Genomic DNA, 573,500 nt, shown 5'->3' on the forward strand with positions numbered 1-573,500 from the left:
GAATTAAAAATAATTAATGGATTTATTATAATTGTACCTTTTCATTTTAAATCTTGTTTTCCTACTAAGGTTTTCCTATTAAGGTTCACACAGCTTCCACATATCATGTGGGTAAGTGAACATACCTAAACAACACCTAAGGACTCCATAAAAAATAGAGCTCGTTTTAATTCGCACATGTAAAACATATCTATCTATAATACTTATAGGTTAAAACTGCTTCAGATTGCTTTTTTATTTATTTATTAAAACTCCACACTGTAATTCAGTAGATTTAATTGTAATTGGCATAAATGTTACTTTTATTCATGTCTGAAATGTCATTATTCCATTTTCTTAAAAAAAATAAATGAACAAACAAAGGTGTGAAGATTTTTTCCATTATACTGTACTTTCCATTATACTAATACTGTTAAAAACAACTTACTTCCTGGAGAAACTGTGGTATGGTTGGAAAGAACTTGAAATCTTGGTTTGTTTTTGATACCATCCAGCAGTGCTGGGTGGGGGTTACTGGCATCGATTCCTCACAGTGAGAAGGTTCTGGGTTCGAATGCAGTTTGCATGTTTTCTGCGTGTTGTAGGTTCTCTCCAGGTACTCCAGCTTCCTCCCACCGTCCAGAGACATGCTAGTCAGGTTCATCAGCGATTTTAAATTGGGTGTAGGTGTGAGTGTGAATGGTTGTCTATCTTTTTGTGTTTCAGAGACCTGTCCAGGGTGTACCCCGCCTCTCGCCCTAGGAGCTAGGATAGGCTCCAGCCCCCTGAAATCCTCCAAAGGACTGTAAGAGGTTACAGAGCGAATTTATACCAAGCTCTGAATGTTATACATACACAGTATGAGGAGTTTGCTAAATTATGTTGCTTAATATATGTTTCAAAATGTTTCTAAATAACAGATTTGATGAGTAAACAGGCTCAAAAGCAGAAAGCACCACTCAAACAGAATAAACAGTGTTTATTAGGAAGTTGCTGACACAGAACAGTGTGGTAATACATGTAAGGCCCTATATAAAGAAGAGTTTATTCTTTTTGCTTTACAAATGTTGGCATTATTTTCAATAATGAGTGAGAGAAAAAAAATATTTTTAATACCATACATGTCCAAGAGTCAGGACGATGTGGGTTAAAGTGACGGTAGAAGAGCTTCTCCAAAAGCGGAGTGGAGGGGGCTTCCCAGTTATACAACAAGTGATTTTTTTTTTTTTTTTTTTTGTAAGTGTGACGAATCATTGTATAACTCTTCATATTTGCACATTGTCCCCGGATCCTTTACCAGGTCGAAAACAAGATCATCACAACGGTGACGTCGGTGTACGTCATTGAAATGATTTAAATCTGCGCGAACCACGTCCCCAGTCTGGCTTTAAAATCAAGCCATTTAATCACATCCAGGCTTCACAAGTCTGAAATCTAAATGTAATACAATTAAAAGGTAAAAAAAAAAAAAAAGCTTCAGTGTTAACATTTTAAATATTATCGTCTAAAAATATTTACAATCACACGGTTGATTTAAAATACATTGTTTCATATGTTTTCCTACCAGTCGATCGGTTAAAGTGAATCGCAGTGGGTAATAAATACAAAACACGACAAGCTCTAAGGGTGAAGCCAACTTGTAGCCTTCGTTCTAACACTGAAAGCACAAACAGTTCAACATCTCTGCCTTTCTTTCTCTTAAATACAGCTTCTGTCCGCATGTGCAGTCTACATTCCCTCCAGTACGTCAAGCGCCTCCGCTGCCGGCCGCCTCGGGCTCAGGAATGCCGCCGGTCCAGTCGGGGCTGCGAGCCGCACGAGGCCAGGAATCGCAGCAATGCCGGATGAGCCGTTCCGAGGCTCCCAGGGTACGCAGTGATCCCTGCCGAGAACGTCCCCACCCACCTCTCAGGTGGCACTGGCACAGCAACAAATAATCACGGCATGTGATCTCGCCGTGAACGGCTGACAGTCGCCGGCTGCGCGGCCTTCACTCGGGCAGCTTGACCCCGATTCCCTTTTTAAACACGGAGGCTGTTAACGGCGCCTGGCAGGGAACTGGCCCCCGGCCGCTGCCCAAGTTTCGCGCACAAATAGGTCACGGATGTGTCCAATGATTTATTGCAACGTTCTTTTTTTGGTTCAATGCTACGACTCTGATCCAGGGGCTTTTAAGATTCTTCTTCATAAAGTGCTTTTTTTTTTTTCAGTTCAATGTCCAAAGAAAAAAAAGTCCACCTTCCCATGTAGATTAGAAGATTAGAAGAACTACTTCACCAGTCGTCCCAGACTGGCAGTTGGTCTCAGGGGCTTCTTCTTGCCTTTGGGGTACTGGCGCAGAACAAAGTCGAAGTTTGCCGTCGTGGACATGGCGTAGAAGACGTTAGCTTTGTCTGGAATGAGCAACTCTGAAAACAGAGAAACAGGACGTGCTGTCAAAAGAGCGTTTCCCCTTTTTCTGTTTTCTTTTTCGATATTATTCGGTCCTCACCTCTTTTCTGGGAGATGACCTGCAACAGGGTGAAGTCCTGCCATTTCATGTGTTCCAGGTTATGCTTCTCCAGCCCCCTCTGGATCACCTGGGCCGTTTTGTCCTGGTTGGTCAACTACGAGGAGACAAAGAGTCAGAGGTGGCGTTATTGAAGCTGGACGTTTATGGAAAAGTCCACTCAATTCAGTTTCTTTATTCGCGATTCTCAGGAGGTTTGAAACCAGACGGTTATTTGCGACCGTCGGAAGAGGAAGCGTTCACCTCAGATCGCGAATAGTTCGGAAGTTAATCAGAGTCTGACGAGCAACTTAAAGCGGTGTGATCTCAAGTCTCCTGTGCACATATGCCGACGATGAACCACTCGTAGCGCGGTAAACTGTGTCGTGTTTCTAAGCTAGTGCACAAAGAGGAAAATAAAATATCAACTTTATTCCAAGAAAAAGAAGTTATGTGTCTTACATTTTAATTAAGGTGGCCTTAAGGTGGATTGTAACAGCACTCTTTAATGATTAGAAATTATTGCCAATGCTTCTTGTGTAAAAGAAACTTTCTTCAGCAACTAGGAACCTTTAGAGGTACCAGGAACTTGGTTCAATATGTAATCTTTACCACATTAACAGCTGGGCTGAATTGGAGTCATACACAAAAATATCTACCTAGTAATTACCTGAAGTTGTCTAATCTTTAGACCACATTGGAAATGTAGAAAACCCCAGTTCCCAGAACTTTGAGTGTAATCATAACCAAAAAGAAAAACATTCAAAGTAGAATGCAAAATACTTGTTGAACTAATTACTATTTAAATGTTGTAGTTGGCTTTAAATGTTCCTGGTGATACAATGATATTTGCAACTATGTTTATTGCAGGAAGCTAGGAACTACGTATGTATGAGGTGGTAAAATAAAAAACAAAAGGAATAAATGTGTTTTTTATGTAATTTTTTTTAACTCTAAGTCTGTGTAAATGTATCTTTTAACCACTGCTTGAGGATAAACTCACCAGGATGCTTTTGTACATGTTCCCATTGTTCTGGCCGAGGTCCACGCTCACCCTGACGATGCAGGAGTCGGCCACCTGGCGGTTATACTGCGGCAGGGAGGTCATGGACACGGAGCGTTTGTGGTGGGAGGACGACAGAACCTTTGGCCGCGCGCCGTCGCAGGTCGACGCGGCCGAGCCGAGGTCCGTCGAGCAGTCGGAGGACGAGCTGGAGGGCGTGGGGGACTCCGGACAGGAGGCGGCTGTCGAGCCAGGGGTGGACGAGGAAAAGGAGGATGTGGAGGAAGAGAAGGGCTCGGACACATTGTTGCAAGAGCTGTGAAAGGACTGACAAGAGGAGAAAGAGCCAATAAGTGTCTTAAGCATTTGAGAAGTGATTGGTCTGAAGGGAACAGCTATTTAATTACATTCCAGTACCATGTGCAGAGAGTTCCCAGTAGAATCAATGACCCTTAAAAGAGAATCTCTTGTGACGAGAGATTACGTAAGTTTTCAAGGTTTTCTGCGTACTTTACTTCTCGTCAGAAATGCTGTAGGGGTTTGTTCGACTGCTTAAAATGGGCCGATTGTTTGCGAAGAGTAAACAGTGAACGTTATTCTGAACACAGAGACCCGTCAGAAAGCTTTCCACAAAGACTCCACTGTCAGCACAACTGACGACAAAGGACGGACAGAGAAGAAAAAGATATGAGACGACTGCACATGAACGCATCCACCACGCAGCTGTTTACCTGCAGCCTGAAGGAACAGGTGGTGTTTGGAGAGGAGAGGTCCTCCATCTCAGATCCACTGGAACCAGAAGATGAAACGCTGATCTGGTCGGCGGGGACTTTCTTGGATCCATCGGTCATTGTCAGGATACTAGAGACAGAGGATTTTTTTCTTTTATATAGATGATGCAGCTTTATATAAAATAATAGAAGTTGAAGGTCTGAAATGATTAGATGCTAAAGGTTGTGTGCTGGGGTTAAATGCATGTTAAATGTGCGTCTGATTATGTAAACTGCACTAGAGCATGATACTCACGAGGACAGTTTTTTTGAGAGAGTGCGGTGGCTCCAGGGGGTTGGCGAACACAAGTCCACTGGAGGCTCTAGTTTTCTCGACAGCTCATAGCTGTAAAAGAACAACAAAAACCCCACAAATGATTAATTCAGAAGCACTGCGCACTTTGAAAGAAAAAAATAAAATTGCAATTTAAAGGGATACGCCACCCCTGTGGGAAATTTAGTCACTCATCGTAATCCTCAGAGCTGGATAAGTGAGAAAAAGTGTTTTTAAATCGTCCAGGTATTGTCCAAATCTGGAGCTTTAGCGTTAGCATAGCATAGGCGCTGTAATATAGTGTTGCCAATAAGCTAGTGATTCTCAAAAGTGATAAACAAACTCAAAAAGTTTCCTACTTACTTCTTGTGACCTATACATTTACATCGAGTACAAATGTCATTGCAATTAACACGAAGGGATTTCCTAGGGCAGATACAGATTTGGGCAAAGCACCAGGCGCAAAGACACCACGTAGCACCTGAAAAACCACCAACTACCGTCGACGCACTGGTGTCACTGCTTTTCAGGTTCTGCGTGGTGTACAGATCACAAGAAGTAAAATTCTCGAGTTTATTATTACTTTTGCAAACGACTGGCTACGGCAACACTACTCTACTACGCTTATGCTAAGGTAAAGCTAACAGCTGCCAGATCAGGACAATGCCTGACAATTCTCACTTATCCAACTCTGGGGAATAGAGCGAATGACTAAAAGTCACATAGTGGTGGCATATCCCTTTGAGATTGCCTCCAAAAACCGAGACAACCATTGAAATTTGGCTGAATCGCTCGATGTTGTTGGAGACTCATTAACAGTTAGATAATCTTGAGTTTAATTGGAGCATAACTTTAAACATTTGAGCAATAAAAGGATAAAAAGGTTTAGTTATTAGCCTGTGCTTGTTTTACAGCAGCAGCAGCAGGGCCATTTGATTGGCTGAAAGGTTAGACGATTGCAATAATGTCAAAGGAATAATTTATCTGATTTTTAGTTTATATGCACGCTTTTATAGGGCACTTTGACTGCATCAAAGATTTAAAACAGGGACATATCAGATGTTGCTACCAGAGTTTGCTCATAAGAATATGTAACCAATTACTGCATCATAAATGTCATATGGAGCCATTATGACAAAGTGTCAGCTGTGAAATAGTTGCTTCAACCAACAGCTAGATATGAGATACCGCGTTTATTTTGATGTATTACGGCGAATACTTAACTTCACTTCGCAGCGTAACTCTGTGAGAAGAATATTCTTCAAACAGCACACCTTTATTTGAAGCAATTTAACTTCTCTACTATAGAAGACACATTTCAGCAAAGCAGTTTTCCGATTATGTAACGTCCACACTTGAAGTTCACGTCGAGCTCACCTCTCCTGATCAGTGAGCAGCTTGTGTCCCTGCAGCCAGGCGGCGATTCTGGGGTGATGGGGGAGGCTGTACTGCGAGCAGGACGTCTGCAGCACACGGATCTGGGACAGAACATCAAATTCCTGCAGGGAGAGAAATGGAACAACTTGTAAATCCCAGCCACAAACACTACAAGATGTTCCTACTCCTGATATTTGTATAGCTGCATAACCATTCTGTAGAACAAGCTGACAGCTGCAATGTTCCTTGAAAGTGTATATGTTTAAGGCGTAATGACAGATCTGTAGCCTTAAGCATGAAAGGTACGAAGGAATGTGTCAGAAAACGGCTCACACTCTCGGTTTATGTCGACAATGGATTATAGTCTACACACCAAACCAACAAGTAACGCTGACAGAATGTTGTGCACTTTACATTTGACATTTTGACTGTGGAAAGACAAATAAATGCATGGGAGATGACATAAGAGGAAGCACTCACCCTCCGCCTCTTCTCAAAGTTTATGAGTCCACCCTGTCAAAAAAGCAGATTCTTAGTACCACACTTTATTGACCATATCAATGATTAAATGCAAAAAGGTGTCGTATCGCACTTCGGTTAAACGCAGACATCTTAAAGTGCTTAAAATGCTACACGCTTGTCAACTGTTATCGTACAAAATTTGCATTTGCAGATTTGGAGTTAATGTGGTTAATAAGATAAGGTAATGGGATCATTTATACCATAGTAGGGATAAATTAACCCATTAACCCATTACCTTATCTTATTAAACACATTAACTCCATATCTGAATATTCTCTACATACATTCTCTAGTAGCTACAAACCTAAAAACTAAATCACTATAATTGGGAAATAACAGAAAGCTAGCTTGAGAGACAGCCACAATTAGCCCTAGCTATCTAGTTTGATAGCTTGCTATGGCTGGCTATCTAGCTTTGGCTTAATAAGCTAGAACAAACAGATTTATTTGATTTCTCTGTGCCGTTTGACACAGGTAAATGAAAAATAAGTGTACCTATGAACTGACATCTTAATAATGTAGATAATTTTTTGTAAAAAAGAAAACAAAAACTCAACAAATTAGCAAAATCTTGGCAATAACAGCTAATTTTTTGCTAACAGTAAGTAGCATTAGCATCTTTCTGTGCTTTTTAAGCTAGTGGTCATGTAATTTAGGCCAAGCTAAAATTAACCTTTAAATTGCACAGTGATACGTAATACATTGCTATTTTTGTATTAAACTGGTTTCAATATAGATTTTATTGCTAAACATTTCGTCTCTGTTTATATTGACAAAAATACATAAAGTGTTTTATTATTTATTATTATAAAAAAATTAATGTTGAATGACATAATTAACTTTATTTAAAGATCAGCACGGTAAAACAGTGAGAACGTCAGGTTTTGGCTCATACTGATGTACCTCCACAGTGTCTGGCAGAGCAGTGTCCAGCATGGTCAGGACGCTCAGGTAGGTGCCCAGGTAAGGAACCACTCCATTGGACGTACTCTGCAAACACACAGCATGTCATGTAACAACCATAAAGATTCCTTTAACACTGTATCTAGGCGTTTTGTCTCTTTTGAACTAGACCTGGTTAGCAGCACAGTAGGTTCATGTTACAGCCCAGGATAACGTGCATATGACTCATAAAAACCCCGCTCTAGTCTATTATTACTGTCCTATAATCCTGGTTATCTGAGGCCATTTGAAACCTGTTCAGCGCTAAGCGTGGCTAAAGATAGGTTTGGGTCATACCATAGACACTCCACCCACACTAAGGGGAAATCGACTCTTGTGACTTTTAAACTTGTGCAATATAAAAAGAGTTAAAACTAAGCCATGCTTTGGATAGAAATAGCTCCAAACAATATCGCACAATGATCTTAGCTTTAACTGAGTAACAGACGGCACTGGCTTCATCTTATGTCTTATACGAAAACCTCTCACTCCTTTCTCATCCTAAGATATGACTTACCATCTGTCTGGACAGTGGACACCGCTTGGATATCTTTGGAGAAATGTTATCCACGGTCACTTGACCTCCATCCTGTCAAAGACAGTCAAACAGAACCGAGTTGAAGGTTGGAGGCAAGTACACTGGCCCATTACAGAACATTATAGAAAGGTTGTGTCACTCGTCAAGCTGCACTTAACATTTATGTCTTTCCAGACTCGCATTAAATGTATGTGATGGGGACTTTTGAGGGAACTGACTGAATTTTGCAGAAGGCGATAAAGCAAAGTTGAACTTATTATAATATCCTGCCAAATTTTTGAGTTAAAGGATATGATTTGTAAGGAAATGGCTACTTTCTGTTTATCACCAAGATAACATTTGAGGAAAATTTGAAGAAAATCGCTGTATTAGCTTTCTTGAGATGTCATGATCAAGAGTGTCCAAACTGTGTGTTTTATGAGGTCCTAGTGATCTTAACTTTTGAGCTTTGATCAATTTGACCAATCAGTTTTTCAGAGTCTGAGTGAGTATTTGTGCCAAATTTAAAGAAATTAAAGGTGTTCTGGAGGTATTTTGTTCTCAAGAAAGGGTCAGACGAAAACCAAAAAACAAAAAGCCACCTCACCTGATCTCAGCTGTCACCTGTGCAGAGGTGTACAAATATTTTTCAAATAGTTTGGTGCAACTTGTTTATGAAGCAGATTAGAACCTCAACTCTGTTCTTTACCTGGACATCCTGTTTAATGGTTATATTTTCATAAGGAGCAAAGGCCTATCTAAAAATAATACCAAATGGGCTTTTGAATGTTGTATTAATACACGTGATTGTGTTTACATAGATAAAAGTCTCCTTTGGGAAAGGCAACGCCTGAAAAGAACGACTCTGAACGAGTCTGTAAAGCACCAAACGCTAGCGTACATTGCTTGGTTGTTGTGTACCGACAAAGCCAGCGGCCTATTGACTTTTGAGTCCTTTCACTGTAACTAGACATAAAACACCTCTGACGTAGTTGCCTAAAGGAGAATACAGAAAAGAAAAAAGAAAAAAAAAAAGGAACATTATGTACTCAAAGCCTCTCGTTTCCATTAACACTCTGTTTGACATCTCTCTAAATATTAACTCAAAAATGAATCTTTTAATTAATAATTGAAAGAGAAAATCCATGTAGAGGAAGAAATTAACCTTTAAAGTACATGAATCATATCCTTATTAGTCTAAACTTTCCATATATGTTGTATTTTTAATACTGAATCTGTGACTGCAGCTTCTGAGCTAAAGCAGAAAGTAAGTATCGCATCTAAAATCTCAGACTGACTGTCGAGAGTGAAAGTATGTAACAGCTGCAGTGGGTCGACTTGTTTGCATTGGTAAACATTAACCCTTAGTCGCATAGTTCGGTTGAAAAAAGGTGCCATGTGCATTTTTTCTTTTGGACGTTCAAAGGAATAGTTCCTCTTAGTTATCAGTGTTGCAGTTTTTCAGAAAAATCGCATCAAGTCAAGTGCTATCGTCAGCCGTTTCAAAATGTGCAGATTTGTGCCAGATTGGTTCCAATGAAGTTGCCTTAATCATCTGCCTGAACTGATTGCGACATGAGTCAGTTGGGCAGGTTTTCATGTGACGCATAAACGATAATATGCCTTTGTTGAACAGGTTTTCTGCTCAGTGCAAGCCACAGCAATTTTTTTTTTTACACCTGGTGGGAAATCACTGTGGTCGTAAACATCCTAACCTTTATCCCTAAGCAGCTGGGTTAACATCAATTTAAAACGCTGATGTGATAAAAGCTGACATTTATCTCACGAATATAACATGACAAATGGTCGGAATCCAGGTTACTTGGAAGAACGCATTTGAAAAAGTGTGTGTGAAAGAACATGTGGTTGTGCCATTCTTAGCTTAGCATTAGAAAAGCATTATGATAATATCCTAAACTCTACCACAGCACTGTTAGTATTTCACATCTGATATAAAGTCACCAAAACTCACCTATAAAAAATTGCTTTTTCCCTCTGATCTATTGTATTGTAATTTGTTTGTTTTTCACGCATTTGTGTTGTGTTTTTAATGTTTGTTTTTAATGTAAGACATCCTTGAGTGCCAGAAAGGCGCCTAAAATAAAATGTTATTGTTATCATTATTATTATTATTATTGGCAGGTAAATCTGTGATTTTTAGTTGATGTTTGAGGTTTTTTTTAAAATGCAATATCTCTTATATGGCAGTACTTGTCCTAACAATAAGGGTATTAAGGGTATTTTAGAATTATTACTGCGTACAGCTACCCTTCTTAGCTAACCTTTAACACTTCAGTCCTTTTAACTTGTATAAAAAATTACATATTATTCATGGCATGTTAATTAGTGAGCTTTAAAGTCACCGTGAAGTCAGTTATGGTTTTTAAGTGGGTTTATGTAATATTTCTTGTCCCGAAAATGCCATTTTCAGGCTATACTAGTTCCCTCAAAAAACAATTTTAAAATGTTGATGATTCATCGCGCACTTAGGGGCATACAGTAAGTTCATGTCCAAAGAGTGCATGTTCGAACAACATATGAGGTGAACACTGCAACACTGAAATCATTCCAGTAAAGGTAGGCGGTATCTCTCACCTCAACCAGGAGCTCTTTGTTGGTTAGGACACAGTTCTCATCTGGGAAGGTCTCCCAGAGGTTATCAAACGCGGCCATGCTGTCCCTACAAGAAAGACAATATGTGGTAACTGCACAGCTCCTTAATCCAGTACCAGATATTTTAATAATTAACCATTACCACACAATAAGGGGTGTTAAAATTTTACATGCTACTGCTTACGTGCACTCCTTGCAAGATGTTTTTACAGCATAAAGACAGCAATATGAAGTTATTCTTCACTCATTCTTGATTTTATAACTAATCTGGTACTCGTGACCAGACGCACAATATGGGTCAACCAAAACCTAAGGTATCTGCTGACTAGTTTTGTGAGTGTCATTGGATTGCACTCGATGAGGGTGCATTGCAGTCGTTAAAAGGCGATTATGTAAAAAACACATAAACACAACCATAGAGACGGGGGCCACGAAAATGTGGCTGTTAAAACTGAAACCTACTTGTTGACGACTGCCCAGGTCTTCCTCAGCCTGTACACTGCGTTAGAGTGAAGGGCCGACAGGATCGCTTTGACGGAGGAGAAGTTCTTCAACAGACGACAATCCTGTAAACGTAGAACACTTGCATTAATTTGGGGATTCGTTTAGTTTTAGAATATACCAGTGTGTAAAAGCCTTAAAATGGTTAACAATGAAGCTCTTATGACTTCTAGCTAGGGCCTGAGGTAGGGCCTGAGCTAGGGCCTGAGGAAGGACATGAGGTAGGGCTTGAGGTAGGGCTTGAGCTAGGGCTTGAGGTAGAGCCTGAGCTAGAGCATGAGGCAGAGCATGAGGTAGAGCATGAGGTAGAGCATGAGGTAGGGCTTGAGCTAGGCCCTGATGTAGAGCCTGAGCTAGGGCCTGAGGTAGGGCATGAGGTAAAGCATGAGGTAAAGCCTGAGGTAGGGCCTGAGGTAGGGCCTGAAAGAAGCATCACGTCTCAGTCACCAACCTGTGCTACTTTGATCCACTTCTCTATGATGCGAGCCCTTTGCCCCGCCGAAGTGGGAGGCAGCCGAGAGGAAGCGGAACTGGCGTCTGTGGGCTCGCAGAGCAGGGACATGATGACCTGGTTGGTGACGGCGTTGAACTGTGCAATCGTGGCTCGGATGGTCGGAGACATGTTCTCCTTCTTGTCCCTTTGCGACCACACGCAACCCAGACACTGGTATGGCATCACTTTGACAAACAGAGCCTGAAATGTGCAGAAAACCAAACCATTTATCAAATCTATGCGCAATACGACACACACAAAAAAAAAGTTTAATGTGGGAGCCCAAATGTACGTACTGAGTCCATCAGAGTGAGCTGCTCGGCGATGTCCTCGGCTGAGAAATCCATGATGCCACATTGATCCGGACTGTTTTCACTTTCCGAATCTTCATCACCAGATCCTTCCTCCTCTTGCCCAATATCTGCCAGAGAAGGACTGCAATTCGAAGCCCCCTCTGATAAAAACATAAAATAAAACATAAAAACGTGAGCAGGGTTTTTTGAAAAACGACAGAATGGCGTGCATTTGCTAAGAGTTTATTGCTTTTAGTTCATGTTACGTGTCGGAGGGTCACCTTCTTTCTGGAAAGTCTTGAGCAAGGCCTCAGCTTGCGCAGCCAGCATGCAAAAGCTGGGTTGGCTGTGCACGCTGTCATGCACTGCAGAGCTGATCCTCAGGTGATCCATTAACAGCCTAAGTGCAGGATGCACGGGAGGGTCCCTGAAGTCCTCGCTGTACTCATCCAACCATGTCTGGACAAAGGCCAACAGAGATCTAGGGTGGAAGAGTCACTGCACTTTAAACCATTGAGATGACACTTTAAGTCACAGTGACACACCAGAAATTAGCTTTTAACTGTTTTATTTATACTGTAAACTCAAAACTGATCCACCTACCTCCCGTAGCATTCATTGTTGTCCAGATCGGGGGAAGCGCTGTCTCTGTAGAAAGAATCATTATGAAATCATATTAAATAAAATAGCAGGCGTTTTTTGTTTTTCTTTTTCTTTTTCTATTTTCTACGCCTAGTGGCTACCCAAACCCTGACCTCAAATCCAACCACAGTCTAAAACCTCGCTGAGCGTAATTGCTGTTGTTGAGAGATGGATAATGAGCACCTGCTGGGTACTTATTATTACATCAAAGCTGGCAGGAGATGGGCTGCTTTGTCAGGGAAAGAAAAAAAAAATACTCAACGAGACCCTTACGCAACGTGGTGGTTTTGCATGCACAACAAATAAAGTTGTTTTCCAAGAATCCAGCAAAAAAGAGATGACTCTTCATCATGTACATTGGTAGCTGGCGACAAAAAACTACAATGTCAGCGTAGAGACGGGGAGGAGGAAATGTGTGTACATAAATGTGCTGATTTGCTGAACTTGATTTAAGCGTCTTGTTTAGGAAACATTTTGAGACGCCTAAAGCTCAGATTAAACACTCTTTTACGCCGCTGCATGCAGTTAGCAAAGACTAGAACCGGTGAAACCAGCTGGCCTGACATTTTATTCATGCCATGTTGATAAGTGGGCTTTAAAGTCCCCATGAAATGTGCTTTGATGTTTAAGTGCTTTTACGTGACACGTCTCTAACACGTCCCAACAATGAACAAAGAAAATGTAATTTTTCTAGGTATCGTTTGTCGGTCTCTGCTCGTCATCGAAGAAAAAAATGCAGAAAAATGTTGATGACTCATCCTGCACTTGGAGGCGTGTACTCATTTTGCAATGACACCCATTTTCGTGTCATGTGTGGGCGGAGCATGCTCAGACCATTGGAGCTGACCAATTAGAGGAGGTTAGGCTTTTAAGGGAGGGGGGCTGCCTGTTTTTACAGGAAACATGTAAATATGTGTAATCACATAGAGCTCCGCTCATGGAGGCATTTGAAATTGCTGACAGGAAGATTTTGGAGTCGTTCCCTTCTGTCTTTGTGCTAAGCTAAGCTAACCAGATGCTAGCAGTAGCTTCAAATTTATATGAGAGAGCTATCAATCAAGAGAACAAATGTAATTCCCTGCATCTGTACCTCTGGAAGAGCAGCTCAATGAGATGTGAGGGACTGGTGAAGGTTCTGTATGTGGAGAGGAAGATCTTGGCGTAGTCCTGCTCCTGGAGGCCACCGTCGAGGAGGTGGGTCACCAGCCGGTCCAAGGTGGCGGCCTTCAGGCGGCGCACCTTGCAGGTTCGGTACTGGACAAAGGCCGAGCTTGGACTGTTCTCGCAGGGGTTGGGCGAGGTGGGAACGGGCTCGCGTCGGAGGGTGACCCTGTAAACTGCCCCATCCTCGACCTCCTCACCCCACTCCTGCACCGGATTCTACGAGCAAAAGATAAGATGTTTAAGGTCAGTCACTTCAAACGCTGTATATCCACAGACACAAATATCCCGTGCTACTATACATCAGGCAACGTTACAGGTCACAACATTAGGGTCAGAGGCTGAGCCTTCATGAGGTAAAAATAGCTGCTAGCCCCTATGGCCTTATGGCAAGGTGAACCTACACACACAAACAAGTGATGCAAGACAACACCCTAACGAGACACACACTGATCCCACTTGAACCACAGCTTCATACTATTTGCTCACGCTCATGACCACATTTCTAAGTCAATAATGGCTGCACGAACAGGGTCGCCTGTAATAATAACGGCGGTCAGATGTTTATCCACTTCTTTGCATGCTGGTGCTAGCAGATGCTTTGTTGTCACAAGTTCCCTGCAGCTCAGAAACCGGGAATTTCTATGAATTCCGTGGGAACCTGCGAATGTTTGCGGACAAATACGGGCTTATTAAAAGGTTAGTACGTCGAATATTACGTAAAGGAGCAATACCAAAACAAATGCGAAATGTCAAAGGGCTGCAGGTTTCCATCAACACTGCTCATCATCTGACTACCAATAAAAAATACATAAATAATAAAAAAAAAGAGCTAAGACACACACTGGATTGGCACTGAATGTTCAAACGTGAGATTTTGTTTGATCTCTCTAGGAGCTGTTAATAATTTCCATAGCAACAGCTCCTCCAGAGAGAAAGCTCGTGGCATTTGACGTGATCAAATTTGAATGCTGTCTTGCTTGTTTACATATGTTGGAGGAAGGACATAGTTTGCAGACTGAAGATGTGCTGCGACACGAGGACGCTTGTCAAACTTAAATTAAGAGATGCCTTCATTTTTGAGCCGGTTTTGTTTTTCCAATCTGTTTTGCAGTGGAATATTTTGTAAGAGGCCAACGCGTCCCAACTTTTCGTCCGTCAAGTGCAACAAAATATGGCCGAACCTGCAATTACCAGGATGCAACTCGATTGCCTCTCTCCAATTAAAGATAAATAACCCCAATGATACCGCCGTGACTTGGCTTAACTTAAACTGTTTTCACTGGCCCTTTAAATTCACTGAAAGCAACACATGGCAAACCTGACCGCAGAATTTGGGTTTTATGCAAATGGTCTAAAAATTTGCTTGGCTGCCCGCGAACAAAAGCACGTACATTCGACATCTCTTTCTAAGCTCAATTCAGCCTGTGTCATCAGTTTTTAGATGTTCATATTGACTACCTGTCTTCTAAAATCTGTAATCCAAAGTCTGGAGAATCCACGCGCCGTCATGTAGATGATTATCTGAATATCGCTAAAGACAAACGTCTGCTAATCAGTATCGCACAAGCGCCCATTGTCTCACACAGAAACCGGCATCGCGAACTGTCTTCTTGAACAGATAAACCCACGCATTGTGTTTCTTCTCGGCGTCCGACGTGTGACGGTGGCACTAGGCGCCGCCGAGAACCGGAGCTGAACCAGAACTTTAATTCCCAGAGTTCCTGCTCGATTTGGAGGTGAAGATGGGGCATCATCTGGCTCAGGTGACCTTCTGTCTGCAGGGAGTTTCTGCCTCTTATGTAACCACCAATGGATTCACAGATGCAGGCAAATTTATTAAAATGAAATGCACAGTGATCTTTTCTTTTTCCCAGACCAAGGAAACATCGTCATTCAAACGAGTTCCTTTAATGGTTGAAACACTGATTTCATCAACTGAGGGAACAATGCTTTTATATCTTGAATTGCTTTTTAAAAAAGTCAGTTCTGTTTCCAGGGCATAGTTGTAACAATGCCACACGTTACAGACTTAATTTTTCAGTAAAAAACAAAACAAAGTGCAGGCTTTGTGGAGCTGGATCAGTTCTGATCAAACTTACCATAGTTATCTCCCATTTTCCCATCTCGTCTGGTCGTTTAAGGGCTTCCCATCTTAACAGGAACTGGATGAACAGAAATTAACTTCCACGTTGCTTGGCTGTTAAACTTAAGGCTGCATCATTTATAGAATCAAGACGCCTTCAAATGTCTCTTCTGGATGGAGCTACATTCGCGCGTCTGTTTTACCCAATGGACTATTTCGCTCCCTCGCAGCTTTCGCTACATTTTAAATCCGCGTAGGAAAAAATAAATTAAAAAAGTGAAAGACAGTCTCTGACTTCACGGTTTGAGGAAAAAAAAACCCTTGACTATTCCGACTTGTTTTGGTTTTCTTTTTCTTCCTCTCAGTGCGACTGCACCGATACCGGCTGGAAGGCTTTCTCTCTGACAGACGGGCTGAAACTCTCGGCTTTATAGTGGGAGGCGACTTTCTGAGGCAAGTGTGAGAGAGGAGGTGTGTTAGATGGAGTTGTGAGGGAGGGAGGGGGAGCTCTGTGGAGTCCTACTCGTCTTAAAAGCAAACATTTTAATCCATATCAAGATTAAAATAAGAACATACACGATGCGACGGTACTTCGATTTTTTCTGCTACTGAAAAGCTAAACCCAACTGTTTGTCGGAGTAAAAGGCACATTTCCACCCACTGTAGGAACTTCTGGAGGTCCCACAGTAACAGGCAACATGTGCTTCCACGTAAATTGACGCAGAGGCTCCCGCGTTTACGCAGACACCTACGCAGACCGTGCAGCATTCCTCCACTATCCTTGGCCTTGGTCAGCACTGAAGTATTTTGCACTTAAACTGACGAAATAAATAAAAACAATCGGAAGATAGGAAATAGTGAGCTCATGCATATTTAAAAGAGGCTACAGGCAGGTGTAGTTGCTCATTTGATTAAACAGAACTGTCATAAAAACATGTTTTGCGTTTGTATTCACTAGCAGTCAAATGAATTCAACACTATCAGTGAAAACAAAATGTATTAGCATATCTCAGGGAACTGTGCTGCTTCATGCTTGCCTCATTTATGCTTCTGCGATAACTGACGTCCACCTCCCCAGAAATATATGGTATGCTTGGTATTAGTATTTCTGACTGCTTCTCTATCTCCACCATTTTCAAATTGATTGATTTGGATGTCTTCTCTTTTTAGCTCTTCGTCTTCATCCTCTTCCATCACTCCCTGAAATGTTTTAAGCTGATTTGCACTTGTTAGAAAGTGCACTCGTAGTGCAGTTGTAGGAAGTTTTACCACAATTTATCAATCTGCATTCATAGTACTCATAGCAGGCAAGTATTTTTACAGACTACATTAGCATTTTTTTCAGCACTGTCTCCACAGACACTGAATTTGTAACAATGCTTATGTATAAATGTTGGGCTGCTGTATTACTTCATCAAGTGATAAGCACTTAACAAAAGCTTAAATGGAAATCACTGTTGACTCTTTTCCACCAGTGATTCAATGAAACAATTTGTGAAGAAGTTTTATGGGAACACTCGAACACGGTCTTCAAATTTGCACAACGGAGCTCGAGTTGCCTAAGTTTGCAGCTATCAAGCTGGCGGCGCTTTCTTGAAATGCACGAACAAAAGTTCAGGTTATCAAACTTCAGCCTAGGAACACGTTATCGTGATCACATGGCTGTCCCCCATCATCATCGACGTATTACTGTGAGATCATGAGAAGTGCAGATGTGTATCTCTGACTGATGGACTCACAGATGTGTGGCAGCTCAGGTGAAGGTAATTTGTAAAAAAACAAAAAATACATATCATTTTTTTGTTTTTTTCTCTGCATTCCCTCTATTTCTAATCCAAACACACGGCTTTGACCCAGGTCCTCTTCAGCACGAGTGAATGACTCTTCATGTGTGTTTATGTTTCAGGCAGCGACCTTTCAGTCTGACCTACATGGCGCTAGCTCTTCCAAGAAAGTGAAAACATGCTCAACTTTTCTGTGAAAAATGGTTCTTCTTTCCCGTTCTTGGCATTTTGCTCTGCACAATCAGCAAATGCACAATCCCGCTCTTCCCTTCCAGACGCAACAGGCAACGAGAACAACACATGGTGATTTTACGTTTAGACGTGGATCTTCTCCTGGTCACGGCCAAAACTGAGCCACATACGCACGTGTGACAAACTGATGCCAAATGTTCCGTGTTACATATTTGCGTGTAACCTCGCAGGCTCATTATCACTAACATCTTTTGTGCTAGAAATAAAAAAAAAAAAGACAGTAACACAAGTGACGTTCACGTCTCCTCTTTGTGCGTGGCGTAGATTTAGTTTCACAGCCAGAATAGCTTTGTTTGAACCCTCTAGGGATTCTGGGTGTGGTTCTGTAACCAAAATGCTTTTCATCATTCACAGCACTGGCATCATAGACTACGTTAGGTGAGTCACTAAACACTAAACATACACCACGTCTTAACATGCCACCTCTTCATTGTAGAAATTCAACCGAACTCCATGTTGCAGCAGATTCTTTTTTTCTCAGTTTTTCTCTTTAAAATAATAATAATAATAAAAAAATACAGGTTTTTCTTGGTTGAACTGTTGTTGTTATGAACAGACTGGCCTCACATGTTGGAGGCTAGCCATGGTCAGATAATAGGACCTTGATATTTAATATTCACAGGTGCTAAGTCATGAAGAGCATTTTTATGGCGTCACGTGACAATGATAACCAAAGAAGTCCTTTCCAGCAAATCCCTCCAGAAGGAAAACACAAAGCTAAAATCCAAAGACAGACCATAAGTTTCAGACGTTTTGTCTTCCGATATAAGGAATTCAAAGATCTCAGAGGTCGGCTGACACACAAAGGTTACAGCAGTCGGCAGGAATGCAGACAGACGGTTCTTTATCAGCACCTCGCAAGAAACGAATACCTTTTTGACATGTTATCATTCAGAAGCTTTTGTCCTTGAAAGTTTTGTTTTGAACATTAATCTGTTGTTTAGTGTTGGCGAACTAATTGAGTAGTTGGTGTGGACCAAACCGTAGTTGAAAGTGAAAGTGAATAATGGTTCAGAAACTCCAAGTGAACTCTAAGTAACACTCTTTGTTACCATGTTCAAGTTGAACGGGTAAATATCATTGTAAGCAATACAGTGTACTTCTGGGAAAAGTTTTGACCCATAGCAATGACCCTCCTTGATGTCAGCAGCCGTCCAAACAGAAAACTGTTTAGGAACAACTCAAAAAACATGAAAAACAGCACCAGGTGTTGGCCTGGCCTTCAAATTCACTAGATCCCAAAGTGATCATGTATCCTTTAACCCAACAGGCCCATTCTCTGTTGAGTCACAACAGTTTCGGATGCACAAGGGAGACCTATATACACTATTAGGAAGATATCTTTGGTAAAAGTTCTTGGTGTTAGACATTAAATCCCTTGGACATTGGCTGGTCTTCCATTATTTGTTACTTCTAATCCACTAGAAGGATAATGGGGTGTGGTAGCTGACACTGGGCGACACTGTGCGAGAGGTGGGGTACGCTTTGGCTGTTTAGAGTCGACAGGGTCACAGTGTACTAACTGCATACCAGTCGCTCTCAAGGACTCCACCACTCCTGAGAATGACTCAACCTCTCAACCTCTCGGGCTGTTCAGGTGGTCTCCATGGAGACTGGAATGAGAGAAAAAACAAAAAATGCTGGTCATCAAGAAGCCACGTTGACCACTCAACTCAGCTCTGACGCAAAACGTCTAAGAAAACATCAGGCCTGAATTATTGTTCACTGTTTGACTGCAAACACATTAAGGTCGTTTTCACTGGGAACACTGGTGTGGTTTCACAATTGATGGAGCTTATTGTGTAAGAAAAGCCACTGCCTGTGAATGTACATCAACCTATGGGAGAGGTGTGGAATGCATATACGTACTCCCTTTGAAGCTACGCCTACGTAAACCACCGAGATGTTTGATCTTCAGCTTTCAGTCAAAAGCACTCCCTTAGAGAAGCGGAAGATGGTCTTCTGGACTTTTTTCTCAAGCTTTGGAATGACAACTTGCATCTAAATGCTTCCATCCCTCGTACAGGAAGGCAGTGTTTCCCGTAAGCTTCCTTCTTCCATTGGCTGCCTTTAGCTCATGTTGTTTTTTGATATTTTTAGTTACGGAACCATTTCCAAAGTCTTCCTTGTTCCTGGATTCACTTTAAAAATAGATGTAGCAGGTAATTGAATGAAGCCCCAAACAGTTACTTGGTTTGTACATCCTGACGGTGCAACTTGGGTAGGACACTTCTGAAGATGAGCCATCAGTCAGTCATAACATTATGACTCCCTTGTGTCTCCAAAACATCCCTGACTAATCAGCGAATGGACATGGGCCTTCTGAGGGTGTCCTGTGGTATCTGGAAACACAACATTAGTGCGAGTCTTTGGGTCCTCTGGGTTTATCCCAATTGATCAGTTTGTAATCCAGGGAATTTGGACGCCAGGTCAACACCTTGTGCTGATGGAAGCACAAGGAAGTGCCAAAAACTGTAATTCCTTGAAAGATCTCATGACGTTGGCTGCAATATTGAGCAAATCCCTTTAGACATGTCTGCCTAGGCTTCACCACCTCTAACTTTATCTTGCTGGCCATTTTTTAATTAGCCATGAACGAGCAGGATGAGACTCCTCCAAGATGGCAACGATTGGAGAACCAAAACTGAGCTTCAAAAGTACTTTTCAGGAAGGTCACAGAGGGTTCGTTCATTTTTTACATACGCTACCAGTGAAAAGTTTGGACAAACCTTCTCATTCAGTTCAATGAGAAAGTGTGTTCAGACTTTTGTCTGGTAGTGTAGAGCTAATGGGTAGTTCAACCACAAATTGAGACCTGGTAAGATGGATTCCTGTATGATTTTATGTTCCTTTTACACAAGATTCTGGCTGCCTTGCAAGGTACATATCCTTGGGATAGCATTTTTTGTTCATTTATGAAACGAACAAATAAATAAATGCAGATATTTTGCTCTGGAGTAGTTCATCAAGCAGTGCTTGCGATTCATTTAGTTGTATATTTGCGTAGATGTGCGACACAGTTCCTCTGGGCACGCTTTGTAATCAAGAGACCTCCTTGTGCTGGGACAACCGGGACTGCAAACTGCACAGTTCTCTCTGCACAGTTTGTTCATTTACGCATTTAATCAGGGTCACGGCGGAATTAATCAGCACAGAGGGAAACAACACTGGACTAATGTGTTGGCGCACTAAGAAGGATCCTATTCCAAGTCCTGGAATCAAAATGTTTCTAGTGATCTACTAGAGTCGTTCTACCAGTCTATTGTAGCGAGTGCTCTGTACTTTGCTGTGCTTTGTTTGGGGGGAGTAGTTCCAGCAAAAAAAAAAAAGAAAAAGAAAAAAAATACGTCAGTAGGATCAACAAATTGATCCGAAAGGCTGGACATGTGATTGGTAGGGAGTTGGAGGACAGGAGGACACTGGATAAACTGCTCTCCATTATAGACAATCCATCCCATCCACTACACCAAACACTACAGAGGGGCAGAGGAGCTCATTCTTCTCATGTAAAAATCATATTTCTGTCAAAAGGAATGGAGTAGAAAGTTAAATATTACCAACCATTCCACCTCTGACCCTAACAAATGTCATACAGAGAGCTGATAAGCTGAGAGTCGATTGTAATCTAAGCGTGACCGACTTTCCTGCAGTCATCAGGAGACTCTTACATAAAGCCAGCATTGCAGATACAGAGTAATATAAGAGTTTCCTTTTGCCCCAGGGACTGACCCATCTTCAGATATGAGAGGGACAAACTGATTAGATTACACACTCACACCCTCACATGGTCTAAAGTAGAACAGCAGTTTGACATGAGCGTTTTCTGGTGAAGGCGTGGAAAGACCGTGTCATATATCCAACTAACACAGCTTCTAATAATAGATTTTAATACACACTGGACTAGGTTTAAGAATAAGAAGCAGTGGGAAATATCTGCCCATCACCAAAGAAGTAAATTCTTGTTTTAACAGGAAGCCAGGCTTCAGAGCTTGAAGGAACAAGAATAGTCTCACATGCAGTTACTTTTTTTTTAGAAAACTATGTTTTATTTGAAAATAATTCAGCAACCCATCACAATCCGATACATCAATTAAAATATACATTTTGTTCATTTTAATATTTCCTTCCATGTGGTTGCCGATAAAAGTCGCACCACAGGATCACACGCCTTACGCCAAAGTAGAAAACGCCATCTGGCTGGCAGTGTAGAGGCTTTGGTAACGGTTAGACTAAATATTTATTAATATTTATTCAAATATAACATTAGATAAGACAGGGGAAAAGCAACAATAAAAATGCTGGGAGATGTATTAAATTTAAGTGCATCTTCATGTTACACTTAAAAATCACTAAACATGCTTTAATAATAAGGAAGGAGGTTATGGGGTGGATTGAGATTTTTAAAACTTAATACCAGAATTCATATAAAAACATAATATGTCGCTCCAAACAAAGGCACAAGGGAACGTTGAAGTCGTCTTAGACCGTAACACACGATGAACTGAAGTAAGAAAACCTTTGGTAGTAACAGAATACAGCTGTAGGGGCCTGGTGGCCGATGAGATTTGGTTTTTGTCCGGGTGAAACAAACTCACAGTGAGTTTCAGCCCACAGTTTCGCCTTCATACCGTTAAATTGCTCTAGTGAGCCGGCTCGCCTTTGTTCTTCTTTTTCAGGATCTTTTGGAGGCTCTCGGGCATCAGATAGGGCCTCTCCGCGCTGCCGTCGTTCCTCTCGAGATCCTCCACTGCAAAGAGAACACATTTGTAGACAGGTGTGAGAGTTTTCAACTTCACTCGAAGGTTCAAGGTTTCTACAGATGTTTTAAATAATTGATACAATTTGAATTCAAACGAAAAGGCCATTTAGCTTTAATCGATACCTTCGTGAACAATGTGCATCCATTTTAAGATCTGGTTCATTCACTTCACTCGTCTCAAACACAGTTTATTGAAACAACTACACAGTGTATTCCAGTAAAGCAGGGGTCTTCAATGTTTTTCAGGCCAAGGACTACTACTATATGTGTTCTATATTAAATTCAGCCTATTACCATTTATAAATTTACATTATTATCATTTTGCATTCAATGTTAAGCTATTCAAATAATACACAGGTTCAATTTCAGGTTCCGATTTTCACTTTTTCACGATTTTCATTTCACTTGTGGGGGAGAATTTCAAAAATATATATAGAAAATGTCTAATCAACCAAATATTTTGCGACCCCGCCCCTGCAGTACCTCCACGGACCCACTAGGGGCCGTGGACCTCCTGTTGATGACCTATGCTGTAAAGAGCTGAAAGTTTTCATGGCTTAGTGTGAACACAAATTAAAGAGCTTTACTGAGCTCACGTCCATAGTGAAACGTATAATCATTCTGACTGTAAACAACTTTTAATTGTGCAAAAAGACCAACGATAACCGTTCGTTAGGCACATGGTCGGCTTCAAGTTTCTGTTGTCAAGTGGTAGGAAATATTAGAAAAAGGCAACAGCCGAGATAAGAAATGTCAGTTAACTGCAGAGTGAGTCATTTTTCTAATGTTCACATTTTCCTCGTTTAGTCACATTTATCATGCACAGTTCAAAGCGCATTCCCAGATGCATGCTAGTGATTCAGTTGACTGTTTGCAAAGCCCCGCCCCCTCTCCCTTTTGGTTACAACCATTAGACTCTTTCAAACATCTGGATTTGTCACACCAGGGAAAGTGCAGATGTTTGAAAAGATGGTTGAGGTGCATTAAGTGCTCCAGTGGTGCTGACGTCAGTTTCCCTGGGAAAGAAAAAAAGACCGGAAAAGTGTACGCCTCTAGGACAACCTTTGGTGTATTCATGTCCAAAGTGTACGTTTACTGTGTGATTCAAAGTTCAATGGCTGGTTAAAAATCCAACTTGTGGGGATGCTCCAGTTGAGAACTTCCCACTTCAAATGTAATTAACCTTTTCCCTCAAGATGTCTTCTGGAGGGAAAACAAATGGAGTATGTGATGTTAAGAGATTAAGACGTTCTCTACAAATGTCTTAATCGCTTATTTCACAACAGATGCCACAGCAGACTCTAAAGAGCTTGTTTCTAAGATGGCAGTCATTTCCAACCACACTGCGCTTAGATGATTATGTCTGTGTTACTTCTCTGCTCCCTGAATCTTGTGTGTGTGTGTGTGTATATATATATATATACACACACACACACACAGATTATTTCACTGGGTATTACAATTTAAGTCACCAATGTGAACCAAAATATTATTATTCATGCAAAAGGAAAGTTGTAAATTATTAAATCCCAACGTCCTCAAACGTGTACTTGTAAATTTGTTAATTCCTCATGTCATATCAAACTAGAAAAGTTAATAAGTATAAATAAACAAGTGTATTGACCTTTCACTACCAGTATATGGCAGACAAAAGTCTAAATGAAGCAGAATAAGCTGCCACAAACCTAAAACATAATGTCCCCATATGAGGACGCCGGGTCTAAGGAGGTCAATGATGTCAGCTATCCCGGCAGATTATTGGCACGGAACGGTTTTCTGCTGGGAACTAATTGTGGTAACTTTGGTGAAGTTTCCAGTGAGGAATTAGTTCCCACCAAAAAAAACATTTATAGGTCGGGGAAGCTTCTTGTCTGGCTTCCTGGATGGGGCATTGCTACCTGGAGCGACAACTGAGTCGTATAACGGTTTGCTAGTCGTTCATCTCAGTTTTTGAATTAGACCATTTAACTGTTAATTCTGCAAATAAACACACAGCTTAATCCAAAATTTGAAAGCTAAGCTAAACCTGGACAATTCGGGAGGAGAGGTTTAGCAAACAGTGAACATCTTAGCTTCCAGTTCCCTTCATGTTGAAGGGTACAACTGAACATATGTACTTTGAAAAAGTCTTTTTAATTCAGTCCATAACTCCTACATCCACTTGCTTAAGTGTACTGATTCCCTGCTACTTAAGGCATGGTGTTCTGTAGTTGCGCTATAATCTGTGGACTTTGTAAAGACAAAGGTCCAGCTCTTGATTTAGAACCGCGATTCAAACTCCTCCTGCGTCCTCTTCCTCAGTCTGCGGTTCCTTTAGCCGGGCGTCTTCATCGTTCATTTGCTGAGTGGACGCGTCCTCGTCCTTGTTCTTCCACAGAATCTCACGGAGAGTTGACGACATGTAAAAAGGCCTGGCGGCAGAACCATCGTTGCGTTCCAGGTCTTCGCCTTTTTTTTTTTTTTTTTTAAATGGGCGCGTGGTTGCGTTCGTATGTGTTAAGGAGGGTTGAACAGAAAGGGAGTAAATAAATCGAGGTGTTAGAGAAGAAGGGGAAAGGGAGATGGTGAAAAAAAGGAAAAGGAGACAAAAAGAGAGAAAGAAAGTCAAATAGCAACAAGCCAAAGCACCAACAGGCATTTTAGAATTCATGGCACACCAGATTCATGCAATGTAGAATTAGTGAAAGCCCAAACACCAGAAGCAAAGTCAGGAAAGTTTTGGCCTTTCTCCAATGAGTTATTGCTCGTTTTGTTACACTTTAAGTAATAAGTAAGAGTTTAAAGTGACTGTAGGAGGTGTGACTTACAGAAACAGAGGAAGAGCGTGTCCACACACATGGCGTAGACGCTGAAGAATCCGTGGGCGATGAGGTACGTGCCGATCACTAAAGTCTGGTGAGGACGAGAGGATTCAGAAACCACAAGGAATGAAAATAAAATAACAGAACATCTGACTCAGTGCCTCCCATGTGTGACAGATGCAACAGAGCTGAAGGTTCACGTTCACATTTATTCTGGTGCATTTGTACAACTTTTGGGGCGACATATTTATAAGCCACATAAATTAAATATTAAACCAGATGGTAAGCTGGCTATTTTTGGTTCTTCTGAAAAGGGCATCGACCCTCCCTTCTCACTGGACGCAGCCTCTCAACTAGCATGGTAGTAGCCAACAAAAATGATTTTACTTGACTGGAAGTCTCCATCATCGAAATGGTTTTTGTTTCCAAGATGGAACAGATTCGTCTTTGCACTAAATTACTATGAGACCTAAATGATGCAGTGATGAATCAGGCTGCTATGTGATATTGGTCATTTTTTTCCTCTCTTGTTTTGGTTTATTTTGTCTTTTTTTAGCCATACCCTTGACAGTATCATAAGACGGAAAGCACTTGACTACTTGTGCATCCTCATATAGCCTCTGTCTATCTTCATATAATTTAATACACTTCATTTAACAATGTCAGATACATATATATGTAAAAATGTTTTAGTTTCTTTAGGCGATGAACGACTCACCAGGATGGGAACCCAGTAGTAGTGGAGGTGTGGAGCTGTATTCTCAAAGGCTTTGACTCTTCCAGAGAAGAAAAAGAAGGCAAAGATCCCTGTGGATGGAAAGAACCAACAAACACTCACAGTTAACCTTGATGTCATAGGTTCTTGGTACATATCAGATGGTCATTCAAGTCTGGGGAGGAGTTAAATTTATGACACGGCTCCCGTGTTCCACCATAAACTGTAATGATACTTTAAAACCCTCAATAGACATGTTCACATGGACAGAATTTCAAGATGGAGCCACTTCCAAACAGACTGTTTGTTTGTTTCTGTCAGCCCTAATCATCTCAGCAATTTCTTGAACTCCGGTGGACTTTTTGACATTGGCTCTGGTAAGGTTCTCGTCAGTTCTCATCTTAGTGGATCCCAGTGTCGTGTTTGACACTGTGGATCGACTGGAAACTTCACCAGAACAGCTTTCTATCAACTTAACATATGCAGAGTGAAGGGTTTTATGTCTTAATAGACCAGGAGAAGCTCATCCATGCTTTCATCTGCATTAGACTCGACTACTGTAACAGTCTTCTGACTGGACTTCCCCAAAAGAGCATGAAACAGCTGCATTACTCCAGGTCTCACGTCCTTACACTGAGATTTCAAGGTTCTGCTGCTGGTCTACAAATCACATCGTGTCCAGGATACATCCCTGACATGATAACTGATTATAAACCCAACAGAGCTATGAGATCTATGAATCTATGAAGCCCAGAGTTCAGACCAAACAGTGTGAAGCAGTATTTAGACAGATGGAAAAAAACTATCAACAGAAGAGAAATCAGCTCCAAAGGTGAACCTTTTGTGAACCTCAATGTCTTTTATTGTTCTTATCATAACCTACTGATTATAACTCTTTGCCACTAAGCTCAGTAAAAGTGGATTCATTTCATCCAGGTCAAGTGTTCACATGCTTTTTAGGGGCTAATATTTTCCTATTGAACAGATCATCAAAGGTTTACCTCCCCCCTTCTTCAATCTGAATGAAAACTCCTAATTGGTCCAGTCTGAGCAGCTTGAGGTGGAATATAAATGTAAAATATAAAGACTCACCGACGAGCCCAACGATGAGCAGTTTGCCCAAAAATAAGAGGAAATCTGTCACTTTATCCAAGACGGCAACCCTGAGGATTAAAAAAAAAAACAATTAACCCATTAAACAATCCATAAAAAAAATCATTAAAATATCACTATGACTCTTTGTGCAAACTTATATAATATGTAAACACACCTGATCATGTTCCTCATGAGGAGCATAAAGGCATCTTTGGCAGAGGTACAAAAGCTTTTGCCATATATCGCCACCTGGAGGTCAAATGTACTCATTACATACAGTTAATAATAAATAACCTGTTTTTAATGAATTTACTGACCCCAGGGGTTGAGCTCAGTGACAGAAATAATCTAAGTACATACCATGATGTAGGCATTTCTGTTCAGGAACTTGATGAACTTCTCCAGACACCAGAAGCAGCACTTCAAACAGCACAAGAGGAACTTGGCAGGCTTACTCTGTGCACCTGTGGGTGACAACAAGAGCGTCGTGTTAGTTGCTTGATCGAAGATTACAAACGCAAATGATGCAGCTCAACAAAAGCACCTTTCAGCTTGTGATCCACATACTCCAGCAAAACCCTGATGATCTGAATGATTGAGAGGATGAGGGAGCCGAACGCCAGGCTGCCTGTGTGATACCTGAAACGACATTAAAGCGAACCGTGAAAAACAAGATGTCTGTGCGTCTGCTAAGCTAAGAGACGTGGACACAAAGCAGCGTGATTACACACCTGAGAGATCTGCCCAGGGAGGCGAACACTGGGGCGGAAGGCATGTCGTTTGGCTTGACTAAGGCCCAGTAGTAAGAGGCAAAGGCTCCGGCTAAGGTCATCTGCCCCAGAGCCGTGACAAAGTTGGCGCACCAGAAGAAGAGGAACACGTTGTAGAACTGCAGGGCGATCAGGTATTTGTGGTAAACGGTCTCCCCGCCGTAGAAGGCGAAAAGGCACTCGGACTCGGGGCAGGTCTTTTTCATGAGGCTCTGCGTGTAGTTCTGAGCAGAGACACGGGTCACATGAGGAGATTAGAAAATATAGACTCGGCGGAGGATATGAGGAAAGACCCGAGGGCCGGACTCTGAATGAGGACTGGAAACTTACAGCTGGGTCGCACGTTTCTCTCGAGTGTGGGCACACAGTCTCGTTGAACACTTTGTAGATGGGCTCGTTGGAGGTAGACAAGAAACTGATCACTTCTGTCAAGGACTATACTTATTAATGAACATCTGATTCATTGACCATACATTTTTTTCCCATGATTTAGCAAATCAGATTGTCTTTAATTGGCGGCTCCAGGAAATTTGGGAAATTATGGAGCCCATTCCTTCAATTCGTTAAGGAGACAGATCTTCTCTTCAGTCCTGACTGACACGACTGAAGCAGCTTTGAGAAGTAAACATTTTATTGAGGGTTATATGCTGCTACTTTGACTTGGGATGACTGTTACTATCTTTATTGTAGCTTATTATTACTTGATTGATGTGCCTGTGTTTCTCTTATCTCCTGTTTGTTTATTTCTGCCCTACCCCTGCTTTTTAATTAATTTACTTGTGGCTGTTCTACTTTATATAGGTCGTTCGGGTATGCAGCAGTACTCTACTCTTGTTAGTTTTCTTCCCATATGTACGCTGCTGCAAACTGCAATTTCTCCCATTGTGGGACAAATAAAAGTTTTCTAATTCTAATGTTGATCAATGTTGAAGCGCTAAACAACTGAAGTTCCTTTAACGGCCACAAGGGGGCTCCAAGGTGACAAAGTGAGTCAATTCCAGTCTCTGTTACAATCTAGTACACACAAAAAAAAGCATCTCCTTTGAGTGTCTCAGCTCCACTCACTCACGCTGCACCTCATTGCTCATAATTTTTTGAATTAGCTGAATACCAGAGCAAGGACCTGCCAAGTTTGACACTGCAGCTGCAGTAAATGCAAGGTGTTCTTTTAAGCTTAAGGAATATTATTGTTTAGCATTTATATAGAGCTGCCGCTTGCTGCATGTTAAGATAGATCAGACGGCTCAGGCGCTTGCCATATAGGCAGTGGCTCAGGCAAACTCGCTTCCAAAAGTGGTGCAATGGCTGGAATGCAAATATTGCCAATGCGGTTGGGCGACGCCCAGGAAACAAACCAACAAAACTGTACTGAAACCTGTTGTCTCTCAGAGCAGCCACTCCTTAATTATGCAAAATGTTAAACTTCGATCTCTGGCTGTGTCTCCTTCTCCTGCTAAGCCTAAAGTTTTGGAGTTTTTTTTTTCCATACGCCATTTAAATGCAGCTTCAGCCTAAAAGCACATATCACTGAGTTTAAGCTGTCATCCATGGGTGATGAAGAGTGACAACCAGCAGGTGGTTAGAGGCCAAGCTAATGGCCTGACTATAAACTGTAACATGAAAGGATACACAGCAGTAACTGCCCAGTAGGCGATGACAATGGCCAGGAGCAAAAACGTGAACAGTGGGTAGAAAAGAGAAGACATCACATGTCCAATGGCTCTGTAAAGAAACATTGTTGTGATTACTTGATCCGTGGCGTTAGTCTGACACTTTAATCCATCACTATGAGTCACAACAAAGTTTCAATTGAACATCTAAATGCTATTGCTCCTCTAAAAGCTCTATCGTCTGACCTGCTGGCCTCTTTGATGAGAGCGATGGCAATGAGGATCCTCTTCCTGAGGAAGATGAGCAGCAGGATGATGATGACCTCCACGATGGCCAGGATAATCACTACGGAGGAGAAATGCGTATGAGCGTCCGAGTTCCACAGCCTTAACGTATCTGAGATGTGGATTCATTTCGTGGCGTGTACTCACTGAAGGCCAGCCACGTCTGCCTAATCTGCAGGTAGATGGTGAAGTCTGTCTGGAAGCCCAGCTCCTGAATGGTCACGTTTGCGCCCGGTTCTCCTTTCAGGTCAGCGTACTCCATGTAGCAGTGGAAGATACCTAACAAAATAAAACAAAGACGTTTTTAGAATGGAAAAGAAAAGTTTTTAAAAGGGTTACACTTGCAGCAAACATGAAGGGTAAACAATATCTTGTGCGGCTAGAGGAATGCAGTGGGCTTTTCTAGAGAACAGTTGTTGGGAAATGGTGCTCAAACAGAAACAGGGGGTTGTTCTGCCCAAACCATATGTGACTTTCAACTTCAAGTGAAGGAATTTAACTTTTTTGGGATGTTGTTCACAAGAAAAGGCTTTCGTCTAATCATCAGTGGGGGGAGGCTCTCAAGAAATTCGGAGGGGAGTGGAGAAATTTCTCTTTTGTGGTGAAGTGGATTCATCTCCCTTTGGACTCACACTGGCCTCAGCCAGATGGAAGGAGTATATCCTCAGGAGACCCTGCATCCACATGTGAGAACATCTTGCTGCTTCACTGAAACGTTTGTCCTCATAAAGAGATGCTTTTGTCTGCCATCTAGTGGTAGCAGAAGCATTATTTGTGCTTATCAACTTTTCTAGTTTGATATGACTCCCAGTAAACCCACATATCTTATTGGATCACTTTTATTTAACCTTACTCAATAATGAAATACTGTCACGGCCGTGTGGGAGGATCCATAACTCAAGCGACAAACCCCTGAAGTGAACTCGTCTTGCCATTTTAATGACAATCCCATCTGAACATCATCATTTGCCTACAGGGCTTTCTCAATTTGAAACCACGCAGCTCATGTTGCCAAAGGATCTATTTTAAACTATAATCTGCAACTGCAAACGGGACAGAAACTTGAAAATAATAGAGCAAAGCAAAACTGGGTAATCACAAACAACTCCCTTCCTCCAGTACTTTGCAAACGGATCAAGATCTGGAGATAACAGCAACAAAACAAAGTGAAACGGTGAATCCGAGTTCCCACATTCATGGAAAATCTGGTTCCTACAGCAGCCCAACCTTTTTTCCTTAGAGCCCCCCCCCCTCCTACTTGTATGTTTGGAGAAGGAAAGCTGTGTTATTCTCATTCCACCGGTCGGTGAACTCAACTGACTGCTCGTACTTAACAATATGACACATCAACAAGTTTTTCTTTTCTAAATGTTGATCTTTTTTCATTTATCGCTTCCTCCATGCATCCGGAACAAAGTTTTCAAAAAACTCCGACCCTTACCGTATCCTATCACCAGTATCACCATGGCGATTATGACCCAGACCATGATTCCTGCCAGGAAGCGCAGGAGGACGATGAAGAGCAGGCTGGTGAGCATGGCAATAACCAAGCCTCTGCAGTCAGTTAGAGAGAAAAAGAGACGGAGAGAAGTCAGACGGCTCGAGTTTTAACCTCTGTAAACAACATCATCATCAACGAATGGATGACTTACATGAGGATCCAGTACCAGGACTGTGTGTAGTCCTCAAAGATCTTCATCACCACCTGACGTGCCTCAATCACCACCGTGGCATTTCTGTGGAGAGATTGATGTGCGTTAATCCGTCCGTGAGGAATTCTCCATCATGTAGCAATGTAAAGCTGCAGGTTTGGACATGCACATTATTTTCAAGCTGCAGCAGAACATTGTTATTCTTGCCCATTTACAAAAAGAAAAAGAAAAAAGAAAAAGAAAAGCTTAAAAAGGGCCTTGGTTTTTACTATCACTTTGAGGAAACGTACTTCAAATCAACTTCTCATGAGAACGTAAAGATGTTTTAGAGATAAGCGAGAGGTTTTTCAAAGTGTAGGCGTTTCCATTAACACTTTTTTATTGCGATGTTTAGGTTTTGCACATTTCTAACGGCAACAGAAACGACTTCACAGATGTACTCACTTCACTCCGTCCAGGAGATCCTTCGCATCTCTCATTTTTCCTGTTTCATCTGAAAATGTGGTGCTGTTTCCCACAGTTATCACGCCTCCTTTCAAGCCCAAAGCTGGGAAGCACCTACGGGTGACTGGAAGAAAGAAGAGGACGTGGTCTAACATGTGCTACGTTTTCGTCAGACTTTTCAGGCACTTTTCTCAGGAAGCTAAAATATGTTACAATTAAATTCAACCACTTACATGGTTTGCTGGGCAACAGCATGGTAGGACAGAGGCCTTCTTTAACGATTTGTGGTATACTCTGAAACAGAGTAAATCCAAACATTTGATTATTAAGACTACGTTAATATGTTTTTGTTTATTTTGTGTCTCAGTAGCAGCTTACCATCGAGTTAGTCACGCCTTCCTTGCAGAATTTCTTGTAGTAGTCAAAGTCTTTTTGGTTGGCGTAGGCGTTGACTAAAGTCATGAACTTGTCAGGACAATTCTCCACACACATCTAGGGATGAACATTTACAGCAAAATGTTTACAATTTACAGTTAAATGAAGTGATTCTGAATTGAAATGCAGCACAGCAAAGAGAAGGTGCGTCCGGAGCCCACAACAATTATAAGCGTTCACAACTTGAAGCTCGCAGGAAAAGCCAAGAAATGACTGATGCTCGATACTAGCAATTTCCTTTCCGCGCCAACACCAAGTAAAATTCAGGCTGGTATCGATCCGATATTGATATACTTTGTGCAAATGCACCCTAATGTGTCTGATAAAGAGGAGGAGAGGACACAGTCATACTAAATATGTGAAAATGCTGTTTCAAACAATAAAAACAGGATAAGTAAAATAATGAGACCATTAAAATAAGTTGTTTAATAATTAAGAACGACTATAACATTTAAACTCCCATCTTAATTCTGACTCTGTCCTCTCCTCCTCCTCATAAATGGCTCATATTCTGTGTTGTGGTTTGACCTGAGTTTGTGTTTAACAAGGTTTGTTGTGTTGCCTCAACTCAATATTTTATTTACTTTCCACTGTGGAGCCACTGCATTACCTCCAATGACTGAAGTATCAAAAGATATTTTGAGTTTAGAATCAATTTTAGAGCATGAAGACCTGGTATCGGACGTATTGATATTTCAGTATCACTACCAGAGACGGCTCAGTGAATCGAGAGTGGAGTTCGTACCTGTGTGGTCGGACACTGGAACTCCAGCAGCACCATGGGGCTGGCGCACTTCATGATGTTGAAGTAGAACAGCTGTCGCTTGTTCCTGTTAAAAGACAATTGGAGAAAAAAAAAAACAGAAGTAGATCAAGAACGTGAACTAGAGAAGACTTCGGTCCATGAGAAACTGAGTTTGTTATTAAAAAAATAAAGTGTAGCCGTCAACAGCATGTGATCTGAGGTTATTTCCAGTTATTTCAGTCCACTAATCCAGTGGTTTCCAACCTTTTTTCTTTGGAGTATCTAAGAGGAGTGAGGCCACCTCACCCCGCACAGCCTGAACTTTTTTCCCAGTGGGTTCAGCATTATTTAGCATTAACATTAATTCGCTTCAGTTATACAAAAACAAACTGTGATGTTTTGCGACCCTGATCTTGGCCCAGGATGGAACACTGCACAATGACTAAAATCACAGAACAGAAACTTCTATGAATGTCCTTTTTTTGTTTGTTTGTTTTACACAGTAGTTCATTTATTTTTTTTTTATTTTCATGTATGATTTAAGGTATGATTTAACCAGAACACTGATCTTGTGTTGATGCTGGGAAACCTAGGATCCTGTCATTCACATGGATCATACTTTGACACATCCCCTGCCGCCTAAACATCGTCTCTGACCCAGCACACGTCGTCATGACAGCAGCTAATTGAGAAACCGCAAAGTGAGACCGAACAGCTCTGGTCCTCGGCTGCCCGAACCCACCGTCCACAAAGCTTAAAAGGATCTACTGGAATTCATCCCAGACACCACAGGACACCACCACTGAGCTATGGAGCGTTGCCTATTTCATAATGACTTTTTCACTAGTTTTAAATCACCGGTGGATGAAGAATGGAGTTGTTTTTGTTTGGTCAGATTTAAAAACTTGGGAAAATATCCATTTAAAAAAGGTCCATTTAGAACTTAATTTGCAAGTGATCGCAAATTACCTACGGACAATCATGAGATTAACCTCGATGTCACTAGATCCTACTCCACTGGCCTTTTAAGAAGTCCTAACTATAACGCAGGTCTATAGAATCTGTAGGACCGATCAGGAAACAGCTGCACATGCCACCCTGACGAAGGCAGGACAGCTGAAAACGTTCGTTGTGGTGCACCAGAAAAAACAGCTGCCTCGTTTCAAGCCCTTTGGATTCGCGCTGAAGCTCAAACTCTGGCGTGAAAATGTGCAGCAGAGACTTTCATACTCACTCGAGTGGCGTCCCAGCCTGCCCGCAGAACTGGCCTCGACTGTCCGTGGGATAGATGGCCTTCCTGGGGTCACCCTGGGACCAGGCTGGGGGCGCGGAAGACACACAAATATGTTTTTATTACAGAGCCCGTATGCGTTTTTACAGGGAAACCAAACTACGGCGTCGCTTCCTTACCGAGGATTCCCACTGCAATGTAGCCCAGTATGCAAATGATGAAAAGGATGCAGCACACTATGTCAGTGCAGCCCCTGGTAGAGTGGAGACAGAAAAGCTTTCAAGAGTTAAAATAAGGCCTTTGCAAACTGAAACAGTGTAAAAGCTCAGGGAAAAGTCACGTGTGTCTCACCTGTTGTGAATCGGACCCTTGAAGCTGGGATCGTACTTCCTCGGCTCGCCTGCATCAAAGAAAGCGTTGATCAGTGAGAGCTTGCAGTGTGACGAATGTTCACGTCGCATTATTCCACAAGGGAATCTGAGGTTAATGAGCAGCACGCCCCCGTCTTCCACCCACTATTTACTCGGATCAGTTTTCCCTCCAGGCGAGACGCGCCTGGCAACGTCAAACCATTCCTCCCTGGTGACTACGCGTGAAAAATGGGCTAAAACGTCCTATATCACTTACTGTCGTGCATTTTAACGGGTGAGTCAGTAATAACACGTCTTTGTGGCAAAAGGAGAATTGGAGTGGGAAGAAATCGTGTTGTTTTAGCTGGGATAGAGAGAATGGACAGAAATCCTGCAGATTCATGCCAATGAAAGCAAAGTAAAGTTGGAATATTACAAACGCATACAGTGCCATGCTGGTGCCATTTTGCATACAGCTCAAGTTTTTATCAAGATCTGAACTCACGGATGATCTGGGTGAAAACACACGACATGGAAATCCTATTTAAACTGACAACATGGCTTCTATGTGGCACTGGAACTCGACACCTAATATATACCAAACACATCACAGGTCTTCAATGGCGGGTCCGTCCGTGACCCGTGGGGTGGGGGAGGTTGCAAAAGCTTTGGTGGATTTGACACAACCATATATACATATATATATATTTAAATTTGACCCCGCAAATTTAAATGTATTTAAATACACATTAACATGATTGCAATCACGCACTATTCTGAGTTTAATACAGAACACATATAGTAGGCAAAGGGTCCCTCGTTAATCTCTCCATCAGTTTCGGGTCCTCGGCCTGAAAAGCGTTTAAGACAAATAAAAAACACGACATTCTCTGTGGCTTCTGCGTGTTCATCGTGCATGAAGTCATGGGTGATGCTGCTGTATGTATCTGCTAGAGAACCCACAACTTCCTGCGTTGGACTTAAATGTTGTGCAACTGCTCTGAGTTTGGAGAAGTTTAACTACTGTTTGATATAATTTAATAAACATAGGCAGGTTTGAACTCAACTATCAACCAAGAAAAGAAACCATTTAGTGGACACGCGGTAACCAGAGATAAGCATAAATTCGGTTTTATTGTGCTTTATCTTTCTTGATTATCTCCACACAAACACCGATAAAAGTGCGCCCTGCGTTCACACACCTGTGTAATCAACAAACCTGGCGTCAGCAGCAGCAGCAGCAGGTCCCACACAAACACACCTATTTTCAACCTTGAAGCGTTTGCATACCGATACCACCGCCTCTGTTTCACCCAGTTACACAATTCGTCTTTTTGTTTTTAAAAGCCCTGCCACTCACTATAAAACAAATAACGCAGTTACCATGCTTTCCGTAAAATTCTCCGTCCTCAGGCATGTTGAAAAAAAAAAACTCCTTCTCGGGCCAAACGTTGAAACGTCCACTAAAACCTCGATTCCTTTCTCCTCAGCCTCCGTGTCTCTCGCTCTTCTAAAAGACTGAAAGCAAAATCCAGGTACAGTGGAGGCACAAACCAGTCCAACCTGCCCCTGAATGGCCCTCGAAGCCGGTGGAAGCTCCACCTAACCTCCCACTTCCCTTCCTTCTCTTTTGTTTACCCTGCAACCACTGCCCAATCTGCGCTCCACCTGCGCATCTCCCGCTCCGTCTCCTCCCCCCTTCACAAAAAATGCCACTGTCTTGTCGGGTCTCCCACTCCGTCTCACAACAAAATACAGCCTCCCTGCTGCACACGAAAGTGCACCCTTCCAGCAGGAGGAGGAGGAGGAGGAGGAGGCGTGGACATGTGAAGCAGAAGTGGAGCAGACGTTATCAGAAACATGTGTGTGCAGGTAAAGAGTAGAAATGCTGCCCCCTGGTGGTTGCTTTTGTGTCGCTGCTGCTGCTGCTGCTGCTTCTGCTGCTGTGGGGTTATTTACTTCTGCAAACACCTGCAAACGCTACTCCGGGCGAAAATAAATCATTTGGTGAAGTGCAAATAGCAAAGGAACTGAAATTTATTTTCCATCTTGTTGCGACACTTCACTGGAAATGGGGGAAAACTATTTTTTTTCTTTCTTTTTTTTTCCTGGCGCCTCCGTGACTTGGATCCCTCTCCGTTCTGCGCAATCGGCAAGCGCGTTAAACGCTTCAACAAAGAGTCTGCAAACAGACTTGAAAGCTGCAAATGTTTTTGACAGATGCTCAAAGAAATAAAGAAAGAAATTTGGAATGTTTGAAAGTTTCCATCCAGTTTGAGTCTTATTTTCTGGGTCATTGCTGCAGCACAAGAGCTTCTCTGTGATTTCCTGTATAAAAAAAAAAAAAAATCCTTTCAAGAAGTTACATAACGGGGACTGTTATTTATGAGGAAGGAATTGAGTTATACGTCTGACCGCGGATACCACGCAAACTCTTAAACGTTTGTGCAACAAGAAAACTTAAACTTTTGTGCAACACGCTAACGGTCACGTAAACTTTTATCTTGTCTCATCTGTTTGTCCCGAAACTGATCTAATCTGTTGAAATCTCCACAATGGACCCAAATTTACTCACTATCCCTGTTCCCTAAAAGAGGCCTGTGCTACACTTGTAGAGATTTCCTTATTCTACAATGCTACTATAGAGCAACAACTCAGAATGCACATTCATTTCTACTCCTATTTTTACATGTATGTGTGCATTCTTATTCTAATTGTCTACTTATTCTTATATACTCTTATTACCTACATTGCTCTTTATTCTGAACACTTAATTTCCCTTGTGATTAACAATAATAATAATAATAATAATAATAATGGGTAATTCTTTACAAAATTATTACAAAATCCTCGCTCCAAAGATGAGTCCTCAGATTAATTCCTGACATTACTGGACCTCCCTACTTTACTTTCCCTTCCTCCTTAATTATTTACATACGGCAATATCCGGTAAACCTGCTCCAAACATCACAGAATCTATTACCAACTGCTAGCCACCCCCACCAATGCTTCAGGAACTGAGCAAAAATAACCTTTATATAAACCGAGGACAAAGCAGTAAGCTGCCCTCCCTGTGTATCTCCCACATGTCTTTCATTACGGACAGGGCGTGGAGCGCTTAAAGTCAAAGTGCACGTCTATTTCTGGAGTTATAAAGGAAGCACGACGCCGGATAAGTGCATCCAGAAAACACGGACATATTCGGCTTATATTATTCACGTTATTGGGATATTTTTTGGCTCATTTTCACAGTAAATCTTCAGGAATGAAGTTGTACGTTGTGTGGTTGAACACGTAAAGTAGTGGCAGGCAGCAGGTTTTATAGCAATGGTCGGCTGGTTGTTATATTTGCTGCTATACGGTATACATTTAACAACATCAGCTGTGCAAACAAGTGAGTCAGCCTGAGTTTTTAAAAAAGGAAAAGGAGTTTTGAGAGGACGTTTCACCTGAGAGACTGGTGGAAGGTTGAGCTTTAAATAGGAACCTCAGAAACTTGCCAATTTGCTTCTGTAAGAACCAGAAGCTGGTGCCACTAGTTGCCAATAACACAGTCTACCGATACTTTTGTCTTTTAACAACTTTCCCTATAAACAAGCCATGATGAGCGGCAAAACGTCTTCTCAAAACTCTCATAACTGGATGACTGAGAACCTTCACAGAGACGAGGCCGTCTGAGGCTCCCAAGATATAAAAATCCTTTAATAAGCAGGAATATCCAGCGACTCCCACAGTCTTCATCCCGGTAATCACCAGGGTAAATACCAGCTACACTTCCTATATTTCACACGTCTGTCATTACAGAAAGTCGACGTTCTGGAGTACTTGTGACGTTGATAAGGAAGTGAGGACGATGCTGGTTCTTAGGACTCTATTTTTGGGATACATTTTAGTTTCAACCCAACACAAAAGCACCTTTAGAGAGGTAAGCACCAGCTGCACAACTGTCAACCTAAAAAAAAAAGTAAACTCTTAACTTTAGCCTTGAACAAGACATTTACTATATACATTAATACACGGGATAGGATGTTACAATCCCTTGTGACATAGACCCGAGGCAAAACACATTTAGAAATCCAGTCCAACTAAATAAAAAAAGACGACCAGCAGGCTAGCAGTCAGCTACCAGCTAGCAACCAACAAGAAGACACCAGCTAACTAGCCTAGCCAACAGCAGTAGGTAGTATGCGGCATATCTTTTGGGTTTTCACCAATGTTTCAATCATTTAGGCTCACAACACCTCAAAAGGGCTTAACACAGAGTCCACCGTGCTGCCACCACACAACCCTGTGACTTTAAACCACTGAGAGATTAGCTTAGCCCCAAAGGTACGTACCCCAAAGGCACATAGTTCTTGTTAGCCTCCTGACACCTGAGCTCTAATTTGGTATGCATTTTCAGGATAAGTATTTTAGGGATTTAAGAAGTATAAAAAAATATGTGTCCTCATATGTGGGCACGGGGATTATTTCACTGTATGTTACAATATAAAGAAAATATAAAACTGTTTATTTTAATATTTTAATATAGTCTCAGGAGGCTGGAGCTCCATAGTGATTAGTTACTATTATGGAGTCCCTGGATGTGTTTAGTTCAAAGGCAGGTCACAAAGTCACTGCGAAACAAAATTTATTTCACAGAGAGAGACTCTGTGTAACGAATGATTATTGGAAGTAAGTTAACCAACATGTTCCCTAGAAAGGTCATGCTGTAGTTCCCCACAATGGTTTCTTGTCACGACAACTTCTAAATGTGTTTTCTCAGGGGAACGCCTGTTTCTATCTCTAAGTCTTATCTCTTGTTCTGCATCGCAGTATGGCTATTCCTGTGAGCCACACACATACGACACAGTGAAACCAACACTTCGCCAGCTCATCAGACAAAAGCCACCGACCAGGAGAAAACGACAGGAGAAGAGAGGAAGCAAATTGTTTTTTCGTCTTAATCATCTGTCTGTCACCTTCCAGTCACTCCCACATGGGTACAGAGATGTTCCAAGGCAGTGCTGGAGCAAATTCATAAAAGATGTCGAAGCCTTATCTTATCTACTAAAAGACGATTACTCTGCGTTTGTGTCTCTTCTTCCTCTCAACCTCATTTACCCTGACCTTAATAACCAGTAATCAGTCTCACACTGCCTTTAACATGCCTTGGCAGAATCCCAAGACTGTTAGCAAAAAATGTTATTTGGGTTTCACTTTAAATGGAAACGGATGGCTTGTTTGCATCTGTTTCTAAGGAGGGAATCTACCGGAACAAAGCTGAGGACAAATGAAAAAGGGCTAAAAGTGAATGTGGAAATGTAGCGTTCGCAGGAACTTTAAGAAACTGGAAGCAAACCGGGATCAAATTTCAAACCATCCTCCTAAACATGGCTTATAATTATACTGAACCAGAACCAGGGCATGGCTGCTTCAGGGCCCTGTCATTGAGGTTCCTCGGGCTGAAATTACTCCAACATGTAAAACTGCGGTAGATCCCTGCAGTTAGTTTGGAAATATTGTAAGGTTGTCAAACTTCTTCTCTCCGTTTCTTAGCTGGAATCGCTGAGAAATAACAGCTTCTCGAGGCCCGCACGCATTTCTGCGCACAAAGTGTCACGATGGTTGAGAAACCGCTTCTGCCAACCAACAAGCTCACACAGACGACGCTGCATTTCTGGGAGGGCTGGTTAAGTGGATCAATTAGTGAATCATGTGGCAAGTTGAGTGGAAAAGGGAGTGTGCGGAGAAGAGGAGGGAGGAGGAAGCGGCCGTGAAGTCTCTCCGCATCATTGTTTTCTCTTCCTCTTGTCGGCAGGCTGCAGAAACTAGACGCGGGTAGAATGAGATGCAACAACAAAAAAAAAAAAAAAAAAAAAAAAAAAAAGGCTATTGACTGGAAAGTACGCCTCCTAAAATATCTGCCTGTAAATCACTCATTAGTCACCGTTTCTCAATGAAACGCGCTCCCCCTGGTCTCGTGTTACATTGTAAAAAAAAAAAAAAAAAAAAAAAAAAAAAAAACACCAGCAGTGAAAACAAATGCGTTCACACGCGCCGATCGGCCATAACATTAAAACCAGACGGGGAGAAGTCAACGTCCAAATTCAGTAGATTCCGACCTCATCAAGTCACCTCCCCTCGAAAACACAGACAGGCCTCCCCCAGAAGGTCCGTGTCCGTCTCTGAAGAGCCAGAACAGCTTTGGTTCGGAGCCACAAGGGAGACATACACAGTATCATGTCATAATGTTATGGCTGATCGGTGTATGACGTATTGTCCTGCACTAAATCTTTAAAAAACGCTGGAACCATGTAAAATAACAACAATAACACAACTTCAATACAAATGACAGCCTCACATACCAAGTGAAAACAACAACAAATGGTGAATACTACAACCTTTACACAGACTTCACACTTAGACTGTCGCGGTTGTTTATCATTCACACGCGCCACCAGGAAACTCAACACATGCTATTTCGGGCACAACACGCGATTTGATTGCAAACTACTAGTCTGACTTGTCCGGAAAAAGAAACCGAACTAACGAACGAGGGGAAACTGGGGAAACTGGGGCAACTAACCTCCCAGCCGCCCCCACCAGTGTGCGAGTTATTTTCTAATAAGCTATAACGTTACATAGCTGTGCGCATACCAGTCAGAGGAATGTGGCACCAACTGGAGAACAGGCACGGGACAAACTGGGACATTGCCCCAAACCTTCCCTGACAATATACACGAGGCGCTTTAAACTAAAAGTCAAACTAGTCGCATTCACGCGTGTGAGTTAAACGCGCTTCGGGCTGTAAATATTTACCATATTTTGGTTTTTCCTCCGGCTCCATGATCCGCGGAGTGTTGTCGAGCAAACTGAATCAGTGGCGACGACTACAGCATTATTTCCAGCGCTGACGCTCGCTCCGTTGAAAGTCCGCTCCAAAAAAAAAAAAAAAAAAAAAATCTGTTCGTCGGCCGTCCTGCCAGCGTTTAAAGGGGGTTGAGTGCGATAACCAATAAAAAGGCAGGATTTGTTGATTGAGGGCGGCTCGACCAATCACAAACAAGAAAGGGCGGGGCGAACGTGGGTTAATTTCTAGACGCCGTTAGCTGCTACAGGCGCCCAATGAGCGGCTGTAACTGTCTTAATAAACAATAATACTTCATCTCCTCCTCAAATAAAACATAATTCACACGATGTGTCCGGCCACCCTTATTTAATCAAAGGAAAAACAAATATATCATGTTCCTCATCCGAGATGAAGCCAGGAAAAACAGTGACGTAGCATAAACTTTTATTCGCCAGATGAAATTCAAGACAACATTAATTATAAAAGCAATCTGTTCATTCATAATTCAACTTACAGGCTGCCCTGACTCTGCATTTTGGGAGTCACGACAGCTGGCAGGCCTCAAACCCGAGAAGAAATAATTTATATTTTTCAGGATTACCAGCGAAGTGTAATTCAAGTGAAGGGATAAAACACCTGCTGGAAAAAAAAAGTGTTCAGATCAGACTTTAAAGTTACCTACCATGAAAGCTGTTTTATATATATACACTGTCTATATTATATATTAATCTTTAAAGTTTAATTTTATTAATCTATATGGTTAATACAGTGGAATGAATACAGCTCTACAGCACAATATTTTTCTCTGACATCTAAATACATAACATTACAGTCTGTAACATTTAAAAATGGATGAGTTAAGAATAGAACACCGAGAAAATATACATAAAAAAAAAAAACAAACAAACAACAAAAACAAAAACATTGTATCTATACTCGTAAAGTTTCCATGAATTGAAAGTCCAGACATCCTGGAGAGTATTTTTAGGGGAACAATGGAATTACCTTCTGTGTCTATTGCCCGGGATTAAAGTGCTGACATACTAGAAAGTTTGGCAGACACACTTACTTTTCCTTTGGAGGTTCCGGTTTGGATGGTTGCGCTGAAAAGACGCCCCGCACAGAACTCAGTGGACGAATACAAGAACAGTTTAAAATTACAGCGACTTTTATAAACGTAACAGTGTAAAATAAACTTCTCAGTTTCTATTCTAGTTATATAAAGACGTTTAACCACCAAACACATGTAAAAACCTGGTAATAAACAGAGCTTTAAATGTTATCTGCATCTTTTTTTTTTTTTACTATTTTGTTCTTCATTTGTCACAATCATCAGAATCAGTGTACCCCATAACACTGTAATTTCCTGCACTTCTTTTACAGCTGTATTCAGGAAAATGTCATTGAAGGCATCGTTATGTAGAGACCGCATTGTGACACCTTGTCGGTGCTCTTTAGTAATTCACTGGTGAGCGATAAAAAAATAGGTGAAATGGATAATGACAAACTTTAAATGATAAATGTAATCTCTACATATATTACGACAAAACTTCAGTCCTAGTATCTGTATAAATTGCGCTTTATGTCATAAATAGTAAACGTCATCTAGCGTTTCCGACAGCCCCTGAACGTCTCATCACCACGACCCGGAAGGACTTCTGCTCGACTCGATATCCCACAATTCCTTTCTCTCCCCTCCCTCTTTCCCTACCGCAGCTATGTCTAAGAGAGGTACGAAAGCCACCTTGTCAAATCCACATTCATCTGCTGTTTTTCACGAGCCATCGAAACTTAAAATGTTACTTGCGTGTGGTAGAGAGGTAAAGACGATATATTCGCGTGGCTATTTTTGAATTTATGTGAACAATTTGCCATTTTTTGAACGATAGCATTTTTAGCTTGCTAGCTGGCGGAAGCCGTGGTTCGCTGACGGCGCCATGAAGGCATGAAGCTGGTAGAGATGTGAGGCCAGAAACGTTAATATTGTGCTAGCTGTTATGTTAAAACATTTTTATTTCTTATTTGGTTATTGCCGTGTATTTTAATGTGTCTGAAGCGGTGGGTCCGCTCAGTTTAGTCACTATGCTAGTCAAGTTTAGCTGCTGAGGCTAAGTAGCACCGGCTCTTAGGTAGCACAAGTTAAGTCGTGGATAGTTGTGTTTAAAATAAAGAATAATAGCGCAGGTGAAAGAAAATCCTTGACGAATTATCGCCTATAGCCTTATAGTTATTATTCATGTGATGTACGTGTTAACTAAGCTTCCTCTGAAGAGAAAATGGCATTTTCCTGCTACCTGGTGTTGCTACCTGGACAGCTTCACACATTTTCAGTCATTTTTCTATTTAAATAATTTAGGACTGATGATGGTGTCATTTCTGTTATGATGCATATAATGGCAATTGTGGAGTTGATGTAAACTCTCAAGGCCTCATCTGTTATGTCATGACAGTCTAGTGACATGTGTTGTCAGAGGTCAGTAGAAATCATGTGTCTTCAGGTTTACTTTGAGTGTTAACTTTAATTGAAGATGGCCATGTTTGTGTTGTGGAAAGTAAAGATGTGTTGAATGTTGGAATCTGTTCACACGTCAATGTACGTTTGTCACATGTGGGTCTAAATGTTGAAGTGTGCAAGTCTGCGCAATCTGTTTTTACTGTAGGTAAAGTATTTGTGTCTGACTTGTCATGTGAAGCTGGTTCTTATTAAATGTTTGTCTCCCTACAGGACGTGGTGGTTCATCTGGAGCCAAGTTCCGCATCTCACTGGGTCTCCCAGTGGGAGCGGTCATCAACTGCGCCGACAACACAGGTAAGCTTCAACCAGTCTTTGTGGTGGTGCAGATTTGTTAAGGCAATAGTTTTCACATCTAACCTGTTCTTATGGGCTGATGAGTCACTGACAGTGGACTCCTGGTGTGGATTGACGGTTTGTGTGTTTCGGAAGTAGCCTCATAACTGAGATGCATGAAAGATAACTCTGGTATTGTAGCATAGACTTTGCATTGGCCAAACTGAAGCCATGTTGGATACATGTGGTGCCATCTTTTGAATCTGGAGCCAGAGTCGATGACCCAACCACGGTTCCTCCAGACTCATTCGTGTTTCGTTTAATTATCTGCTCTACCTCCACCAGTTGTAAGGAAATGGTGGATTATCTAAAATACTCACTTTTAAAAAATATTTTTTACGACTCTCATGGTCCCATGAGGCTGCTTTACCAAGTGGTTTAGTGAAATAACTAACACAAAACGTATCTGAAAAATTTACTTCCGAACATAGTTTATTTTAACTACCTAAAAAGACTGAAACCATGTTTTAGTTTGGCCCAAGTCCAAACTAAAACATGGAGGTCATGACCTGTACTGCATCCAGACACCAGGGGGAGCTCTACTTGTTTAGGCTTCAGTTTTTTGGAGCAGTACCCCCATATTTATACAGTCAGTGTATTGTAATTATCAGCGTCTGATGAAATAATTTTGTTCGTCCTGATGATAAACTCACATGGTTTGATTATATTAAGAGTTGGTTCAGGATCACAATTACTTCAACTTAGGATTTAAAAGCACCTCAAAACTCAATATGTAAGAGACTAAAATTGGTTGGCATAATTGTAGTGATTGTATGTGTTCTGTTGCTGGCAACTTCCAAACAATCAACTCCATTCCTACATTTAAAATTTTAGAAATTGTGCAAAACTAACTAGGGGAAAGAAAATTGAAACATGAAAAATGGAGGTGTACTTTCTGTAATTTCTCACCACTTAAGAAAGACTTGAGTGCTTCAGCTTTGCCTGACAAGGCAGTAAACTTCTTAATTTTGATTTACGCTGGGACACTTACTCTGGGTTAGAACGTTTTATTTTTTTCTACCCCCTTCAAAAAGCACTTGCTTTGTCTGGTCAGTGGCTGGGTGAGTTGTCGTAGAAGGGAAAATTGAACTCATCACTGTGGGTGAGACGGCAGCGACCCACTGTGGCTGACTGATCTCAATCAGGGATGAGACAAGCTGATAAAGTTTCCATCTCACCTTCCCCTGTAGTAGTTTCCGTCTTTGCTGATGATCTCGTCGTCTTTTAGGTGCCAAGAACCTTTACATAATCTCTGTGAAGGGCATCAAGGGGCGTCTGAACCGTCTGCCTGCTGCAGGAGTGGGTGACATGGTGATGGCCACAGTCAAGAAAGGCAAGCCAGAGCTCAGGAAGAAGGGTAAGGAGGATGGAGAATGAGCAAACAGGAATCGTTCAATAAGTCATTGCTGCAAGAGGAGACGCCAAGACATTACAGAACTGTATTGACATTCTACATTAGCTTTTAACTTGGACGTCCTGCATCATTTTATTCAGTGCGAGCCAAACATACTGGTTAGCGGTGCATGCTGGAGGCTTGGCGCGAGCTCCACTGAACCCCTCTGCCCCTCTCCACAGTGCATCCTGCGGTGGTGATACGGCAGCGGAAGTCGTATCGGCGAAAAGATGGCGTGTTCCTCTACTTTGAAGACAACGCGGGTGTCATAGTAAACAACAAAGGAGAAATGAAAGGTGGGTTCGTTTTGATGCTGCACTGAGTCCGTCAGTAGCTGTTCTCATTACACTGTTGTCTGTACATCAGGGTCATTAAGTAAGTAGTAGGCCAATAGGAATATATTCCCCCTTCCAAAAAGCACTTGCTTTGTCTGGTCAGTGGCTGGGTGAGTTGTCGTAGAAGGGAAAATTGAACTCATCACTGTGGGTGAGACGGCAGCGACTAACTGTGGCTGACTGATCTCAATCAGGGATGAGACAACCTTAAAAATGAACTACATACAGCCCAGGTTAATCATCTTAATACAAGTCAGGACTTCCACGCAGTAGGATTTTTAATTTTAACTGTGTTGTAAATAAAAACATGCAGAGTAGGAACTAAATGTTTGTATTTGCTTGCATTTGCAGGATCAGCCATCACAGGCCCAGTGGCCAAGGAGTGCGCTGACCTGTGGCCCAGGATTGCCTCCAACGCTGGCAGCATAGCCTGAGCTGGACCCTGCACCTCGTTTGTTTTCAATAAAAACTGTCAATCGAGCCGCTTGTCGTCCTGGTTTTATTAAGACATTCTTGTTTAGAGGATATCGGGACACAAATATGAGCCTTCACGAGTCTACACAGTCTACATGTTCAAATGCATTCTACTAAATTTAACATCACTGGAGTGTTTGACATTGCTGCACTGCCTTAGAACAACCACAGGATGGCGCATTGTTGGATTATCTGAAGGCTTTTATTTCACTACCTGTTTCTTGGGAATAACACACTGTTCAGTTCTTCACCATTAACTAGACATTGAAGACGATGAGAAAAGCATTCAGACTATGGCTAAGTGTTAAACCACTAAATACTAGGGATGTCAGAAACGAAACCTTGAGAACAAATCATTTGGAATAAGTGAGAAAAAGGAAGTGATCTTTGGAACATTCGAAACATCTGGTGGCCAATTTTAAAACAACACTCAAACAGTAGATTGTGGTTTGTTTAGTTTTGTTTGGGTTTACAGTATCGTTTGTACGAAAGGATCTTTTTTTTTTTTCAATCAGTGTTTGTATATAATTTTAGCGGTATTATTACAAAATGCAAGCTGTTGCATGCAATACATTTAAATTCAAGCTCCTTAAAGAGGTCGAAGTGTTCCAAGACAGGTGACTTGGGACACTTTCTACTACCATCTATTTCAAATTGGTCTCAAATCAAAAGGACGCTCACTAAAAGACACGCAGAGACTCAAGTCTTCGCAAACAAATAGCACGTTGCAAAGGCTTTAAAATGTTTGAGGCGTATGGGGATGAATCAGCAGCCAATCAGGGAAAGACAAATTATTAAGTATATATATAAATTAGAGATTTTGCATATAATAGACATTTCATATTGTGTAATGGTAGTATTTCATTTACTATTCCATTTTAGTAACGGGATAACAATCATTGCATATTGACTTGCGTTTTACTGAAAGACCACTGTGATGTTTCAAAACCAACATTGTCTTTCTAAAACAGACCTTGGAACAGCGTTTTGAATCACAAGTTCTGCCTAAGTTTCGGTACGGACCAAAACACTGTTTCGATTTTGCCATCACTACTAAAGATCAGCCACTGGTGTATTAGATCCTGGTTAAGATGCCGTCATGAAAAGGGACGTGACCTGTTCAACAGTAGGCAATACAAGGTCTGGTAACTACCTTTTAGAGTTTTCTTTTTAAATGTAAGATAACATTCCAAAAGTATGGCACTAACAGGACTATGAGTCATGTACAGTATGTAACATGGCTGACAAGCTAATTGGCATGCACTACATATACATACTCCCATCTGTTCAGGGTGTGTGTGTAGATATTCCACTGCCCAGTAATTTTCAGCTCCGTCTAGTCTACGTGGTAATTCCTGGCCTCTCTCCGCACGCAGACGGAAACCAGCAGGGCCGCGGAGAGCAACCAGGCGACCAGCTGCATCGAACCCGTGTCGACCCTCTGTCGCTGATACCTTCATCTACCACACCCTGGCACTCTTACCGGCTCCCGTCATGCTCCCCGGTAGAACACAGCAAGATGGGTGTATGGATTTAAGCTTGGGAAGAGTCGTAGAATCGGCCAACGATTTCTTAACGACTTGCTGGAAAAAGCTCAGTTGTAATCTCACGAAGCTGGTTGAGAGAATGAAGCGTTGGTTGGGAAAGCTGTTGACTCCTTATTTTAGATAATGTTGTATAAATGTTTCATTAAAACCAATTACTGAGCGGAGGTTGAAGTATTTGTCCCTTAAGCAAATTGGAGGTAGTCCCCAGGGACTTCCTGGAGTTTGTTACAGTTTATTTGCAGATTGCATCAGTTAAATACTTTGAGTCAAATCTGACGCAAAGTCAAGACATGTCAGTTTGGATGAGAGTGCTGGGCTGAACCAAGCGTACAAACATCCAAGTGGACGACACCAAATATGCTGCCAGATCCAATTGTCCTACAATTTTACTTCCATTTCATCAAGGCCGAGCTGTTCTGATCATAACCTAAGTGGTTCAGTTTCTTTAAAGATTTGCGAAACGCCACATTGTAGGTGGATTTTTACCCGAGCCGTACCTTGTCTTTGTGCTCTACTGCTTTTCCATCTGAAAAGTTCTGGTTGCTGAAACGGTTCGGTCTAGGACCACGGAACCAGAGTACCACCTTGAAAACCAATCCACATTTCCACAGTTTCCTCTAAGATCATACTATTTACCTGTAACCTTTTAGACTCTTATTGGAAATAGGAACTACAAAGGAGCTACGTGAGCCAATTTTGGATTATTTTCTACTGTTTGTGCCTTTTCAGAGATTATTCCAACTCCTGACTCCTGCATCTTCCATTTCCCAAATAGAGAGAACCAACCCCTCAATTCCCAACAAGTTTACTAAGAATAGTTCTGCACCCAACCGGTTTCTGCATAAACGTAAGCAAGATGATTCTGGGAGTTGGTGTTAATGGGTTATATTGTACCTGTAAACTTGAGGACACACTTTCCCCACGATTCCCAGTTGGGTAAAGTTGGCACCAGCCTGCACTCAGTTGGGCATGGGTAGTTGGCACTTGACCCAACTTCAGTCAACCAAACATGTTTTGATTTCTTAAGTCAAATCTGGAAGCAAGCCAGCAGTGTGAAGTGATTAGCAACCCAACTGCAAGAGGGAGTGGGACACAGGAAGTGGCGCCAGAAGACGACAGGAAGCAGCGGGAATGTCCTAACAATGTGGAGACACAGCGAACCTGAACTACAGACATGGAGGAGTGATTAATCGGGTTGTGGCAGGAGTGCCTGTATACTGTTGCTTGCAGTGCATACCGCAACAAACACCCTTGAGAGAGTTTTGGCTTTTGATGGTTTGCCAAATGATGTAGTCTATGATCCCTCGTCAGTTGTGAAGTGCGCGATCCCCAGTCTTTGTTGTGTGTCCCCTGCTTTAGACATTGACCGGTTTTCAAGGTATCAAATCCAGTCTGGGAATAAACGGCCTTCCCCCTCTACCTCTGGTGTCCTCGTCCTTGGGCGGCTCGGTGCGGGTGCTCTGAGTTGGGCCAGCTTTGGGGCGCTGTTCACAGGTGGCCTGGGGGTGGGTGTGCCACGTCCCATCACGGTAGGTGCAGTAGCATACGGTGCGCTCATCAATGTCCACGCGCTCTCCCGCTGGGATCACCCTACTCCCGGCAAAGCAGTTGGGACCTAGAGGGACAGGGCAGACGGTAGAGTCTATATCATAATGGTGAATCTGTGTCGCCAGAATTGTATTTCCACTACACAGCTACCCATAGTTACGGGCAGGCTATAGCTTAGGCCTAGGTCAACAGAATTTACCACAACATCTTGTATTATAGGCTTTATCAAAGATATCGTTGGGTGCCGGACAGGGGAATACATTATATATATCATTTTAAGATTTACGGGATTATGTAAGAGGCCTACTGCTCAACCTCAGTGCTTTGTCAAGGACCTGGCCTTCATGTGGATGTAACTTAGACATGTAGCACCCATCTAGACCAGACCAGACACCCCTACCCCAAAGCAATGACTCCTTGATGGCAGCAGCTGCTGGGTTTTTGATACAAAAACGGCCTCCCAATTCACTAGATCCCAAACTCGTCAAGTGTGATTCACTGGGACAAGCCTCCACAGTGGCTCCTCCCCTCAATGCATAGGACCCACAAACCCCCCACGAACAACGATCTGTCACCAGACACCATACCTCAGAAGTTCCCATGTCCATTCTCTGATGAGTCACAACTGTTTTGGATGCACAAGGGAGACAACATTACACAATATTCGGAAGGTGGTCATAATGTTATGCCTGATCGGTGTATATCACGATGGCATGATATTACATAACTTCGTCCTCGTGCTCCATACACAATAGTAGTGGAGCTGTCATTGCGTGTTTTCACAATGCAGCGCTGGTTGCGTCACTCCACCCCCAGGTTACAGAGCCATCCCTGTTATGTCACGCATGCTTTTATTGCCACTGGCGTTTAAGTCCCTTTGAGAGATTGGTGGGATTGACCACTGAGACAGGAATAGCAGCGGAGACGATAATACCCCTGCTCTTACGCCTTGCTTTATTCAAAGATTATAATGGAGAGGTTGAAAAGGAAAAATGATACTGTGTGACCCCTCAGAGAGCAGGAACATGCGGACTGCCTCCCAGTTGTGCCGCCCATGCCAACTTATGGCAGTTGCAGTTAAGTTGCGCTGTCTATTTTTACTGCTCCTCTGCTGGACAGACAGCGGGACAGATGGTTTGGTTTGTTGCGTCATAGGTTGGCATCAGATGAACTGTACTTCCTGCGCTCCCGCTGACTGGTGTGGGTAATTGTTTTACAGACGGATGCCAAGTAAAGGAACCCCCATCTGTGAATGAGGGATGCCAATGATACCATCAACAAGCTGTTTACATTTTTTTTTAACTTACTGCATCCTGACCAGTATGTCATTCCATAATATTCCATATTCTATGCAATATACACTGATTAGGCATAACATTACGACCGCCTTCCTAATATTGTGCAGGTATTCCTTGAGCCTCATCAGAGAATGGTCACAGGCCTTTAAAGGCCTGGTCAACACCTTGTGCTGTTTTTCATGTTTTGTTTTTGTGGTTGTTACAAAACCATTTGTAACATTGTATCTGGTCCAGTCTTGGTGAGTGGTACATGTCTAAGTAACATCCACAGGTATTCAATGTTATTAACTTCTAGTTTCAGTGGTTTTAATGTTGTGGCTGATTGGTGTATGTTGATGATCGGTTCAGCAAATATTTAGCCCCCTTCAATCTTTGTGCAGTAATTTGCCTTGAGGATTCCAGCACGTTCTTTTTCTCTACAAGGTTTCTCTGACCACTTAGAAACCATCCTGTAACATGATGCTGCCACCACCATGCTCCACCATTTTACCAACCAGGCAATGAGCGGTGCCTTTAGTTATAGTTAAATGAATCATAGATGCGATTTAGTTTTAACAATTGTTAAACTGAAGGAAAGAAAGACAATCTTCAACTGCAGATTAATCCACACTTGGTTCTCTGGAGTGTGTCATGGTAGTGAAGGGACATGTCAACTCATTGAGCTCAGTAGCTTTCAGACATAAAAATGGATGGTTTTTGTCATTAATTAGACTAGTATATTTATGGCAGTCTCCCAAAATACATGCAAGGCTGATGTTCAAATATTTTCTGGGTAAGGCTGAAGAATTAGAGTCAGACGGGACAAAAAGAAGTTACTTTGCCCTATTTGGGTCTTACCGTTCTTACAGATGGGGCAGCAGTGGTTGGGCTCATAGGTGGGGTTGACGCAGTGAGGGGCTGGGCAGTCCGAAATGCTGCAGTAGACCTCTCTGTTGGCCTCACAGCGGCATCGCTCACATCTCGACAGCTGAAACAAGCAAACAGTTTGAATTTCATGATAAGAGCTCTCAGATAAGGGGGCTAAGGGGCTACAACCAAAACAGTGAGCTGAAAGAAACTAAATTACCTACATTTTACAGAGCAGAACCTTCGAAAAGCATGTACAATCCTTTGTGAATTCCAGTCCAACACCTAATGCTGTGGTCCTCTCTCAAAATAGTATCCCATTTTTTTTTAGTTAAGATTTATTTTTCCATGCCATGAAATAACAAAACAAAGTCCCACACAGTATTACAATCTGCTTAGCTACGCACAACATGCAGTGGAAAAAAGTGGAAGCACTTTGCGTAATCCAGCTAGTACAAATAGTACAATAGAGTACACTAGGCAAAAATTGTACAGTGATAATCTTTAATGCTTCACATATAATGAATGAAATCATGCTTTATTGTCGTTGTTGTGGAAACAACAACAATCTAACTCTATAAAAAAACATTGTAAAAAATAAAAAGTAGCTATAAAAGTAAGTAAGACAAGTTGAATAAGTACAACACACTCTCACCCAAGATACACACGTCGGGTTATAGCATGCAGTGACAATAATGCAGCCAAAATAATCAAGCAGTGGGTAATGTCAGCCCTCTCAATTGTTCTTGTACAAAGAAAAGCCCAAACCATTTTTTTTTTCTAATATTTGGGTGCTGTGCGTAAATCTCAAATGACGCACGGCCAATTACGCAGCTGCCTCAATAAATAGGCCTATAGTTGGATCCGGGTGAACCGCTGAATGATGCGAAGGGAGAGAGCGAAGTTTGGATCTTTCTCACCCTGAACTCCTCTAGGAGTCTGTACGTTTTGCCCCCGTAGACGCAGACTCTGGCCATAGCCTCACACACCGGACAGCAAGCCTTATACCTGATCCGCGTGCACCGCGGATGGATGCGGGGACACTTGGGTCGTACGCACACGGGGCCGTCAACGGTGCACGTGCACGGACACGCCGAGGGGCTCGGGTAGTAAACCTCTCCGATGCCGTACACGAAGCCGTGGTCGTCGATGCACCACTTCCCGCGGTAGTCCCCGAACTCGTAGTCCAGGTCGGTTTTGGAGGAGTACTCCGCCGCCACCGCGAGCTCCGCGCCGCGCCGCTGGATGTGCGGCGGCGGAAGCGGCAGCAGCAGCAGTGCGAGCGCGACGGGGAAGCACCTGAGCGCGCGGTGCACCATGGTGAACAGGTTACCACACCGGACCGTGTGCGCGTCTGCAGCCCAGCTGCCTCCGGTGAGCTTCCCCGCCCACTGTCAGGGGCGGCGGTGACGCCGATCCATGCGCGTCAGTCCGGAGTGTCACTGAGACGCCAGCCAGGCGCGATCATATGGAACATGCACGGATCAGCCACAACATTAAAACCATAGTCAGTAAGAGGTAACAATACATCATTCTGCTGGGAAACTTTTGGACGTGGCATTCATTGGTATGGATGTTATTCAGAAATGCACCACCCACATAGACCAGACCAGGCACAGACACGCAGAGCAGTCCAACTCAGAAAACATGAAAAACAGCACAAGGTGTTGACCTGGCCTCTGAATTCACTAGACCCCAAACTGACCTGTGGGATGATCCACAGATTTCACTTCCCCTCAACCCATAGGACCCAAAGGTCACAAGGTGTCACAACTGTTTTGGGGGCACAAGGGAGATGTACACAGTATTAGGAAGGTGGTCATAATGTTATGCCTGATTGGTGTAGATTTCCTAAGAAGTTCAGCGACTACACTAAACTAATATGAGCCTAATTGATTTTTATGCAGACAGGAGCTGCTGTTCAGAAAGAGGTGTTTATTAATTGCAAAACTCACAAATATAATGCAGGTCACACTATCACCATGTATTAATTCAACACCACTAAAGACAATGCACCCAAAGCCATTATTATTATTAATAATATTAACTGTCTCTACAGGTTGGGTTATTACATACTAGTACTACAACATACTGGAAACTACAACTACTTCATCTATTGTGAAATATGAAAACATCAAGTGCTCAGCACGTACAGGTTCCTGAAGGGTTATAAACTACTTATAACCAACCTGCAAAATTAAAAGTCGGAATTTTGAATCATGTTCACTCTTAAGGCCTCTCCGGAATCAACCGTCCGGTTTGTGCTTGATATTTGGGAATCCTCACCATGTTCAAGATCTCTTCACCCAGTTCCTCCATGTCCACAGAGGGGCCAGCTTTCTTCAGCCCCACCTTCACCACTTTCATTTCTGTTCTGCGATCTGTAGAGAGCAACAGGGAACGGTAAGAAGTCTCAAACTGCAAAATTGAACTGAAAACACAAAGTGGAATTGTTGGTTAAAAAAAAAAAACTCACTGTAACAGACAAAGGGTCTCGTGTTTATGCAACGAGAGTTTGCCCATTTACCAGTGTAGATAGCAACACAAGAAGCATCCAAGTCAGAACTAGGGGTCTCAGGCAACCAGTTATCAAATACATCCTCGCTCCCATCCGACCACCTCCAAGAGTTCCTGTAGAAGCCGATCCATGAGTTGCTGGCCATGTTCTTTATCTGATCATTCTCAGTCTGGTTCCTCACACTGGCCAAGTCAATGTAGTTGTTCCTGCAGTAGGCCCTAGCTGCATCCCAAGTCATCAGAGTATTCACACGGATGAAGCTGGGTGAAGTTTCTGATGTTCCCTCTGTACCTAAAAAATATTTAAACACTGAGTGATTCCAGACAAATATTTTGACCTAAAATCGCACCATTTGTGAGGCGCTAACGCACGCCTAATGCTTCTGCGTCAATTTGATGCCATGGCCGTGGCGTCAGCCCAGGCTCTAACGGCGTGACGCGCACCTCGCCAGAAGCGCAACTACCCAACGCAGACCAGCGGCTTCTCCGTCTACGCAATTGTCGTATTTCTTGTTTGAATTTGTTTGATTGAAATAGAAACAAAAATGAACTGGACTTTTGCAGAGCGAGCCTCACTGACGAGCGCATGAGTGTATATGACTCGGTGTAGACGACGTGCGTAAGTTACGCCGTCTATGTGCCGGAGAGGCAGGTGATTGATAGGTAATGGATAATTATTTGCATCGACTTTTTGGACTGACACATTTTTGTTTCGGCGTCAGTTCCATTTCTGGCGAGCCGCACATCAGGCTATGGCGTTGGGGTCTACGTAGGTTCTGGGCCGTCAAATTGACCCGTAAGCATTAACCGTGCGTTACGTTGACTTTTTCAGCACTGACAACTGTCGCTTCATCAGCTTCCGAGACTTATTTGTGTAAAACAAACAAACAAAAAAAACATACTATTTTTGTAGCAGATGAAGTTGTGGATGTTACCACACAAATCATCCTTCCATTTTCCGTTTTGGGCCATCATCACACAGGATTTATAGTTGGTGTGGTCTATGGGGTAGCCGTCTTCCCACATGGGGAACTTAGTATCTCCTTCACCATAATAGGTCTCATCTTCCAGAGACCACGTCCACGCGTCAGTGTCTCTGTTGAGCCCGATCCAGAAGGAGTTTAACCCTGTAAGTTTCATGAGTTTGTCCAAATGTTCCTTGCTTTGTACGACAGCCAGGTCAGTGTATTTATTTCTGCAGTACTCCCGAGCGTCCTTTATATTCTTTTCAGTCTGTACAATGATGTAGTCGTGAGGAAAACAGGCAGGCAGGAGACACAGTCCTGTAGCAATGACAAAGACGTTCATGTTAACTGGGTAACATTATCTATCTATTTATCTATCAAGAAAGGTTGGGGATACAAAACTGGTTCCAAAATTCAGATTCCAAGGGAGTCTTTCAGTATTTTCATACTGATTCTGCCTCATTTTCAGTCTGACTCATTTACCTCCTCTGGGTAAACTGCTAAATGTACTGTACTACAAACACCTACCATGTACGCAGAGCGGACCAGTCATTTTGGCGCTCTAGGCGACGGTTTGGCGCCCCCACCCCCATCAATAAGATATTGCACAAAGTATACTGATGAGACCAGTGCAGCCAGAGTTGAATAAAAATGGAGTGCACAAAAAAAAAAACAAATACATCATCTAGCATTGTTGTACAGCAAACATGTACATAAAGATAGTGAAATTAGAGTATTGCTCAAAAGACTATGTGCAATAATGTGCATAATGTCCTACAATACACATTGGGACCTACATACAAAATAAAAACTACCTATACTGCCTGCGCTTAGGGCCGACTCTGCATGTGTGTACTAAGACCTGGCACCAAGATACTACAGTTTTCCAGATTTATGAGTTTGTCTGTTTTCCATACACAGTCCGTATGTCCTGGATGTTTATCCCAAACCAGAACGAGCGCAAAGCTCAGACATTTGACAAAACAAATGAATTTCACTGACCTGACATGACCACCGCCATGACAACAGCCGCCCGTTTCATGATGGACTGCTGCGAAGCTCCCCTCAGACTTGAACTGACAAATGTTGTGACGTTATTATTTTTTGGTGGTGGTGGCAGACGTCATCAGGTCTTAAGCACAAGTGTAAAAATACCACGTTTCAACTAAAAGTACGGAAGAGTATTAGGTCCACACATGAGAAAAAATGTATATTTTTTTGTCATCAGTCGTTTTGTGAGTGTTCGAGGAAAAAGTTGAAATTTCGAAAAAGAAAAAGTCAAAATATAATTTCAAGAAAAAATTTTGAGAAAAAAGTATAAAGTAGAAAATAGATCTTTAAACCGGCACTACTGTATTGGGGCTTAATTAATAATTAACATTAAGAATATGAAATTGTATTGTGATTATTTTTACAGTTACATTGCTGATATAATATATTGGACTGTTGCATGTCAACAGTGGCCTGGACATTGTCCCACACTGTTGCCTTCCACAGGTATCGGCAGCACCATACACATACGTGCCTGCCGGTGTAAACTTCTACTCTGACTTACCCCGAAATTTCAACTTTATCTCGAAATTTTGACTATTTTCTTGAAAATTCTACTTTTGTTTCTCCAAGTTTTCTGCATGATCAAAAAAAAAAACTACCTCCTTTATTTTTTTTTCTCATGGGTGGCCCCAATACTCTTCCATAGTTTTAGTAAATATTATATTTGACATTATTTCACATGACACATTTGATTAATTTTAATGAATGTATCTACGGTGACTATAAAGCAACTAACTTCTATCAAGTAATATCAATATCTATTAAATTTAATAGCTATGCCCTAGCTGAACCATCTAGATCTACACCTTACATCCTATTGTGGAGCTTCTTTTTGTTAGGAAATGTGTTTATTTGTCCTTACCTGGAAACAAATGTCACTCCCCGGTGCCTCACAAACAGTCTCGACAAAAAAACTTTAAGAACTGATGTCCCCTTTCCTTCTGTGTCAAAACTTAACGATCTCAGTGCAGTGAGCATCGGCCCAATCAGAGCACAGAGTCATTTGGTTGGAGCCGAGTTTCCATCTGTTTTGGCAAGTAAAATAAGGACTAATTAAAGGGAAGAGGCTGAGGATCAGTCAGCCACATTTGTTTGCCACACCAGGAGATCATTTAAATGATCTATTCCTGATATGGATTTCAGTTTCCCCACAGCAGCTTAACCTAAAAAAAACATTGTGGATTGAAACACATTTGAGTAGATTATCACCTACATCACTTTGTCACGTACACTACTCGTGACTGTGCTGCAGTTTAGATGCATTTGCTTAGACATTGCTTGAGATAAATGCTGTGTTAGGCTACGGTGAATTCAATTTCCATGAACAGGTGACTTGATGTGAAGACAAAATGCTAAATTATTTGTCGGATCATAGCTGATGGACGCAGGGAGTCAAGGTGTTGACCTGGCCTCCAAATCGTATGTCCGTGCTATTAGCACTGGAGGAGGATGTCATCACACTCAAACTAATGTGGCGCCATCTGATATCCAAATCCCCTTAGCGTCTGCAGGATGCAGTGCTGACTGGTGGCATGATGTTGTTTTGAATCTTCTGAATAAATTTGAATCAGTGATACTTACTGGTGTGAGGAGTCTCCAGGTATGCTTCAAGACACACGTTTTAAAAAGGTGCCTTGCGTGGACCCCTAGTATGTAGGTAGGACCCCTTCCAGAGAACTCACTGCGCAGTTACATCAGTTTCATTACAGTTACATTGGCCTATACACCCGGCACTACGTTTAGTCGCACGCAATTTTTTTTTTTTTTAACTGAGCGCCTTTGCTCACTCCCGCCCTGACCAAAAACAAAACAAAACCTGCTTTGTCATCGGAGGGAACGTGCTCATCCCTGGCCTTGGCCCAGCACTGACGCCAGTGATCGAAGTGTTCGAAACCACCGATTTCCTTTCCGATCTGACACCGAGGAAAATTCAGACTGGTATCGGCGATACCGATCCGGTGTAGCTTCATAAAGAATACAAGACTTATTATTTGTGGCCTCATTTAGCCAAGCTATACAACAACAAAACAAACAAAAAATGTGAAAATAGTGTTTCAAACATTAAATTAAAAGGAATAAGTAGATTAATAAGACCATTAAAGTCATTTTTTTGTTTAACTATTAAGAACTACCACCAAATGAAAACTTGCATCTTAATTCTGACTCTCTTCTCTCCTCATACCCAAATCAACACACACGACACTTTTGAAGTGTCTATACTACTTATAACTTACCTAATCTGATCCTCCCAGATGAAACACACACATTATTTTACGTATTGAGTAAAAGTTACTGACAGGGTCCATGTAAAAACCAGCTGTGACAGAATTCTGTGAGAAAACTCCTGTTTTGTGGAAGATCTTTATGTCAGGCTGCTTCCTCCAGGTCACCGTGTATCGGTTGTTCAATGCCTGACAAAACCGCAAAATGTAATTATTCTTTAATGTCCTCACGTTGACTCTCATGTTGTTGTGAAATGTTGAATGTCCTCTCGTAAGGTCTCTCTGAATAAACACCATTCGTTTTATGTTTCATATTTGAGAATACTCACCTTTTCCCAGTTCCTCCGTGTCCACAGAGGTGCCAGCTTCCTTCAGCGCCACCTTCACCACTTTGGTTTCTGTTCTGGAATCTGTAGAGAACAATAGGAAACAGTAAGAATTTGCAAAATTGAACTGAAAACACTCAAAGTGAAACTGCTGGTAAAAAAACAAACCCAACTCACTGTAACAGACAAAGGGTCTAATATCAGATACATCAAACTGCGGTTAAATATGGTAATGGTGGGAATGCTAAGTTTTGGAGAATTAATTTTGATAATAATAATAATGATGTTTACTTCAACACTGGTGTAAAGTTTAAGAAGATTAACACACACACATACACACTCAGTCTTCAGACACCGAATGACACGCCCACCTCTACACAATGACTAATGTACTGACAAGTTAAAAGATTTGAATAACAAAATTGAGGACTTACAGCTTAATATTAAATGCAAAATAGCAATAATAATGTATGTAAATAGCACTAGGCCCAGTTTAATGTAGGACACATGCAACTTAATCTCTCCATTAGTTTGGGAGTTTGTAGTAAATGTGTTGGATTCGTCCTCACCTAAAATAGATGTCAGTCGTCCGTGTCCTTCAGGAACTGGTGCCTCTTTCCAAGTGTAAATGTTTTCCAGGTATATGTTGTTTCTATATGAGCATCAAGTCAAATTAAGTCAAACGCCTCTTACGTGACTGACGCTTCACCGATGACTGGATTGGCATTTACATGCGTTTGTATTAGTCCGTCAGACTCCCAGGTATAGAAAAGGTATAGATGGAAACATGAAAACTCACTCATTCAAATTCACACATGAAGCAGGGTGCATTCTTAGACACACTGTTCTGCTTTCTGCTCTCATCTGTAATCTGAATATTTTTGAATTCGCACACGTTGAGCTTGTGTGTGTGTGTCTTATGAATGAAAACATGCGTTTGTGCAGCAGTATTAACGGCCATAAACAGACTGAGAAATCATCTTTATTTGGATTAGATAAGTTCGGACAGTACAAAAGAAAGATGCAAAAACAAAAAGAGAAGAAAATAAAATTAAAAAAATGTGGCATATTACTAAAAACAGTCCAATTCAAGTAAGAAAACTGTCTTTTTTTTTTTTTAAATGCAGGAGGTTAAATGTGGATGAGGCCTTGAGTGCATTTCTCTGGTGAAGTTAAACACCTTTTATTGTAGAAAAGCTCAAAAGGATGATGATTTCTTTTTTTATAAAATTGTGATGATACAGGGGGGAGAAAAACTTTTTATACTGAAGTCATTTCCACATTCACCGAGTTTAAAAAGCAACTTAGAGACGAGCCCATCGTTTTACACGTTTATCCTGTTTCTGTTGACTTCCAGTCGTGCAGGACTCCCGTAATCGCTCTAATTCTCGCAGGCGTTGGGTTCGTAGTGACAGAAGCATGCAGAAATGTGGAAGTTAATTAAAATGCTGACCATCCTGACTTCATACATGGAGACTTATTTCCTCAGACAGGGTGTGAAATTCTTTTAGAGTTGCAATTCAAGACATCAGGTTTAATAACAAAAAAGACTGACTTCTATTATGTTCATCTAAAAAAAAAATAATAATAAAAAAAAAAAAAATGTCCCACTGGATCTCTTAAAAACACAGAAGTAACAGCAGTAGTTCTGTAAATCATACAAACTGTGGAGAGAGTAGAAAATTGAGGTTTTTACATAAAGAGGAGAAACCAGAGCTGTCTAGTTTGTTTCAGAGGTGTTAAGTCGTAGAGGACAACGCACACGTCGCCGTCGCCCGGTGACGAGGACTGAGAACGGTAGCTCAAACGTCGTTTTGGTTAGTCTGGGCCTAAAGCTGCGGATGCAAACCCTGTCGACGGGACAACTGAGGATAAAGACGCGAGTTTAAAAACAGACGAAAGGTGTGAACGGCGACGTCGCGGCCGTTCAAACGCCCTTGTAACATCTCTTTCTAGGTTTGCGTCGGCTTATTTTACGATATCCGTCATGCAGCGTGGAGAGAGAAAAAGAAAACGGGAGCGGCCTGTGCAGCGCTTGGAGCACTCTTTGGTGACTCGTTCGCTTTAGCAAACCAGGCTAAGGAAACGTACGGTTTTAAAGGGAAATCCTAGTTGCAGCTACATGAAGCTGGTTGATGAAAAGCCTACATCACTCTTGTATAAAAGGAACTATTTATTGATGTTACTAACAAACCTCAGCACTCCTCCGCATTCCTGCTGCAACGCTATATGTTTCCATCCTGAGATGAAGAGCTGCAGCTCTCGCAGGGAGGACGTCTACAGCTAACACCGTGTGTCTAACGCTACTCTTACATCTCATACTGTTGGCTGCTCTGACTGGAGGGTAGTAGTGGCGGCGGCGGCGGCGGCGGTGGAGGAGGAGGGGCTGCTTCTTCTGATGCGGGGGCAGGCGCCGCGGGCGCGTTGGGGGGCGGCGCCGCGCTGGAGGTGGATTCTTGCCCCGCGGGGGGCTCTGGGGGCGCTGCCGCCGCCGCCGCTGCTGCTGCCGTCGCTCCTCCTCCTCCTCCTCCTCCTCCACCAGGGGCGCTCTCTGAGGGGGGAGGCGGCATGCTGCTGTTGCTGTTTTCGTCACTGGGGGCGCTGCTGCTGGGGGTGCTGCTCTCCCTGGGGGGCTCGGAGGGAGGGGTGGCCTTGTCGGAGGCCGAGGAAGGGGGGTCGGATGGAGGAGGTGGAGCGGACTGGAGCTCTGAGGGCGTCTCTGCGGGAGCCGCCTCGTCTGAGGAGGAGGACACAAGTATCAACAACAAGTGTCAAATGTAACAAGTGTCACTAAAACCAAGCGCTTTGATTAACACGCTCGTGGTCGAGACGCCACCTTCACATACTATTTATTATAATCAGGAATATTATGTCAGATTAGAGGGCCCTGAATGCACCACCTAAACGACGATCTGCTCCCTTAACACTTTCAGCTGTTCTCCGTCCATGAAGGACTGGGTCTCTCATTGGCTACTGTTAAAGTACTGATGTAACAGGGCTTAAAGTTTAAAAAAAAAACAAAAAAAACATCAATTATTATTTTTGACTATTTTTAAGGTCCTCGTTTGCAGTGAGGACACATTCTCCTAGTTTCATATATTTAGTTTCCATCTTTCTGACAGTGACTTGGATGAAAACATGCGATGCCTTCAGGAAAACTCAATGGAAATTCTATATTCCAACTCAGGAATTTAAGACTTCTGATATCACAGCGTTCATGTTGCAGGTTAACTTGGAGGAGAAAACATAAGTTTGGTTTATTTTCACAATTTTGCTGAACATTAAAATATGCAACAGCTATTTTTTTTTATTTTTTATTTTATTTTGGAAGCAGTAATTTCTGAATTTGACAACTCGAAGCTCATTTTTTCCCCCCAACTTGGCTTGAATGCAGCATCAGCTGCAGCTGGATCTCAACCAAGATTTCCAAGACCGACCTTACTTCTGATTGGCTGGTGATGTTAGTTCAGAGAGGGAAAGCTGCTTCACTCTCATTGCATTGGTAGATGAACTCAACCGACAACATCCCGCATCAACACTTTTTATAATCATGATCAAACGCTACGTTTGCCAGAGAACTTTCAGCCCTGAGGTAACCATCAGTCCTAAATGTCAAACACGCTCGATATTAAATTAACTGCTGCAAGTGGGAGGTTTAACTGCGGATTTTTTACCAAATAAGCTGGGCCGAACTCAAACCCCTAACCTTGGTACATGTATGAAGACCACGGTGGGAATAAAGTTTACATTACTGTAACTACAGCGTGACATCATCTCGTTGAGTCCAGGTACCTGTCTCCATCGGTGTGGCCTTGTCCTCCTCCTTGGTCCCTGAGGTGGGGTTAGTTGTGCTGCTGTTATTTGCACCGCTCTGCTCTGCGGCTTTGTTTCCCGCAGCTTCCTGTTGCTGCTGCTGCTGTTGTGCAGCCTTCTCCGCCTGCTCGGCCGCCTCGCGCTCCCTCTCCTCCGCCCGGCGCCTCGCCGCCTCTTCGGCAGCAGCCATCTCTGCCACCAGCTTCTCCATGTCCACCTCCACCTTCTGACTGCACAGCTGGAAGACACCAGAACAAAGGCGTGAGACTGGCGGCAAAGACGCTCGGAGGAACGGGAAGCGGCTTCGACAAGTGTTTGCTCTTTACTGTTCCAATTAAAACTCTTTGCTTATGAATTTAAACCATGAATATGAGCAAGTACCCGCTTCAGCTCAGTGTTGAATGAGTCCGTAGTCTCCAGAAACCGCCTTTTCTTGTCTTGGTGGCGATCCTCGATCTGCAGGAGTTCTGCCTCCAGCTTCCTCTGAAATCCCCAAGAGAAACACAGTATTATTATCACCCATCTCCCACCTTCAACCGGCTACAGAGCAGTGGGGAATAAACCCCTTCCATCCTACCTGGTGCACCATGAGAGACTGGACCTGCCTCTTGAGGACCTGCATGCGGGCCGTCGTGACCACCGAGCGGACGTCGGGCACCACGATCTCGCTGAGGATGTCGCTGATGAGCCGGTGGTTCCTCTGGAAGCGAGCGGCCGCCGTGTGCTTCACCGAAAACCCATCGTCGTAGTCTGGGTAAAAAAAAAAAAAAAAAAAAAAAGACAACATTATCCCACCTGAAGAGGGAGGAGGGCAGAATAAAAACTAAGAATAGCAACATCTTAAAAAAGATTCGGGATTACCATCGGGGTCTTCAGCAGGCTGGATGCTCATGTATGGCTCCCCTTTATCCATGCGACTCTGCCTCTGCCTGCTCTCCTCCTCCATCGCCGCCTCCGCTCGGTTCTTGGCGTTGACGTAGGCCAGGTAGGCGGGCGAGTTGTGGTAGGCCTTCAACGAGTCGTTGTACTCGATCTGGGACGGCAAGAGAGAAAGAGAATGTGTTAGATTCTGGTCTTTGCATGAAGTGTGAGCCAGCAGGCAGCTAAAAGGGAAAACCATGGATCCATAAAACCCTCAACTTGTCCAAAAAACACTTAAATGAAGGTCTGGAAGGGCGAAGAGGAAACTGCGATATTGTTTACTAATCCTGAGGAGACCTGCAAGTCTGCTACATTATTTCATACCCTGGGTGTAAAATAAAAAGTAGTGCCAGTAGCACTTGGAGCGCTTTATTTTAAAAGGGGCTAACGGATTCACAAAACTGAAAAAGATTATTTTTAAGACACTTTAAATATAAACTATTCCACTACTTCTCTTAAACCGATTAGCTATTTTAAAACAGGGACATCAAGACGCCCCCGAGGACTCACCTTCTCCGCCTCGTACTCGTTTAGGTAGTCCTGCTTCTCCTCGTCGGTCAGGTCCCTCCACATCCCCCCGATAATCTTTCCGATCTCCCACAGCTTCAGGTCCGGGTTGGACGCCTTCACCTGGTCCCACACCTTTGTGTGCGCGCGCGTGCACGCGCAAGCAGGAAGCGCCGAACAACAACAACAACAACAACATATGGTCAGAGCAGGTCGACGGAAGCAAAGTGTAAAGAAATGACCGTAAAACACTGAAGGAAACACAGGAGGAAAAGTGCAGAGGACAGAAACAGTTCCAAGAATTATTCACTGGCATTAACGTCGAGCACACTACTGCGAATTGGGTTAATGAAATGGAATGAAATATCCAAGAATCTGGTTTTATGCCAGCACATATATTTATTTTTTTATTTTTAGAGTAGATTTGATTGCTTTTTTTTGGTTTTTTTTGTTCTGAAACTACAGAAAAGCAGGGAAGAGCTTATGAAGAGGAAAATAAAGTGGCAGGAGCAGATCATGCTTGCACAAAGAAATATAAGGAGATAATTTCTCTTTATTGTTGACAAACACAGGAGGCTACTGTGAGCCAACAGAGTAATAGAGTGGAGAGTCTCCACTAGGTGGTTGAGGTGGTGGTGAGGCGTCATGGCTTGGCTGTTTCCCACCCTCAAACCCCTGCCAACTTTTCAGGGGATGGGAGGACAAGCAGTAAAAGCAGACACCGTGGATGGGTGTCTTACCTTCCTGCTTACCTTCCGGCTGTACCGCATGTACGGCATCAGTGGCTTGTCTGGAGGTTTGGGAGGCTTCGGGACGGTGATGCCCGAGGAGTTCTGCGGAAAGAAGACAGAAAACAAAAAACAACAGAGACAGAAGGGGGAGGGGACAAAAAAGGGGGAGAAAAGTATGAATGGGAGATGGAAGGGAATGCAGATGAAGGGGGAGGTAAACAAACTTGAGAACATTTCCTAATGGGATCACAGCTGCGGCGCCTCTGTTCAGACCCGCGAGCTCAGAGAGAACGTCAATCGCACCGGTGTCCGGGTTAGATCTCCGCCGCGTAACACCCGTCACACGGCTACGGCCTCACTGTTGCTTTTTGACCAAATCCCGCTAAAGCTAATTCAACCAAATTCTCTCAGGGCAGTAAACAAATAAGAGGCCGATTTAAAAGGGTCGACTACGGCCGAGAGGCTAAAAACTACATAAATAAATACACCAGAAAAACAAATAGTTCCAGGTGGTTTGCCAAAGCAATTTGGACAAACTCTGGAAAACCACTGCCTGTAAAGGATGTAGAGGACACGAGTTTGTCTGAAAGAATAATGTGAGACATAAAAAAAAGAAAAAAAAATAGAAAAAACACGAGGAGTTATCCAGATGGGAAATTTATAATAATTATTTGCACTGAATATGAATGATTTTTTTTAACGGTGTTTAAGGACCATACTTTGTTGATTAATTACTATTATATACTATTAATTTGTCGATTAATAGCATCGAGTTGTACAAGAACAGGTGTTATCATGCACCAAGCCCAGCTGTGCTCGCTGGACAGCAGGAGAAGGTAGAATGGTGGCGTTATTGAAAAAAAAACAAATAAAATAAAACTGGTAAATGATGCGCAAACATAAAAGTGGATCATGCTTGCATCACCTAAAATTATCGCTGCCAAAATAAGTCCCAACCCCTCTTGTTTTTGTTGAATTAAAAACCTTAAAAAATACATTTCCCATCATTATAATCTCAGGAGAGTCTTTCTTACAGTCCACTTCCTCTTAAAGCTGTACTCTTACATTTACCCCAAACTTCCCCTCCTCCCCTTTACTCTCAACCCAATACACTGTTCTGTCGTCCATAATCCCTCCATCAATGCATTACCCTGCTGGAGCCTCCGGAGCTCCCTCCCAGTCGGAGGTTGTTGTAGGCCAGATGGCTGTAAGGATTGTAGCCCACAAACCCTGGGGTGGAAGGCATTTGCTGATGGAAGACAAATGAGACAAAACACGAATGAGAAATGGCTCACAAACAAGAGGAGGAAGGGGGATAAACACAAATAAGTGAAAAGGAGGAGGGGGGGAAACATAAAAATATATGTAGAATTCTTTTTCTTGTTTGTTTTCCATGACCTCATTGTGCAAGGTAAATAAAAAAAAATAAAAAATAAAAAAAAAGGCAACAGGCGGCGGGCTGGCATTCAGAACTAGTGCACAACATGTGAATGCTGCATGTGAATCAAGCTCAAATTAAGACTCATTTAGCACATTTATTTATCCTGTCTGCACTCGTATGTTCCAGCTTTACTCAATGTTGTGCCGCTGCTGAATGGAAGAACATGAAAAAGAATCAAAACGAGCATCTTGACTTTTTAACTCACACGTCCGCTGACATTACAAGCACTCGAAAAGGCTACTTATGTACTTGAATCAAATTTCAAACACCCCTGCACCCCAGTGCTCAGTAAGGTTTAATAAAAACACATGAGGCAAACACACCCGTTGTGTGCAAGACCCCAAACAAGTGGTGGAATGAGAGGAAAAAGCAGGAGTGAAAGTGATGATGGAGAACTGAACAAGGGTTGTGGCGACCTCGGTGTGTTCAGACAGAGAGATAGAGGTTGAGGGAAAGCGAGAAAGCGCCTGAAGAACTAAGAATGCGCCGAACGGTGAGTGCGAGAGCTGGACACTTACTGTTGTTGGGGCGGGGGGAGGTGGAGGGGCGTAGGATGGGCGTTCTGTGCGAGACAGAGAGAGAAAAGTTAGGGATATAATCTAATATACATTCAGTGTGAAGCACTGCGTTGATGAAGTGAACACTGAATTGCCACAGGATTGTGAGTGTGTGGTTTTAATGTTGTGGCTGATCGGGCCAGAGCAGCTCTATCTGCACCAGCGACACAAAAGGCAAAGCCCGAGCAGCAGAAGTACAGCAGAGGTATGTTTTATAGTTCACCCACCAGAGATAAACAACCACTGCACAGTAGAACTAGTGGTTGCAACTATTTACAAAGGCAACATAAGGAATGAATGAATTAATTCTTTATTATGAACGTGTAACACAAAAAAAAATCAACATTTGCCATGTTCGAAAAGGAGTAGGAAGAAGTCTTACACTTATTTAATCCTACCCCTTCTCCATTTAACATTTACAGCCCCACCCCCCATTTTTTCCTTATGTACATAAACATCTATATTTAGACATATTCAGACCCCCCTTCTTCCCTCTACCCGGTAAACAACACTGGTTGTAATAATAATTTTACTCCATATATAGAACTACAAAATGTTTTGAACTTTGTGCAGACACGAAGATGTTTTAACAAGGTTTCTGCAGGTTTGAATTAAGACCATTATGGGCTAAATTCAAGAGCTACACCAAGTATGAAAAATAAGGAAAATCAGAAACCCAATACTGCATATGAAGAGGTAAATGAATACATGGATTTAAGACTTGACTAAATGTAATTTAAGACCTACAATGCAAAATATGCTCATATTAAAGGCTTTTTAGGGCCTTAAATTGGGATTATCATAGACTTTTTAAGACCTGTTAAGGTTTAGTTCCTCCCTCACATTATATCCCATCTCTTTGGGAAAGAAAAACATTTTTTTTTAATGTTTCCTGGGAGTAGGTTCTTTATTGCTTTATAAATAATTTGTGCTGTTTGAAAGTGAAGCAGATCAGCAAATTGCAATATTTTTGATTTTATACATTTTTACACAAATCCGTGTGAGAAATATTACCCAATAAAAGAACAGGAGGAGGAATAAGAGGGCTTTGACAGGTATTTAAGCGACACACTCATTTACCTTAAGTAAAGGCTATGAAAGATATCCAATTACTAGTTACTTAAAAAATTTTATTTAGGTTTTTCTCCCTGATTTTGCACACAATGTACTTCCATTCATTTTAATTTCCACTGAATTTGTAGACACTGATTTGTACCTTTATTTTTTCTCTTTTATGTTATTTGTAGTTTAATTTTGCTTTAAATTTGTACATACATTTTGCTTTACATGGGGAAGGATTTTCACAAGTCTTTCTCGGCTTCCATCTCTCCTGCACAACAACTAACATTTTTTTTTTATGTTTTCTATCTTCAATGTGCAAATAAACAAAGAAAAAGAAATACGGAAGAGAAAAAAAAATCAATGAACGAAATCCAAGGAAGATCATTTAAAGCTTACGAACAGAAACAAACACCACTGATCAAGCGTTGCGGTGTTTTACTCACTCGACATCGTGACTGGAGACTGGGGCTACGGGTATCAGGCTATTTCCATGCTGTTTAAGCTGTGTGACAAAAAAAAAAACAAAACAAAAACATGTAAAGACCCCCACACACATTAGGACAACTTCACAAAATGAAACGACAACCAGCGAGCACCGACAACAATGGCCGACGGAGCGTAAAATGTTAGCATTAGCTCACCAGGCTAACTGACCTGCTAAGAGAAAACGTAAACGTTTAGATAACAAAAACGAGTCTATTTGAATGAATGCGGAAGATGCAACACTCGCGAATATATAAACAGGCGTGTGTGCAAAGCAAATATGCGGTTTTAATGAGCAGAGGACGTTTGAATAAACCCTGTTGTCGATGCTAGGCTAACGGACAATAAGTCCCGCTGCCTCTCGGCACGTTGAGGGAAGGAGCTGGCATTAGAAGCGAAATTAAAAAACGAACAAAACCGAAAATATGTAATTCGTAAGGTTAAAATGGTTTTAAAAAATGCGCAGAAGTGGCGTTTTTCGGTAATTGCGCTAGAAACAATGTAAACATACTCACTCAATCGTCCTTTGTTCCCTCTATAGGGCCGCTTGTTCCGCCTTTCACGCACACACAGGAAGTTAAAAAAAAACATTCATTCAATCCGGCGGAAATGATCCTTTCAAAATATTTTTCTTTCCTTTTTTTTCTTTTTAATTAGACACAGGGGCGTCACTAGATTTAGCTAGCACTAGAGAAGACTTAGCCCCAAACATGTGTAGCGAACATAGCGAGAATTTATTTATTATTTCAATCTTTAACGTTTTTACAACAAACACAGGTTCCAGCAGTAACAATTAATAACTAATCAACACAGAGGCTAATGCCATGACTCTTGCCCGCAACACAGTAATTCTTTTGAGTCACACAGATTACATATGCAACAAAAATGGCTGCAAATTCAAGCCTTGAAAATATTACTTTATTACTTGAATTAAATTAACAATTAGGATATGACCCAAATATTTTGGGGCTTTCTCCACTTTCTATTCATTATTCTCCTAAATGCAAGCTCAAGTCTTATATGGTGCACATTGACTAAAATGTATAATTTTTCATATTAATACAGAGATCCATAAAATTCAAAGACTGCCTGCATCGCAAATGTATCTTTTGTCAAACAGGGAGCTCCATTAATTGCATGGGGTATTCTGTTGTTAGCTTGGGGCTGGAGCTAACTAATGACATATACTCTATATATATACTATATTATCACTTAAATATGATCATATTCTGGCCACTTTATGTTGAATTTGTAGGCACTTTAAAAACAGTAAAAAATGGTAAAAAATAAGTAAATAACACCAAATTATTTAGGGGGTCTTAAGAATATTTTAGGGAGGCCCCCACAAGCTTGTATAGTCAGCATTAGGCATGATGGGTGTATTACATCATCTGCCTCTCTTCTGATGCCCCCGTCAATCTGTGACAGGTTCAGTCTGGACTCATCAGATGTGTATGTTTCGTGATATATCAAAATACAGGGGTTAAAAAATAAATAAATAAATGCCTCACGCACAGTGAAAATAATAAAGGAACATTTTCCAAAAAATAGATTGTAAAAATCACACTTAAGCATCTGTGGGTATTCCCGGTATTTGCTTTTAGAAGGAGGGCTGTGTTTGAATGGTCACAGAAAAAACAAAGCCGAGTTATTTGCCTTCTTCAGCTCAACCTTGTCCCAGGAATTTGCATATGTAAACATCTCTGTGTATAGATGGGTGATTTGTAAAACCAAAATTTGCAAAACGCCAAGTATATACCAAGTAAAGATTACCACTTACCCTTTCATGACCCTGAAACATTTTGTGGTTGTGTAGAGTTTATGTCAGGTATGTGCGACACACATTTTATCCATTAGCATCATAGCCACAACATTAAAAGCATTGACAGGAGAAGTAAATAACATTGACCATATTGTGACAACTCAGCGTTCTGAAGGGAAACGTTTGCACCTGGCAACAATCCGACTCAGGAGCATAAATCAAGCTTATGCGGGGAATACCTAGCTAGCTAGACCCCAGTTAGGGTTAGCGGTTTGGGCTAGTGGCAGTGCACTTAAGTGCTTTAAGAGGTGTACGTGCAGGAAGAGAGTAGCAGCGACATCACAACAAGAGACCATTGGATTTTAATGAGTTGTTGCAATGATAAGCTCAATGTCACAATGCTAATGGTGTGCTCGGGGCTCTGTGTGAACCCCGATGACGTTTACTGTATTTTCTTTTCCTATGAAGCAGCAACGATAGCAAGGGAAAGCTCTGTCTGTACAATAGAAACATTATCATGCTCTGATTTCTGATTTCTACATTCACGATGTGAAATATACACCTAGGCAATTATAGCCTGGACGTCCTACAGAACGATGGGCAGTGAGTGAGTTGTGCTTTTAGCTGTCGTTGCAAGGTGTGCTAGTATCAGTCACCAATATGCCTGGTTTGTATTCAGTGTTTATCCAGCAGTGGTTACAGTAATTGTATGTTGTCTTTGCCGAGTGCTGGTTACGCCTGACTACCCACTCTGTGTTTCTTCTTCAAATTACATTTACCAGGCAAATGCTGTTATTAAAATGATTGCACCACAGAGTTCCATGTTAAAATATGGAAATCCAGATTCAGTCAATATTGATATTCAATATAGTCGGTATAAATATTTACGTACTCAATGCAAATTACAAGAAGAAGCCTAGTTCAAGCCCACTCTTTGTAGCAGGATGTAAATGATATCGTCACTGTTTTTGCATTGAATGCAAACCTCGAAGGCAGGGAACCATGACTACTAACAGCTATTTGAATTGGGGGCCATATTTAATACACTTTATAATTGCCTTGCCCGTCAGTCGGATTTACTCTCACAGCAAAGGTAAGACATCGTCTTTGAATAAACACAGGACACGTGGACTTGATCTGACATTATAACAGTATCATTTAACAGAAAATGTGAAACAAGAAACGGTAAATACAGTGTTTTATTGCACAATAAAATGGCTTAGCATGATTTATTTATATTTTATTACAATTAACTGTTATATTATCTCAAAGGTTTGATTTTAGTGCATGATTTTCACCTTCATTTTTGCTGTTTACCTTAAAATTATGACGTATGTCTGTATTATTTCCACTTGGTTATGTTTTAAAAATGGAAGACAAGAGTAGTAGATTAATGGGTTGATGGATAAATCATACTCTTATCATTTTTCTAGGTGTCACTGCCATGGACGGGAAATGTTTTATCATCACAGTCTGGTCAGGTTAGTGTTTTTGAAGATTTTTTAGAAGGCTTTCTGATCTTTCTGATGCCCAAAGTGTTGAGTGGTCGATTAATCCTTTGGTTATTAGCATTAAATAATAACTTCAACATTGATGTTGAAGCCTTTTATCAAACATTATAAAATATTGTAACATTTTAGCCATAAAATTTATGAATTACACTCACAGATTAATTACATCCTGTCAATAACATAGATGGCTTCTAGCGTGACTTAACATTGACATTAGTTGGAACTGCACCTCTCTTATTGATATTATTATTCGCGAAAAGTTTCTTTTAGCTCTGTTTCAGGTCTCCACCAAATCTGTAATAAAAATACCTGACTACACACCAATAGACACAGCCTTTCCTCATAGCAAAAAGACAGAATCTCTGCCACATGCCTGTAAACCGGACAATGAATCAAGCTTGAGCCATGTCGTTTTGTTGTTGACTTGCCATTTAATGATGCTTCTGTTGGGAAACTTTTTGGACCTGGCATGTTGTGGCTGATACACATGGATAATATATCTTTTTTTTCCCCCCCACGGCCACAGGCCTGTGTTTCCTACCTTCAGGTTTGCCCCATATCTACACCTTTGTAGAACAGGCACGGACCTGGCATGAAGCACGGAGCTACTGCAGGACGAAGTACACCGACCTGGCCACGATTGAGTCTGCGGAACAGATGGCTCAGGTGCTGGAAGCTGGAAAGAAATACTTTTACGGTCATTTATGGATAGGACTGTATCTCGACAGCAATGCCTGGGAGTGGTCGCTGCAAAACGAGGACTATTATGGTGAAGGAGAGAAAAACTACAGGATGTGGAAGCTTGGAGAACCCAGTAACTCTGGCGGAATTGAGAACTGTGCGGTGTTATTCAGCCAAGGCACATGGAATGACGCACCGTGCAGTAATATGTACTCGTTTGTCTGCATTAATGGTAAGAAAAATACACCATCATAATAAATGGCTGAGTTTAGATTGGGTTCAGTTTAATTTAGTCGTTAAGTGATGTTTGTTCGTTAACCACTTAAGTTCGCGCATATCTTCAAGATTGTTCTTGCCTACTCTCTTCTGATGCTTTGATGATAAAACACTTTTCTATTATTCTATTTCTATCTATTACCAAATTACACTTCCAGTTTATATATCCAACAGACACTATTAGATGCTATACATCTATGTCTTTTCCTTTGTTGGTGCTGGTGGAGACAACAACTAAGGCTTAAATACTCCACTGTCTTCATCACATGTCTTCCCAATGCTTTGTACTAGGTTTATGACATATGCAATGATCAGACGAAACATTATGACTATCTTCCAAATATTGTGTGGGTGTGCCTCCAAAACAGTTGTGACTCGTCAGAAAATGGGCAAAAGAATGTTGTTAATGAGGGCCTTTGGCTCCGATGGGTTGAGGAGAGGTCTCTGTGGATTACCCCACTTGATCAGTTTGGGATCTAGTGAATTTGGAGGCCAGGTCAACACCTCGTACTGTTCGACATGTTTTTTGAGTTGTTCTTAAACCATTTTTTTGGTGTGTGCTTGTGTGTCAAGCTGCATCCTGTTGGGGATGGCTGCTGCCATCAAGGAGCGTCATTGCTAAGGGGTGGGGGTGCCGCTCTGGTCTAGATGGGTGGTACATGTCTAAGTAGCATCCACACAAGATGCTCAATGTTATTCACATCAACTGTCAGTGGTCATAATGTTGTGACTGATCAGTGTACTTCGCAGAGTGTGTAATCCCATTACTATTGCATGGTTAGTGGACTGCACTTTTTTAAATTTTGCTAATCCATATCATCAGGAACGGAGGGTTCTTACAACTTTGTTATGTCTGCTGAGTCCAAGTCCTGGAACGAGGCTCAGAGTTACTGCAGGGAACACTACATTGACCTGGCCAGTGTGAGGAACCAACAAGAGAATGATCAGATAGTCGAAATGGCTAACGGCAAAGCAACGTGGATAGGGCTCACCAGAGGCAAGTGGAAGTGGTCAGACCAGAGCCCCCTGTCATTCAGACAGTGGAATACAATAGATAACCAACCACGTGGCAACTTGTCTTTTCCCTGCGTGCTTCTACATGAAGACAAATGGGAAGGCGAATACTGCGCAAGAAAATTATACTTCGTCTGTTTTGGTGAGCTTTGAGATACATTGTACTGGATCATTTTAAATGATATTTAAATTAGAGCCAATGTTAAAAAAAACAACATGTCTTCTTCTTTCACTAGCCACATTCGTGGATAAGCAGTTGTTGCGCATCAGAGTAACTAAAAACAAGTCTTCTTGGAACTTGGAGGATGCAGCAGGTGCCATCTTGCAGCAGGTAATAGTAAAGTGTTAAAATGAATTGTATCTCCAGCACAAGCAGAGAGATTAACTGACATCAAATTATTATAACAGGTACAGGTGGGTGGCACAGCGGCTCAATGGTTAGCACTGTTGTTTTTTAATCTTTTACCCCAGCTCTACTGTTTCCTCACTGAGGACCACCCTCTCTGGGAGCTGTGACTGGCTCTGGCTGAGGCGACGCTGTCCCAGCTCAGCAGGACGAAGGGACCCGGTCACTGCCTATGGTTGTGGCATGGACTCCTCCGTCTGCCTGAGCTGGGGTGGTCCGGCCATGTTGTCCCTACAGCTGGAGACTATGAGCAGCTCCTAGTGTGGACGGTCCTCTGGGATGGCATTTCCTCAATGGGCTCAGCCATATTACTCATTTTATTAGTGCTCTTTGTATCACCGGGCTCCTCTATGTGTGTGTGTGCATGTGTTTGTTTGGAAAGGAGGGAGGATTCTGCTATATAAATAATTTTTGATTTGATTTGATTTTATGCGGACATTTATGGTTCGCTGTAGACAAGGCCCATCTGACCCCAGCATTTATGCTGCACTGCTGCTACATGATCAGATGACTGCCTCATTGCAACTTTGGGCTAAGGGTTAGGGTTAGGGTTAGGGTTAGAGGTTAGGGTTAGAGGTTAGGGTTAGGGTTAGAGGTTAGGGGCTATGGTACAAGTATTCCAAAGTGCGCCTCACATAGATCACTTATAACACCCCACTTTTCTTGTATTTTGTTATGTGATGTCCCTAAATAAAAAATGTTTGTGTCTTTTAGATGAATGAGACGCTGTACAAACGCGACCACGCTTTGGGTAAAAATACTAAGCTGGCTTGGAGGAAGCAGTCCGACGGTAAAATCTTCCACCCAGAATAAGACGTGGAGAGGGAAATGCCTGAAGCGATCTCTTTCAGCCATACAGGAACTCATCTGACCTATTAACTGCTAAGTAATGTTTGGTTATTTTTTTCATGTTAGCGTTAGAGTTTATGTTCGTAGTTTGCCTTTTCAATGAGTAACATGCCATTTGGAAACCTCTATGTATATGAAATTTGACTGAATACCGACTTTTTAAAGATTATTTAGAGTCATGCATTCTTAAAAAACACATGTCTGAAATCAAATAAGGATCATGCTAAATAATTCCATATCCCAAGACGCAGACAGTTTAAAATCTGAGTGCAGATAACTGTAACTGTAACCCTAACCCTAATTGTCAGAAGGCAAAGTAACAGACATATATATCTATAATATATATTTTTACCATTGCAAGGCACTTGAAGTCACTTATTTAGACATTTATTGTCTAGTTTAACTTAACTAGTTTATCTTGAATGATGTGTTTTTTAATCAGATTTGTTCGAATATGAATATGAATAAAGTCAGACATATGGTCTTTATCTCACAATGCCGGATGTGTCTCTCTTTTAAGTCTTGTAAGTCAGTACAAAATTTTCTGGAATTCCCTTTACTGACTCCCTCATGTTTACTACCACTTGCTTCTGGTTGTCCCAAGAACTAGGCAGAATAACATGGCTGATCATGTTTTTGCAACTGTCGCGCCCAAATTCTGGAGCAGTTTTTAGTTTTTTAAAGCCCGACCTGGGTTTTTATGTCATATCAGGTACTGTTGCAGCTCTGCATGTCACTTTGATAGACTTTTCTTATTTGTATGTGTTTTTTAAAAAAAACAAAAAAACAAAAAGAGGTTAAAGAGGACATGAAACAAACAGAACATACACCAAAATGGTAAAAATGTAGCCTACATATTTTAAATGTGATGGCAAAATAAAACATCGTAAAAATCCATTGTTTTAAAGAAAATCAGCTTTTAAAATGAATTTCTATTATCATGACCTTAATTCCAATAACTTAAAGCCAGTAGTATCTGGAAACTGAAAAGGAAAATGAGAGAGTGAAGAAGAAGTGTTTAGTTTTTAAAAGACAATGTTGAGGAGTTCATCAGGGGGTCGAATCACCATATATGCTCTGGATTTTTTTTTTAAAGAAACAGGAATACTTACCAGGGCTGCAGTTATCATCACAGACCACAGGGTGGCGGTTATGCACCGTTATAGTCAGAGCCATGTATTAGAGCGAGTCTGCCCAACTCAAATCATGGACGCCATGTTTGCTACATCTGAGCCTCTGAGTCTACAAATGTCTATTTTTCACCATTAGCAGGCCTATAAATGTTATTGCCAACATCTGTTAATATGTAAAAGGCCCTCTACTACTTACTTACTTACTACTTATTTACTTTAATTATCTTAAATGAGCCTGTAAAATGCTTTGTAGCCCAATCACCTCATCATTCATGGAGCTTTGTTTATCTTCTCCTCAGTCTCCTGTGTTCATACATTGCCATTAAAAGTTTGAAATTACTCCGAAAAATTATAAATACTCACAAATAGTGAAAATTAAACTGGGTTTACTGTTATTTAATCATCATTAGAACATTAGCACGCGAGCCATAATAACTTAGTAGTAACCGAGGCAAAGTTGTCTATATACATGGACATTAATTACATGCACATGTGAGTTTTACAGTATATATGACGGTAGATACTATTCTAAGCCCTTAGTCTAGATAACTAGCTAGCATAAGGCTAGCATAAGGCTTGGATAACTTCAAACTTCATTCATTTGTAAAGCGGTGTTGGGTGTTTTTGAGATCAAGGTTCACATTAATGATGGTATGACTTTATGTTCATCAAAAAACACAATCTCGATCCCACAGTTTTATTCAATTTTTGAGTTATCAACAAGCTTCCTTTTCTTTCCAAGATCTTGAAGAAGGTGGTATTTGAGCAGCTATAGCCACATAAGGATCAAAACCACAACTCAGAAAAATTTCAGTCTGGTTTTAATCTGTGCCATAGTACAGAAACAGCGCTTTTAAGAATTTTAAATGATCTTCTTTTGACAGTTGATTCTGGTAACTCTGCTCTCCTGGTCCTTCTGGATCTCACAGCTGGACCATAACATCCTACGGTCACGTCTGGTACTTGTGTGGGCATTAAGGGTACTGTTTTTAAGTGGTTAGAGTACTACCTCACAGACAGGAGTTTTTCTGTCCTGCTAGGCCAGTTCTCCTCAGCCACTTCCCCTCTGAGCTGTGGGGTTCCTCAGGGTTCCATCTTGGGCCCTCTCCTCTTTTCACTTTATATGTTGCCCTTAGTGTCCATATTTGGGAGGCATAATGTATCATTTAATTGTTTTACAGATGACATTCAAGTGTATCTGCCAATAAAAACAAATAAATGAGCCTCTGTTCAGGCTCTGTGAAATTGCCTCAGGGATGTTTATTCTTGGATGGAAGTTAACTTCCTGTCCGTGAACAAGAATGACTCAGAGATAATTTTATTTGGTAAACAAAATCTTTTACATGAAAATGGCCGCACCACTGGCACACTTAATTCATATTGCCATAGATTTGCTAAGAACCTTGGTGTCATTTTGGACATGGTAAATGGTAAAATCTAGCCAGTCTGGTCTTAGCCAGTCAGCACTGTGTCCTTTGCAGGTTGTCCAAAATGCAGCTGCCCATCTGCTTACTGGTAAGAAAAGGCGTGATCACTTTAGTCCTGCCCTTGTGTCTTTGCACTGGCTGCCTGTGAATTTTAGGATACAGTTTAAAGTTTTATTAATTGTTTTTAAATGTTTGAATGGTCTGGCATCATCCTGTTTATCTGAACTCTCTTAGGTCATCAAACCAGCCGCTCCTGGCAGTGCCTCATTCCAGGCTCTCTACTCGTGAGGACAGAGCTTTTTCAGTTGCAGCCCCCACAAAAGTATCTTTATAGTGTTTAATTTGAATGTTTTTGCACATTGTGTTTTTTTCACAGTCAATCAATCAATCAATCAATCAATCAATCAATCAATCAATCAATCAATCAATCAATCAATCAATCAATCAATCAATCAGGAAGAAGCCCCAGACCTTCACAAGGCTTCATCCATCCATCTCTAAGGCCCAGTTCCAATCCGAAGTCCTGAAACCTCACTGACTTAAGTGACGTCAGCTCTAAGGGACTGAGTGTGAGAATCTAAAAGGTTGCAGATCCTATGAATAGAGGGTATGCATATGACATCATCGCAAGTGAAATCTCTGTAAGTAAAAGTGACAGTTGAACATGGAGATTAGCGGCATTTGTTTGAATCATGAGATTTAATTGTGTCTAAATTGTAAAATGCATTAAAAAAAAAAAAAAAAAAAGGTGAACAGCTGTTCTGTGGTTGACTGAACCAACAGATTTGAAAAGTGGTCAGAGATATATTTTTACAGATATCTCCGACTGCCAAAGAAAAGAGAAGTAAATGGATCGCTGCATTACTAAGAAACTGGAATCCAGGCACAGAAACCTGGTGGTTCACATTTAGTGTGAGGTAATATCAATTCATTCTGTATTTTTTGATGAAGTCATACCTTAAGTTACGTTCTGTCAGATAAGTTTATGGATGTTGTTGTTTTGGCGTAGTTACGGCCACAAGTACCTATGTCAGTTCCAACAAAAAATAACAGTAAAACAATAAACTGAATGTTTGCGATCACCCTTTTAAAGTCCACTGCTACAGTATTGTATGGCCAACGTTACTTTATCTTTAGCTAAGATGCTAAAAAGCTCTTAGCTTTAGATTTATTTAGCTACATAGTCATAACTGAAATGACCTAAACACTAACTTAAACTAACTGAAACTGAGGTTAATCCACTTTTCCAAATCCACCAAGATATGCTTGGTGTACGGTGAAAATAATAAAGGAACATTTTCTGAAAAATAGGTTGTAGAATATCTAGTTTAAATGGAGGATTGTGTTTGAATGGTCAGAGAGGAAACAAAGCCAAGTTATTTGCCTTCCTCAGCTCCACCTTGTCCCAGGACTTTGGATATGTAAATGGTTCAGTCAAGGTGGGTGATTTGCAAATCATCTGTCTATTTATTGATCTATCTACACCAGTCAGCCACAACATTAAAACCACTGACAGGAGAAGTAGCTAAATAACATTGAACATAAAATGTTCTGGTGGGAAACGTTTGCACCTGGTATCCACTCAGACACTACAGTATTGTATGGCTAACGTTACTTCTCAGTAAAGCTCTTAGTGTTACCATCTTTGATTTAGCTCCATTTAACATAACTAAAATGAAAGCTAACTGAAACTGAGGCTATTACACTTTTCCAAATCCATACTAGTTCGTATGACTCATTGTCAAGTCCAACTGACCATATTTTGAGCTGATAATCCAAAAATTTCCCGGTCTCGCTGTATTTACTGCTACATTTCACCATGTTTTTGCCACTCACGGAGCCGTGGCCCCGGACAACAGTGACATCAGTGCATACTCTCTATACACAGTCAATGCTTCAAGCCCACTCCTTGTAGCAGGATGTAAATGGTATGTTAATTGTTTTTGCAATGAATGCAAAACTCAAAGTCAGCAAACCATGACTGCTAAGAGCCATTTGAATTTTGGGTCATATTGATGATAAACACTAACTATATGATCACCTTGCCTGTCAGTCGGCTTTACTCTCACAGCAAAGGTAAGACATCATCTTTGAATGAACACAGGACACATGGATTTTATCTCACAATATAACAGCGTAATATGAGGAGCAATGGGAAACAAGAAATGGTAAATACAATGTGTTATTACACAGTGAAAGGAACAGTGAAAGGAAGCTGTCACCACCATGGATGGGAAATGTTTTATCATCGCAGTCTTATCAGGTAAGTGTAATTTGTTTTGTGTAATGTTGTTTTGGTAATTTTTGTTTTCTAGATTTTTTAGCTTTCTGATGAATAGGCCCAAGGTATTGAGTGTTAGATTAATTCTTTGGTTACTTTAGCACTCGCAAACAAACACCACTAACAGGAGAAGTAAATAACATTAACCATCTTGTGACAGTTCAGTTCAGTTCTGGAAATTTTTTTGGAACTGACATTCATTCGTGTGGATGTTACTTAGACATGTACCACCTACCACCTACCTAGACCAGACCAGACACCCCCACCCTATAGCAATGACAGAGGCAGACGTACACAAACACTTGAAAAACATGAAAATCTTGAAACTTCTTGGGGACAGAAGTAAAGACTGCAACTTCCCACTAGTCTCTCAGAACTGAAGAAGCTGCTTGGATGAGTGGCGTAACGTCTCAAGAAAATTCTACAAGTCCAGTTGCCTTTATTCAATGCCTTTTGGATTCAAGACTGTATTGTAAATTGATGGCAGATTAAATCTAAGTTTAGAAACGGTTTCCCCAATTTGACATAGATGGCTTCCTTTACTCCTGTGTCAAACTATCTGTCCTCTCTGGCCAGGACTTTGACGTTGCTATCTTCAAAAGAGCGTCCTTTGTCCTTCAGGTGGAGGTGGATTGCTGAGTTGTTCCCTGATGAGCTGGCTCTCCTGTGTTGGGCCATGCGTTTGTGGATGGGTTGTTTGGTTTCTCCAATGTACACGTCTGTTCATTCCTCACTGCACTGAACAACATACACTACATTTCTCTGTTTTTATCGCAGTGTTTTGTTTTTGGGGTGGACAACTTTCTGTCTAAGTGTATTGCCGCGTTTGAAATAAACTGGAATGCGATGTTTTTTTCAAAATTATCCACATCTTGAGGGTTTGTTTAATGTGCTTTCCCTCCTCTTTTCCATCCTGTTTGTGGGTACAGTCTGTGCTTGGTACTGAAAGGTTCTGAGGAACCCTTAGTTGGTTTTCTAGGCGTTTGTGGGAATCAAATAATAAATGCTGGTCAGTGTGAGTGGGTTTCGTGTGTATACTCTTCTTCCACGTGCACCTACAGTCCGAGAAAGCCAAACCATCCCCACTGATGTCCTCCCAGGTGAGCGTGATGTCCACTGCATTAAGGTGGAATCCACCTCCTCTGTCTTGATCTTAACCCAGGTGTCCACATACCTGAACCAGTGGGTAGGGGTGGAACCTGCTAAGGAGTTGAGGGTTCTGGTCTCCACATCCTCCATGTAGAGATTGGCTACGATTGGTGATACTAGTGACCCCATCGCACAGCTGTGCTTTTGCCTGTAGAATCCTCTATTAAACTGCAAATAGGTGGTAGTCAGGCACAGGTCGAGTAACGCGCAGATGTGGTCTGGGTTGAGGTTGGTTCTCGAGGCCAAGGTGTTATACTTTTGCAGTTTTTCCCCTACTACATGTGCTGCTTCTCTGGTGGGAATACATGTGAACAATGAGGTTACATCATAGGATGTAGGTTTCTTCTGGACCTAGTGTGATGTTCTTGACTTTGTTGACAAAATTACTGGAGGTTGCTCCTTCCTTGGGTATTTTGGGGAGTCCATACGTACATGGTGTGGCTCCACAGGGGTACAAACGGTAGTAAAGGAGTCTGTTGATTGCCTTCTCCTTTTCTAACTGTTGTAGGTAGTTTATTATTTTGGTTTTGTAGGCGCTGGTTGGGTCGCATCTTAGTATCTCAAGTCAAGCTAATTTCCAATAGGTTTCACCCACAGAGTTTCCTATTTTTCTTCCTATTTAAACCTCAACATCCCAGCAGTCTCTCAGAAATGAAGAAGCCACTTGGATGAGTTTCGAAATGTCTTCAAGAAAATTCTAAACCTACGCCATTTGAAGAATTTCCATTGCTGCCCGTCATTAAACACTTTAAAAGTGAATGCAGATAAAAATGAAATAATTAAATAAGAAATAAACATGTTGAATATGTTATAATAATAATTCTGTGTTGTGGCTGATACACATGGATAATATATCTTTTTTTTCCCCCACGGCCACAGGCCTGTGTTTCCTACCTTCAGGTTTACCTCATATCTACACCTTTGTAGAACAGGCACTGACCTGGCATGAAGCACAAAGCTACTGCAGGACTAAGTACACCGACCTGGCCACGATTCGGTCTGCGGAACAGATGGCTCAGGTTCTGGAAGCTGGAAAAATACATTTTTACAATGATATATGGATAGGACTGTATCTCGACCGCAATGCCTGGGATTGGTCACTGCAAAACGAGGACTATTATGGTGGAGGAGAGAAAGACTACAGGATGTGGAAGCTTGGAGAACCAAATAACTGGGATGGAATGGAGAACTGTGTGGCGATCTGGGAGGGAGGCACATGGAACGACGCACCGTGCAGTTATAAGTACCCGTTTGTCTGCATTAATGGTAAGAAAAATACACCATCATAATAAATGGCTGAGTTTAGGTTAGGTTCAGTTTAATTTAGTCGTTAAGTGATGTATGTTCGTTAACCACTTAAGTTCCCGCATATCTTCAAGATTGTTCTTGCCTACTCTCTTCTGATGCTTTGATGATAAAACACTTCATTACCTATTACCAAATCCACAGAAAACCACTTACAGTTTCTATATCCAACAGTGTCAATTGTCAACAAGTGATATAAATGTATGTCTTTTGATTTGTTGGTGTTTGTGGAGACAACAACAAAGGGTTAAATACTCCACTGTCTTCATCACATGTCTTCCCAATGCTTTGTACTAGGTTTAGGAAATATCCAATGATCAGGCATAACTCATCAGAGAATGGACAAAAGAATGTTGTTAATGAGGGCCTTTGGCTACAATGGGGTGAGGAGGGGTCTCTGTGGATCCCCCCACTTGATCAGTTTGGGGTCTGGTGAATTTGGAGACCAGGTCAACTTCTCGTACTGTTGCCATGTTTTTTGAGTTGTTCTTAAACCATTTTTGTGTGTATGCCCGTGTCAAGCTACTGCCATCAAGAAGCGTCATTGCTAAGGGGTGGGGTTGCCTGGTCTGGTCTAGATGGGTGGTACATGTCTAAGTAGCATCCACACAAGATGCTCAATGTTATTCACATCAACTGTCAGTGGTCATAATGTTGTGACTGATCAGTGTAATTCGCTGATTGTGTAATCCCATTACTATTGCATGGTTAGTGGCCTGCATGCAAACCAGTGTTTTTATCCATGTTTATCGCTAACTTTTTAAATTTTGCTAATCCATATCTTTAGGAATGGAGGGTTCTTACAACTTTGTCATGTCTGCTGAGTCCAAGTCCTGGGACGAGGCTCAGAGCTACTGCAGGGAACACTACATTGACCTGGCCAGTGTGAGGAACCAACATGAGAATGATCAGGTGGCGAAAATGATCAATGGGAAAACGTGGATAGGGCTCAGCAGAGGCCAGTGGAAGTGGTCAGACGGGAGTCCCTTGTCATTCAGACAGTGGAATACAACAGCTAACGAACCACATGGCAGCTTGTCTTCTCCCTGCGTGCTTCTACGTGAAGACATATGGGAAGGCGAAGACTGTGCAAGAAAATTATACTTTGTCTGTTTTGGTGAGCTTTGAGATACTGTACATTGTACTGGATCATTTTAAATTATATTTAAATTAGAGTCAATATTTAAAAAACAACATGCCTTCTTCTTTTTTTTTTCACCAGAGAAAATCGTGCAGAAGCAGGTGTTGCGCATCAGAGTAACTAAAAACAAGTCTTCTTGGAACTTGGAGGATGCAGCAGGGGGCATCTTGCAGCAGGTAATAGTAAAGTCTTACTGTGAATTGTATCTCCAGCACAACAGTGACGGGCTTAAGGTTAGCGTTAGGGTTAGGTTTATGGTTAGGGGCTAGTGTAGTATTACAAACTGCTTCTCACACAGATCACTTGGAGCACTTTTTTTTTGTGATGTTCCTAAAGAAAAATGTTTGTGTCTCATAGATAAGTAAGATCCTGTACAACCACGGCAATGCATCGAGTGAAAATACTAAGCTGACTTGGAGGAAGCAGCCTGATGGTAAAATCTTCCACCCAGAATAACAGGTAGAGAGGGATATGCCTGAAGCGATCTCTTTCAGCCATACAACAATTCATCTGACCTATTAAGTAGGTCAAGGAAGTAATTAAGTAATGTTTTTTTTTTTTTTTCATGTTAGCGTTAGTGTTTACATTAGTAGTTTGTGTCTTTTTAATGAGTAAAATGCCATTTGGAAACCTCTATGTATATGAAACTTGACTGAATACTGATACCTCTTAAAGATTATTCAAAGTTATGCACCTGACACACATCATGCTAAACGTATGATATATATTTTACAATTGCAGGTCACTTGAAGCCAGTTACTTAGACATTTATTGTTTAGTTTAACTTGTTTAGTTTATCTTGAATAAGGTGGTTTTTAATTAGATTTGTTGGACTATGAATATGCATAAAGTCAGATATATGGTCTTTATGTCACGATGCCGGACGTGTCTCTCACTCTTGTAAGTCAGTATAAAAATTTCCTTCTGTTCTGGGATTCCGTTTACTGACTTCCTAACATTTTTTTTACTACTGACCAGTTGCTTCTGGTTGTCCCTAGAACTAGGCAGAATAACGTTGGTGCATGTGGCGCCCAAATTCTGGAACAGTTTTTAGTTGTTTTTAAAATCCCGACCTGGTCTTTTCATATACTTTTGCAGCTCTGTATATCACTTTGGTAGACTTTTCATGTTTTGTATATGTGTTTCTTCTTTTTTTGCTTCTTTAAAAAAACACAGTTGTATTTGAGATGCTAGATTTGGAACATTAAGGACCTGAGTAAGAGATTGAGTGCCTAAATCTCTTCTTTGTCCTGTGTTAAGCATTTATTCATATTTAGTGTGTGTATGTGTGTGTGTTCAGCTATCTTTCTGAGAGTTTGAGTTTTAAAAGGCTGTTTGAGGGTTAAGACTCAGTTTTATGGTATGTGATTAGGGTTAGGACTAGGGTTAGGTGTTAACCCTAACCCCTAACCCTAAGTCAATGGATGTCCTCACAAAGATAACCCTGTCTCTGTCCTGCATCACAGACGTCATAATACTACCTATCATGCTCCAAATGACAGATTTACATGAGCACAGAGTTGCATTACCGAAAGCAAACATATTTTTCATCTCGCAGCTCCAGTTGTCTGGTTGACATGCCGGTTTTGTCAGATTCTGCTGTTCTCAAGCCTTCCACTCTCATTTCAAACATGCAGGTGGTTCAAGTTCACTTCAGGTTAGTTAGTCTCTTTTTAAAAGTTCCCCTTGGGTTACAGCCCTATAATACAAATAATTGCCCTCCATATGTTCTGGTGTAGACATTTAAATGCTTTTCAAAACTGCTGTTCCCGTCATGAATGTCTACTATCATTAGCAGGGATTTTTTTTGGCAGTGCTTGTTGTTGCATGTTAAAAAATAGTTGGTGTGTATCATAGACTGTATATAAATATGGACGACGCAAGTTTGGAGCAAAGTTTAACCAGGATCTTTGAGGCAAAAGTCTGGACAACATCCAAATTAGTTTGGCCCATTTATTGTCAGGTAATTGAAATGTTGATAGCAGCGGCTTGGCTTGCATTTGCATCAATATCGGCGATACTAGCTATGTTTTTACTTGGTATCAGATCGTTACCAAATACTAGTGTAATAAAATAAAATAATTCACTATACCACATTTAGCATTATTGACTTATTGGTCTGATTCTGGTCACAGTTAATAGGCTGCGTAGCAATACCTTTTTTAAAACGTAGAGCTAAAATCTGCTGTATTTTTCATTGCATTCTAGGTAAAAAGTCTGACCTTTATCAAAAGAATGACCCAGACGGGGTGAAAACTAGCCGTTTCTATCAACATTTCAACTACCTGGCAGGAAATGACAAGAAATGTCCTGACTTTTGCTTCGTAGATTCCTCCGATAACTTTTGGATTTGTTCTAACTAATTTGTAATAACTTTTGTCAGTTTATAAAATTCCAAATGTTTTTCACGGTCTGCCTGATTGGTACAGCCAAAGACACGACAATAATTCACCATTTTCCACAATTGACTTCAGTCGGTGTGTTTTGTTTACCGTGCCGAGTGCCCCCAACATAGCGATTTCTGGACTGGTGATGCACCGTGAAAACCCTCTATAATAAAAACCTTCATTTAAAAAACGCATTTGTGTTTATTTGTGTTATCTTTGTCTTATATTTAAAGTAGTTTGGTGATCTGAAACATTTAAGTGTGACAAACATGCAAAAAGAAAGAACGAAAGAAAGAAATCAGGAAGGGGGCCAACACTACACCACTGTAAATGAACCAGGCGTGAAACAGGTTCTGTTGCTTGGTTCCTGTCAATGATTCAGAAATTCAAAAATGAAACAAAACACACGAGGAACAGAAGTGGGCGATGGGTGCTACTCAAAAGAAATTAAAACAAGCACAAGGAATAAATTTTAACCAAAGTTTCATTGTAGAGGCTAAGGCAAAAGTGAAAGCCACAATTATATACGGTCCATTCATCTTTTTAATCACAGCACAAACAGTGTGTGTGTTCGAAAACTGTTCCCCCCCCCAACAAGTTGCAACACCTGACTGCACATAGTTTGGCTCCCACTTATAAGTGATGAGTGATAATTGGCTCCTACGACCACATCTAAGTCACATGGTTACCCACGGAATGAAATAAACGAGAATAATGTGTCTTGACACCGACTTCCAAGAAAGAAAAGAAGAACAGGTTTTGCCCTCCATTCCCCATATAAGAAGAAAGCATTGCACACGCAGAACTTTCAGTTCTCCCCCGCAGGTGTCACACCCTACAAATAACAGGCAGGTAGGTCCTCATGTTGTCTTTGTGACTTGATTTATTCACTTAATTTTCATTTTGCAACGCTCCTTTTCTATTACTCTAAACAACACATTGTGTTGCATGCTACAACACATTGTGTTGCATGCCTTTTGTGTTGAAGATCTTGATTTGACATGGTACAAAGTTCATGGGAGCACAGCTTCTCTTCATATCTGTGCATCTGTAGTAAAAGATGGATATAGGCAGAGTTTAACAGTCAAATCCCAGCATCACAGCAGCATCGCACAGCTGGTACAGACGGCTATTGAAATGCATTGATACATGGAAGAGAAGACAATTACATCCACTTCTTTGGTGGAATTTTTTTTTTTGCTTATTTTGCTCAACTAATTACTGTTACTGTTACTGGCTTTATATTCCATTGTTGTTGTGTTGTTCACGTTGTTTTTATATTTTCGTTACGTTGTTCCTTTTTGTTATTTTGCATTTGCATCAATATCGGCGATACTAGCTATGTTTTTACTTGGTATCGGATCGATACCAAAATTCCCAGTGTCACCGACGCCTGATTTGTCCCAGTAGGGAAAGCTCAGACATACTTTTTAATGGTTCAGTTCCATTTTAGCCTGGACAGCGAGGCCACTATGTGGAACGTTTCCTATGTTTCCACTCTTTATGCTACGCTTAGTTTTTTAAATAATTTAATTGATGGTACCTTTATATAAATGTTCTGTTGTAATTCCTTTGGTGTAATTTTTGATTCATAAATGATAAAATCAGTTATTGTTAAACAAACCATTATTGTTTGTTTAACATCAAAGCAGGTGCACCCCAGAGATGGACCTCGGTGTAGGATTGGCTACAAACCTTCTGGAATCAGCGGTGTCAATCGGCATAAATGTCGCTGGTGTCTTACCAACAGATCGCAGCTGCATGGTGCACATTAAAAACCAGAGTTCCACCTACATTCTATGTAACCCCATGTAATTAACTTATGATACTCTGCATTTTCTTTTATACTGTTCAAGCAGCCCTCTTGAGTGTGCGCTTTCTTATTTGTAGTGTGCACACAGAGAGCGGACGTTGCTTCGTCCCTTTCCCGCCAACCATCAAACCGTCCGGAGAAGGGGACGCCTCGTTCGCCAAGCTTCCCAGCACGGCTCGAGGGTCTGTCGGCGTTGTCGCCTTAGATCTCCTCAACAAGTCTACCCAGCAGTCGGAAGAGAAAATGGCCATAATGTACAAGGTGCCGTTTGACCTCAAGAGGAAGTCGGTTGAATACGCGCTAGGAGTGTTCAAGTCAGACGCAAAGTGTGACCAAGGTCTTTTTCGTCAAATGTCCAAAACTACGAATGCAGCATTTGTCAGGGGCAAAGCTAAAGGCCCCAGTCTGACGTACAAAGGTGACAGCGTCACCATGAGTGCCACAATGTCAGACTGCCACACATCTTACATGAAGGTGCAAGTGACTGACAACTGAGGAAACCTTTCTAGCGAAGAATCTGCACTTTGGTAATTTTGAATGTATGTGAAAATAAAAGTGTGTTGGAAAACTTTACATGACTTTAACTTGTGTGCACCACTAAACCTAGTGTTTCTACATAGGATTTCTACGCAGAAATATGAAATCAAAGCAGAATTCAAATTGAGCCCCTGCTCCAAAACGAGACAGCCTACAACCTTAATTTCTAAAAACGAAAGAATGTCAAAAGCGTGACACTGAATTCTCTTTCGCATTGTTCGAATGGACGAGATGATCGGGAAGGAACCAGGAAGTTGAAGTTGGTGTCACATTCCTGCAGCTCACAATAGATAGACGTGACCTACAATTTCTATTCAGTTTCAATGACGCTGAAAGACAGGTAGGGTCAGTGTTCCCCAGATGGGAAATCAAGAAATGTCACACTGTCGCTTTAAAATGATCGTATTTTGACCCAAACTATTGCACGAACTAAAACAACTTGAAAAAAAATAAAAAATAATAATAACACGATAATAACATGATAATTATTGTATATACTGCATCTAGCAACACTGGGTATGGGTTAAAGAAATTAACATTTATGTTGCATTCATAGAATTAACATATCTATATCTATATAACTGCTCTATTTAGAAGCCGGTCAAAAAAAAAAAAAAAAAAAGCTAGGAGGAAGACAACTCCAGCAACAAATCGAGAAGGTTTATTCTTATACAAAGTCAAATGAGGTAAAATGTACAAACAAGGACAGAGTGAGAGGCCCCCTGTAAATGTCCGGCCCACATCCTCTAAAAGCTTGTTGGGAAACTGCAACCAAAAAAAAAGAGAATAACGAGAAAAACGGGACCGGAGCTGACATGTCAACACCGTATGAAACAATCTCAAAAGGTTAATGACATTAGACTGAATGAGTCTGAGTCTACGGAGATCAATATCATACCGTACTTTTAAATTTAAAAATAATAATGATAGAAAAAAACTGTTTGACATCCTGTAAAATCTCATCTCTGCATACATTATTATTGGTTTGAAGCTTTCTCCCTGTTTGACAAGGACCTCGTTCCTTATCCACACCTTGAGGTGCATCAGATGCTACTGGGTCACCTTCTGAGAGGCTTGTTTACGTTTGAGGCGGGTCTTCAGGGCCAGAAGGTCAATGTAGAGGATCTGATTGAGGACCGCCGAAGCACACAGCAGTCCACCGTGCAGCGCACCAGCCATGCCGTTGCAGAATACATCCTGACCTGCACACATTAACAGGAACGCTGAGGGTTTTCACACAGAGTGTCCACACACAGCTGTAACCTGATTTCAGCCACACGCTGATTTCCCTGAAATGTTTTTTTGCATATGCAAAGGCAAGTTCCTGGATAATTTGGGAACATGTCTAGAATAACAATGCCAAGAAGATGACATGCTGTATATATTATGTTCTTGCTTGGTTCGTGTCGTTCTCTATAGTAATTTCACCTGTCAAGTAGAGCCCTTTGATCGGCGTCTGTGGCCGCGTCTTAGCCACCGTTTCCGGGATGAAGCGTTCCAAGTTGTGTTCGGCACTGTACATCTCACCTCTCGAAGCACCCAAATAGTGGACATTAGTTAGAGGGGTGGCGGCATCTACCATTACCACCTGAACGTACACACACATACACAACATACAAATGCTGTATTTGTGGAAAGTAAAGTAAATTCATCTCACATAGCTGATATAGCCCATTTTATACCAAAACACAACACTGACTGTTCAGCCTATGAAGTTGAATAATATTCACCCTCCTTTTAGTTCTCTTTTGGTCTCCACCAGCTTCAGATGAACATACCTAGCGCTCTGGCTTTTTGTTGCCGACTTTCTCAGCTGTTTGGTGCTTAGCAGGTAGCATACAGTCTGATGCAGTTTTGTTTGTGTTGCCTAAAAGAGCTTACCATATGAGATTTAATGGAACTGGCAACCAAAACAATGAGCTAAAAGTGACCAAAAACACAGAAAAAAAGATAAACTAGTCCCTATTTCAAAGAGTCACCTAATGAATAATATTCGTTCTCCTTTTAGCGCTCTTTTGGTCTCCACCAGCTTCAGAGGAAGACACCTAGCTCTCTTGTTTGTTGCTAACTTTGCTAGTTGTTTGGTGTAATATAATTCACTCTCCTTTTTGCTCTCCTTTGGTCTCCACCAGCTTCAGAGCCCCACTTAGCCCTCTTGTTTGTTGCTAACTTTATTAGCTTTTGATGCAGGTAGCATTGACTTTGTGTTTAATGCTACCTGTAATTAGTCCAACAGTGAAAGAAAGAGCACACCTGTATGCAAACATCAGCACATACCTTGTCTCGCACTTGAGGGAAAATGGTCAGCGCCCATTCTAGCAGCTCTTGGGCCATGCTGTTTTTCAGATCCAGGTAGTCCTGTCCCCTCTTGCCAAGCTTCGATCCCTCCCATTCCTCAAACCATTCGTAGCGAGCCATGGTTAACAACGTCATACAGGACTTACCTGTAACACAAATGTTTCAGACTTGCAGCAAAGCACCAACCCATCCCAAACAACCCAATACTCATTTTGTAGCCAGTTGACTCTGCAAGACACTGGTTTTACAAACTGGATAAGACGTGTTGTTAGCCAAAGGTCATATCAGGCAAACTTGAGGTGTATGATAGAGCTTGTTTGCCGAAGTTTATACTCTGGCAAACCTTTAGGTAAAACTGAATATATGTCAAGCCGAGAAGGTACTATAAAGTAAAACTGAACAGGAAATCGCATTAGAGGAATGCCACATGCAACCTAAGGAAGAGGAGATTCAAATAGAAAGGGGTTCAAGAAAACTATGTCTTCAGTAAGGGTTAGGGTGATCATGACAGGTGGTAAAATCACAACGGTGGAAGGCACTAGATTTGTCTCTCAGCCAGCCAGCAGGTACATCCTACTTTTGAGAGCTTGTGAATGTGATTTACCTGGGTGTCTGATGTTAGCGGTTGGATCTTTAGCAGATGGGAAGGTGATAAACATCATAGGAATGTTCCCTAAGACCTGCTCTCTGCCCAGAGAGCAGTATTTCTCAATACTTCATAGACAAAGACAAAAAAGACAGAAAAATATATCAGTTAAATCCATATATTGCAAAATACAAAAAAACACAGTTATGATAGTATTGTATAGTATATTTATAGTATATTTCCTGAACTGTTAAGCACTGAATCAATGAAAGTAACTCTAGAAGAAAGACAAAAAATACAATTGAGTTAATTTGAATGAACCAGATGAAATCAAGAATGGAAACGAAGAGGAAGAGGAGTTTAAAGAGACAAGCAGAGAAAGGGATAAAAATGTAGATGCAGAACCTACAGCGAGTCCAAGTCATTGTCTTTATACATCCAGAAGTTGGTGGAAACGATGCCCAGTTCCTCTTTGGTTCCATCCAAACCAACAAAGACCAAGAAGGACCCCATACCAGGACGCACCATACCCAGCAGTGACCGGACCTCTACACACACACACACAAATAGAGGTCACAAATACCACTATGTTGTAGGACAAACAAGACAAAAATCCGACATGCAGTGGCAGTCAGACAAGTCCACTCACCCGGCTTGTCCTGGATATACCGAGGTAGAAACTTTTGGAAAGTGTTGAAGATTCCAGCATTTGAAATGACAACAGGGGCATGGATCTCAATCTCTTCTTGTCCTTTAAGCACCGTTACACCTAATACATATACACACAGTGTTCAGTTAAAAAACATATCCATTATCACATTTCAAAACACCAGTTTACTAGAGACCTAAGGAACTGAACAAGGTGAGGACACTGTCTCGGTCTTACTCACCATATGCCTCTCCCTTGTGGTTGAGGAGGATTTGTCGTACAGGAGCCCGGACCAGCACTGCTCCACCTGCCTGCTCAATGACTGGGATGATGTGAAAGGCAAACTCACTGGCGCCCCCGCGAGGGTAGTACGCACCACGCTTGTAGTGATGAAGAAGGAGAGCGTTGATGAGAAAGCTGGACTCCTTAGGAGGGACACCTGCAAAAAAGGGTGGCGATAATGGACTGTGAAGAGCGTGTATGGTGGTCATACATAATATCTGTGACAATGTGCATTTGTGTGTGTGTGTGTGTCCAGCACCATAGAAGAGGTAGGCGGACAGCGCCTGCAGGTCCTTATTCTGTGTGAGGCGGGACATCATTTCCGAATGGTTGGTCGTGGCTAGGTTGAAAACTGAAGACATGCGATATAATAGGCCTGTCCTAACCAAAAAGTTAACCAGCCCGTATGGTATAATCTTCAAGATGGCGATTAGTGGCGTCCTCTTTGAGGCTAGCTGCAAGAGGACACCAATTCACATTTATTAGTGGGGTTAGGGTCAACAGAAATGCATTTGAAGTATATTGTAGTACAGACGCCTTTGTACACAACTGTCAAAACAGCATCCAGTCATTTTCAATGTGAGCAAAGCAGTCGGTCTGGTGGAAGGTATACAACTTTAAATGAATCATAAAGTGAAACATACACTCAACTAGCTACTTTAGTAGGTACACCTTGCTATTAAAATGGTGGATCCCCTTTTGCCTTCAGAACTTCCTTAATTCTTTGTGGCATACTTTCAACAAGGTGCTGGAAACATTCCTCAAAGATTTTGGTCCATATTGACATGATAGCATCCCACAGTTGCTGCAGATTTGTTGGCTGCACATCTATGATGAGAATCTCCCGTTCCACCACATCCCAAAGGTGCTCTATTGGATTGAGATCTAGTGACTGTGAAGGCCATTGAAGTACAGTGAATTCATTGTCATGTTTAAGAAACCAGTTTGAGATGATATGAGCTTCGTGACATAGTGCATTATCCTGCTGGAAGTAGCCGTCAGAAGATGGCTTCACTGTGGTCATAAAGGGATGGACATGGTCAGCAACAATACTCAGGTAGGCTGTGGCATTTAAACTATGCTCAGTTTGTACTAAAGGCCCCAAAGTGTGCCAAGAAAATATCTCCCACATCATTACACCATCACCAGCAGCCTGAACCGTTGATACACGGCAGGATGGATCCATGCTTTCATGTTGTTGAAATTCTGACCCTGCCATCTGAATGTCACAGCTGAAATCAAGACTCGTCAGACCAGGCAACATTTTTCCAATCTTCTCTTGTCCAGTTTTGGTGAGCCTGTGTGAACTGTAGTCACAGTTGCCTGTTCTTAGCAGACAGGAGTGGCATCCGGCCTGGTTTTCTGCTGCTGTAGCCCATCTTCTTCAGGGTTGGACGTGTTGTGCGTTCAGAGATGGTATTCTATATTCCTTGGTTGTAACGTGTGGTTATTTGAGTTACTGCTGCTTTTCTATCATCTCCAACCAGTCTGCCCATTCTCCTCTGACCTCTCACATTAACAAGACATTTTCATCCAACTGCAACTCACTGGATATTTTCTATTTTTCAGACCATTCTGTGTCCCAGTAGATCAGCAGTTCCTGAAATACTAGACCAACTCTGGCACCAGTAACCATACCCAAATTCAAAGTCACTTAAATCCCCCTTTCTTCCCCATTCTGATGCTCGGTTTTAACTTAAGCGAGTTATCTTGATCACCTCTACATGCCTAAAAGCATTGAACTGCAGACATGTGATTGGCTAGTTACCTATTTGTGTTAAGCAATTAAAAGGTGCACCTATAAAGTGGCTGTTGGATGTATTTATGGTGTATAAATGAACCTCAAAGTTGGGATGTAATGTATGTTATTTTTTTTTCTGTTTTAACCAGAAACACAAAGTTGGTGTCATCTGCATAGCAATGAACAATGGTAATGAGCTGTGGCAGTAAAAATAGACACAAAAAAGTGGCAAATTTGAGTCAGGTGTCGCTCCACATGTTAATTGTGCAATTGCTCAAACATTCCATCAGGATTTTAATCCTCCCTCTTGATTTACCTTCATCAGTCTCATGAATTCATCAATGGCCTCTTCTTCTCCTGGGAACTGCTTCTTCAGGTTAGCTGCCATCTCAGTCTTCCCAGAATGTATATGATACTCCCTGAGTGTGACAAGATGCAATGACGTAAGATGATTGATGCAATCCAATGCCGCATTGACGAGTAAGGACATCTTGCACATGTAAGATGTTAATGACTCCACAAGAGTAGATGACAAAAAATGACAAAAAGAAAAGAATGAAACTCTGAAAGAAAGTCGTCCCACCTGCGTTGCTCAGGCTGACCCAGGATCAGCTTATCATAGAGCTGATCCAGCTTTGTGAACTGCAGCTGTCCCTCTGTGATCTGATCCAAAGCAATCTTCAGCATGCTGTTCTCATGGAGCTGCCCCAGGTAATGGATACCTGATGGTGGTAGCAGTGTGTCTCATTTCATTTATTCGTATAGCACCAAATCACAACAAACTGCACGCCATCTTGAGGTACTACACACAGTAACGTCCAGATCTTTCTCAATATTGCAGAGAGATCAAGCACTTTTCTTGAAATGTAAAGGAAACATCTCTCTTATGACTTTCTGTATGTTCATACAGCTGCAGCTTCAGGAAACAACATTTTCTGCGTATTGTGTTTTGCAACGTACCCACATCAAACTCAAATCCCTTATTCTGGAAAGTGTGCGTGCAACCTCCAGCCTGATCATGTTGTTCCACAACTAAAACCTTCTTCCCGGCTTTGGACAAAAGCGCCGCTGCCGTCAAACCTCCCACGCCGCTGCCGATCACCACCGCATCCAAATCGGCGGGAACACGATCCACTCGAAACCCTGCAGGGAAAAAACTTTTACGGCGCAGTCTGGTGGAACATTGTTTGTTGTCCTACAGGATCTATCATACGCCACGGTTTAAGTATCTATATATCCATAACGAATCATTACAAAAAGAGACAAACATGATGTGTTGCTTTTAGCAGGAAAAAAAGTTCTGGTCTTATCAGAGTGATGAAAATGAATAATCGGGGAACACTGGCGCAGACCTTTACGCTCATACATCTATTTCAAGTAATTCCACAGATCAAGTTATAAAAAAAAAAGAAAAGAGGTTATGTCAAAGGATAATCAAGATAATAGCGATTTGTCCTAAATATCAACATCAAATCAAATGGTAAAAGTCCCATGCAGCCTTAAAAAGTTACAACTAATAATTATTTCTTGTTGAACTTGGTACTATATGCATACATTCATATTTATACACTTATTTTTATGGTGGTGGTTTTATCCTCTTTTGTAGAACCTTAATCCAATTGTATATTTTATAGTCTAATTATTATTATTAATATTATTTTAGTATTTTTTACCTTTTTTCAGCCTGGCGTCCCTCTGTTTGCTGTCAGTGACCAGAGGCCCCGGTGGCCTCAGGCACATCTCGCTGAACACCGTGTAGCGTTGGCCGGTGACCAGTAAGAAGGCAACGACTAAGGCCAGCAGCACGCAGCCCAGCACTCCAAGCAGCCACCACCACATAGCAGGAGAGAGCGTTGGAGCCTACCAAACAGCACTGACGACAGGGTGGAGATTAGATGGAGCAGCGGCGAGTGGAAAAGAGAGAAGAAGAAGCAGGAGGTTGGGACAAAGCTGGGTGAAAGAAAGTGGAAAGCCATACAACAAGGTTTTCCCCTAATAAGAACCAGGAGAAGGTTGAAATGGTGGGTGGAGTTAATAAAAGAGTAAAAGGGATACACAACATGTGACATTTTTGGAAACTCTTCATCTGGAATTAAGCGAGCGGATAATGAATTCTCCATGACAAGAACATGAGACAAGTGGAGAAGAGAGAGCTGGTTGTTCTCCAGACCAGAGTCCTTCACAGTGGTGTACGATTCCCAAAAACAAAAAAGCTGCGTTGTTGCTCATTACTGCACTGCTGTAGGGCGGATGTGTTTTTACTCACTGTGCAGTTGAAACCCATCGTGGTTCCAATTCATGACTGCGGATGAAGATGCCGTCAGAGGTAAAATGCTGTGTGAAACTTGAAGGTCATACGTTGCGTCGCTGCAACTTGACTCGAGGACTCTGAGCACTAGGGTTTTAGGACAGGGGTATCAAACTTGATTTAGTTTGGGGGTGATAAGAAGCAAGCTGGACCAATAAGATGACAGCATAATAACCCATAAGTAATGACTACTCCAGATTTCTTTCTATTTGTTTTAGTGCAAAAAAGAATAAGTAAATTAGTAGAATATTTACATTTAATAAACTATCCTATCTTCATTGAAATATTGCAGTCTTCAGATTAGACACCCCGGCGGACCTCGTTTGACCCGCGGGCCGCATATTTGACACCTGTGGTTTAGGATGTGAATTTGATGTTTGACTTTTTGGATATAAAATGTTAAGTATTCCTTCCTAGTTTTTATATTTTATCAGGCTAACGCTTGCTAATTTTCATTAGCTATGCAGAGCATGGAGCTCATGGAAATACAGGTCATGAAATTAAGTATTGGGCAAATTCTTACATGATCGTTTATCTGCTTGAGAGCAGATCTTTTTTTAATAGCTGTTGAGATATTTGACTCAAAGCCAAACATGCTAGCCTCACATTGACAAAATTGAAAATATTGGTGGAATTGCAAAAAGAGTGCAGAGGGGCATAACAAAAGTCATTACAATTCTTCCTTTAGGGACCTTGACTGTATGAAGTGTCAGTGATTTCCACGATTTACAAAAGCTAGGGTGTCAGCTAAATTTAGGAATATTCACCATTTTACAACTATACAACTTGTAGATGCACCCTGCTGGGCATGCCTGCTGGATTCAAGGAGTGTCACTGGAATAGGCTGGGAGTGCCTGGTGGCTTGTGAATTGCCACAAGATGGTCAATGTTACTTACGTCTCCTGTCTGTGGTCATAATGTTGTGGCCGATAGGTGTAATTTCAATCTCTTCCTGATCATCCTTTGGATCCTATCAGTGAATCTGTTAACCCGCGGTCTCCACATGCAGGAAAAGAAACCCAGAAAACCACAAATGACTTCATTCAAATCAATAATTTTATTCCGTATGGACTTGAAACGTCATTACATGGCAAGCCGACAACAAAACGACATGGCTCAAGCTCAATTCACTGTCCAGTTTTACAGGCATGTGGCAGAGATGCTGTCCTTTTGCTATGCGGAAGAGACACATCTTAATATCTGCTTTGTAGTAATTGGCCCCGATCGTCAGAGTAGATGTCACCGACTTTAATACAAAAATTGCATATCTGAAACTAAATATTCCCTCACTGTGTATATTGATGTTGCAGTGAAGTCATTCGTTACATGGAATGTTTCAGTAGTAGCTACATATTTACCACATAGACTTTAAATCAAACCTGTAGGTAATAAACCTTTTTATTTTTCATGTTTCATTAATTTTAAACAGTTTTTTTTTTTAGAAACAGATTAAAAATCCAAATGACTTCGGAGTTGCTGCGTACGTAAACTAGTAAAGACGTGGCGACACGAAAGGTCTTATTGCATTCGCGAGATTTCGTAGAAAAAAGAAACACAGTGAGGTTTTTGGAGAGTAGCGTTTCCTCACCCTACAGGTTCCGTAGCTGCCAGACAAAAGTCTACTCAAATATCTATCTATCCACTTTTAAAAACTAGAGCACAAATATAAATGTCACTTTACAAAGACAGAGTGACTAAAAAATCTCTCTCCTGATACAGCTCAAAATAACCGGCGTCAGGTATCTGTGAGTTAATTTGACTAACGCCAGTTTTTGCTTATTCGTCGGTAAACGATTTGTTGTGCATTGAAAGTGTTCTTTAGCTGCCACACACACACACAAAAATAAAAAGTAAAAATAATCTGCTCAGGGAGCTTTCTGCAGTTGGCACCAGTGTAACAGGTACAGAGGCCTAAGAGTGAACAACACAACAACTCAAAAAATTATATACGATGATATTTAAAATGCCTGTCGTGTTGTTCGCTCATAGGCAACGATACACTGCACGTTTTTTTTTTTTTTTTAACATTATCACTTGAGTGTCGAATACCGCAAATGCTAGGCAACAATCTCATACAGTATCTATTATATCGTCGTGTATCTACATGCTATCTACAAAGTGTTTACAGCTGAGCGAATAAATACGTTAAATCATAAATACTACAAAAGTGCAAGTAGAGAATGACATGTGCGGGTGTGAAGAAGGGGTTTCAAACTATGCCGTGACTTCCATATAAGCCATACTGGGGGTTTCGTGCAAGGTACATTTTAACGCATGCTCCCTGTAACTTGGAGCATAACTGGAGGTATCCCCTAGGGTTAGGGTTAGGGTTAGCATTAGGGTTAGGGTTACAGGTGCTTTAGGCTTCTGCCTCATTTTGACACTTCTGTAGCTATGGCAACAGCGAATATTGTGCACAGACCCCAACGCCGTAGCTGACATGCACCTCCCCAGAAATATAGCTACGTGCCTTGGCGATTCAGACCACAGGAGCTGCATTTGGTCCGCTTGGTAATAGCAAGTTTTGCGCTTTAGTATTTCAGGCTTCTTCTCCATCTCCGCAGTTTCTTCAAATTGATTGTTTTGGGACAATAAAGATGGAACACATTGAGGAAAGGTAAACTGAGGAGGTTCGGAGACACAAACATTTGTATAACTTTTCTTCGGCAAAAGTTTCGGTCGCCATTGTCGAAGGAGAAGCAGGAAGTAGAAGCGAAAATGAACTCAACTGGCAAATGAGACACACAGCCCGACTAGTGTTTGGGTGGTGTTGTTACATAGTGAGCCACATTGAAGAGCGCACAAGGATAAACGGCTCGTACCGGCATAGGCTACGTACGTAGGGTACGGTGTCTATGCCCGCGGTACCATAACTGAGCCTTTAGGGTTAGGGTTGAATTGAGTTGATTCACTAAATCAATCCAGAAGATTCAAAAGAACACACCACCTGATCTGTCCACTCTATCCTGGATGCATTCAGAAGATCTGGATACTGCATAATGCCGCCTTGTTAATTTGAATAAAAGACAGGCTAGGTTTAAGTTAACCCATACACAAACTTCCTTTAAGCGTTTAAGACCTAAATGTCCACCTGCCCATTAAAAAAACAATGAAGCTTGCAGTATTTGAATTACTGCAACTCACCGGTGAACAGAATTCAAATTGTGGCTGAACACTGGGAAGTTGCGCTGTCGGCTGCAGGTTGGGAAGCGACGCAAGACCAGGAAACCCCAGGAAGAGAGAGTTGTTTGGAGGAATTTGTTGGCGAAAAACATTTTATACCCTTGAGATGTCACAAGCGTCTTCCAGACAAAAGCGCAACTTCCCAGTGTTCCGTTCGGTTTGAAAGGGTTAAGAAGTTTTCCAGATGTTTTGCGGGCTCCTGATTTTTTTGGCCCACAGAGGAAGGGCGATGACGTCCTGCTCCAGTGGTAGCACTGCCACCAGCTTTGACATCTCTCCAAACATTTGCAGGATTTTTTGAAAGTGAAATCACACGGTGAAGTCGAACTGATCAGGGTAATTGGTATTAAGGCGGTAAGAAATGCCTACTTGTGCTGAAGTAGTACAATGATATTCTACTAGCAGCACCCTGGACATCAGATGGACAAAATGTTGTGAACATTTGGCACAAGAGAGTAATCAATCTTCCACTTCCCACCCCTGAGTGTGGTTGTAGCTGTGGCATTTCACGAGTCTGTGAGTTTGCGCGAAACTAGAAGACTAGAAAGGTGATGTACACTTAAAAAAACTACTACGGATAACATCGCCCAAAAGAAACTAAATTAACAAGAGGAAATGCGCTTTTTTTGTGCTTTACACATGAATTCTTATCACATAGGCGTTGGAGCTAATGCTTAAACTACTACTTTAATAGCCGCTCAGTCAGGCTAATTTACTCGGATTAGAGGTGATTTGTCTTGTGAAATGTAAACAATGACAATTTCTGGGGGCGTAACATTCATTTTCCTGCAGATGTTAAAGCGTCTGCATTGTAAAATGTGATGATTTCCGTTATGGGGGCTTCACAGAGAACGAGTCCCCAACAACATGACATTCAGGATGTTTTAACTGACTCCCTCCTTGTCAATTCCTTCCTTCCCTGGCCTGAAAAACCTATAATCCTGTTTAAATAATGGATAAAAACCAAATTGGACGATCCATTATTTACGCAGCGATCTATTTTCCCTCCTTGTTCCTTGACTCCTTTTGATATTCAAAACCTCTCTCTAGAACACCCAGGTGACTGGGACCCACTGGGGGTTCTTAGAAACTGTCTCCAGCGCAGCTTTGACTGTGCGGTACGTCTCATCCAGGTTGTCGTTTATGATGCTGAGGTCGAAGTAGTGACCACAGGCCGCTTGGATTTTGGCACTCTCATCGCACGTCCTCTGCAGCTCTTCATCCTGAAGGGGGGGGGGGGGAAACACACGGATTGACTTTACTCACACAAGAACTCCTCTTCACATTTACATGACCGTGCAGTGAAGTGCCTAATACCGTCAGCGTCTTGGTGACGACCCCCGCCTCTACCGCTGAGTGGTTCATCGCCTTGAGCACTTCAAAGTCTGGAGACTGAAGGAAAACCACGTAGGGCAAGAACTCGGACGTCCGCAGCAGTTTGAGGGACTGGAACCAACACACACACACACACATGCAGTTTAGACCCGCAAGCGGATCCGATTTAAAATTAGCGTCTCACAGAGTTCCCACAGTGTTGAGTGTGTTGAGATGCCTTCGAGCGGGAGCGCATGACACTCAGCCGAATGAATGGAGCTCCTCAAAAGCCATCAGAGAATGGTGCATATAGAGCAGATACAAGAGTAGACGTGAAAAGTAATAAGACATTTGGAAGGATTTATGCAAAGGGGCTCAATGATTTAGTTTTACAGATGCTTTGGATGCTTTTGCTTATCATTCCTGCACCATAACAGGCAGAGAAGCTCTTTCAGTGACAGTGAGGAGACAACTGGATGTTCTGCTACTATATGTATTTTCTATACAGCATTATATATTAAATATCTTAGCTCCGTATATAGTGTACCTGATATCTATACATCTATATTACCATATATCTACTTTATATATTGTTCATATATATCTTTGTATATTTTGTATGCATGCTGTACATTAATTTGTTAGACTTAATGTATTTTATATAACATTTGTATATTGCTTGTAGACATTTTAGTGTGTTGGATTTAAATTATAGACTGTATATAAATATGGATGGCGTGTCCCCCACTTCCTTGCATTAGCCAAACTAATGCTATTTTCCTAGACGGCGCCATCTTGTGACTTCGGACCCAGAGTCTGATCAGTACAGTCTGAGAGTGGAGTACACTAAGCTTACTTAAATTTTTTTATTTACAATTCTCATGGTTGGAGCAGTTGCTATGGCAAGTGGTAGTCGCCATTGTGTCGCATCATGTTTCTACAGCGTCAAAACAACACGAACGATAATAAAACTTATACAAAACAAAATAAAAATAACTTGGACATATATCAACACTATATTTATTACGTGAAATGGCTGAAACCATCCTTGAAAAAAATTAGTTGATGCATATTTTAGTGTTTTACTTTGGCCTGAGTCCTGTCCACTAATATGGAGGAGGCGGAGCTTATGACCTATACTGCAGTCAGTCACCAGGGGGAGCTCTACTTGCTTTGGCTTCACTCTTTCTGGCTTTCTATAACGTCAAATAACTAACTAAAACGAAACTTGACATACAAAAATTTACACTTTCAGTTCATGCATCAACATTATATTAACCACTTAAAATTACTGAAATCATTGAAAAAATATTTGATATGTATTTTAGTGTTTTAATTCAGCCAATCCACTAACAGGGAGGAGGTGGAGCTTACGACCTATACTGCAGCCAGCCACCAGGGGGAGCTCTACTTGCTTTGGCTTCACTTTTGTATGGTTTAAATGCACCTTCTGAAATACATTTCAACTAAATCTTTTTTACTCTTTAATCCTCACTGCGTGAGTACATACCTGAGGGTTGGCATCCAATATGCAGACGCGTCCCGCCTCCACCACCTCATGTATGGAGTCGATCTTCAGGCCGTACAGGTTGCCCTCGTACTCTCCATGTTCAAGGAACCGCCCGTTCTTGATGTCCGTCTCCATTTTGCTGCGGCTGGTGAACGCGTACATGCGGCTCTCGCGCTCGCCCTTTTTGGGCTTTCTGGAGGTATCTGGACAGGTATTACAAAAAAAAAATAATGATTTGCAGCCCAAGATGCTGTAGATGTGGGTTTAAAGGATGTTTGGCAGAAAACAATGTGAAAATAATTAATACATGGGGTTTCATACATGGGATTATGGTTCCAAAGAGCTGTGGGTCCCTCAGCAGCAGCTTGTTTTTCAGCCTCCGCCTCCCCACGCCCTGGGCACCAATCAAAATCAGAGTTTTCCTCTTGAAAGGCGGGACCTTGGCCACCTCCTCATAGAGCAGTATCTCGTGTCTGTCGAACTCTGAGGCGGGAAGAGATGGCGATCAGACGCCCAAGGAAGCATGAGAAACACGGAGGAATTGGGAAAAATAGACAATTCACGACGATCGCGCTGGAATTGTTACCTGCATTTTTGGTGGTCACGTACATCACCTTCTTCTTCTTCTTCCCTCCAACGGCAGTGCAAAGATTTCCTGCGAGATTGATGGAGCACAGCTTGAGCGGAGGCCTGGCATCGTACGTGCTTCACAATCACCGACTCATTCTTCAGCTGTTTGGCTTCCAGCTGACTAGTAACGGCCAGTCATGTTCAAGCCGGTGTACACGACACACGGGCATTTTTACGCTTTTGCGTGTTTTCAGCATCGCTTATTTACCTTTAAGACTAAATCACAGTTTAATTGCTAAAATGTTTCTCGGTCGGGACAATTTGAACAGCAAAAAAAAAAAAAAAAAACTTACTGGACTCAACAAGGAACTGATGGAACCATCTACCTCTAGACAAGAATCCAAATTTGCTATGATATTGGACTTCTTTATAAAAAAATAACTACAAAAACTCTCACATCTCCAGGGTTTTTCCTTTTTTGAGTATTTTAAATCTACATATTCTTCAGACCCCATATTGCATAGTTAAATAGTTCTCAGAATGTACTAACCTCAGAACAGTTTGGGTGATTTTAAAATTAAACAATAAAAAAATGGGTTTATGTGTAGAACAGTAGGACTTGCAGACCTAGGATTTCACCACTAGATGGCAGTGAACGATAACTTCAACGCCAATTACCTGCAGGCGCCAGCTCAACATCTCTCTTGACAAAAGCTTTCCTTTTCTCCTCCAGCATCTGACTGGGGATCAGCCCAGCGCTCCCACCCTCCACATGACGGGCCTGCGCAACAAAAATTCACACACACACAAACACACAGCGGATGTATGGATTATTAACAAACCTCACGAATAACACAAAGAAAATTGCACACAATGCACGACTGCTGTTCTGTACGCCACCTGCCACCAGTTGACGTCGTCCTGGTTCACTATCTGCAGGATGTCTCCCGTCTCGAACCTTAACCCCGCCTCCTTGCAGGGAATCAAGTTGTCATTGGCCGGGTCGTAGTCGTAGTGACACTTGAAGAACACCTGGAGAAATGCACAGACATTATGGAACTTCAAAAACAAACGAGCAAAACTAAAGACGAGATTCGGCCCAGATTGGCTGATGATGTGAGGTGTCTACAGATCGGCTCCAAGATTCGTTGACACGATCTCGATTAAATATCAAACGTGTTGGATGTTTATAATATAAAATCTGTACTTTCACAGCGGTCAAATCGAGAACGGAGAGTGTGAGGAACACGACCATTTTTTTTATTCACACTTACGTGAACTTCTGCTTTGCTTTCTTTTCTGGCTGTAAATAAGTAAGTTACAGTTCTTCTTCCTATTTTTGACCTTTATTTAAATTCATTTCACAGGAAGACACAGCAAGACTCAAAATAGTGCGTTCAGTGCTCCCTGATCCGGCTTAATAGTCGAAATAATATCCTGTGGTGTTTTCTTGTGCTTTTATTTTGAAATTCCAAGGCAAGTTGGGATTTCTACAAGTTTCTCCCAAAACCCCTGGACTCTGAGCCCACTTTGAAGACGTTAGGAAAGACAAACTGTGTGTTAGTCCTGCGTGCGTCACCTGTCTGGGTGGAATGGCCTCGTGGTAGCTGGGCAGGATCTTCAGAACCACACTTCCACTGGCTGCCTGCAGCTCCTCCTGCAGCACCCTGGCGTCTCGACCCACCTCTCGTCCGTTCACCTGCCGACACAGAAAAGAGGTCCAAATACATGTTTCTATTAAACTCTTAAACGTCACGTGTATGCTACCTACACCGATCAGGCATAACATTATGACCACCTTCCTAATATTGTGTAGGTCTCCCCTTGTGCCTCCAAAGCATCTGTGACTCATCATAGAATAGACATGGGCCTTCTGAGGGTGTCCTGTGGTGTCTGGCAACAGGATATTGTTAGTGGGGGCCTTTGGGTCCTGTGGGTTGAGGGCAGGGGCCTCTGTGGATCATCCCACATATACTTGATCAGTTTGGGATTAAGTGTTTTTTTGTTTATTTTTCGTGCGTTTGTTGGACGGCTGCTGCCATCAAGGAGTGTCATTGCTATGGGGTGGAAGTGCCTGGTCTGGTCTACGTGGGTGGGACATGTCTGAGTAACATCCACACAAATGGTCCAAAAGTGTCCCAGCAGAACATTGAATTGTCACAGGACGGTCAATGTTATTTACTTCTCCTGTGTGGTCATAATGTTGTGGCTGATTGGTGTATATAAATCTAACATTGCATAATGCATATCTCTAAAATCAAGGAATAGCTGATAAACAACTGGATTTTAAAGGTTCTACTAAAGCAAGAATAAAAACAAAGCAACAACCAGGGGTTCAATAGAGAATTTAAACCTACTTAACGGATTTCCTCACCTCTTTGATGATATCTCCAACGTGCAGCAGTCCTTGCTGGTCAATCATCCCACCGTGGAGGATGCGGGCTATCACCAGCTCTCCGCCCTCCACCTTGAACGTCACACCCTGAAACAACAGTTACATGACTGTTAGTGAATGTTAGTGAAGCCAAAGCAAGTAGAGCTCCCCCTGGTGGCTGGAGGCTGTAGTATAGGTCATAAGCTCCAACCCTCCAAGTTATGGTATGGGACTTGGGCTGAACTAAAACCCTAAAATATACCTCAAATATTTTTCTTTTCAATAATGGTTTCTGTCATTTAAGGTACTTAATATAATATCGGTACATATTCAAGTGTCGTTTTTTTGGTTAAGTCTCATTTTAGTTAGTTAATTGAGAAACAGGATGCGACATAATGGCCAGTTGCCATGCCAACTGCTCCATAACGCAGTCCCATGGGACCGTGAGAGTTGTAAAAACAATTAGAAAATAAGTGCAGTGTATAATTCAGTTGCGTTTAGGTTTTAAATGACTTACCAGATGTTCCCCCGCCACTTTGCGTATGCCCACCATGCGGATGGCGTCAGGCGGCAGGTGCTGGTTGTTGGTTTGGCTGTCCTCTGGTTCATGATCCACAAAATCGCATGGGCTGGGGGGTGGGCTATCACACGCCTGGGACGCCACCGAGTCGTGAGTCTCCAGCAGAGACTGTGACGCAAAACATCACTCACAGTCAGCGCTGTTTTTTTGCAAGCAATAAAATGTGACGTACGAGTGTGCTCCGCACCTGGAAGTGAGGCTGTGTGAGGATCCGGGCAAGTTCGGCCGCAGTGTCGGAGCGCTCCGTGAAGGGGTCCAGGTCTCTGAGGATCTCCTGCAGGAGCTCCACGTTGTTCTCCCTCACCGGGGACAGTCGTGGCTCTTTCAGGCTCTCCTCTTGCTCCTGAGACACATTAACAAGAACGAGTTAGAGAATATTTTTTAACTTATATCAGTCCCACAGAATGAACCAATTTTTCAAGGGAGACCTGGCCAAGACAAAACACAGACAAAAGATAAATAAATAGAAAAACAGATTAAGAACATAATGTGGAGTCAGCCTCAAGTCCTTCCAGTTTGGATTTAAAAGAGTTAAATGGAATTAACTCAGTACGTTTCCAGTCATTCTGCAACATATTCCATGCAACAGGTGCAGAGTGGACAAAAGCATCTTTTTTCACAATTCAGTAAATTGTTAGTCTAAAAGCATAATTTCCTAGTTCATTTTTTGACTTACTGTTCAAAAATTATGCTATTAGGCTAATGATATGCAAATGGAACAGAATGCAACCACATTCCTTCACGGAAAAATACAACAGAATGTCAGGTTAGACCTCATCAGTACGGGTGCAGAGGTTTGTACCGGTTTTTATACTGTAGCCCGGAGTCATTTTCAGGTGATATAATGACTTTAAATGCAGAGAACTGCCGGACTTAACGGCATTACAGCCCTGCTGCCTTCACATGCTGCAGGGATTTAATGGACTGAAGGAGAAAGAGCTTTGGAGAGCAAATTCTGCACCGATGTTGTGTCACGTGCATAAATCCAAACCACATCTTTAGCTTTAGAGACATGGATTATGCTGCTACATCATCCTCCCTCAAAAAACTCTTTATCTGAGGTGCATCCATCAAATAAAACTGAAATCCAGCTTCTGCTTTTGGCTTTCCATGAAGTGGCCGACTGCGAGCTGCTCGTAACTTTGGCCAGATGCGATTGACTTTTACTGCAAGCAAACAGTACGTTTAAATGCATGTGAAAACAAATTATTGCCTTAATCTAACTTTAACTGGACCACTTAAGTGCATGTAAACACATTAGTCTGCCTAAAATCAGAATTCTCCTTATCCGATTAAAACACCCAGATAATGCGATTGGAATTTGATTTTTTTTCGGCCTGTATACGCCTTAATCTGACTTTAACTGGACAACACGTGTGCGGATGCTGCACAACCGCTGCGCTAGCTATGACACCGAACCAACCGTGACTCTGGCTCCTATCGCAAAACATCCTAAACAATCGTGACGGTAAATATACAAGAGGGTTACCGAGGCAACCAGAGTTAGGAGCGACCACTAGGAACCAACAAAGCAACGGACGACCAGCATGAATCTATGTGGCCGTGGCTTCAAGCACCTTCATCCTAACGCGGGACCACATTCATCCCATCCTCTGCGTCACATTTCATCTCACCAGCCTCCTCCCCCCTGCTGCCATAGTTTGTGAGTGTCTGTGTGTTTGTGTTTACCGCACCAGAGGGCTCTCCATGATGCCTTTGAGGTAGATGAGGTCCAGGTCATTGGCCGTGGTGGAGCTGGTGGTGGTGTCGCTCATTGCGTCTAACACCTGGGGCGCTGTAACAAGAGTTTAAGTCAAGGTCTCGAAGGTTTTAAACGGCTTCATTCTTATTGCACTATCTCTGGGCTGCTAATTATGAGAGGAATTTGAATACATATATATAAAAAAGCCAAGAATGTACTTACAGTGGGGGAAATAAGTATTTGATCCCCTGCTGAATTTGTAAGTTTGCCCACTTCCATAGAAATGATCAGACTCTGGTTTTTATGGTTGTTTACTGGTTATGGGTATAGACAGAATATCAATCGAAAATGCATAAAAAAACACACAATCTAAAAGTTATAAATTGTTATGTATTTTATTAAGGGAAATAAGTATTCGATCCCCAACAATTCACTTAGAATTCAGGCTCCTACAGATTGGCTGGTGCGCATGTGGCACACAGCTGTGCTCAGTCAACTAATTACCAATACTCCTGATCTTAACTCGTCATGTATATAAAGCACACTTGCTCTAAGAATCAGTTTCTTACATTCCAACTTCTACAGCACCATGGGCAAGACCAAAGAGCTGTCAAAAGATGTCAGGGACAAGATTGTAGACCTGCACAAGGCTGGTATAGGTTACAAAACCATCAGCAAAAGGCTTGGTGAGAAGGTGACAACTATTGGTGCCATTATTCGCAAGTGGAAGACCCATAAAAGGACCATCAACTGTCCTCGGTCTGGAGCTCCCCGCAAAATCTCGCCTCATGGAGTGAGGATGATGATGAGAAAGGTGAGGGAGCAGCCTAAAACAACACGGCAGGAGCTTGTTAATGATCTGGAAGCAGTTGGGACCTCCATCACCAAGAAAACAGTTGGCAACACACTGCGCCGTTATGGATTGAACTCTTGCAGTGCCCGCAAGGTCCCCCTGCTCAAGAAGGCACATGTACAGGCCCGCCTTAAGTTTGCCAGTGAACATCTAAATGACTCAGAGAAGGCTTGGGAGAAAGTGCTGTGGTCTGACGAAACCAAAGTTGAGCTATTTGGCATTAACTCGACCCGCCGTGTTTGGAGGATGACCCAAAGAACACCATACCCACGGTTAAGCATGGAGGTGGAAACATCATGTTTTGGGGCTGTTTTTCAGCAAAGGGTACAGGGCAACTTCACCGCATTATGGGGCCAATGAATGCAGCCATGTACTGTAACATCTTGGACAAAAACCTTCTTTCCTCAGCAAGAACACTGAAGATGCCTCGTGGGTGGGTTTTCCAACATGACAATGACCCAAAACATACTGCCAGGACAACAAAGGAGTGGCTCAAGAAGAAGCATATTAAGGTCATGGAGTGGCCTAGTCAGTCTCCAGACCTTAACCCGATCGAAAACCTGTGGAGGGAGCTGAAGCTCCGAGTTTCCAAGAGGCAGCCAAGAAACTTGAAGGATTTAGAGACTGTCTGTAAAGATGAATGGGCCAAAATCCCTCCTGCGCTGTGTGCAAACCTGGTGACCAACTACAAGAAACGTCTCATCGCTGTGCTTGCCAACAAAGGTTTCTCTACAAAGTACTGACTTGTGTTGTGCTTGGGGATCAAATACTTATTTCCCTTAATAAAATACATAACAATTTATAACTTTTAGATTGTGTGTTTTTTATGCATTTTCGACTGATATTCTGTCTATACCCATAACCAGTAAACAACCATAAAAACCAGAGTCTGATCATTTCTATGGAAGTGGGCAAACTTACAAATTCAGCAGGGGATCAAATACTTATTTCCCCCACTGTATGTAGACTACCACGGAAAAACTAAACATCCTTTCCCTCTGTGATCTTCAGAGAGTGACACCTGAAGCTATATTTACATGAATTATACAATACTAAAGTGGCAGAGCTGTGAATAAAAACAATAATCAGATGTTTGTTTTTTTTCAAATGTGGAACATTGTGTCTGGTCTCACCAGGCTCTGTCCTGGTGGAGGCCACAGGCATGGTAGAGCTTCAGTAAAATCTGAGAGAGACAGAAATAGAGTAAACAGCGGCCAACAAACAGAATGAGAGTGAAGACACTTTGGCGATAAATAGGTTGTCGTCCTTCAGTCCCACGTGAGCAGCTTTTTTTTTTTTCAGAGAAATGTTCACAGCAGGGCAGAGAAATATTTTCAGACCTACTCCACTAGGGGCTTAGGTTAGGTTACGTTGTGATGACTCTGACAGCTTTGCCGCTGAGTAAACGTTTGCACTTCTGTTCAAGGAACATGCTTCCTGTTCATAATCACTTCACTTCACGCCTGGCCTCCTAAGCCAGGGATTTCAGGTTTGAGTCCGAGTCTGAGGTGCTGTGGACCCAGAGGCCGATGCATCGAAAACATCATCTGCTAATCTTTCTTGCTGACTGGGGTTCACAGCTACAGACTCTTGGTGCTTCATCACTGGACTGATTCTCTCGTCCACAGGATTACTACTTAATACTTGGCTCCTGTCACAGATGAAACGTTTGGACCTGGCATTCATTGGGCATTCATGTGGATGTTACTTAGAGGGAGAATCAAGTTCTTAGAGTCACACCTTTCGTCTCTTGCACTCGTAAAGGGTCAACATGTGCACGAATGCACCTCTTGTATTTTTTCAATCACTGTAGTATGAGCTACAAATCTGTTTGAGGGCCTCAACAGAAATGATGAATGACTGTGCGTAGACACACTTGGAGCCTGTGTGCTTGTGTGCTTGCATTTTGGAATTATCCCACACGCCCCCCCCCCCGGACTCCCCTTCCCATAACATCATGGCAAAGCAAGCGCACACAGCGAAGCGGTGACGTCAGTGAAGGGGAGGCGGCGCCCCGGTGATTGTTCTAGAAATGCACATCCATTGGAAAATAATAATAAAAAAAAATAGGATGGTAGGATAGAAAAGCAAGGGGAGAAGAGAGGGTAAGACAGAGGGGGGCAAGGAGGGGCACGTGGGCGTGACTAATCTATACATTGCCATGACAACGCACACAATACAGCGGCAATTTGGGAAATGAGAAGAGAACAAAGAAGCACGCACCCATTTTAACTCTCTATCTTAACTCTTATCTATCTATCTATCTTAGCTTGCTGCTGGGGCCCACTGCTGCCATGGTAACCTGGTCTCCTTCGGCCTTGCTTCTTATGCTGGAGTAGGCATTATACAACACCTCGGGCAAGAGCGGGAGAGGGTGGAAGAGGAGGGGACGTAAAAAGAAAAGCTGTAAACGTGCTAAAATAAAGGAGTGAATGGGAAGAGGGCAGAGCAATCACCGCATGCAAATAATGTTATCATCCAAAACGCGGCCGCAAACATCTCGAGCACATCTGATGCAAACCGGTGACAAGAAATGTGACGGGACGCTGGGAGGCGCTTGTTCTGAGTCATCCCGTCCATTTGGAACAAGCCTGAAGACGGATGAGCTCCATCCATCTCCAATATGCCCCAGTACTCTCTTCAAGCATACTGTACGTCGGGAAAGTTTCCACAGATTTTAATTTGCATGGAAACTTCATTTATGCAGCTACTACTGACGGACGAGGTCAATATTTTTCAGAGAGGTGCTTGTACCTAGAAGGATTGGTTGTTAGAACGGCAGAAATTTAGACTTGAAACCGAAGATTTGTAAATATATTGAACTTCATGTTCGATCCCTTTACTTAACATTTGTATTTAAGTTCTGTGCTATACATTTCTGGTGCTGCTTCACCCGTGGATAAAAAAATAACTAATTTAGGGGTATTTCACTCGGTTGTAATCTGTGAACTTGCCACTAGATGGCACAAATTCCCAAACACTGGACCTTTAAGTTAAAGCAAAGTTTGTCTTTTTTAGAGTATAATGTCTTCTGTAGGTTTTTTGCCAGTGACACACCAAACCGACACAAAGAGCTACCGACAATGAAGTCCAAATTTTGGAAAATAGAGGCGCTAATATTAGCTAGAATGCTAGCAACCAAGGAAATGCTACAAATCAGTTTAAGGTTTAAGGGGCCACATAACAGGGCCGGACCAGTAACATAATATACAATAACCTATGAAGACTGACAACTTTTCCCTTTGTTTTAGTGCAAAGAAGAACACTGGGAAAACGTTTTTCTTCCTGAACGGACATTAATGGTCTCAAAATACCGTGAAAACCCCCTGCTTCCCCTTTCCTCCTCTTCTTGCGCCTCATAATCTGCATCACTCTCCCCTCTCTCCTCGCTCTTTTTCCACCCTCATGTGCGTCCTCGCCTCCCCACGCTGCCCCATCACCTCCCCTCCCCTTTCTTTGCATGCAGGCCCTCCTAATGAATCCTCCCCTCTGCTCCTTCTCCTGACAACCTCCCCTCCATTATTCCCTTATTTATACGCGCCCCCCCTCCCACCAACCAACCTGCCCCTCCTCCTCCTCCTCCAGTCCCCCACCGCCATCCATCTGCTCGGCTGCACCAGAGTGCACAGAAACAAGGAGAAGTGAATAACAGTGAGCATCTTGTGACGATTCAAGGTTCTGCTGGGGGGACTTTTGGACCTGGCATTGATTCATGTGGATGTTACTTAGACACGGGGGACCCACCTAGACCAGAGCAGGCACCCCCACCCCATAGCCACAACACTCCTAAACCTAAAATGCTTTAGGAACAACTTAAAAAAAATTGGCCTCCAAATCCACTAGATCCTGATCAATGGTGGGATGGTCCACTGAGATGACTCCTCCCCTCAACCCATAGGACCCAAAGACCCCCATTAACAACTGACACCATAGGACACCGTCAGAAGGCCACGTCCATTCTCCGATGAGTCACTACTGTTTTTTAGACGGGCACAATGTAAGGTCATAATATTATGCCTGATCGGTGTATAAACTGGATTCGTGGAACATTTCCTTTTATTTACTCTAATGTTAAACCTGTCTCACTCTCACTTTCATCCATCCTCCCATGCCCCCGTGGATGTAAAGGGCAAAGGTGCATAGTCGTGGTTTTCCTGACGTCACTTGAACCTGATTGGTCCTCTGCGTCCCTGCGTGTGTTTTGTTTCTTTACTAGAGCGTTTTGCTTCTTTATCGGTAATAAATATTTATTTAATCTATTTTTTATTTATTTATTTTATTATACTAATCTTGAATTAACTATTTTTTGTATCATTGGCAGGCAGGTGTTTTAACTCGTCTAATGGGCTCATATAGCAAAATAAAATAATAATAATAATAAAGCAACACACGTGCTAACAAAACAACACAAATTGGAAAGGCTAAATTAAGAGTGACTACAGCGCGCGGTTATTTAAATAAGACACGCTCCCACCTTTGTCAACCACGCTCGTGTGCAGCTTCTTCTTCTTTCCCCCTTTTTTTTCAATAAACGAGCTTAGGTGTTAAGAGAGAGCGAGAGAGAAACACAAGCACCGCGGGGTTCAACATTCACTGTACTGGGTGCAATAAAACCACCACGTCCGAGCTAAATGGAAGAAGCCGTTCGCCTACCTTTCAGCACAATGAGACAAGCTTCCCGCTGTCTGTGATGTCTGGTGCGTTTCTTGTTGTCGTCTGGCTTCGTGTTGCCCTCCACGGCGTCGACCGACGAGGGGAAAAAGACAAGAAACTTCCGGGGACATGTCAGAATAAAAACTTCGCAATATTCAAGATTCAAGATCATTTTGTTGATCCCTGCAGGGAAATTATTTTGTCCAAGAGTCCCGAAATAAGAAAAAACATATCTGAACGTAAATAAATATAAGAATAATAATCATAAGAATAAGATTGAGGCAGTAAAAATACAAAAAAATGTACAGTCCAACCTACAGTCCAATTTAGAAATTAGATAGAAAGTATTAGACATAGAAAGTATAAAAAAAGCAAGTCTGCTTTTATAAAAAAAAGATATACCTTGACCTTGATGACTGAGAACCTTCACAAACTCCTCAATATGTAATATGTAATTTAAATCGTTACTTTAAAATTTTTTTTTCTGTTTATTTCCTTGAGTGAGTCTTAATTGAGATTTCAATAACTGTGGCCGATTGTGTTGTTCTTTATTTGACTGTTCTGTTTTTACTAACTTTGCTTCTTTTAAATAGCAGAGTTTTATGTTTTTAACAAGCCCTTTGTAAAAAAACAAAAAGTTTAAAAAGAGCCATACAAATAAAAATTAAGGAAATATTATTTGTGTTGACAACAACAACAACAACAACAACAATAATAATAATAATAATAATAATAATAATAGGCTAGCAGCAGTATTATGTCAAACTATGTTACTTTGACATGAAACCACAAATTAAACAAAGTTTGCATTGTTATTTTGGTGGGATATTGATTACTTTAAATAACGTAACGTAAATTTAAATGCAATAAAAATTGATGTACTTCCGGTTAAATTGACCATATTCCTGTGAACTTAACTTAACATCGATGCGGCACCTTGTGTTACGGGAGTATTAAAGGGCTAGTGCATCGTGTGTTTTTTTATTATTATTATTTTCTCTGCCTCGTAAGAGCTTCCGGTTTCAAGAAAAAAAAAAGAAAGAAATAGTGAAATTGCTAGTAGTGTAACAGAAGCAGACAACAGCTCAGTAACTGAAATTACGCTCCAGCGTTATATGGCCATGTGTGCCCACATGTGGAGAAGTAGTGAAACAGCGGCACCCAGTGGAGAAACTGGTGAGCTACATCTGGACTTTTTTTTAAAAAAAAAAAAAGACAAACCCAACAAACCCGACAAAATGGTCTAATCTGGCCTGCGGGATGTGCAAAAAGTGCAAAAATGACATTGAAGACATTATCTGCAATTTTTCCAATAAAAGTAACCGCTATTCCTAGATTTCCTGGGTAATTAAACTGTGCGCTAGAGCAAGATATAACAAGCTTCAGATTCTCAAACCCTTTGTTAGCACCTGAGGCTGTGTCTAGGGATTTAAGCTATGAGGTGCTTAAAATGTCGATATTTTGGAATCAATTCCAAATCGACCTGGTAACCAACAATGAGAGGTGAAAATGAGCTTAATATCATCGTTTTTTCTGGTATTCAGCTGAGCAGCTGAAGGCTGTGAGAGGAGGAAGAATTGATAACAGCGTAATCAAACAATGTCAGTAATTAGTTTTTATTTTATTTTTAAATGTCAGGCCTCAATAAAAAAAAAATAAAAAATTAGCCAAGAGTAAAGGTAGCAGGTTTAATATATGAAGACAATGGTCCTTGTTGTTTTTCTAAGGTAGAGGTGGAATTTGAGATATTTGATTTTATGTTTGTCAGTATCAGCCCCAATGGTGTCAGATGTATGGAGAAAAACAAGAGGCCAAGGATGGAACCATGAGGAACACCTCAAATCAGAGTAGCCACAGAAAACCTACTTTCCCCGATCCACAGTATCAATGCAGGGTAAATTCAAATGATCAGCAGCATCGGTCGCTCTGATTAGTGCTAAATGTGGTGCTATTATCACAAGTATTTATGAATGAAATCCTTTGCCATATATGGTCTTTATTTGTTTTTTATAAAATAGTGGTACAAGGACAATATCTCTTTGCAAAATTGGGTATAAGAAACTGGAAGTACCCAGTGTTGATACATTTGTTTTCATACTTTGAAAAGAAGTCCCCTGATGTACTTTTTCTGTATTTTTACTGCTTTATCTCTTTATCTTGACTCCTACTACCATAACCCAGTTGTCCTGTCTGCAGAGATTGAATTTCATACATATGAAGATACGCAAGCAGCCAATTTACTAATGTTACCTACAGTACATATAACTATATATATAACATATGGTTAAATGGTTAAATGAAACGCCAAAATAAAGAAGCCACTGACGAATGTTAACCTCACAGAAAACATTTTTATTTGTGTATTCTGAACACGAACATTTCCTTGTCTAAACAGGTGATGGACAATAACGCTCACGCTCACACACAAACAAACAAACAGACAAACAGACAGTTCCACCTTCTGATTAGTAGCTCTGATCTCATAATATATATGTTTTTTAATTCAATAATAAATTATGTACAGTTTCGCTGCAGTGACAGAGATAGGGAGACATTGACGAGAGAGACAGAGGGGACTCGTGTTCCGGTCAGAGATGGACATCGACTGGGGTCAGACGTGAGAGCTAGCCCCCTCCAGGTGCATCCTGGGAAGCAGCCGGATGAGGGGGAGTGCGGCAAAGTCACCACATGAAGGAGTCATCGTATCTGTTGAAAGACACAGACATATTGAAGGATGACTCGCTGTATGCGAGCGCTTCAGTTTATCTGTATATCTGAGGGAACTTCACCTTGATCGCTGGTCTCTGTTGCCGTCACCGCCAAACAGCAACTCTGCAACCACATCCTCCTGAGCTGAGCGCTTTCCATACCTGCGAGACAGGGAAAGACATTTAAAGAAATACATATCGAACACAATAATGTGAGAGTAATTCCTCCTTTGGATTCAGATCCTCCATTGGGAACATCTGTATGCACTAGCTGTGCTTTAACACTCTTCACCAACATATTACAGACATCAGCAACAGCCTTGTACTGCAGTTGCTGTTGTTGTTAAGTAGGAGTTTGCTAGCTGATGTTTTACCTCCGTCTGGCAAGCTAACAGTCTAACTGCCAGATTTGGTGAGGCATTATAGATTCTGCAGGGAAGTCCAAAAGAAGAGACAAAGAATAGAATGATGTTGTCTCTTAGGCAGGATTGCCCATCTTTAATGACCTTCATATCTTTAAGTCTTTAAGCTGTGACCACAGAATCGCCCCTGCTAGCAGGCACCGATAGCTACCAATACAGGTCTAGCAACCAATAGCATTATAGCATTCTGGCAAGCATTCTAACAACCATTATAGCTACCAATAGCAGTCTAGCAACCATTCAGAGAACCAATAGCTTTCTACCAACAATTCTAGCAATGAATCCTACTCTAGCATTCTAGCAACCATTATAGCTACCAATAGCTTTATAGCAAGTACTGCTGCAACCAGTAGCAGTCTAGCAACCATTCTAGCAACCATTCTAGGAACAAACAGCATTCTAGCAACAATTCTAACAACAAATAGAATTTAAGCATTCTAGCTACCATTGTAGCAACCATTATAGCTACCAGGCTAGCTTTCTAGCAAGTTGCAACCAATAGCGGTCTAGCAACTATTCTAGCAACCATTCTAGCAACAATTCGAGAAACCATTAGCGCTCTACCAACAATTCTAGCGACCAATATAGCAACAATTCTAGGAACTAATAGCATTCTAGGAACAATTCTAGCAACAAATAGCATTTTCACATTCTAGCAACCACTTTAGCTGCCAATAGGACCCTAACAACTATTCTAGAAACCATTACAGCTACCAACAGCTTTCTAACAACTATTGTCGCAACCAATAGCAGTCTAGCAACCATTCTAACAATAATTCTAGCAACTAATAGCATTCTGGCACCATTCTAACAACCTATAGTGTTAGCAACGATTCTGTCCTACTGTATCGGACTCTATCAGGGGCAATATTGGACTTCCAGTAATACTGCCTCAGCTGAACCGTTCCCCTTCTTTCGCTCCTAACACTTTAATTTCACAGTCAGATCCAGACTCCGGTGCGTCTTAATGTGCGTACGAGGGTGTCATTTCAGCGCCTCGGTGGGTCTCGTTCTCTTGATAGGGAAACCAGGGTTCCAAGAGAGCCTGAAAACGGAAAATCGGACAGCTGTTCAACAGGAGTCTTTACTCAGTAATGCGTGTGTGCGTTGCAGCCCCCCGCAGATCGACCTGCAGTTCCTCGGTTTTCCCATCAACCACCTGTTCCACCTCCCTATATGACCCCAGCACCCAATCTTATGCTCCGTTACTTCCCCTCTGTGTGTGCGTTGCCCTGTAGGGAAGCAATCAAGCAGCACACAAGCTCCGTCTCAGGTGTCGCACAGCTGGCGACGTATCAAGATGTGAAATGTTTCCCCACTGATAATGGCCTGTCTGTAACCACACTATATCTTCCTGAGTCTCCTTTGTATTCTTTTCTTTTTTATTATCCCGCTGACTGTTGTGTCAATTGTGTTCGTTCATATATATCTTTGTCTTTTTGAAGTTTCTCTCTTTAGCATTGTTCACTTTAATATTGTTTGCCTAATAGCTTAATTGTCTAAGTCAATCAAAAAAACAAACAACAACAAAAAAAACATTTTTAGCAAGCACACTGATAAAAAATCTGCTATTAGGGCTAACTAGTAAACAAAGAAATTAGATGATTTGTGTGTCTAAAGTGTCTAAAACAACAGAAAGTGCATAACATTTAGTTGCTGAAGGTATTTCCGTTCTATTTAGAGATACTAAGAAGGAGAATGAGGGAATAATAAGTATATGTGGGTCAAAATGCAAGTTTTTAACGGTTTAAAGTTGCTAAAAGCCATAACTTCTCAGACAAACGCTCGGTGTATATGACCTTTAAAGGCGGCTGCACTGTCTCCAACACCAGCCATTTATCCAGGTACACTCCTATAAATTACATATTATATATCACATATACTCCGAGGATGCATCATTTGTGTCTGGCGTGCCTATAGTTGACAACCTTCTCATTCCCCGGTCAAACCTTTATGTAACCGCTATATTCTTTTATCACAGTCAATGCATCTTCATCCGCAGCTCGACAGGGAAACGTTAAAAACTTCCCGCGGCAGGCGGCGGCTCCTTTTTAGCCTGGCGTTTAAATATCAATGATCTATTTGACTTTCATGAATAAGAACCAGAGCCACAGCGCCTCAAATGAAACCATGCGCCATCTGACAATTCCACACTTTCATACCTGACAGCGGCAGGGCCCCCGGCCTGGGGAGGGAAGGGGAGGGGAGGGGAGGGCGGGGGAAGTGGAGAGGCTAACCGAATTTGGGAGTCTTTCTTGGGTCCATCTGTGCTGATTTTTATTGCTCTGGTTCCGTTGATTTGGAGGCCTGGAGGTTTTGGAGAGTGGACGGTAATCTAATCTAGGGATGCTGGGTGAAGGGTTGAGGAGGAGGAGGAGGAGGAGGAGGCCATCACACGTCGACAGAGGTCTTGGTTTAAGTACGAACGCGGAAGCTGTAATAACTTACTAAAATACCAATTTGTTTGGGGTCATAGGATTCTACTTAAGGAGTTCCACTAGTTTTTCTTTAGGGACTGTTTGGGAATTATCTGGGTGGGAGGGGTGGGCAGAAATGATTTGTGGATTACATTTCCTTATAAGTCTTCTCAGAAGAAGAAAACCAAACTAAATTTGTGGGTGAGTAAAATGTGAACATGTGTGAAATACTTCTTCAAATACCGGTCAAATACCGGTACTATATCACGGTGTCCAAACTAAGCTGATGTGTATTTGTTTATTTAAACATTTTTATCCAAAACTCTCACCTCCAACCCCACACAAATCATAGTTCCTGGTCTAAATGTAACCCGAGGCTACCGCGGGAAATATGAAACGAGAATAAAAAGCCCTTTGCCTTTTGCCCTTTTCGGCGCCCACCTACCTCTGCCTGGTGATCAGATTGATGTAGTGTCTCAGCGCCGTGTAGTACTTGGCCAGCTCCTCGGGTGCAGCGTCCTCTCCGGGGTTCTCGGGTTTCGGGGGGTAGGCGTCTGCCAGCGTTCCCAGGCAGACCAGGACGCAGAGCACCATGGCCACCAGCACCGTCCACGGCTTCAGCATCACGGCCATCTGCAGAGACAGTTTACGTTCGGTTATGGAGGACCCAGCTGCCGGGGGGCCGCTGACGTGGAAGGAGCAGTTTGGGATGGAAGACTCTAAAGCCATTTCCTTTCTAATGACAAAACATTTGGTGCGTGTCGAACCCTCTCCTGAGAGGCATATAGCGGGGGAAGTGGTGTCATCTGTTTTCCTGGGACAGTTGGTTATTGAGTAAATAGTGTGAGAGATGCAAGACAAGTCAATAAATATCATCATGTAGAGAAAACAAAAAACTGGGGAGAGAGCTTCAGGCTGTGGACTGACTTATCGTGAGGCTCCCCGTCCTTGTTCCTTTACCCGAGGATGATGGAGAATATGGTTCGACTCCAGTGGAGGAAACTGATTTCACACATCATTTGATGGAGGTAATAAAAGGGGCATAATTTATATTAGTAACCTGCACGTGCGAGATGCGCTCCTAGTAATAATTGGCACTCAGCTGGAGCCGCCTGATTGCCATTCTAGTGCGTAAATACTTCAGATTTATGGTTGAGGAAAAAAAATATATAACCTGCATTAAGTGCCACCACCTGTACAACCAGAACCAAATCTCAGCCATCACCAGGTAACACAGCTCAACAATAAACCGCAAACTAAGTGCGTGTAATTCAGGTTCACTTAATTGGATTAACTGCAAATTTATTTCCAAATTGTCATCACCGGAGTAGAATATTAACACCACCTCCATCCTCCACCTGGTCTCAGATCCCTTTTAAAGAGGTTTGTCCATTGGGAGCTCATTTGTATTTTATGATATTTATTCTGTGCGGCAAGGGGGAAGGAAATGAACTTACAAGCACCTCAGACAATGTGGTAGCAGCAGTTACTTTCATTATAAAAACATGAGTCTTTTTATTTCCTTCAATAAATATTGATTTTGTTTTGGAGAAATGGCCGTTTGCCTGAAGCTCTATAATCACAAGTCTTCTTCTTTGCCAAACCGTTGCCGTAGCTCATGGCTCAGCCCTCATTTGCTCACTGGTTATTGTGCAAATTCAGTTTCTGTTGACTGTCTTGTCATCGTCCAATTGCATTTTAAACAAAGCTGAGGATGCCTATTGAAAACAATAAAATCAGCTATTTTAAGCGTTTTTACTTTTTTAATACCTGCACTTGTATGGACTCAGCCTTATTTATCCAGCTTATGGTTCTAAAAAAATAAAATAAAACTATAAAACTCGTAATAATATATATTTTTCTCTCTTTTTTTGAGAGGGGACTTGTAAATATGCAAGTGCCCCAATAAACTGCTCACGCATCTATTTCTTCCTTCTATTTATTAATAAAAAGAAAAAGCCCAAATACGAGAAAAAATAATATACTCTACTTCATAGTTTTTATTCAAAGTCACGTGATCATTAAATGCTACAAGTTTGCGCACTTTTCTACCGCTCCTTTATATTTTTGGAATTCAAACTGAGGCTTTGTCTGAAAGGACATCAGTTGTGTAAAAAACAAAGAAAAAAGAAACGAAAGAAACAAGAAAAACTCTCCTTGGAGTTGTCCATGGTTCTGAACCACAAGATCTGACTTCAGGAACGAGGATGAAAACCCTAACTTTGGTTTCAAAGATTGCGTTTTCAATCACCTTTAAGGGGTTTAAGCCTTTCCTGAATGCGTTAGGGGTATAAAAAAGAAAAAGAAAAAGAAAAAAAAGACACCGTATTCTTGTGCAGATGATTAGCCGAACCGAGAAGCTTGATCGAACCGAGAGTAAGACAATATGTTTATGAATGTTCCTTTGCAGAGAAAAGTCGCAAAACGTCTAGTATCATTCTGTCTCCGTGGATTTCTGCTCAATATAGATAGATATACATTGAGAAAATGAACAAAAGGAAGGCATAATACTTACTTTGAGAAAACTTTGGAGTTTAGGGTGGAAGTGGGAGCCACAGGTGGTCTGTCACAGGAGCAGAGGTGTCTAGTTTCTGTCGTCTTCGGTCTGTTTTCACTCTGCAGGTCGCTGCACCTTGGTTCCAAAACTCCGACAGAGGTGATTTATATAGTTTAGCAGCAGCAGCAGAAGGAGGGGTTACACCACGCGTGTCTCTCTGCGTGTGTCTCTGTGTGCATGTGTGTGTGTGCGCGCGCGAAGGAAAAGGGTGCGTGAAGAGGCCAAATGCGTCAGATGGTGATGATGATGGAGACATTACTAACGCGTCGGTCACGCAGTCAGTCTTGTGCGTTTTTTTTTTTTTTTTTTGATAGAGTTAACAGATGACATTTTGGGCCGTGACACTCTGTAAAAGCTGAGAAAAAAAGAGAGAAAGAATGTTTGCAGTGAAATTTCTTCTGCTTCCACCAGAAGAAGAACACGTCGTCCAGGCTGAGGGGGTCATCCGGACCTCTCCTTCTTAAGAAATTACAAACGGTGTGGCCCTCCTGTGGGGGGAACAAAAAAAAATAAAAAATAAAAATCTATGAAAATATGATTTCACACAAATTAAAAGGGATTCCTTCTCTCGTAGAAATGGTGCCTTTTGGGGGCAACACTGCATCAGATGACGGCTGTGGAGTTATAGATAGTGTGATTTGATTTGATTTGATTTGAGCATTTTATCAAAAAGAAAAAGGAATAACATGTGAAGAAAAAATCTGGAATGACTACCCAGTGGTACTGATATTTTAATGGCTTCTGAATGCAGCCTGCTAGTGATTAGCTCATACATATGTATACATTTGAAGTAAAAACCTCATTATCTACTTTATAACTATTTCCTTGAAGTACTTAAAGTAAAATACAGTATGCGCTATGTGTCTTAATGGTATGCTTTGTCATTTTTCGGTGCAAATGACTTAAAATTGTCTTAAGAACTTAAAAACCAGCATATTTGAATTCTTTTGAAAAAACACAATTTTTAGCAAACACAGTGGTGTATTTATTGATATTGTAACCGTCAAACAAAAAATGACTTATTCTATTAAGCTAATGAAATTCTGGTGACTCATCCCACACTTGGAGGCGTGTATTAATGTGCGACCAATGAAATGTTTTCTAGAATTTTTATGTCCCTCCCTCACTATGTGCATGGCCTTTGCCAGCAGCTTTCCTGTAAATCTGCTGGTGAATGGTGGACGGAGCCTGTTCGGGCCATTTGAGCTGACCAGTCAGATCAGTTTGGGGGATTAGGCTTTCCCTTCCAGTAGTTTGCGTAAAAATGCAGAAACCAATATCTTTCTGGACACTGTTTCATGGAGATTTCAGGAAACATTTGGGACCGCTGGCCTGGAAGCAGCCCGACTTCCCCCACTCACAAAAATAAACCCAACAACAAATAACTGTGTAGTCATAAATGCCATCTGAGTGCAGTTGAATTGAATTTGTTGACTTATATTCCAACTGTATGTTACCGGGCTCATGTTATTGTAAGCCTGGCTACAACTGACCTAGTCTAATAGAGTACAGAACACTGATATTCAGTTTTATGCAGCATTAGAGATGCAGACACATTCCCCTTTTTTTGTCAAGATATGACCCTGGATTTGTGTGGAATGTAAAACCTTAAAAATTGTACTTAAAAAAGAAATCTTTATCTATTCAGTCCTCTCAGGGTCCAATGGCAGCTGCTGACAGAGGTTAAATCAAGGGGAGTCGAGCACAAATATCTTTGCTTTACAGCAATGTAAATATTACATAAAGTAAGACTTTTGAACAAGTGATGTTGTGTGTTGTGTGAAGCTTAGCTACTTCCCCTTTGTGTCACCAGAGGAACTAGCTAGTTTCCGCTAGCTGACTCGATGTTGGTACAGCTCTTCACTCAATAGTTCTTGTTACTTATTGTCAAGACTAATTTACTGGAAAACTACAAACAGAATTTATTCATCTCTAAGTACTAAACCAAATCTTAGGAGCGTATGCAACTTGAAGGACTTTCTCATTTCTCTATTGGCGCCATCTCATCTTGTCTCTCCATCTATCCGTTTGTTTTGGCCCAATTAGTTGATTTAGGGCCATCGCTATAATCGTGACATGATGATGTGCAAACTGTTGTAATTTCTCTGGTCAAATTATTATCAACAAAATAAATAAAGTGTATGTAAAGTATTGAAGTACTGAGGAATGATAGAAGAACTACGAGGTGAAACCACACGGCTTTACAAGTTGCCCTTTTTTGTTCACCATCGCCTCCATCTCCTCCACTCCTTCTCTCCCTTTGATATGAATGACATCATTGTTTTGCAGCTAATGTGAGTCACTGAGAGTGACTCTGATCCTCTCTGATCTTCCTCCCCTGGTTGCAGACCTGCAGCGGCATCGTGTCCTGCCAGATCTGGTGCAACCATGTCAACCTGGAAGAAATTTAAAAATCTAATCTGCTTGGCAGTGTGGCCACTCAGACAAAATCTGATTTACAGCACACCCGACACTACAGAAACACTATACAAAGCCACGACGGAGGTGATTTTGACAGGAGTAGAGCTGTCTTCATAGGGCTTTTTGGCCCTATGGGTTGAAGGTCTTGGTCAAAAAATGGACGAACACATGAACAACCGAAGCACTGATTAAGACACTCAGAAATTGACGTGATATTTGAATTCACGTGAGGATTTTTTGGGGGGTCGCCACTTCATACGCTGCTGGCTATTTGTGTGCTACAGTAACATCTTGAACCTGCAGATGCATGGAACTGACAAGACCTCAGAGGGCGCCCTGTGGTGTCTCGGGTCAAGTCTTCAATGCAGATCAGTTTCACTGGTCTCCTTTCTCTGCTGCTGTTGGTTCTGCGTTTGTAGCATAGACTGTATATTAAAATGTACAATGTGTCCTCACTTCCTAGCATTCGCATGATGCTATTTTCCCAGGGATATGGGCAGCGCCATCCTGTGACTTTTGAGTCTATGCAGGTATCGATATCGATGATCCCACCACATTTCCTCTAGACTCACTTGTGTTTTTGTTTAATTACCTCCTACAGTTACAAGGAAATGTTGGATTATACACTGTACTTATTATTAAATTTGTTTTTACAACTCTCATGGTCCCACAAGACTGCTTTATGGCGCAGTTTTTGGTACATGTCTAAGTAACAAGTAAGCAGGTCCTAAAGTTTCCCAAAATTGTCACAAGATGGTCAGTGGTTTTCAATTCTCCAGTTAGTGGTCATAATGTAGTGGCTGATTTGTGTACATTCAGTGTGCAGTGTAATTAAAAAAGCAAAAATCATGAGGAAGGGGTTTCACCTGCACTGACCTCCTGTCACTTGATCCCAGTACGTTTTAGTAATAATTTTAAATTGCTGACTCCAACAAATCACATTTTAAAACAGATCATTGTTCTCTGGCATTTGATTCTGTTTGAGCTTTTTTTTCAGCAATTCAGAAAATTTTTGTCATCTTTAAATGTGCTACATAAATACATTTTACTTGACTTGACAAAGCGTTCCAGTGAATCCAATAACATAATATTTTGAATTACTTCCTTTTAAAGACAATTAATAATATATCTTTTTCTCCAAATTCAATTTTGCATAGTATAAACTACCATAGATAGAAATAATTCACATTAATCCGTTTCCTTACAACAATGGGATGTTTCAATTGCAATTAAGTCAAATTCATCCAGCTAGATGCTGCCTTTAATATGACTCTAACATCTTTTGACTCAACCTCAGTACCATCCTTCCTAGTGCGAAGATAAACCATGTAACATGTTAAGCACCAGTTGGACATGATCTAATGAAAACAAGAAAGCAGATTCCCAATCCAATAGACATGCTGGAAACTGAACACATCCTCAACCAGGTCGATAAGACTCATTGATCGCCCCCTTCCCCCCGACTCTGCAGTTTGCAGTTAGTTCGGAGTCGTTATTGCCCCAATTAAGTGGATCGTAATCATCGCAGAGTGCGCCTGAAAGCTGTTTCACACTTTGGGGACCTGCTGGGCTAAATGAACGTACACACAAGGACATTAACAAAATGGCTTACACTAAAGGAGTAGGAGGTACAAAGTATGGGAATGGGAATAACAGGAATAAGAAATAGGAAGCCTGTTGCAGAATATTTTTTATAGGGAGGTCAAAGTCTTGAATATTTAATCTAGGGTGGTGCATCTCTGTTAAATGGATACACCATCCCTATGTGTAATTAAGTCACTCACCGTATTCCATAGAGTTGGATAAGTGAAAAAAACAACAACACATTTTTTAATTGGTCCAGGCATTGTCCTAATCCGGCTGTTAGCTTTAGCTTAGCATAGGTGCTGTAATGTAGTGTCGCCAATTAGCCAGTCGCTGCAAAAGTGATAAATAAACTTAATAAGTTACTTGTTCTGGCCTGTAAATTCACATCGAGCACAAATGTCAATGCAATTAACACGAAGGGATTAAATAGTGCAGATATGGACTAGGGACTATTTTCCGGCAAAGCACCGCTGCCAGACACAAAGACACAACGCAGCACCTGAAAACCCCCAACTTCAGTCAACACACCGGGGCGACTGGTTTTCAGGTGCTGCGTGGTGTGCTCTTGAGTTTATTTATCACTTTTACAAATGACCGGCTAATTTGCATCACCACATTACAACGCCTGTGCTAAGTTAAAGCTAACAGCTGCTGCCGATGGACAATGCCTGACCAATTAAAAACACTTTCACTTATCATCTAATTCAGATAGGGGCGTATCCTTTAAGGCAAGACTGTGAGTTGCTTGCTCCATGCAGTAAAACTATAAGGAACAGTCTCAATACTAGCAGAGACTCCTGGTGACTGAGGCTCAGTATGTCATAAGTCCACCTCATTATGAGGGACTTGAATAAAACACTAAATCACATCGTTTTTCTTTTCGGATGTTCAATATCAGGTTAAACATGATTAATGCATTTTTCAATTGCATTTGAAGGATAGATGAGACTCGCTTTTGATCTCTGTAGGCATTTTTTATTTAATTTTTGTGGCTGTCAAGCTACTCTATGGTGCGTTTCCAATTTCATTAATATCATACACTATAAATGAGTAGGTGTCATACATGTATACAGTAAAGGCATATAATTCAATTACTTATTTACTAGTGCAGTACATCCCATCTTATTTTGCCTCGTGTTAAATGACATATGTAACTGAGACACTGCTATTAGTCAGAAAGCATTCGGATTGGTTCATTGCAAAGGCGAATCAGCTAATGCTTTTGTGCTTGGATAATGTGATTCTTTACGGTTATGACGCATTTACGGCACGTTTGCAAATGCAAGTACTCTGAGGAAGAATTACTAACAATGTTCTGTTATCTGGTTGTAGGATGGGTGCAATGCACCAGAAACGGCATTTATTTTTGTGGCTTTTCCAGACAAAGCGCGCACTCATTCATCTGCCCATCTCCCGTGATGTCATTGTCTCTCTGATTTACATCAGTCAAAGCAAGTGCAAACATGTCTTCGCTCTCAGCTTTTGTCTAATCCCCGAGCAAACACAGGAGCCGCTTACTTTGTGCATGTGGTTGAGAATGTGGGTGTGTTTGGAGAAGCCAGGACACCATAGTTCCTTCCACAAATAACTATCTGTGATAATGCGCTGCTAAAAGGGCAATCACTGTCTGTCATGTTTGTGTGTGTGAGTGTGTGTGCCAGTCCTGCTTGCACTGATGACCTTTTCGGCAAGATTCAGCATCTATACGGATGACAAAAAGATAAAAGCAGATTTTCATTTCAGCCGCCGTAAAGACGAAGGAACTGAACGACACCCGACGGAATAAAATGGAATGATCCGGAAAATTGCCTCGATGTGGCTCATCCAGACGGACATGAAAGATATTGACGGAAACCAAAAAAAAGGGGGCCCATCGTACAGTGAGCGTGATATTGAGCTGGTGTGTATGCACGGATCAAAGTGAATTGACCTTTCAACTGAATTGATTAGACTAAGTCTCACTGTTTGTTAGACGATCCTATGATAAATCCTATTGTATCTAAAATGAGCATGTGGCTCTTTGGAGTGTAAGTTGCAGTATCAACTCATAACAATGAGTATCGTATTATCCACTTGTCGACGTGCTGCTCATTCCACATGCATTTAGGTCTTTCATATTCGAGCAAACACGCAGTATTTGAAATGAATGTTCATTTTATATGATTTATACGAACGTATAAAATATTGAAAATTGAAATACACGATTAGCATAAATTACATGGTACTGCTAAAAATAATATAATAAATATGTGTTGATTTTTGTTGCTGTTGTTGTTGCTTCGGTCAAATTACATTGACCTGGATCTTGTGAAATGGCACATACATTAGTATGCACGATCAGCCACCTTAAAAACTGAAGAAAGTGGATAACATACGTCTTGCAGTTATGTCAGCATAATGTTCTGCTGAACTTTTGGACTGGATCATCGTGAGAGCCACTTGACATGTACACACTAGACGCAGCCATCTCCAGCGATGAACAAGAAAGCATTAGAACAACTCAAAAACATGAGAACAACACAAGGTGTTGACGAATTCATAGATCCAAACTGATCAAATATCTAGAGTTGATCCACATAGACCCCTCTCAACCTACGGACCAAGTCCCACTACAATGCTTGCAACACCACAGGCACCAATCTTCATTCTAAAATGTAGGAAGGTGGTCATAATGTTATGCCTGATTTGGTGTATATTAATAATGTACCAGTGTGTGTTCTCATATGAGTTTTCCTGCAAATCCATATCATTTTAATGTTAACATGTTAATAGCCAAAAAAGAATGTGCCATTGCACCTGCGTCGTGTGTGTGTGTGTGTGTGTGTGTGTGTGTGTGTGTGTGTGTGTGTGTGTGTGTGTTGTCGCATGTTGGTTGCATTGATGTATCAACTGCAGCCCCTGTAAAGGTGAATTGCTGAAGCGGAGGAGATGGCAGACTTTAACCAGCGCTGATAAACACACGCGCCGTCCTGTCATGACATACTCAGATACCACATACACACTGTACACAAGTCCTTGGTGCCAAATTACCAAATCATTTAAGTTATAATAATATAATAAAAAGGAATTTACCAATGGAAAATGCAGGTGTTTGAAAAACGTGGTGCACATCTGTTGCAAACCACGTGTAGCCACACCACCACACACACACACATCACACAACACACACCCACAACACACACCCATGCTTTTAAGCATTCCTGTTGATTTAGAGTTGTGTTTTAAATCTGATCTATGACCTCGTAGCCATAAGCCAGCTACGATACCAATAGTGCATGAACATATGGACTGGGGTGGCTGAGTTTTATTATTCTCATTTGTGTATATTCTAGTGTTTGATATGGATTCTTTACTGCTCTAAAATGACTATATACTCTATAATGATATTGATGGTTCATAGTAACGATCCTAACAAGCAGAAATGATTCTATCAGTTGCTAATCTACTACTAACCAAAGATCATCATCTTTCGTTATAAAGACACAACCATATGGAAAAGTTTCGATGAAATGAACAACTTAAGGAGGCACATTCTCACTGAGTCCCTGCAACACTTCCCATATATCCTTCATACTGTTGTCGACTAGATCCTATGGTGACAGCTCAATCAGCTGAACATACAAATGTCGACACTGCAAGAAAGTGCTTGGATGTAATGATGCTATGATCTGATGGAAATACATGGACATGAAACGAATGAGATTAAGACTTATGACCTTTATAGTTTTGTCAAGAGCATTAGCCAGTTACATTTGTTGGCTAGCAGATGTGCAGAGAGACAGTCAGTGGATGGAAGTAAACGATAAAAGAAAATCTTTCAAAAGACAAGTATGAACAGGCAACAGACAAGGAAGGATTAAAGTGAACAGGGCTGGGCTTACTGCTTGCTCGATCAATAGCTCATTCACACAACTTTACATCCTGAAAACGTTGGCTATTGATAGAACATAAAAATGGTAGACAAACATTTGAAAGACAGCAGATCAGTTAAAGCAATTCAAATTTATAGGATGATGATAGTGACAACTAGAAACTAGCCACATAGGTGTACTGACCAACAGTGTACCGACAGGCATCATTGCTGCAGAGATACAGATGGTATTGAAAAGTGAGATGCTACTTCTTTGCAACACTATATATAAACTATGCCCACGTCTCACAGCTCAACAACCCAAATCACCACACGCTTCACATTGGCATTATCGAAAAGCTGGATGATTGCACAAATGTGAATCTTGAAAGCGTAAATAAGACGCGCTTGCAGTTTTGTAAAACTAACAGATTCACATATAATGAGAATCTCAAAGATCTTGACTAATCGACAATGTTGATAGGCTAAGGCTGATCGTACAGTGCATTGTGGGCGAGGCCTTTAGTCAATTGTTGTTATGTATCATCATAATTTGTCACTTTAGGGCAGCACACTATAGCGTTAGTGTGTCTGTAAGATCAGCTGAACGATGTTTGTTGTCGATCAAAAGAGAAAAGCACTCCTTCGACTCATTGCACCATTTATATTGTAACACACAAAATGTAAAAGACTTTAATTGCCCTAGCAAATGCATTGTTTTTTGTTGTGTTGTTTTGTTTGCTTCATCACCTTTGAGTTTGTCTGGTTCTTGGTTGGAATCATCTGTCCTACGTTTTGTCAGGATCTAGACTTTTTATAGATCCCTTCACTTCATCATCGTAGACTTTTTGTGGGGGCTTATGGCAAAACATCACATAGCTGTAACACGAGTTATCATATTTTAATGGACTACTTTTGGCAAGAATGTACGAGGAAAATGCATATTTTAGAGAATATACTAATACACTCACTCCCCAAGACCGTGAGTGTTATTTTAAAAACTTCTGACTGATGTGACTACATTCACTGACCCCTACACTCTCAGTCGCTGGATGGACCATTTGACCAAAGGAGGACACAGAGGGAACAGAGTCTGGTCTGTCTTTATCAAGTGAGGCCACTCCAACAAAGATATTACAACAAGTAAGTGGAACCACTGTGGAGGGTAATGTAGCAACTGCAACTTCAGCTTGGACACCCCTGAAACATGCAATTAATGTTGCGTTAGCTACAGGCTAGCATTAGTATTAATCTCATAAATACTTTATTGATCCCAGGGGGAAATTACTTTTCATTACAGCAGCTCCCACCCAAAGTGTACCAGTGTTAGGAACAAACAGGAATGTAGGCAATAAGAATAAGTAAGAGAATATAAAAAATATATGGAAATATATATGAGACTTGTTGCTCTACAGTGACATTGAATATAGGGTTCTGCACAGCGGGGAAAAATAAGTATATGAAAATAATGAAATGAAGCATGTGTTCAAATTTCAAGTTAGTGTTTTTGATTATTGTCTTTGGTTTTGACACCAAAAAAAATAAATAAAAAATACATCAAGATGACATTTCCACAGTTGACAGTGACTGCCTCAAGCTTCTCTCCGTTTTGCCTCCAGCTAACGCCATGACTTTACAGTGACGTAGGCCATGTAGGCGCCTGTATTGCATGTTGATGTGATTTTCAGTGATATCCATACTGAGTCTCTTTATGCACCGTATTGCAAACAACATCATCCAGACTTGAGAAGATCTTGTGCAGGTTGTGGAGTTGTAACTTATTTACTGAGATCACTGAATTTATTAGAGAATAAGTGTTGGTGTAGTTTGTTGGTATGACCAATCATTTAAGGTCTTCATCACAGCAATATGTTACATATCTGGCGAGGTGCACATCTGGTGTAAGGTAGGAAGCTAGGGACTGCCTGCTAAGTTTGGCCTAGACTTCAAACTCCAAACAATATTTAAAATGTCTTTGTCACTGGTGTACAAATCAAACTCCAATACCCATAGTACACGATGTGAAATACAGCTATTGTTTTTTGTTAGTTTTTTGTGAAAAAATTGACAGTACAAGGCTCCATTTGTCACCTTTGATGAATCAGTTGCCGTCATGTCATAACTAATGCCATTTGGTGGGCATCTTGATCCAAAATGACTCACAATAACTGACAAAAGTCCAGGCACTTTAGGATGGGAGGCCCAGTGTGAATAAAAGACCAGTCCCTTGTGGTGTTACAGTGTCTAACCATTTCCACGTAGGGATACAAATAAAGCAGCGTCTACCCAGACTGTGGAGGTATCATTTCTGTGAAAGGAGATCAGCATTAGCCTGTAATAAGTTGTTTCACAGCAAGTACGCTGTGAAGCCTTTGCTTCAGGTAAGGAGATCTTACTTTTATTTGAGTCATCCATCTGATTTTGTCAGGTAGTCGTAGAGCAGCGCACTCGCTGATGCAAGAGGTGGAATAATGGACTTATTGTGATACCTGGAGAGAGATAAAAAACATAAGCCTGCAGGTTGAAACGCTCTCCACAGCTTGCGTCAATGCTGCTGTGACACTCCGGCATATAGTAAGGTAGAACAGTTGTATTGTGGCATTAAAATGTAAACGCTCAGAGCTACACAGCCTGTGCTGCTAAGTCACTGCGTTTAGTACGCTGCTTTAACTGGAAACTGGAGCATTGCGTACATTGTATCGAGTTTAGAATAATTATTTTAAATCTTGCCCAAATGTCAATGAATCTCATTTTGCTTAATTCATTCCTCATGACTGTAGAGCTGGAAAAGATGCCGTTTGCAGATTGCGTGAATGAGCGTTAACACTAAAAAGCTGCTTCAGACGCCATCTGCAGCTGTTTGCTAAATCCTCCAGTCTAATTTAAAAGGGTTTCAAATACGCACATGATGGAGACATCGCTCGTATAATTCCTAAGTATTGTGGCCAAAACTTGATTTACTCTCAGTCACATAGCTCCCAAAACCTCCTTTCTCCATTCGTTTCTGCTGTGATACAATGTATTCATCTTACAGTGGGTGTCCACGTCAACCATTATGGATGATCTAACATTCACACCCACTTCCCACAATAATCGGCAGCTGTGTGGATCAGTCATGCATTGTCATCTTATCTCATCTTGGCCTTGTTTATAACACGTTTTGGGTACACACCACATTAGGATAAACACAAATCGGTGTCTCCCTCCCCTATTATGGCAGTGTGGCTGTTCAAATCCAAAGCATTGAGATAAGGGATGGTTCAGTGTCACTGGAGGCTTGAGTCTTGACTAACTTGAAACTCTAAGAGCCACAAATAGGCCTCCACATTGAGATGCCATATATAGAGCTCCGGGCGTCACGTGAGTTTTTTGTTGGCACCGCCATATTGGCAGGCTAAAAACAACGTCTCTTCGTCACTGTTAGGGTTAGGGTTAGCGTTTTATTGCACTAATACACATCTGTGTTGCCGGATCTTTGCGAATCCGATCAAATGATTTCCACTTTGCTTACTATTCTGGCATCGTGTGACACAACAGCCCCAAGTTAATTAGTTAGTTGCTCACAGTCGTCATTAGAAAAGAGCGCTTTTCTGCCAATATGGCGGTGTTGTGATTAACGACTCAGAGTGACGTCAGCTCCCGGGGCTCTACTGGGATGCTAACGTATTATTACGTCTTGGAGATATAATGGAACTGGGCCTTTAAGGACTTTGTATATAAGGAGGAGGATATTAAATTCTGTGCTGGATTTAACAGAAAGTCAACGAAGAGAAGCTAAAACTGGAGTAATATGAACTCTCTTTCTAATTCCTGTCAGTGCTCTCGCTGCAGCATTTTGAATCACTCTGAGGTTTTCTAGAGAGCTATTTGGGCAACCAAATAGTATTGAATTACAGTAATCCATCCTCAACGAAACTAAACTAATTTTTCAGCATCATTTTGAGACAGGATGCTCTGAATTTTGATAATATTATTCAGGTGAAAGAAAGCAGTCCCGGGCACATATTTTATGTGAATTCAAGGACGTACTGGTCAAATACAACCACGCAGTAGTTAGAACTGGAGGCTAGGTTAATAGTTTATTCAAGAACATGATGACTCTGCCATATTCAGCCCCCCTCCCGCCAGTGTTCTCTGCTGGTTGATTGAACTCACCTGCATCCCATCTACTCATCAAGGCTCCATTTAAGACCTGGTCTCTGAGTCCTGCTTCACCATTTAGTTCTATCTCATTCAGTCGTGGTTATGCTTATGCAATTCGTTAGATGTTTTTTTTTTCTTCTAGTATTTCCTGCTGCTTTCTTTGGCCCTTTGTTTTTCCGTTGTGCCTGGGTGAGCTTTAACAAACCTCTGCATTCATTCCAGCCTTCTCCAGACTAAAATACAAACAGCCACCTGCCATCAGCTCATCAGCTGCCTAGGGATTTCACCGTCTTGAAAAAACATTTTCCACATCTCCATTTGGGTCCATTATTTTTGAGGAAACAGATTATTACATGTCGTTTAAACATTTGTAGCATTCACCAAATTTCTTATTTTTAATCAGTGAGGTGTGATGCTAGCTTGTACATGTCATAGTCAGGGTCTAAACGAAATGTGTGTGTATGTATATATATATATATATATATGCACATACACATTTTTTTTTTTTGAAAAGAGCAGCTCATGATATTCTGGAAACTGAAAACCTTAAGTTCAGGTTCTTAGACATTTGTTTCCGCCGTTTTTGTCAAAGAGGTGTTTATGCATTTAGTAGGAAAGGACTGGAAGCACTCACATGCACAAATCAGATTATTGGAGATGAGACTTCTGTATGTTTCGAGTGAAGCCAGTGTAAACAACACCCTCCTCCGAGGAAGACTGTCTCCAGGAGAAACAAAGTTTGCCACCTCGATGAACTGACGGATCCGTCATCATTATGACCCGATAACTGTCGGCGAGGAAAATGTGCAGTCATTTCCAGCAAAGGTGTGCGTGGCGCTGCGTCCGGGACTTTATTGTTCTGTCGTGCACGCCTTCCTCCACACCTGCACACACACACACACTTCGAGAAGGCATGTGATTTGGTGATTACACTCAGAAATGCAGGAACTTGCGCACATGCAAGGACTAATACACCACTAATACACCAATAGCACAAATGCATGCACAGTCACAATCACATACACCTACACACAGCAACCCCCCCTGTGGAGCCTGTGAAGACATTTCATTCTGGGAGGGCAATTGCAAAGTCTTTGAAGGGAGATAGAAACAGTGAGAGCGAGAAAGAGCTGTCATAATAGCATCGAATCTAACAGGTTTTATAATTATGGATACAAGAAATGTGCAAATAAATGATTGTCAGCGAGTTTTGAACGTTACTTGCCTTTGTTATGTGCTGGGTCCAGAATGTTATGAAACTGTCACGCTCCAGAGTACAAACAGGAAATGACGATGTTAAGTGAAAATTTTAGCATCTCCTATTTTTAACACTTTGTTTCATAATTTCTAATCTGTTGCATATATAAGAGGCAAAATGTCTTTCTGGTGTTGTCTAAGAGAACCAAGTTGATATTTGTCGCTACAAGAAGATGCAGTTTAGCGAGAGGATGCAGCCCAGGGGTTAGTTCCTCATTTCAACCGCTCTAAGCCTCAACAAAGTGTCGCTTTTGAGGCTTAATTTATAGATGAGTGTCACTTCTAAACAATAGCATATGACGTAACCAAACAAAATCCGAATTATTTTCAGTCTTGACAATATTTGTGCTCTGAAGGTATATTCAATTCAATGCAACTGCACTGCAATATACGGTGTACTCCAGGCAAGACCATTTTAGTCAAATGAACACCTGCAGCGTTTATTTTTGACAGCATGGCTCTATTCTGGGACATCCCAGTTTTAGGCATCAGGGCATCGAGTGGCAGAGCACACCTCCCTGTCCTTCTTGTGCCTATAAGGAAAGTATAAAGCAAAAAATGCACCAGCAATTACCAGCAATTACTGTGATTAAGACTGAAACAGCATAAAAGGAGTAGCTTGAGTGGAGGCGGCGGCAAATCAACTTGCAGAACAAACAGAATCAGGACAGAGCAACTTAAACAAGGTGCCTTGAATGACAATGGATGCAAGATTGAATGGGAAGTGCTTGTGAATGGTCATCAAGTCTCTCCACGTATGATTTTTGTTGTTTTTTTTTTTGGGTTAAGTCTGAAGCCTGGTATCAACTAACCCAGAAGTCAGGACACCAAATGCTAGGGACACCCAAAGCTAGGGACATCCAATGCAAGGGACACCCAAAGCTAGGGACATCCAATGCAAGGGACACCCAAAGCTGGGTACACCAGATGCAAGGGACACAAAATCCAAGGGACACCAAATGTGAATGATTTGTGCTTGTGGCTGATCTCATGTCTCAACAAGAAACCACCTACAGCCCTGGCACCTTAGCCCAAACCATCTTATGTGCCATTTGATGTTGTAAAACGTGACACGTGAAAAGTTAAAAATGCATAGTCAATCATGCAAAATTTGCCAAAATCTTGATCTTAGCTGGGACACTCAAGGACTGTACTTTCCCTAAAACTACAGAACGATATTTGCTTGCACAAAACATTCAGTTCTTCAACGGTGCAAATTAAGTCTCACCATTTGGAAAATATCCATGTAGCGTCATTTGGGTTTCTTGCCACTAACATGCCATCCCAGTCCAAACCTCTCACTCTACCCAGCCTGCGTTATTTTGTTTAGAGGTTGTCACAATAGAAGTCAGTGGAACTAAATGCACGAAACACCGTGATTATTAAAGTATCAGATTCGTTTTCACAGATTTCATATGGACTATGTCTTATTTCTTTTTCGCTTTTTCAAATTTGCGTAAATCAATATTTTGAACAGGGGCTTTGTGCACATTCTTTCACTTCTCCTCATGCCTTTGTTTTCTTTCTCTTTCCTCTGTCACGACACCCTCGGGGCTTCATAGACTCATAAAATATTAAATTGCTGCTTTTGTTTCCCACAAAATAGGTTCTCCCCAGGAAACCAAAATGTCACTGGAACATCTTAAAGGCACCTATTCAGTCGTCTGAGGGGAATTAGAAGTAATATTGTCACATTTAGGTCTCTTTCTCCATCCTTGATGTAAGTAGGTTGGTGGCACCATCCTGTGGTCACAAAAATCCTTAACAAAAGTCTTATTTATTTATTAAATCATTTCAATTGAGCATTTCATTTTTCAACAGTTTACGCAAATTGCAAATAACAATCATAAAATAAATATTGTCTTCATTTGTTAATTGTAAACTTATCTTATTCTTAAGAGTCCTTAAGTGGAAGCATGTGCATAAAAACATTAAATGTGTTTTCTTTTAGCGGGTGTAGAGTGTGTGCATCAGTCCGTATGTTCTCCTTCTGCGCTGTCCTTCTTGATGGGAAATTCCAACGATGTCCTGAACCGAGCGGGCTCCTGGCACTCCTCGCTGATTTGCTGCTTGGCCACGGGGGCGTGGATGCGCAGCTGTCCATTATCCATCAAGGAGCAGGAGAGGCCGGACAGATCCAGGTGAGAGGGCAGGTCGATCTTCTGGGCGAACCCCATCTGAGACGACGCCGAGGCGCAGAAGGAGGCGCAGGAGGAGGAGGAGGAGCAGGACTGCTTCTCCTCGGCTCCGGCCTGCTTCATGGCCACCACCGCCAGGCTACGCCCCTCTAGTTTGACGGTGATGTCACCTGGGGCATAACCACGAGCGTCTAGGGTCACCAGGAAGTCCTTGTTGTTGTCGTCGGTCTGCTGGGTGTCCTTGTGCAGCTCTGTGCTACAAAGCTCTCTCTGTTTCTCTGTGCCGTCGTTCAACCTGAAAGGGAGTCAGAAATGTGGATCAGCACCAGCTCCATCACATCTACTCACACATCCACCAGCTCAAAGCGGATCAAACCAACTCTAGATTTGAAAAAATACACTTAAATATCCACTGCTGAGGGAATCTGTTGTACGTACCTTGCCAGCGTGGAGGAAATGAGGGGCAGCGGGCCAAGTGAGAGCAGCTCGGGCCCATCTTGGAGCTCCATCAGGAGTCTGTCGGCCAGCTTGGCTCTCCGGTTGAAGAAGTCCTGCTGCAGAGAGGAAAGGGCATTGTGGTGCAGTGGCCACAGCAGCCGATCCTGGCTGAAGAAAGGGTCATCACTGAAGAGGCCGGTCAAAGCTGCGCGCTGGGACATCATGCCGAATTTGGGAGACAATTCCAGACAGAAACTTGACTTTCGGTTCCTTGATTGCAGAGTTATTTCCTTACTCAGTGTCTGTAGGCTCAAGTGAACAGTCACTGTTGGATTTTCTCTTCTCTTACGTCTTGTGAGTCTTCTCTTAGTACGGGATTGTACACGGCAACCTTTTTATATACCCCAGCTGCTGTCCTGTGCCCCTCCCACCAAGCTATTTACACCCCATGAGCTCACTGCTGTTTGTTAGAGTTTGACAGGGAGGTCAGGAATACCCCGCAACTAATCAAAAAGCTAAAGACAGCTCATGGTCACGACCTGTTTGTGTCCGTGTTCACACTGGTGGAAAATATCCTATTTCACAATTCTCATTTATTACACATCTTGTGTTATGCAGATCCAAAAAAACAAATGTGTTTCTGGATTTACGAACAAAGATAATCCAAATTTCAACATTTTATGTCAAAATTTGACGACCGACGGAGGGAACAACAGCCGCAGGACATAACTATTTGAATGATTATCAATTTGTTTTCTATTTTTTGAAAAAAAAAAGGGAATTATCAAGTGTTCTTAAAGGGTATTTAAGAAACTTTTCATTGCAGAAATCATTAAAACAATAGGATGCAGATACATAATCAAACATACTATCGCCAAACGTACTTTATCACCAATAATGGCAAAACCCATTGTGACATTTTTCACCATGTGAGAAAAATAGATCGTTACGTCTCCCCCAGACATGCCTTTGACATTATTTATGTGCTATGTATATTTTTTAACAAGCAAGAGTTGACTTCAGCAGCTGTTCAGAAGTGTGTACATACGCCGGCGATAAAGAGAAAACACGTCTCGTGTCGGGTTACAAGGCTTCATCACCGCTCCTTGGCAGGTTGACCTCAGAGAGATAACATTTCCTCACAGTCTGCGTGTGTGTGTGCAGGAAGCAGCGTGTGAACGTTCCAAGAGGTCCGTGTCATATCTATTTGCGGTCTACTAGGCGATACACTGTAAAACTGCCGGTGCGTCGTTAGCTTAGTCCTGTAAACCAGCTGCAATGTGATTGGCCAAGCAGAGCTGTCTCATCGCAGTATTTACCACTTCTGCTTGTGGCAGGCTGCTAAGAAAAAAACACATTTCATCTTGTGGGATGTTGACTAACTGTTCAATTCACTAAACCATTGTCCTAACAGTGTTACCAGTGAATTTCAGATATTCTTCTGTGGCTGTAACAGAACTGAGTTGAAGTTGGACTGATTAAGACATGACGAGACAGAAGACAATCCATAAAGTCAGCCTTGAGTCATTAGCGGAACTACTTCAGAAATAAAGCAGTGTGTCAGTGGACCAGGGGGTGCCAGGGACGGAAATAGAGAGGGAAATTCAAGATGGCTGCCTTTTACTGCGTTCTACAATTTATTACGAGGACATTAATAGCTGCATTACCCGGTTCAGTCCGGTTATTATTTGTGCATAATGTGACCCGTGGTTATAACTGTTTTGTGCGTGTGCATGTACAAAAATATACTTGAATGCATTAATCCTGTAGGAGATTTATTTAAAAATACATATAGGTGTAGGTTTTACTGTCAATTCAGCATGATCAATAACCCTGCAATTATTGCTAACATGACATTCAAATGGTTGTTGTCAACATAAAGACTTATATATTCGTATTAGCATTATTACATTAGTAATTACCTTAATACAGTTATGCACATGCTGAAACGAAATGACAAAAAGCAATTACCCTGGAATGTTAAGTTTGCATTACAACATTTAGGAAAAATACAAGTATTGCTAACGTAATATTAGCATGGTTATTGCACACATAAGGATTGCTATGCTAGCCATAATACTGACATTAATAGTTTGCATTAAAGCATTTTCTTCCCGCGAGTCAAATAATAAAAAATATATATATATATATATAGACATTGAAGAGGTCTTAAATTAAAATTAACGAATTCAAATTGGTCTTACTATAACATATGCCGCATTAAACATAATATATATAATATAGCATAAAACCCCTAAATTAATTAGTTATGTGCGGTATAATATATATATTAGGAGGCAAATACATGTTGTTACACGAAGTACAGTTGAAGGTGATGGGAATACCCTTTATCTAGCTGATATTTGAACCTAAATATTGGATTTCAGGTTAGAGAGCAGGTTGACCTCTTAACACTGAGGATGAATGTTGGTGTTTGGTGAAAATATTATGAAAGTATGAAAGGGGTAAAGGTTTATCAAGATACACTTCATCCTCGGGAGTCACTTCATCCAAGGATTCCAGAAAATTACTTGGTTAAATACAACTGGTAAAGCTGAAGTTAAATAGTTTTGGCACTTTGTATAACAGGTAAAGTTCTATCAAAACATCAAGCTACAATACTGACAGATAGTGGCTTAAGCCTCTAACCTGTACCTCTAATTGAAACCTACAAGTTCTGATATATGTCCTCATCTTCTTCATCCTCAGATTGTCTTTCTGATTGCTCAGTGACATTCTCATAGTCATTTTCATCATCGCTGGTTTCTTCTTTGCTACAATCCTCTACACTCATAAATATGTTGTTGGTCTTGATGTCATTAACGCTCGGCCCCGCCTCCTCATAATCATGATCATCATCATTCTCTGGGTCCTCATAATCATTGGTGTCATCTTCATCCATTATCCCAGCACCCTCTTTCAGATCCTGCTTTGTGTCCAATACATTCTCATAGTCCTCCGCATCATTCTCCTCATGTGCATAGTCATTAACGGGTCTGGCAGCCGCTGAAATACAAGAAATGCAACATAATTTGAAAATACAGGAAAGACTTTGGTGGGCATAGGCATTTGAAATGTGAAAATTCTCTTGTGCACTGACCTGGAGTTTGGAAAAGGACTACAGGCACCGTGGCTCGTCGCCGTCTTCTTCTGCACAGACAGAGCACCAAGAAGACCAGCATGAACAGCAGAGGGACTCCAACGGCTACTGAGGAGACCAGTGGTAGCCAAGGAACTAGGAGAAACAACATTTGATCAGTTTGACCTGGTCTGTTTGTCATTTTCTGTCATTTCTGGAGTACCACAGGGATCTCTGCTTGGTCCCCTAACTTTCTCAACAAACACATGGCTGACACAAAATCTAGACCAAACAACTTTTACAGACAATGTTGGGTCGAGTTTCTGTATGCCATCAGAAAGACTAATCTGACTATCCGAGTGTGGAGCTCAACTCTTTGTATAGACATTGCCCACCTCTTTCCACAATCCGGACAATTACTCATGCAATGTGGCACCCAGTCTGGTCTTCAGTTTTCTTCTATTAGTGCTATAGTAAACTTGAATGTTTGCATCGTGGCCCTGGATACTAAAATCACACTAGTGAAATATGCTTAGTGACAGGGGAAGTGAGCAACCATTTAAAGGCATTTTGCATATAACACAGAATTTAAAGTTTGTTCTGAAATCTCCTTTTGCGACAGCACAAGACGACTTCATTTACATACATCTAAAATCTCCTCTTTACAATACTCTGAGGGAATATAATGTGAGAATATTTCCATATATAAAAAAGTGAACTAATAAAGCTGCAAAATCTAATCTGATTCATTGCACCATACTGGATATGATGCATTTAAGGTAGTATCCAGTATAATATCTACGTTGAGTGACTTATTCAAAAACCACGGTAAGAAATATTGCACTGCATAGCTTCTTGCAAACAGACTGCAAGAACTTGAACTAATCTGTGAAGGGATCAGTTACTTTTCCTACTCTGTCTTGACATGATCATTTCATGAAACCACACAGAGAGCAAGTTACCCAAGTTCCTGTTTCGGTTCATTTAAATTTTTATCCTTGCCCACTCTACTTCCTGTCTGTTACAGCTTTTCTCCGGACTAAAATTTATATTCAAGTCAGCTTGTGCACTGGGGAACTAAAACATAGATCTAGACTTTAAAATATTAGGGCATTTACAATTAAGGTTTGCACAGCACAGAAGTTAATATGGCCACTGTGACGTTAGAAAGGCTTGAGCTATTACATTGCCATTCCTAAAATGCAAGAACATTATAAGAAATGTATTTACATTTAACAGTGATGCAAATTGGTGCTGCCTCAGTAGAATTGAATTTCCTCGTGGAGACTGTGGCCTCGTACAAGCAGCTGTAGTTGCCCTGATGTTCGTACTCCGCTACAGGGAAGTAAAAGGAGGCCGAGTTGTTGATGGCAGGCTTGGTGTTGGTGCTGTTGGAGCCAAAGAGGAAGAAATGCCCATGTGAAAAGCTGGTGTTGATAGAGCATTTGAAGACGAAGCTGTAACCATTCGTGACCGCTGCACCTTCAGGACCCCAAACCAGCCCTGCATTGGGTGATGTTACGGAGAATTCGGGCCTTGGTAGTTCCACTGTGTATGACAGGGACAACAGAATTATACCAATATATATAATTTACACACAAACACACACACACACACACACATATATATATATATATATTGGTTAGTTAGTTTGTTTTATGACCTATTTAGCTTTTCTTACCGGTAACAGAGAGTCCACTGGAGTCACTTTGTGGGGATTTAAATGTACGACTTGAGGTGCTTTTCTCATACTGACACTGGTATGATCCCTCATTATCAAAGTCCACTTTGGGCAAGTTAAAGGTAGCAGATTTGGTACTTGAGGGTTGTGTTCTCCTGAATGAATCCCGAGGCTTCATCAGGATGAATGTTCCACCCAAAACCTGAGTTGAGATTGAACAAGCGATTGCAACATCCTGACCCCAGGTGACCTCACTGGAGGGAGTCATGGAGATAGTGGGCTTTGGGAAAGTCACTGAAACAACAACACAAAAGTAGAGTATTAGGTGTGTTGCTTATTTATTGGGCTATACTGATTTTGACTTGGGACAAATTAAAGGACTATCTTATCTTATCTTAGCAGAATTGTTTTTCTTACCAGTAACAGAAAGTCTGACAGAGTCGCTGGGGGAGGAGCTGAATGTTCGACTTGAAATGCTTTTCTCATATTGACACTGATACCGTCCGTCATGATCAAAGTCCACTTCAGAGATGCTGAAGGTTGCGGAGTTGGAACCCGGTGTTTCAGTCTTTCTGAAGGAGCCTGACGTCTTCTGGAGGATGAACGTTCCACCTGAAAGTTCGGCTGTGACCGAACAAGTGAAACTGACCCTTTGACCAAAGGTGACGTCACTGGATGGATTCATGGAGATGATGGGCTTTGGGAGGCTCACTGAAATAAAAAAAAATCCAAAATGATGATATTTAAGACTAAACATTCAGTTTAATTTGACTTGTTGTGTTTATACGAGAGCAATTATAATGAGAGTGACAATGATTGTGCGTTTGAAGGGATGGTTCTTGTTTATTTTGGAATTTATGTCCATGGTGGTATATTGTATAGAATATTTCAAATCCCTGATTTTGTTCTTTCTTGGTAAACAGATTTATGAAAATGAAAAATCTTATAAGCACTTCCTATTAGTGCTGCACTTGCTCTCATTAAATACTATTTATTGGTGCACTTCCACTCCTGACCTAAGAATACTGTTGTGACACATTGAAGGTAGGGTGGCGCTGTCGAGCTCCTGCCAGCTCAAATCCTATATGGTGAAGATGACCAGCAACATTAACATTTTGCCCCACAACCCTCCTCCAGGATTTAATTTTTGCCCTTAGTGGGAATTTGGTGTTTTACATCTGCCCCGTTTTCTTCCGTTCTACTGTTTTTTTGAGTGTAATTCATCTCCCGAAAGAGAGAAAACAATATAAATCAAGTTAAAGATGCATTTCCGGGATTTTGCTGATGTTACTTACATTTTTAATTCTGAAGTGAAAATCTGATATCGTAACTGGCCTACTTCCTATTTCTCCAGTTTATGGAACTCCCTAATTTCTCAGTGTGAGAGTAGCCACACAACAACTTAGCCAGTAGCACTGACGATGACAATGACCGTCTGCCTACATTCGCAGGAAAGGGCGAATGAGCACTTATCAGTAGCAATGACACACAATGTTCTGGTTTATTGTTAATATTAACATAACACAGTTCTTCTCACCTGAACAGACGACCCCAGCATCCTCGCTGTGTCCACAGTCATGTGTCCCAAGTCCTCTGTGCCTACAATTACTTAGAGAGCTCTCACTTCCTGAACAAGCAACATCGTCGAGCCAGATTTGTCCAGTTCCTTCACCAAAAAGAGCAGACCCAGGAGCACTCAGAGCCGTCCCACAGTTCAGCTGTCTGCAGGCCACGTTTGCATCATTTGTGTCCCAGCTGTCATCACAGACTGTTCCCCAGACACTGTTGTGGTAGATTTCAACTCTTCCAGAGCACAAAGTAGACCCAGCTAACCTGATCTCAACACCTGATGACAGATCACAGAAAAACCATTACTGAAGAAGACAAGACATTCCCGTTTTCTTTTTTTTAAAGACAAATTTCAAGTTGAAATACGTTTCTAAACATTCAAGTTAGGCTTGTTAGATTTATACAAATTTAAATTTCAATATTGCCATGCCATGGAGTTTCCAGCATTTCTCAGCAGCACTGACTGGGTGAAAGAGATATAAAAAAAATACAGAGGCGGGCATATTTGTTGTCATCTAAAAGTTTTCTCACCTGAACAGACGACACCAGCGTCCTCACCGTGTCCACAGTTGTGTGATCCATATCCATTGTGCCTACACTGAGTTAGAGAGCTCTCACTCCCTGAACAGGCCACTTCATCAAGCCAGATTTTTCCGGTTCCTTGACCAAAATGAGCAGAATGAGGAGCACTCAGAGCCGTCCCACAGCTCAGCTGTCTGCAGACCACGTTTGCATCATTTGTGTCCCAGCTATCATCACAGACTGTTCCCCAGACACCGTTGTAGTAGATTTCAACTCTTCCAGAGCACCGTGTTGATCCGGGTCCAGCTAATCTGATCTGACCTATCAAGAACAAAACATAATGATTTTAATAAAATACAAAATGCTTAAAAGACAATGTAAAATATTTTATATATGATGAACTAATTGACTGACCTGCAGCAGGAGAAGATGAGATAAACAGAAAACAGACTGTAGGCGAAGAAAACAGTTGCACGGTTCATTACATTCAGATGAAAAACGCTAACAGAAAACTGAAAGTAAAGCGATGGAGATTTACACCGAAAATTCAACGTCTCAAGTAAATGTATGTATATTGTAGGCGCTCTACGAAGAAAAAAAGCAAAGAGTATTAGAACTACTGCTTGGAAAAAGCGTCTTACCCAGTGTCAAAAAGTGACAGCTTCTCAGCCATCTGTTTCCCATCGCTGCTCTGATCACATACGAGAAGAGATGAAAGAAAACTGAACTAAGAAATGAGGGGGGTGTACAGATTCAGTTCGCACTGAAGCACTTCCTCTTTCAATTTTTAGTATCTGTGTGTTATTTTTTGTTTACTGAAGCAAACCAAAAAGCTACATGGTACAAAAAACGGGCAAAGTGAAGCTGTATTGCTGACGCCATGGAAATAAAACTGAATTGATTTTATTATCGCACGGCCGCAACGTTCACTGCTACTAGTAGCGTGAGGCGGCAACAGGGCTGGTACAGTGTGTCACGGGAGGTTCTCCAGCAGCCATTATGACCACCACCTCTTAAACACTTGTGGCTCATCAGAGAACGGACATGGGCCTTCTGAGGGTGTCCTGTGGTTGATAACTGAAGTGAGCGAACCTAGATGGACTTCCCTTTTTCTTTCCTTTTCCGCTGCAGCAAGAGGCAATCTCATGTATATATGTATATATAGAAAGAATGTAGAGCGAGTCTGAACAGTGTTCCCTTTTTCTGAGAAAAAGAGCAAACGGTTGTGAACACAGCATTGCAGTACAAGGTTCACTTGGAGGCTTAAATGTGTGCAAAGATAAAAAAATAAATAAATAAATAAATAAAAATTGCATAATATGTTGATCTTTTCTGAATCAGAATGCATCCTGAGCTTGAAAAACTACTGACCTAAAACAAATCTGCAGCCACAAGATGAGAGACATTTTTTTGGAGGGGCGGGCTTTACTGGATGCAACACATCACAAACAACATAGCCTCGAAAACAGCGGTTAGCAAATTTCAATGGACGCATATATTCACCGACCTCTGCACTCTCACTGGATGGACGATCCAACAAAAGGAGGACACGGAGGGGACGGAGCCTGGTCTCGCTTTATCAAGTGAAGCCTCTCCTACAAAGATATTACAAGAAGTAAGTGCAAATTCTGCTTGGACGACGCTGAAACTAACGTTGCGTTTGGCAGACTTTTGCGCGAGAAATGCACACGAAAGAGAAGTTGAAGGCATACAAATTATTAGATGCCTATAACACTATCTTGAATGATGGGTGCAAGACTTGCAGTAGAAGAACGATGATTGTGGAGGGTAACGTAGTAAATGCTTGGACAACCCTGAAACACGCAGCTAACGGTGCGTTACCTAGCGCTTAGCATTAGCATTAACATGTAACATGTAGAGTCCACTAAATAAGCATTAACTTAACATAACTTAAGTCACGATTTATTCTAACCCATAACGTTATCGAGGCTGAAACTGATGATTTGTTACATAATAATCTGACCTGATATGATCTGTGCCCTTTTATTGTCTCACTCCAATCCTTTCTTTTGCAACCCAAAGCCAAACCAAAGTAATCTACGACTGGTATGTGATGAAACTTCAACTTAAGTGTTTTTGATGTTTCAGTTTTGGCACCAAAAAAAAAAAACAAAAACAAATAAATAAATAAAAATACAGCAAGATGACATTTTCATGGTTGAAAGTTTGAAAGTGACAGTGTTGGCCTCAAGTTTCCCCATTTTGCCTCCAGCTAAAGACGTGACGTCACAGGCCATGAAGGGGTTCACATATCACTCTTTATATACATAAATGGAGTCCAGAAAAGGTTGTGACGTTCTCTAGTTTCTAGTTTATTTTATCTTTTCTCACAGTCTTATCCAAGTGACATCCATTTGGGGGCAGAGTTGACGCATATATTGCAACCACGCAAGGCAAACATGCGAGTGCAAGTACTACAGTAAAGTTCAGGAGGTTAAGAGGGCTGTGAATTCACAGAAACAAACTGACTGAAATAGCAGCTCAACCACCAAGTGACGCACTTACTTATCATGTTTTGCAGATTGCTCAGGAAAATTAAAGGTGAGGAAGTGAAGAACTTCTCAAATCATCAAGTAAAAACTCTGGATGTTGTGCAAAATACTGCTAATAGTTTTGTAACTCAGTCCCGCAGTCATACATTTCTGTTCAAAAAAGAACATCATAGCTGATCGGATCATAAAGCTACAATACTGTACTCCAGAGTTCTGTTTTCATGAATCCATCACTGTGTCTAACACAAAATATTACAAGAGAACATAAAAAACTCAACGTGTACTGAGAATTTTAGGCCTTTCTGTGTGATTAGAAAGAATTTGTTTCTTAATTAAAGTGTCACTGGAGGGAGATATAATTCCTTATTTGACAGCAAATCCATGCAAATACTGCACAGGGAAAGCAACACATTAGATCAGTGTTTCTCATCTGGGGCTCAGTGGACCCCTTGTGGTCCATGGTGTAATTGCAAGGAGTCTGTGAAAATAAAATCCTTTAAATCCTTCAAAATAAAATCCCTTAAAAAAGATCATATGACGTTTTTACAAAATAGGATTCTTTTACTCAAATGTGACAGAAAACTTTATCTGCCTAAACTACAGAAGGTATCGGAATTTTTTCTCAGATATTTCTCTAATTATATCTTTTTCATTAGTGTAATTGGTTTGTTTCTTGTAATGTTCTGTTTTTATTTGTGAAGCACTTTGTGTTGCATTTCCTTTTTTTTGGATGAAAAGTGCTACATAAATAAAATTTGATTTAAGTTACTGTATTTTATTGAGAGATCCTGCTCTCAGGCTGCATTGTTTAAAGTTACTGCATGACGCAGTTAATATAAACTTAGCACGATCAAACGTTCATAATTTGAGGCCCCTGCTGTTTCTGCGGCCTTGCGCCATTTGCTTCTTTATAATCCTCTTATTGTGAAACATCTGCAGGGAGGTGTTGTGGGAAACTCGTTAACGTGCATGTTAAATGCAAAGGCAGTCATGTCACAGGGTTAACGGACAGCTGTTAGAAATGTAACGACAGTGATAATACGAGTGTTTGAGTTTAAAATGAATAGAATCGATATTTAAAAAGTAGAGTGCTAAAGGTTTTGATAAATGTCCTGCTCTCCTCCGTAGATGTCCACAGTTTGTTCCTGAAGTGGCTTCGGTACATTCACATAGTCATTTTCATCATCACTGGCGTCTCCTTTGTCCCCCTCCTCCTCCTCCTCCTCCTCCTCCCTCTCGTCCATCGCGGTGGCCAACATTTCCCCGGTGTTGATGTAATCATCGTCAGTGTCTTCACAGCTGGTCTGTTTGCTGTGAGTGTCCCCCTGGTCAACGTTCACATAGTCCGCCTCATCATCATCATCGGCATCGTCTTCTTCGTACCTGTCCGTTACTGAAACACAAGAATCAGAACAAAGCGGCAAAGCATGAAAATCTCATCTTGAACTCTCTTCGAAAACATTTGCGCATTCAAAGTTTATGAAAATAATACACCGATCAGCCATAACATTATGACCACCGACGGGAGAAGTGAATACCATTGACCATGTTGTGACAATTCAGTGTTCTACTTGGAAGCTTTTGGACCTATTGACATTAATTCTTGTGACATGTAGCAGACACCTAGACCAGACCAGACACCCCCACCCCATAGAAATGACATTCCTTGATGGCAGCAGCCAGGAGCAACTAAAAAAACATGAAGAACGGCACAAGGTGTCGACCAGGCCTCCAAATTCACTTGATATCAAACTGACCAAGTGTCTGTGCATCCACTGGAACGAACCTGAACCAAGACCTAACGACACCCAGTGATGGGAGTCACGGCGTTAAAATAAACGGCGTTTCTGTTTCCGTTTCCGTTACTGAAAATTAAATAGGGCGCATTACTTGGTTCTCAGCCACAGGAGCCACGAAGCTGGTTTTTGCGAGGAGAGGAGGGAGCCACGAAACAACCGCTATAGGTTATGATGATTGGCTAAGGTGCAGTAGGGCTTTCACGATAAGCCAATCTCAGGCAGTGTTCAGTTTATACACCCACACCCAACTAGCGGAGGTAAGCAGCAGCATTGCTGAATGTGGAGTAAAAGTTGCGAGCTGTCACTGGTTGGACCGGGTCGCCCCAGGTTTTTCTCTCTGACGCTGATACTGTATATATATATATATATATCTGCCTCTTACATTATGACTCGACGGCCTGACAGACTGGATCATTGTAGAAGCTTCAGCTCAAAAACAAGTTGTGGTCTACTCCCACAAAGACCGATCTCTGAGGGGCAGAGATTGTTGTTACTTTTTGTTTTTCAATCAAACAAATCAAATGTGTTGCTACATGATCGTTAATGGAAGCGCATAGGTGAACGGCGATCGTGGCAGCGCTCTGCATCCGAGAAAAGGGGGGATTTGGCGGCAGATATCGGGCTCTGTGCAGGACACAGTGATTTACTCTAATATCAGCAGCCTTTAGAAAGAGCGGGGGTTTGACGGGTCCAATCTTCAGGTCATCAACAAACTGCAACTTTATCTGCAATGTACGCGATGACGTATGCCGGAGGAAAAAACAGGCACGCAGCTCTCACAGCGAGAGGTCCGACCCAGGACTTTTGCCGATGCGAAAGCCTTATATGTCTACCAGTTGGGGTCTGAGGGGCAACAAATATTAAAAGTTCTGTGTAAGTACGTGTCTATACAATTCTACTCCATGCAACTGGGTTGTTTAACCTGCCAAGAAAAACTTCAAATTATTAGACATATTTAAACTTAAAAAAAGGAAGAGTAACGCAATAATTACTTTCCCTGGTAACTAGATACTTTTATAGTGGAGTAATTCAGTTACTAACTTTTTGGGAGAAGTAACTAGTAACTATAACTAATTACTTTTTAAAAGTAATGTGCCCAACACTGGCGACACCACAGGACTCCCTAAGAAGGCCCATGTCCATTCTCTGATGATGTTCTGGAGGCACAAGGGAGACCTACACCCACACATCCATACCATTAACCTTCGATTCTTTTCGTGTCGAATCTTTAATCTTTACGTCCCGGGCCAGATGGTGGCAGTAATGCACCTAAAAGTTGTTTGCCAACCACCATAAAAGACCAGCATGCTGAATCATTTGTCGACAGCACAGCATTAAAAACCGAGAGTGCCACTTCTGCGATAGTCTCTGGTCGACAAGTGCAGCTATCGCTAAGTCTCAGCAGAGCAGAGCAGAGCAGAGCTCTTACACAAGCCCTTACCTCTTGCTAGATAAAAATCTCTTGTTTACACGAAACCACAAACACCTACTTTTTCTAAACCTAAAAATTCAGAGGAAGCATTGATAAGGGAATCGATAAAGAATCGAATCAATAAGCAGAATCGCTAATGGCCTCTGTATCAATAAAATGTTATCGGTGCCCATCCCTAGTCATAATGTTGTGTCTCATGGGTGTATACGTATATATTAGGTCGTAGTGTGTACGCACTCTGAGTTAGGACAACGGATCCAGGCTGCTCGGCTTTTCTCCTCCGGACCAAACAGATCACCAACCAGACCAGCAGGAGGATCATCAGCAGGGACCCAACAGACACCGAGGAGACCAGCAGCAACAAAAACGCTAAGAGAGAAAAGAAGTTTGTAGTAGTTCAGCATCAACATGTTGCAGTCAGGTGGTTCAGACACTAATAACACATGCTGTAGTAGTGTAGTAGATGTGCTCTGCAGTCTACTTACTAGGATCATTCACAGTGACGCTAATCGAAGGAGTTTCAGTTAAATTGTACACACAGCGGTAGCTTCCCTGGTGAGTATAGTTAGCTTCAGGGAAATTGAATGTGGCTGAGTTTATGAAGGTTGGCTCGGAGTAGGTGGTGTTTCCAGAGATGAGCGAGAAATTGCCTGAAGTATAGCTGGAGTTAATGTAGCAGGTGAAGACAAAGCTGTAACCCTTGGAGATCACTGCATCATCTCCAGAACTCCAGACCCGTCCTCCAGATGTCAGGGAGATTTTAGGCGTCTGCTGCGGCTCTGGATACAAAAGGGACAACGAAATGAGGACGACAGATTTGTCTCGATGTTTAAAAGCCAAATATCATACAGCAAGATACACTACTGGTCAAGAGTCTTAGAATATGCCAATACGTCTTTCTTTTTTATTTTTAATTGTATGTATATAATGTACGAAGTTTAATGTCTCATTTCACTCTGAAATGAAAGCATAGACCAAATAAACAACTTAAGTTAAAAAACAAAATAATGTCATCAATATCTGTGCATGTTTTTGATTGTGGGACTTTCTGTTCAGAAAAGGATGTTAAAAAACTAAAAATGAGCAGTTATTTTATTTTCATTTTAAAGTGAAAATTCAAGGCGTTTTTCTTTTTTTCTTTGTTTCTTTTTTGTTTCTGTTTCTAATAAAAGCGAAATTCATTTGAAGACAGAAACCAACCACATTTTACAACCGGTTGAAGTTGCCGTCTTCAAAGTAAGAGCAAGTATGAGGACGGTGCTGTGTGCCCAGATATATGACTTCTTGTGGTTTCTGTGGCCCAGGCTAAAACGTCTTTGGAACATTACTCTGATATAATTTTTGACACAGCAAAACAAGGCTTGTCATCTGCAGAAATATCTGCACACATATCAGAGTAATATTAGCTACTCTATTCCCTGATTATATGTAGTTATTTTTAGTTTAGTTTTTAGTTTTTTAGAAATATTGGTTTCCTGCAGCCATGTTGTCTTCCCTTATCCATTCCCCGATAAAGAAAACTACCTTGAATTTCAATTTTTTAACATCTTTGAACTGTAAAATGAAAATCAAATTACGGTTATATTTTTTGTTTTTTCCTTTTCTAAACGGAAAATTCAACGACCGAACCACACACCCAAGACACATATAAACGTTCGACTCATCAAGTAACTAAAAATCTTTGGCTGATTTAACACGTGAACACACTTGTGACGTTAGTTCTTTTCTGAAATGGAGATCAAATCTTTTTCAGAGAGTTTTTCCCAGTTTCGTTGCCTGTGTGTCACTTGTAGCTTTTGCTCTTCTGTCCACTCCATGTTTCCAAGCTTTCCAACTTGTTTTTGTCCTGAAGTAGTCCTGGTTTAGCTTGAACTAAAGTATTGGGTCATTCTCTTGCTGCAGGAGCACATCACAACACAAAGTCACAACTTGAGACATGACTACGCCTTTTGTCGTATTGAGTGCGACTGCACTCAACCCCTCATGTCAAGTTTCATATTGCAACTTCAAAAATACAGACCAATCTTCAAGAGTGAAAGTAAGCAAGTACATTTATATTAATACATGTGTGTGTGTTACATATTGTGAGAAGGCCGTGCGCAGTCTCACACTGCAATAAGGTTAGGAATACATTAATGTTAGATTGAGCAATGTTTCGTCATTGACGTGACGCTGATGAATATGCAAAAACAAAGGGATTTCTCAGCTAAACAGAAGACAACGGTGTTCACATCGTCCGTACAGTTCTGCATCGTAAATCCATGAAAACAGCCGCACAGACTACGCTCCTGACCTGAGCAGTTGCTTTGAACAAGCCAAGCTGGACCGGGATTGGTAGTTTTATTGACTTTCAACGCTGTCCCACAGTCCAACAGTCTGGAGACCACCTGAGCTGCGCTTAAGTTCCAGTTGCTGTGACCAACTGAACCCCAGGCTTCACTGTGATAGATTTGAACTATTCTAGAGGCAGGTTTAACTAATCTGACCTCAACCTATCAAGCACAAGACATAAAAATCTACTAGTATCTATTTGTATTACAATAAAAACAATAAAAGACTTTACGTATGGCACAAAAACATTGACTGACCTCCAGCTGAAGATGAGACTGAAGAAAAGGCTGCAGAAGAGAAAATAAAGCATTACCGTAAGATATAACATGCTGAGTAATGATAAATTGACTTCTGATGATTCAGATTATGGAAGAGCTGTACACAGTTTATGCTGAACAAGGATTTTTAGATTCCTTTGACTCTTTTCCGTCGCCATTCAAGCAAGAAAGTGTAAAATGCATCTCACCGACAGCCAGACAGAACAACCAGGTTCTCTGCGTCTGCGTGCTCCCCATGGCCCGCGAGGAACCAAAACGTCCCGTGTGGTACGAGTGATGGGCGGCTGACAACTGAACTCAACGCTGTCGCGTGCCTCGAAGGACTTCACACGCCGCCTCTCTTAAATACTTCCCCCTTTCTTTTTCTGGTGCAGCGGGCTAAAAGTTGCAGCAGCAAGTGATGGTGCACCGTTAGAAGCAACCTAGATCGTCAGAAACAGTTTGAATGTAAAACCTTAGAGTATGCAGTCTCATATTTTTTTTGCAGAATGCTTAATTTCAAATGTTCATTTTATATATGAACGTATTTGTTTGGTGTGTCCCCCTTAGTTCTCTTTTTCTGAGTTTTGCATATGTATGAAATGTGGTTAAAGTGAAGACTGTATGTGTCAGCAGTACAAGGTTCGCTTGAGGACCTACATGCGTGTGAAAAGGCAGGTCTAAAAAAAAAATGTCATGATGCATAGTATGTTGATATGTGCTGAAACCTGCAGCTGCAAGATCCAGACCAGAGAAATTCAAACTAAACTTTTCTATCACTCTCTCTCATATTTATGAATAGGATTGTTGTGGTTGGTGAGCAAAAAAAAAATTCAATTATACCTGGTGTTTGCTTTAATAATCTCATCAACATTTGAGATCTCTATGAAATAATTAGTAGTTGAATGTAGCATTTATACTCGCAAATTCATGGACAAATATAATACCTTCCTCTTCTCAATAAAAATAGTAAAACAACTACTGGCAACAAAACTGATGTCATCATTTCATAACGCACCTCTTCTGTTCAAACAAATTCAAACAGGTACGTGTCAAGAGTTTATTCGCTTCAAGCTGATCCACTGAGGCAACAACTACTTCACATTCATACTTACCACCTCATCATCCTCTTTTTTTTTTTTTTGCGTGTCCTGAGAGGTAGGTTCACTTCGTTTTGCCAGTGCAAGAGAGGGGCCCCATCAGGGAGACTCTCAGCATGTCGTCGTTGCAGTGTTTGAGGGTTTCCACGGTAGGGCTGGCCGTATCGATGTAAATATCGCGTAGTATCGACACCCTGATAGTATCGGATCGATAACAGCGCGATGTGTCGATACTTTTGTTACGGTTTCTCTTCTATACGTCCATTAAGTTACTGTTAAGTTACTGTTTTTATACTGTTACATAGTTTTCTATTGCAATTAGTTAATGGAAACAGGCTTATTTGACTAAAATATCCTATATTTCATCATAATCATAATCGACTAACTAAAGGCAAAGTTGTGAAGTTATTCAACGGTGGTATCGGCGATCCTAACGCGCTATTTAATTGGTATCGTGTCGATACCAAAATTCCCGCCCACCCTTAGTCACCAGTCCCCGGGAAGCCCTCTATAGCCACTCAAGGCAGCCGCTAGAAGGGGGTTCATCAGGGGGCTGATTTTAAACATTATGAAAGATTTTGGAGTTTGGTTGAAGAAGAAAACCATAAGACCCTAAACCCGGTGGAATATAGATTTCCATGAGCCCTGTGAATAGAAGTACAACATAGTACATTAGCCCACATTAATAAAAGTTTACACTGAGATTTTGTTTAAATACGATATGCAGTGGCAAGTCACATATTCCAGAAACATGATATGAAGTGAGCGTTTTTTTTTCTTCTTTTTTCAGGAGACGTGAAGTGGAAGCAGCCTTTTTCCATTTGCATATTTTAAATGAGCCTTCGTTCTAAATGAAAAATCTGAATGGATAAATACATAGATAGACATTTTCAGATGTCTGGGTCTGGCTAACTGGACCTTTTCACCAAGGTGGTCCAGGTTTCGTATCAGTGTCCAGTAGTGGCCTAAACTGATGGTCTATTCCTTTACTCTCATGATTCTTTATAACAGGCCACAGGCTATGATGTTGCATTATGTGATGTGCTATCAAACCACAGTTACAGAAGTCACTTTATCTCACTTTGCCTCCTTTCCTGACGGCTGCTGCGAAGTCATGAGCTCTGTACCGTGAACGTCTGACACAGCAAAGAGTCATTTCACACCCCGGTGTCAGACTCTGGCATGAACAGCCTAACCGACGTTTGTTGCAGAAGCATAAATCTACCTGGAGGTGGCAGCAAAGTGGCTGATACAGACACAGGACTCCCTTTTTGTCCCCTCCCAGTATATCCCATTCTTGTGGGAAGAAAATTTCAGTGCATGACTGAACTGGAAAACAAGGATAATAATAATAGATTTTTATTGCTTTTTATATTTCAATATGCAGTTTTAAGATGTATAAATGCCGCACATCCGACACTGGTTGCAGTGGAACATATAAACTAGATAACACTTGTTAATCTTTGAAAATATGCAAATATTCTGCAACAGAAATATTCATATGCAAATTTTATAAATATTTGCTTATACTATACTATATTTTACTTAAATTTTATTTTTACTTCTATTTTCATTTTTATTTAGTTTAAGTTTTCAGTTGAGGTCCCTTTTTTTAATGTGCAACTGAGCAACTGTGACCAAGCAATTTTCCTTGTGGATGAATAAAGTCTAACAATGCCAGCTGGTTTCTTTCTCCTGAAAATGTCAGTGGTAACACAAACAAATTGAAATATGCATTTAAACCTTTGTGAAATACATTTTTCCACTTGGTTCAGATTGAAGAATTGATTGATTGATTGTTTTTTTTTTTGTTTTTTTGAAAAAAGCAAAATGCTATCATATAAAATGGAAAGAGCCAAGGTCCAAGGTTATATTCTATATTCTCAAATAGCCTGTCTATAAAAGTCCCCCATTTATCGTAAAAGAAAAAAAGTTACACATTTAAGAATAAACATGACCTCACATTGTGGCATATTTACACAGCGATTCTTAAACTTTAGCGGTTAATTTTTTAAATACACATTTGATTTTTTTTATTTTAAAAGCTTCTTGAAGTTAATTGAGAAACACCTCGACACAGCCATAGGCTGTATATAAATATGGACGGTGCATTCCCACTTCCTTGCATAAGACAAACTGATGCTATTTGCATGCCTCTTTTCCGGGGATACGGCATCTTGCAACTTGCAACTGGAGCCAAAGTCTGATTGGTACAGTCCAAGAGTGGAGCCATGCAGACCTGTGATATCAATGACAACTAAAATTAAACTTGTGCAAAAAACGGTCACCTGAAAATGCATAAACATTATATTAACTACCTGAAATGTTTTAGTTTGGCCCCAATTCCCATCTGACCTATACTGCAGCAAGTCACCAGGGGGAGCTCTACTTGCTTTGACTTCACTTCTGAGGAGTAGTTCAGTCATTCATATATAAAGTCTATGCACAAAACACACAGGCAGTAAAAAAAAAAAAAAAAAAAAAAAAAAAAAAAGAGAGAGAAACCATTTGATTTTTTTTATTTTCCTTTTTCCTATGTAGCTACGAATATGCTCATTGAAGATATAAAAAAACATAATGATTTGATACAGTAACACCTTTTCTGGGAATAACTGAGCCATGATGAGTAAGTCCTTCAGACTTAATCAGACTGCAGGTCAATTGACTCATTTCTTTTTTTACCTTTAACCCTTAACAGAAAGTCTGATGGAGTCACTGCGGGAGGAGCTGAACGTTTCAACCGAAATTCTTCTCTCATATTGACAATGATAGAATCCATCATGATCAAAGTGCACTTTAGGAATGTTGAAGGTAGCAGACTTGGAACCGGATGTTTCAGTCTCTCTGAAGGAGCCAGGCGTTTTCTGGAGGATGAATGTTCCACCTAAAAGTTCAGCTGTGATCGAACAAGTGAAACTGACCTCTTGGCCATAGGTAACCTCAGTGGCTGGACTCATAGAGATGCTGGGCTTTGGGAGAGTTGCTGGAAAAAAAATTACACAATCATATTTGATGATATTCAGTTTGATTTTACTTGTGTTTAACTTTGTTTTTTGGTTTTTATAATAAAAGAATGAATGAATATGTATGTTGATGATACATCTTTTATTTCATCTTCATAATGTCCTTTCAGGGCAGAATAATAAAAATAAAAAATGCTCATGAGAACATGCCTTATATTGGTCTTAGTTTAAGTCTTGGTTTAAGGCTAGACTGGAGATGACTCTCGCTCAGTCTATAGATCCAGTAGTTATGTGTGTAGTGCTCACGGTTATAACAGGGAGGAAGTGGAATCCAAAAGACCAAGTACAGGAAGCACAGGCTGCCTTCAGGCATAGGAATATCACAGATCATGTACATCAAGGGCGTGAAGGCCTGGTGCTGTGTGCAGGGAAACCTTGGTGGAGCAAGGCATCAGGAACAGACAAGGGAAGGATGGTAGTGGAGGAGATACATAAGCAAAAGGAAGCAGCAAGATGTACTAAGGCAGTGTTGCAGGCTAAGCAAGGACAGTGTGTGAGCGTAGAGAAAGGGAAATTGAAGTAGAGAGAGCTGTAGAGCATGGCAACCAGGATTAGATTTATGATAGGGGTTACTTATTATGTGTTGCCATCTCTCCAGAATCTAAACCAGTTGTCAGGGGAGATTGCTGTCTGCCCACCATGTTCTTGTGTATGTACACTTAGCTATATTCTGAGACATTCCAGTCTCTCCCAAGGGTGATATACCTGGTGTCACAACCAGGTGCTGAAATGCTTAGCGGCTGCAATTGAGGAAGAACTGGTAAAAGTAAATTCCTCATCTGCTAGAAAGAACAATAGATATATTTTTTTTTTGTACGGAAGGGAGAAAAGGCCAGACTGGCGAGTATCAGGCATAGCGCAGGGCAGCTAAGTGTAGGCTGAACCCGGGAGCTGAGAGCCAACTTAAACAGGCAACTGATTGTTACAGCGCAGATAGTTAGCATAGGCAATTTTCATAATTTTTTCCTTTAGTTAGTTGATTATGATGACGATAAAATACAGCATGGATGCACCGTCTCTCCTCTACTGTTTGCTGTATTCATTGAACCACTCGCATCAGCAATACGTCAGAACCTAAATATCCATAGAATACCCTCACCGGTCTCAGTCAGTCAGTGGTTTAGCCATGTGGGGTCTTAGCGATTCACACAATAGCTATCCCTACAGAGGCTACATCCAAGTTGAGTTGGAGCTTTCAGAGAAGGGTGAAACCCAGACAGTGCCTGTCCTGGCTTTAGCATGTCCAGTTTCCCATTCTGCAGACATCCTTATCAGCACTAATGTTTCCAAATTCAGATCATCCAGTGCCACACGGGAAATAGTAAGATCAGATAGCATCCACATGATGAGGGTATCTGCAGCCCAGCAAACACCTTCACCTGTACCTGTCACCAAGCCAGTGACAGCCCAAGAAAAACACACAGTGGATGAGAAGTATCCTAATCACTGAATGAGCTCCCTCACCTACCCTTCCAGTGTGTTGGTATTTTCACCTGGACCACAACAAATTCCTTGTGCTGCTGCGGAATCAGTCACTGAAGGATACCTCCATTCCCATGGGCACAGTGATTGCACACCTGCATGTGCATGGTTACTGAGATCTCAAATTTGACGTCTGAGATACCTGCAAAGGTTCACAAATCATTGTTCAATTTTGGAGATTCGCCTATCCCAAATGGGTGGAAAGAACGACTGAGACGGAAACTGTCCCAGAGGTCCAATGTATTCTCGAATGATGAGTGGGATGTTGGGTTAGCAAAAGGTGCAGAACATAACATCCGATTAACTGACATTACTCCATTTAGAGAGAGGTCACAATGAGTATCGTCTGCTGACCTTGACGACCTTCAACGTCGCCTGCAAGGCCTGCTAGCAGCAGGGATAAGGAATCAAGAAGCCCATATGCATCACTCATTGTCCTTGCTCGAAAGACATCTGGGAAATTGTGAATATGCATCGACTATTGAAAACTGAACTGAAGGACATTCCCTGACCAGTACTCCACGCCAAGGATTGATGATGCATTAGACTGCCTGTCTATCAGCAAGTGGTTTTCTGTGTTGGATTTGTGGAGTAGATACTACCAAATCCCAACAGCTGAGGTGGATAAAGAGAAAACAGCATTTATATGCCCTCTGGGATTCTATCAGTTTGAGAGGATGCCGCAAGGGATCACGGGTGCCCCTGTAACCTTTCAGTGGTTGATGGAAAAGGCAGTCAGAACATGCACATGCTGGAGGTCATTTGTCTACTTGGATGACTTGATTGTATTTGGACAAATACTGGAAGAACATGAAAATAGATTACTCAAGGTGATCAACAGATTACAAGAAGACAGTCTGAAATTGTCCATAGACAAGTGTCAGTTTTGCCAAATGCAGGTTACCTATTGTGTCAAAGGACAGTATTGGCAAGGGTTATCACCCACAGAAATAAAAGCAGGTCAGCCAATGAATGTTTGTGAATTATGATTCACAGTTCTTCTCACCTGAACAGACGACCCCAGCGTCCTTATCATGTCCACAGTTGGGTGATTCAAATCCACTGTGACCACACTGAGTTAGAGAGGTTTCATTTCCTGAACAGGCCACACCGTTGAGCCAGATTTGACCGATTCCTTCACCAAAAATGACTGATTGAGTGGTGCTCAGAGCCGTCCCACAGTTCAGCTGTCTGCAGACCACGTTTGCATCATTTATGTCCCAGTCATGATCACAGACTGTTCCCCAGACACCGTTGTGGTAGATTTCAACTCTTCCAGAGCACGCAGTAGAACCAGCTAACCTGATTTCAGCACCTGATGAAAGATCACAGAATCAGTTGCTGGAGAATACATATATTTTCTGTTAGAGTTCCTCATGAAAACACGCTTGCATCCTTCAGAACCTATTCTGAAGACAGATGCAACCAAGAGGTTTTTGCACACAAGCTTTTGCTTGCTTTTTGCTTGCGTTTTTCTGCTCTGCTCTTCAATTTTGAAAGTATGTTTGACAGTTCCCAGGCACCATTGTGGTAGATTTCAACTCTTCTAGAGCACAAAGTAAACCCAGCTAACCTGATGTTGCCATCTAATGACAAATCAAAAACAAACCATTTCCAGAGAAGACAAGATTTTTGTGTGAATTTACTTGTCTTGCAACAAACTAAACACTGATAGAGATCTTTGCACTTGCTAAAGTAAAAATTAGATTCATAATTTCATTTTTTCTGCGCTTTATTCTGCTCTTCAGATTAATGTGGACAAGACCAAAGAGATCTATCTATCTTATCGGTGAAAGTACTTTTACTGAAAAGTTTTCCCACCTGTACAGCTGACTCCAGCATCCTTGCCGTGTTCACAGTTGTGTGTCCCAAAACCACTGTGCTGACAATTACTCAGAGAGCTCTCGTTTCCTGAACAGGCCACATCATCAAGCCAGATTTGTCCAGTTCCTTGACCAAAATGAGCAGACCCAGGAGCACTCAGAGCCGTCCCACAGTTCAGCTGTCTGCAGACCACGTTAGCATCATTTATGTCCCAGTCGTCATCACAGACTGTTCCCCAGGAGTCACCGTGGTAGATTTCAACTCTTCCAGAGCACAAAGTAGGCCCAGCTAACCTGATGTTATCATCTAAAGACAAATCACAAGCAAACCATTGCCAGAGACGTCAAGACTTTGGTATGAATTTACTTCATCTTGCAAAAAACTAAACACTGATAGAGATTTTTGCCTTTGTTAAATTAAAAATTAGATTTACAATTTCATAGCATTTTTTTCCTGCTCTTTAATTTTGAAAGCAATATGATTTTTATCATTTTGCGCTACTTTTGTGTCGATCAGCTATTAATAATACTGTATACAATTTTTACTGGTAAAGTACTTATTGAAAAATTTTCCCACTTGTACAGATGACTCCAGCGTCCTCAAAGTGTCCACATAACTGTACCAGACGTCCACTGTACTGACAATGACTCAGAGAGCTCTCGTTTCCTGAACAGGCCACATCATCCAGCAAAATTTGTCCGGTTCCTTCACCAAAATGAGCAGACCCAGGAGCACTCAGAGCCGTCCCACAGTTCAGCTGTCTGCAGACCACGTTTGAATCATCTATGTCCCAGCCGTCATCACAGACTGTTCCCCAGATGCCGTTGTGGTAGATTTCAATTCTTCCAGAGCACGGAGTAGGCCCAACTAACCTGATCTCAGCACCTGATGAAAGATCACAGACTCAGATGCTGGGGAAAACGGTAACACTTTCGATGAAGGTTGTATTTATAATGCCCTATGAATGCACTCATAATGTTTCATAAGGTGTCTATAAAGCATTATAATGGTCATTATTACCATCTATACATATTCACAAGTCGTCATAACCAACTTCATGATGCATTATGACAACTGGTTATGAATGATTATAATTTTAATCTGAATAGTGCATTATAAATATGGCAATATCTGCCTAGTCACTTGTTCATTTTATGATGCATCATAACTACTTTGCTTTGCTAAAAGTGCATAGTGATGCATAATGAGTTTTGACTTCGCCTATAGTGCTTTATATCTGTAGTTATAAGTATATGTAATAAAGTTATAATAATGTATACATCTCCCTACAGCACACAGTTATAAACAGCTATGCAATATCATAAGTGCTATTTGTCAGCGCTAAGTAAAGTGACAAGAATATGACACTATTATTAACAGATATAAGTTACTATGAGTAATTAAAAAGTGCAATGAACGAAGTCCTGAGTTTGGCATCTTTACCCCATATGGACAATGTTAATATCATAGGTGTTACTTGTCAGCTTTAGGTAAATTAGTGCAAATGAGGTGTTGTGGATATAAGACTATTATAAACAAATATGAGGCACAATGAAATGAGAGCCTGGACAGTAAAGGCAAAAGGAATGCATTTAGTTTGCTTTATTTTCATTTAAACCAACACACATAATCAGAATGATTATTAATGTTCTGAGCACATTACACAAACACATGAAACACATGAAACAGGCCACAAAAGTGGCAGGCGTGGTCCTAGAAATCTGCTTATGTGTTTTCAATCAAACCTTTCTGCATAAAAACAAACCCAGCTAGAGCACTAAAGATTTGCCTCTGTTCTTGTAGTTGCTGTCAAACCATCTCCTGACCTCTGACCCTGAATCACCTCACCAACCCAAAGGCACTTTTAAGAGCCACATCATCGTTTCACGTGTTTCATGTGTTTGTGTAATGTGCTCAGAAAATTGATAATCATTCTGATTATGTGTGTTGGTTTAAATGAAAATAAAGCAAACTAAATGCATTCCTTTTGTCTTTATTGTCCAGGCTCTCATTTCATTGTGCCTCATATTTATTTATAATAGTCTTATATCCACAACACCTCATTTGCACTAATTTACCTAAAGCTGACAAATAACACCTATGATATTAACATTGTCCATATGGGGTAAAGATGCCAGACTCGGTACTTAGTTCATTGCACCTTTTAATTACTCATAGTAACTTATATCTGTTAATAATAGTGTCATATTCTTGTCACTTTACTTAGCGCTGACAAATAGCACTTATGATATTGCATAGCTGTTTATAACTGTGTGCTGTAGGGAGATGTATACATTATTATAACTTTATTACATATACTTATAACTACAGATATAAAGCACTATAGGCGAAGTCAAAACTCATTATGCATCACTATGCACTTTTAGCAAAGCAAAGTAGTTATGATGCATCATAAAATGAACAAGTGACTAGGCAGATATTGCCATATTTATAATGCACTATTCAGATTAAAATTATAATCATTCATAACCAGTTGTCATAATGCATCATGAAGTTGGTTATGACGACTTGTGAATATGTATAGATGGTAATAATGACCATTATAATGCTTTATAGACACCTTATAAAACATTATGAGTGCATTCATAGGGCATTATAAATACAACCTTCACAGAAAGTGTTACCGGGAAAACACATATTTTCTGTTGGTTTCTCACGGTTTTAACATTTCGTCATGAAAATGCGCTTGCATCCCTGAGAAACTACTGAAAGACAGATACAAAACGACTCAGTTAACCTCCATGAATTCATTGAGACTCTGGGCTTTGGGAAAGTTATGGAAAAATAATTACACAGTGATGATATTTGATCATATTCAGTTTGAAATGATTTGTGGTTAACTTTCCTTTTTAATTATTAATAATAAAAGAGTGAATATGTATGCTGACGAAACACTTTCTTTTATCATCTCTGAAAAGCTGTTGCTCACTCATGATAGTGATGATTGTACATTTGCTATATGTGTTGCTTGCATGTTGCTTTTTTCTGTTACCGTCCTCTCAGGGAAGAATAATCAAAATAAAAAATGCTTATGAGAACATGTCTTATATTGATCCAGTGTGAAGACTGCTTAATATTACTACATTAGACTGTAACCAAAATATGACTAGACCACTAAGACGATGGCAAAAAAGAGTGACAAAGGAAGAATAAGTGTTATAGTTGACAGCTACCATGAAGTTATGGTTTAGTTATGAACAAAGACAATCCAATTTAAATGAACTATATAAACATTTAACTATCTGCGTAAATGTACCAAAGAAGCACTCGAAGTAAGTACATTCCTGAGCATTTGCACATTTCCAGGCAACTAGGGAAAGATAAATGATGGTAAAGTTCAAATTCAGAGCTCCAGGACATGACTGTTAAATAAAGACATACAAGACCAAAACCATTTGTTCATTACTATATTGATGCTTGTTGAACTTGTCACAGTTCTTCTTACCTGTACAGGTGACTCCAGCGTCCTTCCTGTGTCCACAGTTGTGTGTCCCAAGTCCTCTGTACTGACAATGACTTAGAGAGCTCTCATTTCCTGAACAGGCCACATTGTTGAGCCAGATTTGTCCGGTTCCTTCACCAAAATGAGCAGACCCAGGAGCACTCAGAGCCGTCCCACAGCTCAGCTGTCTGCAGACCACGTTTGCATCATTTATGTCCCAGTCGTCATCACAGACTGTCCACCAGACACCTTTGTGGAAGATTTCAACTCTTCCAGAGCACAAATTAGGCCCAGCTAACCTGATCTCAGCACCTGACAACAGATCACAGACACAGATATTTACACACATATTTTCTGTTAATTTTCTTACTGTTTCTACTATTTCATCATGAAAATGCGCATGCATACCAGAGAAACTATTGAAAGACAGATACAACCAAATAAGAGGTTGATAGAAGTCTCTGCACAAGTGCCTAACATATATTAAATTCGATTTACAGTTACAGGAGGAACAGCATTGCAGCCAGTGACGCCCACAGACTAAATAAACTGAACAGGAAGGCTGGTGCTATCATTGGCTGCAGATAGGAAATTTTTGAAGTGGTGGTGGACAGGAGGACACGAAATAAACTGTCATCAGTCATGGATAGCCTTGACCATCCCATCCATCCATCCATCCATCCATCCAATTGGTGAAAGTATTTATTGAAAAGTCTTCCCACCTGTACAGCTGACTCCAGCGTCCTTGCCGTGTCCACAGTTGTGTGTCCCAAATCCACTGTGCTGACAATGACTTAGAGAGCCCTCATTTCCTGAACAGTTCAGATTGTTGAACCAGATTTTTCCGGTTCCTTCACCAAAATGAGCAGACCCAGGAGCACTCAGAGCCGTCCCACAGCTCAGCTGTCTGCAGACCACGTTTGCATCATTTATGTCCCAGTCGTCATCACAGACTGTTCCCCAAAAGTCACCGTGATAGATTTCAACTCTTCCAGAGCACAAAATGGATCCAGCTAACCTGATGTTATCATCTAAAGACAAATCACAAGCCAACCATTGCCAGAGACGCCAAGACTTTGGTGTGAATTTACTTTTTCTTGCAACTAAACTCTGATAGAGATTTTAGCCTTTTCTACAATATAAATTAGATTTACAATTTAAATTTTCAGTGCTGTTTTCTGCTCTTTAATTATGAAAGCAGCATGGTTTTCACCACTTTGCGCTACTTGTACGCAGTTCAGCTTGTTGGTGAAAGTACTTGTTAAAAAGTTTTCCCACCTGTACAGATGACTCCAGTGTCCTCGTAGTGTCCACAGTTGTGTACTCCAAGTCCTCTGTGCTGACAATGACTTAGAGAGCTCTCACTTCCTGAACAGGCCACATCATCGAGCCAGATTTGTCCGGTTCCTTGACCAAAATGAGCAGACCCAGGAGCACTCAGAGCCCTCCCACAGTTCAACTGTCTGCAGACCACGTTTGCATCATTTATGTCCCAGTCGTCATCACAGACTGTTCCCCAGACACCGTTGTGGTAGATTTCAACTCGTCCAGAGCACGTAGTAGGCCCAGCTAACCTGATCTCAGTACCTGATGAAAGATCACAGACTCAGATGCTGGAGAAAACACACATTTTCTGTTGGTTTCTTACTATTTCTAACATTCCATCATGAAAACCTGTTTAGTAAGACAGTGTCTTAGGCTAAGCAAGAGCAGTGGGCGAACTGGGAGAGTGTAAAGAAAAGGAAGTTAAAGTGGAGTGAGCTGTGGAGCATGGAGGCTAGCAGGACTAGATTTATGATAGGGGCTATTTAAAATGTGCTGCCATCTTCCCGGAACCTAAACCATTGCCTTGGGGAGGATGCTGCCTGACTGCTGTGCTCTAGTGTATGTACAGTTGTCCACATTCTGACAGGTTGCAGGCACAGGGACAGAGTTGAGGAGGCTAATGAGTGCAAGAGAGGTACATGTGCAGAGATGGCAGCAGAAGCTGAACAACGAGGGTAGTGGACCCACATGCAGCCAGTGGAAGTGGGTTGCCCTGGATTCGTGGTAAAATCCACCATTGCTCCCCTGTGCAAGCTGGGCATTCACGGGAGATAATAGAGGGTCGGAGTAAATAACATGTCCCTGGCATGTTACTGTCCCAATTCTGCAAGTGCAGAGGGATCAGTGGCTCTAGATGTCAAGTTGAAAGCTTGAATTTGCAGGAACAAACCTCGGAAGTACCAAAACGGAGGATATGGGACTATGAAACTTCCAGAGGAACTGTCATATTACATGATTTTGCTCATATTCATAATCATATTGTTTTGTTATGTCACATGACATACCAATATACAATGTAATCGTCCTAGTATGAAAGTTTAAGCAGTGAAATAATATGCTGTCACTAGATTATGGTCCACTCTTGACATCAATATTATGATATTCTGTAGTACATGAAATGTGTTTGACATATATGTTTTGAGTTTTCATTATCAGAAATTACTATGGCCATATCATAATCGTGCCTCACTGTTATGTTTCTGTTGTGAAACAGTCAGAGGTTCAAGTTGAAGGTTGCCTAGTGGAAGGGGCCTTAAGAGGCCGTGGCATGTATGAATTATCACTACTGCCATTAATAATTCTAAAAGGAATCAAAGGGAGATGTGTTGGAGAAATTATATATCCCTATATATGCATACATGGGTAGACAGTTATACATGGAATGGTTGTAGAAAAACATTGAAAAATACAGACAGAGACTATTCTCACACACAGGCACATCCTGTTTGACCAAATCTGGATGCGGTCAGCTTGACCTAAACATATCCACTATGAGAAATTCCAGTCACATAACCAAAATTGGTCAAAAACAGGAAAACATGATTCCATTGTCAAGAACACGTTGCGAAACCAAATGAACATGATACACACATATACACACAGTTATCATTATCAAAGTTATCATTATCACACACATCCATGGCTCTGCACAAAACATGTAACACACACAACAGGATGTCTGAAGGTTCTTAGCCATCCAGGTCATGGTAATCCAAAAGGCATTGAATAAGGGCAACTGGACTTGTAAAATTTTTTTTCGAAGACATTTTGCCACTCATCCGAGTAGCTTCTTGAGTTTTGCCAGAGGAAACCAGAGTACCAAGACTATATAAACCCCAGATGTTTGTCATTGTGTTGTTCCACGATGTTGTCCAGTACGGATGTGTACTGTGAAATAAAGTCTGCAAGGCTAGAGCCAAAAGTCTGGCTTCTGTCTGGTTTCTTGACTTCTGTGTGATTTCAACACAGAACGAGCAAGTGAGTGGCTGTGGCTAATGAGGAAACATCTTAGCTGGGGAGCATGCTAAAGGTGAGGCTAGCTGAGTGATTTTAGTGGTTAGTGGTAGGGCTAAGCTAACCTCTCTCTGTTGAAAGTCACACGGTTGCATGGTGGCTGCATGGAGGAGAGTGAGTCCAGGACACTAAAACTCACTGTTCAGCCTTCTTGAAGTGCCATGGGCCTGACTCAATGAAACATCAGTGAAGGGAGGTGACCACTTGAAAACCCCAATGATGTGCCGCATACTACCTACTGCCGTTGGCTAGGCGAGTTAGCTGGTGTCTTCTTGTTCGTTGCTAGTGGCAGCTGACTTCTACCAATCCAAATGTTTTTCAGTTGGACTAGGCATCTAAATGCATTTTGGCACAAGGGATTTTAACATCTCATCTAATTTTTGTTGGTGAAAGTACTTATTGAAAAGTTTTCCCACCTGTACAGTTGACTCCAGCGTCCTTGCTGTGTCCACATTTGGGTGTCCCAAGTCCTCTGCGCTGACAATGACTTAGAGAGCTCTCACTTCCTGAACAGGCCACATTGTTGAGCCAGATTTGTCCGGTTCCTTCACCAAAATGAGCAGACACAGGAGCACTCAGAGCCGTCCCACAGCTCAACTGTCTGCAGACCACGTTTGCATCATTTATGTCCCAGTTGTCATCACAGACTGTCCCCCAGACACCGTTGTGGTAGATTTCAACTCTTCCAGAGCACGTAGTAGACCCAGCTAACCTGATCCCAGCACCTGGTGAAAGATCACAGATTCAGTTGCTGGAGAAGACGCACATTTTCAATTAGTCTTCTTACTTTTAAGATTTCATCATGAAACCCCGTTTGCGTCCCTCAGAAACCACCGAAAGACTGATGTAAACAAATAGGAGGTTGACAGAACTTTTGTACCATCTAAGAGCCAAATCTATTAAAATTGGATTTACAGTTACATTTTCCTTGCTTTTTTTCCTGCTCTGCTCTTCAATGTTGAAAGTATCCTGGACAGTTCTCCAGGCATCATTGTGGTAGATTTCAACTTTTCCACAGCAAAAAGTAGAGCCTCAGTCTGGGGAGGGTACTAACTGTAACCCTACCACTTCTTTGGAAGATCTCCTGCTGTGTTCCCGTTCCCAAGAAGTTGTCTCCATCAGGGCTCAGTGATTACCGTCCAGTGGCCCTTACATCTCAAAAAGGTGCTGGAGAGGTTGGTGCTTGCCCACCTAAGGCTGTAAGTGAGATCACCTTTACGCCCCCTACAGTTGCCTACAGGCTGTGTCTGCTCTCCTGCATGTATATGTTGAATCAGAGTTTTAAGTGGACAACAAGTGTGTGCATGCTCCACAACCAGTATGCTGACGTGTAACCCCAGAACAAAAAAATTCAAGAAAGCTGGTCAGAGAAGAAGGTAAATAGAGCAGGTAGAAAAACATGACGAATAGTGCACATCTTATCTGCAACAAAAGTAGCACGCACATCATGACTTACGTGTACAAAACCAAAGAGATCTATCTATCTTATTGGTGATAGTACTTACTGAAAAGTCTTCCCACCTGTACAGTTGACTCCAGCGTCCTTGCCGTGTCCACAGTTGTGTGTCCCAAGCCCTCTGTGCTGACAATTACTCAGAGACCTCTCATTTCCTGAACAGGCCACATCATCGAGCCAGATTTGTCCGGTTCCTTCACCAAATTGAGCAGACCCAGGAGCACTCAGAGCCGTCCCACAGCTCAGCTGTCTGCAGACCACGTTTGCATCATTTATGTCCCAGTCGTCATCACAGACTGTCCCCCAGACACCGTTGTGGTAGATTTCAACTCTTCCAGAGCACAAAGTAGGCCCAGCTAACCTGATGTTACCCTCTAATGACAAATCACAAGCAAACCATTGCCAGAGACGTCAAGACTTTGGTGTGAATTTACTTTATCTTGTAACAAACTAAACACTGATAGAGATCTTTGCCTTTGCTACAATAAAAAAGTTAGATTTACAATTTTAACTTCCTGCACTTTTTCTGCTTTTCAATTTTGAAAGCAGCATGGTTTTCATCAATTTGCACTACATCTATACATTTCAGCTATTAAGGATACTGTATATCATTTCTATTGGTGGAAGTACTTATTGAAAAGTTTTCCCACCTGTACAGATGACAAGACTAAACACTGATCGAGATCTTTGCCTTTGCTACAATAAAAAGTTAGATTTACAATTTTAATTTTCTGCTGTTTCCTGCTCTTCAGTTTTGAATGTAGCGTGGTTTTCATCAATCAGTGCTACATCTATGTAGTTCAGCTATTAAGACTACTGTATATAATTTTTATTGGTGAAAGTACTTATTGAAAAGTTTTCCCACCTGTACAGATGACTCCGGCATCCTCGTGGTGTTTACAAAATTGTACCCCTCGTACACTGTGCTTACAATGACTTAGAGATCTCTCGTTTCCTGAACAGGCCACATCATCGAGCCAGATTTGTCCGGTTCCTTCACCAAAATGAGCAAACCCAGGAGCACTCACAGCCCTCCCACAGTTCAGCTGTCTGCAGACCACGTTTGCATCATTTATGTCCCAGCCGTCATCACAGACTGTCCCCCAGACACCGTTGTGGTAGATTTCAACTCTTCCAGAGCAGAAAGTAGACCCGGCTAACCTGATCTCAGCACCTGATGAAAGATCACAGACTCAGTTGCTGGAGAAAACACATATTTTCTGTTAGCTTCCAAATCAAATCAAAGCAAAGCAAAGCAAAGCAAAGCAAAGCAAAGCAAAGCAAAGCAAAGCAAAGCAAAGCAAAGCAAAGCAAAGCAAAGCAAAGCAAATTTTCTTCATACAGCACCTTTCATGCATAGACATGCAACACAAAGTGCTTTACACAATAAAATAAAGACATACAACACCAAAACCACTTGTTCATTATTATATTGATGCTTGTCGGTACTCGTACCTTTTCTTGCCATCGTATCATCATAATTCACAGTTCTTCTTACCTGAGCAGTCGACCCCAGCATCTTTGCCGTGTCCACAGTTGTGTATCCCAAGTCCTCTGTGCTGACAGTGACTTAGAGAGCTCTCGTTTCCATAACAGGCCACATCGTCGAGCCAGATTTGACCGGTTCCTTGACCAAATTGAGCAGACCCAGCAGCACTCAGAGCCGTCCCACAGCTCAGCTGTCTGCAGACCACGTTTGCATCATTTATGTCCCAGCCGACATCACAGACTGTCCCCCAGACCCCTTTGTGGTAGATTTCAACTCTTCCAGAGCACAAAGCAGGCCCAGCTAACCTGATCTCAGCACCTAACAACAGATCACAGACTCAGATGCTGGAGAAGACACATTTTCAACATTTTCTGTTAGTTTTCTTACTGCTTCTACCATTTCATCATGAAAACACGCTTGTATCCCCAAGAAACTATTGAAAGACAGATACAAACAAATAAGAGGTTGATAGAACTCATATTAAATTGGATTTACAGTTACAGTTACAGGAGATTTCAACTCTTCCAGAGCACGTAGTAGACCCAGCTAACCTGATCTCAGTACCTGATGAAAGATCACAGACTCAGATGCTGGAGAAAACACATATTTTCTGTTGGTTTCTTACTGTTTCTAACATTCCATCATGAAAACCTGTTTAGTAAGACAGTGTCTTAGGCTAAGCAAGGGCAGTGGGCGAACTGGGAGAGTGTAAAGCAAAGGAAGGTAAAGTGGAGTGAGCTGTGGAGCATGGAGGCTAGCAGGACTAGATTCACTATAGGGGCTATTTAAAATGTGCTGCCATCTTCCCGGAACCTAAACCAGTGCCTTGGGGAGGATGCTGCCTGACTGCTATGCTCTAGTGTATGTACAGTTGTCCACATTCTGACAGGTTGCAGGCACAGGGACAGAGTTGAGGAGGCTAATGAGTGCAAGAGAGGTACATGTGCAGAGATGGCAGCAGAAGCTGAACAACAAGGGTAGAGGACCCACATGCAGCCAGTGGAAGTGGGTTGCCCTGGATTCGTGGTAAAATCCACCATTGCTCTCCTGTGCAAGCTGGGCATTCATGGGAGATAATAGAGGGTCGCAGTAAATAACATGTCCCTGGCATGTTACTGTCCCAATTCTGCAAGCGCAGAGGGACCAGTGGCTCTAGATGTCAAGTTGAAAGTTTGAATTTGCAGGAACAAACCTCGGAAGTACCAAAACGGAGGATATGGGACTATGAAACTTCCAGAGGAACTGTCATATTACATGAATTTGCTCATATTCATAATCATATTGTTTTGTTATGTCACATGACATACCAATATACGATGTAATCGTCATACTATGAAAGGTTAAGCAGTGAAATAATATGCTGTCACTAGATTATGGTCCACTCTTGACATCTATATTATGATATTCTGTAGTACATGAAATGTGTTTGACATATATGTTTTGAGTTTTCATAATCAGAAATTACTATGGCCATATCATAATCGTGCCTCACTGTTATGTTTCTTTTGTGAAACAGTCAAAGGTTCAAGTTGAAGGTTGCCTAGTGGAAGGGGCCGTAAGAGGCCGTGGCATGTATGGATTATAACTACTGCCATTAATAATTCTAAAAGGAATCAAAGGGAGATATGTTGGAGAAATTATATATCCCTATATATGCATACATGGGTAGACAGTTATACATGGAATGGTTGTAGAAAAACATTGAAAAATACAGACAGAGACTGTTCTCACACACAAACACATCCTGTTTGACCAAATCTGGATGCGGTCAGCTTGACCTAAACATATCCACTGTGAGAAATTCCAGTCACATAACCAAAGTTGGTCAAAAACAGGAAAACATGATTCCATTGCCAAGAACATGTTGCGAAACCAAATGAACATGATACACACATATACACACAGTTATCATTATCAAAGTTATCATTATCACACACATCCATGGCTCTGCACAAAACATGTAACACACATAACAGGATGTCTGTGAAGGTTCTTAGCCATCCAGGTCATGGTAATCCAAAAGGCATTGAATAAGGGCAACTGGACTTGTAAAATTTTCTTCAAAGACATTTTGCCACTCATCCGAGTAGCTTCTTGAGTTTTGCCAGAGGAAACCAGAGTACCAAGACTATATAAACCCCAGATGTTTGTCATTGTGTTGTTCCACGATGTTGTCCAGTACGGATGTGTACTGTGAAATAAAGTCTGCAAGGCTAGAGCCAAAAGTCTGGCTTCTGTCTGGTTTCTTGACTTCTGTGTGATTTCAACACAGAACGAGCAAGTGAGTGGCTGTGGCTAATGAGGAAACATCTTAGCTGGGGAGCATGCTAAAGGTGAGGCTAGCTGAGTGATTTTAGTGGTTAGTGGTAGGGCTAAGCTAACCTCTCTCTGTTGAAAGTCACAGTTGCATGGTGGCTGCATGGAGGAGAGTGAGTCCAGGACACTAAAACTCACTGTTCAGCCTTCTTGAAGTGCCATGGGCCTGACTCAATGAAACATCAGTGAAGGGAGGTGACCACTTGAAAACCCCAATGATGTACCGACTGCCGTTGGCTAGTTAGCTGGTGTCTTCTTGTTGGTTGCTAGTGGCAGCTGACTTCTACCAATCCAAATGTTTTTCAGTTGGACTAGGCTTCTTAATGCATTTTGGCACAAGGGATTTTAACATCTCATCTAATTTTTGTTGGTGAAAGTACTTATTGAAAAGATTTCCCACCTGTACAGTTGACTCCAGCATCCTTCCCGTGTCCACAGTTGTGTGTCCCAAGTCCACTGTGCTGACAATGACTTAGAGAGCCCTCATTTCCTGAACACGCCACATCATCGAGCCATATTTCTCCGGTTCCTTCACCAAAATGAGCAGACCCAGGAGCACTCAGAGCCGTCCCACAGTTCAGCTGTCTGCAGACCACGTTTGCATCATTTATGTCCCAGCCGTCATCACAGACTGTTCCCCAGACATCGTTGTGGTAGATTTCAACTCTTCCAGAGCACGTAGTAGACCCAGCTAACCTGATGTTACCCTCTAATGACAAATCACAAGCAAACCATTGCCAGAGACGTCAAGACTTTGGTGTGAATTTACTTTATCTTGTAACAAACTAAACACTGACAGAGATCTTTGCCTTTGCTAAAATAAAAAGTTAGATTTACAATTTTAACTTTCTGCACTTTTTTCTGCATGTCAGTTTTGAAAGCAGAGTGGTTTTCATCAATTTGAGCTGCAGTTCAGCTATTAAGGATATAACATTTTCGTTGGTGAAAGTACTTATTGAAAAGTTTTCCCACCTGTACAGATGACTCCAGCGTCCTCGTAGTGTCCACAGTTGTGTGTCCCAAGTCCACCGTGCTGACAATGACTCAGAGAGCTCTCGTTTCCTGAACAGGCCACATCATCGAGCCAGATTTGTCCGGTTCCTTGACCAAAATGAGCAGACCCAGGAGCACTCAGAGCCGTCCCACAGCTCAGCTGTCTGCAGACCACATTTGCATCATTTATGTCCCAGCCGTCATCACAGACTGTTCCCCAGACACCGTTGTGGTAGATTTCAACTCTTCCAGAGCACGTAGTAGACCCAGCTAACCTGATCTCAGTACCTGATGAAAGATCACAGACTCAGATGCTGGAGAAAACACATATTTTCTGTTGGTTTCTTACTGTTTCTAACATTCCATCATGAAAACTTGTTTACTAAGACAGTGTCTTAGGCTAAGCAAGGGCAGTGGGCGAACTGGGAGAGTGTAAAGAAAAGGAAGTTAAAGTGGAGTGAGCTGTGGAGCATGGAGGCTAGCGGGACTAGATTTATGATAGGGGCTATTTAAAATGTGCTGCCATCTTCCCGGAACCTAAACCAGTGCCTTGGGGAGGATGCTGGCTGACTGCTATGCTCTAGTGTATGTACAGTTGTCCACATTCTGACAGGTTGCAGGGACAGAGTTGAGGAGGCTAATGAGTGCAAGAGAGGTACATGTGCAGAGATGGCAGCAGAAGCTGAACAACGAGGGTAGTGGACCCACATGCAGCCAGTGGAAGTGGGTTGCCCTGGATTCGTGGTAAAATCCACCATTGCTCTCCTGTGCAAGCTGGGCATTCACGGGAGATAATAGAGGGTCGCAGTAAATAACATGTCCCTGGCATGTTACTGTCCCAGTTCTGCAAGCGCAGAGGGATCAGTGGCTCTAGATGTCAAGTTGAAAGTTTGAATTTGCAGGAACAAACCTCGGAAGTACCAAAACGGAGGATATGGGACTATGAAACTTCCAGAGGAACTGTCATATTACATGATTTTGCTCATATTCATAATCATATTGTTTTGTTATATCACATGACATACCAATATACAATGTAATCGTCATACTATGAAAGGTTAAGCAGTGAAATAATATGCTGTCACTAGATTATGGTCCACTCTCGACATCTATATTATGATATTCTGTAGTACATGAAATGTGTTTGATATATATGTTTTGAGTTTTCATTATCAGAAATTACTATGGCCATATCATAATCGTGCCTCACTGTTATGTTTCTGTTGTGAAACAGTCAGAGGTTCAAGTTGAAGGTTGCCTAGTGGAAGGGGCCGTAAGAGGCCGTGGCATGTATGAATTATCACTACTGCCATTAATAATTCTAAAAGGAATCAAAGGGAGATGTGTTGGAGAAATTATATATCCCTATATATGCATACATGGGTAGACAGTTATACATGGAATGGTTGTAGAAAAACACTGAAAAATACAGACAGAGACTGCTCTCACGCACAGGCACATCCTGTTTGACCAAATCTGGATGTGGTCAGCTTGACCTAAACATATCCACTATGAGAAATTCCAGTCACATAACCAAAGTTGGTCAAAAACAGGAAAACATGATTCCATTGCCAAGAACACGTTGCGAAACCAAATGAACATGATACACACATATACACACAGTTATCATTATCAAAGTTATCATTATCACACACATCCATGGCTCTGCACAAAACATGTAACACACACAACAGGATGTCTGAAGGTTCTTAGCCATCCAGGTCATGGTAATCCAAAAGGCATTGAATAAGGGCAACTGGACTTGTAAAATTTTCTTCAAAGACATTTTGCCACTCATCCGAGTAGCTTCTTGAGTTTTGCCAGAGGAAACCAGAGTACCAAGACTATACAGGTGCTGGCCAGTAAATTAGAATATCATCAAAAACTTGATTTATCTCAGTAATTCCATTCAAAAAGTGAAATTTGTACATTATATTCATGCAATGCACACAGACCGATGTATTTCCAATGTTTATTTCTTTTAATTTTGATATTTATAAGTGACAACTAATGAAAACTCCAAATTTGGCATCTCAAAAAATTAGAATATTGAAAAGGCCAATGAAAAAAATGTTTTTTTTAGAAATGTTGGCCAACTGAAAAGAATGAACATGAAAAGCATGCGCATGTATAGCACTCAATACTTAGTTGGGGCTCCTTTTGCCTCAATCACTGCATTAATGCGGCGTGGCATGGACTCGATCAGTCTGTGGCACTGCTCAGGTGTTATGAGAGCCCAGGTTGCTCTGATAGTCGTCTTCAGCTCCTCTGCATTGTTGGGTCTAGCGCATTGCATCTTCCGCTTCACAATACCCCATAGATTTTCTATGGGGTTAAGGTCAGGTGAGTTTGCTGGCCAATCAAGGACAGGGATACCATGGTCCTTGAACCAGGTACTGGTGGTTTTGGCACTGTGTGCAGGTGCCAAGTCCTGTTGAAAAGTGAAATCTGCATCTCCATAAAGTTGGTCAGCAGCAGGAAGCATGAAGTGCTCTAAAACTTCCTGGTAGACAGCTGCATTGACCTTGGACCTCAGGAAACAGAGTGGGCCAACACCGGCAGATGACATGGCACCCCACACCATCACTGACAGTGGAAACTTTACACTGGACCTCATGCAACGTGGATTCTGTGCTTCTCCGCTCTTCCTCCAGACTCTGGGTCCTTGATTTCCAAAGGAAATGCAAAATTTGCTTTCATCAGAAAACATAACTTTGGACCACTCAGCAGCAGTCCAGTCCTTTTTATCCTTGGCCCAGGCGAGACGCTTCTTACGCTGTTTCTTGTTCAAGAGTGGCTTGACACACGGAATGCGACAGCTGAATCCCATGTCTTTCATGCGTCTCTTCGTGGTGGTTCTTGAAGCGCTGACTCCAGCTGCAGTCCACTCTTTGTGGATCTCCCCCACATTTTTGAATGGGTTTGTCGTCACAATTCTCTGCAGGGTGCGGTTATCCCTAGAGCTTGTACACTTTTTTCTACCACATTTTTTCCGTCCCTTCGCCTGTCTGTTAATGTGCTTGGACACAGAGCTCTGCGAACAGCCAGCTTCTTTAGCAATCAACTTTTGTGTCTTGCCCTCCTTGTACAAGGTGTCAATGGTCGTCTTTTGGACAACTGTTAAGTCAGAAGTCTTCCCCATGATTGTGGAGCCTTCAGAACAAGACTGAGGAACCTTTTAAAGGCCTTTGCAGGTGTTTTGAGTTAATCAGCTGATTAGTGTGGCACCAGGTGTCTTCTATATTGAGCCTTTTCAGAATATTCTAATTTTCTGAGATACTGAATTTGGTGTTTTCATTAGCTGTCAGTTGTAATAATAAAAATGCCAAATGAATAAACACTTGAAATATATCACTATGTGTGGAAGGAAAGTATACAGTATACAAGTTTCACCTTTTGAATGGAATTACTGAAATAATTCAACTTTTTGATGATATTCTAATTTACTGGCCAGCACCTGTATAAACCCCAGATGTTTGTCATTGTGTTGTTCCACGATGTTGTCCAGTACGAATGTGTACTGTGAAATAAAGTCTGCAAGGCTAGAGCCAAAAGTCTGGCTTCTGTCTGGTTTCTTGACTTCGGTGTGATTTCAACACAGAACGAGCAAGTGAGTGGCTGTGGCTAATGAGGAAACATCTTAGCTGGGGAGCATGCCAAAGGTGAGGCTAGCTGAGAGATTTTAGTAGTTAGTGGAAGGGCTAAGCTAACCTCTCTCTGTTGAAAGTCACACGGTTGCATGGTGGCTGCATGGAGGAGAGTGAGTCCAGGACACTAAAACTCACTGTTCAGCCTTCTTGAAGTGCCATGGGCCTGACTCAATGAAACATCAGTGGAGGGAAGTGACCACTTGAAAACCCCAATGATGTGCCGCATACTACCTACTGCCGTTGGCTAGGCTAGATAGCTGGTGTCTTCTTGTTGGTTGCTAGTGGCAGCTGACTTCTACCAATCCAAATGTTTTTCAGTTGGACTAGGCTTCTTAATGCATTTTGGCACAAGGGATTTTAACATCTTATCTCATTTTTGTTGGTGAAAGTACTTATTGAAAAGTTTTCCCACCTGTACAGTTGACTCCAGCGTCCTTGCTGTGTCCACATTTGGGTGTCCCAAGTCCTCTGTGCTGACAATGACTTAGAGAGCTCTCACTTCCTGAACAGGCCACATTGTTGAGCCAGATTTGTCCGGTTCCTTGACCAAAATGAGCAGACACAGGAGCACTCAGAGCCGTCCCACAGCTCAACTGTCTGCAGACCACGTTTGCATCATTTATGTCCCAGTCATCATTACAGACCGTCCCCCAAACACCGTTGTGGTAGATTTCAACTCTTCCAGAGCACGTAGTAGACCCAGCTAACCTGATCTCAGCACCTGGTGAAAGATCACAGACTCAGTTGCCGGTGAAAACACATATTTTCAATTAGTTTTCTTACTTTTAAGATTTCATCATGAAACCCCATTTGTGTCCCTCAGAAACCACCGAAAGACTGATGTATACAAATAGGAGGTTAAAAGAACTTTTGCACCATCTAAGAGCCAAATCTATATTAAATTGGATTTACAGTTACATTTTCCTTGCTTTTTTTTCCTGCTCTGCTCTTCAATGTTGAAAGTATCCTGGACAGTTCTCCAGGCATCATTGTGGTAGATTTCAACTCTTCCACAGCAAAAAGTAGAGCCTCAGTCTGGAGAGGGTACTAACTCTAACCCTACCACTTCTTTGGAAGATCTCCTGCTGTGTTCCTGTTCCCAAGAAGTTGTCTCCATCAGGGCTCAGTGATTACTGTCCAGTGGCCCTTACATCTCATGAAGGTGCTGGAGAGGTTGGTGCTTGCCCACCTAAGGCTGTAAGTGAGATCACCTTTACGCCCCCTACAGTTTGCCTACAGGCTGTGTCTGGTCTCCTGCATGTATATGCTGAATCAGAGTTCTAAGTGGACAACAAGTGTGTGCATGCTCCACAACCAGTATGCTGATGTGTAACCCCAGAACAAAAACATTCAAGAAAGCCGGTCACAGAAGAAGGTAAATAGAGCAGGTAGAAAACCCTGAGGGACAGTGCACATCTCATCTGCACCAAAAGTAGCACGCACATTACGTACAAAGGTAATGTGGCCAAGACTAAAGAGATCTATCTATCTTATCGCTGAAAGTACTTATTGAAAAGTTTGCCCACCTGTACAGTTGACTCCAGCATCCTTGCCATGTCCACAGTTGTGTGTCCCAAGTCCACCGTGCTGACAATTACTCAGAGAGCTCTCATTTCCTGAACAGGCCACATCATCGAGCCAGATTTCTCCGGTTCCTTCACCAAAATGAGCAGACCCAGGAGCACTCAGAGCCGTCCCACAGCTCAGCTGTCTGCAGACCACGTTTGCATCATTTATGTCCCAGTCGTCATCACAGACTGTCCCCCAGACACCGTTGTGGTAGATTTCAACTCTTCCAGAGCACAAAGTAGGCCCAGCTAACCTGATGTTACCCTCTAATGACAAATCACAAGCAAACCATTGCCAGAGACGTCAAGACTTTGGTTTGAATTTACTTCGTCTTGCAACAAACTAAGCACTGATCGAGACCTTTGCCATTGCTTCAATAAATGATTTACAATTTTAATTTTACCACTTTTTTCTTCTCTTCAATTTTGAAAGCAGCATGGTTTTTATCAATTTGCACTACATCTATACATTTCAGCTTTTAAGGATACTGTATATCATTTCTATTGGTGAAAGTACTTTTTGAAAAGTTTTCCCACCTGTACAGATGACTCCAGCGTCCTGGAAGTGTCCACAAAATTGTACCCCATGTCCATTGTACTGACAATGACTCAGGGAGCTCTCATTTCCTGAACAGGCCACATCATCGAGCCAGATTTGTCCGGTTCCTTCACCAAAATGAGCAGACCCAGGAGCACTCAGAGCTGTCCCACAGCTCAGCTGTCTGCAGACCACGTTTGCATCATTTATGTCCCAGTCGTCACCACAGACTGTTCCCCAGGAGTCACTGTGGTAGATTTCTACTCTTCCAGAGCACGGAGTAGGCCCAACTAACCTGATCTCAGCACCTGATGAAAGATCACAGACTCGGTTGCTGGAGAAAACACATATTTCCTGTTAATTTTTTTACAGTTTCTAACATTTCGTCATGAAAATGCGCTTGCATCCCTGAGAAACTACTGAAAGACAGATACAAAACGACTCAGTTTACGTCCATGGATTCATTGAGACTCTGGGCTTTAGGAAAGTTATGGAAAAATAATTACACAGTGATGATATTTGATCATATTCAGTTTGATTTGATTTTTGTTTAACGTCCTTTTTCAGTTTTTATAATAAAAGAGTAAATATGTATGCTAACGAAACACTTTCTTTCATCATTCTCTAAAAAGCTGTTGCTCACTCATGATAGCGATGATTGTACATTTGCTATATGTGTTGCTTGCATGTTGCTTTTTTCTGTTACCGTCCTCTCAGGGAAGAATAATCAAAATAAAAAATGCTTATGAGAACACATCTTATATTGATCCAGTGTGAAGACTGCTTAATATTTCTTCATTAGACTGCAACTAAAATATGACTAGACCACTAAGACGATGGCAAAAAAGAGTGACAAAGGAAGAATAAGTGTTACAGTTGACAAGTACCATGAAGTTATGGTTTAGTTATGAACAAAGACAATCCAATTTAAATTAACTATATAAACATTTAAGTATCTGCATAAATGTACCAAAGAAGCACTCGAAGTAAGTACATTCCTGAGCATTTGCACATTTCCAGGCAGCTAGGGAAATATAAATAATGGTAAAGTTCAAATTCAGAGGTGCAGGACATGACTGTTAAATAAAGACATACAAGATCAAAACCATTTGTTCATTATTATATTGATGCTTGTTGATACTCGTACCTTTTCTTGCCATCGTATCATTATAATTCACAATTCTTCTTACCAGAGCAGACGACCCCAGCGTCTTTGCCGTGTCCACAGTTGTGTATCCCAAGTCCTCTGTGCTGACAGTGACTTAGAGAGCTCTCGTTTCCTGAACAGGCCACATCGTCGAGCCAGATTTGTCCGGTTCCTTCACCAAAATGAGCGGACCCAGGAGCACTCAGAGCCGTCCCACAGCTCAGCTGTCTGCAGACCACGTTTGCATCATTTATGTCCCAGCCGACATCACAGACTGTCCCCCAGACACCTTTGTGGAAGATTTCAACTCTTCCAGAGCACAAAGTAGGCCCAGCTAACCTGATCTCAGCACCTAACAACAGATCACAGACTCAGATGCTAGAGAAGACACATTTTCAACATTTTCTGTTAGTTTTCTTACTGCTTCTACCATTTCATCATGAAAACACGCTTGTATCCCCAAGAAACTATTGAAAGACAGATACAAACAAATAAGAGGTTGATAGAACTCATATTAAATTGGATTTACAGTTATAGTTACAGGAGGAATAGCATTGCAGCCAGTGACGCCCACAGACTAAATAAACTGAACAGGAAGGCTGGTGCTATCATTGGCTGCATATAGGAAACTTTTGAGGTGGTGGTGGAGAGGAAGACACTAAATAAACTGTCATCAGTCATGGATAGCCTTGACCACCCTCTCCACCAGATAATAGACACACAACAGAGCTCCTTCTCCGTGAGAGTCAGACAACTCTGTTGTCGCAAAGAACATTACAGCAAGTCATTCCTGCCTCGTGAAAGTACTTATTGAAAAGTCTTCCCACCTGTACAGCTGACTCCAGCGTCCTTCCCGTGTCCACAGTTGTGTGTCCCAAGTCCACCGTGCTGACAATGACTTAGAGAGCCCTCATTTCCTGAACACGCCACATCATCGAGCCATATTTCTCCGGTTCCTTGACCAAAATGAGCAGACCCAGGAGCACTCAGAGCCGTCCCACAGCTCAGCTGTCTGCAGACCACGTTTGCATCATTTATGTCCCAGTCGTCATCACAGACTGTTCCCCAGGAGTCACCGTGGTAGATTTCAACTCTTCCAGAGCACAAAGTAGACCCAGCTAACCTGATGTTACCCTCTAATGACAAATCACAAGCAAACCATTTCCAGAGATGTCAAGACTTTGGTGTGAATTTACTTTATCTTGTAACAAACTAAACACTGATAGAGATCTTTGCCTTTGCTACAATAAAAAAGTTAGATTTACAATTTTAACTTTCTGCACTTTTTTCTGCTTTTCAGTTTTGAAAGCAGAGTGGTTTTCATCAATTTGAGCTGCAGTTCAGCTATTAAGGATATAACATTTTCGTTGGTGAAAGTACTTATTGAAAAGTTTTCCCACCTGTACAGATGACTCCAGCGTCCTCGTAGTGTCCACAGTAGTGTACCCCAAGTCCTCTGTGCTGACAATGACTTAGAGAGCCCTCATTTCCTGAACAGGCCACATAATGGAGCCAGATTTGTCCGGTTCCTTGACCAAAATGAGCAGACCCAGGAGCACTCAGAGCCGTCCCACAGTTCAGCTGTCTGCAGACCACGTTTGCATCATTTATGTCCCAGCCGTCATCACAGACTGTTCCCCAGACACCGTTGTGGTAGATTTCAACTCTTCCAGAGCACGTAGTAGACCCAGCTAACCTGATCTCAGTACCTGATGAAAGATCACAGGCTCAGATGCTGGAGAAAACACATATTTTCTGTTGGTTTCTTACTGTTTCTAACATTCCATCATGAAAACCTGTTTACTAAGACAGTGTCTTAGGCTAAGCAAGGGCAGTGGGCGAACTGGGAGAGTGTAAAGAAAAGGAAGTTAAAGTGGAGTGAGCTGTGGAGCATGGAGGCTAGCGGGACTAGATTTATGATAGGGGCTATTTAAAATGTGCTGCCATCTTCCCGGAACCTAAACCAGTGCCTTGTGGAGGATGCTGGCTGACTGCTATGCTCTAGTGTATGTACAGTTGTCCACATTCTGACAGGTTGCAGGCACAGGGACAGAGTTGAGGAGGCTAATGAGTGCAAGAGAGGTACATGTGCAGAGATGGCAGCAGAAGCTGAACAACAAGGGTAGAGGACCCACATGCAGCCAGTGGAAGTGGGTTGCCCTGGATTCGTGGTAAAATCCACCATTGCTCTCCTGTGCAAGCTGGGCATTCACGGGAGATAATAGAGGGTCGCAGTAAATAACATGTCCCTGGAATGTTACTGTCCCAGTTCTGCAAGCGCAGAGGGATCAGTGGCTCTAGATGTCAAGTTGAAAGTTTGAATTTGCAGGAACAAACCTCGGAAGTACCAAAACGGAGGATATGGGACTATGAAACTTCCAGAGGAACTGTCATATTACATGATTTTGCTCATATTCATAATCATATTGTTTTGTTATATCACATGACATACCAATATACAATGTAATCGTCATACTATGAAAGGTTAAGCAGTGAAATAATATGCTGTCACTAGATTATGGTCCACTCTCGACATCTATATTATGATATTCTGTAGTACATGAAATGTGTTTGATATATATGTTTTGAGTTTTCATTATCAGAAATTACTATGGCCATATCATAATCGTGCCTCACTGTTATGTTTCTGTTGTGAAACAGTCAGAGGTTCAAGTTGAAGGTTGCCTAGTGGAAGGGGCCGTAAGAGGCCGTGGCATGTATGAATTATCACTACTGCCATTAATAATTCTAAAAGGAATCAAAGGGAGATGTGTTGGAGAAATTATATATCCCTATATATGCATACATGGGTAGACAGTTATACATGGAATGGTTGTAGAAAAACACTGAAAAATACAGACAGAGACTGCTCTCACGCACAGGCACATCCTGTTTGACCAAATCTGGATGTGGTCAGCTTGACCTAAACATATCCACTGTGAGAAATTCCAGTCACATAACCAAAGTTGGTCAAAAACAGGAAAACATGATTCCATTGCCAAGAACACGTTGCGAAACCAAATGAACATGATACACACATACACACAGTTATCATTATCAAAGTTATCATTATCACACACATCCATGGCTCTGCACAAAACATGTAACACACATAACAGGATGTCTGTGAAGGTTCTTAGCCATCCAGGTCATGGTAATCCAAAAGGCATTGAATAAGGGCAACTGGACTTGTAAAATTTTTTTTCGAAGACATTTTGCCACTCATCCGAGTAGCTTCTTGAGTTTTGCCAGAGGAAACCAGAGTACCAAGACTATATAAACCCCAGATGTTTGTCATTGTGTTGTTCCACGATGTTGTCCAGTACGGATGTGTACTGTGAAATAAAGTCTGCAAGGCTAGAGCCAAAAGTCTGGCTTCTGTCTGGTTTCTTGACTTCTGTGTGATTTCAACACAGAACGAGCAAGTGAGTGGCTGTGGCTAATGAGGAAACATCTTAGCTGGGGAGCATGCTAAAGGTGAGGCTAGCTGAGTGATTTTAGTGGTTAGTGGTAGGGCTAAGCTAACCTCTCTCTGTTGAAAGTCACAGTTGCATGGTGGCTGCATGGAGGAGAGTGAGTCCAGGACACTAAAACTCACTGTTCAGCCTTCTTGAAGTGCCATGGGCCTGACTCAATGAAACATCAGTGAAGGGAGGTGACCACTTGAAAACCCCAATGATGTACCGACTGCCGTTGGCTAGTTAGCTGGTGTCTTCTTGTTGGTTGCTAGTGGCAGCTGACTTCTACCAATCCAAATGTTTTTCAGTTGGACTAGGCTTCTTAATGCATTTTGGCACAAGGGATTTTAACATCTCATCTAATTTTTGTTGGTGAAAGTACTTATTGAAAAGTTTTCCCACCTGTACAGTTGACTCCAGCGTCCTTGCTGTGTCCACATTTGGGTGTCCCAAGTCCTCTGCGCTGACAATGACTTAGAGAGCTCTCACTTCCTGAACAGGCCACATTGTTGAGCCAGATTTGTCCGGTTCCTTCACCAAAATGAGCAGACACAGGAGCACTCAGAGCCGTCCCACAGCTCAACTGTCTGCAGACCACGTTTGCATCATTTATGTCCCAGTCGTCATCACAGACTGTCCCCCAGACACCGTTGTGGTAGATTTCAACTCTTCCAGAGCACGTAGTCGACCCAGCTAACCTGATCTCAGCACCTGGTGAAAGATCACAGACTCAGTTGCCGGTGAAGACACATATTTTCAATTAGTTTTCTTACTTTTAAGATTTCATCATGAAACCCCATTTGCGTCCCTCAGAAACCACCGAAAGACTGATGTAAACAAATAGTAGGTTGACAGAACTTTTGCACCATCTAAGAGCCAAATCTATATTAAATTGGATTTACAGTTACATTTTCCTTGCTTTTTTTTTCCTGCTCTGCTCTTCAATGTTGAAAGTATCCTGGGCAGTTCTCCAGGCATCAGTGTGGTAGATATCAACTCGTCCACAGCAAAAAGTAGAGCCTCAGTCTGGAGAGGGTACTAACTGTAACCCTACCACTTCTTCGGAAGATCTCCTGCTGTGTTCCCGTTCCCAAGAAGTTGTCTCCATCAGGGCTCAGTGATTACTGTCCAGTGGCCCTTACATCTCATGGAGGTGCTGGAGAGGTTGGTGCTTGCCCACCTAAGGCTGTAAGTGAGATCACCTTTACGTCCCCTACAGTTTGCCTACAGGCTGTGTCTGGTCTCCTGCATGTATATGCTGAATCAGAGTTTTAAGTGGACAACAAGTGTGTGCATGCTCCACAACCAGTATGCTGGCGTCTAACCCCAGAACAATAACATTCAAGAAAGCCAGTCACAGAAGAAGGTAAATAGAGCAGGTAGAAAACCCTGAGGGACAGTGCACATCTCATCTGCACCAAAAGTAGCACGCACATTACGTACAAAACTAATGTGGACAAGACTAAAGACATCTATCTATCTTATCGGTGAAAGTACTTACTGAAAAGTTTCCCCACCTGTACAGTTGACTCCAGCATCCTTGCCATGTCCACAGTTGTGCGTCCCAAGTCCACCGTGCTGACAATTACTCAGAGAGCTCTCATTTCCTAAACAGGCCACATCATCGAGCCAGATTTCTCCGGTTCCTTCACCAAAATGAGCAGCCCCAGGAGCACTCAGAGCCGTCCCACAGCTCAGCTGTCTGCAGACCACGTTTGCATCATTTATGTCCCAGTCGTCATCACAGACTGTCCCCCAGACACCGTTGTGGTAGATTTCAACTCTTCCAGAGCACAAAGTAGACCCAGCTAACCTGATGTTACCCTCTAATGACAAATCACAAGCAAACCATTGCCAGAGATGTCAAGACTTTGGTTTGAATTTACTTCGTCTTGCAACAAACTAAGCACTGATCGAGACCTTTGCCATTGCTTCAATAAATGATTTACAATTTTAATTTTACCACTTTTTTCTTCTCTTCAATTTTGAAAGCAGCATGGTTTTCATCAATTTGCACTACATCTATACATTTCAGCTTTTAAGGATACTGTATATCAATTCTATTGGTGAAAGTACTTATTGAAAAGTTTTACCACCTGTACAGATGACTCCAGCGTCCTGGAAGTGTCCACAAAATTGTACCCCATGTCCATTGTACTGACAATGACTCAGGGAGCTCTCATTTCCTGAACAGGCCACATCATCGAGCCAGATTTGTCCGGTTCCTTCACCAAAATGAGCAGACCCAGGAGCACTCAGAGCTGTCCCACAGCTCAGCTGTCTGCAGACCACGTTTGCATCATTTATGTCCCAGTCGTCACCACAGACTGTTCCCCAGGAGTCACTGTGGTAGATTTCTACTCTTCCAGAGCACGGAGTAGGCCCAACTAACCTGATCTCAGCACCTGATGAAAGATCACAGACTCGGTTGCTGGAGAAAACACATATTTCCTGTTAATTTTTTTACAGTTTCTAACATTTCGTCATGAAAATGCGCTTGCATCCCTGAGAAACTACTGAAAGACAGATACAAAACGACTCAGTTTACGTCCATGGATTCATTGAGACTCTGGGCTTTAGGAAAGTTATGGAAAAATAATTACACAGTGATGATATTTGATCATATTCAGTTTGATTTGATTTTTGTTTAACGTCCTTTTTCAGTTTTTATAATAAAAGAGTAAATATGTATGCTAACGAAACACTTTCTTTCATCATTCTCTAAAAAGCTGTTGCTCACTCATGATAGCGATGATTGTACATTTGCTATATGTGTTGCTTGCATGTTGCTTTTTTCTGTTACCGTCCTCTCAGGGAAGAATAATCAAAATAAAAAATGCTTATGAGAACACATCTTATATTGATCCAGTGTGAAGACTGCTTAATATTTCTTCATTAGACTGCAACTAAAATATGACTAGACCACTAAGACGATGGCAAAAAAGAGTGACAAAGGAAGAATAAGTGTTACAGTTGACAAGTACCATGAAGTTATGGTTTAGTTATGAACAAAGACAATCCAATTTAAATGAACTATATAAACATTTAACTATCTGCATAAATGTACCAAAGAAGCACTCGAAGTAAGTACATTCCTGAGCATTTGCACATTTCCAGGCAGCTAGGGAAATATAAATAATGGTAAAGTTCAAATTCAGAGGTGCAGGACATGACTGTTAAATAAAGACATACAAGATCAAAACCATTTGTTCGTTATTATATTGATGCTTGTTGATACTCGTACCTTTTCTTGCCATCGTATCATTATAATTCACAATTCTTCTTACCAGAGCAGACGACCCCAGCGTCTTTGCCGTGTCCACAGTTGTGTATCCCAAGTCCTCTGTGCTGACAGTGACTTAGAGAGCTCTCGTTTCCTGAACAGGCCACATCGTCGAGCCAGATTTGTCCGGTTCCTTCACCAAAATGAGCGGACCCAGGAGCACTCAGAGCCGTCCCACAGCTCAGCTGTCTGCAGACCACGTTTGCATCATTTATGTCCCAGCCGACATCACAGACTGTCCCCCAGACACCTTTGTGGAAGATTTCAACTCTTCCAGAGCACAAAGTAGGCCCAGCTAACCTGATCTCAGCACCTAACAACAGATCACAGACTCAGATGCTGGAGAAGACACATTTTCTGTTAGTTTTCTTACTGCTTCTACCATTTCATCATGAAAACACGCTTGTATCCCCAAGAAACTATTGAAAGACAGATACAAACAAATAAGAGGTTGATAGAACTCATATTAAATTGGATTTACAGTTACAGTTACAGGAGGAATAGCATTGCAGCCAGTGATGCCCACAGACTAAATAAACTGAACAGGAAGGCTGGTGCTATCATTGGCTGCAGATAGGAAACTTTTGAGGTGGTGGTGGAGAGGAAGACACTAAATAAACTGTCATCAGTCATGGATAGCCTTGACCACCCTCTCCACCAGATAATAGACACACAACAGAGCTCCTTCTCCGTGAGAGTCAGACAACTCTGTTGTCGCAAAGAACATTACAGCAAGTCATTCCTGCCTCGTGAAAGTACTTATTGAAAAGTCTTCCGACCTGTACAGCTGACTCCAGCGTCCTTCCCGTGTCCACAGTTGTGTGTCCCAAGTCCACCGTGCTGACAATGACTTAGAGAGCCCTCATTTCCTGAACACGCCACATCATCGAGCCATATTCCTCCGGTTCCTTCACCAAAATGAGCAGACCCAGGAGCACTCAGAGCCGTCCACAGCTCAGCTGTCTGCAGACCACGTTTGCATCATTTATGTCCCAGTCGTCATCACAGACTGTTCCCCAGGAGTCACCGTGGTAGATTTCAACTCTTCCAGAGCACAAAGTAGACCCAGCTAACCTGATGTTATCATCTAGTGAACAAATCACAAGCAAACCATTGCCAGAGAAGTCAAGACTTTGCTGTGAATGTACTTGGTCTTGCAACTAAACTCTGATAGAGATTTTAGCCTTTTCTACAATATAAATAGATTTACAATTTAAATTTTCTGTGCTTTTTTCTTCTCTTTAATTGTGAAAGCAGCATGGTTTTCACCACTTTGCACCACTTGTACGCAGTTCAGCTTGTTGGTGAAAGTACTTTTTGAAAAGTTTTCCCACCTGTACAGGTGACTCCAGCGTCCTCGCTGTGTTTACAGTTGTGTGTCCCAAGTCCTCTGTGCTGACAATGACTTAGAGAGCTCTCACTTCCTGAACAGGCCACATTATTGAGCCAGATTTCTCCGGTTCCTTCACCAAAATGAGCAGAAGCAGGAGCACTCAGAGCCCTCCCACAGTTCAGCTGTCTGCAGACCACGTTTGCATCATTTATGTCCCAGTTGTCATCACAGACTGTTCCCCAGACACCGTTGTGGTAGATTTCAACTCTTCCAGAGCACAGAGTAGACCCAACTAACCTGATCTCAGCACCTGATGAAAGATCACAGAGACAGTTGCTGGAGAAGACGCACATTTTTTGTTAGTATTTTTATTGTTTCTAACATTCCAACCTGTCTGCATCTCTCAGAAACTATTGAAAGACAGACGGAACTAAAGAAGTGTTCGCACAAGTGCCAGACTTATATTAAATTGGATTCAGGCTAGACTGGAGATGACTCTTGCTCAGTCAAAAGATCCAGTAGCTAGGTGTGTATTGTCAATCACAAGTTGTGAAATCAAATCAACATGATACAGACAGATGTTTGTCGTTGGGCTGTTCCACGGGTGTTGTCTAGTACAGATGTGTACTGTGAAATAAAGTCTAAGGAGGAAACATCTTAGCTGGGGAGCATGCTAAAGGTGAGGCTAGCTGAGTGGTTTTTGTAGTTAGTAGTAGGGCTAAGTTAAGTCTCTTGGTTGAAGGCTGCATGGTGACTGCATTGAGGAGGGTGACTCCAGAAACGCACTGTTCAGCCTTCTTGAAGTGCCATGGGCCTAGAGGTGACCATTCGAAAACCCCAATTATGTGGCGCATACTGCCTACTACCGTTGGCTAGGCTAGTTAGCTGGTGTCTTCTTGTTGTGTGCTAGTTGGTAGCTGATGGGTAGCCTACTGGCATTTTATTTTTTTTCTAATTGGATTGGGTTTCTAATTGTGTTTTGCCTTGTGTTTTGCAGAGGTGAGATATGCTGGTTGACATGTAGTCGCATATCCCATCACTGCATGAAAAGACCTGTATCCGGGCCTGGACAAGGCCACATACTTCTCAAATATTCTGGTGTAGGCAGGAGTATTCAGGCATATCCCCACTATAATGTCCGAGTAGCTACCAATTTCAGGGCTCCAGGCAGAGGTGGCAGAGGTGCCAAATATCACACCTTGGGCTCCATGGGGGTCAGTTGCTATGGACTGACCCCAACTGGACCTTTGTTAAAGGCTCAAGAAGGTATCCCAAAAAGAACAGCAAGAGGAAGAACACCGTCATCCCATACGAGGCTAGTGTATTGGAGAAACTGAGGATAATTTTCAGAAAACACCACATTCCAGTTTATTTCAAACACAGCAATACACTTGGACAAAAACTGGTCCAACCCAAAGACGGAAAACCCAGACAAAAAAAACAGAGTAATGCAGTACGTGCTATTCAGTGCAGTGAGGAATGTACAGACTTGTACATTGGGGAAACCAAACAACCCATCCATAGATAATGTCCCAGCACAGGGGAGCCAGTTCATCAGGGAATGACTCAGCAGTCCACCTCCACTTGAAGGACAAAGGACACTCCTTTGGAGATACAACATCAAAGTCCTAGCCCGAAAGGACAGGTGGTTTGAGAGAGGAGTAAATAAAGTCATCTGTCTCAAAGTGAAAAAACCTTCTCCAAACAGAGGAGGTGGTCTGAGATTTAATCTGCCATCCATTTACAATACAGTCTTGACTTCTGTCACCACGAACTTTCAACACAATTCACACCTTGAGACTGGAGACTCCCACTAACAATACCCTCGTTAGAGCACTATTCATAGGTGAAGTAGTTTGGGCACACAGTCACCTCGAAGAAGTTTCAACACCATTCACGCCTTGAGACTGGAGGCTCCCACTAACAATAGCCTCGTTAGAGCACTATTCATAGGTGAAGTAGCATGGGCACACAGTCACCGCTTAAGACAAGTACCCAGCCTTTATGTGGCACCAGTTTCTGGTCAGGCAAGTTTCTGATGGGTTTTTCCTCCAGAGTTTTCCTATTTAAACCTCAACTTCCCACTAGTCTCTCAGAACTGAAGAAGCTACTCGGATAAGTGGCAAAACATCTTCAAGAAATTTTACAAGTCCAGTTGCCTTTATTCAACGCCTTTTGGATTACAATGACCTGGATGACTGAGAACCTTGACAGACAAGTCCTGAAACAGATTTACATTTCAGAAAACAATTTTGCAAGCAGTGAAACACCTTTACAAATGACAAAACACTTTTACAAGTCCCAAAACAAATTTACAAACTCCACCATCAACCAGAAAGGGAATGTACCAAGTCTGGGATTTAACAGGAACCTTGCCGGCACACAGCAGATTTACAGTCTGTATCTTGTTTTCGCATACTCCTGTACGCAGCCCTTTTCATGAGGTGCATCACTACTTATCTACTGCGGTTAGCTAGGCTAGGTAGCTGGTTTCTCCTTGTTGGTTGCTAGTGGTAGCTGACTGCCTGCCTACAGATCGTTTTCTTGTTATTCAATTTATTTATTGATTTATTGAACAAGATTTAAAAAAAAATCTGTTGAACTGGGTTTCTAATTGTGTTTTGCCTTGTGTTTTGCAGAAGTGGGATGAATTGGTTTTTGCTGTGCTCGTCAATTTTGCAAGTATGCTGGACAGTTACTCAGGCATCATTGTGGCAGATTTCAACTCTTCCAGTGCACAGAAACAGCTAACCTGATGTTAGTACTTAATGACAAATCACAAGCAAAGCATTGCCAGAGATGTTTCGTGTGAATTTACTTTGTCTTGCAACAAACTAAAGAATGACAGAGATCTTTGTACTTGCTAAACTAAATCACAATTTCGAAAGCAGTGTAGTTTTCATAGTTTGCGCTACTTTTACGCAGCTCAGCTGTTTAAGAATATATCATTTATTTTGGAGAAAGTGCTTATTAAAAAGTATTCTGACCTTTACAGATGACTCCAGCGGCCTTGCCGTGTCCACAGTGTGTCCCAAGTCCTCTGTGCTGACAATGACTTAGAGAGCTCTCACTTCCTGAACAGGCCACATTGTTGAGCCAGATTTGTCCGGTTCCTTCACCAAAATGAGCGGACACAGGAGCACTCAGAGCCGTCCCACAGCTCAACTGTCTGCAGACCACGTTTGCATCATTTATGTCCCAGTCATCATCACAGACTGTTCCCCAGACACCGTTGTGGTAGATTTCAACTCTTCCAGAGCACGTAGTAGACCCAGCTAACCTGATCTCAGCACCTGGTGAAAGATCACAGACTCAGTTGCCGGTGAAAACACATATTTTCAATTAGTTTTCTTACTTTTAAGATTTCATCATGAAACCCCATTTGCGTCCCTCAGAAACCACCGAAAGACTGATGTAAACAAATAGTAGGTTGACAGAACTTTTGCACCATCTAAGAGCCAAATCTATATTAAATTGGATTTACAGTTACATTTTCCTTGCTTTTTTTTCCTGCTCTGCTCTTCAATGTTGAAAGTATCCTGGGCAGTTCTCCAGGCATCAGTGTGGTAGATATCAACTCTTCCACAGCAAAAAGTAGAGCCTCAGCCTGGAGAGGGTACTAACTCTAACCCTACCACTTCTTTGGAAGATCTCCTGCTGTGTTCCCGTTCCCAAGAAGTTGTCTCCATCAGGGCTCAGTGATTACTGTCCAGTGGCCCTTACATCTCATGGAGGTACTGGAGAGGTTGGTGCTTGCCCACCTAAGGCTGTAAGTGAGATCACCTTTACGTCCCCTACAGTTTGCCTACAGGCTGTGTCTGGTCTCCTGCATGTATATGCTGAATCAGAGTTTTAAGTGGACAACAAGTGTGTGCATGCTCCACAACCACTATGCTGGCGTCTAACCCCAGAACAATAACATTCAAGAAAGCCAGTCACAGAAGAAGGTAAATAGAGCAGGTAGAAAACCCTGAGGGACAGTGCACATCTCATCTGCACCAAAAGTAGCACGCAAATTACGTACAAAACTAATGTGGACAAGACTAAAGACATCTATCTATCTTATCGGTGAAAGTACTTACTGAAAAGTTTCCCCACCTGTACAGTTGACTCCAGCATCCTTGCCATGTCCACAGTTGTGCGTCCCAAGTCCACCGTGCTGACAATTACTCAGAGAGCTCTCATTTCCTAAACAGGCCACATCATCGAGCCAGATTTCTCCGGTTCCTTCACCAAAATGAGCAGCCCCAGGAGCACTCAGAGCCGTCCCACAGCTCAGCTGTCTGCAGACCACGTTTGCATCATTTATGTCCCAGTCGTCATCACAGACTGTCCCCCAGACACCGTTGTGGTAGATTTCAACTCTTCCAGAGCACAAAGTAGGCCCAGCTAACCTGATGTTACCCTCTAATGACAAATCACAAGCAAACCATTTCCAGAGATGTCAAGACTTTGGTGTGAATTTACTTTATCTTGTAACAAACTAAACACTGATAGAGATCTTTGCCTTTGCTACAATAAAAAAGTTAGATTTACAATTTTAACTTTCTGCACTTTTTTCTGCTTTTCAGTTTTGAAAGCAGAGTGGTTTTCATCAATTTGAGCTGCAGTTCAGCTATTAAGGATATAACATTTTCGTTGGTGAAAGTACTTATTGAAAAGTTTTCCCACCTGTACAGATGACTCCAGCGTCCTCGTAGTGTCCACAGTAGTGTACCCCAAGTCCTCTGTGCTGACAATGACTTAGAGAGCCCTCATTTCCTGAACAGGCCACATAATGGAGCCAGATTTGTCCGGTTCCTTGACCAAAATGAGCAGACCCAGGAGCACTCAGAGCCGTCCCACAGTTCAGCTGTCTGCAGACCACGTTTGCATCATTTATGTCCCAGCCGTCATCACAGACTGTTCCCCAGACACCGTTGTGGTAGATTTCAACTCTTCCAGAGCACGTAGTAGACCCAGCTAACCTGATCTCAGTACCTGATGAAAGATCACAGGCTCAGATGCTGGAGAAAACACATATTTTCTGTTGGTTTCTTACTGTTTCTAACATTCCATCATGAAAACCTGTTTACTAAGACAGTGTCTTAGGCTAAGCAAGGGCAGTGGGCGAACTGGGAGAGTGTAAAGAAAAGGAAGTTAAAGTGGAGTGAGCTGTGGAGCATGGAGGCTAGCGGGACTAGATTTATGATAGGGGCTATTTAAAATGTGCTGCCATCTTCCCGGAACCTAAACCAGTGCCTTGGGGAGGATGCTGGCTGACTGCTATGCTCTAGTGTATGTACAGTTGTCCACATTCTGACAGGTTTCAGGGACAGAGTTGAGGAGGCTAATGAGTGCAAGAGAGGTACATGTGCAGAGATGGCAGCAGAAGCTGAACAACAAGGGTAGAGGACCCACATGCAGCCAGTGGAAGTGGGTTGCCCTGGATTCGTGGTAAAATCCACCATTGCTCTCCTGTGCAAGCTGGGCATTCACGGGAGATAATAGAGGGTCGCAGTAAATAACATGTCCCTGGCAAAGTTACTGTCCCAATTCTGCAAGCGCAAAGGGATCAGTGGCTCTAGATGTCAAGTTGAAAGTTTGAATTTGCAGGAACAAACCTCGGAAGTACCAAAACGGAGGATATGGGACTATGAAACTTCCAGAGGAACTGTCATATTACATGATTTCGCTCATATTCATAATCATATTGTTTTGTTATATCACATGACATACCAATATACAATGTAATCGTCATACTATGAAAGGTTAAGCAGTGAAATAATATGCTGTCACTAGATTATGGTCCACTCTCGACATCTATATTATGATATTCTGTAGTACATGAAATGTGTTTGATATATATGTTTTGAGTTTTCATTATCAGAAATTACTATGGCCATATCATAATCGTGCCTCACTGTTATGTTTCTGTTGTGAAACAGTCAGAGGTTCAAGTTGAAGGTTGCCTAGTGGAAGGGGCCGTAAGAGGCCGTGGCATGTATGGATTATCACTACTGCCATTAATAATTCTAAAAGGAATCAAACGGAGATATGTTGGAGAAATTATATATCCCTATATATGCATACATTGGTAGACAGTTATACATGGAATGGTTGTAGAAATACACTGAAAAATACAGACAGAGACTGCTCTCACGCACAGGCACATCCTGTTTGACCAAATCTGGATGTGGTCAGCTTGACCTAAACATATCCACTGTGAGAAATTCCAGTCACATAACCAAAGTTGGTCAAAAACAGGAAAACATGATTCCATTGCCAAGAACACGTTGCGAAACCAAATGAACATGATACACACATACACACAGTTATCATTATCAAAGTTATCATTATCACACACATCCATGGCTCTGCACAAAACATGTAACACACATAACAGGATGTCTGTGAAGGTTCTTAGCCATCCAGGTCATGGTAATCCAAAAGGCATTGAATAAGGGCAACTGGACTTGTAGAATTTTTATCGAAGACATTTTGCCACTCATCCGAGTAGCTTCTTGAGTTTTGCCAGAGGAAACCAGAGTACCAAGACTATAAAAATCCCAGATGTTTGTCATTGTGTTGTTCCACGATGTTGTCCAGTACGGATGTGTACTGTGAAATAAAGTCTGCAAGGCTAGAGCCAAAAGTCTGGCTTCTGTCTGGTTTCTTGACTTCTGTGTGATTTCAACACAGAACGAGCAAGTGAGTGGCTGTGGCTAATGAGGAAACATCTTAGCTGGGGAGCATGCTAAAGGTGAGGCTAGCTGAGTGATTTTAGTGGTTAGTGGTAGGGCTAAGCTAACCTCTCTCTGTTGAAAGTCACAGTTGCATGGTGGCTGCATGGAGGAGAGTGAGTCCAGGACACTAAAACTCACTGTTCAGCCTTCTTGAAGTGCCATGGGCCTGACTCAATGAAACATCAGTGAAGGGAGGTGACCACTTGAAAACCCCAATGATGTACCGACTGCCGTTGGCTAGTTAGCTGGTGTCTTCTTGTTGGTTGCTAGTGGCAGCTGACTTCTACCAATCCAAATGTTTTTCAGTTGGACTAGGCTTCTTAATGCATTTTGGCACAAGGGATTTTAACATCTCATCTAATTTTTTGTTGGTGAAAGTACTTATTGAAAAGTTTTCCCACCTGTACAGTTGACTCCAGCGTCCTTGCTGTGTCCACATTTGGGTGTCCCAAGTCCTCTGCGCTGACAATGACTTAGAGAGCTCTCACTTCCTGAACAGGCCACATTGTTGAGCCAGATTTGTCCGGTTCCTTCACCAAAATGAGCAGACACAGGAGCACTCAGAGCCGTCCCACAGCTCAACTGTCTGCAGACCACGTTTGCATCATTTATGTCCCAGTCGTCATCACAGACTGTCCCCCAGACACCGTTGTGGTAGATTTCAACTCTTCCAGAGCACGTAGTAGACCCAGCTAACCTGATCTCAGCACCTGGTGAAAGATCACAGACTCAGTTGCCGGTGAAGACACATATTTTCAATTAGTTTTCTTACTTTTAAGATTTCATCATGAAACCCCATTTGCGTCCCTCAGAAACCACCGAAAGACTGATGTAAACAAATAGCAGGTTGACAGAACTTTTGCACCATCTAAGAGCCAAATCTATATTAAATTGGATTTACAGTTACATTTTCCTTGCTTTTTTTTCCTGCTCTGCTCTTCAATGTTGAAAGTATCCTGGGCAGTTCTCCAGGCATCATTGTGGTAGATTTCAACTCTTCCACAGCAAAAAGTAGAGCCTCAGCCTGGAGAGGGTACTAACTCTAACCCTACCACTTCTTTGGAAGATCTCCTGCTGTGTTCCCGTTCCCAAGAAGTTGTCTCCATCAGGGCTCAGTGATTACTGTCCAGTGGCCCTTACATCTCATGGAGGTACTGGAGAGGTTGGTGCTTGCCCACCTAAGGCTGTAAGTGAGATCACCTTTACGTCCCCTACAGTTTGCCTACAGGCTGTGTCTGGTCTCCTGCATGTATATGCTGAATCAGAGTTTTAAGTGGACAACAAGTGTGTGCATGCTCCACAACCAGTATGCTGGCGTCTAACCCCAGAACAATAACATTCAAGAAAGCCAGTCACAGAAGAAGGTAAATAGAGCAGGTAGAAAACCCTGAGGGACAGTGCACATCTCATCTGCACCAAAAGTAGCACGCACATTACGTACAAAACTAATGTGGACAAGACTAAAGACATCTATCTATCTTATCGGTGAAAGTACTTACTGAAAAGTTTCCCCACCTGTACAGTTGACTCCAGCATCCTTGCCATGTCCACAGTTGTGCGTCCCAAGTCCACCGTGCTGACAATTACTCAGAGAGCTCTCATTTCCTAAACAGGCCACATCATCGAGCCAGATTTCTCCGGTTCCTTCACCAAAATGAGCAGCCCCAGGAGCACTCAGAGCCGTCCCACAGCTCAGCTGTCTGCAGACCACGTTTGCATCATTTATGTCCCAGTCGTCATCACAGACTGTCCCCCAGACACCGTTGTGGTAGATTTCCACTCTCCCAGAGCACAAAGTAGACCCAGCTAACCTGATGTTACCCTCTAATGACAAATCACAAGCAAACCATTGCCAGAGACGTCAAGACTTTGGTTTGAATTTACTTCGTCTTGCAACAAACTAAGCACTGATCGAGACCTTTGCCATTGCTTCAATAAATGATTTACAATTTTAATTTTACCACTTTTTTCTTCTCTTCAATTTTGAAAGCAGCATGGTTTTCATCAATTTGCACTACATCTATACATTTCAGCTTTTAAGGATACTGTATATCATTTCTATTGGTGAAAGTACTTATTGAAAAGTTTTCCCACCTGTACAGATGACTCCAGCGTCCTGGAAGTGTCCACAAAATTGTACCCCATGTCCATTGTACTGACAATGACTCAGGGAGCTCTCATTTCCTGAACAGGCCACATCATCGAGCCAGATTTGTCCGGTTCCTTCACCAAAATGAGCAGCGCCAGGAACACTCAGAGCTGTCCCACAGCTCAGCTGTCTGCAGACCACGTTTGCATCATTTATGTCCCAGTCGTCACCACAGACTGTTCCCCAGGAGTCACTGTGGTAGATTTCTACTCTTCCAGAGCACGGAGTAGGCCCAACTAACCTGATCTCAGCACCTGATGAAAGATCACAGACTCGGTTGCTGGAGAAAACACATATTTCCTGTTAATTTTTTTACAGTTTCTAACATTTCGTCATGAAAATGCGCTTGCATCCCTGAGAAACTACTGAAAGACAGATACAAAACGACTCAGTTTACGTCCATGGATTCATTGAGACTCTGGGCTTTAGGAAAGTTATGGAAAAATAATTACACAGTGATGATATTTGATCATATTCAGTTTGATTTGATTTTTGTTTAACGTCCTTTTTCAGTTTTTATAATAAAAGAGTAAATATGTATGCTAACGAAACACTTTCTTTCATCATTCTCTAAAAAGCTGTTGCTCACTCATGATAGCGATGATTGTACATTTGCTATATGTGTTGCTTGCATGTTGCTTTTTTCTGTTACCGTCCTCTCAGGGAAGAATAATCAAAATAAAAAATGCTTATGAGAACACATCTTATATTGATCCAGTGTGAAGACTGCTTAATATTTCTTCATTAGACTGCAACTAAAATATGACTAGACCACTAAGACGATGGCAAAAAAGAGTGACAAAGGAAGAATAAGTGTTACAGTTGACAAGTACCATGAAGTTATGGTTTAGTTATGAACAAAGACAATCCAATTTAAATGAACTATATAAACATTTAACTATCTGCATAAATGTACCAAAGAAGCACTCGAAGTAAGTACATTCCTGAGCATTTGCACATTTCCAGGCAGCTAGGGAAATATAAATAATGGTAAAGTTCAAATTCAGAGGTGCAGGACATGACTGTTAAATAAAGACATACAAGATCAAAACCATTTGTTCATTATTATATTGATGCTTGTTGATACTCGTACCTTTTCTTGCCATCGTATCATTATAATTCACAATTCTTCTTACCAGAGCAGACGACCCCAGCGTCTTTGCCGTGTCCACAGTTGTGTATCCCAAGTCCTCTGTGCTGACAGTGACTTAGAGAGCTCTCGTTTCCTGAACAGGCCACATCGTCGAGCCAGATTTGTCCGGTTCCTTCACCAAAATGAGCGGACCCAGGAGCACTCAGAGCCGTCCCACAGCTCAGCTGTCTGCAGACCACGTTTGCATCATTTATGTCCCAGCCGACATCACAGACTGTCCCCCAGACACCTTTGTGGAAGATTTCAACTCTTCCAGAGCACAAAGTAGGCCCAGCTAACCTGATCTCAGCACCTAACAACAGATCACAGACTCAGATGCTGGAGAAGACACATTTTCAACATTTTCTGTTAGTTTTCTTACTGCTTCTACCATTTCATCATGAAAACACGCTTGTTTCCCCAAGAAACTATTGAAAGACAGATACAAACAAATAAGAGGTTGATAGAACTCATATTAAATTGGATTTACAGTTACAGTTACAGGAGGAATAGCATTGCAGCCAGTGATGCCCACAGACTAAATAAACTGAACAGGAAGGCTGGTGCTATCATTGGCTGCAGATAGGAAACTTTTGAGGTGGTGGTGGAGAGGAAGACACTAAATAAACTGTCATCAGTCATGGATAGCCTTGACCACCCTCTCCACCAGATAATAGACACACAACAGAGCTCCTTCTCCGTGAGAGTCAGACAACTCTGTTGTCGCAAAGAACATTACAGCAAGTCATTCCTGCCTCGTGAAAGTACTTATTGAAAAGTCTTCCCACCTGTACAGCTGACTCCAGCGTCCTTCCCGTGTCCACAGTTGTGTGTCCCAAGTCCACCGTGCTGACAATGACTTAGAGAGCCCTCATTTCCTGAACACGCCACATCATCGAGCCATATTCCTCCGGTTCCTTCACCAAAATGAGCAGACCCAGGAGCACTCAGAGCCGTCCCACAGCTCAGCTGTCTGCAGACCACGTTTGCATCATTTATGTCCCAGTCGTCATCACAGACTGTTCCCCAGGAGTCACCGTGGTAGATTTCAACTCTTCCAGAGCACAAAGTAGACCCAGCTAACCTGATGTTATCATCTAGTGAACAAATCACAAGCAAACCATTGCCAGAGAAGTCAAGACTTTGCTGTGAATGTACTTGGTCTTGCAACTAAACTCTGATAGAGATTTTAGCCTTTTCTACAATATAAATTAGATTTACAATTTAAATTTTCTGTGCTTTTTTCTTCTCTTTAATTGTGAAAGCAGCATGGTTTTCACCACTTTGCACCACTTGTACGCAGTTCAGCTTGTTGGTGAAAGTACTTTTTGAAAAGGTTTCCCACCTGTACAGGTGACTCCAGCGTCCTCGCTGTGTTTACAGTTGTGTGTCCCAAGTCCTCTGTGCTGACAATGACTTAGAGAGCTCTCACTTCCTGAACAGGCCACATTATTGAGCCAGATTTCTCCGGTTCCTTCACCAAAATGAGCAGAAGCAGGAGCACTCAGAGCCCTCCCACAGTTCAGCTGTCTGCAGACCACGTTTGCATCATTTATGTCCCAGTTGTCATCACAGACTGTTCCCCAGACACCGTTGTGGTAGATTTCAACTCTTCCAGAGCACAGAGTAGACCCAACTAACCTGATCTCAACACCTGATGAAAGATCACAGAGACAGTTGCTGGAGAAGATGCACATTTTTTGTTAGTATTCTTATTGTTTCTAACATTCCAACCTGTCTGCATCTCTCAGAAACTATTGAAAGACAGACGGAACTAAAGAAGTGTTCGCACAAGTGCCAGACTTATATTAAATTGGATTCAGGCTAGACTGGAGATGACTCTTGCTCAGTCAAAAGATCCAGTAGCTAGGTGTGTATTGTCAATCACAAGTTGTGAAATCAAATCAACATGATACAGACAGATGTTTGTCGTTGGGCTGTTCCACGGTGTGTTGTCTAGTACAGATGTGTACTGTGAAATAAAGTCTAAGGAGGAAACATCTTAGCTGGGGAGCATGCTAAAGGTGAGGCTAGCTGAGTGGTTTTTGTAGTTAGTAGTAGGGCTAAGTTAAGTCTCTTGGTTGAAGGCTGCATGGTGACTGCATTGAGGAGGGTGACTCCAGAAACGCACTGTTCAGCCTTCTTGAAGTGCCATGGGCCTAGAGGTGACCATTCGAAAACCCCAATTATGTGGCGCATACTGCCTACTACCGTTGGCTAGGCTAGTTAGCTGGTGTCTTCTTGTTGTGTGCTAGTTGGTAGCTGATGGGTAGCCTACTGGCATTTTATTTTTTTTCTAATTGGATTGGGTTTCTAATTGTGTTTTGCCTTGTGTTTTGCAGAGGTGAGATATGCTGGTTGACATGTAGTCGCTTATCCCATCACTGCATGAAAAGACCTGTATCCGGGCCTGGACAAGGCCACATACTTCTCAAATATTCGGGTGTAGGCAGGAGTATTCAGGCATATCCCCACTATAATGTCCGAGTAGCTACCAATTTCAGGGCTCCAGGCAGAGGTGGCAGAGGTGCCAAATATCACACCTTGGGCTCCATGGGGGTCAGTTGCTATGGACTGACCCCAACTGGACCTTTGTTAAAGGCTCAAGAAGGTATCCCAAAAAGAACAGCAAGAGGAAGAACACCGTCATCCCATACGAGGCTAGTGTATTGGAGAAACTGAGGATAATTTTCAGAAAACACCACATTCCAGTTTATTTCAAACACAGCAATACACTTGGACAAAAACTGGTCCACCCCAAAGACGGAAAACCCAGACAAAAAAAACAGAGTAATGCAGTATATGCTGTTCAGTGCAGTGAGGAATGTACAGACTTGTACATTGGGGAAACCAAACAACCCATCCATAGATAATGTCCCAGCACAGGAGAGCCAGTTCATCAGGGAATGACTCAGCAGTCCACCTCCACTTGAAGGACAAAGGACACTCCTTTGGAGATACAACATCAAAGTCCTAGCCCGAAAGGACAGGTGGTTTGAGAGAGGAGTAAATAAAGCCATCTGTCTCAAAGTGAAAAAACCTTCTCCAAACAGAGGAGGTGGTCTGAGATTTAATCTGCCAACTATTTACAATACAGTCTTGACTTCTGTCACCACGAACTTTCAACACAATTCACACCTTGAGACTGGAGACTGGAGACTCCCACTAACAATACCCTCGTTAGAGCACTATTCATAGGTGAAGTAGTTTGGGCACACAGTCACCTCGAAGAAGTTTCAACACCATTCACACCTTGAGACTGGAGGCTCCCACTAACAATAGCCTCGTTAGAGCACTATTCATAGGTGAAGTAGCATGGGCACACAGTCACCTCTTAAGACAAGTACCCAGCCTTTATGTGGCACCAGTTTCTGGTCAGGCAAGTTTCTGATGGGTTTTTCCTCCAGAGTTTTCCTATTTAAACCTCAACTTCCCACTAGTCTCTCAGAACTGAAGAAGCTACTCGGATAAGTGGCAAAACATCTTCAAGAAATTTTACAAGTCCAGTTGCCTTTATTCAACGCCTTTTGGATTACAATGACCTGGATGACTGAGAACCTTGACAGACAAGTCCTGAAACAGATTTACATTTCAGAAAACAATTTTGCAAGCAGTGAAACACCTTTACAAATGACAAAACACTTTTACAAGTCCCAAAACAAATTTACAAACTCCACCATCAACCAGAAAGGGAATGTACCAAGTCTGGGATTTAACAGGAACCTTGCCGGCACACGGCAGATTTACAGTCTGTATCTTGTTTTCGCATACTCCTGTACGCAGCCCTTTTCATGAGGTGCATCACTACTTATCTACTGCGGTTAGCTAGGCTAGGTAGCTGGTTTCTCCTTGTTGGTTGCTAGTGGTAGCTGACTGCCTGCCTACAGATCGTTTTCTTGTTATTCAATTTATTTATTGATTTATTGAACAAAATTTAAAAAAAATCCGTTGAACTGGGTTTCTAATTGTGTTTTGCCTTGTGTTTTGCAGAAGTGGGATGAATTGGTTTTTGCTGTGCTCGTCAATTTTGCAAGTATGCTGGACAGTTACTCAGGCATCATTGTGGCAGATTTCAACTCTTTCAGTGCACAGAAACAGCTAACCTGATGTTAGTACTTAATGACAAATCACAAGCAAAGCATTGCCAGAGATGTTTCGTGTGAATTTACTTTGTCTTGCAACAAACTAAAGAATGACAGAGATCTTTGTACTTGCTAAACTAAATCACAATTTCGAAAGCAGTGTAGTTTTCATAGTTTGCGCTACTTTTACGCAGCTCAGCTGTTTAAGAATATATCATTTTTTTTGGAGAAAGTGCTTATTAAAAAGTATTCTGACCTTTACAGATGACTCCAGCGGCCTTGCCGTGTCCACAGTGTGTCCCAAGTCCTCTGTGCTGACAATGACTTAGAGAGCTCTCACTTCCTGAACAGGCCACATTGTTGAGCCAGATTTGTCCGGTTCCTTCACCAAAATGAGCAGACACAGGAGCACTCAGAGCCGTCCCACAGTTCAACTGTCTGCAGACCACGTTTGCATCATTTATGTCCCAGTTGTCATCACAGACTGTTCCCCAGACACCGTTGTGGTAGATTTCAACTCTTCCAGAGCACGTAGTAGACCCAGCTAACCTGATCTCAGCACCTGGTGAAAGATCACAGACTCAGTTGCCGGTGAAGACACATATTTTCAATTAGTTTTCTTACTTTTAAGATTTCATCATGAAACCCCATTTGCGTCCCTCAGAAACCACCGAAAGACTGATGTAAACAATTAGGAGGTTGACAGAACTTTTGCACCATCTAAGAGCCAAATCTATATTAAATTGGATTTACAGTTACATTTTTCTTTCTTTTTTTTCTGCTCTGCTCTACAATGTTGAAAGTATTCTGGACAGTTCTCCAGGCATCATTGTGGTAGATTTCAACTCTTCCACAGCAAAAAGTAGAGCCTCAGTCTGGAGAGGGTACTAACTGTAACCCTACCACTTCTTTGGAAGATCTCCTGCTGTGTTCCCGTTCCCAAGAAGTTGTCTCCATCAGGGCTCAGTGATTACTGTCCAGTGGCCCTTACATCTCATGAAGGTGCTGGAGAGGTTGGTGCCTGCCCACCTAAGGTTGTAAGTGAGATCACCTTTACGTCCCCTACAGTTTGCCTACAGGCTGTGTCTGGTCTCCTGCATGTATATGCTGAATCAGAGTTTTAAGTGGACAACAAGTGTGTGCATGCTCCACAACCAGTATGCTGGCGTGTAACCCCAGAACAAAAACATTCAAGAAAGCCGTTCACAGAAGAAGGTAAATAGAGCAGGTAGAAAAACATGACGGATAGCGCACATCTTATCTGCAGCAAAAGTAGCACGCACATTACGTACAAAACTGATGTGGACAAGACTAAAGACATCTATCTATCTTATCGGTGAAAGTACTTACTGAAAAGTTTCCCCACCTGTACAGTTGACTCCAGCATCCTTGCCATGTCCACAGTTGTGTGTCCCAAGTCCACCGTGCTGACAATTGCTCAGAGAGGTCTCATTTCCTAAACAGGCCACATCATCGAGCCAGATTTCTCCGGTTCCTTCACCAAAATGAGCAGACCCAGGAGCACTCAGAGCCGTCCCACAGTTCAGCTGTCTGCAGACCACGTTAGCATCATTTATGTCCCAGTCGTCATCACAGACTGTTCCCCAAGAGTCACCGTGGTAGATTTCAACTCTTCCAGAGCACAAAGTAGGCCCAGCTAACCTGATGTTACCCTCTAATGACAAATCACAAGCAAATCATTGTCAGACAAGTCAAGACTTTGGTGTGAATTTACTCTGTCCTGCAACAAACTAAACACTAATATAGATCTTTGCCTTTGCTACAATAAAAATTAGATGTACAACTTAAATTTTCTGCCTTTTTTCTGCTCTTCAGTTATAAAAAGCAGCATTATTTTCATCAGTTTGATTTACATACTGTATATGCAGTTTAGCTATTAAGAATATAGCATTTTTGTTGATGAAAGTACTTATTGAAAAGTTTTCCCACCTGTACAGATGACTCCAGCATCCTCGTAGTGTCCACAGTTGTGTTCCCCAAGTCCTCTGTGCTGACAATGACTTAGAGAGCTCTCATTTCCTGAACAGGCCACATCATCGAGCCAGATTTCTCCGGTTCCTTGACCAAATTGAGCAGACCCAGGAGCACCCAGAGCCGTCCCACAGTTCAGCTGTCTGCAAACCACGTTTGCATCATTTATGTCCCAGTCGTCATCACAGACTGTTCCCCAGACACTGTTGTGGTAGATTTCAACTCTTCCAGAGCACGTAGAATACCCAGCTAACCTGATCTCAGTACCTGATGAAAGATCACAGACTCAGATGCTGGAGAAAACACGTATTTTCTGTTAGTTTTCTTATTGTTTCTAACATTTTATCATGAAAACCTGTTTACGTTCCGCAAAAACTATTGAAAGACAGATACAAGGTGACTCAGTTAACCTCAACGGCTGGACTCATGGAGATGCTCAGCTTTGGGAAAGTTACAGAAAACAATTACATAATGATGATATTTAGTTTTGACTTGATTTGTTTTTAACTTTCTTTTTAAGTTTTTATAATAAAGTAGTGAATATGTATGCTGACAAAACATCTGATGGAGATGGAGATTAATGAAGACTCATCTGGGACTTTGTAGTCTCCGCCTCCATGGTGCTATATCAGCACTGTGCTTATGCTTAACAGAAGAAGTTTTTATTTATGACAAAATATTAGACTGACCTGCAGCAAGTGAAGATGAGATCAAGAGAAAAAAGACTGTAGAAGAAGAAAACAGTTGCATGGTTCATTACATTCAGCTGAATAATGCTTGAAGAAAATTTGATGCGATGGATATTTGCACTGCATTTGCATTTGCTACTGTAGTGTCTGCATAAAAGTAAAGATAATTAGGAATAACATTATGGAAAATGTGTCTTACCCTGGGTCAACGAGTTGAATTTCCTAGAGTTTTGAGTCATCTTTTTTCCTGAAAAAAAAGAGAGAGAAGTACATGCTACTAAAATTAGATTGGTTCTACAACAGTAGTGTACAAAATGTTATTAGGTGTCTACGAGATGCAAAGTGGACGTAACAGGGCATGTGCATGTGAAATTGAACTGCACGGCCATATAAGGCTTACAAAATAACAAAAGTGGATATGGCCCCACACATTTTCCGAATCAAGCTGTTGCTTTAATAATGAAAGTGTAAAAACAATTGCAACTACTATACTGATTAGACAAGAGATCAGTCATGTGATGTTTTCATCGATCTGTGCATGCCACATGTCTGTAAAACGGCCGTTCCCATTAAAAGTAGTGGTAAATGTGAACATCAGATTGGAATAAATAACCTCACATGTGAACAACTGACCTAAAACTTTCAACTGGAATTATTTCAATCGGAATGAGAAAAAACGTCTCCATGTAAACCCAGCTAATGACAACATCAACAGTCTATAGATGTAGGCTGTTACGTTCTCATTGTCCGAGAGAGGTTCGCCCCTCAGGGCTTCTTGTCTCAGTTCCATTTGCCAATGGATTTGCCATCCATTTCCACTGTTTTCAGAACAAGAGGCTTTTAATTTTTCATTGTCTGAGCGCCAAAAGTCTGACTTTTAATTTTAACAAATTTTAATGTCTGTCAGTGCCAACATATTCCCCCTCTTTCTTCTTCAAATGTTCAAATCTAGTCAGATGGCATTGGAAGATGCCACGCAGACCTCATAGGCCCAAACGAATAGTGAGGGTCTGCTGGAAAACACCTGGCAGAAGAACCTGTCAAGATGGTGTTCAACTCCCACCTCCGACATAGCTTCAGCCACATCCCAGGGGCAGTGGCGGACATTGAGTCCGAATGGGCCATGTTCTGATCTGCCATTATTGAAGCGGCTGCTGTGATTGTGGCCACAAAGTCGCTGGCGCTCGTCGTGGCGGTAATCCCCAAACATGCTGGTGAACACCAGAGGTGAGGGGAGCTGTCAAGCTGAAGCTCCATGAGTATGGAGTGGATGGCCCCTTGTTAAGGGCCATTCAGTCCCTGTACCAAAGGAACAACAGTTTGGTCTGTGTAGTCAGTTTTAAGTCAGACTCGTTCCAGGTGAAGGTTGTACTCCACCAGGGCTGCCCTTTGTCACCGGTTCTGTTCATTACTGTTATAGACAGAATTTCTAGGCATAGCCGGGTGGTGGAGAGTGTCAAGTTCGGTGATAGGAGGATCTGATCTCTGCTATTTGCGGGTGATGTGGTTCTCTCAGCTTCATCGAACTGTCAAAGGAGGATATTTTCCTCTCCTTTAGCCCAGGATCTTTATACCTTTTGGAAAGGATAGTCAATCTATGCACAAATCACGTGACAGTTTCTCACATTTAGGTTATTTATTTGGTACACAGAAAATAGGTATTGATTCAGCGTTGAGACTTCAGTCTATCCACCTTAAGGGTAGAAAAAAACAAAGCTCCCATCCAAGCAGACGTAGTGACCTTGTTCTACCTAGACTCCGCCCATACAGAAGGGAGGAGTACTGCTTCTGATGCGTCAGTGAATTTCTGTGTGTAGCCAATTAGCTTTATCTGGTTTCCAGCGTATGAAATATTGGGGTGTAATATGTCCTTGTCTGTGAGCAAGCTGCAGCAAAGCGCAAAACAACTCCTTATATGGTGAGATAGCAGAAGTAACATTCCTCCTGTTTCTCTCAGTGTCATACACAGACCAAAGGCCTTTCGTAACCCCTTAAAACTCAACAGAACTATGACCTCCAGCTCTTACTGGGGCGGTTCGCAGCCGAGAGTGAAGCGGCTGGGATGAAGATCAGCATCACCAAGTCTGAGGACATGGTCTGCTGCTTATGACCACTATGAAGTAAACTTCCTGTTCTATTAACTTCAGTCTTTGGTCTTTTGACTCGAAAGACCACTCACAATTTTAACCTGCGTCACACTTGTCGCTCGCCTCTCTCTCACCTTCATCCAACATTTCTACTCACGTCTTAGACTTAGACTTAGACAGACTTTAATGATCCACGTGAGAAATTATTTTGTCACCGTAGCTTCGTTGCATATAAAAGTAAACACAAGATAAAATAAAATGAGATGTCCGCCTGCAGAGTCTGAAGCTGGGCACAGATGTACCATGGTCCTATGAACCAGGTCTCCAAAGCTCTTCTCATGACACGCTCCCTCTGGGTCCCACCAAGCGCACACAGTCCATCCATTCCAATGTCAAAGACCTCACATTCCTCGAGAATACAGACGGCACCGCCGACCCAAATCTCCTTCTCCAGTCCAGCATCTCCAGCACTTCTCCCGAAGTTCAGCGGGACTCTAGGGCAGCTCAGGGGACACAAACAGCGCTAGCTGATAGCAGGAGCACACCAACAGAACACAATGGTCGCTCCGCCAACTCCACAACCAACGACACAGTCAAAAACAAAAGGTTCAGAAAAAAACTAAAGAAAAACAGCACAAAAAGACCAAAAACCATTTGACTGCTTCAAGTCAGACAAAAAAACAACCATTAGCACACTCAGAATAACCTAAAACGGTTATTCAACACGGAGCTACTGGCGACATGCAGCCCTCTTTCAGTTGCATTTCAAAAAAACAAAACAAAAAACAAATCAGCTATTTAATCTCTTCTCATTCAATCTCTTAACAACTAAGAACATTACATATCAATTTAATGTTCTTATTATTTCACACACATTTTCAGCAGTTTCAGAAGTCTTCTCTACAGATTTCCTCACTCTACACACCATCTAATGACTGCGACTATTTTCATGCCAATCTGCAGCTATTTACAATATTTACAGCAAAGAGGTACACCAAACATTTGCATTGTTTTTTAACTAGTTCAGCTGCAAGAGTTACAGCCACACAGCCTTTGGCCGAGGCTAATGTCACACATAGAGTAGACACTCTCACTCAGCTCTTTAGCACAAGGCTGAAGTCCCACACAGGGACCCCCTAGCCGGAGCTCTCAGATCAATTAAACATATACTCCAATTCGGGGTGTTCGTACAATTTACACAATTTTAAGCAGCCCTTTCATGCAGCACAAAATGTACAGTAATAAGTCTGTGCTCCAGATTCGTGGTCAGACATGTTGTTCAGGTTGTCTCAGCACACAGAGAAACTTGCATTCACTTAGACAAAAATTGTCATACCTTTAGATTTTGGGCTCAGCACATTTCCACTTGTGCGCCGAGATCGACAAGTAGTCCCTTTGTTGTTTGTCTGCAAGACTGACCCTGATGACTCTATTTTTTTCAATTACTTTTAGAAATCTTGCAGAAGTCAAGGAACCAGATGGAAGCCACAGACACAGTAGGACTTCACTTCACAGAGCACAACTGTACTAGGCAACGCCGTGGAACAACCCAACGCCGCACATCTGGGGTGTAGTTTATATAGTCTTGGTGTGTGTGTTACATGTTTTGTACTGAGCCATAGATGTGTGCAATAAATGATGATGAAACTTGTGTATCAATGTGCATTGTAACCTCTTGTTCTTGGCGATAGAACCACGATTTCCTGTTTCTGACAAACGTTTGGTTTTGTGCCTGGAAACTGTCATAGTTGGGATGTCCAGGTCATGTTGTTGGACATAAATCAGACTGACTGAACAGGATATTTACTGTACAGCCCTGAAACTTGGGGGTGGTAATGTTCTTGTATAAGCATGTATTGCTCAATCTGGGCCAGAAGGATTTATCGTCGATGATGGACTGAAGAAATCTGAATTATGCCAGTGAACTCTGGGATGCCTCCCAGTGAGAAGGTCTGGGGTTCAAGTCCTTTCTGGGGGTTTGCATGCTCTCCCTGGACTCTACATCTACATCTACATTGCCATATTTCCAGGTTTTAAATTTCATTTCATTTTAAACCAATTAAATCACCTAGAAATATGGTAAATAAATGTTGGATTACGAACAATAATGCTTAAATTTACAGAAATGTGCTGTTATTAATTGATTTAAATGACATTTTATGGGAGCTGATTGTATAATAATTTATATTACCTTTATATTTATATTATATATTCAAAAATCTATTCACTTTAAATGACTGGTTCTGAAACAAAAAGACAAAACAAAAACTAAATTCAACTGAACTGGTAATGAAAGAAAAAAGTGAAAAAAAAAGAAGAAAAAAAAAGAAAAAAATAGTTGAGTTACCAATTTACAAGTCACCATACATCCACAACACTGATTAGAAACTTGGTGAAACGTCACTGAAAATGAATCCATACTCTATACCAGGGGTCGGCAACCCTCAACACTTAAAGAGCCATTTGGAAAGAAAACACTGGGAGCCACAAAACCCCGGAGCTGCGGGTTGCCGACCCCTGACCTATACAGTTGACGAGGTGTGGTGTCCATACTTGAACTACTTGTTGATCGTAGTGAAGTTGCAGTTTCTGAGCTGTAACCACCTGAAGAGAAGACAGAAAATATTAGCGGTTATTAAATAATAACAGCTAATAACAGTTTAAGAGGCAGGACCAGGATAAAGGTGCAAGAAGATACAGCCTTTTCCAACACCACAGCAGTCACACGAGTCCCACTATAGATGACACCGTTGCTTTGGGACAGACAAGCTTGCAAGATCTCAACATAACACACTACAAAGAAAATACACACCAGGCTGACTATACATGGGATACAACATATTGTTGTTGGGGGAACTATTGCTACTGCTGGATACAAAAGTCATTTTTTTTCTGTACATTGTGATAAAGTATCCTGTGTTCATCCCATAATCCCATCCCATCATTAGTTGTGTGTCATTTGCTACCGAATCAGAATCTAGAGAAGATAGACCCAACTGATGATACTGATTTATAAGCACACTGTCAATTCACTGCTGCTGATTGTACTATATTACACTAAGTTACAGGTAGATTCTATTATTTTTCAGCCCATCTAACCCAAAAGAGTAATTGTGTGCAACAGATGCATGTACTCACCAGAGAGGGGCCTGGTCAGACTGTGTTACTGGACTTGTACTGGTACTGGCTCTGCTCTACTGTTGGCTGCTCTGGCTGCTTGGAGGACTGTCCAAGACATGTTGTTGGCCTTATTAAAGGACAGATAGTAGTAATATTTAAACACAGACATCACATAGCTCAATGTGGGTATATTATTACCTAACATAATTCTATCCTCAGTAGCCATTGATATATTTTAAACTGTTCCTTTCTCAATATAATGCAGTACACACCACCACTAAAAATCATGAGAACAAGGTGTAGTGTATAGTCATCACCTTTTTCAAAAACATCAACAAAAATGTAGAGAAGATTCTTTGAAGTATAATTCATAGTAGAACTGCTGTATTGGACTGCATTGATTAGTACAGGTGGACCTAATAAGTAGATTTTGACTATGCACATTTTGTTAATGTGAAAGTTTATACTGTACAAACTGAAACACATACTTGTCTTTTTGAGCAGTGACAGGCGTCTCCTGGCTTCAACTGGTCTGAGGACAGAAAGGAGGTCACTCTCCTGCAGGTAGCTCAGGTCCTCAACTCCTAAACATTGCAGGCTCAGGGTCTCTCAGTTTAGGCACTGATTTGATGAAAGACAGAAGAGGACTCTCTGCATCCATGACTAGGAGGACTAGAAGGGATGAAAAATACTGTTACTGTCAGATTTTAATCTTTCAAACTCCAGATGACTCTGAGTTTACAATGCTATACTTAAGTGAAATTACTCTTGTCCCACAAAGCTTGTACACATGCAAATGGTAATAATCTAGTTTCTGCTCAGGCTTCCAACATTTTAATGCTTGTTTCACTTCATACAATGCAAATGCTGGCACATAGGACACATCATGAGGTGTAACAATAAAGTATACATGCTGGTCCTGCATCACAAGCATGAGCTCAATCTGTCTGAATTCAAGTGCCTCACCTTGGTTTAAACACAGAAAGACCCTTTTTGTACTGAGTGCCACTTCAGTACAGTTCAGCATGGAAAGGAGTGGAGTTCTTAACCACAAGTTTATGCCATGAAATCAACTCGCACCACTTATCTGCAGGTAAGAAAGAAAAAAAGTATGAATCATGAAATTTGCCATAATCAAAGTAAATGCTATTGGTTGTGAAAAAGTCAACCTAAACTGTGTTAGCAGATCTCCCCTCAATAAACTAGAAGATGATCGTTAGCTTATCCTTTACATATTTTTCAGTATTGTTGGCCAAAAAATTAGTGAAAATGTAGAAGAGGGTTAATAATCGATTATTGTTCATTGTTGCAGCTCTAAACAAATGTTGTTCCTCTTTCTCTCCGCCTGTGTCAGTCAGTTCACAATAGTAAACGTAATGACTCACCGTTAAGTGCTAAGCTAACGTTAGCGTAAATAAAATAAAAAGTGGTTGTCTGGCTGACTACTAACACTCATAGATATATATCTATGACTAACACTGGCAGACGCCACTTGAAGACGCCGTCGCCGCCGGCCATACTTTTGTCATGTAATTAGCTAACATTTCAATAGACGACATGCTAGCGGATTTGTTTTGCCGACTGAGTAAAGTCAGAGGCATGGTGGTAAATAAAGCTAATACTACTAAGCTTCAGTTTGATACTTGCCTTCGTCCTTCCTCCAGCCTCGACATTAGCTGCTGTTTGCTCCAAGTTTCTGTGACCAAACGGAAACAGCCGCGTGGTGGTTGTTGACCTTGTTAAGCGTAATGTCAAAGACAGATGTTCAGTGTCCCAACAGCCAATGACATATCTTCTTCTTCTTCTTCTTCTTCTTCTTCTTCTTCTTCTTCTTCTTCTTCTTCTTCTTCTTCTTCTTCTTCTTCCTCCTCCTTCTCCAACCGTTTCTGTCGACCAATCCAATCGGGACCCGCGCTTTTCAAAGCACGTACTCCAGTGACATGTCGCGTTCACGTTTTTGTCTTTTGTGTTTGTGCAGGCAGACGTTGCAGCAGTAAAATGTCCCCTTTTTACACGTGTTTTGTTCAGACATGCTGTGAAATAATTCAAGACGTTGTGATGTTTTTTTTATGTAAAAGAACAGAAATATCATGTTTTCACATGTATTTTCACAGTTACATTGATTTCATGTTATTTTAAATTTGACGTGTAAAATCACAGTCCTTTTCGTTGATTGTCCAGATTGTTTCTGTATTTTTAAAATTTACATTTTTTTTTTACAGTGTATATATAAATATGGACGTGCATTCCCACTTCCTTGCATAAGACAAACTGATGCTATTTGCATCCCTCTTTTCCAGGGATACGGCATCTTGCAACTGGAGCCAAAGTCTGATTGGTACAGTCCAAGAGTGGAGCCATGCAGACCTGCGATATCAGTGACAACTAAAATTAAACTTGTGCAAAAAAAGTTCACCTGAAAATGCATAAACATTATATTAACTACCTGAAATATTTTAGTTTGGCCCCAAGTCCCATCTGACATATACTGTCATCTTTGTATTTCGGTCACTGAAACACAAGAATCGGAATCATTTGTGGAAAATAAATAAATAAATAAAAAGGAAATGTCTTCTCTTGTAACATATTTGGTTAGTACAGACTTTTCATTTGGACGGGCTCCGGGCTGCTTTGCTGCTTGTCGTCTTCTCTTGGAGATCACATAGACCACTAGCACCAGAAAGAACAGCGACAGACACAGCAGGATGGATTCAGCTATTGACAATGTCAGTAAACAAGAAGACGAGGAGAGGAAAAGATTTTTGTCATTCGATTTTTTTATTTTCCTTTTTCCTATGTAGCTACGAATATGCTCATTGAAGATATAAAAAAACAACGATTTGATACAGTAACACCTTTTCTGGGAATAACTGAGCCATGATGAGTAAATCCTTCAGACTTAATCAGACTGCAGGTCAATTGATTCATTTCTTTTTTTACCTTTAACCTTTAACAGAAAGTCTGACGGAGTCACTGTGGGAGGAGCTGAACATTTCACCCGAAATTCTTTTTTCATATCGACAATGGTAGAATCCATCATGATCAAAGTGCACTTTAGGAATGTTGAAGGTAGCAGACTTGGAACCGGATGTTTCAGTCTCTCTGAAGGAGCCTGGCATTTTCTGGAGGATGAATTTTCCACCTAAAAGTTCAGCTGTGATCGAACAAGTAAAACTGACCTCTTGGCCATAGGTAACCTCACTGGCTGGACTCATAGAGATGCTGGGCCTTGGGAGAGTTGCTGGAAAAAAAATTACACAATCATATTTGATGATATTCAGTTTGATTTTACTTGTGTTTAACTTTGTTTTTTGGTTTTTATAATAAAAGAGTGAATGAATATGTATGTTGATGATACATCTTTTATTTCATCTTCATAATGTCCTTTCAGGGCAGAATAATAAAAATAAAAAATGCTCATGAGAACATGCCTTATATTGGTCTTAGTTTAAGTCTTGGTTTAAGGCTAGACTGGAGATGACTCTCGCTCAGTCTGTAGCTCCAGTAGTTTTGTGTGTAGCGCTCACGGTTAAAACAGGGAGGAAGTTGAATCCAAAAGACCCAGTACAGGAAGCACAGGCTGCCTTCAGGCATAGGAATATCACAGATCATGTACATCAAGGGCGTGAAGGCCTGGTGCTGTGTGCAGGGAAACATTGGTGGAGCAAGGCATCAGAAACAGACAAGGGAAGGATGGTAGTGAAGGAGATACATAAGCAAAAGGAAGCAGCAAGATGTACTAAGGCAGTGTTGCAGGCTAAGCAAGGACAGTGTGTGAGTGTAGAGAAAGGGAAATTGAAGTAGAGAGAGCTGTAGAGCATGGCAACCAGGATTAGATTAGGATTAGATTTATGATAGGGGTTACTTATTATGTGTTGCCATCTCTCCAGAATCTAAACCAGTTGTCAGGGGAGAATGCTGTCTGCCCACCATGTTCTTGTCTATGTATACTTAGCCATAAACTGAAACATTCCAGTCTCTCCTAAGGGTGATATACCTGGTGTCGAACCAGGTGCTGAAATGCTTAGCAGCTGCAATTGAGGAAGAACTGGTAAAAGTAAATTCCTCATCTGCTAGAAAGGACAATAGATATATTTTTTTTTTGTACGGAAGGGAGAAAAGGCCAGACTGGCGAGGATCAGGCATAGCGCAGGGCAGCTAAGTGTAGGCTGAACCCGGGAGCTGAGAGCCAACTTAAACAGGCAACTGATTGTTACAGCGCAGATAGTTAGCACAGGCAATTTTCATAATTTTTTCCTTTAGTTAGTTGATTATGATGACGATAAAATACAGCATGGATGCACCGTCTCTCCTCTACTGTTTGCTGTATTCATTGAACCGCTCGCATCAGCAATTTGTCAGAACCTAAATATCCATAGAATACCCTCACCGGTCTCAGTCAGTGGTTTAGCCATGTGGGGTCTTCGCGATTCACACAATACCTATCCCTACAGAGGCTACATCCAAGTTGAGTTGGAGCTTTCAGAGAAGGGTGAAACCCAGACAGTGCCTGTCCTGGCTTTAGCATGTCCAGATTCCCATTCTGCAGACATCCTTATCAGCACTAATGTTTCCAAATTCAGATCATCCAGTGCCACACGGGAAATAGTAAGATCAGATAGCATCCACATGATGAGGGTATCTGTAGCCCAGCAAACACCTTCACCTGTACCTGTCACCAAGCCAGTGACAGCCAGAAAAACAAACAGTGGATGAGAGTATCCTAATCACTGAATGAGCTCCCTCACCTACCTTTCCAGTGTGTTGGTATTTTCACCTGGACCACAACAAATCCCTTGTGCTGCTGCGGAATCAGTCACTGAAGGATACCTCCATTCCCATGGGCACAGTGATTACACACCTGCATGTGCATAGTTACTGAGATCTCAAATTTGATGTCTGAGATACCTGCAAGGGTTCACAAATCATTGTTCAATTTTGGAGATTCGCCTATCCCAAATGGATGGAAAGAACGACTGAGACGGAAACTCTCCCAGAGGTCAAATGTATTCTCGAATGATGAGTGGGATGTTGGGTTAGCAAAAGGTGCAGAACATAACATCCGATTAACTGACATTACTCCATTTAGAGAGAGGTCACAATGAGTATCGTCTGCTGACCTTGACGACCTTCAACGTCGCCTGCAAGGCCTGCTAGCAGCAGGGATAAGGAATCAAGAAGCCCATATGCATCACCCATTGTCCTTGCTCGAAAGACATCTGGGAAAATGTGAATATGCATTGTCTATTGAAAACTGAACTGAAGGACATTCCCTGACCAGTAATCCACGCCAAGGATTATGATGCATGAGATAATGATGCATCAGCAAGTGGTTTTCTGTGTTGGATTTGTGGAGTAGATACTACCTAATTCCAATGGCTGAGGTGGATAAAGAGAAAACAGCATTTAAATGCCCTCTGGGATTCTATCAGTTTGAGAGGATGCCGCAACCTTTCAGTGGTTAATGGAAAAGGAAGTCAGAACATGCACATGCTGGAGGTCATAGTCTTCTTGGATGACTTGATTGTATTTGGACAAATACTGGAAGAACATGAAAATAGATTACTCAAGGTGACAGATTACAAGAAGATGGTCTGAAATTGTCCATAGACAAGTGTCAGTTTTGCCAGATGCAGGTTACCTATTGTGTCAAAGGACGGTATTGGCAAGGGTTATCACCCACCAAAATAAAAGCAGGTCAGCCAATGAATGTTTGTCCATTATTACATAAAGCACACTATACTTATTTATATTTTCACCTACTTTTTCTTGCCAGTATATCATGATTCACAGTTCTTCTCACCTGAACAGACGACCCCAGCGTCCTTATCATGTCCACAGTTTTGTGATTCAAATCCACTGTGACCACACTGAGCTAGAGAGGTTTCATTTCCTGAACAGGCCACACCATTGAGCCAGATTTGACCGATTCCTTCACCAAAAATGACTGATTGAGTGGCGCTCAGAGCCGTCCCACAGTTCAGCTGTCTGCAGACCACGTTTGCATCATTTATGTCCCAGTCATGATCACAGACTGTTCCCCAGACACCGTTGTAGTAGATTTCAACTCTTCCAGAGCACGCAGTAGAACCAGCCAACCTGATTTCAGCACCTGATGAAAGATCACAGAATCAGTTGCTGGAGAATACATATATTTTCTGTTAGAGTTCCTCATGAAAACACGCTTGCATCCTTCAGAACCTATTCTGAAGACAGATGCAACCAAGAGGTTTTTGCACACAAGCTTTTTATTGCTTTTTGCTTGCGTTTTTATGCTCTGCTCTTCAATTTTGAAAGTATGCTTGACAGTTCCCAGGCACCATTGTGGTAGATTTCAACTCTTCTAGAGCACAAAGTAAACCCAGCTAACCTGATGTTGCCATCTAATGACAAATCAAAAACAAACCATTTCCAGAGAAGACAAGATTTTTGTGTGAATTTACTTGTCTTGCAACAAACTAAACACTGATAGAGATCTTTGCACTTGATAAAGTAAAAATTAGATTCATAATTTCATTTTTCTGTGCTTTATTCTGCTCTTCAATTTTGAAAGGAGCATGATTTTTTATCACTTTGCACAAAAAATTATGCAGTTGAAGTATGAAGAATATAGGATTTTTGTTGGTGAAAGTACTTGTTGAACGGTTTTCCCACCTGTACAAGTGACTCCAGCATCCTTGTCATGTCCACAGTTGTGTGTCTCAAGTCCTCTGTGCTGACAATTACTTAGAGAGCTCTCACTTCCTGAACAGGCCACATTGCTGAGCCAGATTTGTCCGGTTCCTTCACCAAAATGAGCAGAATCAGGAGCACTCAGAGCTGTCCCACAGCTCAGCTGTTTACAGACCACGTTTGCATCATTTGTGTCCCAGTCGTCATCACAGACTGTCCCCCAGACACCGTTGTGATAGATTTCAACTCTTCCAGAGCACAGAGTAGACCCAGCTAACCTGATAACAGCACCTGATGAAAGATCACAGACTCAGATGCTGGAGAAGACTCATAGTTTTCTTACTGTTTCTAACATTTCATCATAACTCCCATTTGCGTCCCTCAGAAACTATTGAAAGACAGATGTAACCAAATAAGAGGTTGATAGAACTGTTTCACCATATAAGAGCCAAACATATACTGAATTGGATTTAAAGTTACATTTTCTTTGCTTTTTTCCTACTCTGCTCTTCAATGTTGATACTTCCCCAGGCATCATTGTGGTAGATTTCAACTCTTCCACAGCACAAAGTAGACCCAGCTAACGTGATCTTACCACCTAATGACAAATCATAAGCAAACCATTGACAGATAAGGCGTTAGTGTGAATTTACTTTGTCTTGCAACAAACTAAACACTGATAGAGATTTTTGCCTTTGTTGAACTAAAAACTGGATTTACAATTTTACAGCACTTTTTCCTGCTCTTTATGTTCAAAGGAAATGTGGTTTTCAACACTTTGCGCTACTTTTATGCAGCTCAGCCGACCTGAGGACTGTGCTGAACTGCAAAAGGAGATCCTTCAGGTCTGGAGACAAGGAGGAGCTAAGGAGGGTACACCATCTACTGAGTCTTCAATCTGAGCCTCAGTCTGGAGATGGTCCACTTCTCTGGAAGACCTCCAGCTTCTCTGGAAGACCTCCAGCGCGCACATTACATATGGGATTAATGTGGACAAGACCAAAGAGATCTATCTGTCTTATCGGTGAAAGTACTTACTGAAAGGTTTTCCCACCTGTACAGTTGACTCCAGCGTCTTTGCCGTGTCCACAGTCGTGTGTCCCGAGTCCACTGTGCTGACAATGACTTAGAGAGCTCTCATTTCCTGAACAGGTCAGATTGTTGAGCCAGATTTGTCCGGTTCCTTCACCAAAATGAGCAGACCCAGGAGCACTCAGAGCCATCCCACAGTTCAGCTGTCTGCAGACCACGTTAGCATCATTTATGTCCCAGTCGTCATCACAGACTGTTCCCCAGGAGTCACCGTGGTAGATTTCAACTCTTCCAGAGCACAAAGTGGACCCAGCTAACCTGATGTTACCACCTAATGACAAATCACAAGAAAACCGTTGCCAGAGACATCAAGACTTTTGTGAGAATTTACTTTTCTTGCAGCAAACTAAACACTGATGGAGAACTTTGTATTTGCTACAATAAAAACTTAGATTTACAATTTTATTTTTCAGCGCTTTTTTCTGCTCTTCAATTTTGAAAGCAGTGTGGTTTTCATCAAATGGCGCTACATCTATGCAGTTCAACTATTAAGACTACTGTATACAACTTTTGTTGGTGAAAGAACTTATTGAAAAATGTCCCACTTGTACAGATGACTCCAGCGTCCTCGAAGTGTCCGCAAAACTGTGTCCCATGTGCACTGTGCTGACAATGACTTAGAGAGCTCTCGTTTCCTGAACAGGCCACATCATCGAGCCAGATTTCTCCGGTTCCTTCACCAAAATGAGCAGACCCAGGAGCACTCAGAGCCGTCCCACAGTTCAGCTGTCTGCAGACCACGTTTGCATCATTTATGTCCCAGTCGTCATCACAGACTGTCCCCCAGTCACCGTTGTGGTAGATTTCAACTCTTCCAGAGCACGGAGAAGGCCCAACTAACCTGATCTCAGCACCTGATGAAAGATCACAGACACAATTGCTGGAGAAGACACATGGATTTCTAACTTTTTCTAACATCTCGTCATGAAACCCTGTTTGCATCCCTCAGAAATTATTGAAAGACAGATGTAATCAAATAAGAGGTTGATAGAACTCTTGCAAAAGTGTCAAATTTATATTAAATTGGATTTACAATTACATTTGTCCTTCCTGTTTTTGCTCTGCTCTTCAAATTTGAAAGTATGCTGGATAGTTCCTCAGGCATCATTGTGGTAGATTTCAACTCTTCAGAGCACAAAGTAGACCCAGCTAACCTGATCTTACCACCTAATGACAAATCACAAGCAAACCAATGAAAGATAAGACAAGACTTTCATGTGAATTTACTTCGTCTTACAACAAACTAAACACTGATAGAGATATTTCTACCTTCTTTTGGTGAAAGTACGTCTTGAAAAGGTTTCCCACCTGTACAGGTGACTCCAGCGTCCTTGCCGTGTCCACAGTTGTGTGTCCCAAGTCCTCTGTGCTGACAATGACTTAGAGAGCTCTCATTTCCTGAACAGGCCACATTGTTCAGCCAGATTTCTCCGGTTCCTTCACCGAAATGTGCAGACCCAGGAGCACTCAGAGCCGTCCCACAGCTCAGCTGTCTGCAGACCACGTTTGCATCATCTATGTCCCAGTCGTCATCACAGACTGTTCCCAAGGAGTCACCATAGTAGATTTCAACTCTTCCAGAGCACAAAGTAGACCCAGCTAACATGATCCTAGCACCTAATAACAGATCACAGACTCAGATGCTGGAGAAGACACATATTTTCTGTTAGTTTTCTTACTGCTTCTACCATTTCATCATGAAAACACGCTTGCATCCCCAGAGAAACTATTGAAAGACAGATACAACCAAATAAGAGGTTGATAGAACTCTCTGCACCATATCAGAGCCAAACATCCTTGCTTTTTTCCTGCTTTGCTCTTCAATGTCGAAAGTATCCAAGACAGTTCCCCAGGCATCATTGTGGTAGATTTTAACTCTTCCTGCTCTTTAATTTTGAAAGCAATGTGGTTTTCATCACGTTGCGCTAGTTTTATGCAGTTCAGCTATGACGAAGATAGCATGTTAAGTACATTAAATTGTGAGAATACTGCTGTACCCCTAACAGACTGCTGGTTTTTCTCCAAAAACAAACCACGGATAACCAGCGAACTGAGGACTCTGTTGAACAACAAAAGGAGAGCCTTCAGGTCTGGAGACAAGGAGGAGCTAAGGAGGGTACACCATCTACTGAGTCTTCAATCTGAGCCTCAGTCTGGAGAGGGTACCACTTCTCTGGAAGACCTCCAGCTTCTCTGGAAGACCTCTAGTGCGCACATTATGTATGGGGTTAACGTGGACAAGGCTAAAGAGATCTATCCATCTTATTGGTGAAAGTACTTACTGAAAGGTTTCCCCACCTGTACAGGTGACTCCAGCATCCTTGCCGTGTTCACAGTTATGTGTCCCAAAACCTCTGTGCTGACAATTACTCAGAGAGCTCTCGTTTCCTGAACAGGCCACATCATCGAGCCAGATTTGTCCAGTTCCTTCCCCAAAATGAGCAGACCCAGGAGCACTCAGAGCCGTCCCACAGCTCAGCTGTCTGCAGACCACGTTTGCATCATCTATGTCCCAGTCGTCATCACAGACTGTTCCCCAGGAGCCACCGTGGTAGATTTCAACTCTTCCAGAGCACAAAGTAGACCCAGCTAACCTGATGTTATCATCTAAAGACAAATCACAAGAAAACCATTGCCAGAGACGTCAAGACTTTGGTATGAATTTACTTCATCTTGCAACAAACTAAACACTGATAGAGATTTTTGCCTTTGTTAAATTAAAAATTAGATTTACAATTTTATAGCATTTTTTCCTGCTCTTTAAATTTGAAAGCAATATGACTTTTATCATTTTGCGCTACTTTTATGTAGTTCAGCTATTAAGAATACTGTATACAATTTTTACTGGTAAAGTACTTATTGAAAATTTTTCCCACTTGTACAGATGACTCCAGCGTCCTCAAAGTGTTGGCAAAACTGTGGCAGACCTCCACTGTACTGACAATTACTCAGAGAGCTCTCATTTCCTGAACAGGCCACATCATCGAGCAAAATTTGTCCGGTTCCTTCACCAAAATGAGCAGACCCAGGAGCACTCAGAGCCGTCCCACAGTTCAGCTGTCTACAGACCACGTTTGCATCATCTATGTCCCATCCGTCATCACAGACTGTTCCCCAGACGCCGTTTTGGTAGATTTCCACTCTTCCAGAGCACGGAGTAGGCCCAACTAACCTGATCTCAGCACCTGATGAAAGATCACAGACTCAGATGCTGGAGAAAACACATATTTTCTGTTGGTTTCTTACGGTTTTAACATTCCGTCATGAAAATGCGCTTGCATCCCTGAGAAACTACTGAAACACAGATACGACCAGCCTCAGTTAACCTCCATGGATTAATTGAAAGTCTGGGCTTTGGGAAAGTTATGGAAAAATGATTACACAGTGATGATATTTGATTATATTTAGTTTGATTTGATTGTTGTTTAATGTTCTTTTTCATTTTTTGTAATAAAAGAGTGAATATGTATGCTGACGAAACACTTTCTTTCATCATTCTCTGAAAAGCTGTTGCTCACTCATGATAGTGATGATTGTACATTTGCTATATGTGTTGCTTGCATGTTGCTTTTTTCTGTTAACGACCTCTCAGGGAAGAATAATCAAAATAAAAAATGCTTATGAAAACACGTCTTATATTGATCCAGTGTGAAGACTGCTTAATATTACTGCATTAGGCTGTAACTTAAATATGACTAGACCAGTAAGACGATGGCAAAAAAGAGTGACAAAGGAAGAATAAGTGTTACAGTTGACAGCTACCATGAAGTTATGGTTTAGTTATGAACAAAGACAATCCAATTTAAAATAACTATATAAACATTTAACTATCTGCGTAAATGTACCAAAGAAGCACTCGAAGTAAGTACATTCTTGAGCATTTGCACATTTCCAGGCAGCTAGGGAAATATAAATAATGGTAAAGATCAAATTTAGAGCTCCAGGACATGACTGTTAAATAAAGACATACAAGACCAAAACCATTTGTTCATTATTATATTGATGCTTGCTGACACCTTTTCTTGCCATCGTATCATGATTCACAGTTCTTCTTACCTGAGCAGACGACCCCAGCATCCTTACTGTGTCCACAGTTTAGTGTCCCAAGTCCACCGTGCTGACAATGACTTAGAGAGCTCTCGTTTCCTGAACAGGCCACATCATCGAGCCAGATTTCTCCGGTTCCTTCACCAAAATGAGCAGACTCAGGAGCACTCAGAGCCGTCCCACAGCTCAGCTGTCTGCAGACCACGTTTGCATCATTTATGTCCCAGTCATCATCACAGACTGTTCCCCAGGAGTCACCGTAGTAGATTTCAACTCTTCCAGAGCACATAGTAGACCCAGCTAACCTGATCTTAGCACCTGACAACAGATCACAGACTCAGATGCTGGAGAAGACACATAGTTTTCTCACTGTTTCTAACATTTCATCATAGAACCTGTTTATGTCCCTCAGAAACTACTGAAAGACAGATGTAACCAAATAAGAAGTTGATAGAACTCTTGCACCACATCAGAGTCAAATATCCTTGCTCTTTTCCTGCTTTGCTTTTCAATGTCGAAAGTATCCCAGACAGTTCCCCAGGCATCATTGTGGTAGATTTCAACTCTTCCAGAGCACAAAGTAGACTCAGCTAACCTCATGTTACCACCTAATGACAAATCACAAGCAAACCATTGACAAATAAGACAAGACTTTTGTGTGAATTTAATTCATCTTGCAACATGTTGAGGACTGATAGAGATCGTTGCCTTTGTTAAATTAAAAATTAGATTCCCAAGTTTATATTTCAGTACCTTTTCCTGCTCTTTAATTTTGAAAGCAATGTACTTAACATGCTATGAAGAATATAGCATGTTAAGTACATTAAATTTTGTGAGAATACTGTTGTACCCCCCACAGACTGCTGGCTTTTTCTCCAACAACAAACCATGGATCACCAGCGACCTGAGGACTCTGTTGAACAACAAAAGGAGAGCCTTCAGGTCTGGAGACAAGGAGAAGCTAAGGAGGGTACACCATCTACTGAGTCTTCAATCTGAGCCTCAGTCTGGAGAGGGTACCACTTCTCTGGAAGACCTCCAGCTTCTCTGGAAGACCTCTAGTGCGCACGTTACGTATGGGGTTAATGTGGACAAGGCTAAAGAGATCTATCTATCTTTTTGGTGAAAGTACTTACTGAAAGGTTTCCCCACCTGTACAGGTGACTCCAGTGTCCTTGCCGTGTACACAGTTGTGTGTCCCAAAACCTCTGTGCTGACAATTACTCAGAGAGCTCTCGTTTCCTGAACAGGCCACATCATCGAGCCAGATTTCTCCGGTTCCTTCACCAAAATGAGCAGACCCAGGAGCACTCAGAGCCGTCCCACAGTTCAGCTGTCTGCAGACCACGTTTGCATCATCTATGTCCCAGTCGTCATCACAGACTGTTCCCCAGGAGCCACCGTGGTAGATTTCAACTCTTCCAGAGCACAAAGTAGACCCAGCTAACCTGATGTTATCATCTAAAGACAAATCACAAGCAAACCATTGCCAGAGACGTCAAGACTTTGGTGTGTATTTACTTCATCTTGCAACAAACTAAACACTGATAGAGATTTTTGCCTTTGTTAAATTAAAAATTAGATTTACAATTTCAAAGCATTTTGTCCTGCTCTTTAATTTTGAAAGCAATATGACTATGATCATTTTGCGCTACTTTTATGTAGTTCAGCTATTAAGAATACTGTATACAATTTTTACTGGTAAAGTACTTATTGAAAATTTTTCCCACCTGTACAGGTGACTCCAGCGTCCTCGTTGTGTCCACAGTTGTGTGCCCCAAGTCCTCTGTTCCGACAATGACTTAGAGAGCTCTCACTTCCTTTACAGGCCACATCAGTGAGCAAGACTTCTCCGGTTCCTTCACCAAAATGAGCAGAGCCAGGAGCACTCAGAGCCGTCCCACAGTTCAGCTGTCTGCAGACCACGTTTGCATCATTTATGTCCCAGTTGTCATCACAGACTGTCCCCCAGACACCGTTGTGGTAGATTTCAACTCTTCCAGAGCACGGAGTAGGTCCAACTAACCTGATCTCAGCACCTGATGAAAGATCACAGACTCAGTAGCTGGAGAAAACACATATTTTCTGTTAGCTTTCTTACGGTTTTTATATTTCTTCATGAAAACGCGCTTGCATCCCTGAGAAACTACTGCAACACAGATACGACCAGACTCAGTTAACCTCCGTGGATTCATCGAGAGTCTGGGCTTTGGGAAAGTTATGGAAAAATAATTACACAGAGATGATATTTGATCATATTCAGTTTGAAATGATTTGTGTTTAACTTTCCTTTTTCATTTTTTATAATAAAAGAGTGAATATGTATGCTGACAAAACACTTTTTTTTTTATCATCTCTGAAAAGCTGTTGCTCACTCATGATAGTGATGATTGTACATTTGCTATATGTGTTGCTTGCACGTTGCTTTTTTCTGTTAACGTCCTCTCAGGGAAGAATAATCAAAATAAAAAATGCTTATGAGAACACGTCTTATATTGATCCAGTGTGAAGACTGCTTAATATTACTGCATTAGGCTGTAACTTAAATATGACTAGACCAGTAAGACGATGGCAAAAAAGAGTGACAAAGGAAGAATAAGTGTTACAGTTGACAGCTACCATGAAGTTATGGTTTAGTTATGAACAAAGACAATCCAATTTAAAATAATCTGTACCAAAGAAGCACCTGAAATAAGTACATTCTTGAGCATTTGCACATTTCCAGGCAGCTAGGGAAATATAAATAATGGTAAAGATCAAATTTAGAGCTGCAGGACATGACTGTTATATAAAAACATACAAGACCAAAACTATTTGTTCATTATTATATTGATGCTTGTTGATACTCGTACCTTTTCTTGCCATTGTATCATTATAATTCACAGTTCTTCTTACCTGTACAGGTGACTCCAGCGTCCTTGCCGTGTCCACAGTTGTGTGTCCCAAGTCCTCTGTACTGACAATGACTCAGAGAGCTCTCATTTCCTGAACAGGCCACATTGTTGAGCCAGATTTGTCCGGTTCCTTCACCAAAATGAGCAGACCCAGGAGCACTCAGAGCCGTCCCACAGCTCAGCTGTCTGCAGACCACGTTTGCATCATTTATGTCCCAGTCGTCATCACAGACTGTCCCCCAGACACCTTTGTGGTAGATTTCAACTGTTCCAGAGCACATAGTAGGCCCAGCTAACCTGATCTCAGCACCTGACAACAGATCACAGACTCAGATATTTACACACGTATTTTCTGTTTGTTTTCTTACTGTTTCTACTATTTCATCAAGAAAATGCGCTTGCATCCCAGAGAAACTATTGAAAGACAGATACAACCAAATAAGAGGTTGATAGAACTCTCTGCACAAGTGCCTAACATATATTAAATTGGATTTACAGTTACAAGAGGAACAGCATTGCAGCCAGTGACGCCCACAGACTAAATAAACTGAACAGGAAGGCTGGTGCTTTCATTGGCTGCAGATAGGAAACTTTTGAAGTGGTGGTGGAGAGGAATACACTAAATAAACTGTCATCAGTCATGGATAGCATTGACCATCCTGTCCATCCATCCATCCATCCATCCATCTAATTGGTGAAAGTACTTCTTGAAAAGGTTTCCCACCTGTACAGGTGACTCCAGCGTCCTTGCCGTGTCCACAGTTGTGTGTCCCAAGTCCACCGTGCTGACAATAACTTAGAGAGCTCTCATTTCCTGAACAGGTCAGATTGTTGAGCCAGATTTGTCCGGTTCCTTCACCAAAATGAGCAGACCCAGGAGCACTCAGAGCCGTCCCACAGCTCAGCTGTCTGCAGACCACGTTTGCATCATTCATGTCCCAGTCGTCATCACAGACTGTTCCCCAGGAGCCCCCGTGGTAGATTTCAACTCTTCCAGAGCACAAAGTAGACCCAGCTAACCTGATGTTATCATCTAAAGACAAATCAAAAGCAAATCATTGCCAGAGACGTCAAGACTTTGGTGTGAATTTACTTTGTCTTGCAACAAACTAAACCCTGACAGAGATCTTTGCCATTGCTACAATAAAAAGTTAGGTTTACAATTTAAATTTTCAGCGTTTTTTTTTTTTCTTCAGTTTTGAAAGCAGCATGGTTTTCACCACTTTGTGCTACTTGTACGCAGTTCAGCTATGAAGGATATAGCATTTTTGTTGGTGAAAGTACTTATTGAAAAGTTTTCCCACCTGTACAGATGACTCCGGCGTCCTCGTTGTGTTTACAGTTGTGTACCCCGAGTCCACCGTGCTGACATTGACTTAGAGAGCTCTCACTTCCTGAACAGGCCACATTGCTGAGCCAGATTTGTCCGGTTCCTTCACCAAAATGAGCAGACCCAGGAGCACTCAGAGCCCTCCCACAGTTCAGCTGTCTGCAGACCACGTTTGCATCATTTATGTCCCAGTTGTCATCACAGACTGTCCCCCAGACACATTTGTGGTAGATTTCAACTCTTCCAGAGCACGGAGAAGACCCAACTAACCTGATCTCAGCACCTAATAACAGATCACAGAGTCAGTTGCTGGAGAAGACGCACATTTTCTGTTAGTACTCTTATTGTTTCTAACATTCCAACCTGTCTGCATATCTCAGAAACTATTGAAAGACAGACGGAACTAAAGAAGTGTTCGCACAAGTGCCAGACTTATATTAAATTGGATTTAGGCTAGACTGGAGATGACTCTTGCTCAGTCAAAAGATCCAGTAGCTAGGTGTGTATTGTCAGTCACAAGTTGCGAAACCAAATCAACATGATACAGATGTTTGTCGTTGGGCTGTTCCACGGTGTTGTCTAGTCAGATGTGTACTGTGAAATAAAGTCTAAGGAGGAAACAGTTGGGGAGCATGCTAAAGATGGGGCTAGCTGAGTGGTTTTTGTAGTTAGTAGTAGGGCTAAGTTAAATCTCTTGGTTGAAGGCTGCATGGTGGCTGCATTGAGGAGCGTGACTCCAGGAATGCACTGTTCAGCCTTCTTGAGGTGTCATGGGCCTAACTTAATGAAACATCGTTGAAGGGAGGTGACCATTCGAAAACCCCAATTATGTGGCGCATACTGCCTACTACCGTTGGCTAGGCTAGTTAGCTGGTGTCTTCTTGTTGGGTGCTAGTTGGTAGCTGATGGGTAGCCTACTGGCATTTTATTTTTTTCCTAATCGGATTGGGTTTCTAATTGTGTTTTGCCTTGTGTTTTGCAGAGTGGAGACATGCTGGTTGACATGTAGTCGCATATCCCATCACTGCATGAAAAGACCTGTATCCGGGCCTGGACACGGCCACACACTTCTCAAATATTCTGGTGTAGGCAGGAGTATTCAGGCATATCCCCACTATAATGTCCGAGTAGCTACCAATTTCAGGGCTCCAGGCAGAGCTGTCGGAGGTGCCAAATATCACACCTTGGGCTCCATGGGGGTCAGTTGCTATGGACTGACCCCAACTGGACCTTTGTTAAAGGCTCAAGAAGGTATCTCAAAAAGAACAGCAAGAGGAAGAACACCGTCATCCCCTACGGGGCTAGTGTATCGGAGAAACTGAGGAGAATTTTCAGAAAACACCACATTCCAGTTAATTTCAAACCCAGCAATACACTTAGACAGAAACTGGTCCACCCCAAAGATGGAAAACCCAGACAAAAAAACAGAGTAATGCAGTATATGCTGTTCAGTGCAGTGAGGAATGTACAGACTTGTACATTGGGGAAACCAAGCAACCCATCCATAGATAACGGCCCAGCACAGGAGAGCCAGTTCATCAGGGAATGACTCAGCAGTCTACCTCCACTTGAAGGACAAAGGACACTCCTTTGAAGATACAACATCAAAGTCCTAGCCAGAGAGGACAGGTGGTTTGAGAGAGGAGTAAGTAAAGTCATCTATCTCAAAGTGGAAAAACCTACTCCAAACAGAGGAGGTGGTCTGAGATTTAATCTGCCATCCATTTACAATACAGTCTTGACTTCTGTCCCCAAGAAGTTTCAACACCATTCACACCTTGAGACTGGAGGCTCCCACTAACAATAGCCTTGTTAGAGCACTATTCATAGGTGAAGTAGCGTGAGCACACAGTCACCTCTTTTTTTTTTTTGCATTTGTCTGCATTTATCTGCATAGTTGAACACCACAGGGTGTCAACTTTATATGAGGTTGATGCAGTTATATTCTAGCCTCTGAAAGCTTTATTACTTCAGTGCGTGAGTGTGACCATCACCAGCCCTCCCTGGGAACTGTCCTGTTGATCTTTATTAAGTGTAGTGACCTTGTGTGGCAGGGAGGGCAGTGCTACACCTCAGTAAATAGAGGGGGAGAACAAAGGACAGAAAAGATGTGGAAGGATAGACAGTGGAGGAGAGGCAATGACAACACACATGCATGTGGGCATTCCCTAAATATGAGTGAGTGATGACCCCCAGTGTGGGGCGCATGGGTGACAAGACCAGAGAACCACCGTAGCCACGGGGCATGCCACACCCCAGCGCAGATGGCGAGCGACGACTAACACCCCCAGACCGACCTAGCAAGCACAAGCCGGTGCAGGCCAGAGCGGCCCCCCATACCCCCCACACCCCACAGCCACCGCCACCAACACCCCCCCCCAAAGCCCCCACCCCCCGCCCGCAGGGCAGCCATGGACAGGACAGCTGAGAGAGGACTCCCCCAGGAGCCCAGCAAAGTCCCCGCAGACGGGCACCGGCCCAGCGCCCAACCAGGGACGGGCCATCCGAGCAGGGGGGCCAAGGTGCCGGCCCCATGCCCCTGGCGCACCCAGGCCAGGGAGACCACAGGAAGAGGGAACCCCCACCCGCCAGGGAGAGACCCCAGCTCCCCACCGAAGGGAGAGGGGAAGCACCGAGCCACCACCCGAACCAGTCGATACCGGAACAACCAGGTACACAAGGTAGCCCCCACAAACTCGTCGCCCAGCAGCACCGGGAGACAAAGCCCGGCCAAGAGGACACCAGAGAACCTAGATAGGTACCTGTACCAACTGCCGTGGGGCCACAGACCACCAGCCCAAGATGCCCCTGCCAGCGGAGGACCAGGCCCCCTAAACCGTGCCAAGGAATAATGAGAAGTGACAGTGTCCCTATTACTGTGCTTCCTCACACAGTCACCTCTTAACGACAAGTACCCAGCCTTTATGGAAATCAGTGGCACCAGTTTCTGGTCAGGCAAGTTTCTGATGGGTTTTACTGCCAGAGTTTTCCTATTTAAACCTCAACTTCCCACTAGTCTCTCAGAACTGAAGAAGTTTCTCGGATAAGTGGCAAAACATCTTCAAGAAATTCTACAAGTCCAGTTGCCTTTATTCAACGCCTTTTGGATTACAATGACCTGTATGACTGAGAACCTTCACAGACAAGTCCTGAAACAGATTTACATTTCAGAAAACAATTTTATGAGCAGTGAAACACCTTTACAAAGGACAAAACACTTTTACAAGTCCCAAAACAAATTTACAAACTCCACCATCAACCAGAAAGGGAATTACCAAGTCTGGGATTGAACAGGAACCTCGTCGGAACACAGCAGATTTACCGTCTGTATCTTGTTTTCGCATACTCCTGTACGCAGCCATTTTCATGAGGTGCATAACTTCTTATCTACTGCGGTTTGCCAGGCTAGGTAGCTGGTTTCTCCTTGTTGGTTGCTAGTGGTAACTGACTGCCTGCCTGAAGTCGTTTTATTGTTATTCAAATTATTTATTGATTTATTTAACAAAATAAAAAAAAATCTGTTGAACTGGGTTTCTAATTGTGTTTTGCCTTGTGTTTTGCAGAAGGGGAATGAATTGGTTTTTGCTGTGCTCTTCAGTTTTGCAAGTATGCTGGACAGTTACTCAGGCATCATTGTGGTAGATTTCAACTCTTCCAGTGCACAGAAACAGCTAACCTGATGTTACTACTTAATAACAAATCACAAGCAAACCATTGCCAGAGATATTTTGTGTGAATTTACTTTGTCTTGCAACAAACTAAAGAATGACAGATCTTTGTACTTGCTAAACTAAATTTCAATTTTGAAAGCAGTGTAGTTTTCATAGTTTGCGCTACTTTTACGCAGTTCAGCTGTTAAGAATATATCATTTTTGTTGGTGAAAGTGCTTATTAAAAAGTATTCTGACCTTTACAGATGACTCCAGCTGCCTTGCCATTTCCACAGTGTGTCCCAAGTCCTCTGTGCTGACAATGACTTAGAGAGCTCTCACTTCCTGAACAGGCCACATTGTTGAGCCAGATTTCTCCAGTTCCTTCACCAAAATGAGCAGACCCAGGAGCACTCAGAGCCGTCCCACAGCTCAGCTGTCTGCAGACCACGTTTGCATCATTTATGTCCCAGTCGTCATCACAGACTGTCCCCCAGACACCGTTGTGGTAGATTTCAACTCTTCCAGAGCACGTAGTAGACCCAGCTAACCTGATCTCAGCACCTGGTGAAAGATCATAGACTCAGATGCCGGTGAAGACACATATTTTCAATTAGTTTTCTTACTTTTAAGATTTCATCATGAAACCCCGTTTGCGTCCCTCAGAAACCACTGAAAGACTGATGTTAACAAATAGGAGGTTGGCAGAACTTTTGCATCATCTAAGAGCCAAACCTATATTAAATTGGATTTACAGTTACATTTTCCTTGCTTTTTTTCCCCAGCTCTGCTCTTCAATGTTGAAAGTATCCTGGACAGTTCTCCAGGCATCAATGTGGTAGATTTCAACTCTTCCACAGGAAAAGGAGTGCCTCAGTCTGGAGAGGGTACTAACCCTAACCCTACCACTTCTTTGGAAGATCTCCTGCTGTGTTCCCGTTCCCAAGAAGTTGTCTCCATCAGGGCTCAGTGATTACCGTCCAGTGGCCCTTACATCTCATGAAGGTGCTGGAGAAGTTGGTGCTGGCCCACCTAAGGCTGTAAGTGAGATCATCTTTACACCCCCTACAGTTTGCCTACAGGCTGTGTCTGGTCACCTGCATGTATATGCTGAATCAGAGTTTTAAGTGGACAACAAGTGTGTGCATGCTCCACAACCACTATGCTGGCGTGTTACCCCAGAACAAAAAAATTCAAGAAAGCCAGTCACAGAAGAAGGTAAATAGAGCAGGTAGAAAAACATTACAGATAGCGCACATCTTATCTGCAACAAAAGTAGCACGCACATTACGACTTACGTGGACAAAACCAAAGAGATCTATCTATCTTATTGGTGATAGTACTTACTGAAAAGTCTTCCCACCTGTACAGTTGACTCCAGCGTCCTTGCCGTGTCCACAGTTGTGTGTCCCAAGACCACTGTGCTGACAATTACTAAGAGAGCTCTCATTTCCTGAACAGGCCACATCATCGAGCCAGATTTCTCCGGTTCCTTCACCAAAATGAGCAGACCCAGGAGCACTCAGAGCCGTCCCACAGCTCAGCTGTCTGCAGACCACGTTTCCATCATTTATGTCCCAGCCGTCATCACAGACTGTTCCCCAGACACCGTTGTGGTAGATTTCAACTCTTCCAGAGCACAAAGTGGACCCAGCTAACCTGATGTTACCCTCTAATGACAAATCACAAACAAATCATTGCCAGAGACGTCAAGACTTTGGTGTGAATTTACTTTATCTTGTAACAAACTAAACACTGATAGAGATCTTTGCCTTTGTTACAATAAAAGGTTAGATTTATAATTTTAACTTTCTTTGCTTTTTTTTGCTTTTCAATTTTGAAAGCAGAGTGGTTTTTATCAATTTGAGCTACACATTGTATATGCAGTTCAGCTATTAAGGATATAACATTTTCGTTGGTGAAAGTACTTATTGAAAAGTTTTCCCACCTGTACAGATGACTCCAGCGTCCTCGAAGTGCCCACAGTTGTGTACCCCAAGTTCACTGTGCTGACAATGACTTAGAGAGCTCTCACTTCCTGAACAGGCCACATCGTTGAGCCAGATTTGTCCGGTTCCTTCACCAAAATGAGCAGACCCAGGAGCACTCAGAGCCGTCCCACAGTTCAGCTGTCTGCAGACCACGTTTGCATCATTTATGTCCCAGCCGTCATCACAGACTGTTCCCCAGACACCGTTGTGGTAGATTTCAACTCTTCCAGAGCACGTAGTAGACCCAGCTAACCTGATCTCAGTACCTGATGAAAGATCACAGACTCAGATGCTGGAGAAAACACATATTTTCTATTGGTTTCTTACTGTTTCTAACATTCCATCATGAAAACCTGTTTACTAAGACAGTGTCTTAGGCTAAGCAAGGGCAGTGGGCGAACTGGAAGAGTGTGAAGAAAAGGAAGTTGAAGTGGAATGAGCTGTGGAGCATGGAGGCTAGCAGGACTAGATTTATGACAGGGGCTATTTAAAATGTGCTGCCATCTTCCCAGAACCTAAACCAGTGCCTAGGGGAGGATGCTGCCTGACTGCTGTGCTCTAGTGTATGTACAGTTGTCCACATTCTGACAGTTTGCAGGCACAGGGACAGAGTTGAGGAGGCTAATGAGTGCAAGAGAGGTACATATGCAGAGATGGCAGCAGAAGCTGAACAACGAGGGTAGAGGACCCACATGCAGCCAGTGGAAGTCGTGGCCCTGGATTTGTGGTAAAATCCACTATTGCTCTCCTGTGCAAGCTGGGCATTCACGGGAGATAATAGAGGGTCGCAGTAAATAACATGTCCCTGGAATGTTACTGTCCCAATTCTGCAAGCGCAGAGGGATCAGTGGCTCTAGATGTGGAGTTGAAAGTTTGAATTTGCAGGAACAAACCTCGGAAGTACCAAAACGGAGGATATGGGACTATGAAACTTCCAGAGGAACTGTCATATTACATGATTTTGCTCATATTCATAATCATATTGTTTTGTTATGTCACATGACATACCAATATACAATGTAATCGTCATACTATGAAAGGTTAAGCAGTGAAATAATATGCTGTCACTAGATTATGGCCCACTCTCGACATCTATATTATGATATTCTGTAGTACATGAAATGTGTTTGACATATATGTTTTGAGTATTCATAATCAGAAATTACTATGGCCATATCATAATCATGCCTCACTGTTATGTTTCTGTTGTGAAACAGTCAAAGGTTCAAGTTGAAGGTTGCCTAGTGGAAGGGGCCATAAGAGGCCGTAGCATGTATGGATTATCACTACTGCCATTAATAATTCTAAAAGGAATCAAAGGGAGATATGTTGGAGAAATTATATATCCCTATATATGCATACATTGGTAGACAGTTATACTGGAATGGTTGTAGAAAAACACTGAAAAATACAGACAGAGACAGTTCTCATACACAGGCACATCCTGTTTGACCAAATCTGGATGCGGTCAGCTTGACCTAAACATATCCACTATGAGAAATTCCAGTCACATAACCAAAGTTGGTCAAAAACAGGAAAACATGATTCTATTGCCAAGAACACGTTGCGAAACCAAATGAACATGATACACACATACACACAGTTATCATTATCAAAGTTATCATTATCACACACATCCATGGCTCTGCACAAAACATGTAACACGCACAACAAGATGTCTGTGAAGGTTCTTAGTCATCCAGGTCATGGTAATCCAAAAGGCATTGAATAAGGGCAACTGGACTTGTAGAATTTGTTTTGAAGACATTTTGCCACTCATCTGAGTAGCTTCTTCAGTTTTGCCAGAGGAAACCAGAGCACCAAGACTATATAAACCCCAGATGTTTGTCGTTGGGTTGTTCCACGATGTTGTCCAGTACGAATGTGTACTGTGAAATAAAGTCTACAAGGCTAGAGCCAAAAGTCTGGCTTCTGTCTGGTTTCTTGACTTCTGTGTGATTTCAACACAGAACGAGCAAGTGAGTGGCTGTGGCTAAGGAGGAAACATCTTAGCTTGGGAGCATGCTAAAGGTGAAGCTAGCTGAGTGATTTTAGTGGTTAGTGGTAGGGCTAAGCTAACCTCTCTCCGTTGAAAGTCACACGGTTGCATGGTGACTGCATGGAGGAGAGTGAATCCAGGACACAAAAACTCACTGTTCAGCCTTCTTGAAGTGCCATGGGCCTGACTCAATGAAACATCGGTGAAGGGAGGTGACCACTTGAAAACCCCAATGTTGTGCCGCATACTGCCTACTGCCGTTGGCTAGGCTAGTTAGCTGGTGTCTTCTTGTTGGGTGCTAGTGGCAGCTGACTTCTACCAATCCAAATGTTTTTCAGTTGGACTAGGCTTCTAAATGCATTTTGGCACAAGGGATTTTAACATCTCATCTAATTTTTGTTGGTGAAAGTTCTTATTGAAAAGTTTTCCCACCTGTACAGTTGACTCCAGCGTCCTTGCTGTGTCCACATTTGGGTGTCCCAAGTCCTCTGTGTTGACAAGTACCTAGAGAGCTCTCACTTCCTGAACAGGCCACATTGCTGAGCCAGATTTCTCCGGTTCCTTCACCAAAATGAGCAGACCCAGGAGCACTCAGAGCCGTCCCACAGCTCAACTGTCTGCAGACCACGTTTGCATCATTTATGTCCCAGTCGTCATCACAGACTGTTCCCCAGACACCGTTGTGGTAGATTTCAACTCTTCCAGAGCATGGAGTAGACCCAGTTAATCTGATCTCACCACCTGATGAAAGATCACAGACTCAATTACTGGAGAAGGCACATTCTTGCCTTGCAGATTAATATTTATTTAATCACAAGCAAACCATTGACAGATAAGACAAGACTTTTGTGTGAATTGTGAATTTACTTTGTCTTGCAACAAATTAAGCACTGATAGAGATCTTTACCTTTGTTAAACTAAAAATTAGATTTACAATTTTATATTTCAGCACTTTTTTCTGCTTTCTAATTTTGAAAGTAGCGTGACTTTGCATTATGAGTATGGTTTTCAGCTATTAAGCATACAGCATTTTTTAATACATTAAATTCTGTGAGAAAACTGTCGTCCCCGACGGCTGGCTTTTTCCCCAACAACCACCAACAACGACCAGAGGACTCTGCTGAATGACAAAAGGAGAGCCTTCAGGTCTGGAGACAAGGAGGAGCTATGAATGGTACACCACCTACTGCGTCAGACGTCTCTTAAATCTGAGCCTCAGTCTGGAGAGGGTACCACTTCTCTGGAAGACTTGCTGTGTTCCCGTTCCCAAGAAGTTGTCTCCATCAGGGCTCAGTGATTACCGTCCAGTGGCCCTTACATCTCATGAAGGTGCTAGAGAGGTTGGTGCTGGCCCACCTAAGGCGGTAGGTGAGATCATCTTTACGCCCCCTACAGTTTGCCTACAGGCTGTGTCTGGGGGTGGATGACGCTGTCATCTATCTGCTGTAGTGAGCTCATCCACACCTGGATGGTGGTGAAGGCTCAGTGAGAATCACATTCTTTGATTTTCTCAAGCGCCTTCAACACCATTCAGCCTTTGTTGTTGGGTGAGAAGCTGCGCTCGATGGGTGCTGGTGCATCCACTGTCTCCTGGATCACTCAGTATGTTTACATGCACGTGAAAAAAAAAACAAGTCATTGGCTTAATCGGACTCTAATTGGGACTTAAGTGCAGGTAAACACATTACTCCGACTAAAATCGGAGTTGCCCTTATCCAATTAAGACACCCAGATAATGCAATTGGAAATTGATTTTCTCCAGCATGTATACGCTTAATCGGACTTTTAACTGGACAACAAGTGTGCGCATGCTCCATAACCGCTACATTGGCGTATGACCCTGGAACAAAAACATCCGAGACAGCCGGTCACAGAAGAAGGTAAATAGAGCAGGTAGAAAACCATGAGGGACAGTGCACATCTTATCTGCACCAAAAGTAGCACACACATCACGTACATAACTAATGTGGACAAGACCAAAGAGATCCATCTATCTTATTGGTGAAAGTACTTATTGAAAAGTTTCCCACCTGTACAGTTGACTCCAGCATCCTTCCCATGTCCACAGTTGTGCGTACCAAGTCCACTGTGCTGACAATTACTGAGAGAGCTCTCATTTCCTGAACAGGCCACATCATCGAGCCAGATTTCTCCGGTTCCTTCACCAAAATGAGCAGACCCAGGAGCACTCAGAGACGTCCCACAGTTCAGCTGTCTGCAGACCACGTTTGCGTCATTTATGTCCCAGTCGTCATCACAGACTGTTCCCCAGGAGTCACCGTGGTAGATTTCAACTCTTCCAGAGCATAAAGTAGGCCCAGCTAACCTAAGGTTACCCTCTAATGACAAATCACAAGCAAACCATTGCCAGAGACGTCAAGACTTTGGTATGAATTTACTTCGTCTTGCAACAAACTAAGCACTGATCGAGATCTTTGCCATTGCTTCAATAAATAATTTACAATTTTAATTTTCAGCACTTCTTTCTTCTCTTCAATTTTGAAAGCAGCGTGGTTCTCATCAATTTGCACTACATCTATACATTTCAGCTATTAAGGATACTGTATATCATTTCTATTGGTGAAAGTACTTATTGAAAAGTTTTCCCACCTGTACAGATGACTCCAGTGTCCTGGTAGTGTCTGCAAAATCGTACCTCATTGTACTGACAATGACTCAGAGAGCTCTCGTTTCCTGAACAGGCCACATCATCGAGCCAGATTTCTCCAGTTCCTTCACCAAAATGAGCAGACCCAGGAGCACTCAGAGCCGTCCCACAGTTCAGCTGTCTGCAGACCACGTTTGCATCATCTATGTCCCAGCCGTCATCACAGACTGTTCCCCAGACACCGTTGTGGTAGATTTCAACTCTTCCAGAGCACGGAGTAGGCCCAACTAACCTGATCTCAGCACCTGATGAAAGATCACAGACTCAGATGCTGGAGAAAACACATATTTTCTGTTGGTTTCTTACGGTTTTAACATTTCGTCATGAAAACGCGCTTGCATCCCTGAGAAACTACTGAAACACAGATACGACCAGACTCAGTTAACCTCCATGGATTCATTGAGACTCTGGGCTTTGGGAAAGTTATGGAAAAATAATTACACAGTGATGATATTTGATTATATTCAGTTTGATTTGATGTTTGTTTAACGTTCTTTTTCATTTTTTATAATAAAAGAGTGAATATGTATGCTGATGAAACACTTTCTTTTATCATTCTCTGAAAAGCTGTTGCTCACTCATGATAGTGATGATTGTACATTTGCTATATGTGTTGCTTGCATGTTGCTTTTTTCTGTTAACGTCCTCTCAGGGAAGAATAATCAAAATAAAAAATGCTTATGAGAACACGTCTTATATTGATCCAGTGTGAAGACTGCTTAATATTACTGCATTAGGCTGTAACTTAAAATATGACTAGACCACTAAGACAATGGCAAAAAAGAATGACAATGGAAGACTAAGTGTTACAGTTGACAGCTACCATGAAGTTATGGTTTAGTTATGAACAAAGACAATCCAATTTAAAATAACTATATAAACATTTAACTATCTGCGTAAATGTACCAAAGAAGCACTCGAAGTAAGTACATTCTTGAGCATTTGCACATTTCCAGGCAGCTAGGGAAATATAAATAATGGTAAAGATCAAATTTAGAGCTCCAGGACATGACTGTTATATAAAGACATACAAGACCAAAACCATTTGTTCATTATTATATTGATGCTTGTTGATACCTTTTCTTGCCATCGTATCATGATTCACAGTTCTTCTTACCTGAGCAGACGACCCCAGCATCTTTGCCGTGTTCACAGTTGTGTGTCCCAAGTCCTCTGTGCTGACAATGACTCAGAGAGCTCTCATTTCCTGAACAGGCCACATCATCGAGCCAGATTTCTCCAGTTCCTTCACCAAAATGAGCAGAGCCAGGAGCACTCAGAGCCGTCCCACAGCTCAGCTGTCTGCAGACCACGTTTGCATCATTTATGTCCCAGTCGTCATCACAGACTGTTCCCCAGGAGTCACCGTAGTAGATTTCAACTCTTCCAGAGCACATAGTAGACCCTGCTAACCTGATCTTAGCACCTGAAAACAGATCACAGACTCAGATGCTGGGCAAGACTCATATTTTCTGTTAGTTCTCTTACTGCTTCTACCATTTCATCATGAAAACACGCTTGCATCCCCAGAGAAACTATTGAAAGACAGATACAACCAAATAAGAGTTTGATAGAACTCTCTGCACATGTGCTTAACTTATATTGTGAGTTGGGGATGAATAAAACATCTATCTATCTTTATCTCTCCATCTATCTTTCTTTCTTGTTGGTGAAGGTACTTATTGAAAAGTTTCCCCACCTGTACAGGTGACTCCAGCATCCTTCCCGTGTCCACAGTTATGTGTCCCGAATCCACCGTGCTGACAACGACTTAGAGAGCCCTCATTTCCTGAACAGGCCACGTCATCGAGCCAGATTTCTCCGGTTCCTTCACCAAAATGAGCAGACCCAGGAGCACTCAGAGCCGTCCCACAGCTCAGCTGTCTGCAGACCACGTTTGCATCATCTATGTCCCAGTCGTCATCACAGACTGTTCCCCAGGAGCCCCCGTGGTAGATTTCAACTCTTCCAGAGCACAAAGTAGACCCAGCTAACCTGATGTTATCATCTAGTGACAAATCACAAGCAAATCATTGCCAGAAAAGTCAAGACTAAACACTGATCGAGATCTTTGCCTTTGCTACAATAAAAAGTTAGATTTACAATTTTAATTCTGTTTCCTGCTCTTCAGTTTTGAAAGTAGCGTGGTTTTCATCAATCAGTGCTACATCTATGTAGTTCAGCTATTAAGACTACTGTATATAATTTTTATTGGTATAAGTACTTATTGAAAAGTTTTCCCACCTCTACAGATGACTCCGGCATCCTCGCGGTGTTCACAAAACCGTACCCCACGTGCACTGTGCTGACAATTACTTAGAGAGCTCTCGTTTCCTGAACAGGCCACATTGCTGAGCCAGATTTCTCCGGTTCCTTCACCAAGCTGAGCAGACCCAGGAGCACTCAGAGCCTTCCCACAGTTCAGCTGGCTGCAGACCACGTTTGCATCATTTATGTCCCAGCCGTCATCACAGACTGTTCCCCAGACACCGTTGTGGTAGATTTCAACTCTTCCAGAGCACGTAGAAGACCCAACTAACCTGATCTCAGCACCTGATGAAAGATCACAGACTCAGTTGCTGGAGAAAACACATATTTTCTGTTAGCTTTCAAATCAAATCAAAACAAAGCAAAGAAAAACAAAGCAAATTTCCTTCATAGAGCACCTTTCATGCATAGACATGCAACACAACGTGCTTTACTCAAAAAAATAAAGACATACAAGATCAAAACCATTTGTTCATTATTATATTGATGCTTGTTGATACTCGTACCTTTTCTTGACATCTAGCATCATAATTCACAGTTCTTCTTACCTGAGCAGACAACCCCAGCATCTTTGCCATGTCCACAGTTGTGTGTCTCAAGTCCTCTGTGCTGACAATGACTTAGAGAGCTCTCGTTTCCTGAACAGGCCACATCGTTGAGCCAGATTTGTCCGGTTCCTTCACCAAAATGAGCAGACCCAGGAGCACTCAGAGCCGTCCCACAGCTCAGCTGTTTGCAGACCACCTTTGCATCATTTATGTCCCAGCCAACATCACAGACTGTCCCCCAGACACCTTTGTGGTAGATTTCAACTCTTCCAGAGCACAAAGTAGACCCAGCTAATCTGATCTCAGCACCTAACAACAGATCACAGACTCAGTTGCTGGAGAAGACACATTTTCAACATTTTCTGTTAGTTTTCTTACTGCTTCTACCATTTCATCATGAAAACATGCTTGTATCCCCAAGAAACTGTTGAAAGACAGATAAAAACAAATAAGAGGTTGATAGAACTCATATTAAATTGGATTTACAGTTACAGTTACAGGAGGAACAGCATTTCAGCCTGTGACGCCCACAGACTAAATAAACTGAACAGGAAGGCTGGCACTATCTTTGGCTGCAGATAGGAAACTTTTGAAGTGGTGGTGGAGAGGAATACACTAAATAAACTGTCATCAGTCATGGATAGCCTTGACCACCCTCTCCACCAGATAAAAGACGAACAACAGAGCTCCTTCTCCATGAGAGTCAGACAACTCTGTTGTCGCAAAGAACATTACAGCAAGTCATTTTGACTCAAGACATAAACCTGTTCAATTCCTCATGTGAATATGACAGATAACACTCTGAACATTATTTCTTTTTCCTTTTGTATTCCTTATTTTTATAATAATTGTAAATATTGTGTATATAGTATATTGTGTTTTCCTGTTATATAGTTTGTATAGTGTTGAATGCCTGCACATTGCGCTGCCATTGTGAAATTTCTCAGTATCTCAAGTATCCATCCATCCATCTATCTTTCTTTCTGGTGAAAGTACTTATTGAAAAGTCTTCCCACCTGTACAGCTGACTCCAGCGTCCTTGCCGTGTACACAGTTGTGTGTCCCAAGTCCACTGTGCTGACAATGACTTAGAGAGCCCTCATTTCCTGAACAGGCCACATCATCGAGCCAGATTTCTCCGGTTCCTTCACCAAAATGAGCAGACCCAGGAGCACTCAGAGCTGTCCCACAGCTCAGCTGTCTGCAGACCACGTTTGCATCATTTATGTCCCAGTCGTCATCACAGACTGTTCCCCAGGAGTCACCGTGGTAGATTTCAACTCTTCCAGAGCACAAAGTGGACCCAGCTAACCTGATGTTATCATCTAGTGACAAATCACAAGCAAACCATTGCCAGAGAAGTCAAGACCTTGGTGTGAATTTACTGTGACTTGCAACTAAACTCTGATAGAGATTTTAGCCTTTTCTACAATATAAATTAGATTTACAATTTAAATTTTCAGTGCTTTTTTCTTCCCTTTAATTTTGAAAGCAGCATGGTTTTTACCACTTTGCGCTACTTGTACGGAGTTCAGCTTGTTGGTAAAAGTACTTATTGAAAAGTTTTCCCACCTGTACAGGTGACTCCAGCATCCTCGCTGTGTCTACAGTTGTGTCCCTTAAGTCCTCTGTGCCGACAATGACTTAGAGAGCTCTCACTTCCTGAACAGGCCACATCGGTGAGCCAGATTTCTCCGGTCCCTTCACCAAAATGAGCAGACCCAGGAGCACTCAGAGCCCTCCCACAGTTCAGCTGTCTGCAGACCACGTTTGCATCATTTGTGTCCCAGTTGTCATCACAAACTGTTCCCCAGACACCGTTGTGGTAGATTTCAACTCTTCCAGAGCACGTAGTAGACCCAGCTAACCTGATCTCAGCACCTGATGATAGATCACAGACTCAGTTGCTGGAGAAAACACTGTTTCTGTTAGTTTTCTTACTGTTTCTAACATTCCAACCTGTCTGCATCTCTCAGATGATCAACTATTGAAAGACAGATGGAACTAAAGAATTTTTCACACAAGTGTCAAAGTAATATTAAATTGGATTTAGGCTAGACTGGAGATGACTCTTGCTCAGTCGAAAAATCCAAAAGTTAGGTGTGTATTGTCAATCCCAAGTTGCGAAACCAAATGAACAAGACAACACGTACACACACAAACTTATCATTATCGCACACATCCATGGCCAAAATATGGAACACACAAACCAAGACTATGTAAACTACACCCCAGATGTTGGGCTGTTCCGTGTTGTCTAGTACAGTTGTGTACTGTGAAATAAATTCTGAAGAGGAAACAGTTGGGGAGCATGCTAAATATGAGGCTAGCTGAGTGGTTTTTAGTAGTTAGTAGTAGGGCTAAGCTAAATCTCTTGATTGAATGTCACACAGCTGCATGGTGGCTGCGTGGAGGAGGGTGACTCCAGGATGCTGTTATGCACTGTTCAGCCTTCTTGAGGTGTCGTGGGCCTAACTTAACGAAACATTGGTGAAGGGAGGTGACCATTCGAAAACCCCAATGATGTGCCACATACTGCCTACTGTTGGCAAGGCTAGTTAGCTGGTGTCTTCTTGTTGGGTGCTAGCTGATGGCTACCCCGCTGGATGTTTTTTTTTTTTTTTTTTCTTTTTGTTGTTTGTTTCCAGTCGGACTGGGTTTCTAATTGTGTTTTGCCTTCTGTTTTGCAGAGGGGAGATATGCTGGTTGACATGTAGTCGCATATCCCATCACTGCATGAAAAGACCTGTATCCGGGCCTGGACACAGCCACACACTTCTCAAATATTCGGGTGTAAGCAGGAGTATTCAGGCATATCCCCACTGTAATGTCCAAATAGCTACCAAATATCACACCTTGGGCTCCATGGGGGTCAGTTGCTATGGACTGACCCCAGCTGGACCTTTGTTAAAGGCTCAAGAATGTATCCCAAAAACAACAGGGAAGAGGAGTACAGCGAGAGGAAGAACATCTTCATCCCCTACGGGGCTAGTATATCGGAAAAACTGAGGAGAATTTTCAGAAAACGCATTCCAATTTATTTCAAACCCAGCAATACACTTAGACAGAAACTGTTCCACCCCAAAGACAGAACACCTCGGCAAAAACTATTAGCCCACCATGTAAAGTAGGTAACATATGTCTCATTGACCTTACCGCTTCAATACTGTCATTCTTATGGTTACATCATTAATGAAAGACTTGGTTCGAGTTGATTAAAAGTGTTGAGCTGTGTTCAGTTCTATTAAAATATTAATGTTATATTACAGCATGGATCCAGACATAACATTAGTCTAGATGTTGAAACAACATTATACATTAGTCGTTGAAGTTAGATGGTAATGTAAACTTAGCTGTACACATACACATGTACTGTACATATAACACACATTTCACAAGTCTATATGTCTCTGTACTTTTCCTCCAGGTGATTGAAATGTTCTACATGAGATGAAGAACTCAACTATCAGGACTTCTCATCTCGGCAGAGTTTATTTTGAAAGTCACCACTTCATCACCAGTGATTTATTACAGCCCAGATCTGTTTTGATGTCATTTTTGCTATTACAATTGATATGATTAATGATTTATTTGTATGTATTAGTATTGTATTTTCTTGTTACGCTCATCACAAAAGACCCAAGGAGTATAAATGCATTAGGATTTATTGAAAAGGGAACCATAAGTTGTAACAGAACCAAGATTTTTTAATAAAGACATTAAACACTAAATGATTGTATTTAATATATACTATTATCTTTTAGGCAGGACACGTTGTCATGGTTCGGTCTCTTATTTTGTCTTTTTTTTTTAATGAGGCGGAGGAAAGAAGGCGAGTAGTGGCGTATTATAAAGAACTTGAGCTTGAGTACAAGCCCTGGCGCACAACCCCAGTTTTTTGAGGGAACTCATCTGGCCCTAAGGGCCCCAACTGGGAGGTAAGGCCCTCATGGCTGCCACATAGGCAGATCTGCTGGTAGGCAGCTTCACACGGGCCAGTCTACCTGCCACCCAGTCGCTCGTCCTCCGCATGCTGGTCGCCGGCCAGCTAGCCCCAGAACTACTCTCATCCCCGCCACGAGGGTGGCACCTGCCTTTGCACCTGCCTCAGCTCCTGTCACTGCCACGTGGGTGGCACCTGCTTCTGCACCGGTCCTTGCTCCAGCTCCTGTCGCGAGGGTGATCGCCGCTTCAGCCCTGTCTACGCTGCTAGGGTGATCCATATCCTCTGATATATATATCAGTTGAACTGGGTTTCTAACTGTGTTTTTCCTTGTGTTTTGCAGAAGGGAGATGAATTGGTTTTTGCTGTGCTCTTCAATTTTGCAAGTATGCTGGACAGTTACTCAGGCATCATTGTGGTAGATTTCAACTCTTCCAGTGCACAAAGAAGAAACAGCTAACCTGATGTTACTAATTAACAACAAATCACAAGCAAACAAGACAGGCAAGCAAGACAAGCAAGATATGTTTTGTGTGAGTTTACTTGCAACAAACTAAAGACTGAGAGATCTTTGTACTTGCTAAACTAAAACTCAATTTTGAAAGCAGTGTGGTTTTCATACTTTCTGCTACTTTTATGCAGTTCAGCTGTTAAGAAGATATAATTTTCGTTGGTGAAATGACTGATTGAAAAGTGTTCTGACCTTTACAGTTGACTCCAGCGGGCTTCCCGTGTCCACAGTGTGTCCCAAGTCCTCTGTGCTGACAATGACTTAGAGAGCTCTCACTTCCTGAACAGGCCACATTGTTGAGCCAGATTTGTCCGCTTCCTTCACCAAAAATGACTGATTGAGTGGCACTCAGAGCTGTCCCACAGCTCAGCTGTCTGCAGACCACGTTTGCATCATTTATGTCCCAGCCGTCATCACAGACTGTTCCCCAGACACCGTTGTGGTAGATTTCAACTCTTCCAGAGCACAAAACAGACCCAGCTAACCTGATCTCAGCACCTGATGAAAGATCATAGACTCAGTTGCTGTAGAAGACACATATTTTCTGTTAGTTTTCTTACTTTCGTCACGAAACACCGTTTGCGTCCCTCAAAAATCACTGAAAGACAGCTGTAACCAAATAAGAGGTTGACAGAACTTTTGCACCATATAACAGGCAAAGATATATTAAATTGGATTGACAGTTACATTTTTCCTTGCTTTTTTCCTGCTCTGTTTAGTATTGAAAGTATCCTGGACAGTTCTCCAGGCATCATTGTGGTAGATTTCAACGCTTCGACAGCACAAAGTAGAGCCTCAGAGAGGGTACCATTTCTTTGGAAGACCTCCTGACATGTTCCCATTCCCAAGAAGCTGTCTCCATCAGGGCTCAGTGATTACCGTTCAGTGGCCCTTACATCCCATGTTATGAAGGTGCTAGAGAGGTTGGTGCTTGCCCACCTAAGGCTGTAAGTGAGATCATCTTTACCCCCCCTACAATTTGCCTGTATCTGTATAAGGGGATGGATGACGCTGTCATCTATCTGCTGTAGTGAGCTCACTCACACCTGAATGGTGGTGGAGGCTCAGTGAGAATCACATTCTTTGATTTTCTCCAGCGCCTTAAACACCATCCAGCCTTTGTTGTTGGGTGAGAAGCTGCGCTTGATGGGTGCTGGTGCATCAACTGTCTCCTGGATCACTCAGTATGTTTACATGCAGGCGAAAAAAAAGAAACAATTGCCTTAATCGGACTCTAACTAGACAACTTAAGTGCATGTAAACACGTTACTCCAACTAAAGTCAGAGTTGTCCTTATCCAATTAAGACACCCAGATAATGCAGTTGAAAATCGATTTTCTCCGGCATGCATATGCTAATTGGATTTTTAACTGGACAACAAGTGTGCGCATGCTCGACAACCACTGTGCTGACGTGTGAACCTGGAACAAAATGAAGGTAAAATATGAAGGTAACTAGAGCAGATACAAAAACCATCTGACGAATAGCACACATCTTATCTGCACCAAAAGTAGCACGCACAATATGACTAACATAGACAAGACCAAAGAGATCTATCTATCTTATTGGTGAAAGTACTTCTTGAAAAGTTTCCCACCTGTACAGCTGACTCCAGCGTCCTTCCTGTGTCCACAGTTGTGTGTCCCAAGTCCACCGTGCTGACAATGACTTAGAGAGCTCTCATTTCCTGAACAGGCCACGTCATCGAGCCAGATTTCTCCGGTTCCTTCACCAAAATGAGCAGACCCAGGAGCACTCAGAGCCGTCCCACAGCTCAGCTGTCTGCAGACCACGTTTGCATCATTTATGTCCCAGTCGTCATCACAGACTGTTCCCCAGGAGTCACCGTGGTAGATTTCAACTCTTCCAGAGCACAAAGTGGACCCAGCTAACCTGATGTTACCCTCTAATGACAAATCACAAGCAAATCATTGCCAGAAAAGTCAAGACTCTGATGTGAATTTACTTTGTCCTGCAACAAACTAAACACTAATATAGATCTTTGCCTTTGCTACAATAAAAATTAGATGTACAATTTAAATTTTCTGCCTTTGTTCTGCTCTTCAGTTTTGAAAGCAGCATGATTTTCATCAATTTGAGCTAAATACTGTATATGCAGTTCAGCTATTAAGAATATAGCGTTTTTGTTGTGAAAGTACTTATTGAAAAGTTTTCCCACCTGTACAGATGACTCCAGCATCCTCGTAGTGTCCACAGTTGTGTCCCCCAAGTCCTCTGTGCTGACAATTACTTAGAGAGCTCTCACTTCCTGAACAGGCCACGTTGTTGAGCCAGATTTCTCCGGTTCCTTCACCAAAATGAGCAGACCCAGGAGCACTCAGAGCCGTCCCACAGTTCAGCTGTCTGCAGACCACCTTTGCATCATTGATGTCCCAGCCGTCATCACAGACTGTCCCCCAGACACCGTTGTGGTAGATTTCAACTCTTCCAGAGCACGTAGAAGACCCAGCTAACCTGATCTCAGTACCTGATGAAAGATCACAGACTCAGATGCTGGAGAAAACACATATTTTCTGTTAGTTTTCTTATTGTTTCTAACATTTCATCATGAAAACCTGTTTACGTTCCTCAAAAACTATTGAAAGACTGATACAACCTGACTCAGTTAACCTCAACAGCTGGATTCATGGAGATGCTCAGCTTTGGGAAAGTTACGGTAAAACAATTACATAATGATGATATTTAGTTTGACTTGATTTGTGTTTAACTTCCTTTTTAAGTTTTTATAATAAAGGAGTGAATATGTATGCTGACGAAACATCTGACGGAGATGGAGAATATTGAAGACTCATCTGGGACTTTGTAGTCTCCGCCTCCATGGTGCTATATCAGCACTGTGCTTATGCTTGACAGAAAAAGATTTTATTTATGACAAAATATTAGACTGACCTGCAGCAAGTGAAGATGAGATCAAGAGAAAAAAGACTGTAGAAGAAGAAAACAGTTGCATGGTTCATTACTTTCAGCTGAAAAATGCTTGAAGATAATTTGATGCAATGGATATTTGCACTGCATTTGTACTGTACTGTACACTGCTAAAAACAAAAACGTGAAAAAAAGGTAAATTTCTGGCAGCAGGGGCGCCATAAAAATACTGTAAAATAACGGAAAATCACTTTCTCCTAAAAATACAGTTATTTTCCATAATTAAAATACAGTTTGTATTTGTAATTTTATCAAGATCTTACCTAAACAATTAAATCACCTAGAAATATGGTAAATAAATTTTGTATTACAAACAATAATGCTTAAATTTACAGAAATGTGCTGTTATTAATCGGTTTTAATGACGTTATTTTATGGGAAGAGATTGTATAATAATTTATATTTGATGTAATACAACAGTATATGACACAAAATAATGTGATTAATCTTTCAAAACACGTCAAAAAACTGTTGCAAAACTAGATATTAGTGGCATTATTTTATTTAAAAAGACTGTAGGCTATATTAGATTAGATGTAATATACCAGTATACAACAATAATTTGATCTCTTCAAAACATGAGAAAAAATGAGACCAAGCTGAACAAGAACAGCTACAATTTCCCATTCTCCGTATTTTTATTCAACTGTAGTAGGTAACCATTATTACAGCAATATTCAAAAATCTATTCAATTAAAATGACTGGTTCTGAAAGAAAAACAAAACCAAAACAAAATTTAACTGAACTGGTAATGAAAGAAAAAAGTTTAAAAAAAAATAAAAAATAAAATTTACATACAAGTCACCATACATCCACAAAACTGATTAGAAACTTGGTGAAACGTCACTGGAAATGAATCCATACTCTATACCAGGGGTCGGCAACCCTCAACACTCAAAGAGCCGTTTGGAAAGAAAACACTGGGAGCCACAAAACCCCTTTGACATCTAAAATGAAGATAACACTGCATATATCGTTTTCACCTCTATGCTAGGCCCATAGTGTGTTGTATTTATGAAATGAAATAACTGCTACAGAGAAAATGAAATTGCATTATGCATACATAACAGGGATTTATCCATGGTTGGCTTACCTGGGGTCGAAAAATTCAGTAAATAGCGGGCTGGACCTGCCGCCGGGTGTCGCACGTCGGCAGTTGTGGCGTATATTTTGTGCAACAAAAAATTTACATTTTATTTTAATGTTAAAAGATCACCATCAATTCAAATTTAGAATTATATGCACTAATGCACTAAAATAAAAATACATTTGAATTAAATACTCAACAGCAACTAGTAAATGAGCTGCAATGAACTGTGGGAGTTCAGTGTTTTTAGGTTGATGTTACAACCATGAGTGTTGTGTGGCATTCAGTGTCATTCAGTTGTTGTGTAACTCTCGCTCATTCAATGAGTGACTAGTTGCCGCTATTCTGAGGGAGTTAGTTAGCGTGAAAAAGTGAACGGCTTTGATCAGCATCCTTGCTCTGCACCGCTCGCTGCAGAGAGCTGCAATAGAGGAACGAAAGAGCTGCATGCGTATCCGGAGCTGCGGGTTGCCGACCCCTGCTCTATACAGTTGACGAGGTGTGGTGTCCAAAACCCTAACTACTTGTTGATCGTAGTGAAGTTGCAGTTTCTGAGCTATAACCACCTGAAGAGAAGACAGAAAACATAAGCGGTTATTAAATAACAGCTAATAACAGTTAAAGAGGCAGGACCAGGATAAAGGTGCAAGAAGATACAGCCTTTTCCAACACCGCAGCAGTCACACGAGTCCCACTATAGATGACACCGTTGCTTTGGGACAGACAAGCTTGCAAGATCTCAACACAACACACTACAAAGAAAATACACACCAGACTGACTACACATGGGAACTAAATGAACAACATATTGTTGTTGGGGGAACTATTGCTACTGCTGGATATAAAAGCCATTTTTTTCTGTACATTGTGATAAAGTATCCTGTGTTCATCCCATAATCCCATCCCATCATTAGTTGTGTGTCATTTGCTACTGAATCAGAATCTAGAGAAGATAGACCCAACTGATGATAATGATTTATAAGCACACTGTCAATTCACTGCTGCTGATTGTACTATATTACACTAAGTTACAGGTAGATTATGTTATTTTTCAGCCCATCTAACCCAAAAGAGTAATTGTGTGCAACAGATGCATGTACACACCAGAGAGGGGCATCTCATCAGACTGTGTTACTGGACTTGTACTGGTACCGGCTCTGCTCAACTGTTGTTTGCTCTGGCTGCTTGGAGGACTGTCCAAGACATGTTATTGGCCTTATTAAAGGACAGATAGTAGTAATATTTAAACACAGACATCACATAGCTCAATGTGGGTATATTATTACCTTACATAATTCTATCCTCAGTAGCCATTGATATATTTTAAACTGTTCCTTTCTCAATTTAATGCAGTACACCACCACTAAGACCCACTATGAAATCCATGATGAACAAGGTGTAGTGTATAGTCATCACCTTTTTCAAAACATCAACAAAAATGTAGAGAAGATTCTTTGAAGTATAATTCATAGTATAACTGCTGTATTGGACTGCATTGATTAGTACAGGTGGACCTAATAAGTAAATTTTAACTATGCACATTTCTTTAATGTGAAAGTTTATTCTGTACAATCTGAAACACATACTTGTCTTTTTGAGCAGTGACAGACGTTTCCTGGCTTCAACTGGTCTGCGGACAGAAAGGAGGTCACTCTCCTGCAGGTAGCTGAGGTCCTCAACTCCTAAACATTGCAGATGCTCCAGCAAAGGTTCAGGGTCTCTTAGTTTAGGCACTGATTTGATGAAAGACTAGGAGGACTAGAAGGGATGAAAAATACTGTTACTGTCAGATTTTAATCTTTCAAACTCCAGATGACTCTGAGTTTACAATGCTATACTTAAGTGAAATTACTCTTGTCCCACAAAGCTTGTACACATGCAAATGGTAATAATCAAGTTTCTGCTCAGGCTTCCAACATTTTAATGCTTGTTTCACTTCATACAATGCAAATGCTGGCACATAGGACACATCATGAGGTGTAACAATAAAGTATACATGCTGGTCCTGCATCACAAGCATGAGCTCAATCTGTCTGAATTCAAGTGCCTCACCTTGGTTTAAACACAGAAAGACCCTTTTTGTACTGAGTGCCTTTTCACTGCATCTCGGTAGCTGCTCAACATTGGGTTATTTGACTAAGGTTTCTCCTACTGCGGAGTGCACTGCTTCACTGTACAGTTCAGCATGGAAAGGAGTGGAGTTCTTAACCACCAGTTTATGCCATGAAATCAACTCTCACCACTTATCTGTGGAGAGAAAGAAAAAAAAAAAGATGAATTTGCCAAAATCAAAATAAATGCTATTGGTTGTGAAAAAGTCGACCTAAACTGTGTTAGCAGATCTCCCCTCAATAAACCAGAAGATGATCGTTAGCTTATCTTATATTTTTCAGTATTGTTTTGAATTTCATGTTGACCACTGACTAGTGTTGCACCAAAATTAAAATTTGAAAAACCTTGAAAAAGGCAGAGTAGGTCGCTCCTCCTATAGTTGTGAGAGGCAAGAGGAAGATGAATATATTAGTTTTAAGAAAGAGTAACTGACTTTGACATTTTGACACGTTCCATAAAATCCAACTTCCTATCCTAGCCAGAAATCATGCCATTTCAAGACACGCAGTAAAAGTTATGGCCAAAAAATTAGTGAAAATGTAGAAGAGGGTTAATAATCGATTATTGTTCATTGTTGCAGCTCTAAACAAATGTTGTTCCTCTTTCTCTCCGCCTGTGTCAGTCAGTTCACAAAAGTAAACGTAATGACTCAGTGTTAAGTGCTAAGCTAACGTTAGCGTAAATAAAATAAAAAGTGGTTGGTCTGGCTGACTACTAACAGTGATAGATATATATCTATGACTAACACTGGCAGACGCCACGTGAAGACGCCGCCGTCGCCGCCGGCCATACTTTTGTTATCGTACTTAGCTAACATTTCAATTGATGACATGCTAGCGGATTCGGTGCCTTTTGCCGACTGAGTAAAGTCAGAGGCATGGTGGTAAATAAAGCTAATACCACTAAGCTTCAGTTTGATACTTGCCTTCTGCCTTCTGCCTTCGTCCTTCCTCCAGCCTCGACATTAGCTGCTGTTTGCTCCAAGTTTCTGTGACCAAACGGGAACAGCCGCGTGGTGGTTGTTGACCTTGTTAAGTGTAACGTCAAAGACGGATGTTCAGTGTCCCAACAGCCAATAGCATGTCTTCTCTTTCTTCTTCTTCTTCTTCTTCTTCTTCTTCTTCTTCTTCTTCTTCTTCTTCTTCTCCAACCGTTTCTGTCGACCAATCCAAACGGGACTCGCGCTTTTCAAAGCACGCACTCCAATGACATGTCGCGTTCACGTTTTTGTCTTTTGTGTTTGTGTAGGGGACGTTGCAGCAGTAAAATGTCTCCTGATTACACGTGTTTTGTTCAGACATGCTGTGAAATAATTCAAGACGTTTTGATTTACATTGGATTGTATATATATACACACACAATAGCCTACAGTGTTAAATAGTTATTTTACTATTAATTTCTCAGTAATTTGAAATGATTTTTTTTAGTTCTAAGTTTTGTTGAATTTTACAGTTTATTCTGTTAAATAACAGACAAATATTTGTAAAATTACGGCACATTTATGAACATATTTTAACAATAAATATCTGTATGTCTACAAATTTTTTTTGTAAAACAACTGAAATATCATGTGTTCACACGTATTTTCACAGTTACAGTGATTTCATGTTATTTTACATTTGATATGTAAAAATGCAGTATTTTTCGTTGATTATCCAGAATGTTTCTGTATTTTTAAAATACAGAAATAATCTGTAAAATAAACAGTAAAATGTTGTTATATTACATTTTTTTTTTTACAGTGTAGTGTCTGCATAAAAGTGAAGATAATTAGGAATAACATTATGGAAAATGTGTCTTACCCAAGGTCAACAAGCGACAGCTTCTCTGCCATCTGTCTCCCATCACGTCAGTGCTTTGATCACTTATGAGAAGAAATGAAAGAAAACTGATCTAAAAACTCTGGAATACAGAAACACTGCACACTTCCTCTTTGAATTTCCTAGAGTTTTGAGTTATCTTTTTTTCCTGAAAAAAAAAGAGAGAATACAGGCTACTAAAATTAGATTGGTTCTACAACACTAGTGTATAAAACATTATTAGGTGTCTACGAGATGCAAAGTAGACGTAACAGGGCATGTGCATGTGAAATGTGCATGGCAATGTTAAAAACTGGGTTTAAACAGCCTGAATGAGATTTACCAGTGGTGGTATTTGTTTTGCCCCTTGATGGACATCAAGCATGAAATCAGTCCAGCAAGTTTGAGTATTTGCCATGGGATGTAATGTTCTTGTTCACCCTTTATTAATATCGGACATTGACCCTCGGTGTATCGATCATAGTCGATGATTGACTTTATAGTTGTATAATCTGACCTGCGACTGTATGTTCTGAAAACTCGGGTGAAGAGAGGAGCAGAGCTGTCAACTGATCAGCTGAGTTGGATCAGATGGCATTGGAAGATGCCACGCAGACCTCATAGGCCCAAACGAATAGTGAGGGTCTGCTGGAAAACACCTGGCAGAAGAATCTGTCAAGATGGTGTTCAACTCCCACCTCCGACAGAGTTTCAGCCACATCCCAGGGGCAGTGGGGGACATTGAGTCCAAATGGGCCATGTTCTGATCCGCCATTATTGAAGCGGCTGTTGTGAGTTGTGGCTGCAAGGTCGCTGGTGCTCGTCGTGGCGGTAATCCCCAAACATGCTGGTGAACACCAGAGGTGAGGGGAGCTGTCAAGCTGAAGCTCCGTGAGTATGGAGTGGATGGCCCCTTGTTAAGGGCCATTCAGTCCCTGTACCAAAGGAACGACAGTTTGGTCCGTGTAGTCAGTTTTAAGTCAGACTCGTTCGACTCGAGTGTCGACTTCGGTTTCTCACATTTAGGTTATTTATTTGGTACACAGAAAATAGGTATTGATTCAGCGTTGAGACTTCATCCACCTTAAGGGTAGAAAAAAACGAAGCTCCCATCCAAGCAGACATAGTGACCTTGTTCTGCCTGGACTCCGCCCATACAGAAGGGAGGAGTACTGCTTCTGATGCGTCAGTGAATTTCTGTGTGTAGCCAATTAGCTTTATCTGGTTTCCAGCATATGAAACATTGGAGTGTAATATATCCTAGTCTGTGAGCAAGCTGCAGCAAAGCGCAAAACAACTCCCAATATGGTGAGCAGTCGAGTGCGAAGCGGCTGGGATGAAGATCAGCATAACCAAGTCTGAGGACATGGTCTGCTGTTCTATTAACTTCAGTCTTCGGTCCTTCGACTCGAAAGACCACTCGCAATTTTAACCTGCATCACACTTGTCACTTGCCTCTCTCTCACCTTCATCCACCATTTCTACTCACGTCTAGACAGACTTTAATGATCCACGTGGGAAATTACTTTGTCACCGTAGCTTTGTCGCATATAGAAGTAAACACAAGATAAAATAAAATGAGATGTCCGCCTGCAGAGTCTGAAACCGGGCACAGATGTACCATGGTCCTATGAACCAGGTCTCCAAAGCTCTTCTCGTGACACGTTTCTTCTTGGTCCCACCAAGCGCACACAGTCCATCCATGCCAATGCCAAAAACCTCACATTCCCCGAGAATACAGAAGGCACCGCCGACCCAAACCTCCTTCTCAAGTCCAGCATCTCCAGCACTTCTCCCGAAGTTCAGCGGGAGTGTCGGGCAGCTCAGGGGACACGAACAGCGCTAGCAGCTGGCAGCTGATAGCAGGAGCACACCAACAGAACACAATGGTCGCTCCGCCGAATTCCACAACCAACGACACAGCCAAAAACAAAAAGTCCAGAAAAAAACAAAATAAAAACAGCACAAAAAGACCAAAAACCATTTGACTGCTTGAAGTCAGACAAAAAAACAACCATAAGCACACTCAGAATAACCTAAAACGGTTATTCAACACGCAGCTACTGGCGACATGCAGCCACTCTTTCAGCCGCATTTTTCAAAAAAACAAAACAAAAAACAAAAGCAACTATTTAATCTCTTCTCATTCAATCTCTTAACAACTTAACAACAACTAAGAACATTGCATATCAATGTAATGTTCTTATTATTTCACACACATTTTCAGCAGTTTCAGAAGTCTTCACGACAGATTTCCTCACTCTACACACCATCTAATGACTGCGACTATTTTCATGCCAATCTGCAGCTATTTACAATATTTACAGCAAAGAGGTACACCAAACATTTGCATTGTTTTTTTAAACAGTTCAGCTGCAAGAGTTACAGCCACACAGCCTTTGGCTGAGGCTAATGTCACACACAGAGTACACACTCTCACTCAGCCCTTTAGCACAAGGCTGAAGTCCCACACAGGACCCCCTAGCCGGAGCTCTCAGATCAATTAAACATATACTCCAATTCGGGGTGTTCGTACAATTTACACAATTTTAAGCAGCCCTTTCATGCAGCACAAAATGTACAGTAATAAGTCTGTGCTCCAGATTCGTGGTCAGACGTGTTATTCAGGCTGGTCTCAGCACACAGAGAAACCTGTATTCACTTAGACAAAAATTGTCATACCTTTAGATTTTGGGCCCAGCACATTTCCACTTGTGCGCCAAGATCGACAAGCCGATGCTTATCTAGTCCTTTTGTTGTTTGTCTGCAAGACTGACCCTGATGACTCTATTTTTTTCAATTACTTTTAGAAATAATGCAGAAGTCAAGGAACCAGATGGAAGCCACAGACACAGTAGGACTTCACTTCACAGAGCACAACTGTACTAGACAACGCCGTGGAACAACCCAGCGCCGCACATCTGGGGTGTAGTTTATATAGTCTTGGTGTGTGTGTTACATGTTTTGTACCGAGCCATAGATGTGTGTGATAAATGATGATGAAACTTGTGTATCAATGTAAATATGTGCATTGCAACCTCTTGTTCTTGGCAATAGAACCACGATTTCCTGTTTCTGACAAACGTTTGGTTTTGTGCCTGGAAACTGTCATAGTTGGGATGTCCAGGTCATGTTGTTGGACATAAACCAGACTGACTGAACAGGATATTTACGGCATAGCCCTCTATCCATGCATGCTTATTCAGGCATGCATAATTTCTCCAACATATCCTCCCTCTAAATCCCAACGACAAACATCTGGGGTGCAGTTTATATAGTCTTGGTGTGTGTGTTACATGTTGTGTGCTAAGCCATAGATGTGTGCAATAAATGATAAGTTTGTGTGTGCATTGTAATCTTTTGTTCTTGGCAATAGAACCATAATTTACTGTTTCTGACAAACCTTTGGTTTTGTGCCTGGAAATTGTCATATGTCGAGGTTTATGTTTTTGGACACATACCAGACTGACCGAACAGGATGTGCCTGTGTGTGAATGAGTGACTGATAGACTTTATTCCAGACTCAAGACTCATACAACAGATACACACAAACCTTTTCAGTCCACAACCTATTTACTGTACAGCCCTGTATCCATGCATGCATGCATATACATATCCTCCAACATATCCTCCCTCTATATCCCAACGACAAGCAAATGGGGTGCAGTTTATATAGTCTTGGTGTGTGTGTTAAATCCTTTTGGAATAACTTAATGGCAGTAGTTCTGATTAAGAAAACATATGTCAAATACATTTCATGTGCTCAGGCTGCAGTTCTCGCCGCAGGTGGGCCCCATTCAAATCCCACACTGGGCGCCCTTTCCTGCACGTCTTTCGCCCCTCTCTGCCTCCTTGTTTCCTGTCTGTCTCTCACTGTGCTTTCAATTAAAGGCTGAAAATGGCCAAAAAATATATTTAAAAATACATTTCATGTACTGCAGAATTGTAATACAGATGTCAATAGTGGACCATTGTCCAAATCACATCATTTCACTGATTAACACCTAATAATGAATTTATATATTGGTATGTCATGGGCCATAACGGAACAATATGATTGTGAATATAAGTAAAACCATGTAATATGACAGTTCTTCTGGACTTTGATAATCCCATATGCTCCCTTTGGATTCTTCCAGGGTTTGTTCCTGCAAGGTTCACATCTTTACCTCCACATCCAGAGCCACTGATAACCTTGGAGCGCCATCTCCTCTGTGCTCGCAGAATTAGGGTTGTTGTCATCCTCCTTGTAGTATGGAATGGAGAGCAGGTCAGGAAGTCTGTCCTTCCATTGTTCGCCATAGAGAATCATATTTGACTTTTTTTTTTTTTTAGCCAGACAGTGTATAATTAGGCGCACTGGATGATGCAGTTTAGCAATAATGTGGTCAAGCAGATTGTGATTTTGTGTCAACATAGCACTATTGGAAACATCAGAAAAAACTAAGGAAGAGCAAAGTGACTTGTATTCCCTTATACAGCTGATAAAACAAATCAAAGTACCATTAATAAATTCATGTGCAATAGGATAGGTAGTGAGTTAGCTTTAATAAACTTTATTAACTCACCCAACAGGATAAAAATAATGCATTTATTTGCTAAAGGTAATGTGGAGAAGCAAGAATACTATTTATATTGAAGACAATACAACACTGCATTCCAGCATCTGAACCTCATCCCGGCAGTGAAACTTGGGGGTGGTAATGTTCTTGTATAAGCCTGTATTGCTCAATCTGGGCCAGAAGGATTTATCATCAATGATGGACTGAAGAAATCTGAATTATGCCAGTGAACTCTGGGATGCCTCCCAGTGAGAAGGTCTGGGGTTCAAGTCCTTTCTGGGGGTTTGTATGCTCTCCCTGGACTCTACATCTATCTGTGAGCTAAATTTGAAAAAGCAACCCCAAGCACAAGCAAAAATAATGTTCTGGAACAGAAGGTCAAAGTCAATGCTCCATGAAGTGGTCTGGAGGAGTTGGGAAACAAAATAAATAAATGGGTACAGTGCAAAATCAATCAAACATTTCCTTGTAACTGGTGGAGGTAGAGCAGAGTGCAGTATTAATTAGCAAGACGCCACGTGGTTCCACATGTACTGGCTCCGAATTTCCAAGACGCCACAGCACATATCCCTGGTAAAATAGCAAGGAAGTGGTGATGCCTTAGAAATGGTTGAGCGTTTCATAACATCTCATACAATTAAATATGGCGACATCTGCTGGCCAACCTTCAACATAGCATTTTCATAGAACAATAAAGGGCAAGGTGTCACGAAACAGAAAGGCACGGTTATGTATGTTTAACAATAGATGGAAATAGAATTATAATGGTTGTGGTCTAGTTCCTGGACTTCATTAAATAAATGTTGTTGACCTGACTGTGTCTGACCACTACTCTATGTACTTTAACATCACCAGTTTTAGCCCCCTGGTGCCCCTGGTGAGAATGGTGAGGAAATGCTACTTAACTTCTAAAGCAAAGCAAATTTCATTGAGATTTCACAGAGTGCTCCTGCTGAAATTTTACCAGCACCTTGTCATCTTATTGTGTACAATTTTCAAGTAGTACAGCTTCAAGTATAGAAACTCTGCAAAAAAGAGGAACGTGGTGCAAACGAAAAAACGTGCTGCAAAAAACAAAGATGGATGCATCATCAAATACGACTTCTCAGTTTTTGAAAACATGGATGTGAAGCCAGATTAACTGGAATTTTCCATGTTAGCAAGGGAGGAAGGGCAAAACACACAGTCCAGACCGGCAGGCTGAGCAAGAAAGTAAATTTAATGAGAACTTACAGAAACAAGAACAAAAGAAACTGCACTGATTGAGGGGTAATAATAATAAAAAAAAAACCAACCTCATTGACTTATTTGTTCCTTTAGAACAACCTGCATTTATTGAAAAAAAAAATGGCATCAAACTATAATCAGTTCCCCAAAAACAAATAAAATCTCATATTCTCTCTTCAATAGGGTTAGGGGTCTGCATCCCCTAGGGGGTTCACAGAGATACTGCTGAAGTGTCACAAATTCCTTGATTGTTTAGGCATTTATATATATATATATATATATATATATATATTAATAATATATTATATAATATATTATATTATATATATTATATATATATATTATATTATATATATTTATATTGATTGTATATATTTCTTTTTAATTGTCCCCCACAAATTTAAATTTCTTCAAATACACATTAACACAAATCGAACATATTTTAGTAAAGGGATAAGGGATGGGTTAATATTGAAAATTAAATAATAAATAACACTAAACCAAGTTTAACATAGAACATGTACAGTAGGTAGAGGGTCCCTACTTAATGTCTCCACCAGTTTGGGGGTCCTTGGACTGAAAAACATTGAAGGCTTTATTGGCTCTATTAAAAGATTTTTGGAGGAAAAAAAAGTGTGAAAACTTCAAAGCTAATGATATTTGTGAAGTGGCAGGAAGTGGCAAACTAATCTTGGACGTGTGGTTTGAAGCTGCTTTGATTTGATAAGAACACGCAGACATTTTCGGTTCGCTGTTCACATCTTCTCTGGGATTGGGTGGAACCATTTCTTTTTTCTCTTTTTTTACTCCCCTTCTACTTTCAAGAAGTGAGGGGATGTCAAAGTCATTGTGTGCAGGGTCAGAGCTGAAGTTTTCTACGTCTGGAATGTGGTATTGGTTCGCGGAGGGTTGCAAAATTAAGCCTTACAGACCGAGGAACCGTATTTGACAACTTCAGCACACATTTTAAATTGCGCCTCTCAGTGAGGTTTACAAACATGTGGTTTTTTTTCACCCAGCTAACCAGCAAAGATCAAAGCGACATTCTCAGGTCAATTTACATTCAAATGTGGTCTGCAGGGTCAACCTCTGCATGAACTCTGAGTGTAACTGCTTTATTAGGCACCACGAAGAAGAGGCCTGATGTATTTAATGTGATGCATTGACAATGCATTATTTAGACCATTAGAACATAAGTGCCTGAATCAGCACTTATGTTCTAATGGTCTAAATAATGGTCTGTTTACATTTGTTTACCGCTTAAGGGCAAGGGACCATGTATGGTAACTTCAATGACCTTGATTTTCTCCATGAAACTGAGTAAATGGGTAGAAGTTTAGAATTTTAATGAAGATTTTAATGAAGATTCATTCACTTTATGATTTGGGATTCTTCTGCTGCTTGGAATACTTGATATAATCAAGAGTGAAAAGAGATCTTTCAGTTTGGCTTCTAAATTGTTGCCTTCAAATGTAACACGTGACACAGTTTAGCGAGCGATCGACTGGGTGACTGCTAACATGTAATGGAAAGGCTGAGGCTGTTGGGGGATGTGAAGAGATTCCTTTGTTCAGACGAGTCCTTCACAATGATTTATATAATAAATAACTATTGATGTTCAATACCACCGATTTCCATAGTCGTGAGTCTTACTCTCTTCTCCCTCCACTGTTCCTGATAGCTCTGTGTGTTCCCTGCTGGTTTCCACCACCTGCTGTGGTGCCCCCTTCTGATCGATGAGACATCTTCACAAGTGTGTGTGAGGCAAGAACCTGAAGAAAATATTTAATTTTAAGTGAATTTGTTTCCTTGAAAAGATTAAAAAAAAAAAAAAAAAAAAAAAATTGTACGTTGAGGTATTGGGTTGTAATCCATCCTGGGCTCTGGAGTCCGCTGACAGAGATGACAGTGTGTGAATACACAACAAATAGCAATGCAGCATACCCTTTTAAATATAAACCACCATTTCAATATTCCAAGCAGTCCACTGCTAATTAACCATCAAAATACTGCTCTCTACGCAGAAATTGACACGGTTGCATTCTCGTCTCAACGTTTTTGTTGACATTCTGAGTTGGATCATTGCAGTGCAAAAAAAGTGGTCCAGGTGGTTTGGAACCCACGACGAGAAGCAGGCCTGGAGAACGTTGAGGGTTTTGTCTTTTACACGTGCTTCTCTATAGCCCTCCTCTGGAGGCTGCAGTTGTGATGCTGCGTGATGATGTTTAGTGTCAAACCACAGTTACAGACTGACTGTCTGGTTCAGATTCATGCAACATTCGTGCAACAAGCATGAAACTGTTGCAAGACAACCACATTGATTTGTGCGTACATCAAAAGTAATGAGCTCCTCATTCTTTTACTTGGAAAAAAAGAAGAAACTTGACACAGCTTAGAAACAAAGCTGCATATGTTTGTACTTGACACACGTGGCTTTATGTGATTTACTTACATAACGGCAATAGGTTTCCTGTGAGCAGTAGAAAACAGTGCATAACCTCTTATCAGTCAACTTTTGAATAATACGACAGGCATAACATTATGACCACCTACCTACCACCTAGGGCTCCCTTGTGCTTTCAAAACCGCCTCATGAGAGAATGGATTTTCTGAAGGTGTCTTGTAGTGTCTGACGGATTGTGTTGCCAGACACAACAGATTAGTGGGAGGCCCGGCCTTTAGGTCCTATGGGTTGAGGGGAGGCTCTTCTGTGGATCATCCCACAGATACTTGATCAGTTTGGGATCTAGTGAACGTCGTATTGTCACAAGATGGTCAATGGTATTTACTTCTCCTGTCAGTGGTCATAATGTTGTGGCTGACCGGCGTATGTACTTTGAGCATGTGCTAACACATCACAGTGAGTTTTACAGATCCGAATGTCTCATGAAATTGCATTTACCGCTTGTCTCTGTTTGCAGCAAAATCAAAAACTTTCTGCAGATTCTGCACATGCACTACGTAGGAAGAGAAACTTGAAGACATTTTGCACCTTGGCCACAGAAAAGCTTGTGAGAGCTTCACTCCCACTCGTTGCAGATCAAAAAAACGAATGAAACCCATCACCCAGTGCGTTTACATGAACAGCTTGTAAATCGACTTTCTGAATGAAGCCCTTGTCCCAGTTTACATGCAACGGAGAAAATCGAATAGCTAATGGAAACATGTCCTCCTCCTCCTCCACACTAGGTGGCGATATGTGTCTTGTCAGAAGGTTAATACGATTTTAATACGGCCCCCTTTCTAGTTGACCTATTATGTCAGATTATAATCAACTGGAGTTGTTAATTCAGGCCAGCATTTCAAACAACAACAAGATGGATAATAATTCAGCTTTTTAATCTTGTACGTAATGTGCGCGCTACTCATGGTGCAGATAAGATGCCGCTTTCCCTCAGGTGGTTCTTCTACCGGCTCTGTTTACTTTCTTCTTCTTCTGCGAGCGTCCTTCTTGGATGTTTTAGTTCCGGGATCATACGCCAGCGCAGCGGTTGGGGTACATTATCCAGTTAAGTCTGATTAAGGTGTAAACATGACGAACATGAGAAAATCGATTTATGTGCATGTAAACTACTACTGACTGAAGGTGAACTTAGATGAACATTCGCTGTAAAACCAATGATTTACAGTGACATGTAAATATAGTTTGAACTGCACGAGCTTTCTATGTTAAATGATTGTTTTACAAGAAATATACTGGAAGCTGAATTCCTTGAAGGGAGTTTTGTCATGAAGCGTAATCAAGCTTGACAACTTTGCAAGAACATGATCGAGGTGGAAGACAAATGTCATTTAACACAATTTATTAAGATACGAAGGAAACTCCCCATTTACAGCAAGAAAACACTGCCAGCAGCGTTGGCACTTATTGCAAGATCCAACACACAACGCTGACACTTACAGAGGACTTAGAGAGACAGGTGACCCGAAAGGAATGGTGGGTTACCGCAACTACATACACAACTGTGACAGTCTGGGACATCAGCCTGGGACATCAAGTTGTCGTTTTTACTTAAAATCAAATGAGGGAAATGATAGAGCTGGTAAGCTTTCTCGATATTCTGTTCGAAGCTAATTGTTTGACACATTTTCGTAGTCATCATTGCTGGTTTGGTTGTCATCTACATGTTTCTCTTGGGCGTTCATCGTGCAGTCCGAAACCTCGTAGACGTGTTCGTCTCCAGGGATCACCACCACATAATCGGGACCCTCGGGATCCTCAGGACGCTCAGGATCCTCAGGACCCACAGGACCCACAGGACCCTCAGGAGACTCAGGACACTGCTTCTCAACATTCTCGTAGGACACTTGATCGTCCTGTTCCTCCACATTAATATCCTGCTCTTTCTGGGACTGGTTGGTGTCAAGTGACACATTCACATAGTCGTCGTCCTCCTCCTCTTCTTTTTCCTTTTGCTTCAATCGATAAGCAACTGAAAAAAAACGGTCTGAAGAAAGAAAATATATATATCATAAATATGACACAATAAAACTGCATTTCATTGTGTGTATATATTCTCTTACTTGGTGAGCTCAGACTCTGAGATTGAATGGATGCTTTAGTCTGCTTGACTTGTTGTCGTTGTCTCCTGCGGACCAACCAGACCGCCAAGAAAACCAACAGGATGGAGAGTAGGGTCCCAAAGGCTCCCAAGAAGACCAGAAGGATCACTGAGGCTAGGAGGGGAAAACATTTATGTTTTCTGTTATATATTAAGTATTCATGTCTGTACCAGAGGAATCGCCGCATTTCATGTTTTTAGGCTTGTCGTACCTCAGCCACAACCGTTATCTATCCTTGCAGAAATAAAAAGTGAGAACTGCCTTTTCACATTTATACTAAATGAAAAATTATTATTATTATTAGAGAATCATTTACTTGACTTAAAACATCTCGTGAGGCCCACAGCAAGTGATAGGACGAGACCCACAAAGACATCTTTCAGTCATGCTGTTTGGGCAACTGAGCACTAGTGATGTTCAATACCACCGATTTCCTTTCCGATCCGATTCTGAGTAAATTCAGGCTGGTATCGGCGATACCGTCTGTGTCTAAATACACCCTAACGTTTCTGGTAAATCTAAAAAAAAAAGAAAGAAAAAAAGTAGTGTATTTCAAATCATAACTTCATAAGGAACATAAGACATCAGAGTAATTTAATAATTTATTTTAAACTCTGACGTATATTGAGGTAGTGGCCTCATTTACTAAATAGCCGAGCTAATACAACAGCAGAAAAACCAGACACAGTTGTACAAAATATGTGAAAATGCTGTTTCAAACACTCAAATACACAAAGAAATAAGTAAAATAATAAGACCATTAAAATAAATCATTGTTTAACTATGAAGAACTACTATGAAACGAAAACTGTGTTTTGTTTCAACCACAAGTCAACAGTTTAGTTACTTTCCACTGTGTTCCTACATTATCTAGGAAGACGTAAGTATTGAAAGTATCAGTTTTGACTTGATAGTCGATTTTAGAGCATAAAGACCTGATAAAGTTTCAATATTTCGGTATCGATCGGCATATCGCTGCTAAGCACATATCCTCTAATCATATTATATTATATTATATTATATTATATTATATTATATTATATTATATTATATTATATTATATTATATAAATATAAAAGTCCATTTTAACTCACATATAAATGCTGCCTGGGTCATTACCAGTCATTCTCATTATGATTCCAGCCTACACAGATCCCACACTGTGTGGCCTTTCCTGTGTGGCCTATATATATATATATGTATATATATATATATATATATATATATGTGTGTGTGTGTGTGTGTGTATATATATATATATATATATAAAGAAATGTCTACATCTACCACAGTTATCGACTAACAATATTAGTCTGATGTTTTCACAATTGCTAGTTTTGCAGAGTTTGTGGCAATATGTGTATGAGTCATCCAGGTCATGGTGTCCCCAACACTGCAAAAGAAAGGCAACTCAAGAGTTTTACAGAACTGGTGGTGAGTTGGGGTTTAAATAGAGACATCTGTGAGCGTTACCCATCAGAAGCTCACTTAACTGCCGTCTGTTAGAAAAACAGATACGCACCTGTCTTATGGTAGAGACTGTTTGATCTGGTTGATTTTTCTCATATGAACTTTTCTCTAACAGCCTGTTAATGGGTAAAAACAATGAAAAATATTTACCTGAACAGATAACACTGGCGTCCTTGGTGTGTCGACAGTTGTGTACTCCAAATTCTTGAGTGGCGCTCACTGCCGTCCCACAGCCCAGCTCTGTACAAACCTTAGTAGCTTCATTAAAGTCCCAGTTAACATCACAGACTGTTCTCCAGGAGTTATTGTGGTATCTTTCAACTCTTCCAGAGCACAGAATAAAGTCAACTAATCTGACTTGACTATCTGAGAAAAAAGAAAAGAACATAAGTTTCAGAAGCTCTGTAAATTATTTACTTTATAATCTTTATATTCTTTATATTATTCTTGAGTTTTTAATCTTTATATTTACATTTATATATATATATATATATATATATATATATATATATATATGACTGACCTGCAGCAGCACGAGATGAGATAGAAAGTAAGGCTGTTGAAGGAAAACAGTCGGTCATAAAACTGTAAGACGTGGAACTGTAAGATCTTATCTTATCTTATCTTATCTTATCTTATCTTATCTTATCTTATCTTATCTTATCTTATCTTTTCTTATCGAGGGAATATTATAATGGTAAAGGAAGAAGAATGTAAACGTAAAATGGCATCTCACCGATACTCAGATAGAACAAGTTCCGCTGTTGTGCGCTCCCCATGACTGAGAGTCACTGTGACTGAGAGTTCTGTGCAATATGAGCAAAACTGTTTTTATTCCTGTGGTGTACCTCACTTTCGCTTTCCGTTTCTTCTCAGGCTAAAACACTTGTAGGTAAATTGTACGAATGCTTTGAGCACTAGATTCAAAGTTCATTCAAGTTCACATCTCACACTAAAGAGATTTTATTTTATCATTTATATACTTTTTTTTTCAATGCCAAAGCTGCATCAATGTGTTTGTATATTATGCAACCTTTAGTTTTTTGTGTTTTTTGTTTTCATTTATTCCAATTGCATTGATGGCCAGTAAGCCAGGGATAATTTGTAAAAAAAAAACACTGGGTCCCAAGAAAGAAACAAGTCATGAACATGTCTCATGTCACTGAGAAAGTACCTGACAATTCTGATTTCTGCTTAATGTTGAAGACCAGGACGATTCTTTTGTCAGAGCTTTATTTTATTTTTTATTTTAATGTTTATTTAACAGGGACAATGCCACAAAGAAATGCGATGCATACAAGACATCTAGCTTGAGCTAATTTGCTGAATCTGTCCCTGGTCAGGCTTTAAAATAGGATACAATATACTGAATACAAAATGCAATAGTACAAATACAGTGGATAACACAGTGAATAAGTAGGAGTGGTAAACGAGGTAGATCATCACCCCTAAAAATGGGCTAGACACGCCCACAGTTGAAGACGTCTGTATTAAGGTGGCAGCATAATAGTGTAGCACAATTAAAATGCACATGACAATGTAGACTATTTTTTAGTATAATTTCCGGTGCACTGCATTGTGGAATATGCACTAGAGGTATGAAAAACAAATAGCATAATCTGCCTATTATACAGTAAATGGTGGTTTGCTCACAACTACAGGTGCACCCTATGTAGCTAAGTGTTAATATGGTATTCATTTTAAATACCAGACGTTATGACTCAAGGCCAACGGCTAAAAATATGCTGAATTAAGTTAAACCTGATATATATATATATATATATATATATATATATATATATATATATATATATAAAAAAAGGACTAAAATGAATGTAAATTTTGGTCAAAGGCATAAGTACATGAGTCAAATCCAGACATCAGAATGAAACCAGTAGAGCAGAAGTCAGCTTCCAGGTATAGAGGAACTTGGGTACCTATGACTTTCAATGTCTTAAAGCTCTCTATAAGTACCAAGCCTCTATGCATTATGTTAAAGCTGAAGTCTAAATGTAAAGAATAGACTAGTTTAACGCAGATTTAGCCATTTCTTATTTAGTGTAATACCGAGAATCAGCCACAAGAGGTCATCACAGCACAGGTTTTTAATACGAAGACGACTTTTCAGGGATACAGGGGCTTCATGACAAACATCTTCATTGTTATTTCGACAATTTTAGTTATTTTGGTGCAATATTTTATTTAGAATAAACAAGGTGAACAGTCATCTGTGTGTTTGCTATTCTTTGTTGACTTTTTTATTTTTATTAGTATTATTATTTTTTTTATTTTATTTATTTATTTAATTAATTAATTCCATGTTTGCTAATCTAGTCACACTGTAGCTGGAAAGAAAATATACTTGTGTGAGGAAGAAAATAGTTCCCCTGATATGGTACATACAAACTGGGTCACTGATGAGTTTCTAACCATCTGTTCCCAAACGCAGGCTGGCTTTAAAGCTTTCACGAAGAGATATGTACGGTCCCCTCACGCATATGCGCGCTGAACGATACTGACAGCTCAGTGAGCCTCATAGCGTGAGAAGGCTGAGGAAGTGGCTGGTGTGAGAACGCTGCCACCGCAGCCCTGTGGCAGCTCAGACAGAAGCCTGTGGTAGTCTCAGTTCGCCCTATCGTCCTCCAAACCATGCTTCAGTCCGATTTCAGCTTCCCACGACATCAGCTTCTCCATTTCGACATCAATGATGCAGACCTATGCACAAATTATACAAAAGCACATAAAAAAAAATTATATAAACTTTTTTTATGTAAACCTTTGTACCTGTGCACGATAGCAACATTTTTTAAATATATTTCACAATACAAAACAGTATTTTTTTAAAAAGCTATAAATTTACTAAGACCAGGAACAAGCTTCTCATACAGTGTGAACTTTGACACACATACACAGATCAACCACAGACCACTGACAGCTGAAGTGAATAACACTGCTCATCTCATTACCGTGGCATCAGGGTGTCAGTCACTCCAAGGATTCATTGGCAGGTTCCAAGAATTACTGATGCACAATGGGGAGCATGCGTGGTCGAATCCAACAGACAAACCACTGCCGCCAATTCTGAATGTGTAACCGTTTATTATTCTTCTACACTGTTGCCACCGAAAGCTTACATTATCCTCCTTTGGCAGAAATAGAAAAATAATTGTTTAAATCTGGTAGCTAAACTTGGACAATTGCTCTGATAAACTGGATGAAAATTCAGAACGAGCTAATTGAATGATCCCCTCGTCCACTGCTATATCTCTGAAGAACACAAAGTTCTGCAGTTCAGCTGCATTTGAGATGAAGTTATACAGTCATTAAGGTCACTAAGTTTCATGCATGAGCAGCAGAACTGAAAAACAGGAAGGAATGTGAGGTGGAAGGATGGCAGCAACATGTGAGTGTGGAGTGAGGCATGACAGTAGAAAAGTGGTTAATTAAATATGCATTGTGCATCCTGTGCAATACAGAAAAGTCATGACACAGTCATGTATAGGTGTTTGAGTGGGGGAAGATGTGGACATGGTTGCCTGTACAAATTCAGCCCAAGATTAGATGGTTTGATGCAAGAACCCCAGCATTTCATCACAGAGTCTGCCGGTAACTCTTCCAGATGTTGGTGTCAGAGATTACGAGAGATTACTCAAATTTGTCCTGTGCATGTTGACTTGGTCCACTGGTTACACAAATATGAGTAACTTGTACCTTGCACAACCATAGTACCAACCTCAGCTGTTGTCACTTTGAATTAGGCAAAGTGTCTTGCATTTTGGAGAAAAGGGGAGCTGAACATTTTATATATGGTAGAAAAAAAAAACATTTCAGTTGAGAAAAAACAGTGGCTACGGTACTTGAAAAGGTATTCTGTGACCGAAGATTATCATAAATTCAAATTCATAACATTACATTTGTTTTTGGGGGGGATTCTGTTGCTGACTTCTAAATTCGGCTGCACGTACCAAGATCATTATATTTTTCAGGTGGTGTTATTCAAAGATACCAAACGCCCTCTGCATGCAATGTTTAAGAATCTCTCTTTAAGGGGAAAATTTAAATCTCGTCAGGACCTATTGGACCTGGGAAGTGACGACATACTTGAAAAGTTACGAGAGTTTGGCTTTTAAGTGCTTGTTTGAGTGTTTTCAGAAAACAATTGCAGAATATACTCTACTTCGTCAGGGTTCGAGTTAGGTTTAGTGTTTAACAAATTTGTTTTATCAGTGCCAGTCCTCACAGAAACAGCCTGTGAAAAAAGCATGTGTTTTTAAGGTGATTAAGAGGCGGTGGAGACATAATACGGAAAGACACAGATTCCTTCATTTTGTTTTACAGCATTAGGACTGTGTTTCTAGACACACACACACACAGTGGCCAACAACTGAATGTAATTCAGAGCGACAGCTAGCCTTCACGCTCTGACGCACCTCAGCTTCCAAAATGGACGCAGAAGGACCGTTTTACGCACACACACATAGTACGTAAATGGTCTTTCTGTCCACAGCAGATGAAAACCCAGAACATTAAGTGCAAGAGGAGGGGGAGAAGGTGGAGGATGAATGGTTGGGGGGCTGGCAGGCAGGGGGAAAGAAAGCAGAGAAACGCACATACACACACACATACAAACACACACACACACAGGAAGACTGACAGAAACAAAATGATGCAACAGACTCACAAGGAATTTCTTAACTTGACAAGCGATGGACATTTAGGGATCTGGATGTGCAAATACAAACCAGAGTCCATGTTGTTTCACACAGTTACAGGGGAATACAGCTGATTATTGGATTTATTTGCAGGAGAGGGCTATAAAAAATGCCAAAATGGCATTTTTATTGTCCATCTCAATCACTTAAAGAGATTTACTCACCAAAGTGTGGAAAACATTGCACAAATCCTTTTGTACATCTGCAGGAAGCTACAAGAATAAATGAAGTGAAGACATATGTGGCTTGATTTACTGACAGTTGGGCCTTGAAGCCTACATGTTCAAAAAAGATGAAAAAAAGACGGCGATGAGACTCGGGAAAGAAGTCTCGTCTCAGTGTGAGGTTAGCTCGCTACATTAGCTGCTAGTGTAGCAAGCTAGGATTACATTGGCAGCTAATGTAGGGTAACAAATTTTCATCTGAGCTGCCAGTGACTGGGCTGCATTGTGATTACAGCCACCTGGAAGAAGAGAATAAATATTTATGGTAAGAAAATGGGCCACAGGCGCCTGAAGATGAAAAGTACTGCAAAGGCACATCATGTTTCAGTATCAACCTGTTTTTGGAGTAAAAATTAACATTTCCAAATATGAATGTCATTAGCAAAGGCGAACTCACTATGGTCAGACAATAAGGTCAAAGTCTTTTTGAAACAGAACAATTGAAAAGGAACAAACATGAACCAGTGGGTACGGGCGGGTGTGCCAATTGCCACCAAAGCCTACCTCTTTGGTTTTCTTTTGGTCTTTGACATTAAACTCGCCAGTTTCTTATTTTGTTGTCCAAGTCAAAACTAACCCCATTTCCGAAACCAAATCCATGTCTTTGCTGATGATACTGTGATTTATATACCTCATACACTAGCTCATGTACCTTCACAACACAGTAATATTTTAAATGCTCTACAGTGTTATATTATTGTCACTGTCAACTCACCATGGATAAAAAATAAAAAAAAAAAGTTAAGGGATGACACACAAGAGGAAAAGGGTGTTCAGTGAAGTAGAGGAGAAACCGAACATAGAGGGGAAAGTGATTTAGGGAGCAGCTGAGGGGTAATAGAGACAGTGAGGTGTGATTTAGGGCCGAGAGGAAAATGGAGGAGCGGGGGTACGTTCTTGGCAAAGATTGAGTGCCATTTAATGCAGGAAAGAGTGGAGAAATTATGGCATTGCTGCTACACTAGCTGACGATAGAGGTGACACATCGCTCATAAGGCTGCTATCCCAGCTGAATGGGAATTACCCCATTAACACACACTGAATGCTAACTGCTACAGCGCATATCGGGCTGGCAGCAAAGAGCTGAGCTGGCTAATGACTGTATGTCACTCTAATGGCATGTCTCTATCAAGTGGCCCTGCCTCTGCGGGACGCTTAGCTTTTCATTGCTCCACCCGGCCCCCGACTCTTCTTCATTATGATGGCGGATGACCTTCTAACTGGAGCTTAAGATGTAAAAGTCGTCCTTTCTAAAGGATTTTCATATCACACATTGTACACAGCATCACACATTTTTAAATCGTCCTCTGCTTAGAATTGGTCTGGCTTGTGGACTGATGGGATTTTTCTTAAACAGACTCATGTGAATGAATAAGATTTCTGCTGACTACTTTCACAGTGTTTGGAAATATTTTGAACATAGATGTCAGACTTGATCTTGAATTTTAGGAGGTTATTAAACGTAGGAAGTTGCAGTCTGCCATTCACATTTATTGAATCATTAGCAATGACAGAAAAGGGATAGCAAATGCTACATTAGGGAGGAAGCATAAGGGAGATTAGATTTGATGCTCAAAGTTTAGCCACTCATTCACTCAAATGGGCCATTTGAGGTGCGTTCAGGTTCTTCTGGTGAGGGAGCCTCCTGGATGCCTCTGCAGGTTTACCAGACACACCCAGCTTGTTGGAGGCCCTGGGCTAGACCCAGAATTCACTGACGAGATTTAATTTCTGTTCATGATCTGATAAGATGGAACCTTACCACGTTAAGAAAGACCTTCACCACAGAGAATGATGTTCTCAAATTGAAGATACAGTAGGAAACTGTGTGTGGGATTTGTGAAGATTTGTGAAGCCAGTCTGGTCTCATGGGCACCACTAACATCTGTCAAGATCTTATGCTTTACCTTGAAAACATGTCAGCCACATTTTCATTTGAAATGCGCTGAAACCAGAGGCTCTCAACTCACGCTCTATTCATGAGTCTCAAGTTGCCAGTTGGACTGCTAACAATGACCAGCACACAGAACAGGCAGTCTTGACCCAGATATTCATTATCTGTTATCCACATATCCACTTGCAGCTCTGGCAATGTCTAGAATGGGCATTGGTCCATTGCTCCAAGCATTTAAGTCTCCAACCCGCAATGAACTAAACAGAAATATTTGTCATTAGCTTTATAGGTGTAACCACACTACTTGATATTAGTAGATATTTTATCATCAGATGTGCTCTGTACTTAAAATCCAACAATCACTATTATTATTGGATGTGTTTCTTGGTTGAGTGTTGTGAAATCTCTATAACAGAATCGTTTCTATCTGCTGCGCATTTTACCCAGTTACGCCACCTTCATCTTTAATCACAGTAAAGATGTCTCCTTTGGGTATTATAGCTATATTCAGGAGGAAAACTTCCTAGTTGCTCCCCTGAGACTATCTATCTATTCTTTATAGAGAGTCTGAGCATGAGTCTGAAAGCAGTGGGCTATCTGTCATTCATGCTATTAGTTCATGGTTATCATCAGCGGTGGCCAAGGCCATTAGCCCAAAGACATTAACAGCAGCCATCAGGAAAGCCATTAACTCCTCTCCTTACTAAAAGGCTACTGTCCCTCACAAAGACTCATTAAGGAGAGGTAGACAGATATGGGCATTGAGGAAAAGGGAGAGAGAGAAAAATAGAAGTAGACGAGTAGACGAGTAGCATGTTAAGGGTAAAACTGCCTATTTATAGCTGCTATTCCATATGACTGTGACAAAAGATAAATGTTAAATCTAAAAAACGTGACATTGTCTTCACAAAAAAAAAAAAAAAAAAAAAAAAAGTCCCCCAAGAGTCCCACAGCTAAACCAAAGCAGACCTGGGTGCTACAGATTCCCCTACCTTGATGATTTCTACTTTTTTTAATACAAAATTAGGACTGGGTACTTTAAATCATTGGCCTACTCTGATCAACCCTAACCCTAACCCTAACCCTAACACATCCTTGGATTCCTTTGGAACAGGAAGCAAAACATGATACTTTAAACATTATTTTATACATTACTTTATCTGCTTTATTTATTTATTTAATTCATGCCTTGCGTTTTGAGATGAAGAGTTTGATTGTTTGACTGTTTTCCCCTTAACCTTGATGCACTTGAGTTTGCAGTGTTCTGCATGTTTTACTTTTTTCTCACTTATTTTATGGCACTTTTCTGTTTAGCGCTTATTTCTTTTAATATTCGGTTTTGCTCCATAATTTTAAATTACCTCTTCTTCCAGGTGGGAACCCTATGGAGAGTACCTATTAATATTTTCATTAACTCTTCACTTACCTTTATTTCCTAGAGCCTTTCTTGCCTGTTTCCAGGAGGCCTGCGATTGCTGACATGGTCTTTTTTAGTCCTCTAACCTGAGGACTGAGATAAAGCCTGTGCCCATGTCTCAGCGTGTCCAAATAGGACACACTACCCTGTCCCTAACCTAATCTGTCAGGGTCCTAACAAGATATGAGCTATTGTTCTTGGTTAATTAGTGGCCTGACTGTGCCACGCTTGTCATTCTTTTACACACTACTGTTTGTACCGACGGGAAGACAGTTGAAATGCCTCCAGCCCTCCCAGACTCTGGTATTCTCACCACACGGATAACAGAAGATAAAAAAAGTGTGCCATATCACATATATAAACACAGCCACACATGCATTCCTCGATCGGTGCAATTTCCTGAACATGCGTTAGGACTAATTCACCTATGTGCTTCCATTAACGATCGTGTAGCAATGCAATGGAGTAGACCAAAACTCTGCTCTGTTTTTGAGCTGCTCGCAGCCCTGGAGCTTCTACAAGGACACAGTCTGACAGACCGTCCAGTGAGCTGAGCTGATCCGATAAAATCCTGAGTCGATTCAACCCGGGTCCCTTTCACATTGCACGAAAAACCTGGGTCGATGCGCTATTTTTATAGTTAGATAATTGTATTTTTTGCTTTCATTTATGACGGTTGCCTTTTTCATTTAATTTCCTAAAATGAACAAATTCACTGTTGCCTCCAGAGGGAGTGTGAAAGAGATGTAATGGAGGGATGTACAAGCAAGAGGGGAGGGGGGCAGTAAAACAGAAGAAAATGAGGGAGGTGAGTTTACCCTTTGACCCAACGTTCCCGTCAATCCTGGCATACTTTGGGGCCCCCTGACAGAAGCTTAATGCCTCACATGGACGCACATGAATGTACATTAGCTTGTGCTCACATGCACACACACACAATCGCTGATGTGGTGATGTGTGGATGGTGGGTTTCATTAGAAGAAAGATCAGGGCACTAAGCCATCATCCATTTCTTCATCACAACTTCTTCTTCCTTTTTTCTCATTCTCCTCGTCGATGAGTCACAACGATGCGTTAATGCACTCGTGCACTTCTGCCCGCTCATGAGAGCAGGAGGAAAGCTAGCTCGATGTCAGTAGGTTTGTTTTGGAGTCAGGATCAGGTGGTTCACTATGTAGGTCAGAGGCAGAATAAAGAGGGAGAGGGAAGCCATGTGCTGAATTCCTCAATAATTAATCAAACCTCTTTTCTCTCTCTTTCTGCCTCCATCTCTTCTGAGTGACACAGACGTGAGATTAAATGGGTTGGGAGGCAGGCAGACATGGACAGAGGAAGAGACAGCAGCCATCCGTTCTCTGGGCTGTAGAGTTTATTTGTCCTAAGGGAGCCTTGAGCTTGGATAATAACCCCCAGCAGCTTTTAGCAAGCTGCTGTCATCACCAGTATGCCTTCAAATTTCTCGGGTTTTAATATTTTCGAAGAGGAAGCGCCCTGCTATCTGAATCTGCAGTTTCCTCACGTGATACACTGAAAGGTGTCCCCGCCGAATGATTGACGTCTACACCCATAGCGTACACTTAGATGACCTCACATTTACGCGGGCTGGTGACACAGGATATCCTGCTGTAGGCGTCAGCTAAGGGAAGAAGAGGAAGTGCAATCTGCAGAAGGGCTTGCGGGATTGAAGCCTCGGGTCGGTGCTTCCCTCGATGCAAGACACAAATATGAGGAAGGAAACACGACAGGCACAGAAATTATAACAGAAGTTAATGGCATTGTTACGAGATGGCATTCAGCCGACACCAGCGCGAGCAACTGTTGTAGACTTCGCTGTCATACGTATAATTTGCCCAAGATAATGTTCATATTTTGACTAATGGGACAGTTAAATGAGCTGAGAATGAGAAATCAAGCAGCACAAGAATTAGATAAAGAAAATTTCAAACCACTGCTTGACTGTGTCCAAATGTAAAAAAGTAGTCTGCCTGCCAACTACTGTGGAATCCTAAGATACAAAGTTGTAGGCTAGCTATTAGCATGTGTGCTTATTTCCTGCAAAAAGTGGTTTGTGTGTACTGGAATAAAACACAAGATAAAACACCAATATTAACTGCTTGCTCCGAAAATGTAATAATAACACACAAAATTTACTTATAGTTATGAGAAACCAGCTTTGATTGATAGAACCGGGAAGTCACATACTTTTATGACCCGTCCATCTACCCCACAACCTCCCTAAAAGGCCTCCATCTGATTCCAGCCCATCAGTCAGAATGTATTTTTTGGGGCATGTTCAAAGTAGCTCTACCTCGCTGTGGAAGGTTGAATCTGATGAAGACATACACAGATCAGCCACAACATTATGACCACTGACAGGAGAAGTCAATGACATTGACCATCTTGTGACAGTTCAGTGTTCTGCTGGGAAACTTTTGGACCAGGCATTTGTCTGGATGTTACTTCAACATGTACCACCCACCAAGACCAGACCTGAAACCCCCACCCCATAACAATGACACTCCTTAATGGCAGCAGCCATCCCCAGCAGCAACAACTAAAAAAAAACAAAAAAAAAAACATGGAGAACAGGAAAGGGTGTTTATCTGGCATCCAATTCACTAGATCCCAAAATGATCATCTGTGTATCTGTGGGATGATTCACAGAGGCCCCTCCCTTCAACCCATAGGACTCAAAGGTCCCCCGCTAACAATAGAAGGCCCGTGTCCATTCTCTCATGGACATGGGAATGGAATGGACTGACGACAGAACTCCCTGAGGCACAAGGGAGATCTACACAATATTAGGAAGTTGGTCATAATGTTATGCATGATCAGTGTAAGATGGTAACATGACTGCGTAAGAAGAAGAGTGCGTTGGACTGACTTTTTTCAATTCCGCGTTGTTGGAGGCAAAAAGTTTTGAGCGTTTCAATCGCAGAGGCGTCCAACAAGCTTCAACTTTTCTGAGGTTTCACAAAAAATTGTAACAGCCACACACCAGCGCTGGCTCGACTTTTCTGTCCCTCCCGGGAACATAATCAGAGCCCTGGTTACATAAGGCATTTTTTGTTCGCAATGGTCAATTATTCTGATTATTGGCGTCCGTATGGATTCAACCAGCCTCGCAACACTTCCACGCTTTGCTTTCGACAATCCTTATCTGCACCTTTAAAGGTTCCCGTCAGTATCTAATTTGAAATAAGAAAATGTTTTCCTTTTGAGGAGCCTGTCAGAGAAACAAGTGCCAGGTAGGAAAGGAAGCAAGAAGGAGACACAGGAAGTAAAGGGATTGAGCGAGGAAGATGTCGATGAAGGTGGTGGTGGAGGTGGTGGTGAGGGGGGAAGACTCAATGCCTGAAGCAGATGGGAAGTGAAACAATGGGAGAGCTGTGACACGATGGGATTCCCCTACAATTCCCCTGTTTGGCTGAGACAGAGAGGCCAGTGACAGCAGTGCATTTGCACACAGCCTGCCTGTCATGTGCAGGAATGAGAGCCAAGGGGCACACATGTTTGTATCTGTGTACAAGAGGCTTTATTGTTGCAGGGAATCCATGAACTGATAAGATGAAATGAAATCTCAAAACCCGCTGGATTAAAAAGGAGAATCTTTGCTTTGGAGGTGGCGTCGGGGGGGTGGTTGAATGGGCTGCGAGCCGTGCATCTGCTGGCGTGATGACTGACTACAGTTATGGGCACATTGTGTAACTAGTTTAGCGCAGCGCACTAAACTCTGGGCATGTTTCACACACATTACTACCCCACTGGTAACGGGGTCAAAGAGCTCAGCTTGTCGTCTTTGTCTGTTTCCTTTTCAACCCCTGCGGTCCCTCTTCCTTTTTATGTAACCTCTCTGTCTCTGTCTGTGTCACAATGTTCAGTACGACGCCTACTCATGAATCTGATTTTTTTTTTTTTTTTATTCAGGTGACTCTTTCTTTTTTTGTCTACCACCCTGGTTAGCGATAGGTTTTTGTGGTGTAAAACATAATTTTCCTTCTAGGTTTTACACGGAATTTTACGGAAGTTTCACAACATGCAAAATGAAGCGCAAAGGTGCAAAGTCTCAACTTAAGAGGCATCAAACTATAGATGCAGAGAAGGGGCTGCAGCACCCATAGTTAGGGCTGGGTGGTATACCAGTTGATACCGAATACCGAATTTTTTTATTTTATTTTGATATGAATTTTTAATATAACGGCATAGCGGTGTATTTGATTGCACAGTATTTGGTTGAGACACTGTTTCAGAGAGGACTTGTGCCAAAAAAAATGTTGTCATGGGCGCTGTCGCGCTGCTATTGACATTACAGATATAGCTGTTTAAATATGTTTAAATATGAAAAAGGGTGAAAATAAATTCATAAATTTCTTCATTTCATCTTAATAATATTGAATTTGTTTTTTTGTTTTTTTGTTTGGTTTTTATGTGAATGTCCCTGGATTTCTACATCAGCTGGCAAAGCTAACACAGTGCCATGCAAACCTGTTTTACTACTAGTGCGGGATTATTCTACAATAATTACAGTAAAATAGTTCATCCTTAGTCAATCTGCTGAATGAATTCCTCTCTCAACCAGTAGAAAATGTTGTGAACACGTGATTATGCGTGCAAAAAAAAAATATATATATATATATATTCCGTGCCCTACACGTAGTATGTCAGCAAATATACAAATACACAAAGCATAAGTGCAAACCAAGTACATATCACTGGCTTTGCAAAAAAGCAACATTTTTGCTTTTGTTCAAAGCGTTTAAATGTGGTATATCACTTTGAAAAGGGCAAGGATCAGCCACAATATTAAAACCACCTGCCTAATATTGTGTCGCAGCCTTTGGTCCCCAAGGGTCGAGGGGAGGGTTCTCTGTGGATCACCCCACAGATACTTGATGTAGTGAATTTGGAGGCCAGGTCAACACTGTGTGTTGTCCTTCATGTTTTTTTAGTTGTTCCTGAAGTGTTTTTGTGCCCATGTGCCTGTGTCAGACTGCATCCCGCTGAGGATGTCTGGAACCATAAAGGAGTGTCACTGACTCTGGGGTGGGGGTGTCTGGTCTGGTCTAGGTGGGTGGTACATGTCTAAGTAGCATCAACACAAATGAAAGCCAGGTCCATAAGTTTCCCAGCAGAACATTAAACTGCCACAAGATGGTGAATGTTATTCACGTCTCCTGTCAGTGGTTTCACTGTTATGGCTGATCTGTGCATATGTCACTTCTAGTAGCAGGGTTTCAGGCCGCATCCTTAGCCGACTGCCCACGTGACTCCTCAACAGGCAAAGCCGTACGCTCTATACTGAAAACTGTGGCGTCCCCCGCTGGGATCCCGCTGTCCATCCGTCTCACAAACGCACACTGAACACAGACACATTTAAAGACAAGGTCAGGAATTCTGCAGCGGTGTAGAAAATTCACTTTGTGTGTGTGCGCGCGTGCGTGTGTGCGCGTGGACCCTCATGTACTCGTCACGTTTAATTACTAAATTTAGCTTGATCTGTTATTCCACTCTTCTCACGCAAAGGACACACACAAACACACACTCACACACACACACTCACACAACAGAAGAGAAGCTTGTTCCTGGATTTACCCTCAGAGCCCTGACTTAAGAGCTGCACGTATAGTACAGCGTGTACAGGGCATAATCGTGTAGCGAGCATGCGCAAACAAGTGTAACGCTAGTTCCCTTACATCATCTATAGTTGTAATTCTCTGCAGGGAGAACCGTCCTGGAAATGTCCAGCTCTTTGCACCAACCCGGCTGCATATTAGAGCTTGTTGCAAGAACGATAGTCTACGTGCATTCTTTAATATTTTAAATGCATGTCTGCATGCATGCCTGTCATCCTTTATCATAACATATATTATATCAAGACAGCGGGATTGATTTCGAATATTATATGTAGATGATTAACTAATGAAAAAACAAAAAACAAATCCCATCTGAAAATATATTTTTTTCTTTGTTTTCCAATTTTTAAAAAAAGCATTTGTACTTTTCACCATTTATTTATGCTTTTTTTGATTCATTTGTCTTAACATATATATGTAGTGACCATGCATTTGGATTATCAACACCAATATATGCCGTAAGAATATGTGGTTTAAATAAAGAGATTTTTATACTGTACAGTTTGTTCTCTTTATCTAATGTGTCAAAACACAACTGAATACTTCCAACATCCTGGCTTTTTTTTTTTTTTTTTTTAATTAAACTTTAAAGCACAGCTGTAGCCCCGTGTCGCACGTCTTTTTTCTCACTCCTGGGATTTGCCTCTCGCTGACCCGTTTATAACACCAACAAAGGGATATCCACCAGCAGTTCAGAACACACACACACACACACACACACACACACACACACACCAGAGGAGCATCATCATGTGCTATATTAAGAAGGCACATGCCCATCCACATAAATCCACACCACCCCACTTGACTTGACATAACACGCAACGCGATACTGTACAGTAGGCTGTACATGTGCTCAGAGGCGACTGTGGCTCAGTAGGTAGAGTTGGTTGTGCAAAAACCAGAGGGTTCTTGAGCAAGACACTGAACCCCCAGTTGCTCCCAGTGCGTGACACTGGTGTGTGAGTGAATGGGTAGATGCATCAGTGACTCTAAAAGCGCTTTGAGCACCAGTAGGTAGAAAGGAGTTATATAAAAGCATTTACATGGGATGCAGCTTTTCACACGCTAATGAACTGATGCTCACATTACTGGCCGTGACATACAGACAAGCCTATTTCTCCAGCTCCAGCTCCCTTCAAAGAAATGCGCATTAGGCTAATAAGCGATTCTAAATGGACCGTAGGTGTGCACGTGAGTGTAAATGATTGTTTGTCTTTCTGTGTTAGCTCTGTGATGGGATGGCTCAGCTCTAACCATAAACCTCTACACATAATAGACAATGAAGCACAGGATGCGGGCAATGTGATGGTTGACAAGTTAGGGTACACACCACAAGGGCTAAGGGTGTGATTTCCTGAACATAACATAGGGCTAATTCACCTATGCGCTTCCATTAACAATTGTGTTGCAACACTTTTGCAATTTTGCAACAATTTGTTTGATTGAAAAATGGACAAAAATCCTCAGAACTTTGCTCTGTTTTTGAGCTGCTTGCACCCCTGGAGCTTCTACAATGACGCTGTCTGTCAGGCCGTCCAATGACAAAATCAGAACGTAACATTAATGTCATTGTGTAAATTGGCGGGTCGATGAGGCATTTCTGTTCATATTGAAGCCGAGCTGATAAACCCGGTTAACTATTTTGAGAGCTAGCCCTGTGTTTTGAACACTTATCATAGGACATAGCATTGTCCTTTCTATATTTTACAATTTATAACCGTGTTTTTCATATTTTACTATTTATTATTTATCTATTACAATGATTGCAAAGTAGAGAAAACAAATATATTCTTACACGGCAGCAAAATTTGAGACAGGATCAACTTCTTTACTGATGACGTCGCCTTTTTCACCAGAATCCTTAGGGCAGCAGATATGAAATTAAAAAGAAATACAGTTTTCTTTCTGTGGTTTTCTTTCTATTCCTTTCTCACACTTCTGTAAAGTGCACCAGGGTTCAACAACCACAAGGCCTGGAAAACATTTGAAGAAAACGCTGTAAATGTGCAAACACAGCCTGCTTCACATGTGATGCACACTAAACACGGTGCATGTGCCCTGCTTGCAAATGCTCTGCCTCCTCCCAACATTGCGTGATCGTTTCTGTGCTGTACGTTATGTGTGATGTCAACCATAAATGCCTCTTAGCGTGCACGGGTCTGTATGTTTTTCTCATAGCCCCAGGCACACAGAATAAAAGTTCAGTTTAATAATGTTCACTTGCTTCCTATTCGCCTGCCTTTTCCTTTTCATCTTTTTTCCCCTTCTTGTCCACTCACCCCTCTTTCCTCTGCTTCCCTGTCTCTCCCCAAACCTTCCTTTCTACGTGTCTCACACTCACCCATCCTGTTTCACTCAATCGTCATTCGCTTCCTCTTCATTTCCATCATCATTCCTGTGTTCCAGCCGGTACATGACTGTGTCTTCCCTCATCTCTGTCTCTGTGAGAAGTTTAACCTACTTGCAGCACAGCTGTCTGATGAATAATGGAGGAGACAGTTACTATAAGCAGGAGCCCTCCTTTGATCTCCTCTCCCCGTCTTCCCTGCCTTTCCTCATAACCTTCCTGATTTCTCCTACGTTTTCTCCTCACCTCCATTTTCATTTGGAAACCCTCTTCTTTTCCCCTTTGACTTGACAGTTTGGGAAAAACAAAGACAAATGTGTTCATTTGTTATTATATTGACCTAAATTTCTACGCTATAGAACATACATACACTGCATTCTGTGCCAATATCACACATACGCCGATCAGCCTCAACACTGAAACCACTGACAAGAGAAGTAAATAGCATTCACCATCTTGTGACAATCTGCTGAGAAACATTTGGACTTGATATTCGTGTAGATGTTACTCAGACACGTAGCACCCACCTAGACCAGACCAAGCAGCCCCATCCTAACCCCACAGCAATGACACTCGGTTCAGGAACAACTCAAAAACCATGAAAAACAGCATAAGGTGTTGAACTGGCAGCCAAATTCACAAGATCCTAATCTGATCAAGTATCTGTGGGATGATCCACAGAGGCCCCTCCCCTCGACCCATAGGACCCAAAGACCCCTCAGGACATGCTCACAATCAATGTGTTTACAGGCTTGATTGAGCTTAATCGAGCTATGCTCAAAATTCGACTTTCTGACTACAGTCGTTGTCCCAGTTTACATGCAACAGAGAAAACTGACTGGAACATGTCCTCCTCCTCTGCACTAGGTGGCGATATGTGTCTTTTCAGCCGGTTAATACCATGTTAATACAGTCCGTTTTCTGGTTCACCTATTACGTCATAAAATAAACTAGAGTTGTTCATGTGGCAGACCGCCATTTCAAACAACAACCAGACGGATAATAGTACAGCTTTTTTAATCTCGTACGAAATGTACTCAGTGCTTATGGTGCAGATAAGATATGCGCTATCCCTCCACATTTACCATCCTTTTCTGTGATCAGCTGTCTTCGATGTTTTTGTGCCCGGGGTCACGTGCCAGTGCAGCGGTTGTGGAGCATACGCACACACGTTATCCGGTTGAAGTCCGATTAAGGCGTATACATGGCGGAGAAAACCGAATTCCAGTCGCATTATCTGGGTGTCGTAATCGGATAAAGAGAACTCCGATTTTAGTCGGAGTGACATGTTTACATGCACTTGCGTTGTCCAGCTAGAGTGCGATTAAGGCAATAATTCGCTTTTTGTTTTTTATGTGCATGTAAACACACTGACTATTACAACTATTTTAGAGATAAGTAGTGTGACACACAACATTAGGAAGGTGGTCATAATGTACAGTCAAAGGAAAAAATGCATCGAGTCTGGATAGCTTAAATTTCTTTTGGTGTTTTGTGTCAACAGAAAGTCACTCAAACTAACCTTTCAAAAAGAAGCATGACTGTAGGTTTTCAGTGAAGTGTGAAACTGACCCTGATGTGACCTTTTACCTTCATCCTTCAGGATTCACACCCTTCCATTCACGCTCTTCACTCTTTCGCGAACGCCCTAGCCTCTTTGTATTGATGTTCTTTTTACGACGCTTGATTTAATCCCTCTGTGCTCTGCTCTGGTCTGTGGGGTTTTATTACTTCTCGAGTTGTATTTCATGCTGGGTGCCTGGTCAAAATGTTACCTCAATTTGAATGTGCGCTTAAACGAGAAGAGAAAGGGAAACTGCAAAGTGTCAATTCAGACTGATACCAACAAAAGCTGAGTGTGGAAGGAAACTCTTGTTTTATTTCAGTGATGCACAATATTGGCGTTATCATGAATAATGGACTCTCGGCCGTGCTTATTTTTGATAAATTACATTAAATTTTGTGTAGACAACAGTTATACACTGACTTTTCATTTTGTGCCATCATTAACCTCCTGTGAAACAAGCTTTTATTTGGTCTGCATTTTTAATTTGTTCAAATTAATTTGGGATTAGGAGGACCAAAAACGTATAAAAACTAAGCATCACCTTTTAAAAGGAAGTAGTAGTTTTTGGAAAAAAAAAACAAAAAACAAAAAACAAAAAACATGATGCCCTCATATGTAGACACTGGTATTATTTCATTATTCATATTACAAAGAAGTCACCAATGTGACAAAATATAAAAGTGTTCACTTTAATACCTGAACAAGGCTGTGCAATGACGGAATTGCAAACAATGAAGACCCAACGTCCTCAAATGAGTACTTGCTAATAAGCAAAAATTCCTAATTTGCTGTATTCTCGCATCATATCAAACTAACTAAATCAAACGTTAATAAGAATAAATAAATATGTTTTAACCTTTGCAACCACTAATGAAGACAATGGGTTTAAATGAAGGAGAATGAGCTGCAATAAAACCTAAAACTTAATGTCCCCATACGAGGACTTAGGGTCTCAGGAGGATGTGTAATTTGTCCAATACTAGGCATCATGCAAAATTATTCCAGGATCTTAAGACATTCCCAAAATGTTTTTGCTACAATTAATAAACAGCACACGCTAGCTAAACTTTGTTGCTATTTAATATACCTGCTAAACATCAGTATTATTACCGTTATTGTGTCAATGTTAGCATGATGACCATCTGTCCAGCTTCACAGAGCTGCCAGCCCGACTGTTTCGAAACAATAATGTGTCGAAATAGCTGAGTTAATTTCCTATTTTCCAGCGGTTTAATTTCTCACAAGGTTCCCATGATGTAGAAATGTACTCCAGTGTGTTATAACACTGTAATTACAATGTTTTCTTAGTAGTGAGTGTTGCGCTGAGTCAATGCTGATCTTGTTCTTGTCTGAGAAACAACAGATAAGGACACAATGTGGATGCAATGTGCATAGCAGTTGTGCTGCTGAGGTAGACTGTTTTTATTTTCAATTCATTTTATATCCACAACTGTTGTGGCCCAGGGTACACATCTGATGGTGTATACATCCAATCTTCATTTCTTATTCGTATACATTCCACCCAGGATCCACTCTATTGTTGTATTTTATAAAAACTAAACTCTCTATTAGTGCTGCTAACGCTAACTGTAATCCACAAACTCATGTCGGGTTGGTAGGTTGTCTGCAAGTAGGATGTTGGTGAGAAATCTTATCCCCTAGTAACATCAACGTCATCGTGTATTAGTAATTTGAAGCTATAAAAACAGGATGTGACGTCATGATGTTTGACAGTTGCCACTGACAACCGTTCTGTGACGCGTCGTAAAGTAGTCATTTTAAAATAAGTGCAGTGTATAATCTAACATTTCTTTGTAATCAAGGTAATCAAACGCGAGTGAGTCTAGCAGAAATGTGGGTGGGTCATCCATAATGTCCCAGGATACTAGTGTGTGCCAACGGGAGGAAGTGGAGAAACAAAATGACCAAATAAGATGACAAAACTTATTCAAGCTGTGCACATAATCTAAATTTCACGCTGCTGTCTCTTACCTCCCCTTTCCTCTTGCCATCCCTCATGCCCCATCAACCGCTCGCTCGTTCACACATCTCCTTCTTTGAGAAACGTCTCTGCTAACTGTGCTGGGAAAAAAAAAAAACACACATGCATAAACCACAACAGGGCAATCTCGGCTGCCTCTCTGTCTGCCTATACATGTTTATTCTAGCTGCTTGGAGCTTAGACGCCAGATTAAAGACTCTAGGTAGAAGACGGTTTGACGTGGAAGACTTGAATATGTGTCAGAAAGAAAGAAAGAAAGAAAGAAAGAAAGAAAGAAAGAAAGAAAGAAAGAAAGAAAGGGAGGGAGGGAGCAGGTAGTGTGCCAAGCCTGTCAGAGGACTGCTGAGCATAGCGTTTCTTGAACTGTTTGTTTGTACTGTCGATATGAACCCAGTATGTCATGGTCTATGTGTTGGCTACCATCTCGTATTTCTGGAGGCTACTTTGAGTTTGAGTTTTAGATCTTCAGAGGTACACAGTCAACATTTTGACTGATTTTCACTTCGGGAAAGGACTTGGGTCGAAGGCCAAGCAGGATTTTTACCTCTGCGGGAGACGGACACTGTAACCTACGTACTAGGGGTGGATATTGGCAATGATACGATACGATATGTATCACGATACTTGAGTCACAGTACCATACATTATTATGATATTGTGATATATTGCGATATTCTACATAGTTCACAATTTTTTTAAATGCAGCTTGAAATACAAGTTGTATACATGCACATCAGATGACAGTGATAGTTCACTGAACAAACTTGAATGTTTTTTTTTGCCACCTCGCGAAACTGAGGTACAGAAGTTGTTCACGATCGACCCAAAACATGATTTTTCCCCACCCCTACTACGTACGTAGCCCACGCTGGTGTGAGCCATTTATAATTGCACTCTTGTCAGTCTGACTCACTCTGTAAAGACGCCACCCAAAAGTCAGTTAGCGCTGTATCTTTTTTGCGAGTCTGTTTAATTTTTGTTTCTACTTCCTGTTTGACTTTTAATAAAGGCAACTAAAACCTTTGCCGAAATTTTGCAGAAGGTGATCTGTGCAAATGTTTGATGTGTTGCATCTTGATTCTGGTTTGAATTAGCTTTAGTTTAAGATTAGTATTATGACAATGAGACAGAAACACAAACTAGTTTGTGGAATATAAGCAAAAACCAGACACAAAGTTGTACAAAATCTTTTCTCTTGCTGTATTCTACCCTACAGCGGGCCTCCATATAAACGCTCTTAACATCTTCACTATTTGGAAAGATGAAAAAACATAAAGGTGACGTTGCTGAGATTAACCTGAGTCATTATGATTAGTGGTTCTCTGGTGAACAATTAACAGGGCACCCCTCCAAGTGAAGGTGAGTACTGGATCAGTTACAAAGCTGATATGTGAGTTTCAGGTGAGCGTCATACTCCCCTGCAGTCAGTTAGAACTAAAGAAGCCTCTTGGATGAAATGTGAAACGCCTTCAAGAAAACTAAAAACAATTCATTTTTCTAGGGAGGTGGAGGGGAAAGAATAAGATAACCCTGACCTAGATGACTGAGGATCTTCACACTACATTACAGAGTGTAATACTTTTCCAGCACACAATCTCGTTGCGCCCTATGCGATTTCTTCACATCATAAAATTGATCATTTTCTTTCAGGCACTAATGCTGCTTTCACATTTAACCCTTTAACCTTCATCTCCATCATCCTCCTCCTCCTGCTGCTCTTTGTTTCCACCCAATCCCCAACATTCACCTCACCCCCTGCCTCTGTGGCTGTTAAAGATTTAATGTCTTGCATCAATTAACGGGCAGCAATGAACTTGACGTGTTTCCCGTTTCTCTGCTCATATTTTAACCAGAAGTGAATCAATATGGAGAGACCTTACAGCAAGGACATATACTCTGGAAAAAGGGTTTAGGCTTTGTGTGTGGGCGTATGTATGCATGAATGGATGCTCATATGCCTCTGCATCTGCACATGCAAAAATTCATGCAAACAGATATTTTAAATAAAGTCTGCTGCAAACATTCTGCGCTATGGACATGATGCGATGATAAAATCATGTAAATATAGTTTGAAGACTATAATTTAAAATGCATTTAGTCAGTTACACATCCCAGCATCACTAAAGATGATAGTTAGACAAAGTCTGTGCATGGAAACAACTATTTATGTGACAGGCAGCTGTCATACGCGTTTCAGGCAGCAAATGCTTTCAGTTCATGCTTCACAGCGTCTCATTGGTGCTCTATGGGATTTATCTCATGCTTCCAGAAACGCCAGTGTACGACTTTGATTTTATTTTGTCTGATCTCTTTATTTGTCCTTTGAAATTCCCTTTGCACATGGGTAAATCTAAAATTCCGTCAGTACACAGAAGCACAATTTAGAGGCACCATTTTGGAAAAACAGTCCTTTACATTGAAGTAGCTGCAGCCAAGTGTTTTTTTTTGGAATTGTAAGTCATCTAAATATATACATATAGTCATATCTCATATTTCAATGGCATACTTTAAATACAGAATTTAAATGCCACATGACAAGCAATCACTTTATCTGCAAATTGTACAGATTGTAACCGTCATTGTTGTATTACATATTAAATTATGGCATTTTATGTATAAAAACAACAACAAAAACATGCAAAAAGCATCTTAGTTGGTCATCTGATAACTGCTCGGCTGTTTCAATAAAAAACATGTGTGCTGATGATGAACCAGATTAAATTTGCATCATACGAATTTAACAAAACTCTCAATAAATAAATTGATAAATAAACTGACTTTCAACTTTTAGAGATACCTCAAATATCTGACCTACTTAAGTACACAATATGACCACACCACTTAAAACAGTTATCCTAATTAAAATAATATACAGATTGTTATGTATTAGCCACATTTAGGCTAGCTAATGCTACGGTCAGGGGGGAGTTGAGATGTGATTTTGAATTTTAAAATACCATAACAGGGAAATATATACATGTATACCTCAAGTGCACAACATCGAGTTCACAACAATAATAAATAGATTTTAATAAACAGATTGGTACTTTTATGTATTAGCCACAATTTAGCTACATTTAGGTCAATGATGCAAGCAGGGGTGAATTTTGAATTTTAAAACACTGTAACAAGTAAATAAGTAGAGATACCTCAAATATATGACATACTTAAATAGGCAACATGCTCTCACCATGTATAACTATTATAATAGCAAAACTAAAATAATGTAAAAACTGTTACTGTTATGTATTAGACACAATTTAGCCACAGCTAGGCTAATGCTGCAGGCAGGGGTGAGTTTAGAAGTGATTTTTTTTTTTTTTTTTTCAATTTTAAAACACTGTAACAAGTCAATAAATAGAGACATATTAAATGTATGGCCTACTCAAGCATGCAACATGCTGTCAACACATGTAGCTATTACAATAGCATAATTAGAATAATGTAAAAACTGTTACTTTTAAGTATTAGCTGCAGGCAGGGGTGAGTTTTGGAGGCACGCGCGGGGCAGGTAGGTGGAGCTCGTGCGCAGCTGGTGTCCTTCATCAACCATAGAGAGAGAGAGAGAGAGAGAGAGAGAGGGAGAGGGAGGGAGGAGAGGCCGTCGGGTGCAGAGCAGAGGTTACCACAGGACACTCCTGCACCTCCGCTGGAACTACAACAACTAGCAACAAGCGGCGCACGCAAAACCTAAACTCTCTCGGATTCCTGCTCCGACCTCGCCGCCTCTCTGGATATTCCGCTACTTGGACGCGCAGCGGCAAGTTTAAAGCCCTTATCCAACGTTAATATATCAGGGTTGCGCTGTTTTTTTTTTGTTGTTTTTCTTCCATCCCCCCCCCCACACCCTACCCCCAACGCCTGCTGGACTCAGTGAACCGGAGCGACCGGAGCGCCAACCCGACCGGACCCCGTTTTACTTTTCGCCCCCGTAGCCACCGCTACGAGGCTACGACATGGATTTAAAGAGAAACGACCGTCCTGGTTGCGGCGTTAAGGAGCAGACTGGGTGGCTTCGCGGATTAACAAGTTGTATGATGTAAAATACACATATATATCTTGGCTACTGGTGTGAGAAAACCGCGACGATTTTTTTTTTTTGTTGTTGAAAAAAATAAAAACCCGCTTACGAGAGCGAAGCTGCGCAGAAACGGAGGCTGTATGTAGCAAAGACGTCGAGGAGGATGGTGTAGTCATGTAGCGCTACTGTTTCTTTTTCGTGGGTGCTACCCCTTTATATCTCTTTATACATATATACATATATTTAAAAATATATATTTGTTACATTTGTAGCACTTGTAGCATTTGGACTGTTTAAAAAAAAAAAAAAAAAAGGCGACACAACGACAATAAGGACAAGTTTGACGGTACACCGCTTTGTACCCCTCCGAGGGCTGAAAGGTCACCGGGACCGGTCATCTCCTTTCCTCTCCTCCCCCTGCTCCTCCTCCTCCTCCTCCTCCTCTCCCTCCTCCAGTCTGTTATGAAGATGTGAACTCTTCCCTCCCTCCCTTCCTCTCTCTTTCTCTCTTCGCTCTCCTTTGATCTTTTTTTTTTCTCTCTCTTCTCCTTCTTCTTCTTTCCCCTCCACCTCTGTTTGGTACAAAGAGATCAAACGCGACTATCTTTTTTTTTTTTCGCTCTCTCCCGGGGATGTACGAAAGCGTGGATGTTGTGGGTTTGAGCCCAAGCCCCAGCCCCAGCAGCCCCAGCCCGGGGTCTTTCCTGAGCATGGACTACTACCACAGACCCCCGGGGCTCGGGCCGGAGAAGGGACTCCTGTCCGGCGTGGTTGGACTGCAGCGTCCGTTCGGAGGGTCACTGGTGACGGGAAGGCACTGGAGCGGATCCAGCCACTGTAAGTCCCATTGGGAATATTTGTATATATCTATCTAGCTTCATATATATATATATATTTGGCACCACCATTACTCGCAGCAGATAATTAAAACTCTTAAATAATGTCAAGGGTTTTTGCACCACTGCTCATGCTTTGATAACTTTGTCAGCTTGTGTTGGGGGATGAATGCATCCGTTGAGCGGTGCCAAGTGGGACACATGCCAGCCCCTTCTTCCTGTATCAGGTGCCCCACAACTTCTTTTTAGTTTGCTCAATGGGAAGTGAACACTGCACAATAGCAGGCCATTCACCTTTTATTCAAGTCGTCCCTTCTGTATTGTTGGTTCCTCTTAGCAGTTCGTGAGCTTGTTGTGTGTTTTATTTTTCTAAGCAGGACAGTATTCTCATCCGTTGGCTTTATTCTGCAGCCGATACATGCAAGTGTGCCAGTTCAACATGTGCTTTCTGTTCCCCTTTTTTTCTCACGTTATGCCCCATGTCGTGTTCTGGTGTGACATGCTTCATTTTTTTTTTATTTTTTTTTAAATTCAATTTTTTCGCAACATGTGTCACGCAGTCTAATTGTGGATTTTCAGACCCCTTTGTATTTAACAGCGTTGCTTGGCTCGAGTTGACCCACCTCTCTGCAGTGTTAGGAGGAGATTTTTTTTTTTTGTTACACCGTGTACATTATGCAACTTGAGGATTTAGTTTATGTTTCAAGTAGAGCGAACTAAACGATCTCAGTGGTTCAGGAGCGTTCCCGTTTCCTCGCCGTTAATTTCACTTAAATAATAGCTCATGTTACAGATGACTATGTGACTTTTGTGTAGTGTCAATTCACTGCCACTAGCAAGCAGAGTGAGAGTACTACTAGTGCAAATTTTAATATAATTGGTTATGATAAATCTGTGCACGGTGGAAAGAGGTCATTTAAAAATGAAACATACATATATATATATATCTACTTTAGCAAAAAAATGCTACCAGAGTTTTTGTTCTAAAAACAAAATCGCAGCATTCGTCATGTTTATTGTTCCTTACACAACAACGGAAGAGAAACCAAAAAAAAAAATATATATATAATTAGTAATTTCAAGTAATATAATGATGTAATGAGTGACTAAACAGTTCATAGTAATTCTGTGATATATCCTGTTGCTTGACCGCTTTAAATCTCAGAGCTATGAGCGCATTATGGAATAATACAGATGATCCACAGAGTATGTCACAAGACATTGTTTATTTATCCCACGTATGGGAAACTGCCTTGTCACAGTAGCGCCGAATTAGACAAGAATATACACAAAAAAACAATATCGAATTTGAAAAAAAGATACAAAAAATAGCAGCACTTTGAAAAATATATAGAGGAAAATAGAAATATAAGGACATTCTGTGTGTATGGATACATGGTATAGTGCGTGGAATGGGAATAAAAATGGCTAATATAATATACCTGCTAAGATTATGAAATGCAGACAGGGAGGCAGCTTGTGCAAGATAAATAATCCCGTCGTGGCTGACGTTGGCCATTTTTACACCTGCTCAAAAAGATTTCTGGGAGGTCGGTCTGAAACTTAACTAACCACGCCGAAAGGCACGGCACACCGCAGTCGTGTTGTGTCACAGGACTTTAACGCACCCGGCATCACATGTTGGACGCATCCACCCTCTGAGTCGGACAGTAACAACACCCCCCCACCCCATACCCCTCCCTCCCCTCCACCCCCTCCCTCCCCTCCCTCCCAGGGCGAGGAGGAGGTGACGTCCGCGCACAACCGAGCCCAAAGTCGTAAAAAAAAGGGAAAGTGCAAAGTGGACTCCGGGGCGGCCGGTGAACGACATGGGAGGAGGGAGGCACATATAGAGGCAATAGGCGAGAGGGGGGTGGTGGGGGGGTCGTAAATTCAAGCTGTAAAGACAGGGAGGACTGCCCTCGGTTTGTGTGTCTTTTTGCGTGACTGGAATGGAGAGTGTCAAACAAGTTCAAAGGTCAAAGGCCGCGCACAGACGCAGGCAGGCACGCATATTCAGCAGCAGTATGTAAGCGGTGGCTGAGGGGCATAGTGGCGCATAGTGTGTGTGTGCGTGCGTGCGTGCGTGTGTGCGTGTGTGTGTGTTTGGGTGTGATCCAGAGCAATGACTCACTGACAATTGGGAAGTGACCTACATCTCTCTTTATTTCTCCTTCTATCTGCCTCTTTCTTTCCTGTGTCAGCTGCCCAGTCATCACTTCTCCTCACTGACCTCCCTCCTTTCCGCCCGTTGGACACCCACCCTCCTCGCACTCACAGTTTGTCTGGGAATGTGAGGGTATACCGACCAAGTTTGACCTGAGTGTGAGTGTGTGAAAGGGGGAGGAGGCGAGCGGGGGTTGCATGTCAGTGTTTTCTGTGGTGTGTGTGTGTGTGTGTGAGTGCGCGCGATCGCGCTGCCATCAGATAAAAGCTTAAAAAGAGTGGCAGTGGAAAGCTAGTTATTAATTCATTAAGCTGCAGACACAGTCCTCTGGCGCTGCACGTCTTTTTCTTCTTCTTCTCTCGTATCACATGTTCGCATCTTTGCCGAGTTATTTTTATCCAAAAGAAGAAAAAAAAATAAAAAATTTCGCTCCGCTCTGCTATAAACAACCGACGTACTTTCCCTTTGAAAATGTTGTTAAAACATAACTACAATAATAGACCGACAAGCTGTCGTAGCCGTCACCTTTTAGTGTGACATCTGCGTGTGAAAGATGCATTTTATGATACAATACAGGTTAATTCCAAAACTCATTAACTAGCAAACACGGTGTAGACAGTCATTTAACTTTAATGTCTTATGGTTTTAAAAAACTACTCATCTGCAAACAGTTGCTTGCTTCCAGCTTGGAAATGCACTGGGAAGCGACCCCGAAAAAAAAAAAAAAAAAAGTATGCCAACCATTAGCATCCGCTCTAGGCAGCGGTTTGGTCCGACGCCAGCGGCGACTCCCGGGGACTCGCCGCCAACCAGCAATCAAGACACGTCTCACTGTAATCGTCTAAATCCTTAACAATGGCCCAGTGCTGCGAAGTCGCGCTGGTTTGTAATTTGAAATTCCTGCTCTTTGGCGAAACGCGTCGCAGACCTCGGCTGTTGTGAAACGGAGCGGCTTTGCCGTGAAAGGCAGCAGGAACTGGACGGACACCACGGCGCGGCGGAGGTCACCCTAAACACTGTCTGCGCTCATTAAACATCACGGCCGCCATCTAAAGTCACCTCTGCTCTTTTTTCCCCCCTCAAGTAATACTTTACTGTCTGACATTAGTGGAGGTGTGCTTTGTTTAAAATGAGGTCATCCGCCCGCTACAGTAAACACTGAAACGACGCGGCCTTGCAAAACTGGAATTAGAAAAAAAAGGAAGTGGAGTTTGCACAAGTCGGTATTTGAGCAACTTTATTTTTGTAATAATTACTGACACTTTGACTCGTGTCCAGACCTGAATCTCTGATATAAACCGTCCGCTGGTACTTTAGCAGAGTAGAGGATGCGTAGAGATGCTAAATACTGTTTAGGATGCTCATTAATCATGTCGGCCACTCTCTAAACTCGCCTCACCTCTTTGTCCCCGGAGCTTCATGTGTTTTTTTACAAATGATGTTTCCCTCTGATGTTTTTATGACCGTAGTTAAAGTTTTCTTGATTTAAAATGAGGTTGCACACACCTTTACAGTACAGTACAGTAAATATCAATACTACATGGCTAGGCTGGCAGCAACACTAGATTATACTGAATAATTTGGACCTCATATTAATTTTTCATGCAGCCAAGTGTTTATTTGGTCTGTAGAACATCAGAAAAGAGCTAAACGCCCCCAGATATTCAAATTTAATGTTCAAAGCCCTTAAAAATAAACAGCTACATTTTCACTATTACTCTTAGTAATGATTAATAGATTGAATAATTCACTTTTCCACGAATTTACCAATTAATTGACTAATCCTTGTAGCCCAGTATCTAATTTCTCCAATTTCTGCACCACGTTGCATTGAAAAAAGGGTTTAAAGTTGAAGGTATAACCAGGTGACATGCATTAAACTTTGACAGCGCACGTTATTCATGCTGAAATTGTGGTGAATGACGCCAGAGTGAGCAAATCTAATGGCAATGTCTCCTTTTTGGAAACTCTGGATTATGACATACCTTGATTTCGCACAGCGTTGCTCAACTCGATTTCCCAAAGGCAGACATTCCCATCTTATCTCGTCTTCGAAAGATACGCGCCCTGTGTTTACTCCCAAACGAAAGTGTTATAAGGGTTGGTCAAAACAAATCAATGGGGTCTATAAAAATCCCCTTCTCAAGCGTCGCTGCGGCGTCGGCGGTGGAGGGACCAGCGTAGCGGCGAGAGGCCCCGTCTCCAACCTGTCACGCTCTCTATTCAGGAGCCGCTCTGCTGGCGACAAGCCAGGATCTCCTGGGGCGACTGTTTAACCGCGTTTTATAGCAGATTCGGTTAAAGGCTTACCCCTGCGCTGGGTAACATTTAACATTGTCACTATTGGATTTGAACTCATTCGACCTGGGGAACACAGATTAGTTTCCCTGCAGAGGAGGAGGAAAAAAATAGACTCGTCTTGGAAAACGCTCGGGTATTAAGGAGGGATTATTTATTCAGTGTTCAGTTTTATTGAGATGTAGCACAGCTACGAAAGCAGTTCAATGGCCGTGTCATTATGTAAGTGTAATAAAGGCACCTTTCTGTTTCACCTTGTTAAAGATTAAGGTGAGGACACAGATCATGAACCAAACTGCAGTCGGCCTGTGCGCTCCAAGTCATTAACATCGCGACAAAAGTACTAAAAATAATAAGATCCACTCCGTGAAACAGATTTTCGATGCCACCGTTGCTCTTTGATTTGTGGCTTTTTAAGCATGAAAAACATCCTAGGATTTAAACAAGCTCTTGAACAAAACAAAGCGTGTGTTCAGTTTACGAGCGACTAAGTGGCTGCGGGTTTTAAACCTTATTTAAATGAGTGTGTGGTCAGTTGTGGCCCCTTCCTTTGCATTCAGACCATTAATTCCTGTTTCTGTTTGATTTGAATGTGGTCAAATGATGGTAGATTACCACAACCACGTGTGACAGAGACACTTCCACCTCAACTTTCTGGAGAACTGCAGGAGTGGGAATGAATCATGTGTCTGTCTGAGAGTTTTGTTGAACAGAATTAGGCGTAGCTTTATTAATCTGACAACAATAATGCACATCTCTGGCTCTGTGCGTGCACGGAGAGTCGACTCCACCCAGCTCCATCCACGTATTCTGTCACGACTCAGAGTTTCAGAGCTAAAACTCTTCTCTACAACCGTTTTATTTCAGTGTTTTCAGCGACAACAGAAGAAGACAGAAGCGTCGTTTTGATCGGCGAGCTGATTTTGCTAATGTCAAAATGTATCGGGCACAGATCATGCATAACATTATGAACACTTGACTAATATCGTGCGGCTAAAAGAGAGTTGTGACTCAACACCTTGTGCCGTTCTTCGTGTTTTTTTGAGATGTTCCTAAACCGTTTTTTTTTTGTGCGTCTGTGTCTGAGTCAGATGCTTCCATCAAGGAGTGTCATCGCTATGGGATGGACGGGTGTCTGATCTGGTCTAGGTGCGTGCTGCGTGTCTAAGTAACATCCGCGCAAATGAATGCCAGGTCCAAAAGCTTCCCAACATTTCCAACAGTTCCCCTCACCTCCCGAGTTAGATGCTTCACCTCTTTACAATTAAAACACGCGAATCAGTTAAATCTCCGCAGCCGATCGCACAGTTGCTGCGTTTCCATTTCCTCTAGAAATACTCAAAACCTAAATACCACAATAAAAGGCTTTTAATGGAAACGCCTAAACGTCTGAAAACCTCTCAAAGCTTCAACAGTTTTACGCTTTCGTGCGGTGTTTTTTTTTTTTTTTTTAGATGCATCGATATAAAAGTTTATCACAAAAGTGCAGTGGAAACGCTTTTTTTTTTCACAATTACCCGTCACCAGAGATGATGCAGGGGGTCATGTGATTTAAGAGATTTATGGGATATGGTGAGGCGACACTTCACAAGAGTTACGCTTCAAATGGAAACGCGTACAAAGAGCAATTTTAGAAATATCGCTTTTGTTTTGCAAAAAATAAACTGTAATGGAAACGCAGCTGGTGTTGCAGTCGTGAGCTCTTCTGTTCTGACTGGAGCCTCTTTCTTCTTCTTCTAAGGTAAAATGTTCGATTCCTGAATGGCCAATATGGTTGGGGCATATTATCGAGATATTTGACATATTTTCCAACACCCTTGTTTCAGTTTCTGTGATTATTAGCGAGTTGTGCGTACATCCGTTTGAGGACAGTCCGCTGCATGAGAAAACCGTTTTTTTTTGTTCATTTTAATATCGTTTGTGATTCATATGGGAGGGTATCTTCCTCCTTTGGAGATGAGTCACCGGCGTTCTCACAGTCTCTAAGGTCTCGTCTGTGGCTTAATTTGTGAAAAGAAAGCTTTCCTCCAGAACAAAAAAACAAAAAAAAAAAGAAGAAAAACAGCTTAACAGCAAAAGCAGCACATTTTGTTTTGACACCGCTTGCTGCATCACATCCCGACATGCTAAAAGCAGAAGTGGGAAGCAATCGGAAGAGATTAACAAACGCAAAGATGACGGCGGGGTAAGAGAGATGTCTGGCGAAGGAGGAGAGGAGAGAGAAGGTGGAAGGCAGAAAGACTGAGGGAAGTTTAAAAGAGGTCAGACGGTGCTTAGGGGAACTGCTGGCTAGTGTGTCAGTGAGAAGAGAGTAAAGGCAAATAGAGGAGAGGGGAAGATGGAGGGATGGTATGATGGCTATGGAGGAGGAGGAGGAGGATCTCTTTATTTCTCCGTGTCTCTCTATGTAAACAGAGCAGAGCATTGGAGGGGAGTCGAACCTCCTCCATAGTGGAATGTCTGGTATGGCTACTAAAGCAGGGGGAAGGGAAACGTGTGTGTGTGTGTGTGTGTTTGTGTTGGGTTAGAGGTTAGAGAGGGATAGAGGGAGCAGGGGAGGAACGGTGGACGCTCCTGGGTTGTTAATCTGAACAGTCAAGATCTGGGATTATATCCGGAGCTGCCTCTCAACTAAAGTAAAGGTTTATTTTCTACAACGCTGGAGATAGTTGGAGGACGGAGCTCTGGGCAGGTGGTTTAACTTAATGAGACGTTTAATTACGGCGTTAGGTAAATTATAACCTGTTAAGTTTAGGCGACATGACTTTGGTACTTTTAAAGAAGGTGGGATGACTTACATTAGGGGCCCTTGTAGTTCAGCTAAGAGATGTTTCAGTCTTGAAACAATTTCCCTTAATTATGAAGGAGGTTTTTCCAAAACTAACTTCATTGGTTTCAGAGTTTTGTGGCATTTCCATGATATTTCACCATGTGGTTTTTCTTTTGTCTCTTCTTTTTTTTTTTATATATATACTTTTTGAATCCAAAACCCTGCCACCCCCCATTCTCTCACCTAGATATGATAATTATGCAGGAAGTGGTATATATTTAAAAAAAATAAAAAATAAATATATATATATATATATATATATATATCAATCTTTTTCTCTATTTCAGTCAACCTTTTTTTAAAAAAAAGCACTTTCAACTCAGTTGCTGTAAAAAAATAAAAAAGTGCTCTACGCAGATATTAGGAGATAAAAAGACTCAATAAAACACAATAAAAACAATAAGAGCTAACATCTCAAACTGAGTTAAAAGCTAAAGAGAAAAAAAATTGTTTTGAGAGAGGATTTAAAGACGTTATAAACACAGATTAACCGTATTCACACAGGACTAGTTTAACCTGGAGACCTCGAGTCATTTGTAATAATTGTGGCGTTCATGTGCGATCTTAATCGCGTGCGAATCGAACCATGTCCCCAATTTGTAAAAAGTAAAAATTACACACCCTAACCTAACACACAGGCCCTGTCCTGAAACTAATCCAGTGAGAACCTGCAGCTCTGTGATTTGGGGATGAGTTTTAATGCTATTAAGGGTTTAATTTCCAAATCGCATCGTGAAGCTGTTCCCATTCAAAGAGGGTTGAAGACTGCAGCCAATGGCTAACTAGCAGATTTGTCCTGCACCTGTGTGAATGGAAATACCTCCCCCTACCAGCAGGGGGCAGCAATCGGTTATAAAAGAGGAAAACTTGAGGAAAATCACATGTAGATATTAATCAACTGGCCTTCAATTTCCTTCTTCCTAACGAATATTCACAAATTGAAATGTTTAGCTAACATGAAGATGAAATAGAAGCACTTTCTGTCCATGCGTGTGACAAAAATCCAGAGTAATTCTAACAATTTGCACTGGCTCTCACCAGCATCATAAGCTACATGACCAGCTCTTAACGAAGCCCAATTAGAGAAAGCTAGCGTTGCAGCAGCTAAACTCACATTTTATTTAACCGTGTTTTGCAGCTGATGTAGTGTGTCGTTTTCACTAATGCACTTTTGAACCGTTGCACCAGTTCAAGGCCATTGCTCACGAGAAACTCTCATTAAATTAAGACGGACATCAAAATGATAAAATAGCAAATTAAGTCCAGCAGGATCCGCGTTCAGTCATCTACAGAGACAGAACTAATGGCACCGTGATGGATTAATGAAAACATCGGAGGCACATTCAAAAAACCAGAAAGGATAAAATATTAATTTATCCCTTTTAGTTTCCGATTTTCTCTGACAAGAGAACACGGGACTTTTGATTTACAGAGATTGAAGTCTGTTTTTAGAGTGGTTAGAAAGAGCCTGGGGTGTCCTCAGTAATGACAAAAAAAAAAAAAAAAAAGAATAGAAAAAAAGGCTCTTGACAGGAATAAAGTGTAGAATGAATTATTTGCACTCAGGGATATAAAGCCTGTAGAACCAGAGACAGCTGGTCTGAGTAGCAGCACCAGACACTGACTTTAAATTTAGGAGCAGAGTCACATGTGTAAATAACAATAATCTGACTGACAAAACACAAATGAAGCCCTGGATAATGCCACAAAGTGTTGTTTGTCCCGTGGTGTCTGGATGTTGTTAGTGGGGGGTCTTTGGGTCCTGTGGGCTGAGGGGAGGGGCCTCTGTGGATCATCCCACATGTTCTTTATCAGGTCAACACCTTGTCCTGTTCCTCTTGTGTTTTTTTTCTTGTCATTGCTATGGGGTGGGGGGTACATGTCTAAAGCCATGTGCACATTAAGACAGCATTTTTTGAAACCGGAAAAATTTTAAGAACCACCTCCAAAAATGTTAGCGCATGAATAAGCTAACACGGCTATGACATACGACTGGAAGCCAGCTTCGAAAATGTGCGGCTTCGGACTCTGAAAACGCCGACGACTCCGTCAAGTCGGAAAAGCCTCAACGATAAAATATTTTACCACTGACGGTGAAACCCAGCTTTGTGTAAACGGGGCCTCGGTAACAGCCACATTTATTGAATACCAGGTCCAAAAGAATGTTGAATGAATGTTACTCACTTCTCCCGTCGGTGGTCATAATGTTGCGGCTGATCGGCGCATATCTTCACACGCTCAGAGCAGCAGGCTGCTGCGTGTGTGGTTTGGTGGTTGACACCTCAAGACACCTCAGCCATGGATGTAGATTCGATGCGAACCTCTGACGCTCCCAAAGCGGCGTCTCTAACCAGGATTACTGCGTTGAAACTTGGTTTTCTGAATAAACTTAAATCTCTTGTATTTATTTATTTATTTATTTTTTTGACAGCTATAGAAACCGAAAGCACAAGTTCAGGCGAGGACCTGCTCGTCCCCAGCCCCCCCTCGCCTCCGCCGCCACCCCGCATCTACAAGCCCTGCTTCGTGTGCCAGGACAAGTCGTCAGGATACCACTATGGGGTCAGCGCCTGCGAAGGGTGCAAGGTATCTAAACTTACACAACACACGCTAAGTTGCGGCAGTCAGCCTGGGTAACTGGGCCACAGGCGACGGAACGGAAACCTGAATGAGTATTTGTGTGTCAGCGATGGGTACGTAACCTTATACCACCCTAAAGGAGCTGTAAGCCTCTTTGGTTCATGTAATCCTGCATGTGCACAGAATCTGTGCATTCAGTTAGTATCTTCTTTGAGGCTTTTTGGAAAAGCTCATGATTTATTAGACTGTGCACACGCATCTTTACACTTTGTATCAGTTTGTTGCGCTCAATCCAGTTTTGGAGTTTGTGGCTGTTTTCAGCGCTGTTCCGTGTTCCCCTGATTCCTATATTTCAGCCTCTGCCTCCGTTTCTCTTCTGTCAGGGCTTCTTTCGGAGGAGCATCCAGAAAAACATGACGTACACATGCCACCGGGACAAAGTCTGCGTCATAAACAAAATGACGAGAAACCGCTGTCAGTCCTGCCGGCTGCAGAAATGCCTCGACGTCGGCATGTCCAAAGAACGTGAGTACGGCGCATACGTGGAGCTTTGCTTCTAAAAGCATTTAGCTAAAACCATTTAGCTGCACAATATTCAAGCTTTCAACATTTGAAGTTGCTTTGTACTCGGTGCAAGCACAGTGACGTTTTAATGTTGATATTTGTCTCCATCTGGTGGTCATTCATAGGTTACACACCCCACTAATTAATTGTTCCTCCAAAGATTCTGGATTCTTGTTTTTCAAGTGCATCTTTTCTGAAAGGAAATTATATCAGAGTTAATCCGTTCAAGAAAACATTAGCGCCTTATACCGATCAGCCACAACATTAAAACCACTGACGGGAGACTTCAATCACATTGACCATCCAGTGACTATTCCGTGTTTTGCTGAGAAACGTTTGTCCATTATCTGATTCTCTGCTTTGGAGGTCGGCCTACACTTTATTAAGATTAGGAAGGTGGTCATAATGTTCTGCCTTATCTGTGTATTTAGCGTCCATGTAAACAGTTCAGTCGGAGTCTCTGATAGAAATAACTTCAGTTGAGTTGAAGAAAGTTAAGCCAGTGATTCACGAGTGACTCATTAGGTGCCTATTTCCTCCTTAATGAATCAGACACGCCACGTCTGTGTGTTATCGGCTTCGGTATTAGTCAGTTTCCTCTCTATATATTAAGCGAAGTTAAGATCCTTTTATTATCTCATTTACAAAAGGTACATACGCGAGTTTTAAAGTATCCTTCTTATGTTTTGTATCAATTACATCAGGATGATTTCATTTTGTTAAATATCTTATATCCTCCTGAGACCCGGCGTCCTCATACGGGGACATTACTTTTTAGGTTTGCAGCAGTTTATTCTGCTTCATTTAGACCTGTTGTCCTCATAAGGAGACACTTTAGTCTGACATGTACCTTTTAGCGAAGAGTCAGTTCACAAGTACACATTTGAGGACGTTGGGATTTCATCATTTCCAATTCTGCTTTTGCATCAAAATAACAGATTTATATTTTGGTTACACATTGGTGACTGAAATTGTAATATGACATATTTCCTTTTGAAAACCTACTTCCAGCTCAAAGATTATATAATTTTTTTTACCTTTTGGGTCCTAATAATCCCAAATACCGAAAGATCTTAATCTTATTTTGAGGATGCATTACAAACAAATGCTTGGGTCTAATGAGGATATCCTTCGATAGTTTTTCGCTAAATCCTCTCATCTTGACTCCAACCAACAGTGGTGCGCAATGACAGGACGAAGAAAAAGAAGGAAGAGAAGAGGCAAGGGGACACGGAGGTCTACGTCCTGTCTGCCGACACGGAGCAGATGATCGAGCGCGTTCGCCGGGCACATCAGGACACATTCCCCTCCCTGTGTCAGCTGGGAAAATACACCACGGTACTCACCACACACACACAAACGCACAAACACAGTTATTTGTTTTATTAAGATGTCCAGAGCTTACCTGACTAGCCCGTGTCCCCCCCCCCCCCGACCCCCAGAACAACAGCTCCGAGCACCGTGTCTCCCTGGATGTCAGTCTCTGGGACAAGTTCAGCGAACTGTCCACCAAATGCATTATTAAGACGGTGGAGTTTGCCAAGCAGCTCCCCGGCTTCACAACGCTCACCATTGCAGATCAGATCACCCTGCTCAAAGCAGCCTGCCTCGACATACTGGTGAGACTTTAATGCACAAATCCAAAATGCAAAACCTCTTATAAGGGCTCACGTACAGCTGTGAGTAAAAAAAACAAAACAAAAAAACATCCTTCTTTTCTTTAGATTCTGAGGATCTGCACCCGCTACACCCCGGACCAGGACACCATGACCTTCTCCGACGGCCTGACCCTGAACCGCACTCAGATGCACAACGCCGGGTTCGGACCCCTCACAGACCTCGTGTTCTCCTTCGCCAATCAGCTGCTCCCGCTGGAAATGGACGACGCGGAGACCGGGTTGCTCAGCGCCATCTGCCTGCTCTGCGGAGGTACCGTGCTCTTAGGGATAAGAGTAGAAGTTTTAAATCATGCATTCACGCAGAGGGGATCGTTCGTTTGTCTGAGCTTGTAAAGAATCCCGGTGGTTAAGATAATCCGTTTGTTCGTTTTGTGTGTTTATGTGCAGACCGTCAGGACCTGGAGGAGTCGGAGAAGGTGGATGTTCTCCAGGAGCCGCTCCTCGAAGCATTGAAGGTCTGACCGTCACACTCCGTGCAGCATATCAGCTTAAACTTTGCAAACACAAAATAAACAGGAAGAAAATTAAAAGACTATCTTATTTTAATTTTGGATGTAAGCATTGTAATTTGCCACAAAGAATTATTATGTGTCAGGAAGCAGGATGAGACTCGAGCCTTTATTCAAAACTTATCATGTGCCTGTAGATTTACGTGAGGAGGAGAAGGCCTGAAAAGCCCTGCATGTTCCCCAAGATGCTGATGAAGATCACCGACCTCAGGAGCATCAGTGTGAGAGGTGAGACGTGTTCAGCCTGGAGCGAGTTTATAACGAAGCGACTGCTTTTCTTATTCTGAGTTCACAGTGTAGAGGGCTGAACCTACGCTCTTTTTAACTTCATGTAGTATTACTTTACGTGTTGCATGTGCACAGTACAGCGTTTAGAGATTCAAGAAGTCAAGAATTGTTTGCAAGTTACATTATATGTCATATTTGTAATTAGTCATTTTTTTTTACATACTCCACAAGAAGCAAGAAGTTTTTGCTCGCTCCATGAGAAACTCAAGTCCTCATAGGACCCGCCCACTGCAGCATATATCACACGCGCTAAGCATTGTGGGATATGTGGGAGACGGACGACGAGAAGCACTTTACCTCAAATGTTGACTCTACCCAGAAGAGATTAGCGGTCACACTGCTAATGTTAGAGAATGTCAGAGTGGCCGCTAGCATTTCCGCTAGTGATGTGCGGATCGATACTGAAACATCGATACTTCTGATACCAGGTTTTTATCGTCTAAAATCGATTCTCAAATCAAAAATATCGATACTTTCGATACTTCAGTCTTTCGAGGTAATGTAGGAACATGGCGGAAAGTAACTAAACTATTGAGCTGTGGCAACACCTCAGGTTGAACCACAACACACGATACTTTTTTTTAGACGTATGTTGTGTGATTTGGTTTTTCCGTTGGTATATGAGGCCACTACCTCAATATACTTCAAAGTTTAAAATAAATAAATAAACTACTCTGATGTCTTGTATTCTTTATGAAACTATGATTTGAAATACACTACTTTTTTTTTTTTAGATTCACCAGATACATTAGGGTGTATTTACACAAAGTATTGGTATTGAATCGGTATCGCTGATACCAGCCTGAATTTTACTCGGTATCGGATCAGAAAGGAAATCAGTGGTATTAAACATCACTAATTTCTAAGAAATTGCCAGAAACTGGACACCGCGTGAGAAAAAGTTCCTGCTGGTTAATATGTCAAAAGCCCTCTATATAACCTGAGACTTTATTATGAGATAATCTATAATTCAGGGTCTAATCACTTTTCTGAGAACGTTTTCCCATTACCTTAACCGCTCTCCGCGCATGTTTTTCTCACAGGAGCGGAGCGAGTGATCACCCTGAAAATGGAGATACCCGGCTCCATGCCCCCCCTCATCCAGGAGATGCTGGAGAACTCCGAGGGGCTGGAGGGACAGGGAGGTGGGAAAGGAGGAGGAGGAGGAAAAGGAAAAGGAGGAGGAGGAGGTAGCGCCACAGGAGAAGTCGAAATGGAGCCGAGTCGGTCGCCCCAGTCAGTCCCCTCTTCCAGCCCTAGCCCCGCCCCCTGCTCCCCTTCTTCCCCTCCCCCCTCGTCTTGAAGCTCCGACGTCAGATCAACAGGAGGAAGCGTCTCTGCTGGACGACAATAACACGTCAGTATCTGGACGTCTGAACCCATGAACTCATATTTATGCTGAGAGGACTGATTAGAGGTTCAGACACCACGGTTCTATACATCAAATGCAAAAAAAACAACAACTGTTTCTTCTTTTTTTTTGTTATGTTTTTATGATGAAGTTATTCTTTATTATACACAGACTGATTTATGACAGATTAATGAGTCCAAATTGTGGACGGACTGATTCATTTTAAATCACCACACTTCCTCCGTTACAAAATGTTCATGTACAGTTTCCAGAATCATTACATGTAAAATATTGTATATAACCAACGCTGTGAAAGTAGCAGAAACTGAGACAGGCCGATGCAAGAGGTTATTTTCCTAAATGTACATGTGTATATACTATATTTACCCGATGCAGCTATTACGTCACGTTTACACAATCCACCCCCAGCACTCACAAAACACACACTCCCTCTACTTCCTGCTTTTTCGTTTTAAAGCTAGCTTTATGCTTCCGCGTCTACGGATCGACGTCATAGCATAAACCGAGCTTTAACCCTCACAGACACTTCAGGGAAAAAAAAAAAAAAAATCCTCGACTGAAGTTTCCTTCACTGAAAATCAAAAATGTAAACAGAGATTTTCTAGATCTTGAGACAAATGTATTTTTGTGCGTTGTGTTGCATCGTTATCCGTAGGAAGATGTGTATTTGGGTTGTTTCGGATGCAGCCCCTGCACCTCAAAGTAGCTTCAAACAAACTGTGAAACGTATGAAATCCTTCTTTTAACAATATTCCGTCAACCTTCTGGTGGACGACTCCAACCAAAGCAGAGTTATGGTCTAATGGATGCCGTGTTGAAATCCATCGAGCATCATTCGTGTTCACAGGCGCTGCCAAACGTCTAAATGTACATGTTGTATTTTGTTTTTATAGTCTGCACCACTTACTGTCATAGTCAGTCACTGCCTCACTGCGGCGCCCATACTGTCAGGTACAAATTGTTTCTATCTCTTTCAGTGTTGTCTCATTTGTTGTGTGGTGAGGCAAAGCTCACTGGAAAGTATAAAAATACAGGGATTTCAATAAAAGAAGTATGATTTCCTTCTTACATCCTGAAATATGTGGACTTGATTGTGTGCCTGAGTTGATATACAATGCTTAGATATGTAGATAGATAGATACATACATACATACATAAATAAGTAGATACATAGATAATAGATAAATAGACATGTAGATATGTATATAAATAGATACATAGATGCTTTGTATTCATAATGTGGGAATAAAATATATATATGTATATTTGACGGTGGAGCATATGACCTATACCGCAGTCAGTCACCAGAGGGAGCTCTACTTGCTTTGGCTTCACTTTTGAGGAGCAGCCCCATTGTCCATGAGCAGCACAGAGACGGCAGCCTCTCTGCCTGACTACGGTGTCATGAGAGTGTGGAGGACATTGTTCATCATCATGGTCCGGATTTTGTTCAAGGTCCTTGTCTCTGATGTCTGGGACTCCAGCTACCACCGCCTACCACAGAGCCTGCCTTCTGTATGACTTTATCCAGGCACGAGGTGTCCTTCTTCTTAGTACGGCCTCCCCAGCTAACCACAGCGTAGGAGACGACTCTAGCTACAAAAGTCTGGCACCTTGCTGCAGATCATTAACAACCACCACTTTCTGAGGAAATGAAACTGCTCTGACCTTTTTTATATACTGACTCTATGTTAGCCGACCAGTCTAGTTTATGATCCAGATGTAGACCCAGGGACTTACAGGTCTGAACCACCTCTACAGACTTACCGCTGATGGTTGTAGGCGGGGCCTCCAGAAATCCACTCTCCTAATCCTAACCCCAACCCCAACCCTAACCCTAACTAACCCGACATCCATTAAGTTTGTCCTAAAAAAGAAGCTGAAACGATGATTCTTCACTCATCTAAGTAGCTTCTTCAGGTTTAAAAGACTGGTGAGGAGGTTTTTAATATCTGTGGGTGTTGAGTCTCTCTGAGCTCTTTTTCATGGATGCATGGGAAGTCAGAGGCGAACACTTGTTCATTTGTTTCCCTTCTGTTGTTACTGACAGTAAACTAGGACAGTGTGGCAGAGTGAACTGTCAAAAGAGGTCAAAGGATACTAAGCATAGTCTGCAAAATGTGCTAAACCAAACCAAATGCAACACGTTGCACTCCCACTCCGACATGCTACGCGCATATTGTTCACATGAAGTTCCAGCTGCCCATTTCAGAGAAAGAAGAAGTTTTTTTTTTTTTTTTTTTTGCAAGTGTTGACCTAATGTCTTGTTGTTCACACTTGTGCCTCTACATACATTTTTGTATACCGTCATCTTCCAGATGTTGCTTATGCACATTTTGACGCAGTTATTGTTGTGGATACCAGCCTCCTGACCATTTGGTCACAATTGAGATTAAGAAAATTGATATTCGCTCGTCCACTTAATTTGTTTTTAAGTAAAACCGAGCTAGGAACTGAAGTTCTATGGTTTCATAGAAAGATGTAGTGTTATTGCTTGAATGTAACTGCCCAACAAAAGCTAAGTCCTCGTTCATGCTTCACCACACAACTACAGAACAGCCGACCGTGGCCAACCATTGTCTCAGAGTTGCTCATGCAATCGTTGAGCTTTTTTGTTTTCATTTATTTAAAGATGCATGATACGTATGTCACGGGGTGACAATGGGGGAACCAAAGTATGGAGGAAAGGTTCCCAGGGGAAGACTTACCTGGTGTGCCAAGATGGCTGCCTCCAGAGTGCCAGTGGAGGATTTACCTGGTGCACCAAGATGGGTGCCCCCAACTGCAATCAATGTACAAGCAGTCAAGCACTCATTGACTCACCCATCAAACCAATTGGGCCACAAGCTGTGTGTGGGTGTGTTTTATATACCATCAGTCATTGAACTCGAGCGTATTGAACTCCCAGATGAGACTGGGAGAAGAGCCGGTCGTGAAGGGGACTGAGAGCTGGAGGTGGGATGGAAACTGCAGGAAGCGTTTAGAGAAATAACTTAATAAAAAGATTTTATTGTGAAGAATGAAAAAAAAAAGTGTTACCTTTCCATTACATCAAGCCTGTATTCATTTGTGTACTTACCTGTGCCTGGGTTGTTTTGGGAAACCCTCTTAAAGAATTTAATGGTTAAGATATTCTTTAGGTGAGAGTTGCTGGTTAAATTTGAGATTCTTTGGATCTTTTATTGCCACACATTGCTTTGGGGTGGGGGTGCCTGGTCTGGTCTATGTGGGTGCTATACGTCTCAGTAACATCCACACAAATGAATGCCAGGTCTGAAAGTTTCCCATTAGAACATTGTATTGTCACAAGATGATAAGTGTTATTTACTTCTTCTGTTAGTGGTCTTAATGCTGTGGTTGACCAGTATACATGTAGTAAGTGCACAGAGGCAGGGTTGTGAAATGCTACACGAACAAATTCCATTTCATTCGCCTTTTAAGTCTTGTGTGCGAAGTACTTGTGAGAGAGTTGCTGCCACGGTGAGACCAGAAACAGAAAATCAATAAGTGGTGTTGCTGTGTTGCCTCCTTGTGTCAACCACCCTGAGCCTGAATGCTCTACAGAACCTGCTTCGTCCAGGATGTCCAAATTCCTACCTAAGCTGTTTTTTGGTGAGTAGTGCATGCGTTAATTTATGCAGATGAATTTGAAATCTAGTGTCCAAGCAAATACAGAATTTAAATTTCCTTGAATTTAGTGTATCACTTAGTTTATTGTGGATAGTGCAATAGATTCTATTATGTCCCTCTCACATCAAAGCTTAGGTGTACACTGATGTTTATTCTTATCTGCAGTAAAACACAGTACAGTCATGTTAATGAGTCAAAATTTTGTTTAAGCAGGTTTGTCCCATTGAGATCAGTGATTTTTTTTACAAGAAAGACTTAGCCACGAAAATGAGATCCCTCCCTAAATGGCTTTTAAATCTATATATTCATGTCTTTACAATCATCAGATTCTGATAATTGTCAGTTTGAGAGGCTTTTTGGTAGGTAATGTTGTTGTACTGTGTGTTCATCACAAAAGCAGAATCAGTTTTCGTGCCAAAAATGTGCAAAAACTTATGAGAAATACTTCATGGTACAATCTGCAGTTTATAATGTAATTTTGTTGCATGGATCAGGAGAGTGTTAAGATAATGACCAGATCCAACTATCACAGTACAATGAGAGAAAACTGGACTTTGGTCTTCAAGACTATAGCAATTCAGTAAACAGGTCAAATGATATTTGAGTATAAAGTATAAAAATTCATCTCCCAAACATTGTATTGGTCTCTGTGTAATTAATGTATTAAGGGAACCTGGAAAATGTGTTGAAAGAGATAGGATAGTATCTGCATCTCATATAATCTTTTCTCTCTCTCTCTCTCCTCTAGTTGTCTTTCTCTTCACCTCAACTTTATCCGCTGCAGGTCAGTGAATTCTCGTGTGTTACATTCAGTTGCTCTAATATTCACAAGCATCTTCAGGGAAAGAGGAAGTGAAAATGGGTATTCTACTCATACAAACTTGTGTGAATATCATAATTATAGTATGGGTTCTCAAGTTCCTAAATTTGATTGCATTGGTGTCTTCATCCTAACCTAGTCTGTTGTAGTTATTTATTATCCGAACAAACTGAATAAAGTACACTAAAGTGAAGGCGCCAAACAATGAATCTCATCTTCTATACAAGCTCTATATAAACACAGTCGCACATGCATTTCCCCGATTGGAGCAATTTCCCAAACATGACGTAAGATGACGTCATGTTTGACTACGTCACTTAAAAAAAAGCAAAAAAAACACAAAAAAAACCCACATTGAAATCAACTCAAACGTTTAGGCCACCAGTGCTGGATGGAACATTGATTACTGATTGGACTATATTCATAGATAGATAGACTGGCTACAACACCATTGGTCACTGAGGGTTAGGTAAAGACTGTGGTTACAATCATTATTTCTTTGGCATGGTGTCACTCTAGTGGAGAAAACACCAGAAGAGTATACAAACAAAATAACATGATATGTTTATATGTCCGATATGTCAGGTTGTGTTCTGAGTAATATATTAAAATATCATTTGTAAAATGTTAAAATATTGTATCTTCTGTGTCTCATAGCTGCCCAGATCAGATTGGCTGGATCTGGCTCGACTCCATGCTCTAGAAGAGTTGAAATCTACCACGATGGCTCCTGGGGAACAGTGTGTGATGACGGCTGGGACATACAGGATGCTAAAGTTGTTTGTAGACAGTTGGGCTGTGAGCCAGCACAGAGCGCCACGCAATCGGCCTCCTTTGGTCAAGGAACCGGAAATATCTGGCTCGATGATGTGGCCTGTTCAGGATCAGAGTCTTCCATAACTCAGTGTGGGCATGGAAGGTTTGGCTCATATAACTGCGAACATGATGAGGATGCTGGTGTCATCTGTGATGGTAAGACACTTTTTCTTTTCAGGATTTTGTTGACACATCTTAATAGAGAACCTACTCAGGCAAAATTACTTTGTGCCCAAAACAGTTGGGTTTATTATGGCTGATTGTAGAAGCTAGGCCATCAGACGCAGCACTGCATCTCTCTGATTCTTGATCAAATTGTACCAACATTGACTGGAGGTATATTTTGGCTTCTGGCTGTTGCGCCATTGAGCTCAGATCAGCATGTCATAGCAGAATGTGACAGCCACGTCTGCCACCAAAGGAGAGTTGGGCCCATAGAGACACATATAACAAAGTCCAACTTCACAGTGAAAATAGATATGATGGTACGAAAATAAATTGTAATGCAGAGTGGTGCTACTCGCCAGAGTCTAATGCAGTGGTCATTTACCTTGGAGGTCGGAAGTCAGAGCTAGGAATGATGTCACACAAACTGTAAACTGAACAGATAACTTCAATCAGCTAAAGTTTTACTAGAATGATTTGCAGTGATGAAATCTACAAAACCACATGAGGCAAAATTAAAAAAATAAAAATTCAACTTGGTCGTAGAAAAAATTCTATGACTTTCTGACTAAAAATTCAGACATCGGGGTTCATTCCAATTGAACACGTTGAACTCAGAAATTCCGACTTCTAAGTACAAATGGAGAGCACTATAACTCTGCCAAGATGGCGACGCAGGAAGATCCCACACTGAACTTCTACCACTTGGTGGGTGCGTCTGTCTTCTTACTGTATTAAGTCAAGGATTTTGAATTGTCACAGCAACCAGTTATTTCCCAGGTCTGATGTATTCAGTATTGTTCTCCAACGCATAAAACAAATTTAATTAAATAAACTTGACAGAGTTGGTGTGTCTTAAATTTTGACTGGATTATTCACCAAAAGTTCTGCAAGTTTACAAATCTGTAAGACATTTACCATGGCCTAGGGTCTTCCTGTCCCCGTCTACTGACTCTGTCCACCTCTCTGTAACTTGTAAAAAATGGTTTTGCTAAGTAAAATAATGGCATGAGAACTATTTAAAATGAAAAACTTAATGAAACCTTATTTTTCAGTCATTCTCCCAAAACCCACCATCTCCATGAATCCTGTTGGTAAAGTTACCTGGGGTCAGGACATAAGCATCACTTGTTCAATCTCAACTCAGCATCAAGGAGGAACATTCATCCTGCAGAAGACCACAGGCTCATACAGACAGACCAGGACATCTAGTACCAACTCTGCTACCATCAGTATCTCTAATGTCAACTTTAATAATGAGGGATCGTACCAGTGTCAATATCAGAAAAGAGTTTCAGATCGAGACTTCAGCTCCCCACTGAGTGACTCTGTCACACTCTTAGTTACATGTACGTAAGAAATACAATTGCCTTTCTTTTTAATTGTGTTAAATAGTTGTTGCATCATCTGAAATTTAAATGATGATTTATACCTCTACTCAAGGAATTCTACACTGAACTTGTGTTGTTTTATTCAGTGGTCCTCCCAAAACCCACCATCTCCATGAATCCTGTTGGTAAAGTTACCTGGGGTCAGGACATCAGCATCACTTGTTCAGTCTCAACTCAACATTTAGGAGGAACATTCATCCTGCAGAAAACCACAGGCTCATTCAGAAAAACTAAGACATCTAGTACCAACTCTGCTACCTTCAGTATCCCTAATGTCAACTTTAATGATGAGGGATTGTACCAGTGTCAATATCAGACCAGAGTTTCAGGTCGAGACTTCAGCTCCCCACAGAGTGACTCAGTCACACTCTCAGTTACTGGTAAGGAGAAATATGGAGTTTCTAATCTTGACTTCTCTTTAACTTCTATGGAACTGTTAAACAACTGGAAGATGCTTACACACTTAAACCAAAAGGCAAGTTTATCTATGAATTTATGTTGTGTTGTTCTTTCAGTCATTCTCCCAAAGCCTGAAATCACCACGAATCCTGGTCGTGAGGTTATGTGGGGTCAGGACCATATTACTTGTTCAGTCTTAACTCAGCATTTAGGAGGAACATGCACTCTGCTTATCTCGGGCTCATCAAGAAAAATCCAAACATCTAGTACATACTCTGCTCCCTTCAGTAGCCCCAATGTTAACTTTCATAATGAAGGATCGTACCATTGTCAGTATCAGACAAGAGTTTCAGGTCGAGATTTTATTTCTCCACAGAGTGACTCTGTCAACTAAACTGATCCATCTTAATCCAGTTTTTCTTTCTTCCCAGTGCCACTGCAACCGCCCAGCATCTACTTGACGTCTGCTAACCAAGAGCCTGTCCAGGGTCCTGAGAGTGCAGAGGTCACCAGGGGTCACAGCTTTACCTTAACCTGCTCCATTTCCTCCCACTATCCTGGAGGGGTTTTCTCTCTCATCCTCTCTGGCTCCAACATCACCAGGACCCAGCCAGCGATCAACAACTCAGCCTCCTTTAGTTTCCCTGAAGCTGAGTATGAGCACCAGGGTGACTACAGCTGTGTTTATGAAGTCACACTGTCCTCCAGGAAATTCACTTCAGACATGTCAGCGACGGTGAACATCAACATTAAAAGTAAGAAGACCAAATTTAAGACTAAGATTAAACAATATCTTTGAGACTATTTGGACGGCACTAATAACTTGTCATTTTTACACATTCAGTTCTACACATGCTTTTATAATACATAATGTATCTCTACCCAACCTCTTAAGCAATCCATATTAATTAATATCTGCATGACCCATAGTAGAGATCACAGAGTACATGCTAAACAAAACTAACTTACTGCTTTGATGAAATACTAAATCAAATGCAGTTTGACTTTTCTGTGTCAAGTAGGGTAGAGATGTTGAGGTGAGGACCCAGGTGCAGAACTAAAGATGAGGCGGGAAGTTCCAGCAAAAAGTATTTAATAATTAAGAAAAAGTGCTGCACTAGGCAGGAAAATACAAAAATGAAAGAATCATGGCATGGACACAAGGGAACATGGCGTGGAAACAAGGTAAGTGAGTAACATAAATGACGTGACAAGGAATAAAGGGATGGCAGGGAGATAAATGCACAAGAGGATGCATGGATGAAAAGACACAGGTGAAACTCATGAGGGCAATCACAGCAGGAGAAACCAAATAATCAGGGGACGGACGAGGAACACAGATAGGAAATCCAGTAACTTGACAAAATAAAACAGGAAACCCCAAAACATGAGCACAAAATAAAAGACAGACACAGAACCTTGACATTCTGAACTTTTGACAATCAGACAATTTTTCTCTTAGTGCAGGTGATTAAGCTGGTCTCCTCACTCACTGCACCGTTGCTGCTCCTGCTGCTCCTGATGGCGGCCTGTCTGTTCCACAAGAGAAGACGTCAAGCCCCGAAGCTAGAAAACCTTGACCACACCGAAAGTTAGTGCTAAGCAGGGCAGACGGGACATTACATCAAATGATAAACTTCTTTTCACACTGATAACATTCTTGCTCTCATTGCAGTGACTTGCTGGAACTTTGGCTCAGTCAATAACCTCGAGGAGGACTATGAAGAGATAAACACCCATGTGAGATATGAGCAAAAAAAACATGTGTGATGATGACTATGATGAAGAGTGAAGGTGACAACGATGACAAGGAAGCTGATGATGAAGGGGGAAATGATTACCATATTTCCTCTAATAGTGGGGTCTTTATTTGCTTAGCCTCCCAGAAGACCCGGCCATTATTGGAGGCAGGCTTTTATTTCTAACTCCGTTTGCTTCATACCAGTATGTACCGGTATATTTGCTCAAAGTTTTCATACCATTATCCTTATCCTGTGTATTAATGAATGCCTTCACTGCACCGCCTTGCATTTTGTTTCCTAGATTGCCATTAAATTTTACTCTTGAGTTGATCCACCTGCCTCTCTGGAGTGTGTGTGTTGCATTTGGGTCCTCCACAACCAGTTCTTTCAATTTGCCCACTTCAAGGCAACAAAATAGTCATTTACCCTCTCAAACAAATCATGCATGTTCTTATTTTCTTCTCCGTGGACAAGACGACCTACCATCCAGGTGTTCCTGGCAAGTTGGATTTTACAGAATTGTCTTTCTAGTTACATAATCAAACACCCTGACAAAAAAATGTACATATAATGAAAGTACATCAGTGCAAGCACTGCCAGAATCCATTCAGACTGTATCTCAGTCAAAGCAATTTGGAAAAAGAAAATAAAAACAATCATTTGTAGCCACATTGAAATCAACCCAAAGGTATCACTTTTTCTTTTCAGCATTATGTTGACTCATCTTGATAGGGACCCTACTCAGGCACTGTGTGTCCACCGTTCTTTTAATTGCAGGACGTCACCATGTCACCTTAACTTCATAAAACCCACTCACATGTAAACCAATATGGGATGGCCCACAATGTGCTTTTATGTTGGTTTGCTTTGTGTGAAGACTACTAAGAAAAAAATAAAATAACAAAATTATCCATCCTATCACAAGAGTCTAAAATCTCCACACAGCTATCCTTTCGAGGATTTTATTTTATTTTAGCAAAACCTCATAAAATCACTTTGTGCCCAAAATATTTTGGTTTAGTATGGTCAATGTAAAAGCCACTGCATCGCTCTGATTCTTGATCAAATTGTACCAACATTGACTGGAGGTACATTTTGACTTTTGGGTGTTGCGCCATTGAGCTCAGACCAGCATGTCATGGCAGAATGTGACAGCCACGTCTGGCTCCAAAGGAGATTTGGCCCCATAGAGACCCACATTACATAGTCCAACTTGACAGTGAAAATAAATATGATGGTACAAAAATAAATTCACTCAGTGGTGCTACTTGTTGGAGTCTAACTCTGCCAAGATGGTGACGACTGGAGGTCCCACACTGAGCTTCTACCTCTACCTCGGTGGGTGCGTCTGTCTTCTTACTGTATTAAGTCAAGGATTCTGAAATGTCACAGTAACCAGTTATTTCACAGGTCTGATGTCTTCAGTATTGTTCTTCAATGCATAAAACAAATTAAATTAAACAAACTTGACAGAGTTGGTGTGTCTGAACTTTTATCGGGATCATTTGTGTAAGGAAATACCAAAGGTTACTGTCAGCACCAGGCTAGAACTCAGGACACAGATGCAAGGGTTAGGGATCTTCAATAACAGTCTTTATTAATAATAACACAGGGGAAAAAAAACTCCTAGAAGGAGAAAGCAAAGCGGGCTCAGGAAAAATGGCCTCAAAAACTCTTCAAGAAGGAATGTGGCTACAAAAGGCACCGAAATAATATTCGCTCCGTGGAAGGAGGAAAACACAAAATACTGAGAAAATCTCAAAATAAGGAAAACGCTAAGGTACAAGTGAAAATCACTCACGAGGGGGAACAAGAACAAAATCCAAAAAGAAACAACTTTGGTTAAGGCAGCGAAACAACTGTGGCAAGAATGGGGTGAACGCACGAGGACAAAGACGTACAATCTGGCACAAAACAAGGAGGAACACATGGAGGAAATGGGGAACAGGTGGGTGTAATCCTATATTGAGCAGCTGTGGCCCTGTGTACTGTAAATAGTGGATGTAAAATAAATTGACCTGTTGTTTTTTAGAATGAAATGCTATTTTGAAAATGAAATTATGTTTGGCTCATAAATAGAGCCATGATGTGTTGAGTGGATTTGGATCATTTCTAAATCATCAAAACAGTAACATGACAGTGGGTGTAAAGAAGTGTTTTCACTGACTCCATTTACATGTGCAGAATAATAATCTGTGTGCTGTTAAATGACCCCTGGTGACCTAAAGTTATGTGAAGTGAATTGATAACTGTAATAATCTGATAAAAGACACCAGGTCCTCATGGTGTTAAATGGCCACTTGAATAATATGAAAATCAAAAAAATACAATTATACACTGATTATACGTGTGCATGTAAACACTAGTTAACAGTATCTTTCTCAGTCTTTGTCCTCAACTAACATAGGCTTTAATAGTTATGTGTGTAGTTGTCTATTAATTGAAAGCTTTTCGAGAAAACAGAGCTTGTTTCCCGAGATCATGAGATAAATAGAGGAAAACCTGAGGAAATGAGCTTGTTATTACGGGAAAACAAACAAACAAACAAAAATTTGTGAGTTCATGTCCGGTTAGGGCTTCTGTACATTTCAGAAAAAGAAGAAGTTAAAAAAAAAAAGCATCAAGTGCGCAGAGGAAGGGTAGAAAAGTTCTACATGAACAAATTCCTCTTCCTTCGCCTTTTAAGTCTTGTGTGAAGTACATGTGAGAGAGTTGCTGTCACAGCAAGTGCAGAAACGGAAAATCAGGAGGTGGTGCTGCTGTGTTGCCTCCTTGTGTCAACCACCCTGAACCTGGATGCTCTGCAAAACCTGCTTCGTCCAGGATGTCCAAATTCCTACCTAAGCTGTTTTTTGGTGAGTAGTGTGTTAATTTATGCAAATGAATTTGGAATCTAGTGTCCAGGCAAATACAAAATTTAAATTTCCTTAAATTGTCTTTATTGTTGCAAAGCTTTTCATTTCACATTTTATCACATAGTTTATAGTGGATAGTGCAATAGATTCTATTATGTCACTTGACATTAACTTACATCGAAGCTTAGGTGTACACTGATGTTTATTCTTATCTGCAGTAAAACACAGTACAGTCGTGTTAATGAGTCAAAATTTTGTTTAAGCAGGTTTGTCCTATTGACATCATCGTGATTTATTTTTTTATATTTTTCAAGAGTGACTTGGCCACGAAAATGAGATCCCTCCCTAAATGGCTTTTAAATCTATAGATTCAAGTCTTTACAATCGTCAGATTCTGGTAATTGTCAGTGTGAGAGGCTTTTTGGCAGGTAATGTTGTTGTACTGTGTGTTCATCACCAAAGCAGAATTAGTTTTTGTGCAAAAACTTATGAGAAATACTTCATGATACAATCTGCAGTTTATAATGTCATTTTGTTGCATCAATCAGGAGAGTGTTAAGATAATGACCAGATCCAACTATCACAGTACAATGAGAGAAAACTGGACTTTGGTCTTCAAGACTATAGCAATTCAGTAAACAGGTCAAATGATATTTGAGTATAAAGTATAAAAATTAATCTCCCAAACATTGTATTGGTCTCTGTGTAATTAATGTATTAAGGGAACCTGGAAAATGTGTTGAAGGACATAGTATCTGTATCTCATATAATCTTTTTTTATTTTCTCTCTAGTTGTCTTTCTCTTCACCTCAACTTTATCCGCTGCAGGTCAGTGAATTTTCGTGTGCTACATGTGGTTGCTCTAATATTTACAAGCATCTTCATGGAAAGAGGAAGTGAAAATGGGTAGTCTACTCATACAAACTTGTGTGAATATCATAATTATCTTATGGGTTCTCAAGTTACGCCCAAAAATACATTTTGGAAAGTCACCACGACTTTTCGCACTTACACGCCACATAACAATTAGTTATTCGTCAAGTTCAAGATGATGTTTGTGTCAGATGTAATCAAATTTGATAGATATATCACATTTATTAAAAAAAAACAATAAGGTTGCAGTTGTGGCATCTAGGGATGTCCTGATCGATGTGCTGCAGGTGGCCCCAGTTTCACTCCGGCACTGAGCGGCATTTACTGTGTGTCATTCCCCCCTCTCTGCCTCCCCATTTCCTGTCACAAAAATTATACTTGGACTGGGTACAACACCACTGGTCACTGAGGGTTAGATAAAGACTGTGGTAGAGTGTGGTTCCTATCTTTCTTTGGCATGGAGTCACTCCAGTGGAGAAAACGGTAGAAGTGTGTGAATATGTTTATATGTCGGACGTATCAGGTTGTGTTCTGAGTAAAACATTAAAATATTATATGTAAATAATAGAAATATTGTATCTCCTCTGTGTTTCAGCTGCCCAGATCAGATTGGCTGGATCTGGCTCGACTCGATGCTCTGGAAGAGTTGAAATCTACCACGATGGCTCCTGGGGAACAGTGTGTGATGACGACTGGGACATACAGGATGCTAATGTTGTTTGTAGACAGTTGGGCTGTGGGCCAGCACAGAGCGCCACGCAATCGGCCTCCTTTGGTCAAGGAACCGGAAATATCTGGCTCGATGATGTGGCCTGTTCAGGATCAGAGACTTCCATAACTCAGTGTGGGCATGGAGGGTTTGGCTCACATAACTGTGGACATGGTGAGGATGCTGGTGTCATCTGTGATGGTAAGACACTTTTTCTTTTCAGCATTTTGTTGACACATCTTAATAGAGACCCTACTCAGGCAAAATTACTTTGTGCCCAAAGCAGTTGTTTTTAGTATGGCTGATTGTAGAAGCTAGGCCATCAGACACAGCACTGCATCTCTCTGATTCTTGATCAAATTGTACCAACATTGACTGGAGGTATATTTTGACTTTTGGTTGTTACGCCATTGAGCTCAGATCAGCATGTCATGGCAGAATGTGACAGCCACGTCTGGCTCCAAAGGAGAGTTGGCCTCCATAGAGACCCATATTACAAAGTCCAACTTGACAGTAAAAATAAATATGATGGTATGAAAATAAATTGTAATGCAGAGTGGTGCTACTTGCCAGAGTCTAATGCTGTGTTCATTTACCTTGGAGGTCGGAAGTCAGAGCTAGGAATGACGTCACACAAACTGTAAACTGAACAGATAACTTCAATCAGCTAATGTTCATCAGTGATGAAGTCTACAAAAACACATGACGCAAAATTAAAAAAAAAAATATTCAACTCAGACGTAGAAAAAATCCTACGACTTTCTGACTAAAAATTCAGACATCGGGGTGCATTCCAATTGAAAACTCGGAAATCAGAAATTCCAACTTCCAAGTACAGACGGAGAGCACTTTAACTCTGCCAAGTTGGCGACGCAGGGAGGTCCCACACTGAACTTCTACCCCTTGGTGGGTGTGTCTGTCTTCTTACTGTATTAAGTCAAGGATTTTGAAGTTTCACATGAACCATTTATTTCCCAGGTTTAAACATATTAAATTAAATCCAATTTAAAATTTACCACGGCCTTTACCTAAGGCCTTCCAGTCCCCATCCACTGACTCTGTGCAACTATCTAACTTGTAAAAAAGTTTTTTGCTAATTAAAATGATGGCATGAGAACTATTTCAAAGGAAAAACTTAATGAAACCTTATTTTTCAGTCATTCTCACAAAGCCCACCATCTCCATGAATCCTGTTGGTAAAGTTACCTGGGGTCAGGACATAAGCATCACTTGTTCAGTATCAACTCAGCATCTAGGAGGAACATTCATCCTGCAGAAGACCACAGGATCATTCAGAACGACCAAGACATCTAGTGCCAACTCTGCTACCTTCAGTATCCCTAATGTCAACTTTAATAATGAGGGATCGTACAGGTGTCAATATCAGAAAAGAGTTTCAGATCGAGACTTCAACTCCCCACAGAGTGACTCTGTCACACTCTCAGTTACATGTACGTAAGAAATACAATTGCCTTTCTTTTTAATTGTGTTTAATAGTTGTTGCATCATCTGAAATTTAAATGATGATTTATACCTCTACTCAAGGGATTCTACACTGAACTTGTGTTGTTTTATTCAGTGGTCCTCCCAAAACCCATCATCTCCATGAATCCTGTTGGTAAAGTTACCTGGGGTCAGGACATAAGCATCACTTGTTCAGTCTCAACTCAGCATCTAGGAGGAACATTCATCCTGCAGAAAACCACAGGATCATTCAGAATGACCAAGACATCTAGTACCAACTCTGCTACCTTCAGTATCTCTAATGTCAACTTTAATAATGAGGGATCGTACCAGTGTCAATATCAGACCAGAGTTTCAGATCGAGACTTCAACTCCCCACAGAGTGACTCTGTCACACTCTCAGTTACATGTACGTAAGAAATACAATTGCCTTTCTTTTTAATTAAGTTAAATAGTTGTTGCATCATCTCAAATTTAAATGACAATTTATACCTCTACTCAAAGGATTCTACACTGAACTTGTGTTGTTTTATTCAGACATTCTCCCAAAGCCCACCATCTCCATGAATCCTGTTGGTAAAGTTACCTGGGGTCAGGACATCAGCATCACTTGTTCAATCTCAACTCAGCATCTAGGAGGAACATTCATCCTGCAGAAAACCACAGGCTCATACAGACAAACCAGGACATCTAGTGCCAGCTCTGCTACCTTCAGTATCCCTAATGTCAACTTTAATAATGAGGGATCATACCAGTGTCAATACCAGACCAGAGTTTCAGATCGAGATTTCAGCTCCCCACAGAGTGACTCTGTCACACTCTTAGTTACTGGTAAGGAGAAATATGCAGTTTCTAATCCTGACTTCTCTTTAACTTCTGTGGGACTGTGAAACAACTGGAAGAAGCTAACATGCAAAAATACACTGAAGCGAAAAGGCAAATTTATCTGACTTTTTGTTGTGTTGTTTCATTCAGTGGTCCTCCCAAAGCCCACTATCTCCATTAATCCTGTTGGTAAAGTTACCTGGGGTCAGGACATCAGCATCACTTGCTCAATCTCAACTCAGCATTTAGGAGGAACATTCATCCTGCAGAAGACCACAGGCTCATTCAGAAAAACTAAGACATCTAGTGCCAACTCTGCTACCTTCAGTATCCCTAATGTCAACTTTAATAATGAGGGATTGTACCAGTGTCAATATCAGACCAGAGTTTCAGGTCGAGACTTCAGCTCCCCACAGAGTGACTCTGTCACACTCTCAGTTATTGGTAAGGAGAAATATGGAGATTCTAATCTTGACTTCTCTTTAACTTCTATGGAACTGTGAAAGAGAAGATGCTAACACACTTAAACCAAAAGGCAAGTTTATCTATGACTTTATGTTGTGTTGTTCTTTCAGTCATTCTCCCAAAGCCTGAAATCACGGAAATCCTGGTCGTGAGGTTATGTGGGATCAGGACCATAATACTTGTTCAGTCTTAACTCAGCATTTAGGAGGAACATGCACTCTGCTTATCTCGGGCTCATCAAGAAAAATCCAAACATCTAGTACATACTCTGCTACCTTCAGTAGCCTCAATGTCAACTTTCATGATGAGGGATGGTACCAGTGTCAGTATCAGACAAGAGTTTCAGGTCGAGATTTTATTTCTCCACAGAGTGACTCTGTCAACTAAACTGATCCATCTTAATCCAGTTTCTCTTTCTTCCCAGTGCCACTGCAACCGCCCAGCATCTACCTGACGTCTGCTAACCAAGAGCCTGTCCAGGGTCCTGAGAGTGCAGAGGTCACCAGGGGTCACAGCTTTACCTTAACCTGCTCCATTTCCTCCCACTATCCTGGAGGGGTTTTCTCTCTTATCCTCTCTGGCTCCAACATCACCAGGACCCAGCCAGTGATCAACAACTCAGCCTCCTTTAGTTTCCCTGAAGCTGAGTATGAGCACCAGGGTGACTACAGCTGTGTTTATGAAGTCACACTGTCCTCCAGGAAATTCACTTCAGACATGTCAGCGACGGTGAACATCAACATTAAAAGTAAGAAGACCAAATTTAAGACTAAGATTAAACAATATCTTTGAGACTATTTGGACGGCACTAATAACTTGTCATTTGTACACATTCAATTCTACACATGCTTTTATAATACATAATGTATCTCTACCCAACCTCTTAAGCAATCCATATTAATTAATATCTGCATGACCCATAGTAGAGATCACAGAGTACATGCTAAACAAAACTAACTTACTGCTTTGATGAAATACTAAATCAAATGCAGTTTGACTTTTCTGTGTCAAGTAGGGTAGAGATGTTGAGGTGAGGACCCAGGTGCAGAACTAAAGATGAGGTGGGAAGTTCCAGCAAAAAGTATTTAATAATTAAGAAAAAGTGCTGCACTAGGCAGGAAAATACAAAAATGAAAGAATCATGGCATGGACACAAGGGAACATGGCTTGGAAACAAGGTACGTGGGTAACATAAATGACGTGACAAGGAACAAAGGGATGGCAGGGAGATAAATGCACAAGAGGATGCATGGATGAAAAGACACAGGTGAAACTCATGAGGGCAATCACAGCAGGAGAAACCAAATAATCAAGGGACGGACGAGGAACACAGATAGGAAATCCAGTAACTTGACAAAATAAAACAGGAAACCCCAAAACATGAGCACAAAATAAAAGACAGACACAGAACCTTGACATTCTGAACTTTTGACAATCAGTCAATTTTTCTCTTAGTGCAGGTGATTAAGCTGGTCTCCTCACTCACTGCACCGTTGCTGCTCCTGCTGCTCCTGATGGCGGCCTGTCTGTTCCACAAGAGAAGACGTCAAGCCCTGAAGCTAGAAAACCTTGACCACACCGAAAGTTAGTGCTAATCAGGGCAGACGGGACATTACATCAAATGATGAACTTCTTTTCACACTGATAACATTCTTGCTCTCATTGCAGTGACTTGCTGGAACTTTGGCTCCGTCAATAACCTCGAGGAGGACTATGAAGAGATATACACCCATGTGAGATATGAGCAAAAAAAACATGTGTGATGATGACTATGATGAAGAGTGAAGGTGACAACGATGACAAGGAAGCTGATGATGAAGGGGGAAATGATTACCATATTTCCTCTAATAGTGGGGTCTTTATTTGCTTAGCCTCCCAGAAGACCCGGCCATTATTGGAGGCAGGCTTTTATTTCTAACTCCCTTTGCTTCATACCAGTATGTACCAGTATATTTGCTCAAAGTTTTCATACCATTATCCTTATCCTGTGTATTAATGAATGCCTTCACTGCACCGCCTTGCATTTTGTTTCCTAGATTGCCATTAAATTTTACTCTTGAGTTGATCCACCTGCCTCTCTGGAGTGTGTGTGTTGCATTTGGGTCCTCCACAACCAGTTCTTTCAATTTGCCCACTTCAAGGCAACAAAATAGTCATTTACCCTCTCAATCAAATCATGCATGTTCTTATTTTCTTCTCCGTGGACAAGACGACCTACCATCCAGGTGTTCCTGGCAAGTTGGATTTTACAGAATTGTCTTTCTAGTTACATAATCAAACACCCTGACAAAAAAATGTACATATAATGAAAGTACATCAGTGCAAGCACTGCCAGAATCCATTCAGACTGTATCTCAGTCAAAGCAATTTGGAAAAAGAAAATAAAAACAATCATTTGTAGCCACATTGAAATCAACCCAAAGGTATCACCTCTTCTTTTCAGCATTATGTTGACTCATCTTGATAGGGACCCTACTCAGGCACTGTGTGTCCACCGTTCTTTTAATTGCAGGACGTCACCATGTCACCTTAACTTCATAAAACCCACTCACATGTAAACCAATGTGGGATGGCCCACAATGTGCTTTTATGTTGGTTTGCTTTGTGTGAAGACTACTAAGAAAAAAATAAAATAACAAAATTAGCCATCCTATCACAAGAGTCTAAAATCTCCACACAGCTATCCTTTCGAGGACTTTATTTTATTTTAGCAAAACCTCATAAAATCACTTTGTGCCCAAAATATTTTGGTTTAGTATGGTCAATGTACAAGCCACTGCATCTCTCTGATTCTTGATCAAATTGTACCAACATTGACTGGAGGTACATTTTGACTTTTGGCTGTTGCGCCATTGAGCTCAGATCAGCATGTCATGGCAGAATGTGACAGTCACGTCTGGCTCCAAAGGAGAGTTGGTCCCATAGAGACCCACATTACATAGTCCAACTTGAAAGTGAAAATAAATATGATGGTACAAAAATAAATTCACGCAGTGGTGCTACTTGTTGGAGTCTAACTCTGCAAAGATGGTGACGACTGGAGGTCCCACACTGAGCTTCTACCTCTACCTCGGTGGGTGCGTCTGTCTTCTTACTGTATTAATTCAAGGATTCTGAAATGTCACAGTAACCAGTTATTTCACAGGTCTGATGTCTTCAGTATTGTTCTTCAATGCATAAAACAAATTTCACAAACTTGACAGAGTTTGTGTGTCTGAACTTTGGTCAGGATCATTTGTGTAAGGAAATACCAAAGGTTACTGTCAGCACCAGGCTAGAACTCAGGACGCAGATGCAAGGGTTAGGGATCTTCAATAACAGTCTTTATTAATAATAACACAGGAAAAAAAAAAAACTCCTAGAAGGAGAAAGCAAAGCGGGCTCCGGAAAAATGGCCTCAGAAACTCTTCAAGAAGGAATGTGGCTACAAAAGGTACCGAAATAGTATTCTGTCCGTGGAAGGAGGAAAACACAAAATACTGAGAAAATCTCAAAATAAGGAAAACGCTAAGGTACAAGTGAAAATCACTCACGAGGGGGAACCAGAACAAAATCCAAAAAGAAACAACTTTGGTTAAGGCAGCGAAACGACTGTGGCAAGGATGGGGTGAACGCACGAGGACAAAGACGTACAATCTGGCACAAAACAAGGAGGAACACATGGGGGAAATGGGGAACAGGTGGGTGTAATCCTATATTGAGCAGCTGTGGCCCTGTGTACTGTAAATAGTGGATGTAATTAAATTGACCTGTTGTTTTTTAGAATGAAATGCTATTTTGAAAATGAAATTATGTTTGGCTCATAAATAGAGCCATGATGTGTTGAGTGGATTTGGATCATTTCTAAATCATCAAAACAGTAACATGACAGTGGGTGTAAAGAAGTGTTTTCACTGACTCCATTTACATGTGCAGAATAATAATCTGTGTGCTGTTAAATGACCCCCTGGTGACCTAAAGTTATGTGAAGTGAATTGATAACTGTAATAATCTGATAAAAGACACCAGGTCCTCATGGTGTTAAATGGCCACTTGAATAATATGAAAATCAAAAAAATACAATTATACACTGATTATACGTGTGCATGTAAACACTAGTTAACAGTATCTTTCTCAGTCTTTGTCCTCAACTAACATAGGCTTTAATAGTTATGTGTGTGTCACACCGTGGTGAGGGTGTCTTGTCTTGGGGTTATTTTGTCCTGTCATTTCCTGTTTTATTTTGAAAAGTAACTCTCCTCTTGTTTCAGGTCACTTGCCCTTCCTCATGTGTCACCAGTCTGATTGTCTTCCCTGATTCCTGATTGTGTCCACCTGTCCCCTATTTCCCTCCATGTGTTTAAGTAGTCTGTGTTCCCCTTGTCTCGTGCCAGAGTGTTATCGTCTTCAACCTGTTCTCGTGCCTTGCTTCATGTCTTCAACCAAAGAAGTTTCAAGTAAGCCTGTGAATCCTCTCGAAGAGAGAGTTTTTGTTTGTTTAGTCTTTTCTTAGTTAGATCCTCAGTCCTGAGGTTTTCCTCCATTTGGAGTGTTTTGTGTTATTTTTTGATTTGTTACTTTGTTTTGAGTTTTCCTCCTTCTGGAGAGTTTTTTGTTTTCACTGGTCGGATTAGCATCTAGGTTTTTTGTGGCCATTTGTTTGTCCCTCTGTGAGGGAGCTCTAATGAATCTAAATAAAGCCATTTTGTCATCTCTGCATTCTGAGTCCTGAGTCCTGCTTTGAGTCTCGGCCTGACAGTGTGTAGTTGTCTATTAATTGAAGCTTTTCGAGAAAACCGCTTGTTTCCCGAGATCATGAGATAAATAGAGGGAAACCTGAGGAAATGAGCTTGTTATTACAGGAAAACGAACACAAATTTGTGAGTTCATGTCCGGTTAGGGCTTCTGTACATTTCAGAAAAAGAAGAAGTTAAAAAAAAAAGCATCAAGTGCACAGAGGAAGGGTAGAAAAGTTCTAGATGAACAAATTCCTCTTCCTTCGCCTTTTAAGTCTTGTGTGAAGTACATTTGAGAGAGGTGCTGTCACAGCAAGAGCAGAAACGGAAAATCAGGAGGTGGTGCTGCTGTGTTGCCTCCTTGTGTCAACCACCCTGAACCTGGATGCTCTGCAAAACCTGCTTTGTCCAGGATGTCCAAATTCCTACCTAAGCTGTTTTTTGGTGAGTAGTGTGTTAATTTATGCAAATGAATTTGGAATCTAGTGTCCAGGCAAATACAAAATTTAAATTTCCTTAAATTGTCTTTATTGTTGCAAAGCTTTTCATTTCACATTTTATCACATAGTTTATAGTGGATAGTGCAATAGATTCTATTATGTCCCTCTCACATCAAAGCTTAGGTGTACACTGATGTTTATTCTTATCTGCAGTAAAACACAGTACAGTCGTGTTAATGAGTCAAAATTTTGTTTAAGCAGGTTTGTCCTATTGACATCATCGTGATTTATTTTTTTATATTTTTCAAGAGTGACTTGGCCACGAAAATGAGATCCCTCCCTAAATGGCTTTTAAATCTATAGATTCAAGTCTTTACAATCGTCAGATTCTGGTAATTGTCAGTGTGAGAGGCTTTTTGGTAGGTAATGTTGTTGTACTGTGTGTTCATCACCAAAGCAGAATTATTTTTCGTGCCAAAAATGTGCAAAAACTTATGAGAAATACTTCATGATACAATCTGCAGTTTATAATGTAATTTTGTTGCATGGATCAGGAGAGTGTTAAGATAATGACCAGATCCAACTATCACAGTACAATGAGAGAATACTGGACTTTGGTCTTCAAGACTATAGCAATTCAGTAAACAGGTCAAATGATATTTGAGTATAAAGTATAAAAATTAATCTCCTAAACATTGTAATGGTCTCTGTGTAATTAATGTATTAAGGGAACCTGGAAAATTAAGTTGCAAGAGATAGTATCTGTATCTCATATAATCTTTTTTTATTTTCTCTCTAGTTGGCTTTCTCTTCACCTCAACTTTATCCGCTGCAGGTCAGTGAATTCTCGTGTGCTACATGTGGTTGCTCTAATATTTACAAGCATCTTCATGGAAAGAGGAAGTGAAAATGGGTAGTCTACTCATACAAACTTGTGTGAATATCATAATTATCTTATGGGTTCTCAAGTTACGCCCAAAAATACATTTTGGAAGGTCACCACGACTTTTCGCACTTACACGCCACATAATAATTAGTTTTTCGTCAAGTTCAAGATGACGTTTGTGTCAGATGTAATCAAATTTGATAGATATATCATATTTATTAAAAGAAAACAATAAGGTTGCAGTTGTGGCATCTAGGGATGTCCTGATCGATGTGCTGCAGGTGGCCCCAGTTTCACTCCCGCACTGAGCGGCATTTACTGTGTGTTATTCCCCCCTCTCTGCCTCCCTATTTCCTGTCACAAAAAATATACTTGGACTGGCTACAACACCATTGGTCACTGAGGGTTAGGTAAAGACTGTGGTAGAGTGTGGTTCCTAGCTTTCTTTGGCATGGAGTCACTCCAGTGGAGAAAACGGTAGAAGTGTGTGAATATGTTTATATGTCGGACGTATCAGGTTGTGTTCTGAGTAAAACATTAAAATATTATATGTAAATAATAGAAATATTGTATCTCCTCTGTGTTTCAGCTGCCCAGATCAGATTGGCTGGATCTGGCTCGACTCGATGCTCTGGAAGAGTTGAAATCTACCACGATGGCTCCTGGGGAACAGTGTGTGATGACGACTGGGACATACAGGATGCTAATGTTGTTTGTAGACAGTTGGGCTGTGGGCCAGCACAGAGCGCCACGCAATCGGCCTCCTTTGGTCAAGGAACCGGAAATATCTGGCTCGATGATGTGGCCTGTTCAGGAACAGAGACTTCCATAACTCAGTGTGGGCATAGAGGATTTGGCTCACATAACTGCGGACATAGTGAGGATGCTGGTGTCATCTGTGCTGGTAAGACACTTTTTCTTTTCAGCATTTTGTTGACTCATCTTGATAGTGACCCTACTAAGGCACTGTGTGCCTAACATTCTTTTAATTGCAGGATGTTGCCCTGAGTAGGCGCTCTTAATTTGACAAGCCTAAAGAGAAGGTTGCAGAGTTTATTAGGTTGGACGACAAGAACATTTCTGTCATAGAGAAACAAATTTTCAACATCTTTTCAAATGTGGGGTCTTCTTCAGCCAAGGTATGAGCTACCTTCTCCTTGCTACATTAGCTTTGACAGTGATCACATTCCAGATCAGGGAAAATACAAGGAAACAAGAAAAACCTTAGTCAGTCTCTAGGAAATTCTAGGAAATTCTGTCACTTTTCGAATCCCTAGAGGCATCTTCTGCTCTTACAGAGGACCATGTTGGCTATAATGGCTATGGCAACCCATTCCATAGGTAAATGAAAACCGTGCTAAATAGATGTTTGTCATGTTTCTGCGTTCTGGTTGTTTCCTGTGATCTTACTCATTTCCTGCTTTATTTTGTAGTCAGTTTTTTGTTGGATTTAAGTTTTACCTCCTGTCTCTGTTCCCATCTCTGTGATTCTCTCTTGTCTCGGGCCATTTGTCTTTGTCTGCATGTAACACTACCTTTTCCTTTGTTCTGTGTCAAGTTGTCTGTGGTGCTTTGCCCCTGTTGTCGACTTTTCATCTGTGCTCTTATCTCTGTGCTCTGAATTCACCCCTATGTGTGTGTTTCTGCTCAGTTTGTTGTATTCTTGGATTTTGGATTGTACCAGTTTTTGGGTGATGGTTTTAAATACCCTGCCTTTCCTGCAACACCTTGCAGGAAAGGCATTTTGTTTCCTAGGCATTTTGTTTCCTAGGTTGCCATTAAATTTTACTCTTGAGTTGATCCGCCTGCCTCTCTGCACTGTGTGTGTTGCATATGGATCCTCCACAACCAATTCTTTCATTGTGCCCACTATAAGGCAACAAAATGATCCGCTACGCTCTCAATGAAATCATGCATGTTCTTGTTTTTGTCTCCATGGACAAGATGACCTATTATCCAGGTGTTCCTGGCAAATTAGATTTTGCAGAATTGTCGTTACATAATTAGACACCCTAACGATAATGTTAATTAAAATATGTTATGTATGATGAAAAACATCATTATACATGTTGTCTGTTGTATTGCCAGGATCTATTCAGACTGCATTTCACCATTGGTCACTAAGAGTTACGTAAAAACTGTGGTAGAGTGTGGTTTCTATCTATCTTTCTTTGGCATGGTGTCACTCCAGTGGAGAAAACACCAAAAGAGTAGACAAACAAAATATTATAAGACGTTTATATGTCGGATATGTCATTTTGTGTTCTGAGTAATATGTTAAAATATCATTTGTAAAATATAAAAATATTGTATCTTCTGTGTTTCAGCTGCTCAGATCAGATTGGCTGGATCTAGCTCGACTCGATGCTCTGGAAGAGTTGAAATCTACCACGGTGGCTCCTGGGGAACAGTGTGTGATGACAGCTGGGACATACAGGATGCTAATGTTGTTTGTAGACAGTTGGGCTGTGGGCCAGCACAGAGCGCCACGCAATCGGCCTCCTTTGGTCAAGGAACCGGAAATATCTGGCTCGATGATGTGGCCTGTTCAGGATCAGAGACTTCCATAACTCAGTGTGGGCATGGAGGGTTTGGCTCACATAACTGCGGACATAGTGAGGATGCTGGTGTCATCTGTGATGGTAAGACACTTTTTCTTTTCAGCATTTTGTTGACACATCTTAATAGAGACCCTACTCAGACAAAATTACTTTGTGCCCAAAGCAGTTGGGTTTAGTATGGCTGATTGGAGAAGCTAGGCCATCAGACACAGCACTGCATCTCTCTGATTCTTGATCAAATTGTACCAACATTGACTGGAGGTATATTTTGACTTTTGGCTGTTACGCCATTGAGCTCAGATCAGCATGTCATGGCAGAATGTGACAGCCACGTCTGACTCCAAAGGAGAGTTGGCCCCCATAGAGACACATATTACAAAGTCCAACTTCACAGTGAAAATAAATATGATGGTACGAAAATAAATTGTAATGCAGAGTGGTGCTCCTTGCCAGAGTCTAATGCTGTGTTCATTTACCTTGGAGGTCGGAAGTCAGAGCTAGGAATGACGTCACACAAACTGTAAACTGAACAGATAACTTCAATCAGCTAATGTTCATCAGTGATGAAGTCTACAAAAACACATGACGCAAAATTAAAAAAAAAAATATTCAACTCAGACGTAGAAAAAATCCTACGACTTTCTGACTAAAAATTCAGACATCGGGGTGCATTCCAATTGAAAACTCGGAAATCAGAAATTCCAACTTCCAAGTACAGACGGAGAGCACTATAACTCTGCCAAGATGGCGACGCAGGGAGGTCCCACACTAAACTTCTACCACTTGGTGGGTGTGTCTGTCTTCTTATTGTATTAAGTCAAGGATTTTGAAGTTTCACATGAACCATTTATTTCCCAGGTTTAAACATATTAAATTAAATCCAAATTAAAATTTACCACGGCCTTTACCTAAGGCCTTCCAGTCCCCATCCACTGACTCTGTGCAACTATCTAACTTGTAAAAAAGTTTTTTGCTAAGTAAAATGATGGCATGAGAACTATTTCAAATGAAAAACTTAATGAAACCTTATTTTTCAGTCATTCTCCCAAAGCCCACCATCTCCATGAATCCTGTTGGTAAAGTTACCTGGGGTCAGGACATAAGCATCACTTGTTCAGTATCAACTCAGCATCTAGGAGGAACATTCATCCTGCAGAAGACCACAGGATCATTCAGAACGACCAAGACATCTAGTGCCAACTCTGCTACCTTCAGTATCCCTAATGTCAACTTTAATAATGAGGGATCGTACAGGTGTCAATATCAGAAAAGAGTTTCAGATGGAGACTTCAACTCCCCACAGAGTGACTCTGTCACACTCTCAGTTACATGTACGTAAGAAATACAATTGCCTTTCTTTTTAATTGTGTTTAATAGTTGTTGCATCATCTGAAATTTAAATGATGATTTATACCTCTACTCAAGGGATTCTACACTGAACTTGTGTTGTTTTATTCAGTGGTCCTCCCAAAACCCATCATCTCCATGAATCCTGTTGGTAACGTTACCTGGGGTCAGGACATAAGCATCACTTGTTCAGTATCAACTCAGCATCTAGGAGGAACATTCATCCTGCAGAAGACCACAGGATCATTCAGAACGACCAAGACATCTAGTGCCAACTCTGCTACCTTCAGTATCCCTAATGTCAACTTTAATAATGAGGGATCATACCAGTGTCAATATCAGACCAGAGTTTCAGATCGAGATTTCAACTCCCCACAGAGTGACTCTGTCACACTCTCGGTTACTGGTAAGGAGAAATATGCAGTTTCTAATTTTGACTTCTCTTTAACTTCTGTGGGATTGTGAAACAACTGGAAGAAGCTAACATGCAAAAATACACTGTAGCAAAAAGGCAAATTCATCTATGACTTTTCGTTGTGTTATTTTATTCAGTGGTCCTCCCAAAGCCCATCATCTCCATGAATCCTGTTGGTAACGTTACCTGGGGTCAGGACATCAGCATCACTTGTTCAATCTCAACTCAGCATTTAGGAGGAACATTCATCCTGCAGAAGACCACAGGCTCATTCAGAAAAACTAAGACATCTAGTGCCAACTCTGCTACCTTCAGTATCCCTAATGTCAACTTTAATAATGAGGGATTGTACCAGTGTCAATATCAGACCAGAGTTTCAGGTCGAGACTTCAGCTCCCCACAGAGTGACTCTGTCACACTCTCGGTTATTGGTAAGGAGAAATATGGAGATTCTAATCTTGACTTCTCTTTAACTTCTATGGAACTGTGAAAGAGAAGATGCTAACACACTTAAACCGAAAGGCAAGTTTATCTATGACTTTATGTTGTGTTGTTCTTTCAGTCATTCTCCCAAAGCCTGAAATCACGGAAATCCTGGTCGTGAGGTTATGTGGGATCAGGACCATAATACTTGTTCAGTCTTAACTCAGCATTTAGGAGGAACATGCACTCTGCTTATCTCGGGCTCATTAAGAAAAATCCAAACATCTAGTACATACTCTGCTACCTTCAGTAGCCCCAATGTCAACTTTCATGATGAGGGATCGTACCAGTGTCAGTAACAGACAAGAGTTTCAGGTCGAGATTTTATTTCTCCACAGAGTGACTCTGTCAACTCAACTGATCCATCTTAATCCAGTTTTTCTTTTTTTTACCAGTGCCACTGCAGCCGCCCAGCATCTACCTGACGTCTGCTAACCAAGAGCCGGTCCAGGGTCTTGAGAGTGCAGAGGTCACCAGGGCTCACAGCTTTGTCTTAACCTGCTCCATTTCCTCCCACTATCCTGGAGGGGTTTTCTCTCTCATCCTCTCTGGCTCCAACATCACCAGGACCCAGCCAGCGATCAACAACTCAGCCTCCTTTAGTTTCCCTGAAGCTGAGTATGAGCACCAGGGTGACTACAGCTGTGTTTACGAAGTCACACTGTCCTCCAGGAAATTCACTTCAGACATGTCAGCGACGGTGAACATCACCATTAAAAGTAAGAAGACTTAATTTAAGACTAAGATTAAACTATATCTTTGAGACTATTTGGATGGCAGTAATAACTTGTCATCTGTACACATTCAATTCTACACATGCTTTTATAATACATAATGTATCTCTACCCAACATCTTAATCAATCCACATTGAGTAATATCTGCATCTGACCCATAGTAGAGATCACAGAGTACATGCTAGACAAAACTACCTTACTGTTTTGATGAAATACTAAATCAAATGCAGTTTGGCTTTTCTGTTTCAAGTAGGGTAGAGATGTTGAGGTGAAGGCTAAAGATGATGCAGTAGGTTCCAGCAAAAAGTATTTAATAATTAAGAAAAAGTGCTGCGCAAGGCAGGAAATACAAAAATGAAAAGAATCAGGGAGGAGACAAGGGAACATGGCGTGGAAACAAGATACGTGGGCAACATAAACGACGTGACAAGGAATAAAGGGAAGGCAGGGCTGTAAATGCACAAGGGCTCATGGATGACAAGACACAGGTGAAACTCATGAGGGCAATCACAGCAGGAGAAACCAAATAATCAAGGGACGGACAAGGAACACAGACAAGAAATCCAGAAAGTTGACAAAATAAAACAGGAAACCCCAGAACATGAGCACAAAATAAAAGACAGATATAGAACCTTGACATCCTGAACTTTTGACAATCAGACAATTTGTTTCTTAGTGCAAGTGATGAAGCTGGTCTCCTCACTCACTGTACCTCCGTTGCTGCTCCTGCTGCTCCTGATGGCCTGTCTGTTCAACAAGAGAAGACGTCAAGCCCCGAAGCTCGAAAACCTTGACCAAACCGAAAGTAAGTGCCAATCAGGATGATGGTCCATTACATGAAATGATAAACTTCTTTTCACATTGGTACATGACTTTCTGATGCTTTCATTGCAGTGAGTCACCACAACAATGGCACCGCCAATATCGTTGAGGACGACTATGAAGAGATGGACACTGTTATGAGATATGAGCAAGGAAACGTGTGTGATGATGATTATGATCATGGTAAGAGTGAAGATAGCGACGATGAAGGGGGGAATTATTATGTTCGCACGTGTCCTGTGGACATTTATTCTGCTGTAGATGATGAAATGGAGGAAGAGGCAGCTGAAGATAGCATCTATATGAATTTTGAGCAACCGCCCTGTGATGACAATTTGGATATTTATGGAGAGCAGGAAGACATTTATCAAAATTTTTAGCTTTCTACTCGCCAATGACGTTACTGGTTTCCACCTATAAGAGACAACCAAAGTATTCACTGCATGTTCATGAGCTTGTCAAGGGGTAGATGATGGCAGTTAACCAAATGCAAAGTGTTGAATGTAATGTTGTTGGCATGTGGTCAGTTCTTAGTTGGAACTTGCTCCAGTCACATTGAGTTTCCTTTCTCTGCAGATGATAGTGAACAGTTTTTCATTCTTTACAGTACTGTTTTTTTTCATCATTTCATTATTATAGATCTTTAGTATCTTGTTTTATGAACACATTGGAAGACATCAGAGTGTGTGCATTTAAAACCATATTGGAGAAACTATCTGTAATTAGCCAGATGTTATTTACTGTATACTCACCCCATCCAGTATTGTTGGACTCTGGATTTCTGTTTTTGCTTGTGATGATATTTAACTTCAGCTTGATGCTATGGCAGTTTTTGCACCTCTTCAGGTATATCTTTATACTTTATTTGCGCTTTTATCTGTTTATATTGTACGAATTATTTCTTGTATGTGGATATAGGACATCCATGGACTATGTACTTTAATAAAGGTTCAGTTAAAGTAGTTGACTCGTTTGAATTCAGTGTTGTAATGATAGTACAGCCAAACCGTGTTTGCGATTGTTGCCGTTATGTCTTGACTTGGGAAAGTAACGTCAAGCTATGCATGCTAACCTGCAGGCTAGCAACCAGGAACTTAGGCTATAGACAGAATATGATAACACAATGCAGCCAGGCATTATGCATAGGTGAGGATTACACCGCCTAATATTCTATAAATTTACTGTACAGGCTGTCCACCAGCAGAAATCTCATGTCGATGTAATTAATCTTTTATTTTCTCTGTTTTCCCTGTTCTTCTTGTGTCCATATCTCAACGTTATACTATCCATCAAGATGTTTCTCTTTAGTCTACTTTGTATATGCAGGATGTATTTTTATATTTTATTTATTCTTAATGTTTGCATATTTGTTCACATGTTTTGTTTAGCTGCTGCACCGTAGGCCTTTGCGGAAGGTAATTTTAAACCTGTATTGTGTTGCACATGTCAGAATTGACAGTAAAGTTGACTTGATGTCACATCTTACCACTATTTCAATCAGCCAATCAGCTGTCTGCTGTCATTTTAGCTGGAAATCGTTGTCGTTCACCTCCAGTCTTCACCTCCAGAGCTGGGGTTAAACTCATCTGTCCACTCTTCATCCCATCCAGATCTGCAACCTTTTTCGTCTTCCAATCAACCCCCACCAGTGTCTAGAGTGTAGACACAGTGTGTTTCCTACACTGAGCACAGCTGTGGCCCTGTGTACTGTAAATGGTTGCATGTAATTAAGTAGACTTATTGTTTCGAATGAAATGTTTGGCTTCCACTCTCAAGGTAGGTTGAGGATGATTAAAATAAACTATAAAAAACATTCACAAAGGTATGTCCTTCTCATACTCACTCATAAATATACGTGCGCATGTAAACACTAGTTAACAGTATCTTTCTCAGTCTTTGTCATCAATTAACATAGGCTTTAATAGTTATGTGTGTAGTTGTCTATTAATTAAAAGCTTTTTGAGAAAACAGAGCTTGTTTCCCGAGATCATGAGATAAATAGAGGAAAACTTGGGGAAATGAGCTTGTTATCACGGGAAAACAAACAAACAAACAAAAAATAAAATATGTGAGTCCATGTCTGGTTAGGGCTTCTGTACATTGCAGAGAAAGAAGAAGTTAAAAAAAAAAGCATCAAGTGCACAGAGGAAGGGTAGAAAACTTCGACACAAACAAATTCCTCTTCATTCGCCTTTTAAGTCTTGTGTGAAGTACATGTGAGAGAGGTGCTGTCACAGTGAGACCAGAAACAGAAAATCAGGAAGTGTTGTTGCTGTGTCGCCTCCTTGTGTCAACCACCCTGAACCTGGATGCTCTGCAAAACCTGCTACGTCCAGGATGTCCAAATTCCTACCTAAGCTGTTTTTTGGTGAGTAGTGCATGCGTGAATTTATGCAAATGAATTTGAATTCTAGTGTCCAAGCAAATACAGAATTTAAATTTCCTTGAATTTAGTGTATCACTTAGTTTATTTTGGATAGTGCAATATATTCTATCATGTCCCTTGCCATTAACTTACATCAAAGTTTAGGTGTACACTGATGTTTATTCTGCAGTAAAACACAGTACAGTCAATGTTAGTGAGTCAAAACTTTGTTTAAGCAGGTTTGGCCCATTGACATCAGTGATTTTTTTTTACAAGAGAGACTTAGCCACGAAAATGAGATCCCTCCCTAAATGGCTTTTAGAATCTATGGATAAATCTATAGATTTATGTCTTTACAATCGTCAGATTCTGGTAATTGTCAGTGTGAGAGGCTTTTTGGTAGGTAATGTTGTTGTACTGTGTGTTCATCACCAAAGCAGAATTAGTTTTCGTGCCAAAAATGTGCAAAAACTCATGAGAAATACTTCATGATACAATCTGCAGTTTATGATGTAATTTTGTTGCATGAATCAGGAGAGTGTTAAGATAATGACCAGATCCAACTATCACAGTACAATGAGAGAAAACTGGACTTTGGTCTTCAAGGCTATAGCAATTCAGTAAACAGGTCAAATGATATTTGAGTGTATAAGTATAAAAATTCATCTCCCAAACATTGTATTGGTCTCTGTGTAATTAATGTATTAAGGGAACCTGGAAAATGTGTTGAAGGAGATAGTATCTGTATCTCATATAATCTTTTTTCTCTCTCTCTCTCTCTCTCTCTCTCTCTCTCTCTCTCTCTCCTCTAGTTGTCGTTCTCTTCACCTCAACTTTATCAGCTGCAGGTCAGTAAATTCTTGTGTGCTACATGCGGTTGCTAGTATTCACGAGAATCTTCACGGAAAATGTGTCTACTAATACAAACTTGTGTGAAAATCATAATTATAGTATGTGTTCTCAAGTTACAAAATTTATATATATATATAAATATATAAAGGTTGCAGTAGTGGGGCCTAAGCATAAGACTATGTCATGTTTGACTACATCACTTATAAAAAATAAAAAAAAACAGCAAAAAAACACGTTGAAATCAACTCAAACGTTTAGGCCACCAGTGCTGGATGGAACATGGATTGATGACTGATTGGACTATATTCATAGATAGATGGAGGGGCTACAACACCATTGGTCACTGAGGGTTAGGTAAAGACTGTGGTAGAGTGTGGTTCCTTTCTTTCTTTCTTTGGCACAGTGTCACTCCAGTGGAGAAAACGGAAAAAGAGTAGACAAACAAAATACGATAATATGTTTATATGTCAGATATGTCAGGTTGTGCTCTGAGTAAAATACTAAAATATTATATGTAAAATATAGAAATATTGTATCTCCTCTGTGTTTCAGCCGCCCAGATCAGATTGGCTGGATCTGGCTCGACTCGATGCTCTGGAAGAGTTGAAATCTACCACGATGGCTCCTGGGGAACAGTGTGTGATGACAACTGGGACATACAGGATGCTAATGTTGTTTGTAGACAGTTGGGCTGTGGGCCAGCACAGAGCGCCACGCAATCGGCCTCCTTTGGCCAAGGAACTGGAAATATCTGGCTCGATGATGTGGCCTGTTCAGGATCAGAGACTTCCATTAATCAGTGTGGGCATAGAGGGTTTGGATCACACAACTGCAGACATGGTGAGGATGTTGGTGTCATCTGTGATGGTAAGACACTTTTTCTTTTCAGCATTTTGTTGACACATCTTGATAGGGACCCTATTCAGGCACTGTGTGTCTAACATTCTTTTAATTGCAGGATGTTGCCCTGAGTAGGCGCTCTTAAAGAGAAGAAGAGAAGTTTATTGGGTTGGGCGACAAGAACATTTCTGTCGTAGAGAACAAATTTTCAACATCTTTTCAAATGTGGGGGCTTCTTGAGCCAAGGTATGAGCTACCTTCTCCTTGCTACATTAGCTTTGACAGTGCAGACAATCCAGATCTAGAAGAATTCAAGGAAAATTGGAAATCCTTTATCAGTCTTCAGGGAGGGAAATTATTTGAATTTTCGATTGGATCAGTGCTCATCTCGACCTGTTCTGAATATTGAAAGATTGGTATCAGGTTAGGGGGCAAAAAACCCTTGACATCCCTAGAGGTGAGTCCTGTTCTTACAGAGGACCATGTTGGCTATAATGGCTATGGTAACCCATTCAATGGGTAAGCAAAGACCGTGCTAACTAGACATTCGTCACAGTTCTGCGTTCTGGTTGTTTTCTGGGATCTTGCTCGTTTGTTGCTTTAGTTTGTAGTCAGCTTTCTTGTTGGATTTAAGTTTTATCTCCTGTCTCTGTTCCCATCTCTGTGATTGTCTCTTGTCTCGGGCCATTTGTCTTTGTCTGCACATAACCCTACCTTTTCCTTTGTTCTATGTCAAGTTGTCTGTGGTGCTTCGCCCCTGTTGTTGGCTTTTATTCTGTGCTCTTATCACTATGCTGTGAATTCACCACTATGTGTGTTATCGGTTTGTCGTTTTCTTGTATTTTGGATTATACCTGTTTTTGGGTGATGGTTTTGTCATATCCTGCCTTTCCTGCAACACCTTGCATTTTCTTTCCTAGGTTGCCATAAAAGTTTACTCTTGAGTTGATCTGCCTGCCTCTCTGGACTTTGTGTGTTGCATTTGGGTCCTCCACAACCAATTCTTTCAATTGGCCCACTGTAAGGCAACAAAATGGCCATTTACCCTCTCAATGAAATCATGCATGTTCTTATTTTCGTCTCCATGGACAAGATGACCTACCATCTAGGTGTCCCTGGCAAGTTGGATTTTGCAGAATTGTCTTTCAAATTACATAATTAGACACCCTAACAAAAATATTAATTAAAACATGTTACGTATAATGAAAATACATCAGTGCAAGCCCTGCCAGAATCCATTCAGACTGCATCTCAGCCAATGCAATTAGGAATAAAAATAAAAAATGAAATCGATAATTTGTAATTGAAATCAACCAAAGGTGCAGGCCACCAGTGCTGGATGGAACACAGATTGATTACTGATTGGACTATATTCATAGATAGATGGAGTGGCTACAACATCACTGGTCACTAAGGGTTAGGTAAAGACTGTGGTAGAGTGTGGTTCCTATAGTTCTTTCTTTGGCACGGTGTCACTCCAGTGGAGAAAGCACGGAGAGAGTACACAAACAAAATGATATAATACATTTATATGTTGGATATGTCAGGTTGTCTTCTGTGTAAAGTATTAAAACATATAAAAAAAATAAACAAAATATAGAAATATTTTATCTCCTCTGTCTCTCTGAGTATGAGCACCAGGGTGACTACAGCTGTGTTTATGAAGTCACACTGTCCTCCACGAAATTCACTTCAGACATGTCAGCGACGGTGAACATCACCATTAAAAATAAGAAGACTAAATTTAAGACTCATAATACATAATGTATCTCCATCCAACATTAACAAACAAATCAATCCATATTAATTAATAGCTGCATGACCCATAGTAGAGATCACAGAGTACATGCTAGACGAAACATACTTCCTGGTTTGATGAAATACTAAATCAAATGCAGCTTGACTTTTCTGAACTTTTGACAATCAGACAATCTTTCTCTTAGTGCACTTAATGAAGCTGGTCTCCTCACTCACTGCACCTCCGTTGCTGCTCCTGCTGCTCCTGATGGCCGCCTGTCTGTTCCACAAGAGAAGACGTCAAGCCCTGAAGCTAGAAAACCCCAACCAAACCGAAAGTTAGTGCTTATCAGGACAGACGGGACATTACATCAAATGATGAACTTCTTTTCACACTGATAACATTCTTGCTCTCATTGCAGTGACTCGCTGGAACTTTGGCTCCTACAATAACCTCGAGGAGGACTATGAAGAGATAAACACCCATGTGAGATATGAGCAAAAAAAACATGTGTGATGATGACTATGATGAAGAGTGAAGGTGACAGCGATGACAAGGAAGCTGATGATGAAGGGGGAAATGATTACCATATTTCCTCTAATAGTGGGGTCTTTATTTGCTTAGCCTCCCAGAAGACCCGGCCATTATTGGGGGCAGGCTTTTATTAAAGGGAGACCTTTATTTCTAACTCCCTTTGCTTCATACCAGTATGTACCGATATATTTGCTCAAAGATTTCATACCATTTACTCTGCTATTTTATTTTATTTTTTTCCACTTTAACTGGTACACCATGCATGCATGTGTTTCTCCTCGGATCATGGCACAAGGGAGTGTAACATCTTATCCTGTGTATTAATGAATGCCTTTCCTGCACCGCCTTGCGTTTTGTGTCCTAGGTTGCCATTAAATTTTACTCTTGAGTTGATCTCCCTGCCTCTCTGGACTGTGTGTGTTGCATTTGGGTCCTCCACAACCAGTTAATTCAATTTGCCCACTTCAAGGCAACAAAATGATCAGTTACCCTCTCAACCAAATCATACATGTTCTTATTTTCTTCTCTGTGGGCAAGATGACCTACCATCCAGGTGTTCCTGGCAAGTTGGATTTTGCAGAATTGTCTTTCTAGTTACATAATCAAACACCCTGACAAAAAAAATGTACATATAATGAAAGAACATCAGTGCAAGCCCTGCCAGAATCCATTCAGACTGTATCTCAGTCAATGCAATTTGGAAAAAGAAAATAAAAACGATAATTTGTAGCCACATTAAAATCAACCCAAAGGTGTCATCTATGCTGGTAAGACACTTTTTTTTTTTACAATATTTTGTTGACTCATCTTGATAGGGACCCTACTCATGCACTGTGTGTCCACCATTCTTTTAATTGCAGGACGTCACCATGTCACCTTAACTTCATAAAACCCACTCACATGTAAACCAATATGGGATGGCCCACAATGTGCTTTTATGTTGGTTTGCTTTGTGTGAAGACTACTAAGAAAAAAATAAAAAAACAAAATTATCCATCCTATCACAAGAGTCTAAAATCTCCACACAGCTATCCTTTCGAGGATTTTATTTTATTGTAGCAAAACCTCATAAAATCACTTTGTGCCCAAAACATTTGGGTTTAATGCCACTGCATCTCTCTGATTCTTGATCAAATTGTACCAACATTGACTGGAGGTACATTTGACTTTTGACTGTTGCGCCATTGAGCTCAGATCAGCATGTCATGGCAGAATGTGACAGTCACGTCTGGCTCCAAAGGAGAGTTGGCCCCATAGAGACACATATTACAAAGTCCAACTTTACAGTGAAAATAAATACGATGGCACAAAAATAAAGTGTTACACAGAGTGGTGCTACTTGTCGGAGTCTAAATCTGCCAAGATGGTGACGACTGGAGGTCCCACACTGAGCTTCTACCTCTACCTCGGTGGGTGCGTCTGTCTTCTTACTGTATTAAGTCAAGGATTTTGAAGTGTCACAGCAACCAGTTATTTCACAGGCCTGATGTCTTCAGTATGGTTCTTCAATGCATAAAACAAATTAAATTAAACAAACTTGACAGAGTTGGTGTGTCTGAACTTTTATCAGGATCATTTGTGTAAGGAAATACCAAAGGTTACTGTCAGGACCAGGCTAGAGCTCAGGACGCAGATGCAAGGGTTAGGGTTCTTCAATAACAGTCTTTATTAATAATAACACAGGGAAAAAAACTCCTAGAAGGAGAAAGCAAAGCGGGCTCATGAAAAATGGCCTCAGAAACTCTTCAAGAAGGAATGTGGCTACAAAAGGTATTGAAATAATATTCGCTCCGTGGAAGGAGGAAAACACAAAATGCAGAGAAAATCTCAAAATAAGGAAAACGCTAAGGTACAAGTGAAAATCACTCACGAGGGAGAACCAGAACAAAATCCAAAAAGAAACAACTTTGGTTAAGGCAGCGAAACAACTGTGGCAAGAATGGGGTGAACGCACGAGGACAAAGACGTACAATCTGGCACAAAACAAGGAGGAACACATGGGGGAAATGGGGAACAGGTGGATGTAATCCTATATTGAGCAGCTGTGGCCCTGTGTACTGTAAATAGTGGATGTAATTAAATTGACCTGTTGTTTTTTAGAATGAAATGCTATTTTGAAAATGAAATTATGTTTGGCTCATAAATAGAGCCATGATTGTTTGAGTGGATTTGGATCATTTCTAAATCATCAAAACAGTAACATGACAGTGGGTGTAAAGAAGTGTTTTCACTGACTCCATTTACATGTGCAGAATAATAATCTGTGTGCTGTTAAATGACCCCCTGGTGACCTAAAGTTATGTGAAGTGAATTGATAACTGTAATAATCTGATAAAAGACACCAGGTCCTCATGGTGTTAAATAGCCACTTGAATAATATAAAAATCAAGAAATACAATTATACACTGATTATACGTGTGTATGTAAACACTAGTTAACAGTATCTTTCTCAGTCTTTGTCCTGAACTAACATAGGCTTCAATAGTTATGTGTGTAGTTGTCTATTAATTGAAAGCTTTTCAAGAAAACAGAGCTCTTTTCCCGAGATCATGAGATAAATAGAGGAAAACCTGAGGAAATGAGCTTGTTATTACGGGAAAACAAACAAAAATTTGTGAGTTCATGTCCGGTCAGGGCTTCTGTACATTTCAGAAAAAGAAGAAGTTAAAAAAAAAAAAGTATCAAATGCGCAGAGGAAGGGTAGAAAAATTCTAGATAAACAAATTCCTCTTCATTAGCTTTTTAAGTCTTGTGTGAAGTACATTTGAGAGAGTTGCTGTCACATCAAGAGCAGAAACGGAAAATCAGGAGGTGGTGCTGCTGTGTTGCCTCCTTGTGTCAACCACCCTGAACCTGGATGCTCTGCAAAACCTGCTTCGTCCAGGATGTCCAAATTCCTACCTAAGCTGTTTTTTGGTGAGTAGTGCGTTTAAATTTCCTTAAATTGTCTTTAATGTTGCAAAGTTTTTCATTTCAAATTTTATCACTTAGTTTATTGTGGATAGTGCATCAAAGCTTAGGTGTACACTGGTTTATTCTTATCAGTAAAACACAGTACAGTCAATGTTAGTGAGTCAAAATTTTGTTTAAGCAGGTTTGTCCCATTGACATCAGTGATTTATTTATTTATTTATTTATTTTTTTACAAGAGAGACCACGAAAATGAGATTTCTCCCCAAATGGCTTTTAAATCTATAGATTCATGTCTTTACAATCATCAGATTCTGGTAATTGTCAGTGTGAGAGGCTTTTTGGTAGGTAATGTTGTTGTACTGTGTGTTCATCACAAAAGCAGAATTAGTTTTCGTGCCAAAAATGTGCAAAAACTTATGAGAACTACTTCATGATACAATCTGCAGTTTATAATGTAATTTTGTTGCATGAATCAGGAGAGTGTTAAGATAATGACCAGATCCAACTATCACAGTACAATGAGAGAAAACTGGACTTTGGTCTTCAAGACTATAGCAATTCAGTAAACAGGTCAAATGATATTTGATTATAAAGTATAAAAAATCTCCTGAATCTCCCAAACATTGTATTGGTCTCTGTGTAATTAATGTATTATGGGAACCTGGAAAATGTGTTGAAAGAGATAGTATCTGTATCTCATATAATCTTTTTTGTTTTCTCTCTAGTTGGCTTTCTCTTCACCTCAACTTTATCCGCTGCAGGTCAGTGAATTCCTGTGTCCTACATGTGGTTGCTTTAATATTCACAAGCATCTTCATGGAAAGAGGAAGTGAAAATGGGTAGTCTACTCATACAAACTTGTGTGAATATCATAATTATCTTATGGGTTCTCAAGTTACGCCCAAAAATACATTTTGGAAAGTCACCAGGACTTTTCGCACTTGCACACCACATAATAATTAGTTATTCGTCAAGTTCAAGATGATGTTTGTGTCAGATGTAATCAAATTTGATAGATATATCACATTTATTAAAAAAAAAATAACAAAAAAAAAAACAATAAGGTTGCAGTTGTGGCATCTAGGGATGTCCTGATCGATGTGCTGCAGGTGGCCCCAGTTTGACTCCCACACTGAGCGGCTTTTACTGTGTGTCATTCCCCCCTCTCTGCCTCCCCATTTCCTGTCACAAAAATTATACTTGGACTGGGTACAACACCATTGGTCACTGAGGGTTAGGTAAAGACTGTGTTAGAGTGTGGTTCCTATCTTTCTTTGGCATGGAGTCACTCCAGTGGAGAAAACAGCAGAAGTGTGTGAATATGTTTATATGTCAGACGTATCAGGTTGTGTTCTGAGTAAAACATTAAAATATTATATGTAAATAATAGAAATATTGTATCTCCTCTGTGTTTCAGCTGCCCAGATCAGATTGGCTGGATCTGGCTCGGCTCGATGCTCTGGAAGAGTTGAAATCTACCACGATGGCTCCTGGGGAACAGTGTGTGATGACGGCTGGGACATACAGGATGCTAATGTTGTTTGTAGACAGTTGGGCTGTGGGCCAGCACAGAGCGCCCCGCAATCGGCCTCCTTTGGTCAAGGAACCGGGAATATCTGGCTCGATGATGTGTCCTGTTCAGGAACAGAGACTTCCATAACTCAGTGTGGGCATGGAGGGTTTGGCTCACATAACTGCGGACATAGTGAGGATGCTGGTGTTACCTGTGCTGGTAAGACATTTTTTCTTTTCAGCATTTTGTTGACTCATCTTGATAGGGAACATTCTTTGGGTACATACCTGGGAGTCAAGGTATGAGCTACCCTCTCCTTCGTACATTAGCTTTGACAGTGAACACGATCCAGATCAAGGAGAATACAAGGAAAACAAGAAAAACCTTTATCAGATTCTAGGGAAGGAAATTATGTCAATTTTTGATTGGATCATTGCTCGCCTTGCCCAGTTCTGAATATTGAAAGATCGGTATCAGGTTAGGGGGCAAAAAAACTTGATGGGGACATCCCTAGAGGCAATTTCTGCTCTTACAGAGGACCATGTTGGCTATAATGGCTATGGCAACCCATTCAATAGGTAAATGAAAACCGTGCTAAATAGATGTTTGTCATGTTTCTGCGTTCTGGTTGTTTCCTGTGACCTTGCTCGTTTCCTGCTTTATGTTGTAGTCAGTTTTTTGTTGGATTTAAGTTTTACCTCCTGTCTCTGTTCCCATCTCTGTGATTCTCTCTTGTCTCGGACCATTTGTCTTTGTCTGCATGTTCCCCTACCTTTTCCTTTGTTCTATGTCAAGTTGTCTGTGGTGCTTCGCCCCTGTTGTTGGCTTTTCTTCTGTGCTCTTATCTCTGTGCTGTAAATTCACCCCATGTGTGTGTTCCTGCTCAGTTTGTCATATTGTGGGATTTTGGATGTACCTGTTTTTGGGTCATGGTTTTTAATACCCTGCCTTTCCTGCAACACCTTGCATTTTGTTTCCTAGTTTGCCATAAAATTTTACTCTTTAGTTGATCCGCCTGCCTCTCTGGACTGTGTGTGTTGCATATGGATCCTCCACAACCAGGTCTTTCAATTGGCCCACTGTAAGGCAACAAAATGATCCGTTACGCTCTCAATGAAATCATGCATGTTCCTATTTTCTTCTCCATTCACAAGATGACCTACCATCTAGGTGTTCCTGGCAAATTAGATTTTGCAGAATTGTCGTTACATAATTAGACACCCTAACGATAATGTTAATTAAAATATGTTATGTATGATGAAAATACATCATTATACATGTTGTCTGCTTTGTTGCCAGGATCCATTCAGACTGCATCTCAGCCAATGCAATTCGGGTAAAGAAAAAAAAAAAAAAGATCATTTAAAGCCTCATTGAAATCAGCCCAGTGGTGCAGGCCACCAGTGCTGGATGGAACACGGATCGATTACTGATCGGACTATATTCATAGATAGATGGACACCATTGGTCACTAAGAGTTAGGTAAAAACTGTGGTAGAGTGTGGTTTCTATCTATCTTTGGTATGGTGTCACTCCAGTGGAGAAAAAAACAAGAGTAGACAAACAAAATACTACAATATGTTTATATGACGGATATGCCAGGTTGAGTTCTGAGTAATATATTAAAATATCATTTGTAAATAATAGAAATATTGTATCTTCTGTGTCTCTCAGCTCTCCAATTCAGATTGGCTGGATCTGGCTCGGCTCGATGCTCTGGAAGAGTTGAAATCTACCACGATGGCTCCTGGGGAACAGTGTGTGATGACGGCTGGGACATACAGGATGCTAATGTTGTTTGTAGACAGTTGGGCTGTGGGCCAGCACAGAGCGCCCCGCAATCGGCCTCCTTTGGTCAAGGAACCGGGAATATCTGGCTCGATGATGTGTCCTGTTCAGGAACAGAGACTTCCATAACTCAGTGTGGGCATGGAGGGTTTGGCTCACATAACTGTGGACATAGTGAGGATGCTGGTGTTACCTGTGCTGGTAAGACACATTTTCTTTTCAACATTTTGTTGACTCATCTTGATAGGGAACATTCTTTTAATTGCAGGATGTTGCCCTGAGTAGGCGGTCTTGATTTGATAAGCGAAGGTTGCAGAGTTTATTGGGTTGGATGACAAGAACATTTCTGTCATAGAGAACAAATTTTCAACATCTTTTCAAATGTGGGGTCTTCTTGAGCCAAGGTATGAGCTACCTTCTCCTTGCTACATTAGGTTTGACAGTGAACACAATCCAGATCGAGGAGAATACAAGGAAAACAAGAAAAACCTTTATCAGTCTCTAGGGAAGGAAATTATGTCAATTTTTGATTGGATCGTTGCTTGTCTTGCTCAGTTCTGAATATTGAAAGATCGATATCAGGTTAGGGGGCAAAAAAACTTGATGGGGACATCCCTAGAGGCAACTTCTGCTCTTACAGAGGACCATGTTGGCTATAATGGCTATGGTAACCCATTCAATAGGTAAATAAAAAACTGTTCTAAATAGACATTTGTCATGTTTCTGCGTTCTGGTTGTTTCCTGTGACCTTGCTCGTTTCCTGCTTTATTTTGCAGTCAGTTTTCTTGTTGGATTTAAGTTTTACCTCCTGTCTCTGTTCCCATCTCTGTGATTCTCTCTTGTCTCGGGCCATTTGTCTTTGTCTCCATATAACCCTATCTTTTCCTTTGTTCTATGTCAAGTTGTCTGTGGTGCTTTGCCCCTGTTGTTGCCTTTTCTTCTTTGCTGTTATCTCTGTGCTGTAAATTCATCCCTATGTGTGTGTTCCTGCTCAGTTTGTCGTATTCTTGGATTTCGGATTATACCTGTTTTTGGGTCATGGTTTTTAATACCCTGCTTTTCCTGCAACGCCTTGCATTTTGTTTCCTAGGTTGCCATTAAATTTTACTCTTGAGTTGTTCTGCCTGCCTCTCTGGACTGTGTGTGTTGCATATGGATCCTGCACAACCACTTCTTTCGTTTTGCCCACTTCAAGGCAACAAAATGATCCATTACCCTCTCAATCAAATCATGCATGTTCTTATTTTCTTCTCCATGGACAAGATGACCTACCATCCAGGTGTTCCTGGCAAATTAGATTTTGCAGAATTGTCATTACATAATTGACACTCTAACGATAATGTTAATTAAAATATGTTATGTATGATGAAAATACATCATTATACATGTTGTCTGCTTTGTTGCCAGGATCCATTCAGACTGCATCTCAGCCAATGCAATTCGGGGAAAGAAAAAAATAAAAGATCATTTGAAGCCTCATTGAAATCAGCCCAGTGGTGCAGGCCACCAGTGCTGGATGGTACACAGATCGATTACTGATCGGACTATATTCATAGATAGATAGATAGATAGGACACCATTGGTCACTAAGAGTTAGGTAAAAACTGTGGTAGAGTGTGGTTTCCATCTTTCTTTCTTTGGCATGGTGTCACTCCAGTGAAGAAAAAAACAAAAGAGTAGACAAAGAAAATACTATAATACGTTTATATGTCGGATATGTCAAGTTGTGTTCTGAGTAATATATTAAAATATAATTAGTAAAATATAGAAATATTGTATCTTCTGTGTCTCTCAGCTCTCGAATTCAGATTGGCTGGATCTGGCTCGACTCGATGCTCTGGAAGAGTTGAAATCTACCATGATGGCTCCTGGGGAACAGTGTGTGATGACGGCTGGGACATACAGGATGCTAATGTTGTTTGTAGACAGTTGGGCTGTGGGCCAGCACAGAGCGCCACGCAATCGGCCTCCTTTGGCCAAGGAACTGGAAATATCTGGCTCGATGATGTGGCCTGTTCAGGATCAGAGACTTTCATAACTCAGTGTGGGCATAGAGGCTTTGGCTCACATAACTGCGGACATAGTGAGGATGCCGGTGTCATCTGTGATGGTAAGACGCTTTTTCTTTTCAGCAATTTGTTGACACATCTTAATAGAGAGCCTACTCAGGCAAAATTACTTAGTGCCCAAAACAATTGGGTTTAGTATGGCTGATTGTAGAAGCTAGGCCATCAGACACAGCACTGCATCTCTCTGATTCTTGATCAAATTATACCAGTATTGACTGGAGGTATATTTTGACTTATGGCTGTTGTGCCATTGAGCTCAGATCAGCACGTCATGGCAGAATGTGACAGCCACGTCTGGCTCCAAAGGAGAGTCAATCCCCACAGAGACCCTTATTACAAAGTCCAACTTCACAGTGAAAATACATATGATGGTTTCAAAAATAAACTGTAATGCAGAGTGGTGCTACTTGCCAGAGTCTAATGCTGTGTTCATTTAACTTGGAGGTCGGAAGTCAGAGCTAGGAATGACGTCACACAAACTGTAAATTGAACAGAAAACTTCAATCAGCTAATGTTTTACTAGAATGATTTGCAGTGATGAAATCTACAAAACCACATGAGACAAAATAAAAAAAAAAAAAAAAAATTCAACTCCGACGTACAAATCCAAATTGAAATTTACCACGGCATTTATGTAAGGCCTTCCTGTCTCCATCCACTGACTCAACAACTTAATGAAACCTTATTTTTCAGTCATTCTCCCAAAGCCCACCATCTCCATGAATCCTGTTGGTAAAGTTACCTGGGGTCAGGACATAAGCATCACTTGTTCAGTCTCAACTCAGCATCTAGGAGGAACATTCATCCTGCAGAAGACCACAGGCTCATTCAGAACGACCAAAACATCTAGTGCCAACTCTGCTACCTTCAGTATCCCTAATGTCAACTTTAATAATGAGGGATCATACCAGTGTCAATATCAGAAAAGAGTTTCAGATCGAGACTTCAGCTCCCCACAGAGTGATTCTGTCACACTCTCAGTTACTGGTAAGGAGAAATATGTACTTTCTAATCTTGACTTCTCTTTAACTTCTGTGGGATTGTGAAACAACTGGAAGAAGCTAACATGCAACAATACACTGAAGCGAAAAGGCAAATTTATCTATGACTTTTTGTTGTGTTATTTTATTCAGTGGTCCTCCCAAAGCCCACCATCTCCATGAATCCTGTTGGTAAATTTACCTGGGGTCAGGACCTCAGCATCACATGTTCAATCTCAACTCAGCATTTAGGAGGAACATTCATCCTGCAGAAAACCACAGGCTCATTCAGAACGACCAAAACATCTAGTGCCAACTCTGCTACCTTCAGTATCCCTAATGTCAACTTTAATAATGAGGGATCGTACCAGTGTCAATATCAGAAAAGAGTTTCAGATCGAGACTTCAGCTCCCCACAGAGTGATTCTGTCACACTCTCAGTTACTGGTAAGGAGAAATATGTACTTTCTAATCTTGACTTCTCTTTAACTTCTGTGGGATTGTGAAACAACTGGAAGAAGCTAACATGCAACAATACACTGAAGCGAAAAGGCAAATTTATCTATGACTTTTTGTTGTGTTGTTTTATTCAGTGGTCCTCCCAAAGCCCACCATCTCCATGAATCCTGTTGGTAAATTTACCTGGGGTCAGGACCTCAGCATCACTTGTTCAATCTCAACTCAGCATCTAGGAGGAACATTCACTCTGCAGAAGACCACAGGCTCATACAGAAAATCTAAGACATCTAGTGCCAACTCTGCTACCTTCAGCATCCCTAATGTCAACTTTAATAATGAGGGATCGTACCAGTGTCAATATCAGACCAGAGTTTCAGATCGAGATTTCAGCTCCCCACAGAGTGACTCTGTCACACTCTCCGTTATTGGTAAGGAGAAATATGGAGTTTCAAATCTTGACCTCTCTTCAACTTCTATGGGAATGTGAAACAATTGGAAGAAGCTAACATACATAAATACACTTTAGCCAAATGGCAAATTTATTCACGACTTTATGTTGTGTTGTTCTATTCAGTGGTCCTCCCAAAACCCATCCTCTCCATTAATCCTGTTGGTAAAGTTACCTGGGGTCAGGACATCAGCATCACTTGTCAAATCTCAACTCAGCATTTAGGAGGAACATTCATCCTGCAAAAAACCACAGGCTCATACAGACAGACCAGGACATCTAGTACCAACTCTGCTACCATCAGTATCTCTAATGTCAACTTTGACAATGAGGGATTGTACCAGTGTCAATATCTGACAAGAGTTTCAGGTCGAGATTTCAGCTCCCCACAGAGTGAGTCCGTCACACTCTCAGTTATTGGTAAGGAGAAATATACAGTTTCTAATCTTGACTTCTCTTTAACCTCCATGGGATTGTGAAACAATTGGAAGAAGCTAACATACATTAATACACTTTAGCCAAAAGGCAAATTAATCCATGACTTTATGTTGTGTTGTTTTATTCAGTGGTCCTCCCAAAACCCATCATCTCCATGAGTCCTGTTGGTAAAGTTACCTGGGGTCAGGACCTCAGCATCACTTGTTCAGTCTCAACTAGGCATTTAGGAGGAACATTTATCCTGCAGAAAACCACAGGCTCATTCAGAAGGACCCAAACATCTAGTGCCAACTCTGCTACCTTCAGTATCTCTAATGTCAACTTTAATAATGAGGGTTCGTACCAGTGTCAATATCAGACCAGAGTTTCAGGTCGAGACTTCAGCTCCCCACAGAGTGACTCTGTCACACTCTCAGTTATTGGTAAGGAGAAATATGGAGTTTCTAATCTTGACTTATCTTCCACTTCTATGGGATTGTGAAACAATTGAAAGAAGCTAACATGCATGAATACACTTTATCCAAATTCAAATTTATCTATGACTTTATGTTGTGTTGTTTTATTTAGTGGTCCTCCCAAAACCCATCATCTCCATGAATCCTGTTGGTAAAGTTACCTGGGGTCAGGACCTCAGCATCACTTGTTCAGTATCAACTCAGCATTTAGGAGGAACATTCATCCTGCAGAAAACCACAGGCTCATTCAGAATGGCCCAAACATCTAATGCCAATTCTGCTACCTTCAGTATCCCTACTGTCAACTTTAATAACGAGGGATTGTACCAGTGTCAATATCAGACCAGAGTTTCAGGTCGAGACTTCAGCTCCCCACAGAGCGACTTTGTCACACTCTCAGTTATTGGTAAGGAGAAATATGGAGTTTTTAATCTTGACTTCTCTTTAACTTCTATGGAACTGTTGAACAACTGAAAGACGCTTACACACTTAAACCAAAAGGCAAGTTTATCTATGACTTTATTTTGTGTTGTTCTATCAGTCATTCTCCCAAAGCCTGAAATCTCCATGAATCCTGGTCGTGAGGTTATGTGGTGTCAGGACCATAATACTTGTTCAGTCTTAATTCAACATTTAGGAGGAACATGCACTCTGCTTATCTTGGGCTCCTTAAGAAAAATCCAAACATCTAGTACATACTCTGCTCCCTTCAGTAGCCCCAATGTTAACTTTCATAATGAAGGATCGTACCAGTGTCAATATCAGACCAGAGTTTCAGGTCGAGATTTCAGCTCCCCACAGAGTGACTCTATCACACTCTCAGTTACATGTACGTAAGAAATACAATTGCCTTTCTTTTTAATTGAGTTAAAAAGTTGTTGCATCATCTGAAATTTAAATGACGATTTATACCTCTACTCAAAGGATTCTACACTGAACTTGTGTTGTTTGATTCAGTGGTCCTCCCAAAACCCACCATCTCCATGAATCCTGTTGGTAAAGTTACCTGGGGTCAGGACATAAGCATCACTTGTTCAGTCTCAACTCAGCATCTAGGAGGAACATTCATCCTGCAGAAGACCACAGGCTCATTCAGAACGACCAAAACATCTAGTGCCAACTCTGCTACCTTCAGTATCCCTAATGTCAACTTTAATAATGAGGGATTGTACCAGTGTCAATATCAGACCAGAGTTTCAGGTCGAGACTTCAGCTCCCCACAGAGTGACTCTGTCACACTCTCAGTTATTGGTAAGGAGAAATATGGAGTTTCAAATCTTGACCTCTCTTCAACTTCTATGGGAATGTGAAACAATTGGAAGAAGCTAACATACATAAATACACTTTAGCCAAAAGGCAAATTTATTCACGACTTTTTGTTGTGTTGTTCTACTCAGTGGTCCTCCCAAAACCCATCCTCTTCATTAATCCTGTTGGTAAAGTTACCTGGGGTCAGGACATCAGCATCACTTGTCAAATCTCAACTCAGCATTTAGGAGGAACATTCATCCTGCAAAAAACCACAGGCTCATACAGACAGACCAGGACATCTAGTGCCAACTCTGCTACCTTCAGTATCTCTAATGTCAACTTTGACAATGAGGGATTGTACCAGTGTCAATATCTGACAAGAGTTTCAGGTCGAGATTTCAGCTCCCCACAGAGTGAGTCCGTCACACTCTCAGTTATTGGTAAGGAGAAATATACAGTTTCTAATCTTGACTTCTCTTTAACCTCTATGGGATTGTGAAACATTTGGAAGAAGCTAACATGCATTAATACACTTTAGCCAAAAGGCAAATTAATCCATGACTTTATGTTGTGTTGTTTTATTCAGTGGTCCTCCCAAAACCCATCATCTCCATGAGTCCTGTTGGTAAAGTTACCTGGGGTCAGGCCATCAGCATCACTTGTTCAATCTCAACTCAGCATCTAGGAGGAACATTCATCCTGCAGAAAACCACAGGCTCATTCAGAATGGCCCAAACATCTAATGCCAACTCTGCTACCTTGAGTATCCCTACTGTCAACTTTAATAACGAGGGATTGTACCAGTGTCAATATCAGACCAGAGTTTCAGGTCGAGACTTCAGCTCCCCACAGAGCGACTTTGTCACACTCTCAGTTATTGGTAAGGAGAAATATGGAGTTTTTAATCTTGACTTCTCTTTAACTTCTATGGAACTGTTGAACAACTGAAAGACGCTTACACACTTAAACCAAAAGGCAAGTTTATCTATGACTTTATTTTGTGTTGTTCTATCAGTCATTCTCCCAAAGCCTGAAATCACCATGAATCCTGGTCGTGAGGTTATGTGGTGTCAGGACCATAATACTTGTTCAGTCTTAATTCAACACTTAGGAGGAACATGCACTCTGCTTATCTTGGGCTCCTTAAGAAAAATCCAAACATCTAGTACATACTCTGCTCCCTTCAGTAGCCCCAATGTTACAGTAACTCTCATGATGAAGGATCGTACCAGTGTCAATATCAGACCAGAGTTTCAGATCGAGATTTCAGCTCCCCACAGAGTGACTCTATCACACTCTCAGTTACATGTACGTAAGAAATACAATTGCCTTTCTTTTTAATTGAGTTAAATAGTTGTTTCATCATCTGAAATTTAAATGACGATTTATACCTTAGTATAGTAGTAGATAGTACCTTCTCAGTTACTGTTTTTTTTTCCAACTTAACTGATTCATCTTAATCCAGTTTTTCTTTCCTCCCAGTGCCACTGCAGCCACCCAGCATCTACCTGATGTCTGCTAACCAAGAGCCGGTCCAGGGTCTTGAGAGTGCAGAGGTCACCAGGGGTCACAGCTTTACCTTAACCTGCTCCATTTCCTCCCACTATCCTGGAGGGTTTTTCTCTCTTATCCTCTCTGGCTCCAACATCACCAGGACCCAGCCAGTGATCAACAACTCAGCCTCCTTTAGTTTCCCTGAAGCTGAGTATGAGCACCAGGGTGACTACAGCTGTGTTTACGAAGTCACACTGTCCTCCAGGAAATTCACTTCCAACATGACGGCGATGGTGAACATCACCATTAAAAGTAAGAAGACTAAATTTAAGACTAAGATTACACGATATCTTTGCGACTATTTGGACGGCAGTAATATCTTGTCATCTGTACACATTCAATTCTACACATGCTTTTATGATACATAATTTATCTGTACCCAACATCTTGATCAATCCCTGTTAATTAATATCTGCATGACCCAAAACTAACTTCCTGCTTTGATCAAATACTAAATCAAATACAATTTGACTGTTCTGAACTTTTGACAATCAGACCATTTTTCTCTTAGTGCAGTTAATGATGCTGATCTCCTCACTCACTGCACCTCCGTTGCTGCTCCTGCTGCTCCTGATGGCCTGTCTGTTCCACAAGAGAAGACGTCAAGCCCTGACGCTAGAAAACCCCGACCAAACCGAAAGTTAGTGCTAATCAGGATGATTGTACATTACAAGAAATGATAAACTTCTTTTCACATAGGTACTTGACTTTCTGATGCTTTCCTTGCAGTGACTTGCCACAACAATGGCACCGTCAATAACGTTGAGGAGGACTATGAAAAGGTGGACACTGATATGAGATATGAGCAAGGAAACGTGTGTGATGATGATTATGATCATGGGAAGAGTGAAGATAGCGACGACAAAGAACCTGATGACAAAGAACCCGATTACAAAGAGCCCGATGACAAAGAACCCAATGACAAAGGGGGCAATTACTATGTTGGCACATGTCCTGAGGACATTTATTCTGCTATAGATGATGAAATGGAGGAAGAGGCAGCTGTTGACGATAGCATCTATATGAATTTTGAGCAACCGCCCTGTGATGACAATCTGGATATTTATGGAGAGCAGGAAGACATTTATCAAAACATTTAGATTTCCACTTGCCAACAACATTACTAGTTTCCATCTATATAGGATACAACCAACATATTCACTGCATGTTCATGAGTTTGTCAAGGGGCAGATGATGGCAGTTAACCAAATGCAAAGTGTTGAATGTAATGTTGTTGGCATGTGGTCAGTTCTTACATAGAACTTGCTCCAGTCACATTGAGTTTTGTTTCTCTGCAGATGATAGCGAACAGTTTTTCGTTCTTTACAGTACTGTTTTTTGTTTTGTTTGCTTGTTTTTTTGTAGTGTAAATACCGTAACTTAGGTCTGTGTTATTATAGGTTTTAAGTATCTTTTTTTTTAATGAAAATACTGGAAAATGTCAGAGTGTGTGTATTTAAAACCACATTGGAGTAATTAGCCAGATGTTATTTACTATATACTCATCCCATCCAGTATTGGACTCAGATTTACCTTAATGCTTTATGTTTTTGCTAGAGATGATATTTAGCTTTAGCTTGATGCTACAGCAATTTTTGCACCGTAGATCTTTAGCAGTTATTTGCAGTTTGTCTATCTGTTTATATTGTACTATTTACATTTCTTGTATGTGGACATTCATGAACTATCTATTCCAATAAAGGTTCAGTGAAAGTAGTCGACTCATTTAAATCCAGTGTTGTAATGATAGTACAGCCAAACCACTGAGAGCAGTATAAATATGAGTCACAGGGATATCTGCAAACAGGAGGATGTCATCTGCGTATGAGTCCAACAACGCATCAACCAATCATGCATGTTTGCTTCACATGCTGTTACTTATACAGTCAATGACCTTTCAAAGCTGTTGCACTTTTAATGCCCCATTCCTGCAAGAGTTTACTTCAGCGGTTTCTCAACAGTGTGGGAAAGTGGAAGTGACAAGCAAAAATGGATGTGGACAGAACCATAGGAGAAGGAACTTTGATAATTTGGAGTAACAAGATTATTGTGTGACATTTGTGGTCCGTTTACATGAGAGATCCTGTCATCTACCTTAACTGGTTTTCAGTGTGTTAAACATACTCTATTTTGTTTGAGTCTCTATGTGAGTGTCAAAAATGCAAATGGTTCACAGAGTATACATATCTTTTCAGGGTGACAGGGTAGGGATAGGGTTAGAGTTAGAGGTAGGGATAGGGTTAGGGTTAGGGTTAGGGCTACAGGTAATTCCGGTGTAGTGATTTATGTTTTCAAGGTCATTTTACATTAATTAAGCATTTTAATGTTATGTCTTAACACTTACTTTCACATAAGATTTGTAATGGTATCTATCTAAGTTGTGCAAAACCGAACAGATCTTAAATCTTTAAAAGTTGTGGCAATAAGTCTGAACCCACATCAAACATCTTTTATACTGTCACAGAAACCTGAAAATGACCAAGTGTGATGGGTTAGACAGAGTTTGACGAGTTAGAAACATTTCAAAACATATGTGAGCTCATATTTAAGATTCCGCAAGCCTAAGATTGTTTGACATTCTTAAATTGGGCAATTGCTCCACAATTAAGTCCACTCTGATGAGAAGTGGTTGTCTATTCCTCGGAGACATGCCATGGGTCTGCAACTTTATGGAGAAGGACTTATATTGCAGCAGGATACCTAGCCCAAGAATACCATGATAGAAATATCTTCATGACTGTGAATTTTTCAGACTTATGAGCCATACTGGTGGAATGCTGGGATAAATACAGTAACAAATACCAATGAGTAATTATGTCTCAGTGGTCCACCCCTGGAGCCTGGATCCCACTGTTTTTAATGTATTTAATCTATTTAAAGGCATTTAAATCTTTGTAAACTCACTGATATTCATTTGGACAGCCATTTTTACGATTTAGTGTTATTTTAGACCCCTTTTTCCTTTTATAGTTTTAGCCGCCAAAAAAGTGATTACATTATTTTTCAACTTTTAACTATTACATTTGGTCAGAATGCAACTGTGATAGAATTATTTCCTGTAATTTCACATAAAGTGCAATGAACACAGGCGTTCAAAAGCAGTATTATAACTAAACTAAAACAAAAGGGAAAAATCTGGCATTGTCCTTATTTATAGGTCATTGTGCTATAATGTTACTTGTTCGTGTCATCTGTAAGTTCAGTAATTCAGACTACTGTCTATTGGTTATGGTAAATGGGCTTGTTTTTATATAGTGCTTTTCTACCATTTGGTACATAAAGCACCTTATAGTCACAGACACATCTACCCATTCACTCACACAAGCGCACACATATTCACACACCAGTGCCACGCAATGGGAGCAAATGGAGGTCTTGCTCAAGGACACTTTAGCATGTGGCACATTCCAGGGATTGAACCGTTAACCATTCTACCTACTGAGCCATAGTCACCCCAATTGTCCCCCACAAACACCAAATCATCATCACAGTCATGTTCTGGCCCCTTCTAATCAGACTTTAATGCAAAACCATCAACCAATATTGCATATACATCCATAATTATTATAAAGACTAATTAAGGAATACGTATTTTTACACATGCATATCCTGAATTAGATGTGTAACTCAAAAAAAAAATTTTTTACACCTATTTTGAACTTTATTCAAATACAAATACAGATACAAATACCAAAACTGGATGGTTTGCACACCCCGAAGTTGTAGTTGATTCTACAAACAGGGTGGGTAACACATTGTGGTAACAAACCACACTTACTGTGCCTCCGCACACATATTAGCCTCATCGGACGTAAGTGAGAGTTGTCATTTCTAAGAAAGTGGAAGTCATCAACAAAATTATATGTACTGCTAAAAAATGTAGTTTTCACACCCTAAAAAAACAGCAACTAAAGACACTAACTAAAGACTCTTAACCACACTCACAAGGCTGTCCCATGAAGCTAATGCCCTAGGTGCAAAACAAGTTTCCAGCATGCCATGTTTTAGCTGACACAACTATGTAAATGTGCGCTTTTTCAAAGCCATTGAAGTCTGTGGTCAAACAAGTCGAATAAGCGCCCATGTTGTCGATTAGAAGCCAGTCCCCCACTTGTAACTCGGGCATCCAGCAGCCATCGGAGACTTTGTCGAAGCTGTTGCAGGTTGGACCCCAGATAACAGAGCGGTACTTTGGCTCGCTGTCAACCACAGCCTGAGTAGGACACAAACACTCCAATAGAAAATCCAATATTTAGCTCCTATTTTTCTCTGCTCAAAAGGTAAAGCATACATTCATAATCCAACTAATAATATCATTATTCAACAATTCCACATTTTCATTAGTTCTTTGTCAGTTCATCATTAAAGGTTTATATAAGCTCCACAGCATCGTCGATTAGTTGCGTTCATATGTGCCTGTGAATATTGATATTTACCTTGTGAAGATATGGTTCAACGCTGCTGTGAGCAGGATCGTTGACGAGGCAATTCAAGGAGCCATACACTCCATCATTAATGTAGTACATCATCACTCTGTCAGGGTGGTTTTCCTCATCATCTGGAAAACACACAAGTAATGACAGAAGTCACACTCTAAAGACTGCACTTGAAGTAATGCAATGTTTTGCATGAATCTCACTGAGTTTCTGCTTTAGTCATGACAGTGTACTTTTCTGGATTACATCAACTTAAAATTACACGCTTTTTGATTAATCTACTATTCTTATTCAAGACAAAGTATGTGAAGTAAGTTTCATTAGGTTTTGTTTTCTTGATTTTTTTCAGAAACACAATTGGAGAAAAAACCGTCCAAGCACTAACTGCAGTGTTCGTCCATGTCGTCAACTCTTTTGGCGATGACATTGACTGCCAGTGTGAAGGCTGATTCCATGTAGTACCGGCCTGGTTCTGCTATAATCGTCACCCCGCTGTCAGGTGGAAAAAATTTATCCAGTGATTCATTAATGACATCTGAAAACTAGGACAGAAAACATACAATTATACCCCAGATATTTCACATCTACTAGCATTAATCAGTATTATTATTTCACTTTAATACAAACTGCAGTCTGTAGCAGCCACCATAAAATCAAGAAACTCATAGAACTGCTACGGAAGAAAAGGACCAACTATCCGTATACTATTTTAACCGCATCATAATGTGCCTTATTTTACCTCCTCAAATTTCACATGAAAGTCCTCTCTTGCAAAGAACCCTCCACCAATATCCAAGAGGCTCATCTGGAAGCCTGCTGAATTCTGAAAAACACAGAAGTACCGATTTCTAGAAAAGACACCTTACATAAATGATTTAAAGAAGAAACAGTAACAGTTACAAAAACAATTCACTGATTATAACACATGTCATAGTATCTCGTTAAAATGTAGCACCGCGATATCTGACAATCAGTCAACCGAGCCATTAAATACCTCATTCATTTAGTTGACACTGTAACCGGGGTATCACTACCGACTCTGTGACAATGACTCACCGCTACATCGAAGACATTTCGGGCATCTGCTATAGCTCGCTTGAAGGCCAAACTTCCAGTGCACCCGCTGCCTACATGGAAGCTGACTCCAATCACCTCCAACTCCAGCTTTCTAGCATGTTCCAGCAGCCCACCAACGGAAACCAGTCTGGCTCCAAACTTTGAGCTGAGTCTTACCAGTGACTCGGAGTCATCCACTGCAATGCGTAGCACCAGTCTGAGAAGTTATTCAAAATAGTATTAATCAGGACTCTAAAGAGGAGCTGCAATACATAGAAAATGGAAGCAAAAACATACTTGGCTTGGGCGTGATGACGAGAGATTTTTACAAGTTCATCTTTGCTGTCAAACGTCATTAAATCAACTCCATGAGTGCAGGCGTAGCGGATGTGGGACAGTGGTTTAGCTGGATGTGCATAAATGATCCTGTTAGGTGTCACTCCATGGGACAGAACCAGCTCAATCTCAGCCTTGGTTGGACAAAATGTGTTTTGAATGAGTCACTGAGAGTGAAAACATCCAGCCAATCTTATTTTGTCTCCATCTGTACCTTGCTGGCACAGTCAAAACCTGTGTCTAGAGCACTCAGCATCCTGATAACTGCTGGTGTGTTGTTGCACTTTACTGCATAGAAAGGCTTGACCCGAGGTAAGTTGGAAATCCAGCGGAGGTGCCTCTCTACAATACTGTCAAGGTTTGCCACGTAGAACAGCTCTTCATTGCTCTGAATGGATACAATACAAGGGACATTTTATTTAGAAAAAAAAATCAAAAAACTAAAATCGATACTTAAGTGATGTCTCTGATACTCACTGCTGAGCCAAGCTCTTCTATTTTACTGTCTATGAAATCTCTGACGGTCTTTCCATCGTCTAGAATTTCAATGTCATCAGAGGACAAAACATGCATGACTGATCCATTTGGAGTTAGTTGGGCTGCACGGGATAGTAAGTACACACAGGTTCAGGTTAACACAACAGGTGATAATTCTTGTTGTGTGATTGTAATGTAAAAATGAAACACACTATAAATCATCTTTACCTTTTTGTATCAGCCATTTGTTTAAAATTTAACCATGAACACATCAACAAATATCCGAAATTATTAATCATTTGTTTTGTCTTACCGTGGTTTGTTGTGTTGTTGTCATCCATTCTGGCCAACCCTGTGTCTTAACAGCGTGTTAAGGATAAAAAATCCAGTTTATAGTAAGCACTCACAGAAGTGCAACAAGGCAGACAGCAGCAGGTGTAGCTCGCAGACATGCAAATACAATGAAATGAACCTGTTCTTCTCAATCACTTCTTAATCACATATAATTACAACATAACATAACAATATAATTTTTAAACATTTAATTCTTGACCCGGACCATACTATGAAGGTACTGAATATGAACAGTATATAAGTGTTAAACAATGTCTTACCTACGAACACAAAGACGTGTCACCTCTTCTTCTGACAAGCCTCTGTGAGCATTTAGAAACTGACTAAACAAATTCAATATCCTTGGACACACCTAACCAACCTGGCAGCTAAGGCAGGCTGAGACAAGAATGTGACTAGAGACAAGCTTGTGACAAGACCAGAAAGATAGATAATGGCACATACATTCAGCATCTGCCAGCATCTGAGCAACTCAACCAACCACTAAACAAGTGGAATCAGTGGAAACGTTTTAAAAGGTGTGGGACCCACTGAGGAAATCTAAGGCCACGGGTTACCAATGGACCAATACCTTAAAATGCTTTGTTTCCTTTTTTTTTTTTTTTTTTTCAAAAAAACTCTTCATGTGGATGTGACTAATACATAATGAAACATCGGAGCACATTACAGTTTTCTACTTTGAAAGACATTGCCTCTGTGGGATAGCCATTTCCATCTGTGTACTTTTTGGTTTTTCAGGTTTGGTTTTAGACTCTAAAATAAATGAAAAATGCTGAACAAGTAAATTTACCTTTCGTACTTTAATATATGACTACTAAACTAAACTAAACAAGAAAACAGGTATTGTTTGATTTGCATAAAATCAGTTTTATGCAAATCAAAGAAGTTTTTATTTCCTGTAGTTTTTAAACTCAGAGGACTCAGTAATATCTTAACATAGTTACAGATAGAGACCATGGAATGACCATGAATGATGTAATGTCCTGCTGAGCCACAGAGTATAGGGGGATACAAAAGAAAATACAATTATAACAGGACTATTTCACTGTTACTGTAACAACCCTTTATTAATGTTGTAGCTCTTTTCACAGTACATTTTATGCTTTGTGTAAGGGGTTGCGTTGTACTGTATGTCATTGCACGTAAGGCAACTGTAGCGAGACATCCCTACATGTTTACAGAACCCTTATCCAGTCAAAATCACTTGGTGAACTTACTGGCAGCCTAATTCAAATGTTATTTTTCATGCCTGTCTAACAGGATGAGGTGTAGCCTAATACATTCGGCCTTTCTGTGTTTGCAGGGAGACTGATCCACACACCTGTCAAGCTGTTGGTCCTCTCTTTTTCTTTAAAGATGGGTAAGTTTGTATTTTATTTACCATAAAAAAAAAATAAAATAAATACTGTTTATTTTTTAATCTTGTCCCTTTAATACATTTTATTTGTAAAGAAGCTAATGGCCTTTATATGACTGGGATTTCTGACAGTAAATTGGACCAGTTTTTGGTTTAACGAAGAGCTTCTGTTTAACCTAGGAATACTGAACTGGCTGAAGCAAGACGTCCAGGTGAAGAAGATGGTAGTGGCCGTTGTGTTCATTGCGTTGTTCCTGGATCATATGCTGCTGTCAGTGGTTGGTAGGTAATTTTGGCTATGTCATATAAAAAACTACACTACGGTACAGCTGCTTTTAACTAATTTGTTTGTCCTACCTGACTTTAAGGTTAAACGTTAATGCAAATATTTTGTGATGATGGGGCGTGTGACATTGGTGCTGAATGCTGAATGTTCTCATGACATCAGGCTGTGCTAACTTACGTAGTGTGAAAAGACTTGGCCATCCCTACTTGGAGAGCCCATAACTCCCCTGCACCTGAAATAGAATAGAATAGAATAGAACATGAATTAGAGTTTGGTGATGCCAAGAAAATGGGTTGTACATTCTCTGATATTTCAGATCTTGAACAACTGACTTTCAGTTTGTTAGTGATTGGTCTAAACACTGAGAAAATTAATGAAATTGCAGGAATCTGATGACTGTTTTATTGTGACATCCGTCATGTCAGTGCCTTTCTCCAATTTCATGTCATTGTTTGGTTTTCCGCCACTGTGTTTGCGCTCAATCAACCAGTTACTTCACTGTGTACTGTGCAAATACTTGCTGTTCATGATACAGTTTCCAGACTGTCTGCGCACATCTTGTGCTTGCCTGTTCATGACTTAATGTCTTCCTGATCTATTGATCTCTTCCCACTTGCCCTCCCCTGAATGATGTTGTACTTGTTTTTCTGGCCTGGATCCTAGGGTATGAAGACATACAAAGCAACCGCTCTTAAAAAAAACAAGCAGCTGCAGTAAATTGACTAAAAGAATGGCATTGTGGTTGCAAGCAGCCTTAGAGATAGGTTGAGAAGCTCGAACATTTGGGGAGAGTTTGGAGTAGAACCACTGCCACCACTTTACAGTGAAGACCCCAGGGCAGACCTAGAACTAGCTAAAGGGATTATCTATCTCATCTGGCCTAGGATCGCCTCAGGATTCCCTGGGAGGAACTGGAATGTGTTCCTGGGGATCTGGAGGGGCATCCAGAGTTCCTTATTTAGCCTGGTGCCACCATGACCCAAACTCACCTATGAAGATGAAAATAAATGAACACTTGAAAAACTGAGATTGAGCTATGAACAACAAAATCTGATGGTAAAAGAGTAAATTATATATGTATTTTTTAAAAAGTATTCTAACTGTAAGTAAGAGGGACAAACTCCAAAAAGTTCTCCTGAAGAGCAGTTTTGCAGCTCAGTGTCAGTGGTGCTGATGGTTGCCATCTTGGCTATGCCTGATTCTGCCTAATTCCTGGATTTGTCAGCTAGCAACATGTGAGGGAACCATCCTGTTGCTCAAAGGAGTTACATCCTTAATTATGTATAACTGTAAGTCTTGATATAATTTAAACAAGTAAGTTCACTTTCACAAAGTTGTCTTGAAGTTGCCTAAATTTCTGGCCGTGAAGTTGGGGGTTTCAACATGTAGGTCTATGGAAAATGACCAACTTTTCAGGGCAGCCTCAAGGGGCCATGAATGGACATACGGTTTTGTGAACTTAGGCATTGACTTCATCAGCTAATATTTAATTTATATTTTCGACAGTGCCAATCCTTCCAAGTTTCCTGTATGGAAGTGACCAGCCTTCCACTACGTTGGAGAACAGCACTGGCCTAGCAGTCCAATCTCCACACACCCAGCTGGTCAACAACACATCAGCGGTTTTGGGCTCCACATCTGCAACTCCATACCACAACTCAACCCTGCGTGGCGTTCCCTTCATCCAGATCCCCCCCACCACAAACTGCACTCAAGCAGATTCTCGTGTGGATGCGGTGAGCATCAAATTAGGACTGCTGTTTGCCTCCAAGTCCACCATACAGCTTATCTTTAACCCCTTCGTCGGGTCGCTTTCTGACAGGTAAGAGACTTTGATCTGTGAGAAACAGGTGGACATATTGTCAAAAACTCATGCACATGTGTGCTGTCTATTGTGCAGGATTGGATACCACATCCTTATGTCTGTTGGTTTCTGTGTAATCATTTTGGCGACCACTGGTGAGTATTGGGTTCAGTTATTCCACAGTTATTTCCTTATGTACTATCAGTATTATCTAAAATATCTATTTCCTTGTTTCTTTGAAGTCTTTGCCTTCTCATCAAGCTACATCTTACTATTGCTGGCCAGGTCACTACAAGGCATAGGTGGATCCTGTTTGTCTGTAGCAGGTGAGATAAACTTTACAATAAAATCTAAGGGCACCCCTAAGCAATATCACTACAATTAATTATATTGTTTATGGAATGTGGAATAGTGGATATAGGTACCTAATAGGTCAGGTAGACACAGAAATCATGCAGCACCCTGGCCCAAGACCCCAATTTGAACCATCCAAGAGAACACAATAATGGGGTCGAGTATGAAAATACAACTATACATTCAAACAAATGTATTCCTTGTGTGTGGTCAAGCCACGTGTCGTTAAGGCAAATTCATGATTTCCATGTTGGCAAAACCACAACTGTCCAAATTGTGACATTTTACCCAAATCTGCCCTGACGACAAAAGGGTTGATGATAATTTGTCTGACTTTGGCAACAAAATGTGTTTTCATTGTTCCTAGCGTACCTGTTGTGCAATATTGGTAGTTTGTCCACTTTAATGTCCCACATAAGATCAAATACCTTGCATTTCAACTCAAGCTTGATCTGCTGAACATCTATTTTTATTTTATTATTTTGGTGTGGATTTTTATGTTCACAACTAAGACCTTTGACCAAATATTAATAAAAAAAATACAAAAAAATAAAAAAAAATTAATTCCACTCATTGTCTTCTGTTTTGCAGGAATGAGCATGCTTGCTGATATGTACAAAGATGAAACAGAAAGAGGCTGTGTAATGGGTATATCCTTCACTGGTTTGGCCTTAGGACTGATAGGTGTGTATGGACTCTAGCCATTTATGTTACCACTAAATTCTCCTGCAAACTGATTTTTAAAGGACTATATGGTGGGGGTGTTGGCATCCTGCATCATCACCAACACCTCAACCATATATAATCATATACTCTCCATATAGGCTCTGACATTCAAGGTTTGCCTTGGTAAGTAGGATGAAGACATAAACCCAACCAGCATTGTGTTGATGGTCTAGGCCACAGCTGGTGATGCAATGGTGTAGGGGAAGTTTTCTTGTTGCTTTTTGTGTACGACTGTGTAAGATACTGGGCTACTTCCCGTTTGAAAATACACCTTGCCACAAAGCAAAATTTGTGTTAGATGGTCAGTCAGAGACCTTCAAAACAACCTTTGGGATGTGGTAGAACTGTCAATGATCATCCCCACATAGAACAGATTATCACTGTTATCACTGTCTAGAAGTTTCTAGCAACGCTGTTGGCCAGTCTAAGTTGAATTGTTCCAACACAAGTTTGGTTGTCAGCTCAATATTTATATTGGCATCCACTGACAATGATTTATAATCTTGTACAGCAGTTTTGTCAACATAGTATAATAACAGTGGGTGTTTAGAGAACAATGGAGGCCTCTATTGAGGTGTCCTCATAAATGTCACTTTTAACTTTTCTGTTTCATGTCCTGGAGTGGGTGCTCCATTTGGCAGCGTGATGTATCAGTTCGCTGGGAAGACGGCTCCATTCCTGGTCGTGGCTGTCATCGCTGTGCTGGGTGGAGGTGTTATTCTAAGATGTCGTGTGTGCATAATATAAAATGCTAAAAATTATCCACGTGAAATTGTTGTGTCTTGTGCGCATCAGCCTGTCTCGTTTCACTCTCCTTACACAGGTTTGCATTTCATAATTTTTCAACCACAACGGCTCCAAATTAAGGTAAACTGTAGTGTTGCCGTGATTGTTTTACGTGGAAGAAATGCATTGGTGTGAACTGAATAATAACGACAGAATTCCATTCAATTTGCTCAAACTTACAAAAACTGAATGCATATTGATTTCCAATGGGGGCCCTCTCTAAATCAAATCTATTTGTACACAGAGGGAAAAGGGAACTCCATTGCTGACTCTCCTGATGGATCCATACATTCTCATTGCTGCAGGTATTTGAAATAGTAGAAACATTTCTTAAAACCTTGGTGTTTAAGTGAAATGTATCAGCTGTACCCCAAACCACATTTGCACCCAGATGAGAGACTCTCTAAGATGTGAGAGGGTCGATTTGAACCCAAACCTTGATCTTTTCTTGTTTTCTTCACCAAGTGGTACCCTAACCAAAAGAAGAAGTCAGCTTTAACTTTCAAAACTTCTTCATTTGACTACCTGTTGGAACTTAACCTTCTTCGTAATCAATGGCCTCCTCCATCTGTCTTCTCTTTGGACAATGAGTTCCAGCAGTTGTTTTGCTGTGTGAGGCCTTGGTTCAAGTTTATGCCACACCTGGTGGGAGAATACTTCTGCAATAATTTGCAGTAGTGTGGTAGTTTCAGTTTCCCATCTTGTTTGACAACACATAGGTCATTCACCTAAGCACAGTGTTTTTGGTTGGAGTTCAGTCAATATTATTATGTTGCTGAATCAAAAAGAAAGATCTGGGAAACTATATGGCAAATCAAGTGACGTCTTTCTCGTCAATGTTTGGACTGGGCTTACATGAATGTTAAGTAATTTTTAACACTGTATTGTTGATTTTGCTTTCCAGGAGCAATCTGTTTGACAACTCTGATTATTGGCATAATAGAAACTACACTTCCTATCTGGATGATGAAGACCATGTGTGCCAGCAAATGGCAGCAAGGTATTCAAGACAAACTTATGTTTCGTGCAAAATTGCACAATTTACCCTAAGACTGCAAGAAATTTTACAATGAATACATGTTCACATACACAACTTTGCAGTCACTTAAAAGTTTGCCAGATCAATTGTCACAGCTGAAGGTCTTTTACTCATCACAATGCTCACCCCCAGAGCATCTGGAAACATGCAATGCACTTTAATGTAGAACTAAGTTCATTGATCCTTTAAGAAATATCTGTATCAAATTGAATGAGTCAAATTGAAGTTTTCCCATTGGTGTCTCATTCCGTCAGGTGTTGTCTTCTTGCCGGACAGTGTATGCTACCTTATTGCATCCATCATCTTTGGACGTCTGTCACAAAAATACAGCGTGAGGTACTTATATTGAGCCATACCCAAGAATACTTTGGCATTGTTTTTAATGGTATTGGTATTGCCAACAACACCAATACTGGAATTTCAGTTAATTTGTCTTAACATTGTCTCCAGCTCCAAGTTCCCAATTCAGAGAGGAATGAAATCCAGCAGAAGTACACAAGGAGCTAATTAGCAAATGAAACGTGTAATACAGAAAACGTAAAATACACAATGGCAGGATGTAAAAATAAATCATCTTTCACAATAAAATAAGAAAGAAACTTCAAGAAAAACCTAGGGCAATTACACAAATATACCAAGGTGTTAATGTCTTCTCTTTTTGCAGTTGGCTATGTGCTTTCTTTGGAATGATCCTTGCAGGAGGAACCACTATTTCCGTGAGTTTAATGCATTTAAGTAAATACTAACAATACTGATAGCCAGCTTACCAGGATCCTAACCGTTATGATAATGTATAATTCACAAAATGCTTAAAACAGCTAGGATTTTATGTGCAATATTGCAGTTTGGGCTAAGTTGGACCAAAATGGACTAAGATGTTGCTAGTTTTGGTAGCCATCTCGGTGCCGTTAGTCAATGTATATAGAATAGCTACAGTATATTAGTGTCCATATTCATTAATACATAGGATGAGGTGTTATGATCCTTTGTGCCATGATCTGAGGCAAAATTCCTTTAGAAGCCCAGTCCAACTGGAAAACCAAACAGCAGACCAGCGTTCAGCCACTAACAAACCTAGTCGGCAGCAGTAGGTAATAGAGGTGATGGGACATGCGATTACACTTCAACCAACATTTCTCCCCTCTGCTAGGATCAGCTAGGTTTATCAGCTAATTAACCTAGCTACGGAAGTAAAACACCAGCTAATCAGCCAAGCCAACAGCCAACATATTTATGAACCTAAATGCAGATGACTGTACCAAGTTTAATCATCACATTTTGAACTTGTCTGTACTGTCTTACAGTTCGGCTATTCTACAAACATCTACCCCATCCTTGCACAAAATGCATTAATCGGCATTTCAGTCGGTAAGTCGTGCCTAATATTTGATGTTAATCCAATAAAGTCGGTTAAAGTAATCGGTGATTATCTCATTCTACCAGGCATGGTGGACTCCTCTGTAATGCCTTTCATGGGTTACTTGGTAGACCAGCGATATGAGCCGGTGTATGGCAATGTTTACGCAATTGCTGACATAGCAGTCTGTATTGGATTCTCTGTAGGTAAATATTTGTTGTGAATGGGAACTCCAACTTCTAATTGTATCTCTTGGATTATATGATCTTAAACAGGAATTCTTCACCTCATTAACACGACTAACATTAACTATAGACTATAGACATTAACTATAGTTAGTACATCCATGGTTTGAACCCGCTTTAAACTGGTACCACTCTATTGACAGCTATTGAGCCTTTAATGTTGATGTTTAATTTAAAAAAATGTCTCTTCTCTCCACAGGTCCAGCTATTGCAGGTCTCATCATGGCATCGATTGGCTTCCCATTGCTCATGGCCATAATTGGAATGGTCAATATATTTTTTGCTCCACTTTGTATCCTCCTTTTCAGACCACCTCAGCGGGAGAAATCATTGGTGAGTGGCAATAACACAACACAGCAACAAAAAGATGTGTTACGTAGTGTCCTAGTTATTTTAGGTCAGTGGTTCCCAAAGTGTGGGGCACGTGTCCCTTTGGAGGGACGAGTAGCTATTGCAGATGTACTGCTAGCATACCATAGGGAGGTTTATGAGAGAGTTCCCAGATGAACATTCAGCAGAGGATGAGTCTTCGTCAACTTAAAATACAGCTTCCAAAGCAAAAAAGTCGATAATATGACGAGGCATATAACGCCCTCTCTGTTTCACCGGTGGGAAACAAGGAGACACCACAGTGTGTTGTGTGTCTCAAAATATTATGACAATTTGAAACTGAACAAATTAAGACGCCACTTAGACACATCAACAATAGAGGGGCCTTGCTGAAAAATTTTGGTAGTCACTGTTTTAAATGAAGGCCTTGTCGTACAGGTTTCGCCAGTTGCTGTTAACTGTATGTTCAAGCTTAGATTTAGCAAACAGAATAGAGATTTTCAGATCACTAACAGGTTATGGATTACAAACAGCCAGTGGATGTTATTACAGCATATACTGACTACAAGATGAATTCTTTTGACTTGTGTTACAGTTAATATCGAAGGGAAATTAAGGAAGCTCGGCCTGAGAACTTCTACAATGCAATGCCCAAAATTATGCCACCTTGAACTTCACGTGAGAAAGGACCAACTGTGAATGCTCCAGTTGCAAGCTTCCAAAATATCACTTGTCTGACATGAAAGGGATGGGATATTTTTTTCCCCCTATAAACAATTCTCTGTGTTGCTGTTTTTTAATGGTTTCTAAATTGGTGCCAGTAAAATTTAAATCAAAATAAAGAATATTGCACCATTCTGCCAGCATCAAAAAATAAATAAAATGACACCAATTACTATAATTAATACAATAGAATAAAGTAACACAGAAAGAAACGGAGCCTCTCTATTTCTAATAAAACCTTAAAAATAACAGATTTGAAAACATGTAGCAATAAATCACCTTATGTAATTTGTTTTTTCTCGATAAACAGAGACACTGTTGTCAGTACAGCTTCTGGCCGTTTTTGGTTTCTGTGTTGACACTAGGCACACAGGCATTATTTGCATATTCAGTTTGCATGCAACAGCGTCAACATGTGACCGTCACATCACATTACAGTGAGTATGCAATGTTATGACCCAGGGTCATTGTGTAATATTTGTTTTTGGATGTATGACTTGTCTGTGCTGTTTTTTTTTTTTTCCTTTTCCATGTGCTGTTCCTCCCTGCCTGAGGGTGGTGCCACCTCTGTTGGTCTCCAGGTGCTGGCTGGCAATTGGTGAATGGGCGGGAGGAAACCCTATAAAATGGCCGTCATTTTGGAGTTCTTCCTCTCCTCTTGACCCTCCTCCCAACTGAACCAGGCATTTGTGTGTGATTTGGCAATTTGTATTTGTTAGCAGACCAGGTAGTGGTAAGGGTGAGTAGCTCTTTTTGTTGGGACCTTTTTCTCCTGTTTATTTTTATAGGGAGTCAGTTAGAAACCTGTATTTTGATTTCCTTTATTTTTGATTAGGTAAGTCAGCTTGGGGGCACAGTGTTTTTTTGTTTGTTGTTTTGGGCCATGCTCACCCTGAAGCCTATCACTACCATTGTTGATTAAATAAATAATTATTTGTTGGTCTGCAGCTCTGTTGTATGGTCTTCCTTGGGAGTGGGAGAGAGAGGGGGGCATCCTTTCCATGTTACATTCGGTTCCCCTAGGTCGGACGTAACAGCAATGCTCCTTATTTGTCAGGGTGACCAGTAGAAAAGATTTTAGTCAAATTTTAGACTTTTAGTCTCATTTTGATCCAGATTTGGAAATCCCATTTTTTGCCATTCAGATACAGGTAATCCGTCTTAGTTTTATGACGTTTTCCTTAAAGCAATGTTGTATTGGATCACCCTGATCCAGATACATAGTTTTTTACATAGTTTCCAAATCTGGACATGTCACAATGTGGCCTAAAGAACAGGTAGTACTAGGCGTTCCGTCAGAATGAGGAACTGACTGGACGTGTAGTAAGGGATCCAACTGCTAGAAATGATTTTGACAGGTTCATCTTTGATGAATGTCTCTTTAAAATTAATATACAGTGATGAATGACAGAAAAACTGATTATATTATTATAGTGTGTTATTGGAATCTGTTTGGGGGATTATTTCATTGGGACGAGATTTTGTTTTAATTATTATTTTATTTTTACTGCACTGAAAAGCTCAATTGGCAGCCTTTATCTACTTTATGACTGTAATGGATAAGTCAAGTGCAAAATAAAAATAAAAGTACACTAAATGATACAAATGTTGTATTATTAAACCAAGTTTTACTAGAATTTTTTCCTGAAATCAACCTTGAAATCCTACCCACTGTTGGGATCAAGAAAATCCTGTTTTTTTTTTTTTTGTTTGTTTGTTTTTTTTGGGGGGGATAAAAATTATCCAAATCCTACTGAAAAGTTTTGAACACACAAAACTGAAGGTTTGATCCAGATTAAAACTAGGACCAGATTCAAAGATCTAATTCGACTTCAGATTCCTTCTTCCCCCTTTGAACAACCCATTTTCAAAATTTGATCTGATACAATTAAGGTTTTATACTAGCCCTTTGGCTATAATTGGGTACATTTCCATTTTATTTTGAAAATATTCATTCATGCACATTGTCACTCTACAGCAAATAAAGGTGATTGAATGAATGAATTAATATATGCAACAACTTCATTAGACTGACGCGTTTTAGGCCTTCATCAGAGTCATGGGTTAGCGTTAGAAGGCCTCACCCTTCAGGTGAAAAAACTTTCATTTGTTCTTTGAAATGTTTTGTAATAGTTTACATTGTGTCTGCACTGGTTGTTAAATTTTAAAGTCTTAGGGCCTGAAGGGGTGCGTGTGCAGAAATGTATGTAAATGTTATTGCAATGAGGGTTGAGTCTGTCAAATGGGCAAAATAGCACATGCAGTCCATTTAGCATCATCAGAAGCACAAATAATTGAGACATATCTCCTATCCAGCAATGCCATTTGGAGCCACATGTTTTATTTACTGGGGTATGAGTGCTTTTTTTTCTTTGTTCTTGTCTAATGTCTTACCATCTTTTCTTAATTTCATCTGCTATTCTTCTTTTTTTTCCCCACAGCACTGACCCCGTCAGTGATAGCCTCCCATATTAGTTTCTCCTGGTTATGTTTACTATGACTCCAAAATACGCTAATCTGCACCAACACCTCCAACTCGATGGCTTCAAATTTCATTTTGCACTTTCATTCAGTCTGCTCTCCCATATTCTCTCTGGCGGAGGTACAAAATTCTCATTTAAATCGGGCACTTTTGCACCTAGTGCCAATTGTGCGTAAAATCTAAGTAGATCACCTGCAACACTATAATCTATAACCTTCCGCATGCAATTTAGCTTATTTGGGATCTTAGTATATCAGGCTCTAAGTTCTCATATGAGTCATTTTTGTTTGTTGATTCTTGTGACTGGAATCGGTCACCGCAGTCTGTTAGTCCCAAACAGGCGTGACTCTTACTAAATGTTTGCAAATGACTGAAAGCTAATATCAACATTAACTTTACTATTTAAACAAAAAGTTAAGGCTTAAACACTACATCAAGTCAGTCACAAGTAGGCATCACTGGCTACGCAAACATTAGGAGGCTATCAGTTCGCCATGCTCTTTGTCTTGATATTTTAATGTTTACTTTTCTGCTGTGTGAGCTGCCTGTTTAAATGCATGGATGATTTACTGATGCATGGCACACAGTTATGACAGACGTTTAGTCCATAAAGTTGTCTTCCTAAACATAAGGCTGGTGTAATTTCATACCGATTTCTTTTCTTGCCAAGGAGAGTCATTGAAAGAGGAAAAACTATTTTGGGAACTTATTTAAAACAATCAATAGAGGTTTGATTGGAAATGAATGACAGCTGCATTACAACCTTTTCTACCAAAGACATTTTTTTTGTGGTTTTAGGTCACGATAATGCATCAGTTCTATTTCAGAAGAAACCTTTTAACGTTTAGCTGGCTTCACATACACCAATCAGGTATAAAATTCTGATCAATGACTGGAGATGTGAGTAACATTGACCATGTGACCTTGTGACAAGCTTTTGGACCTGGCATTCATGTGGATGTTACTGAGACATGTAGCACCCACCTAGACCAAACCAGGCACCCCCACCCCATAGCAATGACATCAGTCATCCCTTGCAGGATTGTAGCCTGACACAGACACACACACAAAAAATGGTTTAGGAACATCACAAAACCCACGAAGAACAGCACAAAGTGTTGACCTTATCTGGCTAAGTATCTGTGGGATGATACAGAGAGGCTTCTCCCCTCAACCCAGGAGGGGAGGATGTTCTAAACGGTGTGATACCTAGAGTAAAAAACATTATAATTTCTTTTTTCTTTTTCACAGCAGCTGCTATTTGCTTAAGTTTTATGAGTGTAGTGTTTTATTTCCATGTTACGGGGATAATAGAACAGTTTTTTTTTCTTAGCACGTAAAGTACGTCATGTAAAGGTAGGTTGGGCGAGGAGTCGTCTGAGTGAATACAAAATCAGCACATTATGAGACTCCTTTTAACTTCTGCCCCGCCTCCACCGTCAATTAATGTCACCGCGCGGTATTGCCACCTGCTTAATTGCTTAGGTTGCGGCTTGTAGGGTAGGTCTGGGTGCTGCGGTACTCGGGTAATTTATTTATCGTGGTGTCGCTTTAAAGCATCATCGTGAGCATTTGGATGAGTGTGGCGTCTGCTCTCTTCCTCCACTGCGAAGGCTGTGTTAAGCTGTCATCGTGCGGGTAGGCTTGTTGTTTTATTAACTTCTGCCAACTGTATGTGCCTTACTTTAACAGTTATCCTACTCTCTGTCCTGCTGTAGCTGTCGAGGCCCCCGCTCGTGCCCCTTCTCTTCCTCGTGCGCTGTGGAGCTGCAGTCCGCAGCACGGCGACGTGCGCCACCAGCTGGGCCACCTGCAGCTTTCATATTAATTCCACTGTGTTCATTGAGCTTCAGATTATTCATCCCATCACGACTCTGGCTGGTTAATTAATTACGTTCTTTTGGTTATTTGGTTTATTCGGTTGGGTTAAATATCTTCTTGTGTTCATTTGTTTTTGTTTTTTTGGATTGTAGAATATTTGGTTAAATATTTTGTCTCTTTATTTAGTTTGATTTCTAGTTGTTGGGTTTGCTTTTAGTGAACGGGCTCTTACTACCCCTGGCCCCCACCTAAGCTCAGTTTTGATTTCATTATAATCTTGTTACTTTGTGGGTGTTTTTTTATGTGTGGCTACATTTGTGTTTTTGTATGCTTGAATTATTTTAGTCATTCAGTCAGTTATTAATTTTCTGTTGGTGTGTATGCGTGGGTGTGACTGCTGTGCACATTTGTGTGTTTTAGTATGCACCTGGTGGTTTGGTTTGTAGTGGTTTTCTTTGGTTTGTTGAGTTGTGCCCCCCACCCTTTTTTTCTACTGTCTGTCAGCTAGGACCAGTCTTAGCCCTGTTCCTGCCATTTGTTTTTTCTTTGTTTCTTTCCTTTCATCTTGACACTCAGGCTGTGGTTTTCTTGGTGTCTTTGTGTTCTTTTAAACTTGGTAACCTTTCAATCAATAAATTTTGGTTACATGTGGAAGTCGTCCGTCTCCCGTCCTCTGTATATTGGTGTAACGAACCTGTGTGACCTACCGTTGCTTAAGGTACTGGTTAGTGTGCATTTCCCCAGGTGGTTGTTGGGCAATTTTACCTCACTTTTATCCATTTGGCCAAACACAGTCAGAGCTCCTTGAAATAGAGCTCCACTAAAACCCGTTTCAAACTTCATGATATTTTCAGTGACTGAACTGGATGGAGGACTGCACAAGACACGGTAGGCAAAAAGACTTTCACAGGTTAATTATTGGTGTGTACGGTAAATGAACATCACATACATTCTTAAATTGATAATATTGTATGGTGTAAGCATTTCTGTCTTTTATTGTCTATGCAGAAAACTCATCGGTCGTACACGTATTATCCTCTGAGACGGATGAAATAGAAATTTTAGACGATGGAAAGACCGTCAGAGATTTCATAGACGCTAAAATAAAACTGCTTGGCTCAGTGGTGAGTGTCGGGATATCGCAATGAGGAAACTTTTTCTTTTTTCCTCAATGTCCCTTCTATTTTATTCATTCAGGACAATGAAGAGCCGTTCCACGTGGCAAATCTTGACTGTATTTTAGAGAGGCACCTCCGCTGGATTTCCAACTTACCTCGGGTCAAGCCTTTCTATGCAGTAAAGTGCAACAACACACCAGCAGTTATCAGGATGCTGAGTGCTCTAGACACTGGTTTTGACTGTGCCAGCAAGGTACAGATGGAGACAAAATAAGATTGGCTGGATTGTTTCACTCTTAGTGCCTCATTCAGAACACATTTTGTCCAACCCAGGCTGAGATTGAGCTGGTTCTGTCCCATGGAGTGACACCTGACAGGATCATTTATGCACATCCAGCTAAACCACTGTCCCACATCCGCTACGCCTGCACTCAGGGAGTAGATATAATGACGTTTGACAGCAAAGATGAACTTGTAAAAATCTCTCGTCATCATGCTGAAGCCAAGTATGTTTTTGCTTCCATTTTCTTTGTATTGCAGCTCCTCTTTAGAGTCCTGATTAATACTATTTTGAATAACTCCTCAGACTGGTGGTACGCATTGCAGTGGATGACTCCGAGTCACTGGTAAGACTCAGCTCAAAGTTTGGAGCCAGACTGGTCTCAGTTGGTGGGCTGCTGGAACGTGCTAGAAAGCTGGGGTTGGAGGTGATTGGAGTCAGCTTCCATGTAGGCAGTGGGTGCACTGGAAGTTTGGCCTTCAAGCGAGCTATAGCAGATGCCCGACATGTCTTTGACATAGCGGTGAGTCATTGTGACGACAATAGAACACAATTGAGATCTCATCAGTAAAAAAAAATAATAATTTTTTTAACGACTTGTCCATCTTTCGTAGAGTGACCATGGATACCAGATGAGACTCTTGGATATCGGTGGAGGATTTTCTGGGAATAGTGTCTTCCAAGAGACATTTGAAGATGTAAGTAACATTTATTTATTTATTTTTTTTTTTACTCTGGAAAAGGAAGTTTTTTTCCGCACTGCTGACACTTCAACATATACAGAATGTGCTGCTGCTTTCCCATGCTGATTGCTACCATATGATTTATTACACTTAGCCTACTGTGCTATACATTGTAATTCTCCACACTGTGTGCTGCTGATAAGAGAGCTTCGTCTTGATTTGAGGAGGAATGGTGGTAAATATTGCAATCTGGTTAGAGGGGACTAAGTGTTTGGTGAAGGAACCCTGAACGTTTCTTGTAAATTATTTGCTGGGACTGAAATTTCCAGGAAATTATCCTAGAACCTAGAGAAGACACCACGATATAACCACTGACACTGAGATTATGTGAACTTTTCTTGAGATGTCGTGGACCAACTTATCAAAGTAAATGGTTCAAATTGGTCTCTGTTCGTTATGGCAACGTTTTTCTGACTCAAACAAGTATCACATTGCTCTCTGACTACAGGGATTATGAATCAAACAAAGGGGGTGTAATATTTTGTATGTCTTTAATCTACTGTTTTTCTTCTCCCCTCTTAGTTTTCAGAAGTTATCAATGAATCATTGGATAAATTCTTCCCACCGGACAGCGGAGTGGAGATTATTGCAGAACCAGGTCGGTTCTACGTGGAATCGGCCTTCACGCTGGCCGTGAATGTCATCGCTAAAAGAGTGGTCGCCAACGATAAAGATGAACACCACAGTAAGAGTGCAGCTGTTTCTGTGTAGAAATTGGTGATGTTCAATACCACCAATTACCTTGATAAAACCTAAATTGTTTTACTATTAAGAACTACTATAAATTGAGAACTTGAATCTTAACTCTGACCCTGTCCTCTCCTCTTCTGTCCTCCTCATCATAAACGCCTCTTATTCTGTGTTGTGGTTTAACCTGAGGTGTTTCATAAGGTTTGTTGTGTTGCCACAACTCAATAGTTTAGTTACTCTCCACTGTGTTCGTACATTACCTCGAATGACTGAAGTATCAAAAGTATTGATATTTAGATTTGAGAATCGATTTTAGAGCACATCTGGTATCGGAAGTTTCGATATTTCAGTATCAACCCTGTAACTGCGTATGATTATAAATACACAAGGGTTGATAAGAATTCTTGATCTTCTAAAAACAACAAAGTTGTAGTTACTCACTCTATTTAGCTCTATATATGTGATTAGCCCGAGATGGATGAAAAACACTTTTCCATATTATAATCTGAACAGCTTCCTTTGCTTTGCATGTGTGTTTTCCAGATGGTGAGAAAAACATCCCAGACACAGTGATGATGTACTATATTAACGACGGACTGTATGGCTCCTTGAGTTTCCTCATCAACGATCCTGCTCACACAAAGGTGGAACCATACCTTCACAGGGTAAATATCAGCTTTTTTTTCTCACTGTACATTGGATATTCCATTTTTCTTTATTCACCTCTTTTGCTAACTATTGAAATTTCTCAGCAGGGGCATTGTGTTGAATCCATAGTTAGAGGGAAAGATATTAGAATAGATATAGTGTAGGTAAATGAATCTTGAGTGGAATTGTTCAGTTTGCCTCCAAATTTATTAGATCCCAAACTGTTCAAGTGTCTCAGAGGCCCTTCCTCTCAGCCCACTGGACTTGGGATCTTGCAAAAAGTTTTTAATATCTTTTTTGTTCTCCGTGTCTCATACTAGTATCGCAAACAATAGCACTAATGCAACTAACTAAAAATGTTTTTCCTTTTGAGAAGCGTTAGTGTCGAGGTCATGATAATGTTAATCAGGAGTTTGATGTTTAATGAACATATCATAACCAAGGCGATGTGGATTTTTGTTGCTCTTCTCAGGCTGTAGAGAACAACGAGCCCAGATACCGGTCTGTCATCTGGGGCCCAACCTGTGACAGCTTTGACAAAGTGGCCGAAAGCTACTGGATTCAGGAGTTGCGCGTGGGAGACTGGCTTCTCATCGACAACATGGGCGCTTATTCTGTTTGTGCGTCCACTGATTTCAATGGCTTTGAGAGGGCACACATTTACCCTGTTGTGACCACTAAAACATGGTAGGCCATAAACCTCCCTGACACTGGCTGCATTGACCATTAATAATTCGAAATTTTTTAGATTTCAGAAAGAGTAATGGTTTGGCTCAAAATGGTTGATGAGTTCCACCCAACCAGGACATTTTTTCATTTGGTGAATATTTCTGGCTCTGTTACAATTTGCGGCTTGAATTTCTGCAGGAACTCGTGGCATTTTTACTCTTGTGATTTTTCACCCTCTGGACACTTTTGCGGCAAAAATGGGAACAAAAAACAGCCATCAATATTTTTAAAAAAAATACTAGTGCAATCAAATCAATTTTATTGCTAATCTTTGACATATCCAAGACTCCAGTCACCCCCAAAGTCCGATCCACTTACTGTTTGTTTTATGAAAAATTTAGTTTTGATGTTTTTGTAAAACATTTAATGGGTTAAAATCCTGCAAATTATTGAAATGTTGGTAGTTTTCAGCAGGTCTGATGTTTTTTAAGTGATTTAATGTGGGAAAAAAGGAGAAACAAATATTGATGTGAGGATCTTATGGCTGTTTTTTTTTTTTTTTTGTCATGAAGGTGTCCAGAGTGTGCAAAATTTTAAATGTGACGCTAGATAAAAAATGATGATGTAATCATATCAATTTTATTGTTAATCTTCAACATATCCAAGACTCCAATCACCACCAAAGCCCCGTCATCCTACTGTCTATTTTATGGAAAGTAATTCAGTTTAGTTTTTTTGTTGTTGTTGTTTTTTTTTTTGTAAAAAACAATAAATAAAAAATACTAATAATAATAATGAAATACTTCGAATCATTAGACTGGCATTTAAAGGGTTGAAATCCTGGAAGTTATTGACATTTCGTCAGTTTTGAGCAAGGCAGAAGGTGTAGAAAAAAAATATTGAGGATTTTATGGCAGTTTCTTTATGTGTGTACATTTTTTCCCCAAAGGTGTCAAAGGATAGTAAATTTCAACTAACCACTATTGTTTTTCTACTGTTGTTTAGCTGGTTTATTAAGTGCTGACTGGGACTCCTGACTATGTTTCTTTTAAGTTTAACTGCAAATATGTATTTGTTTTACATAATGGCTCCATCTTGTGGTTCAAATCAATTCTAAGAAAATAAGCCAGAAAACTTGAAAGAACAATAATAATAGTAATACCTTGTAACACTGACATATTTATAGCATGCTTTAACTTTCTTGAGAACATTTCAGAAATGTATGTAGACGGGATTAAAAACAGTTGATGAAATCATTTATTTTTCACTTTCATTTTTAATGTTATGATGCTCTTGATGTGACGTTTTGCTGAAGATTTGACACATTTGCTGCTGTAATGAGTATTTAGAAGTGGTGGTGAAGATGGAAATAATAATAACAGCATGTCACATACTTGAAACTGAAATATTGCTCAGTTTTACGTTGAAACCATGTCAGAAAGCTGGTAATTCAACTGAACGATCATTTTTGAAGGATGTAGTTAATGGTGCTGTTAAATTGTATTGAATTACCACACACACACACACACGCACACACACGCACACACACATACACACACACACACACACACACACACACACACACACACACACACACACACACACACAGTGTTTATGTTAGTCAACCTGGCCCAATGACGAAAATGGGGCGGTTTGAAATAATGGAAACACATAAAAACAAAAAAAAAGATGGTCTCCAAAGCGAAAACACAGTTGGGTCAAGTGTTTTTATTATTATTTCTTCATCAGTACAATACAGTAACGTAGGTTGTGATGTATTTTTATGAATCAACAGTTATTTTAAATATAATAAATATAACGATCTGCATGAAGAAAGTAGATGTTTTAGGATGTACTGTAATGTACTGTAATGTACCTAATAAACTGACCAGAAAACGTGTAGCATGACTTTCTGCTACTCGCAGATTTCCAAGCTTGCACTCCCTCCTCTGACCGCTAGATGTCGCCCAGTCCTCTAATTACCGCCTCATCGCGACATCTGCAGGGTCAACAGAACCCCTCCTGTTGTCGGCGCACTGGCCACGCCCCCTCTCCTCCCGCACCCCCCTTTTCTCTCATGAATTATGCATCACCTCCCGTCGAGCGGAGGAGAGACTCGTGCCACCGGAGCTCTCGAGACGTCAGCTCGTGCACACACCGGAGGGAAGGACGGAGAAATAATGGCCACGATATCGCCCGTTTATTGATAAGGAGATAGTAAATAATGAATGGGGAACTGGGCAGAGCGGGGTTCCGGCTCAGGCACAAAGACTCCGCTGGTTTGTACCGGGGATTTACGGAGGAGGACACACCGAGGGCTGGATATTAACCCGACCGTGACCGACCTTTTTTTTTTTTTTTTTTGCTACCGGTCTGACGTTATTCTCATCGGTGGCGAATTGAAGAAAAAACGACACTTAAGGTAGGTTTACTGTGTGTTTTGGTAATAAATATGTGTTTATTTGCAATTTCTAGACAGAGCTAGGTGTCGTAGTAAGGTGTGTGTGGTGTATTTTTTTTTATTATTATTTGTGTCTCCTGCCAGCACAGCCATGATATCAAGGAAATCAATAACACAGGCCTTTTTCATAATAATTATATTTCATGCTTCCCCAGACTTGTTTTGGCATCTCAAAATAACTAATACATGTAACTCTCACAGCACAGCAGAAATATTGTGTTAAGCTATCACTTTAAACATCATCCCTGAACACCACTGAAATGTATCTCCATGTTCTTTAAATAAAACAACGTGCAGTTGACAAATTTTTTTGAACATTTCACATTATTATGTTTTAAATAATAATAATAATAATAATGAAATGTGAGGTAAACTGAACACGGTTCCAGATTAGAGCGGAAAAAAATAACCGCCACCTGGAACTATGTGCATGTACAGTATGTGTGTGAGGAGTATTTTTACTTTTCCCGCCCCTCCATAGCCTCGTCTCCCACCTTTTTGTCACATTTCAAATTTCCTTGCTCGGACTGGGCCGGACATGTGTTTGAGCCAGCTGGTGGTTTACAGTTGTTTTGGCAGGAAGCAGAAATCCTTTGTGTAGAAATGACTGGATTATCTCTCGCACTATGTGCACTACATACTAATCTATGCCATTCTGCTGGCAAACACTCCATCTATCTATCTATCTAGTCATTAGTAGTCGGCCTCTCTTTCACTTTTTGTGTAACAAATTAAACATTTGTCTCATCGGCTCTAATAAACAGGTAGGCTGTTAAATTCTTATGTAAATAACGACCAAAAATAGCCAGTTGGTCTAATGTCAGTTCATGTAATTATGTCAGTTTTAGAGTCATACTGTCTTTCTTTTTCAATATTATCTATCTATCTATCTATCTATCTATCTATCTATCTATCTATCTATCTATCTATCTATCTGTCATATTTTGTCTTCTTCCAGCCTGTCTCTTTCTGTCTTCTTTTCCTAGACAGTGGCCGTGCAGATGGGTGTAATCCATCCTAATCTGCCTAACCCTGCACTCCGTAGTCTGGGTTTAACTCCGCACTGATTAACTCCCCCCACCCCGCCCCACCCCACCCCTCCAATCCCACCTCCGCCGTGTCAGTCATTAGTTTAATTAGATCACTCATACACCATCGCTGGTGCTAATTAATCGAGCTCAAAATGCTAAAAATAATAACGATAATAATCATAAACATATACTGTAGTGTTGGTGTGCAGCGCCTGTGTGTCAGCACATTTTCTTATTCCAACTTCCTGTAAGAAAAAACAAGAAAAAAAAAACATTCTTGGAAATGGGCAGAGCATGATTTAATGCCATGGTATCATTTTCCATAGGGTAGAAATGATAGCAGACACCTGAGTGGTGTCCTTGTTAATCCGTTGAGCTTTCTATATTTCAGTTGGTAATGCACCTACCGTGAAGCTGTGTGAGCCAATATATTTTTAATCTGTGCTTCAGCAGCATGCTGGCCTAAGCGTTCCAGTTGCTATGAGCGGTGCACTCTGTTACGATGCTTCCAGTGTCAATCCATCCTGTGCTCTGGATGAAATAGAAACCCTTTTTTTTGCGTGTGTAACGGTTATCGTTATTCAAATGCACATTTTTACAATCCATTCAGATTCTTATTTTAATATTACTGTGTGTTGAGGAAGACAACACATCAGAAACCGTTGGACATGGCATTCGTGTGGATGTTACCCCCACCCCTTAGCAATGACACTCTTTGGTAGTAGTATGCAGCCTGACACAGACACACACACACACAAAAACAGTTTAGGAACAACTAAAAAAACACAAAGAACGACACAATGTGTTGACCTTGCCTCCAAGGCCACGTTCACACGTACGTAAACAGTCTTATTTTCCTCCCCTTTTCCTTGGCGTCATTTCTCCGTAAAGATGGGTCCATTGCAAAACCGCATCTAGTTGTTGAAATAATATAGCACATGTCCCATGGCCTATGTGTGACATTGTTTCTGCTACAGACCTTGGTCAAAAATGAAGAAGAAGAGGTGGAGCATCAACCCTGCACGCCATATTATTCCTTATTGATCCCTCAGGGGGAAATTCCTTCTCTGCATTTGAGAGCAAATTGGGGCTTAGGTGCTTGCTTAAGGCACAGCCATGGACAGGGTGGGAAGTGAAACTATGACCCTTCCTCCAGGGCTCCAAGCTGCGCCTCCAGCCACTACTCCACAAACATACAGTCTGGATTACAGTCCGGAATCTTTTTTAGCTCATCGCAGTGGTGAAGTAACAGTATATATTATCTTAGCCACCCAACAAGAGTCAATATCTGATGCAGCACCGTCACAAGCCTGTAGTCCAACACTGGTGACGTGGGGGGGGGGCGATGATATTGTGTTTGTATTCAGGCTTCCACACAAATAAAAAGGAAGAAACAGGACCTGGATTCAAAACGGTGCGGTTCCAGTCACCGAAAAATCCCAACCTGTCATGATGGTCGGCCTAAACTTGCAAACCTTAACGTGGTTTCACCCAAATATCATATTTGCGTAAACGTGGCCTAAATTAACTGATCAAGTGTCTGTAGGATGATCCACAGAGGACCCTCCCCTCAACCCATAGGACCCAAAGCCCCCCCCAGCTAACAACATCCTGTTGCCAGACACCACAGGACACCCACAGAAGAGCCATTCTTTGATGAGTCACAACTGTTTTGGAGGCATAAAGGAGACCCACACACGAGCCATGTTAATTTATCACTTATAAAAGCATTATCTGACAGGGCTTGGTCTTGATCTAGTTTCAGGCCTCCATCAATATGCCGTGATGTTAATTTTGTAGATTACAGTCACATTTAGACCTCAGTTGACGGAGGAACAGCGGTGCTGGTGGCTTCCTTGTGATTGACAAATCGATTTAGGATTGGTGTGTTTAGAGTCTTCCGGTTCTCAGTCAGATCCGCCCCCTCGTTTCAATCAATAGAATAACTGTTGTTCCTTGCAGCCTTAAAATACTCCCTTGATAGAGTAGCACTACCTCTCCCCTGGTGGTTGTCTGGAAGTTAATTACACACAAGACGAACAAGCACAAGAAAAATGACTCCAATATAAATTAAAATTCCCTCTACAAGATCCGATCCGCGACAGGATGATGAACCCATTATGGTTGATAATGTACCTTATCGGAGCAAATTGCAAAAATGAAAAAAAAATGCAGGTAATTAAATTATACAGAAAAAAGTTTGAAGCACTTTTCCCAATTTGTAATACTGCTTTAGGTGTTTCTTTTTTTAAAAGCTATTGGACCGTTTCACAATCAGCTTGTGCACAGTACACATGTGTTGTTCGTTTAATCCCTCCGAAGGTTATTCTAAATCTTACAAACTTAAGGTTTTGAACAGTTGATTAACATTTCCTTGAGCAGAAGTTCTCATAACACTAGAGGAGGAGATTAAGCTCAATAACCAAATCTAGATTATCCAGTCTAGTCTGATGTAGAATGGATGGAAGCACACTGCATTCAAAAAAGAAAAGAAAGTTGCTGAGAAGCAGCTTGTTCTGTCAGGCTTTTATATTAGAACATCGTGTGTCATTACAGTAACCCATTCTCCCTTGGATTGAAATGAAGGCTTTTATCTCCTTAATGCGAATGCATTATGCTGTGGATACAAACTCAACTCTTCCTGTCAGCATTCAAATAAAAAGCCTTCTAACATTTTGGCGAAGTGAAGCTTGATTGTGTTCTGAGTGCTTCACGATTTTATGAAGGTGAATTAAGAATACATTACTGGCCTCGTCTTCTGTGCTTGTCACGGGATGTTGCTGTTGGCTCTTGTCAGGATTAGCTTCTTTAGCATTAGCAACAGAGCTACTAGCTTCCTGGCCACTGACACGAGGTTCGGATTGAGTCCGTTTGCAAAAAAATTTACAGTGAATTCTGTGTTTGTTGGGGGATGTTGCTGTTGGCTCTGGTCAGGTTTGCTTCGTTAGCATTAGCAACAGAGCTACTAGCTTCCTAGCCACTCTCACAAGACTCTCGTTGGGACCATTTGCAAAACATTTTAAACATTTTAAGAAGTTTGAGGTCATGGTCTGAGGCCCATTTTGATTTTCAGTAGATTAATACTTAATCGACGTTGTTGGGAAGCTTTTAACACCACAGCTTGTTTGCTCGAGTGACGTTATCTTCCACTCCATCACTGTTTCACAACAGTGAAACATGGAAAACGAAATAGTACCAGAAATTTATTTAATGTCTCATTTATTCTTTTCCCTTTCGTCTAGAAAATGTTGGCGTTCATCCACCGTTGTAGTAGTGAAGTGTAGTCGTGAAACCCCCGGTTTAACGCTAGCTTCGTTTGCTCTAGCTTGGCTAGTTGCTAAGCTTCAGATGGACTCAAACATGGTTCCCATAACACAAGCCCACTAGCCAATCTCCCACACCCAAAAGCCCACAAATAGGCAAAGACTTTGGTGTATTGTGGAACTAACGCTTATTGGTGCGTGTCAACCACACCCCCAAGTCATTAACGTCATTATCCTGGCTGTCAATTGACTAACAGTTTTTATTGAAGGAAATACGGTAGGTTGATATCACCAAAACACTTAGTGCCGTCATAGGAGAGATTTCTGGGTATTAAAGTCTTCTTGTTCTCAACAGTTCCCCATGGAGTCCTCTTGGGACCCATCTAGTTTACTTGGGAAGCTTAAAATTACCTCAAAGTGTGGATAAGGGTGCAAAAGTTTACAGCATGAAGAAAGGGTAAAAGGTGAGCATATCAGTAAGGCCTTTGTTTATCTGCAGGAAGTTGTTTTGAGGCCACACACACACGCACGCGAGTTCACACTCCCTTCCTGCATGTGGGCAAGCGGAGGGAGTCCTGAACGTTTGCAGGAAGTCAGGATTGACTTCTCTCTGGGGAAGAGAGATAAGAGTCTGGTACAGTGTGTAGAGGCAGTGTGAGTTCAGATGAAGGCAAGGCCATCTGCACTCAGGTATTGCTAATAACAAACACACCTCCAGACACACACAGCTGAGCCTAGTCAAACAAACCTGTATGTGTGCTCTGGGTTTTAGAGGTTTTTGAAGGTGTGTTTCTGTTTAAGTATTGTGAATATTGCTTTTGATTTTCTTCTGCTCATAGGAAGCAGGCACACTGTGGGTGGTTGGCAAAAAGGGGAAATCCATCTGACGTTGAGGAAAAGGGGGGTGATCAGTTAGTGAAACTGGAAGGGACACAACATCACCCAGCTTGCTTAGGATCAGGATCGCCATGAGGAATTAATGAAGCTGCTGCGGAAACACTGCAGTTTATCTGGGAACAGGTAGGGTCATTTGAATTGAATTTGCATGTAGTTTGCACACTGCAGTATTTGCATTCTTAAATAATGAATATACTGTTGGAAGTTGCAGAAGGTTGTAGTTGTTGAAGCCTTCAACAACATATCAAGAAACCACAGCTGGCGGCTTTGTGAGTCACCACAATGTAGGGATGCTAAATGCTAACATCAGCAAAAATGAGGATCACCAAAATCATTCCCGTTGCTGAGGAATTTTCCTTTGATTCATTACATCTGGTGAAATTCATCCATTTTTATTTCACTTATTCACCTAGCTCCTTCCAAATATTGGTCTTCACCAATTTTCCTTTTTGGAAATATCAAAAAATTTACTATATATAGAAGGCAGTATTGTTATTTCCTGTTTGACCTCAATGTGGCCGTTTTGTCACGCTGCTGCGATGCATGGACCCAGACACAAAGATACAGAGGTGGTGTCTGTTTGGCTTATCTCACGCTCACGGCAAAATGATGGTGCAGCACCTGGGTGTCAAATTTATCACAGAGCAGCGTTTTCAGGCCTATTGGAGGTCTTTGATGACAACAGCTCAGCACATGAAAATGTATCTGAGACTACTGATGATGAAAAATCTGCAAAACTGGAGCATACAGATTGCATATCAGCTTATATGGTTTCAAGCATAATGCTACGAATGAGCATCCCGAAAGGAAGTTAGGACTCGTATAGACTGGGTAAAAAAATTTGCTGTCTAAGTGCCCATGAATGGACACAGATAGGGGGTTGCTTTAAAGAACCGTACAATCCAATATTAAACCATTTGTGTTGATGTAAGCAAATCTTTAGAAGACCTGATTTTGCTATATTGTCTAAAAGAAGTCCACAGTGTTAATCTAGATTAGTTTGCCATGTAAAGCACATCATAAAAAATCAGTTCCCACCAGGATTTGAACTTGTATGATTAGATATAGAGTCCAGAGTGCTAGCTGGAAATCCTTGCTACTTTAAAATGCAGAAGCAATATTGCAGGACAAATGTACAACATGGAATGCCGGAAGGTCTCCCGATTGAACACTTTCCTGGAAACTGCTGGCCTTCAGCTGCTACGGCCACATGTAGAGAAAAAAGAAATATGTGTCACAGCTTCCAAAAACTGACAGATGCTCTAAACGTAGTTCTGTCCAGAATCAGAAACCATCGCGCAACGGCCAAAATGTGCTTTGTCTTGACCGACTACAGTACAGTACAAGATTTCTTGTAGTGTTGCACAACTGAATACTGGATTATACAGTAGGTAGTAAAAGTAAATGCTGTGCAACCTAGGCTCCTTTTCTGTAGGGTTAGGGTTGTCCTAGGGTTAGGGTTGTCTTAGGGTTAGGGTTGTCCTAGGGTTAGGGTTTGCAAAAACTGTGCCAGATTAGGTAATGTGCCATTATTAAAGCAGTGTTGCTTAGTATTTGGCCAACTGTTCATCGCTTCTGTAACATGTCAGAATTAAAAATGCACACTTTGTTAGTTCATAAATGTGTTAGCAGGATCTTAGCTAATTGCACTAAACATTGGAAGACATTTCAACACATCTGCTGCACTTTAGTTGCAGTTGTTTTTGGACCAGCTGTTATATACCCCCTAAAGGGTTAGGGTTACTTAAACAATCTACGGTTTTATAACGGTGTCTACAGATAGCTGTGCAATGTTTCCAAACTTATGTTCTGTGTGTCTTTCATGCCGTGTTTAGGTTTGGATAGAAAAACCCTGTGTTTTTGTGTTTAAAGCAGAAAAAGTTAGAGGAGGTCAGATGAAGCTGTAACTGACAACAGATGGCGTGTGTGTGTGTGTGTGTTTGGTGTCTGTGTGTGTGTGTGTGTGTGTGTGTGAAAGAGAGAGAGAGAGCGAGACTTACAAACACCACACTTATCTCACTCTCTCTATGTCTCTCTTTCACACAGACAAACGCTCACATGAATGAGCTTCTCACCACGTCAGCACTGAGTCATATTTACTGGCTGCAGACTGATCCGAGTGACTCAGATCAGATTCTTCACTCCCCACATCTCCTTAGTTTTTCGTGTTTCACTGGGTTGTTTGTGGTCATGTAGAGTCCAGACTGGAAGAGTTTGGCCATTAGCAGCATTCTTCTTCTTCAGTCCTTCAGTCTCAGCGTCTCAGCACTTCCAAGCTTTCTCAGCAGTTTGAGTTGGTTTGCGCCAGTATAGAAGAAACCATCCACGAGATACCGTCCTTTTAACCCAGCTTACAGCTGTGAAATCAGGACACTACTAAATGTTTGATTTGCTAATCTTTCAGGTGGAATGTGTTAAAGCACAGATTCGAAACAACAAGATATAATGAAGTTAATTCCTAATCGGTGTAGTTTTACTTTTTACAAGTGTGTGATATGAAAGGCATCCCCTGGAGAAGTTCAGTCACTAAACTATACAGTTTCCCTCAACTCCACAGAACTTAACAACCACTTTAAAGTCATTGCTTCGGTTGTTTTTTTTGTTCGGATTTTTTTTTTTTTTTTACGATCCTGAAGTTTTATTGTTTTGGTTCACAGAGCTCTCGTCATCGTCATTTTACAAACAGAGCCGCCAGATGTTTTCAGTAAGAAAAAAAACCTTGATAAAAACCACTCCGCATCAGTTGCCCAATACCAAATGCGCAAAGTTAGCAGCTATTCTTTGAGGGAGGAAAAAAAAGAGCAATCTAGTGGATAATGAATAATGGGCTTAACGTTCATCAAGTAAAAAACTAATTTCAAATGACTTTTACAGGAGGAGTTAATAAGTTGCTGCACGCTAGCATGTTACCTATAAAAACATGTTTATAGCGTTTAAACCATAGACTGTATAACGACGGACGACGGAACAACTCATTAAAGGTGACGCCAAAGCAAGTGGAGCTCCCCCTGCTGTCTGGCTGCAGTATGGGTCATGTTCGTGGATGTGACTTGAAACTAAAATATTAAAATACACGTCAAATAAATAAATCTCAAAATAAATAAAAAGAAATAAATAAATAAAACTCAAGTATCGTGATGCGTATCGTATCGTGAAATCCTTGCCAATAGAGACGAAACAACATCAGGACAAAAAACTTTGGTGTGTACTCCTGAATCTGCGTGGCACTGCCCAGATTCTGCCTTTAAAATCATAAAGTAGAAAATAGCATAGGTTTAGCCAAAGTAGGGAAGTGGGGCATGCATTGTCCATATTTATATACAGTCTACTTATATAGGTCTACACGCCATACTGCTGCCCCTAAGTTGCATTTTTATGAAGTTCTTAAAAAAAAAAAAAAAAAAAAGCCATCTATCTTGTTTAATGTTATTGTTTCGGTTCATTAGTGTAGGTCATTATATCATCTGTCTCTTTGTGTCTCCCTCAACCAGAAACAAAAGGACTCTTGCTCTATTTTCCCAGCCATTGTCTAATTTGTCTTCTGTGCATTTACATAAAAAGCCAACATCTTCCTCTTCCCAGACACGTTAGCTGTCATATTAATATATGTTCCGCAGCTCAGTCACGCGTGTCCACGGGGGCGTGTGTTTATGCGCGTGTGTGCGTTTATGCGTGTGTGTTTATGTGTGCGGGACGCGGCCTTCGATTCAATCCCATCATTCTTCCTTGCTTACCGTCAGGGATTAGCACACTGACACACATTACGCACGTCACATCTAAGGAATCAGAAAACATTTATTCCCGGAGCACAGCGCGCAAACTACTGCGGGTTTTAGTTCCAGGACGTTCTGCGCGGCGGATAAATATTTGTTCTGCTAAACGGGCTCCTCCGCAAATACAAAGCGGTGACTGACGGCGGCTTATCTGGACCGCGCTCGGCGTGGGTTCACCCTTGCAGTGTCACCTCCGTGTTGCTCAATCTACACCTGGAAGTAGAGCTTTCCAGAGGGCCCCGACCCACGCTGCTGTGGAAACACACGAAAACACACTGGAGATCGTTTCCCCCCCAAGAGGAAGGCGGCGAACAATGGACGGAGAGAGAGAAAATATGAACGTGCGGCGCTTCTCTCCGCCACGTTCTGCACATTGTAATGATGGTCTACCGCGGGGCTGCCTCATCCATCATGTACCTGCATATTTAATGTGTGTGTGTGTCCGTGCAGGCTAGTGCAAGCAAAGCAGAAACAATACAGTATGAGGATAACGGTGTTAAAAAAAAAAAGGACATTGAATAGACTCTACAAGTGAAGAAAAGGTGGTCACAACATCTATACATACATGTGTTTTATTTAACATCTAATTACAAATATAGCGTTTAGATAAAAAGTCTTATGAGAATGAATAAAATACCAATAGTCGCGACAGGGGCTGGTGTATGTGTTAAGACACTAATGGCATTGTTGCGTTGTGAGTAGTCGGATCAGGTTTAATTCTGCGTTCGTGTTACTTGGACACGAGAGCATCGTCTAGGGAGGCAATAAAAAAAAAAAGTGCAGTAACCGGCCACGCTGCTGTGATCACTCAGAGTCGACAGAGAGCGCCAGAGGTCAGCGTTTTTTTTTTTTCTTAAGTGTAATATGAACGTCTGGAGTGTGTCATCTGAACATCTGGAGTTTACAGTTTTAATTTTTCTTTCCCTTCGTGTGCTGTGTGGTATTGTTACTTTTTCGTTTTCTTTCTTTTACTAATGGCTGCAGGCACTAAAATACATTTCACTGTACACTGATTTACACTGATTTATTCTATGGGTTGATTTTTGGGCTGATTATTTCTGTTTTTCAGAGTAGCTTTGTTTTTATGATTCTTTTGGAGGGTATTTTTTTCAGATTTAATTATTTTTTCTGTTCTTTTTTCTTTTTTTTTCCAGAATAATTTTCTCTCATGTTTTTTGGATGCATTTTTTTACTGAGTTTAGAGGCGATTTGAAACAATAAATGCATTCACTCCTTTACTGGGAGCTCAATTGAATGGAAGCATTCATGGCTTGTTTAGTTTAACTTTTGCTTTCATCTTAGTTTGAGACACTGGGAAATAGTCGTGTCTTTAAGTCATATACATGGAATTACACTTAGTTTGTTGACTTTACGCAGGCAACTGATGGCTTTGCGGTTGTTCAGAAGGAAACACCATTCATAGCTTCTAAACGTAGCAATGTGATTGATATAAGATGATGCATTTGAAATGCATTCAGGCAAGAGATGAGCAGGAGACTGAGGTTCTCGTCAGAACTCAAAGTATCTCGATAATTTAGGAAGAAATTATCCCAAAAACCTTGCCCAAAAATAATCTAAGAAACAGGAAAAAACTCAAAAAAATACTCAGAAAACTGGGGAAAAATAATCAGACAAACCAAGGGGGAAAAACTGTCAGAAAAATAAAACACATGAAATAAATAAATTACTCAGAAAAACAGAAAAATGTCTCAGCAAAACAAACAAAAAATAAAAATAAATTATACAGAAAATAATCAGAAAAACGAAAGAAATATCTAAATTATTCAGAAAAACAAACCAAAAAAAGAATAAGTTACTCAGAAAAACAGAAAAAAAATTGATTCAGCAAAACAGACAAAAAAATAATTAAATTAGTCTGAAAAACTGAAAAAAAAAATACTCAGAAAAACAGAAAAAAATACTTAGAAAAACAAAAGAAATATCTAAATAAACCAAAAAAGAAATGAATTACTCAGAAAAACAAACCAAAATAATAAATAATGTATAATTGTGAATATGACAAATAAAAATCATATCTCTTTGAATTTGCGTAGACGTCCCAGTGTGTTTAACTCATTATCTTGATCTTCAAAGGGAAACTTTGTTGGCTAGAATTTACAGAGAGTGTGTGTATGTGTGTGTGATGCAACTGCGTGTGAATGAGAAACGAGGAAGTGATGTCTGTACTATTTTTATCTGCCATCTGTTCCCTGCTCCTGCTCTGATCTTTTCATTCTCCCACACACAAACATGTTTTCTCTCAAATTCAAATCACCTGTAGTAAGTGTCAGACCAACACTTCCTCCTGTGAGGGATAAATTAAAGGATTATCCTGTTTCATCTTGACTCGACCTGGCGTGGGACAGAAAACAGAACAGATTTTAAATTGGTAGTGAATCTTATTCGCCTCTTTTCTCCAATAAAATCAACTTCCACCGTCACAGCGACCCGCCCGTGAGACCCTGTCGTTCTCTGAGCGACGCGCCACCACCGGAGCACGGCGCAACGGCATCAGGTGAACCTGTCTCATTAATGGATCGCTTAGCAACAGCAGTCGGTTGCCTGGCAACAGCAGTAGCAGCCAGCAATGTGGGTGTGATCAAAAGTCACACTGTAGTAAAAAATAAAAAAAATAAAAAAATAAGAGGAAGAAGGGAGGAAGGGAAATGTGTGAGAGAGGGAGAGAGTAGTAATTATCATGCCAGTTGGATTAATTAACTATTTTGCAGAGTCAGCTTTTCAACTGTAGGGGGCTCCATAGAGATCGAATGTGTGTGATTCTTGCATCCAGGTGGACTAAAATTGGAGCTTATGCTTCTGGGTTGGATCTTTGCTGGGGCCCCTCCAGAAACGTTGCGGTGACACGAACACAAACAGCTGGGATTGGTCTGAAATGCATTTCCCGGTCCACGTCTCTCATTGGGCACAGAGAACTCACCCTCGTCTGGTTGTTCAAGATCTGTCATCCTCAGCTCCAACGTGAGCCCAGAGGATCCACTCGCAGAGTTTTTGTGGTTTAATTAAAGAATGAGGTTGTAGGTTAAGGAAATTCACTGCGGAAGTGTACACTGATCAGGCATAACATTATGACCACCTTCCTAATATTGTATGGGTCTCCCTTGTGCCTCCAAAACAGTCGTGACTCATCAGAGAATGTCCTGTGGTGTCTGGAAACAGGATAAACAAAAATCTTTATTGAGCTATCTCTTCCAAACACATTGTGGGAAGTAAATTAAACTCGTGTTGTCTAACCACGAACAGATCTTGCAGTCTGAGCTGCATGGAGATGACCATATCGTCGAAGTCATCTAGAAGCGTTGGATACTTCCCGAGCAATACCTACACCAGGAAGAAATGCTGAAGAAACACTCCCGTGGAATTTTTGTGAAGTGTGAAAGGGGCTTAAGTAACATCCACACAAATGAATGCCAGGTCGGAAAGTTTCCCAGCAGAAAACTGAACCGTCGCAAGATGGTTATTTGCTTCTCCTGTCAGGGGTCATAATGTTACGCCTGATCAGCTTGAACCAAGCTCAAAGGTCTGTTAACTCGACCGATGTCGACTGTCAATTAGCGAGCTCGTTGGATAGCCTCGTCCAGCCGAGGAGGTTAAAGTGCTAATAATTTAAGGAGATAACAAGTCCAGACAGTGTGCTACACTTCTACGGTGCAAATGTGTCTCTTTACGGAGGCACTTAAAACTGACTAGTAATAAATGAATGCTGTCGTGTTTGCTCAACAGCTGCTTATGTTAAACACTGTTTTTCTTTGATTTAGTTCAGAAATGCAGCCAACGCAATAAATACTTTCAGCGCTGACATGAAAATCAGTCCAGGAGACACAATGGACACATGTAACTGATGCAAATTCCTGGCGCTGCATCATTTAAAGGACCAGTGATTAGTGACGGTGACCCAACGACAATCTGTCTGTGATACCGGAGCTACAAAGTCTGTCTCTAAAAATGCTCTGGGGTTCTTGTTGTTCGTCTTACAGGACGCCGAGTTCAGTCAGAGACATTTTCTCTGAAGTAAATGTCCAATTATTGCAAATGGTTAGAGCAAAAGGGAATTTCAACTTCTCACCCTCTCTCCCTAGGTGCTGTTGACAGGAAGCGTGTGGACGAGTGTGTGACCTGTTGCCGGGAGCAACCATGTTCCGAAACAGCCTGAAGATGCTGCTGGGCGGCAAAAGTCGCAAAAACAACAACAGTGGTCAGTGTTTCCAGTCTGATTGTTTGACCCTCTGGAGTCCAGAGTATAATTGGCTGTTTTTGACTACTTTTGGTTTTACCTTTATATTTCATCTTAAAAATTGTTCACCTTGTTGCCTTGTTTGGTATTAACACACTGGACCTAAACCATAAAATCCGAGTAGGAAAAAGTTCAATTTCTACCACAAACATGTTTAACCAACCATTTTACTAACTAATTTTACTACTTACTTAGAATTCAAATTTAAAGTGTGTGGCTGCAGTCACCCCATAGACTGAATATAGCAACACTCCTTAGCAACCATTGACAAATCATTTCCTGACTGGATGATAGGATGCATTTTTCCACGGTTTATTTTTTAAAGCTGGCTAGTGGTCTCTGCTTGCGAGCATTTTCCTTTTCACCGTTTATCCGTGAACCAGACGCAAATATTCAGGAAAAAGTGTGACGTAAATTATTTCTAATAAGTTTAGTTTTACTTGGCCTGTCAACGCAATTTAAAAACTGGTCTATACTTTGAGGTTAACACTTTCAACAAAAGTTGAAACGGAGACGTGTTGTTGCTACGTTAAATTGGTCATGAGATTTGGATGCACTGGCGTGTTTGTCGCCTCCAGAGGGGTTAAATGCAGTCATGTGTAAGTCGTTTATGTTTACAAGCACGTGAAAAAAAGTAATTATTGCCTTAATCCGACTTTAACTGGACAACTTAAAACCCATGTAAACACGTTACTTCGACTAATATCAGAGTTGTCCTTATCCGACAAAGACTCCCAGATAATGGGTTTGGAAATTAATTTTCACCGGCATGTATTCATCTTCGGACAAATCGGGAAAAAGACACATTGCCACCTAGTGTGGAGGAGGAGGAGAATGTGTTCCCGTCAGTTATTCAATTTTCTCGGTTGCATGTAAAGTGGGACAAGGAGCGCATTCAGAAAGTCGAATTTAGCTTGATAAAGATGCACATGTAATTGAATGTCTGTCTCTTTTCCAACAGGTGGCAGTAGCATAGAGTCAGATGGGTCAGAAGTCAGGATGATGGAGGGATTCACTCGTTCACTTCCCTCCTCTCCCCTTCTTAACCTTCGCCTGGCCAAGAGAACAGGTACATCTATCTATCTATCTATCTATCTATCTATCTATCTATCTATCTATCTATCTATCTATCTATCTATCTAGCTATCTATAATAACTTTAGAAATAAAAAAAATGCAAGTGCAGGTAGCATTTTAAGCGTTGCTAGCACACTCATACCTTTATACACCAATCAGGCATAACATTATGACCACCCTCCTAATATTGTGTAGGTCTCTCTTGTGCCTCCAGAACATCTGTGACTCATGAGAAAATCTCCTGAGTAGTAGTGATGTGCGGATCGATACTGAAATATCGATACTTCCGATCCCAGGCCTTTATGCTCTAAAATCGATTCTCAAATTAAAATGGCGATACTTTCGATACTTCACTCAGCCGAGGCAATGTAGGAAAGTAACTAAACTATTGAGTTGTGGCAACACAACAGACCTCAAAACTCCTCAGGTTGAACCACAACATGGTGTGTATTTACACAAAGTATCGGCATCGAATCGGTATCGCAGATATCAGTCTGAATTTGACTCGGTATCGGATCGGAAAGGAAATCTGCGGTATTGAACATCACTACTTATGAGGGTGTGCCGTGGTGTCTGGCAACAGAGTGTTGTTGGGTTGAGGGGAGGGGCCTCTGTAGATCACCCCGGAGATACTTCCCGGAGATCAGTTTGGGATCTTCATGTTTTTTTGAGTCATGAGTTTTGGAGTTTTTTTGAGCCTGGTCGGGTCTAGGTGGGTGGTACATGTGTAAGTAGCATCCACACGATACAAATGAATACCGGGTTCAAAAGTTTCCCCCGAAGAACACCGAATTGTCACGAGATGGTCGACGTTATTTACTTCTCCTGTCAGCGGTTTTAATGTTGTGGCTGATCGGTGTATGCTCACCATGTGTTGAGTGCTGGGTCATGACGTCATCCATGACCAATAATGTTTGAATCAAACTCTGCTGTTTGACTGTGAAATCACAGGCTAATTTAAACATTTGTAACAAGAGACTGATGTCTCGCATGAGCTGCACACGGCGTTAGCGGGAGGTTGTGGGTGAGGTGGGGGGGGGAGCTCTGAGGGGTTTTGTTGGTTGAGTTTTTGTGTAAACTGTCACACTCTGATGTAAACAGCCAGATTCAGCCAGTTTGAAAACAAGGTTCTTGATCCGCTTCCAAATGGAAGTATAATTATTGCTGCTCTCGATTGGAAGTTTGTGTTTATGACACGGGCAGTTGTGTACACAAAATGTTTGGCCTTAGCGTGGTAACATTAGCCGTAGCTTGAGAGAAGAACTGTCGGCATCAGCAGTTCGGGGAGGGCGATGCCAGCGCTTAATAATGAAACGATGAGTCGGCATTTTCCTTCAGACGTATTATGAAAATCACAAAGGAAACGCCACGAGACTAAATTACATTCCGTTAACTCTGTTTTCCAACATTTTGTCAACACGCAACGCCGCCGTCAACTCTTGAACTCGGGAAGGCGGTCGGCCCATTTGTGCGTACGCGTCGCGCACACGTGCGAATCGTTGCGGTCGCCACGGCAACGTGCGTGCATGTTCATAATTAAAGGAGGGAGGGCCAAAAAAACAAAAAACAAAAAAAAAAAAGAAGCTTTCTCCCTTTGCCTCAAACAAACACACAGCTGTGACCTGTTACTACTCTGCGCCTGGTAGTGTTTGACCCTGTACCCCCCTCCTTCCATCCCACCCCCTCGTGTCAACCTTTCCTCCCCTCTCACGTCCTCTATTTTCTCCTCTCCTCTGCTCCTCTTCCCTCTCCTCTCGGCTGATTAGGCACACTTCTCCTAAACATTTCCACATGGAGCCTTTCTCGCTGTTTCTGTCTTTCTGTGTTTCTCTTTCTGTCAACAGGAATCTTATTGTGGGCCGCGGCGACTTAAAATCAGTACACCATGTCCACAGTCACAAACCGGCCTCCCTCCCTCCTTACCAAAATAACTCCTTGTATTCTTCTTCATCCTCCTTCGCTCATGTCGTCCTCCTTCTGCCTCTTCGTTGTCGACCTTGACTTTTTTTTTATATTTTGAAAATGGTTTGTGTCGCAGAAATTTGCATGCGCTAAACAAGGGCACATACACAGATTAGGTTATTGTTTTTACTTAGCTTGCATTATGTATTTAAGCTAACCAGCGCAACCAGTGGAGGACAAACTTAAAAGCTAAGGACACGGACGCTGTCCACGAAGGCCCAACACCAGACATCGGCTTGGGCAATACTAGGAATTTTGGTATCGATCCGATAACAAGTAAATACAGGGCTAGTATCGCTGATACCGATACTTGAAATGTCACGATCATTCTTTAACACACAGGACGAGATGTTACAATCCCTTGTGCTATGATCTAAGGGAAAACTCTAGAAGCCAGGTCCAACTGGAGAACCAACCAGCAGACCAGTGGTCAGCTACTAACAATGTCAGAAACGAGATACAATTAGCCTAGCCAAGGAAATAAAAAACACCAGCTAATTAGCCTAGACACCAGCAGTAGGTAATGGAGGTGATGGGAATGCAACTACACTCAGACCAGGACATCTCATCCTTGTGCCTATGTCAGAAACGAGATACAATTAGCCTAGCCACGAGCCACCCACTCGAAAGCACCAACTAATTAGCCTAACCGCCAATATTGAATAACTTTGAAATTTTGCCTTTAGTTAGTTGATTATGATTATAATAAAATACAGGACAAATGTTTTAGTCAAATAAACCTGTTTCTATTAACTAATTACAATATGAAATAATTTAACAGTATAAAAATTAAAGAATTCCCCTTTTACCATACACAGTTGTTTTAGAAAAACAGTCATTAGTGCAAAATAAGAACAAAAGAAAAAGGAATACTGTAACAAATATATAAATATATAATAATAAATGTAAAAATTGCTCAGAGAGGGAAATGTTGGTTCATTCATTTTCCACCAAAAATGTGTCTCTGCATCCCGTGTAATTGTCTTCTCTTCCGAGTACCGACGCATTTCACTAACAGCAGTCGTTGGGTTTCTTATTTGACAGGAAACTTAAAGTTAGCCATCTAAACTTGGCTTTCGACTACAGTGGTAACAAGCCATTTGGATTTCAGTGTGAAAAATACCTCGACACATGATTGGACATCCATTTTTTTTTGACGTGTCTGTGTACGTTGCTGTTGCTCTACTCTTCCATCCATCGCCACATGAAGCTGAAACGATACAAATGCAAATGACCTGGCAGATCTTTGCTTGGCTCCCGATGGAGCAACTCCAGACCAATTTCTCTCCACCAAAAAACTGCAGGCCAAGGAATTTGAGGCTGACTTCCAGGCTAACTGAAACCTGCAATAATTAAGTTTTTTGTTTGCTTGTTTTTGTCAGCTTTGACGGATCCTACATCTATTTTAGCTCTCTTTTTGGTCTCTACTGACTCCAGAGGAAAACATCCAGCTTTTTTTTTGTTGCTAAATGCTCCTCTGTGTTAACCAGCTCTTCCATATTGGCTTAGGTGCAGTCGCTTTTTAGTAGTTCTTGTTGTGCTTTGGTTTCAGATCAGTCTGAGTTGTGTGGCTGAAAAACACAAGATTTGTGCAGATTATCCTTTAAATGTTGATTTTAGTATCGGTTTCCCGCACAAAACAGATACCTTTAATTTATAAATGCAGAGGGCTGTAAATAAGAGTTGCTGCAGCTTTTTCTTTAATTCGTAGAATTTTATACAATTTTTCTTTATTTTCTATCTTCTTTTCATTTTGTACATTTCTTTTTTATGTTTTTTTATTTTATTTTATTTAACTATTTTTTTACTTATATTTTTATTTATTTTATTTTATATTTTTTAGGTATTGTGCAGACTTTAGCCTCGACAAAAACTGTTTTGGTAAAGCAATCAGTATAAAAAAAAACTCTTTGAGTTGCCGCAAAAATATATATTTTTTCGACTAAATATAATTTAATCGATGTTTGATTAAGCCGATCTCTTTTTAAGTACTTTTCTCTCCACATTTTTTTTTTCTTTTTTTTTCATTTTTACATTTTAAGTGGATCTTTCATCTTCTCTGTTATTTGTGGTCAGATGCGCTTCTTTTCTTGGAAAAAGAATTCCAGGGCTCCTTTGCTCAGCTGAACCTCACTGGCTCTCTCTTCCTCTGTTATTTCCAATCAGAAGGAACTAAACCGTGTTTCTGAACGTTCTCTGCGCTGGTCGACATGTAACAGATCACTCTCTTGCCTCAGCTCCTCCTGCAGCCCTTTCCTTTCTCGTCCTGTGTGTGTGTGTGTGTGTGTGTGTGTGTGTGTGTGTGTGTGTGTGTGTGTTTTTCTTTTTTTCTTCTGTTTTTTTTTTCGCGTTGGAGGAGGGGAGGTTTTGATTTGCGGTGCAGTCAGTCGAGGGAGGTCGTCTTACAGACCAGATATGGAGGCTCCGCTGGTGAAAGAAAGAAACTTTACCCGTTGTGTGTGTCTCATCTGGAAGATTTTGCTTGCTTTGTTTTCCCACTGAACGCTCAAGTTGGTGCTACCTGTGAATGAAAAACTTTGCATTTCTCCGTCTAAAAAGGGACAAAAACCAGTGGGCGCCTTCCAGGTCGGCTGTGAGTTGCGGTCAAGCTCCGCTGATGCCTCTCTTGTTTCACCTTCTCACCTGAAAACTAAAAACTAAAGAATGTTCTCTGAACATGTGAGGCTGGTGTCCGTGTGCATGTTTTGCTACACTCCAGTCATTGTGCCTCAGAAGATGGAGCGCCTCTAATGCTTTTTTTTTTTTTTTCTTTTCCTGGAGAGTCCATTCGTCTCCTTATCTTTTCTTTCCTACCCTCATCGTCTTTCTCCCCCTTTCTCCTTTGTGCACTCTGGAGAAGGAGGAGCCCAGGAGCAAAAGAGAAGCAGACAGAATACGGATGTAAGCGCATTTTCGCCGAGAAAACTTAATGGAGAGGACGGAAAGCGCAACTTCATTCGGCCGTGTTTACTTTGGAACCTATATGGAAGCACTCTGAACCAATCAGACCCCCTTCCCTCCCTCCCCCACCCACCCCAGCCATGGACTGCATGGCGGCTATTTTGAAAGCGTGCGCTCGCTCCAGAGGCAAGTTGTGCCGCCCGAGCCGGTCCTCCGTCCGTCACCCGTGGAGGCTGGCGGACGGCTGCGTTTGCGGCAGAGGTGTCGCGGCGGCCGGGGTCGCCGGCCACGCCTCGTCCCTCCTGCGATGCTTGCTGCTGTACGTGTGCTGCTGCCGGTCCAACGAGGACAGCTCCGAGCTGTGTCGGGAATGGGTGGACCGTCCCGTCGAGGGAGTGGAGAGAGGAGGAAGAAGCGACGATGAAGGTGAGCCAAGTGCGACCGTCCAGTGCGTCCAGGCGAAATGAATTGATATCAAGTCTCTGGATTCTCTATCCACTTAGCCTCTCATGAAGTATTAGACACAATCGCTGTGGCCACTTTGGTCCTGGATCCTGACCTACAGTGCACTTCCCATAATGCATCTCAGAGGAACCTAACCCTGCTTCTTGAATACACACTCCTTCCAGACATCAGTGCAAACATCGCGATCACACCTCTGCGCCGGATCTCCGCAAAGCCTACGTCGTAGCATATGCAACTGCCCTACGCTGTTATAAACATTTATACTTGTGTGCTGGCATCATTTTGTTCGCTAAAACACTAGTTTGCGGCTTGAAAACTGTGTCGAGTATCTCTGTTTACGTCAAACAATGGCAACTGCATCCAAGCAGCTGATGCCAGAGCTAATAAGGATGGTTTCCAGTGGTCGTCCGGTCACTGGAAGACGTGGTCGAGGAAATGCTTGTAGGCCCAGTCTCAGCTTTTGCTTTGTGCCAAGAATATGTCAGCCGTGAATATCTGTGGGAGGTTTAAATGAGATTTTAATAACTTTGATTCATTTGACTCATTAGGCTGGTTTGTGTGCACTTAGTTTGAATCATTCAAAAGCTTGTTGGAAATGACGTGAAAAGTTAAAGGTCGGATGAGCCCGCTTCGTCTGTCATGTCTGAGTTGTCCTCTTTTATTTGATTGTTGAGCAGCTAGTTTAGACTTTTACCTTCATATTATGAATAGCAAAAACACACAAAAAGGGCAATAGCGCCTTGGAACACTGGCTTGGTAATGAGAGGGGAAACTATAACTTTAACTACAGGAGACTGTATGGGTTTCATACATGCTTGTCAGCTAATGCTAGTTAGCCAGCTGTCTGCAGATGTCTGGCTAATGTCTTCACGTGAAGTCAAGCAGGATAAGATGAACTAGCAAAAGCTGTTTCTTCTTCAAGCTAATACTCAAAGTGAGGGACCTGCTAGCTCACTGGTTCCCAACCGCTTTTCCTTGGAGCTCCCCCTACTTGTACCCCGGACCTTCAAGAGTATCCTGAGCCTGAAGTTTTTTTACGGGGGTGGGGGGAAGACTGTTTTTAAGTCCTTGGTTTGTAGTTAGGACACATTCTCTTAGCTTAATCAGAAATTTACTCTCCGTCTTTCCGACAACAGTGACTTTAATGCAAAATGGTTAACGTGAATGAGGAGAAAAAATAAGTGTGGTTTATTGTTACCATTTGGTGAACATTAAAATATTTGCAGCAGCCTTTTATTTTGATTCTGGAAGCAGTAATTTCCAAAGTTTGACAGCTTGAGCTAATTTTTTCCCCAAGTTGTCTTGAATGCAGCATCAGCTGCAGACTCACCCCCACCCTATTTCTGATTGGCTAGTGGGAAAGGTGTGTTACTCTTATTCCATTGGTAGGTGAACCCAGTTTTGATTGCGATTAATTGAACACCACACACTGGAGATCCTACTTTAAGCCTTACATATTGTACTGTTTTGGCGCACCCCCTGTGACCTCTGGTGCCCCTTTTGGAGGGTGCGAACCCCAGGTTGGGAACCACTGTGCTAGTTCACTGGTATCTGAGTGAAGCTGGCAAATTTGGTTTGGATTTAATATTAGGGAAGACAGAGTGTGAACTGTACGAATAGGTGCTATGTGAGTTTGAGTTAAGGTTGGAGTCATCGCATGTTTAAAAACTGTGGCCTTTTTAGAGGGTCGAGTGAGTAATTACAACAGATTCTATAATATTATTTGTGGTTAGATTGAGATGACAAATGCATCAGTGTGAACTTCTGTCAGCTAAAGCAACAAACAAGACCTACGTCCAAAGCTGGTCCCGAAAGCTGAAGAGAGACAAGCTCATATCCTGTTTGCATTCTCACCTCCACACAGCAATTACCAATCACTGTGTAAAGTGAGTGTGAATGTCACACTGTCAGGTCTGGAAAGTTACAGAAGAGTCGGACGCCGTCCAACACGACTTCCAGCACTTTGGTTGAAGAGGACAGAGTCCTCGCTGATCCAGGTCTAATGATTTTCTGTGTAAAGGGCTTAGCTGAACCTCACAGAAAGAAAGAAAGAAAGAAAGAAAGAAAGAAAGAAAGAAAGAAAGAAAGAAAGATACATGGAAGGAATCCCAATGGAGAAGAGATGAAGACAAGATAGGGATGGAAGGGAGACACAAATACAGAAGCAGGAAATGAGGAAAAGAGACAGAGGGAAATTAGACAAAATTGAGAGGAAAGGAATGGAACAAATGAAGAAAAACAAATTAGGAGAGAGGGTAGAAAGAAGATGGACCAAAGAGTGAAGGAGAGAATACAAAAAAAAGACAAAGTAAAAGCACAAAGACAGACACCAGAGGCAAGAAAAGGAGAGAAAGTAATGAAGAAATGCAGGGAAGAATGCAACTAATTGTGACATTAACGAAAATAAGAAATATAAGAAATGCAGGAGATGCGAGAGGAAGGAAAGAAGAAAGGAAGGAGAAGGAGGTATCAGAGGCTAGGGTAGTTAACGAGACAGAAATGGAAAAGTCTGCGCCCTGTGTATCTCATCTTTCCATTTTATTTTTCTTCGTCTAAAAACGACTCACTCACCCTGTTATTGACTGACCACACCACACACACACACACACACACACATATGTGCACGCACACACACACACGCACATGCTTTGTGTTTGATTGGTTTTATATTCAAAGCGTGTGCGTGTGCGAGTGTCTGCGATGCTGCTTTTCTAGTATTTTGTCCAACAGTCAGCAATTTATAGCTGTAATTACAGACTGTCACAGAGACAGAGTATGAGCTTTCATGCTGTGGCTCACATTCTTCTGTCTGTGTGTCGTTGTGTGTGTCTGTGTGTGTGTGTGTGTGTGTAGTATATGTAGGCCTCTTGGCATATTTAGGTCATGGTAGTGCATGCATTAACGTGGAGATCAATCACTTTCTTTTTTCACACGTGTGCACACAGCCTCCCCAGCTAGCTTTGTGTGAGTTAATTCTTTTGTGTTTACGGCCTCTTGTCTAATTGGACAGATTGGTAATTGTTTAGCCCAACTGGTGTAAATAGGTTAGACCCAGGCGGAAACCTCCAGGTTTGAGCGATGAAGCCCGTGCAGAAGTGCAACAAGCTGCAGTTCACCGAGTGGCCACTTGAGGCTCCATAGGGGAGCAAATCCCCAAAGACCCCCATGTTAAAAACTTTACAGTATTATTAAACATCCTAGTACAAAAAAAAAACGATTTTGGTCTGAATCAAAACTACCATACTACTGTGAAATATCAATGCTTAAGTACAACATTGAGTACTACTGCAACAAATTTGAAAAGACATCTGCTAATGCTAGCAGAGGAATGGTACAAATTCACCAAACATCCTGTGGTGACAGGGAGAAGGAGGCTGCACATCAACAGTTTGCTGGTGAATTTCATTGTCTAAAGGTATTAGACCTTTAGCTGCAGTGCACGACGAAGAGTTCAGAAAGTACCACTTTCTTGTTGTTGTTTTTACCCGACTGCACTCTTCCAACACACTAAACACTAGTGGCAGACGTAACGATTACACCAGAAATGCCAGTTCTGGTTACCTGATACCTCCACATTCAATAATGTCCTGGAACTCTTTACCTCCTCACTTATCTCTTCACATCCAATAAACCATAAACGGCTATTGAATGCTATTGTTGGTGCTGTGGTGTTGCCTGTTTTTATACAGGCTATACATATCTGCATCTTACAGTGTGTGGCTCATGAGCTGTCTGTTCTCAGCTTATGTGTTCAAGTCCACTAAATACATTTCACTGTTGCCAAGCATTACTTTCTACTGTTTTTAATAGTGACGACATTCCTTCCACAACAAGTGACTTTAAAACATCTGAAGTTGTGCAACCCCCTTCCTTATAATCCCCTGTGTTTGTTAAAACCAATGACAAAAACATTTCTGCTTTTTGTCGCGTTCTCCCTCCAGGTGAGGAGGAGTTGGGGCCGCCCCCCTCAGTGGACGAGGCGGCCGACGCTCTGATGACCAGGCTGGGCTTCCTGCTGGGCGATAAGGTCATCGGTGGAGAGCCAGGCTCCCCTTACCACGTCCAGGATGACGGACAGGTAATTGACTCTGAGGCTCCAGAGGCTCTCCTGTTAAATCTGGCTTCCTCACACAGTGCGAAGACATACACGTTATAGCCGTGACAAATCAGACGTTTGCCAGTGTCAGGATATCGTCTGTGGTCTAAGTTTCTTTCCAGACTGTTGGTTGTAGTTGGCGCCCTGTCGAACCAGTGCAAGAAATGGAAGAGAGAAACGGATAAATAAATAGACTAGGTCAAGAGGTCACATTCGGAAGGCTCTAGCCCCCATGACCTTCTATAGGTTAAGCCATTAACAATATGAACGCCAATATTGGTGGTATTGGTATTATCTCATCCCATCTCATCTTCTACTGCCAGTTATCCTCATAGGGTTGTGTGGGGGTTGCTGGAGCCTACCCCAGCTGTCATCGGGTGAGAGGTGGGGTACTAATTAAATTAGTTGCTAAATCTGTCAACTGTTCATGAGGGAAGCCAGCTCCTTAAAAATCATGTTGTTCTTTAGCTGAGTATCTGATTAAACAAGCTACCTTTGACAACCATAGACTGTATAAAGATGGGCAACAGAACAGCTCATTAAAAGTGATGTCAGAGCAAGTAGAGCTCCCTCTGGTGGTCGGCTGCAGTATAGATCATAAGTGCCACCTCCTCTATGTTAGCGAGTGGGACATGGCCAAACTAAAACACTAAAATACTAAATAATAATAATAATAATAAGAATTTCTTTTCATGGATGGTTTCAGTCATTTTGGAGAGTTAATATAATGTCGATGCATGTTCAAGTGTCGGTTATTCTTGATAAGTTTGGTTTTAGTTAGTTATTTGACGCTATGGAAACGGGACGTGACACAACGGCGACAACCAGTTGCCATGTCGACCACCAAAAAAAATAAGGAGAGTGTTAATCCAAACATTTCCTTGTAATGTGAGTGAGTCTGGAGGACTGTACTGATCAGACTCTGGCTCCAAACTGGCAAGATGGCGCCGCCCTCTGCAAGGAAGTGAAGATACATTGTGCATATTTATATACAGTCTAGTTTGACAACGATAAGAAAACAGTAATCTCTCTTTGTATAGATTATTTATTGTGTATTTGATGGGATATATTGCAAAATGAAATGAAAATCAGGTGAAATGCACCATTAGTTAATGTATGACGCATAACAACTACACCACAGATTACGCCTCTGTCTCTTGTCTCTTCCCAACAGAGGATCTCTCCCTCCTCCAGTCTCGCCAGTAGCAACACCTCCCCCTGCTCCACGCTGCAGCAACCAGCTGGAGGGGAGGGCAACAATAACAACATGCACGCTTCCTCCAACCACGCCTCCGTCACCTCCCCCACCTCGACCCTGGAGAGCAGAGACAGCGGAATCATAGGTGAGACTCTGTCGATGCGGTGACCTCAAAAAAGACAACCCCCACCCTCCCTCTCATCACCCCTCCTCTTAAATCATTAAATCGTTAACATCTCGTGTCCTCCCCCCTCCTCCTCCTCCTCCTCCCTCTTTCTTTCAGCCACGTTAACGAGCTATTCTGCCGACTCAGCCGTAGAGAGAGACGACGCCTCCTCCAAGTACCCCGGCGACTGTTACCGTGGCAGCAGCCTCAACTTGTGGCAGCAGGGGGGCCGGCCGGTGGTGGCCTCCACCTCGTCTTCTTCTATGGTGGCAACGGGGAACGCCAACGAAGGCTTCATGTACAGGATGGAGGACAACATGACCGCTTCCACCTACAGCCTCAACAAACTCCACCCCAGCCGATGCTCTGGCCCCGCCCACTCGTCAGGCTCCACCCACTCCATTCCGCTCTACCTCATGCCTCGCCCCAACTCTGTAGCTGGTAAGACGGCAATTTCAGTGTTTTAAATATAATCACAAGACATTATTTTTTTACATGTCATACTTTTACTTCACATACACAGTTTTTTTTTGATTCACTTCTCATCCAACCATGAAATTCATCTTATGATACAGTCAAGAAAAATTATACCATGTGCTACCACACAGCTAGAACCACAGCTGAGTCCTTTTGACACACAGCAACAGTTTTCTTGACTGACAATCGACAGAGTTTATTTGCTTTTTTTGGCGAAGGAGTGGAACATGTGACAGCCTCTGTGCGAGTGTGAGATTTATATTCAGGATCCTTTAAGGAGTTTGTCTCTTCCATTTAATGTCTCTAGTGTGTGTGTGTGTGTGTGTGTGTGTGTGTGTGTGTGTGTGTGTGTGTGTCAAGCAGCACGCTCCCACACATGCTTTCCTGTTAGGAAGGAAATGCATCACCCTTTCCCAGCTTAACCGGTACGCTCCCCAGTGATAGTCAGCAAATCACAAAGATGATGTGTCCACTCTGGACATATTCACATTAGCACATTCACGGTGGTTTCGTATGATGCATGCCTTGACTTTCATGACCTGTAAGCGCCCTGCTGCAGATTCTCCCGATCTGTGTTCCGCCAATCTGTCTCATACCAACGTTCATACATTTACATTATGCATTTTATGCATTTTAACACAGTCAGCTCCTTTTCTGAGACAAAACTTATTCCCTTGATGGAACAAATTCCCACAAACCTGCATCAATCAATATATTATACCACTGTAAATAAGTGTAATGTAAAGGGAGGAATTTGTTGTGAGTAACAATCTTTTTACCACCACCATATGAGTTGTGTTCTTTTTTCCTTCTTACCATCTTGCTTCCAGATGCGACCAGATGTGATGTTACTTTAGTGAACAGATTGGAACATTTAGTTGCTATGACGACTGAGGGAGGCGACAGTCAGGGGAGGAAGTGCCTCACCTGTCATCACGATTAAATAAATTATATTACTGAGTAAACAAATTATACTATTTGTCCATTGGTCTGTGATATAAATTTAATTTCAGTGTAGGTTTTTTAGTCAGAATCGCAGAATTTACATATTTCCTGTGTAAACACAAGGAGAGAGGCGAGCTGAGCTTTAACTGCGCCATCTTACAATCTGGGTTAGTCCTTTGTCCTTGGTACGTGCCTGTGGCTAACCCACTGTATGTCACCAATATAATGGTTGTACAGGCTTTTATCATATGTCCTAATTTTGCATAGCCTAGTTAATGTATTTCATGTATGAGTGTAACACATCTGGTCCTGCTGAGCTAAAAAAAAGCACAAGTTGAGGCAGCCTCGTGGAAGAGGGCGCTAGTGAGCCACGGGTTCATGCAGTCAACTGTGGGGTCTGAGCATTGAAGCCTATGCAAAGTGTAAGAACTTGCAGTTCATCGAGTGGCCACTTGAGGCTCCAAAAGGAGGCAAATGGTAAATGATGGAAGGTATTTTCTTGATGAGGGTGAGAATTCAAAATGGATAAAATCCCCAGAATATGAATATTTAATAACTCAGTATTACTATTGGCTAAATAATATATATATGTGTGTGTTTGATTAAGGTGGTTAGATTTGTTTTTAAATGTAAATGTTTCCATTGGTGTGTGCTTTTCACACTGGGTAGTCTACTGTTGAATGAGCATGAACTGTGGAATTAACAACCACAGATTTGACGTTGTACCTTTGGCCAAATACCTTAAATATATGTAGGTAAAGAATGCTCATTTGAGAAACTTAACCAGCCAGTAAATCTGTGCCTTGCCAGTCTAGCAAGTTAGCTAACACAGCTAGCTAAGTATTTTTTAAGGCAAAATAAGCAGTTAAACAGAAGCTGTTGAAACACATCAATGTTTGCTCTAGAAATGGCCACATCTATAATTTTCTGTATTTTTCTATTCTGTGTTTAGCCTAAATTTAAATAAACAGAAATTCCTGTAGACTTGGAGGAAGTTAAGAAGACAGAACCACAGCACGTTTAGCCTAGCATGGCATTCAGACTAGAGGCAGAGTCAAATAGTCAGATTAAAATTAGCCCATCCAAGTAACACATTTAAAGCTCACTTATTAATACTCGTTTCCAATTTGTTTAATCCGCACAAAAGCAGAAATGTAAAAAATAAAGCGGAACTGTTACGTCTGCGGTTTATTATGTGTCGACACAAAACCACCAGAGTCAGCGCTACGGCAACATGTTCACATCTCATCCTCCCTTTCCTCTTTTGTTTCTCTGTGTTTCACAAGCACTTTGGGAAAGGAAGGAAGTGACATGTGTGTCATTTTTCTTACACACACACAAAAGCACACACACAGGATACAAGGCATCGCCAGCGCTCATGTTCTTTGCTGTTAAACGGGATCGTTGCTGGATTGATTGGATCAAACTTCTTTTTTTTTTGGTAGGTTTATGTTTGCTTTTCTGTGGAGTCGAGGCAACTTAAAAGGTTTTTGACAACTGTTTGCCCTTTTTGGCTTTCAGCTCAGCTTTAAAGCACCCATGTGAGACGACTACTCGGACAGTATCCTACAAAGCGTGCCTGTTGCCTCTTGAATTCAAAAATCTATATGAATTATGTGGGTCTTCACTCAAGCTGGAACAGATCTATCAGGGTTTTCTGGATTTTACCCGTGGTTTTGTCCAGATGTTAGCATGTGTTACTTGTTTATACAGTGCTTCGCTCTTTGTGGATTTATTCGTTATGGCTCACATTCTTGAGCGCTCAAGTCAGACACAAAACACAATTGAATTCACAAGTTGTATTGTTATGTACCGTTCAAGAACATTTTTTAAGACATCGTGACTTGAGGCGTGAGGTTGCAGGGAAGTCTTAAAAACAGACCATCCTGAAATGCAAAGAAAACATATCATACAGTATAAGAAGTTGTGAGCTTTCACACAGCTTTTGTTATTTTTGTACAGAGCCTGGCTTGCAATTTATCGCTGTTTCCAGGATTTATGCTAAGCTAAGCTAACTGAACAGATATAAGAGTGGTAAAGAGCTTTTCTTCAAACGTGTGTCAAGAAGAAGGTGAACATCTGTGTTTCTAAAATGACAAAAGTTTTAATATACAGAGTGTGAGTCAAGGCACTAGCCAATAATAATAACTTAGCCTAGCTTAGCATAAAACTGTATATTGTCCATGCTTTTTGTCCATCTGTCTAAATAATACAATACCCACAAGCCTTCGCCGATTTTGCTTGAAAGAGGCTGTTAAATATTAACATTCACTTGTAATTCGAAGCATTTTCTAAAACAATTAGTCAATCAAACATCCAGGACAGACTGTAACAAGTCCTTCAAATCTATGTTCTAAAGTCTATTCAAGAAATTAACTTAATTTTTATATTCCCTTCCTCTCTAGCCACTAGTTCGGCCCACCTTGAAGATCTAGCCTATCTCGATGAGCAGCAGAGACACATCCCTGCGAGGACGTCCCTCAGAATGCCGAGACAAAACTCTGGGAGTCGTAGTCAACAGGACCACAGAGGTAAACACTCCCACACGTTACACCTCATACCAACCGAAATAGTTATTTTGACAAGTGGTATATTGCAATGTTCTCCTTCCCTCTCCTCCTGCAGTTCGGTTCACTCCCTCTCTCAACCTGAAGCCCCTGCACTTTGAAGTCCCGGGCCTTTCATCTGATTGGCTGTTCACCGGGAGGGAATGGCTCTTCCAAGAAGTGGACAACTGTCTCCGCAGCGACGACCCAGCGACCGGTCGGGGAGTGGTGATTGTTGGCAACATGGGCTTCGGCAAAACGGCCATCATCGCCCGCCTGGTGGCACTCAGTTGTCATGGACATCGCATGTGGCCGAGCACTGCCGGCAACGAGGCCCTACCCAAATGTGAGTAGGGAGAACTTACTGAAGCTGCTCCCCCAAGAAATAATTTGGAGGATGTAGGCATCGCTACTGCTACCCTTTTAGATGTGAAGCCACCCAAGACAGCCATTTGAGCTCATCATGACATTACATAGGTGCATTTTTCCATTATTTTTTTCCCTTGAGCGTTCTGTCCACTACCTTTAAGCCCAATAAACAAAGACAAATATCTACAGTTACATCTAAAGGTTCAGCTGTGCTAAATTCAGTCTACCCTTTCTTTTGGCTTCTTGTTCTGATAATCTTTAAACCATGTCTGGAACTTGACTAGAGTCCGCCCATGCCAAATCGAACTAATTGGACAGAGTGGAAAAGTCACAAGTCTGTGTTCATATGGTTCCATGAAGTCCAAGGAACTCTCTGTGGACATGCCATAAAATTGTGGCGAGGCTTAATTAAGGCTGGAACCATCAAGATTTATTCTCGGGCTGGGTAACGAAGAAGGGCCTTGATCAGGGAAATGATCAAGAACCCAGCGTTCGTCCTAATAGAGCTTAAGAAGTCCTCTGCAGGCATGGAAGAATCTGCCCGAAGGACGATAATTGCAGCAGCACTTCATCAATTGTGTTTTTGAGAGAACTGTTAAATGGAAGTCACTCTTGAGTAAATTGCACAACAGAAAATTTAAAGTGCTTTTAAAGGACTCACATGCCAAAGGATACTGTGGTCTGAAGAAACAAAACTTGAGCTCTATGGGCAAAAGTCCAAACACCAAGAGAAATACTGGAAGTATTCCTCTCCTACAGTGAAGCATGGTGGTGACAGCATCATACTATGGCTTTTTCTTCTCAGTAGCAGGGTCAGGGAGACTTGTCAGAGCTGTGGGGCAGATAAATGCAGGGCAATTTCAACATCACAGTGACCTGAAGCATAAAATTACAGCTGGAGCATCCCTCAGGAGAACTGGTTATCTGTCCCTCAGAAGTCCAAAGCCAAAACCCAAACTTAGATCCCTGTCTCCCCTGGTCTGTGGAGAAACCTTAACCCGTCCCCCAAAATCTGAGACAGGTCAAGATTATTTATAAGGGGGAAATTTGAAAAACTGCCAGCTTTGCCAAGCCTGTAGAGACAAACCACCGAAGACTCAAAGTAGCTGTAATTCCTGCCAAACGATCTTGTACAAAGTGCAAAATAAAGGATTTCACCATGTCATTTAGACTTGGTGAGTGCAGAGTGATGAATAGAAAGGGCTAGGGTACTTTTTGGTACTATTATGTGGTGACTGTCCATTCTCAGACTCATTCAGACAATTGACAAGTTCTCACATGTGAAAGATATTAGATTCTAGACACACAAACAAAAAGACCTTATAGGGCCTTGATGGTGGCATTCACAATTTTTGGCAATAGGCCATTTCACATGCTTTTTCTGAAGACCTCCCAGTGAGTTCAAGCTCATTTACTGGAAGAAACAGAATCATTATACAGAACCCTCCAAAAAAAAACTCCTCCACCTTAATCTCAGACAGAAACATCTTGATGAATGTTCATAGTTAAATTGAGTATTTTTACTGTCGTTCCAGATGTAGAGCCTGTTTCTTTCTCCCACGATTCCCTGGGGAGAGGAGGAGGAGGAAGAGAGGAAGGAGGAGGAAGCTGTCCAGGAACTCCTGAGATGAGGAGGAGACAAGAGGAGGCCCTGAGGAGGCTCGCTGGACAGGTAGCATCCATAAATCACTTAATGTACATCTGTGTTCCATACATGAGTTTGTAATTGTGCATATGTAGCATAAGATGTTATCAACTTTGTATAAATATTTCAACGAATTCCATATTTTGCCACGTAGGGGTGGGTACAGAATTTCAATACACTTCTAATAACGACTGAAATGGTCCGATCCTATTGAATATCAAAAAATAAATTATCTTTCGGTGCCAAATTCCAATGTCCAAGACAGTAAATCTTAGCCATTGCGAGCCAATAATAGTAATTTTTCGTACGTGTGTCAAGATCTTAAATCGCTGGTGTAACGTGGAGTTGGAGGGAAGCTTAGCCACGGATGCTAGTAGCATAGCATCAACATTAATAAAGTTGCAAGGCAGGAGACGAAGGGATTTCCACATGTTGCATTTATTGAACACAAATACAAAGAGCTTATAATGGTCTGAATGGTCTTGCTCTTGTATAGCGCTTTTCTACCTACTCAAAGGTACTCAAAGCACATGTGTAATACTTTGGCTCTGGTATTTTTGTAGTTGTTCAAATTTGTTTTAAAACATCTGAAATCAAAAGAGTATTGTTCTGGAAATCCAGTATCGAAACCAAGGTGTGGAAATAAAAGGTATGCACATCAAGCCACAGCAAGCAAAATCTCGCTGTGGTTACAGCCTCTGAGTGTCAAAAAGGGACAGTTGAGCATGGAGAGCTGGATGCTTCAGTATTGTATGGCTAACATTTCTTCTCAGTAAAGCTCTTAGCGTTAGCATCTTTTATTTGGCTTCGTTTACCATAATTGAAATGACCTAAAACTAGCCAAAACTGAGGCTCATCCACTTTTCCAAATCAATACTAGTTTGCATGGATCATTGTCACCATGCTTTTTGCTATTCAGGGGGCGTGGCCCCAAGCGGCAGTGACGTCAATGCATACCCTCTATTTGCATGGCATCATAAAAAAATTTGAACAATAACCAGCCCTATTCCCACGGTTAACTTCCAGCTTCCCCCACGATCCACATCAGACCTCTCCTTTGTATTCATCACGTAGAGTAGTATCAGCATATCTCCGATCTCACATGGTCCAATAACATCAAACAAATAGCTGGGAGAGAGTTTTAAAACTGCACTTTCGAGTGAAGTTGACAGCAGCGTTTCTAGGCGACCTAGTTATTTCGTCTCGGCGCTTTGAACGCGTCAGCTAGCGTGATCATAGACCGGCAAACTGCTATTCAGAAATTACAACTAATGGTTACCACAGCCAAAATCGGAGCATCGACTTTGTCCCTTAAAAGGCGAAAGACGTTTATCACTGACTAAATGTCTTTCCTACAGCAAACACATGTTAAACAGGGACATATGACTTTAATTACCATAGACCATTGATTGGCCAAGAATTTAAAAGCTAGAGGAACTGCAACAATTATTACACAAGTATGTCCTTTTCCAGTCAGAGGAGGTGATTGCTAACCCAGGTGGTCATTTTGTAGCTTCTCGTTGACGATGGCATCTATATTACTGTTATAATGGTGTCCTGACCATGCAGCTGTTCCTCGTACTCTGTAGCTGCCTAATTATCCTCAGCCCAACCGAAAACGCTTAGGAGACACTTAACTCCCTCCTTCTGGCGGTGGAACGGTTTACCTCTACACGCGGAAATAAATCTTCTGCTCAAAGCTAATTACAAGGTTGTTCAACCTAGTGGGAAACTCTTAAAGCTTACTTCTGTGGGCAGATAATTGGTTAGTGCTCACGGAAAAGAAGTGAGAAATTCTGAGCCGAACAGTATCCCTCGCTCAGTTGCAGGAAAACAACATAAACGCTCTCTATCCAGATGTCCGTCTGTCTTTAATGAGAGACTCAGGTTGCGAACTACACAGCCTCCTTTCCACCGAGGGAGCCATACGTATACACATTTGAGTATGACAACCAGCCACAGTAGTTCTGAATGCGACTAAGCCAGTTTGACTCAGCAAATCTGCCTCTAATTTAATTACAGTAATCCATTATTCAGCCTTGAATTGATGACAGGCCGCAAAGAAGGCAACAGTTCGTTTGAAGAATATGTCGCTAAGCGAACGGCATACATATGATGTCTCACAAAGGTTTTATAAGATGTAACCAGCTGATTAAATAAAAGTTTTACTCTCGTCTACAGATTAACCGATATGGATTTTTTGGGGCCGATACCGATGCTGATGTTTTTAGCCTTGGCTGATACGTGCTGCTGCCATTTTTCTGATACTTCTCTTTCTCCCTCCATTTATTATTAAGAATATTGAACATTCTCATGCATACAAAATAAACAAGTAAAAAGAGGCTGAGCATGCACTATGTTAGTTGGGGAGGGGCATTCTCACCCCCACCTGTAGTAAAAGGTGGATATGGGCAGAGTTTGAGCTGGAACTGATGCCGTTATCGAAATGCGTTGGTACTCGGAAGAGAAGAAAACTACACGGGGTGCAGACCCGTTTCTTGCAACTACAACAAGACAAAAACATCTTCCTCCTGTCTGTCTTTTGCAGGTAGTCTCATATCACTTCTGTCAGGCCGATAACTGCCACACCTGCCTCGTCCCGGAGTTCGTGCACAACTTGGTGGCGATGCTGAGTGAAGCCCCTCAGTTGGCGGCCTATCGGGAGCTACTGCACCGGTCGCCACAACTACAGAGCATGCTCAGCCTCCGCTCCTGCATCCAGGATCCAAGCTCCGCCCTTCAGAAAGGAATCCTAGAACCACTGGACGCTCTCTACAGAGGTACGTGCGAACGCTGCTGCACTCGGTGTCCTTGTGTGAAGTAAAGTCAGAGCCGTGCATGACCTGCGATGAACCACATTGTTTTTATTTTTCTTCCAGAGAGGAAGTTGCATGTGGAGGGGGCGGGGCTTATTGTTCTGATCGATGGCCTTAACGAGGCAGAGTTCCACCGGCCGGACTACGGAGACACGCTGACTTCCTTCCTGACCCGAAATGTCCAGAAATTTCCTTTCTGGTTGAAGGTCATCACCACTGTCAGGACCAGTCAGCAGGTATGCACTCGACAATCTCCACGGACAAGCAAAGTACTACAAAGATGACGCACATGACTGGATAAGATGTCACATATTTTAATGTGAGCTGCAAGTTGAAGTCAGATAACTTGCAATAAAGAGCAAAGAGCACATCATCAACTAACGAGGCCACATTCCCGACTTTGTGAACTTTGCTGGTATATGATGCTATCAGAGTTTAATCGCATATCATCACCTCTGCTCTGAATTTGGAAAAGTTCAAACTCGGGCAGCTCCAGGCAACATTTCCAGAGTAAGCGTGCCTTTCTGCATACTTTCGGCTTTCTGGTGTATTTGATTACACAGCGCTTGGAATGCTGCACCGCGAGACTCTGTTTCAGACCAGACCATTTTCAATGTAGAGCTCCTAAATACACATGCTGCGAATGTGTCAATGTGAGGCGTTGTGTAGAGAGAAGCCAAAAAAAAAAAGGTGCCTTGTCAGTTGTTTGGGGTTTTTTAGGATGACCAGACATCCCTAATTTCTGCGGACTGTACCCACTTTGGATGACCTATCCGCTGGCTATAGCTGTCCCCAAAAGTGTCCCCAGATTTAGCTTTTTTTAAATGAGAAAAAAAATGTTGTGCGCATACTACAATTATTACGGTAGCCGGTTGCACTGCTATTGACATTACAGACATAGCAGTTTAAGTGTGAATAAATACGAATAAATGAATTACAACCACCTTGAAAACATTGATTTTTTTTTTAATCTCTGCTGCAAATGTCCCTGGATTTCCACATCAGTAGGCAGTGCTAACGCCTGCTTTCCTACTAGTGTGGGATTACTCTACAATATTTACTCACTACACCAGTAAAATAGTCCATCCTTAGTCATTCTACTGCATTAATTCCTCCCTCAACCAGAAGAAAATGTTGTGAACATGTGATTATGCCTGAAAAAGATACCGTAATACAAACGTTCGGTCATACCGCTTAGCCCTATCATGAAGCTAACTGCTAACTGTTTTATTGTCCTTGCTACTTATCTCCTTCGCCTGTGATTATCTATAATTGTCAGTTTAAAGTCAGGATTCAAAGTCTGAACTAACCCAATCAGCTTCTCCGTCTCTTTATTCAATCAGGACATCACTCGGTCTCTACCCTTTCATCGGATCTCCCTGGACAGAATGGAGGAGAACAGCGCCATAGACCAGGACCTGCAGGTAATGCTCCCACAGAAAAAAAAAAAAAAATCTGTCCTTTTTTTGCCACTACATGTTCACTCCATCCCTGCGTTTGTGTTGTTTTCAGGGTTACCTGATGCAGCGAATCCACAGCAGCACAGAGATCCAGAGCAACGTGTCGCTGAGCAATGGCCGCCTGGACAACACGGCTCTGGCCAAACTGATCGGCCACCTGAAGAGCCTGAGCAGAGGCTCGTACCTCTACCTGAAACTGACCCTGGACTTGATCGAGGGAGGTTACCTCGTCCTGAAGAGCTCCAGCTTTAAGGTGAAGAGGGGGAGGCGGCGGATGGCGGTCACATGTGGAACGGGGTGGTGCAAAAACAAAAATGCTTTAACTTGTTTATTTGCGTAGGTGGTTCCTGTGAGCCTGGCAGAGGTTTACTTGCTGCAGCTGAACATGCGGTTCCCGACCCAGTCGTCCTTCCAGAGAGTTCTGCCTCTTCTCAACGTTACCGTGGCATCGCTGCATCCACTGACCGACCAGCAGGTGCACATTAGCATAACTTATATTTGTATAATGCACTTAGCTAAAGTTCAGCCCCATGGAGTTGCAGGCCTGGCTACAGGCTTTTAGATTAGTACATTTTTATTGCAAATTACAAAAGTATTAAAGGTTTTATAACAAAGAAAAATAAAAAAACTAATATAAAGAAGAGAAAAAGCAGCACCTAGTACCACTATAATTAGCAATAAGACACATAAAGGGTGACCTCATAACTAAAGAAAGTGTGCCTTAATAAGGCTATCAAAAGCTTGTATTCTGTCTGCATTTTTGTATCTAAATTTCTCCAGACATTGATTTCCCTCAACCACATCTCAAATGTAGGTGCAGCATCTGAATTCCATTTTCATAAGTTGAGTCTTTTTGTCAAAATAGCACCCAGATGTATGGGAAATTTTGTGCTAATGGGGTAGAGCGGTGTTGCCAGCAGTCCCCAGAATGGCCACCAGGGGACAGGGTTCCCATTATTAATGAAAGGCCTTTAAATAAAAATATAGAGGACCAAAATGAGCAGAGAATGTCAGTGTGCCTATCTGGGTCTTACACTTAATATGTAATTTACCCGTTTTTTATTTTTTATTTTTTTAACTCCAGCTGTTTGAGGTTGTGAATGCCGGCGCTCTGACTGGAGGAACGCTGCAGTGGGCGGAGTTCGCTCAGCGTCTAGAGCAGCTCTCCTCTTTCCTGCTGTGTCGGAGCGACGGCAGCAGGATGCTGAACCACGCCTCCTTCAGGGAGTGGCTGGTGTGGCGGGAGGAGGGGCAGGATGACCGGTTCCTCTGCGACCCCAGGTACGACGGCAGGCAGCGATGAGGGGGAAGAGTGATCAAAGCGGACGAAGAGAGGGGAAAGTTTTACCGATCCGTGTGTCTGTTTGTGTCCTAGGAGCGGCCACACTCTCCTGGCCTTCTGGCTCTGCAGACAAGAGGGGAAGCTGAACCGACAGCACACACTGGAGCTGGGACATCACATCCTAAAGGCGCACATCTACAAGGTTAGCATTAGTCTAAAAGTGGCCCACTATGGACAGGTTTCTTAGCAATTCACAAGCGACCACTAGGGGGTGACAGAGAACTGGATTTTACTGGAAGGGAAAGCAACTCTGATGAGTTTCACTGGTGGAAACTGATGGAGGTGTAAACATGGGAAGGGAATTACTTTATTAAATTTATTACATTGGCCGTTTATTTTAGCATTTATCCACCAATCAACCATAACATTAAACCCATTGACAGGAGACGCAAATAACTTTGACAATCTGGTAACAGTTCAAGGTTCTGCACCCACCTAGACCAGACCAGACACCCCCAACCTTATAGCAATGACACTCATTGGTGGCAGCAGTCATCTCCAGCAGGATTTAATGACAAAAATGGTCAAGTATCGCGATAGGTCCCTCCCTTCAATCCAACAAGATTGTGTTGCCAGACACCACAGGACTCTCTCAGAAGGCCCATGTCCATTCTCTGATAAGTCAAAATAGTTTTGGAGGCACAAGTGACACCTACACAATATTAGGAATGTGGCCATAATGTTATATCTACTTGAGTGTTTGCCTAGTATCTTTGTGTCTAACTATTTGTATCTGCGGCATCTGTTTTCACTCCAGGGTCTGAGCAAGAAGCTAGGGGTCTCGTCCTCAGTTCTGCAGGGGCTGTGGCTGTCGTACAGCACGGGGAGCCTGAGCCCGGTTCTCTCGTCGTTGCGCAACCTCTACACCCCCAATATCAAGGTAACACACACACACACTCACATAAATGCACAGATTTGCTAAAATGACTGCGCTGTAACTCGGCTCTCCGTCTGCGCAGGTGAGCAGATTGCTGATTATGGGCGGGGCCGATGTGGACTCCCGTAGCGATGTCCTCAACAGCGCCCCCTTGCTGTGCGTGCACGCTCACCTGGGCCACGCCGACGCCGTGGCGCTGCTGCTCGACCACGGAGCACAGGTAAAAAATATTTCATATTTCCATGGATTGACTTTTAACTGGAAGACGCCGTGAACCAAAGCTGAGGCCGCTGTGTTGCGTTTCCAGGTGGATGCTCAGTCACAGGACGGTTTGACAGCGCTCGGATTTGCTGCTGCAGCCGGTCACCTAGACATCGTCACCATGCTGAGTCTGCACAGAGCAAAGGTAGCGATCTTACTGTGTAATCTGGCGTACCGATGGTAAATAATGACATTGTACAAATCAAAACCAGGATGGTCTAATTTTTCAAATCGTTCCTAATAAAAGTTCAGTAAATGTGTGCATGCGAATAAAAAAATATATCTTTTGTCAAATAAAAGCGTGTGTTCAAGCCTCTAAGTTTCCACCGTGCTTTCAGGTGGGTCACGTGGACAGCTCAGGTCGGTGCGTGCTGGTTCACGCCGCCCAGCGCGGCCAACTCGAGGTGCTGCGCTTCCTGCTGAAGCGCGCAGAATGGAGCTGCACCGCCTGCTGCGGCCAGAGGGGGGCGAGCCGGAGTCAGGCAGTGCAGCAGGCTCTGATTGCAGCCGCCTGCATGGGCCACAGGGAGGTGAGCACAAAAAACGTGAAAATAGATTTCCGATGTGTGTTCGATCTGTTCGTGTGGTTGTAATAAATGCACGTGTTTGTGTAGGTGGTGTCGTACCTGCTGGATCTTCCAGAGGAAGACGAGGAGGAGGAGGAGAGACCAGAGATTAACACGTATGACAGTCTGTGGGGAGAGACAGGTAATACACAAATACTAAGGGGACGGTTTCGGATTTTGGCAATTAGACATGTCGATTTGTTTTATCGTCCTCCGAATACAAAATAATCTGCTCAGTCTTGCAGCTAGGAATGTGTAAGAGGAAATGCATTCAAACCAAGCAGATCAGTCACGGTTTTTGTTGCGTCCCTCGGGAGGTGCACATCAGACGGCTTACGGTGTCGGGTGTGCAGCGCAGCTTCTTCATATAAATGTTAAGTTAAATTTAGCAGCGTGTTTCAAGAGACTTGCTGGAGATATGATGCTGTGAGTAAAACACAAAATCAAGACACACACAAAAAATAAATACAGCGGAACTAATTCTACTTTTTAATCCAGAAAATCCAGTTTAGCCTCAGATGGTGGCACAATTTGTCAGATTGTTTTAAAGGGCAGCTTTGTGAACCGGAAGCTTCCTGAGTTTAATAATGTAATGCTTATTTAAGTGCCTCGCGTTCATCTCTTGGGCTTCATTCGTAGTACTGCCACTCTTTTGCTGCACATTACTGACATCTAGTGGACAAATATTCACTTCACCTTGTTCATAACACAATATGGGCTGAAGGTATTTGGAAAGTTTGAGCCTGTTACTTAGAAATAAAACATCAGATACTCTTTTAACAGGGTTTTTTATGGTTTTAATTTCAGACTTTGCCAAAGTAGAAATAACTACGGCCTTTCCCAAGGTTTTAGGGCTTTAAAAGTAATTTAACACCTACAGTTATGTGTTAACCACAGTCCTACTGTTCAGTCCTTTCCACTGAGTGACAGCCTGAATGTCTGTATGTTTTGGAGAAAAGGATATATATATAAAAAAAAAGGGGTGGTTATTTGATTTTCATTTTCAAATTGAAATTTAAATTCAGGGCATTTTTCTTTATCAGGATCGAGAAGGGACAAACAAAACGGTCTATTTTGATTTTCTTCTTCTAAAAACAAAAAGATAAAATTGTTAGAAGACAGAAACAAAAGAAGGGCCTGTTTTTTCATATCGTTTTCAAAGTAAGAGCATGTAATTCTGTGTAATGGAATTTAACGGACGTGGATCAGTACGTTGTTTTTCGAAAGCAACTTCAAGTTGCAAAATTTTTGTTTCTGTCTTTCTGTCTTATTTTTTTTTTTATTTTTTTCAACAACCAATGACCAAAACATAAACTGACCTTAGACCTCCAGTTTACATTTTTCTGGTGATGCCGTCTTTCGAGTGTATTTCACTGTGTTAGTCATATTTTGTGAAAATGTTCTTTATTTAATCATTTACTTTTGAACCCTTATATCTGTGTTGGTAGTTAGGTACCATGACAAACAGTGATATATTAGCTTAATAAAAGCCTATTGCTGATTGTCTGTCTGTCTTTGTGTGTCAGCTCTGACAGCGGCAGCAGGACGTGGCAGGGTGTCTGTCTGCAGGCTGCTGCTGGATCAGGGGGCAGGTGTCGATCGCGGCAACAGGCAGGGTGTCGCTCCGCTCTTCAGCGCTGTGAGACGGGGTCACTGGCAGGTACAAGACAAAACACACACACACACAGAGTAAACGTAGATTTTTTTTTTGTGTCTCCTGACAACGTCTGTCTGGGTCAGGTGGTGGAGTTGTTGCTGAACCATGGGGTGGAAGTGAACATGGTCGACCAGCAGGGTCGAACTGCTCTGATGACGGCAGCATCCGAGGGACATAAGAGCACGGCGCAGCTGCTCCTGGATCACGGTAACTACCACGCAGTCCGTCTGGCCAATTCCTGGGAACACTCTGATTAAATTTTTTCACATATGGGACAAACGTTTTAAATGACTAAAAATGTGTATCATGGTATTTTTCAAAATTCTGACTGTATCACGATATTTTTTATTACATGTATCACGTGTTCACAACATTTTCTTCTGGTTGAGAGAAGAATTAATGCAGTAGATTAACTATTTTACTGTGATGATGAGTAAATATTGCAGAATAATCCCACATTTAAAACTTAGTAAAACAGGTTTTCATGGCCCCGTGTTAGCACAACCCGCTGATCCGGGGACATTTACAGCTCGGACATAAAAAAATAAATAAATACATTTAATTAATTTTAACATATTTATTCATATTTAAACTATTATGTCTGTAATGTCAATAGCAGCGCGACCGGTTACCATAATAATCTCAATCTAAAAGTAATCTGTGCGCAACAATTTTTTCTCATTCATAAAAAGCGGTACCTCTTTTTGGCTCAAGTCATCTCGTTATGCCACTTAATTTTTCAGACCTTTCCATCTTCACCACGCCGACTCACACCATGCATGTTTAGAAGCGCTACATTGAAAATGGTCTGGTCTGAAACAGTGTCTCACGGTTCTTTGTTCCGAACACTGTGTAATCAAATACACCAGTATGCCACTATATTAAAAATTGATATCATAACGGGAAAAAAATCAGTATGAACCGGTATACCACCCAGCCCTATATCCAGTTATGGTTAAATACCAACTCCTTATTTGCATCATAGATCACTAAATCTCATGCTGTAATTGTTTTAATTCTGTGACCTCTAACCCTAATGTGTACTGAGGTGAACCTCTCTCTTCTTCCAGGAGCATCTCTCGACCAGTGTGACAGGGAAGGCTTAACAGCTCTGAGCTGGGCCTGTCTGAAAGGCCAGCTCCAGTTAGTCAGAGAGCTGGTGGAGAGAGGGGCAACCACAACTCACACTGACCGCAGTGGACGGACACCTCTGGATCTGGCTGCCTTCTGTGGCGACCCCGAAGTGGTGCGTAAAACAGATGCAGTTGCACTGTTTATCTGATGTTTTTAAGTGTTATTTATTGACAAGTTACATACAATACAATGCAACTTAGCTCTTATTGTGTCCATCCGTGTGTTAGGTGCAATACCTGGTGGACCATGGTGCGTCGGTGGAGAACGTGGACTGTAGCGGGATGCGTCCTCTCGACAGGGCAGTTGGCTGCAGAAACACCTCGGCGGTCATCGCTCTCCTCAAAAAGGGAGCTAAAATAGGTAGAAACCTCTTTCGGAGTGAAGAAGACATGTGTGAAAGGTCTCCTGCCAGAATGCAGCTGGAGAATGTCCCTCTCAAAATGAGGAAAAAATCCAACCAGTGCTTGTCCTGGTCAAAATTCTTTCTCTTTTAGAATCTAATCCATGATCTGATGGGAGACATTTGTAGATACAGTCTCTGAAGGTTCTCCGTCATCCAGGTCATTATATATATTCAAAAGACAAGCTGAAACAAGGGCTTCTTCAGTTCTCAAACTCTGAAACTTGAATCTAGTAATGATCAAAAAAGTTCCTGTAGTTGAAGGAAGCTGTTTTAATCCTGTTTTTTTGTATGTAGTCGGTTCATAGAACCATAGTTACATTAGTAACTACCATTTATCCATCTCATTCATTACAGTTGCTTTTCTCTTCAACTCTAGTCAACAATTATTACTGGTTGAGGTGGAACGTGTTGCTACCAAATCTTAAATTACAAAATACAGCTCAGGAGCAAATGTCATTTGTTTTGCAGAAATGTGGTCACTGCCTGGATAAAAAGCCTCAAGATCTCCAACAAATTAAAATTTAACGTCTCAAGACCATGAATGTCTGCACAAAAATTTGTTAGATTTTTAAAGACTCGCTCTCTGGGCTCTGAGAATATGACTGTTTATTTAGATTCTGATTGTCTCCAGTGTAAAAGTACTACTCCTGGTGTATCCAAGGCAAAAAGTACATCCTAATATTTAATATTCTTCCTCTGGCTGTGTCTTTTTAAACAGACTTGGAGATATGAACAGTCCAACAGTAGTAACCGTCTGCATTAACTTGTGTCCGTTTGTGTGTAGGACCAGCAACCTGGGCCATGGCGACCTCTAAACCAGATATCTTGATGGTTCTGCTCAGTAAAGTGATCCAGGAGGGAGACAGATTGTACAAGGTAAAGCGTGCAGGCACAGGCAAAATTTACACACTACAAATTTTATGCACTATTATTTGTTGCTGTAAGGCTTTTTCTTTTTCTTTGTGTGTGTGTCTTTCTAGCAAAGTAATGTGAGGGAAGCTGCTCACTCCTATCAGTCAGCACTCCAGAAGTTTCCAGGGGACGAGTTGAAGACATTCAGACAGCTGAGAGTGTGTGTGCTCCTCAACCTGTCTCGCTGCCATCGTAAGATGAACGTGAGTCTCTTGAGCAGACACGTAGGAACCCATGACATACCTTTGTTTCATGCCAAGGATCACAGTTTTCTGTCCTCAGTCTTAACTGACCATCATATTTTTTTTCTTTTGTAGGACTTCAGCCTTGCGGAGGAGTTTGCTACCAAGGCTCTGGAGCTAAAATCCAAATCCTACGAAGCCTTTTATGCCAGAGCACGAGCTAAACGCGGGCTCAGGTAGCCATGGTTTCATTACATCTTGTAGTTGAATTGAACAAATTGACAAACTGATGTTCCATGTCTGTAAGTCGGGGTCAGTTTCCAGCTGACGCCACAGTAAAAAGGGTCAGAAAGGAGCCTGCGCACTTTCAGGAAGCACTTTCCATTTCACATTTGTGTCAACGAGTAGATAGTAGATCATTTCAGATGTACGTTATCAAACTACCAGTAAGCCTGACTTCTGCACCGACTACTTATATGCCATAGCTTTCACTATCTGAGTTCTTAATAGTCACAATTCATATGATTCTTTGAAGAAATTCCACTTTTAAATCCTCTGAAATGCCGTCTCTCCCTTGTGCTGTTGCTTTCTCTATATGTCCAGACATTTCCATGCAGCCCTGGACGACCTGAACGAGGCCAGCCGCCTGTGCCCATCCAACCGGGAGATCCAGCGGCTGCTTTCTCGGGTCAAAGAAGAGTGTCGGCAGGCTGCTCAACAACAGGATTCTCCTCCCTCATCTCATCATGTCTATCAGCAGAATGTGGCCATGTCCATCAGCGATGCACGGTGCAGAGAATCAGATTGTCTGCAGGTGCCCGACAGGGAGGGGCTCACTGAAGAAGAAGAGGAGGACGATGAGAGGGAAGACGAGGGGAGGAACAGGCAAGGAGACTCCTCGTCGTCCTCCTCTTTTCATCCTCTGCCTGCCGTTCAAAGCCTTGACACCCGCTGCCGCTCTGGGGTGCCATCACCCTCTTCCCTCTCCCCCACTCACATGTACCATCACCTCTCCAGTCCCACCCACTCAACGTCCCTCTCCTCGCCCAGTCACTCTTCGCCTCCTCACCCTGCCTCCTCCTATCACCATTTCAGCCCTCCTCCCTCCCCAGTGCAGCATCATCAGCGATCTGGCCCGGTGTCTGAAAGCATGCCGGCATTGTCAGGAAGCCTCCATTACCATCCGCAATCTGTCTCATCCCTCCACCACTCAGACCAGAACCAGGGAGTGCAGCAGCTCCACCATATGGCAAGCCAGAGGTCCTTCCAAAAGCAGAACCCTGTCCAAGGCCAGTGGCTACAACCAGCCAAAGTGCAGGTTGTTAGATCCAGTCAGCCCTGTTCCTCAGCCCAGTCCAGCATGGTTTTGGGAAGTTCGGCCTACACTCATTTTGCTCATCTGCCCCAAGAGTTGGCAGAGCTGGGGGAAAGCTTCGGCCCGAGCTCCCTTGACATCAGGCCAAGCCAACGTGTCCAGCCTGGTCTGAGCTCTGGAGCTTCATATGCATTAGATGATGCTGATGTTGACCTGGTCTGCCTGGCAAGACAGACATCATCTTATGGGATAGGAGCAGGAGCAGACAGGGTAGGGGTAAGTCGGTTTGGCCAGTCCCATCAGTTCAGCCGCAACCAATCTAAAGCCGCATACTACCCCATAGAGGTTACAGAGGCAACAATGGGAGCTCCTGATAGGCTTCAGTCGGCACAGGATTATCAGTACCACCACCAGGGTGGGTTTCGACGCCCTCTTAGTGCCCACCCAGCCCCCTCAAGTGTTAATCCCCCTAGGCCTCTCATCCACTCCCAGAGTGTCAGCGTCCGTTTCTCTACCAGCAGCGGCAGCCTCGCTAGCGGTCAACCAGTCAATCATGGGCCGGGCTTCAGGACCTCAGCCTCCGCCCAGCACATGGATCTACCTTCAGATATGGCCTCTGTAGGGGGCGTTACCGGTTACCATGACGATCTCTTTCTGACATCGTCTCCCCAGTCAGACATGTCCATGGCAGGAGTTGGGACTTATCCAGGTGAGGCTGGGCGCTCATCACGGAACACTCCGTTCATGGGCATAATCGACAAGACAGCGAGAGTCTACCCGCCGTATCAGCAACAAGTTCCGTCCAGTTCGGCATCCTGCCTCAGCCCCTCGCGCTCCTGGGCCGTGTCTTCAGTGGACACAGTTGTCACCTCGCCCAGCAAAAACCCCACCAATCAGGGAGGCTTCGCGCCACCCCAGCCATCGTCCATCGCCTACTACAACCGCAGTAACAACAACGCCCACAATGGTCACCTCCTTCATGACAACCAGCTGGACTTCTACGACGTGGCGCCAAGCAAAGGCTCGGTGAAGGTTGCAAGTCAGAATCCCTCCTACCTGGACGTGAAGGTGGCCCGAACACTGCCAGTGATCCATAGCTGCTCTGACAGACCAACTGAGAGACGGACAGGTCCCACCTCTCCTGTCAAACCAAAAAGACCCTTTGTGGAGTCAAATGTGTAAAGAAAGCCCAAGAATATTAACAGAAAGTCAGAGCACTTGCGTACTCCAAAATATGCCTGAAACTAACTAGTACCACCAAGGTTGAGTTCCTACAATGTCTAGTTCTTTTGTGGTTCAGAACAAAAACAAGAGAACATTTAGTTCAAATTAGGGTAAGAGCACTTGTTTGTACTTGGTTGTACTTATTCCGATGTACACAGGAAAAAAGAAAGAGAGTGTGAGAGAAGACCTAGTCAGTCGCAAATGGAGGTGCTTGCTGTATCCTCGTTGTGTATAACAAGCACTTAAGTTAAAGAATAATGACTCTTATTATGCAGAAGATGTTTAACATATAAGTTCAGCATGGAACCAATTGCTAAATCGCTAAAGGCTGGGTCTGTTGGACCAGCCAGAGACAAAGAAAAGACGTAATGACAAGGGGAAGGAGGGAAAAACTAAGGGAAAATCGGTTGACTGCTTTTGCCGTTGCAAAGCACAAAGTCGAAGTGGAGGATCGGAGGAAATCCAAAACAAATACACAAAAAAATGCTCATCGTTGGCTTTAGTTAAAATGGTGACAGTCCATGAGACAGTACTACAAATTTGCCTGCTGCCCATGCCTTTAATGACTTTTTTTGTTATAGGTATTATTATTATTTCAAGTTTGAAGCGCTTAAATTATACAGTGACTGGAAATGAATGGATGGATCCAAGCTCGAAAAACGCTGGTCAGTGACCCAAACCCAAGCCATAGTGAAGGAAACTAGGACAATGCTATCATGGACTTGCTGTACATAAAACAAAAAAAAAGGTCATATTTATCTTTTTTAAGTTATGTCTGTATTAAACTGTATAAATATTGATGTTTTTTTTCTTTAAATTGTATTTTTCATTTTCATTTCGGGAGGGTTTCACTCAGAAAACAGAAACTGAGCCTATAGAGCTTAGTTTTCTGTTAACGTTTTTTTAATTTTCTTTTTCAGCTTCGTAGATTTCTGTTTTCTATGAACGCCTTTTGTATTATATAATCCTAATGGTCCCAAGTTATGCAAACCACAAGGTTCCCAACTGATAAACCAGGGCTAGCCATACTTATTGCAATGGAAACATATGACTCATTGCCTCTTTGAGTTAGCCATTGCCTTCTCCTTTGTAATGCAGCAAAAATTGACTGTTCACAGATGCCCTTTCCTCATCCTTAGCTACTGTAGGCATGGAGTCGTTGGATATATCCAAGTGCTGAAATATTGTGCATTAAATTATATCAAGACAACAATCTGGCTTCAAAAACATTGGATTATGGTGTATTTTGTCTTGCTTTTACAACGTTAAGAGCGTCAGGACTAGCTTGATTTAAGTGTTTACCCATTTTAACTTAAGCTTAATTTGCTAGAATGCCTGGCTAACTACCTACAGAAGGAAACAAACTTCTAAGAACATAAAGCATATCATTAACTAAGTCCATCAGTTTACAAGTTACATTTCAAAAATCTGTTCAAACTAAATTTAGAGCAACTTTAGCAGCAAGCTTTTTTTTCTGCTCTTTGTTGCCTTTTTTGTATTTTGCGTTCTGCAACCCTCGTCAAAACTATTAACAAAGAAGGCATAAATCATCACACAAGATTGTTTAAATTATTATTATTTCCAAAAGGGAAAGGGAATGCATGCTTTAAAAACATGAGAGCATAGAGCATAAGCTAATAAGCTAAACATTTGCTGAAAATATATGATAAAATAATTCCCAATCATATTTTAAATAGCTAACTACGCTACAGTTCAAGAGCAGTTCTACTTCTTTGACTGTGATTCAAATTGCGTACGATACTTCCGCTTTTAAACTTGCTATTTTGAGTGTAAACGTGCATTTACAGCCCTCCCATATCACTATGGTATTTTAAAAAAAATTCAGTCAGTTCATGGAGCTCAAACTAGCTTGACTAGCTACTCAACTTGCTAAAGATGATAAATTGTGCTAGCATTAGCTGTCATATCCAGCAACAAAAGTTTTTTTTTCTACATTTGTGTAAAATTATGGACCAGTTATTTAACGGATTAGCCACCACTTTTGGTAAGAGGTAAATCATTGCAAAGGGGAGGGATTAGCTAGTAGTTCATTCTGAGGCAAATTTTTCACCCAACCGATGATATTCAGAAGGAAATACTTTCATTTTTGTAAGATGTATTTTATGCACATGACTGCCTGTCTTTGTATGTTTCCTCTTTGTGTGTTTTTCCATGAATCAGCATCTTGTTTTCAGAGTTTCTGGTGCTGATATGATCTCTGACCTTTCTGTTACGGTACAGTCTCTCCACCGACTGCCCTTGTTTCTTGCTGCTCAGGATATGCAGAAATACCCACATTCACAGTGCGACTGTGTGAACTGGAAAATAATTCCTGCCAGTACATTATACGTTAGCAAGGCGGCTGGATGTTGAAGACTAGTTAAAAATGACTGATGTGATGAAGGGATCGAGTTGTCATTTTGTATCAGTGTTTCTTTAAATGTTTCATGAGCTTGAGCTGAGTGTCAGATGCGATTTTAGCCGTCAACCTACATGGGGCACAGACTTTTAAACATTTGTTCAGAATTTGTTTTGAAGCAGCTCAGATGTGGAATCACTGACTACATTTCTGAGGAATAAAGCTGAATGAAACACAGATCTAGCTAGATGTCTCTCTTTTACTCTCTCCTTTCCCTTTTTTAGCTAGTGAAAGTCTACATTACTTGGTGTTGGATATTCCTAGCCTAGCCTAGCCTGCTCCGTCATATTGCTTGGGCAGGTAATAAACCACAATGTCATCTTCAGATTTGTTTACAGATAAATTGACCGACAGTTTCTTTCAGGTAATTGGGGGAAACTGTTTGAAACAGACCCTTGTCATGTAAGTCAGTTTCAGATGAGCAACCCCCATAAGATGTTGCCCACCAGCTTTTTAGAACTAAAGAAACCACTTGGGTGAGCTACTTTAGCTAACATGAATTGTTGCCAAATCAACAGGTTGTGAGGGAAAAAAGACGGTGAGCTTTGCAACGTAAAGACATCCACAGAAAGCAACTCTGACGGACGATTACAGGAGCCCTACCATGGTGAAGAAAAAGTGCCATATCGTCTCCAGGAGGTAAGCATGTCATTATCCAAGTCTATGGTGAAGACAAAACTTAAGAACAGAAAATACATGCACCATAAGTTGGAAACTATTCATTAGCCTCTACAGCAGTTTTTCAGGCCAAGGACCCCCCAAACTGATGGGACCCCCTACCTATATACAGCATTTTTATCATTTTGCATTCAGTTATTCAAATAATACACAGGTTCAAATGTTTATTTTTTGCAGTAGGGTAGCGGTAATATCTTCTGACTATCCTAAAATATGTTGGATTTGTGTTAATATGTATATATGTATGTACAATTATGCAACACCCCTGCAGTATCAACATAGTACCTTGCCTTATTCAAGATTTAGCAAAAATTAAAAATGGAATGACAGTTGCAATCATTTCACACACTTTCTTTATTTCAGGCTGTCCCAAAATAGATTAGGACTTCCTTCTAAATGATGACATTGTCAAGATGTACATAAAGATAAATAACATCAACTAATATAAATTTGACGAAGCTTTCAATTTGACACAATACATTGATGAGTTTTGAAATCAAAGACAGAAGCAGCAAAAAAAAAAAAAAAAATTAAAATACACAAATTTAACATCTTTAGGTAAAAGTGCATCAGACTAAAATAATAGAAATTGCACAAACACCCAACAGTTTTTTTTTGTTTTGTTTTTGTTTTTTTAACCATTGTTGACATTTAAATACGAACATCTTGCAGGGTATAGTTGGTATAACAAACATGATGAACACTATGTAAATAGGTAACAACAAGGGGCCTAGGAGGGAGCCTTGGGGAACACCACAGGCCAGATGAGGCAACACCGATGATTGCAGCATATGTGCCGTTTGACAAGTACAATCTAAATCTATCATCTCTGGAATTATCCCTGAGGCCAATCAGCTGGGAAACCTATTTTTTCTGACATTTTCTATTTCTGTCATATATGTGTATATATATATATATATATATATATTTATATATATATATTAAATGATACCACAAAGCTAATCCTTGCAGGCTTCTGTACATTTTTCTGCAACCGTCATTTGCTTCAGGCACAGAACATACTTTTCAGACTTTTGGGAAGTGGACGTAAAATAGGATGGCAGAGACAGGAACTTAAATGTTTCGTAACGGAGCATTTGTTTTAAATTCATAGAGAGCTACTCTAGTCCGCTCAACTACCCTAATATTTCACAATAATTAAGAAAGTTTTGGTGCTTTAAAGAGACTAGAACGGATCCAAATCCATTTTTTAACCCATAGATTATAGCAGTTTTCAGGAAACCACTTTCTTTTTGTCAATATTGAGATTTAAGTTAAAAAAAAAAAGACCGGAAGGAATTGCTGCTCAATTCCAAATATATGTACCAAAAAAAGTAAATGACAATGGCACTGAGAGAGGTGATTTAGTTTATTTAGTGCGTAGATTTTACTTTCTTTACTTGGTCATGATGTATATGCTCCTGAGAAAAGTCTAACCCTACATTTTCTGTGTAGAAGTGAACGAGAGTGTTGTGATGTAAACTTGGGATTGGCACAGCAGTCAATAGCATAAAAGTTACTGCACTCAACCTCAAGTTGAATCAATAGGTGCGCAGGCCACAGTTGTTCCAAAGGAGAAAAATATATCATTAGAGCTTCCACTGAACCATGGCGTAACCAAAAAACTCATTTGAAATTTCAATGCATGACTTTGTAAGTAGGTACTGACAGAAAGTGATGGCACAGCTAGTGTGGACTTTGCATCCACATGAGGAGGTGAGGCACCAGGTGTCGCCAGTGAGATCAGGGTGTGGCCGGAGACCCGCCCTCGGTCAGGGTCTTGAAGTGGACGGAGAGGGACTCTTCCTCCGGGTTTGGCGGGCGCCTGTACTCCTCCCTGGTGATCAAGTAACCCAGCAGGACTCCAAAGCACACCAGCAGGATCCCCAGGACGTTGGCCAGCACTCCCTCTGAGGTAAACTGGGGGTAGGTGGACCTGGGCCGAAAAAAGAGAGGAGGACATTCAGGAGACAGAGGTAAAGACAAAGACCGATACAAACTTGGATGGGATTCATACTATGGGGTGTACAGATCAGTCCACCTGTCAGATTTAACATATATCAAAATACGGAAGCCCTAAGTGACCATGCGTTCACATATTATTTTTTTTTTTTCCATTTTCCCGTGATACTGAGTTAATTTCCTCTGTTTTCTCGAGATCTTGAGTTATTTATCTTGTTATCTCGGGAAAACAAAGATTTCTTTCTTGAGATGTCGATATATTTCATTTGAGCAATTTTGTTTTGTGCTTTCATGCTTTTCAGTATCTGCAAATCTCGGGAAAACAGAGGAAATTAACTCGTTATCACGAGAAAACGAAAAAAACTAATACGTGAACGCATGGTTGCTTAGGGCTTCTGTACAAAAGAAAACCAGACGGACGTACATGATGCTGAAGAGGAGTTTCTCTGTGATCCCCAGCAGGCTGGTCCCTATGGCCATAACCAGTAGAACCAAGCCGCAGAACACATGGACGGGGAGGTAAGCAGCTCGTAGCCATGCCGATGCAACAGGAAACAGGAAGAACATCAATCCCATCACCCACTGGAGTAAACAAAGAGGCAGCATTGGGTTTGAATCCGCATTCCACTTGGTAACGTACAGTATACCGTGTCAAAGTACAGTGTGTACCTGTATGCAGAAGAGAACCAAGGTAGTCATGCCGCACCAGCTGTGTAGAGAGTACATGTCTGGAATCTTAGCAGCTCTGTGGAAGTCAAATACAGCTACAAAACCTGCAGGAACAAAATCAGACACGTACAGCTATAAGACATCGCATTGTCTCAGATCTAAGAATAACTGTGTGGTATTTATTTCACAAGGACAACTCGCTCGCTGTCCCTCACCTATGATGCTGAGGATGAGGGCGAGCAGGTGAATGATGCCGTGGAGCAGCTTCACATTCCTCTTCGCCTCATTACGAAATACTCTATAGACCAGGATGGCTGCAGAGAGAGACAGACCTTCATCAGGCATCAAAATTACCCCGTAACTTTGACTTAAAGAATAACAACACTCTAGATTAGTTGAAGTCAAACATACTGCCCCAGAGTGTACAGTCTGGCCCATGGGGCGAATTTCAAGGGGCGAAAATTACATAGACGAAATTAGCTGGAAGTTTTCAATAAAATTGAATTAATAGCTATTCCTATTTTGTCCACTAGGTGTCCCACTGTTTAAGTAATTTTTTGGCCATAACATAATCCTAAGACCCCAAACTAACCAGCAGAGGGCAGCAATGTGCTAAATTTGGACTTTAAAACACAATTTAAAAAACATTAAATGGCAAAAAAATAAAATAAAAAGTTAAAATTCGAAACTGGGAAACATCCCAAAAAAAACATCATCACATTAAAGTCCTCAGTAATTGGAGGTGTATTTAACGTTAAAAAAAAACACTAAGCACTAAGGGGCGTATACTGTCATTTTGTGTCCCTCCCCTTATTTCACTGGTATAGAAGTTCCCTCACATAAACTGCATTTTTTTTATCTCTGTATATATTATATGTATTCACAAACAGGTGTCAGGTTTTGCTGGAGAGGCTCATACACAAACCCATACAACCGCTTATTGTGTTCAGCTTAAATCCTTTCTTTTGGCCACCTGTGCCACCAGCTTTATTCGATTTCCACTAAGCAGCTTCATATTATGTTTTTCTTCAAGGTGCAACATTTGTTGTTCAGAGCGAGTGGCCCAAAATCTGAAAAGGCCTTTTGAAAGGTTCTGTTCTCCACATAAGGTCTAAGCAACCTCAGGTGTTGAAACATATTGGAGAGTGGCCAAAGGGGTTTATTAAGACAGAAAAAAGATGTGCTGTCAAAATGTAACCGCATTAGCGTGGACATGTGTTTGTGTGAGGAACCCCCAAGGGTGTTTCCAACTCGCATTAACCTCCCCCCTTCCCAGCCCCCATCTAATGTCCAGCTGACCTTTTATTTTATTGCTCTAATGCAATCTAGCACTGGACCAGTTGAACTAATGTGGTTACGCTCATTAGCAAAAGCACCAAAGGCTGCAGACGTGAAACCAAAAAAAGGAGGGAAAACTCACGCTGTCTTTATTTCATGCATCATAGACATCGCTGGGTTCTGCTGCAGCGTGAGCAGTCGGCATGAAAATATCACAGCTAGGCCAAAAGATGAACAAGTACACAGACTCTTCTTTGAGGACATTCAGTGCCAGATCCACTGTGGCAGAGTTATCAAGAAGGGTGATAATTTACCTCAGTGATGGTTCAGAAATGTAACTTTTATTTTTACTTCACCAGAAGAGAAGATCAGAGTACACAAATGAGGAAAGATGGCTGAAACAGTGCTAGAAATTAGGCTAACTACTGTAGCTGGTAAAGTAACAGCTAACAAACTAGTTTTACTTTACAGGGACAGAAAAGTCTTCTAAGATGTTTGCAAACTGCTCACTAATCACTAGTTAAGAAGCTCATTAGCTTGTTAGCTAACAGGAAAATAACACTCTGTGGAGTTGTGACTACTTGGATGTCTAAATGGGGAACTACTATAATTGGCAATTTAATCGCTAACACGCTAGCTAGCTGGGAACATGCTAGTGCCAGTCAGTCAAAATATAATCATATTGGAGAGTTTTACTGTACAGCGACAGAAAGCCAGTAGTTTACTAACTGCTACGTTTACTAATTTCTAATTTTTAGTTAACAAGCTTAATAGTTTGGTTGCTAACAAGACAATAAAGTCACACATTTAATCCAAAACATATACTTTAAACTAAGGAGAAGGAAATTAATTTACATAATTTTAGCAAATATTTGGTGTTTAAAACATGATGTATCAACTACCCTCATCCAGAGAATGAACTACTAGGGAGGGAGGCTAACCGCTAACACGCTAGTTAGCTGGGAACAATATTTTAACTACTTACTAACTGTCAGTTAGCAAGTCCATTAGTTTTGTTGCTAATGGGAAAAAAGGTCACACACTAGATTCAAAACATGCACTTGAAACTGACTGTAGTTGGTCAGCTATTGGCTAACACGCTAGGAACATACTAGTGCCAGTAAATATTTGTGCAAGTAAGTGCAAGCTTTCCTTGACAAGGGGTGCTTTAAATATGAGTGGCTACCATTACTGTGTTTGCGAAGAAGGGACAGTCGAGTCATGCCAGAATCCAGCAGGTCAAAACCTGCATGAGTTTCTAAATAGTAAGCTATGTTGTGAACAAAACTAGAGGTTTTGAAGAGGTTTTTGTTTATGTATTAATTTATGTGCCATGTATGCTGACGGAAGCTTTTCTTGTTGACCACTTTAATTCCCTGTTGGGCCACCGGGTCAAAAACTGCATGTGTCACAAAAACACAAGCTTCAAAAAATGTTTCCTTTTCTCCTCTTCAGTCAGACTAGCTGGGATGAATGAGGGAAATTGTTCTGTGTCTGGCCAGTGTTGGCTTAATGCAGTGGGTCAGTAATGCCGTGGCTTGAGGCTGAGATGCACATGTATAACCGCATTCATAGGAACAGACTTAAGAAAACACAGCATCATGATGACTTGCTTCCTGTTTCACTCAATTTACAAAGGATTAACCAAAATGACTTCTTATAACCATGACAACCGACGTGATGGAAGATATTAGTGGTTTCAGAGAGATAGCGTCACTTCCGTAAAGCCTCTGGGGATGGTACTGGTGTCGCAGGTTTTTTTGTCAGATAGAGATAGAAGAATCATTTGACACGGACAGATTCAGTGGATGCACTTTGTTCATAAATAAACTTGAGATGCAGACTCACCGTCGCCATGCAGGAAGACCAGGCCCAGCACCATGCACAGAGGGTGCAGGTTGAACTCCTGGGAGGAGCCATTCCAGGCGAAACCCCCTCGGTAGTGACCCATCCACACGCCGGTTACCACCACCGACGCCAGACCCAGCACCTGCGACGCTCCCACCAGCCCCACAAACGCGGAGCGACCGTGACGGGGCCCGGATTCATCCATGATCTGAGAGACAGAAACAGAGCGATCACAACCGATGCCTCAGGCTGCACAATTTCCAGAGCGAATTCAATTAGGGAGCCGAGGTAGACAAAGACAAACACAGTCCGTCACGTGGCAAATCTGTACCTCACAAATGGATTTAGTTGGACATATTTCAGCATTTATGGGGGAACAAAAACACATTTTACCAGCTTAAATATAAGAATGTGTCCTTACTCCACCTTTAAGATAAGGGGCCACGTGACATCCCGAAGGGCTGACAGAGAGATGGACACTTTTGTAACAGCTAAGGCCAAGATCGAGGTTACATAGCATGAAACAACACAGCATGACCACAATATGTGTACTGATAGCAACATGACTTGGCATGTTACCCAAAAAGGCATTCGCAATGGTACGACTATGATATGCAGACGATTAGAGTTAGAGTCCTGCATTATCCAGCTTCTTCAGAGCTTCAGCTGACACTCGGGAACAGGTTTTCCACTCAAAGATGGCGAGCAAGCCATCCCAAAACATGATGCTGCTGCCACCCTGCTTTGCAGTGGGGATGATGTATTAATTCTGGCATGTAGTGCTTAATATTTCCCATTGAAACTTGCAAGTATGAAGTAGCATAAAATAAAAGACTTAAGTGAAGATTAACAATGCCTGAAAGGTACTTGAGTAAAATCTCCCACAGCCACAAATGTGATGATTTGTCTAAGAAGATAAATCCACCACGGGACTCTATGGCAATTAGTTAGTAAAGCTGACAGTCCACTTCAGGCACATTTCGAATATGGTTAGAGTTACCAGAGTAAGAGCTAGGGACAGGATCAAGATTACATAGCGTGAAATAACACACCCTGACTAAAGTGTAATAGCGTGCAACATGACTTAGCACGTTACTCAAAAAGAGTGTTTAAAATCTTTCCGCAGTAAGTTTACTTTGAAGCTCGGGGCCATCGTCCTGCTGCTTTGTGGAGTTTCTTCTGAAGAAGAATACATTTCATGATGCTGCTGCCACCATGCTTCACAGTGGAATACGTAGTACTTAATATTTCCCAGTGAAAGGCAAGTCAATAAAAGACTTGAGTGAAATTTAAATATTTCTAAATGGTGCTCGAGGAAAATCTTCTACATCCACTAAGGTGATGACAGCTGTAAAAAATTGTAAATAAACATTGACTTTACAGTTGGCAGGTGCAAATAAGACTCACTGTGTGACTGTGGGAAAATGATAACTCAGCACAGAGCCCTGAGAATATCATGATATAATATTTCACAAAGCCCCCATCTGGTCCTTCTTTTTTTAAAAAAACAAAACATGTTTTTCATCAACAAAGAGTCATAAGATACACTGGTGACGCTAAGAAGTCATAACAGGAAGTGTCGCACAGGAGCCGACGGCCCTTGAGAGTAGCTTTAAGAGGACGCGAGCAGAAATGAGTCGAAATCAGACGCCCCTTTGACGCAACTAAAAGTCCATTCTTATCACAACCTCTGCAAAGACACTTGCCACTAAACACTTGTCACTGATGCTCGTCACCGCGCGGACGCCTCATAAAAAAAAAAAAAAAAAAAAAGTGTCACAGAAATTATGAGGCGATTGCAACTCAGCGATACGCCGCCGGCTACGCCGTGGCGGTGCTGCGCTGGCACCTGTTACCTGAGAGCAACGCGACTCGAAGGCAGCCACTTATTCTCTTTTTAGGGACAGTGGGCTATTAAGAAAGGGGAAAAGATGCACGCCCAATAGGAAGGAAATAGTGAAATAGTGGAGGGAAATACTCACTGCGCTGCAGGCTCCGCTTTGGTTTGCTGAGGAAGTCCTGGAGTCTGGACTACACAGATCCGCCCTCAGATCGCGCAGATGTGTGTGTGTGTGTGTTTGTTTGCCTGCGTGGGTGTGGGTGTGTTTTTGGTCTGCCCTCCTAAGCAAGCTCAAAACCATGTGACTAGGGGACTGCGATAAGGAGAAGGAAACAAAACCAGCATAATCATTCTCGCTATTGTCACCATTTCCCTGCCTGTGTGCAAACACCAGATCTATTAATTATGCAAAATGCGTCGTTTAATTTAACTCCTGGGGCGACATCAAGAGAGAACGGGCCGAGGTGGGGGGAGAGACTGCGTAGATTGATGACTAACAGCAAGGTGTGTTGCCTTGGCAACGCTGGAGTGGGGGGATGGATTTGGAGAGGACGAGGAGGAGCAGGAGGTGAAGGGGTGACGGGGACGGATGGGATTGTCTGTTTCTAGAATCATAGCGGCTCATTAGTGGAGAGAGGAGGCAAATCGGATTAATCAGCGGCTAAATTAAAGCCCCCCCCTCCTTTTTTTTTTTTTTTTTTTTTTTAACCGCTTTTGCTGTCGGGAGAGTTAAGGGAGCGATTTATTTACAGCTTGTCGAGGTTGAACTGAACTGCGCACCCACGAGGCATACTAAAATATAAATGAGGCAATCGTGTTTGAAATTGTTAAATACAAGGAGACTTACACAGCAAGTGAAAAAGAAAACAAAAAAAATAATCGTGCCATTCATAACTAATTGTTTTCTGTACGGTGCGTAATTTTACGCACAAACTCCCATCCAATCCAATCCAACTTTATTTATAAAGCACTTTTAAAAACTCAAATGCTGCACAGAAGAATAAGTAAAAGACAATAAATACAAAGCTGCACTTTCAAATGTCCTCACACCTCAAATGTCCTCATACAACAGCACCAAACGGCTTTTTCTGCGGCACACCAAGGAAGTGACTCATATGTTTCGGGCTCGTTTCAAGTTTTAACTTCAAACCTCCAGGGGTTACCAAAAGAGACGCTGTGATTCATTAAAGTGTATTTAACTGTATAAAGGCAAACCACCTTATAAAACACTGCAATAGCTCATGATGCAGGGGTGAGTCTCAGCTTTAATTTAAGTGACTTTACGTGAGCATGAGAACAGAGACGCACGCCTTTAACTCACGTGCTGTTTCAAAAATAACATGTTTATCCATGAAGTACTTTATTTTCTATGCAGCACTTGTCCCTGTGTTGTCTCTTCCCCAGTCTGGTCTTTAGCAGTTCATCTGAATACATCTGGGATCAGGTCAGTTGGCACCTCTTCACGAAGCCTCATAGTCCAGGAAACATTAAAGATGACATTTTAAGCTAGTATGCATTTAGTTTCAGTTCAGACGGAGTTGTCCTGAAACTTAGAGGCCAAAGCACAGATAATATGCAACAGTCCAGTTGCAGACATCACTATCCCGCTAATACATGCTAACTGTATCGCGCATGGTCAGAAATTCTTAAATGCTACTGCAGCCCTACACTTATCCACCACTGTGGGATGAAATAAGGGATTCTCTTATCTTTTTGTGTTTAATGCATGTTTACTATGTTGATACTCTGCTATGTGACGTGCTTAAGTGTCACTATAAAGGCAGTGGACTAAAAATGACTTTTAAAATGGAAAAAAAAAATGGAGATAAATGGAGCACAAGTGCTTCAGGAGCTGTTGTCAGCCTATTACCCATGCACTCTGAGGTCCTGTCCTCTTGAGGGCGCTGCAGTCCTGGATAATTGACTTAGCGGTCTGACATTTCTTTCTTTTTCCTTTTTTTCTTTCTTTCTTTCTTTCTTTTTTTTTTAGTGGTCTGACATTTAATGAAGCTGCAGGATCACTGGTGTTCACCCAGGGGTCTGGAGATGCACTGGGGTAGGGTGCGGGGGACGATGGAAAAAAACTACAGAAAAGCTTCCACGCACAATTAGGTGATGTTGCTACACACAGCACACTTGCTATAAGAGTGTTATTTAATTCATGGATTTGCGCTGGCGCCTTGTGAGACCTTTAAAAAAGAGCCTTCTGTGCTTCTGCTGAATGTGCGTCAAGACTCCCATTCTTACTTTTTTAGAAGGTGGATGGAGAACAGTTGTCAAGGCTATCTTCATTAATGTCAGAAACTGGTGTCTGCAGCCCATTTGTGTGCGTTCGTGTGCGCTCTTCTTCTGTCTGACATTTCTGATTTCTCCTGTGACTCACAGGAGGCTGACTCACCACTGCTCCTTTAGCAGTGTGTGTGTGTGTGTGTGTGTGTGTGTGTGTGTGCGTTTGTGCCGCATATTAACATGTTGTTTGTTAATATTTTCTCATCACTTCTTCTCTCTCCCCATCCTTCTCTCACCCTTCGTCTTTTACTGTAGCCGTTAAAGGCGCCGGTGAGACCATTTCCTCCCTCCAACCTTTCTTGATGGTGTGATAATAAAAGTATCTCTCTATCTCTGGCCCTCCTTCAGTATGACTGGACACATTTCTACTTGTGTGGGTTTGAACCTGTCGCGCTTCTATTAGTCTGAGATTTTACATCCACCCACTGGTGCAGTGTGAGGTCACATTTTTGTCATTATGTATGGTGAATTCGATTAGTCGCTTTCTAGCCGAGACGACAGTTCGTTTAATACCTTTCAGATATAAATGTGCTAGCTTGAAGTGAACGCAGCTGTGTAACTAAATGCAAAAATGAACAATCGGTGGTTTGCTTCCATTAACTTTGATGTACAGTTCACCCTTAATAATATATGAGAAGACATTTATAACTCAGCATACTATGTATACATTCCATTTAGCTCTGTTTTTGGTCTCCACTAACTCCAGAGGGAAGTAGTTGTCTGTATAGCTGTCAAATTATCTTTTTTTTTTCTTTTTCTTGCAAGGTGGGCTGAGGGAAACAACCTAAACACAAGCCTATCAGCTAAACACAAGACCATTCACAAGATTAATACCTTTCAGATTTAAGTGTCCTAAATCTGCTAGCCTAGCTAAGCTTGAAGCTAACCCACTGAAAATGTAAAAAAGTACCAGCTATGTAACTAAGTGATCAATTGGTGGTTTGCTTTCATTAACTTTGATGTAAAGTTCACCTCTGTGCCTGTGACTAAACTGTTTCCCTCTGGAGCTGGTGAAGAAAAAAAGCAGAGCTAAAGGGGAGGTATGTATGGTATGCTGAAATGTTTTCTAATCTGTTTTTATTCGGGAATTTTACATCAAAGTTAATGGAAGCAAACCACCAATTGTTAATTTTTTACATTTTCAGTGGGTTAGCTTCAAGCTTAGCTAGGCTAGCACATTTTGGGCACATATCTGAAAGGTATTAATCTTGTAAATGGCCTTTTGTTTAGCTGATAGGCGTGTGTTTAGGTTGTTTCCCTTAGCTTACCTTGCAAAAAGGAGAAAAAGAAAAAGAAACATTAGCTTAGTTTAGCAGCTATAGAGACAACTATTTCCCTCTGGAGCTGGTGGAGACCAAAACCGAGCTAAAAGGAAAGTATATGTGGTATGCTGATGTTATGATGATATGATGTTCAAAACTTTTTTTAAGTCGGGTAAGGGAAACAACCTACAAACAAACCTATCAGCTAAACACAAGATTAATACCTACAAGATAAGTGTTCGAAATGAGCTATCTTAGCTTAGCTTAGCTTAGCACAACTACAGGAAACATCTGTCCAAAGTTGTAGAGCAAGAGAAAAATGTATAATTTACAAGCTATGTAACTAAATATTATCATTATCACTATAAACATAAGACGGTTAGAATTCAGTTTCTTACTCGCAGCATATCCAAAACACTTTCCCTTTAGCTTTGTTTTGGTAGGGACATAGTTTCTTATATAGCTAGTAGATTATTTATTTTCGTTTTATTTGGCCAGATGGGGTAAAGGAAACAAACAAAAGCCTATCAGATTTTATGTTAAACCCAAGATAATTTACAAGATTAATACTTTTTAGATGGAAGTGTTCAAAATGAGCTAGACTGTGGACGCTAGCCTATCCAAAGTTGTAGAGCAAGAACAAAAATGTAAAATATTCATATCAAGGTGGAGCTGAGGAAACAAACTACAAGCACAAACCTCAGCTTTTACTGTAAGCACGGGTTTCCTATTCACAACATAAACAACACACTGTTTAAGAAAACATGGGATTTTCAGCAGCTACGTGTTATATATCTATATATTTGTTTGGCAAGAAACCAAACCATAAACACAAGACTATAGTGAACTTTGACCTTTTATTATTAGCTCGGGTTAGCTTTCGGTTTCCTGTTTATATCTTCCATAAAACATTTTCTTTGGTCTCCGACAAGTCCAGAGGAAATAATTGGCATTTTTAGCTGCTAATTGTTATATAAGTGTGTATTTATTTGGCAAGGAAACAAACTATAAACACAAGACTATAGGGAACTCTCACCTTTTATCATCAGATTGCATCAACTCTCAGTTTCCTATTTAAATAACACATAAAACACTTTCCTTTTAGCTCAGTTTTTAGCTCTGGGGCTGGTAAATGCTGCTAACCACTAACTCTGATATTAGTTATTGGGCAGGCAGCCAGGTCGGGATTACGTCAATAGAAGGGCTTTGAATAAAACTGTTCCGTGGGCCCCTATTTTGCTTGTGTAGTGCAGACATAATGAAAATAACCTGAAATCCACTCTATTGTCATAGGCTAATTGCCATGTGGTAACTTGCCCCTTGTTAGTCTGGAGCCCTTGGGGAGTTTCTCGCCAATCCAGTCTTGCCTGCTACAAGACCAGACAACCATGAGCTGTGAAACCCAAACAATAAGCTGAATAACACTAAAATTCTCAGTAGAGTTTAGGAGAGCTGCATCATTATTTATTAGTGTTTTAGCATCCAGTATTTACTCTAACCTATACACGCCATCATACAATCCGCTGTTTATGCAAAAATATTGATTATGTAAGCGTCTTTAAGGTTAATGAGAACTTGTGTAGCACGGTGCGTGGTTGATTCTGCAGAGTTTCATTTAAATGATGATAAATAATATGGCTAGGATTATTTAGAGACAAGCAATGCAAGGAAAGAGAAGGGGAGCGTGTCCAATGGGATGACCTTTGACCTTTACCTATGTCAGCGTCTATCCGTCTGTTCCCAAGACTTCGACCAATCCGTGGAGCCCTTTCAAAAATACCCACGCGGCACCTGTGGAGCAGTCAGACTGAGGATAGCGTCTCCATGGCAACAACATCATTACCAGAATAGCTCTTTATTTCTCTCTCTTTCTCTCTATTTCTGTCTCGCACTTTCTCCGTCCCTTTTCATTTGCACCCTCTTGCTTTCTCTGCTCGTTGCGCTCCTCTCTTCATGCGGAATGCCTCTCCCTGCGCTCCCCTCTTTTTTTTTTTCCTTTTCACCTGCCTTCTCCTGCCGTCCACCTTTCCACCTGCGGTCTTCACCTTATTGCTCTACCGTGTCCGTGTCCTTCTTTCTCCGTGTTTTTGTCCAACCTCCTTTTGTTGCCTCTTATTTGGTCCCTAGTACTCCTTTTTTTTCCTGTTCCCTCCACCTCCTCCACATGCATCCCTTTTGCAGTCACATTGTGCTAAAGCCAGTTATATTTATAGCCTCGACTATGATTCTTTCTCCGTTCTCCTCTCCTCTCTGCCTTATTTGATATCAACTGAAGTGAGGTTTTGATATGTAACTTACTGTATGTTGGTGGTGTTCGATACCACAGATTTCCTTTCGCATCCGAGTGAAATTCAGGCTGGTATCGGCAATACCAATCCAAATACCGATACTTTGTGTAAATACACCCTAATTTGTCTGGTAAACCGGAGTGGTAGTGTATTTCAAATCATAGTGTCATAAAGAATACAAGACTTCAGTAATTTATTTATTTAAAACTTTGAAGTATATTGAGGCAGTGGCCTCATTTACTATATAGTCAAGCTAATACAACAACAGAAAAACCAAACAGACACACAATCATACAAAATATGTGAAAATGCTTTAAATTATGCCTTAAATTATTGTTTAACTATTATGAACTGATATAAAATGAAAACTTCTGTCCTCCTCATCATAAATGCCTCATATACTGTGTTGTGGTTTAACCTGAAAAAGATCTGGTATCGGAAGTATTGATATTTCAGTATCGTTCCACACATCACTACTGTATGTTTACTGACACAACCCACATAAGGTAGATACTAGTTTCTAGTCCACACTGTTGGATACGGCTCACTGATATGATGCTAAAGCTAATAAGGCTAATGCTAAAAGCCCTCAATCTCTGGCTAACTTTAACTCAAAAACATTAGCATCCTCAACCTTTCCAGCTCCATAAAGACCTATATAGGGGTATCAACTGGGACTGAGATGTTTTGTGGCCAGATAACCGATGACATCCGAATTTATGGAGAGATTAATATGATGTATGCTTTAATGTTTATAGGAAGCATGTTTCCCAAATGGGAATTTGTGTTTGGCAAATGCAATGCACCGTGAGATCACGTTGAAGACTTCCAGAACAGAGTGTCTGTTGCAACTGCAAGCTCTGCTAAATATGCAGTGGTAGTTCCAAGTCGTCAACCCCCACCCCCGTTTTGGCGGCGAGCTAAGTAGCTAACGTTTGCATCTTGATGAAAGCCACGCTCACACAGTCCTTTAAGTGTTAAAAGGAAAAAAACAAAAACAAAGAATGTTCTCACCAATAATCACATGTTGGCATACATATCTGCCGCTTTCAACAAGTCGCCGTCATTAGGCTACATTGTGAATTCCTACGGAAAATAGAATAATGTTGCAGGTGATATTGCTGATTTCTCAGTTTTCAACCCACACTGTCAACATCCCTCTCTCTTCCTTTCTTTCCTCTTCCACCTTTCACTTCAGGAACCAGAGAACAGGGATCGGAAACTTCCTGAGATGTGATGCCACCCTGAATCTCAGTCTCTGGGTTGAACTATCATCATCAATTGACACATTACTCCCCCTTTTCATCCCATTCCTTCAACCCCTTTTTATCCATTTTCATCCCATCTCTCAACCCCATCTCATCCCTTTACATCTCGTACCCTTGACCCTTTTCATCCCATACCCTTTGAACCTTCTCATCCCTCCATCCATTTGTCTCAAGACCTGTCTACCAAACAACTTATTTGCATCAATTAAATTGTGGCCATTATTATTGAAAATGTATTTAATTGGGGGTGAGAACTTCAAATATTATGAACCATGGCTTCACTGTGTGGTATTGTGAAGATTTGAACCCAGTCTATATACGTACAGTATGTCTTCTTAAGTTGGAGTGCATTGAGTAATACAGAGTTAAAACTAAAGGAAACACATTAATACGCTGAAGATAAATTTCCAAACCACAAGTGCACAGCTGCATTCTTGCAACAGCATATGACCTAAACATCAACCTGTTGTCAAACACGGGTAAATCATCCCGCCGCAGCATCTGCAGTGCTCCTACTTCCCACGGTACTGGCTCAATAGTAAAACGTGGTTTTCTCTGCGATACAAAGAATGGCATAGTTTTTCCTTTTTTAGCAGCAAGGGCAAAAGTAAAGAACTGACAACAGTGCAAACACAAATAAGGCATCGATTCGGGTGGATAGCTACAGCAGGCAGACGTGCAGCGTCACGATGGAGCCTTTAATCTATAATCTATGATTATAGACGAGTTCATTCGTCACATTATTTAAATTTTTAAATATTTTAGGCAAATGTTTTATCTGAAATGTTGTCTTTCACAGCTTTCTTCGAAGATCGTCTTTGTCTGAATGTGCAATCTTGTTTTACTCTAACAGAAATTACGCTAATAATGAAGCCAATGCGACCTTCGTTTGCATGTTTCTCTCTGGGCCCTGGCCCCAGGTCCCAGATCTGCACTGTATATTGTATATTTTCAGGCTATGGTCATCTGTTCAAAAGCGCTATAGCTCAAAATATATAGCCACAGCTTAGATATTTGTATATATAAAGTGTTCACACATTTTCAAATTTGTGTATCTTACAAATTGAATGACTAACAATGGTTAAACGGGTACAAAATGACAAATTAAGCATTTTATTGTCTACTACTACTACTACTATTTAAAAGATCAACCATGTGGTTACAATGCCAGTCAAAGGCATTTTCTGTGAAATTCGAACTAACTGCAAGACCATTTTTCCAATTTAAGACTGAGCAATATAACCATAGCATTTTATGGGCGGACATTCCCATAATACAAATCAAACCCAGAAACCAAAGACACGTTGAATTAACGTTGAAATATGGTCGGGCTGAAGAATGAATCAACATTGATGTCGGAAACTGCCCTGATAGCTTTGACTTTTGGGACTTTTGTGGCACCTCTGGCTGAGTGGTGATATGGCAAAACACATGAGGGCCACATCATAACCACAGTGGTTTGGCCATACTTTCAAAATCAGAGGGAATTTCTCTATGGGGACAGTACTACAATTGAAGCACTCTGTCCAAATAACAGATTTTACTCTTGGGCCACGTCTTTGCTGTTCGTCTGGGCCACTTCCAAGCCAAAAGAAAATTGCTATTGGGGTGAAAACAACGCTGAAAGTGGTCATTATGGTCAACATTGAAATGATGTTGAATTTTCAATAGATCCTGACAATGAATCAACGTTAATTCAACTATGGTAGGATCAACACTGAAGCAATGCTGAATAAAAAAAAAAAGACCATCATTATTATTAAAAAATATACTACAGTACTGCCTGTATGGACAAATGCATAGTGACGTCAGCCATTAGATTCTGAACCTCAAAAATGAAGCCCAAAGTGGGCGGAGCCCATGGTCGCCATGTTGGATGAGCTTTACTCCAAATATGGACATGGTTATGGACACTCTAGCTACCTGTGACCTCAGGTTACCGCCAATCACTCAAAGCGGGAACCCCTTTAATTATGCAGAATTTTAAACCTTAATAAAAAAATAAACGTATGAAATAGAAACAAATTCACCCCCTGCACAGTAGCCATGAATAGTGAAATAAACTGTTGAGACGAAAATCGTGTTTTATACCAGGCTGTAAACGTGTCTAATAATGCTGCAAAGTTGAGCTTTTTAAAATGGGGGTCTATGGGGATATGCTCCTTTTTGGAGCCAGCCTCAAGTGGCCGCTTGATGATTTGCAATTTTTTGCACTTTGGCTTCATTGCTCAGACCGGGAGGTTGTTGCTGTCGGCGCTTGGAGCAAACCCGGAGACCTTGAAGGCCCCTGAGGGTCTGGATTAGATTAAATTCACAAAATAGAAAAATAATGCGCCGATATCCCGGGGTGAAACGCATCTCTAACTACCTTTAAGTCCCCCCCGCCCCCCGAATATTGATTTATATTTATGTTTTTTGTTTGTTTGTTTGTTTGTTTTTTTTTAAATCGAAGTCTGCAAACCCCCACGTTTTTTTTTCGTTGACTTACTAGTTGATGAACTCGGTAGCCAACTTGTTTCGGCAGCGTATGTATTGCACAACAGTCTTTGAAATCGTTCACGTCTGAGATGAGTTACCTTTGGGTCGAGAAGTAATAATGCGGATGCGTCCGCGCGTGCGTGCGTGCGTGCGTTCGTGCGCCGAGGAACCAGGAAACGTGGGGGGGTAAAATGTGGCTAAACTAAACGGGCAAACGCGATAAATTAAACCGTGCCTCTCTATCTCTGATTTCTTCCGTCTGCTCTGCCTCCACTCGCTGGTTTCTATTGAGGCTATTTTTAGCCCCAGCAGACGAGTCACGTGGCAGGAGGGAGGACGACGTCAATAATGTTGTTGTTGGTGTTGGAGAGAGAGAGGGAGAGGGAGAGACTGTAAATATGGAGGAGGTGAAACGGTAGGAGGCGAGACGCGACCCCGCTTTGTAAATTACGCGTTTTTCGTCGTGCGAAATAAAAGCGCAGAGGAGCCTCTACAGGGGAGGACGCATATACACACCGCGCGCACGCACACACAAACACCGAGCCCTCGGCGGAAAGCAAAGCCGGGAGGAAGCGACCTCTGCGCCAATACGCGTTCCAGGAGGACCCGCCGACATCCACCACGGTACAGTTTATGATTGGGAGAGACGGTGGGAGAGTGTGCGTAAATGTGTGCGTAACCGTTCGCGGAGGACATCCGCGCAGGGCAGTTAATTTATTTTTATTTATTTATTCTTCTTCTGCTGCACAGTTAATAGGTGACATTTTGTTCCCCGCTACACCGCCGCCTTCGCTCCCACTACACACTCGGCTAACTTGGAAACTGTTAGTGTTTACTTAGGCTATAGCTACGGGGCAGCTACGGCCAGCTAACCGAACAGGTAACAGTTATTTTAACAGCTATTATCATCTCTCTTTCTCTCTCCCCCCTCCCTCCCTCCCTCCCTTCCTCCCTCCGCACAGCAGCCAGCCTGGGACACAACTAATAAGACAGCCGAAAAAAAAAAAAAAAAAAAAAGTTAACCAGCTACCACCCACAGACCGAGCCCAGAGCTAGCACAAGGCAGCAATTATCTTTATTGATGGTTAGTTGACGACTACGAGTGGCTTCCAGTAAAGAAGCTGCTACCAGCTCCGTGCTAAGGCTGAGTGGCTACTAACCGCTCCGTATTGTCCCATAACGTGTCCATCTAGGAAGGCTGTAAAACAGGACAGTAGTCTGGAAAAAACAAAACAAAAAAAAAAAAACAAGCCCGACCTGCAACCTGTCACCCAAACTGTAAAGAGGATATGCAGTGTGTGCATTAGTCGTTGATTAGCAGCCAACATTTACTTCCCAGTAAATAAACTGCAACTAAACCTAGATAGCAGCGCCAGAACCGGTCCTCTGTGAGAATGAAATGTGGGTATTAACTTGTGTTTGTTGTCTCATTACATGTCCACTGGCTAATCTCGAATCTGAAATGTATAAAGACAGTAGTCTGACAAAAAAACAAGCCCAACCTGCAACACAAACTCTAAAGAGGGTACGCATGTGATGTCGCTCGGCTGACGTGCAGCAAACTGCGTTTACAGTACGAGTTTCATTGATGGTGAGTTGATGACTGGAAGCCGACATTTACTTGTCAGTGACTGCCAGAAAAGAAGGCACAAAAATGTAGATACCGGTACCAGAGCTGGTCCCCTTTGAGAATGAAATGTGCCTGTCGACCCGTGTTTCTTGTCCCTAAAACATGTCCATGTGCGCTGTCTAATCTCGAGCCATTCAAGCGTTTCACTGCGAGCGAAGACAGCAGTCTGTCAAAAACCGAGCCCGACCTGCAGCCCGACTATGTCACCCTTTGTCACAGCTGTCGAGAATCTCAAAAGAGAGCGTGCGTGTGACGTTGCCGTATGCGAAAATGCATTTTTTTTGGCTTGTGCGTGAGTGGTGAACATGCAGTGAACTGCTTTTACGGGACGAGCCGCTGAAGCCAGACGAGAGCACGCGGATACCTCGCTGATGGTTAGCTGATGACTGGAAGTCAACGCTTTCTTCCCTATGGCTCTTTGAGACTGAAATATGGCTGTTAACCTGTGTTTATTGTCTCGTAACACATCCATATATGTGCATGAATTTATGAAAAGCACCTGAATTTTGACCCTGTCAAGATTGGACAAAAATTACTGCAATAGTCTGGCAAAAAGCGAAGCCTAACACGACGACTGCATGTCACCAAAACTCCGAAGGGAAAATGCATTTTATTACTTGCGCGTGTTTGGCATATCTTATTGATGGTTAGTTGATAATTAGTAGCCAATATTTACTTCCAAATGAGTGGCAGAAAAGAAGCTACAAAAATGCTAGATACCTGGAGAATGAAACATGGCTATTAACATGTGTTTATCGCCCTGTTGCATGTCCATATTTGTATATACATGTATGAAAGGCACAAGCGTGCGCCGGCTAAGAATCTGTTAAGCGTTTTACTGCAAATGAAGCAAAAACCACGTCTAACCTGCAGCCCGACTGCTGCGTGACACCCATTGTTACAACCGAAAACTCCAAAGAGAGCATGCGTGTAATGTCCCTGTGTCTAAATACTTGTGCCTGAATGTCTAACACGCAGCAAACAGCATTTACCGTAAAAATGGGACTACTTCCCGGTGGCTACCAGTAAAGAAGCTACTCTCCGTGCTAAGTACCAGTATCAGAATTGATCCTCTTTGAGACTTAAACCTGTGTTTGTTGTCCTGTGACACGACCGGCCCGTATATGTATTTATGAACGACGTTCGATGCACCGACTAATCTTAAATCTGTCAAGAGTTTTACCGCAAATCCGCCCAACCTGTAACCAGACTGTGTTACTCTTTGTTACGACTCTAAAGAGGGCAGGCATGTGATGTTGCTGTATGTGGAAATGTACTTATTTTTTATTTATTTCTGCTTGTACGTGAATGGCGAGCTCGCAGCAAACTGCATTAGGAGCCTGGAGATAAACAAGGGCATGTTTAATTGAAGACTAGTAGCCAACATTTCCCACTTTTTTCCAATGGCTGCTGATAAAGAGGCTCTTACCTGCGCTAAGTGTGCTCAAGCTATCAAGTATTTTACCGAATCTTGTTTCACATGAAGACGGTAGCCTTGTACAGTAATAGGCAGAGGAGAAACAATATCTTATTAATGATTAGCTGAGGGCCAGAACCTACATACCAGTAGCTCTGAACTCTTAACCGGTCACCTTGAAGGTTCCTTGTTACAAACTGACAAATATCTCGAAGCTGTTAATTATTTCAGAGAATCCTGTTGCAAATAAATAAATTCCAGCTTTAAAGAGTCTAGAGCGTGCTATCAGAGCGTGTCTCTGCAGCACGTTGCCCGTCATGTGACACCTGAGAATCAGATGAGAAGTATCTTTGTGGAAAACCCAAAACACAGAGCTGAACAGATTTCTCAAAGAAGCTTCACTGCGTATCCAATTTGCAACGCGATGGTGGTTTCCCATTAATTGTTCTGGATTTTTTTCAGTGTGTGTCAGTCCAGTGACTGTCTGTCTGTCTGTCTGTCTTATTTGCGGTCGGCGCAGGAAAAACAGCCTCCAGTCAGAAGCTAAGGAGTTAAGAGCAGTGAGTCAGGTTGCACACAGACGCATTAAAAGCTTATCATCCGTCCATGATGTGATGGGAATCGGTGAATTTCCTCAGCGAATGCTGTAACTTTACCGACCGTCTCCGGGGACGCGGGACACCGGGAGTGTACGTGCGTGTCCAGTGTTGTTGAGAAAGCTTTTGCAGACGATGGTCAGCGCTGCAGCCGTGGCAGTGTAAACTCTCAGAGTGCTGCTGTGGACTGGTTGTGTTTATGCTGGAAGTTTGGCATTTGCATGGACAGCTGTTTAATTTTGGGAGCCAGCAGATGAAACATAGGTGGGATTTCGACAGTGCAACATGGCCTGGTCTGAATATCAGACATAACATTATGACTACCTCCCTACTTGTGTAGGTCTCCCTTCTGCCTCTAAAACAGTTGTGGCTCATCAGAGAATGGACCTTCTGAGGGCGTCCTGTTGTGTCTGGTTGCAGGATGTTGTGTGTGGGGGTCTTTGGGTAGAGGAGGGGGGGGATCATCCCACAGATACTTGATCAATTTGGGATCTAATGAATTTTGAGACCAGGTCAGCACCTTGTGCTGTTCTTCATGTTTTATTTGAGTTGCACTATTTTTGTGTGTGCGTCTGTCTCGGTCTGCGTCCTGCTTCCTGGGGATGACTGCTGCCATCTATGGGGAGGGTGGTACACGTCCAAGTAATATCCACATGAGTGTCAGGTCCAAAAATTTTCCCAGCACAACACTGAATTGTCACAAGATGGTCGATGTTTTTTTACTTCTCCTGTCAATGTTGTGGCTGATCGGTGCATTTACAGAATTGGTAATAAAGACATATGCCAGGAACAATCACAAAATAGTTCATTACAGGTGATGTGAATCATCTTCCGTGAAGCTAAACTTGTGTTTGTGGACTGATGAGGTGTGTTTAACATTTCTTAAAACAACTTCTGACCCAGGAGTACTTGGACCAAACTTGGCCTACATGTGCCTTAAACCACGCAAACTTGTGTGACTAGATCTCGCCTGGTTGTGATATCGTCGTAATTAGCTTTGACCGTTAGAGTTTTGATTTATGTCCCTACGTCAAACTCTCAACTTTTTACCTTCACAAGAGTGGTTAGAAATTTGCACAAATTCCCAGTTTCTCAAAGTTCATATAAAATGTGTTTGTACCGATCCTGACTAAAGAAGTGCAGGTTATTCTGTTCATATCGTCACTCAGCTGGAGTCAACTCTCGTCCTGTTCAGTCAAGTAATGTAATTATCTGATCGCACATGACTGAAACCTTTTTGCGTGACAGCAGGATGTTTTGGGTTCGAGTTCACTATTTGGACGATGTGAAATAATTGAATGACGTGCAGGCGAGGATTTATAATCAGCTTCTATTTCTATCAACTCTGTGCTGTGAGTTTTGATGCTAGAACATCGAATTGTTGCGACAGGATCTGCAAACGTTCAGTCATAGTGCGTGTTGATGTGGAAGGTGAGGTTCGGATCACAGATTGCTTTTTTTTAAAAAAAAAATACTGCAATGAATCACAGTAAATCTGTCTGTCAAGAGTTGACATTATATGTGGCACTAGACGTTAGTCAGATACTATAGATAGATGTGGAGAGAGATGGATGGATGTGATCTCTAATAGCTCTTTCCTTCCTTCTATCTGGTGCATTACATTTGATCTGTGTTGCATCATACTTTAAGCCATTAGGTCTGCTAGAAAATCAAGATAACTTTTTCGCCCTGGCAGTCAGTCGTCTCCAGCAGACGAGGACTCTCGGGGCCCGAATATTCTAGCGGACCTAAGCTTTTTTCATACGAGTGAGTGAGCTTTCCCAGCGAATGGGACGCCATCTTTGAACCCCGTATCCTTTTTAATATGTGCGCATATCCCTTCCTCCCCACGGGGCCATCATTTCAGCTGGTGTTAGTGTGGCTGGAAGGACTGGTGAGGGATTTGCAGCTTTATTATGCAGTGTGGGGTTTTTTATTAAAGCAAGCTGGTCAGACCTTAGAAGTCAAGGGTCAGTCCATTAGTTGCGTAACGGCCTTAAGACTCATACCGCTGACTTTTACCTCATGTGTCCGGATTCGATCTGAAGCCTGCTTTGTTTGGTTCTATCTTTAGCTAAACCTGATATTCCCTTATCTCGGAAATAGTAGTAGTAGTAGTTTGCTGGCTGTTCCTAGAGCTTTCCTACCAACAAAGAAGGGACAGAATAGCCGTTGGAGTTGACCAGTTGAAGTGAATCTTCCCAATGGACTGTTGGCGAAGCTTTGGCATCTACCAAGACCCTAACGCCGTAGCTAGAAATGTAGCTACGCGTCAAGACGACACAGACCACAAGAGCTGTGATTGGTCCACTTGGTTGTCGCATATTTCCACTTTTTCATTTCCGACTGCTTCTCCTTCTCCTCAAATTGGTTGTTTTGGATCAATAAAGATGGAAGACACTGAGGAAATTCTGTAATAGGCGAAATTCCGGCGTAAGTTTCGGTCGCCGTTGTCGAATGTAAATCAGGAAGTAAAGACAAAAAAGACAGAGCACCGACTAGTGTTTTGGTGGCGATCTTACAGAGGTATAAACTCTTAGAGGTGTAAAGTGTTACGCAGGCCCCAAAATCAGCACCTGGATAATTAAAGGCCTTCCTCTCTATGCGGCAGTCTTTGCCCGTGAGAAGCGACTCAACCTCTTGCCGATCTGGAGGGCAGAGCGACCTGCGAAGTGTTCTGTTCGTATACATGCTCCTGTTGCAGAATCCAATCTTAAATCTGAGATCAGGAACATCCGCGACGACAAGGATGACAACTAGACGCCTCTACGTTCACTCAGAGCTTTGTGTTTCGTTATTTGTGCGCGCCGGAGTCCATTCAACGATTAATAATACTCGAGCAGGAATGTGCGCGCACATAACCACGAAGAACACTGCAGTCGCTGTGGGTGCACCGTGTCGTAGAAAGCTGACGTCAGTGGCGTATAGAGCAGTCTGGAACCCTGAGCTTTTGTCTCGGATGTGCTTCTTTCTCCATATATTTCATTCTGTGTATATAGTATAGACGGAAAATAAAGAAAAGCATAATTCAATTGGCTAGTTACTGAAGCTGCACATAAAACGAATCTTCCGTATTCAAGCTTAAGGTCACCTCTGAAAGGACATTTACTGTGTGTGTGTGTGTGTGTGTGTGTGTGTGTGTGTGTGTGTGTGTGTGTGTGTGTGTGTGGTGCAGTATGTGTATTTGTTTTCTTTCTCCTTGAATCTGCCGTTGCTGCAGAGGGGGATGCTATACACAGTCATGGTCGAACGGTTCGGTGTGTTTGTGTAGTCCACCCGTGTTGTGGGAAGTCTGAAACAAAAACCACACAACTCATTACATTTTAAGGGGAAGATGTGATTAAAGGTTCGGGTTGGATTGAAGTTATGAGCAGTTAGTGTCCCAGAAGGTCCGTCTTAGCTGTGGATCGTCGGCAACTTGACCAGTTTTTGGGAAAGTGAGGACATTTTAGCCGACGCTCACTTTGTCACATCGTTTGAGGTATGAAATGTTAGGTTTAGGTTTAGCCACACACTTGTCTGTGTGTGTTTGAGAGAGTCAGCAAGACGTACTACAAGAGACCAGCTATGACTTAAACCCTACATCATCCCTCTCACATGCGCTCACACTCGCTTGTTTGTTTAGGGAAGAGGTGTTCAGGTGAACCGTTACCACGGCAGCCAGCTCCCCAGTTGCCAGGCAGCACTTCCTGCTCTTCCACAGAGTGGGAGGGGCCAGGTATTTTAGGAAATGATGGTGTGAAGAGGAGGAGGAAGAGGAGGAGGAGGAGGAGGAGGAGGAGAAGGTGGGAGCAGGGAGAGAAAGTGCGAGGAAGAGAAAGAGAGACATTTATATTTCTTGCTCCTTAGCAAACACTGAGACAGAACTAGCCTCGGTAGCTACGGTAGCTCCCTCTGTCCTATTTCCAAGCACGCTCTATTTTCTCTTCCCTCCTTTCTTTCTTTTTTTCTTCTTTTCTTTCTAACCCCGTTAGAAAGAGTTTGTGTTGATGTCATTAGGTTAATGGAGAAGTTGGCCAGCAGGTTAGTCTGTCACAGTAAGTTAGCGCCATAATCTAAGTAGACACACTCACAGAGACACACAAGCATGCACACACCCGCAGTGTTTCATCCCATTATCTGGGCCCTGACACTATTACCACGGCACCCAGCCCAGTTGTTGTAGTGACACGGGCGGCCTGTGGTTTTGTCACATGTTACTCCTCTACAACCCTGATTTAGCACTTTTAGCTAGTTTGCAATTTTTTATTTTTTGCAAAAAAACAGACAAAATGTCCTCGTTATTTATTTATTTATTTTTTTTTTAAAATAAAAAAACACTCCCGTCTTTACATACACTTTTTTTTTTTTTACTACCTCTAGTGTGCATCTACACCTGTGTTGCATCCCGTAGCTGTATACAGTCCTGGATGAAACCTCTGCGGCGTCTCTCTCACAGATTTTCTGTAAAGCTGGTTGGGACTCTGGCCTTTGACATTTTTCGCCTGCATCCGCTTAACTCGTGGTTAATTCACTAATGGGCAAAGAAGTGTTAGCGATGCCAAGGCGGGTAAGCGATATCAAGGCTGGGGGCTAGTGACACGTGACAGTGTCTCAAAGAGGCCACGCCTTTAATTATGCATAACTTTACGCCTTGATTAGATTTAAACAATGAATTGGGAAATTGTCATATGAGACCTAAACCTTTGTCGTACTAGGCTGTAAACCGAGCGGCAGCGCAAAAGTGCAAAAAATTGCAGTTCATCAAGTGGCCACTTGAGGCTATTTCTAATTTTTTATTTTTATTTTTTTTTTTAAGGTTTAAAATTCTGCATAAATTAGGGCGTTACCGCATTTGAGTGACCGGCGACAGCCTGAGCTGTCAGGTAGCCTAGAGTTGGGTGGGCGGGTCTCAACGTCCAGCACGACCCCCTCATGTCCATATTTGGAGTATCCCAGTGTGGCTGGAGCAAAGCTCATCCAACATGGCGACCGCGGGCTCCGCCCACTTTGGGCTTCATTTTCAAGGTTCAGAATCCAATGGGTGACGTCACGATGGGTTTGTCCAGGGCTGTACCACCTCAAGAGGCCACACAAGAAACTGCAGTTTTTGGCAATTTCCATTTTTCAGCCCTTGAAAGTGCAGCACAAAAATAGTTTGAGGATGTTACGTCTATACTATTCAAGGCTCTAGCTGTTTTTAAAGCACATAATAGAAAGCATTTTGAGCGTTCAACTTCACAAAATAACAGTGCAATTTGGCAATTTGCTGATCCTAGACCTTTAGTCACAGCAGACAGTAAAGACGTAGTACTACTAATATTAGAAAAGGCTCTGTTCCATTATGACGCCTCCTCAGTGAGACCATGTGCAGAGAACCAAGCCCTGAACCTGGCTCAGCTAAAAAGAACGAGTAATGGATTGGGATTGGGTCGGTGTCATGTCCAATCCAGGTATTTTTAAAACGATCAAATCGATACCAGGCTTCAGCTAAGCCAGACCTTTTGTAGGTATTTGTTCTACATCTGCCCTAAACCAAAACCATGTCCATGTAGCGTCAAAGAGCGGATTGATTGAAGTAGGAGAAGAAGCACCAGAAGCACGTGACATAACATGTCCACCGTGTGGAGGAACTTTACTCTGGAAATTTGTAAATTTTGCAGTGTGGCTGTTTGGCAAGATCGTCATTCAGTGCTAGCAACTTGATTCAACACCAAAAAACCCAAAAAATACCTAAAACCAACAATTAATATGCTCCACTCAACATATCATATACTAAAAAAGGTCTTAATCAAGTTAACTAACCTGCAGTTGATTAATATTTTGGTCTTTGTTGCTGCGGACGTGAGCTGTGAACGTTTACTGGACCTCGTCACCTTTTAAGAGACCTCGTCACCGTGTAGTTGCCTGTGCGCCCGTGTACGTAGTATTTACTTTAGGTCATGTCTGTGTCGAGATGATGATTGCAAGGTCAATATTTAGTCAGCTTTAGCCCGTTAGCCGTGCCCCGGCGACTTCTGCAGCCGCCGCCTGCTGTGCTGTAGAGCCGGGTGAATAAATTCCCCCCAAAAGCGAAATGTATGAAAAAGTTACTGTGGCTGCGTGGGTCAGAAAAGGTCGGGGAAAAGAGATGAAAGCGAAGGGTCTGTGGTTTTACAGAAAGAGCTTCACCGCCGCATCGTTACACAATACACGGCTCTTCATCATCTTCTAAACTGATTAGACGAAGACCGTTGCATCTAGACTGTTTTTTTTTCCATTGCGTGCGCGTACAGAGGGAGGTTTACTGCACATAACTTAATCTACATGCAGGTAATTTGACTTAATGCTAAGCGCAGCGTGCCGGTGGCCCACCTGCGGTCCTGTGTACACGTCTGTTGTCGGGACCATTGTGCTTTGCATGAGGTGCAGCTGATTGCACATGTAAAAAAGCTTCGTTCTGAGCCATTTCATAGTCATTAAACTGCGGTTATAGTCCATCGAACGGAGGCTCAAGGTGACATGACGAGGAGGATGATGATGAAGAATCCGGCCACAGCGTGGTGCACGCCCCCCCTCCAGCAGTTAAGAGCATTAAACGACTCTGATCAGCGTTTGGGCAGAGTGCCAGCAGACCTCAGACGGACCTGCTGCTACTGCTATGTGTATTATGTGTGTGTGTGTCAGTGTGGAAACATGGGGTGGGGTGGAGCGAATAGGAGCTAAACATGTTCCTTTAAATCACATTATAGTTAAGTAGCCAGAGCCTCAACTGTGACACCCCCCCCCCCCCCCCCCCCACTCACACACACACACACACACACACACACACGAAGGCCCTTTGACATTCATTCAAGACAATAATTCAGGATGTCAGTGTGTGATGTTTTTTCCGTGCACATCCCGTTTCCCAGCCACCGTGTTCGTGCCGGAGACCGGTAGGTGGCGCCAGAGGACTAGAGTAAGGCCCCGGGAAGCGGCAGGGAGGGTGCAGCTTGTTGAGTGAGAACATAGATAATTTATGTTGGGGCGAAGTACAGCAGAAAGCAAATGTAATTTCTGAATAATTTCTAAGCAGCTTCTAAATAATAATGTTAATATGTGAATAAGCAGAAAATGAGACAAACATAAGTTATGATCAAAAGACAAAACCAGACTTTACTGGACATGCTGCCTTAATTTATCTATTTGAAGATATAAATACAAAGATACAAGGGGCCAGCTGTTATTAATATGGCCGTGTTTCATGTTTCCAGCAGAACTTTGCTTATTATATGACAATCAATACAGGACATTGTGATCGTGTGAAACGTGGCATCAGAAATTAGTGAAAGTGTCACAGAGAAGATGATTATTTGCGACAAAAAAAAGGTGCTTCTTTCTGTTCATGGCTCACGAACATATCGATCTACTCTAAAGTGTAATTAATTTCATCTCTTGCAGAATACCCCGCGTTGAGAAGAAGTCCGGTTCACCTCCACGCCTGTCCCCCGTCCGTGCTCCAACACATGGCCGACGCCGAGGACCCACTTTAACGCACACGTAAACGCGGCGGAAGGGTTGGGGAGGGGAAGTCCAGTCTCACCCTTGAACCCATGAATTCGTCACACCCCTCAAGTAAGTCGCTGCGAAGATTTCTTGTCTTTCTCATACCGCGACTGTGGTTTGTAGTGGTGGGACTAAGGGCTGTATGAAAAATGGACGCCATGACAGCTCCCGGAAAGTGAATGTGGAGCTCCCTCTGGTGGCTGGCTGCAGCATGGGTCATACGTTTTTTGAGAAGTTAGTTGTTTGACGCTATAGAGTTGGACCAGTTGGAGAAATTGGAGATGCGTCCATCCATTTTTTTAAAAATTTTTTTACAGTTTATGAGTGGAATAAATTAAATGGCGTCTGACTGGTTGGCTGGTGGGTGGACATTCACCACCAGCCTTCATCCTAGAAACATGAAACTGCAGTGCTGTGGCTGGTGAATGTACCTCTTTGCAATGCCAGCATGGGACACCGCTGTTTACATGATCTGTGAGTGAGTGAATGAGTGAGTGAGTGAGTGTTTTGGTGTGTTGTTGCACTTATCAGCTGTTTTTAGCCTGTTGGTCCAGCACCAGAGCATCCTTGTATTTACTACTGCCTGGTTGGTTTGGCAGGTGTTTGCTTCAGATGTATCTTGTGTTTAATTACAGATAAGTTTCACGTAACTCCGAAACTGGAGACAGATCATAGTGACTATTGTTAGTACTTTGGCGTTTGGCTCCAGCAGGAGTGTGTCATGTTTTGGATCTCACTCGCATGTGGACAAATCTTGACCAGTCTTGTAGAAACCAGCCTCGTGGGATCGCAGCAAGATTTCTAACGGGAAGATTCAGTAGCAATAAATTAGTTTTATGAATCGTTATTGGATGATTCAAACGATGATGGTTTCACTTGACTGCAGTATAGGTCATAAGCTCCGCCCCCTCCATGTTAGTGAGTGGGACTTGGGTCGAACTAGAACACTAAAATACACGCCCAAAATTTTGATGCATTTTCATGTGTCAATTTGTTGGATAAGTTTAGTTTTAGTTCGTTATTTGCCGCTATACAAGAGGGAAACCTTACGTCACTTATGGGTGTTGTTCTTTGAACAATTTAAAAGACAAAACAGGAAAACACTTAATCACTTTTAATAATGATGCTAACATTAGCTAATGTCAGTCATCAGAGTTGTTAGTTACAATGTTAAAAAAAAAAATCTAAATTCATGTTAAAAAGTCAAAGTGACGTATGTTGATGCTGAACTGAAATGACATCAGGTGCTGGAGAGTCGATGAGTAAATTTCTCGGTATGACACTTCTGGCCACTGAGTGGGCTCGTTCACCCATTTCTCTGTCAGTAGACAGAGATTTTTTTTATTTTTCTATTTAACGTTGCAAATCGTTGCTTTGTACAACGACAACAACGGTAATTGTAGCCATTTCGCCAATTTTCCGTCCTAGAAATGCTAGCAACGTGAAATAAACGCTAACTACGTGGGTATTTGTATTTACTGCCAGTGGTTTGTTTTCACCCAAATGGGGGTGTGGCCTAATTTGCTACTGTCTTCTATAGAAACACAATGTGACATAATGGCAACTACCAGTTGCCATGCCAACCGCTCCGTAAAGCAGTCCCGTGAGACCGTGACAGTTGTAAAAACAATTCTTAAAAACAAGCACCGTGTTTAATGCAGCATTTCCTTGTAACTGGCGGAGGTAGAGCGGAGGGTAGTATTGATCAAACAAAACCAGAGTAAGTCTGGAGGAAGTGTGGTCAGGTCATTGATATCGTGGCTCCACTCTCGGACCGTACTGATCAGACTCTGGCTCCAAAGTCGCAAGATGCAGTTTGGCCCATGCACAGAAGTGGGGACACGTTGTCCATATTTATATACAGTCTATGGACGGAGATGCAGGGACACCAACCGACAATCGATAAAGGCTCACTGACGCTACTCTTGTTTTTGTTTTTTGAGAATTGTGAAAATGTTTCTCCGCTGAGGTGCTCGGGCGTAGCTGCTGCTGTGCTGCCTCTGGTCACCTGGTGAATGCAAACCCACAGCGTTCAACGTTACAAACACGAAATTCAACATCAACCGCTTTCTGTTTTTAATCTGGCAGCGTCTCGACACCTGTACGCACGTCTCCTCAGGTATTATTTGGCAGCTTCGCATCGGGTCCTCGGTGACTGGTTGACTGACTGTAATTCGGTTGTCATGGATACAGATATACTACACACATACACACAAACACACACATACACAGACAGCAGTGTGACTCCAGGGGTTGATGCGCCTCAAATAGAAACGCAGAGATGAGTCATCCGCTGAGCTGCTGCAGTACGCACACACACACACACACACACACACACACACACACACACACACACACACACACACACACACACACACCTACCTTTATCCCATGTGTTTAATATGTTGGACCATTCAGATGTCCAACATGCTGCCTGGTCAGTCGCATCGCCTCCGCTCCGCTGCACATTGCAAATTTCAAAACGATGATTTAAGAGGACAAGTCTTTAATAAACAAAGACAGATTTATAATAACAGATATGGAACCACACAGGACGCCTCAGGTCCTCTATTTACATTTTATTTTCCTCTTATTTCGATGTGTTTAGTCTTTAGTTGTGAGTCATGCCGAGGTGCCTCTAAACCTGCCAGAGGACACACGGAGCCGTTTACTCAGGAGGTGAGGATGATGAGCGCGATGAAGGTGACGAGGAGGAGGAGGTGGAGGAAGAGGTGGAGGTGGAGGTGGGATGGAAGCGAAGATTAAATGATTCAAAGAAACAATGTTTCTGGAAAGGGAGAAAGAGTTCGGTCCAGATATTAAGAAAAATGAAGCCGATAAATGCGCAAATGAGTCCTGAGCTCATCTGCTGGATCTGTACGTCTGCAATAAAACAACAGCAACAAAGAAGAAAAGGCTTCAGTGTTGATCACGTGACGTCCTTTAGCTCCGGGTTTACCAGCAGACAGAGACGTCCCTTCATGCAACTTTACGGCGCAGCTTCACTTAGGAGCGAACTGTAGGAACTGAATCACTATAAATAGCAGCCAGCACTTTCAATTAATAATATCCACAGTGACAGAGGAGCGAGCAGCGCAGCTTTTAGTTGGGGGATAAAAAAAAATATATATATATAAATTTAAAAAAAGACAACCTCGCCGGGACTTTTTCCAGTTGATGCGACACAACGACAATACAGCTTTTTGTGGAAGTAAGAGCACGTTGTGGTTTTACCGGAGGAATGGGCCTTCTGAGCGGGTGTCCTGTTGTTAGTGGGGGGCCTATGGGTCCTATGGGCTGCTGGTCTGGTCTGGTCTGGTCTGGTCTAGTTGGGTGGTAATGTGTCAAAGTAACATCCACACTGATGAATACCAACATTTCCCAGCAAGGTGGTCATAATGTTGTGGCTGATCGGTGATAAATGTTCTGTTTAGTCAGATGTTAACATGTGCATTCAAACATTCGAATGGAAAACTTTAGGGCTGCTGTTTTCGCTGTTTTCGCTGTTTTCGCCGTCTCCTTTGACTAATGAGTGCACGTTCTCTTGCCAGTTCATTAGGTACACTAGAGAAAACTTATTAATTATTCTAATTATAACAATCCTGAGCTAAATCTTAGCAAAGCTAAAAAAAAAAAAAAAAAAAAAAACAAAACAGAGCACTTTGAGCATTTCTTGTAAAAACAATTAACTTTATCCATTATAACATATTTTAATGACTCGTTTTAACCTCATGATGGCACTAGAGGGAAAGTCAGAGGACCAACGTTTTTCAGGCTTAGGATCCCAAACTGATGGAGAGATCAAATAGAAACCCACCTACCTACTATATGTGATCTATTTAAACTTGGCTTAGTGCATTCAATATTAAGCCATCCCTTATACCTTTACTAAAATATGTTGTATGTGTATGTAAAGAAATTTTAATTTGTGGGGGAAAATTATAATATATATATATATTAAAAAAAAGTCTAATCAACCAAATATTTTGTGCAGTACATGTTTACACTTTTACCACTGCTGCTATGAAAAAAACAGTATGAATTTTATAGTTTTTGTAGATTTTCAATATTTTTTTAACGTGTGCATGTATGTATATATATATATATATATATATATATATATATATATATATGTACAGTGCATGTATATATTTACACAGAGAGAACAGGAAGCAATTTACTGTCATACAGTATAATAAATATATAATCATTAATGATTTAAGGAAGAGGGTGGGATTGAATATTTTTGTTTTTACTTTCTCCCACTCCTTTTTGAGCAAATTACAAATGGTTAGAATATTAATTTGCATTTTGGTTATTTGCTACAACTATTTGTGCTTATTTAAATTTTGATATATTGGCATTTTCTGTTAGTTCTTGATTTATTTTCCTTATTTACATATTCGAAATAAACTCCTCATTCATTCATTCATTCATAAATCTTTGTAAATAGCACCTTCTTTGCACTGTTTTTTATATACTTGTGTTTTTTTGCACTGAAAGGGAGAAGCTCTCATTATAAACTGTAGAATGATAATATGATAATAAAGGGCATTCTATTCTATTCTATTCTATTCTATTGTGGAGTGTACAGGTTGTTGTCACAGCGACCGTGGCGAGAATAAAAAAAAAAAAAAAAGTGGACACCAGCTCCACCAATGAGGGAAACTGAAGACGGGAGGAAGATGAAGAAGCCACAGTCTCCGCCCACACGCTCTTTGATTGACAGACAATCTCTGGGAAGTGCAGTGCAGAAAAAACATGAAAGCGCCGAACGCCACCACCCTCCCATCTCCATCCCCTCCACCCCTCCACCCCTCCACCCCTCCACCCCACCACCCCACCTCAGAGCTGTAGGCTTACAGCTATTTTTATCTCTCGCTCCTCCTCCACCCTGGCAGGCTATTTTCATCTCTAGTCCCTCCATCAAGCCCCCATCTCCTGCGTTAGCATTTGCTTCTCCTCTCTCCTCTTCCTCCTCTTCTTCTTCTTCTTGTGCACGCGACGTGCAAACGCACTCGCGGCGGCGTGCGGGCGTGAAGGTGAGCGGCGGAGGGACGGAGGGACGGAGGGACGGGGGGGACGCTGAAGGAGTGTCCTTGTTCTCCCTCGTCCTCCCCGTGCACGTTGTGACGCTCGCCCTAATGAAATGAGCCGTTGTTGACTTTTTCTCTTCGCCCGTCCAACTTCCTTTCCACCCAGTGATCTACTTTCAGCCTCTCTCTCTCTCTCTCTCTCTCTCCCCTCTCTCTTTGCTCACCCTCCTCCTCCTCCTCCTCCTCCTCTCTCTCCCTCCCTTCCTCTTTTGACATTCATTCAGCAGCTCAGACACACACACCCGCGTTCACACTCGCCGCTGACTCTCAGACGGAGAATCTCAGGCGTCTGAGCACCAGCAGCAGCTTCTTTACGGCAGCCTGCCTTCTTTTTCCTCTGTGTGTTTTCAAACCGAGGGATAAGAGTCGGACGTGTGATCCCTTGCTTTTCTTTCTTTCTTTCTTTTTTTTTTATTCTCTCCTCCAGCCTTCATCTCCTCCTTTTTCTTCTCCTTCCATTTCCCTTTTCATTCTCTCAGCGCTTCGTTTCTAATTTTGGAAACATGGAACCTCGGGGAGCGCTCTCCCAAAGCTATTTACGTCCTCGCCTCTCCTCCTCCTCCTCCTCCTCCTCCTCCTCCTCCTCCTCCTCCTCGTCCAGAAGGAGAACAGCATGAGGATCCTTTGATGCTCTCGAGCGGGGGAATTCGGCTTCTCCTCCTGTGAAGAAGACGATCCCGTCCGTCGCTCCTCGGCTTTTCGGAGCCACGCAGCCCGTGCACAGTGACCAGATTTCAACTTTTTTTTTTTCTCCCCCCCACCTTTTTCTATCTGCAACTGCAAAAAACACACCAGCCGGCTGCCTGCTAACTGAGGAAGTGTTTACAGCCCGGGATCAGGACTCCAGGTGATGTAGCAGAGAGGGGGGAGAGAGGCTAACTGACCCCCCCCCCCCCCTCCCCGCCTCCCCTCAAGTCGCGTTTCAGGTCATTTCCTGGGAACGCTGCATTTCCCCGTTTCCTTTGATTCCGTGCGGTCGGTTTATTCCTAAAGCCCGAAAAAAACGGGGAGGAGGAGGAGGAGGAGGCTTCCTGGATTTCGTCCGTCACAACACAAAACTGCAACGTCCAGGGAGCTCGGGAGAAAACAGAAAATGAAACTGTGAGCGGGATTACGCAATAAAAGCACAGCGGAGTTCTTTTACCACGTTTTTTTGTGTTCAATTTCAAAGCCATCTAACAGCAGAAGCACAGAAAACATTTCACCTCCCTTCCTCCTGCAACTCACTCCCTGACTAAGCCATGGCGCTGCCTGGGAAGACGGAGAACTGACTGGCGTTTTCGCAGCAGAACGAAGCTCCCCGGCTCTCGTCTTGGCATGCTGTTGCATCCCACGGTGTCAGGATTGTGCGCCATGTTGCAGACCATCTACGAGACCGAGTCCTGTTTCTCATCCGCCGGCGCGGACGGCCGCCGCCAGCCTCTGGAGCTCCTGAGTGGCAACAGGAGCTCCAGCACTGCCATGCCCACCTCCGGTGAGTCATCCCGGGCGAAGGAGAGGCGGGGAGGAGGGGAGCGCGCTGCGCACCGGAGGTGCTTCGGTGGAATTGATTGAGATTTTGTTGCCTTTCGCGAGGGGGGGGGCTTTTTTTTTTTTTTAAGCTGCGCGTGTCGCAGGACGGGGCGAGACGGAAGCGCTCGCGTGGCAGGTGTAGGCAGGATGGGACGGGGAGATGTGGACGGGATGGGTTCGGCTGTTTTCGATTCTCAGCGCGGTCAGCAGCTCCAGCAGAAGTGAGTTGTGACAGAAAAAATCCACTTTCGAACTGTTAACGCCACCAAATCCTTCACTCCGTAGCACCGCAGTGACATCATATACATACGTTCTGACTCATATTTACCGGCAGTGTCATTATCTCCCTCACATCAACTTAGAGAGCAATCCAGTGGTAGTGCTGTCTACTGTCATGCACTGCAAACTAATGGTACAATTTTGCAAAAAAAAGTAGTAGCACACGACTAACTACCCCCAAATATCCAAACAGAGAGTATACGTTTTCATGTGTTCATATTTGCTTTAGTCTACATGTGAATTATATGCAATATTATGAAAATAAATGCACATTAAGGAGCCTAATATTGTGCAACTTGTGAAATAGTTGAAGCTTTAAGTTTAGTTTTGTCTTAGCCGTCACGGCATTGAGAGATCTGGGAGGTGTTCCAGGCAACGAGATCGAAATCCCTAACCCTAACCCTAGCAAAATAAAAAGAGAAGACTTCCCTTTGGCCAGTTTTCTAAAAAAAAAAACCATAAAACAAGTTATGATGCAGGATGCTGCCGAAAGACTACGAGGTCCTGGAGAAAGGAAAAGGTGTTGAGAACGTTCTGCACCGGGCAGGTGCAACAAGCGCCTTTATTGCGGTTTCAGTTTAGGAGATTACATTGATGCTCACAATATGCCCGGTAGCTGTAATATCAGCTATAGAAAACTCTTGAAGTCTGGTTGTTCCACCTATTTATTGACAGTATTCACACACTAAGGAGCAGATTAAATGCACGGACATATTAGAGGAATCTTCAGCGTTTAAGTAAGACATGGGCAAAAACACTTCTCTATAAATTCTGCTCTTTGGTGATTTCCCGCAGAGGTAAAGGTACTTTTTAAAGTTTGTTAGTAGTTTTAAAGTAGACATATAACATACACATACTCAGGAGAACAGTTTTCTGCACACCACGGGTCTCCTGTCTCACTTAACACTTTGAAATATTATTCATTTTCTGTAATGCTCAAACATGCATCTAGTGGCTTTTTGCAGGGAGCTTCACTGTAATGATGTGAGTCGTTGAGGTCTGTGTGTAGGTTGTTTGTGTGAGTGTAGCCTGGTTTGTTAATGTGAGGTGAGCTGGTTTGAGTGTCGCTTGATGCCAATTCTTCGTGCCAGCAGCCTGTTAGCTGATATAAAGAGGACCTGGGTTTACTCCCCCCCTTTTTTTTGTGGCTGCAATTTCAGGATTTCAGCAATTTGAGAAGGTTTAAGTGTCTTGAATATGTTTCTTGTTGTATTCATTACTCACGCTCTCTGACGACCTCAGTTCTTATTTTTAGGTCCGTTTAGGTCTCCACCACCTTTATCCGGCTTTAAAATCGCGGTATTTGAATTACCGTTACTCACAATGGTTTGCGCTGATGACAAAATTCAAAGTGTGACTGAACACTGGGAAGTTGGGCTTTTGTTTGGAAGACCTTCGTGACATCTCAAGGGTTTAACTAACTTCGTTTATACCTGCAAATCCCTCCAAACAACTCTTCTCTCCCTGAGGATCCCCGGTCTTGCGTCGCTCCCCAACCTGCAGCCGAAAGCAGCGCAGCGTCCTCATTACCGCAATGGCAGCTTTTTTTTTTCCAGAAAGCGTGGTGAATTACGGTAATTCAAATACCGCAAGCTTTTTTTTGAATGCGCAGGCAGATGTTTAGGTCTTGAAGGGTTAAGCTATCGCAGGACATAGACACCGTTACACTTTTTTTGCCAGTCAGGTTCATTATTGTTTCTACTTCCTGCTTCACTTTGAAAAATGGCGACTGAAACTTTTGCCAAAATTTTGCCGAGTCATATTCGTATCTCAGAGCCTCTTCAGTTAACCTTTCCTCGATGGGTTCCATCTTTAATGATCCAAAACAATCAGTTTGAAAATGGCGGAGATGGAGAAGCAGCCGGAAAATACTAAAGCGGAAACCAGTCTGCGTTGCCGCGACGTGTAGTTACATTTCTGAGAAGGTGCACATCAGGCTTCAAAATGACACAGACCCCTAAACCACATGTTAACGAGAATGTGGAGACCACATAAACCCTTTAAGACCTCTAAGATAAAAAAAAAATATTGCAGTATTTGAATTACCGTAACTCACCATTGGTCAATATTCAAATTGTGGCTGAACACTGCTTTCTGCCATTACGGTAATTATGGCGCACCACTGCTGTCGGCTGCAGGTTGGACGGCGGGCGACGCAAGACCGGGGACAAACAGGAAAAGAGAGTTGTTTGGAGGAATTTGTTGGTAAAAATTAATTTAGAATTTTGCCAAAAGCGCAAACCGCTATTACGGTAATTCAAAAGCCTTGTGCTTTAACGGATCGCTGGCAACCCGTTTGGTTTTAAAGGGGTTAAATCTGCAGGCTAAACAAAAACAAAAACAACAACAACAACCTGAAGGGGCCAAGGGACTCGTTTTAAATGTGAAAATATAGATCTGCGCAGTTTTACGGCCCCGTATGCGTGCTGGGTAATTGGTTGAACTCGATGTTGTTAAATTCATTAAGCCGGCCGTAACACAACATCCACAGCGGATGACCTAGAGTCTGCCCGCCCATAATACTTAGACCCCCCTCATGAAGTCTCTATAGAAACGGCACACATGCGATTCCTCTTTTCTTTCTTCCTTTTCTCTCTCTCTTAGCTTCTAATTTGTCTGAAGTACACACAGCCATTATACTATTTTTACCCCCCCCCCCCATGCTCTCTCACTCTCTCTCTGTCTCCCTGTCTCCTGGCTTTTTTTAGAGTGTTTTGCAGGGCTGACGTCATGGTGCCTATTTTCTTTTAGCAATGCAGAACGAACAAGACAGGGAGATAGAGAGAGAGAGAGAGAGAGAAGGAAAAGGAAAGACGAACATTGGTTTCCAGAAATACCTCCTAGCAGCAGCAGCAGCAGTAGCAGTAAACAGAAGCACCAGAGGAAAAAAAAAAAAAAAAAAACCACAGACAAAGAGTGAAATGTCATCCAGATTAGTCCGCAAACTACATATCCATGTTTTTTTCCTTTTTTTCTAATTATTAGCAGTGACATATCCCGGTCAACATTGCGTGTAGCATCTTTAATCTTCTACATATTGGGAGCTTTATAGCAGCCACATGCAAGGGGGGGAAATTCCAAGCTGGTGGATTGTCGTACGGAACTGGTGCATTCCAGTGGCGTGATCCGAAAAAAGAGTCCTTACTCCGCCAGTGGGAAACTCTCTAGGAGAGATGAGTTGTTGTGGATTATTTCTGTTTTCGTCTGTGTTTATTTTTTTTATTTTTTTTTTTAGAAGCTCTGGAGCAGCGGTGTCAAACTCATTTTTGCTCAGGGGCCACATATGCCGGTAACGCAATGAATAACGACAAATGCTTCCCTTTGTTTTTTGTGCAGTACATAATGAAAGTGTTAACATTTACAAAACATTTTATGAGTAACATGGAATTTCTTAAGAAAAGATTGCTGCCATCTGCCTGATTAGCTGTTAAGCAAGAAGTTTGTCCTTGCACCTAGGGCTGTGAGAACTGTTTCCCCGTGTGGTGTCTGGTTACTATTCTGTGATTGGTCAGAGATTGAGAGTGGATACTGTTAATGTGAAAAAGCAAAAATGCTAGGGACCAGTCTGTGAGCTCCCAGATGCTAATATTTGTTGTAGAGCTGCACAATATATAGTTAAAAAAATCGCAATCTCGATTCACACATACACGTGATCTCATTTCGAAACACAACGATTCTCAAGCATGCTCCCATTTATTTCCGGAGTTTTTCAAGCGCCCCTGAAGGCAGCACTGCCGCTGACTCCTCCCTCGACCTATGGTAAAGCGTCTCCACAACACGTGATTCCGTCAGTGGAGGAAGCCCCGCCTACAGTTGAGCGTGTGGAAACAGTGAGGGAGAGAAGGAGAGGGAAGTCAGCGGTAGAGAGAGTTAAATGGATGGCTAACAAGCTAACAAGCTAACAAGCCTATTGTTCAAACGTAAGGAAATCTCAGTGTTTGATACTCCACTTGAATGACCATTTGAATGTTTTGTTTTGTGATCTCAATTCTAAGCAAAAAAAATCGTGAATCACATTTTTTTCCAGAATTGTGCAATAAACGCGAGTGTGATGTATGCTGCAGTGGGAGGGGCCTATGAGGACTTGAGTTTCTCGTGAAGTACAAATTACTGGGCCAGAACGAGCGTTTTTTTCTTTGCTTCTCATGGAGCTACCCCTAGTGGAAACATTAGGAATTACAGTTTGCAGCCAATGTCTTGTTTGTAGCTTTTGCCACTTTGTAGATTTACCTCATCGTCTAGTCTGAATGTGTTGAATAATATTTCACTTATGCTGTTTTTTTTTTTGACATGTATTTTTATCATTTAAGACAAATAACAAGTTCAGTCTCCCTTTGGAAAATGGCAAATGCAGCTAACAATTTTTATTTTTTTTATTTTTTTTTTTTTTGACTGAAAATTACAATTATTCTACTCAGTCATCAGTCATGAATCAAACCAGCAAAGTGTCACTTTTGAGGATCAGGAATCAGTGATGTTTTCCTTCAGCTACTTGTTTGAAAATGATTATAAAGATGGTTACAAACCAATCTGAGCCTCGGCCACTGAAACACTCAAATGGGACTGTACGACTACAGGCACCAGATTTTAGCATCCGATGCTTGAGTCAAGAATCCTTCAACGAGATATTTAAGGATTCAGATTCTAATTTTATTTAGCATAGTTAAAAATAATCTGCAGTATTATTTTGCAGTTGATAAATAGTCTAACTGTGTCTCACATTCTCATAATTTAATAATTTTCTTGGCATAATTTGTTATTAGCAACGTTCCGGTCGAATTTTTGTGATTCGATACTTTTCTATTTTTTATTTTTTTTTCAAACTCATGTCTTTCGGTGGCAAATAAGTTGTTGGTACTAAATTCGTGAAACATCTATTATGCATAATTCACAAATTGCTGTCTTGGCTCCTCTTCTTCTTCTCTGGTTTTCGTCATCTTTGATGCTAGTCAAAGAAGAAGAAGAAGTCTTCTTTGTACTTTTTTTCCTGGGCATTTTTTTAAGATAGTTAACGAAGAGGAAAAAGACATATTAGAATTAGAAGAAAATTACAAAAAAATTATAAAAGATAAATAATAGAATAAAAAAAGTATTGGCACATATTGCGTTCTGCTCAAAGTTTCTTCCTGTTAAAAGGGAGTTTTCGCCTTCAGGCTGCTCTGGAGGTTTGAGACCGGATTTTGTGAAGCATCTTGAGACAATTTGTATTGTTGTTGACGCTATAAATATATATAAAACTGAATATAGACAGACAGTATTGGATTGCACTAATGATTGTCAGATATTTGCACAGATGGACTACGTCTAACTGGAATATAAAGTTGAACACAGTATTGTTTTTCGCTACTTTCTGACATGATATTGGTCAAGTGGTTGCTCCAAGTTTTAATCAGTGATGAGCAGATATGAAAAAGCTCGGCCTGGGTGTCAGTGGTGCAGCCGGTCACATCGGAGCCGGCCTGTGTTCGTCTCCGTCCGGATTCACCCGCGGCCCCGGACGCAAACTGGATGCACAGTTTGTCTTTCAGCCTCGCTGCTGCTGAATTACCGTGCGTAACGGCAGCGAGCGGCAGTCCGTTAGAAACCGATATGATTGACTGAAATGTTGCCCCGACCCCACCTCTGTGTCCAACCGTACGTTAGTGTGTGTGTTTACCAGACTATAAATGTCTTCAGTTTGACGTCAGACGCTGGCTGCTGTGGAATGCTGCTCTCTTGCCAAAAGGACGGTTGTACACACACACACACACACACACAGACACAGACACACACAGACACACACACACATGCACACACGCGCACACAGACAGTATGTGTGTTGTAGTGGAAGGGGAGACACGTGCGTCACAGTGAAATGCCAGAATATTTGTTTAGGTAATTTAGACGTGAGTGGGTGCACAGTAACACACACGTACTTGTATTTCCATCTTTGTGAGGACCCTCCATTAATATAATGCATTCCCTAGCCCCAAACCCAAACCATCCTTCACTACGTGCCAAAGCCTAAACTCTAACCCCAGTAGGTTTTTACCCCCTTAAAAAAGCAACAAAAAAAAAAAAGGCCTCGAAAACGTTTGCATTCCACGAAAAGTTTAGCCCCGCAACTTAATAAAAACAAGACCACACACTCTGACACACACACACAACCTTGTTTATCCTCTGCCCTCAGTTTTTGGGACTTTTTCTAAAGTAAATGGTCGCAAAATCCTGCAAACTTTGGCATTAACTGTGGACTTAACGGAGCGAGGCAAGGCAGTTTACTCTGTTTCTCTCTATCTGTGTCAGCGTCTGACTCCAAACGAGTCACAATCCTCCAGGATGTAGCTAACAGGCTTGGTCTTATTGTGGATGTTGCTGTTTAATTAGCTTAGGACCCACGTGGGGGTGCAGAAACAGAAAGGGTGTGCCAAAGAGTAGGAGATGACCATTGCAAAGCACCTTACAGGGGTCAGAGGTCAGACGACAGGGTAGATAAGTCCTAATTGAATGTCCTCCTTGGGCAGCAGACAGGAAATATCGTGACGTGTTGCAGCGTGTGACGTTTTCTGGGAAAAAAGTCTGATCACACGGCTGACGTCACCCCGGGGCCAGGGGAGCACGGCCGCCGCAGGACCGTGGCAGATCTCCATCTCCCTGGTGTCTCTCAGCGTGTTAACCTGTCAGCTCTTAAACTACGCCGCTTAGAGAGCACCTAAGCTGATTGGAAACTTCCGATCTGAGCGCTGAACATGTACATTACCGCATACACGAAGAGCGTGCGATGACGCAGTCAGCCGGACTATATTAGTGCAAGGGAGGGCTTTTTATCCATGCATGAATTATGCTTTTACTCAAAAATAATAATGATTAAATAAAACAAATTCACTGTCTTTGGGGGCACAAGGGACGTCATAATGTTATGCCTGATCGGTGCACATGTCACAAGGTGAAATGTCAGCCACCGCCACTCCGCCACCTGCAGCAGGAAATCTATATTAACCTGTCGCGCTGATCAGCCCTGAGAGCAGAAGAAGCCGGTGGGTTGTCACCGATTGAGGAGAAGGGAGGGGAAACATGTGTCACGAAAGAGTTCACAAGTTGTTCCTTGTTTTTATTTCTGCCATACTGCTATGAATAGCAGCTGCCTTCTATAATAAACCGCCTCTATTAATATGTGTTAGCATATGTTAACATAGCCTGGAATGTCCTTGCGCCTAGCCGTGCTGAATATAGGCTAGACTAAAGCCAAGCCTGACCAGCGCTAGGCTAATGCTAGGCTCGTGGCTATTTTTAAGCGGTAGGACACCGTGTCCCTCACTTTCTTACAACGTTATCACAGCTCAACCGAACCGAATGTAATCTGACTGTGTGTGCGTGTGTGCTCAATGAATGACGTAATAATAATCCGCTGTGTCCCTGACAACATTTTTCAGACTAATAATCAGTCATTCATTTTTCTTTGTCTCTCTCTACTGCAGTAGTGGAGGTGAAGAGCAGCCTCCCATCAGGCATGCAGAGCCCAGTGGCAACAGCAAGCGAGCAGAGGGGAGGAGGTGGAGAAGGTGGTGAGTAAGGAGTCCTCTAAGAGTCCTTGATGGAGTTTGGGTGGGTGGGGGAGGGTGTGGGGGGTCCATGTCTATAAAAGAGGGGTGCAGTGCTTCCTAAAGTTAGTTTTTGGCTTGTTCATGAGAAACTCAAGTGCTGAACTCAGGGGAAGTCCTAATAGGCCCCTCCCACTGCTGCATACATCAAACATGCTAAGCATTGTGGGAAATGCAGGAAATACAACAAGAAGCACTTTTCTTATTATTTTCGGATGTCGTCCAATCGTTTTGACGACCGAGTCCACCGGATCACGCTGTTCATTCAGGATGTACCTATATGCATGGTGATCTCTACCCAGGAGAGATTAGCGGTCATACTATGAATATTAGCATACCAAACTATTAATGCTACATGCACTTACTTCTGGCTCTTCTGGTTAGATGCTAAACTGCTGTAGATGTGTAATAACAATAAAGTTGCATCAAAAATTGCATCTTGGAGCTCACAGAGTGGCCACTTTCCGCATGTCTGCTTTCCCGCACTAACCACGCCCACTTACAAATTCTGACCAGTCACAGAATAGTAACTCATTTCAAATCAAAACTTTATTTATATAACACATTTCATACATAATAAAATGCAACACAAAGTTATGTCCCCAAGTGGGAGCATATAAAGATTAAAAGGTATTGGACCTAAAATTGAACCTTGGGGAACTCCACACCTAATTTTATGGATTCCTGAGGAACATGTATCCAACTTTACGAAGAGACATCAATCTGAGAGATGGGAATAAAACCAGTTAAGAACAGTACCAGAGAGGCCCACCAGGTTTCTGAGTCTGTTTCTGCAAAATGTGGTGATCTACTGTGTCAAAAGCAGCGCTTAGATTCAGTAACACCAGGACTGAAAGTTTTGTCTTAGTACTGTGGTTCATCCTAAAACCAGACTGACACTTTTCTAAAATATTATTTCTATTTGAAAAATTATTTAATTGGATAAAACTTTTTTTTTAAAGTTGATGTGTCAAGAACAAGCTGTGAAAACAAACGTCTCGCTTCTCACGCAGTATGTAACTGAATCAGTAGGATGACCAAGATGTTCTAGGGAATTGTGGGTGATCTGTTTCAAGATTTGCTTTTTAGGGTGGTGACACACCAAACTGATGGTCTGTAGACAGCAACCCTGGCTTGTTCAGTCACTGTTCAGTCAGAGAAATTCCTCTGAGTAGCTGGTTAGCTTAAATAAATAATGGAAGTTACGAAAAAAAAAAAAATCTCCTTCTTTCTTCTCAATTAATTTTAAACCGTCTCGGCAGCGTGGTACAGGAGAGGCTGACTATGCACAATGGAGCTCCTTAGCCTCACAGCTAATTGTAGCTACTCCTTTTTCCCGTCTGAATACACACTACTGCCACCTGCTGGTGGGAGGGTTTATTAGCATTTCGAAGTATGTGCAAGTTGACGATTAGCTGTAGGCCTTGCGGTATGTTTAAGTTGGGTCCAGGCTCAGGTGACGTGAGGCGTTGTTGTTTTTTGATGTTGGTTTGACGTCTCCGGACCTTTACGAAGCCTCATAGATGTCAGCGGAGGCCATGACAGAATTTGACGATTATCATCCAAGGAACAAAATCTACAGTGTTACCAAAATGAAAAGTTAACTCCATGTTGTGTGTTTTTGTTTCCAGGTGGGGGCCCGGGAGAAGGCCCTGGAGGAGGTGGAGGCCCGGTGGACCTGCGAACGGAACCCAGGGTGGGGTCTCATTCGGGGGGCGCGGGGGTGGACACGACCCTGCGAGAGCAGCAGCTCCAGCAAGAACTCGTGCTGCTCAAACAGCAACAGGAGCTCCAGAAACAGCTTCTGTTCGCGGAGTTTCAGAAAAAACACGAAGTGCTCACCAGACAACACGAAGTCCAACTGCAGGAACATTTAAAGGTAAAATAGATGACGACGCTGCAGCCACCTCTTCTTTGCTGCTTCACCTTGTGTTGCAGGAGGTGTTCAGTAGCCCGTGTGTGTGTGTGTGTGTGTGTGTTTGTGTATGTGTGCGTTAGCAACAACAAGAGCTGCTGGCAGCTAAACGGCAGCAGGAGCTGGAGCAGAAGAGGAAACTGGAGCAGCAAAGACACGAAGAACAAGAGAAACAGCGACTAGAGCAACAACTACTACTGCTGAGGAACAAGGAGAAAGGCAAAGAGAGTAGGTCATACCATGCTACCACTTCCTACCATGTTTGCACATGTTTGCTCTGCATCCACGAGCCGTTGGCGGAAAGACAATCAAGCGTCTTGATTGCTGTCTGTGTTTGTGTGTTTTTTCTTTTTGGAGGTGCCATTGCCAGCACAGAGGTGAAGCTGAAGCTGCAGGAGTTCCTTCTCAGTAAGAAAGAGCCCGGCCCCGGCGGACTGAACCATTCCTTCTCCCCAAAGTGCTGGTGAGGATTGCACATCTATTTTTGTGGTGCTGTTTGTATTACGCGTCCCGCGCTGTAAATTTCGGCTCTTTGACGGTTGTTTCTGTTTAACCAGAGCTGCGTGGCCTCGCATTGGTGTGTGTTTAACATCCTGAGTTAACCGTGAGACGGACTAAAGAGAGAGAGAGCTTAAAGTCAGCCGTGAATTTATCAGATTTGAGTGGTCGAACGCAGGATAAGGTGCCTTCAATTGTGTTTCAGTTTGATTTATGCAGAGAATCAGCAAAGAAATCCAGCCCAGATTATTTGGTGATGTTTAAAGCTCCACTATTACAGGTTTATAAGGGATTGTTAGAAATACATTTAAAATGAGCTGACGGATCACGCAGTAAAACGTTTTACTAGGGATGCACCGATTGTGAAATCCTGTGATGATGCCGATGTTTAAAATAACAAATTGGTTGTGTAGTTTGCTATATTGCAAAAGAAATGCAGCCCTTTAACACAGCTGAAAAGCAAGCGTTTCGAGAAATTCTACAAACGTAACGTCACATGTTAAGGAAACTATTCTGCAGTTGCAGTGCAATTGTTGCTAACGGTCTGTTTTATTTTTATTTAGGATATTTAAAGGTTCCTGATATTCCAGTTACAATGTTAAACACTTCTGAGAAATAAAAGTTTTGAAAGGGTTCACTTGCATTATTATTATGTCACATTATCACTAGATTAGGGGAAAAAAAATTGTCTCAGAATAGTGTTGACAATATATCGTCCAGCAAAATTTGTTACCGTAACAGGCCGAGCGAAAAAAACGCGTTCAAAGTCGTCTCCACGTGATGTTTATGGACAGACGTGGATGCAAACGGCAACTTGAATTGTCGGTGGAGGCGCACGACCGCAAGGCTGTAATTCTAGTTGTCTCTTATTATAGTTCCTTTCCACTGCAATTTAAAAAGAAGAAAAAGAAGCTAATATCTATAATTAACTGGAGCTGTTCTTCATTACAGTTAAGCAGATGACATCCAGGAGTGTGTGTTCGTTCAAAATAAAAAGTTTTAGCCGTGGCTCGCGCTCGGGATACGTTAGTCGTGCGTTATCTTAATGAGGCGCTATGACGGGAGCCGCGGTTTGATTTATTGCTGCTGCAATCGCTTGAAAAAGAGCTTGTGTTTTACTTGCCTCGTGCAAAAAAAAACAAGCTAAATTATCGCTTCTTTGTGTCATGGCCTGTTATGTGGATGCGACAGCCGTTTTTCATATTGATCTGATGGATGAACACCTGAGTCTGTTTTTAATAATATTGCTTTGACACTCCCAACACGTCTCAGTAACACGTATCAGACACCTATGTTTGAATGACGAGAGGCTGTCGCTTCGGCGAACACATGTGAAACCTTCCCGTCCCAAAAGGAAAAAGAAAAGGTCAGGTTGTAGCCAGTCAAAAGCATTTGTCGGAATAGAGGAAGAGGCATAGAGCAAATGTTTCCATGCTCAGGAAATAACAGGAAAGGCATTCTAGGAAATGTGGGAAATGACTAAACGAAGTCGAACTATACTGAGAGCGCGGATAGGAAATGACTGGTTATTATGAAAAGGTTGCAGCTAATATCCCTCGTCTGTTTGTGTCTGCAGGGGAGCCCAGCACACCTCCATGGATCAGAGCTCTCCTCCGCAGAGTAACACCCCAGGGACTCCTCCTTCCTATAAACTGCCCCCTCTGCTGGGGAACTACGAGGGCAAAGACGACTTCCCACTGCGCAAGACGGGTAGGGGACGAGGGTGTTTGTTGATGTCTTTGTATCTGTAGCTGAACGGTGTGTGTCTGTGTCTGTGTCTGTGTGTACCTGCTTGGTGACTCAGTGCAACTCATCAGGGATGAGGTAGAACAGACTTAGAGATAAAACACACATGTATTTTTGAAATCCTTCTGTCACCATTTAAAACTTTCCATTCCACTTTCACCGATCAGCCACAACATTAAAACCACTGACAGGAGAATATTTAATATATATATATATATATATTAGAGATTGACCGATACGGATTATTTGCCGATATTTGGGGGCGATACTGCTACCCTCCATTTAAATGATAAAAATGGTACAGTAATAACAAATGTTACAATTTAACCAAGACGTTTAACACTAACATGCACTCGCTACTGAGGAAGGGGCAATGTATACGCACCCACTTCTCGGTAAAAAACGCAAATATCGGCCAATATATCGGTGGATCTCTTGTGTCAAGCGTTAGATACCATATATGGTCCCTTCATTGACCTTGATTTTCTACATCAGAAAAAACTGTTGATTTTTCCGGTCTGAATTGAAACTGAAATGACCCTTCAGCCTGTACAATGAAGGAGTGGGATGTGAATTTTGTTTTGGGTGGGGTCCAAAAATCCTGGTGAAGCCCCTGACTGTATATATATACACCAATCAGCCATTATCAACATTATGATTATGACACTGACCATCGTGACTAGGAACAACCAAAAAAATAAAAACATAAAGAAGAGCACATGGTGTTGACGTGGCCTCCAAATTCACTAGATCCCAAACTGACCCCACATAACAACACTGTGTTACCAGACAAGCACAAGAGAGACAATACTAGGAAGGTGGTCGCAATGTTACGCTTTGATCCGTGTGCGTCATTTACAGTGGTGTCCTCTATACTAAACACTGCATACTGCATAAAGATGAAGGATGCAACACGAAGACGTGAAACTCTTGATCGCCCCCAGGTGGCCGGTGGCTGGTACACTACTGTGTCCCATTAGCCATCTCACTGTGGTAAACGCCTTAGGCTTACTTAATTAGCTTACTAACAAGTTCAGCGTGCACTAAGTCTATTGGTATAAATTGCTGATAACAAACTAGCTGTAGCTAGGCAAGCAGCTGCAGAGTAAACTGCTCTGTTCGATGCGTGTTTACTCCAGTTTGGAGCAGCGAAGGCTTTTAATAGTGTTTGTTCATTAAACAGTTGAAGTGGTCTTTAATCACTCTTGTCGTCATCCTAGCATGTATTTGTAACCTGGATTTTTATTTTGAAATGGGATCGGGAACAGAGGTCTTCTCCAACTATTTAAATCACAGAGGCTGCATTGGACTCCTTCATGTCTGCGGTTTCATTGATTATCCATCTAAAATAACAAATTGCATATTTTGTAAATATGCGTCTCTGTGTCTTGGGATACTGTGCTGATAAATTTAAAAAAAAAACAACAGATGGATTCTTAGGATCTCTCTCAGTCTGCACCACTGCCACGGGAGCAAAACATCCCAATTTTCCCTGGATCCACCTGTACTGTTTAGGCAGCTGGAACCAATAAAACCAGGCTGCTTCTCCTTCCTCCTGCTCCTTCCCTCTTCACCTTGAATCGTAGGCCCGAAAGTACTTATGCACCTTCGCGTAGCTGCTCATTCAGCAATCAAACCAGCCAGCCAGAATGTGCATCCGGCCAAAATGTAATGTGGGATTAGCAGACGGCCAGCGCTCCTGCGTCCGTCCTGATAGTCTCCCTTTGGCAAATCACCAGGCACCTTAAAGTACCCCAATGAAACACGCTGCCAAACCAAACACTGCACCTCCAGTGAAACGTGTAGATAGAAAGTGACATAACTCTTAACTCCAAATTACAAGATCCAAAGTACATACAGGAGAGCATCACGAAAATAGGCTTTAGTTCCTGGAGTTCCTGTGATTTCTTATGATTGTTTCCTCTGGGTCTCTCGTCCAGTCTCGGAGCCCAACTTGAAGGTGCGCTCGCGGTTGAAGCAGAAGGTTGCCGAGAGGCGGAGCTCTCCGCTTCTGCGCAGGAAGGACGGAACCGTCATCAGCACCTTTAAGAAGAGAGCCATAGAGATATCAGGTGAACACACGCACACATAAATCCCCTTATTTTATTTATTTTTTTAATAAATCAGTGTTTCCCACAAGAGTTCGTGAGACCATGGTGGTTCTTTCGAAAGAGGGGGCGGGGCACGTAACATTATCGTAAATCCTACATCTGCTGTGATGCCTCTTTACTCTGTAAATGAACTGTCACCATGTAGAATAAGAGCACATGTTACGTCTTTAAATTACCGTAATAATGTGGGACAAATAGCAGCAGTGTTCAGTTATTATCTTAAATATAAGATAATAGACACATTCTACAGACAACAGAACTTGGTGTGTTCATAATTACATTTTTTGAGTGCAGAGTGAAATTAAAGTTTTTTTAAAAATTCTTCACATTATTGCTATAATGTTAAAATAAATTTAAGCTATTTAAGCTACACAAATTAGAAATGGAACAGACAACTTGAACCAACTCGTGTTTTTTTTACTGTAAAAGGAGGCCAAAATTTATAAAAATATTCAACAGCTTTAATTGTATTATTTAAATGTGGAAAAAAAAAAAAATTGCACTGTAACAGCATTTCAACATACGTATGTCGAGGAATACTGACTGTACGACTGATTTAATGCAACAAAAACTAATCAGAAGTGCTAATAAACGCAATATTACGGGAGCTTCTAACTCCTGTTTACACACGGGGCGGCCATCTTTGAAACTGAACCTTACGACTTTCCGAGTAGAAAATCCGACTTTGGAGGGCGTTCCAGTTGGAAATTCCAACTTGGACCTTGGAAATTCCGAGAACAAATGGAACGCACCATAAGTACGATTAAATAAAGTCACGGCGAATAAATCTAATTTGTAGTAAGCAGTTCACTTATCGTTTTAAATGTGCTTACAAAGTTAAGCTAGTTCACGTTACTTCTGGAGTCTGGCATTGGACCGACTGGAGGGGGGCTGGCTTTAGGGAGGGGAAGGGAGGGAGAGATTATGTAGCTAATGGGGAGTGATGATTGCGGGAGCAATAGGAAGAAGGCAACACGAGCAATTTTCAGTTTGTTATGAGACCACAGTGGAGTAAATTAGACCCTGGTGAGCCACCGTAGTATTCAAGTTGTTTTCAGCAAGTTGGCCTTGAACAGCTGATGCAGAGCTATGTAGAGCTATTGTTACTTGTTATAACCTAAGGTGTATTTTAATTTATTCTTTGGAGCTTTATTCCTTCTCATTATATCTGAGTTCTATTATATATTTGTGCTCCATGGATTTAATTGCAAACTACAACTGTTTAGTAAGTTAAAGATGTCTGTCTGCGTATATCCTGTATTAACCCCCCCGATTAACCCCCCTGCGTCCTCATATGGGGACGTTCAGTTTTAGGTTTGTGGCAGCTTCTTCTGCTTCATTTAGACTTTTATCCTCACAACTAGATACTAGTCGGCGTATAAACATGGATTCATTCTACAGCCGATCACTTAACAAAAGTGGACAAGGTACAAAACCTCATTAAATGTTGCAGTTGAAACATGTTTATTTATGTTTATTAGCTTTTCTAGTTTAATATGAAAGTAGTAGCAAGCTATAACTTCACTAATCGGGAATTCATTATTTGCAGTTCTGTTTGGCACAGTAATGTTCAGACATGAAAGTTAGTTCATGTCTTAGTTTTATATTTTGTTGTTACATATTGGTGACCTTATTATAATATTGAGTGAAATAATCCCCATGTCCACACATGAGGACATACTTTTTTCCAAAAACTTCTTCCAGTTTAAAGACGATGTTTAGTTTTTGTAGTTCTTATGTCCTACTAATCCCAAATAAAGAGAAATGGAGAAATTAAAAATGCATATGAAACAAAAAGTTCCAGTCTCAGGAGGTTAACATTGTATGGGGAACTCTATAAATGAAAATGTGTATAGTAAACAAACTCACTCTGAATAAGTTGTTTGAGAATACATTTATGCACTAACCTTAAAATAATATTCTGTGTCTCTCCACCAGTTTCCTCTCTCTGTAACAGCGCACCAGGATCAGGTCCCAGCAGCCCCAACAGCTCCAACAGTGCTATCGCCAACGGCAACACGGGATCAGTCCCCAACATACAGACAGAGGTAGACACGCAAACAAACAAGCACACACACAAATCCCACAGACTCCCACAAATAAGTTGTGTTCCTGGTTTTAATTCTCACAGTCACTTCCGTTAGTATGAACACACAGCTCGAGTTCGCCCCCTGCAGTTCATTGTTGGACATGTCTGTTTCTTTTCTCAAATCAAGTGCTTTACAGTAAAAATGTAAAACACAGTCAAAACCAAATGACTGGATAAATAACTATATCTAAATTAAAACAATTTTGAATGGGACTGTTTGACAGTCAAAGACAGCAACGGACATGTTTGGTCAAAGGGAATAAAGGGCGAGGACTAAATGATTAGAGAATGTGACGAGTTTCTTACTCATATCCGTCGTGTCCTGTGTAGTAAGAGTTTTGTATTTGGTTGTGCTCTCTATTTTTATCGTCTGTTTCTATTGTATTTCTTTGCTGTGTTAAATAAACTGAAGGTTGTATGTGTTTTGCTCAGTTTAAGGACAAACTAATTGCAGACATAGTGAAAATTCTAAATGTCCTGACATAGATCCCTGGGGCACGCCACAAAATTTAGCAAAATGAAAAGTATATCAATCGCAGTTTAGGTTAGCATTTGATGTTAGCATTAGTATTTGTCTTACTGCACATCCAAAGCTTCAGTTTGTCTGAAATGTTAATAGTTCAGAACATTCACATCGCTATAGATTAAGAATTTGAGATATTTATTTTTGTTTGAAAGTTATTAATACCGTCAGTTTGACTTTTTTTTCTCAAGATCTAATTATCCCATGCTTGACAGAGGATGGAACGGTGGACTTTAAAAAGGCTGAATGGAGATTATTGAGAGAGATGAAAACCCTTTTCCGGTTCTGTGGCTATCCGCCTTATTACAGGCAATTAATGGGAAACATGAGGAAGTTCATTACTTTTGTTTGGCTGCACAGAAACTCTTTATCCCGATATGTTCTGATTATCCTTTTACGTCACCAACGACGAGCGTCTGATGTGTTGAGATGATACCCTCTCATGCACTCAATCAACTCTGCCTGTTTGTCTGTCTGCAGCTGAGATCTCTGCATCAGACGCTGGGGGCTGATGGGACGTTGAGTCCTCTGAGTCTCTACACCTCGCCGTCCCTGCCCAACATCTCTCTCGGCCTCCCTGCCAACACGCACATCACGGTGGGTCAGAAGGGCGCCTGCACTGAGGATGTCACGTGACCCCGTTATTGCCGCACACTTTTATTTGCAGGTTATTTATACTCGTCTGTGCGATGACTGAGCTGTAATGCTCCTTTTATAGCCCCCCCAGAAGCTGTCTAGCCAACAAGAAGCAGAGCGACAAGCTATCCAGTCGCTGCGAGGGGGCGGAGCTCTAACGGGGAAGTTTCTCTCCACGTCCTCCCTACCTGCAGGTGAGCCTAACCACAGTAAAGTTATAATTATGTGTTAATTATGATGTGAAGGGACTATTAATTAAGTATAAATGTTAACTAATTAAAAGTGCGCTCTATGTAATGCTGCATTCTGCACACAAGTTAAAACTACTTCTCTGCCACTTTAATTAAATTTAGTATTAGCTCTACTGCTGTACTACAAACTACTGTATTTGCATTGCTGTCAATAATACATATTGACTAGTACTGCAGGCTGTTACAATAACTGCATACGCTCTTTTATACATAAATTTTAATACTGTGCTGAACCAGTGCAATAAAGTCTAAGTCCTGGCATTTTTCAAACGTCCAAAAATATTAAAACCACCCAAAAGCTGAAAGGTCTGTAATCTAATTAAATGCATCATTTTTCATCTGTTCACTAAAAGGGCTCAGATTGCCACTACATGCTGTATATATATATATATATATACATACTATATATTTACTTAGTGGGTGATAGTGTTTTACCATTATCTTGAAACGCGTAGGTGTGTTCTGACAGCAGGTCTATAAAAATGGAATAAAACAGTAAAAATAGCTCGTAACGTTAAGCAAACACGTTTCTGTCGGAAACAGTTTTATGCCACTCTGCTCTCGGTTGTATTCATTATTTATCTCTCATGTAACATGCATCAGCCTTATCTTGTGCTTTTGCTTGTATCCCGATTAGATTCTACATGTGTGCCTTAGTCAAAGCTTCGTACGATAGATAAAATGAGACTGTCTCCATTGCAAATGTTGTTTTCTTGGTTACCGATCCTTGTTAAACATGTTGCTCCAAAAACATGTGAAACATGACCTAGCCAAGGTTTGAATGCATTTAAAAAAATATATGTGTAATATAGTACAAATAAATGAGAGAATTGAAATTGAAAAGTAGTGATGTTCAAAATGTTTTCTTTGCAGGCGTGGGCCACGACGTGGAGACTCCACCCCCCAGCTCTCATTCAGCCCATTCCTCGTTATTGCAGCATGTGCTACTGCTGGAGCAGGCCAGACAGCAGACTGCTATGCTAGGTGGTTCACACGCACATGCAGGAAAACGTTAAAATCCATGGTAGTGTCCGCCCTAATTATCCAACTCATTGTGTTTCTTCTTGCCCAGTCCCCATGTACAGTCAGTCTCCACTGGTTACGGCAGAAAGAGGCGTGTCCGGTGGCATGCGGGCGGTCAACAAGCTGCCTCGCCATCGGCCGCTGGCTCGTACGCAGAGCGCACCCTTGCCCCAGTCGCCCCAGGCCCTTCAGCAGCTGGTGGTCCAACAGCAACACCAGCACTTCCTGGAGAAACACTACAAGGTGCACACAGGCGTTTCACAGCCGCACACGCACGCAGACGTAGCCACACATGTCCGCATGCTAACGTGTTTTGTTTAGATGCTGTCGAAGGGGGGAGAGCTTCCTAGGCCACCGCCCACTCACCCAGAGGAGACGGAGGAGGAGCTAACGGAGACCAACGACATGCAGGAGGACGATGTTGGGGCGGGCCTTCACAGGTGAGGCATTTCTGGCAACCGGTCCATCTTTATCCATGGACCGAGACCCGGCGTCCTCATACGGGGACGTTAAGCTATAGGTTTGTGGCAGCTTATTCTGCTTCATTTAGACCTGTTGTCCTCATGAGGAGACACTTTTGTGCATTGTACTGGTAGCGAAGGGTCAGTACACTTATTTAATTAAACATAAACAGTTTTATTTGGTACACACTGGGGACTTAAATTGTAATTTGTAATCGTGCAAATCCCAAATACCTAAAAATCTTATTATCTTATTTTAACATCTTAATTAAGATGCATTTCAAACAATTTTTTCATATATATAAATGTGCCCTCTAATTTACTCCAATCAGGCTTCAGAAGGAGGGGTCAGACGACAGCACGCCTTCGTCCGAGCGACTCGGCGTGCACGTGAAGGGCGAGGATGAGTTTGGCAGCATGCACGTCAAAGGGGAGAGCACGGAGAGCGAGCTGGACGAAGAGGAGGAGGACGAGGACATCATCCAGCTAAGGGAGGGCGACGACGAGGAGAAGGGGAGCTATACGCAGGTTTGTGCGCTGCTCTCTGACTGTACAAGTCCCTGTGCATGTCAGCCACTTCTCTTCACTCCCATGTACATGTAAAGGCTTCACAGTGTTGTTGTTGCTGCCTGAGTCCGCTGTGCACACATCCAGCCATCCTGAGTCATTAGTAACACACTGTCAAACATTTTTCTGAAAGAAGTGGCCTCAAGCAGATGTGTCCCCCATATGAGCTGGGTCCTGTTCATGGTTGCTTTGGAAATGGAAACCAATGAAAGTAGTGGTGAAAAAGTAGAATTTATTAGAATAAAATTAGTAGTAGTTGAGGAATTAGATAAAAAATAATAAATAATCAATGTACAACTAACTAACACTCATTAAAATATTTGTTATTTATTGTAGGGTATAAGAAGTAGTTGTTTTTACTTTTCAAAAAAAATCAAGAGTCAATAAAGTTACCATATATGGTTCATTGCCCTCGAGTGGTAAACAAATGTAAACTTGTATTTAGACCAGGGGCGTCACACTCGTTTTAGTTCAGGGGCCACACAGTCCCTGTATTACACACTGTGTTAACCTATAAATAACAACAAACAAACAGATACTTCTACAGAAAAAGAAGTGCAATTTCTATATAGTTCTATGTCTCAGTGTTGCGTTATGTCCACAACTTTCACTAAAGATATGTGAAACTTAGGAATAGCAATTACTTTTTTATGTTTGACATCTGTGATTTAGACCATTAAAACACAAGTACTGATTGAGGCACTTGTCAATGTACACATTATCAGATTGGACAACATCAAGCTACTTCTTCCTGGAACCTAATAAAGCAGTAACGCTATTTAAAATGTGTGCAGAAGTTACCAAATATGGCTCCTCGCCCCACAAAGGGATAAATAATTAACTAAAAGCAATAAATAAGACAACATTTATTTATTTATCCCACGTTTGGGAAAGTACCTTCTTACAGTAGTGCAGAATTAGGTACAAAATGTATACAAGAAACAATGAAAGACAGTATTAAATTTGAAAGAATGAACAAAATATACAAGAATATACATCACTCTGACAGTCAGTATGTACAGTGTGGGCAGGGAATTTCAAAAAATTTAAAAAGAAAGTTGGAATATAATCTAAAATTGCTAGGTTGCAAGCAGATTATTGTGCAAAAGAATCTGTAAAAAGGACAGTGCAATGCAAATATCCAGCGTGACTCCAAACCAAATCAACCCAAAAAGCCAACTCTTTTTTTAGCATCACTGTGAAACCCGATGAACACATTTGGAACCTGGTGGGTGGGGTTGATTGAGGGGTAGTTGAGCTCATCTGATTAGGATGTAGGGTGTGCATGGAGCGAAAGAGGCTGTGAAGAGCTGCCTAATAGTCCCCGGTCAGTCTTAAACATGTTTGTTACGCAGCATCATCCCACAGAGGGATGAATCACGCAAATGCATCATCACCCGAGCCCCTGCTGCTGTTCTCTGTCTGCCCGTGTTCGCTGTGTTGCAGAGGTTGCTGCGCGTTAGCTGATCTGACTCATCCCGGCTAATGGCCGGCCTCTTGGTTATCTCTAAACCTGACAAGGCTTCAGGTGTTGTTGTTTTCACTGTCACGCAACTATTTTCACATGTTTTTCTACTTTAATTATTCACTACTGAACTTTTTACCTACCACGTCTTATCTGGTCTGGTTAAAGACTAAAATCTGACAAAGCCTATTTATCCAGCACAGACACTCTTTGATAGCTCTAGCATAGAGTTTGCTTTTCGGAAAGACTGAGTAGACTCTCGTCTTCAGTCAGAGGAGAAGTTTAAATTTACTCCACATTAACTCAAGCAAATATTTGAACTCTCAGAAAGTTTGTTCCACAAGACTAAGCAAAAGACATGCATGAATTCAGAAGAAAGTTAATGGTCATTGCACACAAGTTACAACAAAATTTTGCTTGATGCAGCTTGATGTCCGGTGGCGAGGCTGCTGATCAGGGAGTGTCCTGGTTGAGTGGGGTCCCTACAGATCTTTGTTGAGTAGATCTTGTCCAGATGTGGAAGTGGCCGTCTTGATGACCCGCTGCAGCTGTTTGTTTTCTGCAGTGGTGCAGTTGGCGTACATAGGTTAGCACGCTCTCTATGGTGCAGAAGTAGCAAGTGTATGTTAAGACGAACAGAGCTGAACAAAAAACTGCTTCCTCCATTGAACAAAGGTTGAAGTATGACTAAAAATGTATATCACAGTATATTTTTTTTTTCATGCATAAAAAGGTGTCCAACATTTTCTACTGTTTGAGAGAAGAATTACTACAGTAGATTGACTTAATGAACTGTTTTATTGTCATGATGAGTGAATATTGTAGAATAATTCCACACTAGTGGTAAAACAGGTTTGCATAGCCCTAGAAATTATGGCGTATACAAAGAAGAGCCACTCATGATTCTACTGAAGTGAGGAATCAGAATACAAAAACGATTGCAGTCAAAATACAGAGCGTTTACTTTTCACAAACATCTTTTAGAAAACCAATACAGGGCTTTGAATTTAGCTTGGAGTTAGATTATTGGTGTTTTTTTTTTTCCGTTTTGAGTGGGGTGAAGAGAGGTTGAAGTATGTTTGAAGATAATTTATCAGTATATTACTCTAATATAATTTCTTCAAACCAAGTAAATTTATTCATATTCAATTTTAAGGGGGAAAAAAAGAAAGAAAGAAAAAAGATGAATTTGTGGAAACCGTGGCTACGATGTATCCATTTCACCTGGCAACGAGAAATACTATTTTCTAATTGGCTGATAGGTCGCCGATTCGAGATGCCATCGCCTTTTCCAGTCATATATTACTAATCTGTTTATGTTGTTAGTGTGCGGCGACTGTTATCACTTCTCAGCGTGAGAAATGTTGTGTAGTGTAACCTGCAACTTAAGTCCGACAGCACTTGCATAAAATGGTTGTTTGGTCGATACAGCTCCTTTTGTCAGTATGGCAGTATGTCGTGATATTTTTTCTTCCGATACAATATCCATTTTGATTGTCTTAATAGCGATTTAAAAAGAAAGAAATAAAGAAAGAAAGAAAGAAAAGGTCATGTTTTGGGCCGATCGTGAACGACTTTCACACCTCCACCACCACATTTTTTTGTACAAGTCCAATGAATCAGAAATGTATCATCTGGATTAATATTGTTTTTTGACTCAATTTATCCAATGAATTATCACTGTCACCTGATGTACATATATACAATGTGTATTTTAAGCTGCATTTAAAACTTCTCAGTCAACTATGTAGAATATTGCAATATATCGCAATATCATAATATCGCAATAATGTATCGTATCGTGACTCAAGTATCGTGATACGTATCGTATCGTGAAATCCTTGCCAATACTCACCCCTAGCAGCAACACTGAAAAGAGTCGCGTGGCTTAGCATTACGAATACTGTTTAATGAAATACATCAGTATGGCAGTAAAATTTGTATCATAATGAAAATATATACCAGTATTTGCTCTATTTAACGACATCTATCCGATGTAAGGCAACTTCTTTGCCATATATGCAGAAGTAAGGGCAGGAACTCCACCTTTAGGTATCACCTCCTGCCGTACATGGGATGTTTGTGCCCTGGCTACAGCCATCTTTGTTGGTTTTCTTAACCTGTCAGCACACACTGAACATGAGTCGGCACGCTCACATGTCGTCTTCCTTCCCCACGGTCATCGTTTGTTCTCCAACAGCCCCGGTTCGTGTTCCCTGTGGGTGGTACTTAAAATGTTTTTTGTTTTTTTTTTTCGACGGTGAACAAGCGTATTTCATTGGACAGGACAAGGAGGGTTGAATGGATCATTTTAGTAAACACATTTCATACACAAGCCGAGGATGAGTCATCGGGAGAGAGAAAGAGTTGACATTTTACCAAAAACAGAAAGAAAGAAAAAAAAGACGAGATGTGAATACCGGCGTCTGCCTCCTCGCTGATGCTCTGGAGGGATCTGCTGCACAACTTCTTCGTCCTCATCCTTCACGGCTCCGTCTAGATGTTTTGACACAAACAAAGACGAACCACCCACTTCAAATAAACCCAGCCGCTCCTTGTCCAGTCGGACCTGAGCCATCGCCGACACAGACACACAATCGCTGACGCCACCGTGACATCACAAACCGATGACTCAACCGCTGGACTCACCGCTGTGTGTGTCTATGTGTGTGTGTCCTGTATGTCTGCATATCTTCAAGTGTGTTTTAGTGTCCACCCACGCATGATGAGTCACCCAGTTCGCAGCAGGGAGCACAGCAACACTCCCTATATATAGACACTACAGAATATGTGTGCGCGACTGCAGTGCTCACACAAACCTTGAAATCACACACACACACACACACACACACACACACACACACACACCCACACACACACACACACACACACGGGGCTGGTGAGCTGACGAATTTCAGGATAGTGTCAGGAAAACAAATTTTTTATCAATCAGTTGGTTTCAGGTTTGGCCGTTTTGTCACCCATTTTTAATTTTTTTTTTTTATGAATGACTTTTTGAATCATAGTAATTTCAGTGTGTGTGGTAAACGACAGGTTTTAGTGCTAAGTGTGCTGTCCCTCCTCCATCACTGCAGTGAATGAACTAATCTCTGATTCATCCTTCTGCAATGAATCATAACTTTTCTCTCTCTCTCTCTGTTCCCGTCCCATCAGGCCTTGCAGCAGCTGGGTGTGTTCCAGTCCTCGTTGCCCCACAGACCTCTGGGAAGAGCGCAGTCCTCCCCTGCAGCCACTGTCAATCCCATCAAACACCTCTTCACCACTGGTCAGTTTGTTGTTTTTTTTTTTTTTTTTTCGTTTTTTTTTTACTTGCCGTGCGTGTCGGCTAATTTCTATTTTTTTTTTTTTTTTTATTTGATTTGACGAGAGGGTGACGGCACCAGTCCGCCTACTGTAAGCCTCCGTGCTTGTTGCCTAGCAACGGGGAGCTGACACTCGTTGGCTGACGCTTGGGATGAACTGAGCGAACTGAATGAAACGGCGTAATTTATTTAAAAAGCGTTATCGCTGTTGTTTTTAATTGTCGAGTCGTGTGAATCGTGTTCAAATTTCTGGAAGTTTCTTTCACTAGTTTTACGGTGAAAAATGCTACAAAGGTTGAGGCGAATGGCGTAACTTTCCATTCCTAAGAGGAAGGAGTGTAGGAATGCAGGTATTCTCTGCAAACTAACGCCTTTGGTCTAAGAAATTACAGTGCAAATAGTATTTATTAATTGTTATTATTATTATTATTATTATTATTATTATTATTATTATTATTAATAATAATAATAATTTATTAAATTGAGACAATGCACGTGAGTCAACATCAATGCGTGTAAATGCATGTTAATACCTTCAGAGGTTCTAAGTTATGGACAGAATTAAATCCACCACTGACTTCTATGTCCTCTCTTACTACTTTTAAAAAGCATCTGGAAAAAAATACCTTATTATCTACAAACCTTTGAAAGTGATAATGCTAACACCGTTTAGTTGGCGCAAATGTGTATTGTATGCCTGCATTGTGCAGTTCCCTCTCATCTTTGAGCTCTTCCTGATGAAGAAAAAGCCTCACAGAAAGTAATCCCTCATCCTTGGCTGTCAATCACCTTCCTGTAGAGACAGTAATCCATCCTTTGAGCACTTTGTTTCTACCTAGGATCTTCTTTCAGCTTCATAGAACCCAGGTTACATCTGTAACTTGTGAAGCGACTCCACCGTATCCGTCTTTCTTTGTTGGTTTTTAGTTCTAAGAAACAAGTTATTACTTGTAAATAGCAAACGCCGCATATTCTGGTACACTGCAAAAAAAAAAAAAAAAATCAAGTAGCTTAACTTGTTTAGGAAGGGGTGTGACTGTTTATTTATTTTTGAAAGTCTTGCTTCTTGTCTTTCTTCTGAAAATGACATAAAGCTTTAAGCTTTAAGGCACTAAACATTCATTTGTTTTGATTGCTTCTCTTTTGATATTTGAAAAACTGTTCAACTAAAACACTATACACATTAGAAGTTGTGTGCTGTGCTGACATCTTGTGGTTATTTTGTAGTACTACAACTGCCACTGATAAATTTACGACAATTTGCACATTTTGACAGTTTCACTTACTTTGCAAATCTTATGAATAATAAAAAAAATGTTTTGATACTGTTGATCCCTGGCAAGTAATTACAAAAGATGATAAACATATTAATGGTTGGTTTAATTATTTCATCTGTTTAAATGTGTGAATGGCCACATCGCCCTTCGTAATTCTTAAGTGACAAGAGGCAGAAAAAAACTTCTAATCAAAACAAAACTATTAGAAAAAAATAATAGAAATGCCTCCAAATCAAAGATTCGTACTGGATTAGTTTTATTTATTATTATTATTATTATTGTTCAGAATAAACGTGTAATTTTATTTCTTTTTTTTTTTTTAATTGTTGTTCTCCAGGGCTTGTGTATGACAGTCTAATGTTGAAGCATCAGTGTGTGTGTGGCAACGCTCACATCCACCCGGAGCATGCTGGGAGAGTTCAGAGCATCTGGTCCAGACTGCAGGAGACGGGCCTGCTGGGCCGCTGTGAGGTACGAAAACACACCTAAAACCCACAGACTTACACAACATCCGCAGCAGAAACACTTTCACTGGTTTCATCCTAAAAAAAATAAATAAATAAGACCAAGTATCTGTAGTTTTATAATATAATCCTCTCATTTAAAAGCTTCTCACTCTGCTTTTGTGTGTGTCTGAGCAGAGGATCCGTGGGCGTAAAGCGTCCCTGGATGAGATCCAGTCCGTCCATTCGGAGTTTCACACGCTGCTGTATGGAACCAGTCCGCTCAATCGGCACAAGCTGGACCACAAGAAGCTGCTTGGTACCTGAATCAATTCATTAAAACGTTTACTCCTTCATTACAAGTGTGATTAAATATTTAAAAAAAAAAGGTTCTTGATTTGATGCCATGTCTTGTCTCCCCTGGCTGGATAGTGCATCACAAGTATTTTACTAAAGTCCTCTTCTCTGATTTTCTTTCAGGTCCAATCAGCCAGAAAATGTACGCTGTTCTCCCCTGTGGAGGAATAGGGGTGAGGCCCTCTTTGTTTTTCTTTATTTTTCTGCTACCTAAACCAGTGATTCTCAATCTAGGGAGAACGACCTTCATAGAAATAGGATTATTTTACTCAAATGTGACTGAAACCCTCATCTACATCAGAGTATTAGGGCCACCCATGAAAAAAATTTCTTTCTTTTCATCGTGCACAAAAACAAAATATCGAGAAAAAAGTCCAAAATTCTAGGAAAAATTAAAGTATTGTGATTATTTCTTCAGTTATAATGCAGATATTGCTAAATTTTTTAATTAAGCCCCAATACTCTTCTGTATCAGCGGTACCATACAGGTACGCATACAGTACTGATGGTTTATAGGTCTACTTTTGATTGTTTTCTCGAAATTTTTACTTTTTTTCTCTAAATTTCAACTTTTTATCTCGAAATTTCAACTTTTTTCTCAAAGTTTAGACTTTTTTTAAGCTATTCTTTATCCCTTTACAAACATACGTTGGATTCATGTTAGTGTGTTTTTAAAGAAATTTAAATTTGTGGGGGAAAATACAAAAAAAAAAGTCTAATCAACCAAAGATTTTGCGACCCCCCTGCAGTGCCTCTGCGGAACCCCTAGGGTCCACAGACCCCCTGTTTGATACCTATGGTGCAGATCAAAAATATGCAAAAATACTGAGATCCATGACCTACCCTGTATGTCAGAGGTTTTTATCCTTTATCCTTATTGTTCCCCTTGTGTTCAGGTGGACAGTGACACCGTGTGGAATGAGATGCACTCGTCAGCAGCCGTGCGCATGGCGGTGGGTTCGGTCATCGAGCTGGCCTTTAGAGTAGCCGCGGGGGAGCTGAAGGTAAACGCTCAGAAGCGCACCCTTAAAATAAACTTCACACATCGTCCTACCTGCCAAACCCCCCTCCCCTCGGCCCTCCCTTCTCACTCTGTGCCTGTGTTTGAACTAGAATGGCTTCGCTGTCGTTCGTCCACCGGGTCACCACGCTGAGGAGTCCACTGCAATGTCAGTACCTCGATTACAGAAACACATTTTGCTCTTTCACGTCATCTGGGTAACAACTTTAACTGTGTATGTGTTTGTGTGGACAGGGGGTTTTGTTTCTTCAACTCAGTAGCCATCACTGCCAAGCTGCTGCAGCAGAAGCTAGGAGTGGGGAAGATCCTCATAGTGGATTGGGTGAGTTAACACACAAAAGCATAAACACGTTGTTTTTCTTCACTTCACGGAGCATGTTACATTTATTTTCATAAACCCTCCGTCCGTCCCTTTTTGTTCCCTTATCCGGTCAAGCTAAGCATCGTATTCCAGATGTCCCACAAACTTGGCAACGTTTCCCAGTTCCCAGGCCAGGTGGGATATGTAATCCATTCACCAAGACCTGGAGGCACCCAGGAGTGTTAATTTACTCCTTAGCTGGCCCCTTCTGATGTGACTACTACTAATACTCTGGAATGAGAGTAACTCAGCTTTCCTCGTCCAAACTAACATCACTAACCAATCACAAGTAGGGTCTCGGAAAACTTGGTTGAGATCCAGCTGATGCTGCATTCAAGACCATTTGGGGAAAATGAGCTCTGAGTTGTCAAATTCAAAAATAAATAGCTGTTGCACACATTTTAATTTTCAGCAAACGGTGACAATAAACCAAACAAACTATTATTACTATATAATTGCTGAGTTGAAATATGGGATGTTAGCATCATCTAAACCTTTTTTCATTTAAGTCACTGTTGGAAAGATGGAGAATTAAGTGGTGAAGCTAGGAGAATGTGTCCTAACTGCAAAGAAAAGGACTTAAAAATAATAAAAAATAATAATAATAACTAATATTATATGTTAGGATGTAAATTTTGCAATTTAGAGCAAGTGAGAATATGGTCTACAGTTGTTGTTCTATAGATTGAAACTGAATTAAATGGTTAAATTGCTAATCGAATAATTCCTCAAATTATTTTGGGACCAGTCACAGCTCTTTTGGTTTGCGTCGCTGTGACGTGTTGTCACATTTCTAGGGAGGTGTACATCAGGGTGCAGCAATAGGGTCTGTGTAAGTTTTGGCTGTAGCTATGTCGTCAAACTGACACAAAAGTCTAAACCGCCTGTAAGTCTGAGTCTAGATACTCATAGAATACATAGAAAACTGATTTCAGGCTCTTGTATCCAAGATGTTTTTCTTCTAGGTTAATAGTTCACGGCCGTAGGTGAGGTGTGGATAGATTATGGCTTGGTTATGGCCTTAAATTTGAATTAAATTAAAGCCAGCTGTTAATAAAAATATAAAGCTAACTGTTCACATCGCAGGAGGGACAGTGGCACAAGTCAAATTCCTCCACCTCTACCTTCCTTAATGCTTAATGAAATGTTTGGTTCCTCATTTTCCACAGTAGTAATTCAGTTAAATTTTATTCATATAAAAGCATCAATTACAACAACAACAACAACCTGACCAACCCCTGAAACCCGGCCAAGAGCAAGAACTACGGCAACGGTGCTACACGAGAGTTCGAACGTGATTATAAACAAGAGCATAGGGGCGTAAAACTGAAAAAAACAGCTAACTCACCCACAGGTGAGTTAGCTGCTGTGACGGTTAAATATAAGAGGCATCGTAGGCAGGTTGGAGGATCATGCATTTCAAGTAGGAGCGGAATAACTGCAGGACATTAAACCGAGAGCAGGACCACAGATGAGTAGCACAGAGCTCCACGGGTCGGAAACACACAGCTCCAGGCCGGAGACGCTCACAAGAAGACGGTGGTTCATACTGGTACATGCTATACAGTAGTAGAACACAAATGCATGAATAGTAAGAGAGGAGAAATGAAAGGATACATGTGTCAAGATGAAGTAAACTCAAAAAAACTGAAAGAGCTGCAGTTTCCGCTCAGAGTCGCAGCTGTTCGGCTTAATGAACGTGTGGGTATTTCCCTCTTTAAAGCTGTAAGCTCATTAAAAAAAAATGTCAAGAGGCAGAGCAAGACTAGGGCTGAGGTTCTTTACAAAAGTGATGATATCCACTGCTTAACCCCAACGTTTTGGTTTCAATACGATGCAACAGTGGAGAAAAAAAAAAAGAAAACAGTTTCTTTAGCATCCTGGGTTTTGTGTAGTTGAAGAGAATTTACTCTGAGTAAGATGTTGACTAGGCTCAGTGTGTGTTCCCCGTGTCTTTACCGCAACATCCCTCTGACCTTCTCTCCGTGACCTGTCTCCGCAGGACATTCACCATGGCAACGGCACCCAGCAGGCCTTCTACAGCGACCCCAACGTCCTCTACATCTCCCTCCATCGCTACGACGACGGAAACTTCTTCCCCGGCAGCGGCGCTCCTGAGGAGGTACTCGCACACTTTTTTTGTTTTTTTTTTCTGTTATCATAAAGCAGGTCTGCTTTGTAAGAGGATAATCACAACTCACTTAAGAGCATGGTTCAGCCTTTTTTTTTGGTCAGATGTTTTAACTTAATTATCAAGAAACAAGACAGAAAATTGCCAATTTGTTGGATGTTAGAAGCTAATGTATGATTAAACGTCCTTTCTCTGGTGTCTAATAAATTATAAAAACCTAATTTGAAGATCAGTGGTTAAATCAAGCTCAAAACAATCCAGGTTCCTCAATGAAGCTTTGAAAAATAATACTGTTTTGATAAGAAATTTATGAAAAATGTGTCACACATTTCCATCTATTATCTAGAATAATAATTTTGCCTGGCCGCTGCTTTTTCAGCTCGGCTATGCATCACTCAAAAAATAGCCAGGAAAACAGAAGAGAGGCTTATTTAATATAAATGACAACGTTAGAAAAAGATGTAAACTTATGTTGGGACATTTGTTTGTACCAGCGTCGCTCTTTGGATTACCGTAATTATTTGAATAATTCGAAAAGCTGAGACGTTGCACTTTAACGCCAATGTGGTGTCATTATGGTAATTACGGAAGGTTATTACACTAATGTATAACTTCCAGTGAATTATAATAGCGAAGGTTTCAGATATTCTTCTTTTCTGACAGTTAGTTAGCCAAAATAGGTAGAAAAAAGTTTAGCAGACATATTGATGCTTAGGTGTTAAAGGGTTAAAACTACAATCTATCACCATAATCCATCAATATATCTGTTTTATAAATAAAATTTTTAAATATGGGATCTTTTGCCCAACCTTAAAAATGTTCAGCTTCTCCCAATAGCTCATTAAAGTACTGACATTTCACAAAAATGTCAGGAGGAAGCGTTTTTCTGTCCAGCAAATGTAGTTGGCTCCCACTGTGGCCTCTGCTATGCTAACATTAGCTAGCAAGTAATATCCAGTCAAAAAGTGTAGAAAAAAAAAAGTCAAAAAAACGTATTTATGGATGTTTTAAATGACAAATATTAAACAACATTATTATTTTGCGAACTCAGACAGTATATATTATATTTCTTTCTCTCTCTACAGGTGGGCTCGGGTGCGGGTGTAGGTTTTAATGTGAACATAGCGTGGACTGGAGGAGTGGAGCCCCCTATGGGTGATGTGGAGTACCTCACTGCCTTCAGGTAAGCGGTGTTAAGAACTGGGTTTTAAATCTAAGATTTTTTGCGGTCATGAATGCGTACGAAATCAGTGGAAAAGATTAAATAAAATAAATGCACGTAAAACAAAACTCTAATGGTGAAATGTGTTCGAATACAGTACGAAAACACAAGATTTGTGCAAATAATATATCTTAAAATGTGTGTGTGTAGGAGTGTGGTCATGCCCATCGCCCAGCAGTTCAGTCCAGATGTGGTGCTGGTGTCCGCGGGCTTTGACGCAGTCGAGGGCCACCAGTCTCCTCTGGGAGGCTACAACGTCTCTGCCAAATGTGAGTCGTAACGACTTTTTCACGACTCAACGGCGCGACCGCCGAACCGATTTCAAAAGCAGCGTTTCTTAACTGTGTCGGATGTGTGTCTGCAGGCTTCGGTCAGCTAACGCAGCTCCTGATGGGTCTGGCGGGTGGGCGGGTTGTCATGGCGCTGGAGGGCGGTCATGACCTCACCGCTATCTGTGACGCATCGGAGGCCTGCGTCTCTGCGCTCCTGGGAGACCCGGTGAGAGACGAGAGTCAGATTCTCAAAAAATAAATTATTAATATATATATGCAGTTTAACCTTTCTCAACCTGGAGGTGTTGTCCAACCGTCCCTATGAGTAATGTGGAAAAATAACTGTAGTAGGCGTTATGATGGTCCTAAGTTTATATTATGAACTGTGCCTAATGCTCAGTATGAAAGATAGAAGGTATTTTCAGATTTCAGAAATTATTTTATATATTATTACATAGTTCCACCTTTTGTCTTTGAAACTGTAACTTTACAGTCTTCAACAGGGGGGCTGCGACCCCTAGGGGTTCCACAGAGGTACTGCAGGGGGGGTCACAATCTTTGGTTGATTGGATATTTTTATACATATTTTCTATTTTACATTTTCCTCATTCCACATTAGCATGAAACCAATGATCTGACCTGTGATTTAGCCCTTATCAGTGATGAGCATTGCGATTTTGGACTAACACATGCTCTCCCGTCTGTCTCAGTGTGACTCCATGTTTCAGTGGCCTCAGGAGAAGCCTTGCCCCAAAGCCTGCGCCTCACTGGAGAGAGTAATAGAGATCCAGAGTAAGAACAAACAGTAGCTACAACACAATGGCGGCACCCTACTTTATAGCGTGTCGTTCATTTCATTTTGCCGCTTTGACGTTCATTTCTGTGCCTCGTTCTGTCCCTCCAGGCAAACACTGGCCTTGTCTCCAGAGTTTGTCTCAGACCTGTGGTTACTGTCTAGTGGACAGTCCCCTCGGTGCTCAGGGCCAATCAGAGAAGGACGAGGCGGACACTGTCAGCGCCATGGCGTCCCTGAGTGTCGACGTCGAGCAGCCGGGCTCCGTCCCTGAAAACGTAGAAACCAACAGGTCAGCAGCGCTGTAGCTTCATACCATTATTAGAGGATCCATCACACATTTAGCACAAAAAGATCATTCAAAGCTCTGAAATCAATGGGTTTTCCACTATAGCAAGAGTCGTTTGTTGCTTTTATTCCATCAAAAATCCAATTAGAGGGAATTGGAGGCAAGCGTACACAGTAGCTGGCACAGTAGCAGATTGTGCAACCTGATACTAACTTGATATTTAATTTGGGAGTGTGATAAGCCTGCAACAGCTCTTTAAGCACAGTCTGTTTCTGCTTGACACAGTCACCAGATGATTTATTGATAACAATTGTTAGACATTAAATATTGCAGTAGCTTAAACCACCTTCCACTAACACGCTTTCAGCACTCAGCTATAGATGTAATATGGTATTAATTCATTTATAAGTTAAGAATTTAATCAGTTTCGTCAGTTTCCGAGAAATGATTAGATTTACCTATCAGCCACAACATTATGACCACCAACAGGAGAAGTGAATAATATTGACCATCTTGTGACAATGCAATTTTCTGCCGGGAAACTTTTAGGCCTGGTACTCAGACATGTACCACTCACCTAGACCAGATCAGACACCCCGACCCCATAGCAATGAGGAATAAGGAAAAATTTAGGAATAACTCAAAAAAAAAAAACATGAAAAAGGTGATGACCTGGTCTCCAAATTCACTAGGTCCCAAACTGACAAACTGATCGAGTATCTGTGGGATGATCCACGGAGGCCAATCCCCTCAACCCACAGGACAAGAGAGACCTACACAATATTAGGACATATTAGGTCATAATTAGGTCATAATGTTATGCCTGATCGGTGTGTAGATACATTTAAGTAATGAAAGTAGTTGCTAGAGCTTTATAACTGCTAAATCTGTCTATGAATGGACTGCCGGAGATACCAGGGAAGCCCTTGTTTGCAAACACTGTGTCGTTTTATAAAAATTTGTGTTACCCTAACAGGGATCCTTGAGGGACACCGCTTGTGCATGTTATATTACTGGCGATATAAAAGGTTGTGCGAAACATTTTTGAGAAATACGGTTGATACAGTTCTACTCAAGGAGCTTGACACTAACGAGAGCAATTCATTTTTCATTTAATTTATTTGGCACCTTTTAAGATTCGATAAAGCACAACAACAACAACATTTTTTTTTTAAATGCATGCCAGGGAAACCCCCAATAAACCCTCAGGGGTGTTGAAGAGGAGGACTTGTAAAAAATAACAGTTAACAACAAACAAAACAAAAACTCACAATAGTTTCAGAATAGTTGTTTGTTGTTTTGTTTTTTACCTTGGAGGATTAAGTAATTTCCATATCCTGGGACCTCTGGAGGTTAAACTAAATTGTGTTGACGTGGTATGTGATTGTGGGGGCCGAAACTCAAGAGCTGTTCGGGTACGATCATTTTGAAATTGATAATTGGCTATAAAGAAATTATTAAAAAATGGGAGACTTGTTTAATTTAATGAACCTAATGTGCAAATTGCGCAAATTGTATAAATATTAAGTATGACAAGTTTGAGGAACAATGGTAATGAATGACTTCTAGAAATGACGAAACCATTCCCATGCGAGGACATATTTGCTGAATTTGACTAAATGTGTGTTTGCAATTTAATTTTACTGCATATATTTTTATCATACTTTCTGTTCTGGGACATCATCCGCAGGTCCACAGAGGAGCCAATGGAAGAAGAGCCTGTCTTGTAGGAGGAGCTTAAACCAAGAAGCACGCAAAAAAAAGACTCCACATTCACCTCCTTCTAGCACCTCCTCTTCCTCTTCCTTTGCCTCTTCCTCCGCAAAGTGTGCGTAGGTACGCACACACAGAGTGGAATTGTGCCACTGTGGAGGACTCCCGTTTGACTGAGGAGAACACAATGGAGGCAGGAGAGGGCGGGGCCCTGTGAAAAGCGTGGACACATCCCTTTTCCACTGGTTCACCAGCCCAGGGAGGAGCAGACGACTTGTTAGCATCTCCACGGAAACCAGAGGAGGGGAGCGTCGTCAAGGATACACGTCTTGTGCCCTCGTGTACTGTAATTCACCACCTGTACACAGCACCACTGAACTTCTCTCTTCCACCCGCCAATGATTTCTTTTTATTTCATCCCTATTCCGGTGACTGTGGAAAAAAAAAAACAACAACTTGAAACTAAATATCAGAGACCAAGTGGACGACTTGTCCTCTTGCGTGTCGCGAGGTCGCCTGGCAGAGGAGGAATAATCCGTTTTAAAAATTAGCAGAGGAGGAGGAGGAACTAGGTGCCTTTTTTTCTGTCTATCAAAAAAAAAAAAAAAAAAGTCTGATCAGAAACCACAAACCGCCGCCGCAGCACCTCAGAAAAAAACAAAACAAACAAACCAGCCAACCGGGACTGAAGAAACACTAATGCACACATTCACCCACACACACACGCAAAAAAAAACAACAAAAAAAACACAAACACACATGCTGCTGTTGTTCCAGTCGGTCTGTTCATCTTTGGGTCTTTGTTTTCTTCATCTGGATGCCTTAGTTTGTCCTAATCTCACTATTTATAGTTAACTTGAGAGGGATGGAGGGAGAGAATTAACAGACATGATAAAAAACTGTAACTGGTAGGAGCTGTGTTGTCTTTCAGATATGACAATATTCATGCCAGATAGTCCCAACTTCTTCTTCGATGCAAGAAAAGCCTCTAAAGCCATCGTTAAAAAAAACAAAATCCCTAGAAAAAAAAAGTATGCATTGAATAGTGACGTTAAAATAACATCAGGATCCAGTCACCTTTGGCAGTATTCACTGAAACTGTACTGTACCACCTCAGCACATCAGTCCACTCTGTCTTTAACTCGTTCAGTCATGTGACCTCAGCCCAGCCTTCCCCACCCCCCCACTCGCACCCCCACCCCTCTCTAAAGTAGGAAACACCATGATGACCACCACGTCCAAATCATTATTAATATTATTATTTTTCTTTTTAATTGTAATATTTCTAGTTTGGTGTATAAATACTCCTGTCTCCTGTCTTGTTGCCCACGGTTACATCACAATGGACTCTGTGTGGTCACTTTTCTAAATCTGTATATATACACACACATATATATATATATATATATATATATATAAAAAAAACACAAAATTCTTTCTCTTTTTGTATAAAAAACAAAAAATAATATTCTATATAAATTATATGTATATATATATATATGTATGTATATATATATATATATATATATAATGTAAACAGTGTTTCATCCAATCAGATTGGATTCATAAATATATTCTATTTGGAGATTTGATGTTTTGACAGGAAGTAAGCACACGGCCTGATGACGTCGGACCGCACCCTGTTGAGTTTGTTTGTTTACAGATGTTAAAGTTATGGCCGGATGTTGTTGTTGTTGTTGTTTTTGGAGGGTAAAACTAGATCCACTTTCTCTGGCAGGACCAGCACTGCCCTCCTCAGGCAAACAGCCGCAACTACACAAAAGAGGTCAGAAGTCGTTGTTAATAGGCTGGTCCAGTGATGATGTGTTTTTGTAGTCCGGAAGGAAGGCGGCTTGCTCCTTCGAGGTTTTTTTGGACTTTCGTTACAGGTCAACCGTCGTTGGTACTGAATCACCAGCCGGACTCTTTGTGTCATTAGCCCTGATCCAGGAAGAGCAAACTATGCGCGACAGACACTGAGTGGATCTGAAAAAAAATAAATGTTTCGACAGGGAGTGAGGGAGAAGAGCTTTGACTTTACGTGTCTTGCAACAAATTAGTGGAGAAAACCTTTTTCTTCTGGAGCAAATCTGTCTTTTGTCCTCATCATTTAAACTCACAGTAATAGCTTTTTATGCCACTTGGGGGCAGCAGAAACAAGAAAGTCACTTATATGACATTAAAGCTGATAATGTGGTAATTTGTTATCAAACCTCATCTGTTTTTATGCAGACATCAGACAGAGAGCAACATCATTATTTTAAGTAGTGTTTCTGCAGCACTCACTCCCCCGTTTGCTCTATTTTGGTCTCCACCACCTCTCCACAGAAATATCCGTCACCCGAAGGCTCCACTTTCGTGGTTGTCACCGGCGTTGTCCGTCTGCAGTTCGGTGCTGTGCCGGAAGCATGGAGTGGCTTTTTAGAGCTTTTTAGCTGAAAATAGCTGCCTCTCGCAGCCAGAAATAACACTATGAGATGAGTAAAGGTGCTTTCAGATGCTAAGTGGCTGCTGCTGCTGCTGCTGTACAGCCACCACTTAGCGATCTGTATCTACCACGGTGCCTCCTGGCTACCTCTGATCTTACCGGCCTGTTCGCCTGGTATAATGTTGTTACGCTGCTAAACAGGGACTGTCGTAGCTTAAAACAGAGTAAACAGATTAATATAACAAGCGCTGCTAACGACGATCAACACCGTTTGCGGTCCCGGACTGTACAACAGAACTCTGAAGTCGACGTTTCTCTTAATTAATCTGTGTAATTCAGGGAACACTGCTTTTAACACTCAGAACAAATTCTGGATCCTCTCAGTGACTGTAAATGTCTGTTAGGCTGTTCCTGGATCAGTGCTAATGGATCACCAGTTATAGAGGGTTATGACAGGACTGGGCAAGTGCTTTTCCCGCAGGTCGGCTTTACTCATATTTGACCAAAGGGACAAATCAACACTAGTCCCAGGCCAAAAGTGGGACAACTTCTGTAAATATGGATCTGTAAAGTTTAGAGCTTCACGTGTTTCAACCAAGTACATTTCAACAAAACTACAGCTGAACGTATCAAACAGGGTGAACCATAATACTACCGTTCTTTATAAGCTTTAAAAAAAGGACTGAACTGTTGGGAACCAAAGCTCAAATCTGCTGGCTACATTTAACGCGTGGCTTTTGCTTTTGTTAACCTTAAATCACAGCTCCACAAACCGACAATCACGCCACACACTCAGTGGAGACAAACCTTCAGAAACTGGACCACCCTATTTTTATTTTATTTTGTTTTTTTTTTTTTTTTCCACGTCTTATCGAAAAGCCAGACTCGGTAAACACTATCCGGCGACGTCAGGAAGTTACAGTAAACCCCTCGATCCTCGCTTAACTCCGTTTCCCGCGATCCCCACTACGCTACGACCTTTGGGGTCTCATCAGTTCAAAGCAATATCACAGTAATGTCCTGCTTCGCTGTTGCAACACCGCAACCAGCCTCAGAGCTTGCATAATTTGCAGAGTTTATACGTACGTGAAAGGATAGACGGTATCAAGAGGGTGACTGATTGATTGATTTATTGATTGATTGACCTGTGTTTCCAGACGGTTTCCAGTGTAGTTTTTTTGTACTAATGTAAACACTACGGCCATTTTTGTCCATTATACTCTTGGGCAGGGTTGGACATATGGGTGACTATGGGTGGGTGTCGACAGCTGAGCTCGACTGGAGTTCATGCAAGCACAAAAGAACGAAACAAGTATCTGTGTTGAGATGAGTAAGCACCAGAGTTGTCACTTATAGCTATTTATAACTCAATGAAAATGCCTTAATAATTCTTTTATATATACATATATATACATATATATGTGTATATATACATGTATAAATGACTGCCAACAGGTCATGGATTCAGTGTTTGGAGGAGCTTTATCATTATGCGAGTCATTAGGGCGGTATCTGTTGGCCATTAGCGGAACTGCGGCTTTAAATAACAACACATGCACACATCCACGACTTAAAAGCCGCAGAGCTACATTCAAACCCTTCTCAAACAAACTCACACACACCGGTTAAGCCTGTCAATGCCAGGTGATTCAAAAACTGCGTATTTCTCTGGTGACATTCCCACTGCTTTTTTTTTTTTTCTTTTGGTTTCCCAGAGCTGTAGAGAGGGGAGCAACCACATTAGAAACTCTTGCACAAAAGTTACTAATGTAACCACGGTTCCATGAATTTTTCTCAGAAAGATTGGAAGCGTCCAAGAGACTTTTCTGATGCCCCGGATTTAAAAGAAAGAAAGGATTAGAATCTAAGAACCAAAGCGATAAATGGCAAGATTAAATGCAGATTGGCAATGGTGTGGGTTTTCCTTGTTGGAGAGCACTGACAGGAGAAAAGGGGCTGAAATTGAGATATTGTGTCAATAGTGTAATTACTTTTACTGCCAGTAGGGGGAGACAAAGGTTCCTTACGGTAGCTTTAAGGGTTACTACAAGTTTATAAAATCTTGTTCTGTAGTTTTGGCCATCATTCCTTACAAGAAGCAAGAAAATTAGGTATGTGGGATTTGGGAAGTCCGTTACAGAAACGCATGGCATTCACAAAAGAGAAAAAAATATATATATTTGTTTACTCAAGTAAAGTCCTTCAATGTTACATTTTCTAAAATATTTCGTCTAGTATTCAGGTGTAGATTCAAGATTTCATTTGGTGAAAAGTTTGAAATGGCAAAGGTAATAGTTGGAAAAGTGACGTTTTGCTTCAAATGATTTCAATTCGCGCAGAGAAAACTCACGTGGATCGAGTGTTTTCAGCTTTCCTTGTGTTACGTCACTTTTCTAATACAGCACCGTGAATGCCTTTGAGGAAAGACTGCCCCCACTGGAGAACAAAAGAAACTCAGAGAGAGGGACTAGTAATTCGTTTCACAAGTCGCTGAAGCGTTGCGTTGTTGTAGCTCACGGAAAAAGAGACGACCAAAACTACAAAGATTTAAAGCGCGACAAAGACAGGTGTCCTTTAAAGAACCAGGGGGTGGGACTTACAGGGATCTATGAGCGGAAAAGGAATAACGCTGTTGTCATTTTGCTCTTTGGCCTTTTCCCCCGTCCTCCTCACTGGACCTTTTAGTTGGTCTCGAAAGGGAGGAATCTTGGATGTTTTAAAGCACCGTCCTTAAGGAACGAAGGGGGCACCTTTGTAGGATTTTGCGTTGCCGGGGCTCCTACCCACTCCTGAAATACCACACAGCTTTATTGTTACACAGACACTGAGGCACAGCACACACACACACACACACACACTCAAAACTATTTTGCTACATGAGTTCATACTGTATATTTCTTGATATGTTTGATACTGTGGTGTAAATGTAGTGTCCTTCTATGACGCCGTGTGGGGGTGTATTTGAACTCTAGGGTGGGACGGGAGAGGTTCAGTATCAGTGTGACTGTCACCTCGTCTCTCTCTTCATTACCGGCTCGTGACCGAAACATTTTGCTTTATTTTATTTCTTTTTGGGAGGGGGAGGGAGGGGGGAGAAAGACTCCATTTTTGTTGGAACTGATCACAAGCACATTCCTGACTCTCCTCTGTCCGTGCCGTCGTCTTCTTCTACTTCTTCTTCTTTCTCCAGACCCTTTTTCCTGTCGCGACGATACAACATGTGTCTAGTTCTCGCCGACTCACATGTACATAGAGCGCATATATGTGTACACATGTGCAATACACGCTATTCGAGCAATCTATTACTGTGACTATTATTGATGATGATACTTGTCCCGTTTTTTTGAAGTTTAAGCCCGTTTCTTTTGTTTTTTTTGTCGTTGTTGTTGTTTTGTTTTTTCCTCCCCCTCCTCGTCGATGAATTGTGTTGCAGCAGGAGCTTAAAAAGGGAAGTTGACCCCGGTTTAATTTCAGGGGTTTGTGGACATTTTAATGAAGCCCTTTCTTTTTTTCTTTTTTTTTTTTATTACTCTCACTGTAATGTTGTGACGTTGATCCTGATTATCTGTTTTTTCTTTGTTTGTTTGTTTTGTTTTTTTTTTAAGTGGGCCTGTTGTTAAATTTGTCTGGCAACTCAATAAAGCAATTCACTGACTGTTGCTGTCGCAGCACTCATGTGACCAGATACTTGATCAGTTTGGGATCTAGTGAATTTGGAGGCCAGGTCAACACCTTGTGCTGTTCTTCGTGTTTTGTTTTGTTTTATTAGTTGTTCCTAAAGCATTTTTGTGGCTGCATCCTGCTGGTCATTGCTAAGGGGTGGTGGTGCCTGGTCTGGTCTAGGTACATGTCTAAGTAACATCCACAGAAATTAATACCAGGTCCAAAACTTTCCCAGCAGAACACTGAATCGTCTCAAGATGGTCAGTGTTCTTCCTCTCCCATAAGTGGTCATAATGTTACGGCTGATGCTTGTCCTATTTTAGTCAGTGTCCATGTTAACAGTTAAGTTTAAACCCCTGCTCCGGATGACTTCAATTGTCTATGTCATAGGTCTTCAACAGGGGGTCTGCGTCCCCTAGGGGATCTGTGGAGGTACTGCAGGGGGGTCACAAAGTCTTTGGTTGATTGGACATTTTTATATATATATATATATATACATATATTTTTTTTTTCCATTTCCCTCACACATATTCATTAATACACAGGACAAGATGTTACAATCCCTTGTGCCATGATCTAAAGCAAAACTCCTTTAGAAGCCCAGTCCAACTAGAAAGCCAACCAGCAGACCAGTGGTCAGCTACTAACTAGCCTAGCCAGCAGCAGTAGGTAATAGAGATGCTGGGAATGCAACTACACTCGAACCAGACATCTCTTCATTCTGCCTATGTCAGAAACGAGGTACAATTAGCCTAGCCACAGAAATAAAACACTATTTCAGATTTTAGAAATGGGATAAGGGATAGCTTAATATTGAATGCAAAATGAAAATTAACAATGTATGGCACTAGGCTGAGTTTAATATAGAACACATAGGAAGCAGGGGGTCCCTACTTATCTCTACATCAGTTGGGGGGTCCCTGGCCTGAAAAAGCATTGAAGACCCCTGGTCTATGTTAATACAGTCAGGGATCATAGTGTGAAGCTACTTGCAGCACACAGTTAGCTTAGCTCAAACACTGGAAACAGGGGGAAACTGTTGACGCGACCAAAGGTAGAACCAGGCTTTAATGCTAAGCTAGCCAACAGCTGACTGCGACATCTAATGTTAAAAGTACAAATATTCCCCAAAGAGTCAAATTATTCCTTTACCATTTCTTTTTATGAAATCACCAGTGTCAGTTTGGGAGTTTGCTTCTAATGACTCAAAGCACCAAGTAAATACTCAGAACTTTGCTGCAACTAATGACTGTAATTATCACAGAGAAAACTTTTTATTATGGAATGTATAAATATTTAATGTGATGCGTTCAAAAAAAGAATTTCACATCCTAAAACGTCTCATATCACTGCATAATTTCTCACGAACTGTGACGGCTTTGAAGAGTCTGTTGCAAACAAAAGCAAAATTCTTGTTCTCATTCAAAAAAGAAAAGTCTATATGTACAATATTCAATCACGGAGCCACAAAAAACAGGTTTTCTAAAAGCGGCTGGAAAGTCCAAACGTGCTCGAAGCGGAACGTCTCGCCAGGTCACGTGACCTAGCTCTCCGGCGAGTAGATCTTGATGAGGTGTTGCAGTTCCGTGGGATATCCCGTGGCCGGGCAGCGGCGGTTGGCTTTCACGTACGTGTAGACGCAGCGGTAGCAGAAGACGAAGCCGGACGTGGACAGCACCGTGGCGTTGGTGCGCGGCCTCCGGCACAGCGGACAGTTCTTGCCGTCCTCGCTCCACCCCTGCTGCAGGTGGAGCGGCGGCGGGGGGGCGGGCGGGGAGGTGAGGCCCTTCACCGTGCTCTGGTTCTCCGACGAGTACCACCACTCCAGGAACTGGAGGAAGAAGACGCCCAGGGAGAGGGACGTGGAGAGGGAGACGGCCGCGCCCCTCGCCGCTTGACCCATCAGCCACCACGCTCTCTGCACCAGGCTGCAAAAACAGGAACAATGCATTATGGGCAATGTATTTTTTTCCCCCACAGAACTAAAATCTTATCTCAGACATGTGTGTGCAGGCACCTTCCACCAGGCGGGCTGCTGGTGTTGCTGGTTTTCTGCTCCATGTCTCTAATATCTCGAGTGTTAAGCCGTGCCAGTTTGACCCTCGCCAGCCACAGCAGAGGACTGTGGGTCTTGGTGACTCCGAACACGAAGAGCAGCTGCTGGCAGAAGATCCACACCTGCCAGGCCGAGCTGACGTACGGGTACGCCGCCACGGCCGCCCGGTACAGCCTCTGGCTCCTGGTCTGCGCCAGCCGGATGGAGAAGTCCTCCTCGTCCCTCAGCCGCGCCAGCGTCGCCTCCAGCTTGGCCCGCAGGTACGGCGCCAGGCACAGGAGGAGCAGCGAGCGCCAGTGGGACTTCCTGCTCAGCCCCAGGCCGACCCCCGGCCCTCGCCCGCCCGACACTCTTTTCAGGCCGTAGAAGTTCTCGGAGAAGGAGGCGCTGCAGTGGGACAGGAAGTGGTTCTGGAGGAGGACGTCCAGCAGCAGGTAGAGCTCGTCGAAGCTTCTCCACAGGAAGCCAAAACGGGACGGGTTGGACTCTGCCAGAACCTGAGAGGGTCACCAGAAGTGGGGATGTTAGACCCTGGGTGTTATTATAAGTATCATTATTAAGGTTCTGCCAGATGAGCGGCTCTCACCTTGACAGCGTGCTTTAGCGCCGGTCGCACCGCCTCCATCAGAGACTCCTGAGCCAACACCTCAAAGATGGACGGCTGCTCGTTGCCAGCCGTGGACGTGATGTGAGCTCCGGCCTCTGCCATGGCTGCTGCACCAACAACACCTTTAAATCCAACATCACAGGATCTTGTATTAACACTGTCTACAAGTCAGAAGGTTCCATCCTTTAACGAAATCACAAATAAATAAAACCACTAAAGTAAATATAGCCTAGTCGCACAAATAGCGTTTTTGAAGAATAGCAATTACAATTTTTTGCTCCAACCAATGTTTTATTTATTTATTTAAGTTTTTCCCAAGAGACGAAGTCGGGGTCTGCTCGTATTCGGAGCCTTCTGATTGGCTGGTCAGCAGACCAATCAGAAGCTCAGATGGCCTCACAGGAAGTTTTGGAAAGACTCATACAGAATTATATAGGAAAAGTAAATGGATTGTTTTGAGTTTAAAATGGCCAATAAAACACATCACTCGTGCTTTTGAGTGATTAAAATAACTTCGTGAACAACTGTGAACATGTTGACGCCATATATGAAATCAAAGCGCTGAATTTAACTCAAATTTTCAAGCACAACGTAGTTTTGCTGATTATTTACGTAGTACTTCGTTGCCCTAGCATACAAGCTAAACCCCGTTACAAATAAAAACTAAGAGCAGCTTGTCAAAAAAAGGTTACATCTTTTGAGAAGGGTTTATTATTAAATTGCTTATTCAAGCATGGGCACCAATTTCGACTTGCATACCTTCCTCTGCTAGTTAGCTCTAAGCTAGGAGGACAGAGTCGCTCCGATACGCCAGCGTCCGTCAACAGGCATCAGATTTAAGGAGACCCGCCGCCGAGCTGGACCTGACAGCGAGACCTGGGAGTCTGTTTATTTGTCATGTCTGCTCTGCAGTCGAAGTCCAAAGTGCACAGTCCACGACGACCGCCACTTCCGCACTCAACGGACGTTCTCCACCAAGCAACGTCATGACGCAGGAGGTACGTGTTTCCGGTATTCCCGATCGCTTCATCGAGCTTCTTCCACGAATAAAATAATAATAATACTAATAATAATAATAATAATAATAACCTACTTGGAGAGTATTTTTGTAAAAAAAAAAAAAAGAAAAAAAGAAAGGAATCTGAAAAGAATCTGAAATAATAAAACTAAGAGAATTCATGTTGCATAGTTAGCATAAGTAAGCATAAACACAATTAATTTGTAACCATGATCCAATCTCTCTGGAGGACTACAGAGCCCCATGGCTCAAAATGCCCAATGTCATTATCATGTTTACATTTAATGTTAATCAAGTCAAAATATTCACAATTCAAACATTCTCACTTTGAATGATAGAGACCCAACAGCTGAACCCTGAGGGACGCCTCATGTCACGTATGTCAAAAAACAGATGGACGGATGGAAAAAAGATTTGAGTAATGTCAAATTCATTGTTACTGTAGTTACTAACTGACTACATTTTTAAAACATCTCCTAATATATCTATGGAGTCTCTTTGTATGGGCCCTTGGACATGAGATACTATATGGCTAAGACAAAATGAATGAAAATGAAACACACATAATAAAACATAAACATAATACAAACACAATATAAAGATCAGACGAGCTGCAGAGCAGAGTGGATGAGAGGATGCTTTTGGTGATTGGAGAGGATTAGGGGATTACCAACAGAGATGACTGCACTGAAAGCCTCCATCAGCATCCTCAGTTTGTCTTTGGTTCTCTCTCTTTCTGTCATCTCTTTCTGCCTCTCATTGTCTCGCTGCCCTCCAGTGAAGTATGAGGACATGTTCATGATCCAGCATGGAGGAGTCCGGCTGCTTCATCAACAGAAAAGGTGACTCAAAATGATTTTTATTTAACTGCATGTGGTTTTAATGTGAAATTGTGGTTTTAATTGTATTTCAGGTCTAAAATCGAAATGCTAAAATATACCGTAGATAAAATCATTATATAATTTGAGAAACTGTACTATCTCTCATGTTGTGTTTTTGATCTTTTGGAGAAGTATCTTTTGGTATTAGCAGGGTGTCATCTCCTCCCATAAGCTGCACATACCGTAAAAATAAATAAAAATACTGTTTTTTTATACTATGTTATCCAGCAAACAACAGGATCATCAGACCGCATTACTAAATTTAATCCTTTCAGCTGCTTTGCTTTTAATGATCGTGATTATATATTTACAGTTGGATGGGGAAACGCAGGGCACAACAGATGGAGAACTTAGGGAAAGTTACGTAATGATGAATATTTGACTACTATTTTTGTAAAGCTGCCATGTGCAAAAGTCCTGTAAGCTTTCTGGGCCGTCCTAGTGGAGGAGAAATACATTATTGCTGTATATCCATCTGTATAATATAAGTTGTTGGCAATAGTCACAGAAAATTATCCACCACTTGAGTTGTGAGATCTATTTATGGGATTTATCAGTCTAGACGAATTCACAAATGAATCCCCACAAATGCACAAATAAAAGTTTTGCTGTTTGTTATTTATAGGTAATGTGAAACTATATGGAAAGTAACAGCTCAGTTAAAGAGCTAGGGTTATTTCTGTAACCACCGAGATCAAAAGTTGAATAGCGTTAAATCTGTATGTTATTTCAGTACAGAAATTCAACTCACTTGTTCAGTGACTGGGAGGTAGCTTTTTTGTGTGTAAATCCATGGTTTGATTAAATTCTGCATGCCATTTTGTTGTCAATTACGCATGGTATAAATAATTGGGACATGTTGTGTTCTTTAAGTTTGTTCTGCTGCCCTCTTTGGTCAAATGTGGTATTACATCCACCAAACCTGATGAAAGATGGACTAATATCAGCGTCACAAACTTTCTGTGCTGTGCATGCTGTTTATTTGCAGTTCCGTCGGCACAAATTTCGAGGCGTGATGAAGAGAACAAGAAAACCAAGCTAGCTTCCTTACACCTTTCACTCTTTAACTTTTCCTGTGACTGAGCTTCCCTCCCTCTTTCCTCGAACTATCCAGGGAAACATGAATCTCCTTTATCCCACCCTTCTCTTCCTCTTTCTTGCCATTTTTCTCCCCGAGTCCTTTTTTCCATCTGTCAAGTGTTCACGGTCGTGTCCACACCATTGTGTTTGCTACGAGCACGCCGAGCTGTTGGACTGTCGCAACCGTGGGTTCGAGCACGTTCCCAGGGGCCTCCCTCACGGCACGTGGCTGCTGGAGCTCGGAGGCAACAATCTGAGCTCGATAGGCACCCGAGCCTTCACTGGACTGTGGTCCTTGCGTGTGCTGATACTGAGCAACAGCCAGATAGAAGAAATTCAACCACAGGTGGGAACAAAGGACAGAGGAATATTTTAACCAAAAAAATCTGAAGCACAAAACATAATGGATTGCAAACAGGAAATTAGTTGCTTATATGAAAAGTCGCGTAACGTTGAAGTCTAAACAGGTTTTCCTCTTTGTCCGCAGGCGTTTTTCTCTTTGTCCTTCCTAGAGAAGCTGGATCTCAGTTGGAACCAGTTAACAACTCTCCCCGTGGACTTCTCCACCAGTCTCTCTGCTCTCAAAGAGTTGCGGCTAGAACACAACAATTTACATTATATATCTGGATACAGGTACCTAGGTCTTTCTATTGGTCCAATGGAAGGTCATCTCTCATCCATTATATTTGTGTTAATCACGCAAGGATCTCTTCCTTGACCTGATCCATCATACCACCAACTTAAGTGCCTGACATAGTAGAACACCCAAATACCAATCTTTCCAAGCCATAGTACATTTTGTTTTACATACTTCATTTTGGGAGTACCTAATCAAGTGTCAAATAACTTCCTTTGTTTGGCACAGATATTCATGTTATATCTAGCACCTTAATTATCTATCATTGCCACCATTATCATGGGGGTCAAGTTACCTTACAGTTATTGAGAGTCTCGCCAACAGAAATGTGTTACATTGATAATCAAACCAGCTATAAAAAAAGTTGTAAGCAAAGGCACCTAAACAATCTTTGACAGCCAGTGAATGGCACCACAGATGGGAGTATTTGCATTTTTCCTCTCTGTTTCAGTATCCATATCAGCATCTCACATGTTGTTGTTTTTTTTCTCCCTCCTGTCAGCTTCGAGTATCTGGACAACATGGAAAAGCTGGACCTCAGTTATAACCAGCTGGTGTCAGTTGGCCCAGGTGTGTTCAGGGGCCTCTCCAGGCTCAGGCAACTCTATCTTCACAACAACAGACTGACTGTGGTGCAGCAGGGGAGCCTGGACATGCTGCCGGGGCTGGAGGTGCATAGATTCTCTTTTACCATTCATTAATACACAGAATAAAATGTTACAAACCCTTGTGCCAAGATCACAGGCAAAACACATTTAGAAGCCCAGTGGCTAGCAGTCAGCTACCAGCTAGCAACCAACAAGAAGACACCAGCTAACTAGCCTAGCCAACAGCAGTAGGCACATCATTGGGGTTTTTAAGTGGGCACTTCCCTTCAGTTGAGTTAGGCCCATGGCACCTCAAGAAGGCTTAACAGTGAGATAGTTTTAAAACCCTCAAAGGTATACAGTACCGGTTTGACGGTGGTTTCCCGACTTTGCTAAAGTTTGTGGACAAATAAGGATGATCCAAAGTCAATGATGTTGCTCATGCGCAGAATAAAAACAAAATAAGTGAACCAAGGATAGAGCCTTGTGGCACCCCATCTCTTATGTCTCATGTCGGTTTGCCTATTTGTCTCATTACTTCCTCATTCCTTCATCTCTCTTCAGGTACTCCAGCTGAGCAACAACAACATCTCTCAGATAGACACTGATGCTCTGGCACCTCTCTATAGTCTGGCTGTTCTCGCCCTGGAAGGAAACAACCTGCATCACCTCAAGTTTAAGACTTTCATCAGCCTCCATACAACAGCTACACACATTCAGCTGGCAGGTTTGCTGAAATACTCAAATGTTTTAGATGTTTTGGGTTACATTTCCCTGCAACCTGTCTACCAAAGACAGCTCAAAGTCAGAAACATACAGTTTCTCGGACAACACCAATGCAATTCAGTATTATTTGTTCAAATATGTGTTTATCCCTATGCATTAAGTTAGTTAGTGTGTTTTTGAACTCTTTAAGTCATTGTGTTGTAAATGTATATGTTATATCTCATTACAGGATGGCATTCATGATAGTTCATAGCAGCACAAGGCTAAGATAGAAATATGAATTAACACAAAAATACTAACAACAATAAAAGTCAAAAACCTCAAAATGTTGTCAAAATTTTGGTGCGTTTAATGCCATATTTTAATTATTTTAGGCCAAACAATCATTTTTTTTTTAAGAGGCTTATACTAATACTGAAGTGCTTGGCCATAAATAGGCATGGCAATGATGTTCTGCTATTCTGTTTATTGGTTAATCCAGCACTTTAGCCAAGACTTTTTTGTTTTATGCCTATCCACATAATACTGTGTGTACTTAATAAGTCGCCATAGAACGTTATATAGATTATATTTTAGGGATAGCCATTGGTAAACGTGGTAAAAGCAAACATCGTGACGAATGAATCGTACTGGCTTTAGTGATTCGACGACTAAATCCATTGTGTCTCCACAGGGATTTTAAAATGAAATTTCTCCACAACCGTTTCATAGATTGGGATGGAATTCGGTAGAGATGTTCATGTACATATCATGATGCATCAGATGAAGTTTTAGCTGGAAGTAAATTTAAAATTTCTGCTTTTGTCAAAATCGTCAATTGATTAGTGAGGTGTATAATTAGGGAGCTCAGTATCTCTTCTGTATTTCTTTTTACTCTTGGCTATCAACCATCAAGTACATCTTTACACTTTTTTGTTTACCTACTACATTTTAATATCCAGCTGTGTGTAATATCGTTGTGCTGCTAAGTACAATGGTCACAGTGGTAAAATGGTATAGTAGCAATCAAATGCTGTGATCAGCTCAACACTTTGTATTGTATGTTTTGTTGATATCTAAATTTCCTTCCAGGCAACCCGTGGAGCTGTGACTGCGACCTGCACCGTGTCTTCAGTAAGATCTTGCACGTCCGCCACCTCCACATCGACGACTACCGCAACGTGACATGCCAGGACCCTCCCCAACTGGCTGGGGCCTCGCTGGCCTGGGTAGACAGCCAGCTGTGCATCGCAGAGACGGCCACTGTGCTCGTCATCACGGTCACCGTGCTGGTCACCGTGGTGGCAGCTCTGGTGATGGCAGAGAGGAACAGGAAGAGGAATAATGGGAAGAACTGGGACACCGAGTCGCAGGGGCAAACTCAGAGCCCCCCGTCCTGAAACCTCTTATGAGTGAAATGGGGAGGGTATTGATAGTTCATGACTCCTCTACAGACAAGATAGCTTGCAGTGTACATTTCAAGATGACTGCCAGAAAAAGATGATTCCTTGAATAGAAAAATTGGAAGTCTGGAAGACCTGAAGTACCCTTTTAGATTATACACATCTTTTCAAGTACATTTTACTTTCCTTTGGAGCCGATCAAGTGTGGTTTGAGCTACAACAAACACTGTTCATATACTTCGAATTACCACCTTTATCTACTTTCATGCTGCTAAAACATTTCCAATGTAAGAACTATTTTTTATTTTTCATAGATAAATCTTGGATTAATGCGCTGATTCTGATGCGCTAATAAACTGTTGTACCTGGCTTCATCTTTCACAATAAAAGCCACCCTGCATTTAACTACTTTTTAAATCTGAAGTGGCATCAGTAGAAAACATGCATTATAAGAAGAACTGCTGAATCATATGCCTAGCATTCTCCAAAATAAAAAGGGTCTGATTATTCTCCAATCATATTAAATATAAAATATTATTCCTGTCAGTTTATGGAGGACATTGTCACTTAACAATGGTTCTAGCTAGGGACCATTTAGGGTACACAATGTCCCTTACCCGTTTGAAACAACTGTCTTTACAGTCGGACAATCAGATGTAGTTTGTCACAAGGACCATATGTCTCTGGACTCCAGAGAGGATTACTGCAGCCCTGATGGAGGGAATGAGAACAGATAGAGGCATAGTTTTACTGAGGTCATAGACATGGCCAGATGTCAAGATAATTACTGCCGGACTGGAATACATGTATACAATGTGCGTGTGCTTGGGGGAATTAAAGAAGAAGAGTGGGAGGCCTGACTAACCCCTGACAGCAGCAATTCAGTTTTGTCACGTCTAGTTTTGTTGGTCTGAATTTGACATATTTATAATGTGTTTATTTGTACATGCATATCAGAAAAAGGAAAACAAATCTATGTTTTTTGTTTCTCCGTAAGTCAGTTGGAATAATAGTAATTTTGCATCAACGGCATCATCCTTAGGTCCTACTGACTGACAAATGTATCCAGTCATTGGGTGAATTAATGGTGAAGATTTATTTTCTTGAATTAAAGGATCCAATAAAAAAACACATAAACCAGGGAACCGGGTTTTAATCTTATTTTATGTGCAATAAGAGAACAGGGTGGTGACATCTGAATGGTGGAGATGATGATATCAAGTAACAAATTTGACCTTCGCATTCAGGTAACAGCTTTTATAGCTCAATAGAACAGACTGGAACAACAGGGATTAGAGGGAGATTTACTTTGCAGGGAGCTGATGGGGAAGTTGTATTTCCATGCGGATGAGAGTTATTAAAATGTTCCATTGGGTCAATTGCTTAGATGGGCTTCTCTGGGGGATGGACAGAAGAGTAACAGCAACATAGTCGCACATGTCATTTGACAATGCAACAGCTATGATCAGTTCACATTAAGAAATTATTCACGTGGTTAGCAAGCCAAGCCTTAATTCAAGAGTTTGTCACCTGTGCACGTTTTAGTAAATTGATAGCTTATTTTAGGAAGTTGGTCAAAATAAAGAAAATCCTTCACTGAATGACATGTTTTAAGTTGAGTCAAATTTGTATCTACTGTGCATCCTTCAGAAAGGATAAATGTAAGTCCACATTGATTTTTGGACAAAAAAAAAATGTGATCATAAATCTGGATATGATGTACAATGTATAATTTATTGTGACTTAAATTAAAAATGTTACAAAAGCATTTAAACAAGTTAAGGTAACTAGGTAGCTAAAGGTAAGGTAAGTTCAATTTGAATGATTTACTCCTTAATATGATTAAAACTTTTTCATAAAAATGTTATGGTTAGGGTTAGGGTTAGGGTTAACATTGGCTCGCCTTAGTTAAGCCTCCAATAAACAAATTAGGTTGGTTGGACTTAGTCAAACTTTAAACGTCTTGTGAGATTTTAATCAGAGTCTTAAGGTTCGCTAGAGCGACTTTTTAATTGGCTGAAATTCAGGACCAAGACTGAATTTTGAATCTTCACTCTGAAATGATCTTGAACCTCTGACACGTGAAATTGTTGAAAAAAAAAAGTATAATATTTGACCTTTAATGTTAGTTGAAATGACAAAACATGCGGGACGTAAGATCCTAATCCTGATTTTCTGATATGCTGAAATGTGGACAGTCTGAAGCGCTGTGATTTTTGAATTTTCTTCTGCAGCTGACACAAAACATTTTATTACTTTTTGTTGTTTATCTTGACACTTATTTCATTCATCACAATGTACAGCAAGTCCACTTATAACTCCCCTTTGACTTTTTGTCTGACTCACCCAGGAACTGAGAGACATTTATCTGTTTAACTGCTGTTGGTTTTTCACAGCTGTGTAGACAGAATGACTCACCCAAATGGTCACGGGTCTATGACAGACATTTTTTTTTGTTTGTTTGTTTAATCAGACCTGAGGCCAGATTTCATCCAACTTCATCCAACTCTTCCTGAAACTGACCCTCACAATGCCAATGCTCTTTCTCTTAGTGTGGGACTTTGCTGAGAAAGATCCTTAGAATTTTTGGTTAAAATTACAGTAAAGGAGGGCTCTCAATATTCGCCTTTGTCCATCCCCTTAATCCCATCATCCCTCCTTTAATTTCACTGTGAACCAATAAATGTTGTGGCATCAACTAAATTTTTGTCAGTGAAGCCAGAATTAACCCTTAAACGATTGGGACCTTCATGTAAGTTCATGGTAACATTCTCAGTTAGAAATCAAAAAGATCTACTGTTGATTTTTGTTGACCCCTTCCCCGACCTCCTTGTTGATTGATCATCTGTGTTAGTTTGTCTTTTGGCTGGAAATGTGGGACTATCACACATAGATAGTTGGGATTTTTTTTTTTCTGAAAGTCATGCTGCTTTCATGCTCAATTTTCTCCTTAGATGTAGATCTAGATCTTTAGCACCCTCGGGCCATCCTCTAGGCACCTGTCACCACTGCTCACTGCTTGTTTTATGTATTTGTTTGGCAGGTAAAGGTGGTAAACATTTCTTAGCCAACAGACTTTGTAACAAAACACTAGCAGGGGGACTTTGCCCTCTGGGCACAGGGGCACATTTACAGAATCCTTGCGGTATATGTTAGTGCTGTTCAGCTGTAGGCTGAGAAGAGAGACACCAAGGTACCTATTTGTTAGCCAGTCTGATTAATTATTATTATCAATTATTGATTAATTGTTCTTGTAACTTGTCTAACTCTTTGTTGCATCAGATTTTTTTATTTTGCTCCCTACTTTGTGATTGTTGTTTGTTGCAGATGAGCTCCCTTTTTGCAACTGTGACTGTGCTGTGCATAACCACGTTGGCTATTGTAAGCCCAGTGGAAATGGTGAGTGACCCATCAACCACCAGCTCCTGATACTGGTGCAACATGTAATGAGCCGTCCTTTCTTCTCTTGCCATAGAACCCCCGTCTCGCAGAACCCAGACAACAGGGTAGGAAGTGTGTACACACTCGTAAATGTCCTTAATTTTGTACTGTATAGTATAAACCCAAGCGTATGTGTTTGTGCACATTGAGTACCCTAATTCCTAAAGCCTAAAATTAGCCTTATACCAGTGATGTCCAAACTTTTCTTTCCTGAGAGCCACATACAGGGAACTATACGAAGGCCTGGGCCACTCACAAGGTGACGTATACGCCGTAGTGAGGCACTGTTTAGGAAGTCGCCATCTGAGAAAGGTTTTCCATGTAGGGCAATGAGTTGCACAACTTCATAGCTAGCTATTGTGGCACTTTCTTGACTTCTGTAACCATGGAAAAAGTACTGCCGTCTCACATTGTACTCTTTCAGTTACGTTGTAAATCAAACACTCACATTTCCCCTGGGTTTCTGTGAAGTCGAAAATTTTCGGTACTCACTTGCGATCTTGCCTTCATCCCCTTTTCTCCTCTCTTCCTGGTGACCCTGACCTTTGTAGATTCGCTGCCTTGTTCAAGACAGTAGCTCCACCTGGTGTTAGGACCAAGACGTGCAATACACCTACGTGTGGGCCATAATCCATTATATTTTTAGAATTTGATGCAGGCCAATGAAAAATGGATGGGGGTCTGTAGTTTGGACACCCCTGCCTTATCCTATAACCCTAGCACTAATGCAGGGATAGTGTCAATTTGACTCCATAGCTACGGTACCATCAAGGTGTAGCCTGACGTGAACCTCCCCAAAAATATAACTATGCACAATGGCATCACAGACCGCAAGAGCTGTGATTGGTCCGCTTGGCAGTGGAGTATTTCCGCTTTATTACGCCATTGTTAAAGTCAAATCAGGAAGTGGAAACAAAAATTAACCCGACTGGCAAAAAAGACACAGCTTGACTCTTTTACAGAGGGAGCCAGACTGACGAGCACACAGATATAAATGTCTTGCACCTGTGTTGGCTAAGTCCGTAGGTTACGCTGTCTATGTCCCGAACCTGAGTCTGAACCCTAACCCTAATCCCAAACCCTAACCCTAACCCTGCACATATGCTGTACATAGAAACGCAATAAAATCAGTGTTGACACAAACATCTGTGCTGTAGGGAGTGCTGTTCTTTTTTTCGCCACCTGCCAAGGAGAGCTGAGAGAGATCCTTTTCAACCCAGTGATCTTCAACCAGGTGTTGGTGAACCAGGGCTCTGGCTATAACAATCAAACGGGTATTTTCACTGCGCCACTCGCTGGCATCTACCAGTTTGTGTTCGCCGCCCAGCTGTGCCGCGGAGAACTCAACAACCACTGGTCCTTCGTTGTCAACTACAAAGAGCTAATGGCCTGCCATGCTCAGGTACTCAAGACTACACCAGACTAATTGAACAAACCAATTGATTGTCATGGGTGATTTTGATATTTAAAAACTAAACTGGACAGCTTGTCTAAGAATTCCATTCTCCTACCACCCAGGTTTCTGGTGGTGCCACAGTCATCAACACTTGTTACTTCATGGCAGAACTTCAGGAAAATGACAAAGTGTGGATAAAACAAAGAGCAGGATCATGTGCCTGGGCTAGCTCTCGCTCCAAAACTATCAACTTCTCTGGCATCCTGCTGGCGAGTGAGGGTGCTTCCATGTTGGGAGAAAAGTATGGCTCTGGCTACTCCTGTCCGATTCCCAGTTTTAACCATAACATGAACACGCTGACTGACAACGCAGACCAGAGTTTTGCACTGTCTAGTATGTCTCTGCTGGTTTCTCTTGCATTAACCTTGTGTATGTGATTGTGTTTCATTCTGTTCCTGTTATCGATGACCTGGCCACACTTCCACAAAGACTCACTCCCATTTTTATTTCATTTATACTACGCTCTGTTTTACCTCCACCAGGTACAAAGACATGTTTGATTACACACTGTACTTTTTCCTCTAATCTCATGGTCCGAAAGCTTTACAGAGCGGTTAGCATGGCAACTAGACATCATGATGTCATATCCTGTTCTATAGCATCAACTAACTGACACATCATCATATTATTAACTAATCAAAATGACTGAAACCATCCTTGGAAAAAATAAAAATAAAATTTTTGACATGCATTTTAGTGTTATAGTCCCATCTGCTAACATGGAGGAGTTGGCGCTTTTGACCCCTACTGCAGCCAGCCACCAGGGGGAGCGCTACTTTCTTTGGCTTTGAGAAGCAGTTCCATTGTCCATCTTTACACAGTTTATGGTGCAGTACCTGGGTGGCAAGGCTTAGTGCGGCATCAGACTTTCACAGATAGTATGAGTTTTACTCTCTGAAGATAGATTTGAGACTACAGTACATATACCCTGTTAAATATTGGATCTGTCTATTTAGGTCAGTTACAGTAGTGAGACAGATAACTAAGCAATTAGCTGTTTGAATTTTTCTTGATTGTTTTGTTTTTTGTTTTTGTTTTTTTCCTTTCTGAGAGTGGGCTCAGTTGTGGCGTAATGTGTTTAGAATATGTATGGGAATATGGGAATCTTTAAATGTTGAATTAAGGTAATGACATACATGGATTGTCCAGCAGATGGAGCCACATACTTTTGTAACGGACATAATTCTTGTCTTTGGGATGTCAGTCATGTACTCCTACTCTTACAATAATGTGTCACCTTTTTATTTCAGTTACAAAAAAAAAAAAAAAAGAGTAGCATTTATATATGAAGCATTTTGAATATTAAAACCTAAATATCATTGCTGTAGCAGAGGTTACAAATGGAGAAGTAATATAAACCATTTTCAAATTTAATCAGACCAAAATTTTTATTTTATTTAAATTTTTTTTTTAATTTTTTTTAAGCAAAATCCAAAATACACTCAGTAAAAGGTTATGCACTACCAGGCTTTCTGATTCCGGTACCTCATTATCTACTACCATTAAAATATGTAAGAAAACCATCCTTTTTGTTCTAAACCAGGGGTCGGCAACCCGCATCAAACAACCAAAAAACACTGAACTCCCACAGTGCATTGCAGCACATTTACTAGTTAATTCAATTTATTTTCAAACATATTTTGTTTTTAGTGCGTTAGTTTTTTAAATATAATTCTAAATTTGAATTGATGGTGATCTTTTTTAACATTAAAATAAAATGTATTTCATTTTCTGTCGCTCAAAATATACGTCACAGCTGCCGACGTGCGACACTCGCCGGCAGGCCCAGTCCGCTATTTATTGGACTTTTCGACCCCAGGTAAGACAACCACGGATAAATCCCTGTTATGCAGTGTTATCTTCATTTTAGATGTCAGAGGTGTTTTGTGGCTCCCAGTGTTTTCTTTTCTGTGGGAAACGGATCCAAATGGCTCTTTGAGTGTTGAAGTGCCAATCTTGTGACAATACAATGTTCTGCTGAGAAACATTTGGACCTGGCATTCATTCAGGTGGATGTTACTTAGACATGTAGCACCCACCTAGACCAGACCAAACACCACCCCCTCATAGCAATGACACTCCTTGATGTCAGCCCGACACACTGAAAAACCGTTTAGGAACAACTGAAAAAACATGAACAACAGCACAACGTGTTGACGTCCCCTCCCCTCAACGCATAGGACCCAAAGGCCCCCACTAACAACATCCTGCTGCAAGCATGTATTAGGAACGTGATCATAATGTGGCACAAATGTTCACATGGATGTGAGGATGAGATTAATGTTCAAAGATAAAGGTCAGTGTGACTTAATAAAATACACTGGGACCAAATGGACCAATACATGCACCCATATTATGACAACATTTCATACAAATTTCCAATAGGACGTCCTGTCCACTTCCTCTTCCTGGACTTTCCTCCAATTGTGTGTCAAAAGCTCAATTGTTTTTCCACATCCTTACATTTTAATAAATATGAATGTTTTAAGTGTTGGAAACTGGCATCCTGTCAATGCTCTTATAATGCTTGACAGCATGGAGAGACCTTAGTGAACGACACATGTAGATAAAACTAGATTCTTCATATTCCGTGTGCTGCAGCAGATCCTACAGAACAGCTGTTCGAGCATCGGTTGGCACGGTAACAGCTGTTCGTCTTCGCAGCGCTGCAGTTGAGGGAGCTGTTGCACCGGCGCAGGTGTCGCACACAAAGGTTGCGGCGAAGCAGAAGTCTGCACCTCTGCCGTTTTTCTCGGCAGCCTGCAGCTCGCCCTGCGACCACATCCTCCCCTCTGACGATGCTCTCAACGCCCCCGCAAACTTTCATGCCCCAGTTTGTTTCTCACCAGCAGCAGCCTTCGACCTCCTTCCGCACAGAGATAGGAGAATTGATTTCCTGTTGCTGAGCCGTCGTCGGCTTGAACATTTACCTACACCAAGAGTGAGGCAACATGGCTATATTCGTAAAGGATACGTTCATGTAGAAGTGGAGAAATTAGATGTGGGAAAAATTTGTTGCACAGGTCCTCTCTGGTAACAACTAAAACGTCCCAGTTTGTAGAGCTGGCTTCATGGAAACGTGTCAGAAATAAAAGGTTGAGTTCTCCGAAAACCAACTGATAAGGAAACAGCTAAAAATACCCCCCTGCTTAGTGCGCAGTACAATGTAGGCTGACATACACCGATCAGGCAAAACATTATGACCACCTTTCTAATATTGTATAGGTCTGTCTTGTGCCTCCAGAACTGTTGTGACTCATCAGAAAATGGACATGGGTCTTCTGAGGGGGTCTTGTGGTTTCTGGCAACAGAACGCTGTTAGTTTGGGGCCTTTGGGTCCTATGAGTTGAAGGGAGGTGCCTCTGTGGATCATCCCAAAGATAGTCAGTGTTAAGTACTTCTCAGAGGTTTTAATGTTATGGCCGATCGGTGTCGAATATGTTGTATGGACAGAAAAGAACTAACCAGAGCCATTCATCTCTTCTGGATCAGTTTTATTGTTCATTCAGCATAAAGCACAGACAGGCAGCATAGTTATGCATCAACAAGACTATTCATACTTTTGAGGAGCTTTTAAGTGACACATGTTTAAATTTGAAAGCAACGCGCTTAAAAACACACAAACCACGAGAATCTGCGCAGGTGTTCAGCTCACGTCTCAGTCGTTCTGTTTTCCAAGCGAACCCTGAAGCAGAGACAAAAAGATGGGGGAAAAAAAGACACCATGTCAGTAATCTCTTTAAAAAAAAAAATTTTTTAACTCATACAAGCCCCTTCCAGATGTACAGATGTGTCTGTCGGTCTTTCAACCATCATATTGTCAGTAAAGTGGAATTAAAATTCAGCTTCTGAATGGGTAGTATCTGCAGATTCCAGTTCCTTAAAGTATGTTTTTTTCTTTATCCCTATAAAACATTTTTGTAGCTTCTATTCAACAAGGGAAATGACCAATTTCACAGCATTGAGTAAGTACTTAGTGCATCAACATTTTAAAAAGTCAACACACCACCACACAAAAGACACACAAAAAATAAAAATGTTCCACAGGTTTGCACGAATTTTATGGATTAGATCTTTTTCTTTAATTACTGGATTTTATGAAATATAAAATAGATACTTTATGCAACTATCAGATTCTCACAATGGCCATTAAATAAGTCTTCAACTACAACTCATTTTCAAAACATATTCTTATATATTATATCTCTGAGAGGGGCTCCGTGCATGTTCTGTCTGGCGCTTTCAAATCCACTCATACAGGACCAGGACTACGTCTTATGGGACCATCAGTGGCGTGATCACGTCTGACGAACCTGAATCATCCAGCCCAAGATCGCCACGGAGAGCCCGTAGACGCAGCTCTTGAAGATCAACACCACGTAGGACAGCTTGGCATTTTGCGTGATGCTCATGTACTTTTCTGCAGAAAATTCACAGCAGATCAGAGACTCGCATGATTAACAGAAGTCGATACTTTGAGAAGTTTGGGTGCACGCAAAACTTTACCTCGTACTTGTTGAGCTCCCGGTCCTGAGAAGAAAATGAAGAGCAAGATTAAGTTTTTTTGTGTGTTTGCAAACATGAGTTTTGAGTTTCATATCATTACACGAAATGTTGCGTATACCGTCAACGCCTATGACGTGTTTGGGATAGGGAACAATCTTCTCCCCGTTGAAGAAGTTAACAATGCAGGTGAAATTCGTGCCGGGCGAATACCAATGTGCAAGCGGGATCATCAGAAGGCTTGTGATGTTGTAATAGTCACCATGGCGCCGGGCAGAGGGTTCGGTCGCCACGCCGTTTGTGACGTCATGCCCGTTGATCTGCCAGGACATGGTGACATGGTCTGGGTAGAAACCGAAGGCCAAACACACCAAGGTCTTTTTGTTTTTCTTTTTGCGTTTGTTTTGACATTCTCTTTCAGAGGGCGGGAAAAGTTTCACCTTTGGCTCTTCAATAGTTCGGTTTGGTTCTGTCAGTGGAAACAAAACATTAGGATTATTGTGGAGATGAGAAGATAGACACCACTCTCACCACTAAATACACAGATCAGGAATAACATTATGACCACTTTCATAATATTGTAGGTAGGTCTCCCTCCAAAAACAGTTATGTCTCATCCGAGAATGGACATGGGCCTTCTGAGAATGTCCTGTGGTGTCTCGTAACAGAATATTGTCAGTGGAGGCCTTGAGAATCATCCCACAGATACTTGATCACTTTGGGGTCTAGTGAAATTTGAAGCCAGGTCAACACCTTACACTGTTTTTCATGTTTTTTTTTTAGTTTTTTAGTTGTACCTAATTTGTGGTGGCACTCATTGTTATGGGGTGGGGGTAGCTGGACTGGTCTTGGTGCGTGCTACATGTCTAAGAAACATCCACCAATCGTTTACTAGCAGAACATTGAATTGTCACAAGATGGTCAATGTTATTCACTTCTCCTGTCAGTGGTCATAATGTTGTGGCTGACGGGTGTATGTAGCATGTAGAGGTAGTAGGCAGTTAGCTTTAAATCACAGAGAAATAGTTTAGGGTTAGGGTTAGGGGTAGGGTTACCCATTTCCTCATTTTAGGCTTAATTCTGCTAGACAAGTGAAGCTTTAGAGGAGCGTTCCTTTGCCAGTAATAACTGAGATGTGACAAACACAGGAGGATTTTTTCATGCTAATCAATACACATGACAAACTGCATTATTTCTTTCAAACTTGCATTGCCTACCCAGGACCTATTGCCGTGGATTCTTCTCAGAAATAAGTAGGAAAAGCCCTGCACAAGAAAACTTTCGTCACTATTTTATTCACCGTTGCTAGCATTACACTAAAAGAACAGACTTTTCAATAAATTAGTTTTCTTCATATTTATGCTTTATTTAAATGTGGCCAAAAGAATATATTTAAAGGCACATCCGCTAAGATACAGATTTTCAGTTTCTACTGTAACTTAAATTAGAAGAAAAAAGAATCTATAAGACGAAACTTAATAGAATTCTTAACTTTTCAAATTTAAAAAGAGTATGCAATGATAAATTGCTACCTAAGATGGTCAAGTTTGTGTTTTGTGACGCAGCTCTAGCAAAAAAGAAAATCAAAGAAGAAAAATCGTTTTGCTCTTTTCAGAAAAACAATTGCAAACTTAAAGCTGTCCTTTCTAAATTTTAGATAAACGGTAAACTAACTCGCACAAAAAAATATATACTTTTTCAAACCTTCGCACAGCCTTTGTTTGCTTCTCGTCACAAAGTAAAGTTCACAGAGCCGATAAGAGCTGTCTCTGCAACAACCTGGGCACAGAGCCAACTCTTTTATTCCTTTCTTTCTGAACAAGACAAGGCTGATTTGTTTGAAACACAAATAACTCCTAATGTTTGAATTTTATTATCTCTTTAAAGAGAGAATACTACATCATCTGCAAATAAAATCACCTGAAAGCAGAGTCCAAGCATAGGGGATTGATTCTATATTATATTATATATATTGTATCGTATTTGTTTTTATTTTGTTCTTACCTAAGACAGTCAGTTTAGTTCCAGCTCCAAAATGCGCTTCGGAGAATGAACACAGTGCTCTCAAACTGCTACAAAAACTCTTCCTCCTGCTCCTCTTTGCAGTTTATTCTTTATTACTTTGTCACAGGCAGATAAAGAGTTTTGTGGTGTAATCCCTCTCTATCTGACAATGATTTAAAGATGCTTTCTGCTAAATATCACCTCCAAAAATTTAACATAAGACAAGGAATGACTTGTTGAGGAAATAATTTAAGCTACATTCATTGCCTCTTGCACTGTATCAGTCAGCTATAGGAGTGTACGGCACATTAAATCCAAATAAACCAGTCATTAATGATAGATGAATTAACCCCTAATTGTATTTCTTACCTAAAACATTCAGTCTGGTTCACACATAGGCTCGTAACCAACACCTGAATTTGCTCATGCAGCTTCAGTCAATGTTCATTAAACTCAAATGTGGATCAGTTCAGCTCGACAACAGCAAGTGAAGCATATTTTTTCCTTCACAGGTGAATTCACAAAATGGAAATCTGAACTTTTACTCTTAAGTTTTGTGCATGCGCTTCATAACTGGAACATTCCACAAGCTCAATATGAATATGAAGTTTAAGAAGAAATTTTGAAGTTTTTTTTTTTTTTTTTTTTTTTTTTTTTTTTTGCTGTTTGTTGTCAAACCTTCTTAATATTTTGTTTTATTTTTATTTTATTTTTTTTGCAATTAATTGAGAACTTACCCAGAACAGTTAGTTTGGTTCCACTTCCAAAGTAAGCTGGAGCAGTAGTGTCACATTGATTACATCCTTTAGCAAAAAGTAGCAAATCTCATGCTTGGAAACTGGCTAAATAACCACAAAACCAGTTTAGTTTCAGCAAAGAAAACAGGCTCTGTGTAATCTAAGTTCACTTTCGTTCAAAGACAAATGACTCAAACCCAAAAGGTGCAGAGCTTTTTAGTTATTTCAAATTATTCTAAACAAATCCCACCACTTAATGTGTTTTCTATACTGTGCCAGGATGAGAATAATCCTGCACTTTTTAAAAATTAACTAATTTCAGTGTTGCTAAGTTGTCCCAGGAGACCTGCAGCACTCAACTCTATGCACGTTAAATGGAAGAGGTTTTTGTACAGCGGCTCTATTGGTTTGTATCACCGTGTCCCCCCTGTCCCCACAGTGAAAAAGCACTACACAAAAACCTGACTTCTCTTCACTCCTCTCGTCTTTTCACCCCCCCACCCCACCCAGCTCCTCCGTATCTCAGGCTCCATCTTTCTCTGAGCTTGAGAGTTTGCAGCTGTGTCGGGGGCCGACTCCACTATTTCTGTGACAGCTAAGAAAAGAAGCAGAAAGGGAAAAGAAGATAGGCATGGAGGAAGTGACGTTTTCTGGGGGGGGGTCACACCTCTTCGTCACACCCAGTTGTGCTGTTGTCATGTCCAACACCCGAGTAAGGTTGACATTTCTGGCAGAAACAGGAAAAAAAACAAAAAAAACACAAACAAAAAAAGCCTTAGAAAGTTTTAGAAATTTTGTTTAACACCCAGATTGCTCACACTAGTGTAGCCTAACACATGCCCACACACAAAAGCACTATCATTTTGTTTCAAATTGGCTTTAAAAAAGTAATTACAAAAAAAAGTCAACAAAAATGGTAAAATTATCCCAAACTCTATGTTTTCCTGCAAAAATAAAATTCACAACTGGATGTGAAATACTAAACATGATAGATCGATGTTTCCAAGCCAGTAGTGGTTTTGATTGCTCCCTTAAATTACTCTGTGATGCGGTGATTCTCAACTTGTGGACTGCACCCCTGCAAGAGGTCATTAGATGGATGTGAGGGGTTGGGGCTGCCACATGTAGCAAATGTTTGTTTATATGATTATATAAAGACTAAGACAGGATCATTCAAAACCAACACCATGAGCAGCAAAAGTTGAGTATTTAACACACATATATATGTTAAAACTCCACTGGCTATAAAGTTGACTGAATAGGCAAATCAAAGCTTAGCACAATATACACGATTGACATCGCTAGCATACAAATGACTAACTAGGTTGGTTTGATAGAATTGTTTTTTTTGTTGTGTTTTTCTAAATTTTTATTTTAAATTGAAATTTAAGATGAAAAGAGGAGCCAAACACTGTACAATCTGTTCAGTTTGCTACATTTGCTTAAATAAATAAACTCGGTGGGGGGGGGGGGGGGACAGTGAAACTCTTATCCAGTCATCCATTCAGTTGCACCAGTCTTCTAATATTTACACGTAAACACTGTCTCATATGTAATATTTCCACTTTTTCGATTTTCATTTATCAAAAACAAATGTGTAATGCCAAAGTCAGCCTGTAGAGGGCAGGGCATGACCAACTTTTAAATTTTCCTTCTAAATCCAGAAGAGACTCTTTCTACTGATACAGCAATTAAAGAATAAATAAGGGAAGTGTGAGAATAAAATGAAGGAGACGTCCATGTGCTTCAGTTCCACAGTATGTGATAGACATTTCATTTCATTCTGTCTGTTCTAGCACCTGTGTGCTTATCTCACCGATCAGCTCTGTGGTGCTGCTGGAATTTCAGAGAAGAAATGAGACAGAAGCTGTGACTTTCTGAAACATCCGTGAAGTTTTCTGTGAGCTGTATTGTGCAGTCATTAAAATAGGAAGAGCTTAAAATGATTTCTAACTACATTATGCTAAAATCCAAAAAAAAAAAAAAAAAAGCATTTAATACATAGTACATATTGTATTAAATGTTTTAGGCAGGCATAAAATTTAAAAACATTAAATTTAATTAAAGAAAAAAGAAAAAAAGACCTAATATGCACTGATCAGCCACACCATTATGACCAGGAGAAGTAACATTGTCCATCTTGTGACAATTCAGTGTTCTGCTGGGAAAATTTTGAACCTAGCGTTCATTCGTGTGACCAGACCAGACCAGATGGCAGTAACCATCCAAACAAAAAACGGTTTAGGAACAACTCAAAAAAAAACAAACAAACATGAAAAACAGTACAAGGTGTTGACCTCAAAATTCACTAGATCCCAAGCTCATCAAGTATCTGTGGGATGATCCACAGAGCCCCCTCCCTTCAACCTATAGGACCCAAAGGCCCCTCCACTAACAACATCCTGTTACCAAACACTACAGGACACCCACAGAAGGCCCATGTCCATTCTCTGATGAGTCACAACTGTTTTGGAGACCTACACAATATTAGGAAGGTGGTCATAATGTTATGCCTGAACAGTGTACATCACTGATGTACATTATATTAAAAGCTGCAGATATATCCAGAATTCTTAACTCATCATACATATAATACTTTTACTTTGCACAGTTTCATGGCAGTTTTATGGAAGAGCGACGAAATTGAATCCACTGATTTGGGTCCATTTTGTAATTGAGAGGGAGTGAAAACAATGACTCAAAATATAAGAAAAGTCAATAAAATGGCACTGATCCCACATGTGAACTGGACAACAAGTACTCCTCAGGTGTCCAGAACAAGACTTGCAGAACAGGAAATCAGTGTCCATGTATTTGAATCACTAGATGAAAATTTAACAGCTAACTCATCTTATTCATGTCAGTGCTTCTCCATCGTCATCTTTCCTAGGTATATAGTAAATATTTACTTAGATTTCTGTTTCTTGTAAATCTGCACAAGACTAAATCTCTTCTTTTTTTTATTAATTGTATGTATCTATATTTCATTTTACTAGTGGTTTTCAAGCAGTTTCCTTTTTCCCTGTGGATCAATTAAATCTACCCAAGTCTGAGTCTATATTTCTGAAATTTCATCGTGTTTGCACCAGAAATTAACGAAAAGTGACAGTGATTGGTGTCGTTATTAGCGACAGAGCCCTGGCGATTCCGTCTGGGAGTTGTTGCTGAGCCACAGAGTGAGCATGCACCATTGTGGTAGTTGTGAGGCGCAGTAATAAACAGCTGAATCTCCAGCCTTGACGTGGTGTACGTGCAGAGAGGAGGTGCGCACTGCCGGCCGTGACATGGTGTACTGAGAGCCGTTGGAAGTACCTTCTGTACTCCATATGTCTTTATTAACAGAATACGCTACCAGCTGCATTAGCCCGTCGCTTCCATGTTTGTACCAATACATGTACAAATGTTCGTCGTTGTCATGTTCACATTTCAACATCACAGACATCTGTCCTTCGTGGCTGAGTGCAAACGGGGCCTGACGTACATTCACACCACCGCAAAAACCTGGACAATAAAGAAGTCAGAAGGTAAATTTGGTTTTATATAAGAGCCATCAATCGCATTGTTTAAAAAAAGATGTTCTTACCGGCAAGGTGAAGGAGTCCGAGCGCGAAGAGCATCCTGTTCATACTGGGACCTGTGAAATAGGACCACACACTCTCTATCTTACACCTTTATTGAGTGGTCCCTGAATGCTCCGCCCACATATCTTTTTAAGATCATCAACGTAAATCAGACAGATAAACAGAATTAGTAAGTTCTAGTTGGTGTCTGAGTTGGTCTCATCTGTCCACAAAACTTTGTCCTGACAGTCTTCAGAAATGGAGATTAGTGGCCACGCTACCATGTACGCCGTGGTTGTTCAGAGTTCTCCTGATGGTGGATTCATTAACAAGAGAGGCCTTTAGCTGCTTAGAAGTAATGCAATGACAATTTTGGACTGATCTTTGTTGGTCGACCACTCCTGTGGAGGAGAACAGTCGTCTTAAATCTCCTCAGTTTGTTCACACTCAGTCTGACTGTGGATTTGTAGGAAGGTTAGAGAAGGTTTTGTAACATTTTGCAGCCTGATGATTGGGAATAACTCCTTTTCTGAGCTCCTCAGTAAGCCCTGTGTCATCACACACTTCATAAACATGTGTTGTGAAGATCTGACTGAGATCTGAGACAAATCCCCATTGAGGAACTGATATGAAGGACACCTTAGTCTCGTTGCATTGATTGGAAACACTTCTGAACAGGTTCTCTAATTTGAATTTATTACCTATTAATCCTAGAGGTCCACTTACTTGTGCACCTTGCAGATATGCATTATTGGCTTTAACCTCCTGAGACCCAAGCGTTTGGTTGGAATAAATCTTAATTTCTTTAAGATAGGATTAAGATCTATAGGTATTTGGGATCAGTAGGACCTAAGAAGCATAAAAAAATATAAGCATCACCTTTGAACGCAGTGATTATTTCCAGTTGTGTCTGTATTTTAATTCTAATTTTAATTCTAATTCTAATTCTAATTTAAGTCCAATTAAAATTAAAAACTAAAATGAATAAATATGTGAAAGAAAAAGAAGGAAAGAGGAAAAAAACTAAAATAAATAAACTAAAATAAATAAAAAACTAAACTAAGTAAATTAAAAAACTAAAATAAATAAAGATGTAAAAGAAAAAAAGGAAAGAGGAAAAACACTAAAATAAATAAACACAAAACTAAAATAAATAAAAAACTAAAATAAATAAATATGTCAAATAAAAAGAAGGAAAGAGATGTGTATCTAAAATAATAATGTGTATATAGGGGGAACACAAAAAATAGGCCTTCAGGTGAACCTACAAGAGCTTCTTCCACAGAAAAGAGAAACCTGATGACAGCTCCTCTATGGATGTTTCTATATTATTGTTGCAGTTCTAGGTGATTTGTTACTGTGATTATGTTGGTGTATTTCTTCACATATCACAATTGTTCATCACATTTTTTATTTTACTTAAAATGTCCTTTCCCTTTTTAAAGGCACTCAATTTTATATAATGAGTTTATGCTTTTATATTTTTCTTGCAAATAAGAGTTTCCTTTGATTTGGCTCTTTCATTTGACTTATAATAAACTATTCAATAAAAGGACTGAATGATGAACAGGAGAACGTGGCAGGTGGTTTTAGTAGGTCGATGACACTGAGCCACATCACTGTGTACTGGCAGCGCAGAAATACACAGCTGCGTCTGACACATTCACACTGCGAAGGATCAGGGCTCCTGTCTGTCGGTTTTCCCTTGAAATCACAACTTTATCCTTAAACTGCGGCTCGTACTCGGGCGCATTGCGGTCGTAGCTGTGTCCCATCAAGCTCAGCTGCCCGTCGCCTCCCTTCTGGTACCAGAGCATCACGTAGAAGTCGTCGTTATCGTGGCTGCATTGAATTACTGCCCTGTCCGTCTCATTGACTATTTTGTCCCGAGCCTGCTGGAACGTCACGGCCTTGGCCTGATCTGAGGACAGAGCGATTTAAAATACAATCGGTGCATGCATTTCCAGGCAAAAAGAAAGAATACGAATAATTTTAACTTATTTTGTGAAACTCTTTAGAAGAAACTTTACACGAAAGCAAGAGAAGATAAAGTCTGATCCAAACTGAAGACATGTTTCTCTTCTTCTTCGTCCACTAAATAATAAGAGACCCCGATTCCTGATACCTGCTGCTTTCAAAAGACGTGTGCCCTCTCTCGTTGGAAGAAAAATGCGAGAGGTGCTCTGGGTTTTTTTTTTGTGTGGGAGTGGCGTTAGAATACATCACAGTGCGGCTGCTGCACAGAAGTAGACAGCAGAGTGTGACGACGGGCTCGCCCTGCGAACAACCAGAGCTCCAGTCACCGTGTCCCTTCTCGTCATCTCGAACTCCTCTTCAAACTGACCCTCGTACTTCCGGTCACCCATCCCGTAGCCGGACCCAATGAGGACCAGAGCCCGGCGGTCCTCCCTTTGCTGGTACCAGAGCATAATGGGATAAGTGTCGTCATCGTGGCTGCAGTTGATGTGGACCACAGAGCTCTCATTCATGATCTGAGGAGGACTTTGGTGTAAGGTGATACCGATCACCTGAGCTGTGGACAGATCAGAGGTTTAACTGTAGAGTTTAAATTCAAGAAGCTGGAGAAATTGTTAAAATTAAAGAGCTTACTTGTAAAGCTAAGGAGGAGAAAACCAAATGGGTGCATGAATGGAATCATTGTCACATACTGCTGTGTGAAAAGGCTCGTTTTTCTCTGTCATGTGCTGTATTTTTGGACTGGGGAGGTGCTACTTCCTAAAAAAAAAAAACAAGAAGCCCCTCTGTGCTACGTGCTCTACCTCCACCTATTGGCCGAATCTAATCTGTGATGAATTTATTTCCCTTAAAAACACTTCACCGAGGGCTGTAAATGGTGGTCGGGAGCACCTGGGAGGTTTGGGACAGGGGTGAACAGGTGTGTGCAGGCAGGATGGGTCGCGTGGAGAAAGGTGCCAGGTGAATTGTGTGATAAAAGAGCAGCAGCAAGGAAAGACGGTGGCTTTGTGGAAAAGACAGAAGAAGCTGAAGCTGTTGAGATCTTCTCTAGGTGTGACCAGGATCGGGAATGAATACATTAGAGCAGGGGTCTTCAACAGTTTGCAGCCCAAACTGATGGAGAGATTAAGTACGGACCCCCTACCTACTATATGTGTTCTATATTAAACTAGTGCTATTTGCAAACATACATTATCATTATCATTTTTGCATTCAATAGTAAGCTATTCATATGATACACAGATTCAAATATTATTATTATTTTTTTTTTCAATCTAAGCCTCCTGTACACAGAAAGGGCTGAGTCTGCCGGGTTCCCCTAATAACAAAACATTTTTTGGATTCTTGTGAATGTGTATTTAAAGAAATTTAAAATGGTGGTGGAAAATTTTAAAAATATAAAAAATTATCATCATAATCATCTTATACTACCGCTTATCCTCACTAGGGTTGCAGGGGGTTGTCATCAGGTGAGCGGCGGGGCACAACCTGGACAGGTCGCCAGTCCATCGCAGAGCCAACAGCCATTTACACTCACGCCTAAGGTCGATTAGCCTAACGAGCATGTATTTAGAGGCGGGAATCCCAAGCAGACACAGGGAGAACGTGCAGAACTCCACCTAGAAAGGCCCAAGCTGGACTCCTTCTACTGTCTAATCAACCAAAGATTTTGCGACCCTCCTTGCAGTGCCTCTGCTAGCCCCCTGTTGAGGAGTTATGCATTAGTGGGACAGCTGAGATAAAGTTGGAGAGGCCAGGTTGAGATTGCTTGGACGTGTTCAGAGGAAGGATGGTGAATTTATCGGTCAAAGGATGCTGCAGCTGCCAGGCAGGAGGTGGAGAAGAAGACCAAAGAGGAGGTTTATGGAGGTAGTGAAGGAGGTAGTTGATGTGAGAGAAGAGGATAGAGCGAGAAAAGACAAAGCGATTTCCTGAATACCTTTAATGTAATGTGTTTGAGGATGCGTCCATTGTTATGTGGCCAAGGCATGCTGAACGTGATGAACCGCTGGGAATCTCCTTTGGACTCAACTGACCAAATGTCTCGTCTATCATCAGCTCTTCTGCTCCGCCCCTTCTACGCTGAACTGTGGTTTTCTGCAGATCAGATAAAGGTTTTTGTAGAGGTATCTAGGGCTTTTCCATCGTGGTGTGACTGAACGCTGCACAGAAATAATGCCCACTGTCTTCGTGGTGTCTCATGTCGAGCAAATGAAGGAACCCCTCGGACTCCCCATCGCCGCTCAACTTGAAGAAGCCAATAAAGGGTTGTTCGACATTCTGAACACTCGTGTAACTCGTGAACCCGACCAGGTTTAAAGACTCGTCTCTGAAAGGGCGATGGTACCACAGAATCGTGTCGTAGCTGGGAATGCGGTGTTTGCAGGTCAGGGCGACTTTTCTGCCTTTGCCCCCCAGGACGTCACCTGGAGTCTGAAGGACATCTTCACTTTGAACTGGTGATGCTCCTACAGAAAGAAATAGATGTTAGCTGAAGGCATATGAGAAAATCTGCTGCGCTGAAGCAGAAATAAGTTAACTTGAAGTACCTTTGATACAGAACAGGGGGATAATAATTATGACTAATGCACTGTTCATGTTGAGCACCGTCTCTGCAGAGTGACAAGAACCCTTTGACATAAATTTCTGCAGCAGGAAATGGAGCGGGGGTGGCAACTGCGTCACAAGAAGAAAAACATTATTCATTAGCAGAGGTAGATAAGTGCTTTGTGTGTCTGTGTTCACATCCCACCAGGTCGAAAATTAGACAATGATCTGTTTCCAAATGAGACTTTTATGACGTGAAACTCGTAACAAAGAGTCAGGAATACTTCTTGTCATCTACTTCTTAGCAGGAAAGCCAGTAACCGTACTGCCCAAAAGTGTTAAATTCCATAGGATTTGCAGGATATCAGACATAACAGTAAAGCTCAGCTACCAGGAAGATTGTGTGGAAAACTTTGAAAGACAAATAATCACCTCAAAGCTCAACCTGTAGCTGAAACCTCTCCTCTTGAGCCAACATTGAGAATGTTCACTTTTTTCTTCAAATAATGGCTGCGTCATAAAGTGACTACACAGTTTTGCTGACTTTATATTTGCTGATTGTCTATTTGATCCTCTCCTTTGTCCTCTCCACCAACCACCATATAGACCACGAGATTCATGACCCACTATCTAAGCTCACTCTACAGAGTTATGAATGGCTCTCTATATATATTTAGATGCATAATATTAACGCTGCATTTGAAGCAGGACTCAAATTCAGGTAACAAAAGGTGCTACAGGAAGGGGAAGGTATCCAAAAGAAGAAAAAAAAAACAACGTGAGGAAACACACAGTGGGACAAACAGGATTAACATCATGGATGACTAGACCCAGAAGAAAGAGAAAGATGGGGCTATATATTTACACACCTGGGCAGAGGGGTTAACCACACACAGGTGAAACTAGTGAGGGAGGAGCACACAAGGAGAATCCAATTCAACAATCAAAGAGGGGGGAAAACACAGGAAGTAAAGCAAGACAATAAACACCAAGGAAAACCCAACACGGTCAAAGAAAATACTCAAAATTCAAAACCAGGACACGTAACCGTGTCTTCTTTCAGGGGGTTGTTTGATAAATTTAATGTGAAGTGTGAGAAATCAATTCAAAGGGAAACAAAAAAGGTTTTTCATGCAATTTGTAGGGTGGAGCACAACCATAAAAGACTAGTCTATGTCACTTCCCAGAGGTCTGAGGAGGGAAAAGGAGGCGATGTCATGTTTAATAGCTACTTCACGACCTTCATATTCAGATATGATGTCAGACTTTTTAACTTGATGCTATTTGCAAGTTCAAGTTGATTGTGTTGACTTTCTTGTCATGGTGACACAGATGTCGCTGGGACATTTACAAATGGACCATGGACATACTGTATTCATTGGTATTGCGTTCACATTGTGGTGGCGACAAAGCCGGGTGGCCAGGTGCATCAGCTGAGGTAGAGATGGCCCACCTTCACGGCCTCCAAGTTTACGCTGGGGCCGAATACATGGCTCCATTTTGGTTTTGTGTGCAGATACTTTAATTGTTAACGTACAGACACTTGTCATTCTTAGTGATGAAATAAAGTTACTTTGCAAGTTGAAGAATAAGTTATCAGCTATTTCTCGTTCTGCGCTGCGAGAAGTTACATTTCCCCTGAAAGAAATCTCTGCAGGGCCTCATGAACACGGGCCAGTGACCTTTAACCCTAATCCTAACCCTAACCCTTATCTGAAATGTGGAATTTCCACATTTCTATCTATGAATGACTTCCAGATTTCCATCTATGGCATGTTCTCATTAATTGAAATCTGGAAGTCATTTATAGGTTCAGGTATCCCTGGAAGGAACCCAAAGCATCTGTGGTGGGTTCCCTAGGTAACCCTGAAAAGTATCTAGTGTCAAGATATTGGTCCAAAAAAAAAAAAAAAAAAGGTACCTATCGACTTCAAATGGCCTGAAACGTGCTCCTAGCAATATTCTGGGGGGACAATTTTGAATGTAACGACTTCGAATGAATGTAACTCCTCGACAGAAGGTGAGAGAGACTTGGAAATGTGATTCGTCGGACATAATACTACCACGCTAAAAACCATGGATGTGTCCCCATCTCTCGTTCCCAAGATACAAAAATGTTGGACATTAAAATCACGATATCTCAGAAACAGTAAGAGCTAGAGATACGGGGGCAGGACAAAGCTCATGGACAAATTTAGGGGGATGGAGAATGGTTTCAAGCTCTACGACCTTCCATTCACGAGATATTTGCGTTTGTCATGTTTGTCAAGGGTGGACAAATAACCATTTACCCCCTCCTCCCTTAACCCTAACCCCAGTGGGCCAAGCTCAGTGTCATCTCTGCACACCTGTATATTTTATATGTTGAAAGTTTATTATTCTGAGGTTTTTGTGGAATAAATTCCGTTCTGTTACTTGTCCGGAAACCCGTGTTTGTGAAAATATGACAGAAATAAGAAAATCATGAGAAAATTGAACAGCCACGGTGATCCTTTCAAAATAAGACGCTTTATGGGCACATGTGAGATGAAGAGATCTGTGAGGTTAAATAAAGAATCCGCCACTGTAACCTCAAAAAAAAAGGATGAAAAGCTAACCAGGTGCAAGGCTGTATTAAGAACGTGTAAAGTAAGTGAAAGGGAGGTTTTTGTGCTGAGGAACAGCGATACATAGCACAGTGTAGAGTAGCAGCACAGAAGTAAACTGCACTGCTGTCGCGCCCGAGCTCCTCAATGGTTAACGTGCAGTTTTCATTCGTTTCTGCGTTCCCCCCCATCTTCACTGTGACACCGGGCTCTGGAGATGGACTGTTTCTCATCATATATCCCAGCAGCTGCAGCTGTCCACTCTCCACTCGCTTGTACCAGAGGATCTGGTTGTAGCTGCCGAACGTGTGCAAGCAGCTGAGCTCTGCCGTCCCGTTGGAGCGTCCGTACATCACGGCTGGAGTCTGGTGGACTTTACCTAGTGAGCCTCCTGAGGAGGAAGACATTAATTAACACCAGGAAATATCTGACAGATGTCTAGAGTTTATAAAAACACCCATATGTGATGGCGTTACCTGAAGCTATATTACAGGAACAAATCAGAATCAGGATTAAGAGGATCATCTTGGTTTTACTGCGCCCTCCCGGTTTCTTTATATTGTGTTTCTCATTGACTCTACAGTCAGACTGTTCACCCACATCCTTTGAGTCAGTATAAAACACAGACCATTACAGAGGGTTGTGTCTTCACCACAGTCAGTATGTGAAGATATACTGCCACCTTTTGAGCACAGGAGGAACCTAGACATCATGAAGTCACAAATAGGGATGGATATCGTTAAGGTTTTATCTGATACTGTGCCTAAATGGTGCCTTTTTATTTTTTAAGGTATTTTGTGCTGAACAGAATATTAAATACAACTAAGAAATAAATGAACCAATATAAAGAATAATTCACAACTAAAGTAATTCTTGTGATATTATTTCACGATTATACGATTATACACGATTATATCACGATAATGTCTCGTGATATAATCATCATAATGGGGTCTGGCAGGCTATCAAAGACGGTACATTCGGGCAGTGTTTAGCTCAGTGGGTATCCTCACATGCATCCTGCATGTCTCTCCCCCCTCTCTGCCTCCTCATTTCCTGTCCTTCTCCACTTGACTCTCAAACAATAGTGTTACTTCCTTTGCACAATTTCTCCTTCAAGCACTTTTTGCAGGTTGCAGAGTCTGCATCTTTTGAGGTGAAGTGCAGCCAAATTTTTGACTGTTTTGCCCGTTTTATTTATCAGACGTGTATGTGGCTCGTACTTCACTGGAGTCCATGCAGGTGAAAAACTGACGTGAAATGCAGGATCAGCACGGCAATAGAGCTAAGCAGGCACTAACTGAGCCAAACACTGAAATCTACGTTGCTTTTCGGCCTGGTTACTACCATTTGCGCCCATCTCTGAATTCTCATTTATATGTTTTCTTTATTTGGTTTTAGTGTGGTTGGTTGGTTAGTTGGTTTTAGTATTTGTTATCACTTTTTGTATTTGCACCACTTTTCTGGTCGTCTTTTAGTCATAAGCTGTAGGAGGTCTAACTTGTTTAAAGCTTTCTCTTGCAATATTCAGCATCCTGAAGTGACCCTTCTAAAACTTTATTTCAACTCTTTTTTTCCTGCATGTATCGCCTTTTATCTGCCCTCATCTCATCACCATCACTCTGATGTTTACCCTCCCTGTGAAGTCCCACCGGCCCGTCGAGGGCTTTCCTCTCTCCAAACAGACCCTCCTCTGTTGTCTGAAACCAGAGAGGTTAGCATTCCTCGGCCCAGGCCTCAAATAAAGACACAAATTCTTGCAGAAATAATCCAGGTTCCCTCTGGGGAGCGCAAACCTATCCGCTGTTCCCGGGGCAGCGGCCTCCCTCAAGGTGGACAATCGGTGTCTTTGTGAAGCTGATGCCAACAGGCTGAGCATCGAGCAGGTCCACCCGGCAGCCCCTCAGTCTGGCAGTGTGAGCCGTGTCCTGATGGTCTCAGCTGCAGGAACGTTGGATTATCCTGAGTAAAATAAATGTGTGGGAACATATCAGAACTCACGCAATATCCTGATCATCCTCCTTGGAGTATTAACCTGCTGGACTATCTGCACCTGTCTCCTGAATGGATTATGGATTTTGATTTCCTCATTGGAGTTGTCGGCCTGGAACATCTGACGATGGCGAGAAGTCCCCACTGACTGACAGGTAGGCCATTATTATTATTTTTTAAACTTTTCCTTTCTGTTGGGAGCCACATTAACTAAATCGAGACTTCAAGCTTTAAGTTTAGGAGAAAAACTACTCAGATTCTAGGTCACAGCGCTGCCACCTAAAGTTGTGATTTAGCTCATAAACCAACATTAAGAATGTGCCACGTCTGCCTGCTGCATATTATTTTACACGGACTAATTGTTTGGAAGTTAAAGGAGTTTTCTATTTTATTTAATTTCCTCTGTCAGGGTGCTTCTTTAACCCAAGTCCTGTGTGGAATGGGGGCCGTGGGGGTGGCAGTCATTGAGTCAGTCAGGGAATTAGGCAGGATTCAATGTTAGACCACTTAACATGCTTTATTTCAGCATTCAAAATAATTAAAAACATCTCAATTTATTATACATATACAAAATAGGTACAGATCCTTGTGGTGTTTTTTTTCTCCCATGGGTGTGTCTGTCTGCATTCTCTCACAAACTCTTTGCTGATGTCTTTCTGTGCATTTTAAAAAAAAAAATCTCCAATTTTTCTTCTTTTTTTTCACCCGTTGCACATGAAAACAAGAAACAAACTACAACAGATTGCATGAATGAAGGGGATGGAGTAAGAAATCAGGATTGGAAAAAGAAGGTGAACGGGAACATAAAAGCGAGAAGGAGACCCTTTCAACTCGGAAACAGAGCAAGGGTTTGACAGGCCGACACTAACTAGCAAGGCTGGAACTAGAAGAATTCTGTTTCACTCTGGACAGCAAGAACTGTGGTTTTAGTTTAGCACCAAGAGGGCCCCCGCGATGCCAGAGTGACACTACAGAACAGTTTAGCCATAACGGACAGCCAGGAACCCTCAATGAAAGAATAGCACCTTAAGTTTTTAGCCATTTCTGCTTCTGTGTCAGTAAAACCTCGGCCACCCCACCAACCGCTTCATCTACGGCAGGCTTCCCCTCAACAACACTGGGCCCTTTTTTTATAGCTGGAATTCCTTGCTTTTCTGAGGTAGCCATAAGAATATATTTTTTCAAAAAAGAGGTTTAAACCCATGTTTCTCTGCTGGTGGTTTTAATGTAGCTTTTTTTTCAGAATAAAAAAAAAAAGTAGGGAGAAACAGAGAGGAACAAACAAGAAAGTGACCGCAACAACATACAAATCATCTACAACACAAGCAGATGAGGTGGAGGAAAGAGTTGTCAGCGTTGTCTGGGGCAGGTGGAGGTGGGGAGGGCAGAACAACAGAGACAAACGTGGCTGTCAGTTTCACCGTTTATTCATCAACACCGGAAACTTGGTACAAAGCAATTGGGTTCTGTCTGTTGGGACTGTCCTTTCATTCCTCTCGCCGCAGAGGTGTATCAAAATACAAAAGTCACCTGTGTGTTTCTGCTGGTTTATGTAAACTCCAGAGACGGCTGGTGTGGCTGGATGAAGAGGGGAAGTAATTTGTTTTTACACTTTACAGAGGCATATATTATTTTCTTGTTGCCAGTGAAACAAAATGTCTTCTCTACAGGATCCTTGGTGTTGGTGATGGCAAAAAAACAAAAAAAAAATGAAACGAAAAAGTCAGAAACAAAAAAAAAATAAAAATAGTGGTCCCAAACGCGACGATGCAGATTCCGCCACATCGCCGCCATCTTGTTCTTGTTGAAGTGCAGGTTTTTAGGCAAAGTGGACCATTGGAACAACGGCCAAATGGAAACTTGTAGAATCAGGAGCAAGGGGTTGGATTTTTCAAAAAAAAGGGCATTAGAAGATCATTTTGGTGGGGTGTTTTTTTTAGAGAGAGATGACTGCTAGAAAAAATAAAACGCACACACACACACAACAACAACAATTTCAAGTCCAGATTTCTCTTTTTACAAGAAACAGACGGGTCCAACTTCAAGGCCAAACTCTTGGTCTGCAGCACCAACGTCCATAGGAGCGATATCAATGATGGGCAGGCGAGATGTTTTCGATGTCTTGTAATCAATGACTGTCTTGCCCCATGTACCGGTGTGTGACTGGAGGGAGAGAAGAAGAAAGTGGGATTAGACTCAAGGTTCGAAATGGTCACCAGTTGTCCAAAACACATGAGCTGAAAGACTTTCTACAATAGTTATCTTTGCTATGTGACTCAAAACCAAAGAGAAGTAAGAACATAAGCATTGTGAATTGATCACTTTTAGCATTGAATATTTAGCATTTGAGGCTCATTCACTGTCACTGGGTCAAAGGTGACATTATCGACTACTGTTCCCTCACCGTGCATCCATCTTCCAGGACACTGTAGGTGAAGCGGCTGTTGCCCTCGGCTCTGATCTCGATCTCGTTGGAGCCCTGGAGGAGAAGGGCCTTCTTGAGGTTTCCAGCGGTGGCGTCCATGTAGGCGACGCTGTTCTTGCAGTGGTAGGTGATGTTCTGGGATGCCTCGGTGGACATGAGACGCAGGAAGGTCATCTGGATGTTGACATCCTCGGGCATTGAACCCTCGCTGCCATACTCGAACTGTTTGGTAAAGACAATGGGGAGGAATTACTTACTGCTACTGAAACTGGAGGTAAGACTCAGTTGAGGAAGACATGGAGAAGGAAGGAAGAAGGATCCTGGATTGAGAAGAGAGGAGTGAAGTTTACCTGGAAGCCGTCATTCATAGCCTCTCCGAACCAGACGTGCTTCTTCTCCTTGATGTTCTTGCTGAGGTACCAGTTCTTCTTGGCAACCTCACGCTGAGTGGGAGCAACGCAAGTCTCACCAGTCTCCATGTTGCAGTAGACCTTGATGGCATCCTGAGTGCAGCCCTGGTCGGGGTCGATCCAGTACTCGCCTAGAGAAAAAAAACCCACAGAGGTCAGAGAAGTCGAAACTCCAAAATGCAACTGGTGATTGGGCCATGGCTGTTTTTTGTTTCATCCGTTGTTCTACTACTGAAGTGTAAAAACTCACCGCTCTTCCAGTCAGGGTGGCACATCTTGAGGTCACGGCAGGTTCTGGCTGGGTTCTTGCGGGTGCCATCGGGACTGCGGATCTGCTCGATCTGCTGGCTCAGGCTCTTGAGGGTGCTGTCCACCTCCAGGTCGCGATCGCGGAGAACGTTGGCATCATCAGCACGGAACATGCGGAAGGGATCAGGGGCCTTCTCCTGGGGCTGGGCAATGAAGCCAAGGTCGAATCCACCGCCAGGTGCACCAGGTGCTCCAGGGGGTCCAGGAGGTCCAGGAGGACCCTAGAATAAGGGAAATAGAAGTAAGAGAAGGGGTTGGTTAATTCATTACAGGTAATGACTTTTTCTCAACATCTACATTGCCTCATGTGCCGTGGGAGACACAAAATAAACAGACAGATAAATGGATGCATGGAGCTGAATAGTTATTCTTACAGCAGGTCCCATCTCTCCAGAACGTCCACGAGGTCCAGGAGGTCCAGTGGGTCCGGGCAGACCAGACATACCATCCTTACCAGGAGATCCAGCAGATCCAGCAGGGCCCTAGACATAGCACAGAGACAAAAAACTCAGAATACCAAAGTCTGCAAAGAAAGTCAGAATACATGAAAATCCACAACTGCTCTGAATATTCAAAAACGGTGTGCAGTCAGCTCACTCTAGGTCCAGCGGGTCCAGAAGCACCAGCAGGTCCAGGCTCTCCAGAAGATCCCTACGGGTCCACATACAAAAACAGGAGTTAGGGGTTGTGAGTTGCTGCAACTATGTATTTGTAGGTTCAAGAGTAAAATAACATACAGCAGGTCCAGGAGGTCCCTGCATTCCAGTGAATCCTCTGTGTCCCTTCATGCCTCTCTCTCCAGCCTCTCCGGTCTCTCCCTTGTCTCCACGAACTCCAGCGGGTCCCTGTTAGGAGAAAGGAGATGAAATGTTTAGTTTTTCCTTGCTTTGCATTTTGATCCATCCATTGTAGTTGTGTCCCAAAGGTGCAGATTTTATAACTTACAGCAGGGCCACGAGGTCCAGCAGGGCCAGCAGCACCAGCGGGGCCAGCAGGTCCCTTGAACACAAAAAAAGTTCAATTTGTTCAATTTTGTTGCATGTAGCACTGAAGCACAATTTCAACTCCCAGAAACTGTACATTCAATATCGTTCATTTATTTTTATTAAATGACATGATGTTAAACATTGCCACAAAAAGACCAAGACAAAAAGATAGCTTTGTTACTCACAGTCTCTCCACGGTCACCAGACTTTCCAGCGGGTCCAACGGGTCCAGGGGCGCCAGGGGGTCCGGGGGCACCAGGGGCTCCAGCAGGGCCGCTCTCTCCACGGTCTCCCTAAAAAGCAAACGTAGAATTATATTTGTGTCTCGCCTTTGATTTTGTATTTAATTACCTAGGCATTTTAACAAAATAATATGCCAAATAGCCGAATATCTGTCCTCCAGGATAAGCTATGCACATCAAAAGTAATGTCAATACAGATGTACTTCTGATGTGGCAATGTTTACTTTTTATCTTTCTCTCTTTCCAACCAGTAAAAAAGCACGTGTCTAGAAGAAGCCAGCCACTGTGTTATTCACTAGATATGATGTTTGATGCAGTTAATTTAGTTGTTGGTTGGTTCAGGAGCATCACTTTTAAAACCTAATTCTGTATTAGAGACTAAAAACAGATGTGTTAAAGAGGAGGCTTGATGAAAATATCATCCTCTCCACAGATCTTTACTTTTTACTTTTGAAGACAATCAAGACTTCTCAAGGCTTAGTTTCCCATTCTGAACTCACCTTGGGTCCAGGGGCTCCATCACGTCCAGCTGATCCCTCGTTTCCGGGGGTTCCCTAAAAAACAACATAGCAGGTCAGCTGATTGAGAACAAGTTTGACTTTTACATAGCATATAAGGGAAAATATGCAGCATAATTTTTCTCTACTGCGAATGTACATACCTCACGTCCAGGCTCACCAGGGGCTCCTGCAAGTCCAGGGGGTCCCATAGGTCCAGGAGGTCCACGCTCACCGCTTGGGCCAGAAGGTCCTTGTTTTCCAACCTCTCCCTGTAGATGGGGCAGCCAAAATCGGTCCAGTCAAAAATAAATTCATCTCGTGCATTTCTAATGATGCTTGGGTAAAGAAGTTCAGTGTGGTTTGCTGTTCTGGTTCTATCAGAACTACTAAGTCACCTATAGTTTTTATATATATAATAGTAAGAACTTACGGCAGGTCCGGGCATGCCAGGGAAACCTCTCTCTCCTCTTTGTCCAGGCAGACCAACAATACCACGCTGTCCAGCAATACCCTGAGGTCCTGGCAGACCAGGGCTACCCTGCAGGGGGCAGTAAAGAGAAACAGAGAAAACACAGTCAGACATGCAGATTCAGGGCAGCAAAAAAGTGACAGTGAAATAGGTTTTTGTTCTGTCACTGGAAATAGATCAGTTATTGTTACTAAATCAGTCTATTCTGAGGGTTTCTTTGTGAACACAACTTACGGAAGGACCATCAGCACCAGGGCTACCCTTCTCTCCAACAATTCCTGGAGGACCGGCAGCACCGACCTCACCAGGGCGACCAGCGGGTCCGGTCTCACCACGGTTTCCTTTGGGTCCCTCTTTGCCAGCTGGTCCAGAAGGTCCGGGAGGTCCAGGGTTTCCCTGAAGTGTAGGGGAAGAGGTAAATTATAGGAATCCTGGACGTGTTTAGCTTTGCTTCTGCACCAAGAACTGCTGAGGAAAACTTACAGCGGGGCCGGGAGGTCCAACTCTGCCAGCAGCACCAGGGAAGCCAGTAGCACCCTAGGGAGACAGATAAAATACATTTGAAAAGGTCTATATAAATAAAAATCATAAATGAACAAGAATCGATGGAATGGGTTTATTGTAAGTATATAATGGAGTGGAGCAAGAGTGGTGACTTACAGGAGGTCCAGCAGGTCCACGGGCTCCCTTGGCACCAGTATTTCCAACAGGACCCTGAGGTCCAGGGGCACCAGTTGGTCCAGCGGGGCCAGGAGGGCCAGCATCTCCCTTAGCACCATTATCTCCAGCCTCTCCCTTAGCACCAGGCTGTCCATCAGCACCCTGGGGAGAAGAGACATATAATGTATCGGTAAATTCTTTGTTGGAGCTTCAAGCAAAAGAAAAGCATCTGTAAGACATTGGGACATTCATTTATAAGTTACTTACAGGAGGTCCAGCGAATCCAGCAGGTCCTGGTGGTCCAGACTCTCCACGCTCACCCTGTGGAAGAGGAAGAAGAGTCAATCAAGCATTTTAAGATTCATGGACCAGTAGAACTGAAGGTTCATTTGCATCCAACAAACAAACAAACAAAAATTTACTTACAGGTGCTCCGCGGGCGCCAGCAGGTCCGACAGGTCCAGCGGGACCGGGCTCTCCCTTGTCTCCGGTGGCTCCAGCAGGTCCAGGAAGTCCAATGGGTCCAGTCAAACCACGGGCACCATCTTTTCCAGGAGCACCATCAGCACCCTTAGCTCCTTGGTCACCCTGAATTTTTCAACAAGGAAGGTGTTTGGTTAAACAAGGAGTGGTCGCAGGATCTTGTAATAATGTAACTATTATGGGTGACACTAGAGCTGATCAGTAGCTGTTGCTGGGAAGCAACAGCGGAAAGGGTCAGACTCATCAAAGTGGAAGTGGTTCTGAATGGATGAGTTAGCTCTAACCTTAAAATGTAAGTGGCTATGTACATCAGTAGTGATAAGTTCACTGGGAGTGCTACAAGACAGTGAAAACTCACTCTGTCTCCTCTCAGTCCTGGAAGTCCAGCAGCTCCGCGCTCACCAGGCATACCCTGCAGTCCAGGAGGACCCTGAGCACCAGGAGTACCAGGTGCACCAGCATCTCCCTGAGGAAGAAAAGGAAATTGTGTCAAACTGTTGAATATGCACCATTAAGTCATCCCTCAGTTGAAAAGGATCTTCTTTCTTCTTGAAGTGCGCTGGTGTTTACCTTAGCACCGTCGTTTCCAGCAGATCCAGGGGATCCACGGGCACCAGCAGGTCCAATAGGGCCAGGGGCTCCACGCTCACCGGGGAATCCTCTGTCACCCTGGAAGGAAGGGGTGGTAGAAAGAACACCTTTTGAGTTCCAGTCTGCTATCAGAAGAGGTATCGAGATATCCAGTAAACATTGCTCTCAGTCTGTGTAAGTTCTTTGGCTTATCTTGCAACATCATTTTAGCACTGACCAGTCCCTAACTCAAAATAGCTTGTTAGCATTAGCATTAATTGATTCACTGAGTGACTCACCTAATAACAAAGTTACTAACTAGAGTAGAGCTAGTTAGTAGAGCAGCAACTCTTTTCCTGCTCTACTTTGTATATTTTTGCAGTAATATCTCAGTAGAACCTCTTCATTTTGACATAGTAACCTAGTTGCAAACATTACTGAACTTACTCTAGCTCCAGCAGGTCCTGGGGCACCAGCCTCACCGGGCAGACCCTAGAGGGAAAGATGGAAATAGAAATGTTTTAATTCACTAAAAAAATATATAAATTTGAGTTGAATACTGCACCATATCTCATTCAGTACCTGCTCTCCGGGCTTGCCAGTCTCACCAACAGCACCCTGGGGTCCGGGAAGACCCTGGAATCCAGCAGGTCCAGCAGCTCCCTGATCTCCTCTCTCACCAGCGGGGCCCTAAGGATGAGCAAAGCAGAACTGTCAGAGCTCATATACGCAACCACAAATAATGCATTGTGTGGGTACATAGCTACACTGCGGTTTTAGATTTTTTTTGTTTACTTACAGCGGGGCCAGGAGGACCCTGAGCACCAACATCACCGTCCTTTCCAGGGGCACCCTAATAGAAACAAGGCAGGTTTTAGATGAACAGGTGGTATATTCTAAATGTAACAAGAAAATACTCCAGGAAATTCAAAGAGAAGCATGGTGTAGACAACTTACAGTAGGGCCAGTGGGTCCCATAACTCCTCTCTCGCCAGGCTTACCACCCTCACCCTGCAGACAAAAGATAGAAATAATTGAGGAAACCATTTTTTAGAAATCTAGTTCTTAGATGCCCATCAAAAACACTGTGACACAGTTGGAATATTACTCACAGCAGCTCCCTTGGGTCCGGGGAATCCCATCACTCCAGGCTGGCCTCTAGCTCCAACGGCGCCAGGGGGTCCGGGGCGGCCATCTTGTCCGGGGGCTCCCTGGTAGAAGAGAATGAATTTAGGATTCAAGTATACATAAAATATGATAATTTTTATAAACTCTGAACATGACTAAGTATTCTGAACATGAACTTACAGCAGCGCCAACTTTGCCATCGGGTCCAGGGCTACCTGGGCTTCCAGTCATACCCTTCAGAGCAAAGGTCAAAGGTTAGAAGCAGGCCTATGAGGTGAATAAATTATGTTGTTCACACCTATTTGACATAAAGCAGGGCATCTCACCTTAGCTCCGGGCAGACCAGGCTCACCGCTGCGGCCAGGCTCACCAGTGGCACCTTTGGGTCCAACAATACCTGGGGCACCACGCTCACCAGTGGCACCCTATAATGAGAGAGAAAAGTATAATGGATATGCAAATATTAGTTCACATGAAATCACCCTCAGCACACATGTGCAAGTGAAATCAAAGTACGTATAAGCTATCTGGTTGTATCACTTACTTTGGGTCCAGCAGCACCATCAGAACCAGGGAAACCACGACCGCCAGGGGCACCCTGTAGAGAAAAAAGAAACTCACTTAGTTGTGTGAGAAAAAGTCCATTGCTGCTGACTGAACATTAGGAATAGTCCTAATAGTAGTAAATAGTCCTCTTTCATTTATCAAGAATCAATCCCTGCCAACGCTAGAGCATAGGCCCGGGTGTCTGAATTATTTCAATTGAAAGACTCAGAAAGTGGCTGTGGACACCTGCCACATGACCACACTCTGGTTCTCTGGTAGTAGCACGACACTCAAACTGCAATGAGGAGGCTATTTTGTTTTGTATTACATATGCAGGTAGCATTCTGAAACCTTGTTCTTATCTTTGCATCCAAAGCGCACCACTAAAATGTTTTTTAGGTTTTAAAATTTTAAATCATACTCGTGGAAGCAAAGTGAACCACATACTCTCTCTCCGGGAGCTCCACGGGCTCCAGAAGCACCGGGCTCTCCTCTGGCTCCTCTCTTGCCCTCCTCACCGGGAGGTCCTGGGGGTCCCTGAACTCCTGGAGTACCCTGGGAAAAGGAAAGCACACAGTTGGTATAAGAGGCCCAATGTGAACATACGTTTATGGGAGATGAGACTCTGGGCTGATCTGTGGTGAACTTACAGCCTCTCCCTTGGCACCGGCCTCTCCTTTGGCTCCTGGGGCACCAGCCTCACCCTGAAGAATGCAATGAAGTAAGGAAACATCAAGATACAAGACTATAAACCAGCTATTTGAGCAGATCTCAGTGACAAATATAAATACCACAAAAAAAAGAAAATCAACAGTTTTGCTAAAATTATAAATTTATCATGAAAACACTGAAGAAAGAGCTGTTTCGGATATTTTTAGTAAGCTTTACTCACAGTGTTACCCTTGGGTCCTGGGGCACCAGCAGCACCCTGAGGTCCTGAGGGTCCACGGGGTCCGGGGAAACCGGGAGCTCCAGCAACTCCAGCAGCACCCTGTAGGGGGCAGCAAATGACCAGAACACAGTCACATAATGCTGTATCGCACTGTTCATGGTGAATATTTGTAGCTAAAGTAAAGAAAATGCTTTTGCTGCTTTGTTGGTGCCTTGTTCAAGCTCTTAAGTTAAATGTAGATCTAGACTCTCAGATATGCAATAGTTATGAAGTAAATTTGGTAAATTTGTTGGGAATCATACTCACAGGGGTTCCCTTAGCTCCAGGGGCTCCATCAGTACCAGGGTTTCCCTGTGAAGAGAAAGAAGAAAGGAAATTCAATTAACAATTTAATTAATCTAAATGTAGTTGTGTCATCACAAATAACTCTCCAGTGAGCAAGATGTGAAAAAGGCAAGTCTACCATAGGGGTTTATACTTACAGATGGTCCAGCTGCACCAGCAGGTCCAGGGTTTCCGGGCTCACCACGGGATCCAGCGGGGCCCTCGGGTCCACGAGCACCCTGAGGTCCAGCATCACCCTGGGGAGAGGGAAAACAAAGTTTAGTAAGATAATCAAGTTATGACCCATCATGGTGGATGACTTCTACAGTAAAATGTAAAAAAGAAGGTCTTGGAAAATTAAGTATTAAAATGAGACATAGGGAAACTATTCCAAAGTCACTGTGGTGAGCCATTTTCAGGTGCTATTAACTTTTCTGGTTTCCTGGGGTCAGCCTCGGCCAAAACCTAACCAAAACTAAAATTGTTCCCATGTTCCACATTCATGGCAATATTATACTGAGTGTATCCTTATAAACAGGCTAAAACAAGTCCATCGGAACTTGAAGGGTGTCTTGAAGGCATTTTTGCCACTCATCAAGAATCCAGTCTGAATGTGTGTCTGGAGTCACAAATCCTAGTCATGCAAGTTCTACTCAATGGCAATACTGTAATGCCCTTATACCCTCTTCAGTCTACTATAATGAGTTGTATGCCAGGTATTCACAGTCATAGTTATTGTGCATAGAGATTTGGGTATACAGAGTTAGGACCTTGTATGATCCACACTTTGCATTGTCCTTGTTGGGTCAAATAAAGGTCGACTGCCTATACAGATGTTGCCATTGTACAATGTGATGCTATCTTGGATGGATGATTAATGAAGAATTTTAGATGGAGGATTTTACAGATTATTGGTAGAAACCACATTGGGCAGTGCTGTACCTTGGCTCCAGGGCCACCGGGGAATCCAGGAGGTCCAGCGGGGCCAGTGGGACCCTGAGAACAAATAACACAAAAGATTCAGACAAATACGGCAAGTGCTTAAAAATCTTATTAAAACACTGGGACCTAAAATTTTGAGTGCATCTATATATTTACAAAGTGAAACACTTACAGGAGGTCCAGCAGCACCAGCAGCACCATCGTTACCACGAGCTCCCTACAGCAGACAAACAAACAAAATTGGTCAGTTTGTTCGATGACTAACAGATCAATCAACTGATCACGGTATTTGTGATTAGGCGGGTACTCACAGCAGCTCCAGGAGCACCAGTGCGGCCTCTCTCGCCAGGCAGACCACGAGGTCCCTGAGAAAGACAAAGACAGAGTCAGTCAACTTTAACATTTTTAAACTCGCATTAGTTGGATGTCACAGGAAAAACCAAGATGGCAGCTATGCCACCAAGTTTTGTGTTGTTTTACTCACCATAGCACCAGGAGTTCCGTTCTCACCAGCGGCACCAGACTCTCCCTAAGGGTACAGAAACACACAGACAGGTGAGGTGATGATAGAAACTGAAAAATCGTTTGTCAACAATAATGCAACTCCACAATATGACTGCCACTAGCCAGTGTGCAATCAGTATGGCTGCTACACCCAGAAGCTAGCAAATATGACCATTACTATGTCTCATTCTGCTATTGCTTATCATGGCCTCTATTTCCAAAGCAAATACCAGACTTTCTCATAGGGCCAGTCCACCCATGTTACACATTAATGTCCGTATTTTATTAAAAAGGAGAAATTTTGGTGATAATAAGTGGAATCATTCTTAATACAGATCTACATTAAGGCTTCGACTGGTACTTCTACTACAAGTTCAAGATCATTCCTGCATTTAGTACCGCTATTACAGCTACTTCTGTTTCTACTGTCACTCTTGTACTGCTATTACTATAAATGCCCTTGCACTGCTACTGAGGTAAACCCACTTTTGGGTGTTCAAAATAGACACTTCTCCAGTCTGAGACATACTGTGGAAGAGCATGTCGACAAGATGGACACTCACCTTGGGGCCAGCAGGGCCAGAGTCTCCCTTAGCACCATCCAGACCGCTGAATCCCTAAAGAGAAACAGGGACAAGCAGATATGAAGACAGGATACTCTACAAGAGATTTCGAGTTGAATGGTGAGACAGAAGTTCGGACTCACTCTGTGTCCCTTGATGCCGGGCAGGCCAGGGGTTCCTGGGAAACCACGAGCTCCCTGAGAGAAAAATACAAGAGGGTGACAGAATTTAGTATCTCAGCTCTTTCATTTACATGACACTGCTAAGAAATGAATGTTGACTGGTCATTTACCTGTGGGCCAGAAGGTCCGCGCTCACCGGGGCGACCAGGCTTGCCAGACTCACCCTGAAAGCAAGGACGAGACAGGGATGAACACATGGATTAAGTCACCTTCATTTACCTGCTCCGATACAAAGACCATGTTGATGAGGAGATCTTGGTCCACTTACATCCTCTCCGTTCTTTCCAGGGGGGCCAGCGGCGCCACGGGGACCCATGGGACCCTGAAGAGAAAGAAGTAATCAAAGGTGAGTATGGCAACAGGCTACCAAGGGGCAATTATGGTGTGCATTTGTCTTCATGTCCTTAATACTCACAGCAGCTCCAGCCTCACCAGGCTCACCAGGGGGACCAGTGAATCCCTGAGGTCCCTGTTGGTGGAGAAATATGGAAACACCATCAGTAAAACAAAAATATTTAAATGTGCTGACATGTCCTTCTATTAGAGGATCTGCAGTTGGTTTAACAGTATACACATGCATGTATGAGCCTCTCCAAACAGGAGATCGCATCAGAATCACAGCAATGTTCCATCTTTGTTTAATGGCCACCATCAGCTGACTTGGGCCGAACTAACTCTCAGTGACTTATTATGGAAATCAGAGTGTGTTCTGGCTAGCTTCAACTGCATTCATGTCTGCTCTGGCTCTCTGTATTGGTCCAAATGCTCTTGGGCCTTTTGTGCTATGGCAGTGAAATTCAAAGTGTCAAAGCTAAAGACTTAACAATACCGCAAAACCCTTCATGGTGCACACCAAATTGTATTTTAATGAAAAAAATATTAAGCATGCGGGAACTGATCAAAATGTGGCTGTACAGCAAGAACAATTTCTATTTTTGTGCAAATCTGAACTTAGAAATGAAATAAAACAAACAGTCTTATTCAAAGATCACAAATGCAATGAGCCTTTTCTGGGCTGTGTATAGGTCTGCAGGAAAAGATAGAGGACATGAAGTGTAGCTCTGGCTTTAAGGCTTCATGCCAACTGGACATTGAGTAGGGGGTACTGAAGTGATGATTGTTTCATAATGATGTGATTGCCCACTACACCCTCTATACTCTCATTTTTGAAACATTTTGAGTTAAGTACTCACACTAGAGCCAGGAGCTCCAGGGGGTCCACGGGGTCCCATTGGGCCCTATCAGTCAAACAGAGTCATGGTCAGACACTGCATCACATTAAGTCGCAATGACATTATTTAGAGCGTGTATGGATATATGCCCATCTTACCATGGGTCCAGGCACAGGCATGGCAGGGGATTTCTCATCATATCCACCAGACATCTGAGGGGAGAAGTTCTGGAAAAGCCCAAAAGAGAGATGTTAACTACAGAACAATACTCCATACATGGTAAAATAAATAAATAAATGTCATAAATGAAATCATCTTCGATATTACCCCTGCTACCCTTGCAAACTACTCAGTCAATATCATGTCACCAAATACAACAATAGAAACTAAGTAATCCAACATTTACTTCTACTAAACTGGTTTTGAAGTAGAATTATTGTTTAGGTATGTTAATTGGTGTTAAATAAAATCATGTCACGCTAATTTAATAACTCTGATATTAGCAGGTATGTGTCATTTAACAAATAATGGTAAATTTGATTGGGAATGTTAGTTAGTTATCCACATTTGGGTGGAAGTCAATGTTAATTGATCACAGAATGATAAATTAGAGCGTTATGGTATCAAGGAACGGGTTTAGTTCTACCACTATATGATGAACTGGATTGGGGTGATGTGAGGTGTTAGCTTAGCCTGGCGAAATCGTAAGGAATTTCAGAAAAAGAAATTAGCTCCAGTGTGTTAGTGTAGTACCCTATACCATAGCTACTTTACCATTTCAGAATGGAAGTCAATGGTAAACTGAATCATATCGTCCTATTAGCTACAGTGTGCATGGTATATTAGCATGTGAAGCAGCTAAAAGTACATAAACGTGAGAGTAGACTGCAGAGATCTCACGGTAGCTTGAAAAATATTAGCATGTAGGTTACTATAGATGTATTCTGCAAAAAAATTTTTAAATTACATTGGGGATCTTAAGGCCATGATAAAACTGAATCAAAGCAAGTAAAAATAAATAAAGAGATTCTCAAGGGATGTTAGCTTAGCATAATACAAAACAGGAAGTCATTTAAACTATTCAGCTAATTGAGAAAATATGCTCAACAGGGGAATTCGATTTACAATAACGAACTTTTGACCTTCTGACCTCTGACTCCAGGGGTCAAAAAACAGTCATTTTCAGCCAAAGCTGCATAAAAAGTCCATACAAAGTTCATACAAAGTTGAAGCTGTAGTTGCAAGAGTTTTTACAGAGCTACCTGAAGAAGTGTTTTGCTTTGCATGATTTATACTAGTCCATTTCAATGCATTTGACTAAAGCATGAGAACATCTAGTCTGACTAACAAATACAAGATGTCATGAGTAGTGGGATGTGAGTTCAGGGAAGCTGAGAGGAACAAATTAGAGCATTTTAGCAGTTTTTCATGTTTTCCATGGCAACATGTTTGCATCCTTGTCTCTGGTTGTGATTGACTCATAACTGATAAGTTCTGACCTGAACAACAAGTCAAAATTAAGAAGTTTAATTAAAACAAATCCACTACTTACTCCACCGAGGCCGGGAGGTCCAGGGGGGCCGGGAGGTCCGGGCAGACCAGGCTGGCCAGGGAGACCATCGTTACCAGGGGGACCAGGAAGACCCTGAAGGTGGAGGAAGACATGGTCAGACTCAAGAGTCAGAAGAAAACAACTAGACTAGATCTGATGCCCATCACCAAAAAAACAGCAACCAACAAATCGCACTATAACTCACAATTACGTCATCAGAACAGATCTCTGTGTTTATAATTTAGCTTCCTGTTTATGTCTATGCAGGATCAGTGAATGGAAGGGGCAGTAATGGCGGCGAAGGTGCCATTAAATGTCCTGGGACTGACCATGTGACCAGAAGGTGGTAATGTGATACCAGGAAACTAGAAGTGGGTGAGTAGAGTCCTAAACCTAAAGCGACCTGTTCATCAGCATCACCAGGAAAATAAATACACAGAATAAATTCTCCATGATAAATAACCACCATTAAAGTAAATATTACTGAGGACTGACTAAGGTTTGGATTCAACTTGTGAATGAGTCACAGATGTCCCTTCAGCTAGCTGGCTTCAGAACAATCTAATGCAACTAAATAGTCCAGTGAGCGATATGAATTTAATCTAAGACTGATTCATTAAGCAATTCCTACAACTCTGCAATGAGCCTCCTTTGGTTTTTCATAATAAGAGCATTTATTAACAGACACCATGTTCCAACTGCCTTAAAATATTTTATGCTATAAGATTTACTCCAAATCTTTGATACTTTGTTTGATTTTCAGTGAGAAACTCACATTTTAACCAGATGTCACTGTTTAATTTCATGTATTCTATTCTCAGTACATATCAGTGCAATATCAAGGAGCTACACAGTGTGGAAACTTTACACTTATACTTCTGTTTTCTGAAACCTTTGCCTCTTTCATACAGTTTCTATGCAAAATCCAACACCAAAAGCTGCGCTTAATATGACATACTCAAAAAAGCAGTAATCAAGAAGGCCCTAGGGCTTTTAGGGTTTCTGACAAAAGCATTACAGCCCCATTTCCTGATCTGCCTGAATTAAAACACATGTAGACACGCAGTATAACTTCCTCGGCTCCAACATAAACACGGAACGATCGCTGTGCCAAAACACTCGAACACACCGCAAAACCTAAGCTACACAGACGAGCGGAGCGAGGGAGGAAGAGAAAGTGCTGACTTACCCTGTCTCCCTTGGGTCCGCGCTCTCCCTTGGGTCCCTGCGGATGAAATAAGGAAAAAGAAGAAGGCCGTGTCATTGCAGAGGCTCCGCTGGGTCATATCGGAATGCGTGATAATCATCTAAATAATTCGTTATAGCTTATCTTGTAGAGTAAAAATAACAAGCAGTAACCAAGATTAGCATCAAGCACAACGCATATATTGTGTATGAAGGAACTGAAATATATATGTAAAAAATAAATAAATCTATATTTACCTCAACCTGAGAATCATAAGCTGCAAAGAGAAAGAAAGACACAATAAGGATCAAAAATCTGTCTCAGTTAAAGAGTATAGATCTTTAAAGTGATTTAATTATGACTCAATAACATTTAATTTGAGGATAATATGTGCGTGGATGGAGGGATGTACATGTGTCTTTGTGGGGTTGGGGGAGATGTGCATGAATGTTTGTTCTTTCTCTAAAAGAAGATGAAATGGATCAAAACAGAAGGAGACGGTACCGTCGTCGGGGCAGACGGGGCAGCACTCGTCGTGGGGGATGACGGGGTTTGGGCAGTCTGTCGTGTCCTCGCAGATGACCTCATCGCACATCACTGTGCCGCTGTCGCATACACAGATCTGGCATGGCTCCGGTTTCCACACATCCCTGTCAGCAAACACCTGGCCGTCCAAGGTGCAGCTACCGCCCGTGCCTGTGGGAGGCGACACAGAGAGACAGGTGAGTCACCTGAGCACACGAGCGTCTCCGTGCAGCGAATCCAAATGATACATGTTTTGAAAGTAGAAGTAGCAGAGAACAATCTTAATATAACTTAAATATTTTTCAAAAATGTTATTTATATATTTTAATATTTGTGATTTATTCAATGCTATATTTTTGTTGGAAAAAACGCTTAAAATGTGTAAAAAAAAAAATAAAAAAAAATCGTTAATAAAACCTCCAGAAACACAGTCGTTCACGGAAGTCATAAATACATCAACCTGGAGAGCATTAGTATTTGAAACGAATTTCAGGTGATCTGTGACCTCGGAATTAAAAAAAGAAAAGGTCAAAGGTGACAGAGAGGGCACCGGCGCGCTGCCTCTGGGTCAGGTCGCACCATCGTTACGCACGGAAAGACGCTGATTACGCGCAGAGAAAAAGAGACTCCCGGTGATTTGATCTCACTTCAAGCTGCAGGCCAGAGTCACTTTTTCCGTTCTGATCTACATCACTGCTGCTGCTGCTCTTGCTGGTATGAATTTCTCAGCAAAACCTAAACCAAAGTGGGGCTCCTTTTAGAGGGCTTATAAATCTCCTAGCGTGCCAAAGTGCTGAGCTCAGAGGGGAAAAGCAGCAGCAGCAGCAGCAGCAGAGCTGCAGACTGTCGGCTTGGCAACAGCTGGTGGAAACACTCCACATGTGTTTGCAATTAGAAGCAACAAAAAAAAAATGAGTGGAAAGACGTAGAGGAGGAGGAGGAGAAGGAGGAGGAAAAAGTTGGCGTGGGGGACGTGGCGGCCATAAGTGTCTGCAGGTGTCGAGAGCAGCCTCTGGGTGGCGCTGTTGGACCACTCAAAGGGCCAAAGCACATCTGCTTCAGATAGACAAGCAGAAAGGCAGCTGAGTCCTTTCCAGACAAGAGGAACATCTGGAAAAATGGAATTTTGCTGTTTTTGGTTCCTGTTTCCAGAGCTGAGGGTTTCTTTGTCTCCTTAGAAGAAGAAGACAAACCAAACAGAGGTAGTTGTCTCTGAGACTGCTCCATAACCACCTTCAAACACACTCAAGCTTTTTAAAAGCCCCTAAAAGATCTTAACGTGGATGCTGTCTCAGGCTGTGGAGGTCAGAAGTTTCCAGCAGACAAGACTACGCCTGCTGCTCACCTCTCTGCTGTCTCACTGTGTGACTCTTCATATATCACCTGTCCAACTCAGCACTTGGCCCCAGGCTACAAATTACCCTGCCACATCAGTCAGGCCTGTGATAGGCTTCACCACACTGAGATGTGTCTACTGTAAGCCATTTCTCCAAAAGTGGGCAATTTACTGGCTTTTCAAATCTGCAACTTGTCTTTGGGTTATAGTTAAAGGGTGTCAAATTGGTAAAATGCCCAAATAGAGGACCTGAACTTCTTCTTCTTTTTTTTTTTTTTTTGGATGGGTCAAATCTCATCTCGTCCCGGCTGGAAAAACCTCAACTAGAGGAGAGTATGGAAAACTTGCAGCAACTCGCTCTGCATGCACGCATGATGGGGTGGTGGTGGGGGTTGACAGACTTATACAAACACAAGGACAGACCTAGGCCTCCTTGAGATGCCCAATGCATTACGCACGCCCAGGGTTGTCTAAACTGCCGCTACACAGCGGCACTATCCATCTGTCTGCCTGTATCTATCTAAATCTATGGAACCAAAGGAGCACAACGCATGAAAGTTCTTATTTCTAGTTCAAACTTTTTTTCCTTTCTCTCCTCCTCTGCCTAAGACACCAGCAGCCGTCCCGCCACGTAGAGAAGAAAAATCCATTTTCAAAACCCAGTGGAGGTAAAAAAAAAAAAAAAAAGAAAAATAAGAAAAAAAAAGGCTCGAGAAGCTCCAGTAAACAGTGATGAGACTTACGGTCGTCCTCGCCCTGCGCCCTGACCAGGAGCACTGCTGCGCCGAGCAGCAGCGCCAGCCGCAAATCCACAAAGCTGAACATGTCTAGATGCCACTAGACATGTAGACTCTTTGAGGCAAGAGAGGAAAAAAAGTTGGGGATGTTTTTTCTTTCTGCTACACTCCACTCATACACGGGTGTTTGGGGCAGGGTCCGCTCGTCGGTTCACAATCCTCCTGACCCCAGCAGAAAACTCCCTACTGCCTACACTCACTTTCCACCAGGGTTTTTATATGGGTGCCTGAAGAACTGGGAGGTACTGGGGACTGGACTGGCTGGGGGGGGTTGGAGGAGGAGGAGGAGTGGGGGGGGCGCACCCTCATTACCCCGCTGCCGCTGCTCACGTTTAGGGAAGACAAGAATGGACGCCTCCTTCAAAGAAAAAAAAAAAGGAAGAGAGAAAAAACAGAGGTCCCTCCTTCCATAATTCCACAGCAGAAGGGTTGGAGTTTGGATCAGAGGAAAGAGGAGGAGGTGAAGGGGGGTGAAGTAAGCAGGAGGAAACTTGATCCATAGGAGCATCAGAGGGTCGGAGGAGAATCTCCTCCTCCAGCAGCCTCGGGTTTAATCCACATTTTATTTCTAGTTGTGGTCTACTTCCTGATTCACTTTGATTTCAGCTGAAGTAGACTGTCTGCATTCAGCTCAGGCTCGTGGTTCTAATTTTCTAGTCTAGTACTTCTAAATGGTCCTAGGTGTCATCAGGTCCTGGTTGCAGATTTGCCACAGTTTGGTTTTCCAACGTGTTTGTTGCTGTCAGAGTGTTAACGTGGCCCCAGCGCTGCTGCAGGCTCTACAGTCCTTTAGGTTGTTAGGTTGTAGGTTTAGCTTAGTTTTTGTTTCCGTTGCTAATTCAGCGCCGATTAAAGTGGATGGTTCACGGCTGGAGACTCACCTGGAGACGCACATGGTTTTTATTTGTGCAGGGAGACAAAACCCATTTATTCACCTATTTTAATACTCATCAATATTTTCTGCTTTGCTTTCTTACATCGTGAGGAAAAAAAAACATTAGTTTTCTTGCTGCACAGACTGGATCACAGTCTTGGTTCACGGACTCAATCAAGCTGCATTATGGGACATGCAGGATCCGGCATTGTCCGAACTTTGTCTCATGTGTCTCATGCAGATGTTTTGGACACAACTTTGATCTCAATCAGCGACCCATTGAAAGTGAACATCTGTAAGAGGTTGACACTGCTCTGTTTGTTCTGAGGATTCGTAGTCCACGATATCTCCGTCCTACACGACCCACGATGCAACTGAGATCCCAGTGTGTGTTAAGCTAATAGCAGCTAATGCAGCTGTTAGCTTCTGGCCTCAAACAAAGATTAAGATGCTTCTAACCCGATATCTTGTTGAGGCAACATACTTGGCTGACTATTTGACTTAATGGGTGGAAGGAAAACTCAAGAAAATGTTTCCGTATTTAGTGTTTTTTATCAGTGGATTAACTAAGATCTAAGTGCCCTTCCAAGCATGACACCTCCACTTGGTTATCACAATAAGTCATATAAACGTGTCTGTGGATTATTGCAAGAAACTAGGGTTTCTTAAGGGAAGGCAAATATCAAGGGTACATTGAGAGGGGAAATTTGTGACTGCTGTCTTAATATTAGCTCCAAAAATCTGATCTGTCAAAAGCCGAGCTAAAGCAGGATTCGAGGTCCGTCCCAGCTGGATGTTGGAAGGTGGGGTAGCTTCAGGAACTCTTTCACCTCCACATCTTTCTGAACTCAAATAGAAGATTCTTGTGTTGGGCTTATGGTCCTCCCCCAAACACAAAAGTGCAAAACCATATTTAAATACCAGCTACAATAGAGGAGAAGTTTGTGATGCCATTTAAAAAAAATGGAACGATCTTGGGAAGACTCAAGGGAGACATTGCAGCGTCGCTTTTGGGTTGTACCATAAACTGCCGGGACACAAATTAGTGATGGAAATTTGAACCCGAAACTGCGTGTTTCTGCTTATTGAAGAATCTTAGTGCAAAACTACAAATTCCAAAAGCCGGTTCTCTGAGTTAATAGCGTTTACCAGATTCATCCACGTACGTGACCAGACTAAGGATTCAAAAAAGGCTTTGGCCTTCCCGTTGACCTTATCCTGGAGGCATTTCAGTCAGTGGAAACTTTAAATTAGACACATGGATTAACGTGATAAACTTAGATTGCTAAAACCTGTAGTTCATCTATGGACTACTATAGAGTTTTGAGAATGCTACCGTTCAGCTGGATTTAACCGAAGCGCATTAAAATAATATAGATAGATAAGTAAATGGATACCTGGCTGAGGGAAGCAGCTGACTGTAAAAAAAAAATACTTATGAGCGAACCAGATGTTAGCATCTTTTTAGTGAGCGGCTGCAGCGACCTGAAACTGCCTCTGTTTTGAAATACCTGCACAATTGTGGGGTTTGCAGACACTATGATTGTTATTGGCTCTAAATAATAAAAGCCCTTTTTTTTGTCAGGGGCATTTTTCCCCTCCCCAGTCCAAATAAAGGTTTATATGGGTGATTCTCTAGTGCCCTCCCACCACCACCACCACAGCAGGCTATGTGCAGCGCCGGCCCGGCTGCAGGTGAGCTGTAATTAAGCAGAAAGCAGACATTATGGAGCAGATGAGCTGCAGGGAGACGCACAGCAGCAGCTTTCTGCCATCTGATCCACCAGCAGCAGACACGTTGCACAGTCTGAAGCTGGCCAAGGAAGCCTCTAATTCACTCCTCCTCTCTCTCTCTCTCTCTCTCTCTCTCTCTCTCCCTCTCTTTCTCTCTCTCTCTCCCTCTCTCTCTCTGTTTCACACACACACACACTCACTCTGCAGATACCTTCACATTATCCATGTGTCTGCCTGTTCTTTTTTTTTTTTTTTTTTTACAGGGAAGAGGATGGAATGCAATCTGTCTTTCAGGAAGAAAGAGAGGCAGAAAAGAACAAGAAAGGGAGGAAAGCGCCACCTCATCATTCCCCAGTTCGGCTTCCAGCTCCTATTGGATCTTCGGGGCGTCACAAACTCACACATTCACACACACAGCTTTTTTTTTCTTTCTTTTTTTTTTTTTGTCTTTTTCCAATGATTCTGATGAAAAAAACATATATCGCCCTCATTTCAGCAGCTCACCTCAAAATCTCAACTTGACGACTTCTAAAAGCAACACATTCAGGTTTTTTTCCCCCATATTTTGACATAAAGGTAAAAGTGCATTTTCAAACACATTTGTGTCATGCATTGCGGTAGAATCGTGACATAGGCCTTTACAGTTGGGTCATTGCTAAAGCAATTTAAGTTGCAACAAAAGTCTAGCAAATAAGTTGCAGAGACCAGAAGTTGTTTAGCTTTGCTTAGCACAAACAACTGTTACAACAACTTTGACTTTATTTAGAATTAGATTTATATGTTATTTAGTTAAGTGTGCACATGCAGGAAGGTGGTGATGCTTAATGTTCCCATGTCGTTGAGCTAAGCTAAGCTAAGCTTATCTTGTTCTGGTACCTTGATATGTACCAATAGCCATCAAACTGGCATCAAGGGAGGTCAAAAAGAAGGGAAGAGACAGGAAGCCAGAGGGAAGTAATAGTTAGTGATGGCACAGCATTTTTCTTAACAAGCTAGCTAAACTACTAGCTAAATTTTTTTTTTACCTTTTCAATACAAGAACACAAATATTAAAAAACTACATTTTATTGATTCACTTCTTGAACATGCGTTTTAACAACAAAGCGTGCAAGTAAACAAGATCAGTCTGCCAAACACGAATTACAGAAGCGTGGAGGCAGCCACTGCATCTTGTTTCTGAACGCAGTATTTAAAGATTAAAACTTCACATTCTATGATGTTTGGAATGAACCGACAGTGAATGCATCCGAGACCTTACGCAAAACTGAACTTAGAAGAGATGTAATTGTAGGTTTTACAGATTAAAACAGTTAGAATTATAGATATGCCGTGGAGCTTTCTTTTAAGAGCTCAGTCGCATACGCTCTCAACTCGCACCAAAAAGGTCATGCTGGTCGTGATTCCGCACAATAAACTGCATATTTCTCCTTTGTGTTGTTTTCACTGATCTCATGATTGAGCCATTTTCCTCCAAAACATAATGTGACCCAAATTAAAGAGTACATGTACATTTTCTTTCTTTACTCTAAAAATGTATATAATGGCTTTGATTGCACACAAGTACATACTACCAGACATTGCATGCATGCATCAGAGAGTAATTAGTTGTATAGAAATTGGCTGGTGCAGACTTTCAAGGGGTGTAACTTTGGCATGTTGAAGGGTCAGGTTGGTACAAATGTAGAAACACTCCATACATATAAGTAGGATTTAATTAAAGCACAGTCGTGCTTGCAAAGTCATATAGGAATAAAGACTGAGTGATCTCTCAGTTCCAATCTATAATTTCCAACATTTCCCTGCCAGAGCAGAGCTGGAGAAAAACAAATGGAAATGTTTGAGATTCCTGCACAGGAGGAAGAAGGGATTGAAATGATATTAATTATCCCTAAAGGGGTCAGATGGGAGGCAAAGAGACACTGAGGTAAAGCTGTTATTTAATAGTAGGGAAACTCATTAAGATCCAGTTAAAGATCAGACTCCTGGCCAATAAGCTTTGGGCAATGAAATTATCTTACATCTAAATCAGGTGGGTTATTAAAAGGCAAGCGACAGTGAGCGATCTGAGCAAAAAATGTGATTTAACACACCGTGAATAGTGCATAGATTGAATAGGTGAGTTGTCCATTGAATGTGGGACATGTTTAAATAATACTTTTTCACCTGAGCCACTGAAAATAAGACTTCTTGCTACAGCGCATGGTGCTAGAAGAGTACATCTAGGATCTCACTATATGCTGATGATATGCTGGTGTGTATGGATCGCCTTTCAACATCTGTTTCCCTTTGTTCCACAGAAAATGTTTGATTGTGTGAAGAAGTTAACCTTTGCCTCCTCTTTCAAGCAGTGTGAGTAACTCAACTTTAATTTTCAATATGTATGATCACAATTATATCCTACAGTGTCTCATTCCTTCCTTTAGTTCTCTCAAACAAAGAAAAGCTGTGCTGTTGGTAGTATGAGTTCCTTTCTGGTCACCAGACTGTATTCAATAAACCTTAGTTATATTTGTAACTCTCACTCCTTAAGCCGAAAGGCAAAGCTTTCATATTACTACTCGATCTACGTTCCAACCCTCACCTATGGTCATGAACTTTGGGTAATGGCTGAAAGAACAAGATCACAGATACAAGCGGTCGAAATGAGTTTCCCATGCGAGGTGGCTGGGAGATAGGGTAAGGAGCTCGGACACTCGGGAGGAGGAACTGCTGATACTCCATGTTCAGAGGAGTCAGTTGAGGTGGTTTGGGCATCTGGGAAGGCTGCCTTCTGGACGCCTCCCGTTAGAGGTGTTCTGGGCATGCCCCACCAGAACTAGACTTCGGGTTCACCCTAGGACACAATGAAGGGATTATTTTCCCGTCTGGCCTGGGAGCGCCTGGGGATTTGCCCCCGGGACTTGGACCCGGATAAGCGGAAGATGACAGCAACGACGACTCCTTCACCATAGTCCTAGCTGAGATAACCTATTGACCCAAAGTGGAAATTTGGCTACCGAAAGGAGATCTTCAAACTCTTGTCAAAAGCTTGAACCCCAAGCACTTGACACGTCTTCTGTAGGTATCTATATTAAAACTCAGTATGCTGCCGAATATTAAAACTACAATCCATCACTTCACCACAAGGTGAGCTTTTATTTATTTGTATCACAGTAAATCAAGAAATACTGAACATTGAGGAACTTAACAGGAAATAGGCATGCACCTGACTTCAAACTGTTACTGGAGATTGCTGCCAAACATAATGTCGTTGTAACTTGTGTGCAATGCCCATTAAAGTTCTCCTTTTTTTTTTTTTTATCAATTCTACTTTTAGCCACTGCGGTATCAAGCCATATGGAGACTATGAAAAGAACCACTGAAAGTTGTAAACTGTAGCTGAGTCTGTTACAGTTTTCAGTCAGTTTCCAGCGTTTTAAATATTCATTTTTCATTCTGGGCAATAAATGGAGATGAAACTTATCCTTCTTCAAGAAAGCTTCTGATTTACACATAATATGCATTGTATGTGAATAAATACAGTACATATACCGAAAGCAGTGTGCAAGTGCAGAAAAAAATATATATATTCATGTCATTTATCAAATTAAGGGATTTATTCATGAAGAACTGTCCACATCATTCTGTCCTTATTCTGCAACGCAAGCACAAACTGAAGAGACGGAAAGGAAATTTTGGCTGGGTGTCTTTGAGAAGACGAAGAGTCAAATTCTTTTTCATGGAAAATCTCTTGAAAAGTACCTGAGTGGGCAGCGATTTTCAGTCTGACAGACTGCTCCACGTTTTCAAGTAATTTTCCTCACATGTATCATAATAGGTGAACGACTCAGGCTTTATTTTTGCAGCATCTCTTAAGATAAGCTTTAAAAAAATAAAAAAATCTTACAGAACCCATGATACATAATGAACACAGACTATAGTGTGTGTGTCGTGTAACCACTGGCCGACTTATGCCGTCCAGATATCCAGTATTTATAGGAGCAGTGCAACATATATTTGTCATCTTTACTAGCATATTTTAGTAAAGAGATAAATGGAGGCAGAAGACGTTATCTTAATATTTTTATGCAAAACTGATAATAATAATATATATTTAAAAGGCAGAGTTTAATATACCACACATATAGTAGGAAGGGGGTCCCCACTTAATATCTCCATCAGTTTGGGGTCCTCGGTCCACAGAACTGTTCGTTATAAAACTGCATTATGTTAAAGGAATAAGTCATACAACACATGAAACTTGACCTTTGACTCCCATCCCCAAACCCACTGCTTTTGTGAGCGTGTTCAGAAATTACAGTGATTGACTTGGGAGATTCTTTGAATATTTTCTCACCCCAACACAGCGTCCTGTCTGTTCCAGACAAATGGACAAATGACAACCTTGATGCTCCCCGAGAAGCTGTAAGTCGAACGTGTTTTCTCCTCAGGCCTCATATTACTGGAACAACTGCTGTTGTCATTAGCGGTGTTTGTGTTTCTGTACTATTACCGTTACCGCTGACAGACAGATAAGTGACTGTGGCTGAATGCCATAAGTAAAGCGCTTCAAGAAGACTTTTTCACCTGCTGGGTTTCATGGAGTGGTTAGAAAATGATTTGCGTTAGCAGCTAAAACAATTTGTTCGTTAATTATTGAGATGTACCCAATAATTATTGGTAAGTTCTTGCAATTGTGATAATGGTTCTTTGACTTTGAAAGAACCAAACTCTCACCTGGAACTTTTGTGTTGGTCAGCTTTAACCTTTACTTCAGGTGATGAGTGATTAAAAGAGTCCCTTGGTTATTTCCTCTTTATTTTTTTTATTTTTTACATACTGAAACAATTTGGCAGTCAGATACCTGGTTGGACCATCCGAAGTTACACGTTGCAGTTTTAGAGACACTGTTAAGGTTACCCAACAGAAGCACGAGTTGAAGAGGAAAAAAGATCAGTTAATAAAAGCTTAATTGCGAGGGGATCTGTGCAAACGTAGATCATCTGCAAGATAGTCTAATCTTGAAGAGGCTCAAAAACCTTCTGCACGGTCACCGAAAATAAGATCTAATGCTATTGTTTGTTTTGAAATCATTCCTAAATATGATAGATGATCATCTAAACCCTGATCAAAACCCTGCATGAGAGGAAGATTTGTTTTACACTGGAGGCTGAAAGTTCATGGCTCACGTCTCAGTTCTTCTAGGCGAACGTCCAATAGGCTCAGATGACAGTAGCCCGATAAAAGTTCAGGATAGAAGTAGAAAGTCTAACCTGTGCAGAATCATATCTTTGTATGTGTCTTTCACAGCCATGAATCCTTTCGAAAGCTTATTATGTAATTTCAGAGATCCTAGGACATGCTTCAGTATTCCACCACTGTTTATCTTTTTACAAAATAAGTGGTTATTGTTGAGGAGCAGAGAGTAATAACAGTAATCTAATGAGATACGCTGCAGGATTATGATGTACAGTGATATGGATTTTTTACACACTGCAAACAACTTCTAGAGACACAGCTTATTGTCTTGGTTTTCAACCACAGGTAATAAAAGTTAGTTAAGTTAGTGACCATTTAGTGAACAAGGTACTCTAAATAGCTGCACAGTTTACAACTTTCAGCATCTCAACAAGTGGTGTAGACCAAAACTGAGCTAAAAGAATTTCACTGTAGTGCATTTACAGAACATTGTTTCCATTATAAACTGCTTGATGTTTAAATATACAGACTGCCAAAGACTACCTTCAGTTTGTAATTAAAAATTATGTTGTTCAAAACACTAATATGAAAATGGAGCAAATAGCGAAGATTTAAGAAGAAAACCTTGACTAAACTTTTAATTTAGAATATGCATGTGTAAAAATAAGTAATTAGCCATTATAGTAATTATAATAATTATAGATGTATATGCAATATTGGTTAATGTTTTGCATTAAATGCAGCTAATAGAGGTGATTTAGGCTGACTTAAAGATGCAGAACATGACTGTGATGATGATTTGGTGCTTGTGGGTGACAACAGGGGTGACTCAGCAGGTAGAGAGGTTAGCAGTTCAATCCCTGGAATGTACCACACGCCAAAGTATCCTTGCGCAAGACACTGAACACACTATCTGTGACTGTAAATCTCTTTGACTACCAACAGGTAGAAAAGTGCTATTTAAAAGCAAGACAATTTACCATTACCAATAGACAATAGTTTGCAATTACCAAGCTAACAAATGCTAGATGAGGTGAATGCTAACAGACGAATGCTAACATGAGAGAACCTGACTGCAGATGTGTCAATACTAATGCAACGTAACGGGATCAAACTCCACTTGCCAAAAGTTACTTGCTGCCTCCACAACCCAGTTAAAGTAAAAAAAATCTATACAACACAAATAATAATCCAGTTAAGTCGTGTTTCGTCCAATCAGAACCTACGTCAAGCTTTTCACCCTGACTCCTGAACATCACTCAGTCCAGCTTTTTGAATACAAATAACTTGGAAAGTATTAAAAAAAAATAGCGTTATTTGTCCCTTTCTGAATACCGTATTCGGGTTCGGCTCCACCATTGATTGAGACCCGAAGTGGAGCCGCAGCTATAGCGTAGCTATAGCGTAGCACGTTTCCTCTTTAGTTTTTCCGGCTGCTTCTCCATCTTTGCCGTTTTCATATTGATCGTTGAGGATCAATAAAGTTGGACCACATCGAGGACAGGATAACTGACGAGGTTCAGAGGTACGAACATTTGCGTGACTTGACTTCAAGTCGCCATTGTTGAAAGCGGAGCAGGAAGTAGAAATGTCCTGAGTGCTTTAAATGAGCCTTAAGAGCCTTTAAAGCTGTGTTTCATGAAGATAATCTCAGTCTTCTGGAAGGTATGTAGCACTAGGTTTTTTGTCAGTGCAGTCATGCATTTCCTAGAACTGTGATCATTAACTTACTTGTGTATGATTTTGTCGAACAAAGTTGCAATCAGAAGACAAGGTCTAGCTCCTTGACATTGACTGCAAATATTTTGAATGGGGTTATCAATATAAAATACAAAAAATGAAAATGGGAGTTCAGATGTTTTGCCCAAAACTACACCTATAATTAGCATCTTGCTACTGAACAGACATATAGTACGCGTTTGACTGATGGGCTGTTGTCAGTCCAGGTGTTTACGCCACTTGCTTTCTGCTGCTTGTCATTCAGCAGAGACAGGTTAGGGGAGTGTTCAGAGTTAGGCGGTGGTGGTGGTGGTGGGGTCTTAAACCTTCATTTTGTGTTCCTCCCAGCTGTTTCCCCCCTAGAAGTGGGGCTCTTCCTCACTTTAGCTCTCGATTGCATCGTTAAAAACCAGATCGTGTGGAGACGCAGAGGCGGGAGGGGGGGAATTGCAGAGGGGAGATGCGGAGGGACGGTAGCAGGAGAGGATGAATGGAAGAAATGGATGGGAAGAAGAGTCGGTTGTTCTCAATAAATCATTGCGTGGAAATGTTTGAACAGGAAACAGAATTTTTACGAGGATGTCTGACAACCTCCACCACCGATGTGATTGGTTGGATGATGTGATCAGTTGTGGAATTTAACATATTTGTGCTTCTTTTTATTTTTTTCCCCAAAATAGTACTACATTTAGAGCTTTCAGTATAGCATGCCCGAAGAACTAAATGTTCCTCAAAATCCGTGCAGCTCACAAAACAACACAATTAACACTCTCAAATTAGTTCCCGCTTGGCTCCGGGTCCCACACTGGCTCAACTTGAGAAGAAGTCAAACTGGCTTGTCCCTCCTTCAGCCATTTAAAACCCCTCATATACAAATATTTTTATCTCAGCAGTCTGGATCCAAGACTTTGAATATAGTGTAGAACATGTAGAGCATATGTGTGTGTTTGGTGTGTGTGAATGGGTACTGGAGGGTTTAGCTTGACTAACTCCTTTTGTACTTTTCCCTTTGTGTTCAAACCTCTGATATATTCAGATTGTATTTAGCTTCCTTCCTTTTGGTAAACCCATAAAAAGGTCATGGCACTAAACTAACCTTAAATCAACCTTAATTGGAGGCGAATATGAAAGAATACATATATTTTTACATATTATTGTTCTTATTGAAATCTCCAATGCATAGATATACACCGTTCAGACATGACATAAAGACCACCTTCCTAATATTGTGTAGGTCTCATTGTTTAGAGTGGGCTTTCTGTGGGTGACCTGTGGTATCTGGAAACAGAACATAGTAAGTGGGAGGGGCTTTGGGTCCTGTACTTTGAGGGGAGGGGCTTCTGTGGATGGATCATCCCACAGATGCTTGATCAGTTTGGGATCCAGAGAATCTGGAGGCCAGGTCAACATCTTGTGGTGTTCTTCATGTTTTGTTTTTTTTTTAGTCGTTCCCAAACTGTTTTTGGCTGCTGCCATCAAGGAGTGTCATTGCTATGTGGTGGAGGTGTCTGGTCTGGTCTAGGTGGGTGCTACATGTCTAAGTGACATCCACAAAGAATGAATGCCAGGTCCAAAGGTTTCCCTGCAGAACATTGAGTTGTCACAAGACGGTCAAAATTATTCACTTCCTCCGTTAGTGGTCATAATGTTATGCCTGATCAGTGTACAATAAAGTCAATGGTTTCTCAGCTGACAAAGGAAGGTTGAACTGATGGAGGAGGAAGAGGAGAAGAAAGAGGAGGATGAAAAACCAAAAGTGAGATGAGAGTTCAAACTTCAAGAAGAAAAAAGATGGAAAGCAAAGGCAGCAAGAAACGTGGGTTTGGAGGCAGTGAGTTGTCCAAACAGACTGAAATAGAAGCGGTGATTACTCCCCGTTCTGCTGCTGCTGCTGCTGTGACTGCTGACTGGCTGACTGGCTGACTGACTGACTGACTGTTTCTCTTTCGGTCTGACTGCCTTCAGTGCCGTGTTCATAATGCGCTGTGGTCAGTTAGCCGAGACACAGACTGCAGGGTGGAGCTGCTTCGGCTGAAACCACACACACATACACACACACACACAGTTGTGAGTCCTCTTGATCTCAGCTGAAGTCAAAGTGCAGCCAGGACGCTGCAACAAGCAAATGCGAGCAAGACCACTAAACACACACGAGGCTGGAGGAGCTTCGGCCCCAGAGCAGTAGCCTGTTGTCACCTTGGCTAATACCGTAGCATCCCTTGATGGAATATGGGATTATAAATCGGTCAAACTACACATTACTTGTCTTCCTCTTCAGTTCTGGTAAACACCTTGTGAGATTCATGAGCTCCAACATGTATTTAAATTCCTAGGGAAGGGCACATCAGACTTGTCGAACCCTAAGAACCTGGTAAATCTCTCAAGAGGTTTACCAATTTTAAACATGGCGTCACTTCCTGGTCCCCGTGGTGTGAATGTGCTTCAAAATGCAAGTGACGTACTACTCTCTAGAGCTTTGGTCCGCACTACAACAGGCCTATCATTGACTCTGTAGCACCAGTGTGCGACATATCCTACTTATACTTTATACATAGTTTCTAATTACTGGGGAGCGATGTGAAAGAGGATGTCTGGTTAGTCAGAGGTCGACAGTGTAGGATCATGCAGTACCTTTCGTGAGAATAAAGCAGACAGCAGACGCAATGCAGAAGACGGTACACATCACGTCACTGTAAACCGTTAAAGTGAGTTTAATGGAAGCAGATTTCACTTTGACCAAACTAAATGGAGCATCAGTGTGTTGGATTAAGCAGCATTTACCTGTACAGTAGCAGCCGCTTTGATGTTGCTCTGCTGTCGACTTTGCACTTCCTCTCAGGCTGTAAAAACCTGAACGCACAGCTGTCTGTCATCACACACAGCAAGACAGCTTGTCTCTGTGCATGTGTGTTTGTGTGTGTGTGTGTGTGTGTGTGTGTGTGTGTGTGTGTGTGTATGTGCGTGTGTGTGTGTGAGAGGATGAAAAGCTTAGCCTACCTACTGCTTTCTCATTACTGCCTTAATAATAGTTAACATGCATGTGTGTGTGTGTTTGTAACTCTTTACGAACGGAAGCTATTGGAGGTTTGAAGTTTACGCTACTGGCAAAGACGAGAGAAGACAGGGTTTTAGGGTTTTATGTGTGTGTGCAGGGGCCTCCTGCTAATAGTGATTTACTGCATGTGTGTGTGTGTGTGTGTTTGGTAGGAACGGGAGGTTAACACCTAACAATCATGTGTTTCACCTGGATGCGTGAGCGTGTCAGGAACTGACCTGCATTGTCGGTCCTCATGCGTGACTGCACAGAACCCTCTAAATTTGCTGTGCAAGCCTGTATGGACACATCAAATATCAATACCCTTGTCCATGATGAACGTATGACAAAAGAATATGAAAGTAACCGGGTAAAGTCACGCCTGTGTTCTAAAAAATAAATGAAGTTACAGCCGGCAGTCTATTCGCTTTAGCTTAGCTTACTGTGTTCACGTGAAGAGTCCATATTAGCAGCGCCCTCTTGTGGTATTCGCAACAGAATAGTTCAATAAGAGTTGTGTTTACGAGCTGTAACATTTTTGCTGTAATTTTTCAGAAATGATGGAAGTAAATGGCAATTTCAATTTTGTCATATTGTAATTTGTAATTTTATAATGTGTTCATTATACCTTTACATTTCCCTACATGATGCTACCTAGTCTTTAGCTTGCCAGCTAGGCTAAACCTAGGCGACTTCTAGGTGGTAATGTTGCATTCTTGATCAACGTTAGAGCATGAGTGCCAGTGTGTGTAGATGATTATCAGTGTCGTAACCTCAGGTTCACACGTTCCATTTGAAGGAAGCAACATGTGTAGTCAAATATAGTGGAGCGTAGCAATGAGACTGAACCGAGACGGCTAACCAGTATAATTAGCGGACAGACATAGTAAATTTTAACTTGTTTTGGGACGTAAAGGTTTTTATTTTTGACTCATTAATGCTCATGAAAATGAATTGGTTTCTTTAAAGCCTGGTTTTCATCAGTCACTATTGGCATACCAAAGACTATACAGTTAACATGCATTACAGATGACCCTTGCTAACAAAGCTAGCTAGAAACTACTGAAGACGTAGTATTGCTATGATAATAGTACATGGCCTTACTAGTCATTTAACGTCAGTGTTTAAAGCTGAGCTAATGATGTTTTTTTGTGTGACCAATGAGATTGCCGCTACATTGTTAAATAGTTCAGGTTAACATAATGTTTTGGTACTTTATAGTATGGTGGCCCTGAAGATCAAAACACGACATTTCAGAAAACATAACGACATTAAAGAGACCACAATGACATTACAGAAAACATGATATTTCAGAAAACACGATATTTAAGAAAACACAAGGACATTTCAGAATATGGAAATGTTGTTGTATTTTCTGTAATGTTGTGTTTCTTGTAATGTTGCGTTTTCTGAAAAGTCGTTGTGTTTTGACCTTCAAGCCCACCATATTGTAGTGATAAAAACTACTTTAATTTCGGTCCTAGGGTTCTCAGTCTTCCCTGCTCCACCTTCTCATCACTTTTGACACCCAAAAAAACAAGATCTTGTCACAAATGTCTAGAAATGGAGACATTTTTTAATGTTAATTCAAAGGTTCAGTGATTATTTTTATTATTTATTATATAGTATGTGACACTTATGTTTATGTTTTTATTTATTTAAAAAGGATGTTGCACATTAATCAACTTCATAGTAAATGTGCCGGTGTTAGACAGCTGGCTAATTTTCAACTGTAGTCCTTTTGGTAAAATCGAAACAAAAAGAGTGATTCATCACTAAAAACCAGGCATTAGCCATTAGGCTAGTTCGAAACTAAAACAAATACAACAGCCACAACAAAAGATGACAATGGGAACAACATACACGCTATGAAGCAGATGCAGATGATGATATTTTGTCCTTCAGAACTCAGTCCTTCAGGTGGAGACTAGATGTATTGTAAGAGGTGCAGTTTCTTATGTCACTAGGTATTGTATTCCATACTTTAGAAGCAGAAAAGTACAGTTGACTAAAGGCACTAGATCTAGGAGGGATTACACAGTCCCCTCTGAGGGCTGACCTTGTTACTTTGCAGCTGGAATCTTTCTGCTTTACAAAGTAGTGGTGGTGATGCTTTACCTTTTATGATTTAAAAAAGTGAGCACAGTGAGGATAGAGTTTGCGCTTTCTGTCCAGCACCTTGAGCGCTTGCTTGTGTTTTTGTGCATGCCTGCGGGGCCAGGCCGTCAACTCTCTATTGCCACCTGGTTTTTCAGGCCCACCTTTTAATGGAACTGCAGCTCAAAAAGAGTCAGAAAAGGTTTAAAGAACATTATAAAGGCATTTCCTGGGGCGAGAGGGATAAAGAGGCAGAGAGAGAGGCAGCGTGGAGAGGAAGAACGTCTCCCTCTTTCTTTCTTTCTTTGCTAGATAATTGAAGGCTTCGGTTTTTGGAAGCAAAAGAGGAACGAGAGAGAGAAAGAGGCAGAGAGAGGGAAGCCACGTCCACATGTATGACTCATTCGCCCTCCCTCGTCTTCTTCTCTTACTCTTCCTCTGTGTTACTGTCCCACTCTCTCTCTGTCAATGAGGTCAATCTGAACTCAGCGCAGCAGCAACTTTCCCTAAAAAAAAAAAAAAAAAAGCTGCTACTTTTTAGTTGAGTATAATAACTCTTAAATGGAATAAGAATTGCATATACATTATCTACATTACTGGCAGCTCTGATTTTAGTAGCTTTATTGCGGGTAGCAGTAAAAGTCAAGCACTGATTACACAAACAAACAGGCTCCAGCTCACAAACAGACACACACATATCGTGAGTTTTTGATGTGTTGCCAAGGTAAACTCAGACAGTCCTGAGGAGCATGTCTGGCATCTACATGTATGCGTGTGCGGCAAATGCTTCCTGCTGCCTCGCTAACCACAAGAAATAACGAAAATCACAACACGGAAAAAGTGGCCAAACTCTCAGAAAGCTAAATGACAGCCCTGAGGCTGCCTTCACGTTGAATTTAGAAGCAAGTAGCTACTATGTGAGAGTCATGCCCCATCTTCACTGTAAAATGTGCATTTGTTGGGTTAAGCTGCTTCGGTTTCCCTCCCTCTTGGCAAATGCTAATGAGGATATTCCGACTCAAACTCAAAACAACTGTGTTCCTCCTCTTACTAATTGTGTCTGGCTCGAAAATATGAAGGGAAAGAAAAAGTGTGCAACTGCTTAACAAGAATATGTAATGAGTGTTCATTTTTGCTGGGCTGTCTGCAGGGGCTACGTCACACATGTGCTGTATCCAGTTTCTGAATTTATGAAAAAAGAAGAAGAAAAGTTTCAAATTCCTGTTACATGTTCCATGTTTAAAAACCTGATTCATACATGTGTGTGATGATTTGTGGATAACTTCCAGTGTTCTCAAGTACATTTTTCAATGCACATGCCAACGAGATTTGGAACGTGTCTGATATGTGAAACTATATGTACCTCAAGTTTATAGAGCTAATACAGGCTACTTAGTTCTTTGAGAAGAAACTATTTTGAAAATACATGACTTGAAGCAATTGAACACAGCTCATAATATTATGCACTGTAATTAATGCATGCTGTGATCTTGACCTATCCTGTAGCTTGAAAAACCACAAAAACCAACAGTAGTAACATTGTGGAAAGCAAGCATGAGTTAAAGTGCGAGCAGCCACAAAAAAAAAAAGAGAAAAAAGGTCATGACAAGCTATTTGCAAAACAGATAAGTCTACTAAGTAAAATTGCTTTCTGTCTGCATAGACTTTTTGGTATTTGCTTGTGGACTGGATAAGATCTATGAGGACTAGGGGTGGGCGTGTATAACTTTAAAATAACCGGTTCCAACTGGTTCATTTCAGTGACATCATTAGCCTTCGTGCTTATCGATCCCCCTTATCGATACTTTTTGTGCCGAATCTTTAGGTCCCTATCCAGATGGTGCCAGTAATGCACCTTAAAGGTGTTTGGTAACTGTCATAAAAAGAAAGAAGAAGAAGAATCTTTATGTCGAAGTGGGTTATCCACATTACATGACGACTACAAAGGTGCGATGGTGGAGAGACTGAAACTTTCCAAAGTTTAGCTTCACTTCTCCAGAAGGAACTGTAACAGCGCAATGTGCAAACTTGTGCAGCAACACCATCACCAGCAACATGCTGAAGCATTTGTCGACGACGCACCGCATTAAATACCAAAAGTGCCATGTGTTCGACAATCAAACGAGTGCAGCTATCGATAAGTCTCAGCTAGTAAGGATCCAGTGAGGATCCAGTGACCAATTTCCTATTTGTTTTTTTACACAAGCTCCTATCTCTTGTTTAGAAATTCAGTAAAGTGTCAATAAAATCTTTGCTCATTCCTAATGAGGACTGACCCATTGTCCCATTTGAGGAACTACAGTTTGTGGCTTAATTTTTCAGACTTCTACTTCAAGGTCTTTGCCATTGCCTCATTTACAAGGTAACTTCCATTTGCTAAATATTCATATCCAAGTGTGTATTTAAACACACGTCTAATGTGGCACGTCTAATATTTAATCAATTCAAATAAAGTAACTTTGCAGCAAAGGTAAAGTGAAACCCACATCATCTCCTTCCATGTGTTTGATGCCGCTCATGTTCTGAAAACCTACAGAGTGAATTGTGTGTCTGTGAGAGATGCTGTAGGCTCTTTTCAAAAAGCAAACCACAGTCAGACAGGGAGACAGGCAGCGTCTGCTTCACAGGCTCGACGTCAGCAGAAGGAAGGCCCTCCAGTCACGAGTGACATCACTCATTAGGAGCCAATCGCGCGGTCGCAGTAAACATTACCAATGTTTAGTTTAGTTCGTCTGGCACGTCGGCCTCGGCCGCGGAAGCAGCCGTACAAATGGAGGTTTCCATGCATGGAGGGATGCAGGAGAGGACAATTAAAGAAGCAGAAGGGTTGGAAGACATAGCATGATGGGGATGGAGAAGTCCTGCAGGCAGAGGATGGGTTGGATTTAGAAGCGGGGCAGAGGAGGAAGCCAGCTGAGGGTGAACAAATGGAAAAGGAGGCCGAGGAGTGACTCAGTGCAGCCAGGAAGAGAGAGAGAGAGAAGAATGTTCAGCACACTTTATGTCTCTCTGTCGCTCTTACTTTCTCTGTTTCCCAACATGCAAAGAGTATCAAACCCATCCCCCCTTCCCCTGACACACACACACACACACAACGCAGACAGACTGAGGATGGAAACTATGAGCATTGCGCTGCTGCCAGACTGCTGAGAGAAATCATCAACACGAGGAAAAATATCCAGAAATCCTGTGACTCAGGCCGTTCTATTCAGTTTTATTCTATTCTCTGTCTGATATGGATCTTCTTCTGTTGACTTTAAATGAAGATTGCTTGAGAATGGGATGATTTATTTAGAACTGGCTCTACTATATACACATTCTGACCATCTTCCTAATAGTGCGTAGGTCTCCCTTGTAAGTGGACATGTTCTGAGGGCGTCCTGTGGTATCTGGCAACAGGATGTTGTTAGTAGAGTGGTCTTTTGACATCTGGTGGGTTGAAGATCATCCCACAGATACTTGATCAGGCTTGGATCTAGTTAATCTGGAGGACAGGTCAACACCTTGTGCTGGAGGGGTGGGAGGGTTCCTGGTTTGTTCTAGGTGGGTGGTACATGTCTAAGGAACATCTACACAAATACCAAAGGAGGTCCAAAATTTTCCCAGAAGATGGTCAATGTTATTTACTTCTCCTGTGAGCGGTCATAATGTTGTGGCTGGTCACCTCATTTGGAAAATCTTAGAACTGAGCTCGACATAAACATAGTGAGTTCCACTGGGACACATATATACTCCTCAGACTCTGGCCTCTAAGCTAAGCTAGACGAACCTAAGATAACCTGCTGTGGGTTGTAGCTTAAAGTTCACCCTAGCCCCTGAGGGTGTCATCAAGTGTGTCATCCATATAACTCCTGCCAAGGAAGTTAATGAGCATATTTTGCAGATCATCAAACAATTACTTGAACTGATTTGTCTTTTTTCCCCTCACGTGCCCTCTCACTACTCATTATAATATCCACAATAACTCCTGTATGAATGTTTTCTTGATCAGTAAACGGGTTCAGAATTGCAAAAACAGTAAAATAAAATACAGACCTTCACTTTCAATGAATGCCGCTGGCTAAATCAGAGGTTCGAGCTCTTTATGATTAAAGCTCATACACCATCTATACGTAAGCAAACCTGGGTATGCACCCAAGACGTGCCCGGACAAACTCGACTACATATGCACCACGCCCCACCCCTGGGTACAGACACTTATCTCGGCATGACGATAATGATAACTTGGTGTTAATTGGTTTGAAATACCGGCTTGCAATCACAATCTCACAGTCTGCTGCTTCTGCTTCTGCCCTCCAGGATCGAATTCACAGTCACTACTATATCAATCACCGTCTGTCCTTTGGTGATGCTGTCTTTTGAGATGCTCCCAGTTATGCCTCTGAATGGGAGGATTTTTAAAGATTTTTTAAATCACGTTCATCCTAAGAAGCAACTGGGATGAGAGGTCGAACCTCTTCGAGAAACCCAACAACCTGGACCTTGAAATCAAAGCATCTGCCACCATTTATAAAGTCCCTTTCAAAAACATAACTAAATATAAAATAGGAGCTAAGTTTTCCTTTTTTTTTTTTTAGGATGGTCTCAGTGGCAGAAGGTATGTCAGACGTAACTGTCCCTAGCAATGTCTTCCAGGTCCCACTGAGGGATCCCAAGACAAGATGAGATATTCAATCCATCCAGCGAATTATGGGTCCACCTGCTCCCACCTGGGCGTCCCCTGGTACACTTAGATAGGGAAGGCACCCTAAGCCCTCCACAGGCCCCTTCCAGTGCAAAGGACCAGTGGCGTAACTTGTCACCATGTGTCTAAAGCTAAGCCCAGGATCAAAGGCAGAACAACTGCAAATGAAAAGTGTTCAGTAAGGAGAGATCAAGTAGATGAAGAAGAAAGAACATTCATTGAGTGACATTCATTGCGGTTAGACTCCGAGAGCGACGGTATCATAGAACAAAACCTCAGACCCCTGTGAGTCTAGACGCCAGTGATGGAGAAGAAGAAGAAGAAATTATCTGGTGACTGAAGAAGACCTGACTGATTTATGGAGTACAATACAGTGAAAACTCCCTTAAAGTTGTAGACAAAGCCGTATTTATTCCCAATGTGGCAAAATACATCATTAAAAAATGTTTCTGACATTCCTCGGCTGTCGCTGCAGCTAGTTGCTACGTTTCCATTCCCCCTAGAAATGCACAAAACCTAAATATTGCAATAAAAAAAAGAAGGTAATGTAAACGCCTACATTTCGAAAACCCTCTCAAATATCTAAAGCTAAAACACTTTTATGCTCTCATGAGGTGGTCTTTCAGACGTATGGATGTAAAAGTTTAAGGCAAAAGTGCAACGGAAACACTTTTTTCGCATTTCACTGGAGATGGTGCAGGGGGTCATGTGACTAGTTCATTTGAAGGCCTCACAGTGAAGTCTGGTGTGACGAGAAGTCAAGAGAATTATGGGATATTACGAGATGAGACTTGATTCGTAAAACACCTTTGAATGGAAATTTCAGAAATATTTTGCAAAAAATATTGTAATGAAAACACAGATGAAGTTGACTCTACTGAGCAGAGTTGGTCACTTTATTCCACTTGGTAGAGGGAACACAACCTGAAATTAAGGAAACACATATGATGCAGACAATGTTGCTTTCAGCGTCACTCCTGACAGCGACTCAACACTGTGTTTGTGCATGTGTGTGCGTTAATGACGTGTCATAACCTCCTGCTGCCCACCATTTCCTGTGCAGTAAATCCGTAGCCTCCAGTCTTACACACACCTGTGCCAATCACCTCGGCCGTGGCGCGTTCAGGCACCATTTGCATGTGTTTAAAGATGCAACCCTGCTGTGCTCTGGGTGGGAGATTAGATGTGACGTAAAAGCCACCAAACTAAAACCCGCACC

At 41.6% G+C, this 573,500-nt stretch overlaps 28 protein-coding genes, 3 long non-coding RNA genes and 1 gene segment (V, D, J or C); 12 read left to right on the forward strand and 20 right to left on the reverse strand.

Moving 5' to 3' along the window:
* Window positions 1-943: 943 nt before the first annotated feature.
* Window positions 944-16,046, reverse strand: LOC124997398 (ral guanine nucleotide dissociation stimulator-like 1). Its single transcript, XM_047571057.1, has 17 exons — window positions 15,678-16,046; window positions 13,505-13,794; window positions 12,376-12,420; window positions 12,054-12,253; window positions 11,776-11,933; window positions 11,438-11,680; window positions 10,948-11,051; window positions 10,468-10,552; window positions 7,873-7,944; window positions 7,317-7,403; window positions 6,372-6,404; window positions 5,892-6,013; window positions 4,497-4,586; window positions 4,202-4,331; window positions 3,471-3,797; window positions 2,471-2,585; window positions 944-2,387 (listed from the first exon to the last, which is right to left on the reverse strand). Exons 1-17 carry the CDS (start codon window positions 15,699-15,701, stop codon window positions 2,248-2,250), a joined length of 2,265 nt encoding a protein of 754 aa, XP_047427013.1. The 5' UTR covers window positions 15,702-16,046; the 3' UTR covers window positions 944-2,247.
* A 5,674-nt stretch (window positions 16,047-21,720) lies between these two features.
* Window positions 21,721-41,538, reverse strand: LOC124997399 (choline transporter-like protein 2). Of its 4 annotated transcripts, none has more exons than XM_047571062.1 (22): window positions 41,391-41,535; window positions 34,591-34,639; window positions 34,419-34,492; window positions 34,243-34,327; window positions 33,009-33,093; window positions 32,207-32,320; window positions 32,062-32,122; window positions 31,829-31,952; window positions 31,385-31,468; window positions 31,174-31,286; window positions 29,880-30,011; window positions 29,694-29,793; window positions 29,467-29,559; window positions 28,168-28,252; window positions 27,799-28,061; window positions 27,612-27,706; window positions 27,428-27,531; window positions 27,243-27,316; window positions 27,065-27,135; window positions 25,976-26,064; window positions 25,264-25,348; window positions 21,721-22,444 (listed from the first exon to the last, which is right to left on the reverse strand). In XM_047571062.1, the coding sequence occupies exons 1-22, from the start codon at window positions 41,416-41,418 to the stop codon at window positions 22,338-22,340; spliced, it is 2,115 nt and encodes a 704-aa protein (XP_047427018.1). In that variant the 5' UTR covers window positions 41,419-41,535; the 3' UTR covers window positions 21,721-22,337. The 4 variants fall into 4 exon arrangements, with proteins under 4 accessions (XP_047427018.1, XP_047427017.1, XP_047427016.1 ...); XM_047571061.1 differs by lacking the exon at window positions 41,391-41,535 and adding an exon at window positions 35,973-36,363; XM_047571060.1 differs by lacking the exon at window positions 21,721-22,444 and adding an exon at window positions 22,814-24,904 and having other exon boundaries at window positions 41,391-41,538.
* Window positions 41,539-43,048: 1,510 nt separating this feature from the next.
* rpl23 (ribosomal protein L23) lies at window positions 43,049-46,477 on the forward strand. Its single transcript, XM_047572493.1, has 5 exons — window positions 43,049-43,152; window positions 44,147-44,230; window positions 45,498-45,626; window positions 45,845-45,958; window positions 46,349-46,477. Exons 1-5 carry the CDS (start codon window positions 43,140-43,142, stop codon window positions 46,429-46,431), a joined length of 423 nt encoding a protein of 140 aa, XP_047428449.1. The 5' UTR covers window positions 43,049-43,139; the 3' UTR covers window positions 46,432-46,477.
* Window positions 46,478-46,654: 177 nt separating this feature from the next.
* On the reverse strand, window positions 46,655-53,382 carry si:dkey-283b1.7 (von Willebrand factor C domain-containing protein 2-like). 2 transcript variants are annotated; one of them, XM_047572491.1, is made up of 3 exons: window positions 52,631-53,373; window positions 51,702-51,831; window positions 46,655-49,633 (listed from the first exon to the last, which is right to left on the reverse strand). In XM_047572491.1, exons 1-3 carry the CDS (start codon window positions 53,027-53,029, stop codon window positions 49,392-49,394), a joined length of 771 nt encoding a protein of 256 aa, XP_047428447.1. In that variant the 5' UTR covers window positions 53,030-53,373; the 3' UTR covers window positions 46,655-49,391. The 2 variants fall into 2 exon arrangements, with proteins under 2 accessions (XP_047428447.1, XP_047428448.1); XM_047572492.1 differs by lacking the exon at window positions 46,655-49,633 and adding an exon at window positions 49,651-50,812 and having other exon boundaries at window positions 52,631-53,382.
* A 557-nt stretch (window positions 53,383-53,939) lies between these two features.
* LOC124997827 (putative C-type lectin domain family 20 member A) lies at window positions 53,940-56,380 on the reverse strand. The gene is made up of 4 exons (XM_047571836.1): window positions 56,195-56,380; window positions 55,130-55,510; window positions 54,187-54,519; window positions 53,940-54,091 (listed from the first exon to the last, which is right to left on the reverse strand). The coding sequence occupies exons 1-4, from the start codon at window positions 56,232-56,234 to the stop codon at window positions 53,940-53,942; spliced, it is 906 nt and encodes a 301-aa protein (XP_047427792.1). The 5' UTR covers window positions 56,235-56,380.
* Window positions 56,381-59,759: 3,379 nt separating this feature from the next.
* LOC124997957 (SWI/SNF-related matrix-associated actin-dependent regulator of chromatin subfamily E member 1-like) lies at window positions 59,760-68,947 on the reverse strand. Of its 6 annotated transcripts, none has more exons than XM_047572037.1 (11): window positions 68,824-68,947; window positions 68,269-68,327; window positions 66,725-66,768; window positions 65,916-66,014; window positions 64,775-64,867; window positions 64,038-64,169; window positions 63,468-63,639; window positions 63,184-63,356; window positions 62,988-63,089; window positions 62,586-62,844; window positions 59,760-61,530 (listed from the first exon to the last, which is right to left on the reverse strand). In XM_047572037.1, the coding sequence occupies exons 2-11, from the start codon at window positions 68,273-68,275 to the stop codon at window positions 61,103-61,105; spliced, it is 1,509 nt and encodes a 502-aa protein (XP_047427993.1). In that variant the 5' UTR covers window positions 68,276-68,327; window positions 68,824-68,947; the 3' UTR covers window positions 59,760-61,102. The 6 variants fall into 6 exon arrangements, with proteins under 6 accessions (XP_047427993.1, XP_047427996.1, XP_047427994.1 ...); XM_047572040.1 differs by having other exon boundaries at window positions 64,787-64,867; window positions 68,824-68,946; XM_047572038.1 differs by having other exon boundaries at window positions 68,820-68,838.
* A 3,163-nt stretch (window positions 68,948-72,110) lies between these two features.
* LOC124998252 (macrophage mannose receptor 1-like) lies at window positions 72,111-75,268 on the forward strand. The gene is made up of 4 exons (XM_047572516.1): window positions 72,111-72,494; window positions 73,362-73,694; window positions 73,789-73,883; window positions 74,673-75,268. Exons 1-4 carry the CDS (start codon window positions 72,239-72,241, stop codon window positions 74,769-74,771), a joined length of 783 nt encoding a protein of 260 aa, XP_047428472.1. The 5' UTR covers window positions 72,111-72,238; the 3' UTR covers window positions 74,772-75,268.
* Window positions 75,269-88,619: 13,351 nt separating this feature from the next.
* LOC124998112 (all-trans-retinol 13,14-reductase-like) lies at window positions 88,620-95,927 on the reverse strand. The gene is made up of 13 exons (XM_047572307.1): window positions 95,803-95,927; window positions 95,210-95,409; window positions 94,497-94,679; window positions 94,120-94,258; window positions 93,853-93,955; window positions 92,055-92,250; window positions 91,755-91,952; window positions 91,514-91,633; window positions 91,274-91,412; window positions 90,883-90,992; window positions 90,258-90,424; window positions 89,409-89,568; window positions 88,620-89,182 (listed from the first exon to the last, which is right to left on the reverse strand). Exons 2-13 carry the CDS (start codon window positions 95,373-95,375, stop codon window positions 89,031-89,033), a joined length of 1,833 nt encoding a protein of 610 aa, XP_047428263.1. The 5' UTR covers window positions 95,376-95,409; window positions 95,803-95,927; the 3' UTR covers window positions 88,620-89,030.
* A 955-nt stretch (window positions 95,928-96,882) lies between these two features.
* Window positions 96,883-112,684, reverse strand: mpp2a (MAGUK p55 scaffold protein 2a). The gene is made up of 14 exons (XM_047572308.1): window positions 112,584-112,684; window positions 109,064-109,113; window positions 107,070-107,170; window positions 105,563-105,718; window positions 105,313-105,483; window positions 104,796-104,903; window positions 104,001-104,120; window positions 103,322-103,453; window positions 103,100-103,202; window positions 102,438-102,506; window positions 102,173-102,334; window positions 101,852-102,054; window positions 100,345-100,473; window positions 96,883-100,250 (listed from the first exon to the last, which is right to left on the reverse strand). Exons 2-14 carry the CDS (start codon window positions 109,092-109,094, stop codon window positions 100,074-100,076), a joined length of 1,662 nt encoding a protein of 553 aa, XP_047428264.1. The 5' UTR covers window positions 109,095-109,113; window positions 112,584-112,684; the 3' UTR covers window positions 96,883-100,073.
* Window positions 112,685-114,914: 2,230 nt separating this feature from the next.
* Window positions 114,915-120,867, reverse strand: pyya (peptide YYa). The gene is made up of 4 exons (XM_047570969.1): window positions 120,646-120,867; window positions 118,576-118,763; window positions 115,373-115,453; window positions 114,915-115,289 (listed from the first exon to the last, which is right to left on the reverse strand). Exons 2-4 carry the CDS (start codon window positions 118,761-118,763, stop codon window positions 115,265-115,267), a joined length of 294 nt encoding a protein of 97 aa, XP_047426925.1. The 5' UTR covers window positions 120,646-120,867; the 3' UTR covers window positions 114,915-115,264.
* Window positions 120,868-135,703: 14,836 nt separating this feature from the next.
* Window positions 135,704-136,904, reverse strand: hspb9 (heat shock protein, alpha-crystallin-related, 9). Its single transcript, XM_047572345.1, has 2 exons — window positions 136,522-136,904; window positions 135,704-136,378 (listed from the first exon to the last, which is right to left on the reverse strand). The coding sequence occupies exons 1-2, from the start codon at window positions 136,743-136,745 to the stop codon at window positions 135,916-135,918; spliced, it is 687 nt and encodes a 228-aa protein (XP_047428301.1). The 5' UTR covers window positions 136,746-136,904; the 3' UTR covers window positions 135,704-135,915.
* A 1,371-nt stretch (window positions 136,905-138,275) lies between these two features.
* Window positions 138,276-145,302, reverse strand: LOC124998128 (deleted in malignant brain tumors 1 protein-like). Of its 2 annotated transcripts, XM_047572336.1 has the most exons (10): window positions 144,880-145,302; window positions 144,014-144,058; window positions 143,787-143,822; window positions 143,382-143,693; window positions 142,819-143,127; window positions 141,699-141,992; window positions 141,282-141,575; window positions 140,831-141,148; window positions 139,622-139,756; window positions 138,276-139,527 (listed from the first exon to the last, which is right to left on the reverse strand). In XM_047572336.1, the coding sequence occupies exons 2-10, from the start codon at window positions 144,054-144,056 to the stop codon at window positions 139,190-139,192; spliced, it is 2,079 nt and encodes a 692-aa protein (XP_047428292.1). In that variant the 5' UTR covers window positions 144,057-144,058; window positions 144,880-145,302; the 3' UTR covers window positions 138,276-139,189. The 2 variants fall into 2 exon arrangements, with proteins under 2 accessions (XP_047428292.1, XP_047428291.1); XM_047572335.1 differs by having other exon boundaries at window positions 144,014-145,302.
* Window positions 145,303-145,684: 382 nt separating this feature from the next.
* On the reverse strand, window positions 145,685-155,174 carry LOC124998136. The gene is made up of 5 exons (XM_047572343.1): window positions 151,914-155,174; window positions 151,705-151,734; window positions 149,602-149,895; window positions 149,354-149,485; window positions 145,685-147,278 (listed from the first exon to the last, which is right to left on the reverse strand). Exons 1-5 carry the CDS (start codon window positions 151,960-151,962, stop codon window positions 146,977-146,979), a joined length of 807 nt encoding a protein of 268 aa, XP_047428299.1. The 5' UTR covers window positions 151,963-155,174; the 3' UTR covers window positions 145,685-146,976.
* A 132-nt stretch (window positions 155,175-155,306) lies between these two features.
* Window positions 155,307-253,594, reverse strand: LOC124998123. The gene is given in 62 exon segments (XM_047572325.1): window positions 155,307-155,787; window positions 158,316-158,624; window positions 159,131-159,439; window positions 159,710-160,018; window positions 162,600-162,908; window positions 163,319-163,627; window positions 163,875-164,183; window positions 166,352-166,660; window positions 167,457-167,765; window positions 168,257-168,565; window positions 168,890-169,198; window positions 171,597-171,905; window positions 172,169-172,477; window positions 176,252-176,560; window positions 177,366-177,674; window positions 177,945-178,253; window positions 179,136-179,444; window positions 179,920-180,228; window positions 180,493-180,801; window positions 182,953-183,261; window positions 184,068-184,376; window positions 184,647-184,955; window positions 185,838-186,146; window positions 186,613-186,780; window positions 186,783-186,920; window positions 187,168-187,476; window positions 190,154-190,459; window positions 191,265-191,573; window positions 191,838-192,146; window positions 194,293-194,601; window positions 195,407-195,715; window positions 195,986-196,294; window positions 197,177-197,485; window positions 197,961-198,269; window positions 217,452-217,760; window positions 218,215-218,523; window positions 219,205-219,513; window positions 219,783-220,091; window positions 220,963-221,271; window positions 222,106-222,414; window positions 222,684-222,992; window positions 223,849-224,157; window positions 224,572-224,880; window positions 225,152-225,460; window positions 229,086-229,391; window positions 230,191-230,499; window positions 230,776-231,084; window positions 233,250-233,558; window positions 234,848-235,156; window positions 235,428-235,730; window positions 236,603-236,911; window positions 237,185-237,493; window positions 237,730-238,038; window positions 238,302-238,610; window positions 239,318-239,626; window positions 239,874-240,182; window positions 242,948-243,253; window positions 244,353-244,661; window positions 244,935-245,243; window positions 245,666-245,701; window positions 250,704-250,765; window positions 253,383-253,594. Coding segments are annotated over 61 exon segments (17,973 nt in total). The 5' UTR covers window positions 250,747-250,765; window positions 253,383-253,594; the 3' UTR covers window positions 155,307-155,488.
* A 6,681-nt stretch (window positions 253,595-260,275) lies between these two features.
* On the reverse strand, window positions 260,276-263,389 carry LOC124998135 (scavenger receptor cysteine-rich type 1 protein M130). The gene is made up of 5 exons (XM_047572342.1): window positions 263,259-263,389; window positions 263,046-263,078; window positions 262,673-262,888; window positions 261,014-261,166; window positions 260,276-260,937 (listed from the first exon to the last, which is right to left on the reverse strand). The coding sequence occupies exons 1-5, from the start codon at window positions 263,299-263,301 to the stop codon at window positions 260,561-260,563; spliced, it is 822 nt and encodes a 273-aa protein (XP_047428298.1). The 5' UTR covers window positions 263,302-263,389; the 3' UTR covers window positions 260,276-260,560.
* Window positions 263,390-264,342: 953 nt separating this feature from the next.
* Window positions 264,343-285,886, reverse strand: LOC124998140. The gene is made up of 3 exons (XR_007111026.1): window positions 285,780-285,886; window positions 282,312-282,401; window positions 264,343-265,237 (listed from the first exon to the last, which is right to left on the reverse strand). It is a non-coding gene; the product is annotated as an uncharacterized LOC124998140 (long non-coding RNA).
* Window positions 285,887-285,966: 80 nt separating this feature from the next.
* rarab (retinoic acid receptor, alpha b) lies at window positions 285,967-302,533 on the forward strand. Its single transcript, XM_047572337.1, has 9 exons — window positions 285,967-287,179; window positions 296,905-297,059; window positions 297,437-297,578; window positions 298,795-298,955; window positions 299,060-299,236; window positions 299,342-299,546; window positions 299,684-299,751; window positions 299,943-300,033; window positions 301,137-302,533. Exons 1-9 carry the CDS (start codon window positions 286,975-286,977, stop codon window positions 301,394-301,396), a joined length of 1,464 nt encoding a protein of 487 aa, XP_047428293.1. The 5' UTR covers window positions 285,967-286,974; the 3' UTR covers window positions 301,397-302,533.
* A 1,577-nt stretch (window positions 302,534-304,110) lies between these two features.
* Window positions 304,111-351,930, forward strand: LOC124997828. Its single transcript, XM_047571837.1, has 49 exons — window positions 304,111-304,258; window positions 305,844-305,879; window positions 306,573-306,887; window positions 309,118-309,441; window positions 310,149-310,277; window positions 310,362-310,426; window positions 313,139-313,283; window positions 314,076-314,111; window positions 314,752-315,066; window positions 316,023-316,316; window positions 316,445-316,738; window positions 316,867-317,160; window positions 317,305-317,598; window positions 318,044-318,367; window positions 319,075-319,203; window positions 319,288-319,352; window positions 322,631-322,778; window positions 323,574-323,609; window positions 324,250-324,564; window positions 325,988-326,302; window positions 327,259-327,552; window positions 327,681-327,974; window positions 328,121-328,414; window positions 328,862-329,185; window positions 329,878-330,006; window positions 330,096-330,402; window positions 331,412-331,421; window positions 332,247-332,391; window positions 333,201-333,236; window positions 333,793-334,107; window positions 336,024-336,155; window positions 336,240-336,304; window positions 339,124-339,268; window positions 339,991-340,026; window positions 340,683-340,997; window positions 342,453-342,767; window positions 344,362-344,676; window positions 345,329-345,622; window positions 345,769-346,062; window positions 346,209-346,502; window positions 346,649-346,942; window positions 347,089-347,382; window positions 347,528-347,821; window positions 348,373-348,666; window positions 348,813-349,106; window positions 349,253-349,546; window positions 350,149-350,472; window positions 350,732-350,860; window positions 350,950-351,930. The coding sequence occupies exons 1-49, from the start codon at window positions 304,111-304,113 to the stop codon at window positions 351,318-351,320; spliced, it is 10,962 nt and encodes a 3,653-aa protein (XP_047427793.1). The 3' UTR covers window positions 351,321-351,930.
* Window positions 351,931-353,728: 1,798 nt separating this feature from the next.
* LOC124998139 (ornithine decarboxylase-like) lies at window positions 353,729-357,186 on the reverse strand. The gene is made up of 10 exons (XM_047572347.1): window positions 357,140-357,186; window positions 356,839-356,883; window positions 356,526-356,647; window positions 356,263-356,436; window positions 356,010-356,182; window positions 355,713-355,929; window positions 355,396-355,479; window positions 355,042-355,198; window positions 354,657-354,778; window positions 353,729-354,433 (listed from the first exon to the last, which is right to left on the reverse strand). Exons 2-10 carry the CDS (start codon window positions 356,864-356,866, stop codon window positions 354,191-354,193), a joined length of 1,320 nt encoding a protein of 439 aa, XP_047428303.1. The 5' UTR covers window positions 356,867-356,883; window positions 357,140-357,186; the 3' UTR covers window positions 353,729-354,190.
* A 1,007-nt stretch (window positions 357,187-358,193) lies between these two features.
* Window positions 358,194-366,218, forward strand: LOC124997829 (synaptic vesicular amine transporter-like). Its single transcript, XM_047571838.1, has 16 exons — window positions 358,194-358,239; window positions 358,417-358,518; window positions 360,029-360,344; window positions 360,423-360,481; window positions 360,569-360,652; window positions 361,272-361,364; window positions 362,029-362,118; window positions 362,230-362,273; window positions 362,437-362,497; window positions 363,097-363,192; window positions 363,486-363,567; window positions 363,896-363,947; window positions 364,536-364,599; window positions 364,675-364,794; window positions 365,033-365,166; window positions 365,759-366,218. Exons 1-16 carry the CDS (start codon window positions 358,236-358,238, stop codon window positions 365,777-365,779), a joined length of 1,422 nt encoding a protein of 473 aa, XP_047427794.1. The 5' UTR covers window positions 358,194-358,235; the 3' UTR covers window positions 365,780-366,218.
* A 3,522-nt stretch (window positions 366,219-369,740) lies between these two features.
* Window positions 369,741-376,168, forward strand: LOC124998130 (ornithine decarboxylase-like). Its single transcript, XM_047572338.1, has 10 exons — window positions 369,741-370,006; window positions 370,087-371,077; window positions 371,198-371,313; window positions 371,387-371,560; window positions 371,641-371,813; window positions 371,894-372,110; window positions 372,202-372,285; window positions 372,853-373,015; window positions 373,564-373,685; window positions 374,141-376,168. Exons 2-10 carry the CDS (start codon window positions 371,056-371,058, stop codon window positions 374,357-374,359), a joined length of 1,290 nt encoding a protein of 429 aa, XP_047428294.1. The 5' UTR covers window positions 369,741-370,006; window positions 370,087-371,055; the 3' UTR covers window positions 374,360-376,168.
* A 288-nt stretch (window positions 376,169-376,456) lies between these two features.
* Window positions 376,457-424,605, forward strand: LOC124998124 (protein TANC2-like). Of its 3 annotated transcripts, XM_047572327.1 has the most exons (29): window positions 376,457-376,759; window positions 389,860-389,975; window positions 390,976-391,083; window positions 400,360-400,496; window positions 401,689-401,857; window positions 401,996-402,319; window positions 405,706-405,831; window positions 405,926-406,192; window positions 407,751-407,887; window positions 410,409-410,640; window positions 410,740-410,912; window positions 412,020-412,100; window positions 412,189-412,389; window positions 412,477-412,611; window positions 413,221-413,417; window positions 413,512-413,620; window positions 414,236-414,358; window positions 414,438-414,575; window positions 414,663-414,761; window positions 414,955-415,146; window positions 415,231-415,324; window positions 416,709-416,842; window positions 416,923-417,046; window positions 417,910-418,085; window positions 418,201-418,333; window positions 419,161-419,252; window positions 419,357-419,491; window positions 419,606-419,706; window positions 420,074-424,605. In XM_047572327.1, exons 2-29 carry the CDS (start codon window positions 389,915-389,917, stop codon window positions 421,965-421,967), a joined length of 5,892 nt encoding a protein of 1,963 aa, XP_047428283.1. In that variant the 5' UTR covers window positions 376,457-376,759; window positions 389,860-389,914; the 3' UTR covers window positions 421,968-424,605. The 3 variants fall into 3 exon arrangements, with proteins under 3 accessions (XP_047428283.1, XP_047428282.1, XP_047428284.1); XM_047572326.1 differs by lacking the exons at window positions 376,457-376,759; window positions 389,860-389,975; window positions 390,976-391,083 and adding an exon at window positions 395,364-396,379; XM_047572328.1 differs by lacking the exons at window positions 376,457-376,759; window positions 389,860-389,975; window positions 390,976-391,083; ... (1 more) ...; window positions 401,689-401,857; window positions 401,996-402,319 and adding an exon at window positions 404,646-404,741.
* Window positions 424,606-425,441: 836 nt separating this feature from the next.
* LOC124998134 (transmembrane ascorbate-dependent reductase CYB561) lies at window positions 425,442-433,208 on the reverse strand. The gene is made up of 6 exons (XM_047572341.1): window positions 432,846-433,208; window positions 430,864-431,071; window positions 427,953-428,051; window positions 427,738-427,841; window positions 427,493-427,650; window positions 425,442-427,042 (listed from the first exon to the last, which is right to left on the reverse strand). The coding sequence occupies exons 1-6, from the start codon at window positions 433,002-433,004 to the stop codon at window positions 426,850-426,852; spliced, it is 921 nt and encodes a 306-aa protein (XP_047428297.1). The 5' UTR covers window positions 433,005-433,208; the 3' UTR covers window positions 425,442-426,849.
* A 9,115-nt stretch (window positions 433,209-442,323) lies between these two features.
* Window positions 442,324-500,474, forward strand: hdac5 (histone deacetylase 5). 2 transcript variants are annotated; one of them, XM_047572334.1, is made up of 29 exons: window positions 442,324-442,912; window positions 453,333-453,506; window positions 467,782-467,868; window positions 469,536-469,783; window positions 469,903-470,047; window positions 470,177-470,282; window positions 471,894-472,027; window positions 474,004-474,135; window positions 476,113-476,222; window positions 477,267-477,383; window positions 477,505-477,616; window positions 478,547-478,657; window positions 478,746-478,939; window positions 479,018-479,136; window positions 479,490-479,685; window positions 484,364-484,475; window positions 486,127-486,260; window positions 486,431-486,551; window positions 486,713-486,762; window positions 487,486-487,593; window positions 487,703-487,758; window positions 487,845-487,932; window positions 489,974-490,093; window positions 491,188-491,285; window positions 491,475-491,593; window positions 491,689-491,822; window positions 492,307-492,388; window positions 492,501-492,681; window positions 494,369-500,474. In XM_047572334.1, the coding sequence occupies exons 2-29, from the start codon at window positions 453,485-453,487 to the stop codon at window positions 494,406-494,408; spliced, it is 3,276 nt and encodes a 1,091-aa protein (XP_047428290.1). In that variant the 5' UTR covers window positions 442,324-442,912; window positions 453,333-453,484; the 3' UTR covers window positions 494,409-500,474. The 2 variants fall into 2 exon arrangements, with proteins under 2 accessions (XP_047428290.1, XP_047428289.1); XM_047572333.1 differs by lacking the exons at window positions 442,324-442,912; window positions 453,333-453,506 and adding an exon at window positions 459,487-460,007.
* Window positions 500,475-501,753: 1,279 nt separating this feature from the next.
* Window positions 501,754-504,119, reverse strand: pex12 (peroxisomal biogenesis factor 12). Its single transcript, XM_047572340.1, has 4 exons — window positions 503,905-504,119; window positions 503,125-503,267; window positions 502,500-503,035; window positions 501,754-502,410 (listed from the first exon to the last, which is right to left on the reverse strand). Exons 2-4 carry the CDS (start codon window positions 503,245-503,247, stop codon window positions 502,026-502,028), a joined length of 1,044 nt encoding a protein of 347 aa, XP_047428296.1. The 5' UTR covers window positions 503,248-503,267; window positions 503,905-504,119; the 3' UTR covers window positions 501,754-502,025.
* A 691-nt stretch (window positions 504,120-504,810) lies between these two features.
* Window positions 504,811-510,598, forward strand: si:ch211-237i5.4 (insulin-like growth factor-binding protein complex acid labile subunit). Its single transcript, XM_047572339.1, has 6 exons — window positions 504,811-505,005; window positions 506,033-506,470; window positions 506,612-506,757; window positions 507,264-507,432; window positions 507,913-508,075; window positions 509,146-510,598. The coding sequence occupies exons 2-6, from the start codon at window positions 506,165-506,167 to the stop codon at window positions 509,451-509,453; spliced, it is 1,092 nt and encodes a 363-aa protein (XP_047428295.1). The 5' UTR covers window positions 504,811-505,005; window positions 506,033-506,164; the 3' UTR covers window positions 509,454-510,598.
* A 2,008-nt stretch (window positions 510,599-512,606) lies between these two features.
* On the forward strand, window positions 512,607-515,044 carry LOC124998138 (collagen alpha-1(X) chain-like). The gene is made up of 5 exons (XM_047572346.1): window positions 512,607-512,649; window positions 512,784-512,855; window positions 512,932-512,962; window positions 514,055-514,299; window positions 514,416-515,044. The coding sequence occupies exons 2-5, from the start codon at window positions 512,784-512,786 to the stop codon at window positions 514,728-514,730; spliced, it is 663 nt and encodes a 220-aa protein (XP_047428302.1). The 5' UTR covers window positions 512,607-512,649; the 3' UTR covers window positions 514,731-515,044.
* A 2,770-nt stretch (window positions 515,045-517,814) lies between these two features.
* LOC124997831 (T cell receptor beta chain MC.7.G5-like) lies at window positions 517,815-527,661 on the reverse strand. The gene is made up of 7 exons (XM_047571839.1): window positions 527,389-527,661; window positions 526,785-527,073; window positions 521,598-521,633; window positions 518,978-519,325; window positions 518,860-518,883; window positions 518,667-518,773; window positions 517,815-518,038 (listed from the first exon to the last, which is right to left on the reverse strand). The coding sequence occupies exons 1-7, from the start codon at window positions 527,644-527,646 to the stop codon at window positions 518,012-518,014; spliced, it is 1,089 nt and encodes a 362-aa protein (XP_047427795.1). The 5' UTR covers window positions 527,647-527,661; the 3' UTR covers window positions 517,815-518,011.
* A 4,160-nt stretch (window positions 527,662-531,821) lies between these two features.
* LOC124997832 lies at window positions 531,822-532,856 on the reverse strand. The segment is given in 3 exon segments: window positions 531,822-531,837; window positions 532,279-532,657; window positions 532,743-532,856. Coding segments are annotated over 3 exon segments (444 nt in total).
* A 1,893-nt stretch (window positions 532,857-534,749) lies between these two features.
* col1a1a (collagen, type I, alpha 1a) lies at window positions 534,750-553,161 on the reverse strand. Of its 3 annotated transcripts, XM_047572329.1 has the most exons (48): window positions 552,908-553,160; window positions 550,808-550,999; window positions 550,561-550,580; window positions 550,307-550,342; window positions 549,118-549,210; window positions 547,724-547,792; window positions 547,587-547,631; window positions 546,809-546,862; window positions 546,662-546,715; window positions 546,504-546,557; window positions 546,355-546,408; window positions 546,212-546,265; window positions 545,629-545,673; window positions 545,456-545,509; window positions 545,317-545,361; window positions 545,145-545,198; window positions 544,361-544,459; window positions 544,185-544,229; window positions 543,879-543,977; window positions 543,637-543,690; window positions 543,434-543,541; window positions 542,985-543,038; window positions 542,767-542,865; window positions 542,621-542,674; window positions 542,425-542,523; window positions 542,270-542,323; window positions 542,112-542,165; window positions 541,895-542,002; window positions 541,760-541,804; window positions 541,313-541,411; window positions 541,101-541,208; window positions 540,686-540,847; window positions 540,527-540,580; window positions 540,260-540,421; window positions 540,083-540,136; window positions 539,834-539,995; window positions 539,561-539,668; window positions 539,292-539,399; window positions 539,131-539,184; window positions 538,574-538,681; window positions 538,348-538,401; window positions 538,140-538,247; window positions 538,000-538,053; window positions 537,777-537,884; window positions 537,344-537,623; window positions 537,034-537,224; window positions 536,663-536,905; window positions 534,750-536,421 (listed from the first exon to the last, which is right to left on the reverse strand). In XM_047572329.1, exons 1-48 carry the CDS (start codon window positions 552,987-552,989, stop codon window positions 536,275-536,277), a joined length of 4,341 nt encoding a protein of 1,446 aa, XP_047428285.1. In that variant the 5' UTR covers window positions 552,990-553,160; the 3' UTR covers window positions 534,750-536,274. The 3 variants fall into 3 exon arrangements, with proteins under 3 accessions (XP_047428285.1, XP_047428286.1, XP_047428287.1); XM_047572330.1 differs by lacking the exon at window positions 540,260-540,421 and having other exon boundaries at window positions 552,908-553,161; XM_047572331.1 differs by lacking the exons at window positions 545,456-545,509; window positions 545,629-545,673; window positions 546,212-546,265; ... (1 more) ...; window positions 546,504-546,557; window positions 546,662-546,715.
* On the forward strand, window positions 546,681-550,880 carry LOC124998142. The gene is made up of 3 exons (XR_007111028.1): window positions 546,681-546,739; window positions 549,385-549,492; window positions 550,773-550,880. It is a non-coding gene; the product is annotated as an uncharacterized LOC124998142 (long non-coding RNA).
* The window catches only part of LOC124998141, a 22,919-nt gene continuing 322 nt past the window's right edge, over window positions 550,904-573,500 (forward strand). The window contains exons 1-2 of the long non-coding RNA XR_007111027.1: window positions 550,904-551,025; window positions 555,833-557,918. This is a non-coding gene — a long non-coding RNA (uncharacterized LOC124998141). The remainder of the gene's footprint in view (window positions 551,026-555,832; window positions 557,919-573,500) is intronic.

The sequence above is a fragment of the Mugil cephalus genome, chromosome 20 (genome assembly GCF_022458985.1).
Source record: "Mugil cephalus isolate CIBA_MC_2020 chromosome 20, CIBA_Mcephalus_1.1, whole genome shotgun sequence".
NCBI lineage: Eukaryota > Metazoa > Chordata > Actinopteri > Mugiliformes > Mugilidae > Mugil > Mugil cephalus.

Excerpts from the sequence above, each read along its gene's own strand:
- LOC124997398 (XM_047571057.1), bottom strand. The coding sequence starts at position 15,701 with ATGGGAAAATGGGAGATAACTATG. Across the intron at positions 13,795-15,677 it reads GAAAATGGGAGATAACTATG|AATCCGGTGCAGGAGTGGGG; the intron begins GTAAGTTTGATC and ends TTTTGCTCGTAG. Across the intron at positions 6,014-6,371 it reads ACTTTGAGAAGAGGCGGAGG|GAATTTGATGTTCTGTCCCA; the intron begins GTGAGTGCTTCC and ends CTCTCCCTGCAG.
- LOC124997399 (XM_047571058.1), bottom strand. The coding sequence starts at position 36,006 with ATGCCTGAGGACGGAGAATTTTACGGAAAGCATG. Across the intron at positions 34,640-35,972 it reads AGAATTTTACGGAAAGCATG|GCGAGCCGAGGAAGTACGAT; the intron begins GTAACTGCGTTA and ends TCTTTGATGCAG. Across the intron at positions 28,062-28,167 it reads GAGAAACGTGCGACCCAGCT|AACTACACGCAGAGCCTCAT; the intron begins GTAAGTTTCCAG and ends GTCTCTGCTCAG.
- rpl23 (XM_047572493.1), top strand. Across the intron at positions 44,231-45,497 it reads CAACTGCGCCGACAACACAG|GTGCCAAGAACCTTTACATA; the intron begins GTAAGCTTCAAC and ends GTCGTCTTTTAG. Across the intron at positions 45,959-46,348 it reads CAACAAAGGAGAAATGAAAG|GATCAGCCATCACAGGCCCA; the intron begins GTGGGTTCGTTT and ends TTGCATTTGCAG.
- si:dkey-283b1.7 (XM_047572491.1), bottom strand. The coding sequence starts at position 53,029 with ATGGTGCACCGCGCGCTCAGGTGCTTCCCCGTCGCGCTCGCACTGCTG. Across the intron at positions 51,832-52,630 it reads GACTCCTAGAGGAGTTCAGG|CTGTCGAGATGTGAGCGATG; the intron begins GTGAGAAAGATC and ends TGCTTGTTTCAG. Across the intron at positions 49,634-51,701 it reads CTGCCCCATCTGTAAGAACG|GTCCCAACTGCTTTGCCGGG; the intron begins GTAAGACCCAAA and ends CTGTCCCTCTAG.
- LOC124997827 (XM_047571836.1), bottom strand. The coding sequence starts at position 56,234 with ATGAAACGGGCGGCTGTTGTCATGGCGGTGGTCATGTCAG. Across the intron at positions 55,511-56,194 it reads CATGGCGGTGGTCATGTCAG|GACTGTGTCTCCTGCCTGCC; the intron begins GTCAGTGAAATT and ends TCATTGCTACAG. Across the intron at positions 54,092-54,186 it reads GAGACCCTTTGTCTGTTACA|ATCGCAGAACAGAAATGAAA; the intron begins GTGAGTTTTTTT and ends TGCTCTCTACAG.
- LOC124997957 (XM_047572037.1), bottom strand. Across the intron at positions 64,868-65,915 it reads GCTCCGGAGGCTCCAGCAGG|AACTCCTCGGGCATCACCGT; the intron begins GTAATGCATTGA and ends TTCTTTCCGCAG. Across the intron at positions 63,090-63,183 it reads AGTCTCTCATGGTGCACCAG|AGGAAGCTGGAGGCAGAACT; the intron begins GTAGGATGGAAG and ends TGGGGATTTCAG.
- LOC124998252 (XM_047572516.1), top strand. The coding sequence starts at position 72,239 with ATGGCTCAGGTGCTGGAAGCTGGAAAGAAATACTTTTACGGTCATTTA. Across the intron at positions 72,495-73,361 it reads CTCGTTTGTCTGCATTAATG|GAACGGAGGGTTCTTACAAC; the intron begins GTAAGAAAAATA and ends CCATATCATCAG. Across the intron at positions 73,695-73,788 it reads ATTATACTTCGTCTGTTTTG|CCACATTCGTGGATAAGCAG; the intron begins GTGAGCTTTGAG and ends TTCTTTCACTAG.
- LOC124998112 (XM_047572307.1), bottom strand. The coding sequence starts at position 95,375 with ATGTGGTGGTGGCTGCTTGGAGTGCTGGGCTGCGTGCTGCTGGCCTTA. Across the intron at positions 91,953-92,054 it reads GTCCGCCTACCTCTTCTATG|GTGTCCCTCCTAAGGAGTCC; the intron begins GTGCTGGACACA and ends CCTTTTTTGCAG. Across the intron at positions 89,183-89,408 it reads CAAAGGGCTCTACTTGACAG|GTCAGGATGTATTCTGCAAC; the intron begins GTGAAATTACTA and ends TAATGTGTGCAG.
- mpp2a (XM_047572308.1), bottom strand. The coding sequence starts at position 109,094 with ATGCCTGTGGCCTCCACCAGGACAGAGCCTG. Across the intron at positions 104,121-104,795 it reads TTGGAGATATCATCAAAGAG|GTGAACGGACGAGAGGTGGG; the intron begins GTGAGGAAATCC and ends CTGTGTCGGCAG. Across the intron at positions 102,055-102,172 it reads CTTTGGAACCATAATCCCAT|ATACCTCCAGAAAGCCCAAA; the intron begins GTATGAAACCCC and ends ATACCTGTCCAG.
- pyya (XM_047570969.1), bottom strand. The coding sequence starts at position 118,763 with ATGGCCGTGATGCTGAAGCCGTGGACGGTGCTGGTGGCCATGGTGCTC. Across the intron at positions 115,454-118,575 it reads AATCTGATCACCAGGCAGAG|GTATGGAAAGCGCTCAGCTC; the intron begins GTAGGTGGGCGC and ends CCTGTCTCGCAG. Across the intron at positions 115,290-115,372 it reads AACAGAGACCAGCGATCAAG|ATACGATGACTCCTTCATGT; the intron begins GTGAAGTTCCCT and ends GTCTTTCAACAG.
- hspb9 (XM_047572345.1), bottom strand. The coding sequence starts at position 136,745 with ATGATGTCCCAGCGCGCAGCTTTGACCGGCCTCTTCAGTGATGACCCT. Across the intron at positions 136,379-136,521 it reads ATTTCCTCCACGCTGGCAAG|GTTGAACGACGGCACAGAGA; the intron begins GTACGTACAACA and ends ACTCCCTTTCAG.
- LOC124998128 (XM_047572336.1), bottom strand. The coding sequence starts at position 144,056 with ATGGGAAACAGATGGCTGAGAAGCTGTCACTTTTTGACACTGG. Across the intron at positions 143,694-143,786 it reads CTCATCTTCTCCTGCTGCAG|GTCAGATCAGATTAGCTGGA; the intron begins GTCAGTCAATTA and ends TGTTCTTGATAG. Across the intron at positions 139,528-139,621 it reads AGTCCTTTTCCAAACTCCAG|CGGCTGCCAGACCCGTTAAT; the intron begins GTCAGTGCACAA and ends CTTGTATTTCAG.
- LOC124998136 (XM_047572343.1), bottom strand. The coding sequence starts at position 151,962 with ATGGGGAGCACGCAGACGCAGAGAACCTGGTTGTTCTGTCTGGCTGTC. Across the intron at positions 149,896-151,704 it reads AGTCTCATCTTCAGCTGGAG|AGCCGCAGCAGACGCCTAAA; the intron begins GTCAGTCAATGT and ends TTTTGTATCCAG. Across the intron at positions 147,279-149,353 it reads ATCCGTTGTCCTAACTCAGA|TAACGGACAGGTACGAAGAA; the intron begins GTGCGTACACAC and ends CTTGTGTTTCAG.
- LOC124998135 (XM_047572342.1), bottom strand. The coding sequence starts at position 263,301 with ATGGGGAGCGCACAACAGCGGAACTTGTTCTATCTGAGTATCG. Across the intron at positions 263,079-263,258 it reads CTTGTTCTATCTGAGTATCG|CCTTACTTTCTATCTCATCT; the intron begins GTGAGATGCCAT and ends TTCCTTCAACAG. Across the intron at positions 261,167-262,672 it reads CGCCAGTGTTATCTGTTCAG|CCTCAGTGATCCTTCTGGTC; the intron begins GTAAATATTTTT and ends TTCCCCTCCTAG.
- rarab (XM_047572337.1), top strand. The coding sequence starts at position 286,975 with ATGTACGAAAGCGTGGATGTTGTGGGTTTGAGCCCAAGCCCCAGCCCC. Across the intron at positions 299,237-299,341 it reads CAGCCTGCCTCGACATACTG|ATTCTGAGGATCTGCACCCG; the intron begins GTGAGACTTTAA and ends TCTTTTCTTTAG. Across the intron at positions 299,547-299,683 it reads CATCTGCCTGCTCTGCGGAG|ACCGTCAGGACCTGGAGGAG; the intron begins GTACCGTGCTCT and ends GTTTATGTGCAG.
- LOC124997828 (XM_047571837.1), top strand. The coding sequence starts at position 304,111 with ATGTCACGGGGTGACAATGGGGGAACCAAAGTATGGAGGAAAGGTTCC. Across the intron at positions 332,392-333,200 it reads CCTACCTAAGCTGTTTTTTG|TTGTCGTTCTCTTCACCTCA; the intron begins GTGAGTAGTGCA and ends TCTCTCCTCTAG. Across the intron at positions 346,943-347,088 it reads CGTCACACTCTCAGTTATTG|TGGTCCTCCCAAAACCCATC; the intron begins GTAAGGAGAAAT and ends TGTTTTATTCAG.
- LOC124998139 (XM_047572347.1), bottom strand. The coding sequence starts at position 356,866 with ATGGATGACAACAACACAACAAACCACG. Across the intron at positions 355,480-355,712 it reads GAAATGTCTTCGATGTAGCG|AATTCAGCAGGCTTCCAGAT; the intron begins GTGAGTCATTGT and ends TGTGTTTTTCAG. Across the intron at positions 355,199-355,395 it reads TTCATGTGAAATTTGAGGAG|TTTTCAGATGTCATTAATGA; the intron begins GTAAAATAAGGC and ends TTTCTGTCCTAG.
- LOC124997829 (XM_047571838.1), top strand. Across the intron at positions 360,482-360,568 it reads AATCATTTTGGCGACCACTG|TCTTTGCCTTCTCATCAAGC; the intron begins GTGAGTATTGGG and ends GTTTCTTTGAAG. Across the intron at positions 363,948-364,535 it reads CAGGAGGAACCACTATTTCC|TTCGGCTATTCTACAAACAT; the intron begins GTGAGTTTAATG and ends ACTGTCTTACAG.
- LOC124998130 (XM_047572338.1), top strand. The coding sequence starts at position 371,056 with ATGGAGGACTGCACAAGACACG. Across the intron at positions 371,314-371,386 it reads TAAAACTGCTTGGCTCAGTG|GACAATGAAGAGCCGTTCCA; the intron begins GTGAGTGTCGGG and ends TTATTCATTCAG. Across the intron at positions 373,016-373,563 it reads CGATAAAGATGAACACCACA|ATGGTGAGAAAAACATCCCA; the intron begins GTAAGAGTGCAG and ends TGTGTTTTCCAG.
- LOC124998124 (XM_047572326.1), top strand. The coding sequence starts at position 396,094 with ATGGACTGCATGGCGGCTATTTTGAAAGCGTGCGCTCGCTCCAGAGGC. Across the intron at positions 413,418-413,511 it reads CGGTTCCTCTGCGACCCCAG|GAGCGGCCACACTCTCCTGG; the intron begins GTACGACGGCAG and ends TTTGTGTCCTAG. Across the intron at positions 413,621-414,235 it reads TAAAGGCGCACATCTACAAG|GGTCTGAGCAAGAAGCTAGG; the intron begins GTTAGCATTAGT and ends TTTTCACTCCAG.
- LOC124998134 (XM_047572341.1), bottom strand. The coding sequence starts at position 433,004 with ATGGTTTTGAGCTTGCTTAGGAGGGCAGACCAAAAACACACCCACACC. Across the intron at positions 428,052-430,863 it reads GGTCTTCCTGCATGGCGACG|CCATCCTGGTCTATAGAGTA; the intron begins GTGAGTCTGCAT and ends CTCTCTCTGCAG. Across the intron at positions 427,043-427,492 it reads AAACTCCTCTTCAGCATCAT|GTCCACCTACCCCCAGTTTA; the intron begins GTACGTCCGTCT and ends TTTTCGGCCCAG.
- hdac5 (XM_047572333.1), top strand. The coding sequence starts at position 459,851 with ATGCTGTTGCATCCCACGGTGTCAGGATTGTGCGCCATGTTGCAGACC. Across the intron at positions 486,763-487,485 it reads TCCCCTGTGGAGGAATAGGG|GTGGACAGTGACACCGTGTG; the intron begins GTGAGGCCCTCT and ends CCTTGTGTTCAG. Across the intron at positions 492,682-494,368 it reads GAAAACGTAGAAACCAACAG|GTCCACAGAGGAGCCAATGG; the intron begins GTCAGCAGCGCT and ends CATCATCCGCAG.
- pex12 (XM_047572340.1), bottom strand. The coding sequence starts at position 503,247 with ATGGCAGAGGCCGGAGCTCACATCACGTCCACGGCTGGCAACGAGCAG. Across the intron at positions 503,036-503,124 it reads CGCTAAAGCACGCTGTCAAG|GTTCTGGCAGAGTCCAACCC; the intron begins GTGAGAGCCGCT and ends TGACCCTCTCAG. Across the intron at positions 502,411-502,499 it reads AGCAGCCCGCCTGGTGGAAG|CCTGGTGCAGAGAGCGTGGT; the intron begins GTGCCTGCACAC and ends CTGTTTTTGCAG.
- si:ch211-237i5.4 (XM_047572339.1), top strand. The coding sequence starts at position 506,165 with ATGAATCTCCTTTATCCCACCCTTCTCTTCCTCTTTCTTGCCATTTTT. Across the intron at positions 506,471-506,611 it reads TAGAAGAAATTCAACCACAG|GCGTTTTTCTCTTTGTCCTT; the intron begins GTGGGAACAAAG and ends CTTTGTCCGCAG. Across the intron at positions 506,758-507,263 it reads CATTATATATCTGGATACAG|CTTCGAGTATCTGGACAACA; the intron begins GTACCTAGGTCT and ends CCCTCCTGTCAG.
- LOC124998138 (XM_047572346.1), top strand. The coding sequence starts at position 512,784 with ATGAGCTCCCTTTTTGCAACTGTGACTGTGCTGTGCATAACCACGTTG. Across the intron at positions 512,963-514,054 it reads CGCAGAACCCAGACAACAGG|GGAGTGCTGTTCTTTTTTTC; the intron begins GTAGGAAGTGTG and ends TCTGTGCTGTAG. Across the intron at positions 514,300-514,415 it reads TAATGGCCTGCCATGCTCAG|GTTTCTGGTGGTGCCACAGT; the intron begins GTACTCAAGACT and ends CCTACCACCCAG.
- LOC124997831 (XM_047571839.1), bottom strand. The coding sequence starts at position 527,646 with ATGAATGAGAGCTCTGTGGTCCACATCAACTGCAGCCACGATGACGAC. Across the intron at positions 518,774-518,859 it reads GGGAGCTCAACAAGTACGAG|AAAAGTACATGAGCATCACG; the intron begins GTAAAGTTTTGC and ends AATTTTCTGCAG. Across the intron at positions 518,039-518,666 it reads TCTTGGGCTGGATGATTCAG|GGTTCGCTTGGAAAACAGAA; the intron begins GTTCGTCAGACG and ends TCTCTGCTTCAG.
- col1a1a (XM_047572329.1), bottom strand. The coding sequence starts at position 552,989 with ATGTTCAGCTTTGTGGATTTGCGGCTGGCGCTGCTGCTCGGCGCAGCA. Across the intron at positions 545,674-546,211 it reads CTGGCCCTGCTGGCCCCAAG|GGAGAGTCTGGTGCCGCTGG; the intron begins GTGAGTGTCCAT and ends CTGTACCCTTAG. Across the intron at positions 545,510-545,628 it reads ACGGAACTCCTGGTGCTATG|GGACCTCGTGGTCTGCCTGG; the intron begins GTGAGTAAAACA and ends TGTCTTTCTCAG.